The sequence below is a fragment of the Hippoglossus stenolepis genome, chromosome 8 (assembly GCF_022539355.2).
Source record: "Hippoglossus stenolepis isolate QCI-W04-F060 chromosome 8, HSTE1.2, whole genome shotgun sequence".
NCBI lineage: Eukaryota > Metazoa > Chordata > Actinopteri > Pleuronectiformes > Pleuronectidae > Hippoglossus > Hippoglossus stenolepis.
Window position 1 is genome coordinate 16,831,684 of NC_061490.1, and position 556,748 is coordinate 17,388,431.

General features: G+C 42.6%; 49 protein-coding genes and 1 long non-coding RNA gene across 105 annotated transcripts in view; 32 read left to right on the top strand and 18 right to left on the bottom strand.

Annotated features, from left to right (window-relative positions):
- The first annotated feature begins 768 nt into the window (after nt 1-768).
- On the top strand, nt 769-26,653 carry LOC118114082 (CUGBP Elav-like family member 3). 8 transcript variants are annotated; one of them, XM_035164320.2, is made up of 14 exons: nt 769-1,471; nt 2,310-2,557; nt 4,008-4,090; nt 19,177-19,225; nt 19,551-19,691; nt 19,826-19,905; nt 20,171-20,326; nt 20,773-20,917; nt 21,260-21,349; nt 21,448-21,516; nt 22,447-22,551; nt 22,697-22,840; nt 22,966-23,129; nt 25,513-26,653. In XM_035164320.2, the coding sequence occupies exons 2-13, from the start codon at nt 2,413-2,415 to the stop codon at nt 23,091-23,093; spliced, it is 1,335 nt and encodes a 444-aa protein (XP_035020211.1). In that variant the 5' UTR covers nt 769-1,471; nt 2,310-2,412; the 3' UTR covers nt 23,094-23,129; nt 25,513-26,653. The 8 variants fall into 8 exon arrangements, with proteins under 8 accessions (XP_035020211.1, XP_035020206.1, XP_035020208.1 ...); XM_035164315.2 differs by having other exon boundaries at nt 770-1,471; nt 21,200-21,349; nt 22,703-22,840; XM_035164317.2 differs by having other exon boundaries at nt 770-1,471; nt 21,200-21,349; nt 21,448-21,510; nt 22,703-22,840.
- Nucleotides 26,654-28,818: 2,165 nt separating this feature from the next.
- On the top strand, nt 28,819-45,532 carry LOC118113311 (ceramide synthase 2). Its single transcript, XM_035162867.2, has 11 exons — nt 28,819-29,368; nt 37,320-37,493; nt 38,578-38,695; nt 38,804-38,922; nt 40,805-40,862; nt 41,104-41,154; nt 41,671-41,763; nt 42,207-42,335; nt 42,814-42,920; nt 43,030-43,183; nt 43,658-45,532. Exons 2-11 carry the CDS (start codon nt 37,321-37,323, stop codon nt 43,802-43,804), a joined length of 1,149 nt encoding a protein of 382 aa, XP_035018758.1. The 5' UTR covers nt 28,819-29,368; nt 37,320; the 3' UTR covers nt 43,805-45,532.
- Nucleotides 45,533-46,790: 1,258 nt separating this feature from the next.
- Nucleotides 46,791-57,861, top strand: arnt (aryl hydrocarbon receptor nuclear translocator). Of its 4 annotated transcripts, none has more exons than XM_035162863.2 (20): nt 46,791-47,153; nt 47,715-47,808; nt 47,961-47,999; nt 48,116-48,166; nt 48,995-49,208; nt 49,500-49,713; nt 49,803-49,905; nt 50,007-50,072; nt 50,197-50,282; nt 50,406-50,482; nt 50,733-50,867; nt 50,958-51,032; nt 51,690-51,841; nt 52,109-52,234; nt 52,729-52,816; nt 53,474-53,670; nt 55,020-55,209; nt 55,431-55,605; nt 55,692-55,828; nt 55,922-57,861. In XM_035162863.2, exons 1-20 carry the CDS (start codon nt 47,117-47,119, stop codon nt 56,003-56,005), a joined length of 2,340 nt encoding a protein of 779 aa, XP_035018754.1. In that variant the 5' UTR covers nt 46,791-47,116; the 3' UTR covers nt 56,006-57,861. The 4 variants fall into 4 exon arrangements, with proteins under 4 accessions (XP_035018754.1, XP_035018755.1, XP_035018756.1 ...); XM_035162864.2 differs by having other exon boundaries at nt 52,112-52,234; XM_035162865.2 differs by lacking the exon at nt 48,116-48,166.
- Nucleotides 57,862-60,576: 2,715 nt separating this feature from the next.
- On the top strand, nt 60,577-72,342 carry setdb1b (SET domain bifurcated histone lysine methyltransferase 1b). Of its 3 annotated transcripts, none has more exons than XM_035163327.2 (25): nt 60,577-60,707; nt 62,100-62,303; nt 63,154-63,320; nt 63,410-63,453; nt 64,117-64,243; nt 64,345-64,515; nt 64,665-64,866; nt 65,143-65,216; nt 65,423-65,613; nt 65,772-65,901; nt 66,006-66,456; nt 66,921-67,034; nt 67,164-67,467; nt 67,598-67,859; nt 68,079-68,169; nt 68,261-68,377; nt 68,545-68,714; nt 68,818-69,054; nt 69,180-69,350; nt 69,985-70,115; nt 70,291-70,310; nt 70,417-70,535; nt 70,616-70,872; nt 70,961-71,049; nt 71,993-72,342. In XM_035163327.2, exons 1-25 carry the CDS (start codon nt 60,691-60,693, stop codon nt 72,108-72,110), a joined length of 3,978 nt encoding a protein of 1,325 aa, XP_035019218.2. In that variant the 5' UTR covers nt 60,577-60,690; the 3' UTR covers nt 72,111-72,342. The 3 variants fall into 3 exon arrangements, with proteins under 3 accessions (XP_035019218.2, XP_035019219.2, XP_035019220.2); XM_035163328.2 differs by having other exon boundaries at nt 68,818-69,036; XM_035163329.2 differs by lacking the exon at nt 71,993-72,342 and adding an exon at nt 71,846-71,930.
- Nucleotides 72,343-74,459: 2,117 nt separating this feature from the next.
- LOC118113533 (meiotic recombination protein REC8 homolog) lies at nt 74,460-81,536 on the top strand. The gene is made up of 16 exons (XM_035163330.2): nt 74,460-74,626; nt 74,712-74,854; nt 74,932-75,007; nt 75,087-75,207; nt 75,313-75,433; nt 76,336-76,403; nt 76,509-76,587; nt 76,721-76,844; nt 76,928-77,102; nt 77,570-77,786; nt 78,838-79,019; nt 79,117-79,156; nt 79,493-79,577; nt 79,667-79,756; nt 79,871-79,974; nt 81,020-81,536. Exons 1-16 carry the CDS (start codon nt 74,508-74,510, stop codon nt 81,121-81,123), a joined length of 1,848 nt encoding a protein of 615 aa, XP_035019221.2. The 5' UTR covers nt 74,460-74,507; the 3' UTR covers nt 81,124-81,536.
- A 268-nt stretch (nt 81,537-81,804) lies between these two features.
- Nucleotides 81,805-87,783, top strand: clk2b (CDC-like kinase 2b). Its single transcript, XM_035163335.2, has 11 exons — nt 81,805-82,301; nt 83,047-83,137; nt 83,227-83,293; nt 83,373-83,489; nt 83,577-83,743; nt 84,972-85,066; nt 86,006-86,135; nt 86,228-86,310; nt 86,386-86,465; nt 86,540-86,630; nt 86,718-87,783. Exons 1-11 carry the CDS (start codon nt 82,233-82,235, stop codon nt 86,898-86,900), a joined length of 1,173 nt encoding a protein of 390 aa, XP_035019226.1. The 5' UTR covers nt 81,805-82,232; the 3' UTR covers nt 86,901-87,783.
- A 248-nt stretch (nt 87,784-88,031) lies between these two features.
- Nucleotides 88,032-89,989, bottom strand: LOC118113538. The gene is made up of 3 exons (XR_004697350.2): nt 89,938-89,989; nt 89,113-89,242; nt 88,032-89,020 (listed from the first exon to the last, which is right to left on the bottom strand). It is a non-coding gene; the product is annotated as an uncharacterized LOC118113538 (long non-coding RNA).
- A 1,160-nt stretch (nt 89,990-91,149) lies between these two features.
- On the top strand, nt 91,150-95,041 carry LOC118113537 (complexin-3). 2 transcript variants are annotated; one of them, XM_035163336.2, is made up of 5 exons: nt 91,150-91,409; nt 91,547-91,589; nt 91,678-92,131; nt 92,696-92,783; nt 93,394-95,041. In XM_035163336.2, exons 3-5 carry the CDS (start codon nt 91,893-91,895, stop codon nt 93,616-93,618), a joined length of 552 nt encoding a protein of 183 aa, XP_035019227.1. In that variant the 5' UTR covers nt 91,150-91,409; nt 91,547-91,589; nt 91,678-91,892; the 3' UTR covers nt 93,619-95,041. The 2 variants fall into 2 exon arrangements, with proteins under 2 accessions (XP_035019227.1, XP_035019228.1); XM_035163337.2 differs by lacking the exon at nt 91,547-91,589.
- A 357-nt stretch (nt 95,042-95,398) lies between these two features.
- On the top strand, nt 95,399-101,073 carry LOC118113534 (cytochrome P450 11B, mitochondrial). Its single transcript, XM_035163332.2, has 9 exons — nt 95,399-95,997; nt 96,175-96,330; nt 96,961-97,175; nt 98,409-98,612; nt 98,750-98,931; nt 99,081-99,247; nt 99,535-99,613; nt 99,720-99,932; nt 100,738-101,073. Exons 1-9 carry the CDS (start codon nt 95,666-95,668, stop codon nt 100,846-100,848), a joined length of 1,659 nt encoding a protein of 552 aa, XP_035019223.1. The 5' UTR covers nt 95,399-95,665; the 3' UTR covers nt 100,849-101,073.
- Nucleotides 101,074-101,154: 81 nt separating this feature from the next.
- pklr (pyruvate kinase L/R) lies at nt 101,155-115,302 on the top strand. 2 transcript variants are annotated; one of them, XM_035163334.2, is made up of 12 exons: nt 101,155-101,242; nt 106,783-106,947; nt 107,450-107,541; nt 107,721-107,852; nt 108,791-108,977; nt 109,508-109,781; nt 110,539-110,689; nt 111,586-111,738; nt 111,898-112,064; nt 113,169-113,235; nt 114,689-114,803; nt 114,943-115,302. In XM_035163334.2, exons 2-12 carry the CDS (start codon nt 106,809-106,811, stop codon nt 115,047-115,049), a joined length of 1,584 nt encoding a protein of 527 aa, XP_035019225.1. In that variant the 5' UTR covers nt 101,155-101,242; nt 106,783-106,808; the 3' UTR covers nt 115,050-115,302. The 2 variants fall into 2 exon arrangements, with proteins under 2 accessions (XP_035019225.1, XP_035019224.1); XM_035163333.2 differs by lacking the exon at nt 101,155-101,242 and adding an exon at nt 103,709-103,914.
- A 1,358-nt stretch (nt 115,303-116,660) lies between these two features.
- Nucleotides 116,661-133,197, top strand: LOC118113827 (potassium/sodium hyperpolarization-activated cyclic nucleotide-gated channel 2). Its single transcript, XM_035163852.2, has 9 exons — nt 116,661-118,675; nt 125,112-125,318; nt 125,650-125,863; nt 126,127-126,288; nt 127,228-127,446; nt 128,130-128,276; nt 128,384-128,624; nt 128,802-128,966; nt 129,375-133,197. Exons 1-9 carry the CDS (start codon nt 118,011-118,013, stop codon nt 131,831-131,833), a joined length of 4,479 nt encoding a protein of 1,492 aa, XP_035019743.2. The 5' UTR covers nt 116,661-118,010; the 3' UTR covers nt 131,834-133,197.
- Nucleotides 133,198-137,004: 3,807 nt separating this feature from the next.
- Nucleotides 137,005-157,687, top strand: zbtb7b (zinc finger and BTB domain containing 7B). 4 transcript variants are annotated; one of them, XM_035163855.2, is made up of 5 exons: nt 137,005-137,511; nt 139,702-139,805; nt 143,812-143,860; nt 153,398-154,470; nt 154,584-157,687. In XM_035163855.2, the coding sequence occupies exons 4-5, from the start codon at nt 153,404-153,406 to the stop codon at nt 155,212-155,214; spliced, it is 1,698 nt and encodes a 565-aa protein (XP_035019746.1). In that variant the 5' UTR covers nt 137,005-137,511; nt 139,702-139,805; nt 143,812-143,860; nt 153,398-153,403; the 3' UTR covers nt 155,215-157,687. The 4 variants fall into 4 exon arrangements, with proteins under 4 accessions (XP_035019746.1, XP_035019747.1, XP_035019745.1 ...); XM_035163856.2 differs by lacking the exon at nt 143,812-143,860 and having other exon boundaries at nt 137,006-137,395; XM_035163854.2 differs by lacking the exon at nt 143,812-143,860 and having other exon boundaries at nt 137,007-137,511.
- A 1,625-nt stretch (nt 157,688-159,312) lies between these two features.
- LOC118113854 (NADH dehydrogenase [ubiquinone] flavoprotein 1, mitochondrial) lies at nt 159,313-162,137 on the top strand. Its single transcript, XM_035163894.2, has 10 exons — nt 159,313-159,557; nt 159,822-159,904; nt 159,995-160,165; nt 160,271-160,454; nt 160,534-160,723; nt 160,927-161,139; nt 161,220-161,386; nt 161,481-161,562; nt 161,655-161,800; nt 161,899-162,137. Exons 1-10 carry the CDS (start codon nt 159,474-159,476, stop codon nt 161,992-161,994), a joined length of 1,416 nt encoding a protein of 471 aa, XP_035019785.1. The 5' UTR covers nt 159,313-159,473; the 3' UTR covers nt 161,995-162,137.
- Nucleotides 162,138-162,336: 199 nt separating this feature from the next.
- Nucleotides 162,337-169,285, bottom strand: khdc4 (KH domain containing 4, pre-mRNA splicing factor). 4 transcript variants are annotated; one of them, XM_035163892.2, is made up of 14 exons: nt 169,120-169,285; nt 168,516-168,705; nt 167,508-167,636; nt 167,335-167,414; nt 167,189-167,241; nt 166,919-167,091; nt 166,521-166,732; nt 166,372-166,432; nt 165,603-165,663; nt 165,229-165,491; nt 164,941-165,084; nt 164,304-164,413; nt 164,129-164,214; nt 162,337-163,111 (listed from the first exon to the last, which is right to left on the bottom strand). In XM_035163892.2, exons 1-14 carry the CDS (start codon nt 169,146-169,148, stop codon nt 162,879-162,881), a joined length of 1,824 nt encoding a protein of 607 aa, XP_035019783.2. In that variant the 5' UTR covers nt 169,149-169,285; the 3' UTR covers nt 162,337-162,878. The 4 variants fall into 4 exon arrangements, 3 of the variants coding, with proteins under 3 accessions (XP_035019783.2, XP_035019782.2, XP_035019784.2); XM_035163891.2 differs by having other exon boundaries at nt 166,515-166,732; XR_004697378.2 differs by having other exon boundaries at nt 163,048-163,111; nt 164,304-164,385; nt 166,515-166,732.
- Nucleotides 169,286-176,362: 7,077 nt separating this feature from the next.
- Nucleotides 176,363-180,250, bottom strand: uts2r3 (urotensin-2 receptor 3). The gene is made up of 2 exons (XM_035162811.2): nt 179,994-180,250; nt 176,363-178,518 (listed from the first exon to the last, which is right to left on the bottom strand). The coding sequence occupies exon 2, from the start codon at nt 178,462-178,464 to the stop codon at nt 177,319-177,321; it is 1,146 nt and encodes a 381-aa protein (XP_035018702.1). The 5' UTR covers nt 178,465-178,518; nt 179,994-180,250; the 3' UTR covers nt 176,363-177,318.
- A 7,521-nt stretch (nt 180,251-187,771) lies between these two features.
- Nucleotides 187,772-202,336, top strand: kcnj14 (potassium inwardly rectifying channel subfamily J member 14). Of its 3 annotated transcripts, none has more exons than XM_035164714.2 (6): nt 187,772-187,912; nt 194,455-194,558; nt 194,741-195,697; nt 196,105-197,933; nt 199,004-199,321; nt 199,587-202,336. In XM_035164714.2, exons 4-6 carry the CDS (start codon nt 196,875-196,877, stop codon nt 199,812-199,814), a joined length of 1,605 nt encoding a protein of 534 aa, XP_035020605.2. In that variant the 5' UTR covers nt 187,772-187,912; nt 194,455-194,558; nt 194,741-195,697; nt 196,105-196,874; the 3' UTR covers nt 199,815-202,336. The 3 variants fall into 3 exon arrangements, with proteins under 3 accessions (XP_035020605.2, XP_035020604.2, XP_035020603.2); XM_035164713.2 differs by having other exon boundaries at nt 194,741-195,178; nt 195,342-197,933; XM_035164712.2 differs by having other exon boundaries at nt 194,741-197,933.
- Nucleotides 202,337-203,400: 1,064 nt separating this feature from the next.
- myh14 (myosin, heavy chain 14, non-muscle) lies at nt 203,401-231,640 on the top strand. 7 transcript variants are annotated; one of them, XM_035163484.2, is made up of 47 exons: nt 203,401-203,559; nt 206,773-206,950; nt 208,466-208,672; nt 209,620-209,776; nt 210,936-210,963; nt 212,227-212,335; nt 213,113-213,160; nt 213,467-213,478; nt 214,617-214,709; nt 214,842-214,905; nt 215,123-215,221; nt 215,353-215,496; nt 215,613-215,827; nt 216,005-216,157; nt 216,280-216,453; nt 216,544-216,717; nt 216,843-216,957; nt 217,323-217,391; nt 218,367-218,572; nt 218,675-218,796; nt 219,163-219,232; nt 219,316-219,476; nt 220,026-220,134; nt 220,306-220,437; nt 220,545-220,751; nt 220,897-221,034; nt 221,123-221,246; nt 221,658-221,829; nt 221,929-222,141; nt 222,248-222,392; nt 222,482-222,688; nt 222,852-222,956; nt 223,104-223,256; nt 223,533-223,781; nt 223,883-223,996; nt 224,083-224,181; nt 224,266-224,478; nt 224,564-224,725; nt 224,809-224,937; nt 225,040-225,128; nt 225,215-225,338; nt 225,426-225,634; nt 226,080-226,188; nt 226,722-226,894; nt 227,093-227,116; nt 228,171-228,392; nt 230,919-231,640. In XM_035163484.2, the coding sequence occupies exons 2-46, from the start codon at nt 206,786-206,788 to the stop codon at nt 228,358-228,360; spliced, it is 6,174 nt and encodes a 2,057-aa protein (XP_035019375.2). In that variant the 5' UTR covers nt 203,401-203,559; nt 206,773-206,785; the 3' UTR covers nt 228,361-228,392; nt 230,919-231,640. The 7 variants fall into 7 exon arrangements, with proteins under 7 accessions (XP_035019375.2, XP_035019374.2, XP_035019377.2 ...); XM_035163483.2 differs by having other exon boundaries at nt 228,171-231,640; XM_035163486.2 differs by lacking the exon at nt 227,093-227,116 and having other exon boundaries at nt 228,171-231,640.
- A 1,037-nt stretch (nt 231,641-232,677) lies between these two features.
- rpl18 (ribosomal protein L18) lies at nt 232,678-244,356 on the top strand. The gene is made up of 8 exons (XM_035163496.1): nt 232,678-232,682; nt 239,941-239,976; nt 240,618-240,704; nt 240,815-240,922; nt 241,728-241,826; nt 241,973-242,096; nt 242,655-242,724; nt 244,221-244,356. The coding sequence occupies exons 2-8, from the start codon at nt 239,974-239,976 to the stop codon at nt 244,294-244,296; spliced, it is 567 nt and encodes a 188-aa protein (XP_035019387.1). The 5' UTR covers nt 232,678-232,682; nt 239,941-239,973; the 3' UTR covers nt 244,297-244,356.
- On the top strand, nt 236,729-239,148 carry si:ch211-120k19.1 (uncharacterized protein LOC563199 homolog). 2 transcript variants are annotated; one of them, XM_035163497.2, is made up of 6 exons: nt 236,729-236,821; nt 237,108-237,308; nt 237,521-237,849; nt 238,051-238,121; nt 238,468-238,497; nt 238,642-239,148. In XM_035163497.2, the coding sequence occupies exons 3-6, from the start codon at nt 237,531-237,533 to the stop codon at nt 238,759-238,761; spliced, it is 540 nt and encodes a 179-aa protein (XP_035019388.1). In that variant the 5' UTR covers nt 236,729-236,821; nt 237,108-237,308; nt 237,521-237,530; the 3' UTR covers nt 238,762-239,148. The 2 variants fall into 2 exon arrangements, with proteins under 2 accessions (XP_035019388.1, XP_035019389.1); XM_035163498.2 differs by having other exon boundaries at nt 236,746-236,821; nt 237,159-237,308.
- Nucleotides 244,357-244,426: 70 nt separating the features above from the next.
- On the top strand, nt 244,427-255,668 carry sphk2 (sphingosine kinase 2). Of its 2 annotated transcripts, XM_035163490.2 has the most exons (9): nt 244,427-244,765; nt 244,961-245,011; nt 246,503-247,964; nt 249,864-250,013; nt 250,127-250,221; nt 250,372-250,487; nt 250,955-251,158; nt 251,313-252,903; nt 253,260-255,668. In XM_035163490.2, the coding sequence occupies exons 3-9, from the start codon at nt 247,502-247,504 to the stop codon at nt 253,320-253,322; spliced, it is 2,682 nt and encodes an 893-aa protein (XP_035019381.1). In that variant the 5' UTR covers nt 244,427-244,765; nt 244,961-245,011; nt 246,503-247,501; the 3' UTR covers nt 253,323-255,668. The 2 variants fall into 2 exon arrangements, with proteins under 2 accessions (XP_035019381.1, XP_035019382.1); XM_035163491.1 differs by lacking the exons at nt 244,427-244,765; nt 244,961-245,011 and adding an exon at nt 248,854-248,864 and having other exon boundaries at nt 247,840-247,964.
- A 935-nt stretch (nt 255,669-256,603) lies between these two features.
- On the top strand, nt 256,604-266,526 carry cyth2 (cytohesin 2). Its single transcript, XM_035163495.2, has 12 exons — nt 256,604-256,810; nt 258,721-258,871; nt 259,517-259,583; nt 259,663-259,781; nt 259,865-259,945; nt 260,131-260,243; nt 261,189-261,337; nt 261,452-261,563; nt 262,248-262,324; nt 262,942-263,013; nt 263,096-263,250; nt 263,372-266,526. The coding sequence occupies exons 1-12, from the start codon at nt 256,744-256,746 to the stop codon at nt 263,457-263,459; spliced, it is 1,251 nt and encodes a 416-aa protein (XP_035019386.1). The 5' UTR covers nt 256,604-256,743; the 3' UTR covers nt 263,460-266,526.
- Nucleotides 266,527-266,847: 321 nt separating this feature from the next.
- si:dkey-283b15.2 (neuronal pentraxin-1) lies at nt 266,848-274,643 on the bottom strand. Its single transcript, XM_035163492.2, has 6 exons — nt 274,252-274,643; nt 270,622-271,569; nt 269,260-269,674; nt 268,579-268,832; nt 268,238-268,417; nt 266,848-268,020 (listed from the first exon to the last, which is right to left on the bottom strand). The coding sequence occupies exons 2-6, from the start codon at nt 271,315-271,317 to the stop codon at nt 267,811-267,813; spliced, it is 1,755 nt and encodes a 584-aa protein (XP_035019383.1). The 5' UTR covers nt 271,318-271,569; nt 274,252-274,643; the 3' UTR covers nt 266,848-267,810.
- Nucleotides 274,644-276,809: 2,166 nt separating this feature from the next.
- Nucleotides 276,810-288,828, top strand: zgc:158689 (uncharacterized protein LOC791177 homolog). The gene is made up of 15 exons (XM_035164824.2): nt 276,810-277,259; nt 279,200-279,356; nt 279,459-279,534; nt 279,676-279,762; nt 280,374-280,435; nt 280,698-280,769; nt 281,125-281,262; nt 281,741-281,893; nt 282,589-282,765; nt 283,132-283,771; nt 283,881-284,082; nt 284,646-284,708; nt 285,071-285,239; nt 285,806-285,843; nt 286,376-288,828. The coding sequence occupies exons 2-15, from the start codon at nt 279,309-279,311 to the stop codon at nt 286,446-286,448; spliced, it is 1,998 nt and encodes a 665-aa protein (XP_035020715.1). The 5' UTR covers nt 276,810-277,259; nt 279,200-279,308; the 3' UTR covers nt 286,449-288,828.
- Nucleotides 288,829-293,159: 4,331 nt separating this feature from the next.
- Nucleotides 293,160-295,948, bottom strand: LOC124852271 (dynactin subunit 1-like). The gene is made up of 4 exons (XM_047340851.1): nt 295,523-295,948; nt 294,177-295,016; nt 294,036-294,065; nt 293,160-293,189 (listed from the first exon to the last, which is right to left on the bottom strand). The coding sequence occupies exons 1-4, from the start codon at nt 295,784-295,786 to the stop codon at nt 293,160-293,162; spliced, it is 1,164 nt and encodes a 387-aa protein (XP_047196807.1). The 5' UTR covers nt 295,787-295,948.
- A 10,232-nt stretch (nt 295,949-306,180) lies between these two features.
- Nucleotides 306,181-308,026, bottom strand: ndufa3 (NADH:ubiquinone oxidoreductase subunit A3). The gene is made up of 4 exons (XM_035163466.2): nt 307,869-308,026; nt 307,534-307,608; nt 306,516-306,593; nt 306,181-306,417 (listed from the first exon to the last, which is right to left on the bottom strand). The coding sequence occupies exons 1-4, from the start codon at nt 307,909-307,911 to the stop codon at nt 306,326-306,328; spliced, it is 288 nt and encodes a 95-aa protein (XP_035019357.1). The 5' UTR covers nt 307,912-308,026; the 3' UTR covers nt 306,181-306,325.
- On the top strand, nt 308,020-311,326 carry tfpt (TCF3 (E2A) fusion partner). The gene is made up of 7 exons (XM_035163465.1): nt 308,020-308,162; nt 308,760-308,861; nt 309,481-309,603; nt 309,835-309,905; nt 309,989-310,058; nt 310,548-310,706; nt 310,922-311,326. The coding sequence occupies exons 2-7, from the start codon at nt 308,760-308,762 to the stop codon at nt 310,994-310,996; spliced, it is 600 nt and encodes a 199-aa protein (XP_035019356.1). The 5' UTR covers nt 308,020-308,162; the 3' UTR covers nt 310,997-311,326.
- Nucleotides 311,327-312,044: 718 nt separating this feature from the next.
- Nucleotides 312,045-320,439, top strand: cnot3a (CCR4-NOT transcription complex, subunit 3a). Of its 4 annotated transcripts, none has more exons than XM_035163459.2 (18): nt 312,045-312,201; nt 312,839-312,909; nt 313,091-313,158; nt 313,253-313,327; nt 313,432-313,521; nt 313,622-313,750; nt 313,967-314,062; nt 314,151-314,370; nt 314,515-314,639; nt 314,848-314,904; nt 315,160-316,105; nt 316,206-316,311; nt 316,427-316,568; nt 317,252-317,360; nt 317,621-317,819; nt 319,183-319,315; nt 319,412-319,537; nt 319,634-320,439. In XM_035163459.2, the coding sequence occupies exons 2-18, from the start codon at nt 312,885-312,887 to the stop codon at nt 319,730-319,732; spliced, it is 2,745 nt and encodes a 914-aa protein (XP_035019350.1). In that variant the 5' UTR covers nt 312,045-312,201; nt 312,839-312,884; the 3' UTR covers nt 319,733-320,439. The 4 variants fall into 4 exon arrangements, with proteins under 4 accessions (XP_035019350.1, XP_035019352.1, XP_035019351.1 ...); XM_035163461.2 differs by having other exon boundaries at nt 317,252-317,351; XM_035163460.2 differs by having other exon boundaries at nt 314,154-314,370.
- A 1,212-nt stretch (nt 320,440-321,651) lies between these two features.
- prpf31 (PRP31 pre-mRNA processing factor 31 homolog (yeast)) lies at nt 321,652-327,623 on the bottom strand. Its single transcript, XM_035163464.2, has 14 exons — nt 327,456-327,623; nt 325,803-326,018; nt 325,650-325,710; nt 325,419-325,502; nt 325,217-325,314; nt 324,830-324,936; nt 324,497-324,666; nt 324,185-324,342; nt 323,986-324,075; nt 323,447-323,574; nt 323,074-323,146; nt 322,229-322,357; nt 322,037-322,135; nt 321,652-321,941 (listed from the first exon to the last, which is right to left on the bottom strand). Exons 2-14 carry the CDS (start codon nt 326,016-326,018, stop codon nt 321,828-321,830), a joined length of 1,527 nt encoding a protein of 508 aa, XP_035019355.1. The 5' UTR covers nt 327,456-327,623; the 3' UTR covers nt 321,652-321,827.
- Nucleotides 327,624-327,693: 70 nt separating this feature from the next.
- Nucleotides 327,694-347,824, bottom strand: lmtk3 (lemur tyrosine kinase 3). 3 transcript variants are annotated; one of them, XM_035164194.2, is made up of 17 exons: nt 347,169-347,823; nt 344,674-344,804; nt 344,140-344,287; nt 343,240-343,313; nt 342,920-343,038; nt 341,782-341,869; nt 340,570-340,718; nt 340,337-340,421; nt 340,110-340,231; nt 339,120-339,269; nt 332,767-338,989; nt 332,517-332,677; nt 331,734-331,870; nt 331,376-331,450; nt 330,835-331,169; nt 330,663-330,747; nt 327,694-329,196 (listed from the first exon to the last, which is right to left on the bottom strand). In XM_035164194.2, exons 1-17 carry the CDS (start codon nt 347,257-347,259, stop codon nt 329,063-329,065), a joined length of 8,307 nt encoding a protein of 2,768 aa, XP_035020085.2. In that variant the 5' UTR covers nt 347,260-347,823; the 3' UTR covers nt 327,694-329,062. The 3 variants fall into 3 exon arrangements, with proteins under 3 accessions (XP_035020085.2, XP_035020084.2, XP_035020086.2); XM_035164193.2 differs by having other exon boundaries at nt 344,659-344,804; XM_035164195.2 differs by lacking the exon at nt 331,376-331,450 and having other exon boundaries at nt 344,659-344,804; nt 347,169-347,824.
- Nucleotides 347,825-348,893: 1,069 nt separating this feature from the next.
- leng1 (leukocyte receptor cluster (LRC) member 1) lies at nt 348,894-352,021 on the bottom strand. The gene is made up of 5 exons (XM_035164197.2): nt 351,950-352,021; nt 351,431-351,685; nt 350,509-350,697; nt 350,060-350,349; nt 348,894-349,751 (listed from the first exon to the last, which is right to left on the bottom strand). Exons 2-5 carry the CDS (start codon nt 351,560-351,562, stop codon nt 349,526-349,528), a joined length of 837 nt encoding a protein of 278 aa, XP_035020088.1. The 5' UTR covers nt 351,563-351,685; nt 351,950-352,021; the 3' UTR covers nt 348,894-349,525.
- Nucleotides 352,022-352,206: 185 nt separating this feature from the next.
- tmc4 (transmembrane channel-like 4) lies at nt 352,207-358,590 on the bottom strand. Its single transcript, XM_047340951.1, has 16 exons — nt 358,538-358,590; nt 358,185-358,361; nt 357,570-357,718; nt 357,239-357,388; nt 356,657-356,739; nt 355,790-355,935; nt 355,499-355,646; nt 355,198-355,356; nt 354,953-355,110; nt 354,712-354,838; nt 353,925-354,022; nt 353,654-353,837; nt 353,431-353,561; nt 353,134-353,289; nt 352,896-352,974; nt 352,207-352,751 (listed from the first exon to the last, which is right to left on the bottom strand). The coding sequence occupies exons 1-16, from the start codon at nt 358,588-358,590 to the stop codon at nt 352,659-352,661; spliced, it is 2,091 nt and encodes a 696-aa protein (XP_047196907.1). The 3' UTR covers nt 352,207-352,658.
- A 772-nt stretch (nt 358,591-359,362) lies between these two features.
- On the bottom strand, nt 359,363-366,980 carry mboat7 (membrane bound O-acyltransferase domain containing 7). 2 transcript variants are annotated; one of them, XM_035163323.2, is made up of 10 exons: nt 366,851-366,965; nt 365,754-365,763; nt 365,256-365,366; nt 364,561-364,690; nt 363,634-363,760; nt 363,362-363,518; nt 362,755-362,950; nt 362,408-362,560; nt 362,037-362,213; nt 359,363-361,940 (listed from the first exon to the last, which is right to left on the bottom strand). In XM_035163323.2, exons 3-10 carry the CDS (start codon nt 365,329-365,331, stop codon nt 361,529-361,531), a joined length of 1,428 nt encoding a protein of 475 aa, XP_035019214.1. In that variant the 5' UTR covers nt 365,332-365,366; nt 365,754-365,763; nt 366,851-366,965; the 3' UTR covers nt 359,363-361,528. The 2 variants fall into 2 exon arrangements, with proteins under 2 accessions (XP_035019214.1, XP_035019213.1); XM_035163322.2 differs by lacking the exon at nt 365,754-365,763 and having other exon boundaries at nt 366,851-366,980.
- Nucleotides 366,981-367,284: 304 nt separating this feature from the next.
- rps9 (ribosomal protein S9) lies at nt 367,285-369,443 on the bottom strand. Of its 2 annotated transcripts, XR_004697349.2 has the most exons (6): nt 369,389-369,443; nt 368,613-368,725; nt 368,379-368,501; nt 368,013-368,199; nt 367,756-367,913; nt 367,285-367,526 (listed from the first exon to the last, which is right to left on the bottom strand). XR_004697349.2 is itself a non-coding variant. In XM_035163326.1 (5 exons), the coding sequence occupies exons 2-5, from the start codon at nt 368,707-368,709 to the stop codon at nt 367,349-367,351; spliced, it is 585 nt and encodes a 194-aa protein (XP_035019217.1). In that variant the 5' UTR covers nt 368,710-368,725; nt 369,389-369,443; the 3' UTR covers nt 367,285-367,348. The 2 variants fall into 2 exon arrangements, 1 of the variants encoding a protein (XP_035019217.1); XM_035163326.1 differs by lacking the exon at nt 367,756-367,913.
- Nucleotides 369,444-370,190: 747 nt separating this feature from the next.
- On the top strand, nt 370,191-382,932 carry rbfox1l (RNA binding fox-1 homolog 1, like). 2 transcript variants are annotated; one of them, XM_035163324.2, is made up of 12 exons: nt 370,191-370,659; nt 376,020-376,256; nt 379,265-379,444; nt 379,563-379,616; nt 379,701-379,793; nt 379,888-379,957; nt 380,055-380,114; nt 380,202-380,343; nt 380,433-380,472; nt 380,677-380,750; nt 381,485-381,566; nt 381,669-382,932. In XM_035163324.2, the coding sequence occupies exons 1-12, from the start codon at nt 370,573-370,575 to the stop codon at nt 381,711-381,713; spliced, it is 1,164 nt and encodes a 387-aa protein (XP_035019215.1). In that variant the 5' UTR covers nt 370,191-370,572; the 3' UTR covers nt 381,714-382,932. The 2 variants fall into 2 exon arrangements, with proteins under 2 accessions (XP_035019215.1, XP_035019216.1); XM_035163325.2 differs by having other exon boundaries at nt 370,195-370,659; nt 380,683-380,750.
- Nucleotides 382,933-388,020: 5,088 nt separating this feature from the next.
- leng8 (leukocyte receptor cluster (LRC) member 8) lies at nt 388,021-397,101 on the bottom strand. Its single transcript, XM_035163321.2, has 15 exons — nt 396,767-397,101; nt 395,201-395,333; nt 394,448-394,639; nt 394,158-394,235; nt 393,365-393,779; nt 391,545-391,716; nt 390,991-391,161; nt 390,490-390,738; nt 390,235-390,399; nt 389,596-389,881; nt 389,321-389,422; nt 389,138-389,206; nt 388,929-389,058; nt 388,616-388,823; nt 388,021-388,526 (listed from the first exon to the last, which is right to left on the bottom strand). Exons 1-15 carry the CDS (start codon nt 396,805-396,807, stop codon nt 388,364-388,366), a joined length of 2,574 nt encoding a protein of 857 aa, XP_035019212.1. The 5' UTR covers nt 396,808-397,101; the 3' UTR covers nt 388,021-388,363.
- A 2,802-nt stretch (nt 397,102-399,903) lies between these two features.
- On the top strand, nt 399,904-402,886 carry cdc42ep5 (CDC42 effector protein (Rho GTPase binding) 5). The gene is made up of 2 exons (XM_035163803.2): nt 399,904-400,079; nt 400,963-402,886. Exon 2 carries the CDS (start codon nt 400,965-400,967, stop codon nt 401,895-401,897), a length of 933 nt encoding a protein of 310 aa, XP_035019694.1. The 5' UTR covers nt 399,904-400,079; nt 400,963-400,964; the 3' UTR covers nt 401,898-402,886.
- A 387-nt stretch (nt 402,887-403,273) lies between these two features.
- Nucleotides 403,274-408,908, bottom strand: grwd1 (glutamate-rich WD repeat containing 1). The gene is made up of 7 exons (XM_035163802.2): nt 408,651-408,908; nt 408,442-408,559; nt 407,014-407,182; nt 406,706-406,916; nt 405,812-405,957; nt 404,338-404,529; nt 403,274-403,860 (listed from the first exon to the last, which is right to left on the bottom strand). Exons 1-7 carry the CDS (start codon nt 408,871-408,873, stop codon nt 403,552-403,554), a joined length of 1,368 nt encoding a protein of 455 aa, XP_035019693.1. The 5' UTR covers nt 408,874-408,908; the 3' UTR covers nt 403,274-403,551.
- A 1,373-nt stretch (nt 408,909-410,281) lies between these two features.
- Nucleotides 410,282-413,744, bottom strand: zgc:174888 (uncharacterized protein LOC558116 homolog). Its single transcript, XM_035164577.2, has 5 exons — nt 413,163-413,744; nt 412,662-412,768; nt 412,101-412,172; nt 411,635-411,781; nt 410,282-411,394 (listed from the first exon to the last, which is right to left on the bottom strand). Exons 1-5 carry the CDS (start codon nt 413,173-413,175, stop codon nt 411,041-411,043), a joined length of 693 nt encoding a protein of 230 aa, XP_035020468.1. The 5' UTR covers nt 413,176-413,744; the 3' UTR covers nt 410,282-411,040.
- A 1,449-nt stretch (nt 413,745-415,193) lies between these two features.
- Nucleotides 415,194-422,055, bottom strand: flcn (folliculin). Of its 2 annotated transcripts, none has more exons than XM_035164350.2 (12): nt 421,689-422,055; nt 421,354-421,566; nt 420,469-420,615; nt 420,100-420,321; nt 419,828-419,994; nt 419,633-419,724; nt 418,551-418,711; nt 418,170-418,283; nt 416,831-416,954; nt 416,577-416,702; nt 415,911-416,013; nt 415,194-415,812 (listed from the first exon to the last, which is right to left on the bottom strand). In XM_035164350.2, exons 2-12 carry the CDS (start codon nt 421,564-421,566, stop codon nt 415,605-415,607), a joined length of 1,677 nt encoding a protein of 558 aa, XP_035020241.1. In that variant the 5' UTR covers nt 421,689-422,055; the 3' UTR covers nt 415,194-415,604. The 2 variants fall into 2 exon arrangements, with proteins under 2 accessions (XP_035020241.1, XP_035020240.1); XM_035164349.2 differs by having other exon boundaries at nt 420,457-420,615.
- Nucleotides 422,056-424,569: 2,514 nt separating this feature from the next.
- On the top strand, nt 424,570-431,406 carry leng9 (leukocyte receptor cluster (LRC) member 9). Of its 3 annotated transcripts, none has more exons than XM_035164554.2 (8): nt 424,940-425,079; nt 427,868-427,961; nt 428,262-428,281; nt 428,411-428,523; nt 428,661-428,987; nt 429,109-429,364; nt 430,152-430,263; nt 430,352-431,406. In XM_035164554.2, exons 2-8 carry the CDS (start codon nt 427,944-427,946, stop codon nt 431,003-431,005), a joined length of 1,500 nt encoding a protein of 499 aa, XP_035020445.1. In that variant the 5' UTR covers nt 424,940-425,079; nt 427,868-427,943; the 3' UTR covers nt 431,006-431,406. The 3 variants fall into 3 exon arrangements, with proteins under 3 accessions (XP_035020444.1, XP_035020445.1, XP_035020446.1); XM_035164555.2 differs by having other exon boundaries at nt 424,990-425,092; XM_035164553.2 differs by lacking the exon at nt 428,262-428,281 and having other exon boundaries at nt 424,570-425,079.
- Nucleotides 431,407-432,356: 950 nt separating this feature from the next.
- Nucleotides 432,357-453,545, top strand: ttyh1 (tweety family member 1). 5 transcript variants are annotated; one of them, XM_035163566.2, is made up of 16 exons: nt 432,357-432,569; nt 433,178-433,296; nt 436,643-436,807; nt 438,312-438,541; nt 441,206-441,317; nt 442,564-442,901; nt 445,308-445,403; nt 445,541-445,613; nt 447,161-447,236; nt 447,399-447,454; nt 448,208-448,300; nt 448,385-448,477; nt 448,571-448,710; nt 449,736-449,903; nt 451,441-451,519; nt 452,438-453,545. In XM_035163566.2, exons 3-16 carry the CDS (start codon nt 436,673-436,675, stop codon nt 452,519-452,521), a joined length of 1,773 nt encoding a protein of 590 aa, XP_035019457.1. In that variant the 5' UTR covers nt 432,357-432,569; nt 433,178-433,296; nt 436,643-436,672; the 3' UTR covers nt 452,522-453,545. The 5 variants fall into 5 exon arrangements, with proteins under 5 accessions (XP_035019457.1, XP_035019459.1, XP_035019461.1 ...); XM_035163571.2 differs by lacking the exon at nt 432,357-432,569 and having other exon boundaries at nt 432,709-433,296; nt 449,736-449,796; XM_035163567.2 differs by lacking the exons at nt 432,357-432,569; nt 433,178-433,296 and adding an exon at nt 433,361-433,733.
- Nucleotides 453,546-453,613: 68 nt separating this feature from the next.
- josd2 (Josephin domain containing 2) lies at nt 453,614-457,694 on the bottom strand. Of its 2 annotated transcripts, XM_035163573.2 has the most exons (5): nt 457,409-457,686; nt 457,053-457,181; nt 456,008-456,133; nt 455,360-455,554; nt 453,614-455,130 (listed from the first exon to the last, which is right to left on the bottom strand). In XM_035163573.2, the coding sequence occupies exons 2-5, from the start codon at nt 457,172-457,174 to the stop codon at nt 455,019-455,021; spliced, it is 555 nt and encodes a 184-aa protein (XP_035019464.1). In that variant the 5' UTR covers nt 457,175-457,181; nt 457,409-457,686; the 3' UTR covers nt 453,614-455,018. The 2 variants fall into 2 exon arrangements, with proteins under 2 accessions (XP_035019464.1, XP_035019465.1); XM_035163574.2 differs by lacking the exon at nt 456,008-456,133 and having other exon boundaries at nt 457,409-457,694.
- Nucleotides 457,695-458,870: 1,176 nt separating this feature from the next.
- On the top strand, nt 458,871-463,294 carry ube2s (ubiquitin-conjugating enzyme E2S). Its single transcript, XM_035163572.2, has 4 exons — nt 458,871-459,080; nt 459,923-460,070; nt 461,947-462,137; nt 462,230-463,294. Exons 1-4 carry the CDS (start codon nt 459,078-459,080, stop codon nt 462,596-462,598), a joined length of 711 nt encoding a protein of 236 aa, XP_035019463.2. The 5' UTR covers nt 458,871-459,077; the 3' UTR covers nt 462,599-463,294.
- A 2,711-nt stretch (nt 463,295-466,005) lies between these two features.
- Nucleotides 466,006-477,411, top strand: LOC118113103 (protein shisa-7). The gene is made up of 6 exons (XM_047340718.1): nt 466,006-466,574; nt 468,721-471,083; nt 471,818-471,972; nt 472,394-472,459; nt 472,744-472,929; nt 473,069-477,411. Exons 2-6 carry the CDS (start codon nt 470,317-470,319, stop codon nt 474,052-474,054), a joined length of 2,160 nt encoding a protein of 719 aa, XP_047196674.1. The 5' UTR covers nt 466,006-466,574; nt 468,721-470,316; the 3' UTR covers nt 474,055-477,411.
- A 3,529-nt stretch (nt 477,412-480,940) lies between these two features.
- Nucleotides 480,941-490,564, top strand: si:dkeyp-69b9.6 (zinc finger protein 865). 4 transcript variants are annotated; one of them, XM_035163776.2, is made up of 4 exons: nt 480,942-481,520; nt 481,952-482,065; nt 483,914-486,395; nt 486,693-490,564. In XM_035163776.2, the coding sequence occupies exons 3-4, from the start codon at nt 484,364-484,366 to the stop codon at nt 489,065-489,067; spliced, it is 4,407 nt and encodes a 1,468-aa protein (XP_035019667.2). In that variant the 5' UTR covers nt 480,942-481,520; nt 481,952-482,065; nt 483,914-484,363; the 3' UTR covers nt 489,068-490,564. The 4 variants fall into 4 exon arrangements, with proteins under 4 accessions (XP_035019665.2, XP_035019666.2, XP_035019667.2 ...); XM_035163777.2 differs by having other exon boundaries at nt 480,957-481,520; nt 483,914-484,580; XM_035163774.2 differs by having other exon boundaries at nt 480,941-481,520; nt 483,914-490,564.
- Nucleotides 490,565-491,666: 1,102 nt separating this feature from the next.
- Nucleotides 491,667-502,204, top strand: dbpb (D site albumin promoter binding protein b). The gene is made up of 5 exons (XM_035163779.2): nt 491,667-492,803; nt 492,989-493,285; nt 494,003-494,518; nt 498,437-498,696; nt 499,843-502,204. The coding sequence occupies exons 2-5, from the start codon at nt 493,096-493,098 to the stop codon at nt 500,056-500,058; spliced, it is 1,182 nt and encodes a 393-aa protein (XP_035019670.1). The 5' UTR covers nt 491,667-492,803; nt 492,989-493,095; the 3' UTR covers nt 500,059-502,204.
- Nucleotides 502,205-502,540: 336 nt separating this feature from the next.
- Nucleotides 502,541-511,167, top strand: ntd5 (ntl-dependent gene 5). The gene is made up of 9 exons (XM_035163780.2): nt 502,541-502,667; nt 502,793-503,117; nt 504,456-504,590; nt 505,033-505,224; nt 508,758-508,881; nt 509,338-509,414; nt 509,987-510,169; nt 510,322-510,519; nt 510,702-511,167. Exons 2-9 carry the CDS (start codon nt 503,051-503,053, stop codon nt 510,830-510,832), a joined length of 1,107 nt encoding a protein of 368 aa, XP_035019671.1. The 5' UTR covers nt 502,541-502,667; nt 502,793-503,050; the 3' UTR covers nt 510,833-511,167.
- A 677-nt stretch (nt 511,168-511,844) lies between these two features.
- LOC118113783 lies at nt 511,845-517,464 on the top strand. Of its 2 annotated transcripts, none has more exons than XM_035163778.2 (3): nt 511,845-512,657; nt 512,874-515,267; nt 516,430-517,464. In XM_035163778.2, the coding sequence occupies exons 2-3, from the start codon at nt 512,898-512,900 to the stop codon at nt 516,781-516,783; spliced, it is 2,724 nt and encodes a 907-aa protein (XP_035019669.2). In that variant the 5' UTR covers nt 511,845-512,657; nt 512,874-512,897; the 3' UTR covers nt 516,784-517,464. The 2 variants fall into 2 exon arrangements, with proteins under 2 accessions (XP_035019669.2, XP_047196872.1); XM_047340916.1 differs by having other exon boundaries at nt 511,859-511,915.
- A 4,225-nt stretch (nt 517,465-521,689) lies between these two features.
- Nucleotides 521,690-534,177, top strand: si:dkeyp-69b9.3 (myocardin). 4 transcript variants are annotated; one of them, XM_035163240.2, is made up of 16 exons: nt 521,690-522,023; nt 522,891-523,055; nt 525,235-525,288; nt 526,150-526,205; nt 526,743-526,809; nt 527,498-527,626; nt 527,776-527,972; nt 528,125-528,265; nt 528,857-529,007; nt 529,095-529,305; nt 529,396-529,534; nt 529,927-530,511; nt 530,612-530,710; nt 530,904-531,005; nt 531,096-531,150; nt 531,240-534,177. In XM_035163240.2, the coding sequence occupies exons 2-16, from the start codon at nt 523,001-523,003 to the stop codon at nt 531,668-531,670; spliced, it is 2,472 nt and encodes an 823-aa protein (XP_035019131.2). In that variant the 5' UTR covers nt 521,690-522,023; nt 522,891-523,000; the 3' UTR covers nt 531,671-534,177. The 4 variants fall into 4 exon arrangements, with proteins under 4 accessions (XP_035019131.2, XP_035019130.2, XP_035019128.2 ...); XM_035163239.2 differs by having other exon boundaries at nt 529,399-529,534; nt 530,868-531,005; XM_035163237.2 differs by having other exon boundaries at nt 521,691-522,023; nt 530,868-531,005.
- An 11,161-nt stretch (nt 534,178-545,338) lies between these two features.
- pitpnc1b (phosphatidylinositol transfer protein cytoplasmic 1b) overlaps nt 545,339-556,748 on the bottom strand; it is a 25,240-nt gene continuing 13,830 nt past the window's right edge. For 2 of the 3 annotated variants that reach the window (XM_035164408.2, XM_035164409.2), the window contains one exon: nt 555,983-556,748. This exon is cut by the window's right edge and continues 848 nt beyond it. The gene's annotated coding sequence lies outside the window, so the exon portion shown is untranslated. Of the gene's footprint in view, nt 545,350-555,982 lie in introns of those variants that run through there. The other variant, XR_007032902.1, reaches the window with a different exon arrangement.

The following is a 556,748-nucleotide window of genomic DNA, read 5'->3' on the forward strand; positions in this document are numbered from 1 at the left end:
TGTGTGTGTGCGCGCGCGCGTGTGCATGTGCGTGCATGCATGTGTGCGTGTGCTCACAAGAGTGCACGCGGCAAGGCAGGCAGATGGTGACCTTTGGGAGTAAATTACCACGAACCCTATGACTCCCTCTCTGCACTCACTCCCGCTTCCCAAAACTCTGGTCAAGCACATACACGCACATTTTAAATATATCATCCTGAGATAGTGCTGTGATGTGACACCGGGAGCTGCTCCTGTCTTTCCGCGCACAGTCCAGGCTGATGTAAAGTAGGCCAACTCCAACCCGGAGCCATCGCTGCTTCCCTCTGTCACACATTTGACTGTGTGCGTGTGGTAGTGAGCGTGTGTTTGCGGGATCGGGCGTGAACAGCTGTAGTAGTCGTGATTGGGTGCGCGGCGGCGGCGGCGCGCACCCGGCTTCACGTCAGGAGGCATCTTTTCAGCACCAAGGCCAGGGCTCGCGGCCAGAACAATAGGCGGCTCCGAGTCGCCTAGGCAACGTCTGACAAGTCCCGGCCACTCGGGCAAAGCGACGAAAACGGATGAAAATTCACACCGTGGATATGGAGGGAAAAAAATGTGCGTTGTGTTTATTATCTGTGGCTGTAGAAGGTAGTTAAATGAGTAAAGGAAAGCGAGTTTTTAATGTTTTTTCGCGTGAGTTTGGCGGACGTGGTTAGCGACGGTCCCTGGCCGTTACGTCACAGGCTGCTAGCGGCCGCTTCTGTGCGAGGAGGGGGAGGGGGAGAGAGAGGGAGGGCGAGAGAGGGGGGGAGAGAGAGAGAGGAGGGGAGATACGGTAAAGGACGTGAGAAGCCAGGCAGCCGTCAGAGGGGAGAACGCCGAGAGGAAACCCGCACGAACCACCGTATATACCGAGAATACGAGAAGAGCCCCCGTTAACCGGCCGGAACAGCGACGGTGAGACCGACAGAGGCCGCAGATAAGAGCGCGAGCGAGTTCACACAGTTGGAAGTTAGCTAGTTAGTTAGTTAGTTAGTTGGCTAGTTAGCCAGGTTACCACTTTTAATAGGAATTTAAATAGAGGGCTAACGTGAAAGTGATAACTAACCAGCCAGCTACGAACGCGTTTTTTTTAATTTAAAGCGTTCAGAGGTTTCAGAGGCGCCGGTGACAAGCCGCGATTTTGGGACTCACCTGCTGCCCGGACTCTCTCCTCCGCCGCCTCCAGACCCCCGGACCTCCACAGCTCCAGAGCGGGACCACGGGGCTTTTATGTACTGAAAGAAATAAACACACAACCTAGTGTTTATAGTGTGTGTGTGTGTGCGCGGCGAGGAGCAAGGAGGAGAGGGAGAGCAGCACGCCAGGCACAAAGAGCATCCAGAGAGGGGAGGAAGGAGGACGGCACCGAGGGAGCGCGGCGAGTGAGGACAACAACGGGGACCCGACGGAGGAGAGCATCCCTCGTTCCAGCCAACACTGAGCTCAGAAGCAACATCTGTACACGGTAAGAGCTCCGCGCGTCTTTCACTGTGTGGTTCGGTTCTGGTGGGGGGGGGCAAAAGTGTGTAAGAGAGCGTGTGTGTGTGTGTGTGTGTGTACATTGAAGGGGGATCGGACAAAGAGCAAGGGAGCCCCATGACATCCGTGTGTATGTTGTAACCTACAGCTGGCTAAACAAAGAAACCGCTCCATAGCAAGGATTTACCCCCATTCACGCCGTTTCTTCTCTTTTTTGCGTGCAATAATCCTAAACGCAATTTATTCATCAAAAACATATTAATACATATATACACACACGCACAAACCTACGATTATTTATAGATATTATATTTAGTTTTTTACTCAGGGCGAAATTGCCATTATTGTTTTTTGATTGGCTAATTAACATTTGCATAATTGTTTTGCCAGAAGCCACTGGAGCCCTTTGTCATCACACTGGGCAATAAATACTCAAAATAATCACGCTAATCGCTAATTGTCTTTACATTTATTTACATAATCGGGGAACATATTTTATAAAGTAAGAGCACATTCAAATTATTAATTTTTTTATCAATAATTCAGGTTTGACATGTTATGTTATGTCATGTCATTTAACCGTACATCTAAAATATTATAATATTATTATAAATGTAATTTCTAAACATAAGCCCCACAGGGAATACAATGATAAAGATAGTGATACCGTAAGATTTTTAAAATATATCAGGTGTATTAATTATGATCAGTTCATTTTGTACCTCAAGGCACTAAATGAATCTTATGATTGTTTATTATCATCAGTTTTGATGAAGGTCTCCCTCTGTTTTCTTTTTTGTCTCCACCTCCACCGTGACCCAAAGACCGGTCCAGCGTCAGTTGCTCCTCTCCTCCAGGGATACCTGCTCCTGATCTGTTTGCCGCTCGGCTCTTGCAGTACCCAGTCGCCCTCTCCACTCTGTCCCGATGAAGGAGGCAGACGCCATCAAGCTGTTTGTGGGGCAGATCCCCCGGAATCTGGAAGAGAAGGACCTCAAGCCCATTTTCGAGCAGTTTGGCAAGATCTATGAGCTAACTGTGATTAAGGACAAATACACTGGCATGCACAAAGGTAGGTCTTGTCATTATAACACGGGCTAAACACAGACAAATATACAAATATATAGACAGGAAGCAGATAATAGATAGATAGAGACGTGTGACAGTAAGGCAGATAAGTGGGTAGATTTTTCCTGCGCTGAGTGTCACATGTCTCCATGGAAACTGTCACACCTCCTCTCGTCTTCATCTCCTGTTAACACTGCAATGTGGGATCATGAGCAAACTCAGTTACCTCACGTATCAAAAGAGCTTTTATGCATGAGTATGATTGAACCTGGAGGCCTTTGTAGAAATATATGGAAATTTGTAAACATGCCTGTTTATACACCATAGACTAAGATATATAAAGGTGTGATTTATAAGTTTATGATATATTGTATATTAAGTTGAGTGTTTTCTAAACTATAATGAGCTTTTGGATTGTGGCCACTTCTAACAAAAGAAAAATACTACAACGAATATACACACCCTCTCTCTCTCTCACACACACACACGCACACACATGCTGATTTGGGGTCCTGTGTGTTATGAACCAGATTAGGCTGTATGCTCCAATCAGTGTAATGGGCCTGTAAGCCTGGGTGACACAGGGGAAAGAATCTGTTGTTTTGAGAATCCCCACGCTCAGAATAAGCCTCTCATAAAAGCAATGAGATGGGCCATAAGATGCATGCATGTGTGTCCGTACGTGTGTATCGTGTGCTCTCCTGTTAGTGCGCCCTGTCTTTCTGTGTGTATTTTATTTACCTTCTGGAATTATGTTGAGTCATTCTCAATTCTTTACATGTAAACTCTGTTCGAATGTTTCCTTCCTAATGGTCAAATCTTCTCCTCTTTACTCTGAACTTACATTAGTCTCTCTGAGATGTCACCAGGATGCTAACCTGATGCTAATCTTGTTGTCTTAGTGCTGGTGACAGGTGTAGTAAACAGCTCTGGCCAGCCAGCTCTACTACCTACCCCTCCCTCACACACACAGACACAGGTACAGCACGTAGGAAAACAGAGGGAGTGTATTTGGAGTGATCGTGAGGCATGCATAGTGGTTGGTATCGGGCAGGAACCTGACTGTTCCCAGCCCGTGAGGCCTTGTTAGCCCAGCGCACGTCTGTGGTGCTGTCGTGTGCTGACTTGTGCCGTGCCGTTCTGAAATGTGCTGTGCCGTGGAGTGTCTCTCTCTGCTCTTGAGTGCATCATCATGGTGTTGTCAAGTACAGCTACAGTGCATGAATATTTATATATTTAATCCTCTCGCACAGTCAGCCTGGTGAAAATTCAGAGTAGGTGACAAGTAATCAGGGATGGTATCAGAGAAAGGTCACGTTAAAATTATTTAAATGGTGTGTTTCTATAAGGGGAGTGATACAGAGACAGATAGAGACATTTTAAAGCTTCTCACTGAACTTTTCTACCTTCACCCCTTTTCTTTCTCTTTCTCTGGTTCTCTCTCCGTCTGACAGGATGTGCGTTCCTCACGTACTGTGCGAGAGAGTCGGCACTGAAAGCCCAGAGTGCTCTACATGAGCAGAAGACATTACCAGGGGTAAGTACACATCACAAACATACACACAAACATGCATCCCCAGACGGTGCACAATTCACACTTGTGCAATGACACACACAAGCTTGCATGTACACTCACATCACTGCCCACAGCCCCCTCCCCTCCTGCACACACAGCCGCTGCCAGCTACCTTGTCTACACACACACAAGACACAGTGTGTGTCTGTCCTATCGGATGCTCCACTCTCATTAGTAACACCGTGACATAACACAACATAACATAACATAACAGCCAGCAGGCATCTTGCTCCTAAGGACAAACACCCCCCCCCCTTACCAGAGACACATAGGGTACTCAGTGAACATCATCATCTCCATTTCTCTATCTTTCTCTGTCCCTCCATCTCTCTGTCGGTCCCTCTGTTAGCCTCCGGTGATAGCTCCCGCCCCGAGAGTGTGTGTAATTAATGTGGCCATTCCCCTTTGTCTCATCCCAGTCTCCCTCAGTCTCTAGTGAGGGATCGTGTGCTGCGGCTGGGCAGGGGCAGGACACTGTTCATTATGGATGGGGCACTGCGAGATCTGTGTCTGTCTCATGGGCTGTACCTCTCCGGCGCTCCCTTTTTTTCTTTCTGACCTGGTTTCCGCTGCAGTTAACAATGGATTTTACAGTAACTGTTTTGGAACATTTTGTCATTTTAACCTATTTCTTAGACCAAAAGTGGTGTGCACAACCACCCAGCCCTGACAGAGAGCTGTGAAAGTAAAGGACATTTTGTAGGGATGATATTTCCCTCTAGCTTTATCTGAACTTAGATTAACAACAGTTTTAACAGAATAGTGAGTGTACCTTTACCATCTCTGAGGTTTTCTCTATCTCATTCTCTCTGTGTCACTCTCTCACTGATCAGAGTTTCAGCTCCTGCACCTTCTCCGCAAGCAGGGCCGCTGATAAGATCTCTGTGAGAAAATGGTTGGAGGAGAGCCTGAAGAAAAGGCTTTGGGGGAGGGGAAATGTTCTGACACACTCCAGCATAAATCCCTGCATACATACATACATACATACATACATACATATTGCGATCATGCATGCATTTTCCATGCAATTGGGAAGTGCCTCTGCATTCATACATACACATTCACATGCACATGTAAGCAAAGCCTGTTAACAATGACATTAATCCAATTAGTGCCTGCTGAGGGGTCTGACCTTTCTGCACAAATCACCTTTCCGCTGTCTGCTGTGTCTTCACATGCTCTGTCGTGTCGCCCTTTATTTTTTGACTCATCCCATAAACACTTTACTTTATTATCTTAACGCCTGCGTTATGAGGAGGTAGTTGCCGTGAATTTCCAATATTGTGGACACACGGAGGAACCATTTTCAGGGAGGATACTCATTAGCAGTACAGATTTATTTTAAAGCCGGCACACAACAATCAAAAGCACTTCTCCCCTGAGGAGTAAAAGTACTGAAATGAGGGTGTGGCTGTTATGTGCTAGGTTTTCAATAGGTCTCAACTATTAATGAGCAACATTACTGTTTCTGTACATGGCTTTCCTCGAGTTGGAGTGTCCTGCTTTACCCTTGGTTGGTGAGAACGAGATGTTATCTCCATTTGGAGCCAAAAGAAGATCACAAGAATAGAAAAAATATCTAAAAAAGGAGCTTGTTTGTCAGAGTCCAATTAATTGGTTGATTAATAATAATTAATGGAAGTTTTGTACGCAGTTTTCCACAATCTATTCAAAACACTCACTGTTTCTCACTCCTTGTCTTCTCTTTTTAATTCCTTCAATAGGCTGTTGATCTGAAATGTTGAGTTTGATTAAATCAACATCTCATATCTCCAAATAATTACTTTGGTGTATTTAATTTAGCATTGGGCCTCCGCACAGTGCAACACCTCTTCTCCCTGTATCTTTTCTAAGGTTTATCTCTTCTGTCACTTTCCGCCACCTGTCTATACCATTTCTCTGTCCTGTGAGTCTTCCTCTTCCTCCTACTCCCTGGCAGCTGCCTTCTTTGACAGGATCTAGAAATGACTTTAGAGGATTTCTCCCTCTCTTTCACTCATCCTCCCATTGTCCCATTCTTTTCGCTTTCTGCCTTCCCTCATTCCAATTTATCTCTCTTTTTTTCCCCCTCAAATCCACTCTGTCCTGTGTTCAACTCCTCCCCTCACGTCCTCCACATTCTCCGCACCAGTAGAATATTACAGAATGTTCCCTTCACTACCCCCCAACCCTTTCATCACTCGCTCCTTTTCCCCTCTAAAATCTCTTCATGATATTCCTCTCTCATCCTCCCCCCTTTTCCCTTCCTGCTGTCTTTTTCTCGTTTTTTTTCCCCATCGCTGCACACTCACGCTTCCTCCTCAGATTCTCATTTCACAGTCATTTATGGTAACCCTTTTCCTAGTCCTCCTCTCAACGTCAGTCCTTCTCTCTCCACCCCCCACCACTACCAAAGCAGTTCCTCTACTCCTCGTCTCATTTCCCCTCCTCTTGATTAGTTGACCTTTTTGACCGTTTCACACCCCCATCCCCTCCATCTCCTCCCCCTCTCTCCCTATCCCCGGCTCCACTTGTTAAGCTGGATGATTAGTTTCTCACAAACTCATTTTCATAGTCCGATCGTGGACTCACCGTGGGGCAAGGGTTATGAGATGTGTGTGTGTATGTGTGTGTGCGCTTTGGTAGCCTTGGATCACTCTTAATTGCAGGAAATGGTGGAAAGTCAGGCACCTCATACAACATTAATAGAACTGTAGCATCACACATTCATACAGATGTGATTCTCTTACACCCATGGTCAAGCAATTAAGGTTTGGTGACAAATTTTGTGCTACAGAGGCCACTGGCTGTTCCCGTCTGTCACTCACTCAAAGGAACTCACATCAGCCAGTATATGAATGAATAGGAGCGAGAGAAACACATAGAGATGCAGAGAAACTATACCACTAATGTTCCCCTCTATACAACTTCAGCAGGGGCAGTAGACTGTCAGATTGGACAGGGAGGAAAAAGGGCAGAGATTGAGAGGGAGAGATGAACAGATGGACTTATCAGAGTGTCCCGTGCTTTGTGTTTAATTTGGAAACTGAATGGGAAAGCGAAGCACAGAGGGAGCGTGAGATGAAGAGAGGGAGAGAACGGCGGAGAATAAAGAGAGAAAAAGATGCCTTATATTAGTCACGCTGGCAGAAATCCATCAGTGGAACCACTAGCAGGTCCCACTGTAGCATACAGATGTTTTGGTCTATTAGATGTGGTGGAGAGATTCCCCCCGGGACACATCCACATGAAAGAGCTCATGTTTAGCCATCACATATCACTGCTTATTTGCATTTAAGAATTTATTTCCTCATTCGCATGCAGGTGTTGTGCACATAGACTGGATATAAAACCAAAATGGAATGATGAGAGGAATACACAGTGAGGTGACAGGACAGGACAGATAAGAAAATAAAAAGGACAGGAAAAAAAGTAATAACTTTTATATACTGCATTATTTTCTCATATCTTTGGAGGAGCCGTTAGATCCTGAAATATCTACACACGTGACCTGTAATATACGTTCATCACATTGCTAGGATAATTTTCATTACAGACATAGGTTCATCTGTGGTTTAAGGGACTGGAAGCACAATAGCTTTGGGTCATGCCTGTCTCGTTAGTCTAGAGGGGGTGGCAGTCGGCTGACAGTGTGTGTCTAAGGTCAGAGGTCAGGGCTCAACCTCTCGTCAACAAATTCAGGGGGGCTGGTCTCCGAGTTGTAAAACTTTTCTTCCAGGAGAACCATTAGAAGGACATGACAACTCCCACGAGTGCTTGGACAAAACGTTAACTGCTATAGTGCAGACAGAATGGTGACGAGGGGGGGGTTTCAGTGAAAGTCTTGTACAGAATGTCCTTTATTCATTTCTATGTCTTTCTGTCAGTTTTCTTTAGGGCAGAATTTGTATTACAACCAGATTTATTAATAATGTACCAGTAACACGATGTAATGATGTACCTGTTAGTGTAATGTGACCTGGTATGTAAGCCAATTAAATTAGCATTTTGTTAAGCTCTGGCTTGTTTGCCATTAACAATTTGTCTGCATTTGAACAGAAATGCCACAAATCTGTGATATTTTTTAAATGTTAAATGAAAAAAAAATAAGTATCAGCATTCAGTAGACTTAACCTACTTTCAAATTTGATGATATCACTCTCTCATTTCCGTTTAGTAGCTTTTCTCACCTCCGGGACACTCACAGACACAGTGCTGACAGTCCCTATATACATGCTTACATGCACCTTTCAAAACTGCACACAGTCACAAATAACTGCCCATCCTCGCTCACACACACACACACAAAATTTACTGTAATAATTAATACAACTGTCCTTGCTTCAAACCTAATCCCCCCGATCCATCCTTCCCCCCTCTTTCCCTCTTTTCATCAGGCCACGCTTCACTCCCAGCCCATTTAGATTTTAACCTCATATCTCCTACCACTCTGTCTATCGCTCCAACTCTCCCAAGCCTACTGCCGCTGTATTTCCTCCCTTATCTCTTTCTTTTGTTCTTTGTGTCAGTATCTCTCTTTCCATTTAATCTGCACCCTCTTCTCTCTGCATTTATCAGTTGCTCTATCTTTGTAATACTTTAAACAAGTGTCCGTACACTCACACACACACTTAAATACATACACATACGTGTACATGATTACACACGCAAACATGCCCGCACACATCTGTTTGGTCACGCTGGCATCCGCAGATCTCAGTGTATGTGAAATTAAAGTGTGATAAGCAGCTTACCAGGTGTGTGTTGTCATGCTTCACTGCTCTCCAGCACTCTGCTCCCTGTTCTTTGATTAGAGCCAAACCAAAGCACGCACACACATACACACATACACACATACACACATACACACCACACACACACACACACACACACACACACACACACACACACACACACACACACACACACACACATATCATACATCCAATAACACACTGGATGCCTACTGAATTATTAAAAAGGCAGAAGAAGCGCTACAAGACAAGTAGTTAACAATAACTGATACAGCAGAGGATCGATACACTTATGGAAAATATAATAAAAGTTTGTGCTGTGGATATTGATTAAATGCATTTGGTGTGACAGCATTCTGAAGCCAATAAATTAGAATTATTCCATGGCTGCTGCTGGTTTGTGCAAACATGTCAGGGGCTGTTATGTATTTTATTGAGCCTGGATCGAAGAGAGAAGGAGTGAAGTTATTTATGTCCTGGGCTCAAAAGGCTACACTTAATACTGTATGCATGAACATCATGGACTGAGCTGGGTACTTGCAGGGTGCAGTAACAGCGGCTCAATAGTAATGCCAGCCCTACTTCTTTACAGTTACTTGTACATCAATTAATTCTTAAAGGAAATTCAAATACAAACATCATCATTATCATCACATGAAACATGACATTTTGGTTCATTGACCAAACCAGAAACTGCTTTATTTCATTAGTATTTCAGTAGCGTTACGAGACAGGGAAGTTAAGCCCAGTGTTTTCATGTGTCCATCATCCAGCACTTGTAGTTGATGTTTATCAGGTCCACTCGTGTAATATGTGCATGTTGTGTATGTTCTGTGTTGTGTTTCCATGTGGAATCTAAGATGCCTGGCAGGCAGTCTCCCTATGGGGCAAAGCTATGATGAGCAATTATCCACTAGGGCGACTTTGTAGGCTAATTTAGCATATTTATGTGGTCAGCAGCACTGTTTACTATTCCCCTTCACTGCTTACTGCTGCACTTTCAATTTAGAACAGACCCCAGCTCCCTCTCTCACTCTGTTTATCTTTTATTTTCCCTCCGTCTCTTCTTCCTCTGCCATCCCTCTGCCTCTATCTCTCCCCGCCTGATGGGGTTTGTGATGTGTATCGCTTCCCCCCTCCCTTGTGCTGTTTCTCTATTTTTATCCTCACTGTGTGTGGGATGGGTAGGGAGTAAGAGAGACAGGTGTAGAATCAAGAGTGTGCGTGCGTGACAGAGAAGTCGAGAGATAGAGCAGTTGCCAGAGAAAGTGAGACAGTGGGGGTATATGCAGAGCAGAGGGGTGTTTGTGTGGGGTTGTGTATAGCTAAGACCAAGAGGGATTTAGCCTGTTTGTTTTAAACAAAAGTCTTTGCTGCGTGTGTGTGTGTGTGTGTGTGTGTGTGTGTGTGTGTGTGTGTGTGTGTGTGTGTGTGTGTGTGTGTGTGTGTGTGTGTGTGTGTGTGTGTGTGTGTGTGTGTGTGTGTGTGCTTGTGATGAGTGTGTGCATGCATGTGAGTGCATTTGTGCATTCAACATGGAGGGAGAAAGAGTGCCTGCCTCATATTTCACCACAAAATTGAGGCAGAATCTAATCATAGCCTCATAAAAGCCTGACCCTGGAGAGCGCCTGCCTCACTAAGGTCCGACACACACGCACATGCACACAGAGGAACATTTGTATCCTGGCCAGTTTAAAAATTATGTTTGTGTGGACACATGATTACCAGGGTATGTGACTGTTCACTGCCAAATCCGTGTCTCTCAGATGCTGAGCTCTAAAGTAGCCCTAAGTTGAGTTGAGGCCATATCTCACACCATCTGTTTTGCAAATCCAACCGGCTACAACAAAAAAAAATCTGCACGGCCCAATTTCCTCAATCATAGAATGAAAAAGAGTATTTAGTTGCAATTACCAGCCATCATTATTGCATCTGATGGACTCATCCAAGCTTTGTTCCTACAACTTATAGCCGGCTTCAGACCCTGCTGCGTGAAGTGCAGCACAGGCAGCTTAAGCGTGTCCATTAAATCCTGGATTCACACATTGGCTTACTGCAAGCTGCACACTTAAGGTCATGAATCTGGAAATCAAAGCATGTCCATTGAAATCTTCATATTTAAAGTAGATGTACACAGTATATATTTCAAATTAACAGCTACAAACTGGAAGTGAATTTGACAGATTATTGTAAGAACACAAGGAGAATGTCATTTATGTATTTGGAGGAATATAAGTGCCAGAAAGTAGAGTGTGCCAAAAAATCACTTAAATACAGTGACCTTAGCAGATGCCCAGATCTCAGCGTTTGCACTCGGGCACGGCTTTGATCAGCGAGCAGTGTCACTGATGTCCAGTGCCAGATCACATAGCAAACATCCCTCCCTTTTTTTTTGTGCTTCAGTTACTGTAACATTTGCTCTTTCATTTCCATTTCCAAGCAGAGATCGGTACTCTTCTGGAGCTGCCAACTGCATGCATGTCCTGCAACTCTCAGTCTATATCGAGAGAAAAACATGACATTTAATAAAAAAACGCTGAATTGAAAGAAGATGCAGATGCTCCCAGATAAAGTGCTTTGGAAAGGACATAGATGCCTAAATTTTGCTTCAGTCAAAAGTGGATCCTTGATGCTGACTCGGAAACTGAGTCAGGAAGTGTAGTAATTCATTTCAAAAATATCTTTTATTTTTCAGAATTTAATACATTAAATGTATCTTTTGGCACATTTACATTTCATGTCTACATTTCAGTTTATACAAACCTGAATTTCAAAACATTCAATCCTCTGCAAATTGCATTATTACAAGTCACGTATGACTTTGGCATGAGTTGGCATGTTTCACGCTGTGCCTGTGAGACTGTCGTACTAAAACCTACAGCTTGCAACCCAGACACCTTGTGTCAGCATGTCTGCGCTGAAATGAACGTATATCACAGAGTCCACACAGAGGGGTAGTGGAGGGAGGGCTGAAGAAGTGTGAATTCATTTGAATGAAAAGGGGGGGCTAGTAGCAGTGAATGAGGGCCATGAAGAGATTTGGCATAAATAGGGTGGTATAGACAGGGAGGGGGCAGGGTGAGACAGGGGAGGAGCAGAGGAGGTCGGGTTAGAGGGAAAGAGGAAACAAGACAAAAGTTTGCTATAATGAGCATGGAGGAAGGGGCAGGCGGGGGGTGTGTGAAAGAAAGGTTTTTTTCTGGGGAGTGGGGGAGTGGGAGGCAGGCCGGGTGCACTTCTGTCAGTTTAAACAGAGACATCTGTCAGAGGGGGCCACTGTGTGTGTGTGTGTGTGTGTGTGTGTGTGTGTGTGTGTGTGTGTGTGTGTGTGTGTGTGTGTGTGTGTGTGTGTGTGTGTGTGTGTGTGTGTCGTGTGTGCGTGATTAGGTGGGCAAAGGGGATGACAGGATTGCAGTTGCACCTGGGGTGTGACCTCCGCTCTCCTCTCTAACCACACTCCAACCTGCTGTCTACATAATGGCCTTTTCACACTGACCAAAGGGAAAAGCTGGAGCTTTATACCAGCAAATTACACTGACGTAGATCACCACACACAATGCTCCGAACAACAGCAGAGGGCAGGAGAATGGGTCAGCAGTGTGTGTCTGTGTTCTTTAGTCTGTTAATGTGTGACAGGAGCCTTGCTTGGATAATGCACTTTAGAGCATGAATGTGGGTCTAAGCCAAGCAAGTTTTTAAACAAATTGAGATTTTTATCATTTTTTATAGATTTAGATTTTACACATTATAAACTGAGTATAAGACTGTGCACCCTGTGTGTGTAGTTAATTACATTTTAGGTTTATATATTTTTCTCTGATTTAGATGATCATATAACTTCTAATAAATAATCTAGAAATATAATCTTGAATGTAATCTTAATACTTGTATGCTGACTATGCCCGGATTGTGTGATTACATGTAATTTTGTCTTCATGTAATTTCAGTCTTACTCCTCAAAAGAATCACATCCCTTCTCTATATAAGTCACTTGCAATGACCTCATGGAAAAGACAGGACAAAAGGACAAGTGCAGTGTAAAATTGTAAAAAACATTAGAGACAAGAGTGGATGAATTTAGCTAATTTTGTACTAGATTAAGGCAGATTATGATTTACTGCTATAGAGTAAATCAGACAAATCCATAATCCAGTTCAAGTGTGTGCAGCCTAACACAAAGTTTGCCTTTTGAGTTGCTCCCCAAGAATATAAATTGAATAAAAAAAATAAAACACATCTTCATAAATATTTTTCTTCCTATGTACCCAACATTTCAGAAGTCACTGTGATATTTTCCCTTCAGTTCTGCTGTTCCAAGAACATACAGTTAATTTGCATATTTGTCTTGCCTTCATTTTATGGGCTCCTGCCTGACACTCTAACTGTTGGAGCATCTGAAAATGTGTCACTGGCTCCGTATTGAATATAATCGCAGTGAATATGAGATTTTTGCAATCATGAATTTGTATGGCTTTGAGCAGCCTTTTTAATTCACCAGCTCATTTCCCAATGGACTTACACTTCCTAAAATAGAAAGAAGGTCCAAGTGCATAGGTCTACTGGTTATCCTTTATAGTGCTGTTGGATTATGTGGACTAAATCCAGAGGATCAAATTTCAGTGAGTGCTCCACCGCTGCATGCAGAACGTTCTCATTTGGGTTTGACAAAAACGGCATAATATTATAGGGATCAACAGGATAGTTAGTTCTGCTTTATGCATGGTTTGGTACCATTACTATGGAGAGTGATAAAGAGAAGAAGACGCCGATAGAGAGAGGGGAATATGTTTGTAATCCATGCTCCAGTAGAGAGGCTGATGAAGGGTTAACTGCCAGATAAAGTACTGAGCGGAGGAGAAGGAGGGCAGACTTCTCAGGTGTGAAGAATGGAATGAGAGAGAGAGAGAGGAAGGTGGGATGAGAGCAGGGGGATGGGTCGCTCAGGAGCTTGTACTATGGTTGCGGGCCCCGGTTGCCAGGCAACCGAGCCGAGTGAGATGCCAGGTTGCTAGGTAACCTGGGGGATGCAAAGCCTTAACGTGGAGCGATAGAGAGGAGAGAGAGGTGGGGTGGAGCTGTGCTGCCGGGCTGCTCCACCTTCCCGCTCACTCTCTCTCTCTCTCTGTGTTTTCATCCAGCTGTGACACAAAATCAGGTTCATCACAGAGAAATCGAATGATACACACAACTGTTTCACTGAAACATAAACACACTCTAACACAACACATTATGGATTATTCTCATACAGATGATAGACACTGAAGAGCGGAGTAATGAGCAAATTCATTGATAATGAGATTCAATGTTGTATATAGATGAGTCCATCATGATATGTATATTTCTGCCTTTCACTGGATCCCAGTTAAATGCTATAAATAAGACTTTGGCAATTCTGCTCAATTATATGTTTAGTTTATTAAATTAAAATCTATTAGCATAAAAAAGCTTGCAAAAATATTCAGTTTAACCAAAATATTTACATTTGGGATTTTTATAAATTTTTGCTTAAAAAAAGCAACTCAAACAATAAATGTTTTTTTAACGATAAATTGATTGTCAAAATTTCACATGGAGTTGAAACATGCTTTATTTTACGTGATTTTAAATTTAGTATGCATTTTAAGTATATTTAGGTATCCAAATGGATTTGAAGGTCTTGTCTTTTAAAAGCATTAAAAATAACGTTTTGTGTAGAGCAGTCTTCAAGAGAGAGCATATGGGGTTAACACTGCTGCTATTTAGCTCAATTTTGGTTTTGTCAAATCAACATATGGCTTCACGACACTGATGATAATGAGTTTGTAGGCCTGCGAGGCATTTTACAGCACTGATGGAGAAAAAACGAGAGAGCGAGAGAATGACATGAATGAAGTGAATGAAAATAGAGAGAGTAGGAAAGAAAGAGAAGGGATCGAAAAAGATAAAAAAAAAAAAAGAGAGATGCCCATGTCAGGGTATGGAGGGATTATGGAGCAGAGTGGAAAGAGGGGAATCGAGGATAGCGGAGAGGAAGAGGGAGAAATAGTGAAGAAGGGATAAAAATAGTTTTTAGTTTTTTTTAGGCACTCTACAGAGGGGGGTTGAAGAGGAAATGGTTTGTGTGCATTTAGTTTGTATGAGCAAACAAATATTTAGGCAGTGTTTTGTGTTTATAAATGTCTCTCTCTCTCTCTCTCTCTCTCACACACACACACACACACACACATCATTGTCTGTTGTCATGGTGTTAACTGTAATCAGTTTTAGATTTCTGTTTGCAGGAACATTTCAATGTTTTGCTGGCAAATGAGACCTAAAAGATAAAGCTGATTTAACGCTGTAAATTAATCCATGTTCCAAATAGTGCATGTACACACACATCTACAGACACACACAACCCCTTACCCCATGATGTGGTGCAATGGTTTGTTCCACTGATTTTGCGTAGGTGGGGGAGGGGGTAGAATACGATTTGATTGGATAATCCAAGGATTTAATATCCCCTAATCCTGGCACAATCCTCTCTGTATTACTGCAGGGAGTAAGATTAACTGTATGTGTGTAGTGTGTGTTTGTTTCTGTGTGCACATAAGGGTGGGTGCCTGGGGAGTGTGGAAAAGTGTAGTGTATGCTGCGTGTGCGAGCGTGTGTGAGCGTGCACATGTGGGTGACATGTACTGTGTTTGTATTTGTGTTAGCACCACAGCATGCAAATGGGGCTGTGTCTGCATGCAGGGTTTGGCCATGCGTGTATGAGGACGTGCCTCCACTGAGTGCAAGTGGGCATGCAAGCTCACACACGATCATATATCATATATCTCGCCCTCATGCATCGCCGCGCTGCTGCTGCTCACATACGAATCCACTTCCCTCAGAGATGCAGAAACTCTGTCTCCCAGCGAAGGCTTCTTAGTATGCAGCAGGACGGAGGAAACCGTGCTACTGTAGTCAGCCAGCTCTTTGTACGTGCACACGTTTGCAGATGGTTACTGTTAATTAAGTCTCAATTGGAACGTGAGTAATTAGAGAATAATTTGACTTGAAAGGAGCGTGTGGCTGTTCATGTGTGTTGGAGAGAGAAAGACAGAGGGGAGTGCAGTGTAACTGACTAGCAGGGACTGTACTTTATTTGCATTTTTCTCTTGGGCTCAAGGGAATTTTAATTACTCTGCTATAATATAGATTCAGTTCCTTCACCTTCTCTCTCGCCTTCTCTTGCTCGGAGCCATCTCACACACACTTCCTCCTCTGGATACTCCCTACGTCTCTTCATAATACTCATACATTTCCTGTCCTGTTTAGTTCCCTTGTTCTCGTTCATTTTTACTGATACTGGGGAAAAAAAACTGCATCAAGCCAGCAAATCAGTCTGCAGAACAAATTCTTTGTTTATCCGAAGAGCACAGCAGTCGCCCTTGGCAACCAGCATCCTTGTTTACCTACCCAGTGTGCCGTCATACGATTGCCATGACAACTAGCTGGTTGCCATGCCAATTTTCCGATGCCATTGTGTTATCTTTGCAGTGTGCACATCTCACCAGCTGCTTTTCTTTATCTCCTCTCGTTACTCCCATCTTTCTTTATGTACCATAGTCAATTTATATTCTGTCAATACTATGAAATATCAAAAGGTCAAACACATGCACTCACACACTCAGTCACTGATTGAAAAGCCTTGATTGATAAGCCATAGTTTGTAATCATTAGGTCTTTCTGTTCAGCCCGTTTTACGCTCACAAGGATGAGCTTGAATAGGCCTAATGAAGGAAGAAATGGAAAAGGTGATGGATGGATGGAAGGACAGAGAGAGGGTTAGTGGACACAAATCTTGCTACAATCAGCCTGCTGTACAACACAGCCCAAAATCAATGAACAAGACGGGACTGATCGATGAGTTGATAGGAAAAGATGGATGGCAGGATGGATGGACAGCAGTAACACCAGCACTGGGATATGATGGATGGATGGATGGATAGATGGATGGATAGATGGATGGATGGACAAGCGGGTGGATGGTTGTGTGGATGGACACGGATGGATGGATGAATCCAAGGTCACAGAAAACTGTTGGGGTTGCGTGTGTGTGTATTTTCTGAAAGTTTATGTTGAAGCTGACAGCTCAAGTCAATAAAGGTGTGGGGTTAAAAATGTATATCATCCCTTATTCTATAGTGTGTGTGTGTGTGTGTGTGTGTGTGTGTGTGTGTGTGCGCGCGTGCGTGCAAGCGTGTGCATGTGTTCGTGCGTGTGTGAGCATGCAGATGTGTGTGTCCGTGTGGACTTGTGTCTCTGACTGTGTGATGGCCTTGCCTTAGATCAATAGGCTTGTGGTGACAGCTAAGAGCTGATTAATCAAATGTATGGATCAGTCTCTCTCTGCTCTGCCCTCTCCTCAATTACCAGCTTCATTACATTGCCTTAACACCCCACTGGGACCTTTCTCCATTCTTCCTTCTCATCCCTTGCCTTCCCCAACCCCCTTTCCGACGCTTCTCTCATCCGCTGTTCTTCCCCTCCGAGTTTTTCTCCTCCCTGTCTTTGAACAACTCTTCATAGATGCCAAGTACAGTAACGCAACCGCTGTTACTGCAAATCACATTTTGACTGGCAGTGAGACAAAGCATTAATTAATACCACTTTCCACTCTGTCACAACAGAGAGAGCAACTTTAAATCTGAGTCTGACTGATGTCGATAATTATAAAAAAATAAAAGTAGGTCGTTTTGATTTGGCTTTGTCACATTTCACAGCTTAGATTGGAAATGAGAGTCTACTTGAAAAAACATGTTGTCGTCTTCTGTTTTTTTTTTTTTTACTTTGGGTGTGTTTCGACGTCTCTCCCTGCCTCAGTCCACTCCTCTTCTCTCAATCCATCCTTTATCCGTCTCTCCCTTCCTTGCACTTCTACCCTCTTTTCATCGCCATTATTCTGCAGCCTTTCTCCTCCCCCACCACATCCCTTTGGCATTAACACTTTGTCTCATTGCCTCCATGCTATGACTAAGCACTGTGTGTAGTATGTTTTTGTGTATGTTTGAGAGACAAACCTGTGTATATGTGTAGAGAGCATTCAGAATATCTGCGTGCATGCATGCATTAACACTCCAGGCCATGGATCTCTGTAGTCGTGACATTTTTTAGTCAGAGCAAGTCACGACTGAATCACGCCCCACTCCTCCCTCCTCCTCCTTTTTCTTTCTATTCTTTTTGAATCATCCTCTCAGAGGCAGCTCTGCTTTCATCCTCCCACTCTGTCACTGTCTCTCTCTCTCTCCCTTCTCATGTAATGCTTATTTTTCCAGCAATTTCATTCACTCCCCGGGTTCCTCTTGGCCATCCACCTGCCCTTTTTAGTCGGTCGAAGTCAGTCGGGGTCCCCCAGGCCTCTCACTCCCTTTCTCTCTCTCTCTCTCTCTGTCTCACGTTCTCCATTCCTTTATTTTTAGCTGACTGCTCCTGTTCCCTTCACACTCTTGTCATCCCATCCCACTACAATCTCTCTCTCCGTGACCCCCCCTCCTCTCTATCTCAGCCTACTCTTGTCCCTCATCTAATCCTTGGTTCTTCTGTAATCCAGATCAGCTGGCCTGCATTCTTAATCTCATCACTTCTCAATCCCCCCCCTTCATTCTTTGTGTGTGTGGGGGAGAGAGAGAGTGAGAGAGAGAAGTCAAGATAGTAAGGCTATGTGTTTTGACACAGAGAAGACATCAGACTGGGACACCTGTCACCTGCTCACCTTAATTTATCAGGGTCTAAAAATCATGTGGACACACACACGCACACACACCGATGTATCTCCATGACTTCAGAGAACATTACGCAGACTTAAAATGATTTCCTGGAGACTTACCTTAACCATAGTGACTACTTGCCTAACCCTCCCTAACAATAACCTAAACTTAACATAACCCTAACCTTGTAGAGACTTTCCTTTTGTCCCCATAAGGAAGACAAGTCCCCATATTATGACTGTTCATTAGTGTTGTAATTAGTTTTTTACTGTTTTGTTGAAGAACCTCTGTGTAGTAAAATGTCACCATGTGATGAAGGGATTTGTCAACTGAGATCTGGTATCTTTTAATTTGTAATACCGTTCCATCAGTATCTCTGTTTTTCTTTTCACATCAAACTGTCAGACACAATAATGCAAATGTTGATAAGTCTGTGTTGCCCTTGTAAATAAATAGACTATATATATATATATGTTTATATAAAACCATGAAACAAATGTCATGATTATTTACTGTTAGTGCTGAAATGTCCTGTGTTAAGATATATGAAGGGAGACTTGTTTACGCTGACCATCTGTGTTGCTGTTTGTTTGTTCCTCAGATGAATCGGCCAATCCAGGTGAAACCAGCTGACAGCGAGGGCAGAGGAGGTGAGACACATACACAGACACGTACACACACACTGTGACGGAGAGAAGGGTAGGTGTCAGTATGGATCAGAGTTAGATGGAGAATACTCAGTGGGGTTCTAGGAGGGTTTTTTGTAAATACACACACACTTCTTCTCACAGACACAGATTTCCAATCCCCTCCCTTATCACCCTTCTCTGCAGTCAACACTGCTCCCTGGTGGAGAAAGAAATGTAGCCTCCACAGACAGATAGCTTTCTATCAATGCTATTTTTTAAAGGCTTATCATCAGAGCTGTGACCAATTTAAGTGAAATAACATTTGTATCTCTCCTTCCACGTGTTGTTGGTCTCTCAGAGGACAGGAAATTATTCGTGGGCATGCTGGGAAAGCAACAGAGCGACGAGGATGTCAGAAGGCTGTTCGAGCCATTCGGCAGCATAGACGAGTGTACTGTGTTGAGAGGACCTGACGGCACCAGCAAAGGTAGCACACACACACACACACACACACACACACACACACACACACACACACACACTCAAAAGACACCACACAAGCTACCACGTTTCATTTATTAGTACTTTGTGATTTCATGCCGTCTGTGTGTTTTGTTGCAGGGTGTGCTTTTGTAAAATTCCAAGGACACACTGAAGCCCAGGCTGCCATCAACAGCTTGCATGGAAGCCGCACAATGCCTGTAAGTTGTATGCATATGAACATAATGATCTTCCAAAGATGTGTGTGTGCCTGGTGGGAGAGTTTACATTTAATATAGGTGATAATGTAATGTAGGCTTTGTTCTGCTGGGTTAGGCCTAAACCCCATGTGACTCATATAAGGATTAAATGGATAGTTAACTTTAATAAATATGGAGCCCCTTTTAACACACAGAGAATATAACGCATTACATTACTTGTAATCGCAGTTCAAACTTATGTCTGTCTCCATCTCTCTCCTCACAGGGAGCATCGTCCAGTCTGGTGGTGAAGTTCGCTGACACAGAGAAGGAGCGGGGGCTGAGGAGGATGCAGCAGGTGGCCTCCCAGCTCGGCATCTTCAGCCCCATGACCCTCAATTACCCTGCCTACAATGCCTACACACAGGCGGTCAACGCACAGGCAAGCAGTGCTCGCACACACACAAACACTCACTGTACCACTCACACACACCAAGTTTTTGAGGGGAGTGCTGTGCTTATGAAAGGATGTAATAAGTTTGAAGAGGCTATCAGTGGTCTAATTGGGGCTAATGTTATTACCCAGACAACAGAGCATACGTCATCTGGCATTAGCTTTCCCGCAACACGCAACCATTAACCTACTGACTTAGGACATAATGGCCTTGTAATTAGATCTCTATTCATCTGTTCCTGCATCACTCCCTCTCCATGTCTCTTCCTCTCCCTTTTTCTCCCCTCTTTTTTCTCTTTCTCCCTCCTTTTCCCATATCCATTTAACTGTCTCTGTTCGCTCTCTCTCCCTCACTTCTTTTCCCTCTCTCTCCTTCCTCCCTGTTCATTTTACCTATTTCCTTACTCTCTTTCTGTTCCCTTCCCTGTCTACAGCTTGTCCAACAGCAGGCCCTGGTTGCCCAGTCAGCATACTTGTCTCCTGTGGCAACAGTTGCCGCCGTACAGATGCAGCAGATGGCGGCGCTCAATGCCAACGGAATCATCGCCACGCCCATTACACCCATCACACCATCCTCGGGTAAGGTCTCTCACTCACACAAACACACACACTTGAATTTTATGGTCAGATACACACAGAGATGCTTTAGATGCTTTTTCTTTGCCAAAATAAAAGTCATCAGAAACATTGCACTTTATTTTTTACAGTATTTCCCATAAATATAGCAAGATAATTGCACTTATGATACATAACTAAGGGTTTTGATGCCATTTAAACAGGCGTCTTCCCTTATGAGGTTTAGTAAAACAATTGCAACAGTTGCAATGAGATGAATGTGTGGGGTGTGTACTATGTCTGTAGGTACAAACACTCCCCCAACTATTGCAGCAACACCTGTGTCAGCTCTCCCTCCGCCATTAGGAGTGAATGGTTACAGCAGTTTGCCAGCCCCGACCAATGGACAACAAGCAACAGAAGCACTATACACCAACGGCGTTCACCCATATCAAGGTATTTGCAAGTGTATAGACGTGTTGAATATGTGGATTTATTATCACTCAATTTGTATTTTTTGCCCACTGGTTTAATTTCATTTTCTCACTCTCCAGCTCAAAGTCCAGCAGCATTGGACCCTTTACAACAGGCATACGCTGGTATGCAGCACTACACAGGTTGGTGTATGTACAGATTTAATTATTGACATTTCATTTTGGTCTGTACATATAATATATAGTACACTATATTTTGAACAATGGAGCAAAGCCTTTAAAGCAAACAGCATATTCACTTATAACAGAAACCTATAAGGTTAAAAAGCACTTTACTTGATCAACAGATCATGAGGCATACAAAAAAACCCAGCACTTTTGCTGGGTTTTTTTAGCTGTAAATGCAGCAGCTCGAGTGCTCAGGTAATTCAACATGATCAGACAATTGCTCACTATATGTATTGGTGGACAAATGACCAAGTGAGATAAAGGTCTACAGACCGGTCATAAGGATGGTCAGATGATGGTCAATCTCTGAGTCGACAGTACCATGCGAGCGACATGTTCTCATTGTGGTCTGGCCAAAATAACATGTGTTGGAATGGTATATGGATAAATGGAAAATATATTTAAAAAATCCCAATGTTAATGGAAGCTTTTGAAAGTCAAAGTTTTACTGTAACGACACACGTTTAACCACGTTATTACAAATGTCAACATGTCTGCTTTTAGTTTGACCGCCATCGTGCTAAGGACAGACGTTTTAAAGGACAATTGAGTCCATTCGTTTTGTTATGATTTACCTGATTTAACTGTAACACAAGACACATATTGATGGCTGGTAATGATTAATATAGTCTGTCATTCCTTTACGCCATTTGACATCATATGATTTACCTCCATATATTTAAGAGTAGACTGTAAAGTGGGGAAACCAGACGGAGATCAATGGTGTCATTGTTTAGCAGACTTGCTCCATTTAGCTGTTACAGTTAATAGTTTTCACCTTCAGCAGGAGACGTTTCAGTTCAAATGAAGTGACTCTATTGGACGAAGCCATGTTGCCACCTGTTGTTTCTACCCAATCACATTTTGTTACTGTCTTGTCTCTCCCAATAGCGGCATACCCTGCTGCTTACGGATTGGTTGGGCAGCCGTTCCCCCAGCAGCCAACACTGGTTGCCCAGCAACACCAGCAACCCCAGCAACAGCAGCAGCGAGAAGGTGATGTGACTTCCTGTCTGACAGGGGCCACACTCCTTTATTCAATTTAAAGTTGTTTATCACAAGGATTTCACAGCCAGGGGTCATTTAAAACACTTTGGCTAATGTGTGTGTGTGTGCATGTGTGTGTGTCTGTTTGTGTCAGGTCCAGAGGGGTGTAACATTTTCATCTACCACCTGCCCCAGGAGTTCAGTGACTCTGAGATGCTGCAGATGTTCTTGCCCTTTGGCAACGTCATCTCGGCAAAGGTGTTTGTGGACCGTGCCACCAACCAGAGCAAATGCTTCGGTGAGAAACACAGACGGGGGAGAAAGAGGGGAGGGAAAGGGAAGATCAGATGTAGTGGGGAGAGGAAAGGACACTTTGTGGAGGAAAAACTCAAGTAAAGTCAAATCTTTTTTTCTCTCGTCCAGGATTTGTGAGTTTTGATAACCCAGCCAGCGCTCAGGCTGCCATCCAGGCCATGAACGGTTTCCAGATCGGCATGAAAAGACTGAAAGTGCAGCTCAAAAGGCCCAAAGATGCCAACCGGCCATACTGAGTGACAACTGAGAGGAGGAGGAAGAAATAAAGAGAGGTGAGGGGATGAGAGACACGGCATCAAGGGAAGTGGGCTGCTGTATGTTGGGGGAGCAGGATAATGAAATTAGGTTAGTGTGGAAAAAAAACATGAAGAAGGTAACTTAAGCTTTGAGACTTAAATGTTAACTGATTGTGAAAAAGTTAAGAGGAGAAGCTTACCATGATATATCAGTGAATAAACATTGGGTTACTCATTTAAAAAAAAGCTTAATCAAAAAGTGAAAATACTAAAGTATTGTTTTCCTTTTTATTTTCTTTCACAATCTTATTTATTTTCTTTCCTGCTGTTTTGATCTTTTCCTGAAACGGCAACTTACCTCACCCAAGACCCTTCCGTCCAATCATAATTCACGAGGACCCCATCGCTATGGCAATGGTTGCCTAGTGACCGATAAAGCCCTGATCCCCCCTTCCTCTCGCATTGTTGTAAGTTGATTGGTTGGCTTGTGTTTGGGTTGCTGTGGCGATTGATTGCCTGTGTTGGTTGCCTTTGGCAATTTTTGTTCTGTCACCTCGAGCAACCAGCCATGCGTTGACTTGCATGTCCTGTTGCTGTAGTGACCACAGACTGTGTTTGGTGCATTGTGACTTTATTTTGTATTGACCTGTGCACATACTGATCAATAACTGTCAATAGCCAGGACCGTCCTCAGAATCAATTGATTGGATTGGATATTTGATACACTTAACCACTGCATAGTAATCTGATAAATTCTAGCAGCAATGGCCGTTATTTTTCCGCAGCTTTGTTTTTGATCAGTTTCTGTAGTGTTATGTTTGGTGTCATTTTTATTTGAACAAATTGTTTGGGTACAGTAGTGAGCGTGGGCATCTATGTGTACATATGTGTCTGTGTTACACTGTTAGTGTGTAATACAGAAGTGCATAAACCTTGTTGTATCGGTGTCTGTATAGAGAGGTCTTCCAGAGGTTTTCATAGTTGACTGGTGAAGACATACAGAGCAGCACTTCAGTTTACTGCACAATATTATTAAATTGTTGATGGAAAATTAACATTTAATGATTTTACGCAACATATAAAATGGCCAGCCATGTTGGACAAGATGAAATGATTATAAAGTACAGTACACACAAAGTTTAAATATGGCTACAAGCTGGTCCTCAACATGGGCCGTACAGTTTAGAGGAGAGAAGACCAGACAAGCCTTCGTAAGTGTAATGACAACAGCACACTATTTTTGGGTGAGCATGCATTTTGTTGAGCTGTACTGTGATAGGCTGAGTTCTAATCCTGGATTCTGATTTGTTTAATGTGGCACCTTAGTTTTTTGCTCCTTCATTTCTCTTTATTGGTCTCTTTTACATCTCCTATCACTGCTTTTGTGGTGTTTCCTCCCTCTCCCCTTCACTACCTCTTCCTCCTCCTTCTTGTTCCCCCTTTCTCTGTCAAATTCTTTCTCAGCCTATCTCCACCCCAGCCTCCTCTTTCTATCCCTCTAGCTCGTGTTTTAAGGTAAAGAGTATGTGGTTGTCATGGTGGAAAAACAAGTGCCTCTTGCTTATTGGAGAACAGCCTTCAACTATAGGAATTCTGGGAGAAATGTAACACGGAGAGAACATAGGATCTCTTCAGTTTTAGGTAAATTGAATCCTCCAAAAAAACTTTTACCAAAGAGGAGAAAACATGCAGCTGCTGTCAAGTCAGTGTCACATGGCAGCACACATCATAAATAAAGGATTCTGTTTCTATTTACATAGAAACCTTGACATAACAAATCCTTCTGGGTAATAAGAATGTTTTTCTATGTGAAATGGACCTATTCAACTCTCACCCAGAATTTCTATACTGCAAATGCCAGAGAGTGATGCATGTCGGTAGTAGTGTTTGCTTGCCATGATTCAAGGCACAGGAGCGCAGCACATGCTCATAAGGTCACACACATTAACACATTATATGCCCAGATACTGAAGCATTACAAACACATACACACGCATACCCGCAAACACACACTGCCAATCACACAAGGACACAAATGATGGATTTTTCACTGTAATGAGTTGCATGATCCAGACACTGTGTGTGTATGTGTCAAAGCACCATGATTTATTGAAAGACGGAGCTTTTACAACTGTGAATGATGCCTTCTTGATATACCTCACCAAGTTGAAAGTGAAACAGAGATACAGTAGGAGCATCCTGAGGTGCAGTTTGCTTCAAGACGTATGAATGTAGTTTAGGTCATGCAGACAGAAGAAGCTCTGTGTGATGGGAGGGGCATGTTTGTCAAGATCAGACAGAAACACTGAGCTGCAACGTATTTATACATCTAACACGCCCTCCCTCCTTCTCTGTCCCTCTCTCTCTCTCCATGTTTATGTATCACTCCTTCCTCCCCCGACTCTCCCTCCCTTCACAGGTGACCCTTCAGAGTCCAGCCGAGGTGGAATCCCAGGGTTCATTGTGCTTTCAGACTGTCTGCTACCTTTGAGTGTCTGGAGAGTGCTGCCACACACACACACACACACATACTGACACATATATACACACTCACACACTGCCAGACACACACCCACACTGACCCACATGCACTCTCAACACTGAACCTCAAGTGGTACAAAGCTGATATACAAATGTACATAATGTGCACAAACACACATACACACACACACATACACATGCCTGCCGACACTCACACAGATACACACGGTACACGGGAGTCAGTAATCCTACCCATACAGCCAAGAACTTGGTTTGACCATAGTCTGTGTGGAGTTTGCCAACAGGGTGTTTAGTTCAGTGAAGACAACTCAGAGTAAATGTGTGTGGAAGTTACTGATGAAAAAATGCTGATATATCACTTCAATAGACTTTAACATGTCTATACCATGTCTATTACATGACAAATATAGAGGGACCGATCTTTCATAATAAAAAAAATGAAAAGAAAATACAAAAAAAAGACAATTAAATGAGTAGGGTAGAGAGACTTTGGAGAAAATCCTAATGACCTGTAAATAATTTAGTTTACAAAGAGCAGCATTTAAAAAACAAGAAAAAATGCAAAAAGAATACTACTTTAGATAAACACTGAACAAGACACAGCGACATCATTATTATTATTATCATCATTATTATTATTATTATCATTATTACCACTAGTAACATCATCATTTGCATAAAGGGATATTACATTCCAAATTGTAAAATGGGAAATCACTAACCTATTTTAAATTTCTACTTAGATTTTAGGTGAAACACGGGGGGGGGGGTTGCACTTTTATTCGGGAGGTTTAATATTTGAGCTATTTTTTATTTATTTACTAATTTATCAATTATTTTGTTTATTGAGAGAAGGGGTTTGAGTGGGTTGCAATATTTTCATTTTAGAATTTTTTAGAGAAAATTTTTTGAGGGCCTGTTTCTGTCAGACTCTTGCAATCGAGTAATTATAATGTATGTATTAATTATTACAGCAATTCTATTTATTTCTTATTTATTGAATCCTGTTTTTGATCCACTCTCTTTTTAAGTTAAAATAAAAAAAATATCATACGAAATGTCCCTGCTGTGGTTTATTGAGTATTTCTGTGTTTTGCATTTGTGTGAGACAAAAAGAAAGAGTTGTAAAGAATTGTTTCATGATTGTCTTTTATGCCAAATAATTTGTGTTCGAATGATGCAACACAAGATAACCACGGGAACGAGAGCGCACATTCACCTTGTGACCAGAGGGGGGAGTAAGTGGAGGGCATGTGATCTGAGGAAGAAGAGCTGATGTGTCAAGTTTGTTATCAACTGTACTCATTTACAGGAGCCGACGACTGATTCATCAGCAGAATTAAAGGCTGTGTAGTTTTATCAGTAAGAACACGGTTCCAGGAACTTTATGTCTTTTTAATATCAGGCCCAAGAATATGTCATGCATCTATTATTTTTAAGCCAGATCCACAGAGCTTGAGGTTATTATTCATAAGACGAACAGCCTCACTGACCTTTTGACCATTTGAGGCTGCCGCACACATGAGCACACTCTATCTGGGACAAGCTCTTGGAGAAAGCAGACCTAAGGTCATATTGTACAGTATGTCAGCCTCACACCCCTCACATGCTTGTTTTTAATAGATCATGGTTCACGAGGACAGGGAGATCGGAAAAAGAGCCGTGAGGAGAGTGACTGCAATTTCCCACACTACGAAGGCAAACGTTTACAATAGAGGATTATCTTTAGGAAAGGTCAAGTGTTGTGTACAGATTTGTTCCCCTCTACAAGCCAGTGCTCTTCAGGCTGGATTGAAGTGGTTTCAGTGTTTCATTAGAGTTAAATACCTTAAAAAATATAAGTGAAATTAAACACGTCAGATGTTTGAAAAGGGAAAATGAAGCTGTCATTTTAAGACAAAAAGCTGACAAACAGCCCTACTAGATGATTTTGGAATTGTTCTTTAGGGACTAATCAGTCAATCCTATGATCATTTCCTTGATTAATTGTTAAGTCTATAAAATATGTTTTTACAAGTGTAGAAATAAATGTCATTCAAAGTTTCTAAAGAGGCCACAGTGGTGTTTTCCATTTGCTTGTTGTGTCTGGCCTAAATTTTAAACCGACAGATTTTCACTTAATCGTCACATACAAAAAAAACAAAGAATAGATAACATTTAGAATTTTTTCATGAAAAACATCTGAAGCAATAAATCAACTAACACAATAACTGCCAATTAATTGTCTGTCTATCGCTGTTTAACAAACAAGAAGGTCAAAGGTCGAAGGTGGAAATCTGCATTTCCTGTGTAAGGCAAAATTTATTCTGCATTAATTTGTTTTATTTCTCTCAGAAATGTAGTAGAGTATTAGTATATTATATATATATATAATCTAAATTAATTTAGCACAACACAGTGAATTGCAAACAAGAAGGTCAGTGAGGAGATGGTGTGTAAAAAAACAACAAAAGTACCATTATTGTCAGTTAAAAAGGGAAATTACAGAAAATAGAGGGTGAAGACAAGACAAAGTAGGAGGATAAAACTCCTTCAGGGAATGAATATGAGCCAATGTAATCTCCTCAAACGTGTGTGTGTGTGTGTGTAAGCGCGTGTGTGTGTGTAAGCGCGTGTGTGTAAGCGCGTGTGTGTGTGTGTCCAGGCCTGGGTACCCTAACCCTGGACGGCTCTGGTCAGTGTGATTTGACCTTCTTGTTTGCAATTCACTCAGCTATAATAAAGCAATTTAGATTATATATAATTAATATTCCAATACTCTACTACATTACCGAGAAATAAAATAACACATTTATGTGGAATGAATTTTGTTTTACGTTCTTGTTTTTCACACAGGAGATGCAGATTTCCACCTCTGACCTTTGACCTTGTTTGTAATTCACTGTGTTATGTAAGTTTTAAAGGGTTTGGGCATTTCTGTGAAGGTCTCGACCTTAATATGTTATAATTTGGAATTTTTAACTGCATTGAATACGTTTTATTTTAGTCCACTCGTTTTTTCCATGGATTTTTGTGAAGCACTTTGTAACCTTGTTTAGATAAGTGCTCTACAAATAGAGTTATTATTTTATTATTATTTAGGTGTGATGGATAAGGGGCTAGGGAGTGTATTGTCAATGGTTGTCCTCACAACTATAGAGAGAGAGACAAGTGCGTGTGTGTGCGTGCCTGTGTGTTCGGACGTCATCGCGGCCCTCCCCTCCTCCTCCCTCCTCTCTCCTCCTCCTCTCTCCTCTCTCCTCCTCCGTGTGCTCCCCTCACTTCGCTCTCCAGCAGGCCCGACCTCCACCGCACTCCACCCGGCCACACACCCAGAAAGACCCCGCCGACTCCCGGGAGACAGCACACATCACGGGGGCAGAGAGCTCAGCCGGAGCCCAGCGAGAGACAACAACCGGAACACTGGGACATTTTTCATGTTTTCCCCCCGGTCGCATTGCAGCATTTCTCTCCTTCTCCCATTTGTAGCTTCTCCTCCACCATCATCACCTTTCTCCACAGAAGAAGAGAGAAACTTTCCGCAGAATGGAAAGATGTAAAAATCGGGCCGGGGACTAAACTTTGACGCTAACTGTGCGACCAGAGCAGCGGCGGCAGCGGGCTGGGCTAACTCCAGAGGACCGTTAGGTTCGCAGCTAGCTAGGTGGGACCCGGAGCACGCTGGTGGAGGGAAGACCCCCAAGAAAAAACAACAAAAAGGAAGCAGACATCTTTCCTCTCGGAGAACCGCACTGCTCTCGTCACTTCACTGCGGGGGGGGAACACACGCCAAAGTAAGAACCGTTTCCCTCTCATGTCCGGAGACATTAAGTGGTTTTCTGTGCGCGTGAGTGTGTTTGCGGCGTCGCTCGTTTTCTCTCCCACGTCATTACGCAGTCGTGTTAACGGTCCTGTTAGTGAAGTGCTTTTGGATTTGTTGACGACCGAAGTGTTCAAACATGGCGTCGTAGATGTGTCGTGATTTGGAAAGAACGGTAATAATTGTCTGGTAGGAAGACACGAGGACGGCCCGGGGCGCGCGTGGCTCCATGGTGGGGTCTGTGCGAAGTTTGCTAACTTATCAACTACACGCACACACACACACACAGCACATGTTCAGAGACACACACAACATGGAGTCCGTTTCAATTAGTATTAAAAGGCCCTTCCGGTTTAGGATCCTTCCTCTTGGTGTCATTGTGGTGGTAACTAAGTACATTTACTCAAATACTGCGCTTAAGTACCCCTTCATGTTGTTGCATGTGTACTTTTAGCATCCCCCTTTCGTTCTACTTGATTGAATGAGTATTACTCTACTCCGTTTCTGACAGGAATAAAACAATATTAGCAAGTGTTGCATTATCCATCCATCTCTTTCAAAACACCACAAGGTGCTTTACAAGCTCAACATGAAGGGAAACAACAGGAAACGGTTATAAAGCAAACAGTTTAAATGCAATTTGAAGATCACGCAGCGGTAAAGCACAGATGCCGAAATAGAAAATGTTACTGATTAGAAAAGAGTAAAAACTCTCAGGTAAGATCAGAAGTAGGAGAAAGAGAGATTTAAAAGAGGAGAAGGTGTTTCTCAGACTGATCTCCTCAGGGAGATTGTTCCACGTGGGGGGGCCTGGGCAGAAAAGGCCCTGTCACCTTTTCTCCTCAGCCAGGACTATAAGGACTAGCAATAAAACTGAGGCTCATTATATATCAATACATTGCTTATGCATTGTGTGAGGAGGTGCAGCACATAACTGATCGACCTCAGATTTGTAAAATGTTGCTGTTTGTCATTCTCTGCTCATAAAGAAAAAATAAAACCACAGCGTTCACTAAGGAGCATTTTTGCCCATATTACCCATCTCTGGTTGTCGTTACTAGTAACTTTGGTAACACTTAATTTTACAGGTGTATGAGCCTTATTTCCTGGAAAGAATGTAATTTGGACCTCATCACTGGGAAAATAGAAAGTGTTCTGTTACTTTAGTTATGCTACCTCGAGCTGTGTTGAGTTAATATAGTTTTTGCTTCCAGAAGAATTTCAGAGAATTATCTCCTCCATTGAATAAGTCGTCGGACACTTAAATCTTCACCCGTATTGGGTTCAATGCTTCTCTGTTGACAGAGTTAGCATTTTGCTTGTTCAGCTGATCAAAAGATTACACACACAATCAACTAGAATTGATCAAATGAAATATGTTTTTGCAATGATTAGTACCCAATTATAGAGCTTTTTCTGGGGAACTTTGAAGGAATTTATTGGGACATTACCGAACAGAAAGTAAGCGTTTGAGGACGAATCCTAGAGAGGAAAAGATATTCAGTCATTTAAAAAATCAGACACAAGAGAAAGGTCCAAAACAGGAATACAAGTGTGTGGAGCAGAATTTAGTTTAGTATCTACTTTCCTCCCCTGTTACACTGAGTAGTGAAACTTTGGAGGGTCCGGACCTCTTGGTTGGAAACCACTAGATTAAACCCTGTAACATAAGTTTAAAATGAGCTTGACCTCGACTTGTGACAATAGTCAAATGCTGCGTATGCATTGAGACATCAGTATTAACAAAATCCAGATTCTGTAGAATGAACACCACTGAGAGACAGAACAATTTATCCCAAAGGCCATGATCAGATTAATCAATGATGAAAACGAGTTACTATCACTGACTGTCCTTGTTAGACCAACTAAAGGATTCATTATAAGGAGCAACACTCTTGTTACTCACAAAACCCAAACAGTCTAAAGACGAAAAACATCTTTCAAATGCTTTAGCCTTTGGTCAATGCCTCCCTAACCTGGACAGAAAATACATTCACCAATCATCTTTCAATAATTACATCTTCTGCTTCTTCGCTGCTGTTTGATCAATCAGTAATTAATTGAAGACAGGAATGTGTCTTTGACTTAGTTAGCACTAGAAGTACCTCAGTGTTTGGTTATCATTACCCTGCAGAGTTTACACTCAACAGATAGAACAGTAGAAGAGAATCAACATGACAATGTAACCTTTCACGCCTCCTGAACAGGCTTATTCAAATCAGTATGCTGTCTGATTGGATCTCGCCATCAATAATTCATCAGGGTCACAGATCAGAGTCGGAGATCCTGAAGTTGACTCTTGTGATTGACTGTCTGCCCCTTGGATTATCTGATGTGTTCTTCTCCTTATGTCTTGTGCTTTACTAAAAACTACACTCTGAGTTGTTTTTAGTCAAACCATGATCCAGAGGAATGTCTAAAGTGTCAAGGATGTGTATCACTCATCCTCAAAACCTTCTGCCTCCAAATGTCCAAGGCATGACCTGAGTTACAGCTAATCGCCCATGTGCAGAAAAGTATGCAAGCGTCCCTCCCACCACTTTATCCCACAATATTTGCATTGAGAATTTCATGGTTTTCAAATGCAATCTGAAAAATTGTGGCTGCATGTTAGACCACAAGAAGAAAAGGCTGTCAGATGGTTGAGATAGTTACTACAAACCATCTCCTGTAGGCTTCAGTTTGACTGATATTTGCAGCCAGTTTAAGTAAAAAAGTTTACTCCTGTCAGTGCTGCAATAAACAGCTTTTAATTACAATTACAATTATTGTGAATATGAATTAGTCACTCAAGTATGTTTTCACAAAAATTGTTTGATCTTCAAAATTTTAGAATATAGAGAAAAATATGTATAATATATGTATAATAACCCAGGTTGGATTAATATATGTATAATAACCCAGTAATAAACAGTTACACATGTTTTATGTGTATAAGAAATGCTCGATATAATACAGTCCAATAGATTATTCAATACAATGCTGGACTGAATCATAGAAATTTACAGATGGACAGCTCCCCAAAACTGAAGCCCAATTATCTTGATTTGCCCCCTGTTGGTCATAAACCATGCCTCCTCCATGTTGGTTTATGGGACATGGACCAAATTAAAGTACACGTAAAATAGTTTTTTCTTAAAGATGGTTTCTGCGATTTTAGGCAGTTCATGATTCATGATTGACAGCTGAGAGTAACTCACAATTGGCCAAGTAAGTGTATCACCACGATCACTACCGCGCCAACTCTGTCTCCAAATGACAAGATCTGTATCCAGGAAATGATGATCCATCCTTGTACTCAGTCTATGGTCTGAGCATGTAACTCAATGTGAGCAGCAGTCATGCAAGGTCATGATTGCATTTTGAGCTGCTGACCTATCGCACCGACTCTGCTCAATTTTGACTCCAGTCTTGTGACCTTTTGTGAAATCAGCATGTAGTCAATGTGCCATTTTCTCAGAATTATCAAATCCTCAAACCTGCGAACTCAGCTTTGACCTCGTGTGCCATCCACGGTATACGCTGTCTAAGCCTCATCTCCCTGTGTCGGTCTCCCTAACATTTTTTAAGGTTGTGGTTTGAATGATTCAGCTCTTAGTGACTAATTTAAGTATGGATGGATATGAGTAAATGGGTGGTTGTGCAGGGGATGTTATGAGTGACTCACAGTCGGAGCCCGTTGCTATGGCTTGAGTTCCTCTTTTCGACTCAGTTTCCGATAGTTCAGATAACAAAGTATTAGGGGACTGAGATGTTATTCATCCGTGGACAGTAAATGCGAAAGCTGAAACTCTCCTTGGGTTGGATGGCAGCATGTTTACATTCTCCAAATATCCCTGCACACTGTACCAGGTTCCAGTCGGGTCTGATTAGGTTTTCCTCAGAGGGATGTTTCCTTTATTTCTTAATTTTTGAGAAACTGCATTTTGACTTTGTACACGGCATCGCCGAGAGGAGACATGTTAGTAACAGCAGGAGCTGTACTGTACCCTTCAGCCGCTTGATCTCTGTTTACAATCACTACATCCTTGTAATGTGTATTCATAGTGGGGAAGAGAGACAGTCCAGGAACGTCCTCTCTCCCTCCGCTGCCAGAGGCATCCTTTATTTTTATTGGACCTTTAAAATGGTCAGAGATTGGTCATATGATCCAGTGGGCCAATGGAATGTGCTGTTAGGAGAGCTCTGTGAAAAAGTGCTTTAACATCCTACATTTTCTTCCACACTGCCCACTAATGCAGCAGTGTCAAATATAAGGGCCTAATCATGCCTGATAAGCTTATTACCAGTTCATGGTTATTACACAGTGATAAGCACAAACTACCTGTCCACATTCCTTCTGCCCTTTGAACAGTTTTTATTTGTGCTCAGATGCTCATTCAGTTATCTGTTGTTGGTCAGATTACACAGCTCCTTCGTAGAGCCCAGGGCCTTATGCTCAGCCGGCCATGCTGTTGCAACAGGAAACAGGGAGCATGACTAACGTGACACGGTGTGGAAAGTAACAGTAACACTCAACCATGGGCATTTAAATGTTTCTGGTTTTCTTTGGATGTTTCTAGCTTTTTTATTTATATTTTTAATTGGAATAACTGACGGCACCAGGCAGAGACAAGAGAACTAAGAATTTCATTGCATTGATAACTTTTTATTTCTGCATATGACATTAATGCCTTTGACCCTTTGAACCTATGAACATAGGAACCTATGAACCTTTAGCAACCATACATCTTAACTTTAGGGTTGACTTGCGTCTGTCAGTGTAAATCACCAAGAGCTGATATCAGCCATAATTGAAGGACTCGTCAGATAATGGCACTGATAAATACGGCTGTGTGTCCAACTTCAATCCAAAAATGTGCCAGGAAGATCACAGGATTGAAAAACGCCAAGTGCCAGAAGCTGGCATTGAATATCTTGTAAGTTTTTTCCGAATCACATCGGATTCATTATTTTTCCATTTAGATCATTATATCAATCAACAGCATGGCATTCTGAGACTATTTAGTAAACACAGTTCTTGTGTTGATAATTGATATTCATACATTTATTCATTACATTAATATCAACTAATAAAATGGACAGATTTGCCATTTACTGGCTTAGGGTTAAAGTACATCAAGTGTGCTGTGACTCTCTCCCGCTATATGTCTGGACGGTCAGGGTGAAAACAGTTCCTACCACTAATGTAACATTCCCATTGCTGTGAGAGAGCAGGGGGTGATAGCCACACACTGCTAACACAAGCAGAGCAGGAATGGGAGCAATAGTGGTGTGAGTGGAAGAAGACATCACATGGTGCACAAGTGAACAGAGCAAGCACACGTGCACATGCACATGCACACCCAGTGAACTTGTGATAGGACAGCAGGCAGTCATTACACACTGTGACAGTCCAAAAGACGTACAAAAGAGTTAGAAGAGAGCCTAAGCATATGACAACATGCAGAAGTGGAGTACAACATTTTATGTTTTTTAACCATATGTTATGGTAATAAAATTTACATTGTAAGCAGACTATGTGAATACTATAAGCAAGGTATTTACACAACATTTGAATAGGATTTATCCTCTCTCAATCTTTTTGATCCATATAAGCCTTTGATTCCTGTAACCATCATCACTAGTGATGTCTACTCAACATTGTGTGACAAATGTGTCTGTGAAAACAGCAAGATAACCTCAGGTGTAACTCTGGGTTTTCAGGGTAATGATGGTGGTTCACTTCTTACACGGGTTATTCACCATGGTAATTTACACAGTGCCTCTAATAAACCAGTACACTTAGGTCGGACCAGATGAACACTTGTCTATAGCCCAAATACTGACCAATCAGATCACTGGAAAACTATCATTTCTACATGACCCTGACAGGTACACACTAAATAAATACATTATACCGTTATGAATTATACCATTATGAATCTGTACTAGTGTACGATAAGTACACTAGTACAGATTAATTTTAACTAAACAGCAATTATTTGATTCCCCACAGTGTTGATGCTTTCACTCTTATTTTATCATTGCAGCTCAGAACAGAGTCAGGCTTTGTGATGATAACTGGAAATGAAAACTAAACCCTCTGATCTTTATCTGTCTTTATTTAGAAAAAATGATCTGCCCACTTTTAAATATTTTTCCTGATAATAAATGTCTGTCAGCCTGACCTCAGCAGACATTTTGGGGGCGCTCAGTGCACTCACATGCACTGACATGAATGTGGGGCCGGACCAAAACAAAGAACAGAGAAACTCAGATGACAACACTGAGGGCTTGGGACTGTATTCTCTGCTCAGGACACTATGACTCCACTCGCTGCTATATTGGTGTTTAAATCCTAATGTTAACATTCTATACAGCAAACTGAATATTTTTTGTTTTAGGACTGATCAGGAAAACTAGCGTTGTGGCGTCATCACCTTGGGGTCAAGGAATTTAACTTGAAATCATTAACCTCAAACTTTTGTTCAAAGAGAGAAAGTGAGTTTTGTATTAAAAATCGAAATAAAATGCTGCTTCAGTGTCTGTACTAAAACTCAGGTACTGTATCAATACTATTATCTTAATTTGTCTAATGACACCCAGGTCTCCACAGAGATCAAGCTGATGCTGATAAGGATTTTAGAGAGTAGAAGTACATTCCTATGCGGGCACAGGGAACCTCTACACAGGGAGGCTCAAACTATGAGGCAGTGGTGCTTACCACTCTACTACTGTGCTGTCCTGTACATATAACAGCTGCACTTCTAAGCCAAGCATTTTTTTCTCCATTATGTTTTTGATATCACCGCATATCTGACAACATATATACCAATACCAGTTTAATCTGTGATAGACCAATACCAACCAATAAAGTCAAACGACCAATACATCAGTCAGGCTCAAGACATAAGGACGTATTTAACATTTCTGTGAAACTATGTCATAAAGCACATAGTCAGTGAAGAAAGTTTAGTCAGAGTTGTTTTACCACACCCATAAGGACTTTTATCAGACCATTATTTCCAAAATGTAATTTCAGCTGCATGTTTTAAAGATAGTCAAGGGAGGGACAGCATTACACAGGGCTCTCCGGGTCAGAGAGGGAATCCTTCTTGATTACTGGCGAGGAGCAGCAGGCTGGGGATGGGCGTGGAAGTGAAGCGGTTACACGGTTTTGGCATTTACAGCTGCAGTGGGCGAGAGGGGAGTTGCTATAGATCTTAAAGAGGACTACAGAGAGTGAGTGTGTGGGGGTGTCCCCACGGCTTTGCACATATGGGTTAAACATGACTCATATCCTTAACACAATAGCGTTCCCTCGCCACCGACATTTCTACTCTCATTCTCTACCACTCCCTGAAGTTAGCAGCGGGAATATTTATCTCCACACTCAAAGTCAGAACCAACTCTCACAGCTGTCAACTGTCGAGGAGAGAGAGAGAGAGAGAGAGAGAGAGAGAGAGAGAGAGAGAGAGAGAGAGAGAGAGAGAGAGAGAGAGAGAGAGATGGTGTTAAAAGCTTGAAGTTGAAGGAAAGAGCTTGCTCACTTGTTGGTCTGATCTCTCCTCCCTCACGTGGGCCTGCTGAATGCCCATGCTCCAAGTGCTCTGAAATAGGCATTCGGAAAAACTTACAGTCAGGCTTCCAATAAGAGGGAAATATTGGTACCATTATCTTATTCCCTTAATTACATGCTACCAAACATTCCTAATCAAAGATTTCTTCCCATACACGTAGCTAGGCCTGTGTAATGTTTGCCTTTAACGTTAACCTCTATAGACAGTTTGTCAGATTCAAACTTAAGGAGGAACGATATATACACACTTTGGTTTTTTTTCATGGTGTGGATAATGCCACTACAATATGTGTGAGTCTTTAGCTTTTACAGCCCAATAAACACATAAGAGTGGTGCTGACTGCATGTGTTTCTTGTGTCGCAGGATGCTGTCAGGGCTGAGTGCGTGGTTCTGGCAGGAGCGGCTGTGGTTTCCTGAAGGTCTGGGCTGGGCTGACCTGGAGGACCGGGATGGGCGCGTGTATGCTAAAGCTCGGGATCTTTGGGTGGCGCTGCCCATCGCCCTCATATTCCTCATTATTCGTCAGATCTTTGAGAGGTCAGTCCATTACACACTATCCGTGCTCCTTGTTTATTTCTGTGGTTATCCTTTCAAACATTTGCTTCCTGTACATGTTTTTCTCTGTCCTCTTGCCCAGTCCAACTCCTGTCTTGTTTTGATTGTCTGCTGCTGTTTCACTTCCTCTTTCTCTCCTTTAGTCTGGCCATCAGTTGTTTCCTCCTGATCCCTAATTAGATTACTTTACTTCAGAATGCAGTTTTTATCTCTGGCCTTTTTCTCATCAATTATTTATTTCTCCTTATACTGTGCCTTCAACAAGAAAAGGTTCTGCTCCTGACTCGTATTGTATCTCAGTCCAATGTTCCTGTTACCAGTAGCTAAACTCGTAGCTGTAAACAATGCTGCCAGAGTCCAACTTGGTTTTATTGCTAATAGCTCTCTTCCTTATTATTCTCTTCTATCCCCTACCGCCCACTCTGCCACAGAGCGGCAAACTACAAAGTGGGGTAACTGAATCCTGTGTTAGATGACAAATGAACAGTACAAACAAGGCACACAATACAAGTCTGTCTGTTGACATATATAATCATGAATAGAGCTGACCTGAAACGACTGTTGCCATGGTAATCAGCATCCAAATCCGTATTTGAATGCTGCATTCTATTATGATGAAGATGGTTACTATTATTATCATCATTATTATGCAGCACCACAACAATCTGAAGACGCCAACTATGCATCATTAAAAATGATTATTAGCTCCACTAAGGATATTTTCTTACTTTGATAGGTTTGTGCATCTAACATTAGTAGTACACGTGAAGCGAGTAGTGACAGCACTATCTAAATTGCCACCTAAAATTCTGCATGCAAACGAAGTATAGTGTTGAAGTCTGATCTAAAAAAGAAGATACTGGTAATTCAGAATAGACCTAAACACGAAGGATTCTTAGTTTTATGTAAGCTTTTTTGTTTCGTTTTTTATATTTTTTATTTTGGGTTTGTCATTTTTCGCAACCTGAAAATGATTCATTCGTTTTTCAGTTTCTCACTATTTCTAACATGTCTTTATTTCTTTATTTTTTCTGTTTTTGTCTCAACAACCTTTTTATAATTACAGGACAGTGGCTACACCCCTGGCCTCTCTACTGGGGGTGAAAGAGACAGTACGGCTCAAAGCCCCTCCCAACATCACACTGGAGTCCTACTACTGTACTGTGGCCAAGAACCCCACACAGGTAAATGTTCTTAGAAGCCCACACACACTTCAAAAAGACAGAGTGTTGTACTATATGTTTTGTCTGTAAAATGAATACTAAAATGTGGCCTCTTTGTGTTGTTCACAGAGTTCAATAATAAGTCTTATCAAGCAGACTGGCTATCCAGAACGACAAGTGCAGCGATGGTTCAGGAAACGGAGGAACCAGGACAGACCGAGTTTGCTCAAAAAATTCAGAGAAGCCAGGTTAACCAACACCCTCTCTCACACACTCTCTCCTTCTCTTAAACATATATATAGAGATATATGATGTGGGGCTATAGATCAGGTTGTAACAGCTGCCCACCCTTGCGTTCCTCATGCTATATGAGGACATTTCTGTGGGCAAATGTAGCTCTCTATTTTTAACATGAACTGATTACAATGCCACTCTGCTGCTGCCAAACACACACGCACACAAATTCAAACACCCACACACTCATTAGCACAGAAACTCAGCAACAGCTGCTCTGTCACCGCTGTTGGTTATTTTTATGTGTAAGCAATTACTCAAACAGAAGCAAAGTTAAAACAACATGATAACTTGATAATACAGTGTTACTGAATTTTCCCTAAGCTGGCAACAGATGACACCTAAAAATAGATACAGCACAAAACACAGACATAACTATATCTAGACAGCATAATAGTGTTTGCCAAGATTGAATCACAGACAAATATGTAGTGATATGCATTTGGACAAACACATTCACAGAAAGTCTGTTCATGCGTCATTGCATCCCATGTGTTGCATTCTACATAAAACTAGCAACAATTCATTAGCTTCATAGTCATGGTCATGATTCATGTTTGGATCAACATAAAGGGTCAGTTCACCCAAACTACAGAAGACACAGACTTCACAAGTTTTACTTAATTACTTTCAATTGAAGAAACAGTCCCTTTGAAAATACAAATAGTTTTGAGCAAAATGTTGTTATTATCCAAGGTACAAGGGATTCTGTGAATGAGCTGAAGATTAAACTATTTATTTGTCAACAGACCTTTTATTGACAAAACTATTTATATGCATCAAGTGTGATGATCAAGTCTGGGTTTGGGATAAAACAAGCAATTTAATGATGCTGCCCTCAGCTTCATGAAATTGTGACAATGTGGCAGGCTAATTAAAATAAAAAAATAAAAAGTAATAATAATAATAATAGAGATAATTTCCAATAGCAGCTCTGAGACAGATATCTACAAAAGTAGGCAAAACAATCAGCAGGACTAGTAGATTCCACTTGATATAAGTGAAAATAAGCTTTTTGTAATCAGGTGAACTGACCCATAAACCTGCAAGAAGACGGTGAATCAGAGTGGTGTATGTGTATGTGTGTGTGTGTGTGGGCGACGTTGTAGTTGACTGATGTTTTGCATATGATGTGTGACTTGTGTACTTGTGACTGCATGTTGTTCACTCTCTAGTTATGGCATCTTTTACTGTGTGTGTGTTACGACATTTTTCTCGTCTGAATCAGTCTCTTATCTGTTTTCTCCCCTAGTTTCCCCCCCGATATATTCATCACTCTCTCACTGTCTCTTTCTATGTTCAGTGTTTTTCTGTTACTCTGTTTCATGTATGAAATCTTCTTTCCTCAACTGTATGAGAGGCTGCAGTGGGAATGGCCCGTCATTATCTCTGCCTAAGGACTTTAGCAGGGAGGAGAATATATGACAGCTCTCATTGTGTATTTGGCCTAATGGGACATTCTCAACGTAGTTCACCAGAGTTTCTTTCCCACTCTTCGCTCAGTCTGGTATTTTTGTGTGTGTGTGTGTGTGTGTGTGTGTGTGTGTGTGTGTGTGTGTGTGTGTGTGTGTGTGTGTGTGTGTGTGTGTGTGTGTGTGTGTGTGTGTGTGTGTGTGTGTGTGTGTGTGTGTGTGTGTGTGTGTGTGTGTGTGTGTGTGTGTGTGTGTGTGTGTGTGTGTGTGTGTGTGTGTGTGTGTGTGTGTGTGTGTGTGTGTGTGTGTGTTATGCATTCATGTGTCTTCTGGTAGAAAATGTGTCTATTGTCTTTTGCCCCATTGACTGAATAGAGAGTGTGTGTGTGTGTGTGTGTGTGTGTGTTTGTGTGTTCTCTTGCAGTTGGAGATTTACCTTTTACCTTCTTGCTTTCATTGCTGGCCTGGCTGCCCTCATCGATGTGAGTACTGCCATTTAACTTCAACCCCCGCCTTCTCCTCTTGTCTCTGTACCTTCTCATGAATCACCTGCCCTGCCATCGTAACTCGGCAGTGTCCATGGTAGTCTGTCTTTTTTGCTGCAGTCCCCTCACCTTTTGCACTGTCGGACAGGGCAGCGTTGACTCATTGCAGTGCTGAGTCAGTTGATAAAAATACACCTGTTGCTCTGCTGTCTCATTCACACCTCATGTTTCCCGACAGAAACCTTGGCTGTATGACCTGAAGGAGATGTGGGAAGGCTTCCCTGTGCTGGTATGTCTTTAGGATGACTTTGTGCCTGGAATGCACCAGAGCATTATCAGGCAATAAATTCAGTTCCCTCATAAAAGTTTCAGTCAGCGCCATCGGACCTGTAGCAAAGACTGTCAATACTGAAATTGCTTTCTTTTGATAAGATCTGCAATTTACAACCGCAATGTACACATCCGAACTCTGAACAGAAGAAAATCAGTCAGTTAATTTAGATAATTGTTTACTATTCAAGGTAGTGCCACAGAAATGTGGGTATGGATCTGTGAAATGTCAACATTTGCTGGTTCTTCTGTGATTATCTACTGAATATATTTGGGATTAAGTCGCTTTTATGAAACCAGCAATTTGAATGTGTTTACCTGGGCTGGAAGAACAAGTGACGGCCTTGAATAGATTCAGATCAAGTGAATAAATGGAAGATTAATCAATAATTTAAAGATTCTTTAGTCGCAGACCTTGTTCCAAACACAGTTGATGTATGTATTTTAAATGGCAGACCTGTTTTTTCCCCTGCAGACGCTGCTGCCATCTCAGTATTGGTACTACATGATCGAGCTGGGTTTCTACAGCTCTCTGCTCTTCAGTGTAGCTTCTGATGTGAAACGCAAAGTGAGTGAAATTGATTTGCATGAAGAGGGAAGGAAAAGTAAATGGAAAATTAATCTATAATTCATACAGACACTTTTGAGCCTGAACTATAATTGAGAGGTTTTTATTACATCATGATGACCAGCACACTGTGGTGCTCTTACTGACATCTGGAACGGACTGCGGGTGGCCATTAGACTGTTGTTACACGTGTGTTTGAATGTGTGTGAGTGTTTAAACTTCTTTGACCCGGGTCAGCTGCGCGCAGTGAGGGGAAATCATGCCAAAGAGGAACAGGGTGTTTCTCCAACACTGTATTTTAACCTAAAAACCTCTTAAGCAGGTTTAACCACCATCCACACAGACCCCCTTAAAACATGTAACACATAAATACATATTCCAAACAATCTCTTCTCCCCAGCACCAGTAACACGTCTCCTTCCAACATGTTTCATTCTTTCAAGGATTTCAAGGAGCAGATTGTTCACCATGTGGCGACCATCCTCCTCATCAGCTTCTCTTGGTGTGTTAACTACATCCGTGCTGGAACTCTCATCATGTTCGTGCACGACTCCTCTGATTACCTTCTTGAGGTAAATGTGTCCGCCTCATAGAGTCATTGCAGAAGTTTGTGTTCGCAGCATTTTGTTCACTACACGTTGGCAAACAAACATGTGCCTGCAGTCAGAACCAGTAAGCTTCCAGTTTGGTCGAGTGATTTACATTAACTGTAGGCGCTGTACTCGGCATCATGCAAATACAGTATACTAAATACAAATGAGGTGTTTTCTTGTTTCTCTACTAGTAGTATTGTATCACTGTTAAGACTCTTTATGTTCTGAATATCAGCTAAGATTTTATTTTTGTTTATACATGGTTCTGAGTGCTCTGATATCTGATGGCAATACACTTATGATACACTGCCACCTAGTGGAGGAATCTACACTTTGGTTGTCTGGTGAAATACAGGCACATTAACTACATTTTCCATTATTCAAACAAATGTATTATCCATTTATCTGCAATTTTATGTACAAAATAAATGTCTTTCTTTCCTCCTCCCTCTCACAGTCTGCAAAGATGTTCAACTATGCTGGGTGGCGTAACGCCTGTAACTACATCTTCATCGTATTTGCTGCAATCTTCATTGTCACTCGTCTGTTCGTCTTCCCCTTCCGGTACACACACATTTTAAATCTATTATTCAAATGAACTGCTGCAGGATGTGTTTTTTTTTTGCATGCTACTCATTTACCATCTTCCTAACCAGTACTTTCTCTGTTGCAGCATTATTTACTGTACGTGGGTTTATCCTGTGACCGTCTACGAACCCTTTTTCGGCTACTACTTCTTCAATGGACTTCTGATGATTCTTCAGTGTCTACATATCTTCTGGGCTGTGCTCATCATACGCATCGCAATCCGCTTCCTCACCAGCAATGTAAACAAACACAAAGAAATCTACAGATTCTGTTTATTTATCAACATTTCAACACCCATATCATACACAGAGCAACATTATCACCATAAAATGTATTATATATCTTTTTTATTATAAAAAATATTGATTAAAGCCGCTTGAGAGAATAAAGATGAAAGCAGTGGAACTGTCAGCAGAAAGTACTTAAATTGAAAGATTCTGATTTTAAATCCTTAAAAGAATCATATAAATCCCAAATACCACTTATTAGAAATACACTAAATAAAGTACTGATACATGCAACATCAAAATATATTCCACAGATCAACAAAAGAGTAAAGGAACTATAGATGCAGGCCCACACACACTCACACAGGGACAGTTTGGGTTTGTGTCCGACACTGACCAGAGCTCCAGTACAGAGGAAGATCCTGATTGACATGTTTATAAATGGCCTCTTTTCCTCACACCGTGTCCCTCCTTTTTATTTTTCAGGAAAAGGTAGACGATGAAAGGAGTGACAAAGATGAAACAGATGAATCAGAAGAAGAGGAGGAGGGGGTGAAGGACATGAAGAAAAGCAATGGACCAGTGCAGAACGGTCATGCAATCCACAACAACAACCACAGCAAGACAGCGTGAAGGTGTCAGGATTTAGGAATGTGAGATGGACTCATATCCCTCAGTAGGGGAGCAGGAGGGAGGGATGAAGAGAGAGAAGAGCGAAGGGGGCAAGACATTCCCTAAAGCCAAGAACACCAGGTATCCTGAGGAAATTTGACACTAATACCTTTGCACGACACACTAACACATGTTCATTCATACTTTTAGAGGGCACAGGGATCCAGCAGATGATATACAGCAACTGGCAGGATTTGTTTTGTGCTTTTTCGTCGGAGAATAATGTATCATGTGAGATGTCGGTCACAAAATTTAAGAGACAGGGGAGGAAATGGAGAGGACCAAAGCGTGGAGAGAACTGAAGAGGGTGATGCTGCTTCTACTTTAGCTTTCTTGTTCTAACTGTGCCTTAGAGCCAGCTAATCGCTGTCCAAATGACATTTTATAGCTTTTATGCTTTAATCTCGTGTTGCTTTATTTCCTTGTAACGTCGCTGTTTTTTTACTAGAAGAGTGAATGAGTGAACGTATTATGAAAGTGGAACAATAGGGCATTTATTTCCCTAATTTTTCAGCCTATGCAAGTATGTGTATGTTCAGCTATTGCAACGTCTTTGCACAAACATACAGTGTCTCTTATATAATGTTATCTACAGTATAATGTAATAATCAGCAGGAGGACTGTGTGCCTCTGCTCCCCACTGTAGCTGGTGCCATTTTAAAAGCAGTCTGCCTCGGATGAATACATGTGGTATTAACTTTTTTTAAAGATAAACAGAAAGTAAAACTTTCTTTCTTATTTTAATTCCAGTCCGGTTTTCCGCTTCCGAAAGAGATGTATGACCTGCAAAGGTTATTTATCATGGCTCAGTAATAACTAGAGATGAATGTTAAACACAACAGCACTGTGATATAAAATCACAGCATCCTGCCAGTTGTGATGGAGCTGGATGTTTTTTTTTCTGCTCTGGTGTGGCTGAAGCAGTTTGATCCAGTTGAGAAATGAATCACAGTGATGATGCCACCCGATGTAACGCAAGGACACTCCTGAAAATGATTGCAATAGTGGTCTGCTCTTTTGAAATGAAGGAGTTTTATGAAGGCAAATGGAATTAACCATTTCTAGATTTATGAATATCGGCCAGATGTCCACAGTTCACTGCCTTGTGGCCTGGGTTATATTTAATAACCTTGGCGAGAATTTAAGTGTTGATCTAAGTGAATTATTTTAGGTATGATTATGTGTATGAAACGGGTTTACAGGTATGTCCTTTGATTTCTTTTTTTCCAGTGTTGAAAAAAACTCATGAGGTATTAATGAAATAATTGTTGCAGTTTTTTTGTTATGCTTTAAAGTTTTTTTGTATGTCAAGTGCCTTATGTGTAATGTATGGGAAGCTCTCTCTCACGTCTTCATGTTCTCTCCTTTTCTTTCTGGTCTTCACCTCACATCACAGACACAACTATAAAACTAAAACATCCTCTTTCCCCTGCGGTCTCATTCCTCAATCACTTTTTTCCCTCTCCTTTATAAATGATCCCTCCTTTCACACTCACCCTCATTCCACCCACCACGTCTTCTTTACTAACCCAGACCAACCAGCAACCTCTCTCCTCGGGTGATACAGAAGAAACAGCTGTGTCCTAATTACAGTGTTATTTAGTTTTTTCATTTGTATTTTTTTGTTTTATGATGCCTAAGTATTGTTATTAATAATAAAAACAGAGACCATGAATTGGAAAGAAAATACCTGTGAAGTTGTTTATATTTCTTTATGCATCATGCCTGCAAATATACCACACAATAAATATTTTAAGTTTGAAGACGATTTTGTCCCTTGAAACATCTGACATACTGTAGAAATACAATATGACTGCTTATGTATACAGAAGCATTAACACAGCCCTTGATCTAATGAACTTTATTTGTATAGAACCTTTCATACAAGATATGCAGCTCAACGTGCTTTATATACAATACACATTAAGATAAACAGTGTTCTTGGCACAAACATAGCATGACAACAAAATTAAACAATCAAAATTTGATTTGTGACAAACCTAGGGCCTGCCAGCAGCTCCCAGGTGATGTCATCATTATCAACCAATAAACTCTCACTAAGACACCTACACTAACTTTTGTTCCGTTGCGTTTGGAGACAGTGGAGTAAAAATAAACTCTTCTTCCAGGAGAAAACTGTAGGAGACACAGACTCAGGGTGAGTGGACATTTACCTCAACTCAGTTCAGCTGAATGAACAGAGATAGAGGAGAAAATATTAAATATTTTTAATAATTTGATCAATCATTACGTCACCCTGAATCAACACTGGTTCATCCATTACCTTAACCAGAAACCAGACCTCTAAAATGTTTGTATTTATACATTTTCACATGTCAAAATGTCAATAAAAAATCTTTTATCAAATGTGCCACAAAGTATCAAATATATAAAATGAGAAATATTGCAAATCAAACAATGAGTGAAATCAAATACTTTGCTTGTAAAACATGAATGAGAGTACAACATATTTCATATATTTTTTTATTCACATTATCATTAACATCTGAGCCGTATATGATGCACTTGCAGTTGTTGTGAAGAAAACAACTTCAATTTAATTCAATGAAAATACATTATTTTTAAATGCCAACAAGGACTTACAATTTACCTTACAGTTAAGTGTTTAACTCCGGGGTCCACTTGTTTTTTTCCAAATCTGATAATCAAAGGTATAAAGTGAAGTATAAGAGCCTGATGAGATCACACACATCCACATAAAGTGAAGTGTTTCAGTATATAAAACATGAATCACAGCAGATGGATGACACTTCCCGCACAGACACTTTCAGTCCACATTGTCAGACATGAAACAATCAAACAGATAAACTCAGAAACCTTGTGTTCTCAGCTCTCCTCTCCACCTGAGGGCTCCTGGCTCCTCTCCTGGCTCCTCTCCTCCTCCTCCTCCTCTGCTGGGCGGAGCACCGCACGGATTTCCCAACATTTCACGTCATGTGTATCTGGCTGTTGAGTCCAATCGAGAGGAGGAGAGAAAACAGTGTGGACAGCCTGTGGCTCCGTTGGCCCCTAACGCCATCTTACCCAGCGAGAGGGCTTTAAACCGGGACCGGACCCGTCACTACCCTCCGTGTTGATCACCCTCGGGGTCCGTGTGACCGGTCGTGGTTCTCCGCGGCTACAACTCAAAGCAAAGTCGCGAGGAAATCTGCGAGGAGGCTGGTTAGCCCGCGAGCTAGCTGGCTAGCGCGGGGGAGGGGCGGGGGTGCTGAGGTCTCTTTTTTTCTCCCCCGCAGCTGAAGTTGTTTGTTTATGTTCTTCCACTCGGACATGTCCTCTGCTGACCCAGGTAAAGTGCCCTCAAAGTCCCGGTGGCCTCGAGCCCCACGTTACGGTGCGGCTGTCAGCGGGTTGTCGGTGTTTTCCCCACCGCACGGCTCCAGCGGACACTTAAAAAGATAGCGTGACAGCAGCGGCTAAGTTAGCTTAGTAGCCGAGCTAATGCCACAGCTAGGCTCGCTGGTTGTTGCATAAGTGGGAGCTGGGTTAGCTGCTAGCAGCCAACAGAGGCTATATCACTGTGTAGGAAGCTCCCTTGTTTTTATTTGAGCTCCGTGAGGTGAGAAGCTAAATTCAGGCGAGCTAATGTGTCTGTTTTCGGCTCTTTAGCGTGACATCTCTGCGCTACATGTAGCTTCAGCGTTAGCTCAGGGTCGTGACTGTCTCAACAAACCACAAATCACGATTCAGGAATAGTTGGTGTTAACTGAATGCTTTACCCCCAGCTCTGTCATGCACTGCTAATCTGGCATTTGAACGTTGGCTCCGAGTAAGAGTTTAGTTTCCCTTTGCAGTGCTTGTGCCACAATAAGTGATCACCTCTGTCTGTGCGCCTCTGTGTTATTAATAGAGTTACCAGACCCAGATCTGGGTATGGGGGCAAGTGGGACCCAAGCAGGTGGCGGGGCTGTTGTGCCAAAAGTGACCAACAAGAGACGAGCTGCGTAAGTCTGTCTGTGTGTGTGTGTGTGTGTGTGTGTGTTAGTGCTAGTTCCTGCGCTGTGTGTATTGTGAGATGTTTTCGTTTTTGCTGACTTGTGTTGAAAATATCTTTTGTTTGACGCCTCTCGCTTGTCTCGCTTCTCCACAACTGCAGGCCAGACTTCGACGATGACGACGGAAGCAAGTTGTTCAGGTACATTTGTCTCCGTGTGTTCTTTTCGCCCAAGCGGGACGAGTTGCACTATCAAGTGTTTGTTATGACTGTCCAGGCTGCTGGGATTTCATGTGGTGTTTTCTCTTTTTCCTCAGGTGCGATGATGAATCAGGTGGCAACGGCAATGACAAAGAGCGCTTTGCCAGGTAGGAGGATTACTGATGAGAAATAGATGTGAGTGAGTTGAGGGCAGTTAGGGAAGTAATCCTCTCTCTCTCTATCCAACTATTTTTTTTTTACTCCAACACTTCTTTTTTACTTTGGTCGAGATTTTTTTGGGACCAGCACTTTAGCAGGTTGGTTTCATTTCCAGGTTTTTGGAAGACGATCAGAGTTTTGCAGATAAGGAAAAAGTAGCCAGGTATGGCCTGTACCGCTAGGGAAGGCTTCCTCTCCTGCTTGTATCCATATCAATATTAAATGCACTGATTAAGTACTGTCCTGTCCTGACGGGGCCCTAGCACATAGTTTTTTGACAGCACAGCATTACCGGAATATTTCGCTGCACTGTGTGTCTGTTTTTGGTGCCTGTCAGAATGCTTTGCTTCTTTGCCCCAAGGCTGCTTGTTGTCTGTCTTAACCCACCACTGTGATATGTGTCACTAACCACTGTGCTTTGTATGAGACGGGGTCTTCTTTCACTCTGGTAATCCTCTTCTCTTCTCTCCCCCTCTCAGGACATCTGAAGGGTCTTTCTCTTTTTGCACTTGCTCTCCTTTGTCACACCGACTGGCCTTGACAGACCAGAATCTCTTGCTTTCTCACTGTCAGTTTGATCACTGACGACACTTTGTTTTATGTGTCCATTACGTCGCTCACCTTCTCTCATGCCCATCTCCTTTTCCAGATTGGCATACTTGCATAGAAAAATTAACTCTGAGCTCTACACCATGTCGTCCACCTAGCTGTTTCTCCCATCTTGATCCTACATATCGTCTCCACCTTTGCATCCCTCCCTTGTTTCCTCCATCCAGGGAGAACCACAGTGAGATTGAGAGGCGGAGGCGGAACAAGATGACCGCCTACATCACAGAATTGTCCGACATGGTGCCCACGTGCAGCGCTCTGGCACGGAAACCAGACAAACTTACCATCTTACGAATGGCAGTGTCCCATATGAAGTCTCTGAGAGGAAGTGGCAATACCAATGCAGATGGGTCGTACAAACCTTCCTTTCTCACTGACCAGGTATAAGCAACCTACAGAGAGACATGTAGAAATAGAAGGGTGGTCAGATGTGAAACAGACAATTTCCCCCTCTAAAATTAGTGATATTACACAACCTTTACAGTGGGGGAATCATAGACCTTTGCAGAAGACCCTCTTACAGACAACATAGTCATGATAAAGACCAAGATATAAAGGACTAGGGCTCTTCTGAGTTTCGAGAAAACATTATAATTTACTCATGTGGAGGAATATGCTCGATGATCAATCCTCCCCACTGCTGAGCCCGTCTTTGATGCTTTCTGTTTGAAGGAACTGAAGCACCTCATTCTGGAGGCTGCCGATGGCTTCCTGTTCGTGGTGTCATGTGAGACCGGCCGCATTGTTTATGTCTCAGACTCTGTGACACCCGTCCTCAACCAGTCACAGTCTGAATGGCTCGGCTCTTCCTTGTATGATCAGCTCCACCAAGACGACACAGAAAAGCTCAGGGAGCAGCTCTCCACTGCAGAGAATAACAACACAGGTATAAATCATACACACACAGGTCGTAGCTGACACATGTGCACCCCATTACACCCAGGATTGACTCAATGCACTGGTTTGCCTTCAAAGGGAGGATGTTGGACTTAAAGACTGGAACAGTGAAGAAGGAAGGTCAGCAGTCATCAGCAAGAATGAGTATGGGGGCCCGTCGCTCATTCATCTGCAGAATGAGGTGTGACTCATACTCAGATTAATCACACAGTTTAATATTTAATCTGTGATTTGTGCCAAGATGTGTAAATTGCTCATTTGGTTGCCTGTTTGTGTGTGAAGGTGTGGTTCATGTCCAGTGGAACCATTGTCGATGAACAGACTGAATTTCCTTCGGAATAGAAACAGGTGAGCAAAGCCAAACAATTGAAGTATTTTTTATAATTTGATCAGTATTATTCCACACCAGTAGATGTAGGGTAGCCCAGTAGCAAGTAGATGGTAATTGATTTTTTTCCCCCCCTTACCTCAGAAATGGTTTGGGTGCAGCCAAGGAAGGGGAGACCCAGTACGTAGTGGTCCACTGTACAGGATACATCAAGTCTTGGCCCCCTGCAGGTAAAACTCTGCTTTTTTTTAGGATCATCTCCATCTCTGTTACTTTTGCTTCATCATATGCCCAGGACCTGTAAATGACGAGTTATACTTGGATGTTGACATTTTTGTGTGTTTATGTTTCAGGAGTATCACTGACAGATAATGAAGCAGACAACACTCAGGGGAGTCGCTACTGCCTAGTTGCCATTGGGAGATTACAGGTATAATAGATGTAGTGATAGTAGTTATGTGATTTGTTTATGTTGTTTTTTAAAATATTTGCATGATTTGCGGAGTTTCAAAACAGTGATGATATTATCGAAGTCATAAATCGAAGTCATGCAGTGGGATTGTAAATGTTTTTTTGTCCCCCTTGTTTTGAACCATTAAACATTGTGTAGGGCCTGCTTGTACTATATCTCCTGCAGGTCATTACATTTATGCTTAAACTGGAACTTTCTTCCTCTTCAGGTGACTTGTTGCCCAGGTGACACAGACATCAACAGTATCAGTGTTCCAGTAGAGTTCATCTCGCGCCATAACTGCCAGGGCATGTTTACCTTTGTAGACCACCGCTGCATGGCCACTATCGGCTACCAGCCACAGGTACGCTTCGCAGCTGGTGGAAATATCTCATTCTGAAGCCGTTTATGTTTTCTATGCTTATTATTCTCGTGTTATCTGCTTATGTTGCAGGATTTGCTCGGTAAGCATATTTTGGAGTTCGCCCACCCTGAAGACCAGGGCTTACTGAGAGACAGCTTTCAACAGGTAGGATTATGCCACTTTTTGAGGTCTAATTTTTATTTTCTGTGGATCTCTTGTGTTTACATGCGCTTACAGGAGTACTTCTGTGATGAAGCACTGTTATGCTACAACATTGTCAGAATCAAAATAAAAATAGTCTCAAAATTGACACAGCGGAAAAAGATTTATCATATTTTTTATTGCACATATTTTCTTTCTTGTCAAACCCTGGCACTTATGTGACCCAGAATGAGACTCAAGTTACACAGCTGCACTGGTTTGGTTGTGTTATGTTAGTCATGGCTAATGTCACCTCAGCGTACAAAGTGAGAGTGTACACTTCCTTCTTCCAAACCTTTAGGTTACTTGTCTCATTTTCACACTTGATATCTTAAGCACCAGCTGCTGCTGACCTCATTTCTGTGCAGCAGGAAGAAAAAAAGTTCACTACTCACTGCAACCTTCTTTTTACTGTGAAATATGAAGGAAAATCAAACCAGAACTGAAACTGATCCTAAGGAGCTTCAGTCAGTTCCCACAGCTCAACAGTTCAGATTCTTCTACATTCACGCTGTAATGTTTTATTAAAGGTGTAACCTGATATCTGTCAGTATTCTAGGTTCTTGTGTTATTGTGTAAACACAACATTATGACTGTTTGAAATGTTGCACGTGTCCTCAGGTGTTGAAGCTGAAGGGTCAGGTTTTGTCAGTGATGTTTCGGTTCCGCTCAAAATCGAGAGAATGGATCTGGATGAGAACGAGCTCCTTCACCTTCCAGAATCCATTTTCAGAGGAGATTGAGTATATCATCTGTACCAATGTCAACGTCAAGTGAGTCAATCTTAGTAGAAATACTTTTACCATTACCGGTGATTACGCAACCTTATTACACAATAAAATACTCCACACAATGAAAGCACTGATTTGGTGAAATATAACTGTAAGATCCCGGAAAGATCCGTCTGTCTGAATGCTTACCTGTCCTCCCTAAATCCCCAATTCCACTTTCAACATTACCAAAACTACTTTATATAAAACACACACTGATCGCTCTCTCCCTACACCTCTCCTTTGCACCCATCTCTAATTGTGGGGCAGTAGAAACTCGACTCAGGACCCCCTCACCCCCATCTCCTCCCCAGGGGGCATGCTGCCCCCTTCCCTGGGTCAGAGCAGCCCAAGCTGCCCTCCTGTTGTGCTCAGCCCGGGGCAGGTGGCCATCAGGTGAGACCAGGCCTGACCTGACTATTGTTCCCCTGCATGGGACAACGGGGGCTGCTTCTTCATGGGAGACTACTGCTGTTACTAGCCAACTATAGACCCTTTGTTTTTGTTATCATTTCCCACCCTGAGGTATTCTTCTCTCATTTTTTAGTTGTCTCTGTTCCACTGTAGCGTTGAAAAAATAGAACTGTTGTCTAATAAGAAGCATGTGTTATAGTTTTCCAATAGTAAGTAGTAAAGACATTACAATTTAAAAGGTGATGTAGCATGTTAGCGGTTTGTACAGTGTTAATATAGCAGGTCTTTCTCTGCTGGAGCTTGTCACACTCTTCCTCCTCTGTCCTCCTTTCTCTTTTTATGTTGCCATGGTGACCGGTGGTGGGCTGTTTTATCAGAAGGTGTTTGGGATTTCTCACTCAACAGTGGAGGCATGGAAATGGAGATGAGACTATTCTATTAGACTTTTAATCAGCACCCGCTGTCCCCTTTTCCAGGCAGTTCCAACAGCAGCAGCAGGCCGAGCTGGAGGGAGGCGGAGCCAGAGACGGGCTGTATGAAGCGGGGCCAATTGCCCTCTCACAGGTTAGACCACGTGTGCGGACCCATGGATATACATGCCAAGTCCGATTGAAGCATAGATTATGTACTGTTTTTTTAACAGAACTGTGGTTACATTGTTCCTAATATAGAGGAAAATGTGTACCACCAGTGAGAGAACACCATTGTACTTCCCCATAGGTAGTACAATACAGTATTCATAAGGTAAACACAGAGTGGAATAAAACATTAAACAACTTAAGAGAGATACACTGAAACAACACTGATCACACATTCTAAAAAAACATAAACATATTTTTCCTTTATTCATTTTTAGGTCGTAAAATGTGACTGTAGGTTTCAGTTTTGTTAACCTTTTGGTTATTACTACTGCAAAAGGACAAACATGCACATAAAGGAACTGAATAATAATAAATATTCCAGCTGAAACCACAAAAATTAAAACAAAGAAAAACCTGTTTCACATGGTGCTAACTCAACAAAGCTTTGGCCCATTGTGGATTATCATACACTTTCACATACAATACGTCAGTACTGTCTGATGATTTGTTCCCTTTTTTGGCAACAAATTCAGGAGAACTGAACACTTAAACTTTTCTGTTGGGTCGGGTAATTTCTCCAGCACTGAGACACTTGAGTTCTGGAGTGTGATCGCTCACTGATCATTTTGCTGGTCTTCAGATGCCAGTCCAGCCGGTACAGCCTGTCCCAGCTGCAGGTCCAGACCACAGCAAGACCCTCGAGAAGCCAGAGCTCTACTCCTCCCTTTTCCAAGGCCCAGATCAGACGAAGGGCATGTCCTCCACCTCCACTCCCTCCGCACAGGTTTACCCTCAGGCCAACAACTTCAATGCAGGACGACCCAATGATGCTTACAGGTAGGAAGTCTCATGTGCTTACACAGAGCTGCCACCACATTAAAAACACCTGCATAATATTGTGTAGGTTCACCTCATGCTGCCAAAAGCACCAACTGGTTGACACAAGACCTTTGAAGGTGTCCTGTGGTTTGAGGAACCAAGATATTAACACATACTTAAATGCATCTGTACTCCGCCCATACGTGTTTTTTATAATTAGACCTTTTTCCAGGACTTCGTGGGTGTATGAAATTGGTTTTGACTGACGGCTCCCCACAGCATGCTGCAATGAACTGTGGCCAATATTAATGTTCTCAGCAGTTTCCATGACCCTGTCGGCAGTTCACCAGTTGTTCTTCCTTGTACCAACCACGGCACATGGGAACATCCCATAAGACCTGCTGTGTTGAAGAGCTGCTGACCCAGTAATCTTTAAATTTGGCCCTTGGCAGAGTTACTAAGATCCTTGTGCCTGCTAATTTTTCCGGCTTCCAACACATCAGCTTCAAAAGTGAACTGCTCGCTTGCCTAATATGCCCCACCTCTTGACAGGTGCCATTGTAATGAGATAGTCAATGTGATTCACCTCACCAGGGCTGTTAACGTTTTGGATGACTGATGTTCATGTACAACAGGTCTTAATCCTCAGGCAAAACATCCTCTGATGAATTTTTTAAGTAAGCACCTCTATTTTATTGCCTCAGAGTGTGTTTGGCTCATTCCACTGTTTATTGTGCAAACTACACAATTTATTTGGGCTCTTTTCTGACAATGAATGTCAGTTACATCTCTTATACAAACAACATGACACGGAGCAGAAACAAGTGCTTGAAGATGCCTGTAGTTTATCCTGTTATCTTGAGATCTGACTTAATTAGGTTATGTCGTTACCTTGGGATAACAAGTTGAGATGTGGAGGTAATGAGATTATTATCCTCTGTAAACTCTGTGACTCCTGGCTGCTGTGGGAACTAATAAACCAGCATGTTAATGTGAGCTACCACCTCGTTTACCTGTAGGTTTTTGGCTGATTTACAACAACAGCCCTTGGGAAAATTACCCAGTTCTCCCAGTTGGGAGTCTGCCACAGTTCAAGTCCGCGTGTAGAAGAATAAAAACTTCCCTCATCTGCTATAAATTGGTGCAGATGCTGTTTTAGTCATTGTTTCTTCAGAATGTAATCCTGAAAACATGCACAATGTGTTTCCAGTAGTTGTTGCCCTGATTTTAATTACAATTTGCTCACATTCTTTTTTTGTAAGAAGGGTTTTCTGTTTTTATTTCAGGTGAGTTTCTATCATGTTATGTAATGGAGTCCATTTTTATTTTTAACAGAGCTCTCACTCTCTCTTCACTCTTCTCTGCAGGCAAGTCAACATGACTCCACAGATGACACAGCCAGCTCACTCAGCAGGACAGATGCTGGCTCAGATGTCCCGTCAGAATGGAGGCCCGCAGTCGGTTACCCCCTCCAGCACTGGAAGTCCCCTCCTTGGAGGACCAGTAGGAGGATGGCCTGGAGCTGGACCCGTAGCTAGACCACAATTTAATAACCAGGTAACATAGTACGACAGGAGTCATGCTCCTATTTATCTCATCTGTGTTAACGTTTTAAATCAATCTTTATTCACAAAGGAAGCAACGATGATATACTTACTGATATAACGACACGTTTTTGTCTTCCTGCCAGTTACTGACCACATATTTAATTATTTGGCATCGACCCTACTTTACTTTTAGTCAATAAACAGAGTTGCTCTTTTCATTCTTACCAACAGGTGGCTCCCCAGGCAGCAAAGACCATGTCTCCTCCCTTTGCTCCCATGGGAGGATTTGGAGGCGGCTCTTCAAACTCTTTTGGCCAGATGCCTACAGGTGCTGCTCCCACCCCCACCAGCGGTGCAGACTACCCACAAATTAATGCTCGTGCCAGCCTCAACACCAACGGCTATGGTAGGTTGTATGCACAGATGTGTGTTGAACCATGTCTGTGTGTTTTATACAGGTACATCCTCTGACCCCTCTGCTCTCTGTTTCAGATGGCTCTCAGTCGGGGGCACAGTTTCCTTCCAGAGCAGCGGAGGGAGTGTGGCCTCAGTGGCAAGGCCAGCAACATTCGCAGAGTAACGCAGAGCAGCATCCTCATGCTCAGGGCAACCAGCAAGACATGTTTCCTGTGAGTGATACAAAATCAGTCTGGCTCTACTCTCCCTTTTTGTTTTATCACTTATAATAAATCTTGGTCTTGTCTTTTTTTTATCTGCTCCAGGATGTGTTGTCCATGCTGGACCAGCCTGCCAACTTCAACAGCGATGACTTTGAGATTCCAATCTACCCTTCGTTTAATGAGTGACTTGGTCGATAAAGTTCACACCTTTGTCCTAACAGTTCTTGCCCTTACGCTCTCTTATATTTTGCTCTTCTGTACCTGTTTTCTTCCTGCTCCTGAGAGTAGCACTCTTCTCTTGCTTTGCATGGCTTAAACTGCACTGCCACGGGCCAGTTGAATATGGTGGGATTTACCTGACTGTAGATATATGGGAGAGGACAATCAAGGATTTGCTACTGATGAAAAGAATATTATTTTAACAATAAGATTCTAAGAGACATCTCTAGCTAGCACTGCCCAAAGCTCAACAACCTATATTGTAGATATGTGATATATATATATATATATAAATAAATACATATATAAAAGCGCACAATCACAAATGCATTTGAGTAGACTGCACAATAACACACTCTCACATTCTGGTAAACACAAAGAAAAGGCCTTGTATTCTAATATATTCCTGGTTTTCTCAGGCGTTGATGAAGTGTATTTTGCTGTTTTAGCCTTTAGCACGTAGATAAATCACCCCAATCGTTGATTTAAACTCTCAGGAAATTGCAGGGATATACAGCTTTGGTGATTTAAAAGAAAAGAATCTCAGCTGTCGCACGCAAACCACCACTGTCACTTGCAGTTTGAAATCCACAGCATGTCTCTGCATGTCAGCACTGCTTTCATGGAGCGCTTCTACAATGTGTAGGTTTATACGGAGTACAGTTTTCTATGTACTTGGTGGCTTCACCTATAAATTTTAATTATTTCATTTTTCCTCTTCAGGAACATTTAAGTTTTTTTCTTTTTCTTCATGGAATGATGTACTTTAATAACACAGACACAATGTGTTACAATGGCTATATACTGTTGGTCTAGGTGCCCGGTGGAAATGTATAATCTATTTTTCTTTGCCTACATTTATATATATATATACACTATGCATGTGTGTGTGTATGTTTAATGGATGCGTACAGTATCATTATCAAGTTTTAATACAGTCATAGGGTTTTCTGAATTGCTTGACGTCTTTCTGTCATCCTGCATTAACCTGTACCAAGTATGGGATTTTTGTACTCCTTTTGTAAATCAAAAAAAACAAAAAAAAAGAAGAAATCACTCAGCAATAATTAACAAGCAGGAATGATGTACTTTGAAGCCATTCTCTATTGTTGTTATAAATGTTTTCCTTCATGTTATTTTGAATTAGAGAGATGTGGTAGTCATGTTTTGATTTCCTTGAAAATTTTCCGTAGTACTTTATTGTTATTTCAAAAACTTTTAATGATAACTTGAATTGTCCATTACCATCTTCTGATTGGTATCTAATTAAAGGTTTGATCAGGGTATTCAGGATTGATATGGAATAAACTGAGAAGATCTAAAAGTGAAAATGTCCAAAAAGTGTTGAGTGTTTTGTCCTCATGTTTGTGACTAACATTTGGACAAGGACTGAATCTTTGCCAACGAGATCCGACCACCTGTGTTATACAATCAATTTTTGGTAAGTTTGTATTTTAGAAGAATGTTGTGTGATGAAAGATGACATATTGAAACATTTAAGTTTTTAATTTGTGGTATTAGTTTAAATTGGACCCTTTTTATTACAGTTTTCTGTAGTTTGTGTGTAACACTTGCACACTTAATGACAAATTATGTAACTATGTAAACCCATGTCCATTATTGTCTTCAAAAATATCTTGGTGACTGTGTTGTCTTTGTTGTTGTTAAAAAACCTTTTTGGTCGCTCTGTATCCGGGTTTTTTTTTTTTTTTTTCAATGATGTGAACTTTTATCACTCATTAAACACAAATATATAAATATACTGTATATGAAATGTTAAATGAGAGAATGTTTGGTTTTTGTATTAAATTGCTATATTGTCAGAAATGGAGTTGGATTCTAATTTAAACTGCCCACACATCCTAGCAGAGTTAGTCAGCTCATAGAATAGAGTAGAGTAAATCAGAGTTACACAGTCAAAAAAGAGAATAAGAAATAAACAAATACAGAAAAAACTCCTCCCTGACTGATTTATCAATTGGCCTATAAAACCTCTCACAGTTATATACGTATCAGCGTTTATCATTACTGAAATGCTGCAATATGAAAACTTTTATTTTAAAGAAAAATGTGGATTTATGGTCACAGTGACCTCATGTTACTGTGAATGTGATATCAGGTATTTCATTAAATCTCATGCAATTCACTTGGACTCACTGATTAACTGATGGTCATAGGTCAAGGTCACGATTGCAATAAAGTGATCACATGTCAGTGGTCAAAGGTCACAGTGACCTTATATGAATATAGAAATATACACAATGCACTGGTTGGCAGAGGCATGCAACCACAGTGTTCTGTTGTGCATTTAATCCTTAATCACAAAGTTTATATATTTAGTCTGTTCACTTATCACATTCATGCAAGAGTCATGAATGTTTTCAGTTACATCCCTGCATGTGTTCACTTCCTTGAAAGAGTTTTATGTTAACTGGTGAGGAAACAAAAGCCAGCTTTGCTGTGATTGGCCTGTATCTGTTCCCTTTCTGCATGTCGCTGAAGACGCACAGAGGAGAGATCCGTGGGTAACTGCTGGGATCAGTTTCAGCCTTCGTCCTTCCCTCCTCTCTTTCACAGCCTGAGGGTGAAAACAGATGGAGTTAATGCTCGGACGGGTTTAAGTCAGGTTTACTATGTCAACTCTGCCCTGTTTGGGTTGGACCTGAGTGACGTCTCGTGCTGTAAATCTTAATTTGACACAACACATTCACTCCTTTTCCAGCTTTGAGTCCAGATCCACTGTTATCTGCATAGAGTCTCTTTACTCTTAACTTGTGTGTCTCTGTCGTGGCATCAGAATACAAGCAATCTGCATCTTTTTGGTCAGGATCAGTTTTCAACCCCTCTCAAGTGGATTGCCACAAAGGCGTCATATCCTCTTTCTCTTCTAGAACCTTTTCTTTTTCCTCTTTTGCATCTTCACCATTCGGCACTCTAGAATCTCCACGATTATCAGATCATAAACATAATGAGCCCTTGTGCGTATGTGCCTGAGTATGTATGTGTAGAGTGAACTGATTTCAGTATAGACAGAGAATCTTGATCTGTGTGCCACATTTGCATTATTCAAAGCTGTAAAAAACTTGTGCGACATCTTTCTGCGTTGTCGTGTGTCTGTGAACCTTGCACTGACCAGGGATCCAATGACTCTTGTTAAGGTGTCATCTCCTGTAGAGGTCTCGTCTCCTGAAGTGGCCACAGAGATGCCTCGGTGTTCTCATCGGAGGAAAAGCCTGATCGTTACCAAACTTGTTAACTATTCATGCGGGACACAGGTGCCAAATGGGGCTCTGTGTGTCCACCACTCCACCTCTTCTACTGGAGGAGGACAGAAGGTGTCGATGCTGGAAGAAGAAATTAAAAACTCGACCGAGGACTGGATTTTTGACTTTAGTTTGGGATTGTAGAAACTGCAGCAGCATAACAGATCCACTGGAGAAGTTCTTACAAATGAAGAAATAGTGTGTAAATATGTTTTTGGAAAAGTAGACAAATGAGAGAACAACTGTGAAGAGGACGTTTGTGGATTAGTCACCATGGACCCACCGATCTTCCCTGTGAACAAATTGGATTTGGACGTGGACCTTGGCTTTGTCCTCTTCTTCTTCTTCCTCCTCTGTTTGTTCTTGGTGGTGACCATGGTCCGCTGTGCTCAGATGGTGCTGGACCCTTACAGCGCTGTCTCTGTCTCTACGTATCAGGAGGAGATGGAGGACTGACCGGGACCAAGGAGCATCTTCTTATAGGAGCTATGCATCTACTCACACAGCAGAGATGATTTAAATGAGATTTCTAACTTTCAACAGCTCCTACTCGACTGACATTTATACAGAAAAGCTGTCGACAGTATCTTCAAAGGATGTAAGTAAATAACAGTATCAAAAATAATTTAAGTGAGACGTGTATAGTTTATAATTAAATGAGCATGATAATTATCATAGTTTTACAAAGACAAGGATGCTGAACAGTTTGGTTAAAAGAGGTTGTGACTTGAACACACTCCAGACTGACGTGTTCAAACATCAGCTTCTAATCACTGCACACAAGGAAAGATGTTTCAGATGTACATCCAATTACTCTGCAATGTTTTCATGATTTTTTAAAAACAAAAATACAAAGTTTTGAAGGAAGTGTCAGTTTATCAGTGCTCCATGAATCATCTTCTAAAGCAGCAGCTCTAAAAGTGAAGTTATTATCATCATTATTGGTAGTAGTAGTAGTATTAGTATCATTATTATTAATTATTCAATTATAAATGAATTAAAAATATTATTATAAGTTATTAAAGAACAAAAAATTTGCTCCATTGTGTTTTTGTTTAGGATTCATAGCCTGCATTTATTTACTTGAACAATGACACTTATGATGAGTCAATGAACGATTGAATTGTTGATGAATTACTTTTACATCTTTAACTCACTTTCTTCTCCCTGTCAGTGTTTGTGAAGTGATGAGAATTCACGCTCCTGAACATGCTCTGAATGTTTTATGAACCTGGGTAACCCCGCTGGGTGGAGCTTGTAGGTCCTCCACAGAACCTAAGAGCGCCGCATAACACCGCCCACCTCGAATACCACCGTGAAGCATAGCATATGCCTGCTTGTAGCTAGCAGGTAGCCTTTGCTAACTAGCTGTATTTGCGAGCAGACGAGATGGAAAACAGCGAGAGGTGAGAGACGAGCGCCGCCGCGAAATGAAGCTGTAGCTGCGTTGAGTGATGTGTGTTTGAGGGAAACTCCGGAGAACCGCCCGAAGTTGTTTGTTTTCCAGATAAAACGCACCAGTTAGTCAGGAGATGATACATTCTCCATGCTAATGCTAGGCTAACATGCTAATCCAGCTCTGACTTGTGTTAGTTTGTGTTAGCTGCTGTTTACTAATGTGTCTCGGTGTAGTGTCAGTAAAGCGGTGGCGGGTTGGGGTCGTAGTTCTCCTGTTAGCTGTGTAGTTAGCGAGGTAACTGAACGGGATGTTGGCCTCCAGGTGGCCCTTTGTTGTGCTAAGTAGCATGCTAATCTCATCTGCATACTCTCGCAGCTACATTACAGGCTGTATTCAGGCTCATGGGTTTATATGTTAGCAGTAGAAATACTACTTCTACTGCAGAGGAGCTTGTGCATCATTTGTGATGAACCAGGATCAGAGATGAGCTGATGGTAAAAGTTAGTGTGTTTGCAGATGATGTTGAAATGACAACAGGTCAGTGTGTGTTTTTATGGGTTTTGCAGACATGTGCAACTCATGAGAAGGTCAGCCTGGTCCACATCCTGGTCCATTTCAAACATTTTCAGGGTATTCACAGGTCAATCGTGGAGTTGACAGTTTATTAGGTACTCCTTATATAAACCTTGTCAAAAAACACTGCAGTGAAACAGCCCTGCAGTGTTTCCAGTCTTCATGAAGCTTATAACGTTTAAAATAAATTGAAAATCATTTGACAGAGAGGTGCGATTTAATTGCATGGTGCAGAAGAAAATAGTTTTCTTAAATTCTTTCTGTTAATATTTTCTTTATGCGCCCAGATCAAGTTCCTGCTTTTCTACAAGAAAAGGTTTAATGGTGTAAAACCTTTTACTCTGAATGTTGACCATCAGACAGAATGCACAGTGAATAAAACTCGTCTGAACCAGCCACAGAATTACATCTGAAGGAATATGTATTCTTCCAAAATGGTCATTTGTGAATGTTTGGAGTTGGGCTGTGGAATTTTACAATGAATTGTGTTTCAGTGTTGTGCATCCAGGCAGATCAGGTTCTTTGAATGCGTATGAAAAGGACATATTTGTGATTGACCTTGTTAGGATTTTCTCAGTTTCATAAATGCTGATGATTTTAAAAGCCTCAAGGTGGTGAAATAATATAATCTCACCTATTTCTTCAAATTAAACCATTGGGTGATTTGTCAGATAAATACAGACGGAAAATATTCAAGATTTTTTCAATAGGTAAAATGCAAAAAAATTATCAGATCTGATAACAACAATATCTGTTCATTTTAAGATTTGTGTGTATATCTTTAAAATGATGTTTACGTGTCCTGCTCCTGTCTGATTCTCCTCAGGATGGAGGTGGAGGGTTGGGACCCCAGTCTGGAGGAGGAACTGGGCGTTTCTCTGGATGAGCTGAAGAAGTGGATTGAAGAGACTGTGGAGCAGAGCGAGATCGTGCGGAAGAAAAAGGCTCAGCTGACGGAGCTGAAAGATTGGGTGGAGCAAAAAGAGAAAGAGGGGGCAATAACGGAGGTACTTCTCAAAGACACCAACAAGTGAGTAGGAATTTACCTGTTTATTTCATATATTTATGTATGGGGGGATTTTATGTTCCTTGTCTCTAGCAAATTAACCATGTGTGTAATCTTTTGTAAATATATGTAATTCACTTCATTTGTTAAGGTAGTATGAGGCAAAAATGTGTCTGTTATATGAAAACACACCTGGAAATGCTATGAAAAGAATCGGTGTGATTTTTAAAGTCAATGCATACTGACCTTGCAGGTGCTTTGACTTTACTTCAGGAGAAGACTATTGGACAAATACAGATATTGAATGAGCCCAAACAAAAAAAACCATAAAACATGTATCAGGCAGCATTGATTGAAGGAGCAAATCAGCCTTTGTCCAATGAGCATCATGTATGTTGGCTTCAAACGAACCACAACAAGCTAAACATTTGATACATTTACACGATTGATGATAAACATGATTAGTGCTGCAAGAATTACTTGACTAATCAATTAGTCCACTGACTGATCATTACTTTGCAACTGTTGTAATAATCGAGTCATTTTCTTAGCAACAGTATATGTATATGGGAATATACTGTATATAGAGCCAATTTGTTTTCTCCTGATCCAGAAACTGAAAACCTCATCTCAGAGTCTTAACCAAACAACGAGGAGCAGTCTCATTCTCCCCAAATTAAAAAAACAGTCAACCTCTCGACATGAAACAGTCATTGTTTTTGGAAGGTAACATGAGACCAGTGGTTTTTGGCACTAAAAGCTTAACCAAAGGGTCGATCCAAGTGCCGATGCAGATCCACTGGACCACATTGCTGCGTCCCTTCTTGACAGTAAATGTTACTGGCTGACGTTTTCCTCCCCCACTCTTCCTCAGGTCCCTATTGGAGTGTGAGAAGCTGGTGAAGGCGACCTACCAAAAGAATGGTCTCGTTTACCGAGAAAACAGCTCAGACGATGAGGGTAGTGGAGGAGGGGTGTTGTCCTCTGAGGTCATTGAAATAGATGATGACGATGATGATGATGTCATTGCTGTTGGCTGTTGTAAGTCGTGTATAATTTTTTTTGTAGGAGAACACTTATCATTCACTGCTTCTATGTATTCATTTTTCTTGTGTTCCTAAATGTTTCAGTGGTTCCTCCAAAGAAATCTGGGACTCCTGGCAAAGATGCGGCGGTGAGAACGATAGAAAACTTAATTATATTGATTCGCTTGTACACTTTGTTTCTAAATGTTCGTTTTGATGTGTGAGTTATTGTGACACAAGGAAATGCAAGTAAAACTTTCCCCCCCCAAAAGTTACTTTTAAACCAAATGCAACAGATATGAAATGTGGACATTGGAGCATTAATGATAATATTAATATCTTGAAATACAAAAAGTCAAATAGACATAGTACAGATACATTATATGGTATCTGCATTTTTACATAAAAACACATGTAAAAGGTTCACACATTAATTGTGGTATTTGGTGAATCTCCTTATGTTCAGAATTACAATGAAATAATAACTTGTAGATGAATTCTCATATCCCTACATTTATTGAGAATATCAAAGTAGAACAATGACACATTATTTCTCAAATGTTTCTTTTCAAAATTCAGAGAGTAGTATGTAAGATATTATACATGTTGACAGGGAAAAAAACAGTGTCTGATTCAATCGTCGACTTCAACAGCTTTAGTTCCAAAGTAGCTCCAGTCTTTATTTGACTTGCTGAAATGCTTACAAGGGAAACCATGGATCTGGTGTTTCCTTCACACATGTATAAAGGTCAAACACTGCTCACTGTATGCAGATGATGATGATGTATGTTGTGTTTTATTTATTTTGCCAGTTAAAAGAGGCGTCTGCAGCTCTACAGAAAACCTCTCAGCAGGTGCAGAAGTTGGTCCAAATGGTGAACAAGCCTTCATCAGGTGTTTCTTTGCTGCGACCTCCAGGACAGTTTTCATCCCAGTCAGGTGAGTACACACAGACACACACACACTGTAGGATCATCCTAACTGTTTGGAAGTATTTTGTATTTAATAGTAAATGTGTGTGTGCTTTGTCTACCCTGCAGGTATTCAGAGTGCGGTGCCAGCAGTGTTTGTATCACAGGTCCCATCTCAGTCCATAACCCAGCCAAACCCAAACGTGACAGAGGATGAGCTTCTAGTCGGGATGACCATTCTGGGAAAGAAACGCACCAAGACGTGGCACAGAGGCGCCCTCGTCGCTATCAACCCTGTTGGTGTGTGACCAGATCATTAACCTCCACCATGTTTGTGATGTTCCACTGTCAATATTCAACTAGATTATTTCTATTATTATCAACTATGTAGCTGCTCATATTCTCTTGTTCTGCTCTGTCATTGAATCTTCTCATCTGTCTAAATTCAGGAAACGGTATCTTCAAGTATAAAGTGAAGTTTGATAAAGGAAAGAGTCTGCTGTCTGGAAATCATGTGGCTTTCGAATATAACCCCACACTGGAGAGTTTGTATGTCGGAGCCCGTGTAGTCGCCAAGTACAAGGACGGCAACCTGGTGTGGCTCTATGCTGGAATCGTAGCAGAGATGCCCAACAATAAGAACCGCATGAGGTGAGTAGTGCATTGTCTCATTGGCTGATGTTGACCAAGGCTCTATCGATATTTGATTAATAGAAAACATCTGATATTTTAACAATTAATTGGCCATAATTATTTTTTCTAAACAATGCACAGCATAAACATTTTGATTCCTTAAATTTTGTTATCAAAGAATTGTGTTTACTCTTAAAAACAGACCTGTACCTGCTCACTAGAGGTCAAACTGTGGAATTCCAGCAAACAGTATTGATCCGACTCTAGTTGATATCTTTGTTATATATGTTTTAGGTTTTTGATATTCTTTGATGATGGCTATGCTTCATATGTGAAGCTAACTGAGCTCTACCCTGTCTGTCGACCATGTGAGTGCTCACTGCTTTTCTCCACTTTCTTTTAACCTGTGAAGTCCAATAAATTCTACAAATGTGCAGTCGTAAAAGTTGTTGTCAAAATTTGCGTTAACTGTAAATGATTTTATTAATAGTGTATTATTAATAAAATACCTATAATAATATAATAAATACCTTAATTGATGAATAGAACAACGAGATCCTTCTTGTTTTGACAGTAAAGCGTACTTGGGAAGACATAGAGGATGCATCGTGTCGAGACTTCATCGAGGAGTACATCACTGCTTATCCCAGCAGACCGATGGTGCTGTTAAAGGTCAACCAGATCATCAAGACAGAGTGGGAGGGAACCTGGTGGAAGAGCAAAGTGGAGGATGTTGATGGCAGCTTGGTCAAGATCCTCTTCTTGGTAAGTCTGCATTAGAATATGAAGAAATAAGATGAATTGACCACGTTGCCCTGTGACAGGATTCATCCACATGAAGCTTTAAACAAATTAACTGGATGATGTTTGATATCTGGTTACAGCAGTTGATAGAGAATTCACTTCTTATGTTGTTTGATCAGGATGATAAGAGAAGTGAGTGGATCTATAGAGGGTCCACCAGGTTGGAGCCAATGTTCAACCTGAAGATGACCACAGCCAACACTCAGGAGAAGAAGCTGGCCGGCCAGCAGAGGACACGACCCAACATGGGTAACATACACGCTGTACTATTGTACAATTATGCAAAAGAAGAAAATATGAAAACTACACTTTTGTAAGAGGCCATCTTTTAATTCCATTTCCTCTATTTCTAGGAGTGTTGAGGAGCAAAGGCCCAGTGGTTCAATACACCAGTGACGGACATGTTGGAGCCTCTCCTGTCAAAGCTCCACCTGCCACACTGAGTCCACCTTCACAGCCACCACAACTTCAACAGCGTCCACAACTGCCACAGCCCCAACAAATCCAACAAACCCAACAAACCCAACAAATCCAACAAATCCAACCTATTCAACAAATCCAACAAATCCAACCTATTCAACAAATCCAACAAATCCAACCTATTCAACAAATCCAACAAATCCAACAAATCCAACCAATTCAACAGATCCAACAGATCCAACAGATCCAACAGATCCAACAGATCCAACAAATCCAACAGATCCAACCAATCCAACCAATTCAAACAATTCAACCAATCCAACCAATCCAACCAACCCCCCAGTCCCCACAGTCCCCACATCCTGCACAGTCTCTACGTGTCGAGTGAGTGATGCCATTGTTTAAAGGTGTATACTTTGGGGGGGGAAAAGCTGAAGAATATAATTTTTTTCATTTAACACCCACATAAACCTTCATTAACTGATGCTTTTGCCCAACACATCATTGACATATAAAGTTGTTGCAAAATTATTTAGATTAATTTGGAGTCGTTTTAGTGATTTGATGAATTTAAGTAAAATATTCATCATTCAAATCCTGTCAGACAGAAAAATATAAAACCATGAAATTAAGAAGCACATGTTTATTCAAAGAGAAGTGAGGGGAAGTGAGCCGTCAAGTGATGAGTGTCAATGGGCATAAACATCAACTCTCTTACTAGGCATTACTTTAATGCTCTCTGGATGGAATTAGACCGATATGTGCAGCTGTAAACCTGTGGTTGGAGAGGAAGTAAGTGGAGACCTGATATTGACTGAGTGTCTGTTTCTCTCCTCGCTGTCTTTCAGCAATAAACATCAGATGGCAAAGAAGAGCACTTCCCCGTTTGTCCCTGGGGTGGGAGGAACACATGCCTCCAAAGTCATGCAGTCACTTTCCCAGAGTCCCAGCAACCTGCCTGCGTGAGTTCAACTTATTTGTATGACCCAACTAACCGCTGCTAATGATACTGAAAAAAGCCATAGAACCTGATCTCTTCTTGCTTTTAAAAACTCTTGATCTTTCTCTTTTCATTCTTTGTTGATCCATAGCGGAAGAATATTGATTGCTCCAAATACTCCTACGGCCACGTTCGCACAAGCGTTTCAGAGACAGGTGCTATCTGTCACTCCCGTCCCCCCTCATATGATTCATGCGCTGGCCAGCATCCCACAGCATCCCTCATACCGTGCCCCGACGGACCGCATCTTCTACATGGCTCACACGTGTCAGCCTGCCTGTCTGAATCGTGTCCGGCCGGCGAAACCTGACCTGCACAGTGGAAAGAACCCCCTCCTCACTCCTTTATTGTACGATTTCAGACGCATGACAGGACGACGCAAAGTCAACCGCAAGGTAAACATGAACAACCAGACAACTGTGGAAAATATGGGTACACATATATATATATATATATGCACACACACACACACACATATACATTGGAAACAAACGAAATGACAATGTATGTCTTTTGCTTCGTCAGATGTCCTTCCATGTGATCTACAAGGCTCCGTGTGGGCTTTGTCTGCGTAACATGGGAGAGATCCAACATTACCTCTTCCAGACGCACTGTGACTTCATCTTCTTAGAGATGTTCTGTCTAGACCCCTACGTACTCGTGGACCGTCCTTTCCAGCCACAGAGGCCATTCTATTACATTCCAGACATCACAGGTGGAAGGGAGGACATCCCACTGTCCTGCGTCAATGAGATCGATTCCACTCCGCCTCCTAAAGTAGACTACAGTAAGTAAAAGGGGAGATCAATTTTTTCTTGTGCCAGGATGCATTTTTTCTCTTTCCATCTTTGGTATAATAAAAAAGAATAAATTCTACAAAAAAAGTATAACTCAATAACAAGTTATTACTTCCCCATGCATATGTCAACGGCCGGTTTCTCTTTTCAAAAACAGTGGTGTAAATTAGCCCTGAGAGGCTTATCAATCTCTGTCTCCTCTCTTCAAGGTAAAGAACGTATTCCTGAAGATGGAGTATATATCAACACCGGTGCAGACTTCCTGGTTGGGTGCGAATGCACTGACGGCTGTCGAGACAAGTCAGTGAAGCTGCTCATCCACACCTCATCATTTTTCAGATTTCTTCCTGTGGTTATATTCTGAAGTCGTGTCCTTGTCTCTTGAATACAGATCCAAATGCTCTTGTCACCAGCTGACCCTTCAGGCCACAGGTTGTACACCAGGCGCGCAGATCAACACAAATGCCGGATTTTCGCACAAACGATTAGAGGAGTGCCTGCCCACAGGGTCAGACATTTATACACACATACTGAACCCACTTCTCACTAGTGGTGTGCTCTACACTCTCTCTCTCTCACCCCTCATAACCTCATAACAAGATAATTACTGTTGAAGGTAACAGGCTCATTTGGTTGTCTTGTATCTGAGGCCGTTATCTCTTCTTCTCTCTTTAGGATCTACGAGTGTAATAAGCGGTGCAAATGTTGTGCTGCGATGTGCACTAACCGGCTTGTTCAGCACGGCCTGCAGGTGCGTCTCCAGCTCTTCAAGACCCAGAACAAAGGCTGGGGCATCCGCTGTCTGGACGATGTGGCCAAGGGCTCTTTTGTCTGCATCTATGCTGGTGAGGAAACTGACTTACACTAATGGTTTTGTATGGGGCCACAGCAGGTCACTTGATTGCAATGTAACTTATTCCCCGTCTTCCCTCTTCTCTTCCACTTCAGGTAAAATCCTGACGGACGACTTTGCCGACAGAGAGGGTCTAGAAATGGGTGATGAGTATTTTGCCAATCTGGATCATATAGAGAGTGTGGAAAACTTCAAGGAGGGCTATGAGAGCGAGGCTCATTGTTCGGACAGCGAGGGAAGCGGTGTGGACGTTGCCAGGATAAAAATCCAACCATCTGCTTTAGCATCCTCTAACGCTGTGCCGCCCGGGAAGGGTGAGTCCAAATCCTCAGGTGAGGGATCAGGGCGATCTTTAGTTGACCCAGTCTGATTCTCTGTGTTATCTGTTGGTTTGACACCAGCTTATTTCTTATTCTACACAAGATTTTTCACCTGGTGTTTGTTTTTTCCGTCACAGCCCAAAGCCCGACCTCATCAGGAGACAGCAATGAAGAAGAGGAGAAAGACTCCAAGAGTGAAGATGAAAGTGACAGTTCGGACGACACGTTTGTAAAGGACAACTACTTCAGCTCCAGCTCTGTGTGGAGGAGTTACACAACACGTGGTCAGGTCAAGGGCAACAAGGAAGGTGAGGCGGTTACTCGGAGGGGAAAAGTCAATGTTGACGGAGAAAGTCACAAGAAATCTGAGGTTTTTATGTAAGAATGTAGAGGTTATAGAGGTCATAGAGGTTATACCTCTTTTAATACAGAATTAGCAGGTGTGCGAGTTTTTAAACATTGGTAGACGTTGTTTGCCTTTGTGTTTATTTTCGCCAGTTATCATGAATGCACTGGTGTATTGACCAGTGGAAAATGGGCTTTAGATAAATATTAATGGGTAGTTTACTCAGGGAAAAGCATTTTCCATCACCTGAGTACATCCCAGCAGAAAAGATAATGACCAGGACAAATAAATAAAAAACGTTTCTCGTCACAGCATGAAACAAAATGAGCGACTATAAATTATTATATATACGTTTCCAGGAGCTCTCATTACCATATTATTGTTTTTGGGCAGTGAAACCAACTTATTGAATAAATTAGAAGTAAACATATTTTTTTGCAGCCCTAATCATATGTTTTAGTTCACTTACTCGACTTTGTAATGAAGTCTAGTTTTACTCCAGTTTTTCCTCTGTATTCATTCTCTATGTCAAAGGTGGATTTTGAAGAAATATCAGTTTTGTCTTCTCCCACTCACCTCTGTCCTTCCCGCTCCAGGGAGTCAAGACAGCAAAGATGAATTGAGTGCGTCAGTCAAGGGAACCGATGAGCAGAAGCCCCCGTCCATGCCCGAGGAGACGGGGAAAAGCAAAGTAGCATCCTGGCTGACGAGCCAGGGGATGAAGAGGGTGAGTAAAAAGATAAAGAAAGAATAATGTTTCATGGAACTGAGCTCTGTGGCTACAGTGCTTTTAAAGAAAATGCAGTGTCTCCCACAGAAATCTTCTTAGATATTTGAAATTTTGTTCTATGATTGTATTGAATAATGAACAATAACTCTCCATTTTTTATTTTCCATTAAAGGAATCCGGAGACAACAAGAGGTCTTGGAAATGTTTCTTATTTTACAATAATACAAATTCTGCAATAATTCACCGATCAATAACATCAGCTATGATTTACTAAGAGATGAATTTGTGTTTGTTACAGTCAAGTGAAGCCAGAAACAGGGAAGAAGCAGGATGTGATGACTCTGTCAGACAGCGATGATGTGCAGACCATCAGCTCTGGATCTGAAGACAACAAAGAGAGAGAGAAAGTAACTCCAGGTAAAGGGATGAATACTTTACGCTTATGAACAGTTTTGCCTGTTTTCAGGTTTTCTCATGTCGCTGCTCTTCTGACTCAGGTGTGACTAAGAAGCAGGTAGCGGTTAAATCCACCCGTGGCATCGCCCTGAAGTCCAGCCACGGTATGATGGTGAAAACAGGTGCACCTGGAGGCGGGGGAGGGCCAGGGGGTCAGGGAGGAAAGACAGGGCAGCAGGGACCAACTGGAGGAGGCGGGGACAACTCTCACAGAAACACGCGCCTGTTCTTTGATGGTGAGGAGTCGTGCTACATCATTGATGCCAAGTTGGAGGGAAACCTTGGGCGATACCTCAACGTAAGAAACAATTGCAGTTTAACCATTTGATAAAATCACTGTCCTGTGTATTTATATTGCTCATGGCCGTCTCTTCTCTGTATTACAGCACAGCTGTAGTCCAAACCTCTTTGTCCAGAATGTGTTTGTGGACACACATGATTTGAGATTCCCGTGGGTGGCGTTCTTTGCCAGCAAGTGAGTTATTATTATTATTTATTTTAATTTGTCACAGGAGAATGATGCAAATCTTTACTGGCGTTTCAGACCATAAACAAAAACAAAAAATAATGCTACAGGCCCATATGTGAGCGTGTGATATTTCAGGCTGTGGTGAAAAGGATCCAGGAGGATATTACTCATAGATTCACAATTTAGAAGAATCATCAGACGCCAAAACACTGCACAGCTATTTTTATCACAGCCAGGAAGGATTTAACAACTCCGGAAAGTTAGTGTGCAGCAATCATTTTATCTTCCATCACAACAACTGTCAGCTATAGTTGGGAATTTCTGAATTAATTGCATTGCAGTAAAAGTTGAGCCTGGTTTTGTTTATTTCTATAGTATCTTTTTGACTTTTGGTTCCATTCCAGCTCCTAAATGCACGTATATTAAAACTGGGTGGACAGGGTTTGAGTGTAAAGAGTTAGGACTTGACATCCAGTAATGGTCCCTGATGAGATGTACATATCTTAAACCCCTTAACTTCTGTAAATGCCCTCTGCACTGGCAACTCCACTACACAGACACACCACTGAAAAGAGAGACCCACTATTTTTATTTAGTTATTTATTTGTGTGTAAGGCTGTCATGTGAACATGACCTTAGGGTGGCACTACTGTGTCATGTTAAGAGCTCAGATTGTGTTTTGTGGGAGTGGTTAGTTCTGTACTGTTTCATAGTAAAATAGTGTTTGTCGTCATCAGTACAGATTTACTGACTAACAGTGACAATGGATTTCCTCTAACACCACTATTTGTACCCCATGCAGTATCATGTTTGTGCAGAAGTAAAAATATCCACCTCTCCAGAAGAAGGCAAATAATAATCCATTAATCAGTGCACTCTGTTGTCTCACTGTTTGTATACCTGAAGCTCTTGTTCCTGTTCTGACTTGCCTGTGTGCGCCCCTGTGTAGGCGGATCCGGGCCGGGACAGAACTGACCTGGGATTACAACTACGAGGTTGGCAGTGTGGAGGGTAAAGTTCTGCTCTGCTGCTGCGGATCCACTGAGTGCAGAGGGAGGTTGCTTTAATCTGAAAACCATTAAGGACTTCCCTCCCACTGCTGCATCTGTAGGAAACTTTTAGGATCCTCTTCAACGCTGTACATTTGTGTTTGTTCGTTTTTTTTAAAGCTGATTTCTGAATTTTAATACATCTGTTTGTTGCTCCTTTATTTTATATGAATGTGCATCCAGATATTTCTCATTTTACCCACGACATGTTTGTTTAACCCCTGAATAAAATGCTGTTTTCTTCAGTCAACCAAAGCTTCTGCTGTTTTGTCTTGAGTTGCATCAGATCTGGATCCTGCAGCTCTTTCATCAGAGAAACCTGCAGAGAGAGAGAGACAATAAAATTAGCGACAGAGGTGGCTAAGTTTGTTTTATTTTTCCTTCATTTTACTCTCAATGTTCAGATTATAAAAATTTAAGTTTATAACTCTTAATTCTCTCAAACCAGACCTAACTGTTCATTACATTTATTTAATTTTTTTAACTTTATTTACAGTCTAAATAAAGTTAAAACAGATTTCAAGTTGTCAACACAAGAACATTTTACTGTATATAAAACCAGACTGAGAATGACGATATAGAAAATAAACAACAAAAGCCAAAGTAAATTAGCAAGAGGGGAAAAATGGGATCAAGAAATCAAGATTATTTCTATGTCATTTTTGTCTTGAATAAGAGAAACATTTAAATTGTTTTTACACTTTAAATGTGGTGCAATTTAAAAAAAATAAATAAATAAATAAATCTTCCTGTTTAGTCCATTTCTGTCCAGAATACATTTTATTTCCGGCCCCTCACAGCGGTTCTGACCAATCGGCGTGTCCCAAACAAAGATGATATAAACTGACAAACAGTGATCCGCAGATTCACTGCGGATAAAAAACCGCTCTGATCAGAACTAATAGCTGAGACTCGTGCACCTTTATCGGCTCTGAGCCAATTCACTGAACATGTTTTACTACCCCGCTGTGTTAACACATCAGACCGGATGTTTCTCTACAATCTGGTGAGTAAACTTTCAATCAAGCTCCTTTAAATCAAATCCTATTTTAGCTAAAGTGAATTTTGTAGCAGCCTAGCTAACTGCTGCTAACTTTCTACATGTTTAATAGAGAAACGCTTCAAACCAGGCCGATGATTATGTTGAGTCTTTATTTAATCCCCTGCACGAAAAATAATTTGTGAAAATGTACTTTACAATAAATGTAATAAACTTTATAATTCATGTAAATGCTAATAAAGTAGTGTGTCATGTGTCTGCTGGAGCTAAATCCCACTAAAGAGATGTTCTTCTTATTTTATAATTAGTACAGACTCTACAGATCTTCACTTCTATGCTGCTTCTTCTCCGTGACTCTTTATTACAGTACTTGTCATATTATTTCACATTTAAACTCAGATTCTCTGTCTGGTAAAGGAAAGTGTGTTAAAGAGATAAAGATGGAGGGGGCAGGTGCAGGTGGCAAAGGAAAAAAAAACACATCAAACTCCTGAAGCCAAAACAAGAAATGTGAGACTTTGAAGTCCAGATTAGAAACGAAAACAACTTTGAAGATGAGCTGAAGTTCAAAAGCTGCGTGATGATTAAAGGGCCGAAATCCACATGGTCTGAAAGGTGTAGAGTAACCTGCAGATGAACTCATCATTAATATAAGACTTTTTGCTTTTTGCAGTCAGGTCATAAGAGTCAGCTGAAAACTGAGACACTAGAACGTGAGGAATAAAAGCAATAAAGTGCAGGAAGTAGTTCCTTCAGAGAGCAAGTTATTCAATGGAAGATCAGGATTAACATCACATGTAGAACTGGAGTGTTTGATTACTGAGGTGAGATGATGATCAGCTCTGTGAACCACATCACAGACTCTGTCTCCTCAACAGAACACGAGTTACAGCATAATAAATACAGGAGAGGTTTGTGGCTTAGGGAGAAGCTGCTTTGGAGACGTCTCCCATCACAGTCGGCCAATTGCAGTTTTTATTCAATCATTTATTGTGTTGAAAATCTTAGGTTTGTAGATTCAAAAAAATATGGCAATGATTCTTCTTTGTTAGTCATAGACAGTACAGCTCTTATATAGTAGATATTTAACAGTTTAACCATAAACTTTATTAGAAATCACTATGAATAAAAAGAAAACTATATAATATATATATATATATATATATATATATATATATATAATAATATAATATATAATAAATACAACCAAATATATAGAAGTTATAGAAGATAATAATCATAAAAATTAAACACATAAATGCACATCTTTTCTGCATTTTATTCATACTAGCAAACTGATACCTCTGTGAAAGGCTCATGTTGGCTGATATTATCGATATTATTCAGCCGGGCTCCAACCTCTACTACAGTCTGAAGTTTAAATTATTTAATCCCCCTTTATCTTTTGTAACCAAATGAATAAAATAGGAAACGACATCATATCCATGTCCTGTGCCTCTGTCAGGCTCGTGGCCACCAAAGGGATCAGAGTTACTCGCCGAGATTTCCTAAAAGTGAACGTCAAAAGCACATGGTGAGTCATTTTACTTCACTTTCACATTTTACAATGAGCTGATCTGTGAGTTTTCCACTTACCATGGAACTAACGCCCTGTACAGCGATGACATCATGAATTACGTGCTGCAGCGGGTCCCGCCACCTCGACCTGGTCTGCCTCGACCTCGCTTCTCCCTGTACCTGTCCTCCCAGCTGCAGTATGGCGTCATCGTGGTCTACCATCGCCAGTGTGCGATTCTCCTCGGTAAGAAATGACACTGGACTGGAGGGCAGAGTGGCTCAGTGCGCTGGTTCTTGACTCTTGACTTGGTGTCCATCTAGAGGAAGTTCACACCATCGTGGGTCAGCTGGTGAAACAGAAGAAGACCAAGGAAATTGATATAGATGAGCAGAACAGGTGAGAGCAGATGCTCAACGTTTTAAACGTTTTCCTGCTGTTTGAAACACACTCATTCCTGATCCTTGTTGTCTCTCAGACAATCTCTGCTGCTCCCGGATGCTCTGTCTCTCATGGAGGAGGCAGAAGGAGCCCTGGATCCTTTATTCGGAGTGATGTACATGCAGGAGGCCATGCCGAGTCCCAGTGCACTGATGCAGGTATCAAACACCAAAATAAGGGAATGAAATGAACTAATCTGTAAATCCGTCCAAATTATTTAACCGATCCAGAATAAATCATTGTGCCTGTCCTGTGTCTCTCAGATTGGAGACGAGTATCTGAGAGAATCATCTCCTGAGCTTTCTGAAGGAATCAGCCCGCCTCCTGCTCGTGCTCCTCGTCCTCCTCGCCCTCCTGCTGCTGCTGCTGCTGCACAGGACATTGGTAGGATGACATGATGTGTGGTAATGACATGAAAATAATGATCTCTTCAGGGCACCGGGTCACTGCAGCAGGAACAAAAATAGAAAAGTAGTGTGGAGGCAAAAATAACTAAGACAACTCTCATAATGTATGCTTATACATCACTCATTAACATACACATACAGTTTTTTAATGATCTACAGAAAATCAAAAACCTGTGACAGTCCCAGATAAATGCTTTCAGTTGTTTTTATTTTCAGCTTGTCTCCACAAATGTATCTAGAAAACATCAAGATACATTTTCTCTTCCTGGGTATAGTCCTACTCAGCCAGTGAAAACAGTTTCTGTAAGTAAAAAGTGGTGATTGTGTTGTTCAGATGTTAATTTATCAGTAAATATCCACTATTCAACAAATTGTTATCTAACAACTATCTCGTTACAGTAATCTTTGACTAGTTCAGGATAAAATACCGGATACAAATTTACAAATTTGACAAATACAGTGACAGCACAAGTTGTACAAAATAGAAATGTTACGCAATTTTAGTAGATTCACAACAATTTGAATCACCGACCAAAGCATCTTGAGAGGATTCATGTCTGGAGATGTATGTACAGCATGTGAGGCTCTGTGCAGTGATATGCAGAGAAATACCAACAGGTCACAGGAGCAGACGGAGCAGAGAGACGCGGCTGTGGGTCAGGACGGGGCAGAGCGGGCCGCCGTCAACAACATCCTCCTAATTGGCCGAGGCTGATGCCGCGGTGTCAGGATGTGTCGTGCAGCTGCACTTCACTTGGCTCTTTTAATTGCAGCCTGATTAGTCGTATCCTCCCCTGCCGGCTTCAGTGGGCTGTGCAGCTGTGAAACGTGAAAGTGGCTTTTGATTAATGCGATCCATTCTTTCTTTTCATTCCCCAGGCATAACTACATCTCCAGACTCCATCACCCTCAGAGAGCCGGAGCCTCTCTTTATCCCCATTCCAGAGGTGCAGTTGTCAAAGACGCACATGTGAAGATATTTACGTTTTTGTATCAAATATTTTACTGATCCTCACTTGCATTTGTCTTCCTTCTATTTTTCTCAATGCTAGTTTGAGGGTGTGGAGCTTGTTGATCAGGATCTAGATACTGTTGACTTACTCATGGCCCAAGCAGATCACTTTCCAGAAGGTGTGTGAGGAACCTAAGAGCTCCCTCCTCCCATGACACAAGGCTGACAATAAGGGGTGGGGGGGTTGAAATGAAAATAAAGGAGAGACCCTTGAATAACGATGTTTTCTCTTCCTTTAACCTTTTGTGACAGGGGATTTGGAGATGTTGAGAGACGAGGTGACACCAAGAGAACAAGAGAGGGAGATGGAACGGGGAGGAGGAGATGAAGAGCAGGACAAAGACAGATCAAAGGAGACCACAGGATCCACTACTGAGTAATTCATCCAGACGTATGGACATGAAAACATCAACACAAACACCCACAGATCCACTGACCACGTTTCTACCCCTGCGTCAGATTACAGCCCACCGTTCTCCCCGGTGAGGAACCGACGTTGTTGCCTCAGGAAGAGCCTGACGTGTCAGAGGAGAGGCCGGGACCCCCCCCAGGCCACATCACCCCCGTGTCTGAGCCCGTCCTCCCGTCGCCGCCATCTGCAGTGAGACGTGCGAGGCCCAGCCTCGGGTTACAGGTACGTGCTTCTGTGTCCAAGAGACAGAATGTGGTAGTAATGTAAGTAGCTTAGTCAATAAATAGTGAATTATTTATGAATAGAGATAAAAACTGTCCATGTTGATCATATTGATATTAGCTTAATGTGAGGGATCCATATTAAGATTGATCGCTTATGTCATGTGTCTATTTTGTATAAAAACTACCACTGGCTGAGTCAGTATCAGCCTTAAAGCACCAGTCAGTTGGGCTCTGCTATAAATATTAATCTCTGATGAATTGTTTTAAGTTTGTTGCATGTTGCCCCATCTCACATACAATATAATAAACAATATAATCAAAGCATTTAAAGAATGTCCTCAAAAATATCTAAAATAAAACAAAACGAGGGGGGTGAACTTGGTTCAATTAGTGAATTAAACGTATTATTTTTTATTAAAACATTATTTACGATTTAAACACTTTTGAAATGTTTCCGTCCCACAGTCCCTGCATGCTCGGGAAGTGCCCCCTCCAGAGGTGAGGAGGAGGAGGAGGAAGAGGCAGTTGATCTTCTTCGACCCAGAGACGCAGATCCCCCAGGAGGCGCTGCAGCAGCAGATCGACAACCCTCTGACTGAGACCAGACGTCCACCTCTCCCACCGCCCCCCTCGTCTCTCCAGACTCACTCTGCTGCTGATCTCCTCAACAACCCTTGCACCTGTCAGTAACACAGTACTGTTTTTACCCACTCAGTAAAACATGTATAATAATGCGTAGTGAATAAATAATAATTCATGTTTACAGTCTATGAATAATAGAACACATAATAATTGTGTTTGCAACAAACAAAAACAAGGTTTAGATAGTTGATTTAATACCAGGAGTATGTCAGGTGTTAATGAGATGATTTATACTGTTTATACCTTTGTTTAATAATGAAAACCTCACATCAGATCAAAAGCCTAGAAAGATATAAAAGTCAGGCAGCATAACAATCAGTTTCAGATAAACAACAAGACAGATATTAAATTATATCAGGAGTGTATTGCAACAAATTGTTAAGTGTTTAATGTTAAGTGCTTCAGTGCAGTTCGGTCCATTTTGATGACCAACAACATACATGTGACATTTCTCTCTGATCCCTGGTGTAACACAACATATAAGTACACAACATATTGAGTTCTCAAGTGACATACAAGTACACAACAAGTATGCAGTCAAAAAGGCACAGGGTAGATATTTACAGCCTCGGGTCTCTGATGGCTCCCTCGCATGTAACTATATCACTCACAGCTACACAAAAATAAGTATTTTAAACTATGCAGTATGTATCGCTATAACAAAACATAACACTTCCAGGAATTTATATTTATATCTATATACACTATTCATGTCTATGCTTCAATAACAATCAGTAAATTAAACATTTCCTAGATTCTCTCATTTTTTACCATTATTCCCATAAACAGGGAACAGTCTGAGTTCTGGAAATTTATTGTAAACAGCAGCAGCAGAAGTTTCCTGTAAAATTCAACCCAGTGGCTCCGCATTCAAAACGTGAATGAGTACATCTTCTCACTGTTCTGATTTTCATTGACGGTGAAGTCTCCAAATTGTTCTAATTATTTTTGATGTCAAGTGTAACACGTGTCAGTTTTAATTCTGCGTTTTCCTCCGACTCATCTGCAGCTACTGAGTTTTTTTTTGAAGGTTTCAGGTACAGTAACCTTTTCAAAAATAAACCACAAAGCTATTTCCCCCCCCCCGACAGTCTTGCCTGAAGAGGTGCTGTCTCTATGGCAACAGGCGGCGAATATCACGCCCATCTCCGGCTCGGACCTGCAGGTCGGGGAGAGAGGGCCCGAGTCCACGGACTCTGAGAGAGAGAGAGATCGAGAGATGGTGGAGGTGTCAGAGAGAGAGGAGGAGAGACTGGAGCTCAGCCCCAGAGAGGTGTGGAGGAGTGTTTGTTTGTGTGTGTGGTGGCGTTGGCGTCTCTTCATTGTGACAACATGAATAATAATAATGATGTGTCTGTGTGTGAATGCAGGTCCAGAGAGATTTGGCAGAACAAGAGGATGATATTTCAGGTAAAGGAAACCATGAGACTGCTAATACAACATATAACATTTCACAACCTGAGCCACTAGAAAACAAATTTGACAAATGTTCAAGTATTTGACTGGGGACTGGTTGTTTGTGTTTAACTGGGGGTGTTGTCCTTTGCACTGCATTTGCATTCAGCACAAGCTAAAGTGGTTTGTGCGTTCACAGGGGTGAGTCAGAGGTCGGGGGTTTGGCATGTATCACTTATGGTTAAAGGTTAAGGCGAGCCTCCAGGGAATGAATATAAGCCAACGCAATGTCATCAAAAGTGTGAACGTGTGTGTGTGTGTGTGTGTGTGTGTGTGTGTCTGTCTGTCCAGGCCTGGGTACGCTGATCCTGGAGGGCTCTGACCAAAAGGAGAGATCTCGAGAGATCTCGCCCATGCAGTCATTGGAGAAAGAAGGGTACGTAAGAATCAAAGATTTGTGAAGTGTTTGAGTTGCAGTTGGGCTTATATATACATATATATGTGTGTGTGTGTGTGTGGTGGCAGGTCCATTGTCTCCAGGTCTGTTTCCGTACTGCAGGACATCCCAGAGGTGGTAGACGAGTTTCTGGAGAGACCAGCAGCCGAGTCTCCAGGGTAACGTGAATGCATCATAACTATTAACCAGAAACCTTTTGTTTTGATATGTTTAGATGCAAAAATATGATTTTGTGTGTGTGTGTGTGTGTGTGTGTGTGTGCGTGTATCTAGGTTATTGCCGGATGAGGATGAATCTGCACCTGTGCTTTTTCAGTCTCTCCTGCCGCCAGAGGCCGACCGCCGGACTGTCAGCATCATTTTCCAGAGGCTCCTGGGTAAAGGATCAGTTTCAGTTTTCATCGCATCTCATCGCTCATGTTGAAGTTGTGTTAATGTTGCTGGATCAGCACCTGAGGAAGCTTTTTAATTAGTGTGTGGTCAGTGAGTAAAGAGATCTGACACACAGTTGAGAAGAAGCCAGGTCTCTATTATTATCATTATAAGTAGTGGTAGTATTCAGATCTTAATAAACAGACTTAATGATCAATTTATAAATCATATATAAATCAATACAAATATTGCTAATATGAAAGTACAGAGGTAGTAGCAGCAAAGGATAGTTTTAAAGTAAAAGTACTGGTTTGGTCCATCTGACTAATACATTGTGACACATTTAGTTTATTAATACTGAAGCATCAGTGTGTCAGCAGCAGGTTATTTAGGTGGAGATTTGATCTACTTTGTATACAGTTCCCAGTTCAGGGACATCAAGTCTTTGTCGATTTCTGTGATCCTTCTGGGTGAGATGTGAAACCACGTGAGAAGTTTAGAGGGAAAAATCACTTTCACTTACTGTCGACGTCTGAAATGTGATCCTTTCCAAACACATGTTTTCTTTTGAAAGAAAGGTTGGTTGTATTTTAGAATCTCTTGAGATGATCTACTGTTTAAAGCGTTCTTCTTAAAAGTATCTAGGAACAGAAGCTTGGAAATATATGCAATGAAGTAGAAAGTATAGTATGATTTGTTCTTTGTTTGTAAAGAAAGTACTGGATGGATTTCCATGAACCTTAGTGGAAGGATGCAGTTTGGGTCAGGAAAGAACCCATTTGATTCTGGTGCGGTTCTTGATCAGGGGGCGGATCCAGGAATTATCACTTTCATTAACGATGTGTTTTTTGCCATTTTCACCAATTTCTCAAATAATAATTCATGGATGTTGAATGACAAACATGAGCATTTAGGAAACTGATATCTATGAGTGTGGGGATTTTTGTGCACCTTATATTATTGTCTGTGCTCAGTTAGTTTTCATAACATTCATTGATTATAACTAATATATTCATTATGTGAATCTTGATGTGTGTGTCTTGCGTGCAGGGATTGCCTCGGCCAGGAAGGTGCGTGTGAAGCAGCGGGAACCTTACGGCGACATTTGGATAACACCTGGACCCAACTACAGAGATGTGCTGCAGACTTTGTAACGAGGAAACCGTCGCCCCGAGCTTCCTGTTCTGACATTTGTTCAGGTTCATAATTCTGGATTCAATACGACATAACACAGAAATAGTCCCATGTTTTGTTAGTGATCATTTCCTAAAATTGCTTGTTGCATCTCGTTGACATGTTTGAGATCATTGTGGTTTTTTAAAACTTTTTACCTGCAGTTTTTAGGGTGTTCAGCATGAATTGACATTGTTAATGTGACTAATAACCTGTATCAACTTTATGAGCTTTTCAAATGAACATTTTCACAGTTTTTTTCATCGTTTGTATTTTTGATATTTTTAATGAGCTGACCTCATGTTATTCTGCACAGATTTAAAAAACAGATTTGTCTCTGTTCGAGGAGTGTGTCCTTCAGAACACAAACTACAAAATAAAAGCTTTTATACGAGTTCTCTGAGTGGTTCCTGTGTAGAGAGAGTGTATCGAGAGGCATGTGCAGCACGCAGAGCCGGGCAGGTGTGGCAAAACACGCTGCTGGGGTTAAGGAGGTGCAATAGGCAGAGCAAGTGAGTTAAGGGAAACTGGATCCCCCCCCACCTTCTCTCTCCCCTCCATCGCTCCCCCTCACCACATCTTGATTCTCCTCTGAAGTCTTTCTCGGGGGGCTGTGACCAAAGTTTATTATTAGCATCTGTCTCAGCTCTCTCTCTCTCTCTCTCTCTCTCTCCTGTCGCCCTCCTCCTCCCGTCTTTTCGTCTCATTTCTGTCCGTCACTTTTTGTTTTTGTATTCTACATCACCTCGTCCCTTTTCTTCTCTCCATTGTTTGATTTTCACTTTTCTTTCTTCTTCTTAAAGGTGTTTTTTTTTTTCTCCTGTCAGTTTTGTGCTTGGAACGTGTAGATGTGTCACGTCTTTGCTCCTGGTTTCCGTTGACAACACTGCAGGCTATTTTTTACTTTGTCACAACTCCATGTCCTCCACTTTTTTTTCTTTTTCTTTTTGTGTAATTGCTGTAATATTATATTGTCCCATCCTCTTTTCCTCGTGGCGTAGTGTTCGTGCTGCTTCTGCTTCACCTGCCTCTCTCCTCCACCTTACCTCCCTCCATCCTCTTCCGAGCCAGCTCGCTCCGTCCTTTCAGCATGATGGGAAAGACCGAGCTGTACTCTCTGTATAAGGGTTTCCTGGACTGTATTTGCTTCTGCCTCTCTGTGAGTATCCACATTTCATTTCCCGTGCATGTGTGTGTGCACCGCTCTACACAAATCCCTGTCACCTCTGCATCATGCTTGACTTTTGACCTGGATATTTGCACCATGCTGTGACACCACATTAATACATTTTTAGTCTTCAAGCTCCACAATCCTGCAACAACAGATCACATGCAGACTTGAGTGTGTATATGTGGGCCACTGCTTGTTTCTGTGTGCGGTCTCGTTCGTGTCCCACACTTAAGTGTCTCCTCAGCACATGCTGGGCTTCTGATATTAATAACAGTCTCAGAATGTAGATGGAAATAGAGCCACTGCTCCTCCGATGAAAACCAGACGTCATATGACATTTTTTATTAGCTTCTTTTAAAACCAGCTCTCGTCACAGTGATCGACGTCAATGCACAAGCTCACACTCAGAGGGTTGATTTTAAGTCTTTGATGCAGCGCTAAGTAATGCATGAAATAACAAGCCTTGCTGTGCAGATTTGTTTCACTGTGTGTGTGTATTTATCTGTAGTTTTGACTCATCATCGAGTCTAAGTCAGGTCTAAGTCAGGTCTAAGTCAGGTCTAAGTCAGGTCTAAGTCCAGCTGGTGACCTTTGCCCTTTAAGGCCCAGTGGTCAGAACGTTAGTCAATCTGTTTTTAGTGATGGAGGCGACACAAATAGGTTGATCTCTGCCCTGATGTTTTACTTCTTTTACTCCACCTGTCCCAGATTTTAGTTTGACCTTGTTTTTTAGCGGAGCAGCTCCGAGACTGCGGTCGACAGCGAGAGGGACACTGAGAACGGTCACCTGATCTACAAGAGTGGGGACATCCTGGAAGACAGATGTGAGTATCAGATCAGGAGCAGTTGGCTGCCTGAATAAAAACAAAATCTCCAGTGGTAATGATCTGTTTCACCTCAATCTGCCACTCAGATGAGATAGTCGACACCTTGGGTGAAGGGACCTTTGGGAAAGTCGTACAGTGTTTGGACTACAACAGGTAATTAGCTTTGAACATTGCACCAATATTCAACATGTCTGATCTGCTCATATTTTAAACGTAGTATTTTAAAATGCAGGGGAGGAAGTCAAATTGCTCTAAAGATCATTAAGAACCAGGAGAAATACAGGGAAGCAGCCAACCTGGAAATCAATGTGCTGGAGAAGATCATCGAGAAAGATCCACTCAACAAAAGGTGAGTTGTTTGATCATTTTGTTGAGACTATGTTTCTATTGTTTTTATTTTCATTCATTTCATCCCTGTGTCCCTTTCTCCCATCAGACACTGTGTGCAGATGCTGGACTGGTTTAACTACTACGGCCACGTGTGCATCTCCTTCGAGTTGCTGTCTCTCAGCACGTTTGACTTCTTGAAAGCAAACAGCTTCCTGCCTTATCCCATTAACCAGATCCGACACATGGCCCACCAGATCTGCCACGCTGTCAGCTGTGAGTCCGGTGTGCACAGCTCCGGCTGCGCTGCACCACTTCTCTTTTTTCTCTGGTGCCCCTGCATCATAGTCAGTGGGGACAGTAAGCAGATTATTCACAGTTGTTCCACTGCAGCACGGACTGTCACCTGCAGATGATACGTGTAATAAGTGTTCCTCATTTACATTCTCTCATTTCATACCAGGCTACGGTGACAAACACAGCCAGGGTTTTAAATTTAGGATGATGTTGTTGTTTTGCTTGTTTTTTTTATGATCAACAACCTCAGAATATTTACTTTGTTGTAAATGAACAAAGAAAAACAGCACACACATATTCACATATATTTTCTTTGGTCTTTTGCCTTTGGATAGTGACAGTAGAGAAAAACAGGAAACAGGGAAAGATGAGCTGAATGACATGATGACATGCGGCAAAATCCCCTGAGGGGAATCAAACCGGGGAGCTGCTGCTTGAGGGCATGCATGTCTATGTGGTGCACATCTTAAATATATTTATATTAATACGAATATCTGAGAGGCTAGAACCAATTTACATTTGTCATTTTTGCTTAAAAAGAGACTAAACAGTCTGTTTATCATCTTTTTTTAACCTTTAAACATAAATACTTTTGCTCTTCGGCAGAGAACCTTGGTTAACTGGTGAACTGATTGATTCAAGTTGGTGCTGAGAGAAAGAGAAACACATTGTAAACAGGTTGTGAGACAATAATAAAGGAAGAATAAGATACCAGATACCGGTATTCTAGTAAATCTTATAATCTTAAGATTTAGGATTCGGTAAATCAGAAACTAGATTCTCAAAACTTGATGAAAACATATGAAAATTAGCCTCTGTGGCTAACTCTGACATCTTTTCAGAAATGTTAGTAATATGCACTGTCCCTGTCAAATAAAGTAATAAAGTAAATTAAAGTAAAAGCTGAACTGTCACTCATGGCAGGAAGATTTTTAAAAAAGACAGTCAGCAGTGAAAGATCAATATTTCATCAAGTAAATATAAACAGTCCAGAGGAGTAAATAGAAAAGGGATTTTATTTTGTTTAATTAAACCAATGCTTCATCAGACGGAAGGCGTAGTCAGTTCTACTTAATATTCCATTATATGTTGGATTTCACCTCAAATCTATGTTTGACATTTTGATCCAACTGAAATTTTGTCCAGAGGAGGGTGTTGGCTAATAAATCTAAAATCTACTTTCTCCCCCTCCTCTTCCTGTCTGCAGTTCTCCATGACAACAAGCTGACTCACACCGACCTGAAGCCCGAGAACATCCTCTTTGTCAACTCAGAGTTCTCCCTCATATACAACGCAGAGAAGGTTAGAAACAGCTGCAGGCGTGAAGGCTGGGACCTTCAGGGGGAGGTGGAAAACAGAAAACCAGGATGTTGAATAAGCGGTGGATTAATACGACGAGGAGAAGGAGAGGTCGCTCTGTAGTCGCCCATTTAGATGCAAATTTTGTCTCAGCAGAACCTGTGAACATCCAACATGTGTTCCCTGTTATAGGCACTCACATATTTATCTAAACAGACTGAAGATTGTGTTTTTTGACCTTAGTGTGAAAACATTTTTTAAATCAATTTTCATCAAGAAGTAGAATCACCTCCTTGAAATCAAATCAGTTAATCTTTTAGTCTGCGTGACGACTCAAAATTTGAAGAAATTCTCCAAAGGCAGACTTGAGATATGTTGAAGAGGCCAAGAATGATGAGGCCGCCTTGACCTTTGACCTTTGACCACCCAAACCTAATCTGTAGTGTAATCTGCTGTAATCTGCGAGTCTTAATGAACATTTGTGACAAATTTGATAAGATTCTCTTTGGGCATTCTCAAGATATCATGTTCACAAGGTCACAGTGACGTTGACTTTTCGATCTTTGAGCACCAAAATCTAAACAGTTAAATTTTGAGTCCAACTGAATGAATGAAGTTCGAAAAAAACTTCCCTCAAGGCGTTGATGAAATATCGTGTCTCACGAGACTGGTCATTGTAAAAATGACCAAAACTACTAATAGTAGTAGTAAAAGTAGTAAAGGTAGTAGTAATACTAATAGGTTCTGTAAATAGAGTGTAATGGATCTGACTGAGACTCATGGGCTGCTGTGTTCCCACATCTCAGCTGTTACATTGTTGGGTTCAGTGACATTATAACAGGAAGAACTGATGACCAGTACGACCACAATAACCCATAAACCATGACGGTCCTCACCGTGTCCTCACCGTGTCCTCACCGTGTCTCCCCCTGTCTTCCTCAGAAGTGCAACGAGAGGAGAATAAACGACACCACGGTGCGGCTCGTGGACTTTGGCAGCGCCACCTTTGACCACGAACACCACTCTTCCATCATCTCCACACGTCACTACCGAGCTCCGGAGGTCATTCTGGGTAAGAGACCTTGATTCAGAGTGGAGACCAACCAGCAGCAGTCAGCCTTGTTTAGTTGACTGTAGATGTTTGGTCCGTCTTTGCTCCCACAGAGCTGGGCTGGAGTCAACCGTGTGATGTGTGGAGCATCGGCTGCATCCTGTTCGAATTCTACGAAGGCTTCACGCTGTTCCAGGTCACATGAGTGTTTGTACTTGATGTTGAAAGTAGCACGAACTTCATGTTGTTGACGTCTTGTTTTTATTTATAGACACATGACAATAAGGAGCATCTCGCCATGATGGAGAGAATTCAGGGACCAATTCCTCAGAGGATGATCCAAAGGAGCAGGTATGACTCAAAGCTGCTCCACACAAATACAAACGTGTTTCTTTTCATCTGACATTTTATTTTTTGGGGTCCAGGAAGCAGAAGTACTTCAATCGAGGGCGTCTGGATTGGAACGAGGGCTCCAAGGTCGGACACTACGTGAAAGCCAAGTGCAAACCACTGAGGGTGAGCCGAGGCCGGTTTACATTTTTACACAGCAGCTAAGTACGTTGACCTTCTCTAACAACATGCTTCTTCTGCGTGTTATCACAGAAGTACTTGTTGTCACGTGGAGTCGAACACCACCAGTTTTTCAGTCTGCTGGAGACGATGCTGGAGTATGAGCCCACAAAACGCACTTCTCTCTGTTCCGCTGACCGCCATCCCTTCCTCCTGCCCCTCACTGAGCCAGGAAGGAGCCGGGTCTGGAGAAACAGCCTTGATCTGAGCAGATGACGGAGAAGTGATCGCCCTCAGGCCTCTGATCGAATTAGAGGCCGGGAATAAAACAATATGAGAAGAGTAAAGCAAGGCAGATTCAGTTACTGTATATGGCACAGACATGGTCATGTGCTAAAAAAGTAAGGAAGCACAAAAGACAAATCTTTGTGAAGCTTCTTGACGTTACATTCGTTTCACTCATTTGTCCAAATTGACGTACAAAGCATGTTGCTAATTATGTTGAAATTAACCCGGTGCTGTTCCAGATGTTCCAGAAGCGCAGGCCCCTTCTGTTCACTATTTATTTTTGTCCAATATAAGATTATTTTGCAGTCTCTGAAAAGTTATAACAAACATTTTTGTTAGTGTTGCGTTTATAAATGCATTGTAAGTTCAGATTGATGTGAAAAGTGAATCTGCCACACAAACAAACGCTGATGAAAACATAACATCCTTGGCCGAGGTAATAATTAAACTGTGGAAAAGGATAAACAAGTTGCATCCACCTGCCAGGGGAGTTTTCTATCAAACATAAATAAGTGGAAACTGATGGAACTTATTTTCTAAATATCTTTTCCAAGATATAAAAATGTCAAATACAGCAGCCTGGTTTGCTGATGACAAATTTTACATGAATTGTAGTAAAATGGGCAAAAAAGTGTGGAATAGTCTTTTAAAGACTGATCGTCACATGCAGTTTAACCAACGCTGCAAAAAAAATAACTGTGAAATATATCCGTTTATATTATATCTCTAAAATTTAGAGGATATCAATATAAAAGCTTAAAAAGTATAATTTCAGTTTTATTCTCTTTTTAGAAACAATGTGTGTTTTTGTAAAACATTTTGTATAAAATGACTTGAGACATTCAATAAATTCAATTCTGTTAATAATGTGTGTGGCCTCTTCTCACCCAGCGTACGTGTTATTTGTGCATGTCTCACACACGCACACACACACACACACACACGTCACTGCCATTGACTCGCTGGCCCACTTTGGCATGTTTACTGAGTGCAGCTCGGCAGAGAGCGGGGGCACAAGGCTGAGCGAGTGAGTGCACTCGCCAACTTTCCTCTTCAGCCTTGGCAGAGCTGAGAGAGACTTAGTGTCAGCGTATGTGTGCCTGAACGATTGAGACCTTATACTTCTGAAGTGTTTGTGTGTGTGTGCATGTGCGTGTGCGCGTGTGCGTGCGTGTGCGTGTGTGTTTAAGTGTGTGCTGTAAATGATCTTCCTTGGCGATGCTAAAAGTCATTGTAGGTTGTTAAAGACGTTAATATGAAACATAAGAAACTTGTTTATGTGCACATGGAGACTTGTTGAGGGGGAAATTTGTGCGCGTGTGGAAAGACTCATGACTGTTTACTTGTTGTTGTTTACTTGATTTCAACAAAGATTTAGCTCTTGTTGATGCTTTTCACAGAGCTACTTTAACAAGTTTATTCTCTCACCTTTCTTCACACATTTTGTAATAAATTTACTAAAATTAGAAACAAACTGTACAGATGATAAGATGAATTTGAAGTAGACACTGTATATACAGTATTCTTGAAATGAGCTTTATCAGAAACAATGACGGCTAAATGTGTTTAAAATGTCAGTATCTAATATTTTATGATTTGTTGTGGTTTCTAAAAAGAGGTTCATCAAATTGATGACCCTGAACATAAGCACATTTGTGTTCCAGTAGATTTTTAGTCATTCCAGATCCTACAGACGAAAAAACTGCAGGACTGAAGCTCTCACCTCAACTACTGAGGCTCAAACAGGTGTTTAACATGGTTTAACATGGTCTAACAGCCTGAGACGACCCCCTGCAGCACCGACCGTCTGTGCCTGCTCCAGCCTCAAGTCTGTGCCAAAACCAAGAAGTTTAAACACTGTTCTCTGCAATAGATACAAAACTAAACAGACAAACATCAATAAAACATTTCAGAATTCCATCTTTATCTGCAAATAAGAACGACACGATATTTCAGAATGATAAGCGATGGTTTTATAAGAACTGGACAGAGATGCTGCTTATTCACTTGAATAAGAATTGCTCAGCCATCACTGCAGGTACCGCTGTTCACTTCATGGCAGCAAGGCTGAGATAAGGATCTGTATCCAGCTCTTCAAAACGTCCGTACTGTGTGATAAGAAAAGGCCAGAATGGATTTCATGATTTTACTGATTAGTTTGAAGGTTCTTCATCGTCTCTGTCCAAACTGTATCTCTGACCTTTTAGTGCAGCTTGCACCAGCACCCACTTTGAGATCAGAGGTGTTTTGCCCGTTCCAGCGACTCGGCTGAAACCCAAAGGGGACGGGGGCCTTTGCTGTCAGGACCCTGAGGTACTGGAACAACCTGCCTGAGGAGATAAGGTCAGCTGAGTCAGTGATGGTTTTTTAATTCCTTCGTAAGACATATTTTATCAGAGAGCCTGACCTGATTTTATTTTTATTTTCCCTATATCTGTTTTCACATATCATACTGGTTTTTCTCCATCATTACCCTAAGAGGATATAGGCGGTATAGATAATGGATAGATGGATGGATGATTTCATGACTAGTGGGGTGCCATTGTAGTGTGCTGCTTCTCTGTGTCTCTCTCTCTCTCTCTCTCTCTCTCTCTCTCTCTCTCTCTCTCTCTCTCTCTCTCTCTCTCTCTCTCTCGTCTGTCTCTCTCTCTCTCTCTCTGTCTCTGTGTCTCTCTCTCTCTGTCTGTCTCTCTCTCTCTCTCTCTCTCTCTCTCTCTCTCTCTCTCTCTGTCTCTCTCTCTCTCGTGTCTCTCTGTGTCTCTCTCTCTCGTCTGTCTCTCTCTCTCTCTCTCTCTCTGTCTCTTTGTCTTTCTCTGTGTGACTCTCTCTGTCTCACTCTCTCTCTGTCTGTGTCTCTCTCTGTCTCTCTCTCTCTCGCTCGCTCTCTCTCTCTCTTCCATGCAAGAAAACACAAAAGCAACACTTAGAGGAATCTCTGGATCAGTGACAGTGACGGTTAAACACGTGACAGTGAGTAACACACACGCACACACACACAATACAGTAAATAATGCAAACATACAACCTCCCTCCTCTCAGCTGTAATTGTCTGCACCTTGGATGAGTGAACTGATCCCAGATCTGCTGCTGAAGACGAGCTGGAGGAGGCGTGGCGTTTCTCTGTGATCTCCTTAAAGCATTAAAGCGTCTCCGCCTGGGAACAAAGCGAAGCAGTCTGGGGGCTGGTAGGGAAAGAACAGGATGGAAAAAGGGATTTTAATTGGGTTGGTTGAGGTGTTCAGAACCACTTTGTGTGTCTGTATCTGTGTGTGTGTGTGTGTGTGTGTGTGTGTGTGTGGAGGTCATTTAAAAGGAATCAAATTCATATCACATATCCCTCTTCATGAGATTTCACCCTGTTTTTATAGCATCAAATAATAGGAACTACCAAAAATGACAATAACCATCTTTGAGAGAATATTTTAAATGTTTGGTTTGGTCCATGTCCCGTCTACTATCAGGAGAGGCAGGATTTATGACTGATACCTCAGCCAGCCACAAGGAGGCGATCAAGACGCTTTGGCTTCACTTTTGGGGAGCAGTCAGGTCGTCCATCTTTAGAAAACAGTCTACACCGATTTCTTTTCTCTTTCTTTGTTGTGTGTCTTTGTCATTTATGGGCCTCAGGCTGCAACAAGTCAAAATGATGTGAAGAAACTGCTTCATTTATTAGTTTCATTGGTGCAGGACACTCTAATAAAACATGCTCTGTATCTTTAACCAGGCCTTGATAGTGACATGTTTGGTTTGCTGGGGTGGTTGAAGGGGGGAGGTGGGGGGTGACCTCCCACTGTCACTCCTTCAACAGTTTGGGCAGCTTCTCGGTCCAGTTGTCATCACTTCCCTCTTATCTCCCTGCGACGCAGACGCTGCCCTCTCAGGTCAGACTCCCTCCATCCAGGTGTATCTGTTTCATTTCCTTTTCTCATCTCTGTATAATCCACTGAACCAAATACTGATAATGGTCTTGCAAGGAGCTGCAGAGGTGTTGGAAGTTACCTATCCTGTCAGAACGTCTGTCTGATAGCTCACTTCACTGCTCCGCTGCACGTAAACAGGGAAAATAAAGTCTTAAATCAGACTCTGAATACAGGAGCAACATTGATGTATTGTCAGAACCCATTTGTCACTCAACATGACATCAGCTCACATCTCTAAATCTCCCTCACAAACACGTGAGTCATCGGGTGCATTACCTGTCACAGCTAACAAGATCCCCCTCATTAAATCCTTTAAGTGCTAATCAGGAGAGTCGAGGTTGTGGAAGAGCGAAGCGAGGTAAGAGGAGGAGAAGAGGGAAGAAGAGGAAGCAGAGGCTGAAACCTGGAACAGTCGTTTTCTCCTGTGAAGGCCGAGGACCAGAAACACAAGATTCTGTGAAGACGCTTTTGTTGTTTTCTCCGGTTTGCTCTGAGGCTTAAGGAGATCGTGTGGTAGCGGTTGAGGCCATCTGGCTGAAGCTTTAGCAGGATTTTATGCTGTGAGCCACCTGCATGGGTAAGTGTGACCACGCCTAAGTTTACTTTGTGTGTTAATTGTAACAAACTGCCTGAAAGATAGTCAGTATAAAATGTAGTGGAGTGTGACATGTAAACATTTTTGTCCTTGTGTGTTTTTTATCTGCTTTTTTCAAGGACGTCCCTCGGAGACAAACACTTGATCGTTGCATGAACCTTTGTGAGTGTGTGTGAGTGTGTGTGAGTGTGTGTGTACTAAGTCTTTGTGTGTCTGAACCTTGTCTGACTCTCACCCTTGTCCTTGCCAGGTCTCAACCTGCCAGGCCACAGGACGTGAGACTGTGTGTGTGTCCTGAGCTCGTCCTGTCAGAGCAACACAACATGAACCAAGGAGAAAACCATTACACATCCACTCATCACCTGTCAATCAAATAGAGGTGTGGTGGTCGCTGCCTCCCATCCTGAGCGAGAGAGAGAGAGCGAGAGAGAGAGAGAGCGAGAGAGAGAGAGAGAGAGCTTCATCATGAATTCTTTGTCGAGAGTGAAGAAGTCCCTGAGGACGCCCATCTGGAAGCTGACCAGCTGTGTGTCGGGGGTGAAGCATCAGAAGTTGTGTGCCAAACCCAGGGACGGGAGGGGCAGAGGGGGTGGGGGAGGCAGACGAGGGTGTAGGAGGTCGGGTAAGACCCCCCCACTCCGAACTGCACCTCCCAAGGACCCCACAGTCATCTGCTCGTACCAGGCCGACCTGGAGAAGGAGAGGCAAGTGGAGGGTGATGTAGAGACATTACATGAGGAGGTGGAGGTAGTACTATATACAAGTACTAGGTCTACTGTAACAATACTTTATTACTCTACTATAACAATATTTAATTACAGTAACATAATATTATTTCATTATTGCACTGTAACAATACAGTACTCAATGCAGTAAAAATGTGTTATACTATTTAATATTAGGTTATATTGTATTTTATCAGCATAATCTTTTAATGTTGTAGTTGATCAAGATCAAGCATTTAAACACTTCATTGGCTTTCACCAATAACAATCCACCATATTCTTTTAGGTAATCAGATACTTCAGATGTAACATTTCTTTCAACTACAGCTGTCACATAAATGTATGCAGTGTATGTGAATTAGTAAAAAGTAATATACTATAGTAATATACATGGTTGAATAACAGTTACCTCACCTCGTGTGCGCTCAGTGCAGGTGGAGCTGTTGGGACATTTTGTGAGCAGGTGTATTTGTATAATGAGCTTTAATTGAAATCTGTCTGCAGTACGTCAGGTGGGTTCATGTCTGTCTGCCGTGTTTACAGGAAGCAGCGGGAGGCGGTGAACGCTCAGAAGAACGCAGAGAGAGCAGCTTTGAGAAATCATTTCAGGAGAAAATACCAGCTGTCCAAGGTCTGTTGGTGCAGAACAAGACAAAACAACAAGTGTAACAGCTTTATTAATGCTTTTACAACAGTAAAACAAAACATCAGATTTACCATTTAAGTTTTTGTTGAAAACTCTGGATTGTTTTTCCCATATCAGTTGATCCAACATGTATACACTGACTTTGCATTTACTGCTAAACATCGAGTCCTATCCAAACCTAACCAGATTTGTTATGTGGCATATTTGACATTTGCTATTTTTTGTTTCTGTTGCCAGAATCTTATGTTAATCACCTGTTTAAAAACAGTTAAATGTAAAAATTATAATCGTAATAAATTCATCGTTGCACAAAGATCCTCTGCAGACATCAGCTTTAAATTCTATCACCTTGTGTAACTTCACGCTCTGAGTCTCATGTTCTGCTGCAGATTAGCAACTGTGCACGTCCCTCACATTACTGTGTCAAACCTTCAAACGTTCAATAATTATTATTATCCACATTTCACGTTGTTGTGGCCCGTGCACGAGTAATGTTGACAAATGCAGAGTCAATTTAAATCACCAGGTTCTCACTTTCTGTCAGGCGCTCGGCCCTTTAACTGTCTTCCTGCTCTGTTTTTCCATCACCATTAAGAGCCCGAAGGACGTGAGCCACCTGAGGTCTGTGGGAGGGAAAGTGTCGCTCCCCCGCGGGCTGTCGAAGATCATTTATCCTGAAACCAAAGCCAAGGACGACGGCTTCAACCTGCTGAGCGCCTTTCAAGGCCTCAGTTTCAACACAGCGCGGCTCACAGGGAGGAAGCACAGCAAGGCGTCCACTCCTACACCAACCACTGGGGACTCCTGTAAAGTCATGTGATCCATATGTGATCACAGGGGCGATTACTTCACGGACTTGGGATTGATTTAGCTGTTTGAACAAATTTCAGGGAAACAGCAGGAGAAAATACTCTCATCTTACATCAGCGGTCAGACGATCATTAAGTCCGGATCTGCTGTCACTGCGAAACCATATGATTTTTTTGGTTTTTAATATGGTTGTTGTTTATGTGGCAAAAATGATGCAGAACTTCTAGGTCAAAAATGATGCTACTTTCTAATGAATAACTTATTATTTCACGAGTAAGTTATACACTTTTTACAAGTGATGTGGTTTAGAGACAATTCACTTTACATCAGCTATTCATCGAATTTCTATACCACTTATCCTTTAAGGGTTCGGGTGGGCTGGGTTCAATCCCAGCTGCCGTTGTGTCAGAGGCAGGGTTCACGTCTCCAGCCAATCATTTTCCAATACACAGAAACAAGCAACAATTAAGACGCTCCAATTAACCCAACCCCAATCTGCACGTCTTTGGACTGTGGGAGGAAGCCGGAGCTCCTGCAGAAAACCCACACAAACACGTGGAGAACATGATAACTCCTCACAGGAAGACCCCCGACTGAAGCAGGATTTGAACCAATCACCTTCTTGCTGTGAGGTGACAGAGCAGAACATACGCCCCAATACACCATAATGTATTTGTACACACATATAGACCTTACAATATCATATAGGAACCCAACAAACCCACAACAAGCAAACAGATATTTAATCAAAAAACAGTAAAATACAGTTGAAATAAACAAGGTTATTATTCTAAATTAATAAACACATCAAATTGTACAACTACTTAGTGTGTTCATGATAACGGGTGATGATGAACTGATGATTTCAAATGGAGTTTTTACATGATCTTTTTAAGGTTTGATCATTTTCTCATCCCATTTATAATGTAAATGTATCAGTCTTTTCATAAGTAATCATATCATAATGTTATAATTACATAATAGGTTGTCCAGTGGATGGTAGTTGATTGATAATAGAAGTTACTGTAGCTAGTTTCTACTCACAGGGCTGTTGCAGCTCTAAATGACAAAGATCCAACTGATCTCTTCACAAGTAAGGAACCTCAGGGCGACACGTTCACTTTTCAACACACATTCACACAAGTAATGAAGCAACACTTAATGTACTTTTTGTATTTATGAGAAAATGTTTGAACATGTGTTTTTCTGCTGTTTCTTTGTTGATCGTCTGAGAGCTGGGTTACGTCCACATGTGTGAGTTAAAAATCACATCTGTAACGTGTCTGAGCCAAATGTGAAGCTTTTAGTTTCTTGTAATGACAAACTTGTTTCCATGGAAATATTGTGTAAATAGTCTGAAGCTGCGTAGTAACAGAATTTTATACAACATGAAGCAGAAATCTGAAATAACAATAGAAATTTTCCAAGCTGAAGGTTGTATTGAAGACTTCTTTGACCAGCTGTGCTGTGAGTGTGTGTATGCGTACAGATATCTTTGTGAGGACCATTTTGGATCTGGAAAAACAGTAAATAGAAATATGCACACAGAAACTACACTGTTGCACATTGTGAGGACATTTTTGATGGTCCTCACAAATTCAAAGGGCAGATTGAGAAGACTTGGTTTAGGATTAGGGATAGAATTTAAGTTTAGGTTAGGGTTAGGCATTTAGTTTTGATGGTTAAATTTAGGGTAAGGGGCTAGGGAATGTATTATGTCAATGAATGTCCTCACTAAGACAGATTTACAAACAAGTGTGTGTGTGTGTGTGTGTGTGTGTGTGTGTGTGTGCGTGCGTGCGTGCGTGCGTGCGTGCGTGCGTGTGTGTGTGTGTGTGTGTGTGTGTGTGTTGACATTCATGCTGTGTTGTCTTTCTCTTGAACTCTGACACACACATTCATAAATCATAACCTCCTATCAGCTCATTAGAATAATAGAGCACATCCAAGGATACAAGGTTGGGGTTGGAGGAGGGAAATAATCAGTCCTGCGGACACAAACACCACGGGGGTGTCACAACTCTGCACGAGACCCATGGACACATCTCGCTTGGACCATGAAGAGCATGTCCGTCCGAGTGACTGGGTGCACCAGAGCGCCGGGCACCCGAGGGTCCAGACCTGTGTTCTTTGGTGTTGCACCACAGAAGGCTCTGTCTACGAGTGCGGCAGAGACGGTGGTGGAGGCAAAGTTAGAGGGAGGAAAAGGAGCCCAGGGAGCAGGGGTTAGAAAGAGAGGGGTGGATGGACGGGTGAGGAGCTTTCAGGAGATCCCTCACACGGGAAGGAATGGCTGGGTGAACCTGGTGAAGTTCTGGAGACAAGATTATTTCGGTCAGCTCCACAAACACATGGAGAGGACCTTCAACACACTCGGCCCCATCTACAGGTAAAGGAGGGAGATGGGTGGTGTTGTAGGTGTAGATGTTGGAAAAGATTTAAGAGGATATTGGGATCAATCACCTTAACTTTGGGAATGATGTTAGAATAGAGAGATTAATTGTCGATCCTCATGTGTGTTTCCAACGTGGCCTTTTTGTATGTGTGTGTGTCTGTGTGTGTGTAGGGAACATGTTGGCACACACAGGAGTGTGAACATCATGATGCCGTCAGACATCTCTGAGCTGTTTCGCTCCGAGGGCCTGCACCCCCAACGGATGACCCTGCAGCCGTGGGCCACACATCGTGAGACGCGCCAGCACAGCAAGGGGGTCTTCCTCAAGTCAGTACCTCCTCTGTGCCTATCTGAACAATACCCCTGTGTGGCTTACCTCCCTTCTGGGGACACGATACAAGCCCCCACAAGTCATTCATTTTAATGGTTCTAGCTGATTGTGGTTAGAGACACATAACGAACACAAAGAGAAAATCAGAGCTGAAACTACCACTGCACAGAGACAATGCACCTGTGCTGTCTGTGGTCGTGTTTCTGTCTGTGTGTAGCTTCTATTTAAGAATGGTTAAGATCAATCAATCAATCAAACTTTATTGATATACCCTGTTTCAAACAAATCCATTCAAAGGTTTTTTATCTGTGATTGACAAAACATAGGATGTTGAAATGGAATTCAGTTAAGATGAAAAAAAAATATTATTATCACTAAAATTCTAGTAAAGCTAAATAGGAGTAATAATGATACAAATAAATATAATTATAATTTGGGTTTTGTTAAACACAAATATACAAGAAAACAGACTTTGACACAACATCTGTACATCAGGCATATTTCAGATAAGAAGCAGAACATCTGCTTGATACACATGTTCCCTTTTTCTTTCTAAACACACTTTGCTCTGCACTGATTGAAATGGGTCAAATTTAACGCCTCGTTGCAATTTCTTCTCACCACAGGAATGGCGAGGAGTGGAGAGCTGACCGTCTCCTGCTCAACAAGGAGGTGATGATGAGCTCGGCCGTGAAGCGGTTCCTCCCTCTCCTTGACGAGGTGGCGAGCGATTTCAGTCGAATGCTGCAGGCGAAAGTGGAGAGGGAGGGGAGAGGAAAGAAGGGGAAACGCAGTCTGACCATTGATCCGAGCCCTGATCTCTTCCGCTTCGCGCTGGAAGGTTGGAGGTCATCATCCCCAGTGATTTGTGACCTGGGGTTTCTTGATGTACATTTCATGTGTGATTGCTCTGCTAGCTCCTGCATTAATTCACCCAGATGCCCTGCACAACATTTTTCGGTCAAGGTGTTCGGTGTAGAAATATTTTAAAGGATGGGTGTCTCATCTCCTCTCAATCCACCAATGACTGACCTTGGTGTCCCCGGGGAGGGGAGGGGAGGAGATGGATTAATGTCACCTCCCTCTTTTGACGAGCTTCCATTCAGCTCTTCGGGTTGAGTCACGAATGCTGACGCAGGCTGTGTCACCTTCTCACGTCAGACACATGATTATACAATCTGCAGGAACATCACATTTTAAAATTCTTTTTGATTCTTTGTCTGCTAATGTCCCACCGCCTCTGCTCTGTCTGGCTTCATTAAAACGAATATTCTCACCTCGTCAGGGAGAAGCAAAACTCCCTCTAACCTGAGGTGTATCTGTTGTTAACAAAATGCAGATTCAGAGGGTCAAGGAGAACACCTTTAAAAATAGAAACACCAAAAAAGACGATCAAAGCCGCAGCCTTTTTTCACGAGGTCTGCTCCTTTCATGTGCCTATCTGCAACGTGCCACATTCACAAGTGTGAATGCCTGGGTGACTCACACTTGTGTACATCTGTGTGTTCGCTGGGGCGAAGAGGGGGAGAGCTGACGACTTTGAGTTATGCTGGTCTGGACTTAATGGACCAGAGCACACGGAGCCAGGTGCTGAGCCTGGGTAGGAACAGGCCAAAGAGAAACTCGATTACAGTCAGTGATGTGTAGTTAGGTGTCTATTAGGTGTTGGGTTTCCTCTGAGACAGTGTAAGTACTTGGAAAACAAAACTGCCTCCGTGTGTGGGGCTGGAATTGAAAAATACTGAATGTTTTCTTGCTGTGGCCGAGAAAAATTTACTTTAACCTCTCAAAAAAACACATTTTTGAATTTCTTTTCTTAATTCTCTTAAACCCCAAATCATGAAATGATCAGCCCATCTGTGATAGTTTGAATTTACAGCAAGAAAATGTATGAATCTCGAGGTTCTATAATAAATTTTCTGGTAAAGCCTTTATTCATTTCCATGATAATCCAACACTTTTGTAAACAGTGTCTCAGATTAATTTTGATCTGATTAATTTTGTGAATGTTTGTGATATATCTCTCACCCATACACCCATTTCCTTCCCTCCCTCCCTCCCTCCCTCTGTCCAGCAAGTTGCCATGTGCTGTACGGCGAGCGTATCGGTCTCTTCTCCTCATCGCCCTCCCTGGAGTCTCAAAAGTTCATCTGGGCTGTGGAGCAAATGCTGGCGACCACCCCTCCTCTACTCTACCTGCCCCATCGCCTCCTGCTCCGCATTGGCGCTCCCCTGTGGACCCAGCACGCCACTGCATGGGACCACATCTTCAGTCATGGTACAGAGAGCTACATGGATTGGACTTCTAATGGAGGAATAATCAGCCATTTCTGGATGATCTAATGCTCTTCAATCAATATATTTCTGCTTCATTACTCTCATCTGGCCTGACTCTGTAATCCTGTCCTCTTCCAGCGGAAGCCAGGATCCAGCGGGTGTACCAGCGCATGTCATCCTCCCAAGGTCCAGGGGCTGAGGCTGGGTCAGCTGGAGGCCAGTACACCGGGGTTCTGAGCCAGCTCATGGAGAAAGGGCAGCTATCTTTGGACCTCATCAAAGCCAACATCACTGAGCTGATGGCTGGAGGGGTTGACACGGTGTGTGTGTGTGTGTGTGTGTTAATGTGTGTGAGTGTGTGTGTGTGTGTGAGAGTGTGTGCCTGATTGCTCTCCTTGGCCTGAGTCTGTATACCTCACCCCAACTGATTCTGTGTCACCTCTCATCCCATCTTCCATCTTCTCTGCAGACAGCGGTGCCCCTGCAGTTTACTCTGTTTGAGCTCGGTCGCAACCCAGAGGTGCAGGAGAGTGTGAGGCAGCAGGTGAGAACATCATGGGCTGAGGCTGGTGGGGACCCTCAGAAAGCCCTGCAGGGGGCGCCACTACTGAAAGGCACAATCAAGGAGATTCTCAGGTACAAGGAACCAAAGACTGTCTGCATAAGGCCTGTGGTACCAGTTTGTGGACCACTGTACCTCCACCAAGGGCCAATAGTCCCCCTAGATTAAACCCTCATAGATATCAGACCCCTAAATATGCAAGATGGAAGATTCAGATCAATAGAGCAGTAAAATCATGAGCTGAGAACAGTTGTGTGCGTGTGTGTGTGTGTGTGTGTGTGTGTGTGTGTGTGTGTGTGTGTGTGTGTGTGTGTGTGTGTGTGTGTGTGTGTGTGTTTGTTGTCGTTTTGGTTTGTGGCAGGTTGTACCCAGTGGGAATCACAGTGCAGCGGATGCCAATCAAAGATATTGTTCTTCAGAATTACCACATACCTGCTGGGGTGAGTGATCAGACAGTGGCTCTCTTTTTCCTCCAAATCCTCCACATGGAGTCAGATGTATATTCAGAGCTGACTTCCCCGGTCTTTTGTCAACTCTCCCCCTCAGACCATGGTCCACGCCTGTCTTTATCCTCTGGGAAGGAGCACGGATGTGTTTGAGAATCCACAAAGCTTCCAGCCCGGCAGGTGGAGCAACAGCAGAGAGGAGGGACAGAGAGCAGAGGGGACAGGGTTTCGCTCCCTAGCGTTTGGGTTTGGTGCGAGACAGTGTGTCGGGAGGAGGATTGCTGAGAACGAGATGCAGCTCCTGATCATGCATGTGAGTAGCAGCAAACAAGAGAAGGAGGAAAGAGGGAGAAGGAGGAAGAGGGGGATGGAATCAGAGAGAAAGGATGTGATGCAATAAGAATGGAAAGAGATGGAAAGGCTAGTGTTGAGGTATCAGGAAATAGAAAGGAGATTTGATAAGCTTAACCTGAGCAGACACAGGTTAAGCTTCACAAATCCTCTGTGCAGCAGAAGAGACACAGGTTGTGCTGCTGAGAAGTGGTGGAGGAAGTACTCAGGTTTCTTTTCATCATGTGATTCTGGTATCTTTTCACACTTCTTATTTAAACAGGACACATTGCCGCAAGAAAATCTTTATTCAGACAACATTGTTCATAAAAATAACTTAACAATAAGTGGTAAATCTTAATCATCCTGATGTGATAAATGGGAGAGGAGGAAAGAATAAAGCTCTGCTTTTTTACAAATATATATTCTGACCTTTTACTAATCTTTTTTTTTTCTTGTGAAATATATTAGAGACGTTCATGTACATGAAACTATGTATTACATGTGTCAGATAAATGTAGTAGAGTAAAAGAAAAACTAATAGCAGGTAGCGTAAAACAGAAATATGCATTTAAAGCACAAGTATCACAACATTTTACTAAATAATAAATCTACCTACATTAAATCCATAACTTAACATACTTCTTCTCTTCCCTTCTGTCTCCATGCTTCCATCACCTCCATCACATCCTCACCCCACCTTACAAACACACACACACACACACACACACACACACACACACACACACACACACACACACACACACACACACACTCTCTCTCTTTAGATCCTGCTAAGCTTCCACATCGGCGTGTCATCCTCAGAGGACATCAAAACCACATACACCCTCATCCTCCAGCCAGAAACCCCACCAAGGATCACTTTCAGCAAGCTCTGACACACACACAAACACACACACACACACACACACACACACACACACACACACACACACACACACACACACACACACACACACACACACACACACACACACACACACACACACACACACAAATTAGCCTGTGTTGATCATAATGCAACATAATGTGACCAGTGAAGGTTCTGATCTTCATCATCAGTCCATGTTTTCATCATGCTGACAAATAAAGAACCAACTCTACTTCCTGTTGTTTTCATTGTGGCTAATAAGCCTTCGCACACACAAAAAAAACAGCATTACCACCGCCGTCCTTTAGATGGCGCTAAACCTACCACCAATCCGTTCATTTACATGTGTTGAGTAGGTCTCTCCTCGCCAGTCTCTCCTGACGCACCTCACATTTCAACAGGTTGGTCATTTCCTCTCTAAACATCTGAACTTTACGACTTTATCTGTCTGTTCTGCGTGAACCCATTAATACTATCGACATCGTGCCAACACTATTATTGTCTTTTGCTTTTTTTTCAATTGCTCCTGCTGTTTTCCTGCTTCCTGTTCATTTCCGTCGCTCTCTCAGATATTGATCACTGTTGTTTGCGGCCGTTCTGAGGTAAAAGTAGTTTAGACAAACTGCAGCACTTACACACTAGAATGGATCTGCTCAATACAGTGGGAGAAAGTTCTATACCAGTACTGCTTTTTTAATCTTGAACTACATTTATTAATGCTGTATTCTCATATTTTAGTTGGCTATTAGAAGTGTTGCACATGAAAGATGAATATCATGCCACTGCACTTTGGCCTCCATGCGTAAAACCAACCTTTACTCCAGTCTGGCATCAAGTGCGGTTCTATTATATCATACTTGATGCCTGGTTTACAGGGCAGAGGGCTGCAGGGTAGATTTTCTCAAGTCAACTCAGGAGCAAAGGTCTGTTTGTCCTGTGGCTAAAGATTTACACCCCCTGCCAGCCCGGGTTCGTGCATGACTGTGCATAGATGCAACTCTCCAGAGTGCAGCCCTGCAGACCTGGACCCAGGAACTGAGTAAACTGTGTCAGTGAGTGAAGGACACATCATCTCTGTGTGTGGCCTCATCTGACAAAGTCTAGTTTGATCATTATCAGTAACACAGTTGTCCAACTCAAGAAATCAAATCTAATCAGGCCTGTCGTGCAAAGTAGCAATAGAATAAGACACAACAACACAGCATGATCAGTAAGATAAATAGATCAAACAATAAAAAATAAGGTCATAGAATATAAAATATAATAAAACCTAGCAGACAGATTTAATTAAAAAATTGTGCAGAACGTGGAAATTAAAGCAGTGAATTCTGTGAATACAAACTCAGATTAAGAAAAAACCTTTGACAATTAAAATTTTGTGCATGAGTCACACGGTCAAATGTTCCTGGGTAATGTTAAGATTCCTCAGTTTGTGCCCAACAAGCAGCGCTCACAAGACCACACTCTGACAGAGATGTTGTTAGGAGGCGACTTACACAGTGAGTGAGCTGATAGCTAAGAAGGTGAACCTGCTACGACATCAAAATATGCAGTTTTTTTGTGATCAACATTTTTTATTTTAAAATGATCAAGACAACTCAAACACACACACAATTTCAAACAACTGCAGTGACGAACACATGGTACAAAATAAAATCCCCAAAAGATATTGTACAATATAGTACTGGTGAAGAGAAAATACGAGGCAAATACTCCCAAGTAAATTACAGTTCACAGTAGATCAATATAGAGAAAGAAAAGGACAGAAATCTGATTAGAGCAACCACTTGATTTATCTTACTGTGACTACTGGTCTGGGTCTGACGTCATCAGACGTGCAAAGATCTGTGAGGGGTTTGTCCTCCTTTTGATGGAGGCACTAAAAGATGCAGCAATGCTGGACCATGCGGCACAGAAACCATATAATACATGAGATCATTGAACTGCAAAGCAACGACCAGCCCAAAGCTTCAGTACAGCAAGCTCCTGCTCAAGCTCAGACTGCACATACGTATGTGTCTTGAGGATTTTCCCATTTGGACGAGAAATGCTCTGAAGTTTCAATCTCTGTTTGAAACTTTTACCTACGATGGCAGTTCTTGACTGAACGTTTGTATTTGCAAAGCTTATTCACAACGACTGATTGAGTATCATCATCTCTACCATCTGACATCAGGCGCCTCATTTTGAGCCATTACATTAGGGAGGTAAGTTTGATAAATGTGTCCTTCAATAATTTAGTATGGCCCTAGAAGGATGTTATGAAAATTTAAATCGTCCCTAAAAGGAAAAACGGCTCCCCACCCCTTACATAGAATAATATTTAATCTAACCAAGAAAAGTAACATTCTCTAATATGTCTATCTCTTTAAAGGGTTTACTGTTTCATCTGTAACTATAATCAATATTTAATAAACCATTTTATACATCAGTTTTTAAGATATTAAAATAAATAAATACATTTTGTTCAACCAACATTCCCAAACCAGAAGATATTCAGTTTCATATCAGTATTATTATATTATGTTTGTATCATTATTAAAACAACAAATACCACCATTGAAGAGAAATATATTTACAATATTAAAATTTTTTGTAAAAAAGGAATACACGTTTCAAAAGTTCAGTTGATAGGATTAAGATTAAAATTGCATCATCTGCAACAAAGGCAAGTGTCACTTTGTACTGTAGTGGCCCACACCCTGATAGTTCTGGGTCAATGAGTCTATTGACATAAAGTTTTTCCATTTTTAGCATCCCCCTGTCCCAGTTAGGCCCAAACTACACCAACTCAGCATATTCACCCGTCTGTTGCAAGCAGTGGCGTCGCTCCACGAGGTGCGAGTGGGAGGAGACAAGGGGGCAGCCGACGGGTCAGAGGGTGGAAATGAGTGAAAGAGGCTGAATTAGACTTGTGACACCAGAGGATGACAAGTGCAAAACGTGAGCGCAGGAAAGGATAAAGGCAGAGGAGGAGAATTAAAGAGTAAAAATATCCAAGACATCCTACAACAAAGTGATAGAGGAGGAACTGGGAAGTGGATTTGGATCATTGAAGGTTTACTCAACATGGGTAAGTGGACCAAGGATGTTTTTGTATTGAGGGGTGCAGAGTTACAACAAATTTGTATTAATTAACAAAAAAAAAAACTTAATTTATAAGCATTGTTAAGAATCCCTGATTTACACAACTTTATACTCATTTGAACTGAGCTTTGTGCAAGGCTCATTTTTTGTGGCAGTTGGTTCCTATGTCGTTATCAAAAGAAGTAGTAAGGTTTGATATTTTACCGTTAAATCCTAAACTTTATTATAAATAGATATGAATAAAAGAAAATACAACTAAATATGTAGAACGTGAATTAAGAAAGTAAAATGTCCACATAAATGCAAATTTCTTTCTGCATTGTTTATATTATAAATTAAACTTTTTATACCCACAACGCCGACACCAGTATATCTGTGAAAAGCTCATATCACATATTAGCACATCACCTATTTGTGGCCGGCCGATATATCGATCAAAAACATTTTCCAGTAGCAGTGACTCAGCAAAAATAATTAAAAATTGATTCCATCATGAACTGTACAATAGTTGATCTTCACGAGGAGGTCAGATACTGCTCCGCGGTGTCATTTGTCTCATGCTTTTAAACTTGCAGTTTAACAATAGTCTGCCCTCTTACCTTTTGGGTTCATTGATTGAATGGACACACGCACTGACCTCTCTTCATGTACGAATGTGACCGACTGCAGTCAGTTTATTCCTGGCATATATTTTGGCCACACACATCACCTGGCTGACCTTTCTTATCAGTCGTAAAGGCCGTGCATTGACTGTTATTTTGCAACATCTGTGTCTTTGACCTGCTTTATTTATCTGCCTTCCAGGAAAAGAAGGCAGGTACCTGTGTGCGTGTGTGTGTGTGTGTTTTCATGCATGCACCCTGGGATGTGTCAGAGGAGGATCTCAGTGGGACACGTAATGATGTGTGCAGCAGTGCGGCAGAACTGGGTCACAGGGAGGTGTAGAGAGAGAGAGAGAGAGAGAAAAAGGCACAAAGAGAAAGAGGGAGAAAATACTGACAGATATTAAATGTTCACGTTATCCTGCAAAATCCCCAGTCACAGTTTCACGTTCCCTTAGGTTTCGTCTGCAGAGAGTTGTGGAACAAGCGGGAGGTCGACAAATTTAAAACATGACACCAGACATTAGGTTAACAAGAAACAGGGTCACAACTAACTGATTGACAGAAACCTCCCTTGACAGATTCCTTCTTTTCTTCCTCCCTTCCTCTCTCCCTTCTTCTTTGTCCTCACCTCTTGGCTCCCGTGGTGCTGTTAGCATCAACCTTTGTATGTCAGGCTCCCCTCTCTGGTCTTTACTCTCTCCTCCCCTGTGGTGGCAGAAATGGCAGGCTAGACTGACGGTGACATCTTTTTAAATGGATGCCATTATGCTGCCACAAAGGACTCAGCCAGGTACCACAGTGCTTTGCACGAGAGACACCTGGTCTGTGAGATTTTAAGTAGAAATGGTGACTGGTGGAGTTGTTAGGGTGACGTAATGATGTGTGTAATGAGTATGGAATGTAGAGTAATAAAAGGCATTTCAAACTGGTATTATTTGAAGAGGTGACCAAATGCCAGTTTTGTTAACATAAGATGAGATAAGATTGTTGTTTATTAGTCTCACAATGTGGAAATTTGCCATTTGCGTTGAAATGAAAATGCAGAACTCATCGTAAACATTGGAACAGGTTAGTTTACTGTAAATGTTAAGAATCCTAAGCCGAGAGCAGTTCCAGCGTGTAGGTGATGTCGTGTGGAAGCTGAGGCACGAATCTTCTGAATCCAGGAGGCAGACGAGGAAAAACTGAGCGTGTGTCAGAAAGATCTTAGATACAAGGAGCAGGGATTTGAGGCAGAAAGAGAACAGTTAAATTACCAGGTAGAACTCAAACACGAGGAAAATACGCAGAACTGGATTATTGTACGGTTTGTAGCACGTGGATACAGTGAATGAACCGAGTGAGAGAGAGGGACAGGGTCTTCATACAGCTGGTGTCAGACAGACATGGACAAAGACAAACTGGGGACATGAGCATCGTCAAGGTGACGATGCTCATGAGGAAATGGAGGGAGATGCTGCCTCAGTGTTTAACAGGTTGCTGTCACATGAAAACTCTTTTCAGTCTTTTTATTTGGGAGGCTCCTGTCTACTTGTCATTTGCTCACAGAGACTCTTTCAGGATGGAAAAGAACACGTAGCTCCTGCACAAACACACAACAACACAACACACAGTCAGATCTTCTCCTCTGAGAATACAAGATGTCTCTGTTTCCTTGATTCATTCAGACGGAGAGCGTGTTTCATGAAACCGTGTGTGAAGCTGAATCGTGTCTGAATCATTTCAGGTTTTATTCTACATTATATTACAAGACTGCGGGTATGGAGATCATGTATTTTGATTCGCTGCAAATATAAGTACAAAACCATATGTGGCATTAATGTCAGGCTTCCTGTCTATTTTTTTAAATACAGTTTTATTACAGTGTTTTTTCAGATTTTGTCAGATTATACATTTTAATGACGCATCCACATTGTAGTTAGGTCACGTAAATATGTTGTGTTTTTGTCTTTGTGTGCAAATATTATATTATTACCTCTGACAAGCTGTATGTACTTCTAGTCTTATTTGAGGCCTCCGCTCTGACTGTAGATTTAAACACTGTTGCTGTTACCTGCTATTTATTTTTTTATCTTTGCTCTTCCTGCCTAACACATGGAGGTGTTGTTCTCCATCTCCATCATTCGCTCGTAAATGAATGACACTCGTATTTGTGTGTGAGGCGTTTAGCTCATGCGTGCTCACAGGTGGAGCTGGCACTTTCCCCCGGCCGTCTCCGCTCTGCTGACCACGTTTCTCTGTCACTGCAGCTCGCATCAGGCGCTACGCAGAGGCGATGACACTGTCGGACTCTTTCATCCAACGCCAGCAGCTGGACGCCAGAATGGCTGACACCTTCCTGGAGCATCTCTGTCTGCTGGACATCGACCAGGAGCCAATCACAGCGCGCAACACCAGCATCGTCTGCACTATCGGTGAGTGTGACAAGCAGCTGCAGACGGCAAGTCTCAGTCTCAAGTTGGTTTTCTGGCAACTGCTGTACGTCACCGCTGGTTCCCTGTCAGTCTGCCAGCTCCTGTGTGTGAGAGGCCCTCGGTGTGTTGGCTGGGTCTGGTTCTTGGCTGTGGGGCGACCCCTCAGCTCTCTCTGCTTTTCTGCTGCCTAAAAATAGAGAAAATAATAAGAAGGAAACAAACAAACAGCGTTTTATATCCCCAGAGCTGCGGTTCTCCAGATAGTGGCTTTCATTCACCAACAATCAATGTATTCTTTGATTAATCTGCTTATTAATTTCTTGGCTCATGAAATATCAGGGAAATATGAAGAAATGGTCAAAACGGCCTGTCTAGATTTTCCGGGACAAGCTCAAATTCATTAATTAAAAAAAACAAATTTTCACATTTGAGAATTTGGAAAGGAGCGATTTTCAGTTTTGACGTTAAATCACCATCATCTCGTTCCTCCTCTTCATTTCAGGTCCTGCGTCACGATCAGTCGCCAAACTGCAGGAGATGGTCAAAGCAGGGATGAACATCGCTCGTCTGAATTTCTCTCATGGATCACATGAAGTACGTCCTTCAGATGTGCCCATTGTCACAAAACAGAACGTACACACACACACACACACACACACACACACACACACACACACACACACACACACACACACACACACACGCACACGCATTCATTCCTTCATTAATTCACGTCATGATCCTTTGTGTGTCTCCCTACTTCTCTCTGTCAGTACCATGGTGGAACCATCAAAAACATCAGAGAGGCGGTGGAGACGCTCACCTCTGACCCCTTGTACTACCGGCCGGTTGCCATCGCTTTGGATACGAAGGGTCCAGAGATCCGCACTGGATTAGTGAAAGGGGTGAGCGCGTCATGCTTCATCCATCAAACAGTCTAAGAGGAATCAAGCAGTGACGTGGAAGAGCTGCAGCAAATTTACACAATCCTTTATACCAATTTTTTGGCCTGAACTGGAAATTCTTGGCATAAGCTTGTTTTCTTTCCTGGCTGTGCTGCTGTTGCACGTCGCCTGCTGAACAAATAACTCCAAGCTGTTGGAAACCGCTGAATGTCTCGTTAAGCTTTGACGTGTGAGCTGCTCACTGACTCTGGCTTATTACATCTCTGCTTAAGTAGCAGCTCATACATAATCAATCATAAGCTGAGAATGTTACATTAATCTTTTAAAATGTATTTTTAAAAAAGTAGAAGCACATTTTTCTGTCACACATCACAAACCCTGATGTGTCATGTTATTTCCTTCCTGCTTTAGCATGTGACATTTTGACAGTGACAATGTTGATAGGTAGATGACAGGATGATAACAATACTAAATTTATGATAAAAAAAACAAGCACACATAACCAGTCACTTTAAATCCAAGCACAATACATTTTTGTGATAATTTTAACGTCATGGAGCAAAAACTCATCATCACTGTCACAGAAAATACTTGATATGAATTACTGGAACTATTCAGACACAAACACGCCAGCTTGTTGAAGAAGTTGGAAGGTTTCCATCCTGCACTACTGACATGTTGATAGGATTCTTTAAAGAAAGCCTGAACTTGCACCACCAGTTCCATTTCTTTGTGGTGAGGTACTCATGAAAAACAGCCTCTACAGGTTTGTGAAGACCTGTGTGTTGACATAAAAATACTATTTAATGTTCTACTTAAAATTTTGCCCCACGAGTGCCGCTTTCTTTAAAAATGCATCAAGAGAGAGAGAGACAATAATGTTTTTTCTTTCTTTTATTTCCAATGTGTGTTTGTTCTGTGTGTGTGTGTTTGAACAGAAAGTGGAGGAGGAGGTGGTGCTGCAGAAGGGCAGCACTGTTCGTGTGGTGACATCAGAGAGTGACAAAGACAAAACAGATGGAAAGATTGTCTGGGTGGACTATCCCAGCCTCCCCAAGGTCGTCAAGAAAGGAGGAACGATTTACATTGACGACGGCCTCATCGGACTCAAAGTCACAGAAATAGGTGAAGAAGCTCAAAGCACCATCTCATCTCTGTGTTGAAATATCGCCTCCTTACAAATTGTTTCAACTATTTTTTACCTTCGATTTTCTTTGTTATATAATTCTATACTACTATTCATTCTCTTCGCCTTGTTATCTATATGAAGTCCTGCTTTCCAATGCACATAATGATCAGCCCTGTCTTTCATTGTGAAGGAAATCTTTCTCATTAAAGGAAACCTTGCTCTGCTGAATAACCCATTCATGGTTCCCTTGGAGTCGTCCAACCCTCTGCATTATGTCCTGCGAGATGAAACGATTCTCTAATTACTTCGATATTTTAAGTGTAACCTAGAGTTCAGTCAGCTGACGCACTTTCCAGAGAAATGGCTTTTCTTTGTCCTCAGTTCAGGGTTTGACTTGATATTGGATTCTTAATTATGGCCACTTTTATTTTTTAGCTTGTTTTTGAGATATAACGTGATGGATTCCAATCTCTAAGGTTTGTTTTAAGTGACCTTTTATTTTTCTTTGACTGGTCCATGATTACAGGACCTGACTGGGTGGACACGGTGGTGGAGGCTAGCGGGCTGCTCTGCAGTCGCAAAGGCGTCAACCTCCCAGACTGCGACCTGATCGGCCTGCAGGCGGTCAGCGAGCGGGACAGGGCCGACCTGAGGTTCGGGGTGTCCCAGGGAGTGGACATGGTGTTTGCCAGCTTCATACGCTCGGCCCAGGACGTCAAGGATGTACGTCAGGTTCTTGGGGCACATGGACGAGAAATCAAAGTGATCAGCAAGGTTGAGAGCCGGCAGGGCGTCCAGAAGTGAGTCACGTAAAAAAAACGGTTCTTATTTAACACCATTTAGGCGCAGTTTATTTTGAGCGATACAGTTGCTAAAGGCAGTGAATATTTTCTAATGAGGCTGTGACAGGACTTATAAATCCAGCGCTGAGGGCGATCTGCCCCTGCTGTAGTCGGCCTGCTGTCAGTGATGGATGTGCATTTGTCAACTCTGGATGTTACACATTTATGATGAGCAAACTGTGTGGCTGTCTCTGAGTTATAACCCCCTGACACAATTCATGTTACCGCTCTCTCAGCTCCATCATTCATCTCTGTCTTTCTCCTGCTGCTCGTCGGCCTCTGACAATGTGTAAATACAGATTTTAATTTAAATGAGACAGTTTTTAGGATGATAAAGGATAATATATATAATATTTTACTTATTTATGATTCTTTGTGTTGACATGTCATTTTAAATCTCTTGCATCTGTATTTCTTCTTAAACTTGCATCCTCATCACAGCTGGATGTGGATTTCGTCCATATATTTTTGATTTAGATCAGAATGTACAATCGTCTATGTTTGTAGAATTCAGAGATAAAATCCTGTTTTTGCAGGTCGAGACCTGAATTTGAATGTTTCCTGGATAACAAGGTGCTGTCATTGTTTTTATCCTCCTCTACCTCTGCTTCCTCGTCCCTGCCAACTCCTCTGTTTCTGCTCTTTTTCAACTCCCTTTTCTTTTTTCTTTTCACTCAATCCCCCACCACCTCATCTCCCTTAATCTGTCCGTCAGTTTCGAGGAGATCCTGGCTGCGAGCGACGGCGTGATGGTTGCCAGGGGCGACCTGGGGATCGAGATCCCGGCGGAGAAAGTCTTCATTGCCCAGAAGATGATGATTGGGCGCTGCAACTCTGCCGGCAAGCCTGTCATCTGTGCCACGCAGGTCAGCGCCGCACACAAACACACCCACACAGAAATGGATGCCGACGTGATAAAATATGCAGATTTGGACTCGAACTCCGGCGTTCGAGAATGAAATGTCAAGAGAGTTCGCGTAAACTAACATTAAAACCTAACAGGCGCACATTAACCTTACTCTCCTGCATAATGTGCTCACACAAACACACGCTCACTTGTCCTATAAATTCATCCTCAAACACACACACAGAAACACACACACACGTTTCCTGTCTTTTGTTACCCTTCTCTTGTTATACACACACGCACGCACAAACGCTCACACGCACACGCACGGATGCATATTCCTGCAGCCATGTTGAGTCACAGCGCTATATCTTGTTTATGCTACAGCTCTTGACTCAGAGTGACAGCGTTATAGCAGGTTTTTGCTACTAGAGACCTGAGCCCACAAACAACACCCCCAAACACACACACACTAATCAGCATTAGATGCAGCTTCTCGACTATTTAAAAATGCCGTCTCTCAGGCGATGCTGCGAGCTATCTCCTTTCCCATCCGTCTGCCTTGCTTATTGACTCACAATACCGAGTCTCCGGAATGCCAATAATGATAATGCCAATAGTGATACTCAGCCAGCCTCAATCTAAATGATCCCTCATTTCTCTTCCCCTGATGTCCATCCATCCACAGAGCCATTAGCCCCTACCGTCATTCTCTCCCTAAAGCCGGTATGCCTCATGTCACTTTCTCATCTCAGACAAGAAAATGGTGTCATAAAATACAAAGTGGCTTATTTCTGATGGATTGACTGATCACATCCTTTTGTAGTGCCTGATGGAGACATTTTGGTTGTGGTTAAGAGACATAACGTGAAGCTAATGTGTTTCGTGTTTGTGTGTGCGGTTGTGTGTGTGCAGATGCTGGAGAGCATGGTGGCCCACCCACGGCCAACTAGAGCAGAGGGCAGTGACGTCGCCAACGCCGTGCTGGACGGAGCCGACTGTGTAATGTTATCTGGGGAGACGGCCAAGGGACTGTTTCCTGTGGAGGCAGTCGCAATGATGCACTCGGTGTGTGTTGCTGTGTGTGTGTGTGTGTGTGTGTGTGTGTGTGTGTGTGTGTGTGTGTGTGCGCACGATGTCCATTCTGTTAAATCTGACTTGGTGCCCTCAGATAACTCTCTCTCCATCCTCTGTCTCCCCCCCACGGCCTCACTCTCTGTCTCTCAGATCTGCAGGGAGGCAGAGGCAGCCATTTTCCACCAGCAGCTCTTTGAGGAGTTGCGTCGCCTCACTCCGCTCTCTTCTGATCCCACAGAGGTCACAGCCATCGGAGCTGTAGAGTCCTCCTTCAAATGCTGTGCCGGGGCCATCATAGTCCTCACCATCAGTGGCAGGTGTGTACTGTGTAACAATGGTGTCGCCAGGCAAGAATGTCCGCACCGCACAATTCTTCACTGACATGTTTTTTCAACTGATACAACTGAAGGTCCGTTCCTTTGGGTTCTATGAAGATTCCCCGGCAATCCAGGTCATATCATCTAAGAAAAGTGGATTAGAATATAGATATTACTATATTATATTATATTATTGTAGATATATGTTTCTCTGCTCATCCAAGAGGCTTCTTTTCCAATTCTAAACTAATGAATTTTGCCCACAATTGCCTCTAAAGCTCACTAGTTAAATGCAATTACATGAGGGTTATTTGAGTATTTGTGCTAAACTAAGATAAATTCAGCTAAACTGAGTTGCTGCTGACTGTAGCTTTATATTTATGAGAGTGGTATCAAATATTCTCATTTGACTTTGTGACAAAGCAGATACTTGTATTTCTGTGATTTCTTTGTTATTGCAAATAAATTAAATGTATGGTACAGTACAGTTTGGTTATATACAGTTAGGATTAAGAGACTAAAACACTTGGTTCAAGTTGTGGAAAAGTTATGTTTACAAATAATAAAAAGGTGAATATATCTTCCACATGCTGCTTTGTGCTTTGGGTCTGCAAATTGATGCTGGACACGAATTGTGAGGAATCACAGTTAAGACTTAGACTTTAGACTAAAACATCAAAATTGCATTAATGAATGTAGACACTTCCATACAGCACGTAACATGTTGCCATGTTTTAAACTGTCGACCAAGTGCAGTCGTTGTCCTTGTGGCCAGCGAGTGACCTTGACAGAGAGTTTATCAGCGGCACATGGACGATAGGAGCCTCAGTCAAAAACAGTTTCAGTGTGACCATCCCTCATAGAGTACAGTTCAGATACCTAGAATATCTGTAATATATTGTGACCAAGTTTTCTGGACATTTTCCAGAGTTTGTGTCAGGTCTTGACTTAAGAAGAACTCAATCTATTCTGGAAACTCTGGCACTTGACATGAGTTTTTCCTTTTATTCTGTGTGTCACCCATCCATAGAAACATTGCTCAAGTGTGTCAGCGTTGATAATTCTTTTTCCCTCCTCATCACTCTCTCCTCCTGGTCTGTGCAGATCGGCACACCTCCTGTCCAGGTACAGACCTCGCTGTCCCATCATCGCCGTCACCAGAAGCCCTCAGGTACCGTCTGCTCCTTTGGACTCAACAGCATAACTTCATTTGTGTTGACTACCGTTGTGTTTGTCCTGCCAGAAACATGACCACACTGTTAATCACACTTTTCAAAGCAGAAGAATATGTGATAGTCACTATTTACTGTCACTGACTGTTGCTGTGAATTGTGACAGTGCTAAAGATGCCAGATTGGCTTTGCAGAGAGAGAATGTTTATGAGAGATACTTAACTGGAGCATATTTCTGTTTTATGGAGCTCATTCTGGAACAGTTGTTTTAAAACATGAGCCTCATTTAAAGTAGGTCATGGTTACCTGTGATTTTAAATCATGTGGGGATAATCCACATGAGAACCCACCCTCACACGTCTTAGACGCTCCACATGGAGGTCAGGGGTCAGAGTCAGATTCAGAGCAGCACATCTGGACCTGGCCCAGGAGCGGACTGCCACTGGTGCAGGAGCTCGACCCTGTGACCCTACTTATGATGACCGCCATAATTTATCAAGTCAAAGTGTCGTCGATGTGTTTTGAATGATGTTAATGAACAGATAGGAAACTAAATGTTTAAAATGCAAACGTATCTCTTCATGAAAAGTAGTAATACAACTTTTATTTGCTCTACCTTTATACTGGCACACACATTATTCATCACTGGTAAAAAAATAACGAGATTATAACAATTTATTTAAACTCTAATAATATTTTTGTGTAACATGTTTATAAATTAAATTACCTCGGGCAATTTTTCCAATGAACCCAATGTCCTTGGCCTGAATGTGTAATTAGAGGAAAAGTCATAAGATCATTGAGATCAAAAGCGTTTATCCCCTTCGATAGAATGAGCATGTATCACCATAAAGTCTTGATTACGGCAATGTTCCATTGATGTGATCTATGCTGACATGGACTAGTGCAGGATCGGTATTAACTTGACTATCCCCAATCGACTTTACATTTACCAACAAGCTACTTATTATGTTCGCATCAGTCGTCGCTCCGTTCTTTTTTCCAAGGTTTTATGTTGGTAGGCGATGTCTTGCCAGACAATTGATTGTGAATATAAATAATTTGATTGATTGATTGATTGATTACAAGTATGGAAAGTAATATTTAAATTTAGCCAAAGAAATGTGAATAAAATGACATTTGGTCGAGCGCATTCCCAAACCAATCGTCACATTTAAGAAAGTAAAAATGAAAAGGTTCTGCCCCTTTGTCCACATACTTGATGCCAAAATGTACTGCTGTCCTGCAGCTGTAATACTAATTCATACATTATTCCCTAGGAAATTGCTGAAAATTTCCCCAAAAACTAAATCGCCAAATCTCGCAATGTTAACTAAATTGATTTTTAAAGAATTCCTGGATCTGCCCCAAACATTAATGAGGTGTTTCTTGGCCCATGTCCCATCCTTCCACTACGTTTTGTGTGAATACATTCAATCCTCATTTCTTCAGGTGGCCCGACAGTCCCAGCTGCTGAGAGGAGTGTTTCCCGTCCTCTTCCACCCTCTGCCTGCTCCTGTCTGGGCCGACGACGTAGACGACAGGGTCAACTTTGGCATGGACATCGGTCAGTGTGTGTGTGTGTGTGTGTGTGTGTGTGTGTGTGTGTGTGTGTGTGTGTGTGTGTGTGCGTGTGCGCATGTGTCAGATTTTTTGTGATCCTCTCTTACTCACACCTCTCTGTTTCCCTCTACCCCCCTCCACAGGTAAAGCAAGAGGCTTCTTCAAACCCGGCGACATGGTGATCGTGGTGACGGGCTGGATCCCGGGCTCCGGTCACACTAACATCATGAGGGCCGTCAGCGCCCAGTAACAACCTGACGGGACCTGGACTCTCTCACTTCTCTGACTCAGAGCCTCTGTAAGACCGTCCCTATGATGTTGATGAAAACCAGAGAACCACCATTGAAAATCATGACAGAAACATCACTGTTACTTCACCCAAAGTGTATTTTAAGGAAACATTTGCCACAGAAACTGACCTCATGAAGGGTGAATTTGTGTATAGTGTGTTTTAAAAGCAATGACTCCCTCTTAATAAAGCTTGAACCATCATTTCAACACCTTGTTCATGTCCTGAATGAAGCTAATTGAGCTATCCAGCTTTTTTTTCCTTTCAATCTCCTTTATTCATGAGAGTGGTGTTGAAGTGAACGTGAATATTGTCTCTTTGCCATTGTTGAAGTCTATCATCATTGGTAGACTTTATAGTATTTGGAGATAAGGCTTTCATTTCTGTCCATAGTCCCGAGCTTATCTCTGTGACAGTGTAATTATTTTGGCTCTTTTATGAGCAGTGTGGACAGACCCAGAGACGACGGGTACTGGTCTGCACCTCCTTTTGTCCACTGAGATGACCTAGATGCCCACATCTGAATACTGTCCTCCCGTGAAGTAATTATATCTGCTCTTGTTCGAGGCTTTCATGTGTCTCGATGGTCTTTCATGTGACGTCCTCGCCTTTCTTCTGCAGCCATCCGTCTTCTCTGGTGTTTCCTTTTCAGCTCTAATGTGCCACGAATCCTCCTCCTGCAGTTTATCTCAACCTCTCTCCACCACTAATAGACACTTTTACATGGAGGCCGAGCACGTTGGCCACTGTAAATATCTTTGTGGTTGACTCAGTGCTTTCCAATGGGTCCTCTGGTTGTAGTTTACAATTATTACAGTTGCAACATAATTATTTTTATATTAGAGTGATGCTGTTGTCAACTGATTCATGATACTAGATTCATTTTATAAGATGGTCGTATGTGTTGTATATAAAATCTTAACCTGCAAAGTCACCAGTAAATACAGCTTTCAGATATACACCATTTCCTTCTGAGATGCGGATGATATAGTAGATTAAATTAGAAATACTCAATTGAAGTAGATACAAGTTGTACATAATCTTTGATTTACAACTCTTAATGTATCCACTGTGTATTTTCCACTTGAGTCTCAGATTTATAAGGTGGCTTGGCTGGCATGTAAACACAACATTCACTAAGTACTTTCAAATGAACTGCCATCATATATCAGCCCTAGGTTAAGTATAAAAGTGGGCATTTATTATTTAACAGGTATAAAACACTTTACACTTTACGTCTTTGTTAGTTTGAATAAAGCGTTTAATAAACACGATCTGCATTTAATTTAAGGTCACTTAATATTTATTCACCACCGTTTAAATGGCTTGTTATGTTTCCGAGCTTTAAATAAAGTTTTCCCCCCCATCACTCTCTCCATCACGCGCCCCCTCCTCTGTATTGGTGAGAGAGAGGATGACGCGCGACCTGGTACCTGCGAGGGATGCGTGCGTCTCGCCGGCCCAGGCATGAGGCCTTGGGGTGGATGGATGGATGAATGAATGATGAGGGATGCGGATGCCATGGCAACAGGCCGATTGCATCCAGACCTTTATATGCACCATTTATTTATTTAATATTTCTTTTGCATGCGCCGCTCGTCTCTGTGGTCGTGTGCGCTCCAGCTCCGAGCGCCGAAGTGGATTTAAACTGGACCTCGGCGGCGCCGGAGCAGCCCGCGCCTTGAACCGCTCAACAAGTTGTTTTATTTTGTCGAAGCGGAGGTTTGGATTCGTCCGAGCGCACCTCGCCTCGGAGCGGCTTGTTTCACTGAAGTGTGGCGCCGATGTGTGTGCTTCGGAAGAGGGAAGGACACCGCCGTCTCCCTGTGGTCTGGGCACAATGTCATTGTAAAGTCGCCAGAAGTGGGAGTAATGGCAGCGGCTGCTCGTGAGCCGACGGGAGGTTTCGTGCGTCAGGCTCTGAGCACCTGACCAACTTCCCCCCGGCTTCGTTTCGGGAGAGTCGCCCTCGCTGTGCCGTGGAGCCACCGGGGTCTCCTCCGGCTGTCTGAGCGCCTCAGTCACGGGTGGGCAACATCCCGGCGCGCCTTCCATTCCGCTCGGACAACCGGGAGCGACATCCAGGGATCCAGTGGAAAACATCGGCTTGATCCGTGACTTGTTTCTCGGCCGAATTCTTGTTCTAACGTGTGCGTGTTTTTGTGGTTGAGGACAGTGTGCGTGTCAGGGTGGATCAGTGCGCCTCGGAGTGTGAGCGCCGGATGATGTGCGTCCCTTCTGTCCAGTAACCACCGGTCCCTCCTGATCGAGGATCAAGTGTCCTTGTCATCCATCCGCCGGTGGATGTTCCTCACTCTGCCACCTTACATCTCACCCCCCCTCCCCCCTCCCCCCTTACATAAGGATATATGGTGAAAACTGCTGAAAGCGGGTGAGGAGCCCGGACATATAGGCTACACATCACCCAACACCAGCGGCCAATGAGCGGCGAGCTCCGTTATCTACAAAAGACCGGGAATCCGGTGCCAGTATGACCGGCGTCGGAGCGTTGAGGGCGGCTGTGGAGAGGAGAGGGAGGGCCTCGGGCGGAGAGCAGCGTTTCAAGGACGAGGAAGGAGGAATGTTACAGACACATCAGTGAGGACGAGCCAGACTCCTGGAGCTCGGAGGGAGTGAAGCTGCTGGCGTCACTGGGGCCGGCTGGAGGATTTCATGTCTACATGGGACTTGTTCCAAGGGCACCGAGGTAAGGGGGGCCACATCGGCGGGGAGAGGGCGGAGGTGTGAGCCGTGTGTCGGCTCCACAAGAATGAGCTGAGAGCCTCCTCACTTTATCCTCCACTGACACTGACACTCACCTGATCTAACAGGTGCTATACTAAAGAGTGTTTTAACTGAGGGGGAGGGAGGTACAGGTCATAACCACCCTGCCCTCACCCTCCTCCTCCGCCCTGAGCTGGGATGGATGGGGTGGCTGGAGGTGCGGGGACACCCGGCAGCGCCCCGGGGTCGGGGGGGGACAGCCTGCCCAGACGTAACGGAGGGGAGTCGAAGCGGCGCAGTAAGAGCAGCCTGCCCTCTCCGGGCTACCGGCTGTCGCAGGCCTCGCTGGAGGGGGAGAGGGTCTCCTTCGGGGCAGACAACACTTCCACAGGTGGACGCGGTCGTCGTCTCTCCATCATGAGCTCCTCCACCCGGGACGGCCTTCCCTTCCGCACCGCGGGCACACCAACCACCCCGGTGCCCCTGCCGCCTCCGCCGCGCTCAGTGGGCTTCGCCGCGTCCCGCGCCGCCCTCGCCTCCACCTCCTCCACCGGGACCGGAGTCATGGTGGTGGCCACCGGGCAAGAGACCACCACCACCACGACCTGCAACACCACCGCAGCAGGGACCCCCGAGATGATGGGTCAGTCCGGACTGGGCATGTTCGGCCTGGGCCTGGACGGAGAGGACTACATGAACTCCAACCAGAACACCTTCATCCAGAGGCAGTTTGGAGCCATGCTCCAGCCCGGGGTCAACAAGTTCAGCCTGCGCATGTTTGGATCCCACAAGGCGGTGGCACTGGAGCAGGAGAGGCTGAAATCAGCAGGGACATGGATCATACACCCCTACAGTGACTTCAGGTGTGGAGCCAGACACACACACACACACACACACACACACACACACACACACACACACACACACACACACTCCACAGCATGCAGCTGTACTTCTCACTGATTTGAGAAATAGGCCAAATGCCACTTGTAACACATAAAAGACACCAAATGTTCTTTTGGTGGAAATATGGATCAAAGCAGGTTGAAATTGTTGAACACATTGAGGCGTAATGACAGGCACTTACTGTTTGCAGACAGAGGAACAGATCATACATTCAGCTGCCTCTTCATTTGCCAACAGGGGAAATGGGGAGGACAACAGGGAGGAGAGGAAGACATGCAGGAGGCTAAATATATATTGCCGGGGACACAGCAGTAGTACAACAGTGGTGTGTAGGAAGTGATGTGAGGGTACGAGGAGAGGCATGAGACAGATTCTCTGGAGAAGGCAGGGTGTGTAATCAGAGGATGTAAGGAAGCTCAAATCAAAAAAAAGATGGAGTGGAGAGGATGAAAACTCCTTCGGGGGGGCGATGGAGGTAGAGGTGTTTATGAAAAGGGTGTAGGTGTCCAGGGCTGCAGGATAGACACCCCACAGCCATGGCAGACTCTCCATTTGTAAAATAACATCAGGAGGGAAATGAGTGATTGTTTCCAGTAGAAATAGTTTCACAGACACAGGGAGGTGGAGGCGAGGAGGACAAATTTAGCCACGGGGTGTTTGGCCGATCAGGGATCAGTCAGACATGTCTACCATGTCAATTAGGCGAATGTTAAATGTGTTCTCATGTGAACAGGGGATGAACCCAGCACAGCACTCCCTGCTGGTGACTTCATGCATGAAGCTTGATTTGTACTGCCACCTGAGCAGAACAATTAGAGCCAATAACACCTGAGGAGAAAATGACGATCGAGACTGTTCATTTTTAGGTTTCCTGAAACAAACGTCTCCCCATGAAGATCCCCCTGTTGATTCCATGTGGGAAATATTTGGGAAAGGAAATAATTCGTCAATTAGTTGATGATTCAATCAACAGAGGATGCCAATTTGGATGATCTAATTATTGTTTGTGGTTTTTTGTTATTTTTCATCAACAATGGAAGATTAACTCTTGATCCATTGCGAATTCATTTGGTGTTTTCCTCTATTTTATTTCATTTCAAGCAGCATATTTTTTTCGAGGTTAGTTTAGAAGACATTTTCTTGAGTTGGGAAACAGCGACAGTTTATTTTCTCATATCAGAATCAGAAGAAGCTTTATTGGCCATGTATGCGTAAACATACAAGGAATGTGCTCTCAACGGACAGAAATAGACTAATATACTAGGACAACAAAGCAGAACAAGGTTAAGCAAACATTTACCTACTATGTACAAGTATGAATATAAATATATATGCAAAAGTATGTACTGTATATATGAACATAAAACACAACAACAATGACTTGGAAATGGAGAAATAGTGCAATGATGCAGAGATGCTAGAATAAATATGGGAAAGATTGTCACAGGATACTTTATATACATGAGGTAGATGGAATATGTATAGATATATAATTTAGAATATAAAGGTACGGGATTATTGCCCATTTTGATCAATCAACAGATGACCGGATAATGGTGTTAATCAGTAGTTACAGGCTTAAAGATCTGTCTCTGTGCTCTGTTTTTAATGGAGATGTATGGGAGGGCAGCTTTCTGAATGCCAGCACGCCTCTTACGCAAACATCCTTTTAATGTGTGCTATTATTCAACAAGCCATCCATGCTTGGCATTCGTCCTTGGCTTTTAAAGACTTTGTATAAATACACTATTTAAATGTGCAGGTGGACAGCAGAGGGAGAGGCAGCGCTCATAATCTCCAGACAGACTGCAGCAACAATGGATGACTTGATCCCCAAGGCTCCTGGCCCACTTTTGTCTCATCAGCCACTCACACACACTCAGACGGAGTCGTTTTGTATCGTCTGTCAATATGATGATGGCCAAGTGCTGCTTATGAGTCTGCTCACGGGTGATACAGTGAGTGAGGTGAGAGCGGGAGCGGAGGATGAACGGATGGATGATGGATGAATGACGGATGAAGTGGTGTGGATGGATGAATCTCGGCCCCTTCTGCACTCCTTGATACTCATGAAACATAACTAAAGATGTTAATAGTTCCAATTATCCTGTCGGAGAAATCAATCGGATTTTGATCAATTATGTATGCCATCTCAAATTATGCAAGTTGAGTATGCATTATGCATAATTCACCCATCTAACTTTTCAGTTAAGTATATGCTGTCTGGGGTGACGTCTGAGGAGGAACTTTGTGACGCCACAGCGAGAGAAGGGAAGAGAGATGAAGGCCCTTCGTGTGTTTTGACCTTGAACACAACAATCCTCTGTGTCTGTGTGTGTGTGTGCAGTAATATGTATGCCCGAGTGTGGTCCGTCATTATTGAGTGTGTTGTTAAGCTCTCCTGCTTTTCACCTCATCAAGAGAAGATGTGTTTGCTGATGCACCTGTAAGAATACGTAACGAGAGGAGGAAGTAAAAGGTGAAGCGAGTTCACGCTCCGGGTCGACGAGAGGCATACAGAGGCAGAGGGGGAAATGAGAGGAAGGATGAAAACACGAGGGAGGCAGAGGGTTCGGCTGTCAACAGAGATGAGCCGTGTTGAAACAGGGTTGGTGGCATCACACACATACTAACAGAGATTTATTATATAATAGCCCGTTGCCGATGTGCTTGTTTGTCTGTATGTCTGGCGGGATGATGGGAGGAAACTTGCTCAGAACTGACATCTGGCCAACTGTGAGCTGGGAACCAATCAGAGGACACCCAGGAGACACTTGGCCTCAATTACAGTAGAATTAGTGTTTGGTTTGACAACAGCTGAGCAGGTAGATGCAGGTCACTTCTCCTCCAGCACCTGTTCATGTTCAAAACGGAATACTGATGAGGCCGTGGAGAACGGCTTTGATTGCATTTGCAATTCCTATGTGTGTGTATTTGTGTCTGTGTGTGTGTATTTGTGTAGTTCTTGAGTGCAAATTACACACAGGTCCGCATACATGTATACCTGCACGTACCACACACAACCCAGTGTTGCATCAGTCCACATTTTGTAGGTCAGAAATCAGACCTCGTCGGTTGACAAAACTTCACATCCTCTTTCCGGTGTGAACCTGATGTCCTCTCTCGTCTGTTTGGTTGTTCTCATTTGTTTGGTGTCAGAATGAGCTCAAATCAGCTGCCACAGCTCAGTGAGAGCAGCTAGCTCTCGCACACAGAGGCTGACTGATGTGCAGTGACATGTGCAATGTCATCTATTGTGTTACTCACCAGACTAAACAATTTTCTATGCACACGACTGAGGTTTGATTAAACTTCATTTAAACGGCTGCCAGTTGTCTGATACAGAGGAGAGCATTGCAGTGTTGCGTTGTCATCTTCTCAATCGCTTCCTGTATCGAGGCAAACGGCAGCGTGGGTTTGTGTGGAGTTCAACTTTGACTTTGACCCACGATATTCGCTTTGCATTTGCTTGTTTGTGACTGTGCCGTTAATTTTTTTATTTTTTTTAATTTTTTTCCAGACTAACATTCCTATACTGCAGTGTTAAGGTGGAAATACTCAGCAGGGTGACGACTGTTAATTCCACTCTGAATATATCTTTTATCATAAAAAAGCAACAAGGGGGACATGTTAACATGTTTATATAAAAACATTTCATCGGAGGGGGGCTTTAAGTAAGTGTTCAGACAAAAAACTGGTTAAATGAGAATTAATAAACAAAATAACCTTTAACTCTGCGAATCATTTCAGCTCAAGTGCAATATACAAGCAAAAATAAAGTCAATGCATCGTAATAAGAATATCTTTTCTTTCAAGGAGTTCAGGTCATTTTCTCCATCAGAATATCAAATACGTAAGTATTATATATTAGATGATATTTTATATATGCACAGCTCTGACAGACCTCAACAAACAGTTCAGTGTGACATGATTTATTTAAATGTTCAGAATAATCAAAGTTAATAAAGTGAGTCTTCAATTTCAGGAATAAATCTCCATCAACCATCACAGCAGCGACAGAAACACTGTCTGTGTTGTTGTAAACAACCGCCGTATTTATTACCAGTGATTGTGAAGTGATACATCTGTTAGGATAAGTGACGTCTGTGTGTGTGTGTGTGTGTGTGAGAAAGTGTGTGTGTGGCAGAGTGATGACTCATACTTAATCTTCATCAGTCTAGTGGTAGCATCACACCATGAGGTTTTGTTACTAAATTAGCGGTCAATAGCAATCGACCACAGAGCTCAAGTGTATTCTCACAGAAAGAGAGTTCAGTGTGTGTGTGTGTGTGTGTGTGTGTGTGTGTGTGTGTGTGTGTGTGTGTGTGTGTGTGTGTGTGTGTGTACAAGAAGAAGTCACTGATATGGGTTAAGGGGGATGGATAAAGGAGGAGAGATAGAAAGATGACAGGAATTGTCTCCAGATGATTGGATTTGCCTCCTGTCACTTCCAGCATCTTAGTCACATGACTGATTTTTATGAGGAGGTTACGTCAACCAGTAACCAGAAAGAAATACAGATTGATGAGGCCTCCCAAGGTTACTGATCATTTGCCTCTTTCAGTCCCTCTCTCTGCATCTCTCTTTGTTTTGTTTTAATACAATCCATTTCATCCCTCCTCTGAATTGGTGGTATGAGGGATAAACGTTGTACTTGATACTGCCAAAACATTTGCAAAGGATGAAATTGGCTTAAGGGAGACATTCATAGACATCATGCCACTACTGGGCTTATTCTACCAGGATGAATTTGCACTTCTTTCTGTCCTGGATGTTGTTATGCTGGCATCTGGCACAGGGAATGTACCAAAGACGAGTAAATATATTGCAAAAATGTATCACAACAATATGAAATAATTACTGAAAGACAAAAGGTGCAGTTGGAAAGAAAAAGTTTGCAGACCTGAATTATCCTTTAAAGAGACAACTCATAATACTCATCTAGTAAAAAGAGTGACATAATGTCCTTGAGTTTCTAAAGTCCTTAGATTCTGTCCTTAATGTTATCTTGAGCCTTTTAGGGATTTTTTTAACAGAGATCTCGTGTTAAAACTGGAGTTGAGGGAGTTTAGGCAGGAAGGAAAGATGCTGTTCGGTTGCATTAGGGGAAATGTAGAACTTTGTCCTACGAAAGGGACAAATTCTTGTTTCTAGTAGAGAAGGAAAGTCTTGATATATTACACTCTGTTGCTTTGATTTCCTCCTCAGTATTGGTAGAGGTTGGTTTGTTGGTTATTTGGTTGGTTTGTCAGCAGGATTACACAAAAAACGCTGAACAGATTTTCACAAATCTCGGTGGAAGGATGGGATATGGGCCAAGAAAGAACACATTACATTTTAGTGGATCCAACATTGTTTTTTTCACTTTCTTTAATATGGCGAGATAGGGCTTTTTTTGAAAGTTTCCCATGGATCTAGACGTGTGCAATTTGTTGCAGCTTGATTGAAACTGCAGGTCCTTGGCAGAGGTATGCGCTCAAGTGAGTCCCACTCTAATTATGACTGAGATGTAAGTGAGATTCATAATCGCAGGAGAATCGCTTTCAATCTTATTTCTCCAGGTTTAAATGTTTAGCACAGGGCAATAAAATAAACTAATATTTAGGCTCAGTCTTTCTTTTACGTTCTCAAAAACGACTGGAAAAGACTCCTCCTCTAATCAAATAAGCTTTATTAGCATGATTGTGCAGCTTACATTATTTCCAAACAGCTCAAGTGCGTAGTGAATACAATAAACCCTTTTTCACAGCAGACATTTTGACTTGTCACAGCAGGAAAAGAGCAGGTGTGATGTGATAACAAACAATGGTTCAGGTTCCTTCAAGTGTTGCAGTAAGAAACCATGAAACTCCTGCTATAGTCAAATATTGTTCTGGACTGAAGTATACAAACATTATTATATTTAATTTGACGATTATTAACATAATCATTGTGACTGCAGGCGTCAATCAAACGAAAAATACACCAGAATATATTTATCTTAAGATTTAACACATTTTGTTTTTGTGACCGTTTTGCTACCACCTCCAATATTCAGTGTGTAAGCTACAATGTGTGATATGTGTATTCTTCATTCTGTCACGTCTCCTGTGGGAACACCCTGATACTAAAAACCTGCTTAGATGTAGTGTGTGATATGTCACCATGACAAATATCAGGTCGTCCAAAGCAGCTAGATGATATTCAGCCTTCATTGATTTTATTATTTACACCAGTGCCCTTTCAACTGTGATATGGCAAAATGTCTGCTGTGCACAAGACGGATGAACTTACTACAAGCACGAAGAAATGTAGTATTGGAATATAGAACATGTTTCTAAAGACTTTATCTGAGACTCATAGTAAAACATATTCACACCAGTAGAAAATAAGAAAGTAACATCTCTTTTCCAGATTCTACTGGGACCTGTTAATGTTAATGTTGATGATGGGGAACCTGATCGTCCTGCCGGTGGGCATCACTTTCTTTAGAGACGAGAACACTGCCTCGTGGATCATCTTCAACGTGGTCTCCGACACCCTCTTCATGGTCGACTTGGTTCTCAACTTTAGGACGGGCATCGTCAAGGAAGACAGCACGGAAATATTGCTGGACCCCAGGTCAGTGGAAGCCTTTGTATTATCTTATATGTCAAGGGCTGGGGCAGTGTGCACCTTCAGTGTGGTCTGGAATATCAATACAGAAGCTCTGTCGGTATAAATTAGAATGTGCTCTTCTGGCCATCTGCTGGGTCTGTGTCTGCTCAAATCCATATAGGAGATGTGAAAAGGTGACTTGCAGCCAGTGGCAGAGCTTTGTTCATGTTCCAGCTCTGCTCCTGCTGAATATTAATGAGGATCTTTTTATGCCAGCCGACTGCTGAAATCACTTCCACAAAGCTGCACTGCCAAATGAGGAATGTGTCTGGTCTTCCCTCCTGTTCTGACTCAGGGCCATTCGCCAGAAATACCTGAAGAGCTGGTTCCTCGTGGACTTTGTGTCGTCCATCCCGGTGGACTACATCTTCCTGATGGTGGACAGTCTGGAGTCTGAGGTCTACAGGACAGCCAGGGCACTGCGCATCGTTCGTTTCACCAAAATCCTGAGCCTGCTTCGGCTGCTCCGCCTGTCCAGACTCATCCGCTACATCCACCAATGGGAGGAGGTGAGAATCAGAGACCAGGGAACAACGGCCGCAAAGAGAGAGCAGAGTCGAAGGGAAAGAGATATTGGTATATTTGTTCATATGTAAGGTATGAATCATCAAAAGTCTTTTAGGTAAAATCAAACCCATTTTTGAATATTGGTCTGATGAGCTGGAGGAATTTTTTTTTTTTTAAAGTCTTTCCTAAAAAGAAGTTAACCCCATATTCCCTCTGCACCCATTCTTTCACTTATCCTCTTCTGTTTCTCTCTATTCCTCCTCAGATCTTCCATATGACCTATGACCTTGCCAGTGCCATGGTCAGGATTGTGAACCTGATCGGTATGATGCTGCTGCTGTGCCACTGGGACGGCTGTCTCCAGTTCCTGGTCCCCATGCTGCAGGACTTCCCTCCTGACTGCTGGGTTTCCAAGAACCTGATGGTGGTGAGTCTCCACACAGCCGTCTGCATGCATGTGACTGTTATCGTTAATGTTCCAGCCAATGATTATATTTTCTGGAGAGCAAAAACAGACATGACGCTCACTGTGAGCTGAATGAAAGACACAGAGACACAAAGCTCGATCTCAGCTTGTTTGAACAGTGAGCACAATATTGATTTCAGATGAAAGCAAACCACAGGTTCTGAAAAGCCTGGTTCTGGTTTATCTGTGTGTGTGCAGAGTGAGGCTGTTTATCTGATATGACATTGTTTGCTCCCTTATCTGTATTAATTGGCTCATGCAGCGACATGTCCAATTGGAGTAAGATTGTCTATCATCATTACAAAGAATAAAAAAAAGATCGTCCAATTAAAAAGCTCTGCTGAGATCAACAGACGAAGGCCCAGGGACCTCGCTGGACGCCGGTGAATGCGCACAGATACACAGCTGCTGTATGAACAGCTGACTCATGTCTCAGCGGTTGCCTAGGTGACTGTTGCTAAGCAGGTTGATGCTGGGATTTTCCCCAGAGAAAGTCCCCTCATCCGCTGGACCATTAATGTCTTAGTGTAATTGGACTCACACACAACTTAAATCAAAAGCGTACAAACACACTGAATCACAGAGAGGATGTTCTTTTTATTTTTTTCAGCCTTTGGGTGACATTTATTTAATAATGTGCGATCGCTGCCCTTTTATCGTCAGCGTGGTTTTGAGGCTTCCTGCAGCCGCTCGGTCTTGAAGCAGGTTTCGACAGTGAAACAGTTTTGCTTTACATACCGTGATCCTCAGCAGTAGTTTCTGATGTGGTGTGGCTGAGCGCCTCTGATCCTGTAACCTGACTAAAATAAGAACAGCTCAATATGACACAGCCTCGGTAATTAACACTTGAAACTTCCTTTCCTCTTCCTGTCACCCTCTGTGTCTGTCCCCCACCCACAGAACGACACATGGGGCGTGCAGTACTCCTATGCTCTTTTCAAAGCCATGAGCCACATGTTGTGCATCGGTTACGGTGCACAGGCTCCAGAGGGGATGACTGATGTGTGGCTCACCATGCTCAGTATGATCGTCGGCGCCACCTGCTACGCCATGTTCATAGGCCACGCCACCGCCCTCATCCAGTCGCTGGACTCCTCGCGACGACAGTATCAGGAGAAGGTGAAAAATGCCATTACACTTCAATCAGATAAACTATTAATAATTTCAGCATCCATCAATCAGAGCTTCTGAGAGTCCACGGTGAATTCTTCAGATTACTTATTTTTTCTGACCAACAATCCGGTACCCAAAGATGCTCAATTTGCAATAAGATAAAACAGAGATAAGTATAATGGATTTATATTTGAAATGCTGGAACCTGTTAACCTTTTTGGCATTTTGGGCTCTTAATAAATGATTCAAATGAGGATAAAATTGTGAGATCAATGATTTCTTTGACACATTTTTGACCAAAGTAACTACAATCTGTATCGCCATGGTAACATAAATGCAGTTTTTGTGCATGTTGTTGGGTCGGAGGGCTGATACCGGAAAACATGGTCACATATACCAGCTAATTTACTATAATGTTGGGGAGAGCTGTCGTTAATTATTAGATTAATACATCATTAATTAACTTTTATAAGTAAAGCCATTTTTAAAACCTCACTTTTCTAAATCACAATTTTATTTTATATTGTAAATATCATTGTGTATTGTGTGAATAATCTAAGACAATGAATTGATGCCCATCTGCACACACAGCAGCAGAGAAGCAAATACTGCAAACACAAAGAACTTGATCTGTGAGATGTATGGATTTTTTGCGCATATGTGACCTGTGCATGTGTGTGTCATTACAGTACAAGCAGGTGGAGCAGTACATGTCATTCCATAAGCTTCCTGCAGATGTTCGGCAGAAGATCCATGAGTACTACGAGCACCGCTTCCAGGGGAAAATGTTTGATGAGGAGAACATCCTGGGAGAACTCAGCGAGCCACTCAAAGAGGTAAAATGAAATCACCAGCGCCCTCGCATCTACACACACATACCAACAAATTCTGCGCTCGTCATCCTGCAGCGATTGTGTCAGACTTCCCCTCTCTCGTCCTCCAGGAGATTGTCAGCTTTAACTGCCGTAGCCTGGTGGCTAACATGCCCCTGTTCGCCAACGCTGATCCCAACTTTGTGACCGCCGTGCTGACCAAGCTCCGCTTTGAAGTGTTTCAGCCGTCGGACTTCATCATCCGCGAGGGCACAGTGGGACGGAAGATGTACTTCATCCAACACGGGCGAGTCAGTGTGCTGACCCGTGGCAACAATGAAACCAAGCTGAGTGATGGGTCGTACTTTGGAGGTGAGAGCACAAGAATGGTGAAGAAGAAGAAGGGGAGGTTTTAGAGGGAGGGGATACTTGAGGTAGAAGATGGAAGATGATGGTAGCTGTTCTGTTGGTTTGATTTATCTCACTCCCAATACTCTTTATGTGTCCTTTCCCTTCTCTGCCCTTTCCATTGTCTCTTTCCACGTTCAGAGATCTGTTTGTTGACTCATGGACGGAGGACAGCGAGCGTCCGGGCAGATACGTACTGTCGTCTGTACTCTCTCAGCGTGGACAACTTTAACGAGGTGCTGGAGGAACATCCAATGATGCGACGTGCCTTCGAAACTGTGGCTGTTGACCGTCTGGACCGTATTGGTAACGTGTGGATTTTCTGATTGCAGCATACTTCTTTTTTTTTTTCATCCGCATCTTATCTTTGCCGTGACCTGCTATTCTTCATTAAGCGCTCTAATTCTGCAGCGACCTTGGAAAACATTTGAAATCATCCATCCAATTTCATTCAATTTCTAAGGAGCTTTGTCGGGCTTGTCCTCCACAGAAAGGTCAAAACTTGTCTTTGAAAACAAGCTGAGAGAAATAAAATTATAAAGGATGAGCAATGTTGTTAGTGAGGAACAGAGAAACCTTGAGGCTAAAACTCCAGCTCTCTGCTGTGTGTTCACTGCTTTACTCTGCTGTCTACTTTTCAGTTTTAAAGCTTCTATTTCCAGGACTTTTTTTCATTACTAATGTCTCAGAATTTCTCCATTTTCTCTACTACAGGCAGGAAGAACTCCATGCTCCTGCGGAAGTCATCCCAGGCTGGTTCACTGGGGGGCAGCATGGGTCGTGGTGGAGGCCGAGGTGGAGGGGGTCCCGGATCGGGGGGAGGGCTTGCAGCTTGCGGTCTGGGTTCCTGTGACAGCATGCTGGTACAGCAGATTGTCAAACATGACAGCATGCCGGCCATGCAGGACGCCATCGCCGCAGCTGCTGCAGGAAGAAGCGGAGTCATGGGAGGAAGCGGCACAGTGTCTCCTCGGCCACGCCCAGTAATCTGGGCGCCGCTGGTCCATGCACCCCTGCAGACTGCAGCTGCCACCACTAATGTAGCCATCGCCCTCATGCACCAACAGCAGCAACAGCAGCACCAGCTCCATCAGTTGCAGCAGCATGCACTCGGAGGAGCTTTCTTCCTGCCTTCCCCTCTTGTCTCCCCCTCTCCCTCCTCTTCGTTTCCCCTGTCACCGCCTCGTGCTCCTGTGTTGCAGCCCCTCCGCCCCTCTGTGAGCTCCCTCATAGGGATGATGACGATGGGAGGAATGGGTGGTTTGTCCCCAAGAGGGGGATTTCCTGCCTCCCCCTCAACCATGGGCCCTCTTGGTGGGATGACATCACCACCTATTGCCAAAACACCACCCACTCCAGCTTCTTCTGTCCCAACGTCTGTCCAACAAGGACGGACTCTTCATTACAGCCTCCGTCTCCAGGCTGATCATCCTTCAATGATAGCTGGACCCCAAACAGGAGGAGGACCACCAACTCCACCCCTCCACAAGGTGCCGGCCACCAACCCAGCAGCTGCTCCTAGCGCCCCAGCAGATGGCAACAGTTCTGTGACAGGTCAGCAGGGAGCGAAAGAAGCTCTGTTACGTCATGGAGGAAACAGCTGCCAGGGTCTTCCGGCACTGGGCAGACTCACCCAGGAAGCCAGGCTGCTGTCCGCCTCGCAGCCCACCCTGCCTCACCGCTCGTGGGTTGGGGTGCAGCCACACCCACCTCTCCACCGGAAGGCCTCTGGTGGTAATTTGTTGGCAGCTCCTTTCCTGGCAGGGCAGTTAGCCAGGGGAGGAAGTGCAGGCATGCTGACCTCCAACGCTCCAGTACAGCTGGCAACAAACATACCGTTTAATGCACAAACACAAGCACAGGCTACAGGTCCCATTCAGTCCATTCTTCCACAGACTACCACTCCAAACACGGGCAAGTACGCACAATCTTCACCTCACACTGCCTCTGTACCCGCCCCCACCACTGCACACATGCCTTCTCCGGCTTCTATGCCATCTCCCTCCCCTCCGAAGCAAACCCCACTCTCCTCTGCCACCCCTTCACCTGCACCCACCCCTTCGTCTCCCACCCCCATCCTCTCCCAAACAGCCCGCCCGAAACCAATCCCGATGCCCCCCTCTCGCTCCTCCTCTCCCCCTCCCTGCTCCACTCCGCCCTCAGCTGGAACAAGCCCGTTGTCGCTGTCCTCGACTCCTCGTCCCAAACTCCTCCCTACACCTCCCCCCCGCTCCTCCTCTCCTTCCCCCTCCTCTACGCCGCCTCCATCCTCTGTCTCCACCCCTGTTTCACTACCTCACCCTTTTGGGCCCAAATTATCACTTACCTCCTCTCCCCCTCCCTCCTCCTTAGTCGCCTCCTCTCCGCCGCCTCCCCAGAACCCCAGAGCCAAGACATCCAACACACCTCCTTCTGCTTCTCTGTTGTCTGGCCTCAGCCCTGCCCCAACCCCAATCCCGTCTCCAATCCCAACCCCCACTCAGAGTACCCACTCCCGCTCCTCTATCACATCCCAAACTCCAACGCAAACCATCACACCGGTCACTCCGACCCAGACCTTTACCCCTACACCCTCTCCAACCCTTGCTACATCAGTGCCCTCCCTGAGTAAAGGGAGTCCAAACACTTGTCTCCAGACCTCCGTCTCCAGCTCAGTTAGGTGCCCCACTTCGAGCCAGATCCCAAAACAGGCCAAAACAGGCCAAACTCCAGCTCCTGCCTCAACACCTGCTTGCACCACTTCTACTAAAGTAACATTCTCAGTTCATCCTGTAAAGCAAACCCCTCCTGTCCTCTCCTCAAGCCCGAGCTCAGGCTCTGCTTGCTCCACAACCACATCGACAACCTCATCCTCTGCAACTTTACGCCCAAACCCCAGCTCCATTTACCCCTCCTCTCTGACAACCACCTCTCCAAATGTCCCACCTGCCTCGTCTTATACCCCAAAACAAATACCAACCAGCTCAGCTGCCACTGCCCACTCCTCAGAACTCAACACGCCCTTTACCCCCGCTCAGACCTCTCGGGCATCTACCACTTCACCCACCCAATCAGCAAATGCAGCCACCACTGCCAACACCACCTCCCCTAAAGGTGGGAAAAATGACTCTCAACTAGAACTCACCAGAAAAGACTCAGAGGGACTCAGACACAAACTGCCCCCCAACGTGTAAGAAAGAAAGATGGTGGACTTTAAATGATGTGGCCAGTCAAACTTTGGGTATACAGAGTTGTGTCAGAGTTGACATCACAATGATCTCCCATGGACATCTTGTATGCATTCACTCTAGGGTGTGATTGTGTTAGAACATCAGGTGTTTATGTGACACTCAGCCAAGCCATCGATGGAGGAGAAAGACTTAATGCGGTGCACTGACGGGTACGGGCTGAGGTATAGTTTGAAAAAAAACAAAACACATACAAATGTACACATACATATCCGTGTTAGTGAATGTTGGAGCAGGCAGGGGAGCTGAAGTGGAAATATCGCAGCATACACAGTAAAACAGAGTGCAAGCAATAGCTGATGTGAAAACAATGATAACAGCAATATATGAGAAACATTTGCGACTCGAATAATGAAACAGGAAATGACACTGACAATAATAAAAAACGAGAGAACGGCTCTCTGCTGTGAGGAAGAATGTGTATTGTGATCTCAAGACGCAGGCAATAGAGCAGGCACTTCCTGATTTCCAGCTCCCTCTTGCCTCCCATTCTTCACCAAAGTGTAATATTTTCTCATCAGAATAATAATAATTATTATTACAAGGATATAGCATTTTAAAAGAATCGCTGCAAAGTCAATGCTCATGAGTTTGAGTAATTAGGAGCCGTCCACTGGTAGTTTTGTTGTCCCAGGTGTGTGGTGTTTAGTTTTATGACGAAACTTTTAACCCTACATGTTCACTCTGACCACTTGTGATTCGTGTTTTTTTGTGTGTGTGTGTGACACACGATACTGCTCTGCTGTGCACTGTGATTCACTGGATTTAGTTCCACCCGTCTGCCTGTACTGTAAATACGTGCCTCTCTGTGGGTCTGTTGTATACTCCTTCATTTCTCTGCCTCTTTGTCGCTCACCTCTCATCCTTCTCGCCGCCTTTCATCAGATTTCACAGCTCCGGTCGCTAAGGCTTTCTTTGACGCTCACAGACTCTCTCTCTCCCTCTCACTCGGCTTGCCCGACACTTGGCTCTCCGCTGCCATCAGCCTCATGCTCAATTGGCGGCCTCCTCCTTCTGTCGCCAGTTTCAGTGCCATTTCCAGTGATGTTTGATGTTTTGTGTGGGTAGCAACAAGGCATTTCTCTCTTAATCCCTGATACCATGTTGCCTAGACTATATATTAAGGACCAAATGTTTTATTTTTTATTTATCACAGCTTTAGCTTTTGAACAGGAAAAAAATAGCTAATAATGCTGACTTTGATGATGATGATGATGATGATGATGATGATGATATCCCTAACAACCATGATGGTGATGTTGATGAAGATGGTGTATATCTGGATGTAAGAATAAAGTGGATTTAGATATCATCTTGTTGAGTGTGACGAAGCAGGAGCTTATTTGTGAAACTGCTTGTGTTTTTCAGGCCTGTGTGTTTTTATAACATTTTGCGAGAGGAGATAATACTGGCAACTGTTGATTTAGAATTTAACTAAACTCATGTTGGTGAATTTTCAGAGGCCTTGAATGTATCAGCAGCATTCAACTTCAGGTTTAAAAATTGAATCAATCTTATTATAAATGTCTGTCTGTCTGTTTATCCGTCAATCTTCTCAACAAACCAGGGACCCTGGGAAGTAAAGTCGACAGTGAAGTTCTTTGAATGAGCGGATCTCAAGAAAGTAGACAGAGATTTAAACTGTAAACTGCACTTACTGTAACCTTGTTTTGAGACACAGCCGGTTGATGATGTCTTCGGTGACATCATCTAAAGCATAAAAAGGTGATTAATCTAAACTTAACTTACAAAAAGAAGAATTTAAATGTCCAATGTGTAACTTCGACCACTAGGGGTCTCTCATTCAAAACTATAACAAAATGACGTCGTGAAGCAGCGTGGGATCATGGGAGTTGTTGTCTACCTGACGTGACTCAGGTGTAAGTCATGGTCACTGATGAGGTAATATAAAACGTTTTATTCTGGTTACGCAGCAAACACGTACACTTGTTTCTCTATGGTTGTGAGGACACTCATTGACTTAATGTATTCCCTAGCCCCTAACCCTAACCTTAGCCATCACAACTAAATGCCTAACCTAAACCTAATACTAACCTAAACTTGTCCAGAACAAGTACGAAACTTGTTCTGGAAACGAGCCTGGTGACTCAGATTTGAACTCGTGTAAAATCTCTGAGGGTTTTGGGAATTGAAAGTTTTGGGGACTCATTTTCAACAATGCTGCGTAGTAAAAGAACTTACTGCGTGTGAGCGTGAAGTTGCCAGGACTGTTCACTCTGCCCCTGCCTCACCGTCCCTGCCTGTCTTGCTACTTCTGCAACTCCTGGATCCCCAACCCTAATCCTGTGTCTCTCAGCAGAGGGCGGGCACACTCAGGGCCAAGGTTAAGCTTGTGAATGTGGGGACACCTAAATCTCTGCTGCTCCTGACTCAAACCAAATGAATATCTGCCTTTGTGACAGGAAATTACAGTCAGCGATATACCTGCTTCCCCTCTGCCTCCTTCACGCACACATTTATTTTCACTTTCCTCTCTCATTTATTACCAAGAGGTTTTCAACAGCCCTTTGGCCTGTGTAGGCGGCGATAAGAGAATTATTTTCCCCCTCTTATAGATAATTAACATATTGGATTTATAATGGTTAGTATTTGCACAGTGTTTGAATGGCCCCTGCTGGCTCTCACAAAGTACCATACATTTGCCAGTGAGGGGATGACTGCGCCTTAGCTGTAAACATATGAGACCTTTCAAGCTCGGCTGTTGAACACTTGTTCTCACATTTAGAAGAAGTAATGACGATGCAAACTGTGGGAGAGAAGCACATAGACATATACATGCTGTGGTTATTACCATGTTGTTTAGGCAGAGTGGAGCAGTGGAGGCCTGAAGCACTGTTGAGCTGTGTGCACCGTATCCACTAGATGGCGATGACACTCTAACAATCACATCAACACATTCGAAGGAAGCAGCAACTTGCGCAATAGCATCAGTCTGTTGCATTAGTCAGTGTATCTTTAACATGAGGGAGCAGGAGGCTTGTTTAAGTGATGGGGACATTCAAAGTGAAGAGGAGGGACCACTGTGGAGCACTGTGGAGGAAGAGGTTGATGATGGCACACCACACTGGATTACCGGCCACGTATAGAAGTGTGTGGGGGGATAAACAGGACTGTAATTGCTTTCTGTCATTGTGGCTCTGAAGTACACTCAGAGGGATCTTTCCTCCGAGGCTGCACTGAAGACAAGCCGGAGAGGCAGGGGGGTTAGAGGGCCCCCAAAAAAACTCACAATTAAGACTGAGTTATTCTTCATTAGCCCACAGTGTTACACCAACAGTCTGTGTGTTTATCCTGCAAGTTTAATCACCGGATTGTTGTAATCCTCAATGCATTCATTCACCATCCGCCTGAAGGATCTCGCTCTTCCTATACCGGCTCCTAAACTTTGCAGCAGTTCATGACCCCTCATCATGGGCTGCCTTCTCAGACTGAATTCTTCAATGAAAAGCAGCAGTGGGATGCAATTACATTCAAAATGTACTCAAATACTGTACTGAAGTACAATTTAGTACTTGTACTTCATTGCGTATTTACATTTTATACTATTTCATAATTCAGAGGAAAACACTGTACAATTTAATTTAACTTTGCAGATTTAGATTTTAAACACTTACACTTATTAAATATGATAGAAGATATATGGAATAAACTATTAAACAATGTTTAAAAGTGAATCATCTTCACCTCAACCCAATAAAATGAAGTTATTGCATTATATAAATTATTTAAGTTATTACCTTAGAAATGATAATCCAATAGATATAAAACACTCAAGGTATCCATAATGAGTACTTTTGCTTTTGTTGTTAGTACTTTTTACTTTTACTGTGTATGATGTATTTTAATTAAGATTTTAAACACATAAGCTTATAATATAATATGAAAAAACGATATATAATAAACTACCAAAAACAATACAGCAAAAATTATCTTCTTAACTTTAACACACTAAAGTACTGATTACAAATTATTGCATTAGTAATAATAATCCAGAAATGTAATAGACAATGTATGAAATAACTGTGACAGAGTCCATTGTGCTGTATAATGAGTAATTATACGTTTGATACTTTATTTTGCTAATCATTCTTTTGTAATATTTAGAAATTGTTTTTTGAAACTCTCATTTAAATTATAGTATATATATACTTTTACTTTAATTAGCAACATGGATACTTCAACCGCTAATGATTACAACTGATTATTTCTTGTTATAAGGCCTCGAGCTCCAGGTTGGGAACTGAAACATGACTTTAAAACATACATAAGTTGTATTTAAGGATTTTGTCTGGCAGCACAATCACAGAACGAGCACAGATTTAAGGTTTAGGGGGGTGGTATAGGTGGGCTGCCTGAGCTCACCACAAAATTATATATAGACTTCCTGCTCCTTTTCTTCAAACCCACTGTGAGACGCACTCCAGGAGCTGCACGTTGACGAGGATGGGACTCAAGAGTTTGACAGAGCGAGGTGATTCCCAGCCCCAGAACCACTTCAAACAGGATGCATGAGGCCTAGGTTCAAAGAAGAATTTCTTTTTTAAAATGAAGCTGCTGTTTAGTGTCTGTGCTTGTGACACAAAACGACACACACCTCTCTTCTCTCTCTCTTTGGAACAAAATGCTCACCCATGGGCCTCTAGTGTGTGTGTGTGTGTGAGAAGGCCATGTGTGTGTTCTTCATCTTATCTCAGTCATCATAAAAAAGTCCCTGTTGTTCTGATGTTACCCTTTTCTGTCCTCACACTGGATGTGACACATCCTGCACCAGTTTCATTTATTGCAACAACAACAGCCTCCAACTTGAATCTTCGTGTGGAGCTGACCTCTCCCCACCCGTGGTCACCTCCACATGACTTTTGAGGGAAATGTGCTGAGTCATACAGGGGAGGGGAGGTGTGGGGGAGGTGGGCTAAGTCCATTATTTCGATTGAAAGTGCTTTCAGGTAAGCATCATGGAAGGGATCCCTTCAATCCGCTTTCGCTGCCCCGCGCCCGGTCGCTGTTCAGCCCACGTTCGCGCGGCTGCGATGCCCGAGGGAAGGAGAGGTGGGAGGAGCGGGGTCTCCGAACCTGCCCACCCCACCTCTCTCCTCCCTCCGGCCGCCCAGCACCGCGACAGACACCGGCGCCGGCCTATCGCACCGGAGCCGGACCCCCCGCATCCCTCCCTGTGCCCTGCCCACCCCGGCGGTCTTCTTCCCCAGCCCTGCCAGAGCCAATCCGCGAGTGGGTGTAAGTAGGGCAAGCCGCTTCCTGGTTCTCAGAAAGGAGGAGCTGGGAGTCGGAGTGGGCCAGCGGCAGGCGGCAGGCGGCAGACAGGGGGGTCAGAGCAGCGCGAAGAGCCGGGGCACGTCTGCGGGGAAGAGCGGCTGCACCACAGAGGAGCAAGCGGGAGGAAAAACGCTGACGCACGGCTTGGAGAAGAAGCTCAGGTGTGACGCGCCGAGGACGAAGCGAGAAGAAACAAACAGAAGGATTAAAAAAGTAAGAGAAGGAGAAGAAGTGAGCGCGGGGTGGGACGGAGCGATCCAGGAAGTGTGGAGGTCGCCCAGGTGGGAGGCGACGCGTCAGGACAGGTGTCTCCCCGCAGCGGCGCTCAGGTAACTGCTTCACCTGGCGGCTCCGAACGCATCCATAAGGGTTGCATGTGATTTAGGTGTTTTGCCATGACAGCACCGGCTGGTCTCTCAGAATATAGCCTCCTTCCTCCCTCCTTCCCTCACCCCCTCCCTCCCGGTTCTGATCGGGGTCACGGGAGGACTCCTCCACGTCACGGGTATTCGGTAACTCCAGTCGACGTTTATTCCTCCTTCATAATAAAACCATGGCGCGCTTTGGCTTTTAGTTGTTTTTAATGGAACATTGGCTGCTGCGTCCTTTTTCTGGAGGCAGGTGCCTGCAGCCGCGGTGTTGCACACACCGTGCGTCCGTGCGCAGCGGCCAGGTGAGCGGGGAGGGGAGCCGCGGCAGCAGCAGGGGTCGGCGGGTACGTTCCTGGAGCCTCGGCTGCTAATTATAGCCGAGAACACCGACTGACATCCAAAACTCACCTGCTCTCACGCACATGACCCGCCTCTCTCCCCCCGCTCGGCTCACGGGCACGCAGCGCGGTGCATGTTGGAGTTTTAGCCTCTTGCAGCCCAAACGACCTCCTCAGTGGTCTGTTAATCATCATCATCATCACCATCATCATCATCCTCCCCACGGCGCACCCAGTGTTTTATTTTAATCCTGCCACTATCCCATGTTGCACTGGGACGTGCTCAGGCTGTAATGTTAGGTTAAGGCCTCTGCCTGGCTGCGTGTGCGTGTGCGTGTGTGTGTGTGTGACAGTGGGCTTGTGTGTGCGTGTGTATCTCCGTGTAGCTGACTCGCCCCTCTGACAGACCGGCCTAACAAGCTCTACTGGCTTGAGTTTGGTTTCCCTGTCTTAGGCACAGCCTTTCGGTTAAATATTTAGACGTCCATGTAGGTAATTAATGCCTTTATGCCTTCTAGGCTCAGGTGTTGTCAAAGTATTTTTGTGTGTGTGTGTGTGTGTGTGTGTGTGTGTGTGTGTTAGTTTGTTTTCTGGCTCACCTCTCAGGCTCACAGGTCTGGAGTGGGAGGCTGACACATCGTCTCCGGCCTCCAGCTTTGACTGAAGGGAGGAAAAGTCCCCTTGAGTCCCTTTTTTGATTCCTGTTTTTGTTTCACTCTCTTATTCCCACTACACACACACCACCATCATGTGAGTGGACATCTCCAACGCTCTCGTGTCCTGGGACAGTCTCCTCACACGCGGAAGAGCCGTCAGGGTTTTCAACTAAATTCTTAATGGCAGCTCTGTTTGGCCTAACTTTGTCTGCAACATAATTAGACATCTGTGCTTTATCCCCTGTTCACGCTGTCCTGACATGACCCCTCCACCCTGCCCTGCTTTCTATACAGGCCTGCCTTGTTCTTATTGCTGATCTCCCCTCTCTTATTCCCTCTGACACTCCATCGTGTGCTCTCTATGTTTGATCTGAATCTGCAGACACATGGGTATTTTTACATTTTCCTGTATTTCTTTGTGAGCTTTGGAATTCATGAAGGATTCACCTCTGTACAACATGGTAGTGATCAGTTGTTATCTTGCGGTGTGTGTGTGTGTGTGTGTGTGTGTGTGTGTGTGTGTGTGTGTGTGTGTGTGTGTGTGTGTGTGTGTGTGTGTGTGTGTGTGCGCGCTTTCTCAACCCTACTGTCTGTTGGAGATCTTTTTTCATCAGAAGTGAAATTAGGAAGCGGTCGGTCTCTATCCGCGTCTCTCTCTTTTTCTGTTCTTTTACAAAACCCCCACCTTCTCTTTTCGCCTTTCATATAACCATCGACTCACTGAGAAGATTTTACCCTTTGAAACAAATCATTAAAAATGTCTTTAATGTGAACATTTACTGAAGTCAGATCTCACTTGTGTTGTCAGCTGCATCTCCAACAACAGAACTACCTATCCCCCAGTTTTAGTCTGCAGATGAATATGATGTTATATTTATTAAACTAATACAGATTCCAGCTTTAAAACAAACACAAACCTGTATTTAATTCATCCACTTATCCTCTGATCATTGTTAGAAGTGCCTGCTGAACTTTTATTATTTAAAAAAACTTACCACAAAGAGCATCATGTATTGTTTGACACTTCTCTCCTCAGATGATGTTTGGGTATGAAATATTATTATAAAAGCAATGTTACAAACTTGACTTGAATCAAATGTGTGTGTTTTTTTGTTGAATGAATTCTTGAAATGCCTCCTTGTGTTTTCCCTCAGGTGTGTGACCTCAGCTGACCTCAGAGCAGCAGAACCAAAGAGGAGAGGAGAGCGAGAGAGACAGAAAGCAGGCACCCATCTTCTTCTGGGTTTATGGACTTGAGGTAGAAATCACCTTTTCCAACACACTTTTATTTATACTCTCAACCATGGTTAGCAAATGCTGAAGGCAAAAGTGTAGAGCCTCAGTCGGAGGTGGGATGAAAAGGTGGTCCTCGTGAAGAGTGTGGAGACTATAGACAATAAAGTGGGAATTAAAGACATTCAGTGTTGCTCTCGTGTGTCAACATGAGAAGTAACAGAAGTTGAACGAATGAAAAAAAAAGCTGAGCGAGAACTTCAAGCTCCAAACATTTGGCAGATCACGGCGTGACATTTATTGTGAATGTCTGATTGTGGGTTTTGGAAAGGGCGTGGTGGTGGGAGGAGGTTTTCCAAAGCTATTTGAACAGGCACCAAGCGCCAAACTACCCGAGTTATGGCACCTTAACACGGCCACGTTGAAAGGTGTGGCAGAATGTCTGCCATCGTAGAGACAAATGAGGACAACAGTTGGACACTGTTGGACGGCCACATTCATGCACGTAAGAAGTGATGGAAACATTTGTGTGAAGAATGGTTTAGAAGAAGACGACTGGTTAGAAACTGCATGAGTTGGGTGTGATTGTCAGTTTTTGGAAAGTTGCAGAAATTCTTGGCTGCAGCCTTTTTAATGCTGACATCAGAAAAGTGTGGTGGAAGGGATTTTCAAAGCTTTTTAAGGATTTGACAAACATCGAAGTTTGAAGCGTACTGACGCGTTTAAGATGCTTTTGGTTAAAAGCCCAAGTTTGACTTGTTTGAGGCAACGAGGAAAGTCGGAGCAGACGAAGTGAGATATAAATTTGTGTGATGCTTTTTTAAAAGCTTTTTTTTCTTGTTTGTCGTAAACCTGTATACGTTAGATTTCTGTTAATAAGCACCCCCTACAGGCACAGACGTGAATCAGAAATTGAGTATGAGGTGTTTGACAAGTTGTTTTGCTTGTTGTTATGAACTAAAATATCATAGAGTAACCAGGTAATTTAAGTATGAATATATTATATTTATAAATGATTTAGTTACAGCTGTTAATCACAAACCTAATAATCTTTACTAATGTCACACGATAGTGTTATAGTACAATATATGAAATGTATGGATTCACATTCACACTAAGTTTGATAAATTCTAAATGACTAAAAACAGACTGAGATCAATGAGCTCCATTCATCAGGCTCAGTCCACTAAACAGATAAACTGTAAATAAACCCTGACTAACTTCATTTTAGTCAAACACTACTAATATGATGTTGTTGTGGGTCAAACCTCACTGACGTGCATGAAGGGTCGGAGGGGAACCTTTTACAGGGGCGGGGCCTCTTCAAAACATTTCTCGTCCTTGGAAAAACAATATGAGCCGAATAAAGTGGTCAAACATTTAAATATTTTATAGGCAACCTGGAAGTTAACTCCTCTGTGGTTTCATGACTGCAGACGCTCCATAACTGCTATCGGCTTTTTTAAAGACGGCTCGGGAATGATGCCAAAAATAAACGCATGTGTTTGAAACGGGCCGAGGTTATTTATAGGTTTTTATTATATTGGATAATAAGCACAAAGCAGCGCTGCCTTTGTGAAGCTCTGAGGCCTGATTGACAAAAGTATAACAGTACAGACTAAATGACACATTACGATCAGCTCAGGCAAACACTATCTTAAATGATCAGCAATGAAACAAATATTAAAAATGGCTATCTTGATATTATATGATAATGATAGACTCATTAAATAAATACAGGTTCCAGCTTTAAAACACAAACCCGCATTTACTCCTTTATTTTTAATCTGCTGCTGATCATCGTCAGAAGCAACAAGAAAGCGTCCTTTCTGTATTTTGAAATAATTCGAATTTTAGCCCTTAAAAAGTGTATATATATATACTTTTTATGTATTACACACTAGGGATTAAATATGTTCAGATATAGGTCCTAATTATGTTATTGTTCATTTAATGCTACTTCTGTCGCACTTTAAATATATGTATTTTTTTTTAATACAAATATTAGCGTGCTGTGATAAAAGTAAAACTAAGACCTTTGCTTTGTCGTCCTGTTTTGTTTGGTATGTGGTTATGGGTTCTTGTTTTGTTGACATGGGCAGTTTATATATTTATGAATATTATTTTATTAGACCAATATGAAACTGATAAAACACCCTCGTCCGAATTTATCACAGTCCTCTCGGCTTGGATTATGGATGAGGCTAATTCTCTACCACTTCTTCAACTTATCTTTAATTGTGAGGAAGTGTGAGTAATTCTGAGACTCTGATATTCCTCCATATCTGTCGTACTTTAAGTTTCACTCATTATGGCCTCAAATGTTGCAAAAACATTATTAACAATTATTATAAAAGCAACATTACATAAATTCTCGCATTATAGGAATCGAAGTTGTGTGTTAGTGTGAATGTGTTTATAGTGGGTAAGAAGGTATGATTAATCATGTGACTGTGGCTTTGCTGGAGTGTGACTACCATGTGTCCCTAAACTGGTGGGTTGGGGGGGAAGTGACATTGAGTGGTCTGTCAGATGAGGAACACACACACACACTCACACACACACACACACACACACACGAACACACCCGCATACATATAGATATACACGTACACAGTTCCAGGAAATGCTTTAATCAGGGCATGTAAGCCCTTATAAATTCCCCCTTTTCAGACACGGGTCTTTCAGTTTCATACAAAGTGACTGAGTGGGAGGAAGGTGGGGAAAGAGAGAGAGAGAAAAGGTGGGAGTTGAAAGAAGTAAAGGTTTCTCTCTTTGCCCCTTTAAATTCGAGGGTGTCTCAGCCATTTTCTCAGGTGCAACATCGATTACGAGAAAATCTCCCAATGTTGTTTTGATTTGCGGCTCATTGTAACTAAGAGCAAACTTGTAATCGGTAACTCAGTTTTATGACAGAGAGTCTCCTTTACTATAAAAGGCATCACGTTGGCCTTTGACCTCTGGCAAACGCAGCGTTTTACACCATATAAGGTGGACGTTTCCCCACATTGAGGCACAAGGGTGACTACACAGTGTCTGTAATCCAGTCTGCCGCTACTACAGTTGAGTCTTGCCACCACTCGATCTGTGTCAATAGGGGAAGTTATGTATCTGCCATTTCCTCTTTTCAGTCATGAGATTGTGTCGCATTTGACAGCCCTCCCTCGCTCTCGACCACCAGCGCCGCAGCCCATGCCACCCCAGCATTAACCAGTCAGCAGGGGTCCGTGACTTTCTTCTTCTTCTTCTTGGAAAGAGTAGTAGAAGAAAAAAAGGCTTGAGAAACAGCTATAGGCGGACGGAGTGATCATGATTCAGCTCTTCTAGTAACACTGCAATTGATTCTGTACATATTGAGTGGGCGGTTATCATAAATAAGTACAGTGAGGCAACACTTCAGGGAAAGTGAGAGCAAACACCCAAACAGAAGCAGGCAGCGGGAGTAAGTGATGCTGAAACCGACCCCCTTTCACATGCGCTGTTCACAGGGGAAGCACAGCTGCAAATGGAGGCTTTTATTCCTAAAGCCTGCAGACCATCCCCTTTGGACAAAACAGCGTCGCTTTTGTTCATGTTTAAGAAAACAAACATGATTGTTGTTGCAGAAAGGGCACATGACACATCATATAGATCATGTTCTAAATCCTCCCAAAAAAAATTGGCCGTTCATCATTCAGACTGTGAAGGAGAAAAAAAAAACACGTCCTTTTAACCTGGTCTGTCGTCATTTTTTGTGCTCGCACATTTTTGACACTACAGCAGTGGGTGATGTAGTTGTGCACCAGTAAGCAGGATCACAAGTTCCTCACTGAAGTTTCTCTGAACTTCTGATATAATTCATGGAATGTAGTTCCAGTAAAGCGACAGCCCTAACCCTCCCTTTCTCATTGTCATTGATTCACATCTTTCATGTCCTCCCCTTATCGTTTTCTTTCTCGTCGCTACAACAGCCAACTTTTCTTTGTTCTGTTTTTTTTTTTGCCTGTTTTCTGTGTCAGTTTGTCTTCCATTTATCTCTCTATCTCTTCTAGTGGTCGACCATCTTCACTGAGCACAGGAAGAGGAAACTGATCAGGATCAGTATGTTTTGCGACATTTGTGTGTGTGTGTCCAGCGCTTTTGCAATGTCTTCCTCTAAAATGGTCAGTTGTGTAGGAGTACACCAGTTGTTGAGACCCTCCCAGTGATGTGGAAACTCAGTGTAATCAACACACGCGCACGCACTCGCGCGCACACACACACACGCGCATATGCACCTTAACAAAATGATGTGTCTAAACGGGTCGTCTTGACAACAGATATTTTAAGTTTTGGATTCAGATTTTTCATGTGGCCTCCATCGTGTTTTTCTTCGGTGGAAAACATTTTCATTGTTTGCATGAATATATTTACAAGAGCATCGTTTCACTACATGAATACACGCTGATAAACTGTAAAAAAATCATACTATTGATATACATCGTTTCTTTCACGTCTTCCTCAGACTCTTGCCCAAAATCCATCTCACCTCCTCACCTCAGGGGCAAATGAGGTGAAGAAAGAAACATAAAATATGTAGTTGAGTTGGCGGTTTAGCCTGAGATACTTTTTTTGAAGCTTATGGTTTGCTTGAGTTTTTTATCTTTACTACCTTTTTTTGGTCCCCAGCTTGTGGTGTTCTTGTGAGCTGATAGGTGTTTTGTCTGACTTTGGTGAATAAGAGAACAAGGTGGGGATAGTTTAACCAATACACAATCACACACTTGCATATATACAATCTTATATAAGTATTTGTGAAGGTTTGAAAAAAGTTATTCACATTTTTAAACATATTTATTAGTCTTTTGATCAAACTTTATTTAGAATCCAAACAAAACAATTGTTTAGGTACATTAATTGAGAGACAGAATATAGAAAATAACAATATATAGCCATTTATGCTAATTGAAAATGAAGACAAGCATTTATGCTTTGCCACTTTTTACATGATGCATATACAAATGAAATACCGTTCATGTAATATCACCTTACACATGCAAATAACAATTTAAAAAGAAACAGTGCAGCTAAATATTTTAGTTTCAGGTTTCTAATAGACAAAAGGCTCCATTTCATAGCGTCAACAAAATAATAATTTTGCAATACTATCGTTTGCAACTTTGCGCAGATCTTGAAGGCGTCTGAAAGTCACCTCTGTCTCATAATGAACATCCTACTTTCCCTACTGAAAATAATCTCTAATGTAAAACATGCAGTTAATAGGAAGTTAATGTGCAAACCATTCATTTGGTTGATTCTCAACGTTGACGCCTCATAAAAAGCTGCAAACTGGAGGTCGACTGAGTCCTGGGTTACTGCGCTTGGTGCTCTGCTCCGCGATGACACCTACACACTTCATTTGTTTGCACAACGGCGCGACATGTTAAAACATCCCCGCTGAGTTTCAACAGTGCTGACAAATTACAATGTGCTTCACTGCAACGAATGTCATTTGCTGTCGTACAAAAAGAAAGTTTCCTTCCCTCCTGGCGTATTAATTGATGCAGGGTGCAGTATGTGATTCCACGCCCACGCACCTTGTCACCCCAGCGTTCACACACACATGCACAGTTGTGTGTTGGGGGTAGAAACTGCTGACCAGATAAGGAGCTTGGAGAGAGGGAGAGTAAAGTGTGAAACCACTCCGTCAGCATGCCTTCTCTCTCACGTCTGTGTGTGTTCTCCATCTTAGGCTGAAACTCCCTTTTGGTGATGCTAATGATAGAGGTGGCTTCTACCACAGACATCTGCACGCACGCACGCACACACACGCACACCTGCAAGGACTCTTGCTACTTCCTGTGGCTGCGTGCATGTGTTAACCTCTTGCTTGATCGCTCCGTTTATCTCCCAGTCGTCATGACACGGCTCCTCTCCCTCCTCTCTCCCTCTGTCTCCCCCCTTCCTCTCCCCCTGTAACACAACTCTCTCGACTCTTGTTTCATGTCTCCTCGCTAACACAGATTGTTTGAGGCTGGGACTAGATTTTCCTGTCTTCACCTCCCCTCTTCACTGCTTTATCTCCCAGTGTATCTCTACACCCACACCCCATTCACTCACTCGCACACTCAGGCTCTCTCATGTGTTTCCTCCCCCATGTCCTACTGTTTCTTGTGTGATTTCTAAGAACGTGTGTGTTTTTAGAAAACATACCTCCCTCATTTTCCTTTTGTTGTCTCATCTCAAATCTCAGAGCGTTTTCCTCTTTCCAACCTCAGATTGATTTATTTTCCTGCTCCTGCTCTGTCTGTGGCAAACACAGCAGACGTATTACACCTTACACTCATTTCAGAAAGTTAAATAAGCACTAAGATTGTGTTTTTGTCATTCTTCTACATTTGGTATTAGGTTGAGTAATACATATGAGTAATTGTGGTATGGTTCTTCATAATTAAAATCTGTAAAGAAGAATTAGCTTAATGTTCTACAAAAAAGAGTCTTAAATAATTAATTTATCTTCCAAACTCAAAATTCTAAAAACTGTATTCATCCCTCAATGGGCATTTTGAGTAAAGTTAATTTACATGCGTTAAAAAATACATAAAATTAAAGACATACATTTTGTGTTTTCCTTTTATTAAGGGCTGCAATAATATTCTATTTTATTCTACAATTATTTCTACCTGAGCAAAATGACAAATAATATCTTATAATTTTATTTAGTGCAAAAATCCCTTGAACAGTGAGTTACTGGCATGATGTTGTCACTGATGCCCAGTCCTCATATGTACATTATTAGCTGTACAGATTTAAGGAAAGACACATTTTCTTTACATTATTTTATTGTAAGGAAAATGTGCCAGCTCATACATGTGCACCCAAATGTCTCATGTCGCATGCGTTGATAAGCCGATAATCCTGCAGCAGATTCACGCTGGTGTTCAGGTCTGGCATGCAAACGGGCTGCTCTTATAGCTCACTGTGGTGTGGGAGGGCGAGGGGATAAGGGCCTCCACTCTGCCAGCCAAATGAATAATGTAATGTGTTCTAGGAACTAAGACCACAGTGTGCACATGCGTACACCAACACACGCACACACACACTCCCACTTACACACACACCATAATGGCCCAGTTACAGTAAGGACAGAGGAGGAGTTGGTTGCTGGGGCTTCCTTGAATCAAAGACTTCTGCTGAGTAACACCAGCTGAACTGACTTCTCTCGTTCTCTCCTTTTTTTTCATTCCTCCTCAGTCCAGAGTTGGCAGAGGGGCAGTTGTTCTAATTATCATGATGGTGTCTCAAGTCTTTGACAAATTCAAATGCTGATTCAAATTCTCCCCGGTCGCATCTGTTTTTATATCTGGTGGTGGGATGCAAATGTTGAGTCTGAAGCGAACTGTTGGGACGCAGAGCGGCTGGAGCTTGTGTTTCGCTGCCCAGAGGAGATGAGACGTGTTATTGGAAGACGTGTCGGTTCAGTGTGGAGCCCGGATTGGTGTGTAGTTTTGACCATAGTAATGTGAAGGTGTTTGCACTCAGATGGTCCTGTGAGCGTGCTCTGCTGGGCTGAAGGCAGCAGCTTGGGTTTGGCAGATGTGCGTGTGTAGTGTGTAGTGTGTGTACTCTCATCTCCTCTCATGCTTCCTCCTCCTCTTCTCTTCCTCAGCGAATGTGTCCCAGCATCACACTCCCCTAACTACCCCCAAAATAAGTGTGTAAAACGAGAGGGGGGACATCTTTGTCTTTCTTAACCTTTTTAAAACTAGTCTGTCACAGAGAAGAAGAGTAGTGAGAGGAAGACGAGTGTGTGGAGGAGAAACGGTACGAACTTGAAACTTATTTTCCATACGTTTGTCTGCTTTGTTTTTGTTTGTTCAGCATCATCATTTGTTTTGCTTCAGTTATGAATATCAACTTGATTTTATCTGAATGAAACACGTGCGTGTGTGTGTGTGTGTGTGTGTGTGCGTGTGTGTGTGTGTGTGTGTGTGTGTGTTTCATTGACTTTACACAAAGGATATCTGCTCCTTATTTCTGAGCATTTTATAATAAAAAGTATTTTTTGAGTTCCCACCAGTTTAGAAAATTGTCCCAAATGGGCCATTACACAAAATAATTTTGGCACAAAAACATGTAAAATTGTTGCAAAAGTTTGTTAAGTCTACTTTAAAATTGTCATTCCTTACCTTTTCCGTTTAATTTTAATTTCTGACTTTGTTAATGTATTGGAATTATCCATATTCCTGCCCTTCAGAGATTTAGTACTGTGTGCTGAGAAACAACACATGCAGTGAACCATACATGCTCACATTTACTAGCATACACACACACACACACGTACAGGCACTTTGGAAAATATCTGACATCAGAATTCATAAAAGCATTTCTCCTTCTCCCTCTCAGCCACACTTTTCTGTGAACAGTATAAAGTCATATTTTCCCCCTTAGCGCTGGAGCCTGATATAATTGAGGTGGACTGGGAAAACTTACAGCCTTTAACGGAAAATAAGAGCCATAAAAATAATACTAACAGCTCTGGTTCCAGTCGTCACATGCTCTCAGTGTGTGCAGTGGGATTCTGTGATACAGACGTTGGACGGATACCATAACCTGCTTTTAGGAAGGAGAATAAATCTTTGTTGTGCAGGTTTGGTCAGTCCTGCAGCTGTCACTTTCCTGGCCTGCTCACATATAGTCTTTTTTTAGGAGTCAAACTAATTCATGGAACTTGTACTGGACAGTAACGGAGGATTTAAGTTTCCATTTCCTCTTCAGTAAAAACGAATCCTCGCTGTGTTCTCTTCTCAACACGGTTCATTTGGTTTCGGCTTTATTTTAAGATGACACACAACCTAGTCCAATGGCATGCGGCTCTCCTGATTCGATTATTAATATATGGCGAAACTAATGATTAAATCTTGATTTTTAAGTGAGAGGAAGAGCGTGCGCATAACGAAAGCAAGGGACGAGGAAACCGTAGAGTTGCAGAGGAGGTGAATTCCTCCGTCGTCATGAAGAGTGGGAGGCGAGAACAAAAAACAACGAACGCGATAAGAGATCTGTTGCTAAAACTTCATTTGGATCGTCCACCTACAGAGAGTTGAATTGTTCAATCTATAAATACTCTTTAAACTGTTGGGCAAACTGTCAACCTCGCCCTTCAAGTGGTTTAGTAATTGTTGGTCTAATATTTGTATATACATTGTTGAACATTAGAATGTTCAACAAAGATTAGTGAATTGTATACAGAGTGAAATTAATACAAAGATTTCCTCTGTAAACACTCTGTAGGTGGACTTTCCCAATAAAGTGTAACCGAACTGTAGAAAGGATAATATCTTGACATGTGTTCCATCAAAAGTACATTTAAATTCACTCGATCCAGATTTTTATTTCTCTCACCCTTTTGAACCAAATTGTACACACTCGTACTCATTTTTTTCAAGATCACCGAATTATTCCTCCGGAAAACTGATAAAATGTTCCTGTCTCGTAATGAAAGTGATAGAATAATTCCTGGATCAGCACCAAACTTTAATGGATTCTTCCCAGACCCACACATTATTCTTCCACTAAGTTTTGTAAAAAATCCATTTAGTTGTTTTTGTGCAATCTTGTTCACAATCCAACAAACCAACAAACAAACAAACTGACAGAGGTGAAAACACAACCTCCTTCAGGTGAGAAATTAATAGATGGCATATTTTGAAAGTTAAAACACTTTTCATGAAGTGTTTGTTGTTTATAAACTTAAGTGACATTAAACAACACATCTAAATGCAAACAGGAAATATGAGTGATTTGACTATAAGGCATCGAACCTGAATAAACTTAAAATGACACCAACTCTGGTGTATGGTGCAGTTTAACATGTGCATGTGAACTAACATTATATAACTAACTAGTTTTTCAGTGGGCCCTAAATCTACTCTATCTGTGGTATCTTCCTGTGGGCTCTTTGTTTTGAGAATGTGTTGTAAGATTCAGCAACTTATGCAGATGACATGTCCTTGGTTAGCAACAAAAAACAGAAACAAGTTGAAAAGGAAGGAGAGGGGGGTTTAAGAACAGTGTCTGTGTGTGCGTGTGCGTGTGTGCGTGTGCGTGTGCGTGTGTGTGTGTGTGTGTGTGTGTCAGTGCATGTGTGTGTGCGCACACGTCATGATGTCTCAGTATTATGTGACTCACACACAGACAGAAAATTGATGGGAATCATTGTAACTTCTTTGCAATCTTATTATTTTCCGAACACGTCTTCGTTCAAAGGCTTATGCCTGAAATAACGTGCTTCAACCACCCATGATGTGTGTGTGTGTGTTTTGTCTCTCCCCCGTGCCGGATATCGAACATGCGTTCTTGTGTGCTGCAGTGCTTTTTTTATCAGATTTTAGTCTTTGTGACTTTTCCCTTTTTGACGGCTTTTCAGAAACATGATGATATATTGTTTTTATGCACATAATAATTACTATTAGCAGGGGTCCTGTTTTTACTATGGATGGTATCAAACAGTGAGACTTGAATCTTTTATCACAACTTACAAAGATACAAACTGTACAAATACAAGGTCAAGTGATGCTTTTAAACTTTGTCCTACACAGATTTAGGGAGTCAGATAATGTTTCTCTTTCAACCATGATGCTTCTTCCACAAGAAGTGTTATTATATATTCTGATGATATTACTGGACATGTGTGTAGGATGTAGCGATGCAAAAAAGTTATTGTATTTATTGATGAATCTGTATATATAGTTTTTTCGAATCGATGTTTGGTCTCTGAAATGTCAGACATACTGGTCTCAACCTCCCAAAGCCTGAGGTGACGTCTTCATATGTCATGTTTTGTCCAAAAGCCAAAGATATTCAGTAGCAGATAAACTGAGAATCAGAGGTCGTCTGGCATCTTTGCTTAAAAATGACTTAAAAGATTAATTCATGATCAAAATAGCTGTAGCTGGGATCTGTCAATTGACTAATGTCATTACAGCTCTTGTTTGATGTAAATTTAAAAAAACTTTGTGTGTCTGTGTGTGCAGAAGACAACGCACAACGCATGCCTCTTAACTTCCACACGTCTCTGTATCAGCAGTCGCCCAATCAAATGTTCTTAACAAATGTCCTCGTTGCCTCAAACAAAGGCGATAACGCTTATGAAAATACTTTGGCTGGAAAAATAACCGTAAATATCTGTTGTCGAGGCCGTGCTGTTATTCAACCACAAGCCGTCAGTGACGTTAGTTTCAAAGGAAGAGCTCTGTGCACCTCACCCTCTCTGTAGTACGCTGTCGTACCATTTAACTCTCATATTGCACCGACCTTATGTTTGTTCTGGGGTGTACTATGACTCATAATGCCAATATGATTTTGGTTCTTACACAGTTCTTCAACTTTGACATTCTCTGACTAGACTAAAAAAATATTGGTATTTCTGAGGTGTTTTGGTTGCATGTGCCGGTTTCCTGCCTGTCAGACCCGCTCAACTCATGCTCAGGGTTTGAAGCTTGAAGGTTATTTATTCTGCATCATCCACGGTCCGACCATGACATGACCCTAGATGCACCCATCCACCTGTTATGCCGCTTTCTGAGCGGGCAGAGGGCGACGAGGCAGAGATCCTGTTTATCGGAAACTGTTCGGAAAATGGGCCGTTGGGTTTTGGAGAGGGGGGTGCGTAGGCGACCCGGGGGGGAGGGGTATCGCTGAACCTGTCTTTGGTGCTGTGCACCCTCTTTTGATACAACAGGAAGGAGAGTGAGTGACAGAATGTGCGAGAGAGGCAGACATCCCGAAGGAGAAACGCTTAACCCCAACGTCTGACAGAGAGATCAGACGTTTTAAGTTCTGAGCGTAGAAGGAAGTACAAAAAAAACAAGAGTTGTTTCCAAAAGACGGAGAGGAGGAACGCGAGGGAGAAGAATCTGTTAGTGCACAGAGCGAAAGTATGGATGCCATGAGGCGCACGCTGCGGACTGTGCCCGTGCCCATAAAGACAGGGAAGGTAGGATCAACATTTACTCAACCTCTGGCTGCATTAGCTCCTTCTCGGCTGCGTTGGATATCGATTCGAGTGGTTGGCAAAGATGAAAAAGTTTGAGCTGCACAAAAGCATTGGCAAGTTTCACAGAAGTGTAAATTTAATTACTTTTACATCTACCTTTTTTTGTTGTTGTATGGGTGGAGCACGATTGTATGTTTTTTTTTATAACTAGGTTAGCGTTAAGATCATCACATAACAGGTTAAGCCGAACAATGGTGGGAAGGGGGGGAGCCGCAGACTGGCACGCAATGTGTGTGCATGTGTATTGTGTGTATGTGCGTGTGTGTTTCATAGGGTGTGTTTTGGAGCAGGTTAGTCAGGTGGATGTGCCATGGTTGCACAGAGCCCTCTGGGCACCGTGCGAACACTGTTATTGGACGGCCAGGGGGCTGCCAGTTGCTATGGGAGGGAGATGAAGGGGGGGGTCTGGGGGGGTGAGTTGTTTGTGGAAAATCTGGTCCGCTCAGGTGTGTGTGTGTGTGTGTGTGTGTGTGTGTGTGTGTGTGTGTGTGTGTGTGTGTGTGTGTGTGTGTGTGTGTGTGTGTGTGTGTGTGTGTGTGTGTGTGTGTGTGTGTGTGTGTGAGATTGTTGAGCAGGTATATTGTGGACAGGGTGAGGTGCGAGCTCAGGGAGCTAAAGAAGGGAGTTGTTGGGTCTTATTACCAGCAGGCCTTCTTACGTCAAAGAGACAATTAGAGTTATTGTCCTTATTTGACTCAAAGGACATTTTACCTTAAACCCACTGTGTCCATTCACTTTACAGGTAAATATTGAGCAAAAGTAAATGACAAAAAGAATTGAGAAAATCCTTTGGCATATGCAGTTTTCACAAAAGGTTGTAATTCTTGCTCTCTTTTTTTTTTCTTTCCTTCCTCATTCTTTCACTGGTACCCCCCTCCCCACCCCACCCCCCTCCACCCTCTCGCTGCTTTCACCCACTCTCACCTGTCACTTCCTCCGTCACGTCTTTCTTCTCTTCCTCTTCCATTAGTCCCTCTCTTTCTTCGCCAGTTATTTTAATCAAACAGCTAATGCTATAAAGGTTTCACGCAGGAATTAACCTACTGCCCCACGGTTACCACACCTACAGTGCATTGTGTAATCCTGTATCCCTTCCACGTCACTGCCATCGATCATTTCCTTTTGCATGTGCCCCTGCTCCGACAATTAGTTCTTCTTCTTCTTCTTCTTCTTGCTTTTGTCTTTTGCCTCTTCCGCCAGCTCTCTGTCCTTTCTTTCTTGAATTCTTCCACTCGTGACCCAGCCCTTGTCTCACTGGCCAAACTTGCAGCCTCCTGATTTAGCAATTGGGAGAGAAAAGTACTGGGGGGATGAGAAGGGGAGGATAAGGGGAGAGAGTTTGTTGCTAAGCCTGGTTTAAATAGTCCCTCACTTGAAAGAGAACTCTCTGAGCCAGTCACGCTACTGTAGATTTACTTTTGGGACATTGAAGTTTGGCTCGGCTGAAGGGTGAACTCTTATTCTTCTGAACTGCAGCAATAGAATAATCCTAATGCTTTTTAAAATAAAATAAAACTGATTTCATCCACATCAAGAGCAGATTTTGACTTCATTCAGGCACCAAAGTGTAACTCACCTGATCTCATCTCTCTGTCCTGCAGGTGGCAATGTCTCCAGGAGAGGACGGTCTGATCGGGATCCCCTTCCCAGAGCACAGCAATGAGCTCTTGTCCCACCTCAATGACCAGAGGAGGACGGGGCTCCTGTGTGACCTCACGCTGACCTCCCGCGGGGCTCGCTATCCAACTCACCGCTCTGTCATGGCCGCCGTCAGTTTATACTTCCGTGGGCTGTTCGGGGCAGAGGAGGGGGGCGGCGAGGGCGGAGGGGGCTTCAGCGTTTGCCAGCTGGACTGTGTGGCACCCGATGCCCTGGACGCCTTGCTGGAGTTCGCCTACACCGCTACGCTGACCATCCCGAGCTCTGGCATGAGAGACGTGCTGCGAGGCGCTCAGCTCCTGGGCATCCAGTGTGTGGCTGATGCCTGCAGAGACATCCTGGGGGAGACGGCGGAGGCAGAGGGCGAGACGGCAGAGGAGCAGAGAGTCCAACACACAGCACCCAAGAGGATGCCAGAGGCAGAGAGGGGTATAGCGAGATGCTCCCGAAGAAAAAACGACAAAAAGAAAGTGAAAAAAGTTGGGTTGCATCACATCCCTTCCTCGGTTTTGATCCCATCACCTGCTTCTCCCATCTCTCACCCTTCGCCTGCATCCGACAGCCTCCGCTCGTTCCCGTCCACCCAGCCGCCCAGCCCCGATCAGGAGGAGCCCAAATTAGGGCAAAACGGAGGAGACCCCAGGTTGATCAGAGAGCCAGGGAGGGGTGCCACCATGAACGGGGGGCTGCTTCACTGGCTGCATGAGCGACCGCGTATAGCCCAGCCTCCTCCTGTCCCACGATCGATTGATAAGCTGTCGGAGAACAGTGACATGGAAGGTTTTGGCGATGACAGCGTGCTGATGGGAAGCACTTCCACGCCTACAGCTGTAGCTGAGCGAGGAGCGGCAACGTCAGCAGTGGGAGGGGGGAGGAAGAGGAAGTCTCAGACGCCCCAGCAGTGTCCCGTCTGTCAGAAGATCATCCACGGAGCGGGAAAACTGCCCCGACACATGAGGACACACACCGGAGAAAAACCCTTCCAGTGCTCTGCCTGTGGAGTCCGCTTCACCCGGTAGAGAGAATTCTTTATATGCACAAAATATACATTTTAAATTTTTCATCATGTGTTACTTGTTTTATTCTTCCGTTCTTTACCATTCATCCTCCTGTCTGTCTCCCCTTCAGGAATGATAAGTTGAAGATCCACATGAGAAAACACACAGGCGAGCGCCCCTACCCATGCCCCCACTGCCCCGCCAGGTTTCTACACTCGTACGACCTCAAAAACCACCTGTCCCTCCACAGTGGGGCACGACCCTTCGAGTGCCCGCTCTGCCACAAGGCCTTCGCCCGGGAGGACCACCTCCAACGTCACCGCAAGGGACACAGCTGCCTGGAGCTGCGCACACGCCGGCCCAGGCGTGGTCCTGAGCTCATGGAGGATGAAAGAGAGGATGGGGGCCGGATGGAGCACTCCAATCCTCTTGAGGCTTTGTCGCAGGCCCACTCCTCTGCGTTTCTCTCCAACACGGTCCTGGATGGTGGGAGTGGGTCCAGCGCTGGCCCTTCGCTGCTGTTTCCAGGCGACGTCGAGAGGGGCCGTTTCGCCCTTCAGGCTCTGGCCCAGCTCGGGCCTCACAGGCTGGCCGGCTACCCTCAGCTCTTCCTGCGGGGGCTGGATCTGCGAGGGGCCAGAGAGGCGGAGATAGAAGATCCAGGGGGAACCCATTCGCCGTCTGCGTTCCGCGATCAATGGGCAGATGAAGTAGAGGAGGAAATCGGAGATGAGGAAGTCGAGGAGGAGGAGGACGACTAGTGGAAGGAGAGTGTGTGTCTGTGTGGTAAAGCATCCACAGTAAAAAATAAAAAAATAAAATAAAAATCTCACTCAGGTGGCTGGACTAATGACCTGCTGCTCCTATATAGAGAGCGCTTTAAAGAAAACTATGATATTTAAAGAAAATTATGGAAAACGGGTTTTCAGAGATATTTTAAATGTTTGTCTTCTGGCTTTTGGAATTTAATTTCATTTGTCCTTTTAAATTGTATTCCTTGTTTGCTGTTTAATTTGGATGTATTTTAGGTCTGAGCTGTTTCTTTATGATCGTATTTTCTAGCTGGACGTGTGTGTGCGTGTATGTGTGTGTGTGTGTTTTGAGAGTGTGTGTGTGTGTGTGTACTGGGATGCTTTTCACTATGCAAACTAAAATCCAGAGCTGCAACTTGGAGGGATATTTGAAGATGTATATTTTAGTTACAAATATAATGTATTGATTCAGGTGCAATCCAGAACTCATATCATGTAGATCTCAAGAATGGGTGTGTGGGCTCACTGTCCTCTGGTGGTTATCAGTGGAACTGCAGCCTAAATCCAACCTGCACATTATAAGCAATAATGTTCTTTTTATCTTTTCTTTCTGATTTTAGAGTCTTTGCTTTGATTTGGTGCTTGAACCAAAGATTGTAGTTTTGTTTTTCTTAGATCTCAAGTTAACAGGAGAGGAGAGAAGTGATTTGTGGCCAATGTTGGGTTTGAAGAGAAAAATCCTGCCCGACTGTTTTGATCGCCATGAGAAAGAATCCGCTTCCATATGTGAGTGTTGCAGAGCGGTAGAGCTCTGTGTCCGATGCCTGACCAAAAGAGACGAAGTTTGGATGAATGAGTTGATGCTGATTAAATGTTGAAGACAATTCTTCCTTTTCCCAGAGGCTGTGGATTTCAGTCTTCCAATGCACTCCTTAAGGTTCCATGTTCGGAGAGAAAAAAAAAAGTAGAAAAGGGAGCCAGGTGAGGGTATGAATGATCGCTTTCCCCCTGTCTTCTGTATTTATTTATTTATTGTTATTTATTATGGCTCTTCTGCTGAAACTCTTGCGCGAGAGCAGATCCAGGGTTGGAAACAGATCACGACCCCTTTACTCGACTAAGTCTTACAAGAAGCTGCATTGCGATATAGATTTTTGGCTCGACATCTCCATATACCTAAACGCCTTTTTTTTACGGGCTGCGTGTCTTCTTTTGGCGATTCTTCCTCAAAAGCGTTCTTTGCACATTTAACCCTGTCAGGTACTGCAATAACACAGGCACATTCCATCCTCCGGGGTAGAGAGAGAGAGAGAGAGAGAGAAGGGAACAGAGCAAACAAAACTTTTTGTAACTGGACCACAAGATGACTTTGCTGTTTGACGTTTCCATGCTTTTCTGTTGTTGAATCAACATGTATAGTACTGTATCATTGCATGGCAGTTCTTATAGATCGGCCACCGCTGTGTCTAAAGGGGCCATTAACTTGTGTTTGTCTATCTTTGACCAAAAACCTTTTTAGTTTCATTACGCTTCTCTGGACCAATACATTACAGGGTGTAATGCAGTTGTTAATGGCTTCTGAAAGACATGCTGTTGTCTTTTTATTTCCAATTCCTGTGATACCCATGTAGCCAGAACCTGCTGTAGCAGTTGATCCGGTCTGGCCTCGTGTGCACTATCCGCTCCTTGCTGTGTAGTAAACCATTTTTTTAAATTTCCTGTTTATTTGCACTATGAGATTTGAGAGCTTCAAGCCTTTTTGTCAGATGTTCTGTCTAGTCCATTAACTCACTCAATACCATTTAAAATTTGTGATCGAAATAGACAATAGGACGACGTCTTTGTAACCCACATACATCGAATACTCTTCCTCCTGTATATTGGTACAGTTATTGTCAAATGTAATATATTGGGAGTTGCCTTTGGGTTTTTTTGTGCTGCAACTATTCTCAGGAAATCTTGAGCGATGCACTAAGTGATTATACAAAATTATAAAATGGGAAGAAATAGTTTGGTGCTACAGGGCGACTCACACTCTTCATGTTAGTGTAAGGCCAGTAGTTTCAAGAAGATGTGATTTTTGTATTTTAACATTCAAAGAAAAAAACTATGATTCAAACCTAACGTGAGGGGAAAACAGACAAATGAAAGTAAACTGCTGGCCTTACTGGAACCAGTCCTACTGGAATGGCGGTGTGACAGTTGGTCCTGTTCGTGGAGGGTGTAGCTGCTCCCAGTCGGAGCAGTGTGAGTGAATGAGGGTTAACTGATGCCAGCTGTGAAGTGTGTGTTTCTGTGTGAGCTGTTTGTTTTCTTGGCTTCGGTGAAGGGACATGGGGTCTGTAATGAGCAGAGACCCCGCTATCAGGGATACATTTTTTTTGTCTTTGAGTTTTTAGTGGAACCTTCTCAGAGCTATGAATTCATTTTCCCATGTTTCAGTTCTTGTAAAGAAAAGAAATAAAGATATCTAAGCTTGCAATTTTTGTTTAATGTGTTGTGTGAAAAAAGTCTCTTCTTTTTTAAAGCAGATAGTGATGTTCATATTTGTTACAGTTTTTCCCTCTGGTAGACAAACTGCAATTTTATTTATTCATCCTTTATTTAACCAGGAAGATCCCATTGAGATACAACATCTCCTCTGCCAGGGAGTCATGAAATATAAGCAGGGACAAAAAAACATTCTAAAACATGGCAGAAAAATTAAAAGCACATGTTCAATATAGTGGTCCAAATAAACCTAGTTTCTTAAATGCTTGAGCATTTCTGGACTGATACTTTGTGTTACTTGGCCAAAACTGAACATCTGTGAGAGGAAAGTATATGAAATGATATTGGCCCAGTCAAGCTCAATTTAAGATAATATGAAGCTGATATAGCTTGAAATAATGTCAACTGATGTCAGTGCCCTTTTCGGAGTCTTAAGAATTCCGTTTATTTCTCCACATTGACCCCTGTGGGGTAGTATCGCTACTTCCGCTAGCATCGCTACTTCTGGTAGCGGATATTTAGGCTAAAAACTTTGAATGTCGGGGCTTCTGGACACTTGGATGACACCACACGGCAGCATGGAGGAGTTAGTTAACTCTGTTTCTCATAACAAGAGCGGAGAAGCTCTGGGTGTAAGCTCGTCCTTTAAGCTCCCTTTTTCTCTTCAAGTGAAAACCTTGTGAAAGGATGTTTATGTAAAGAAATTACCGGATTTGCCGCAGTTCCGCTTGAGGTCACTGTATCTTTGCAGTTCAGCTTGCAGCGCAAGTAAGGCGTCGACCAATCACAACGTAAACCAATCACAACGTAAATGAAGTGTGAGTGTCCGGCGCGCAGAGAACTGCGTCCCATGGGAAATCTGCAACAACCAATTTACATCGTGTTTTAAGCCTAAAACAGGCTAAAGACTTGGTGTAAATGATGCAGTTTCGAGTCGAATATGAATGTCGGGGCTTGCGGACACTTGGAGGACACCACACGAGGCATGTTGTGTTTTTTCTGTTGTTTTTTTACGCCTGAAGAAGACGACACCATTGACTTCAATTGTATTGGATTCGGATGCAACGCTGTTTGCCCCTGAAACTCCAAAAGTGTCTTGTGGACTCAAACACTTCACCCAAACCCTCCATCGGCTTAGTGGTGAGTAGAGAATGAGGGAATTTGACTCTTTCACTCTAATTTGGCCGGCCTCGCACCAGGAAGTACATGTATTTAGACAGAAATGACCCAAATACAATTTGAAATCAACTTAAATTGAATGCTCACAGGCGCTTGCGGTCTACCAGGAGTATTCTAAACTATTACTATCTAATTAAATTATGTTCAAGCTGTTTGAAAAGGGTTTTTTTCTCAGGACGTTGTAGGGGTATTAAGAAGCCACCTCTGTTTCTGAAGAGAGGTTGTGAAGGAAAGGAAACGTCTGTTCAGTCAGCTTCACATTTCACCGGCTGGGGTTCACTACACTGATATGAAACTAAATGACAGTCAGAGGTCAAAGGTTATTCTGACTGTGGTCCCTGATACTGACCCCTAACAGTGTCCGTTTGTGCGCGTGTGTGAAGTGTTTGATACCTGTGTGCGCCGCAGGGGAAGCTGGGAGATAAAGTGACGCGGTTGCCAGATAATCCTCTTAGTTTAATGAAGCTGCAGAAGCTCGTTCAGCAGGAAGCTCTCACACATCGATTGAGCTGCAGGAGACGTTGAACAGAGAAGAAGCCTCAGGAGATTCAAACAGTTTGTTGTTGTTGTTGTTGTTGTTGTTTTCTTCCTCCTGCACGATGCTGCCGCGACGGACGCTGTGGAACGCGGTGACGCGTCAGATCACTCCGCGGCTGAGCTACAGCAGCGCAGCACAAACTCAGGTGGGCCTGTTCACCCTGCAGCTCTATTTAATGTGTACACAGCAGATCACTGGGTCACAAGATACTGATCATACTTTAGATCAACTTGTCTCTGGTCCTACCTTATTTTCATATTACATATAAATTACAACATTTCAACAATTCAAATAATGTTTTAAGTCAGTATTACCCGCATTAATATGTTTGAATGAGAATAGGCAGCTCCAATATATTCATAAAATTCTTTGGATTGACGAGTGTCCAAAACCTTTTCTCTGTCACCAGGTGAAGCCAAAAAAGGCCACGTTTGGCTCTCTGAGCGACCAGGACCGGATATTCACCAATTTATATGGCCGGCATGACTGGAGGTAAAAGTATTTAATGTAAAACCACCCTGCCTGGTCTCTGATCACCTGACACCCTGTAAAAATCATCGTCCGTCTCCTTCCTTCTACCAGACTGAAGGGAGCAGCAAAAAGAGGAGACTGGTACAAGACGAAGGAGATCATGCTGAAGGGACCAGACTGGATACTGAACGAGGTGAAAATCTCAGGGCTGCGGGGCAGGGGGGGGGCAGGCTTCCCCACTGGAATGAAGTGGAGCTTCATGAACAAACCCAGCGACGGCAGGTAGGAGCAGAAAATAAATCAACATCTGTGGGAGACTTTAGGCCATAGTGCCCACGTCCAGGTCTGCACCAGTAATGCCACTGTGCTGATGTATCCGTACCCCAGGCCCAAGTATTTGGTGGTGAATGCTGACGAGGGCGAGCCCGGGACCTGTAAAGACCGTGAGATCATGCGTCACGACCCCCACAAGCTGATAGAGGGCTGCCTGCTGGCTGGAAGAGCCATGGGAGCCCACGCTGCATACATCTACATCAGAGGAGAGTTTTACAATGAGTCATCAAATCTACAGGTGCGTAAACCCACACGGATGACTGGCGTGCAAGTTTGTCTCGTGCTGTGGTGATGATGATGTATTTTCCCTCAAACAGGTGGCTATTAATGAGGCATACAAAGCAGGGCTGATAGGGAAGAACGCCTGCGGCTCTGGGTTTGACTTTGACGTGTTTGTGATGCGAGGAGCCGGCGCCTACATCTGCGGCGAGGAGACGGCCCTCATCGAGTCTCTTGAGGGCAAACAAGGGAAACCCCGACTGAAGCCACCGTTCCCTGCAGATATAGGTGAGGCAAACAGTCGGCTCCACAATCCCCTGCATCTAATTTCCTACAAAGTTTAATAAGGGGTTAAAGGGAAAGTTCACCCAAAAATGAAAATTCACTAATTATCTTCTCACCCCTATCCCTTTGAGAAACTGCACAATAAGTTGACATTATCAGTACAGTCCTTATCTGATTATTCACTCTGGCTGCATCTCTCCCTAAAGGGGTGTTTGGATGCCCGACGACTGTTTCCAACGTGGAGACGGTTGCTGTGGCGCCTGCAATCTGTCGTCGAGGAGGAGCCTGGTTTGCCAGCTTTGGGAGGGAGAGGAACTCTGGGACCAAGCTGTTCAACATCTCCGGTCACGTGAACACGCCGTGCACGGTGGAGGAGGAGATGTCTGTTCCGCTGAGGGAGCTGATAGAGAGACACGGAGGTGTGTGTGTTTACAGTCCTCCTCTGTGTTGATGCTGGTTTACTTTATGAGATGTTGACCTCCCCTTCGATTTGGTGCAGGAGGAGTGAGGGGCGGCTGGGACAATCTATTAGGAGTGATCCCAGGGGGGTCCTCCACTCCCATCATCCCTCGGCATGTGTGCGATGATGTTTTGATGGATTTCGATGACCTGGTCCGCGCAGAGACGGCTCTGGGAACTGCAGCCATTATAGTCCTGGATAAATCTGTAAAACTCTCCCTGAATAATCCCACGATACACTGCACCTTCCCTTAAAATCAGACTTCAGTGACGATGTGCAGACTTGTGCTTTTCCCTGCAGACTGATGTGATTAGAGCCATTGCACGTTTGGTGGAGTTCTACAAACACGAGAGCTGTGGCCAGTGCACCCCCTGCAGAGAGGGTAAGGCACTGCAGAATGTGTTCCACCCCCAATCCAGCTTGCTTGTTGTTTTTATGTGTGTGGACCTCCTCCCTCTGCATCCTGTTCCTCAGGTGTGGACTGGATGGATCAGATGATGTGGAGGTTTGTGCGAGGAGAAGCAGCCGTTTCAGAGATCGACATGATCTGGGAGCTGAGCAAGCAGATCGAGGGACACACCATCTGTGCCCTCGGGGACGGAGCCGCTTGGCCTGTGCAGGTGACATTTCTTGGAAGCTTTTTCCTGACATGAGATTCAAACGAGTAGCAATTGGTATTTTTTTATTGTTCTTTGTCTTTTTTTGTTTGTATCTACAGGGCCTAATCCGCCATTTCCGGCCAATCATGGAGAATCGCATTGGTCAGTATAACAAGAAAAACCCTCCAAGAGAGCCGGCGATTGAGATGATGTGAAAGTGTGATGTCCATGTCAGCTTTCTGTCTTTCACAACTGTATTATTTTAAAGCTCATCATGTTAAATGTGTAAACGTAAATGTAAACATTAATTTTGGGCATAGTTTTTCAAATTAAAATGCTTTTTCTTGATTGTACAGTATAAGACAGAGTTTGAAGTTTCTTCTTAGTCTAAAGTTATAATCCTTGGATAAGTAGTAGTTATATTATGAGTAAGATGCAGTAAGATCGTCACAATGTACTGTATTTTACAGCTACAGATGTGACTGATTGGTTTGTAATGATCCCTTTACCAAATATGACAGGACAGACTTTCATAGAAAATACACAGAACAAGTTCAAACATGGCAATAAATTAAGTTTATTTCATAAAAGCATGAAACAAATTAATCAGGTTTCCCTACATTTAGTCCGATATGATCTGTACAAAACAACAGAATACGAAGGGATGGTGTCACTGACTTGGACAGAAAAAAGTAAAGGGGCAGAAAAGTAGGAAATATGGGATGAAATGAAAAGTGGTCAGTGATGTACAACATCATCGGGAGGTGAAACTGTTTTTACAAAGACACTCGGCATGGGGTTATCATTCCATTTTAAAAAACCCGAAGCAGAATATCTCATCTGATCATCTATACATCCACAGAATAGTTTGGAGTATCAGTCCGGCAAATAATCATCTTCAAACTATCATGTGTGCAATGAAAAAAAACCTAAACAATAGAATGTCCATTAGGACCCTTAGCACTAAAATAATGCTCAGACCACAGAAGCTTTGAACTGTCATCCATGTGATGAGTGCTGGAAAGAGATGGGCTCAGTTTGGTTGAACGTCCTATAAGACTCTGTAGAAAGCTCTGAGGGAGGTTAGATTTTTCCTGCTTTACGGGGCCATCCAGAAAGGCATCGACTGCTGCTGTGGCTGTGTTTTAGCACGAGGGGGTGGTGGAGGAGGGCAGCGATAGCCCTGTGTCCAGCCTGAGGAGATGGAGGTCGGGGGAACTGCCCCAGGGTTACCTGGCCCTGAGGCTTTAGAGGTGCCGTGGTCTTCCTCTTCATCAGATGAATCCCCAGTGTACGCTACCAAACCAGTTTTTAATCTTTTCACTGCGGGCTCTGAAAGAGGGAGGACACGCAGAAGAGAGGAAAAGGTGGCAGATTTGGGGAGAGAGGGAGAAAGAGAGAGATATGGGGAGAGAGAGAAAAAAAACACAAGAACAGCAGCAGCAGCAAAATGTTTCATATAAAAACACATGAAAGTTAATTATTCCAAACACATTTTGGGAGAAACAAATAGTTAATAGATTTGAATCATAGTGTCAGCAGAGTAGAGGAGGGGGCAGCCATTTGAGAGCAGCCATTGGTTGGTGGGGAGCGACAGTGTTGTCCAATCGAGTGGCAGGACAGCATCACAGGATGAGTCGTGCCCCACCCCCAATCAGCATCCAGCATGGCCCCAGAGATACATGGAAGAGAAGAAAAACACAGAGAAAAAGAGAAAAACACAAAAACAGGAGAGATTCTCGTTAGTGAGGAAAGCAAACAGACTGCGGACACTCCAGACTGATGATGTCATCAGAACGGGACGGTGGGTTTCGACTAATGAGACAAATGACTGAGCAATGCACAAAAGATGGAGAGTCATAGCTCCACCTCACTACCTGGAGGTTTCTAGTCACAGCAGCAGAATCCTGGAAGAATCATAAGAAGCATAAGGGCCACTTTGAGGCTGTGTGTGTGTGTGTGTGTGTGTGTGTGTGTGTGTGTGTGTGTGTGTGTGTGTGTGTGTGTGTGTGTGTGTGTGTGTGTGTGTGTGTGTGTGTGTGTGCCTGCATGTAATGCTGCATTTATCTAATCTGCCACAAGAGCAGGGAGGCTCATTATTCAAATCCAAAAGAAAAAGCTTTACTTTTTTTACTTGGGGATTTGCCAACTACATGTGCAATCTCAAGAGAAGCCACTGAACTCCAGACACAGTCGAGCGGCCCGGGAGAGGATTTACATTTTACACTCTGCAGTTCGACATTACGGCTGTGAATAGATCCAGGCTGAGCTTATAAACGAGGGCACAGTCAGGAACTGTGGATTTGGATTTGGTCAGTGATTTGTCAGTCCACAGGATAATGCCCTTACCCATGGGGCCTTGGGGCAGCCTTCTCTCCTCCATCTTGGGTCTCACTCCATTCACAGGCAAAAGTGGTGGAGGCATTAGTTGCCTACTGGAGAACAGAAGACGAGATGGCGTGAGTAAACTATGTCTAATATATTTATGATAAAATATAAGAAAATATCACCACACTCTCAGTACCTGTCCCTCTCACTCGGCGGTCCAGAGGAACTCGGTGGTGGGAGTCCTGCAGTCTCAGGGCTGCCCACTGGGAAGCCTGCACCTAAATTAGTCATATGAATGGGTCCATGCTATGAGCAGAAAAACACAGTCACGATTAGCACATATCCTCGACTAAACCCTGTCCTAACACTATAATCTGTTACAATATACCTATCCCAGCACCAATGTGAAAGAAAAATTGGTCAATGCGAGTTATAGCTTACCACACGTCTGTGATTACACAGATTTCTCCTCATCCACTTTGAAAGATACTTAAAGCTTATCAGAAATAATTGTTTCTCATAACACATAAGTTAACTACTGGGAGTGAAGAGCAAAAGGAAACAGCAGGCCATGCAATCTCAACCACTGTTGACTAAACATGTGAAGAAAGGGTGGAGGAAGATGAAGGATAAACTCCAGACAGTGACTAAAGAGAGCAGCTTCACACAGGAATGACACAACAGCCTGATGAAAGTGAACTGACACAAAACACACTCAGGAAAAAGCGAAGACACAAACAAGAGGCGAAAGGCAAACAAGGGGGAAACAAGATGGAGGAAAAGAAAAGTAGAGGGAAAAATAAAAACAAGGAAAAATGGGAGCCGTTAATCACCTGGTATCCCAGCAGGCCGCTGTCCCTCTCGTCTGGTACCTCCTCTGTGAAACGTCTTCTCTGTGGTGGGTTGGTGGGGACAGCAGAAGGTGGACCTTTGGGTGGTGCTGCAGCAGATGGAGGATATGGTGCAGGAGGAAGAGTCTGGAAAAACATGAAGCATAATTGATTTTTAGCAAAGTTTCAAAGTTTTATTTATTGTTTTGGTGTGTAGATTTGAATCAGAAATGACTATTATTTATAGAAATACTTTATTTAAAGATGATTGATGTCAGGGCTCACTCTTACCTGCGGCATCATGCTTTGAACGGAAGCAGGGGCAGGAGCTGGAGCAGGGCTGGGGGCTGGAACAGGGCCGGGTGGGAGTGCATATTGGGGAGGCACACCTGTGGGTGCTGCAGGAGGTATGGGAAGGGGGACAGTGTAAGGTGGAGGGACAGGTTGGGGCTGAGGTGGGGGTACAGGCATGGGGTAGACTGGTTGGAATCCAGCAGGGGGGTAGTAAGGAGGCTGAGGAGGCATCCCATTCACCACTGGAGGCTGAGCAAAGCCTGGAGGAGGAAGAAGAGGGAGGCAGAGCATGTCAGGCTTTCTCAATGACAGGAGCAACAGTAACAACTCAAGCCATGAATCCAAACCACAGACAACCAGTTGTTGTGTACCTTGTTGTGTTGGCATCATTGTACTCATTTGATTGAGGAAGCGAGAATATTCTGCATGGACCTGCAAAAGGAAAAATGTAATTCAGGCTTGGAACAAACTGCAGGTAATAATAATAAAGGTAAGACAACTCTTAAAAGATATATGTATTATAGAAAACATATAATAAATATACTGCATAATACTTTGAACTATTATGTTTCAATACAAATGATTTGATGCCCTTCATCATCTCCTCCTGGAAGAAGCACCTCCATCTTTTTGTTGTGATATTTGTTTGTATAGAAAACACCAGCTAATCTCATGGTATAGGATAAAAACAAAATGTACACAACTCTCTATAATTCTGATGTGTGCTAATAGGTATTACCATAATGAAACGTCTGTAAAAGCTCAGATTAATGACTTTTCTCTTTCTTTCCAGAGTTGGTTCAAGACACTGATAGTTGTCACATTCATGCCTAAGAGTTTGATCAGTCTAGAATATATTAATTGACCATTTGCTAAGTTTTTATGCACCTCTGGAATATTTGTTATGTTTTATTTGGGTTTATAAACGAACTAAATCTGTTTAAGCAGCAAGAGCCGTGCCACATTTCCAAATAGTTGGAATATCTGCACCCAGCATAACTGTGGTCAGCTGGTCAGTGATGCAGGTCTTCCTCCAGCCAGTAAACAATGGCACTATATGGTACTCCAATTGTTCAGATGTTGTTTAAACAGTGTTTGGAATCACAATTCCAGTTGTAGTGGAAATAGGAGGTTACTCACAGTCTGAAGAAGGTTCTCACACAAGGTTTTGGCTGCTGCGAGTCCTTCTGGTTTAGGATGACTGGAGAGGAAAAGATTGAATTTAGCTCTTGAGAGTATTGCATAAGCGATAAATATGTCCGAAAAGAAAGGTTTAAAATTACCCTGACCTGATGTAGATGTACATGGGTTCAAAGGCCTCTCGTCCAGAGGCAGGCTCCAAACAACCTGACCCCTTTCCTCTGAGGAAGACTTTGGCCCCAGTCTCGGCCTGAATGTGCTGCAGGTAAGAACAACCGGGGCCCTCGACCCGCTCTTTGACCACAAACCCGTGGATAGCGTGCTCCAGTCCCACAAAGACTTTATCTTGAACATAATGCATCTGAAACACAAAGACAACAAAAGTGCACAAATATAACTGTATGCAACATAACATCCACCAACCAAATAGATATGGAGTTTTTGGAAGAAAAAAAACTATAAAATAATTTTTACGGTGAAAACTAACCATGTCATTGCAACATCTTAGTTTATGAAAATTAAAATGACTCAAACAGAGACTCCTTACCCCCGACTGAAAGTGTGGTTTGTGGTGGGAAATGGGAGGCAGCGAGGGTGGAGGCGGGTTATGCTGGTGGTAAACTGTGACCGAACTTGGGGTGAAGGATGAAGAAGATGATGAGGCAGTTGCAGCCTTGACCACACCATTGGTGATTATTTCCTTGATTCTATTAACTGCCCCTGGAAAACAAGGGTAAAAAAAAAATGAATGTAATTACTGTCAACACGAAGACGTAGATCCATTATTGATTAATGATAAGTTTGACAAAACACTGACTGTCCACAAGTTCTCTCGTCTGTCCTTGAACATGGAGATACAGAGGTCGATCTCTGTGTGGAAAGAGCAGTAACAAAGGTATTATTAATAAACAGTAAACAACACGTTTTATCAGTTGCTAAACAAAATGAGGTAAGAGAAGTCACCCTGGTAGAGCTTTGCCTTTCTCCTCTGACGTCATGAAACGCCCTCTGGTTGAAACCGCAGCGCCGCTTACTTTACTGATCTGCACGTGAAAGTACAAAACACATTAATTATGAATTCACAAGCCGACTGATGAACTTAACGCTAAGATAGGATTGAACATGTTGCTGCTGACCTCATCCTGGGTTTGTCCACGCGTCAGGAGATTCCGACAGGTGATCGGGACGTCGTTGATCTCCACCTCGGCTACGACCAGGTCATCTTTGGCTTTCGTTTGCACTGGAGGCTTCCCAACACCCATAATCTGAATGAGGAGCCCAGAGTGGAAATATGTGTCACTCCAAATAAACTGGAGACACTACACTTATATTCAGTACAGAAATATCTGAAGAAAACTTGGAGGCAGGAAAAAGATTTGTGGTGAACTTGCTCATATGAGACTAATATCTTCCCCCAAAATAGAGCTGTCACATATTCTCTAATGTGATTGAACAGGATGAGATGACACTTTGCCACAAAGTACTTGTAGACAGATAGATTATTGGGCCACAAGATAATGATGACTCTAAAAGTATTTAATCTTGAGCGAGAGAGATGTGCTGATAACTGAGTCCAGATCTCTATCATCGATTTAACTCTTGTGCCAAACTCAAAGGATCTGCTGTTTGTACATTCTAAGCTATTATGGAGTAAAATTTCTCTCAGACTGTTGAATAAGCTGTAATTTCTTTAAATGTTGGTATGGGATTGGTGCTCGGTATCGGATGATAAACAAAATCCAGGTATCGGCTCATCTGAAATAAGACAGTCAAAAACATCCCTCTACAGACATACAAAGTTGTTAGATGGATCAGCCCCACAAAATTAATATTGGCCGATTTTTGAAACATTATTAATTAACGGTATGGGGTCTGATATGAGACAAGTTATTATTGTCTCATCATGATATAAGCTCATTTAGCCGTTTATTTCTCACACCTAGCAAAAACAAATGCTATTTAATGGAGCAAATCTGTAAAACATCCTACCTACATGAAGGTTGTTGTTCAGTTTATGTTGACACTCATTTATGAAGGTGCTTATCGTACGGATCATATTGGGTGATGTGGTTTGTGATGTGGTTAAACCACATCACACTGACAGGACTGCATCTGTTAAGGTGGTATCTGTTATTGCTCTTTACCTTCTCCGGAGGTCCTGGGGGTCCAATCTGCGAGGGCTTGAGTTTGCCCTTGGCCACCAACATGGCATTAATCTTGGCAGCCACGGCGGCGGCAGCATCCAGAGCCCCGGTGGGTGCCGCCTCAGCCTCCCCCATCCCTCCGGGGCCGGGACCGGGACCGGGACCGGGCTGGTCCCATTTGCTGCGGCGCCTGAGAAGACAGAAAACAAATATAAGATGAACAGGGAAAAGAAATGAACTTATTTATGATGATGTTTCATGGAGCTAAACCACCTGTCATCAGCTGACCACTGTGTTGTTGTTTGACAGGTTTGACAGGTTTTGACAAAAGTGAGAATGGACTGTGGAGGTTTCACTCATTCAACTCTTTTAATGATTTTTTTGTTTCTTGTGACCACGTGTCTCTGCCCATGAGCAGCAACATGTGAACACACGTGTCCTCTTCTTGTGTAACACGTAAATAAAAGACAACCAACGCGCACCGGAGCCCGGCAGCAGTCCGCCATGATTATATAAACATGCTAACGTCAGCTAGCTAGCCGGGCTAACAGAGAGCAGCTACACGGAGGAGACGGTGAAAAACAGCCCGATGCGACGCACTCACCCGCCGTTATGAGTTCCACAAAATGACATCAAGGTCTTGTCTAACGGGGATTGTCCTCTCAGCGTGAAAGTACAAGCCGAAACCCGTCCAGCAGCCTCCGGACACGTTAGCCAGACTCAGCAGGTTGTGTTGTTTTGGGTGCGAGATTCGTGTCTCGCCGTTTCCGCCTCCGGTTGTTTAACGATGGCGCCTCAAGATGGCGCCAGAAAGCAGCTCATGTTTGCCCCCCGTTTGTTTGTTTGTTTGTTTGTTTGTTTATAAGTGAGATTATAGAAAAAACAACTGATTGATTACCGTGAAACTTGGGGAAACCATATGATGGGGGTCAGGGAAGAGCCCTTTGAATTTTGGTGCGGATCTGAATCAGGGTTTTTATTTTTCTTGTCCTTCAACATTGTGAGGTTGGACGTTTTTCAACATTTCCTCTGTTTACCCCACAGGAGACAACTCACGGATCTTGATCAAATTAAATTAGGCACATTTAGAGAACTGATATCTATGAGCGTGTGAAGTTTGGTGCAGCTTGATTGACTTTAAAGGGATTGATTGTTGGGCCCTTTCTAGTTATGTGGTGCCTCAGAGTAAACTTCACCAGGTGTGGTGGCTGAGTTTGCTGCTGTCTCACCTGCTTCCACATTTCATCACCTCCCCACCACCCTCAGTGAGTTTAGAGGAGCCAGTAAAGTTTCCACTGGAGGAGAAGGAGCTGAGCCCGAGCACATGTCTCCAAACAGGCCTGCACGTTGAGTCAAGGTAGGTTTTTATCTAAAAGCTTCACAGGAAATTTAAAAGATGTGTCAGGATGTTTTTTGTTTTTTTTATTTATTCGTTCTGGGTTTCCTGTCTATTTTTTAACTTAGTTTTCCACCTTTTGTGTCACTGAAATACGCAAACATTCATTTGTCCGTCAGGTTTCAAAAGCACCATGCTCTGAAATCCTGACTCATGATTTCCCTGTGTATGGGGCCGGCTGATATGGCCAAAAATTATATCACATTATTATTTCTGTTTAGTTTTAGACTGTTTAGTTTGAGACTTGATGATTTTTGCTCCTTAGTGAAGTGGTTTTAAACTCTTCTCCACGAACAGTAAAGCATTTAATAACTCTGAGGTCGATCAATTATGTGTTGTACCTCCGCACAGTGTTTTCACAGTGCATAAGCAAAATATCAATATCGATCTTTGTTATATTGCAATTGATTAAAATTATATATTGATAATTATTGATATTGTTTTATTTCTGAGCCTTAATTAAATATAAGCAAGAAAATGTGCAGATCATACACAATTTAAAAAATCTCCAATGGACGTCTTTCTGTCATGATGAGCAGCAGCATGTTGACTGACAGGACAGTAGATATATTTGTGTCCGGTGTAGCTCATTGTCATAGTTACAACACTATGAAGTCAACAACTAATATGGATGAATTCTAATATGATCTACAGTTTGAGTGTTTCTGCAAACATCACCTGTTGCTGGCAAATTTCTTCTCTTTATTTGAAGTTCTAACAGGAATTACATATGTTTTAACTTCAAAATGGGCACAGAACCATTTTTGTCTTAGTTTTAAACCTCATCAAAACACAAGAAACATCTGAACTCGCACCGAAACAGGAAAGTTTAATAAAATAAGAATAAAATAAAAACAAAAACATACACTCACATCACCAGGCTTATGTAATTACATTCATATCACCATGATATCACCAATATTCTGTATTCAGTTCCAATGTGATATATCTTGAATATGACCAACTTCAGCTCAGAGGGGTCACTCATGTCCATCGCTGTTGCCATATTTGTTTCCTGGCATTTTAATGTAGCTTGCTTTCTAATCTGTCAGGAGCATGGACGCCTCTCAATCTATCAATCTGAACATGGCTGCAGGTTGTCACATCTGTAATCTTATACTTGGGAATCGACCTAAACCCAGAAGGAGGATGAGCCCAACGTCATGTTCATAGACAGACCAAAGCATCCCAGTGTGTTCTGATGCGCTGGGTTTACTCCGAGTCAGCCCGGCAGGTACAGGTGTTCAGTTACTGACCACCCAGGAGCCCAGGGACACGGCCAGTGGGTGCAGGTTTACTGTGGAAGGTGAGAACGCTGTGTGGGGGCGACATGGAGCAACAGATTCAACAACCAGCAGCAGCAGCCAGGCCCATAGTGGAGGTTCTTTTATCCTGCGTCCTGGGTGATGAAAGCAGTCTGCAGAACTCTGCTGTTTTCAGTTTGATCAGGATCAAGCTCCATGTCATGTGAACATTAGAGGAAATGGTTTGTTTCAAAAGGGTCAGTATTAGTTTCAGATCACAACACTGGTTTTGTTTACGTTCATCTATTAGGACTGGGGATATTTTTACTTTGTTTTTAAAATTCAAACCTGAAGGTCATGGTTTATTTTTGTCCTGCTACAGAAATCTATTTAAAGTTTGCTATTTTTTTTTACTGAGGTAGTTGACTCAAGAATGTCATTTTCAAGAAACAGTCTGTCAAAAATAGAAGCATAATAATCTTTACCAAAAAAAAATTGGGCAATTGAACATTTGATACAAGCTAAAAATAGATTATATACACTTTAATCTACCATATGTGGGGGAAAAAGTCAGTATTCCTATTTTCTGTCCAGATACAGTATTTGCTATTTACCGCGTGGACCAGAGCTCATTCTTGCGGTGTTGACCCCTGGGGATGGGAGGCGTCCTCCCATGGGGACACTGTTACCAGGATGGGTCAGTTACTGAGCCACCTGAGCTGGATGTACAGACAAGAGGGAGAACGTGTCGTGTAACGAAGATACGGGGGAACAAGTGCAGCCATTTTATAGCTGTTACTAACCACTGCTGATAAAATCTTCAAGTACGTGGCATCATGTTTGTATCATGACAACAGTGACCAAAAGGTTAACTTGGCACATACATAATGAATAGATGAAGGTCCACAATGAGCTTTGGGCACAAACAAACTGTCCAAACTCATTCCAGTGGGAAAAAAATAGATCTAGTAACTAATTTGTGTTACAGGCTTGGTTCAGTAGATTGTTCTGTTTGTGGGTCGTAGCTCCTGTTTTATCAGGGAGGATAAAACTCTGCTGTTTACCAACATTAAGTAACAAGAAAATAAGACTTTCACAAACGCAGAGGAGGTCACGTTCATGGACATGGTCTTTTGTCTGATGAAGCATTTTCATAAGCCTGAATACGAACTTATTATACAAAACCAGAAATAGTTTATTCCTTTTATTAGTGATGTGGCTTCTGTGAGGAAATGAAGCAGAGGAATGCTCAGCAGGGGCAAATAAGAGTTTGGTTGCTAACACAGACGGTGTCAGTCTCACCTGCAGGTGGCTGTCTAGTTCTGTTAGACTTCAGTGTTCACTCCTCAACCGCTCACACAGACTGTGACCCTGCTGGGATCTTTTTTACCCGTTGAGTTAAACAGGTTCATACTTAAAGTCTTGACTTCACTAGATTTAATTTAACTCTTTACTTTTAACACCACTGAATGAAATCACTCCTAGATATGTTTGAAATACACCTTTTACACAGCATCATAAAGAACAGACGACTTCTTTTTTATATGCATTAGAGGGTTTCAACTACAATTATTTTTATAATTTGAAAATTTAGTCTGCTGATAATGTTCCTGATTCATTCTTTAATCCACCATAATGAAAAAAATACTGGAAAATGCTCATTTACATTTGCTAATATCCAAGGTTTCTTCTTTAGATATCTTGCTTTGTCTGACCAACTGTCCATAGCTCCAAAAATTCAGTAGTGGAACCAATGTTGGGTAATTGTTCATGAGAAATAGCTGAAACTATCAACCAAATATTTCTGACATACTCTCATATCAACTAATCGATTGATGGATTCACCATTTCAGCACTAATACACAAAAGGCAACACAAGCTTTTGCTGTAATGTGGACCAGTGTCATGGTATCGGGTACTGTCCCTCCTCAGCCATGATCTCCCTGCATGAACACAGCGTGGCGCTCGGATGAGTGAAGTGTCAGGAGGTCAGAGGTCAGGGGAGCTGTGAGGCCGGAGCTGACAGGGATGACTGTTTACGGGCAGAGTGCTGCCAGGAGGAGGAGGCCGCGCAGCACAGAGACACGGTGAAACACAGCGAGAGGGGCAGACGCGCCATATTTACTGTCTTTCCTAGTAAGAGCTCAAGTGCGAACCCGTAATGTGTATGTCGGTTGATGTAACCTCCGGCCTTCAAGGCACACACGCCTGGGTCTGGCCTGATCCTGGCGGCTGACACCGAGGTGTAAAGTCAGGGGACGTGATGGGAAGGAGGGCGCCTCACAGTGGGGTTACCATGGACTGAACAAAGAGACACTGTGAGCTCCTGGGTTTCAGAGTTTGCTGTCAAATCAGCAATTACAAGCAGTTTTTTTTTTAAGGCCGTGTTGACTACATGCGTGGGTATCATGAAGTCTATTGATTTAGTGCCTTTGATAGATGCTGCTGTGATGTCGCAGATGTTGAAATCTGGAATTCTATCAAGAGTTTCCGTCATTCATAATCCTCAAGCGTCTGGTGAATTAACTTCATATATGGTGAGAGGACCATGCAGAGGAATGAGAGTGTAGGCGAGGCAGAGAGTGTGGAGGCGACAGAAAATGATTGAGAGAGGGAAAACAGATGGGGAGATTGAATTTTAGAGGAGGGCAGGCGGAGGCAGCGTGCTAGGGGAATCTTTTTTTTGTGTGTGTGTGCGTATGTCTGGAGAGAATGGGAGCCTCTTATACACCTCACAGCGTGAATCTGGCCCGGGCTGCGGCCTCGTCTCGTCTACACAGCGGGATGCTTTCCTGAGCGGGCTGCCCATGGGAGGGGCACCTGCAGGAGCCTCAAACACTGGTCAAGAGGGAGAGCCTGACGGGCGGGGCGAGGGGGTGCAGGCATGGAAAGATGCGTGCTGGTTCCAGGAAACGGACATGTGCTGGGACTTATGAAATCCTCAGGTAGAACACACAGGGATGTTCCCCGAAAGAAAATATGGGGCATTGTGTTTTCCCCGTGGACACTGCCTGCAATCGCAGGATGAAATCAGAAGCTTCTGTCGCACACGAGGACAAAAGTTATGATTGGAGCAAGTCGGCCGGCGCTGGCAACTACTAACACAAACAACACAAGGTTTATAGATCGGCCGGTCTGCCAACTGAGACAATATTTTCCATCCATTTGGTTGGGTTGACCAAACACCGTGTATTTGTAGTTTATCAAACGCGCAGTCATCCCAGCCGACCTGAGGGAAGACTTAATCATCTGATATATTGAGTTTGAGAAGACACCCAGAACCTGTCCACTGTGAAGACGCAGAAAATCGAACAACAAGCTCTCTGTGCTTTAATATCCACGCCACCGCTGCACAATGTCTTTTTTGGACAAGTTTCATCTTTACACAAGCTGCACCCTCCATCTTCTCTGTCATTGTGGTATGAACCCAGGGGTCCCAAACTCACCAGATCTCATATGAGGCCTGGTGATTTGAGCTGTAAATGGAACTCGCTCCTTGTCTGCAAGAAATTCCTTTCAAACGGACAAATGTGCTGAGAGGGCCTCGCTGTCTGTGAAATGTGGATGGCTATTGCATTAAGTTCACAACAGAGGGCGCCCCCTGTGGTGTGTGACCGCACAGGGCTCCGGGTAATAACTGCACTGGGAACATTATGCTCAGACGTATCCAGGCCAGGTAAATGGAAACACATGGCAGGCAGCATTGACTGTGGAAGGGCCCTATACAGCCTCAGAATTAATGGAATCACAGAAGAGAAAATGTCCCGAGCTCCTTTAACAAATACCTTCGGTACGTGTTTCTTTAACCCTGTCTGTATATCACCAGTGCAGTGCAGCCCTGTTGGGTGTCCCAGCTTCTCCTGCAGCCCTCAGCTGTTCTTCTCCTCTGTGAATCTTCCTGCACGTGTTCACTTTATGCACAAATAAATGAACCCAAACTCAAACTTTGTTTTCCTCAAGTATTTCGAGGCTCATTTTACGTCACATTTAACATGAAATCACTTTGATAAGTGAATACCTGGGGTTTATGTTCTCACACAAGTTACTGAACGTCAAGTCTAAACACAGTTAAGCACAGTTAATGGAGCGTAATGGGATTCTGTGTCATAGTGACAAAGAGAACAACGCCCACATATTTCACTTGAGGCCAACTCTGAACAACCAGTGATGAAATTAAAAACTTAGTCGATCCGTGCTGCCTCTTTTGTGTAAACATTTCTTAGAGCTCTGGTAAATTGTCTTTGCATAATTTGACGCTTTAGTTTTGCATTAACGACATAAGCTACATTAGATATTTTGTAAAAACATTAGAGCCTGGTCGAAGATTTCAGTTGATATGAGCCTTTCACAGATGTATTGTATCAGTGTGTTGATAAATGTCAACATGAAACTTTAAAGAATAAATGATGCAGAAAAGACATTTAAACTTAAACAGATGTATTTATTTTCTTAATTCAAGTTCTTTATATTTGTTTGTATTTATGTTCTCTTTTTATTTATAGTTATTCATAATATGTTTTATGGTTTAACTGTAAAATATCAAGCCTCTGTTACATTTCTCTGCCAAAATAGTTCAAAAATTATGTCTGAGCAATCATTTTTATGTATATATAATATAATCTGCTGATAAACCGATATCAGAACTTTTCTACACCTTAATATTGGTTGGCGGTTTACCCAAAATCAGTCGGGCTCTAAAAGAAATCCCTTTTTTTCACAGTGCATCACATGGAAAATCACAATCAGGACCTTAAACCCAGACGCCTCAAGTATACCCCCTCCCCCACACACCAGCCTGATACCCCCCCACCGATTTTGTCCCATCTTCCCATCCCTCTATGTCAAACACCAGTATTTGCTCATCTGCGTCAAAGAGCAGCAGGGTTTGTGATACAGTACAGTGCAGCCTTTGAGTCAGACAGGCAGACACAGACTGTTGCTACAGGGATACACACAGAAACAGACACACAAGAGCTGGGAAGATCCTCTTGAGCTGCTAACACACACACACACACACACACACACACACACACACACACACACACACACACACACACACACACACACACACACACACACACACACACACACACACCCACACACACACACACAGAAGTATGAATGCAACTTACAAGACGTCCCTATTTAGATATCTTGTTCCTTTGTGCACGGCCAAACTGTAGTTAAAGATCCAGCAACACATTGTATTACAGAAAGCATAGTTTTTATTCAAGGCTGTATATTATGCATTATTATAAACATCAGTTACAGTCAACACAAGGCGAGGCCATGTAAAACACCATTCATAATAATAACTAAACTGGCAAACCCAACATGCAGGTCGTGATAATATAAACTTATATTGTTTTATATGAGTCAGTCGAAGCAAACCAAGATTGTTGACCTGCTCCAACATGTGTCAACAAACTGGTGTCTCAACAAGGTCCGGACCAGTTACAACCAGTCGTTCTCTGATTGTTCTCTGAAAATGAGCAGAAGTGCGTCACGGCTTTACTGGAAATGCTTGTGCATGTGCAACATATGACATAATCTGTCCTCTTAATATTTTGTAGCACCGATTTGCTTGAAGGACAACAAATCTATTTACAAACTAAAAAATCCTCTCTATTCTTAGATCTTTCAGTTTAGGGTTAAATGATGTTAAATTATTGTAGTGTCCACTTATGTAAAAAGTGACATTTCCATAGTCACAAGTATAATCTCAATAAGACATTTAAAACCAAATGATCAACATGTAAGTTTACAGCAAGTTGAGACATTATTTGATATGAACACCGATGTTTTTGAAAAGATAGGTGACACACTGAGATTGTCGTCTTTTGCTGGTAAAACCCATCTAATCTCCAAATAGGAAATATTGTCTACTCGTAAAGCTTTTATGCACTGGCAAACAAAACAAAGATAGTTAACATTTAATCTCTTAATAGAATATTTATTTCTGTTCACAAAGCATTTTACAAAGTGCTATCATTTGCTTGGTATCATTGTTTCCTTGGCTGATTCTAAATCAATCGTCTTTGCACTAATAAATTCATAAAGCCTTTGTGTACATCACCTTTTCACACATTTGCATACTGGTAAACACACGTACACACTCACATTATTATCTGTGCCGTCGACACACTGAGTCACTGACATCACACTACTGCAGTGGACTGCTCTTGCGGCAGAGCTGATTTGCTGATGTCAGCGTCTGCCTGTTGCGTCTTCGCTTTCCTGTCAATAGTGTGTAGAAGAACGGATTCACACAAGAGTTTCCATAGGTCAGCCCCGTCAGGATGCGATTCACTGTCACCTGCGTCCCCACCGGGACTGTCCGCAGCATGTCGGGCTGGTACAGCGGCAGCAGCTGCCAGATCCAGAAAGGGAGAAAACAGGCCCAAAAGGCCAGAACGATACCCAGGATGAGGAGCAGGACTTTGGGTTTGGGAGCACGGGCAGGACAAGCAGTGCTGCTCGCAGTGGCCCAGGCCGGCCTGGTCTGAGACACCCAGTACCGCCGGCCCAGGGTGGCATAGAGGGCTCCGATGGCCAGCCCAGGCCCGAGGATGCTGGTGCAGAACAGCACACTCAGATAGGCTTTGGAGCTCTGCTCGTCCCACGCCGGCACACACAGCTGGCCCTCCTGGTTCTCCCCGTCCTCCAGGTGCAGGGTGATCATCATGGGCAGACTCAGAGCCACGGCCAGCCCCCAGGCCAGGCCCACACGCAGCAGGCCGGAGGAGTTGGAGGAGGAGGTGTGCAAGGGGTGAGCCACAGCCCGGTAGCGGTCCAGACTCATGGCGGTGAGAGTGAAGATGGAGGCGTGCATGGTGAGGAGGTCCAGGCTCAGGAGGAGGCGGCAGCCCGGCTCACCAAAGGCCCAGCCAGACGCCAGGCTGTCGTACACGATGAAGGGGGCGGTGAAAAGGTAGAGCAGGTCGGCAAGGGCGAGGCTCAGCACCTGGAGGTGAAGAGAGGTGGAGGAGGAAGAAGAAGACGAGATGGGGGAGGTGGAGGGGGAGGAGGCGTTGGCGAGGCAGAATGGTATAGGTACTCTCATCAGGCAGCAGGATGGCCCTGCTGCGCGTCTTCTCTTGCTCCTCCTGCGCCTCAGAAGGAGGCCTAACGTGTACAGGTTTCCTGTGATACCCAGCAAGGAGAGGAGGGAGAGGAGGGAGCAGAAGAGAGCGGTGGATGCCAGGCTGGGTGATGGAGAGAGGGAGGGAGACGGGGAAGGTATAGAGACATTGGGGGTGATGGGGAAGGTGTATGGGGAGGGTGGAGGCAAAGAACCTGAGAAGTCCATAATGTGGAGTTTTTAAAGTTATAAGGAACGTAGCGATGGAGTTTAAAGCTCAATCTGTTTCAGATGCAGTTTCAGCAGAGAGAGAAAGGAGAGGAAAGAAAGAAAGAGAAGAGAAAAAGGTGGAGAGGACAACAAAGGGATAATTTGTTAGTTTTATCACTATTTTCCACTTTGTCGTATTTTCTGGAGATTTTATTTATTTGACACAAGGATGAAGGAAACTGATGCTTTGAGATTACTGACCTGTGATTTATGTGCAGTATATTTGGTGACACCAGATAAAGTAAATACAGTCGTATAAACATGTAGAAATGAACAATGTCAGCGAAACCAGGGATGGTTTATGTTTGAGCAGAAACCTGTCCTGGCTGCCACAGCCTTCACACTTTTATAGTTTAACAAGGAGCCGAGCGAGGCTGTTCGGGTTCTAGTAAAATAATTGGATTTTCAGAGTAGGAGGGCTCGGTTGGAAGGTTGTAAATCTGGACTCAAACCTCCCAAAGGCTGGTTCCTCCTTAGGTCAACCACTGGGCAACAATTAGTCTAAGTGGGACACCAAGATGTCGTAAAACTAACATGGCCCAAAAGTCGGTTTGTCAAGTTTTACTTTACCTTTCTTTGGTTTGTTGTTTGGATGTGGATCTGTGACTCTATCCTGGAGCTGTCATGCAGTTTAGTCATAAGAACAAACTGAAATTGATCCATTTAAACTTTGCTGCTCCAGAAGAAGAGACAATATGTTGTACCTTATCTTTTCTGACATTGTTCTGTGACACGAGTCTAATAGTTTTCGTCCATGACGGATGGTTTTCTGCAGTAATGTTATCTGCAGCGACATCAAAGTGGACGCAGGGAGTCTGACAGGAACGGCCTGTATGACACATGGTGGCCCCCGGCGGCTCCGGGGTTAAGAGCTCCTGTTGAACTGTGGAGGCGCAGCTGATCCCCCGCGGTGCTGCGCGCCTCCATACGTTACCGGCTCCCCTTTAAATAACAGACTTATATTCATGACAAGACCCTTTGAAGCTGGGAGTCGGTGCAGAGGAGGATTTTCCTTTATTTAGATTTATTCAGCTGAATTCTTCTAATAATAAACGGTGGGATTGTCTTTGATCCAAATGGGTAAACGTGTTTATCTATGCACTTTTAAAATGAATAAATATTTTTAACAAAAGCCTACAATCCCAAAAAGTGAAATAACTCCAAAGTAAAATGAGTCATATTTGATTACACACATTTAAAGACCTCACTGTTAGAAATTAAATTGAAGGTCACTTCAAATATTAAGCCAATATATGGATCCACACACTTTGTATGCCTTGAGAATATTGGTTCATAGTCTACATCACGTTATAACTTGTATTGAGATATGTCAAAATATTATAAGCAACTATTGCAAAACGTTGCTATAATTTGAGGCCTATGTCAACGCTTATGAAAAAGAATATATGCATAGGCCTATGATCCACACAGTATTTATGTAGAACTATAACCATTGATTCACCATATTTGTTTTTTCTTTAACTTACCCTAGAACAGCTTCATCCCAGATGCTGCTGTAGAAATAATGTTCCATGCATTTGTTCGGAGAAAAAGTTCCATTTCCATTTTCAAACGCTCATGCTTTGTTGAGAAACCCCTCGGACCTCTTCAGGCACAAAGTTAGGATGATCGGTTGTCTTCAGCAGGAGGAGGTGATGAAGTCGGAAGGTGATAATCTTCCTCAGAACTTTCGGTGATCTGATCTCCGCTGTGTGTCCCGTCCCGTCCTCAGTGCAGCTCTGCCTCCTCGGCTCAGGGTTGGATGTGTCTGAGTCGACGGGAGAGGGGTGAGTGTGAGGGGGGGGAAAGTGGGTGGGATGGGATGCTGAGGGAGGGGGTCTCATCCCGCACCGGACTGATTAATAATTTTAAGTTGTGTTGGCCTGATCTGGGGTCCAGGGCACCCCCACAGAGTGAGTTAAATGTTTATTTTTTTCCATTTGTTGAAAGCACCGCAGCAACAGAATATATAACAATATCCTTCCAAATTATAGATTTCACTCTCCAACAATTAATAATGGTAAGAAATATATTGGAACCGTCTATTTTGGCCTTTGTGGTGAAAATGAGTTTGAGAACTTCTGAGAATCGACGTGGATGACAAACAGGTTCCTGTCAAAAAACATCCTCTTTTGCATAATTGCTGTTTTCTCATTTCAGTTGCTTCTGAATTATGACTGAAAATGGCCACAGCTGTGCTGAATAATGGAATATGAATTTAAAACAGATTAAGTTCATATTTATGTCTGTTTTTATATATATTTATATTTTATAGCTACATTTAGGGGGATTTACAGTAAGGTTTTATCACGGTGTTTGAAGACTCTCTAATGGTTCCAATACCTTTTTAACCAGACATAAATCTCGCACGGCCGAGACTTTCCACGAAAGTCGAGAACCGACCATAAATGGTATCACAACATCATATTCTGGCAAATAATCAGATGCTGTATAAGTCCGATATGTTCACAGCAGTAAGGTTTAAAAGTGACCAATTTATTGTGATGGAATTATGAAACCAGGGTGTTTAAAAATATGAAGCGAGGGAACAAGGTTTATTCAGTAATAACACTGTTGATGCACTTCAAAGGGCTGTAATGATGATTTATATTAAAACAAGCGACTGTAGTGGAGAAGCAAAACTGTAAAATGCAGAACTAAAAGAAAAGGCTTCATGGTTTCCTTGTTTTTACAACTGACTTATACAATTTATTTCTATTTTTAATCCTGTTACAAAGCAGTTGGCAAAACGAAACCGAATTTATTATACAAAAAGAATGTGAGCATTACACGAGTCTCAGTGATAACAGCACATCAGTGAGTGTGAGAGGTGAAGACCTGGGCGGCTCCATCAGTGGCACAATGATAAGTGAGCTGAGGTTTCATTTATGGCTCTAGAAGTGTTTTTCTTTAATCTACAATCACTTAAACTGTTAAAACACAGGGAGAGAGCCAGGGCCACTATATATTGGATTAGTGAGTCAAGAATCTTCAGTCAGAAACCTTGTCCTGTTGCATTTCACTTGGCTCCCGGTGAGCATGGATGTAATTCTCTACTGGATACCTGAAAAATGTAAGCACACACGTAAAACTACTCAGTTGATTCTTCCAGTGTAATTGAATTTGGACGTCCAGAGCTTAGACTCCACGAGCAGAGCAGAGAGACAAACCTCCCGAGCTGCGTATTTTCTGTCATTTCATGACGCACTGACATAACTAATGGAGTTCAACCCTGACCCAACGTCAATACCACGTCAGCTCATGTTCAAACACACTGTGTCTCACACCCCCCCTGCGAGGGATTCATACAATGACTGTGTTTAAATTATAGAGGAAATTAATTATCCAGTGCCCTCGCCTGAATCAACATTTTTCCATGTCAGAGAAAAGTTGAGCTGGTAGTTCTAATAAGTGGCCGGACTTTAAAGCTCCCACAACATCACTGAATAAACGGGTCTTTCAGGAGTTATCAAAAGCAACTTACAGTTGCCTGTTATCCACGGAGTTGTTTTTGGCCCGGACGTCGCAGAGCCCACAGCTGCGGTTTGCCAGCTTCAAGAGGCTGAACAACTTGGAAATAATTTAGTTGTGACCTGCCAGTAAAATGTGCAGGCTGGACGCTTCATTCTGGTGGTGGGGAGTCCGTGTTGGCTGCTTCATACATGTGCTGGCGTATGTAAGATAGACAGAGACAGGCAGTAAAGACGAAAGAGGGGCTGGGGGGAATGGGGGGACATACCTATCCCCACGGGGTGTGAGGAATTTGAACAAATACCTGGCACAGGCATGCCAAAATAGGAGCGGGGGGAGACGACCACGGAGGCATGAGAAACCCAGGCTCATAGGAGGAGATGGACAGGTAGAGCCACTCAGATGGAAACAGAGAAGATGGATTCAATGAGGTGATATTATGTGCTCGCTAGGTATCACATTCTAATAGAAGTGGGGGGGAAAGGAGCAAGATGATTATCAACTGTAAAACCAGACATTTGGAAAAGAATAATGCTCAACCTCAACACGCAACCATGGAAAAAAAAAAAGAAAGAAAAACAAGCAGGGGGAAAGACAACTGCAAGGTCTGAGCTCTGTTCCTGTTTATTTGTCTTTGTCCGAACACATCAATCTCCGTCGGTGCAGACACATTATATAATTGTTTAATTACATTTACTTGAGCTGTGTGGGCTGTGTTCCAGTGCTTTGACCTCCATGTGGTTCTCCTCATTAATTAGACTGCGTCAATTTCAAAGTATATGCTAATATGGAAGGTAACATTGAAAGATCACTTAGGAGCTCCTTTGCTTTTCTGTGCTGTCATTATGACGAGCAGATCAAATAACAACTGGGTCAGTGATCGTGGCTGTAAATTTCACAACTATATGATTTTGTAGGAAAAGTTGCCCATTCATAATTTGTAAAGACTAAGGTGATTTATTTAAATTACTTGTTTGGCGTAAATCTAGAAGGGCACTCAGAGAGCGCATACCTCCAACAAGGCTAACACCTTCTTTCGCCACGTTAAAGAAAACATCCTCCTGACTCTTCTTCTTTGATGGGTTCTTCCTCAGGTCTCACCCCACCCCTCCACAACATTTCATGGAAATCAGTTCAGTAGTTTTTGCATAATCCTGCTAACTAACACGCCCCAAAATGTAAACACTCATCGATTCCAACCCTCTAAATACTGAATGTCTGAAACTAAAATGTTGAAATTCGCATCTGACCCATATCACATTCTTCCACCAAGTTTCGTGGTACTTCGTCCACTGAGTCTATATGTAATCCTGCTAACAAACAGAAAAACAAACAAATATTCCGTTTGCTGAATATTAAAACAAAGAACAGAACATTGTCAGCTGTAGCAAGGAATTTTGTAATTTTTGCTTGAAAAATGTCTTGAATGATTAAAAATTACATTTGTGCCTGATAATTTTTCTGTTGCTCGGCTAATCAACTATTCTATTAATCAAATAACCATTTCAGCTCCACTGTTTATACATTATTTAATTATCAGATGGTTTTATTTATTGCAGAGAAAAGAGAAAGAAGTTGGTCTCTTGCTCCATCACAGTGGAAACCAGCAGCAAAACACGACTATATCAGTAATTGGATAATATCTCCCCAATAAACTGACATATTTCATCATAACGTCCACTTCACATCCCACCACATGTTTTGTGTTATATTCTGGTGTTTCTGCTCCTCGAGTGTGACGACATCATGGGGCCAAACGGTCCCTGAGATGTCTTTGTGCTACTGGGAGTTCACCAGAGGTTGAGCGTGTAAAAACAAAATGGAGCTCGAGCTCAACACTGGCGCTCCCTTGAAAAAACAGCCATTATTATTCTGTGTATCTTCATCTGTTGATGCAGCGCGGCCAACAGAAGGGGCTGTAACGTGTCTAATCAGTGGGTAGTCACAGCATGACAAACAGCCGCCCCATAAACACTAACAGCTCCCTAACCTTTTCCTGGCCGTCCTTGCTGTCTTTGTTCATTTCATTAATTAGCTTATCCAATCCCGAGCGAGCTGACTGACAAACTGCCCGAGCGCCGCCCGTCCTCTGTAACATAGTCTTGATTAAATGGGCGGACATTTTTCGCGTGTGTGTGACGAATGGTTGTTGGAACCGGCTGATTCACAACTTGTGATGAGTTATTGATTCCCTCCACCCCCTCCCCCAGTTCTGCTGCCTGTCTGTGTTTACAGATGTGCATCAAACTTCTGCTGTGCCCTCAATGCAAGAGTTTATACAGTGGTGTGAGCACTACCTGGTATTTAGTCTGGGTACACACCATGATTTCATTATGCATTTATTTATGTGTTTATTAGAGACAAGTTTAACTCATAATTTACATGCCACAACTGCTCTTTGAAGAAAATGTTAGAAAGACCTCTAAAAGGCTTAAATCATCAAATTTTGGACAAAAAGTCTGCTTTTCTAACCCGTAACGTTGTTCGATTCCATGTTGTTATTACATTTTAATAAATGGTAAAGACTCACTTATGGAAATGGGAGTTTTGCAGTTTCATGACATTCTGTAGATCAAACAATTGGTCAGTAAATGAATCGATATCTGCAGCCTGAAAAAATACCTACGTGATCTAATGTCCATGTACCCATGACCTGCTTCAGCTGCAGATCTGTTTCCCTGTGCTTGATATAAAGTTTTTACTGGCGCCTTGTCTGTGTGTCGAGGAACTTTCTTCTGCGTTGGCCCCCAAATTGCAGACTCAACACATTGAACCAATATGCGTTTACCCCTGAATTCACAGAGCATTAGATTTGGACCCTCTGTGACCATGACACAATCTGGAATCCGTTATACGACACTGCGCCCGCAGATTGACGCCCCGTCTGCAGAAATCAGATCAGCCTCTCACAGGCCCACATGCCAAGTTATCCCAGCAGCAGCATCTACCCCGGCCAGCAGGGAGGTGAACTCTTCACCAGCAAGATGTCTAGTGTTGCCCTTTCAATTACTTTACTTTAAAAGCTAAAACTAAGTGATGAGTTAGAGTGTAAAGGGACTAAAATCACACTTTTGCTTTATACAAATTTCTCTCATTGATACTAATGAGAACTTAAACCTATACTTTGATAAAACCAAATGTGTGAGCAGACATACCGTTGCTCTTGTGTTCAGCATCTCTCGAGTCATAAAACACCTGAAGGTGTGAAGCTCGGCTCCTTTAGTGTCGGCACAGCTGCTCACATTAAATCCTGGTTTGTCATTAGGTAACCAGGTGTATAGCCTCTGGTCACTGCAGCTAACCACCACTTCACTTCACTTTCAAGTCCTAATTTGAAGCACAGATTTTTTACTACAGGGTCACTATAGGCTGCAAAAATTGTTCCGACCTGCCCACTGGTGGCTGGGAATCAGTATTGCATATATACACATATACACAATTACACTGTGCATCAATGAGAGTATTTGACTGGACGCCAACATGAGGGCTTGAACCTGGAAAAATGATGACCCCCCCCCCCACGCTACCTCCCTGCTGCAGATGTTCCTTCTAATTTATTGTAACTGAAGTCAATTAAGCACCGTTTCCAAAATGACTGCTGCACATGAAATGATTCATCATAAATACCACTGCATGAAAAATATGAACAGTGGAAACGTTGGCTCGGCGTTGAGCTGCTATAGAAATGAGTGCTGCTGCTGGTTTTCTGCATCATTACCAGTCAAACAAGTAAAAAAGGAAAGTTCTGTCCCAGATGCACATAACTCTCCTGGTTTGTTCAAGTCCACAATGGCTGCAGCTGTTTAGCACAAGCAAGTCGGACGTTATTTGAGGCCCAGTCGCTGTAAACACAGGTTATTATATTTTTAAAGCACTTCAGAGGAGAAGTGATTGTAAAAATGAGCTGAGGGAGTGAGATGGATAGAAGGAGATGGTAACTTCAGCGCTAATGTAGCTTTAAAGCGATATAATGTGTTTATGTACAGTGTTTCAACCAATTCTGAATTCCTGCATGTTGCGTTATGTGAGTGGTTTTGTAGAGTGAAGTCAAATGGCTGCACACTGTGTGTTTGTGAGAACATGCAGGTCCCCGGCTGTGTTTAAACCAGTGGATGTTGCAGTTTGTGGTCAGTGCATTAAACCCTAATGCACAGTGGACAAAAAAACACCCAGGACAGCAGAAGCAGTTTATCTCACATCTTTAACAGAAGTGACCATAGAGTGATCGATGGTGTTTCTTTTCTCCTCTTCACTTTTCCTAAATGTGATCTTCTTTAATAACATTCTCCTGGTTCTTTTTAAACCTCCATTTCTTTCAGATTATTCACAGAGACAGACATGATCCCTTCTGATCATCTCTCTCTCTCTCTCTCTCTCTCTCTCTCTCTCTCTCTCTCTCTCTCTCTCTCTCTCTCTCTCTCTCTGTCTGTCTGTCTGTCTGTCTGTCTGTCTGTCTGTCTGTCTGTCTGTCTGTCTGTCTGTCTGTCTGTCTGTCTGTCTGTCTGTCTGTCTGTCTGTCTGTCTGTGTCTCTCTGCCGCCCCTCCCCTCCCTCAGAGTTTTCCACTGGTCAATTACAATTAGTGTTTTAACACAAACACTTATGCACAGGTTGCCCAGCTGTACGTGTCATCTATATGACATTGATCAGGTTTATTGTCATGTCAAAATATTTTGTGCACCATCAGACTGAGATCACAGTCTACATGTTGTCGTAGTGATGCATTCAATAGATGGTGTGTTGATGGAGTGTTTACATGCTCGTGTTGTTGGATGCAGCTGATTGTTGTGGCTGCTGCATTGTGTCCCGTCTTCACCGTTTGTCCTCTGTCCTCAATCTGATCCTTATTCCCATAGAATGAGCTCATGACATCATAGGTCATTTCTTGGGCGCCTTGACTGAGATTAAATCAGATTAAGTATGAGTAAACACACACTGTCGCTTTCTCTCTTCTTCTCTCCCGCTCTTACACACACACACACACACACACACACACACACACACACACACACACACACACACACACACACACACACACACACACACACACACACACACAGAAAGATGCACTAAATTCACTAGATAATTTGAGTGTTGATCAATACCAATATAATCTCATTTTTCGGAATGATTTTATAACAAACATATATGACTTTAATTTCAATATTATAGGTTAACAGGTGAAGATATCTCTAATTAGCCCAGAATATGTATATATAGACACATTTATGCAACGATAATTATTAAACTAGAGACTACAATTATTATACCTTTTAGCATCTTTACCTCTTCCTAAAAGTAAGATCTGTGGGAGAAGTTGTTCATTAATGACAAGCAGGTCCTTATACGAGATCTGATTAGAAGTGTCATTGATGTGCTAAATGAAGATTTGTGCTGTAGTTTCATTCCTGCTACATTTTCTTTGGACATTTGTAAATGTTTTGTGTGTATGACTTTCCATTTCTCTGCACTATAGTTTTTGATTTGATATTGATTTGATGTCATCGAAAACGTTGAGCCTTTCAATTCAATTTATGATGAATAAAAATACAATAAAAAGTAATTCGTTGACACTTTTGAAGTATTTTATAAAAAAATATATAGTCAGTAGTTTTTAAGAAATAGATTAATCGAGTAATCACGTCGCTATTTGTCCTATAAACTGTGATTAAACTCGGATGAATCTCTGTGAGAAATGACAAGGTCACTGGCGGTCCGGAGAGGCGCGTGCTCGGCTCCCAGCAGAGGGCACATGTCACAGGCGACGTGAGCGCGCTCATCCAGCGCTCGAGGGCTCGCGCACAGTTGACAGCAGCGCCTGCACGGGACAGCTCGCGCACAGTTTCTAATCAGTCTCTCAAAGTGAATTAATGATTCGTTAAATTCTGTTTGTAAGAAGGAAGTGAGAGTTAACGAGAGGAACACGTCAACAGAGGGTGAGTGGAGGATGAATGATGGTTAAACAAATAACCTAGTTCAGATTGTTGAGATGGAGATGATGGAGATTGAATTTAACCTTAAGCTTTGTAGTTTGGCATGAAAAACAGGTGAACTCTGACTTTTTTTAACCCCTGGAGCCAAAGATGTTGCAGTTTTACACATCTGGATTTTGGCCCTGGGGATAACAACACTTTAGCTTTTTCTAAACTTTGGTTTTTACATATTCTTTGTCCAGAGCGTGTGTATTTTCATGTAACAGCCTATGTGAGAGTGAGGATGTTTCAGAATCTAGTGAAATCAAAGTTGTTTTATTTCTTCATAGTCAAATTCAATGTGGACAATTATAATTTGAATTTCTACTTTGCTCTGTGCAGGACTGTGGGATGAAATAATGATTAAAAAAACACTGAGTAGTGAAGCGATGCCAGAGTGAGACCTGAACAGATATGATGGTGTAAGAGAGCTCAGTGAGTCCTGATGATTTAGACTTTAATCCTTTTTTGTTTTGGGGAGTTGTGAACTGATAGAAAACACAGCTGTATTTTGAAATGGGTTTTAAAATGACGTAATGCCTGTGGAAAGCTGACACAAACAGTGAGATGAGACAAACCACTGTGAAGCACATGTCAATGCACATGTGGGATTTTGAAAGTGGGATTTCGCAGCGTTTCTCTGCTAGATGCACAGTACAGCAGGTCGTACACATACAGGTTTAATGCAGCTTTGTCAGCACTGGTGGATCGAGCAGGTTTATATACAGTTGTAAGGCATATGGCTCAGGGGTTTTCAAGAAGAGGTAAAGAGTTTGGATAATAAGATGTCAGCAGTTTGTTCCCCAGCTGGTTTTCTTTTAGCAGGTGCTCATCGCTCCATTTTGTAAAGACTGGATTTGTAAGCTGAGTGTACATATATTTAGTCTTCCTGACAATTTTAGGGAAGCCATAGTTCAAAAGAGCTAATTATGAGGAAATATACTCCAGCAGTTCAGTCTTCATCCATAATGTTTGGTTACATGGCAGTGTAAAAAAAAAAAACACTCCAGATCGAAGATAGTTTACATTTAGTCCCAATTGTGAGTCAACCTCCCTGATTTCCCATAAAACAACTCAATATTTTGCAGGACACTTCCTGCTTGGTAAAGGCTCATGTCATTTAAACATTCCATTTTACTGCTCTGATTTCAACATTCAGCATTTTATCCATTTTCCACATTGACACAAGTGTACAACATCAAACTCTTCTAAAGCATCATATTTTCACAAACAAACACTGATATGCACTTGTGGAGTATTTGAGTCATACACTGCACTTTACTTTCCATCGACAGCATCGTCACAACCAGACATTCCAGACGGGGGAACTCTGGCATGTTTTGAGTGCACGTGTCAGATGCATATATCTGCAAATAGCATGTTGTGCATGGGAAGGTTGGGTGAAAGCATGTGATCTAATCATGGCTTTGGTGCAGTGGTGTATCGAGATGTCTGGGAACTGGTGAGCTTGCAGTGGCAGGGCGTATACCACATACCTGTAAGTTAACATTGTAGTTCAACCCAATACAACAGCAATAAACAGTGATGTCAGCGAGGTGTTGATTTAACTTCATTGTCATTTTATGGCTACATTCTGTGATTGAATTAGCTTGTAAAAGTAGAAGTTGTGTCTTTACACACCTACATTTTCTTTCCTAAGATGGGGTCATTATTTGCTCAGGTAGTGTTCTTGTGTATACTTGTCTTTTTACAGAATAGGTATAGAAAATGTGTAAATCTATTATTGTTGATGGCAACTTCATCAGTCTTGATTGTGTGTCTTTTTAGTGTTCAAATTTTTCTTGATTAGAAAAGTGTTGTGTGGCGTTTTAACCGGCATATTGCAACCTGCACCTTCTGATCTCCCCTGATTAACATTTGGTTGTTATCACTCACTGACCTTGATCACCGCGCTCAGCTGAGGGGGGGACGGCAGCAGGAAAAGCTTCAATTAGACGGAATAAGGCCCGGTGCCAAGATGACTCCACACTTATTATCAGATGTTCTCGTGTGTGCAAGTCGAGTATAATGTCCTCAAGAGTGACTTGTGTGTGTGTGTGTGTGTGTGTGTGTGTGTGTGTGTGTGTGTGTGTGTGTGTGTGTGTGTGTGTGTGTGTGTGTGTGTGTGTGTGTGTGTGTGTGTGTGTGTGGTGTTCATTAGTGCGTTTCAAATGTGTGCTCAGTTCAGAGCTCACGATATTTCACTAATTAACCAGCTCCGACCTTACACAGTTTTGACTTTACCTAATAATAATGGTCTTTGTGTCTAAAGCATTTTAAATGTATCCACATTTTTTGAGACGTCACTAGTGGTCTTGGTCAAAAAAACGAATATAAGTTTGATGGATGACTTATTTTAATGCTGAGCGTGTGAAAAAGCCTTTTCTGTGTCCAGATGTAGGCCTGTGACGTCTGATTCATCGTCTGACGTGATGTCACTTGAGTCAGCATTAGTCAAAGCTTATGGCTAAACACTTGGGATGAATTAAAAATCAGTGTGTAGGGTTAGAAAGAAGTGATGTTATCCGCTACACAGCCTGAGGTTCGCAGCGTGAGGCTACATTAGCCGCTACAAGCGTGACACAGCTGAATATCTGACCAAACACTCGCTGGTTTAATTGCATTGTGGGGGATGTAGGCACCAGGTTTGTGTGGAGCAGAAAAGAAAATATGTCTCGATCTGCTGCATCAATTTTGATTTTGATTTCTTTTCGTATTCAGACAATTTAGGTAATTCCAAGGAGGGGGAACAAGTTCAAAGCCTAGAAAATGTATATAAATAAAACTCATAAATAAGGAGTAAAAAACACAAACTAGCAACATCATTCAGACATCAACATGCCAGCGGCAAATGCAACAGATCATCGCATTACAAGAACAGTGTTTGACAATAGTGTAGAAAGAGCAACACTAAATCAGTAGAGAAGCCTTCTGTGGAAGATGTTTCCATAAGCTGAAACCAGTGGCTATAGGATATGGTAATTAAATCTATTCAGTTTATAGTAATACAACATGCTACAGAGTTATTATGGTCAAACATATTTATGCATTCATCAAGCAGCACTTTCTGGAAAAGTTAGCCTTTTTGGATTAAACCCTTCATATTCATTTTTATTATTTTTATAATAATAATAATAATAATAATAATAATAATAATAATAACAGATGCATAGCACTTATCTAAACAAGGTTACAATAGTGCTTCACAAAATTCATGGCAACATTTTAAGACATATTTGGTTTTAATGTCAGTAAATATTCCGCTGGATTTCACCCTTCATGACGCAGTATCTATTACTGTCTGCTGCTCCGCTGCTGCAACTATCAGCTGCAGTTATCGCAACATATGAGTGATGTCACCAGATCAACACTTCACCAGAGCTCTATTGATCAGATAGACTAAAAGCAAAAGGTCACTGCAGTGTGGGGATGTGTCTGCGCACTGGTTCTATATTTTCACTGTTTGCTATTACAGCTGTTGTAGTAGCCGTTTTGTGCTGATTAAACATGAAGTGAATTGAATAACTTCACCTAAAGTAAAAGAGGCTGAGGGAAATAGGCCTGAGACAGACAGACACATGTCACTGAGTGAGAGTGAGAGAAAGACCCGATCTGTGCCCTTGTTTCTAACCTCCACTGATCAATAGCGAGTATCGATGGCCTCATATTTGCATTGTGGCTACGGAATGTAGTGGTTCACTGAGGTTTTGTACATTGTGTACACGGTAATAAATAAGCTCCATCATCAAACCATTATTGACCTATGAAACACTTTATAGAGTAAAAATAGATTGTGAACATAAGTTATGATGACGGGCAAATCACAAAGAGTAGGCAAGGAAAGTGACGGCAGAATAAAGAACATAGTTTATTCAGAACCTTTTTTCAATGACAGTGAAATCACATTTTACTGCAAACATAATCTTGGCAAAAAAACATATTAATATGAGCAGATAATCTGGATCGAGAGAGGACGGGCAGTGACCCATAAAGAGAAAGAACACATGGAAAGAGACTTGAGAGGAAAGAAAGATCTGTGGTGAAAGTGGATTCCTCTGGTCGTGCAGGAGAATTGTGAACATAGTTGTCAATGCAGATGTTTTGTTGGTTCAAGTTTTTTGGTTAATGTTGTATTCATAATTATTCTTAACTGAGAGTTGTAAAGTGATTCAATTGACTCCACCATTAATTTTTCCAATGTATGTTGTCTATTTAGTGATTTATTTGTACTGGCATCACTAGCTGCTGTTACCAGGCTGAACATCAGTATTAGAGAAATTACTTACTCAGCAGTAGATTTTAGTTTATGCTGATGATGTATTTAATTTATTTAAATACTCCTAAATCGCTTTGTTACTTTTCTTCAGGCTGTTAGATTATAGACATGACAATAGATGGAAAGATTAGTTAGCCAAAGATATATATATATATATGGAGTGAGTCACTGTCATCATCCTTATAAAGTTAATAAGGTCTAGGCGAGGAAATAAAATTGTACCTGAGTAATTATTTAAATGCTTAATCTTTCTATTAATTGATGAAGCAATTATTCAAATAATCCCTGCATCATAGTCTATTATTGACCCTTGTTCTTCATTTTGTAGTTGTGGATATCAATACAGATCCTGGTATTGAAAAGTCTGATTAATCACATAAAATAAACAATATCTTGTTCAGTTCACTATTATTTACTGTTACAAATTTAGTTTGGCTGAAGGACCCACAGACGTTAGTCCCATCACATCACGCAGCCTTCATCATATATGGAAGGACTGTCCTGAGAGTGTGAAGCAACAACTTCACACCAACAATTTTCCCACACACCCCCTTCGTCAATGTTCTAGGTGGAGTCATTTGAGATATTTTCCACCTCACGTGGACTCTCACATTGCACACAGACACAAACACACACTCTCACACACTCACACTCTCACACACACACACACACGCACACACACACACACACACACCCACACACACTCTCTTCCCTCATCACCTTCTCTGGCTGTTGTCGCAGACTTGTCCAGCGACACTTCAGCCCAATCACTGAGATAGCAGACCTGAGAGCTCATTCATCTGGTAGTGTTGGCAGGTACTGCAGTAGAGGCACCAAGGTCAGGGCTGCCTCCTCACACATTAACTGAACACTGAGTAACACAAGCCTGCATGGCAGAATTTGTCTTTAACATTTTGATATGCCGCACACCAGCTTCTGTGCAGGCCGGAGGCAATATATGGCCTGTCCCATTCTCCTGAACACATTACCTCTGCAATGTCTTGTGGGAATTCCTTATTTTTGCCACAAATGTTCACTGAATTAGATTGGCAGGTTTAAGTAACTGTGACTTCACAAAACATTCTTTGGCTATTTTATTTTATTTCTTCAAATTCTTGATTGTTGTATGAGTCAGGACAGACAAAAACTGCAACTTGACTGGCAGAGGTGAGGCTGTAACTCCAGTTAAACCTTAAACTGTGTGGTTCGGTAAGAGTTCAATTATAATCCATTTAGTCTGTTTTGTTAATAAACTTTCTTTAGCTGGGTGGTTAAATCTTAGGTGTGTATTGTTTTACCTTCACCAAGGAGGTTATGTTTTTGTCTGCGTTTGTTCGTTATCAGGATTATGCAAAAAACACTCTAATGATTTCCATGAAACTTGGTGGAGGTGGTGGAACATGACCCCAGGAAGAAATCATTATATCATTACATTTTGTTGTGCGTCCGGATCCAGGACTTTTTCACTCTTTAACATTATGTGATTGGGAAGTTTTCACATTGTTGTTGCTTTGTCAGAGAATTATTCATGGATATTGATGGAAAAAAATAACTATGTGTTGTAGAAGTAGAAGTAGGGGGGAAGTAGCTGATGCTACAGTGTTGATTGCACTGGCCAAGTGTTCACTACATCATTTATTTGTTCTGTATCTCAAATTCTGATGAAGGTGTTAATTGTAACACTATACTGTATTTATAGTCCACACAAGCAGAAGGCAGCATCTTTTAGATTAGTGACTTGCACTACTTATTTCCCCGCACCCTTTGTATACCCAGATGTGTCCCACCTGTGTGTGTTTATAGATATTCTTGCCACCTTCTATAACAGTAGCCGCTCTTATGTAAATCCTCCGCGGATTAGCAAAACCATCGGTGAGATTACCGGAGTCACAAGCGCAGCTGTAATCCACAGCATATCGTCATCTCCCAAGCAAGACATACTACCTCTTCACCCCCCAACTCAGAGTCCTCGCTTATTCCAGTCATTCTTCTGAGCGACAATCCTGGTCTCAATGTTTGACTCTAATCCACCATTTATCCAAGATTACTCACCCTGTACCACTTTGTATCCTGACCCAAAATCACTACTGAATACTCATTTAAGGGTTGAGTTTAGGGTTTAATGAATTCCATAATGATGGACATGAATATTATGCGGCACATCAGAATTCTGTTGTTTTTTTTATGCTGTCTATTTTTTATTTAGTTCTACGTGTGCTTCTTTTTGCAGGTTCCATGATTGCATTTTAAAACTGTCTGTGGGAAAATCTCCACCATTATTTGAGCAATATCCAGTAACACTTCAAGGACAGGAACCAAAGAGATACATCATCGGTAGGTTTCTGATCTGCATCAAAATATAAAGTTTGGTGCATTCGTGTGAAGAGAGAGAAAGGTCGTTTTTTCAGACATCAGAAGTTAACATGTGTAACTGCTGAAGCATATGTTTTGTAACATCTACCTTAACTTTCATTTGAATTCTTTGTTTTTGATTCTCATGTCCTTTTCTTTTCAAGACTGGCTGTGCATTAGACGAAAGGCCCTGAAGCAAAGGAATACACATCTATACAAAGGGAACGGGAGAACCAGCAAACTCTTACGTTGCCTTCTCCTGTGATTCCTCCCCTTGCTTAGGACTTTTACCGAACATGTGTCAGGAAAGAAGGTCAACACACAAGTGAAGATGAACCCATACGTCACCTCTGACTTTAGGAGGGATCTCTTTCCCCATTTCCATTTGTTGTAGACTTTAATCTACCCTGCTGTTACTGCTTGATGGACTTCTGCCATATTGGTACAGTTATAGCAGTCGGTCATGGGTGAATGTTTTTCAGTTCTGTACTTGCCACAGCTCAGGGTTAAAGTTAAAGGCTTGATTCTGTCCACTAAAGAGACTGGATGTGGATTCTTTGACATGATCCACTTGTAGAGTTCTCTGGAAATGGTTGGGCAAGGTGAATCTTTTTATTTCCAGATGTATTTGCACATTTCAACTTTATCAGACTCATTTGTATATTTTAAGGATTTCTGCATTCTGTTTGACATTAATTCATGGTACCCTCTTAAATGTATTAGCACAATGTATCTGCATATGATGATCATCTCTATTCTTTGCAGAAACCCTCTCTGATGGTCAGGTAGCCATTTGTGATCGAGTTCAAACAGGGATGCTGAGAAGGAGACAACAAACCCAGTTATGGTCTCTGCCACTTTAGTTCACAACTCCTCTCCTTCCTTGGTTTACACCTGATCTATCAACCATGGCACCAGACCTCCAGAACAATGTAGAAAACTTCTCAGGTGACCTGTGTACTTACCTTTTCCTTCCATATACATCTGCCACTCCACTCTAAAAACATGAGTAATGTCAGAGATAGAGCAAAGTAATCTCTCTCTCTTTTTTTTTCTGCTCTTCTTCGTATGTTTTGTCAGGTGTAGACGAATTCTCAGCTGTTATGCTGAGCTGTAATGAGGTATGTCTGTCTTGAGAGACTAACGGTTGCAGATGATTGTAGTTCAGGTCAATATTATCAATGCAACTCTCAGTACAGAGTCTTCATCAAATTGACAATGGCCATCCAACATATATGCAGACCCTGTGAAAGAAAATGTGAAACTGTTAAAGCAGTGACATGACTGCACAGGAGATGGCAAACAAAACGTGTCAGTTGGGCCTTTCATGCTGGGAAAAGGTCACATTTCTTTGACCTGTGAATTGGAACGTCTAGTCGGATAAAGCACACATATTGTGTTTATCACCAGTGTTGTCATTTCCTTATCTAAGACATATTGGTACAAAATTATACTTGATGGAGAATGTCTGTAAGAATTTCATTTTCTGAAACTGCTGTATTCTTTGTTTCCTCATGCCCATACCAAGGGGTTGTGAAACTAGGAAGAACTTTGATCGTAAGAATTTGCATGTTTTTATTTATTTTGTTTTGTCTTTTATGCATGAACAATTTTATCATATCATCCTGTTAGAGGTTCATTTTGTATGTCTCGTATGTCCAATTTGCATCTTGTCACAATATTGTGAAATGTCCCCTACAATGAGCTGTAAATCCTTGAAATGTCTCCATCCCCATTCTCTTACTCCATTATATTCTCAGTCGATAGCTTTAATGAATTCATGCCTGCCCGAGGTTTCCTTTTTAATGAACTGAACTGAACCACTGCATGCTCTTGATGTCTGTTGAGGTCAACCCGGCCCTACTGCTCCTCGTCAAACCAATTCTTGTTCGAGAAATAGATTTCTTTGGCTACTGCATCTTTTATTTCAGCTGTGATTCTAACTGATTTGTTAAATGATGCACCTCTGGAACTACGTCAAGTCAGCCCACTTTTTGCTGAGGTATCTATCACTAAAAGGATAGACTGCACTGAGAGACAGTTTGTGGAGAGGACACCCAAACAAGTGACTGACTATGCCCTAGGAAGGAACTGTCCTCTGTGTAATCATTTGCCATAATGGACCTGCAATTATCTCTTCATTAAGGATTGAAAGACTGAATGTTTTGTCAGTTCCCACACTTGACTTCATTGAATATCAAGCTGCTTAACTGCCACAACACCTGTAAGATCAAGGCTCATTGAGAAATAGAGAGAAAGTGTGAAGTTCTCCATAATAGAGAGTAGACTTAATAGTACATGATGGGAGCGGCACGAGTAAAACGTCGCTTCAGTGCTGTGGTGGATGGGCCAGTGGAGGAGGAGGAGGTCATGAGGCTGGCACAGAGTGCTGCAGATACAGCTAGGGCAGGGGGGAGCCCCACAGGGTCAGGGACCCCAACCAGCTCCCCGACCCATGCACTCAACGGCAAAGCTCTACCTCTTCAGAGCAACACCAACAATGCACGGAGGCAGAGTGCCATTAGAGAGTCAGTTGGGGGAGAGGCAGGAGGAGAAGATGGGGTGAGAGCAGGAGGAAAGTGCCCAGGTCTAAGGAGTGGAAGAAGCGGTGGTGGAGGAGGAAGAGGGGAAGGCCGTTCATGCTCAGACAAGGATTCACTCTCTTCCCCCTCCACTATCAGCCGCCGGCGTGCCAGGCACTCAAACCGTCGGCCCCGACAGCGCTTTGTGGGCAAGGACGGACGCTGCAACGTCACCTTCGTCAACATGAGCGAGAGGGGCCAGCGGTACCTCAGTGACCTCTTCACCACGTGTGTGGACATCCGCTGGCGCTGGATGCTTGTCATCTTCACCCTCTCCTTCCTTCTCTCCTGGCTACTCTTTGGATTTGCTTTCTGGCTCATTGCCTCCATGCATGGGGACTTCTCCATTCGGCTAACCCCCAACTCAGGTTCCTCTCTGGGATCAGGAGAGGCCGGTCCTGGAGGAGAGTCTGATAGAGAGTCAGTTGTTGAGGAAACTTGCTTTCTCCAGGTGAACAGCTTCATGGCAGCCTTTTTATTATCCTTGGAGACCCAGACATCCATCGGTTACGGATTCAGAAGCGTGACCGAAGAATGTCCCCTGGCGGTGGTGGCGGTCGTTTTGCAGTGCATTGTGGGCTGCATTATTGACGCCTTCATCATCGGGGCAGTCATGGCAAAGATTGCCAAGCCCAAGAAGCGCAACGAAACACTGGTGTTCTCTGAAACAGCTGTGGTGGCACTAAGGGATGGGAAACTCTGCATGATGTGGAGGGTTGGAAACCTACGCAAGAGCCACCTGGTAGAGGCCCACGTCAGAGCACAACTACTGAAGGTAAGGGGAGTGAAGATGAATAATGAGCATGACCATGATGAAAAAAAGACAGATGTCAAAGTATGGTGATGATAAAAGACCCAAGACTTTTCTTTTTCGGGAAAACGTCATGATCTGGTAAAACAACGAGGGAAAAGTTCTTAAAAAAAGCACCAAAAATAGAAGTTGCTACTGTGAGAGAGTGGTAGAGCAAAAAAGGTTGCAGTAGAGAGAGAGTGCTGAGACCATCTGGCCTGTATACTGTGGACCACAGTTAATGAGAGCTTGTTTTATTTCCCCTCAGGGGTCAGGAAGATTTACCATGGATTAACTTGCCCATGATTCTTTAACTGGGAACTATTGTCCTTTGTCATCTCATTTTCTCTTGTGTACTGTATCTATGTGGGTCAGGTGATTGTACTGTATGTTTACTTATGGTTACCCTACTGTTTCTTTCTTTTTTGGGAAAGATTTTGTTGTCATCATTTCTGCGTGTGTGTATGCTGCCATAGTTGTCTGCAGGGTTAAAATCTGTGTAACACTGAGGCTACAGCACAATTTGATATCCATTCATAGAATGACCATATCAAAGTTCAGACAGGGCAGATGGGATTAAGGATCAAAGAAATACAATTCTAAATGCTGGAACTAGATATTGTGAAATAGTAAGGGTTGGGTGAGTGATAAGCCTATGCATTGGTGGTATGACGAAAGTCCACCGAATATTATAACCCAAGACTAATCTGTTAGGTCAGAGTCAGAACTTTAATTTCCAACGCTTTTTTTCCAGATGATCGGAGGAAATGGTGTTATGTGTATTTAAAATATTCATATACAAGATAGCTTTCAAGGTTCCTATACCATTGTGTTCTACTTTATAGCCAGAAATGCAGCTCAAATCATTTCTATCATCCATTGCATTTGATCATATCCTGCCTTTATCTTTTGTTTTTTTCATATTGGAAATCGTTTCTAGTATCCATTTCATATTTTACCACATGTGAAAATCAATTTTGCAACATCTAATGTGGAAAGTTTTATATATCCTCATAGTGACTTTGTTTTCCTTTCTATACCCAACCTGTTCCCAGCCAAGGGTTACGCCAGAGGGAGAGTTTCTGCCACTGGACAATGTAGACATCAACGTGGGTTTTGACACAGGCACTGACCGCATCTTCTTGGTCTCGCCTGTCACGATTGTCCATGAGATCAATGACGAGTCTCCCTTCTTCGAGATGGACCGAAAAACACTGGAGACTGACTCTGATTTGGAGGTAGTGGTCATACTCGAGGGTATGGTGGAGGCAACAGCCATGACCACACAGTGCCGAAGCTCCTATCTGGCTTCCGAAATCCGCTGGGGACACCGCTTTGAACCAGTGCTCTTTGAGAGGAAAGACTGCTACCAGGTCAGAAAAGAATACGGATCCCTCCCTTAAATCAGCAATCTATCTAGCTATCTGTTAGCATTGTCATTGTGATCATGTGAGCATGGTAATGTTAGCATTTAGCTCAAAGCGTCACTTTTGGTAGCTGTCATGTGACATGTTGTCCATCCTTATACAGTCTCTGATCCAAGCTACCTCACAAAGCCACTAGTTTAGATCTAGACTCCCAATCTTGTTAAACCAAATTAAACATGTACTGAACATTTTTTGTGTTGTTTTTTTTCAGGTGGATTATTCTTTCTTCCATCGGACATATGACATCCCTAACACACCTTCATGTAGCGCTAAAGAGCTGGCAGAGGAAAAATACATCCAAAGCTCAAACTCCTCATTCTGCTATGAGAATGAAGTGGCTCTGCAACTTGCCTCCCCTGATGAGCCTGACCGAGACCCTGAGTGTCCCCCTCCACCCCCCCGAAGGCCATCCCTGGCAGAACATCTCCACTACAACTGAACTTGATAGACAGCCTAGATGGCCTCAAGGGAAAGACAAAGGGAGTTGACCCAGGAGTCAAGAGGACGTTAAGGCAAAAAGAGAGAGGCTTAGACAGGAAGGAATGAGCAAACCAAGAGAGAAAGGTGATTCAGTGATTAGACTGGAAAGAAAGTCTAGAATAGGGGCAGATTAAAAGATCCATTAGAAGTTTGCCAGATTTAGATGAGTATTATCATACAGATTAGATGTTTCAAAGAAACAAAGGAAATGGACGGATAGAGAGAGCGAGTGTCAGGTTTGGTGTCAGTCCATTGGGGAGGTGAGTTACTACACTGACCTAGTTGTCTGATTGGCCCTGGCAATCTTTCATAATCATCAAAACTTGTCTGCTAAGTCTCACATCTGGCCCTTCACTACCACAGCACACTCATCTGGCTGTAATGCCGGACTGTCAGGGTATGCAACAGCACCACATGGTGGCTGTAACCCGCAGAAACACCTCAAAGTTTTTGTGATCCTGGAGAAAATTCGGACCTATTTCAGATGGCTTCTGTGTGCATGGTAGTGTACTAACTACTCAGGAATGTATTCCACGATGATGCTGACTTATCACTTTAGTGTTTTATCTTCTTAAGGTAAGTATGAATGGTGCACATTTTAGGATACTTGACCTCGGTGGGTGTTGAGAATTCAGGTGGTGGCTAATCTACTTGTAGAGCCAAAGCGCGCAACAGTAACATGGAGAAACAGCTGAAAACTAGCAGCGGCTTTGAGCAGTTTCCTCCCCATGTACTGTATGTTGTTTGTTTTTTTTGGCTGCCAGGTTCATTGATTGTAACGTTTGCATCATTTAATCTTTATTTATTCTGCCATTTTTATTGGTGTTGGCCGTGTTGGCCATGATGTTGGCTGTGTCCAGACCAGTAAATCACTTTCTTTCTTGCACTACTAACTACAGTATATATTCATGTTCTCTGTTGCTCAAATCAACCACACTGTGTTGTTGTGCTCTGTTACTTTTGGTTCTCTTAATTCTTGACTGCTCTCTGACGCTATAATCTTTTAAGTTTCTTGGCACTTGGAGGACCTTTTGATGTTTCGGGCTGAATCCAAGGCAAAAGGAATTGACTCTCATTGACTAAGAACACGCTGGAGGCCTGCATGCCCCTCCAGCGTCACTAGAACAAGTTAAACTGGGTGCATGAGGTGTTATGATGAAGGGTAGGAAGGATGGCTGTAATTCTACATCTCAGAGTTAAATAGCTGTCCACCATCTATACAAACCAATGAGGACTGAAATGTAAACTATAGATGACATTCAGAGTAAAGTGTTCTGTATTTTTATGCCCATAAAATCCTGTGACAACTTCTTAATTCTAATGGGTTAATGTTGGTTTCTCTCTCACAAAATGTGAGAACAGTGTCGTGGGTGGTGCCTTTATAACAAACCACAGATTTTGCATCTGGCCCTTCATCTGCAGTAATTAAGCTTCAACCACATTGTAAGCATGAGGTTATTTTTATGGTATTCATTATAATGTGTTTTTATGCAAGAGTGTTTTTTCACCTTAATATTTGCAGTATATTGTTCTCTGTTGACAAAACGTCTCTGCAAATAATTACTGTGAATCTTCTCAGTGACTGAGTAGTATATTACCATGAGCTGATAACAGATAGATGCTTTTATCTATATAAGCTATAGAAGGTAGACTGTTATAGTTGCCCTTTGTACGTATATAACAAAGCACCTGGGATCTTCTTCCTGTAATAAGTTACAGTACATTATGCTACCTGAGTATTTGACGTGTTGGTAAAAGAAGGAAGGCGTGTCAGGAATGCACCGAGATACTAAGTATTGACCAACAATCCGCCCGTCTAAAGCACAACATGGGAAGCTGTTCTTTGTACTTTGCCATTCAGTAATCTACGGAGACTAATATAACTGGTAAAAATAAAGCAGCACAGGTTGGCCTCAATGCATCAGTAGCAGTGTTCGATTGGAGTTACTGAAAAGATGTTCTGTGGAAAGCTGAGGGGGTTGAGGCATAGACGACATATTATCCGTTATAATTAACGTCACTGCTGCTCGGTGTTTGTGTCTTTGCTTCCACTTCTCCTTCATGGCCACTATGTTCTATTATTAGGCTGCACGTTGGGTCATGACGTTCACCCTGTCTCCAGTGAAATGTAACTCGAGCTTAAAGCACTGTCATTATCAAGTACTTTTAAATGCCTCCAAAAGAAATGAACAGTTGGGTTTATTTTTGTAATTTCACTACTCATATTAATAAACATAATACATTTTAAAGTTGTGAGTATTTATAATATACATGCAAAAAAGATATGGCTATTCGACAGATATTTTAAATATGAGATGAAAACAATAAAAGCTGTAGCCACCTTTCCTTGGCTATTTTTTTTTTATGGGACACCTCTCTGCTCCAATGTAGAAATGTAATTTCAGAGCTGCCACAAGCACGGCGCACTTCCAAGTGAAACTAAACTGTTGAAGAGCAAATAAAACGGGGACTGGATGCAAATTGTGGTTGATTCTTTATTTGTTCTCCGCGATGCAAAACGAATGAATAAAACGTGTTGCTGGTGCAAGTATCTGTAAAATGAAGTGAACTAGTTTATATCTAGTGAAGCGACTTTCTACTGCGGAGATAATGTAGCTCAGCATTTTAGTGGTAAATGGTCATTTATACTTTCCTGAGCAAATTAACATGTAATTACACTATGCTACTCCTGTTTTTATTCTTGTCAGTCGCCTCGACTTTTCACATATAAAAGTGTAATATGTACCCTAAGATGTATGTAATGTGATTATGGCCAAAGTTATAGGTTTGACTGTAAATGTGTAGTTTTATGTGACAAAAATGATCATTTTAGAAGTTAAGGGCCACTTACTGGCTATTTGATGAACATAAAGGATTCACTCTATTACAGCTGCTACATTTATATGTAACATATTATGTGTTATGTATATGTGAATTATGTTATATGGCCTGTGTTAGCATTTCATCATTGTAGCTGTGGCTCCTGGGATATCCAGTGAGCCCTGGTACCAGGGGAGCTCGGGTTCAGTGGGATTTTGTGGGTGATCTGAATCACGCGCCTGGAGTCAGATCAGTTCAAGTGAGCCTTCGGTTGTGTTCGGACGGAGACCCGAGTCAGTCCGATCTCAGATCAGTGTCTGCGGACACTCTCCGCCTCAGCGTGGTAAACAAAGGGCGCGCAAACTTCCTCACTCTAGCGCGAGACTGCCGCACAGCCACCTGCTGCAGCTCTCCTATTGGCTGATGGACGCGTCAGTGACACTTTGCCACGCCTTTCCTTCTCTACCATTGGCTTTCTGTTGAGACTGTTACGGTCCCGTTGACGCCATTGGCCGCCGCAGCCGTTTTGTGCCCGTTTGTGGGCGGAAGCCTCTCGTCGCATTCACGAGGCGGGTCTACTGCGCGGTTGTAAATTTTGATTTGACGCTTTTCTCTCCAAGGCGGGACTAAGAGCCGTGTCTGCTCTCTGGTTGGCCCGCTGGCAGGAAGCCCAGCACCGGGACTGAAGCCGCCGCTGTGCCCCCACTGCTCTCAGTCTGTTTTATTCTCAGTGTGTGCGGCTTCGCTGTGAGAGCGCTGCGATGATTAGAGCCGCATATGCGGTATCACACACACCTACCAGGCAGGAATATACCCGAGAAACAGCCGCGTCCCGGTTCTCCCCGCACCGCAGCCTTACCCACGACTCCCAGCGGAACCTGAAGGTGAGACATTTAATTGCCTTTACCCCCTAATCCAAGTGGGGAATAGTCTGTGTGGTATCCCGAACGTGTCGTGTTTCAGTGGAGCTGGCTAACCTCGCTGGCTTCGGTCTGTATGCGCCTGGAAATGAGACCTTGGTGGGACTGGAGGCTTCCACAGGCTCGGTGTGTGTGAACGCCTTCGAGCAGCGGCTTACATCGACATGTCCCGAGGTCCGGGCAAGGAAAAGGTCCAGTGGCCATAGTGGAAAAGATTTCGACGGTTATAATCATAATGTATTACGCCTAATGTGAGCTTCGTGTAATATTGCACTCTCATTATTATCATCATCATAGCATCTAGCTGGTGTTTCTGGTGGACATGTCTGGGTCTTGTGGCTGCCACATGCCGGCGGTTCACAGGCTGGAGCCCCCATGTGATTGTTCGTGTGTTGTGTTCAAGGTGTGGTTGGGTCTCGTCAGTTTTTGTGGCTGGAGCATCAGGATCGAAATGCAGGTGGTTTTCAAAGGGTCACGCCACAGCTGCACTGATCTGCTGCCGCTGGGATGATCACAGCCAGTGGCTTCATAATGTCACCTCTCCTCAGTGTGATGAAGCCCCGGTATCCTCATCATCATCCTCCTCATCATCACCATCATACCGGTGCAATGGCACCTCACATCAGAGCTGAGGTGGAGAGAAAAAAAAGGCGTTTCCATCTCCCCCCTACCCATTTCACACATGCACAATCACACGCAGACACCTCACACATTCATTAATTAATATTTAATTACACCCACTCATTCGTACACACACACACATACACTCATGCACGCCTGCAGCTCAGGACCCCCTGCAGTGGATGACCTCAGTTCAAACTCAGGATGTATTGTCTGAGGGCGCCTGCTCAGTGCTCAGTGTTCAGGGTGTTGCTATGGAGGAGAGCGGTCAGAATTTTGGCAACTCCAGCTGCTGCAGGAGGAGTGAGTTTGCTGCTGGTCAGTCCAGGCTGTACTGCGACAACCTGTGCGTTCTGTGTGTGTGTGTGTGTGTGTGTGTGTGTGTGTTGTGCTTCAGGGGAATCATCGGCACTCAGCAGCATCATACACTCCATCTCTATATGGTTGATGATCCTATACATCCCCCAGATCATTGATACAGATGATATAAAAGCCGTACTGAGATGTAAGGAGACAAAGGAAATCTACATCTGATATGCTAATAGGACACAGAGCTGGCCATGATACATGACTATGATAGGCTGGTAATAATCTATAATTTTCTCACTGTCATCAAATTCCATTCGATAAGAAAAGCATTGATCATACAAATATTGTCTATATGGTAGACCAAGGCTGATAAAGCTTGATTCTCTGTGACAAAGATCTTCACTGTTTTACAAACATCTGTCTGCCACTCCGTTGCTCTGGTCGTTTCTTCGTTACCATGAGCATAGTCGATTATTCTCATGTCCTATATCCACTTTACTGGTGAGGTAAATACTCACCAGAGCAGCAAATGAGTCTGCAGCAACAACATTCTCAAACAAATGCACCACCTCCTACCCCTCCCACTTACTCATGTTTGAGAAGCATTTTTATTCTAAGAGCTACACCTTTTTGAGGAAACTATTGGTCAAAACTAAATATCTGTGACCTGTTTTTCATTATTTATGTCTTCAAGAAAGGTGTGGCTCAGCACCACAGACAAGGTAGGGAATTGTGGGATTTCTGTTTCAGTCTATCCATTGGATTTGCGAGAAAATGATAGTGAAAATGTAAAATACTTTTAGGGATCACATATTTTCCATACTGAGTGGCTGGGTGGTGGCGGCTTCTTTTGTCAACATGTTGGCTCCACACCCACAGTCATGTTGCAGTAACAGGTATGGTAACGGCAGGGCTTGGGACCAGGCCCTGTCATGAGCAGACAAAGAGGAAAAAAACGTAGACTGAGGTGCATAGCAGGAATCAGGACTGATGACATACCTGCTGAGGCATGGAGACGCCTAACGCCTAACAAGCTCGCACCATACAAGGCAGCACAAAAGCCGACTGATCAAATTTGTCATCGGCTGGAACTTAAGCTTCTTCTATCCTGTGCAAATGAATAAATTAACATTCCTAAAATGTGTGGATGGTATTTTAATTTAGGGTTCCAGTGATGAATGTTTAAAAAGATATGTTCAGTAAAAATTTCTGATAAGGTTGCCACATGAAATTTAGGGGTTTAGAGCTCATGGATTCAGGAAAACCTTTCAAGAGCGAGTGTGTTAAACGCAGGAATCCATCCCATTTAACCCTGCATAACATTCAGTGTGGCATTATCTACCATCCTGACCCCATGTACGTATCAGACATTAGCCATCGGCACTGTTAATGCTCAATATGCTTCGTCTTAGACAGGGCAGCAGCTACTCCATATGAAACAAAGTCCCTACCGCCCTGGGTGGAAAGTTTTCTAGAGTTCTCCGTCTCTCCACTCAGTGAACTTTCTCACAGATTCGCTGCTGTGCACAATTTCTTAGTTGTCAGAGCAGATCTCCAAACACCCTGTTACAGTTATAGTATTACAGTCACCCTGACTGGAGATTGCTTCATGTTTCAGAGTAGTGACTACTTCTATCCACAGCCACCTCCTCTCTCACATGATATCTGCCCCTGAGGCGAATCAGCATTTTAGCTCTGCTGGTTCACAGCAGAGGGTCCTACTGGAGTTTTGTCTCTGCTGAGGTCTGTAGTAAAGAATGCTTCATTTTCTTTCAGTTAACCATAGATTCAAGTCCAGTCTCATCCTTTCTCCTCACTGCTGTCCCACCCTTTTCCTCCTCCCTGGCCATCCCTCCCCCTCTCACTGTCATGTCAGTTTACTCAGTCGATTGATGTATCTCCCTGTTCCTCCAGCCCTCCATCTCTCCACCCCTGTCTCCGCCTCTCTTGCATCCCTGTCTTCTCCTTGATTTGATGTGTCTTTCAATTAGGCCATCCCTGGCCCGATCTCAGCTGGGTATGACCTGCATGCTACTTGCGTGCTAGTACTACTGCTCTTCCTATGTATGAGTGGGTGCCCTCGATGAGTGTGTGTAAGGCGTTAACGCAGAGACACATCAGTGTCACTGTCTGACAGTCCTTTACATCATGACGCTCCAGTTTTCAGCCCTCAACAAGAGAGGAGAAACAGCTCAACACGGACTAACTTTGTCCCTCTTTTTTTGTCTCACTTCTTTTCTGATCTAGTGCCAGTAAAACCATGTCCAGGTCAACGGGGGGTGGCGTCAACGACGTCACCCGCTTTCTGACATCGGGGACGGCGCCGGGGTCTCCCACCTCCAACCCCTCATTCACTTCTTCCAGCCAGGCCGACTGGGCGGCCAAGAGGCTGGTGTGGGTGCCATCAGAGAAGCATGGGTTTGAAGTAAGCTGTCCACTCAGACGAGAAATGCATGACATTTTGGATTAACAAGCACCAACATCTAGTGGATGTTGAAATTCAGGGTTAAATGAGCTTGTTTTCACATTTCTTTTTCTCACTATCTGAATATTAACCCTCAGGTAAATTATTAGCCCTGAGTATGTGCCTTCCTCTGCAGGTGTGTCAAACAGGTGGGGCAAACCTGCACAGAGTGTGTGTGTGTTTATCTGTTAATGCTATAATATTTATGATTTTCTTTTTACCCCCATGATGATGTCCAATACTCTTTTTTTAATGCTTTCCATCTTCCTGTTAGATTCTTTAATATCATCTGTGATGCTCTCCAACACATTTAGTCTAATGACTGTTACAAGGCTATTGTCATAATATTTAGTTCCCCTTTGTCTCAGTATTTGCATAATGCACATTTCAAGTTGTCATTGGTGCACACTGTAGGATGTGACATATGAATTTGATGTCGTATCTCCGAGCCTCCCTCTCTCTGCTGGACTGGTTTCATAGCGAGCTCTATGAATAGAACAATACTCTCCTTCAGCCTCCTAATGTTAAAGAGGCCGTTGCAGAGACACTGACTTCATTTTACACTCATGATCTGAGAATGACACTGGTGGATAAAAACATACACACACACACAGACCGAACACACACAATATACACACAAAGACACACAGGCCCTCATCCAGTTTCATATTCTGAGTATGTTGTGTTCAATCTGTGACTAATATACACCCACAAACACACAGACACACAAATACAGTATTTTGTGTGTTGTGCATGTCAAGTAGCAGAGACAATAAAGTGTGGCAAAGCAGAGTCCTGTGACCTGGTCAGACCCCTAATTTACTACTTCCTGTCCAACAAGCACAAGACCAACAGCATGACAAACAAGTCTTTTCTGCTATTTTCTGTCACCATCCATCTCCGTCTGTTGTTGAAGACACTCATGCTTTAAAGCTCACTGGCAGAGATTCTGCAAAACATATAATCACCAACATAGTTTCAATGTTTGTTTCATTAGAAACACAGTTAACTGTAGAGTTAAAGCATTAGACCAGAGTTTTATTAATGTGTTATAGCCAAACATCTACAAATCTACACTTCAGCTACAATTTTACTATTCTTTTTGGTGCAGAATGAAAAGTTCAGACTATTGAAACTTGCTTGTGACTTGTAATGCAACACAGTTTAGTGTGTATTCTTTTTAGTCAGAGTTAGTTTTATAATGAGCAGGGACGGCTCTAAAAGCTCTGTTGTTGTTCAAACGAAAATCTCGGATTTAAGACTCCTTGCAGGATTTAAAGCTACCAAACAACATATTTACATTTTACATGATTTCAAGAGATTGATTTTTATACATTGATTATTGTGATCCAATTTCAAATCTTACCAATAAATGGAGACATGATGTTCATTTCTCAAGCAAGTTTATTTTCTAAAATTCTTCCTTTATCTCCAATACTTTCTTTGCTAAATCTCTATTTCCGTTTCTCATCACAGTCGGCCAGTATTCGGGAGGAGCGCGGCGACGAGGTGGAGGTGGAGCTCACAGACAGCCAGCGGAAGTTGACCCTGTCCAGAGAGGAGGTGCAGCGGATGAACCCTCCTCGCTTCAGTAAAGTGGAGGACATGGCCGACCTCACCTGCCTCAACGAAGCCTCAGTGCTGCACAACATCAGAGACAGATACTACTCTGGTTTGATCTATGTGAGTGCACGAAAAACGGTGAACGCATGAAAGGATGAGCGCATACACAGCTTAAACAAAGATATGTCTCACACTAGTACATTTCTACACCCTACATGCATGAGCACGGTGAAGCAGTCTGTGCCCACATACAGTGTGCGATGTTGTGTGCATGCATGTGTTAGCGGTCAGCTCCTCTGGCATTCCCTGTGTAACTGATACAGGGCGGTAAGACTGGTGCGGAGTCAGTTTCCAAAGTTGGTCTTGAGTGTGTGGTGGCGTCTCTGGTTTCTGTTGCACAAAAGGGACGACAAGGGGACAGAAGAAGAGATATAAGTTGGGTAAAATAAAGACATATATAGCCAATAAGGCTATTGTAGAATAATAGAAATTATATAATGAAATAAATGCATTTACCTTTTAAATATGATGAATGCTGTTGCTGAGAGGAAAGGTTAAGAGATGGGCAGTGAGGAGCAGAGATGGATTGTTGGAATAGCTCAGAGAGGCGTGTTACATTATGAGATATGATAAAGTGGCTTTATAATCGTGACTCTCACTATTATAGTTGAAGAAAAATTACAAGACTAACAATGTCTGGGTGTGGCTGGCTTTACATGAGTTTTTGTGCGTGAAATGTGTATTTTATGAATGGGTGATGACTTTTTATTGTGATTGTGGGCATTTGTTTTGATGTTTAGCATGTTACATATGTGTGTAGTCAGTGTGTCGTTTTAAGGTTTGACTATGTTTGACTACTCTTTTGCTAAACAGAATTTAATCCTACTGACAATCTCCACATGATCCTTATCCTGAATATTTGCGTAAGGTGTTCTGTTTACCTGTGCCACAATAACTGAAGAAGGGTGGCAACCTGCATAATGTATTGAATCCAGAATAAAAGAGACACATGTTTAGGGCTTGAGATCACTAGTGTTCTGTAATCTCTGTCCTGTGTGTTTCTTCAGACATATTCAGGATTGTTCTGCGTGGTGGTGAACCCTTACAAGAACCTGCCCGTCTACACAGAAGCCATCGTGGAGATGTACCGGGGCAAAAAACGCCACGAGATGCCCCCGCACATCTATGCCATATCAGAGGCCGCCTATCGCAGCATGCTACAAGGTACTCACCACTATCTGTGACCTCTGACCCCTTGTAAACTTTGACACCATAGTGAACCCATGCATACATCTGCTATCAGCTCAGGTGGTCATGGAATGTGGGGCTGAATCCCATCTGTGATCTTTGATCGCTCAGCCACACCATGACTTTGAAGGTGTGGTAGGTTCCTAACCCACGGCTTTAGTCAGAAACTTAAAAAATAATAGGTATGACAATATTTTTCGCAACAGAGACTTCCAGGTGTGGCACTCCTTTCACCTATGTCATTGAATATTCGTTGTGGTAATGATAGTGACCACATAATATACTAGTAACAACAATGCAGAACAGACATTTTTTAGGCCTTACCTGTCACGTTGACTTAATTAAATGAGAGAAAATTCCCAGCAATGACTTAAATGCAGTCAAGGGTTTATTGAGCAATGCCTCTGCCTCAGGGTGTCTTCCTGAGAGAACACGGCAGGACAGTTGTGCCTCTTCGTCTGTTAATTTGCCACCCACCCCCTCCTGCACGGTTTGGAGGTGTGTTGCCACAGTGATGAACCTGTAGGACCAGTATGAATTCTTCCAGACTGAACGCATCTTAAAAGCAGACAATGTCCACCCACTGACTACTCAGCATCGTGTGTTCTGGCAGCCTGGAGAGACCAGTTCAGCTGGTGACTTGCTTCTCTCTGCAGGGCCATGTAGGAAGAGGAGTGAGACAGTCACAAATAAGGGCGAGTGTGACTCCACCGCTGCATTCATACAATAATGTATTAGACATCAAAACGTGAGGTGTGAGGCCTGATGGAGGTTTCCAGCACACTTCATGCCTGGTTGATGGGGGTGGAGACTTAGTGTAACATGAGCTAACCAATGGCATAGATAACCTCTCTCCCATATAGCACCTTACAGTGTGTGAATCATATGTCAGCATGTACAAACTACTATCTAGCTGTCTGTCTGTCTGTCTGTCTGTCTGTCTGTCTGTCTGTCTGTCTGTCTGTCTGTCTGTCTGCCTGCCTGCCTGCCTGCCTGTCTGTCTGTCTGTCTGTCTGTCTGCCTGTCATTCATACGTAGTTGGGAGATTTCCCGATCTCCCTATGTTGTGGGAAGTGACACAATTTCATTTCACTCATATAGTCTGACTTCAAAATGTTTTTTCTTTCTTTCACAGACAGAGAAGATCAGTCGATCCTCTGCACGTGAGTAAACCTAACCCTGCACTTGAACACCAGTGTGTGTCTGTGGGTTTGTTCGTTGTAATTTGCCATGGGGGAAAATCTCTGTTGGGGTCACACTGAGTGTCTAGCTCTGTGTATTGTGTTTGTGTGTGCATTCATATGTTTTATGTTATGTGTTACTTCCTGCATGTATGCATGTATGTATGCAACTAATATATTTAGGTTTCAAGCTAATATGGACCAAAACATATTATACATAAATTAATGTTAGACAGATCGGATCTATTTTTTCAGTGGTGTAAATTGGAAGAGACAAAGAGGGATGACCAAGGACATTTTTATAACAATACATAATGTGTGTATGTATGTATGTATGTGTGTGTGTGTCCACCACAAAAGCAGGATATTTTCAAATAACTTCTGGGCGTTTTTCATGAGTGCTTTAAGATATGATGCAAATCATCCTCCTAAAACTCCACTGTGCTGACTCCTCTTCTACTCTTATGCACATCTATGTAGCTGCTAAAACAACTGTAGCTCTGCCTTTTAGTATTTTTGGCCCTAGTAGCTTTAATGCATTAATTGGAATTATATATATAATTTGTTGCATATATTCATAGTTCATGTGGGATATGCACATTGTGGTACATTTGTTGTTTCACAGTAAAGTGTAAATTTAAAGCAGATCGAGGCACCGATCTTCACTATGAGCCAATTTTAAGAGTCACATAAAATTCAGTTCAGAGCAGAAAATCAGAACTGAGCTTTAAGGCCTGTAAAATGAACACAGGCTCCTCCTGTCTGCCTGAACCCATCATTTGTCTGTCTACCTGTTTGCTTGAGGTCCTGCCAATCCATCTCAGTGACATTGTGCTTTCCTGCCAGACTCTTCCTGGCATTGTCAAGAATACCCCTTTGGGTTCATCTTGCATCAGTGTCTCAGTGTATTTGGGACGAGTTGTCTTTTACTGCTGCTATTTTTGCTCCATTCTCGTTCATTCTTCTCCAAGAGCAACAATTCTGACGCAGCCCGTATCCTCAGCACCTGCTTTCTATTTACATCTGTGGCTTTGAATGCACTGCATGGGCTCTGAGTTTATTGGTGGGATGTGTGTGTGTGTTTGGACACTTGTTCCTGTGTGTTCCCTCTCGTAGAAATGCTTCTGTACACCATTTATAATTTGGGTCATGTGTGTTTGGGAAGGATCACTTTGTTAAGAGAATGGTATTCATTGTGTACACATGTGCTCCTCCCTTGGTTAAGTATGCATGTGTATGTTCCAGAGGCGAATCTGGAGCTGGGAAAACAGAGAACACGAAGAAAGTCATCCAGTATTTGGCTCACGTCGCCTCCTCCCATAAGGGTGGCACTAGGAACAAGGAAGCCATGCAGGTACGTCATAGTAGAGACTGACAACTCACCGCAGCTGGAAAAATGAAGCATTAAGAAAAGAAGGGCCTTTTAGGGACATTAATAATAATAGGAGGGAAATAACAGGAAGGATGGAGAAGGTGAAGAAAGGGGGGGCAGAGAAGAGAAAGGAAAAAGGAATATATAAGTAGAGTCTGTAGGAAGTTAAGCAGATGGCAAGCAGAGGAGATGGACAATCTAATAAACACATTAGACAACATTAAATTAGTAAATCGCTAGTTCATGTAGCAATGGAATCAATGTTAAAGAATTTTAGAATTATGATTATTTGCTTTCTGTCACGGGATCCGTCTCCTGTATTTGTCTCTGTTCTCCGTCTCTCTACTTACAGCACAGACAACCGAGGGGTATCAATCTTCTCATATATGTCTCAGAAGAAAGAAAAGAAAATGCATGTTTCTTAAAAACTGTTCCTTTAACCTAATCTGACCTACTTTAAAGTAGCTGCTCTCGGCAATCCACTGTTTCTTCCCTAACCGAATCACACTTTATTGAACCAGAATCCCTTCTGTTTTTTCTTTTTATTTACTTACTCCTAATGACTGATTATATAATTAGTAAGTTCTATGTGTTTTCCTGCTGTGAGTTCTGTCGTATCTCACCGTGGTGTGGGTTTTCTCAGTCAGATCTATTTTCTTTTCTCAGCTATATTCCTAACCAACATTCCTTCCTTCCAGAACTTGTTTCCCCTCATTCTCTTCTTTCTGCATTGTTCTTTTCTCCTTCCTGCATATTCAGATGGATGGCTCTAGGTCTTTAACAAGAGGCTGTACTTTGGTGAACAGGGTGAGTTTCCTCTGTCCTTCCCTTCGAGTTTCTCTGCTCCTTTTTTTCTCCTGTAAGGACCCCATAGTGACTCTGACTAACCCAGCAGAGTAACCTCAAACCTACTGTCCCAACTGATGTTGCACCACATACCAGTCGAGCCTCGTACTGTGCAGAGTATCTGGTTTTGTTTTTTGTATTCCTTTGTTTGTTGTTGTTATTGTTGTCTTATTTGTCTTTTTTTGTTTGTTTATCCCATTCATATGTTTAACCATCCATCCACTCTCCTCCCCCCTGAAACTTCATTTTCCCCCCACAATTCATCAGAGTTTACAATATGTGAGTATGAACGTATTTAGACAACTTGTGTTTTTTTTCTATTTGGGATCAAATATTGTAGAAGTTAAAAATTCTGCTGGAACGGATATGATTCCTCTTGTTCTGTCAAGCCAATCATATCTCAAGCTCATATTGCTTTTAATTGAGAAAAGCTTGGGTTTGGGGTCTCTAGTTTTGGCTTGTTTTATTCTCCTGGTTTCACCCTATGGACCTAGGTTTAGTTTTCCATTCCCAGTGACTTCCTCAGGTATTTGTCCAACACGGACACATTTCTGCTGTAAAGGTGGCTCTGTGTGAATGCAGCTGAATGATAGCAGACTCGGGTTTGGGAGCGGGTGTGGCTGTGTTCCTGCAGCTGTCCTCGTACACGTGTGTTGCAAGTTCACAGGTGGACACACTTCACTGTGTGTTTTTCTCAATGTGTGCGATGTACACATTGTCTGCTGTTTGTTTCATCTCTGTAAAAACTGCCAACCTCCTGCTCTGTGTGTGCGTATGTATGTCTGCTTCTAGCGTTGGCTGGCTAACATTTCTCGCCAGTTTTTACAGTATAACTTGCTCCTGTAGCAACAGTAACTCCCTTGGTACCCATCAGTGGCTGCAGCTGTTGCTGCTGCTTTATAGACGGCCGTTGCACTGGTAATGTGTCATCAGTAGTAATGCATTGCAGCTAGCTGGGATCAGTCGACATGTAGCTTGTGTATGACGTTAGCACCTAAAGCTGCAGCTTCCTCCATCGCTCTGCAACAGTGGTTCTCAACTGACTCATTAGTTGGCTTCTGGATATCACCTTTTAATAAAGAGTTAAAAATGTAATCAGTTTAACGAGATTGATGCCCTTATTATTGATTTCTAAACTTAATGAGGGCCCATTACTCTTACTGACGTTGAGAATCATTTGTTCTTGGGTCTGGCAGTTGAGTGTGTTGCGGATGCTATTTTGGGCCCTAAAATGCACCAGTTTGTGTAACTGCTCTTCAACAATGAGTCATACATTTTATTTTACATAACAGATCAATGGTTGGTCCAAAGACAGCAGGCTTAAATGGTGCATTTTAGTGGATAGTCCCTATGGAAGTGGTTTGTTGTGGTATCTGTGTCTATGTGTAGTGTGTCTGACGTCTCCCGTGTGTCTCAGGGCGAGCTGGAGAGACAACTGCTGCAGGCCAACCCCATACTGGAGGCCTTCGGCAATGCAAAGACTGTCAAGAACGACAACTCTTCTAGATTTGTAAGACCTGTTCAGATTTATTCATTTGTCCTTTGCTCCTGAAATATATCCTGAAATATATCAGTGTTATATTTTTTAATATTTATGATCAAATTAAACTGAAAAATAAAACCACTTCTCTTCCTTTTTCAGGGTAAATTCATCCGCATTAACTTTGATGTGGCGGGGTACATTGTTGGTGCCAACATTGAAACCTGTATCCTTTTACACTTTTCACAGATCAGTATGTCTCTAGAAAAGCATAGGCAAGGAGAATGATTTGTGAAATATGTGAATTAATTGTTTAGTTGAAGGTTTATATCCTTATCTCAAAAGTTAAAATTGTTAGAAATAGTTTTTAGCTTTTTTTTTGTAATAGACTGCACTGCTATGCTATTCTTGTTCGTATATTTGGCCATGACTTATAAATCTAGACCTCCTTGAAAAGTCTCGGGCCACTCGTCAGGCCAAAGATGAACGGACATTCCACATCTTTTACCAGATGTTGTGTGGAGCTTCAACAGAAACAAGAGGTGAGCAAAAAGACCAAGTGTGGTGTGTTGCCATGCAAACAGTGGTCAAGTAATTGACCACTGTCCGAAACAATATCATTGGAATATTTACTTAAATCTCTCTGTTTTACCTTGTGTCCTTTCTTCCTTAGCGGACCTGCTCTTAGGAACTGCTGACGAGTACCGTTTTCTCAGTGGAGGTTCCATCCCAGTTCCAGGGCAGAGCGATGCAGACAACTTCACTCAGACCATGGACTCTATGGGCATTATGGGCTTCACCCCAGAAGAATCAATATGTAAGAGAGCAGAGGACAGAAGAAGAGGGGAAGAAGAGGGAGAATAATTAGCTTCTTGCATATTTCAGCCTTGCTATCTTTCACATTCTCTCTCTCTCTGTCTGACCTCTTCATAGCCATGCTGAAGGTGATCTCCTCTGTGCTCCAGTTTGGGAATATTAGCTTCATGAAGGAGAAGAACCATGACCAGGCCTCCATGCCTGATAACACAGCTGCTCAGAAACTGTGCCACCTGCTGGGCATCAATGTGCTAGAGTTCACTCGTGCCATCCTCACGCCTAGGATCAAAGTTGGCCGAGAGTATGTGCAGAAGGCCCAGACGAAAGAACAGGTATGATTTTATAAGTATAAATGTTTGTACTCTTGCAGATAAACAGATGTGTGTTTCTGTGGAGTGTTTCTCACAGGAGTCCCAACTATGAAAGACAGGTTCATGTATTTGTGCAAGAGAGAGAGAATCATTTCTTTCTAGGTAATTCATGGGAGACTCTGGTGTTTCTTCTTTTAGGCTGACTTTGCTATAGAGGCCCTGGCGAAGGCCTCGTATGAGCGTCTGTTCAGATGGCTGGTGCACAGGATCAACAGAGCTCTGGACCGCAGACAGAGACAGGGAGCCTCCTTCATAGGGATCCTGGATATTGCTGGATTTGAGATCTTCCAGGTATGTTTACGAATAGTGGAATTCCTCCGTGGAATGTCCTCACAAGTGTGAGACATGTGAGTGTGTCCTTTCATGACTTTATGAATTATTGAACCTTTGTTTGCTTTCCTTGAACCCTGCAGCTAAACTCCTTTGAGCAGTTGTGCATTAACTTCACCAACGAGAAGCTGCAGCAGCTCTTCAACCACACCATGTTCATCCTGGAGCAGGAGGAGTACCAGCGGGAGGGCATCGAGTGGAACTTCATTGACTTTGGCCTGGACTTACAGCCCTGCATTGACCTCATTGAGAGACCGGTACATGAAAACAAAAACTCTGGATTGTCACATTGATTGGGAAATCAACTTTTCATTCACAATAAATGTTTTTCACCCCTTCTTTGTCAGGCCCACCCACCCGGTGTTCTGGCCCTGCTGGATGAAGAGTGTTGGTTCCCTCGGGCGACAGACCGCTCATTTGTGGAGAAGCTGTCTGCTGAGCAAGGCACACACCCAAAGTTCTTCAAACCAAAGCAGCCGCGTGTGGAAGCTGACTTCTCCATCATTCACTATGCTGGAAAGGTATGCCTCCTTTTTTTTTTTAAAGCTAATTTCATGTACGTCATCTTTCCCAGTCAAGTAAACCACCCAGCAAAACGGCTCAACTCACCTTTTGTCCCCCCCCCCTCTGGTCTTCCCACCCTCAGGTGAACTATAAGGCAGATGATTGGTTAGTGAAGAACATGGATCCTCTGAACGACAATGTGGCATCCCTACTTCACCAGTCATCCGATAATTTTATCTCAGAACTCTGGAAGGAGGGTGAGACTGTTTAACACATTCACTTCTACTCACAGTAAACCTTTTACCCATGGACATCATATGTATATTATGCAAAAATGTGTAATGGATATGCAAAAAAGGATATGTACTTTAAAGCATTTGAAAATGTTCTAACTTGCCTGTATTTCTTTTTCCTCTTTTTCTGTTATGCAACTATACTTTCTTTCTGCTCTCTTTTAATTTCGGTTCATCTCTTTGTTCTTCTTCTTGTTCTCTCCTGTGTTTTTGTTTCCTCTTTTCCTTTTTCCTCCTGTTCCTTTGTCTTCCTTCTCCACTAATCTGGTTCTCACTCTGGCTCATTCCCTCTTATCTGTCTCCCTGTCCTCCCCTTCTTCCTGCATTAGATATCCAAACTCTTCCTCGTGTGTACTTCTTTGATTCCTATGCCACACTACAGGCTAATGGCTCCGAAAGTAGGTTTTCCTCCTCCTCTGAGTGTCACGCACACTCCTCACCCCCACCTCAGTTGTCTGCCCAGTTTTTGATTGTAGTGTGACTTTTTGTGGCTTTTAGTTTCCTTTGTGTTGTGGTGTCATGCTGTGACATAGTGTTGATTCTTTTAGCATATTGCCACTGTGCTGTCAGCTCAGTTGCTCTCTTTTTGGTCTTTTACCATATTTTGGCTTCTAGTGACAGTGCTGTGCATGTGTGCTGTAGCTTTTTACATGAATATAGAAGAAATTCACATTGGTTCCGTAGAAATGTGAGTGTGAAGGTAGCAGCATGCCCTTGATTAGTCATACAAATGAAATTCAGCATCACGTTACGCAGGCATGAAGATTCGCCAACCATGTGCAAGCAGAAATGTGATCCTGAATCAGCTCTAGAGATGCAGCAACATATTGACATACTAACCTTTAAAAATGTTAAAATAATAACTTCAGTAATGGTCGAGGATGATCATTAAGTTATTTGATCATATTCTTTACTGGTAGGAGAATGTCACTCAATGCAGCTGTCAAATCAGGAAAAGAAATTAAGAAAAACACCTCAGACAAGCCTGTAGTCATGCCTGTCTAGACATGTACTAAGTCAACAGGTTAAGCTGTAACTGCCACACCTGTTATGAACTCTTGTTGCACAGATAATCTGTTTTTGTATCTCAGTGGCTGATACAGGTTTCAAAAATGTCTTTATTGGTTTTGGCTTCACAAAACCAAACCACTGCATCTCTAATGAGCTTCACATCCATTGTTACTCATCTGAGATCATACAGTATCTTCTGAGCAAATGTGAAAGCAGGTGTGAAAGGTTTATGCCATCATCAAGCCATGGCGTTCCCTCTGACACCACCATGCCAAATCAAGTCTGGCAAACACTCACGTTCCCTCCACCATATTGATAATTGCTACTGAAATTGAAACTCCCCTCCCCATGTTTTCGTCCAGTGGACCGGATCATAGGCCTGGACCAGGTGTCGACAGGAGAGAGCAGCGGGCCGGTCACATTCGGAGCTGCGGGACTGAAGACGAAGAAGGGAATGTTTAGGACTGTCGGCCAGCTTTACAAGGAGTCTCTCACCAAGTTGATGGCCACACTGAGGAACACCAACCCCAACTTCCTCCGCTGCATCATCCCCAACCACGAGAAGAAGGTGAGACCATGTGACTGGACAAGGAAGAGAAGTGATAAGAACCTGATGTAAACTGGATGAAAATGTCTGACCCCTTCCTTTCTCTCTTTTCTTCTCCCACAGTCTGGTAAGCTGTCTCCCCATTTGGTTTTGGACCAGCTGAGGTGTAATGGAGTTCTGGAGGGGATCCGAATCTGCAGACAAGGCTTCCCTAACCGCATCCCATTCCAGGAGTTCAGACAGAGGTGTGTGTGTGTGCAAAACTTCACACACTTGATTAATAGGATAAGGCCAACTTTACTGGGACATCATGATGAGCAAAAACCTTTTCTGGAAACTGTTAAACACCATATTTTTTGGGTTTCTCTAAATTAACTTATACACTAATATAACAATATACATACACCAGAATAAGAACAACAAAGGTTTCCATACTAAATGAAACTTATGCAGTTGGGTGACAAATAATTTACCTTTCATAGCCATCTGCTAGTCTCTCCCTCACTGTCACACTCTGCATGTTTTCTTCAAGCACTTTCTCTGACACCTGTAAATGACCCTTTTTACACATCCTCACTCTCGCACTCATAGAATCCCCCCTTCTTTTCCAGATATGAGATCCTGACTCCTAATGCTATCCCCCGCACATTCATGGATGGTAAACAGGCATCAGAACTCATGGTAAGGAGTCGTTTTTTCAGTAGCTATAAACATACAGTGTCTTGTTAGATTGACCAACCACTGTGCCCCGTGTCCGTGTTCAGATCAGGGCTCTGGAGCTCGATCACAACCTGTTTAGGGTGGGTCAGAGTAAAGTCTTCTTCAGAGCTGGAGTCCTGGGTCATCTGGAAGAGGAAAGAGACCTAAAGATCACTGACACCATCATACGCTTCCAGAGCGCTTCCAGAGGCTACCTCGCACGCAAGTAGGAGAATTACTTACTTTAAAGAGTTTTTTACAGTACAGATTTTAATTTGAAAATATTTATTCTACACAAATCAACCTCAGTTAATTTCAGTCCTCATCCTGGCGACATTACTCTATACTAAATAAGACTAAAGGGACAAGAGATGCTGAACCACTCACAGTGGTGCGGTTTCTCTTTAGAGAGCACTTGCTTGCTGTTCAGTCTGTAGTTTTGGGTTTCGCTCTTCAAGGAGCGTTAATATTTAATCTTCAGGAATGGCAGCAGCACTGACAGGTCTTGGCTCAGCTTATGGAAGACTGTAAATTGCATAAATAAATTGCATAAGTTATACTTTTACAGTGGATCCTATCTATTAAGAGACCATCAAAAATCCATTATTCATGAATTTTGTACAAATTACAAACATTTCCCCAGCGATTGCCATGAACGATAAAACTGCGTTTGTCATGCTTATACAGGACATTATCTACTTTCTGCATCCAGAGGAATGATCCGCCACCTCCACATATATTTAAGCTGATTTATTGTGTTCTTGTTTCTCCTCAGAGCCTTTATGAAGAAGCAGCAGCAGCTCAGCGCTATGAGAGTGATGCAGAGGAACTGCGCTGCTTACCTCAAACTCAGGAACTGGCAGTGGTGGCGGCTGTTCACTAAGGTACTGTGAACGTGACTATCATGGCATAGACATGGCATGAAGTATGCAGATATCTCTAAGTGGCATCTTTTTTTTAACAAAGTGTCTGGTCATTTAAATGAAATCACTGTGGAATGTAGAAATGTGGATGTTCCTCACATTGCACTAAAATGCTTTATCTGGACCTACCAGGTGAAGCCCCTGCTGCAGGTTACCCGGCAGGATGAGGAGATCCAGGTAAGGGAATCTGAGCTCCAGAAGGCAAAGGACAACCTCACCCGAGTGGAGCTAGACTACACTGAGCTGGACAAGAAACACCTTCAGGTAAACAAATTTCCATTTTATTCAGCCGACTGTCCATCCCTGTTCTGCCTGCATTAATGAAAGTTTAATCACTCATCCCTCCTCTTCCTCACTCTGACACTCGCTAGCTGGTGGAGGAGAAGTCCGTGCTGGCTGATCAGCTGCAGGCGGAAGCAGAGCTGTTTGCAGAGGCAGAGGAGATGAGAGCCAGGCTTGCCAGTCGGAAACAGGAGCTGGAGGAGGTACTCGGTGAGCTTGAGACTCGACTGGAGGAGGAGGAGGAGAGGGGCGTGCAGCTGACCAATGAGAAGAAGAAGATGCAGCAGAATATACAGGTTAAGAGAGATATATATGGTTTATTCTGCCAAACTAGTTTATTCATAAAAGCAGAAGAAAATCTGTGAAGTGTGATTAATACAAGTAGAGAGTCTGTCCCTGAGCTGACGTGATTCTTACATCATTCCCTTCTGTCTTCGTCAGGACCTGGAGGAGCAGTTAGAGGAGGAGGAAAGTGCTCGACAGCGCCTTCTGCTGGAGAAAGTTACCTTGGAGACTAAAGTGAAAAGTCTGGAAACTGACCTGCTGGGTACTGTGGAGCAGAGAGACCGACTGAGCAAGGTGAACGTCAAATCACGTGTGTGTTATACATATTTCTTGGTGTGTTTCATAACCCTATACCATATCACTGTTATTTTTCTCTGAGCAGGAGAAGAAACAGTTTGAGGAGCGTCTGAGTGAGGTCACTGACCAGCTCACTGAGGAAGAGGAGAAAACCAAGAGTCTGAACAAACTCAAGAACAAACAGGAGGCTGTGATCGCCGACTTAGAGGGTAACTGTCCTGATATCTTTCTCCAGGCAAACTACAGGTGTAAAGTTGCTGCAGTGTCTATGTAGAGATCAGTCTGTATGATGTTGTACAGTATCTTACTGTGATGGGATTTAAATAGAGATTCATTTTCGATTTATAAGTTTGAAATGATTTTCATCTGAAGGTTTCTTTAAGCAGAATGCAAAGTTCTGGATTATTGTGTAAAAAATACCTGAACATTTAGCCAAACACATGTGACTATGATCCTCATCATATTTGTGCAGCCCTAGCCAGTGGGATATTATATTCACCACCTTATTTTATCATAGAATTTGAAAGCAATCTTGTCGTGCAGAGTCATAAATCCACAGTAGGTAACTGGTAGTTGAAATGTTGTGATCCGATCATTACTTTCTTCATCACTGTTGGCAGAGCGCCTTAAGCGCGAGGAGCAGGGTCGCTTGGAGCAGGAGAAATGGAAGAGGAGGATGGAGAACGAAACAGTGGAAACCCAGGAGCAGCTGTCGGACCTGGGCATGCTGTCCGCTGAGCTGAGGGGTAGTCTGTCGCAGAAGGAGAAGGAAATCACCACCTTACAGGGCCGGTGAGACACAAGAGGACGTATAATAAACAAAATAACACAAAAAGGACCATTTGAGATTTTCAATAGTGCAAACCATTAATCTCTCCCTGATTCTGTTAGGTTGGAGGAAGAGGGTGCTCGTCGTTCTGAAGCGCAGAGGGCACTGAGGGAAGCCACGTCCCAGGTGTCAGAGCTAAAGGAGGAAGTGGAGAATGAGCGAGGGATGAGGGAAAGGGCAGAGAAGCAGAGGCGAGACCTGGGGGAGGAGTTGGAGGCTTTAAGAACTGAGCTGGAGGACACTTTGGACACCACAGCTGCCCAGCAAGAGCTCAGGTAAACAATATACTGTTGTATCAATTATTAAATAAGGCAAAATGAGAGAATATGATAATTGTATACTTTAAACCCTGTTGTCCTCCGTCCTCTTTCATCTGTACAGGTCTCGTCGAGAGTCGGAGTTAAATGACCTCCAGCGATGTATTGAAGACGAGACTCGTCGCCACGAGGGCCAGCTCTCAGAGCTCAGGGTCAAACACAGCGCTGCCATAGACAACCTCCAGGAGCAGCTGGATAACAGCAAGAGGGTACGAGAACCATACAACTATACTGAAAAACACATGCATGTGAAAACGTGCACCCTCACTCATCGTGTGTCACCCCTGTTCTCTTTCAGTCGCGTCAGTCCCTGGAGAAGGCCAAGACGGTGCTGGAGGAGGAGAGGCTGAATTTGTCCACCGACCTGAAGAGTCTCCAAGCGAGCCGCACAGAGAGCGAGAGAGGTCGTAAGAGGGCGGACGGTCAGCTGCAGGAGCTCGGAGCCCGCCTGACTCAGGCTGACAGAGAGAGGGAGGAGAGGGAGGAGCGGATGCACAAACTACAGGTGCAACAGAATTTGAAGGCGCTGATATTAAACCATGATTTATTTGTTTGATTGTTTTTTTCTGTTCGGTGTAAGCAGATTCTTGTGTTGCAGTTAGGAGATCCTCTTACATTTTATTTTCTGTTGATAATTGTATCTTTCTATCCTTCTCTGTCTCTTTCAGTGTGAGATTGAGACTCTCTCGGGTGGTTTGTCTTCTTCTGACAGCAAATCCCTTCGGCTCGCGAAAGAAGTCAGCAGCCTGGAGAGCCAGCTGCATGATGCAAAGGTAAAAAACTGAAAACCAAACTAGACAACACGGTTTAAATTATCATGTGTGGTGTTGAGCTTTGGATTTATGCTCCAGCCACAGATACTTTCAGTACCTTTTCCTATAGTTGAGAAAATAACAACTTTTTTTCTCTTTCTCTCTCAGGAAGTGCTGCAGGATGAATCACGTCAAAAGATGGCTCTCGCCTCCAGGGTGCGAGCACTGGAGGAGGAGAAGAACGGACTGATGGAGAGACTTGAGGAGGAGGAGGAAAGGGCCAAAGAGTTGACCCGACAGATCCAGACTCAAGCCCAGCAGGTAAGTCAGAGACTGACACAGACTTGAATTTAACTCCGGAACTGATGATTCATTTGATAAATATCAATATATGTTGGTGAAAAGGTGTGAAAGATCCAAAATTGCCTCTGAGATGATCCCAATTTAATATTAGTAATAATATAGTAGATGTTCTTCAAGTAGTTTCCGCTCATAATTCACAAATAGAGCAAATATGTAGAATAAGCAGTTAGATGGTTGTTGTAGTTTCAATAAACACTTCAATATTTTGAAACAGTCTCTGTTCCCCTCCCGCAGCTGGCAGAGGTTCGTAAGCAGTCGGAGGAGGTGAACACTGCAGTGGAAGTCGGAGAGGAGACACGCAGGAAACTTCAGAGGGAGCTGGACAGCACTATCCAGAGGGAGAGCCAGAAGGAAGAGGAGAAAGAGAGAGTGGAGAGGCAGAGGGAACGTCTCAGGGAGGAGATAGAGGACATGACGCTGGCCTTGCAGAGGGAGAGGACGAACTGCACGGGCCTGGAGAAGAGGCAGAAAAAGTTTGACCAGGTTAGAGACTCATCGGTTTGCTTCTTTGCACAGGCTGCAAAATTTAAACTGAATTGTTTCCTTCTGACCTCTAACTTTACGTGATCCTCTTTGTCCACCAGTGTCTGGCTGAGGAGAAGGCGGTGAGTGCTCGGCTTGCAGAGGAGAAGGACAGAGCTGAAGCAGACAGCCGAGAGAAGGAGACGAGATATCTTGCGCTGTCCCGAGCCCTGCAGGTAAACTATTTGAGAGCAGACAACCTAAGGAGGTTCATTATGTAAATGGGATTGTGTTGATTAATCCTCTGTGATTCGGTTTGTAGGAGACCCAGGACCAGAGGGAAGAGCTAGAGAGGGCCAACAAGCAGCTCCGTGCAGAAATGGAGCAGCTTGTCAACCAGCAGGATGATGTCGGCAAGAGCGTAAGGACCTTTCTCATGGGACTTGTTTGTTATTCCTCTGTTTCGATCCTGAGTTAGTCACGGTCTCTTCTGCTTTTGGATTAGGTTCATGAGCTTGAGCGGACCCGGAGGACCTTAGAAACAGAAGCCCAGAACCTGCGAGTTCAGACACAGGAGCTGGAGGAGGAGCTGACGGAGGCGGAGAACTCAAGGCTGAGGCTGGATGTCACCTTGCAGGCGCTCAAAGCTCAGTTTGAGAGGGAGATCAGCACCAACGAGGAGAAGGGAGAGGAGAAGAGAAGGGCGCTAAGCAAACAGGTAGAGAGAGGAACTCATATGAAGCATTGCTGCTACTCCTTTCTGCCAATCACTAAAAATGCTCTCGACCTCCTTTCTATGCCAGGTGAGGGAGCTGGAGATCCAGCTGGAGGAGGAGAGGAGTCAACGCTCTCAGGCTGTGTCTTCCAAGAAGCAGCTGGAAGCAGAGCTGCAGGATTCCGAGGCCCATGTGGAGACATCCAGCCGTGGCAAAGAGGATGCTATGAAGCAGCTACGGAGGCTGCAGGTAAATTTCCCTTTACAAAAGCATTTTTTTTTTACGCTTTTCAATATACTGCCTTTTTCACATTTTATTTGTATATGTCACAGGGTCAAATGAAAGAAGTTCTGCGTGAGCTGGAGGAGACCAAGTTGACTCGGGAGGAGGTGGTCTCCCAGTTTAAAGACAGCGAGAAGAAAATCCAAACCCTCGAGGCAGAAGTCCTGCAACTCTCAGAGGTGTGTTGAAGTGAAAAATTGTAATTAGCAGAGGTTTTACATGAATGCATTTAATCTGATTATCAGTGTTTTAATTGACTCTGCTTCCATTTCACTGTATAGGAACTGTCTGTATCAGATAGACAGAAGAGACAGGCTCAGCAGGAAAGAGACGAGGTCGCTGACGAGATGGTCAACAGCAGCTCTGGAAAGTTAGTATCTCTTTACTACTGATATATTGTGTTATTCAGTGCATTGTTGTCAGTGTTGCTATCACTAAAATTGCACATTTGTCCAGAACTGCGTTGTTTGACGAGAAGCGGAGGTTAGAGGCTCGGGTCAATCAGCTGGAGGAGGAGCTGGAGGAGGAGCAGACTAACGCTGAACTGTTGGCAGAGAGACAAAGGAAGATGACTCTGCAGGTACAGTAGATAGTACTGCACACACACACACATCTGCATTCACACACATTCCACAACCACACATTGTTGCTGCTGCTCTCATCCCAGGTGGAGACTATGAGCGTGCAGGTGCAGGGAGAGAGGACTTTGGCCCAGAAGGCGGAGGCTGGCCGGGAGCAGCTGGAGAGGCAGAACAAGGATCTGAAGACCCGGCTTGGGGAGATGGAGGGAGCAGTGAGGGGCAAACACAGGCTCAGCGTCGCCGCCCTTGAGGCCAAGATCGAGGCAATGGAGGAGCAAGTGGAACAGGAGAGACAGTGAGAGAAACAGACACATACATGTCAACACAGACAGACAGAGGATAACATGGAAATGCTCTAAACTAGTAACCTGTGGAGGGTTTGCTCCAAGTCTTTCATACTTTCTTCTTCTTTGTGTTTTTTGTGCTGTCCCTCATTAGTTTAAGATATATAGATAGATACTAAATGCAACATTTCAATCACAATATTGCACAAACAAAACACACAATGGCAATAAATTCTACAATATTGTTATAATGCATTACATTCATTACATCTAAGGCAGCATCAGTGGTGGAGACACAAATGAGGGATATGTTGTGTACATTGATCTAAAATAAATAATCTCATTTAAGAATCTAATTGACTTTTAATTCCTCAGAGAACTGTTAAAACATAATTGGAGGTAAATGTTTTAACCTGATGCAGCAGGACACTTATCGTGGCTCTTTTTGTCTCTTAGGGAACGAGCCATCGCCAACAAACTGATGCGAAAGACAGAGAAGAAACTGAAGGAGGTGATGATGCAGGCAGATGAAGAGAGGAGACATGCAGACCAGTACAGAGAACAGGTAAGAAAACTGCCAATTACTTTAGCAGTTCAAGTGATTCACACTAGCAAACACACACACAATAGTCAAACCAGTGACAGAGCATGAAATAATCAGTAAATGGGGACCACGTCAGCTAAGATCACTACTGTAATTCTGGCCCGGGACACAGAGGTGGTCTAAAAATCATGGTAAAATGATTTATCTGGCTCAGTCCAACCTAATCCTAATCCTGCCCTTGCATCTGTGTATTTATTGGGAAGGTAGAACGTACCCGACTCCGAAAAATAAATCCCTCAACCACAGCAGAGACACTGACTCTCCTCCCAAAACATCATCAGTGATTATCTGCCAGATTTAATCTGACTCCTGATCCCCACCAGTCCTCCTGTTCCCAGACTAATCTCTCTTTTTATGCACACGTCCCCTTCTCTGCCTTCTCTTGCCCGCTTTTTCCTCCAATCTCACGTCTCACCCTGACCTCTGCAATACTCTCTGTTCTTTGCTCCTTTCTCCTCCAACTCTTCCCTCCGCTCCCCCTCCTCCTCCTCCAGCTGGATAAGTCGATGGTCCGACTGAAGCAGCTGAAGAGGCAGCTGGAGGAGGTGGAGGAGGAGAACTCTCGCTCCAACGCCCAGAAGAGGAAGCTGCAGAGAGAAATGGAGGAGCTCACTGACAACTGTCAGACCATGATGCGAGAGATCACCTCGCTCCGCAGCCAGCTCAGGTAACCATGAGTGTTTGTGTTTATGTGTGTGTGTGTATTTTTTTGTCCTTGAATGATCATTGTTTATTGTCGTCTTGTTTTCTTTTTAACCCCCATTAATTTGATATGATTTGTTTTACTTTGCTCTTTTGTTGCATCCATTTGTGTCCATCTAACTCTGACTCACTGTCCATCTGTCTGCGTCACACCAACACTCAGCATCCCTGAATGGAGACCAGATAAGTAGGTCACCATGTGTGTTCTTTGTTTCTAACATCAACGTCATAAGTTTTGTACATTTCATCTCGATATGTAACTTTTTTAGGAATTGTTTTTCTTTTTTTGGGAGAAATGTGCTTTTTTTGCTTTAGTGAATTATTTAGTGAAATTGATCCCACTCGTGTCGGGACAGTAAATATGAAGCTGCGGCCAACAGCTGGTTAGCTTAGCACAGCATTAACAGCATGCCTGGCCTCCAAAAGTAACAAAATCAGACTACTTGCACCTCTAAAGCTCACTGATTGGCACGTTATACCTTGTTTGCTCGATCCATACAAAAATCAGAGTAAAGGCATTGTGTTCAGACAAGAAACCACCTGACAAATAACTTAATACCCATTACGGTATGGATTAAACAACAGTTATATCATGCTGCTTAACTTTTGACAGGCTGGTAGTTTGCAGTCCTAAAGCCAAGCTAAGATAACTGGCTGCGGACTGTAGCTTCACATTTACTGTGCAGATGTGAGAGAGGTTTTAATCTTACAATAATCTCAAAGAAAGTGAATCATCATATTTCCCAAAATGTTTTAATCTTGTTAATCTCTTCCTGAAAAGTGTCAAATATACACCTTTATATGGTAATATTCCATTTTTATACTGATGTTCTGTTTCGAGACGTGATCATTGTAGAGTCAAACCATTGCTTAGTAGATCATTTTTCAAGTGATTGTGACAATTTGCTGCACTTCTCCTCTTTTGAAAAATTTGAAAATCTTTGTGTCTGTTACTGTTGGTTGGACGAAACTGGAACCTGGAAGATGTAACTTTCGGTTCTGGAAACTTGTGGTTGGCATTTCCCACTATTTTCTGGAATTTAATAGAATAAACAATCGATTCATTGAAGAATAATAACTAACCCTAACCCTAAATCATGGATTCACAATGTTTGTTGTCTAGTTTTCAGTAATTAGAGAGCTGATGGAAAGTAAAAGAAATCACTGCTCTCTGTAGTGTGTTTGTTTCACCTTGCACTATTTTCACAGAAGACTTACTGTAACTCTCTCTTCTTGTCCAGGCGTGCCCCGTTGAACCTGGCGATGCGTGGACGCAGAGCGTTGGTCGATGACCTCTCATTAGAGAACTCTGACTCAGAAGAGCCTCCAGCCTCTCCGACGCCTTCCTCTGGAATCCCGGGAACTCCAACTCCTGCCTCTGAACACAGTCTGGACCCTCCACCACCTTATAGTGTCAACAACACAGAGTGATGGACACTTAGACTCAGTCACACACATAAAACGTAAACACACACACACACATACACAAACACACAAACATATAGTCTGGACTACTCGGGGGTGACGGAGTGACACACACACACTACATAACAACACTAGTTTATAAAAAGAAATGGTAAGAAAGAAACAGAAAGACATATAAGATGTATAAGATGTATACGTCAGACACTTTAACTATAAAACAACTTGATATGTTAAGTACAGAAAATGATGTAAAATTGACATTTTACAAAGGGGCAACTGGAAATAATTTTTGTTTTATAACTAACTGTGACCTAAACAATGCGACATAACAGAGACTGGAAATTTCTACCTTACATTGCATCTCTGTAATGCACTTCTAAGAAACTAAACTCCATCTCCCAGAGTTCTAAAGGGGAAAGTGAATTGTTACCAGCTGATTTCACGATGCTGTACAGTGCTCAGAGAGCAGAAAACATTATGGTGTTCATGTCTTTTACATTAGGAGGTATTTCAAACCTAAGCCATGTTTAACCCGTTGATGAGGATTGAATAAATATACAATCTGATTTCACAAAGGGCTGCTGGAGGTTGAAAATACTTCTGAGAGGTGTTAAGACAATCTATATTAATGTTACATAGAAAGGCCAATAAGAGGAAATCAAATGCGGACATGGAAAAGAGAGTTTCACTTTCTTTATGAGCGTGTGTTTCGTGCAAATGTGATGGGGTTTTTTTTTGACATCTTCATATGTCAATTCACTTTTTAAAAAATGATGGAAATTGAATTATCTGGAAAACAGAAAGAAAAAAACAGTGAGGTACAGAAAACAGTATTTAATCAAATTTAGTTCAGTAACATATTGATCTCATTTTCATGTCACAGGTCAGTTTTAGCTCATTTGACCATAAAAAGCAGTCTATTGTACATGCAGTCACACTAAAGGTTGGATTAAATGATAAATCCTTTTTCTATAGATTAGAATGAGTATGTTAGACAATGCAGTAGTATTATTAGATAGTTTCTTTAACTAGAGTCGTGACAAATTGCTTCATAAATCTGAAATTTGTATAATTTATAGGAAATATGACCTTAAGTTATTGATCACTGGTTGTTTCCTGTACGGCTCAGTTTCGTGTCAGAAGTTGGTTTTGGTTATTTCCGCTCCTGCTGGCACTGCATGTTGGGTCACGTGTGTTACATGTCGGGCAGGTTTGCCTCGTTTCATTGAGCGTTACAGGATCGGGCCTCTTTGCATGGATGACCACTGGGGTTCGAGTCGTTGCTGGTGTAGAAATCAACAACAGCAACACAACTGCTGCTGTATTCATTTGTTTCTATCCAAAGCAACACAATACATCTTTTTTTTCTTGTTTTAGACTAAAATGTGATAAAACATCACATTTTATTTTGACAAGCATCTTGTACATTGTAATTTTGATTTTTACGGATTAACTGTGTAAATTATTGATCAAACAAAGCTTTTCTGTTTAACCAAATGGTGGGCGTATGGATGAGAAAAAGGGACTTAGAGTTGTAGTAAACGTAGACTAGTGGTCTAGTAGAGTAGATGAGAGGAGTAGAGGCCGGTGAGGTGTTCAAGTCTCATCCAGTGACTCGGCTGGAGGATTTCTTCAGTAGAATAACGTCACGCTCTGCTCACAGCTCCTGTTTAGACAATTGTAGAAATAAGTGAGCACGAGACTCAAAGCGTTTTCAGAAAGTAGTAGTATTAGATAAAAAAGACAATGGAGGCACAGAGGAGTTCATGTTTATAAAGCAAACCGCAAGTAGAACAAATAGTAGATTTTTTTTACCCTAGATATCGAAAGTCAAAATGGCAAACATTCGTGGTGTGAACCAAACACATGGAGTTTGATGATGACCCGGCTGTGAAAAATGGTTTTGAGGTTAAACCGCTGAATTTTTTTTATCATTTAACAGATGAAGGTCATTTTAATTTAATTTAGTTTAGTTCGGGACCTTCGTCAGCACCTGTTGCCTGTCACAGCTTTAAGACTGAGGATGTTCATGTGGTGTCTGCAAACAGAAATGTTTTACAGGAATAGTTCAACATTTTGGTAAATGGGCTTATTTGTTTATTTGACTGTTAAATGTGAAGATTCATTTACACCTTTAAGTGCTGCTCAATTTCTTACCAAGGCGTTGTAAGCACAGATTCTGGAAATCACTGCTACAGGTTAAAAAATAGTCCCACACATGATTCCCCGTCAAACAGCTTCTGACGTTTTCCCCCCCGATGTTGAACTGTTCCTTTGATGAATTGAGACATGCTGCTTAAATTAGAAAGAATGTCGCTGGCGCTTTAACTCATAATTGGAACTAAATAATAACGATTGTGTAGCTAAACTATTATACATATTATGTTCCTGGAATTGCTCGAATGTTGTTTTTCTAGATTTATGTTGATACTTTATGGCAAAGGGTTAATGATCCAGTTGGTGTTTACGGTTGGTGACACACAGGACCAGTACAGTACAGTTTTCTGTTATCAGGGTTGTTCTGATTGCCCCTTTCTCTTCTTCCTTCTGTTTTTAATTAACAGGTTTATATTGCACTGAGAAAACAAGACCACTAAGTGTGTGCACTACTCTGCAGGCCTGACGTCCCATGTGTATCATAGCTTTTGCCACCATAATTCACAGTTAGTGACAGCGGAGGAAAGATCCGACCAGTCGGGTCGAGAAAGAGTTTGACTACTGAGGACATATATTTAACACCCTACCAAAGGGTTTAATTTTTTTATTTTCTTTATGTACATTTGTTTTATTTTACTAATATGCAAATGGGTTTGTTTGAAGCTGTGTTTTTTTTAAGATATTGTGTAAATGCTGCACTTTACACACTTACCAGTGAGGACAAACACAGTCGTGCTTTGTCAGGTTATAATTTATCACAAGGAGGCTGACACAGCATTAAGCCAAATGAGCTGATATTTTCTCGCTCTGTACGATTCTCCTAAATGTTCTGATCTCAAAATGTCATATCATCGTCTAAGCGTCACGCCCTGATCGACCAAAATCTGGAGACGCGTGGAGTGAACCGCTGGAACGAGAACAGATCGCTTCTGTTCGCCTGTAGCAAGAGACGAGGCTGGTGCTTCTCTGAGGTGTTATTTTTCTCTCCGTGTTTGTTTATGGCTACTCTGGAACTTGAAACATTTTTGGAAACATGTTTTACTGTTTTAGCCTTTTTTTGTTTGTTAATGATGCTGTAATTATAAAACATTTGACTGGGGTTAACTTTAATATATGTTGTTGGTTTTGATCTTTGTGTGAGTGTGTTTTTCTTTGCACTGCTGTGTCGTCCACACACAAGCACACTACACAAAAACATCTCACAAAAAAGTGGACATAACATTTTAATTGTGTCACTCAGCATGTATGAATTTTATTCCCTTTATAGATATTTTTCACTTAAACAAGAACATGTCATACTTGGTACATTTACTACTGTCATCAGCCCACGCCCTGAAATCAAATAACAGAGAAAACCCTAAACATGAGCACACATCAAAGGTTTGGGGCAAAAATGAAGCAGATTGAGTTCATGGTGAGTGTATTAATGTGTAACATGATCAAATGATTGAGTTAAATCTTAGGAAAATGCATTTTAATCTAGTAATTTAAACAGATAGTGGTGTCACTGTTTATGTGTTGAAAGAATAGTTCTAAAAGCTCTCAAGAACCTTTGCCAATTAACAGTTTATCTTTAAATAGAAGGATTTTGTTGAGTGAAAATGAGAAATTTATGAGCCAAAAGATCTTGGACCTTTGAGGCTTGTAGAAGAAACTACAGGCAGAACTCAAAGAAAGGAATGTAAAAAGACAAATAGTGTGTTGATCTCTTCGACTTCAACTTCTCACCATGTTAAAGAAAGTGAAAAAACAGGAAAACCTTAGCAGTCGGGCGACTTTCTTTCCTTGAGGATATCAGGGAACAGCCAGTCCTGTTCATGTGGTGGTGTGGGTACAGGATGATGCACCGGATTATGAAGTGGGGCAGAGAATGACTGAGCAACTCCCTCAAACGGTGTAAAACGTTGGTTCTTGTCACAGTTAAGAAGTTTACAGGGACTCAGGTCCTCGGTTCGCTGGTGTGTCTGCAGGTTTGACATGTTGTAGTAACAGCTGGTTGACGTAGGGAGCTGGTTTGGGGCCAAGTCGGAACCAAGAGCTGGTTTGAAATTATTGAATTGTGTCTCTGAAGCGTGATTGACAGTCAATCCCTGGTCTCCATGGCAACTGTTAACATATTCATATCCATACTCGTCTCTGTCATGGTGTGGATCCTCCATGTCAGACGTGTCGTTCCACATCCTGTCGGTGAAACTATCTGTCTGATCTGCGAATGTTGAATCATCTGCATCGACCTCTGCACAGATACTTTGAAAATAGGCGCCTACATCCAGGCAGCCCCCCAGGTTCTTACCACCAACGCTGAACAGATCCATGATGTCTGCCCACGGACTCTCTGCGATGTCTGCGATGCTCCTCTGGGCCTGAGTGCAGGTCGAGACATCCGTGAACATTTGGATCGAGAAGTCGCAGGAGTCCAGAGACAGAGGAGAGAGCTCTGGAGAGAAGGACGGAGACGTGTCCATGTTTTGGACAAACTGGTCAAAACTTGAGTTCTGTAGAGATGTGTCTTCTGAGAGGTTGTTGATGGACTTCAGTGGACTGTCATAGACCTCTGCCCTGTGGTAGTAATGTGTATCTTTGGGGGAACTAAGAGATGTGAATTCAACCAGTTTACGATTTCCACTTCTCTTTTTCTTCCTCCCTTTGCCCTGGTTGTTTTTAACAGTGGTGCAGGTGTTGGGTTGTGATTTGCGCTGCGGTTTCCACAGATGTTGAGAGTCTGGATGCTTCTTTTCAGTGACTTCAGTTTGATGTGATTCATCAGAGACGTCCGTCACAGACTTTGAGACGTCATCTGCATCTGTGTGATCACTGCACTTCTCCGGGTCTTGTAAATGGCCGCTCTGGGAGGGGCTACCAGCTGCTGGCGTCTCTGGCTGCAAAGACGATTCAGATGCAAGTCGTTGGTTTGCCGCCTCTATGTCTGCAAACTTTCTGTAGAGAGAGAGAAAGACGAGATGTTGAAACACCACTAGCTTTTAAAATGTCACGAGATAGTGGCTCCCAAACTTTTTGACTCATGTCCCCTTGAAGGAATAATTTTACATTTTAGTAAATATACTTGTTTGTGTAATGCCTATGAAAACCAAAGTGTGAAAAACAACACTTATTGTTTTGCGGGACATTGTATGCAGGACTATTTCTTCGCTAAATACAATGACTTGAATGAGGCTAGTCTATCCCTCCGTTTCCAGTCTTTATGCTAAGCTAGGCGAACCAGATGGCCATGGCTTCACATTTATCATACGTATCCAACTTTTGGAAAAACAGAAAAATGTATGTATTTCCACAAAATATGTTTATTCACTTATTAAAGAGAATATCAACGTCTAATCGAAATGTAGCGGAAGAGTGATTTCAATTTCTTAGACTTTCTAATCTATAGGATTTTAGGCCCATTTAATAACAAAGAAGCAATCATAAGCTATTGATAAACTACTCTCTGCATGTTAGAAATACTCTCTCCTATTCTATCTAATTATATGGCGACCTCCTTTTGGGACTGACCCCCAGTGTGGAAACCGGAGCCTCAGGACACTGTCAGGATCTAACTGTGACGTCCCTCCTCACCTCTGAATCATGTTGTGCAGAAAGCGGCGGTGGTTGACCTGCCGTTTGGACGGCCGGTTCTTCCGGGGTTTCTGCAGGGTCCTCATCATGTGACCTGCTGCTGAGGTTACAAAGGTGTAGAGGTCACGACCCCAAGGGACCCCTTGCTCCAAACCGGGCTCGAGAGTAACGGAGATGGATGGTCGCATGGCTGAGGAGACAGAAGGTGTGAGATTTAAAGACAGCATGAAGAAATGAAGTAGATAAAAATGGTGAGACCAGACAAATTCAACTTAGCTGTCATATCAATGAGGATTTTACATGGAAGGAAAATAGTAAGGACTTATCTATTTCATAGCCTGTGACCTCGACAATATTTATCATGTATTTTAATAATCTAAAACAGTTTAATAATATGAGAAAATGAACCAAATTTTAAATATTTTTCATTTAAAATTAGATTTTGCCATATAAACCAAGTACGCTTACTTAGGTAACTGCAATTTTGAGGGAACTTCTCCTTTAATAATGAGTTTTAATTGTATGCTTCTTCACACCTCAGAGGGAAGTACTTAATGATTTTACTCTATTATATTTATATCACAGCTGCAGTTATTAGTTAACCTTCAGAATAAGTTGATATATTCAAATTTTATACTGAGTTTGTATAATAAAGTGCATTAAACCAGGTCAGTGTAACAAACAGGAGAGTATATGAGTTAAAACTGGCTCCACCTCAACCAGCTGCAACATAAAATACTGCCTTCTCATCAGTGGTAATATTCAATAATGTACTGTATAGATACAAACATAACATTGACAGGAGCTACTGTCTGCATGATAACTTGTTGTTTTACTTTTTTAAAGTACATTTACACTTTTGACTGCAGGTTTTTAACTTGGAAAAGAGTATTTTTTTACATGGTGGTATTGCTGCTTGTATCAATGTAAATGGTCCGAGTATTTGTTCCACCACTGCCTATAATTAAAGACTCTGGATTGATAAATTAGAAACATACAGTAACTGCTCTTTGTTTTCTCAGCTGCATTAAAAAAAAAAAGAAAATAAGCAGAAGATGATTCTTACCTTTTCTCCACAGGCTGCTGCGTTTCTTCCTGTGCGCCCACAGACTGAGGACAGGGGAGGCTGCAGGCGGAGGAGGGAGGGAGAGGTGTGCTGGTTTAATTGTGGCTGTACGTCTGTGTTTGGGTCTGTGCGCACAAATGAAGTCAAGTGACATGAGCGCTCAATGCAAATGCACAGAATCCCTTTTTTTCTGCAGAATGAATGGAATCCAAATTGACAAATTGATAGTGGGAGAGGAAGTGGGACGAGATGAGAGGAGCTGAAAGGGAGGAGGCAATTATCTGAGGAGTCAACCGCTCCTGGAGCTGTGGGCACACGTCTCCATTGTGTGCCACACTAAAGGCAGCTTGTTAAATACTGGGAGACACAAACGCACCGGTTGAGGCAGTTAACAAGCAATTAATTGATCTGCTTAAACTCTGGCCCCAATTATCACATTCTCAGAGGGAAGAGCTAAGGTGGTTGCTAGTGGCTTTAATTGACCTTTGCAATTCAATAGCACACCTTCCACGTGCAGAATTTAACATGTCTATGGCAGCAGGTGGGTGAACAGGCTGTCCTCTTCACAAAGCTGACAGAGGACGGAGCAATAAAATGAAATCCGGCATGTTTTGTATTCCTTTTTAAATCCGTTATTCCACATTTAAATTATCAAATTTTTCTATGGGTTGTTCAACTGTAGACTCATGTTTCTTTGTACATGGTTTTCTGTTGCTGGTTTACTTCTGCCATGCAGAGCTTTTAGGTCCTAAGTCAAGGATGTTACGTATTTAACCTGTGTTTGTTTCTTGGTTTGTTTGTTAATTTGTTAATTTGTTGATTTGCTGGCAGGATCACAACCCATTTTGCAACTCTACCAATTTCCAAACGTGGTGGAGGGATGGGGCCTGGGGTTCGGGGAGAACCCATTGAATTTTGATCGGGATGTGGATTAAGGGGCAGATCCAGGATATTTTTACTTTACGTTGCATCATAGGGGATTTCTCAACATTTTTGCAAATTGTTCCTGTAATAACACAGAGATCTTGACTTAAAAAATCAGGCATATCTAGTGGGCAGAAATGTGTGTGTTTGCAAATTGATGTGGATACAACTGCACATTTTCAGATTTCTTAAAATGATTTATGTATAATTATTATACATCTGTTTATTGTTATTGAACTGTAGCCTGTTGTGTTGCTAAACTGTTTTGAGTTATTTATATATGTGTGTGTGTTACCATATACCACTATATTATTAGCATTTCCCGGGAGCTGTTGGAGGTGGGAGGGTTCCCGATTTCCCTTATAGGAAGCCTATGTCCCAGCACAGCTCTTTTTGATAGCATTTTCTCTAATGTCTTAATAGTTACATTAACATTATCACAAAAATATAGTATATTTATGTTTGATTCCTCAGCTTGAGGCTGGATGAAAAGAGAATTGAGTTAGACTTCAACTACATCCTCTCCAACACCTTTCTGGCCCCTTAAATGCAGCAACTTGACTTCTTGCTCTAACAAAATCCAGATTGTGTGCATCTTCCACCATGTTACTCAAACGAGGGAAGCACTGTTGCAGGAGTGGCATCTATTTATAGGGACACCACGTGTGACTCTGACCAGAGAGCTGCACAGTCCACCTTCTGCTGTGGCTTCAACTTCTACACTTCACTCGGCTGGAAGAATCTGTGGTAAGTAACATTTGCTGTTCTGCACAGACATGAGGACAAATTAATCAAGTGACTTTTATTTACATGACAACAGGTGTAACACATCACATTGTGCCATGAAAACATTGTGTGTAATGAGCTCATTGACACAACTGGAGCTTTGGTCAATTATTTGGGATTTTAACCTTATTCAGTACAATAGTAGTTTGTCTGGCTGCTTTTTCATAACCTCTCTCTTGTCAACCGCAGAATATTACTAACTTGGTCACTTCTTTATCACTCCTCCTTACATGTGGTCTTTTCTCAGATTCCTCTGCATTGTGCTGATAAAGGTCTTATCACATGTGTCCTGCAACAGTGGCAGAACTTTGACCCGGAGAGAAAACCTCCCTCGGCCGTAGTTTCACCTCAGCTACCCCACGTCGTCCAACACAACCAATCAGACAACAACTTGTGTTTCATTGGTCTTGGACATTTAAGGAGAGGGTGAGGAAAGTCATGCTGAAAGGTAGGTTTGACTCTCATCTGGATAAAAGCCATAGCCAGTGATATTTTTGTCATTTTTAACCAAATTGTCAATTTTGCTTAATTCCCTTAGACCTCAGTTTTATTTGTACATTTGTTTTAAAACCTTTCACTCTCATAAAAGTGCCATTGTGAAGTAGTGACATTCATTGGTCTTTTAATGAATGAATTCAGCCTTTATTCTTCTCTCATCAGATTCCTCATCATGAACCGAACCTGGGCTCTGTTCAAAGCTCACCCCTACATCAGTAACGTCCTGGGATACACGACTCTGTTTGCCTCAGCTGACGTGATCCAGCAGAGCGTGCTGGGAGGGTCCACAGCAGAGGGTTCAACTGGCATCAACTGGTGTCAGACGGCCCGAGTGGCGACTGTCGGTTTCTGTTTCCATGCCAACTTCAACTACCACTGGCTCAGGTGGCTAGAGCGGATTCTGCCAGGGGCCGGAGTGAAGGCGGTGACAGGGAAAGTTGTGGTGGATCAGCTGGTCGCAGCTCCTCTCACCATCAGTGCCTTTTATATTGGTAAGTGTGTTACAATCACGTGTTTGGGAAATGCTGAAATGCTGTCGTCTGTTTTGTTGCTATTTTTTCAAACTTTGAACATATTTGCACGTTCACTGACTAAAACCCATCTTACACAAGCAAAGAAATTGGAATTGTAATGTTTTATTGACAGACCCAACACAGGCTCAATATAACAGCCTCACACCTCTGACTCTTCAGGTTTAAGCTTAATGGAAAAAAAAGAGGATCCACTTGAAGACTGGAGACAGAAATTCTGGACATCTTACAAGGTACATTGATTATTTTTATGACTTGGCTCCCACTTATGTTACTGAGCTACTAACTCTGCTCAAACTGTAGGCTCATATCTTCCAACCGACACTTGCTATGGTTCATATGTCAAGGCTTTGGTACCAGAGGGTGACCGGGCTTTAGCCATCAGGGCCTGAGGCTCTGGAACTCCTTGCCTGCAAGAGATTACACTGGCCAGCCCTTTACCTGTTTTTAAATCATGACTATAAACCTATTTGTTTATGAAAGTCTTTTAAAGGCAGATTTTTCTGTTGTCCCATTTGGCCATCTATCTATCTATCTATCTATCTATCTATCTATCTATCTATCTATCTATCTATCTAGGCTGGAGTGATATATTGGTCAACAATGCAGGTCAGATATTCATGTATTATTCATCTTCATCTACTTTGTTGCTGCACACACAGATTCACAAATGTACCCACATACAGTACATATATAAAGACACAGGTGTAAAGTGACAGATCTTTGTTTTTCCTTTCATCTCTTCCATTTCAGGCAGTCAACTTTTCTCTGGTTCCTCCTGTGGCGCGGACGGTGTTTCTTGGAGTCATCTCACTGACGTTCACGATCTTCCTGTGCCACCTCAGACAGCAGCGCAGCCACAAACTGGAATAAACCGATGATCCTCCTCTCCATGGGGGAAGGTTTTTTGTAAAAAAATAATGATAGTAGATGAGACTTTTTTAGGCCAGAGTTCAGTTGCAGAGTCAGTAGGTGTCATTAGGAAGCTGCGGAGGATTCCTCAGTCATATAAATCTCTGTGAATCAGCTGATCAGTCCACCCCTGTTGGTTTGTGATGGCTCTCTTTGTTTCAACTTCCCTACACGAACACTGTATGTAAATGTACATAACACAACATCCTGATGATAAACTTATTTGTCATTTCCTGTGAGGATGTAGAGAACAGTAGAGCTAATGAACTTTTTTTAACCTGTCGACCTGTTTCAGTACTGAACTAAGATTGTTGTTGTCATATATTGTTCAAATAAAGGTAAATACGATATTGTTTACATTTTTAAATGATTATTTTGCCTAAGAAAATTGTATTTTAGAGGCAAATTGTGTAATTGTGTGATTAATTGTATGTCTTATAGCCTACAGCCTGAAATTAATATTCATATTTGGTTGATCTTTGAAAAATATAGCAAGAACAATCTGCACTAAATACTTTGTGTATGATTTTTTTTTATTATTACCATTAGGGTTTTATTTACCTATCATCAGTATTTTATCATTGGACAAATGTTAAATATGAAAGTATCATAGGTATCAGAGCATTATCTGCACGTTTTACTCCACACTATTTGTTGTGAATTATTCGGAGTAAATGTGATAACGTTCATGAAAAGAAAAAAAATGGTATCTCAGTGTTTTGAGCAAAGAAGCCAAATTCACTTCAACATAACTATTTTGGGGTGAAGGCAAAAACCTCACAAATCCGGGCAACAACATACCACTAAAGGTAAACAGAGGCTCTGTGATGTACGGAACAGATAACAAATTAAACAGCATAACACTTAAGGGTGGATGGAGGTGTTTGTTGTAATACCTGGGCAAATATTTATGTTTTTATTGTAAAAAGGGGCTAATATCAATTATCATATCATAGTTTATAATGAAAGCCTAAAAATGATCCACCACATTATGACTTGTCTCTCTCGCTGATTCCGCCACTGGGGGCAGTATCCTAAAATCCTCACGTGTTTTATTTTACTTTAACCCACAGGAAGCGCGTGGCCACCAGCCAATCAGATTGCCGAGATTTCACAACATCGTTTATCGCGAGACCTCAGCTCTTCCTTTTCCCTTTTCGCTCTGAGTCCAAGATGGTAGGTGCCGCTAGTCTATGATTTTAAACACGATTCACTGAGTATCCACGATCATCCTCTGTGTTCAAACATCGCATCTGCTCAGCAGCTACCGTCACTGATTCTAAACAATGTTTGTGAAGCAGCTCTGTGGTTATTTTCATGAAGTTTGAGCGTGTTACTGATGTTAGCTCGCCCTGCCCGGTGCCGACATTAGCACTGTAGCCGCTTCACTCCTTGGACGTTGCCAATAAATTAGCTGTGGAGGTGTTTTCAGAAAGCGGGATATTAATAAAAACCACCGTCTGCTTTACCTTAAGAGTTATAGTGTCTTTAGCTTCGGTCTTGTATAGTAACTGTGGGTCTGTTGCGGTTCAGTTCGTCTTAGCTGTTAGCATCAGAGTGTCAACGTGTGAACCTTCCTGTGCTACATGCTGAACTGCCTGGTGTCGTTAGCCGTTAAACATGTCCTCACGCACGTGTTCTTATGAAATCTGTCATATCTTGAATTCGTCAGGTTAGGACTGAATGTTTAGAAAGTCCAGCAACGTTGCTTGGTTCTTAGATTTCATCAGGTCGTTAATAGTGTTGATGATTGTGCCTGTATGAGCTCTTATGAATTGTTGTTAATTGTGTTTATTTGCTTCCACTCACTTATAAAGGGAGTCGACATCAGGCACAACAAGGACCGTAAGGTACACAGGAAAGAGCCAAAAAGCCAGGATATCTATCTGAGGCTCCTGGTCAAGGTAAATACACACAAACACACCATGCTGTAGTAATCTAAGTCATCTAAGCACAATACTATCAGTCTGATCTTATGTGAGATGTCTAACCATCCCTCTGGTTTCCCTAACAGTTGTACAGGTTCCTGGCCCGTCGCTCTAATGCTTCCTTCAACAAGGTGGTCCTGAGGAGGCTCTTCATGAGCAGAACCAACAGGCCTCCCATCTCTATCTCCCGCCTGGTTAGTCTCCCTTCTCTCACCCTCTCAACTGCAGACAGGGTTTTTCCTCCACAGAGATTGGCGAGGCTCTGTCAAACTTCGTGCTGTCTCCCCACACAATTCTAGTACAGTGGAAACAGTTTATAGTGATCACGTTTGTACCGGGCCAAATTCATCACTGTAAGAGGTTGATAATTGTAAAAGAATTGCATAGCTTCTGTATGTTAGTCCCTGAACTTGAAGGACAGGTAACAGTGCCACACAGACTCCAGTGGTACTGTAGTCTGTTCAGTCAGCAAGGTCACTGTCGAGATTAACGGTTAACATGCTAAATTGATATGAGTTTCATTCAGTGTTGATCACCAGACAAGTTTGTATTTAGTCGTATGGCAACCCTGTTGTTATTTGACTAGGTATTACTTACCTAATGAGATCTCTGCAAGGAAGTCAAGTTCATGCAGACTTTGTGAGGGGCTCTAGACTCCGATTGGTACTCGCTGTAGCAAATTCTTTTGAGGGCTGCTATTTTGCTATTTGTATTAGTGCATCCTTATTTGTGTTTGGGTAGTTTGGGCTACTGGGTCTTAGTGTTAAGATTGGGATTGAATTAATTTGTGTGAATAGAATTCGGCTCCTTGACCTCTCCATACAAATTAATTGGATTATTTTTCATTTGAAGAATATGATGTATCATGTCCATCCACTAATATATTGCATATTTGTCACCAGTCTTCATTGCATGATTGTCTTTGATAGACGGATCATATGGTCTATAATTGATGGTGAAGAGGAAGCTGAATTTGTGACTTTGCTTCTCCCTCCTCAGATTCGTAAGATGAAGATGCCTGGCCGTGAGAATAGAACCGCTGTTGTTGTGGGAACAGTCACTGATGATGTCAGGATTCAGGATATCCCCAAGCTCAAGGTACCTCATCCTTTCAGTGTTTCTTTTTTCTCCTTCACTCTCTGATAAACAATAATGTCTATCTGACCATGAGGAATCTTCTTTAACGTGGTAATATTGTTGGAAATCTCTTCAATAGTCTTCATGTCCTGTTTCTTGTCCCACAGATCTGTGCTCTGAGGGTTACAGATGGTGCCCGCCGCAGAATCCTGAAGGCAGGCGGTCAGGTGATGACCTTTGACCAGCTGGCTTTGGCTTCACCCAAAGGACAGGGCACAGTGCTGCTGTCAGGTAACTGGATTAGAAAGACATTACAGTAATGTTAGCAGTCATTGTTCTGTCAGTGTCAGGGCAACAAGTACTGTAAAACAAATGTAGTTTCATAGCATTGTCCGGTGAGCATAATGGCTAAGATTCCAATTGTTCACCCTCGTGACAGGAGAATTTTCCCTCTGCACATTTTGCAGTGTCAATAAATCGTCTTTGGATGAATATCTACAAGCAAGAAGAGTTGTGACAAAAGAAAATGCTTTTAGTTCACATTACTATTGTAATATCACATTGTAATGTTTGGTTAGGGTTTTCTGTCTTGAGACTAGAGCTGCACATTCATGTGGTTCTTTTGTGAGGCCAAATAGGTGATTTGTATGTGTAAGTTATTGAGAAAACTATAACAGGTGCACTTAGTATCACTTTCCAATCAAAGTACTGCATTGATCTGAACTATTAAGGGCCATATTTAAACTTTCAGGTGGTTTACAGAACAGGATTTTCTGCCCATATTTTTTTGTGATGCGGTGGACAGGTTATTAAATGTCACTCTAACTTTTTTTTTTTTTTTTTTCCTAGGACCCCGCAAAGGAAGAGAGGTGTACAGGCACTTTGGAAAAGCCCCTGGAACCCCTCACAGCCACACCAAGTATGTGCACAGTTGTGTTCGCATTGTTAAACACAGAGCAACATTTTTAAGGATGACTCAACCATTTCCTATATTGCTCCAGGGCTTTGATCAGTCAGTCTGGCTACCACTTAGACCAGAGAAAAAAGCTTTGGAAATTACTATAACATTTTCGGTGTCTAACATGGGGGTGGGTTGTCTGATGATTTTGTATAGTGGTGGAACTGTCCACAAATGTCCATGCATCTTAGAGATTGTGATATTTACACTTGATATTCCCTAATGTAGATATATGCAACATTGACAAACCAATAGAAGGATAGTTTTTATCTATGATCTTTCATGTTTGGCACATTTAAAAAACAATTCAGTGCAAGCTTGCAGCAAAGCTGATGGGCTGGTGCCACATAAGGATATGGTTCTGCCATGCACTTCAGAAGAATGATATCATCTACCAATGTCGTCAATTTAATTGTCAATTGTGCAAATAAGTCCAGAGTCTGTATATTAACAGTTAATTTCAAAATTAGGAGGAGAGATCACAATTCAGATTGACTCTCGTCATTACATATTAAGCACACACTTCCTCCAGCTCTGACACAATCAGACATAGTCTCATTTGCTCTCATGCTACATCTCTTAGAAAATGTACTGTGTAACCACCAACTCTCTTTAATGTTAATGATTGGTTTGATACACCAGGTAATACTAAAGGCCACATAAATGGTTAAATAGAATTAGAAATATCAGTTGGCAATTGTGTAATTTAATTAACTCCACACTTTTTCTCCTAAGTATCAATTCCTTTAGGTGTCAAATGTTACATTTACTCACCTTGATCATTAAGTGCTTGATCTTGTTTTCACGTATAAGCCAGTTTCAGTGATGAGGTAGATGTCTTTAAATTCGAAGGATGTTTTTTATTCTGGTAAATGGAGAGTACTTTGAGTGATTTTCACATGGTGATAATTCGTTTTTTTTATTCTACACAATGATTTAATTAAAACTACAAATTGATTGAAATATACTATGCAGAGGTGATATTCTGTATAATCAAGACAGAACGTGTGCAACAAATTCATATTCTGGTTTGTGTTCTAAGCTTTAACACTAGCTGTGGTACACCTAGGCTGCCTTGAATCAGTTTGCTCTGATCTGTTTTTAATCAAATTTAACATAAGAATATTACTGTTGGTGAAAATGTTGAATGTTTAATCTAGTGGCTCCTTTTGTAGAGTGCCTTTTAATCATAATGTTAGAAGTGGTTTCTTTGCAGAGGTTGAAGGAAATTATAATCTGAATGCAACACTATCAATTAACTGCCACATATTCTATATATGACAGTAAGAACAATGTAGCGGGTAAAGCAGAAATTTGTTTTTAACTGACCCTTTAATTAAGTGATGAATTTGTGGTCATTTTGTACTGTGACATTGGTAGACACTAAAGTTAATCTTTATACACGTACTTGTTTTGTGGTGCCATCATCTTACACTTGACTGTTTTCTCTTCTCTAGGCCCTACATCCGCTCCAAGGGCAGGAAGTTCGAGAGAGCTCGTGGTCGCCGAGCCAGCCGTGCTTACAAGAACTAATGTCTTTTTTATTTTTACATGCAATGTGATAAAAATAAAAGATTTGGCTGTGCACACTGAGTTTGTCTCCTGGGTTTTATTGGGCAGCTTGCACACCCTGGTGAGAACACAGGGTCACTGACTTGCATCAGAGGATGACATGGATGGAGCGTAATGAGCCATGACTAAAACATCCCTGCTTTGTTTGTTTTCTTTCCCCATGTGTAAGAGGACAAAAATGTAGATGTGACTTGACAAATATTTTGATCATCATTGATATGAATCTCCTGGAAAAACATGACTCGGCCAGGAAGTGGTGGTCTGTCAATGATTGGAGAATGTCGGTGGGTGTTGCAGTGTTTTCCTTATCGCCATTGGATTTCCTCTGCGCCGCTCAAAGCTGCTGCTCCTGAGTCTCCAGACACTTCCTGCACCGAGCCACACTTTTCACAGCGAGCGACTATCTCGTCGTGGGGGGGGACAACATGAGGTAATTGTGGGCTAGTAGTTTCTTTTGTTGTAGCGTGATCACCTCAAGTCTCCTGCGGTCGCACTCAGGCGTAAACAGGAACCTGGAAGTTTCGCGTGTCTTCGTCTCTTCGCTGCACAGAATCTAATATCTCCCTTTAGCTAGCGTTGCCATGTAACGTTATCTGCGCTAACTTTGGATTCTCATTACACCCAGCGAGAGATGAGACGTGAAGATGTCCTACTGGAGCTTTTCATTGAACCCACGGTGAGACCCGATGTTTTTCATACCAACTATTTCTACTGTCAAATTATTCTGCGTGAACTTGTTAACTACATGTTGACTAGCAAGCTGCTAGCCCCCGGCTAACAGCCACAGCGTTGTCAACCGGCACTTCACAGTATTATCAACACTAGCCAGCGTTTGTCATCACTCTGACTCAGCGTCGACTAGTTTATATTTATTTGAAATTCTTTCTTTTCTTTGTTTATAACCTCAACGCTTTAGCGGTTAGCTCTTTAGCTAGCCGCTGCAGTTGAAGTGCAGTCAGTACAGTTAGCTGTCAACCTGCTAGCTAACGTTGGGTTAAAGTTCAGCGTCCAGAGCTTTTACTTTGGGTCGTCAGTGTTATTAAGGGACGAGCTCTTTATCCCACTGTTTGTTGTGTCATTGTGCCATTCAGCTCAAAGTGTAAGCTGACACAAACCTTTGCTTAAAATACCATGAATCCGTCAACAACAGGCTCATTGTGTGGGAGACGAAATTAGCCTCTTGATATTATTAATTCCGAGTCCCCGCCCTGCATTTCAAGGACGTAAAGTGCAACAATGGGCATCTGAGCTCCTTTTTCTGTGTTTTATCAGGACAGGACATCAGCCAAGTATTGATATTGTCTGCACCGCAGTTTGTTCCCTGGCTGAGTGTGGCCACTTTATTAATTTAGGGTGCACCAAGTCCCACGGTGATATTCCACTAACTGTACTTTGACGTACTAAAGTCTAATGGACTGGATCCTGCTGACATAACATACCTGTTACCTCTCAATCAGATAGATTACAATTATATAATCCTGATAAAAGTCACTGTATTTGGATGCGTCACTGATACAGGGAGATATTTTTGTTTCATCACTCACTTTCATTGTTTCATTACTTTTTAATCATGATCATGAACCCAATTAATCTATTAGGAAAACATTTGTTCAGTAAGACTGTTGCATGCTAATGCGCCTTGTTAAACCTCTAAAATCCAGTACCACTCAGGTCAGCATTTTTTTGCGAAATCTCAATCTCAGATTCAGATTGCGAAAGAGACGCTGTCTGCAAATCCTGTTTGTCAAACATCGGAATGCCTGACACGAATGCAAACCAGTTGTGGTCATTCTCATTCCACTTTTCGGCCCAAATAATGTCGTGTCTCAGCAAGTCGTTGGAGGATGTGTGACTCTGAGTCATTGTGTGCTGCAGCAAAGGCGCACCTAAGGTCAAGGGGCATGATGGAGCCTGTGTTGCTTCACCCTGTGGTGGTATCTTATCATGGAAGTCCTGCTCTCTGCTTATTCTTTTCATTCATTTACTTGGCACTGTGCAACCGAAGTAAATGGGAGAGGCACACATTTTTCTATTCATACACTTCAGTGTGTTTCTTTCTTTCGTGTCAATCTCTTATCTACAGTAACTGCTCAAAAAATTACAGTGTAGTTTGATGGTGTTCTTTCACTTTTAAAATGATGTCTTTCCCTCCTTTGACCTCATACAGGAACAGAGATCTTAGGGAGGGAACGTGAGGCTTGACTCATGACGTAAACCAAGCACCCACCTGGAACCGTCTCCTTGTTTGTCTTTTGTTTTGTTTCTGTTTTGGATTTTTTTCGTTGTCTAGTGTCCATCTGTCTGACCTTGTGTTCACCCTCCTCTTGTGCAGAGTCGCTAAAAACAAGTGACGCAGCAGCATTTGCTTGAATGAAACTTTAATGTATCACACTACTGTTTAGAGGATTGGCCCAGTCACTCCTCCTTTCTGCCTCCTACATATATCACTGAGATTAAAGATAGCAATAGAGGTATCGAAGGAAAGCCTAATTTACCATATCTTTATGGCATCAATTACATTTTGGACAGCACTTACCATGCACCACACTTTACAGTTTTTAATTCGTGCGTTAATTTAATTGTTGTAGCCTCATTGTTTAAACAAGTTGTGTTTATTTGTCTTATTCATACCTAATCAGTTTTTCAATGCAACTAAGAGTTTTCTATAATTATTTAAAGATTTATTTTTAATGTTGTGTAGCTGCTCGGCCGCCTTAAATTGTTATCACAATTGGCAGCTTTATGTTGTGTTGTAAACTTATTTTTTTTACTGAAGCAATCTTTGTGAATCTTGAAGTGGAAACATTCATTTTGAAGTCCTGTTGTCTTTGAATGTGTTGCCTATTCACTTTTCAACTGGCAGTTCCCATCTTCACTGGATAAATACGCTAAACAGAAGAACCTTTGAACTGGAAGGAATCATTTTTTTTTATCAAATGAAGACGGGTGTGAACAGGAAGTCTCTTTGTGACTATGTTTCTTGAAACCAAGCACTGACTGATTTTGTGGAGATTTCAGGGATAAAGTTCTCAGACAAACACATATTCCCTGCAAATCTAGAGGAGACATATTCCACTCTTCACACCTCTGGCCGTAGAAAAAAAAACTCCCTTTAATTTGTTAGATGTCATTTTCCTGATAAACCTTGCCCACTTCAGCGGAGAGGATGCGATCCCCAGAGCCCTCTTCACCTTCTCCAGCAGAAGCCCTCCTCCATGGACAGTTTGCGAGCTGGGGATCAGGCAGTAACAGCAACAATAACAGCTGCCCCAACAGCCCTGGTGGTCCAGGCGGACTCTCCCCCGTTGCCTCCCCTACTTCGGCTCCGGCCTCAAACTATGCCTTGACCCTCACCCACACCCACATACATATCCAGCGCTTGTCACCACGACCGGGGAAGGAAGCCCGTCTCCTGCTGCCCTGTTCGGAGCTAGTGGGTTGCAGCTGCCCCCGTGCCCCTGCACCCCCTCTCCTGGTGCTATACTGGTACCCACCAGGAAAACGACGGAAAGGGGTGTCCCGGCGCAGGCAGGTCAGGGCCTACCTGGCAGAAAGCCGGCCTGAAGCAGAGAGGTGGTCGGCTGCCGTGCAATGTCTCCTCAGAGGTGTGACCGTCACTGCTGACACAGGTGAGTGTTTCTCAATAGATTCAGGTTTTTCCAGTTTGGATGATGTGTCATAGCTTGGATTTTTACTATGTGTTATGACTTTCACTTGTTATAGGACCAAAGTGGTCAATGAAGTAGCCCATTAACTACCCATATTGTGTATTCTAGCACACTGTTGTAGGAATAGAGCTGGTAGTTTTTAGATATGATGCATTTGCTGATATTTCAGCCAAACTACCAGTCTCAGTTTGTCTTACTATGTCATGAAAGTCATCTTGCAGAGACCACTTTTTAAATATCAGATTAGATCATCTGCACTTGAAACAGTTATACAATAATCACAATAGCTCATTAACTTTCTTTAAAAAAAACATCAGAATTGCAACAATTCTAAACCCTTGAATTTGCTTTGTTCATTAAAACTGTAGACTTGTAGTTAATGGCTGTGTTAAAGCAGCAGTGGTGATCATTTACATATGATAACATTGTAACTGAATATTTACTGTGGCTCACTTCAATTTTTGAATCTTGAATTCCTGTTGTTTACTACCAGAAACCACACAATGTTACCTCTCGCTGCCTTGATTTATGCCTCCTTTGTAAATGCTTGCTAAGTATAGCGTAATGTCACAGTGACCAAAGACCTTTCTGTATGTACAGTTCACTGAGGGGACGAGTGGTTGAGCATTTTAAAGTTCATCTCGCTGAAAAACAAAACAGGACTACCATTAATACACAATAAGAGGTTGTGAAATGTATTATGTATCTTATTTAGATAGGATTTCTTTTGTTCTTTTTACCTAACAACGTCTTTTCCTTTGGTTCATTCATCCATAATCCTTCTCATCTTTCTTTCTTCACCCTTATCTGTCCTGCACACACGGTCTGTATCATTCAATGTCAAATGTAGAGACAGAGAGGGTGGGTCCTCTGCCGCTTTCCACCCCTTCCCACGCACTGTATCCCTCAGCCTGTAAAGTCAAACAGATAGAAATGCCCCACTCAGTGTTTACTTCCACTTGGTTTATATGTGCATCATTTAGTTAACCAGCATCCCCCATCCTTTCCTCTCTCCTTCCTCCTCTTAAATCTTTCACCCTTAATTCTCTTTCACTGTATTGTGTGTTTTCTTCAGACTTTTACCGACATTTTCGATTTCCTTCAGTCCCCTGTTTGTCTTCAGTCTGCTCCTGCCTCATCATATTTCAATCCCTCCTATTTTCTTCAGACGGTTTGACCTCGTGTTTCTCTTCCACTCACTGTGCTCACATAGCCTTTACTCCTTCTAGCCTCTCTGTTTCATTCTCTTACCTCGTCACACTATTTCCCCTCATTTCTGTGAATGTTTATGCTTATGGACGTTTTAGTTGTGGCTAGTGTTTTCCGTCGATTTGCTTTCGTGCCGTTTGTTGCATAATCCAGGATTATCTGAGAGTGTTGTCACGTCATCTCCTTCCCTGCACCATTGACATCCATCTATAAAACACCAAATCTTTGAGCTAAATGTAGAATGGCTTTGCTCTTTCCAAGCTCCACACGTGGGCTGATAAGACAGTAGAGGAGTACAGTGTCTACCACAGCAGTTGGTTAGATAATAAATGATTTACCTCTGCACACAGTTGCTTTAGTTTTTCCTACCGTGTTTTATTTATTTCCTATGTTCTATATTCCGAATGCTTACTTTTTCCTTGCCCATGTATATGAATTGAAATGATTAATAGAAGTTCTTTTGACTAACAACAAGTAAATCCTTTGAGGGGAAATAGAAAAGGCTCAAATAGTTGCACTCAAAGGTTTGGGCAACCCTTTGCAATGGCAGCTTAGCTTACGTCCCAGTTGGCTGGCTTTGAAAATGCAGTGAACCTCTTTTTCCTTTCTTTGTTTTAACTTGCTCTCGCTCTCCCTTCTTTTTTCATGTAGAATTTTCAAGAAGTCTGCTACCTCGTCCCAAGCGACTACTGTTATTGGTCAATCCCTTCAGTGGGAGAGGCCAGGCGATGCAATGGTGTCAGACCCACATCCTGCCAATGATCAGAGAAGCCAACATCAGCTACAACCTTATACAGACAGGTAACACACCACAGCCAAAGAAGCATCACGAGGCAGATAAAACATTTAGATCAAACATACATCTGTAACAGGTGTTCAGTTTCATTGGATTGTCTTTTCGTAATCTGTCTCAGAGCGTCAGAACCACGCAAGGGAGCTCATCCGGGAGATATCGCTCCCAGAGTGGGATGGCATCATCATTGTTTCCGGAGATGGCCTGCTGCATGAGGTTTGTAATGCTTCTGTCTGTGCACTGAGAATGGTGGGATTCAATGAATATATTATACAGAAATAATGTAGTACTGTGTATTTTATACCACATTCTCGTATGGGTCAAACTGGGTCCATCAGTATGATACCCTGTGTCGTGTTCCTGTAGGTCATTAATGGGCTGATGGAGCGGCCAGACTGGGAACAAGCAATAAAGACACCTGTTGGCATTCTGCCCTGTGGCTCTGGGAACGCACTGGCGGGCTCCGTCAACCACCATGCAGGGTAAGCATGTGTTTCATTCATGATTATAAAGATGAGAAATGTGTGTTTTTTCATTTAAACTACTTCTTACAGCCCAACTGAAAAGTGTCGACTCAGACAAAGCTTGAAGTGCTAATTAAAGATAGTGTTCGTATCTATTTCATCCTGAAAACTCTGATATGATGTTTACTTTGTGTTTTAATAAGGCATTACACACCAGAAGACACAGAGCATCGTTAGACCTTGCACAGGTCTATCTTGTTTTATAGATTAGACAGAGGTTCAAAGGTCATGGGTACATGGATTTTTCGATTTCAATTGCATAAAATCAGATTAACCTTGTTCCATACTCACACGTTGTTGTGTGTTTTCTTGGAAAAAAAACACAGTAAGGTTTTTGTCATCACTTTGTTATCTAGACCAAGATACTGTACAGTTCTCTTGTTATCTTGACTAACAAGTGGTTCTGTCTCATTTATATCCCTCAGGTATGACATGTGCCTTCGGGAGTCTCTCCTTTTGAACTGCTGCTTTTTGCTCTGTCGAGGCGGTGTCCGACCCATGGACCTGGTCGCTGTGACAACAAGCCCTGCTCCCTCCAACAACAGTCGTGCTGCAGCACCCAGGAGACTGTTTTCTTTCCTCTCTGTTGCCTGGGGCTTTGTGTCTGATGTGGACATAGAGAGTGAGAGGTGGGTCGTCTCATTGCTTGTACCTCAACAACATCCATTGTTGGCTTTGGCCATATAAGCATAACTATAATTATCCTCTTTATTATATTATAATTAGGAAATATTACTTAGTTTTTACAACAAAAGCTTTACATGAAATCTTTCCTCATTACAGGTATCGTGGCCTGGGTTCAGCCCGCTTCACCCTCGGCACCCTGGTGCGCATAGCTTCTCTTCGATCCTACAAGGGTCGACTTTCGTACCTGCCACCCTCTATTGTCACCACATCACCAGATGCTACACCTCCTCCACCAAGGAGACCGCTCTCCCGTAGTATCACAGAAGGCCTTGACGGCTTCTGCCGAACGCCCATTCATCGCACCTGCTCTGACATGGGCATCAGCGAACAGAGAAGCCTGCGTAAGGGTGAGGGAGAGAGGGAAAAAGAGGAGAGGCAGAGAGAGAGGGAGAGGAGAAGAGGGAGGGGCAGAGGAGGAGGAACCGGTGTGGTGAGGGCCAGCAGCTTGGCAGAGGACAGAGAGAGGGAGATGGAGATGGAAGCAGATGAGGAGCGGTCAGGGACGAGTTCAGAATCAAATGAAAGGGATGAATGCAATATGCGAAGGGAAGAAAGGTTGGCTGGGATAAAGGATGAAAGGGAAGAGGAGGGAATTGGAGAGCAACACTCCAGTGAGATGGAGGAGGAGGATAGGAGGAAGGAGAGGGAATGCAGTGGTGGTTCTGTAGAGGGGGAGGGAGTGTTGCATGCAAGAGAGCTGGGAGAGACCTATGGGGTAGACATGGGGCGAGAGGCAGATGAAGATTCAGAGGGTTGTTTCTCCTGTCAAGACAGTCCTCAGGGTCCCAGAAAGGCTCTCAGAAAGAATTCAGCCCCATCAAGCCAGATAGCCAACGCTCTCTTTAACCAGCCTCTCAGTCAGGAGGAAGATGCAGATTCTGGCACATCCTATGGGGTAGAGGACATGGATCTGAATGGAACCTACTACCAGAAAGAACCTTACCCACTAGACGTTCCTCGTGAGCGATCTCTAACCATATCCTCTCCCTTTCGTCACTCTCCATTCTCTAACAAGCCTAAGACCTTTGACCAAAACCAGAACGCCTCCAGGCCGAGGCCTCTTTCCCTCCTCCAACACTCCCACTCAAACTCTCTCCCCCCTAAACTCCCCTCCCTCTCTCTGTCTCTGTCTCCCACTCCGCCCTCTTCCCCATCTTGTGCCTCTCCACACTCCTCATCCTACCTTGTCCCCCGTCCTAACACGCCAAACTCCACCTCACCCTCACCCTCTCTACGCACACCGTCCTCATCCTTTAACTTTGACATTGCTGAGCCAGCAGGACCCCATAGGAACCGTCCTTTTGTCTCACTGCCTTTAAACCTTCCTAGGGATGACTTGTTACCCCCCCTCGACCAACCCCTTCCCTCTAGAGACTGGGTCACCATTGAAGGGGACTTTGTCCTGGTCCTGGCCCTTTATCAGACCCACCTTGGGGCTGACCTCCATGCTGCACCACAGGCCAGGTTTGACGATGGACTGATCCACCTGACCTTTGTGCGGGCGGGGATCTCAAGAGCCACTCTACTGAGATTGTTCTTTGCCATGGAAAGAGGAAACCACCACTCCGTCAACTCGCCGTATGTGAGCCATGTTACCTGCAGGGCCTTCAGGCTGCAGCCTCTGTCTACACGAGGAACCCTCACTGTGGATGGAGAGCTGGTGCCCTACGGGCCGCTTCAAGCACAGGTCAGAAAGAGGAAAAATGGTGCTCGGTCCTGAAGTGGTGTGATGTGTGTGTAGTAACTGTAGGTGACTAGATGTGATATGACAGTTATTTATGTGATTTACGTCGCCCATATGTAAATCCATTGCTCATGTAACCGTTATATGCTTTGCATGGCTGAGCCAGATAAAGATCATATTGACATATTTGCATTATATATACATCGACTGTTTATTTGGCTGCTTGACTACAGGTTTAACTTGACCGGTTGATTATGAACATCCCTGCTGTCTACAGTACTATTAATTCTGTGGTGTTAGTTAATGTGGAACTTCTCATCTGTAATAATGTTTTTTTCTGATCTCTCAATATTTTACAGGTTCACTCTTCTATGGCCCGTCTCATTGTCGGCGACTCTGGAGTACAGATTACCAGATTCTAATCAGGAGTTGGTTGAGCTGATTGACAGATACGCTGAGGAATTACGTAATCTCTGTTGCCGTCCATACTCCGAGAAGGGGGTGTATGTGTGAGAGATTTAAAATAGCCTAGATTGCAGAAACTGCTTTTCCTGGGATTTAATGAAAGGGATAACCCACCGAGCCACACATCATTGGAGCATGACTGCAGGGATTAATAACAAATTTGAAAATGGATGAAAATGCGCCTCATTGCACAGCTGTTGGATTACGCTCAGCGTACGCTGAGAAGCATGAAAACTGCACAGACTGGGATAATAAGAGGGAAGAACAATCGAATGTTAATGGGATTTTTGTGCAGATAGTGCATGTGTTGGATGTATACATAGTCGTATGCATGCTGAAAAGCACTACCTGATGATTTGCCTTACTTAGAGATGGAGAGGAATCAAATTAAATTAAGAGAAAGTGCTCAAACATGAAAATATATACAAATACATAAAATACATGCTTGCTCTGACCCCAATAAAAATTCATCCCAACTCTCCATCTTCAACCCCCAATGTCCAAATATTTGAGTATAAAAACGTGACCTAAAAGGAATGCCTTATCTGACACTGGACAGTACAGTTGTACCTCTGCCCTTTTTTACTTTTACAAGAATCCTAAACGTTCTTGATCTCCATCCACCCATCAGAGTGTCCGTCCTCTACATAAAAGCAATGTTTATATTCTCAGACATACTGGTAGACCCATCTACCTAACATTATGTTTGAGTATGATGCTCAGTTGTAAGCATCAATGAAGAATATGTGGATAAAAGTTCACTTTAATGACCATTTTGTTAATGCGGCTGAGATGATGTGAAGCAGCGAGATCAAGATGGTTCATTACATGAGAAGGAGCAATGGAACCGTTGATCGGTAACGATTGCTGACATTCTTACATTAGCTTGTTTTTCTTAGCCAGTGGATGCACAATGATGATGTCAGTGATACCAGACTTTGCAGCATATTGAACATAAAAATGTCTTAACAAAGCTTCTTTGTCGTTGGTTTTAGACTGTTTATTTTTAAGAAATCTCTCAGAATTACAACCATTAGCTCTTCTCACTGTTTTATGTCTACAATGTATCACTATTTTCTGAGTTGTTGTCTTTGCAAGTGTAATTACATGCCTCTGTGAAGTAGTGTGTAATGCAGTTATTTTGCACAATAACTGGAGTTGGAGCAGCACAGAGAGTCACAACACTAGAATGCACAGTAAGATTTAGTCATGCAGAGTCAGATACAATGTTTTGTTCTATAAAAATGGATGCACTAGTAGCCTGGTACAGAAACAATAAGAACTAGATAGATACATCTCTAGCCTGAAATTGATCAAATGTCTCAGTTGGAACAAGTGTAGCTTTTGAAAAGTAGAACTGACTTTGACAACAAAATCCTTTAGAATCTAAAATCCTGCTTCAGAGACAAAAAAGGAAACAATAAAGTCAAACAGCTCTGTGTCGTTGGATCAGACTTTTGTTTTAGAAACAAAATCAAATGGAGGAAAAACAATTTGCACTGAGAGGAACTAGCCCGGAGCGGAGCCAATCTGTTGATGTAAGTGAAAGGTTGAGTTTTAAATTCAAAAGATCTTGAGAACACCAGTGCTTCCAAATTATAAAGTGAATCAAAACAGCAGATCCTGGAGCCCGGTGAAGGATTGTTGTTATTTAAACCTGCTGATGCACTATGTCTGGACAAATGATAAATCATTAGCATGTGCAGTGTGTCAATCAGTAACATCATGTTTTGAATGCTTGGGTCATCGTCAACATACTGTATGTCATGGTCATGCCTGGAAAAATCAATGCCTTTGTATAATAAGCCTGTAAATTCTGGCTGTTGATGAACTGTTCAAACCTGACTGCAGAAAATGTGGAGTAAAACTCTTTGCTCACCAGGCTGTTAGTTCTTCTTTCTTTTTTCCCTTTGAATGCACAATGTAGCTAGTCTATACTACAATGACACTGTGCTTACTGCTACAGAATACGATTACAATACTGAGTCTAGGCTTGTAACTATACCTTGTAAAGGGAGCTATACACACATTGAATGGAGTTTTGCAAAAACGTTTACTCTTGATGTTTGAGACTAGTTATCACAGTTTACCTCCCAAAACACTGTCGTCTGTGGCCATAGCTCAGACCATGGTGTCATAGACCAATTTGATATGACTCCTCAGTTGATGATGCAACTAAGATGTCTGTAGTGGGCTGCCTGTAATGCAATTGTAATTATTACTAAAATAATGAAAATACATACATACAATGTACAGTTGGTAGCTATACATGGTATGGAATAAATGTAACAAGTTTATTTGGACCAAATCTCCTGTGATTTTTGTCTTTTCGTTTACAGAACAGAAGGGATCAGGTGATATCAAGATAAGGAAGTTACAACATTCTTCTTGGTATCTAATGGCATTGTTTAAAGTACAACCCACAGATTAAGACTGTGTCTCAATCACGCTATAATAAAAGGAAATAAATAACTGAAATAAAATATAATTGTTGCACTCTTTTCTTCCTCCAGGCCATTCTTCACTGGGGTAGTGTTACTGCATTAATCTTGTAAGTTACTTGTAGATATATGTTTAATGTTAAACTGAAAACATTTTTGGGTCTTGTGGCCTCAGAAAGAATCAAAATCCTGAGTTTAAGGAAATACGGCAGTGAACTCATAACAAATAAACAAACCCCAAAGACCCTTTAATACAGTTTCTTTTCTGTTTTTACGACAATTAAGTATCCTCTGGAAAAGCTCAGTCTTTGTTGTGAGATTATCACGTCAAAACAGACCAACTGCGTGGATGGAATGTTTTGCATTCTACAGGTTTACCTGTATATCCATTCTTTTTCAGGCATTCTGTATTTCATGTCTTTTCTGTTACTGTCCTGACTTAAAATAGATACTTTCACCTGTAGATGATAGTCTCTTATTTCGAAATAGATAATAGTAATCCCCCTAGTGCCTGCTAAGAAAGATGTGCAGTTACATTCAAACAATCCAGTGTATCTATTACAAAATATAGTTTATTCTTTATAAATTGTATGTATACAAAAGTTTGTTCCCCCATACCTCCATGTAAAGTGAACAACGTTTATGAACAGCATAGTACCAGGTGAATATCACATATAAGAGCAGTAACATATGTTTATTCAGGTCAAACACTCACATGATCTACATTATATCTTCATTTTCATCACTTAATAGAATTGATTGTATTTTGAAAAACCACTGACCGGAAGTATCCCACATGACTGACAGACACTATTTCCGGTGTCGCCACCTTCTTTGTCTCCGGTGCAGCGTCTCGATACGAAGGCTCTGGCCGTTTTTTTCCACTTAGTTTTTGGAGGATATATTTACACATATATCCCTAATTTTTCAATATTGAATGACAGTCGACTCTGAAATATTCATGCCGAAAAGTAAAGCGCCCAAAATGGATGACCTGGACTACAGTAAGTGAGCTAACCGACTAGCTGTTTGCACAGGTTACCGCTAGCTAACCGCGGCTAGTCGTGTATTCGCTAGTAGCTCAGTTAAACGTGACCCGTTGATCATATTGTGTATATATATTGATTCGGGGGAAGGGAGTGCGTGTGTAAAGTGTTTAAAGTGTTGAAACACACCACGTAGATGTACTAGCTTAGCCTGGAAAAAACCAACTATTGATTGTTTGGCTATGTGCTCGAAGCTAACGTCGGTAGACATTTAACACCGAGATCTGCCTCCCAAGTTAATGAGCAGGACCTTGTTGAGACGGTGTGGTGTTTATTTCACTGGCTCGTCCCGGGATCGGTGGCGTTGCTCCTGCAGCATGAGTCAAACCGTGCAGGTGATACCGACTGTGGGCGTGGTTGGTGGTGTTGTGGAGCAGCTGTTTGTTTAACAGAGTAAACACACAGGTCACAAGCTGTTACTCTCGCTCCGGCTGCTGTGGACAACGTTACGACACCTCTGCTCAACATGCATCGATACAGAAAACGTGACTTTACATACAGACAGTTGAAGGACACCTACGTGAAGCTGCTGCAGTCAACGACCGTTGTGCTGCAACACATTGCACCTGAACTGTCTCTTTGCAGGCTGCAGTCTGTGGTGCTGTTGAATGTTGTTGCTTTACACTGACAAGTGTTTCTATTATTTCCTCCACACTATATATATATCACCCCCATGTGTAATGCGATACGGTTAAACAGGAACCACAAACTACAACCTCCAGCATGACTATACATTTTTAATACTGTACACCTCTCTAAAAGAATAAAATAAATATTGCAGGACTTTTGTATTAGACTGCATGTATTTATGTACCTAAAAATATGATGGGCTTTTCCCTATTGGAGCTTTCAGAAGATACACTCAGCTGGACGTACCTGATAAACTAGTTTGAATAAACATGACTGTGTTTTTTTTAGATGTTTGCCCAGAATAGTTTTTTGAGAAACGTAATTGGATATGTTGATCAAACCCATGGGGTCAAATAAGTTCAGCTGTCAGGCTTCCTTCTAAACCACCTCAAAACAAATATGACTCGCAGTAGCTGAGAATGCTGTGGAAATACCTTGTAAATGAGATGTATCACCAAGGCCCATGGTAAAAGACTATTGTAACATCCTTTAATCCTTTTTGAATAGAATTACTTGTGCCAAGATGTTATAGAGCAGTCTAAGTATCATAGTACCTTAGTCTGAATACTTATTGTAATGACAACTTATTCATTAGAAAGTAGTTGCAATGAAAACACATCATAGTGAGCAACAGAATTTAAAATCAATTCTTGTCTTTACTATATTATGTTGACAGTTTAAATCTCAGAGCGACTCTTGAGTTTTACAGTCACTTTGTGCTCTGACTGTTGGTTTCCATTGAGTGAGTCTCTGGAGCGAATCACAGCTCAGTGTGTGCAGGCAGCGTTATTCTTCTCGTACTTTATGTTGAACTCGTTTGTTTTCTGTGTTTGTTGCTCACAAATGTGGTGTAACAAGGAGACGTTGGTGAGAGGAGAAGGGAGGGATGAGAAATGAAATAACTTTGTGTAAAACATCATAGGTATTTATCTTTACACAAGAGAAAACTAAACACAAATATCCTTACCCATTGTTTTTTCATTGCATGTGTTTTATTCACCTTCAGAAACTTAAATTACCACAGCAACTATCCCACTTCCTCCACTCCTTTCCATTGTAAGATGGAAGGAATGGGTCATAGCCAATTTGAGCAACAATGCAGTTCTCAAAATAGTTGTATTTGTAAGGCTTTTATGTTTCTAATATAAACTTTCTGCCTCAGGTTATTTGGGCTCAGTTACCACTTGTTATATATGCAGCAGCAGCAGTGGAGTCATTCTTCTTCTCTTCCCTTCCAGTCCCAGTAGACCTGAGCCCAGAGGAGCGCTCTGAGCTGGAGGACATCCGCAGAAGAAAGGGCGTCCTGCTCCAAGAGATCCAGAGGCTCAGGGAGGAATTAAGAGAAGCCATTATGGAGGTGGAGGGACTGGAGACCAGCACAGAGGGCAGGTAAGAAGAACATTAATAGTAACAATGCTACTGCACCCCAAAAAAGATTTTGTGCTGTGTTTCAATTTGCATACTTCAATATCTGCACTTGCTATTTTGTGCTCAAAAGTACATTCATACTCATAAGTATGGCAGCATTCAGTACACTATAAGCATCTGGATTGTTACATAGATGGAGGGGCCATCAAAGTAGAGAGAGGAGAGGATGGAGAAAGAAAAATGTTGGTGTCAAAGGAGCATCATTTCCTTGTCCCATGACAGGGGGCACACACAAGAAAGCAAAACATTCACTTTTAGGTAACATGAGCAAAGCAGTCGTCAGATATTTTGTTGAGTGGGAATCGTGGTTGTTTGTTATGAATATGCTTTCCAGTGAGTGAGTATAATTTGGGGCAACATTGTTATTATTCAAACACTACGCCAGTGAGTATACTGTGTACACATTCACTACATGTGAGTGTACTAAAGAATTAGATTTGAGACCAAGCATCAGTGTTTGCATATGTGCTTGATGTAATGAAGGATATTAGAAACTAGTGTTAATACATAAAATGTTCTTCTCATGTGGTCTTTGGTAATTTGTGTTTGACCAATGACCACTGAGTGATTTGATCAGTGCCTAAACCACGTCTCTCCGCTTTGCAGTAAAACTCTACAGAAAAGCAGGCATGTGGCAATGGGAAGGAAGAAATTCAACATGGACCCAAAAAAGGTAAAAGTCCTCAGTATATTTACAGCTTTAATTTGTCTGTGTTGCCTGTGTGGGGACTGACTGTCTCTGCTCTCTGCAGGGCATTGTGTTTCTGGTGGAGAACGAGATGCTCAGACACACTTCAGAGGACATTTCTCAGTTCTTGTACAAAGGAGAGGGACTCAACAAGACGGCTATAGGAGATTACCTGGGAGAAAGGTGCTATGCCTACTAATACACTTGGTCCTTTTTCTCATTCTGTGTCAGCCTTTGTAACTGTGCTCTCTGTTGCTTCACTGCAGGGACGACTTCAACCTCAAAGTTCTTCAGGCTTTTGTGGACCTCCATGAGTTCACTGATCTCAACCTCGTCCAGGCCCTCAGGTAAACTCCGCTCACCCTGGCATTTTTCTTTTGTTTTGAACCAAGGACAAAACCTCTTCACTAGTATCCTGACATTCTCAGATAAACAAGCCTCAACAATGGAAAGTCCCACTCTCATTGCCAAATCCACCTTGAGCAGAATTTGTTCTGTAGAATTGACCTAAACCTCGACCTGTTTTCTGCAGACAGTTCCTGTGGAGTTTCCGTTTGCCCGGTGAAGCTCAAAAGATTGACAGAATGATGGAGGCTTTTGCTCAGAGATACTGCCACTGCAACCCGGGTGTCTTCCAGAGCACAGGTAAAAACAAACACTCACAATCATACTGCTTTATTTAAGGTAGGCTTTATGGCAAATACAGCTTCTTATCTGTAGTGAATGGATCACAGGAAGGGGCCAATCAATCATTTTTTACATTTGAGTTTACATTTACAACAATAAATGAGTTGAGGGAAGTTATTTCACACAGACAATTACCCTCTTACCAGAAATGATCTGAATGGAACTCCACAGAGTCTGACAACTTGTAGACATCACTTTTCAGTAAAAGTGTTTTGTGTTTTTATTCATTATTTCCTTAAAGATTCCCTGTGGAATTTTCCCTTTGTTTCTATTTAGTGTTACTCACCATAATGCAATGTGTGTATCCCTAACGTTTATATATTTTTATATATATATATATATATATATATATATATATATATATATATATATATGAGATTTTAAACGTTAATATACCAGCAAATATATATTTCTGTGTACAAAAGAATTTCAGTATTGGTACAGCTTTTATACAGTTCAACTAGCTTCTAGCTACCATACATGCCAGCTGAGAGCTTAATTATTTACAGGCCAATGCATCTCAGATGGAGGCTATGACACTCAGGAGCATATCCCTGTGTGTTATCCCTCCTGTTTATGACTGTCGCCCACAAATACAATAGTAGCCAATAACTTCACAGGGAATCTTTTAAATAGTTGGAGATGATCTTCACTCAGCATTCCCTTATCTGAAACAGAAGTATCACAGACGGTTTATCATATGAAAAACACATTTTTAACCTGTGTAATCTAGACTTTGTTTTCAGAGAGAATTATCGTAGTACTATATAGCTATATTTTGAATAATAATGAAACCAAACAGTTCTTTTAACTGATGATATTTTTAAGATTATTCGTTTTAGTCTGTGCACAGAACAAAAATCATAACTTCTGCATTCTCCTGCATGTCTCCCCTGTGTGCAGACACGTGTTATGTGCTGTCATTTGCCATCATCATGCTGAACACGAGCCTCCATAACCCCAACGTGAGGGACAAACCCGGATTGGACCGCTTCATCTCCATGAACCGAGGCATCAACGAGGGAGGAGACCTGCCGGAAGAGCTGCTCAGAGTATGATGATCTCTTTGTTGTCTTTCTTTGCTGATGGTCAAGTGACAGTTGACATGACAATGACTATTAAAATGAAGTACATTGTTAAGTTTATTATCATATCTGTCACTGTAGAATCTCTACGAAAGCATAAAAAATGAGCCCTTCAAGATCCCCGAGGACGACGGCAACGACCTGACACACACATTCTTCAACCCGGACAGAGAGGGCTGGCTCCTTAAACTCGGTGAGATGATGCCAGTGAGGCCTTTCAGCCTTGTTGAGGAGTACTGCTGCAACCTGCCAGCCTTAATACAGTGGAACTTATACTGACAAACTCTGTTTATCAATGTTAAAGATGCATATTTGAAGGATCTAGTGAGAAAACATGATTGGTGTGCCACTGTACTCTCTTCTCTTCTGAGGCTTTATGCTATAAGGGAACCTGCCGTCCTGTCTCTGAGGTTTGCTGGATCTTTGCCTCCACCTGAATTGTCAGCTCACACTGATTAAAACATTACTGGAGCACAAAGGAGAGCGAGAGTCTCACTCTCTTGCGCCACAGCAGGCTAAAAATCTGATTGTTTTCTTTTGCATGGCGGGGCCTGTGATCTGTGTGTCACTAATATCATTTCTCTTCCTCTCCTTTCTCCCCCTCTCTCTTTCTCTTTTGGTCTTCTGTCTCCCTCTGAATCCTCTGGTCCCTTTTGTGTCTGCTTCCTCCCTGCGATTTCCACCCTCTACTGCTGCTGCTTGTTTTCTCAGGAGGTATGTACGGTCGGAGTTGTTGTAGTTCAAACAGTTGTAGAAAAAGTAGCCACATAGTTATGTAAGAATGTAAACTGTAGACTAATATCTCTTCCACTTTAACCACTTAAGAAAATAATTTCCCTCTCCTCTCACTCATCATTATGACCATGTTGTTTTTCAGGTGGACGGGTGAAAACCTGGAAACGACGGTGGTTCATTCTCACAGACAACTGTCTTTATTACTTTGAATACACCACAGTAAGTCTGGGTTTCCTCTCTTGTGTGACACATCTAGATGCATCAGGTTCAGTTAACAAGATGCTGAAAAGCTTTGTATGATTATTGTGTTTAGTCACAAGTGTGTTTTGTATTGGAAGTACTAGGAAATTATTATAGAGTGTTTTTTGATTATTTTGCGATAATTGTATTGTTTAAAAATTGTGATTGTTTGCGTGAGCTGAAAATTGAGCTACAACAGAGAATAAGCTCTTGGAGAGGAGGTGGGTTCAAAGCAAAAGGCAGTCATGTGTCTGCAAAGAAGTTGAGTCCCTGAACATGAAGGTTAAATCCGCAACTATGTAGATCTACACAGGGGAAACCGGTTTGGTGGCTCATGCACAGTAAAACCAGAAGAGACACATGCCAGACTTGTGAAAGCACTAGTCCACAAAACAAATATTCCAAGTAGACATTATTGTAGCTTGAACCTCACCTAGATACATTAATATGCATTTAATAAGACATTGGATTGGTTATTTAACCTGGTTTGTCATATTGCTTCTGAATTAAATGTTTGTGTTTAATTTGTTTTCGTTCTCTTAAAGTCCTCTTGGGCCTGATTTAAAAAAAGAGTTTTGTTTGTGTTTCATTAACAGGATAAGGAGCCGCGAGGTATAATTCCCTTGGAAAACCTAAGTATCCGTGAGGTGGAAGATCCAAGGAAACCAGTATGTTTGCTTTCCTGTTTAACTTTATACCCAAGTCTCAGTATCATAATTGTTAAAAGTTTCCTTCTCCTTCTCCCAAAAGAACTGCTTTGAGTTGTACATCCCCAACAACCGCGGTCAGCTGATTAAGGCTTGTAAGACAGAGGCTGATGGGAGAGTGGTGGAGGGGAACCACATGGTGTATCGCATCTCCGCCCCCACACCTGAGGAGAAGGATGAATGGATCCATAGCATCAAGTACGTAAATAGAAAATGAATTTCCTTTTCCTACCCGCTGCCTGAGTGGTACATGTACCTTTTTAAATGCTCATTTTAATGATCCACCTCCCTCACTAGTATTTCTTTGTCCTCTGTCTAGATCTGCCGTCAGTGTGGATCCCTTCTATGAAATGCTTGCAGCCAGGAAGAAACGTATATCACTGAAGAAGAAGGAGGAACAACCGTAAATGATGCCCTTCTTTCACTCCGTCTTCCTCTGTCCTTCACATCTCTCCTTCCAACATGGGACGCATTTTCTTCTCTGCTCTTTGCTACTTGCGGTCGCAGGTTTTGTTTTCCCACCTTCCCTCACGCATCCAGAGTGAAGAGCTCATCCACTAATGCTGCTTGTTATCTTAGTTCTTGATGCTACTGCTGTTATATTCAACTCAACACACTACAACCACAACACGTCTGTCCTGTCCTCTCACCACATCTCTCATTCAGCATTTTATTAAACTGTGAAACATGTCATAAGCCATATTCACACTAATGCAGACCATTTCAAAAACGGTTTTCCTGTTTTGGCCTTTAATTTATTCACAACAAATTTACAAATGTTGGGAACAAGTAGGATTCAAAAAGGCAAAGATTTCCAGAATTTCTGGTTGTCTTGATCCATTTAAGAATCTTGTTTAGGTGCTATTTCCTCTACACAGTTAATTTACAAAGTCGCTCCGCAGAAATACTTATGGTTGTTGGTGCATGCCTAATGGAAGCCATTTTATATTTGTGTATTTTATTGGCTTTTCAGCATCTATAAGATTCTCAATCTAAAAAGTCTTTTGTGGATCAAAAGCATTCAGAGATGTATCCCCATTAGTGTGAATATTGTTTTATTCCGGGTAGCAAGCAGCTTCAGTTGTCATGAATTCTTCTTTCAGGTGGATGAATGCTGCCTAAATGAGAAATTGCCTTTCTTGATCGTGCTTACCACAGACAAAATGTGAATTCACTATTCAAACACACTACATCCGGTTTCATTTGGTCAGGAAGGAGGAAAACAAAAGCAGCAAATGATTTAAGATTTCTGAGATGTGTCCATTACTCAACGGCTTTAGATACACGATACATCTGTCCATCGTAATATCAGCTCTTATACACTGTAACCAATATGTGAGGAAAATGTCCCCGATCATATCACCAGGCTGCTGATGATCTTAAGATATGATCGCTCCTTGAGAGAAAAAAAATCACTAAAGTATTAAAGGACCAGTGTGTAGGATTTAGAGGAATATGTTGGTATAAATTAATATAATATTCACAAGTATGTTTTCATTTGTGTATAATCACCTGACACTTGGATTTATAAAGGGTGGGTCCTTCACAGCTACAGAGAGACACGGTCTTTTCCGCACATTTTCTCCATGTTGCGTCATCATGTTTCTACAGTAGTCGAAACAGACAAACTGAACAACAGGTCTGGATGTGACCTTTCTTGTTTTGGGCCACTTAAGATTCTCTTGCATGCTTTTAAAGGGAAGGGTGATAGGTGGGGTATAATTCTGGTTGCAATTTGCTATCTCACCACTAGGTGCCGGTAAATCCTACACGCTGGTCTTTCAAGTAGTTAGTCTTCTTGCAAACAGCTGCTTTCAGCTCACAGAGAAAACTTGTATATTTTCTTCAGCATGTCTGAAAACCAGTGAAATAGAAACCCAGTCCGGGGCTTCGTTATCGATTCCTTTATAACACTATAGTGAACAGTAATCATCATGTCCTCTCATATTTAACCTTGCAGCATGCCATAAACCATTTCCTGCTTGTTCAGCACTACTAGACAACCACTGAACTCTCTCTCTCTCTCTCTCTAGTAAAAACATCCCTTAGAGCCAGATCTGTCCGCTTTCGCGAGTTTCATGAATCACAAAGGCAGCTCATTACAATGTATACTTTTTGTAAATATATGTTAGGATATTTGTTTATGATACACATAGAAATGATTTAATTTATTCTTTATCTTTTGTTAAATTCTGATTTTTGTACGAGCTACTGTAGACCTGCATGTTGATAAACGGAGGCATCGGTTGTAGTCACCGATGCGTCGCTGATCATGCTAGTGCACTGATTTGAAAAGTGTTAGTGTTCCCTGTTGACTTAGACAAACTGCTTTTCATGTGGAAGCGGATTTATGCCTAAAGTAAATTGTCACTAATATTAGTTTCTTTAGAAAAGATAATTGGGAGATGTGGTCTGATTTAATTCCAGATCTTGTCGTAAATCAGACTCAGTAAAGCACAACAGAAATTACTCTCACTGTCTGTTAAACTAATGTTTTTATACCATTGGCTGCCTGCTGTCCTGCAATTTTACATCATAGTACAGTGATAAAAACAAACAGACGAAAAAACAAGGAACACTAATAATCTTTGATTCATTACGTGATAGTAAAAATCATTCAGATGTAATGAATCACTAACAAGTTTAGCTTTGTGTCCAGTGATAGATTTGCTTGACTTCCAGTTCATAAACTGTTATTTCTGGTAGTTTATTGAAGTTGGCATTTTTAGATTATCTACTGCACTTTATCAATTTTAGCATTTTGAAGAAAATGCTGTGACTTTGACTGACAATACAACTCCGGTACTGTGTAGCGCCCTCTACTGGTGGTCCAACAGAGACACAAATACATGCACACTGCAATATGCTGATGGATGAATCATGAACTGTGTTGAAATGTACACCGCCATCTGCTGGTCAGTTCCAGCTGTAGCCACAACAGTTTCTGTATTAGCTCATCTGATAGCGATTGTGTCGCATGAAGCTGAACGGGCTCTTTTCTGTGTGATCGAAACATTTCCACCTTTTTTTTTTTAAAGACGCAGCCAGTGATTGGTCATTGGAGCACAGATCAATGATTGCCTTTTACTCTCCCACTTCATCAAACTGACCTGAAGGCCTACTTGTACAGCCATGTTTGTGCACAGAGCACGTGGGCTGTCTGTAGGCCTCCACCTTCTGGGTATTCTTGAAGTGCAAAGTTGCCAAAAAACACTTACTGTCTGGACACATAATGTTTCCTTTATAACAACAGAACGAACACAGAAATGAATCCAACCAAAACTGGTCCTCTGTCTCTGATTCCTTTGACCGCCAGAGTCACCTCTTTACGAAAAAACACCTTTATTTTGTATTTATTTATTTTTATTTACTGTGAGGTGAAGATGGATAGATCATCTGTAAATGTAGCAAAAGGAAAAACACGATTCATTGGTGCCAGAAAACTACTGTGTAACAATAAACGGTGAACAGAGATGACGACTGGTGGCTTTATTTGTGTCTGATATTTAATCTGTGTGATGAAGTGTTTGTTTTATTTGCATATTAAGTCGCATTAGTTCAGTACAATTTGGGCCTTTGCAGTTGTAGGAGTTCATGAAGCGATGGAAAGATAAGTAACCTCAGAAGATGTTTCTGAGACTTTATCATCAACAATTTGTTTTGCTAGTTGTCGTCTTCACTGTGGCCAATCAGGAAATTTCTACAGGACCCACTGATAAGTTAGTATCAATACATAGCCCAACAGAGACGCTGTCATCACAAGCTGAACTCTACCAAGAACGAAAAACAAAGACGTATCTTTCACACTTTTATTTACATTTACAAAAACAGAAAAAAACGTAACATAATAACATCAATGTTTTTTTTTTATACAGAACAGTAACAAATCATTCCAGAAATTAAGAAAAGCCACAGAGCAATGACCTTATTACACAAAACACATCAGTCAGATTTCAAGTTCAAATCAAAGTCAAGATAAAATGAGAAATGTCAGTGCTCTGTTTAGCATCGTAGAATATATAAAAGGTTTTTAAAAATCTTGGAAACTTAAATTTTTTTAATGAAGCCCTTTTGCGGTATAGAATATCGACAAGAATCCATGTATTAATAATGTAAATATAGTCCGTGTATTAAATGTAAAAACCAGCAGATTCTGTAAAACACAAAATGTGACTGACTTCTCATTATTTCTCTCAAAAACAACAGTCTATAGATTATAAAAACAGTAATTCTACAGTTTCTTTGGTAAATTAGCTGTATATCGTCAGTGGAAACCTTTTTAGAAAAAAGAGAATCCAGAGTAGAAAAAGGATTTCTATCAGTATCCTACTAACAAGAAAAACAGTTCTTCACTTCACCACCACAGAACTCACGAAAGGTCTGTGAACGTGACCACAGACCCCACAGTCTTATTAACAACATGACAATATGTCACATACAGCACTTATCTGTTCAAAATACAACCCTAGTTTATGAACACATTCGATTATGGTCAGTCACTAAGATCCAGAAGCACCACAGCCCCTACACACCATCTGTCAACACAGATCAGTCTGTTTTTTTATTTTTACTTTTTTAATTTTTTTATTAAAGAGTCACTGATGAAGTTAAAATCAAGGCAATGATTCAAAGAGTGAAGGAGTAGAGGGATCATCCTGTCAAGGGACTGTTGTTTTATTCACACACCATCTTCACTCTCTGTTGTTTCTATATCAGTTATTCTCATTATGTTTCAGCCCCCCCCCCCCCATTGGCCGCTCAGTGACAGGGGTCAAAGGGGTATCTGGCGACGCCTCCGTGAAGCTCCACGTCAGCGTCGGACCAGGCGATGACATCTCCTCTCAGGTAGCTGCCGCAGGAGGCCAGGCTGTAGATGTCACTGGCGCTCAGGACGTTCGACCACATGTGGAGGTCGGCCATCTCACCCACGTATGACTGAGTGGCGTCGAAACGACCTCCCAGTGTGTCCTGTGGGACAGAGGCACAGGAATAGTCAGACCTTTTTTTAAAAACCTTTATGTGACAGTTGGAGAATTTACATCAATATTATAAAAGATTCAGGGAAGTCAGTATATTCAATAAGACACTTTTATGTATTTAAAAACTGAACTTTCTCACATGCAGGTTTCTCTGCATCTTCAAAATATATACCTTCCTCTGTCTGTATACAGTCAATGGTCTTTACCTGTTCCTGTCCAAGGATGAAGACCCCTCCAGGTCTGATGGGACGCCAGGGAGAGAGATTGATCCCGGACCCTCTCTGCACCCCGTCCTGGTAGGCCTCCCACTGTCCGTCCCGGGTCGACCAGGTCACACACACATGGTGCCACTTCCCGTCACTCACAGACAGGGGCAACGTCACCGCCTGCATATGAGACAGAGAGGTGAGACTCATTCAAACATCTCCTAGAGTAACATCTTAAAAATACATAAACTACAAGCAGGTGGTTTGTTGTAATCTAATAAACTGGTTTTGAATGTGTTCACTGTAGCTCAGAGCTCTAGTTCATTGTTCCCTTCCCTCACCTTGTCGTCGATCAGCAGCTCTAAGGGGTTGTCCCCCCACTCAATCAGCACCAGTTCGTTGGCCTGTCCCGGGGCAGAGTAAGAGAAGGGCGTCCCCAGGCTGGCTCCAGCGCCCGCCTTCATCCAGAGACACAGAGTCAGAGCGAAGATCTCCTGCAGCAGAGTCTTCTTCACCCGCCCGTACATGTAATTAGTTCTCATGGGGAAGCTGATCTGGAAGGCATCAGGACTCAGGGATTGCGTCTTGCTGGAACCTGGTTTAAAGGAAACATAACGTCATTCCTGGACAGAGCAGTCTCAACTTAAGGTTTAGTATCTGCTCTAGTCTGGAGCTTTCCATCAATCACATGATCTTCCTCGGCCAATTTAGTTTTCACAGTTGTTAGGAAATTGCACCACAGATTGTTGTTTTTGTTTTTCCTTGTGAAAATCCTTCTCATCCATGTTGGCTTAAGAGTTAATTCTCTTGCAAAAAGTACTTTTACATTTAGTATCTGGTCTGGACCTTTTCAGTTATGACATATGTTTTTCAGTTACAGCCTGAGATAAGATAATGACTGAAATAAACAGATGAAAATGAGCTGGAGTGATGTACCTAGTAAAAGAAAACTTTATACTGGTAACATTAATACACAACTTCATTAACAGGACCTTGATGTGATTTGTTTTGATGTTGTGTACCTGTAAAGTGCAGCTGGTTGAGCACCGACTCCAGTTTATTGGAGTGGAAACCAGTTCGAGGGCCTGGAGCTCTGTATCCTGTGTGTGGAAGGTAATCATCATCTTCATCATCATCATCATCATGGTGGCGGCCATCATCATGGTCGTCATGATGACCATCTGCGTCGTGGTGGTCATCATTGTGGCTGTCATCGTGGTGATCGGCGTGGTTCCCGCTGTCGTCGTGGTCATCGTGGTGTCCGTCGTTGTGGTCGTCGTTGTGGTCGTCGTGATGGTCACCATCCTCGTGGTTGTCGTGGTGCTCGGGGCTGTTGAGGGCGGCGGTGTGATGGTGCAGCTGCTCCTCCAGGGTGTTGATCTTCCTCTGCAGCAGCTCCTTCAGGGAGCTGGAGTAGGCGATGGACGTGTTCCTCTTCTGCAGAGGGAGATCAGAGGAGAACAGAGGTGAAGTCTTGAGTATTTCCTGTCACCTAAGCTCCTGTGATTCCTACTTGCAACAGACAGTTTAACAGACAGTAAACTGAGAGGACCTCTGAGCTGCTTTGGCAGAGAGTCAAACTGGCCTCAGGGAATCGAACGTGCTGGTTTGTCACCTTAGAAAACACTTGTGTGTATTTTGCACTTCTTTGCCTGTGATTTACAGCCACTAATCACCTTGTTTCTGTCAAAGCAGCAGTCAGGTTTACTTTGTCATCCCTCTAACATTCATTGTATCTTCATGTATCTGCCTCTGTTTCTCTTCCTCTCAGGTAATCCAGGCTTTGTTCAGCTACATGCCCTGATTACTAGTCTGTCAAGGGAGATCACCCTAATTACTGCTGATCTTAGACCCGTGCCACACCACTGACAAACGCACGCACACGCTACAGCCTCTGACATCTGTCTGCGTTCACCACCCAAAGAAGGGGGAGACAGAGCAGAACACCTAGATTCACCAGGAGAGTCAACACTCTCCAGGCTGGAAAACCTTCAGATTTCATCCACAACGTAAATCAATCATCTTCATCTGTGACGTCCACCTCTGAGCCTGTGGCTGCTCTGAGGCCCCCCCACTGAGGGACTTCAAAGTGTCTCTCTTGCCATTGTAGCAAGTGGCTTTATGAGCTTAAGCAATTCATTGTGCCTATGTCTTAAGGATTAGCAGACACACTACTTTGGGATTTGTTTAATCGACAAACAATCCACTGACGACAGCATTAGTGTGTCCAAACAAGAAAAAGCTTTCTTGCATCACAAGCCCCTTTCTCCACCGTAATGTATTTTTACTACAAGCTGTGTTTTTTATATACACATGCCTTCCTTTTCTCTAGTTATGTAGATATTATTTGCGGTTACAAAGTCGAAAAAAGTTTTGTTTCTCACCTGTAAGTTGTCCAGCCTCTCCTTCAGCGCCTGCAGCATCCTCTCCATCTGCTCTGGTGACGATGAGATGTCCCCCGGTGCCACATGTTTATCCTTCCCCTGGTTGTTGCTGCTGTGACCTCCATCAGATCTTTGCCCCCCTACAGAGGGGTGGTGGGGCGAGTCTGGTATGAGGTTGCTGTTCCCATGGTGACCCTGCTGGTTGCTATGGTGCCTGTGGTCAGTGGACGTGTGATGGCTGGCCGCCCCTGCGTGGTGGGAGTTCGAGGCTGTGCTGTGGTGCTCGTCGTGAGGCGCCCCGCCGCGGCCGAAGCCTTCACACAGGGTGAGCTTGGCCGTCAGCTCCCTAATGGTCTCCCTCTGGTCCAGGATGGTCTCTTTCTGCCGCACAAGGCTCTCCCTCAGGTGGAGGATGGTGGCTTTGGCCTCCTCGCTCGCCCCCCACCATCCAGCAGGAGGTGCATTTTGATAACCTGGTCCGCTGGGCCCTGTTGGACCTGAGCTTGGAGCCGCTGTGGGGAAGCAGGCAGGGTCTGCATCCACGGGAAGAGGGGTGCAAACAAAGCGGGGCTGGGCTCTGTAGTCATGGTCCGAGCCTGAAGTGGCAGACGCTCGACAAAGGAGGAGTGAAAGTAGAGAAAACACAATGGGAACAAGGTCGAGGTGAAAAGACTGAGAGTTCCTCATCATCTCCATCCACAGTTCAGCCACAAACACTATGGAGCTCGGCTTGATTTCAAAACGTGCGATGCCAGTTGCAGTAAAGACTGTTTTGACTTCTGTGTTGTTGTGAAGGCGACATCAGGGAGCAAGATAAGAAAGTTCTCCAAGTTTCCACTCATCTGTGAAGAATGGATCCAACTGTTTTATCTTCTCTTTTTCTGTTAGAATTTTCTTTTAACTCTGAGTTTCCTGTTTTTCTCTCCGTCACTTAAGAACCGAATAAACCTGGAAGACAAAACATGAGATCTTAGATAAAGGTCATTCACAGGGGGGGGGTCACGATAATAAGACCATGTATCCAATAAGGGATTTAAGAGTCTGCACCTGAACCTTAAAGATGCTAAAAAGGCTGCACTTTGTGGTGGTTTTCATTTTTTGCAAATATCTCTCTTTGCTTTTTGCTGTAGTTATAGTGTCAATTTCCTTAGGTACAGTTCTGGACCAGGGTGACAAATATAAAGGTGTTCAGTTCTCCGCAGGATGTAACGGTGGTTGAACGCCTCAGCGTGACATCCCGGCTCACTCTGTCTGACCTGCAGCCTCACACAGTGTGGACCTGTGCCAAAACAAGCAGAGGCTGCCCAGACTGGGATTAGTCCGAATCAGAGGTCGGACATCCTGACCAGACCAGAGTCAAGGCTTCTGCAGGTCTGATGGCTTCAGTACAGGTGAATAGAGGGACCCACAATATTATTTATTATTGAACGATGAATTCTTGAGTTGACTCAGGGTTTGATTCGGACGATGGTAAAAGTCTGATACAGTGACTGTTCAGCACTGATGTATTTTCAGATATTAATGTATAATTGAGCTTTATGCTACAGGGATCGCACAGGGTGACTGACCTCTCTGTAACTGTGACATGTCCTTCATTATACATGGTCGGCATTTTCAAATGGCACACGTGATCCGGCCTCTAAACCTCAGTGACCACCTGCTGCTTACAGCGAGTGGCCTCTACGTTGTGTATGTGTGTGTGTGTGTGTGTGTGTGTGTGTGTGTGTGTGTGTGTGTGTGTGTGTGTGTGTGTGTGTGTGTGTGTGTGTGTGTGTGTTGATAGTGCATACATAACTTACTGAACTTTATCAATAATAAAACAGAGTGAAAATGCCCATACAAAATTTACACTCAATTTGCCTTTTCAGAAATATACACAAATGCCAATATATAAACTATCTGATTATTTAACATTATGAAAAGCTTCAGAAACCTATTTTATTTATTTGAGAAGCGTCTCTGTCACAGTGAGTAAAGGTGAAACGCCGTCTGTACCAAACCCGTCTTGTCTCTGCAGCTCTTGTTGTGCTTTGCGGGGCTTAGGGAGGAGAGACAGATGGTCGACGCACAGAACCGTGTCACACCCAATCTCCACTATTTAGCCCTGAGTTTATTACCACCTACAGGTCCCTCAATTAATCTAATTGCAAACAGTTGTTGTGCTTCCTTAGCCCTAGATAAGTGAGCGTCCTCAGCCATGCACATTGCTGTGTATGTGTGTGTGTGTGTTAAGTAATCCATGGTGCACACCAGGGTCGTGCCCCCTCCCTGCACCATATGGTCGAGGTGGATATTTAAGTAGAGCCATTAGTTCCAAAGTAAAATCTGCCTGCAGCAGTCAGACCTGTGATTAAAACACGGTTCCCTCTGATAAAATGAAGCACTTTCCATTTGTAAACAAAGAGATTCTTACTGGACAGAGAAAAGAAGACTACAATCATCCCAGTGCATTATGGGATTAATGTCAGCACCATTAGCTCTGCAGGAAGTTCAACAACCATTAGTTGAGACACTTTGACCAAACAGAAAAGTCTTTAATCCAAAAGCCACTGCTGCTGATTTATTTTCTTCTTCGTATTCTTGTATCAAATGACCACGACCTACCTAACATTCAAATGGGTGATGCCACAGCAACAGACTTGTTGATGAACTGTCGATAGAGATTTATTTTAACACTGCTAAATGATGTGGTGTTAGACAATTTCCAGAGTAATATATGAATAAAATAGCATTTTTGGTCACATATTAAAGAACAATAAAATATTACACAAAATGTTATGTATTTATGTATGTATTATCAGAAGAAAATATAAAAATGCTCTTTGTTAGTTATCTGTCTGTGCCATCAGAAGCCAAATTGAACAGAAACAATGACACTGTTACTTCTTGGTACTTCGTGGTTATTTAAGAGCAGGGAATGTCTTTTAGTTTATTTTTCATTCACAGGTCTTACTGAGATATAACAAATCATGCAGCCTCTTTATTATATGTGTTAATGTGCTGAAATTATTTCAACCTGTTGTCTTTGGTTGTTGTTTATAAGATTGCTTCATTTTTATGTTAAGTCATCTATATAAAAAACATTACATTTTAACTACAGGGCTCCTCATCAACCAGCACAGAATAATAACCCATATAAAAAAAAACATGAAGAAAAATAAAAACTATTTCAGCTTTTAAAAAACAACAGGAAACAGAAGAGTAGGTGCAACGCAATTCACTCAGATGTGCCCGAGATCCCTTGACTGCAAAGTTACATGCAGCCGAGAATACATGTAAGTAAATGAAGAAATGCTTTCATCAGCAATAACACACCTAACACATGGTTCTCCGGAATCTGACACCTGTTGAGCTGATCTGAACACAAAGTCCAAGTTGTTTTATTGTGCAACTAATTATAATGTTTTTAACAAGATGTTCACATCTATAAATATATTTTATTCTCTTGACGGAAATAACTTTGCATTTTACTTGCATCTAAATTATACAGCACAGAAACACTGGCTCCTAACTGTCCCCCTTGTTACATCTCATTGCAGTTACTGAAGTAATTTAAAGAAAAGTTAAATATAATATAAGACAATATTCATCACACTGTTTCCGTTGCATTAATATGAAAAGCATCCTCACCTTAGAGTCTGAGTGCAGGTTGTGTGTTAGTCCACCTCACACACTGATCAGATCGAGAGATTTACTCAACTCCTCCTCTCCCTCCCTCTTTTACTCTACCTCTCCTCTCCTCCCCTCGCTTCTCTCTCTCCTCCTCTCCTCCTCTCCTTCCTCTTTGTTGTGTTTCTTTTCAGGGAAGACCACACCTCTTTTCCTGTCTTCACATTAACCTCTTTGCATCTTACTCACCGCTCCACTATCTTTGTTCTGATCTTAATTGAATTAAACAATAATTCTTCTGACAAACCCAGCAAACATTCTTCCCTCTTCCTCCTTTTCCTCCTCTTCTCTTTTATTCCATCAAACTGGACACAAGCATTGGCCTCGGCTCCTCCGCTCGGACGTCACACGGCTCACCTAGATCTCAGCACGGGAGTAATTGGCCTGGTTAATTCCTCGTCTGACTGACAGCCAGTGAGGCGGTGGCAGGACAGCAGATGGCTGCTTTAAGGTCAAGATAAATCACACAGCACACAATAAATGGAGGCTACTCAATGATTACAGGACAGACGCTTATTCTTACATTCGCATTAGACACACCGGCATATGTCGACCACTGTCCCCCCTCAGGCCTCTGGGGCTCTGATTAAAAACCTGACTTCTAGGCTGATGGTAGCAAGGATACAAACACTTTACAGAAAATGTATCGTTAATGTTTAAGCTGAAAATAAAATGTGTAATCGACTCACTGAACAGTCCGAGCAGTTGGATGGAAATAAAGTTAAAGCAGACTGATTACAGGAGGTGTGTTCATTTGGAGGATTACTGAGGTGATCATCAGAGGTGAGGTGTTAACGTTCCTGCACTGACTCTGGGACTGTTGCTGCCTCCTTATGTCTCATTGCAGCCTAGTTAACAGAGCGGAGTTTTCCAAAAATGTGATTGAAGTTTCGAGCAGTTTTAGTTAAAAACTCAACAAAACATTTCAGTGTATCAAAGTGTATAGCAGCTTTCATACAGGTTAGTGCAGCTCAAACAATTGAGTGATGAGCCAAGAATAAGATGAAACAAATAAAAATACTGACAATGAAATACCATAAACTAGATTTGAAAAGCTATAATAACAATAAATGTACAATAAATAGAAGAAACAAAATCCAATGCAATGAAACAAAAACAGTAATAGTATGAATAGACAGATACAATTGAATTAAACATAAACGTTGTTGTTGGTCTTGTCGTTGTTGTTCTTGCCTCCTTCGCTTCTTGAAGATCATCGAGGTGGTCGACGTTCAGACAAACCCTGACACATCACAGGTCTGCTCTGTCAGTGAGTTCACTGTCTGGTAACATGACTGAAGAACGGTGAGTCGGCTGGAGAGCTGTCTATTCTATCATCTTTATCGATTCACAGGTCAGTGTGAGCTGAGTTCTCCTGTCCGTCAGTCTCCTGTCCGTCAGTCTCCTGTCCATCAGTCTCCTGTCCGTCAGTCTCCTGTCCGTCAGTCTCCTGTCCGTCAGTCTCCTGTCCGCTTGTGAGAGACGATGAGCTGCAATGAATCTGCTCTGTGAAGACTGTAAAGTAACACCTGTGTAGAGGGAGCTGTGCTGAATGTCTCATTTATTGGCTTTATTGAAAACTGACTGAACATCATTATTGATCATTACCTGTGTTATTTATTACATGTGCATGTTTGTGTTTACCTGCACGTGCTGGTCTTCAACACACACATTTACTGTTGCAGCAGAGTGACACTGCACCTGTTGCAGCCATAGACTGTTTATACAGGGTTGCATCACACTGGATGTTCTGTCTCCTGCAGGGGAAGAGTCACAGGAAGTCATGTCATGCTGTCGCCATCCTGTGGGAAAAACCTGCTACTGCAACACAAGACAGCATCACCTGAACCTCCAGCAGGTGATGTGAGGTCTGTAGAAAATATTAATATTTAATGACACGTTTAGTCAGAGTTCAGCTGTGAGGACAGGGAATCCAACTAGCTTCAACATTGAGTCCTTTATACATGATGGGAAATAAAACTAATCCTTTTGAGAGAGTATATTTGAGAATTGGTCACCATTTACTTCAATTGTATTAGATTTGTCTGAAACGCTTTTTATCCTTTAAACTCCAAAAGTGTTTGGTGGACTCAAACTTCAGCCACCCCCCATTGGCTAAGTGGTGAGGAGAGAATGAGTGAAGTTTCATTTTGGGGTGAACTCTCCCTTTAAACTCTCCTCTGAATGTTTATGTCCACCTTTAAAGTCTGTTGCAGTTGATGAAGAGCCCTGTGTGGATGCAAGGCCTCCTCCTCCTCCTCCTCCTCCTCCTCTGTGAGAATGGGGAGCAGGAATGTGTGATGGCTCCGGTGGATGTAGGCCAGTGATAGGTCTGCTCTGTCTTTGGGCCGGAAAAGTTCAAGTCATTATTCTCCTCTTGCTGCTCCTGCTGCTGCTGCTATTCAGACCAGCTCCCGTCAGCTCATTGTTATTCTGCCCGAGTGAGAGAGAGAGAGAGAGAGAGAGAGAGAGAGAGAGAGAGAGAGAGAGAGAGAGAGAGAGAGAGAGGGAGAGGGAGAGGGAGGGGGAGGAGGGAGGGAGAGGTGCACTCAGACTGGGAGGCTGTGGTTTGGATCGTCAGGGAGGGATCTGTCGGTATTTTCTCTTTTTTTCTTCCTGGCCGGTTTTTCTGAAGGCATGTTGATAATCGGCTCAGTAATGAGGAGAGGTACTGAACGGCTCCCACATATCTGACCCCGATTCCTGCATGGAGTAGAGAGAGAGAGAGAGAGAGAGAGAGAGAGAGAGAGAGAGAGAGAGAGAGAGAGAGAGGGCCATGTGAAAGAGGGGTGGAGGGCAGCTGAGATTTAGTGCCTGCTGGATGAAACAACCCCCCACCAACCCACCGAGAGGGAAAGTAGTCTAATAGGAAGAAAAGAGGGGGGGGGGGTGTTCTCCTTCCTGTCTTCATTAAACTCTCAAAGACACGCAGGAAGTCTTTATGGTTCCCAACAATGAGATCAGAAAAGGTATGTAACTTTCTTTACTTTTCATTTATTTATACATCAGTAGCTGAGTTATTTGTTTCTGTGTGTGGGAAGCGGAGATCAACAGGTAGCTGCATGAACGGACTAAAGGCAGAGCGAGGATAAACTGCTCCGCTGTGCATCCAGCCTGCTGATTCCCACTGGGTTTGATTCACGTCCCGTCGTTATTATGGGGTTTTGCACGTGTTGAAGTGTGTTTAAAAGACCGCACTCGTCTAGTCTGTGATGTAGGTGTTGAGATGAGAGGAAGACGAGGTTAATTTAACACCACAGGACTCAAGCAGCTGCAGCATCACACGGGGGGTGATCCTGAGAGAAATGAGAGAAGAAGCCAACATGCAGCAGCATTTCAAGTGTAATAGTTTATTTCTACAGCGCCTTTCAAAACCAGAGTTACAAGGTGCAAATGTGCAAAGCTAGCAAATCAGTGAAGATCTAGATCATTCACAGCTCAGCAATGAATATATTTAGTAATATTATAGTAAGCTCTTTTTACCTTGCTTTTATTTTAATTCTAATTTAAATTTAACGATTGCACTGCTGAGCTGACCGGTTTCTTCTTGTCCAACACCTTCCATTGTGTTAACTGCTTATGACAAATAAAACTTGAAACTTGAAACAAAACATTGAAACAATAAAAGCGCCGAAATAGTGCAGGAAACTTACGAGAAAGCCAAAAGCATCTGTTATTCTTATTGGTAATGATGGTGCTGATCGTCTGAAATTATTGAACATCTTCTTTTGTCAAAGAAACTGTCCAACACCCAAAAGCTTTCAGTTTACCATTACTGCTGCAAACACAAAATCAGAGGCTTGTTACTATGTTTGTTTTTTTAAAACGATTTTTATTTATCTACATGCATTTTGCTTGAAAGATCCCATCAACGCCAAATCAATTATCTGCAAATAGTTTTTCTGCTGATCAACTAACGGATTTACAGATGAATTATGCCGGCTCCATACGTGCATGCATCCTTTAACCACCAAAGAAGATTTTTATAATTTGAGTGTGTCTCCTCCATGCTGTGTTTACATCCACTCAAACCACATGAATGCACCTTCTGTATCAGCTCCCCAACCACCTGCAGACTGTTCCTGCTGCATCCTGAAACAAACAGCACTCTATTTCCTGCAAGTGAACCACGCTCAGCTCAGATATAAACACATAAATGTGTGTTACCAGCTTCAATATGTCCCTTCATCACCATTTTAAAGCATCTGCACGATTATTAAAGCCTTTGAAATAAGTTTTAATAAACAGTTTGCACAGTGGCCACATTTCTCTGTCTTCTGCTGCAGACTCACACAGGCACAATTACAGACTACACCAGGGTGGCCTTAATGAGCAAGAGTGTGGAACTGTTTTCTTTGTGTCATATACCATTAGTTGATCTAGGTCAACGTTTTCTGTGTAATCTCGCTGTGATAACAAAGGAGGGCTGCACAGGGAAAACCGAGTTGCTCAGCTGAGTCTTTTGCCATCAAACCCCGACTGGAAATCTTTTGACCCCGGAGCGGTCCCCCTCCCGTCTTGATCGTCCCCTCTGCCGAGGAAACATCCTTGTCATGTGTTTGTTCAGTGCTCTGACACCTGTGACTTGGACCCGGGGACTCCATTGTTCTTATCTGAAACGGTACAAGTCGCCTGGCGCACGAATCTAGGAGAAATATTTGGGTTGTCACAATGTTGTGAAGCGATAATGTAGAAACCGGCAGCTGAGGTGATGGGATTCATGAGAAACTAAAACCACTGCCCTCACACAGAACTGAAGATGGTGCGACATTCTCCTCGTTTGTTGTGATGGTTCAGTGGCTTTAAAGCAGCTGATTCAAATCTCACACTCTCAATCTTTCACAGAAAGAAAACATTTCAATGGACAATAAAGTTCTATTCTTTTCTATTCTATTCTATTGTATTTTAGGAGATTTGTGTTGACTCTAAAGCGTAGGACTCTGAACAACAACGACGACAACTGGAGGAAGAGACAATACTAACGCACAAGGTGTCAGAACGAGCGCGAGAGAAGAAAAATGTCTCGAACTGAAGAGGTGAACAAGATGACGGAAAATGTGTACAAGGTAAATCCCCAAATTTAAATGTTAAGAAATGTAGAAACACCGTTTTAGACTTGCGTGTCCTAAATTGTCCATCATTAAACCTGTGTGTGTCTTTGCCAACAGGGGATTTTGGACCAGTTCAACCCCAGTCTGAAGAACTTTGTGACGATGGGGAAACACTATGAAAAGGCCCTGACAGGTTAGATGAGCACAGCTCAATCCATATCCTGCAGGACTTTGATTTGCTGTCATAGCTGCATTTCAGAATCACATGGAGGAAGGTTTAAATTACTGATGATTCTTCTTTTTGTTTCTCCCTCAAATTCGCTCTCTTCCTCAGGAGTAACGTTGGCTGCCAAGGGGTACTTTGACGCCCTGGTGAAACTTGGTGAACTCGCGAGCGACAGCCAAGGCTCCAAAGAGCTGGGTGAGTGTGTGTGTGTGTGTGTGTGTGTGTGTGTGTGTGTGTGTGTGTGTGTGTGTGTGTGGGGCTGGTGGAGAGAGGACCGAGCTGAGGAGAATCTGAAATAAATGAATTGGCTATAGACCTGATAAAGTATCCTGTGTGACAGCCGGTGAGAAGCTGCATGTGTCGCTGAGCAAGGAGATGAAGACGAGAGGGAAACGAGGAAATATATAGAGAGAGGGAGAGAGAACAGAGGGAAAGAGGAGAGAGTGGGGTCATTGTTGGGAGATTAACAACACCACATGATCTCATTGTAATGCTGAAAACAGCGGGGGAGGCAGGCAAGAGTGTCGGAGGGCGAGATGCCAGCCACCACATACTACAGTGCTGTGTGACCGAGGGAGGCCACTCTCTAAATGAGAAACTGTGTCAAAGCAGTTTTATGACATTTTCCCTGTTGGTGTGTTTGCTGCTCGTGTGTCGATGTCGATCAACGGTGATTGTGAGCGTGCAGCGTTTGGCTCCGACTTTCCACACACACACACACACATTATTAGATGCACTTTAACACATTGAGTTGATTTTCATTCCAAATCATGTGATTCTGACGCCTTCACTGCTGCTCCTCACAGGGGACACGCTGTTTCAGATGGCCGAGGTGCACAGACAGATTCAGGTGCAGCTGGAGGACGTGGTAAGACTGTCTGCATCCGTGTATCTAAACAATGACGTACTTGTTGTCAGGTTAAACATTGAAATTGTGATTTATACTCCAATGCATTGTACGTGACGTTTAGAAGGCATCATATGAAGCTTGTTTAAAAGGTCATCCTGGGCACCCATGTTGTCCTCTGGTCTGACACAACGGCCCAGGACTCTCATCACCTTCCACACAAACGTTTCTGCACCAACACATTTGATTTACGATGCTGCTCTGTGTCTCTTTTCATCAACAGTTGAAACTGTTTCACTCTGAGCTGCTTTCCCAGTTGGAGCATAAGCTGGAGCTGGACATCAAGTATCTCACAGTAGGTTGAGATGAAATATCACACACTCATATTACACATTTTTCTAAAATACACTTTTAAATGATTGTGAGAAAAGCAGGATTTTTGCCAAATTTAAAATGTTGATATACTACTAGATGGCAAACTTGTTTTTTTTATAGCGTCAAGCTCATATCAGCAGTGTAACTTAGAAAAATATGGAAACTGTATAAGAATAATTGTTTAAAATCAATGTGATTATTGTTAATAAATAAAAGTGGACTGAAAATGGTTTTGGAAAATCTACACCTAAATCTTAACATTAGCTGTTGTTTCATTCATTCTGTGCATGAGTAAATCAAAGTGAATCTTCTGACTGACTGTACGTTTCCATCAGGCCACTTTGAAGAAGTACCAGAGTGAGCGCAGGTCGAAATCGGAGTCCATCGAGCGCTGCCAGTCTCAGCTCAAGAAGCTCCGCAGGAAGAGCCAGGCCAGCCGCCACCCCAACAAATACGGAGACAGAGAGATGCAGGTGAGTGAAGCCCCGAGAGCTTAACTCATACACGATACATAAGTAGTAAGTAACACAGTGACCTCTTTCATTTGAGAAATCCTTCAAACACATGGGACCCAAACATCTCTGTCAGCATTACAACAGATTTAAAGTTGTGTGAGAAGTATGTCGCTGTGAATAAGATTAAAGAACAATCTGTTTCAGCTGATTATTCCGAAAACAAGCAACTTAGAGCGAAACGTTTTGCTGGAGGAAACATGAATGATACAAGAGGGCGAGAGGATTTGGCCGATTAGATTGGAAAATGAGAAATCATTTTAAGAAAAGGTCACCGGGATACTATTAGATGATTTGGATTTTGTTATCATTGTACAACAGGCAGGATATGATGTAATTCCTCTCGCTTTACAATGTGTATTAAAGGTCACTGGGTGTACTGTACTCTAGGTATGTGAGGGTGTGTGTGTGATTGTATTCGTTCTGACTCTTCCTTCAGTTTGTGGAGCTAATGAGTCGTCGCCAAGGCGAGCTGGACACGATGGTCGCCGCGGGTTACAAGTCAGCGCTCACCGAGGAGCGGAGGCGATATTGTTTCCTGGTGGACCGACAGTGTTGTGTCACCAAGCTGCTCATCAACTACCACTCCAAGGTGATATTCATATTCACTGAGTGAAATCCAGATGTCTTGAGTGGTTTGTATCACAGTTTAAAGTAGAATGGCACACATACCTCTACGAAGGCCCATCAGTCGCCCTTTGAGACCACATTTATATCTGCTAGATCAGGATTTTTATTTCACACACTCAGAAATTGTGACTGACTCCGCCTCTTAATCTGCACATTTGATGGGTTCCTACCAGACCCCGGCCCCACCCCTACATGGTGGAAATCAGTTTTGTTGCTTTTGTGTAATCCCGCTTTTAACAATTTACCACACAAACATAAACTTCTTTGTGGAGGTAATTAAGGTATAAGCCAGGTGATATTATATATTTAACATAACATATTCCTTGAAAAGACCAAACCCAAGAATAAATGTAGCTTTGATTGTACAATGATTTGAGCTACTAATTTGTATTCCTCTGTTTCATAGATCTCCAAAAACTTCTAAAACACATACATGAGCTGTAACTGTCGTGTACTTTCTGTCAATCCCACACAGTTCATTAATTAATCTACAATCCTCTCTGAAAATAACTGCGCCCAGCTGCTGGACGAACACATTTGTTCTTGGTCTTATAGTGGGATTGAATTAAACTAGAGAAATGAGATGTTAAAAAAAAGGTAGAATAACCTCACTCTTTAACTGTGTTTTTCTCTTTTATGCCAATGAAATCAACCCAGGTGAGAGAGCTTCTTTCTCAGAAACTGTCGTCCTGGCAGCAGTCGTGTTTGCAGCCGACCAAACTCCCGGAACGTGCTCTGAACCTGCTGCGTCACACCGCGCCTCAAAGCCCAGGGGCTGCTGGGATAGCCGAGGTCCTCCGCCACGCCAAGCTGGGCTCTGCTCCGCCAGAACAGGTGAGTTCGGGTCATATTCTTAATACTGTGGACTTTCCACAGAAGAATCTCGTGGTGGGTTAGGATTTGTCATCATTTTGGTGGTTCTTGGACAAAAATCACTGTATTACGAATCAAAACTAAATCTCAAGACTTGGCAATGAGGTTCAGACAAAGACAACATTTCGGCAGATGTCGTTTTGGATGTCTTATCTGTAAATCCTTGTGTGATATGATCAATGACATCATAGTCTGTAAGTCCAGTTGATATCAGAGGACATTGATGTTAAAGTGGAAGAAACATTGAAACGTTATTAGGACATTGATTAACGATTGTTTTAACCTTAATGTTTTATAGTCAACCTTTACCCCTTCTTTGTTTTTCAGAGGCTTTCTGTTCAGGAGGTCCCTCCTCTGTTGAACGGAGACTCAAGTCGCTCACAGCAGCAGCAGCAGCGCTCGCTCCCCTCCTCCTCCCAGAGTGACACGCTTCCTCCTCAGGGCTCCCCCCAGACGTTTCGCTCTGCACCATCCACAGGAGGAGCTGCTGGAGGTTCATCTCGTGGAGCTTCACCTCAGCACACCAGTGCATCGGTCAGCCCCCTCCCCGACAGCAGCACCAGCAGCAGCGCCAGCCCGGCCACATCTACTCCCACCACGTCCAGTGGCTCGGCCCAGCAGGGCTCCCTCCTCCTCTCCACCAACACGTACAACCTCTCCCCGAGCCTCATCCCCTCCACGGTGATGTCACTCAGCCAGATCTCACCAGCCGGCAGCTCATTGCATGGCATGACCCTCCCCATCCCGCACAGCGCCCCACACAGCCCTCCGCTGCCTCACAGTGCTCCTCTCTCCAGGGCCATGACTCCTGTGCAGCTGCTGCACCAACAGGTGGGACCAGCAGGGAGCAACACCTCATCACCATCACATAATCCCTGGCTGCTGAAGGCTGGAGACATGTGTGCCACAGCAACACTTCCACTGCCGAGAAGACCTGTCAGTGAAATGAGGCTGGGCGGCTTTCAGGGTAACATGTGACACAATATGCCCATCTACCTTGTGTGTGTGTGTGTGTCTGTGTCTGTGTCTGTATCACCAACCCTCTCTCCTAATCTTCTTCTTCTGTCTCTATCCAGGCTCCAGTCTCCCCAGGATGCTGCCGTTATCTGGACCTACACGTGTGGAAGCCATGTTTGCCCATGGTCCTGGAGCATCAGAGGCTGGTGGAGGAGGGGGCGGAGCTTGCTTACTGCACTTCCTGCCTGGTGACGACATCACCCTGCTCATCTCTGAGCCCAGAGACGGATGGCACTACGGTCAAAATGAACGGACTGGACGGTACGTTTTTACAAATCACACATTGATGTCGATTAACAGTTAAAAACCTCAAAGCATCTGCTGTATAACCTGAAGGGGCCTTTTATACTTTAACATCATTGTAACATCAACCTGAGTGATCCGATCAAAAGTGGTCAGCACCAAGTTCAGGTGTGAACTCCCCCAAATGCGTCCTGAGATCCGATCACGTCTGAGGCCCGATAGGAGTTGGTCTGAGGCCACATTCTATTCATTGTGTGAACGCAAATGCATCCTGGGCCACATATGAAGGACCGTTTCATAATGAATCAAATTAACTAATTAGATGTCAACTAAGACATTTGTAAACTCAGACTGGGTAAAACAACATAATTTGGTCTTCGCTTATACAAATGACGTACATGTTTATTGTCATATAGAGCAGGAAGTGAGATCCGATCACAGATCTCACATATGAACCATCCACTTGCGATTGCACGTGTCAGGACAGATGTAAACGTTGCATATGTTGTGTGTGTCTTGGTGCTTGAAGCTTTACCTTTATAACGCTGCAGTGTAACATACGATAAAACTTTCCTTCACAGGAAAGGCTGGTTCCCTTTCTCCTACACTCAGCCACACCACAGCAAGCTCGATCACCTGGAGAGGTGAGTGAACGAAGTGTAAACCCCAAACATCTGAGGTTTCCCTTCAGTCTTTTACAACTTAATACATCAGCAATAGGTTGAAAAGTTGGGAATTGTTTTCTTTTTCATGTTGAAACTAATAGGACGACCTCCATTTTCCATCCATATTCCAAATAAATCAAACGCTTTCATGTCGGACGCGCAGAAAGTCACAGGAGCTCATACTCGGCCGAGTGATACTGGTTTGCCCTCCAGTCTTTCCGCGTCTCTTTCCAACACCAACAGCTTTGTTGATGAATTCACACAGAACCAACATGTCTCAGCTCATCATGTTTCCTTTCCCTCATGTATTCTTTCCTCTCTGTCTGTGACCTTCCCTGTAGCTCCCTGTTCTTATCTAAAGCTAACAGCAACAGCACCGGTCAGCTCGACAAGCTGGTGTCTCCGGGTCTCCCAGCCCTCACCCCCGAGTCAGAGGAGGAGCGCGCCCTTCCTCCCCAGAGGGTCAGCACCTTCCGCCCGCGCCCGTACAGCATGGCCGACAGCAGCAAGGTCAGAAGCATGACATCTTTGGTAGGAGGTCAGAGGTCAGAGTGAATGTGCCTGATCCTCACAGTTGATTATAATGACAGAATGGACAAGCGACAAAAATGTTGAAATGATATTTGAGTTCGATAACATTAGCTGGGCTGTCTGTTTGATTTTCTTTACGCTGGGTTCAGGTTCAGGCTTGGTTGGTTTTCTTAGTTTAGTTTAAAGGTTCAGTGTGTAGAATTTAGTGACATCTAGTGGTGAAGTTGCATGTTGCAGCTAAATACCCCTCACCCCCCTCCCTTCCAAACATGAAAGAGAACCTGTGGTAGCTTCAGTTGTCGTAAAAACTCAAAAGGTGTTTAGTTTGTCCAGTTTGGGCTCCTATACAAAACATGGCGGCCTCCGTAGAGAGGACCCTCTAGTAAAGTCATCACTAGGGTTATTTCATATTCAATTTCTGCCAATAAATCCCTTTCACCTAAATCTTACACACTGAACCTTTAACAGTTCGTTTTTGAGCTGCACTCTACATGGTGAGTAATAATAGGAATCTGATAATAATTATTGTTTCCTCTGCGTTTCAGATCACCTCAGAATTGGCCTCTTCATCAGCCCACCCAAGGTAATGCTTTTATTTGTAAATGACCTTGTAGGAGAAAGTAAGAGAAATCCTGCATCATGACCTGGAGGCAGTGAGATTTAAAAACATTGTCATTTACTAGGAAAGTGATTGACAATGCTTTTGTGTTGCATCTGAGAAATGTGCGTGTTTTGGAGTAAATCTCGGGACATCTTGACATCTGTATCGTATCCAGATTAAGTGCCCCCCCACATACTGCAAATAGAGTCATGTAGATGCCCCACAGTTATATAAGATACATTAACATGACAAAGTGTGGATAGTCCTTCATACATATTTTTTGTCTTTTTTTGAAAGTTTACCCAGGAGATGTGACAGGAAATTAGGCAAGAGAGAGGATGACACACACAAAGGTTCCCAGCTAGTTTCAAACCAAGGACAGAACAACGACATAATCATTGTGTCTTTAGAGTAACAGGCCAACAGTGTGTCCATGATGTCTCTGTTAGTCTTTTAGTGTTTCGGGCTTTTTCATAATAAACTTCATTTTGTTCTCATGATTTCTGTCTTTCAGGCCCAATCCCTTCGCCCACATACGACTTAGAAAAACAGTCACCAACGATCGCTCAGCTCCCATCATTGAGTGAGTGTTTGATTCCCTCACAGCAGCGATCCCGTTTTGTGAGGCTGACGACAGAGAACCAGCTCAGTCCTGCAAGCAGCTCATTGGTTCATGTTGACTCTTAGTATTTTACTTTACTGGATGTTCTTTCATTGCAATTTAATCAAATACAGAAATTATAAAAGGTTCATCTGTAAAGGCTGAGCTGTTATAAAAATGTTGGCTGTCCACTCACTGTTAAAGTATTTAATAGGAGAAAATAGAAACAAGACTACTGTGATATCTGAAAGTTCTGTTAAAATTAAAATTAAATACAAAATGTGGGCATTAAAACTAAATCTAGACTAGTTTTTATCAGACAGAAGTTGGCTGTATTTAGCTTGTATCTGAATCTCGCTCGTTCAGAATAACTAACACGATAAGCTTTGTTTCAGCCTGTGAAGCCTCTTCTGTCTTTTACTGTTATACAAGGAAATTGTATTTAACGTTTAATGTTGTTTTTGTGCCATATATTCAACAGTCTTCTTCGTTCAGCTGATCTAGGGACTGGCTCCTAATAGCAGGTTAACTTTCACCTGGACTGTAATGAAGTGTTACGGGACGAGGACAGGCTCCTACTCTATTACAATATTATATATTTTTAGAGAAGATGCCAGATTGTTAAATTCTCTTCAACTTTTCTTTTTTAAACTATTATTTTTTGGCTGAGAGAGACTATTAAAATGAAAAATGGCACAGTTAGTTATTTTTCGTGTCATATTTACTTTAAAATGACTGAACAAGGGGAATGCTGTTTGAGTGTACAACTCCCTGTGTTAATGACATTTAACACGACACATTGTGCTGCTGTAAAGTTACATATTAGTATTTTATGAATGTAGATTTTTGGATTAATTTACCTCTTTGCCTGAACTCAAAATACAATATAAAAAATACTCTACCTTGAATGTGATGATTTATATTACTAAGCTAATCATTTCCCAGTGTAAACACTGAATTAATTACTGACAAATTTACTTATTTAACACAGAACAATACAACATACAAAATAAAGAAAGAGAAAAGCTTCACAGACTCAAACTGTGACTGCTGATAGTTGAACAATTGGATGGTGTTATTATTGAAAGAAGATTTTTTCTTTAAGAAAGTAGTTGTGGATGGTTCAAAGTTAAGTATGAGAAATTTGCCTGCCTAGTCTTTGGATTTAATGTCTTCTCGGTTCATTTTCAGTCCCAAATCTAAAGCTATTCAAAATCTTAACAAGTGGAGCTTAGTCATATGTTTACCGACTATCAGACTGAGCCGAATCTTTAAGAGAGATGTGAAAGCCAAGACGAGACGATAGGACTTTTTATTTGGGGAAACGAAACTATGAAAGTGATGAAGAAGGAAAAGGGGAAGTTGACCAATGTCAGAGCAAGTGTTCATGGTAAACTAGAGATATCCAAAACATCCTGTAGCTCTGTAGTCGCCTCTTGCAAAGGGGTGAACTTTTGTGTCAGTGAAAACTGAAACGCTTGTTTTTGTTTTGTTAACTGCTTTGAGTTGATGTGATATTTTAGCACCTTTACGATTCAGAAGATTCACCCAAGAGGTGTTTGTAGAAAATCATTTCTAACATCAGATGTATTTGCTTTGAGTAGAATGGCATCGTTAATAAAGATGACAGATAGAGCTAATGCTTATTCCTGCTTGTAAATAGAGCTCAAAACATGTGATTGTATGACTTTTATTTGATTTCTTTTTGTCACGGTATTTCACTTTGGTGGAACATTTTGAGTTTGTAGAAGCTGCAGAAGTGGAGAAATTCCAGCAATGAAAACTGTGTGTGGAATAAAATGAAAACTTGCCCTTGGTAATGCAGTAAGAAATATTAGTCTGTAGAGTATATTTTAAAAGGTGCAAAATTGGGTTGTTTAATTTATCTGGACAAATAACATAATATACAGTTTATGCATGATATAATTATATTGGAAGTGTGAAATGTGGCATAAAAACTACACAGGGCAGGTTTATCGAAATATAAATGTCAACGAGAATTTTCCATCAACAGTTACTGTATGTGGGCACAGCTAAAGAATGTGTAGGTGTCTCATCAGCAGATTATTGATGCACAAAATACACATGATGCTGCTTCTTTGCAGGAAAACTGTCTATAACAACAGGAATTTATCCAAAGTTCAAAACTCTTCTACCAAAGTGAAATATTGTTTTGACATAGCGCAAGACCTTGGGTCTGTAAAAACTAAATGCAACGTAAACAGGCGGTTTTCTGAATCGCATCAACGTGAAATCATGATGACTACAGGAGATATTTTATTTTAATGGTGGATATTACTGAGACATTCTTTACCTGGTATACTGAATATTGACAGGTTGTGAAATAAAAGCTCTATGAAAGAAAATGTTTGTCATTACTGTGGAACTCTACTACCTAAAACAAACTCTCTATTTGAAGTACATTTACAGTATTATTGCAACAATACATTTACTGTATATCCTAATGCGTGTTTACAGCACATAGATGAACAGGGCCTACTAACTGGCACAGGTATTATAGCACTGAATAATCCTCAGTCCCATATTAAATGGCAGGTCTTAATTTCAAGGGGTTTACTGTGGTTACCTTTCTTACTTATGCAAGCAGAGCCCCGCTGGTATGAAACAAGGAATTCATTTTTCAAACAGTGTTAATCGGATTCCAGCTTTGTCGTGCTAAGCCCCTGCTGAAGGATCAGGGTTGTGTCGAAGCTTAGTTTCAAAACTCTCATGATCTGCTCTGTAAAATCAAATGGAAATCTTAATCCTGACTCATGTTTTCTGAGAAAAATTACATCAGTTTCCCACAGACTGTTTGATTCAATCTAAATGGATCCGAACCAAATAATATGAAACAAACATAGAATTAATTAAAGTCAAATAATCCTACTTGTTACCAAACCAAAGTGAAATGGTATGTGCCACATAAAAGAGACTGTCTTGTAAATTTCACATACAAAATATACATTTATTAGAGCACTGGAACTTCTGTTGAATCGTAAGTGTTTCTGTTGACGACCACATGGAAATTGTCTTTATTTACATATAAGACTGGAGTACAGCACCAGTGATCAGGTTGTGGTTGGCAAACTCCAGGATAAGGAGCAGGATTGGATATTCACTGTGCCTCTTCTCCAGAGTGGACTCCTCACTCAACCCCATCCAGTGAAGCAGCAGCGTCTGCATGGCCTCTGGGAATAGTTCTGTGGCTAGGTCCTCAGCAGGGGGCAAGTCACTTATTCGCTCAATATGCTGAACTTTAAAGCCCTCCACTTTCTGACTGATGCTACTGTTGGCTGCATGAAACTGCTGGCCCAGCCATCGTCCCATACAGCTCAGCAGGGACTTTGAGTATACAGAGCCCCAGTTTTAGCCAGTAGATTTCCATTTACGAGCCGATCAATGTTCTCCAAAAGTAGCAGGACAGTCTCCAGATGTTCTGTGTGGCTGTGAGTCTCGGAGGAGAGTTTGTCATCCAAGCTGTGCAATCTTTGCTTCACTGTGGATACAACTTGTTGTCTTTGCTCGGTTTGCAAGCTCTTCCTGGGAAAAGAGCAATAATCGTGATCTGCTGATGTGTCACTGACTAATGCGTCCAGTTCCCTGTCAACCTTGCAATGCTGAGGTGGTGATGCCTCATGTCTTGACTCACACCTGCTGCTGGGTATTGCAAAGTCGAGCAGGCTACTGAGGCTGTAACTCATTTTCAGAGGGCTGTCATTTATTTGCGATTTCCAAACGTCCTACGAAGGAAAGGACATAAATTAAACTAGGGCTACGTTGTAGCACTAACGGGCCCGAGCACAGGCATTTTGAAGCCTGTTGCGGTTAGAGTGGAGAGAGCGATCAATAGGGCCTCCCACCGTTCGGTGCTCGGGCCCTAATTAGTTGCTTTTAATTGATAAGTGGTTTTATATCATTATAGACAGTAAGATAGATGAAATATTGCGGCCAATTCAGATGTAAAGTAAACCCTCTATAATTACGATAATTGCTCCTATATATATGTTGATATGTATGTATATATGTGCTTTTTTCAAAGTTATAGATCGTGTGTGTGTGTTTTTGTGTCAGTACATTTCCATAGATATGTTCCCTGCACTAATAGTTTGTTTTAATGGTGTAGTTCATTTGTGCATCGCTCCAGAGAACGAAGTTGCCCTGTGAACTTCAGGAAGCCATAATGAAATGGGAGAAGTTAAAGCCTCCGGAGCCAGATGATCCCATGTGCTGCTGCGAGTGTGATATCTACCAGTACGGATGCTGCTGTGACTGTGAAGATCTGGACGAGGCCTTTAACAGGTTAGAAGAAGTATGACCTTTAATGAGACACAAATGGGTCACAAGGTGATTTACAGACATCCAATACAATTTAGATGCAATTCTCAATATATTTTAGCCATAATTGTTCCAAAAGCTAAAAAAAGTACTTGTTAGAATAAAACCATGTAAATAACCATGCATAGTGATTATGACAGATGAGTGACAGCATCAGTTGCAGCAGGTCAGTTTACAGCACCACAGGAAACATTGCACATGGGAGATTTTTTGTGAACAAGCTCAGCTAAAATATCCTTTGGGATAATGGGGAGCGCCAGGTTGTGATGGGGGTCCTGGAAACCATGAACAACGTTATGAAGTTCCTCAAGGAGGAGGTTTTCAGAAATCCGTCACACCTAAAGGAGATCAGCGACATCATCCGCGATGTGCTGAAGAAGAAGATATCTCTGACTCGGTTATTTTGGGCATCAAGGACTCAAAGGTTTTGGAATCCCTGCTTTAGTACAATAAAATTCAGGCCGAGTGAAGAAATGTCCCAGGGCCCCAGATCCTTCTGAGACTTCATGACTTCATGTTGCAATGTATTTAATCATAAATTCATTTTATTTTATCCATTTATTTATCTTTTTACAGTTCATTTAAAACCAAACACGTGTGACATCACACCAAAGCACAATATTAAAATTACAGGGTCTGACCCTTCTAATAAGAAAACAACATGTGATTTTTTTCCTCATATCATCTTATTAGTTTGATCAATGAAAGTGTATTAGCATCATTCCTAATTAAGTTTTTTTATTTTCAAGTGTTTGTAACTCTGCCTGAATGTGTGCGCTGCAGGTGGCTGAGACACAAACCCCCTCACAGCGGATGTCACTCTCCTGTTCTCGGGGCCCTGATTGACAACCTGGAGATCTCCATGATCCCGGCCCTGGTGCTGCTGCCTCTGCTGCTCCGGGCCACAGCGCTGCACTACCCGCTGGGCATCATCATCCTGACAGCTCTGCCCAGCCTGGTCCTCTTGTACTACTACGCCACGCACCCTCTTCTTCCTTACTCTGGCGCTGTTCTCTCTGGCCTACATGTATTACCTCTTCATCACAGAGATTCTACCGCGTGGGGACATCAGCCATCTGCAGCTGTGCACTGTGACTGCTGGGATGATCCTCACCATCGGATCTCTCATTCACACCAAGAGAGGCCCAGGGTTTCACACCACCTCCTATCACAGCCAGAGTGAGGAGGTTAACAAGGACTCTACACATCTTAATGGATCCATCCAATCAGCGGCCTCCTCCTCCTCTCCTCCTGCCCTGACAGAAAATGGGAGCAGATGCTCTGTGTGCAAAACAATACGACCCCCCGCGGGCCGGACACTGTCGAACCTGTGGATCCTGCGTCAAGCGTCTGGACCACCACTGTGTCTGGTGGGTTGGATTTGATATTATAACATCTTTATACTTCTTTGAATTGTACATTCACACCACATCATGAAAGTGAATATTGAATTATGACAGATTAGATAACTGCCCTGTAATTACACAACAATGTTCATGTCTTAAGCAAAGACTCCAACTGTACCCACTGGTTTCCTCAGGGCCGTGCACAGACATTTTGGGGAGGGGGGACTCAAGTGAAAAACTCTTTGCATCCAAAGATTGATTTTTAAATGGAAACTGCTCCCAGCAAAAATGTCTTGAAATGTAAACTTGAACTAGAAAACTGGTAAACTGGGATCTGTCTCAGGCCAACCAGGAAGACAGGGTGTCTATTTGTTTGTGAGCTTTATCAGACACTTTCCTGAACTGCACACTGCCAAGAACATTAAAGATGATGATGTCAGTTTTATAAATCTCTTTATACCTCATGCTTTCATAGTCTTTCAAATGTAAAATGTAAAGTTACATAACGTCACGTTACGTTACAGCCCTAGAAATTGTAGAAATTGTAATTTTAATTTTTAATTATTATTGTGCTTCTAATTTATCTTTATCTTCATGACTGTATTTAACTTCAGTGGTCAAACCAAGAAAGTTGAAAGCCTACTTTATTTGAAAGCACTTGTAATTAGGGCCCGAGCACCGAACAGTAGGAGACAGTCGGAGGCCCTATTGAAATTGTAAGGAACTCTAACCCTTTTTTTTTTTTTTCAGGCAAATGAATTAGCTTTTTGAGGGCTTTAACATGCTCAACTTCTTACCAAACTTTGCAGAAAATTAGAAAGTGGTGAAAATGTACGTATCCTGGAGTAATTTTAAATTTTACGTTGTTACTTTTGTTTGTCCAAGGTTTTACCCCTCTATTTTGAATGTAGTAGTTTTAATAGATTAAAGTAGGCTTACCTTATGCTGCCACCAGATGGCAGTCATAAACACCTCTTGACTCCATAAATAACTATGTTTCTCAACCATTGGGTTCAGACCCTCCAGAGGGTCACATGGTCAATCTGAGGGTCTGTGATATGAGACATTGAAACATATTTTCTGTGTTTGCAAATGAAGTATGAGGAGATGGTGTTAATTGGTAAATTTCCAGGTATCTGATGTGTTACATTTAGGATCAATATACTGTTTGTGTTTAGTGAAATGCAGTTTTGCATCGTATTGTAGTGTTTTTCCATGTTGCTCTTTGTTGCTGCATATTGAAAAGCCAACTCACAGTGTGTGCTTGTCACCTGGAGTCAGAGCTTTCACTGTGGGCTCAAGTGTTTGTGGTAAGATTGATTAAATGGCAGATCTCTGTAAATGGCTATTTCAGTTGATCAGTTGAGTCATCCTTGGCTTTGGCCCCAGCTGTTAAAAGGGACGGGCGATTCATTGCATTTCAATTACTGCTTCCAACAATTATGAAAACAAAGTAGTCAACATAAAACAATAATTTATTTCCAGCAGGGGAATATCTTCCAACTCACTCTCCCTTCCCCCTCCTCCTTCTCCTCCTTCTCCTTCTTCTTTCTCTCCATTTGCTCTTTCTTTTCCTGCTTATTCTTCTCTTTCTTCTCCTTCTTCTCCCTCTTCTTCAATTCTTTGCTCTCCTTCTTCTCCTTCTCTCTCTCCAGTTGCTCTTTCTTTTCCTGCTTATTCTTCTCTTTCTTCTCCCTCTTCTTCAGTTCTTTGCTCTCCTTATTCTCCTTCTCTCTCTCCAGTTGCTCTTTCTTTTCCTGCTTATTCTTCTCTTTCTTCTCCCTCTTCTTCAATTCTTTGCTCTCCTTCTTCTCCTTCTCTCTCTCCAGTTGCTCTTTCTTTTCCTCCTTCTTCTCTTTCTTCTCCTTTTTCTCCTTTTTGACCTTCACCTTGTCCAAGTCGGTCTCAAAGGTGAGTTCCTGAAAAGACAGAGACAACATAAGTGTCAACACTTTCTTCCTCAAAGTCTAAACATGAAACAAAATTACAATCCATATAATTCAAATCTAGAATGATCTGATTTAACGTACCTGAAGCTCAATGTTCTTCAGTATCAGGGCCTCATGCTCCTTTACAACTACGTTGTCAGCAGCCAGCTTCTTCAGTGCAGTATTTTCTTTGTCCAGAGCTGAGATTTCAGCAGTCAACTGCCTCTCTAGATCAACTTTCACTGCAGCCAGAGCAGCGTTTTCTGCAGCTACAGCAGTGTTTTCGGCAGCCTGCTTCTTCAGAGCTGTATTCTCTTTGGCCAGAGCTGAGTTTTCAGCAGTTAGCTGCCTCTCTAGATCAACTTTCACTGCAGCCAGAGCAGCGTTTTCTGCAGCCAGAGCAGCGTTTTCTGCAGCTACAACAGTGTTTTCGGCAGCCTGCTTCTTCAGAGCTGTATTCTCTTTGGCCAGAGCTGAGTTTTCAGCAGTCAGCTGCCTCTCTAGATCACTTTTCACTGCATCTTTTTCAGAGATGATGTGCTTCATCTTCTTGTCAAAGGAAATCTCCATCGCCTTGACCTGGTTGCACTTGTCGCTCAGCTCCCTTTTCACCCTCTCGATCTGATCGTTTCTAGGACGAGAACTCAATTTGTAGATGTACTTTTCTTTGTCCTTCAACACCAGCTTCAACTCCTTGAGCTCGTCCTCCAACTCGGTCTGCATGGCTCTTCCAGAGTCAAAGGCCTGCCCCTGTTTGGCGGAATCAATCTGATCCTGCATGGCCTGTTTGTCCCTCTTCCACCTAGCATCATTTGTGGACATCATGCACTTCAGTGCCGCATTTTCCTGAGCTAGCTCCATTCCCTCAAATTCCATTTCCTTGATCTCTCCATGGAGGAACTCAATCGTTTTGGTGGGAGATTCCACATGATGTACAACGGACTGAAAGACACAAACATACATATAACAGGTAAATACACAGTCCCATCATAAGTTTGGATACACAGAAAAAGACAAGAGGTCTTTCATCTTCATCTCTAATGATCCACACTGCTGAATGTAACTTTAACAGTTACATCACTTTCATCAATTCAGACGATTTCTCATCCATCCGTAACGTATGTATCTCTCTTAAAACATTGATCATCACATGAAATTGTTACGAGTTAATTTAAATGCTGTTTCTGCATTTCTCTTAAGTACAGTATCTCAACACTAAAGTGAAAGTGAATTATCCTAAACAGAAGCTGCATAATATCCACAGAGACTCATTTCATGGAAAGTATTGTAACACACAGACCGCAACTGTCAGTTCAGACTGAATGTCAGGTGACTGATGTGACGGGTTTATTGAAAATTCACAGACAAAACATGAAATAATGAAATAAAATGTAAGGTGGTCTGAATATGTGTAACACTAAAAGTGTCTCCTGATTAGAAAATCTTACCTCGTTTCTTAAGTTGTGTCCCTTCTTCATCTTGGCTGAACACAGGTACAGGGTAAGTGTTGTAGAGAAAAATGATCCGTTGTCTTCTAATAGTCTTGATGTTTCTTGGAGCTGTTGTCTTCTCCCTGTCTTGGACTGGTAGCAGTGTTGAATATGAAGGGTCAGGTTGGAGCTGTTATCCTGTCGCCGTCTCAAACTCAACTGACAAATTTCTCCTCCAGAGTTCAATAAATAGGGTTTAAAGTTGGGTTTCATACGTGACATCAAAGGAACAGTTGGCTACAGAATACAGGCCCTCATGCCTGTGTTCAATAGGGCCTCCCACTGGCTCCTACTGTTCGGTGCTCGGGCCCTAACTAGAACACAGGCATGAGGGTTTCAAATGTGACATCAAAGGAACAGTTGGCTACATAAAAACAACATTGAATAAAATATCTGTAGGCCTTGAATTTCCTGCAAAGTTTCATGATCTTTTGAGCATGTCTAGTTATTATTATCACCCTCATGAATTGGCTTTTTGAGGGCTTCAACATGCTCAAAAATATTCTAAAGTTTGCAGTAAATTAGAAAGTGGTGAAAATGTACGTATTCTGGAGTATTTGGAAATGGGCATGGCAAAATGGCTCAACAGCGCCACCTGGAACGCAGCCCCTAGGTTTCCCCTCGAAAATCGGAACTAGGTTGTATCGTGACCAGTCATACAAAAAAGTCTTAAGGCGCATTATGAAACAGGAAGCCCGCCATTTTGGATTTAGTGGCCATTTTGGCCATATTCCACATTTTTACTTTGACGAACTTGTCGTAGAGCTTTCATCAGATCAACTTCAAATTGAGATGAGTGTCATCACAACAAGATGGAGATCGAAACTACCTCGAATTTCAACTTTTCGTCACACGGTGTGACCGTGGCGTGGCGTCAAAGTTTGATTACACGCCATCAAAACACGAGGTTCTGTATCTCTGACATATTTGGTCCAATCGAGACCAAACTAGACATGTAAGACAAGAGTCCCGGCCTGATGACATCTACACAGAAATCGTGACTTAAAATCACAGCGCCCCCTGGTGGAAACCGGAAATGTCTTGTTTTTTGCATGTCTTACACTTGGATGTATTCCTCCTCATCCACTGACCGCAACCATGTCAAATTGTATCAAACGGGTCTCAAGACATTGATAATGTAGGCATAAGATTACTGGGACTTTTCGTCAAACACCATATTAATGGTGTGGCGTTAAAGTTCATCAACTCGCCGTGACAGACGAAATTGCTGTAACTTCAGTGTTCATGGTTCTACCTCACTCAAACTACATTTGTGTAGCAACAGCCCCCCCCCTGCAGACATTTATATGGTTTTAAGGAATGGGCGTGGCAAAATAACTGACTAGTGCCCCCTAAAAGATAGCCCCGGCACTACGATTGTCCGACATCTACAAAAATCAATAGGGACATGTGTCTTTTCATGACAAACAAAAAAGTGTCTTGGATAAATATGCTGGACCAAACAGGAAGCCTTTTCGTTACTTTTCGTTACTTCGTTACTTTTTGTTACGTTTAGTTACTTTTTGTTACGTTTAGTTACTTTTCGTTACGTTACTTTACGTTACGTTACGTTACGTTACATTACGTTACGTTACGTTACCTTACGTTACGTTACCTTACCTTGCATACGTTACGTTACGTTACGTTACGTTGCGTTACGTTACGTTACGTTACGTTGCGTTACGTTACGTTGCGTTACATTACGTTACTTCCGCGATCCATGCGTTACGTTACTTTACGTTACTTTACGTTATGTCATATCTATTTATATAGCACTTCTCAAAACAAAGTTACAAGATGCCTCACAACAAGAGGCGGCAGGATATTGTGAGGGCCCTCCCCTTACCGAATGGCTGATTACTTTTGACAAGGCCTCATGCCACTCGCTTTTCTGACATGTTAAACATGTTTTAAGTTTTGTTATGGACGAGAACATCTAAATGTGTCTGTATGATGGGGTTTGCATTTAAAGTTACTTCTTTTATATCATGTATGTGTATGAACAATATGCACTTTTTTTTTTACATAATTTTGATACTAAAAGAATGTTATATTTGATGATGTGGTTTTTGAGTGAGGTCAATTTGTAACGTTAAGTACAGTAACGTAACGTAACAAAGTAACAAAAAGTAACGAAAAGTAACAAAGTAACGAAAAGTAACAAAGTAACGAAAAGTTACTAAAAGTAACTAAAAGTAACTAAAAGTAACGGAATGTAACGGAAAGTAACTAAGTAACGTAACGTAACGTAAAGTAACATAAAGTAACTAAGTAACGTAACGTAACGTAACGTAACGTAACGTCAAGTAACAAAGTAACGAAAAGTAACAAAGTAACGAAAAGTTACTAAAAGTAACGGAACGTAACGGAAAGTAACTAAGTAACGTAACGTACAGTAACGTACAGTAACGTAAAGTAACAAAGTAACTAAAGGTTACTAAAAGTAACGTAAAGTAACATAAAAGTAACTAAGTAACGTAACGTAACGTAATGTAATGTAATGTAACGTATGAGCGTAGCGTACAGTAACTTTGCGTTGCGTCGCGTCACTAAAGTAATGCGACGCGAGGTAAAGTAACGTTACGTGGCGTGACGTGACGTGACGTGACGCAACGCAACGCAAAGTCGACGTAAAGTAACATTACGTAATGTTAGCTGTACGTAACGTAACGCAACGAAAAGTAACAAAGTAACGAAAATTAACAAAGTAACGAAAAGTTACTAAAAGTAACGAAAAGTTACTAAAAGTAACTAAAAGTAACTAAAAGTAACGGAACGTAACGGAAAGTAACTAAGTAACGTAACGTAAAGTAACATAAAGTAACAAAGTAACGAAAAGTTACTAAACGTAACGTAACGTACAGTAACGTTATGTTATGTTACTGTAGCGTTACTATACGTAGCATAACGTAACAAAGTAACGAAAAGTAACAAAGTAACGGAAAGTAACAAAGTAACGGAAAGTAATGAAAAGTTACTAAAAGTAACATAAAGTAACTACATAGCGTGTCGTGTGCGCATTAAAAGTATGGTAAATAGCGATACGTGGCGTGGCGTCAGCGTGGCGTAGCGTAGCGTAAGCGTAGCGTACAGTAACACAGTAAAGAAAAGTTACTAAAAGTAACTAAAAGTAACGTAACGTAACGGAAAGTAACTAAGCGATGCGACGCGACGCAAAGTAACGTAACGTAAAGTAGCGTGACGTGACATGACGCGACGCAACACAACGCAAAGTAGCTTGACGTGACGCGACGCAAAGTAACGTGACGTAAAGTAACATTACGTAATGTTACGTGACGTAAAGTAACATTATATAGTACATTACATAGTAGCGTTACGTGGCGTGGCGTGGCGGACGGCGTGGCGTGGCGTGGCGTGGCGTGGCGTGGCGTGGTGGCAAGCGCAAAAGTAACCTGGCGTGGCGTGGCGTGGCGCAGCATAGCGCAAAGTAACCTGACCCGTAAAGCGCGGCGTAGTGACGCGGCGTAAAGTGGCGGACGCGGCGTAAAGTGACGTGGCGTGACGTGACGTGGCGCAGCGAGTAACCTGGCGTGGCGTGGCGTGGCGCGCGCGACTCGTGGCGCGCGCGCGCGCAGCGCACGCAAGTAACCTAGGGACGGGAAAGCGCGACGTAAATAACGTTACGTAATGTTACGTGGCGGCGTAAAGTAACATACGTAATGTTACGTGGCGTAAGTAAAGTAATGCGGCGCGAGGTAAAATAGCGTTCGTGGCGGCGTTACGGGCGTACGTGGCGTGGCGTGAGCGTGGCGGCGGCGCGGCGCCGCAGCGCAGCACGCAAAGTAACCTGGCGCGGCGCAGCGACGTAGGCAAAGGGCGGTGGCGTGGCGAAGTGACGGGTGGCGTGGCGTGGCGCAAAGCCAAAGTACCGACGCGTAGTAACATTACGTAAGTCGTGGCATAAAGTAATGCGCGGGTAAGTAGCGTTACGTGGCGTGGCGTGGCGTGGCGGGCGTTACGTGGCGTGGCGTGGCGTGGCGCCACGCACACCAGCAAGCGCAAAGTAACCTGGCGTGGCGTGACAGCGCAGCATAAAGTGACGTAAAGTAACATTCGTATGTTACGTGGTATAATGCGGCGAGGTAAAAACTACTGGCGTGGCGTGGCGTGGCGTGGCGTAATAAAGTAACCTGGCGTGGCGTGACGTGACGTGACGGACGTGGCGTGGCGTGGCGCAAAGTAAGCGGCGCATGACGGATGTGAAGCGGCGTAAAGTAACATTATGTAATGTTACTTTCGGTAATCGTGGCTAGGTTTAAAAGAAAAACCAAGGTTTGCAGTTGCATCTGGGGACTTAAAAATGTACATTTGTTTTTTTTTCTCATTTGTTTTTTTTTAAGAGCAAGTACAAAAGTAACTAAAAGTACAAAAGTAACTAAAAGTACAAAAGTAACTAAAAAGTAACTAAAAGTACAAAAGTAACTAAAAGTACAAAAGTAACTAAAAAGTAACTAAAAGTACAAAAGTAACTAAAAGTACAAAAGTAACTAAAAAGTAACGAAAAGTAACAAAATTAACTAAAAGTACAAAAGTAACTAAAAGTACAAAAGTAACTAAAAAGTAACTAAAAGTACAAAAGTAACTAAAAATGCAAAGAAAGTACAAAAGTAACTAAAAGTACAAAAGTAACTAAAAAGTTACTAAAAGTACAAAAGTAACTAAAAGTACAAAAGTAACTAAAAGTAACTGAAAGTACAAAAGTAACTAAAAAGTAACTAAAAGTACAAAAGTAAAAAGTAACTAAAAGTACAAAAGTAACTAAAAGTACAAAGTAACTAAAAGTAACTAAAAGTACAAAAGTAACTAAAAGTACAAGAGTAACTAAAAAGTAACTAAAAGTACAAAAGTAACTAAAAAGTGAAAATTACAAAAGTAACTAAAAGTACAAAGTAACTAAAAAGTTACTAAAAGTACAAAAGTAACTAAAAGTACAAAAGTAACTAAAAATAACGAAAGTACAAAGTAACTAAAAAGTAACTAAAAGTACAAAAGTAACTAAAAGTAACTAAAAGTACAAAAGTAACTAAAAGTACAAAAGTAACTAAAAGTAACTAAAAGTACAAAGTAACTAAAAGTACAAAGTAACTAAAAAGTAGAAAGTACAAAAGTAACTAAAAGTAACTAAAAATACAAAAGTAACTAAAAGTACAAAAGTAACTAAAAAGTAAAAAAGTACAAAGTAACTAAAAAGTAACTAAAAGTACAAAAGTAACTAAAAGTACAAAAGTAACTAAAAGTAACTAAAAATTAAAAGTAACTAAAAGTACAAAGTAACTAAAAGTAACTAAAAGTAACTAAAAATACAAAAGTAACTAAAAGTACAAAAGTAACTAAAAGTAACTAAAATTACAAAAGTAACTAAAAGTAACTGAAAGTACAAAAGTAACTAAAAAGTAAAGTACAAAGTAACTAAAAGTAACTAAAGTACAAAAGTAACTAAAGTACAAAAGTAACTAAAAGTAACTAAAAGTACAAAAGTAACAGAAAGTACAAAGTAACTAAAAGTACAAAATAATAAGTACAAAAGTAACTAAAAGTACAAAAGTAACTAAAAAGTAACTAAAAGTACAAAAGTAACTAAAAAGTAACTAAAAGTACAAAAGTAACTAAAAGTACAAAAGTAACTAAAGTAAAAACTTGAAAGTACAAAAGTAACTAAAAAGTAACTAAAAGTACAAAAGTAACTAAAAGTACAAAAGTAACTAAAAGTATGAAAAGTACAAAGTAACTAAAAAGTAACTAAAAGTACAAAAGTAACTAAAAGTAACTAAAAATTACAAAGTAACTAAAAAGTAACTAAAAGTACAAAAGTAACTAAAAGTACAAAAGTGCTTATGTAAAATTAACTAAAGTGCTGAAAGTGCAAGTACAAGACAAAGTAACTGAAAGTAACTATAATGTTCGTGGTGACGTAAGTAACTAAATGTTACGTGACGTAAAAATAAGTAAAGTAAATTGCAAAGCGCAAAGTAACTGACGTGCTGAACATAGCAAAGTAACTAAAGTAACTAATATTACGTGGCTAAATAAAGTAACCAGTAAAAAATAACGTTACGTAATGTGCCAATGACTAAAGTAACTAAAGTAACATTATGTAATGTTGCTACGTAGCGTCACTAGGTTAGGTTAAAAAGAAAAAGCACCCAAGTTTACAGTTGCATCTGGGACTAAAAATGTACATTGTTTCTATTAAGAGACAAGTACAAAGTAACTAAAAGTACAAAAGTAACTAAAAGTACAAAAGTAACTAAAAGTAACTAAAAATACAAAAGTAACTAAAAGTACAAAGTAACTAAAAAGTAACTAAAGTACAAAATTAACTAAAAGTACAAAAGTAACTAAAAATGTGAAAATTACAAAGTAACTAAAAAGTAACTAAAAGTACAAAGTAACTAAAAATTACAAAAGTAACTAAAAAGTAACTAAAAGTACAAAAGTAACTAAAAAGTAAAAAGTACAAAGTAACTAAAATTACAAAGTAACTAAAAAGTAACTAAAATTACAAAAGTAACTAAAAGTACAAAGTAACTAAAAAATGTGAAAAGTACAAAAGTAACTAAAAAGTAACTAAAAGTACAAAGTAACTAAAAAGTAACTAAAAATTCAAAAGTAACTAAAAGTACAAAGTAACTAAAAAGTAACTAAAAGTACAAAGTAACTAAAAGTACAAAAGTAACTAAAAAGTGAAAAGTACAAAAGTAACTAAAAGTAACTAAAAGTACAAAGTAACTAAAAGTACAAAGTACAAAAATAACTAAAAGTAAGTACTAAAAGTACAAAGTAACTAAGTAATAAAAGTAACTAAAGAAAAGTAACTAAAAGTACAAAAGTAACTAAAGAAATACAAGTCAAAGTAACTAAAAGTATAAAAGTACAAAGTAACTAAAAGTGAAAATTACAAAGTAACTAAAGAGTAACTAAAAGTACCAAAGTAACTAAAAGTAAGTAACTAAGTAACTAAAAATTACAAAGTACAAAGTAACTAAAAGTACAAAAGTAACTAAAAGTACAAAGTAACTAAAGTACAAAGTAACTAAAAAGTAACTAAAAATTACAAAGTAACTAAAAGTAACTAAAAGTACAAAGTAACTAAAGGAAAGTACAAAAGTGACTAAAAATTATAAAAGTAACTAAAAGGTACAAAAGTAACTAAAAGAGTAACTAAAAGTACAAAAGTAACTAAAAGTACAAAGTAACTAAAAGTAACAGAAAGTACAAAGTAACTAAAAGTAACTAAAAGTACAAAAGTAACTAAAAGTAACTAAAGTACAAAAGTAACTAAAAGTACTAAGTAACTAAAAGTAATAAGTACAAAGTAACTAAAAGTACAAAAGTAACTAAAAGTATAAGTAACTAAAGTACAAAAGTAACTAAAAGTAGAAAGTATAAAAGTAACTACTAAAAGTACTTTTGACTATACAGTTACTTTAGTTACTGTGCTTTTAATTACTATATTACTTTTTTTTACTGTTACTTTGTACTTTTAATTCTTCTTGCTAAATTACTTTGCTTTACTTAGTTTTAGTTATTTTTGTACTTTAGTACTTTAACTTTTACTGTACTTTTGTTACTTTAGTCTTTTACTTTATTACTGTACTGAATACTTTTAGTTGTGCTTTACTTTTTATACTTTATTAGTTACTTTTAGTCTTTTACTATTTTTTTAGTACTCTTGATACTTTGTTCTATTTAGTTATTTTTTTTAGTTACTTTGTACTTTAGTTACTTTTAGTTACTTTGTACTTTTAGTTACTTTGTACTTTAGTTACTTTTGTTTGTTACTTTTTTTAGTTACTTTTGCTTTACTGTCTTTTTACTTCTTCTGTACTACATTACTTATTGTACATTTAATTTGTATTTGCTTGACTTTTAGTTACTGTTTCTTTAATTACTTTAGTTTTATTTGTCTTTTTGTACTTTTGTTACTTTGTACTTTTAGTTACTTTGTACATTACTTTTTTTACTTTTGTTTGTTACTATTTTTTGTGTACAAATCTATTTATTTTGGGGTTTCACTTTACTCCAAATATCTGTACTTTCTACTCCACTACATTTTTACAATGCATTATGCTATATTGTTGCTTTAAATACTTACTAGTATATTTGAAAGTAAGTACTTTCCTGCTTTTACTCAAGTAGAAAAGTTGATGTGGTACTCGAACTTTTACTCATTTTTGTCTATGTATTTATACCTGGCCTTAAATTAAACCTCTGAGTACCACTACTCCACCACTACAAAGCAGCCTCACCTCAAGGTCCATCGTTTGCCTTCAGTCATATCACATGATATTTACCAGCAGATGAAGTAAAAATCTAAATGATTATTCTTGTGGTTGATAGACTGAGTGACTTATTTCAATTGTGTTACATGTGCTCATGAAACAGGAGAGACTGTGGAAACAGCTGTTGTGAGTAAATCATCACGTTACTTCCGACCAGTAATTGCAAGTTGAACTAGGGCTACGTTGTAGGGGCCCGAGCACACGCATTTTGAGCCTGTTGCGGTTAGTGGCTCTCCAATCATTGAACAAGCGCACGTCTCCACGTTGCATGCGTTTTGCGCACTGCGGCAAGGACAAACGCTTCACTTCCTGCGTCCGTCACGTGATGTTGATCCTTGCCTGCTAATTGCTCATTACGGCCCACGCTATCAATTGCACATCACACTGTGAACATTTTATGTAAATCGAATGATAGTTGTAAAACAAAGCATAATTCCTGTTGCCAGCAGGTGGCGCCATCACTATTATTACCTACAGACTAATATATCTGTTCAAGAAAGAGTGTTAAAGGAAACTGATTACGTTTCCTATATCACCTAACCCTATCACACATCCATATTTATTATTAGTATTAAAATCGACTTGTAGATTGCATTGAAAGTGATGTAGCATGAGCAATTTTGTGTCAATTGGACAACTTACAACAACTTAATCAGTAGGTGGCGCTATGACCCTGCACTAATATTAATATACGGAGCTGTGCAGGTCAGGATTTGGGGGCCGGTAGGATAATGCAGAGTGGATTCACAAAGTACTTCCTGTTTCATGGCGAATCAGTAGGTGGCGCTATGACACTGAGGAAATATTGACACATAGGAGAACATAGCTTGGTCTCTGATCTTGAGACAGAAGTTTGGCAGTGATAGGACTATGCACAGTTATGACATCGTCTCCTTTGGCGAAGGATGAACCTTCGCCGCACCTCAATGTTTACACGGTTTGAGGAAAGGTCACGATTCTGACCATGGTCCACTTGACTGAGCTCATTTGAGCTGCATATTGTAAAGCAGCCAGGAGCAGTGCATCAAAGTATGAAACATGTCACTTCCTGTAGCCAGCAGGTGGCGCTGTAATGAGTCAATATTGACACATGGATCTGATCAGGGCGGGACTGTGAATGTGTGAATGAGGTTTGAGGCTGATAGAACAATGCACAGAGGAGTTATAATAAATCCCTTTTTTGGCGAATCATCAAAATTCTATGCCACGCCACGGTCACACTGTGTGATGAAATTTTCAGGGTGTTGATACACACATGTAGTTTGAGTGAGATTAACTGAAGTTACAGCAATATTGTGTGTCGCGAGTTGATGAACTTTAACGCCACGCCACTGATATGGCGTTTGACGAAAAGTCACAGTAATCGTATGCCTACATTATCAATGTCTTGAGACCCTTTTGACACAGCTTGACACATGCACACAACAGTGTTTCCCATAGGATTTGGATAGATCATGGTGGATGGACCCTGGACCCTCTTGGAAGAAGATTTAGTACATTTTAAAGTAAAGATGCATCAATCTGGTGCACTTTGAGAGAAAAATTAAGAGGAATTAATTGGAAGTCAGAATCTACTTGTGGTGTGAGAAACACTGCAGACACACTGAGCAGTAAATGGTTCAGTCAACTCTGCAATAGGCACTTTTATAATACTTTAAATAACACTATTTTGCAGCATAAATAACACAAATCAGATCAACATTGTCACTTATATAATGGCAATGTCCGAATCGGGAAACATTTCTTTGAAAATTTCTGAAATTCCTTCATTGGACGTGAGAGTGGTGTTTTCCTGTTGTGTCGAGACACCACAACACTTCTGCGCACAGCGTTGGTGTGGCTCCCAGCGCCGCTCTGAGGTCTGTAGAAGTTGAAGCGGCGGCAACTGAGTTAACGTTAGCAACGCTAGCAGTAACGTTAACATTACTAGCTTCAGCTGTCGTACTGGGTGGTGTAACAACGTTAGCCGAGGAAGGTGTTGCCCAATGCTCGATTTGGTTTGTTGAATAAACCCTAGAAGAAAAGACGTACAAATTTGCATCTTTATAGATGTGTAAATAAATTTCTCACTAGATTTTTAATTTAAGCGGTTGCTGTCTGCGTGCCGCAACGCATATGTGACCGGAGAGCATTGATCCCCATTGAAGCTACACTCATTTTCTTTTTACAGACCGAACAGTAAGCCTCCCGGTCTTTCCCAGTGACGGGCTTCAACCAGGGCTTGAACTGCTCGTGTTCCAACCACGACTCTGCGAATTGCCATTGCCTATTCCTTTGCAGCCATATAAAGGGAAATAATAATACGAAAAATCCTTACAATTTCAATAGGGCCTCCCACCGTTCGGTGCTCGGGCCCTAATTAAATAGTCTTTATTGTGGAACATTGATAAGTGGGGAAGCTGTTAGGACAGATATGCACAAGAGGAAAACCAGGGGCCTTGAATGTGAGAATGTGAAGTTAGAGGTTTTTAAGCCATTCCAGGTTATTTCCTTTGGGTTCACACGGATGAGCAGGGACATCAGGCATGTTTCCATCGTCTCGCACAGGAACTGCATCAGGGAAAAAAAGGGGAAAGAAGCTTTCATATTTATCTGAACACCTGAACAGGTATTAATTTATATAACATGCAATGCATTGCAGTGTTTACCTGGGTAGTTGTATGGCACGGCTGAATTGATCATCCCTGAATACTTTGTGATGGGGCTGATGAATGGCAGAGCAACACCTGAGAAAATACAAGTTTATAACTTAACACTCAAGACATTGACTACACAATACATTATGTTGACAGTTGTCAATAAGTCAGTCAAAACCAAAGAGTGACGTTTCCTGTCTCTTATACAATTGCATATGTCCTTAGTTAACCTCCGCTGTGCTCTGGACTATGTTCAGCACTAGAATTAAAAGATACCAGGAGGCAGCATTTGGTTACTGTGGGTCTCATCCATGGAGCAGCTATGCATGCAGAAGACATTTCGAGACATTAAAGTTGTATCATTAATCTAACCTCATCATATCCACTCTAATGTGTGTGACTACCTTTTGTTGCTTATAGTATTCACATTAGTTATAACAAAATAAACAAGTACTTATGATACCAGGCAATATTTCAATTAAAATTCTGATGAAAATTGGAAACCACAATGTTTTGAAATCAAAATAGTAGTCAAATGGAGAAAAATAAATAGAGATTTTGAAATGTAAATCGATGGAAGTACATACTGTATCTATAAACTGTATTCAATGAAATAACTAACAAGAAGATATATATCGATAATTATCCCAATAGTTGTCACATTCATATTTATTTTAAGTTTCCTTTAAGTTCTCTTGCTCCCGAGTGGAGGATGTGGTTTTAAACTCCTCTTTATGGACAAACACTTGATAAGCAAAACATTTTTACACATCTGAGGTGGATCAGTTCTGTGTTACACCTCCTCACTTACTCAATCGATACACATATTGAACTTCTGTTATATTGCTGTTGATGAAAACTTTGATAACTAATTATATCATTAACTGCCCAGCCCTACTATAAACCAGTGGGATCTTAATAATTCACCTTTTGAGGTACTGGTAAATCTGTCTATTTAGAAATACAGGCTGCTTTGTTGACGTATCAAGCATTTCCAAAGTAAGTCACATGAGTATTTCAAGTTACGGACCGAGCACTGCAATCCCACAGGAGGCCAGAATAACGGGCTCTTTGTTCCAGGCATTCTTCAGGAAAGCTCCGATTCCTTAAGAGAGACACAAAACAAACACGGAACAGGTTCAAAGCCTCCTCTGATATCAGTCTGTGTTTAGCTAACGTTAGCCACCGCTAGCGACACAGCCAAGGTCACAGTTTTCCTTTGGTTTCGAGTGGATATCATTGTGTTAAAGTGGCTCTGAGACCTTCGCGGTGTCATATCGATCATTTACAGTGTTTATTTGTGTTGTGTCGAGGGTCAATTGCAGCTAATGGAAACACTGAAGATGGTAAAAGATATTCACATACTCGCCATGTTTGTCTCGAGTGGATGAACGGAGCGTGTGCTCATGGGAAATGTAGTCGCTGCAAAGTGACGTAGTTTCCCTGCGCCCGTCGCACATAAACACCAGGCCACGGAGGAGAATGAGAACGAGAAGCTGCTCTCGCTTTGCTTCACGTTTAAATTTCAGTTTTATCTCATGACTGTAACGATTTCAGAGTCACTCCCTGTCTGTAGATTGAACTGAACGAATGCAACAGTTTTCATTGGGGATTTAAAACCGCGGGACACAGTCTGAAGCGTCAGTAGATTGAGAAAATGTAAGTATCGATACATTGATCGCTTGTGTGATCAGCTGATAGAACCAGGGATGTATCCAACGACTGTTTTCAGTATTATTCAAATGTAATTAATCTAATTGAATTATCCACCAGAAGCTGCAAAGTCGAAATCTGTCTGTTCATGTTTCCAACATTTAGTTTTTTGTAAATAAAGTGGATATATACGTTCTTCCCATTTACGTTTAGTTTGTTTGTGATAAATATAAACGGACATGAACATTTTTGTATAATTTTCCTCCTGTCGTCATTGCTGCGCCACAGTTCGGTGGCCGAGAGAGCTCAACGCACTGCAAATAGAAAAAAAACACGTGGAATTCAGGAAAACAACTTCATCGATTTGACGTGACATGCGCTGCTAAAAAGTCACAACACTAGAAAATACAGAAACACGCTGCAAATTGCGTTAAACGACAACGGAAATGTCCCCATGTCTCTCTCTCAGCCACCGTATTGCCCCTTTCCCACCCGTGAACCCTCCAGTGAACCTCCACCTACTAAAGCTGCTTCAAACCAAATTCCTGTTTAGAAATGTATTATGAAAACAAAAGTCCTGATCCGCTCTTGCTTCTTGTCCAGATGATGGAGGATTTCTCTGGCTTGGCTCTGCCTCCTCTGTTTGGAGGACACATCCTGGAGGCAGAGCTGGAGCCAGGCGGTGTGGAGCTGGGACCTGGAGAGGTAATGTTATTGATTGTGGTAAAGGCCATAGTGAAGTGATGATGTGTGAGTAAGTGGTCCAACCAAGCAGTGCTACCTGTGCTGCTAAGTCACACTGATCTATTGTAGTCTTTTTACCCACTGTATCAAGTCACTAGTATAACCAGTATTAACAACACACTTTGCTTGGAAAAGTTAAATATTGTAATTAAATTGACTGTCACAGTTAAATGTGCTATAAAGATTATCTGTGCATGTGAAGTCTAAATCTCATGTTGCACTTGTGTCGGTGGTTTCTATTAGAAATGTGTCAAAAATATTTGTTTGGAAATGTGGTCACATGTATGTAGCTTAGTCAGTGAAGCACAGGTCTGCTGGGGTTGATGATTAATTTTAACATGGATGACACTGCATCAGATCGAATTAGCTACTCATCAACAACAATCATGTCATATTAAGAGCTGTCATACATTTTCAGAGCGCTAATATTACTCCTGTGACATAAAGCAACACAACACTGTATCATGACCGATTTAACAACCGAACTGAACTCCTTCAATCACAATACAGACAACAACGCTGATACAGCGTTATGACCACAGCACATAAACAACTTGAGTGGGGGATTTGTTCTCGTCAGGTGGAGCTCGCCGCGGGAGACAGCGAAATGCTTGAGAGCCCAGTGCAAGAGGATGAGGAGACAAGAGCTCTTGATAAGAGGAAATATCTGTCTCTGAGCAGGAGATGTAAAGAAATTGAACAGGTATGTGTGTGGCATGGGGTTATCTTGCACACGCTTCCTGACTGTGTGTGTTGCCAAATTTGTAAATGGGTTGTAATGGGTTTAGTAGCATTTCTAGACATGGACTTACATGTTTTTAAAAGAGTACCAATTTTTAATGTTTTCATCACCATGCAATTATATTGAATGAAGATTGTGTTCCTCATTATTATTTTGAATTACTATATTATCATGATTTACTTTTATTTTCAGGTGAATCAAAAGTTGCTGGGCCGCCTTCACCAAGTACAAAGAATCACACGACGGTTGAAGAAAGAACGAAGGTTTAAAACTTGATTACAATAACTACATTTCTGTGAGGATTGACTCTTGATGGCTCATCTTGGTGCTCTGTTAATCCCTACAGGTTTCTAATGAAGACTTTAGATGCTCATGGGGATGATTACAGAAATGCACAGCTCACGATATTGCTTGAGGTGAGAAATAAACTAAACAGTTTAGCTCTGGATGCAAAATTTCTGTCGGCACAGTGACAATAGATTTACAATGTCAGTTTGAAAAAATTGAAGTCACCGATTTAGATTTTAGTCATTTCATTATTTCCAACTGCTCGCCTGGCACCAGCCTGTGCTTTTTTTATCTGAACCTTGTGATGACCTTAGGGACCCATGGAGCAGGATTTTAAGTAACCACGAAGATCTAAGCCTTACAAAACAATAACCTCTGTATTAAGACCTGGCAAAAAAATTCATGTAGACAAAAATATTTCAGATTTTAAAACAAAATATGTCTTAGATTACCATAAGATTAGATAATAAACCAGGACCCACTTTTAAAGTGGTAAAAACTCACTAACAATTTATAAATTAATTTTAAATGAATTAAAATGCATTAATCATAGGTCAAACGCAGTTACCCACTTTGCCTACATATACTGTAGTTGCATCTGTTGCCTTTTCTTTCAGGATGAGACTGGTGCACATTTAGATCCTGCTGCTGGAGTGGAGGATGACCGCCTCAATGGTCTGTCTGGTTCCACGGCGTCCGCAGCGTTACATCACGCTGCTGGACCAAAGAAGAGGAGGCACCGAATTCCAAGGCAAGAGAAAGACAAAGACCCACAGGTAGGTGATTAACTCTTTTGTCCATGCAAGTATATTCAAACAATGACCTCCATGTTGTTGTGTTTGTGCGTTGGTGTGATTTGGATGAACATGTAGTTGGGCACACATGAGCGAGTGGTTTAATACACAGATATCTCATTAATGTAAACACTCTGACATCTGACAGTATAGAATAATTGATTATATGTTGACCGAGTTTCTGCTTCTTCACCCAGACTGAACCAGACATGTCAGTGTTGGCAGACTCACAATTTGGAGACATGCCCAGCCCAACCTCCCTGTCTCACTGATCATCCGATGGCTGCACTGCCCTGGATTTGATGATGTCCAAGGAGCGCCCAGCGTCTTTACTTGTTCAGTAGATAATGTCAGCTCTCACTGTGCAGCCAGGTTTTTCAGTGTTTTGTAGTTTTACTTGAATATTCTGAACAGACTTAAGTTAATCTAAGATAAAACGAAATGTTAGTTACCTGGTGCATACATTACATATATTTGTACATATTATTTTCTGCTTTCATGTTTTGTACCGAGATTTGATGACATATAATTATGACCAATGGCAAGCCTTGTTTGGTAAAAATCTGGCAACACAGACAATTAAAGCAGGGCAGAAAAATGAATCGCGTTCATAATACATTCCTGTATTTTATCAGTCATTTTATGCTTCATAATTTCATCTCAGTGAGATTATCATCATCAGTGTCAAAGAAAACAAAAACTCCATTTTGGTTTCTTAAGCAGTTCTGACATTTGTTATTATTAATACGTTTTAAAGTTCATGGTTTATTTGGTTCAACTTTTGAAGGTTTTAGAAGTGTGTATTTTATCGTTTTTACAGATGTAGACCAAGACAACATAAAGATTTCCCTACTCTTATTCATATTCACAGGTATAAACAGGTTAAACTTCAACCACTGACGGCAAAACTCTGTTGGCCACGTGTGTTTTTACACATAAGTTCAATTACACACCAACTATTTTTCAGTTGCAGGCAGAAATAATAATAAAATATGTGTTAATGAAGTTTCTTTAATCTGTCAAAGTCAAAGGTCACTTGTTAGAGTCTCTGATATTCTTCTGTAGGGGATGGAGTTCATTCAGTTGTCATGCAGAGTGACCTGATGAGTTAATAGAGATAAATTACATGGACTTTATTTATTTATCTATTCATGTATTCATTCATTCATTTATATATGTATTGTTGATCGAAACCCATCGCAGCGTCCAGCCAATCCCCGGCCCCCGGTTACAGTGTGTGATTCCAGCGGATGCGTCCCGGTGACAGACGTGACCTCCGGCCAATCAGATCTCGCATGTTGGATTTAGGGCGGGCTCTAAACGCGGAGGTGGGATTTTAGCTACCGTCCATCTTCAGCTACATTACAGTGAGCGAGCTTGTCGAAAAGAAAACACAATTTGGAAGTAAAGAAGATTTTCTGGAAATAGTTTTTTGGCCGTATTTGAAAAAAGACAAACGTCCAAGTCCATACCCTAGGTAAATGTCGTAAACAAGTATGAAATATAGATGCTCGGGTTGACCCAGTTTCCCTTTTTCCTAAATTTGGCTAGCTTAGCCGCTAGCTAGCATTTTTATACATTAGCTAGCCAGACTGTTAGCCACATTAGCCAGCAGGTTAACGAATTTGAACGGTTTCTGATGTGCTGTGTGTTTTCACAATGCAAACCCACCACATAAAGGCTGTACTGCACCCCAGTGTGATGATGCATGAGTATGAAATCCAACCATAAGCACGCTCCGTGGCGGTTTGTTTTTAAACGGGCTAGATAGGAACCGAGCGAGGTGGACGAGCTAAGCAACTGGCTGGTATTAACGTTAGCCCAGTAACGTTTGCTGGCTAGGTGGCTAATTTTAGCTGACAACCGTGCCAGTGACATCGGCAACATTAGCAACATCAGCTGCGTCCACGGGCATTTAACGTTAGATCAACCGTCAAGCAGTGTTCGAATCAGGACCTTATCCATGTAGCTAACGTTAACCTGGCAGCTAGCTGGAGTTAACGTCAGTTCCACTCTCTGGGCGCTGCTGTGCTGAACTGATGGATCTGCTGGAGTGATCTTTGTGTTGTTTAAACTATGTGTTTTTAAACGCACGTGTTGTTTTCTTCGCACAGCCAACTGGGTGACAGACGGAATGTGGACATTGTCGTAGTCAGAGCCATGGCTGACAAGAGAAAACTTCAAGGTAAGACTGCTGGAGAAACTGTCATCAGTACTGTGCCACACGATCCATCCCACTGGCATCTTGCACACACACACTCAGATTGACTTCATCTACCTAAGTGTCCATTTACTGTGTGTTGTGAGGGACTTTTGGTGTCAGATTTATTCACAGCACTGTTCTACCACATCTTTCACCTCCACAGGTGAGATCGACAGATGTTTGAAAAAAGTAGCCGAAGGTGTAGAACAGTTTGAAGATATCTGGCAGAAGGTAACACGTCCAACCACCGTGCATGTATTTGCTTTTCTGTTTCAGAGATCGATGTCAAGATAACTTATAATATCTGGTTTATTTAACATTTTAGCTCCATAATGCAGCCAATGCAAACCAGAAGGAAAAATATGAGGCTGACCTCAAGAAAGAGATTAAAAAACTACAGGTAAGACGAGATAAAATACCACATATTTCCTACATCTGCACTCTTGATCAACAGTGAAATAGGAAATGGGCTTTAATATTTTCTCTGGCTTGTGCTCTTCACAGCGATTGAGAGATCAGATAAAAACATGGGTGGCCTCAAACGAAATCAAAGACAAAAGGCAGCTAGTTGAGAACCGCAAACTTATAGAGACGGTATGGCTCTTTATTCGGCTTTTTTTTTCGTGGTTGTGCAAATTTTGTGACATGAAAACATGTAACTAAACAAGCCCTGTGTGATTTTTACTTGTCTTAGCAAATGGAGCGGTTCAAGGTGGTGGAACGTGAAACAAAAACAAAAGCTTACTCTAAAGAAGGCTTGGGGCTCGCTCAGAAAGTGGATCCAGCTCAGAGGGAAAAGGAGGAAACGGGAATGTGGCTAACAGTAATACAACAACTTTCTTCACCTTGTTTTAGATATGGTTGCCTGAAATTTTCTCACAATAAAGTTGAACACAATATGTGAAGTCATAGGTAAAATAAACTCTTAAGAACCTATAAACTGTTTATTTTGAATACGGCAGTTATATTAAGAACGTGTTTGATTATTTTTGATTAAAACCATTAACATTCTTTTTTCTGACCTCTTCCTCATCTGCAGAATACGATAGACACTCTAAACATGCAGGTGGATCAGTTTGAAAGTGAGGTGGAATCTCTGTCAGTTCAGACAAGAAAGAAAAAGGGGGATAAAGACGTAAGTAAAACCCAAGAAAACATTTGTGTGTATTATAGCGTAGTAAAGGTTATGAGGAAATTTTACATGTCTCCTTTCTGTTGTCTAGAAGCAAGAACGTATTGATGAGCTCAAGCGGTTGATTGAGAGACATAGATTCCACATTCGTATGTTGGAGACCATTTTACGTATGCTGGACAATGACTCTGTGCCGGTGGATTCAATCCAGAAGATCAAGGATGATGTTGACTACTACATTGATTCGTCCCAAGACCCAGACTTTGAGGAGAATGAGTTCCTCTATGATGACTTAGACCTGGATGACATACGTGAGTAGAGCACTGCTGAGTGGAGGGATGATGATGTTATTCATTTACAGAGCAGAATTTAGGTGGGGATGAGTTGAAAGGGTGGTAGCTGGAATGACAACATTTGACGTTTGTCTCTGTTTCCTCTTTTACTTGGAACTGCAGCATTAGTTGCAACTTCTCCGTCAGGTCAGGGCTTGGAAGATGAGATGTATCTTCATTCCAGCAGCACTCCCACTTCCACCACCTCTTCTTCACCCATCCCTCCATCCCCAGCCACATGCACTGCTGTAAGTACTTGTCTTTTTTTTAATCATTAAAAACTTTGGGTGAGAATGTTAACGGGATCCTGGGTAGACAAAGTACACTGTTTCAGTTTTGCACATATTTTTTCTGTGAAGTTTGCATTAATTTAACATTTCTACAAGCCCCATTGTGTTATAATCTACTGGCTGGTTTCAAAAGTGCAATGTCATATCAAGGTATCTCCTCCTGTAGGAGAACTCAGAGGACGATAAGAAAAGGGGACGGTCGACAGACAGTGAAGTTAGTCAGGTGAGAGGTTCTCATCTGTTGTGTGTCAGTAGATCAACAGTTTAGTGCAGCACCATCCATGGTCCTGATGGGTTTTGGCCTCTCAGTCACTGAAATGGAACACATTTCCCATGTGGGACCATGGTTGGAGGCTTGTGATGTAGTTTGTACCATCTCCTGAATATATGGACCTCAATAGTTTACAGTAAAATTTGCTCTTCATGCACTTTGTTTGTTTTGTCTAAAATGCCTCTTTTGTTGCTCTGTCATTTTCAGTCGCCTGTGAAGAACGGCACCCCATCTTTGCTGTCTTCCTTCTCTTCCTCCTCCACCTCTGGTTCTTCGTCATCCTCCTCCCTGGTGTCCATGGCGAGTGTTGTCGGAGGCATTACTCCGGTGCCCACGAGCAACAGTCTAATAGGAAGCTTCAGCAGTGCGGTGCAGCAACATCAGCATCAACCTGCACAACAGCAACAACAGCCTCAGCCACCAAACCAACCGCCGCAACTACAGCAGCAGCAGCCACCTCAGACAAAACCTTCTGTCCCCTCACACAACGCCCCCAGCCCGCCCAGCAACCCTCTACTCCCAGCCTCCACCTCTCCCTCTCTCCTTACGTCTAGCACACCCAGTTCATCAGCCCCCAACTCTCAGCCTCAGATCACACCAGGGCCCAGCCCGGCATCCAGCTTGGGACTCGGGCTTGGACTGGGGCTTGGACTGGGATTGAGCAAAGTTGGTATAACGGGGACCAACAGTGCCAACCAAATACCTGGTTTAGGCCTGGTTGGCCACCCCACTCCCCTCAACACAATGGCAGGGCTCCTTTCGGGCTCCACACCTGCCCCTTACGCTCAGGCAGCAGCATCGGGAGGTTTGGGTTTGAGCAACATCACTCAGTCCAGCATTTCAGTGGAGAGCAGCACTTCCATCCCCACCTCTGGCTCCAGTGGAGTCACCACCAACGGGGCGGGGACAGGGCTTGGATTACTAGGTACCAGCCCGGTTCACAGCTGTCTGAGTGGGAGTATTCTGGGTCTGGTTCCTGGGCAAAATGTGGCCCCAGGTGCCTTGCAGGTGCCGCCGAGTACTGTCAGCACTACCTCTGGTGTAGTCGGCATGATGGGAGGAAATGTGGGAAATGTCGGTGTGGTCGGAGGAGTGGGGGTGAATGCTGCTCCTGCAAGACCACCGAGTGGACTCAAGCAAAATGGAAGCACAAGTATGTGAACTTGTTATTCTTGGCTGTGTGGGACTATTTACTCATCTGTTTCAGTAAATTATGAGGGATGCTTTTCTAACCGTCCCTCACCTGCCATCAGGTTACAGTGCTGTAGTAGCAGAGAGCGCCACAGAATCAGCTCTGAGTACACCGAGCCAATCACAAAGCAGCCAACCCTCGTCTCTCAGTTCCTCAACCAGTCAGCCGTAAGTTATCTGTTGTCTACCTCATCTCAGTCCTGAAACTTGCTGTACTACTTCTTGTTCTTTAATGACAGCATCTAACGTTGTCTTATTCTTGTTCCCACTGTACCTGGTGCAGGATGGACAATGGTCCCAGTTTAATCAGCTCCATCACGCTGCCTCCCAGCTCTCCGTCCCCCTCGTTCTCAGACAGCACACCGGGAGGTGGGAGTCTTCTTAATGGGCCCCACTCCTACACACAGGCCACTGAGGGCCTCAAGGTGAGCTGAGCCAGCAGAGTTGGGACATGTTGCCGGACACTGTGCCTTAGTCTAATTGAGCCAGAATTTGTCGTGAGAACCAGACAGATTACAGTGAGGTGTGGCAGCAACTTCTTAAGCTTCCTACACGCAGAGATTTGTTAGACTGGTTGAAAACTGGTTGACATGAAACAGATTTGAAGCTGTAAAGTCTATGATCATATTACAAAGATATATCTCATCAGTACTGAGGCAGTATGAAAATGAAACGTTGGCATCCCTGTTGGCTGCTTCCTCACTTAAATGTTTCCCAGGGACAGCCGATGCTCTCACACTTAACCAGGGAGCTGGGTTGTTTTGGAATTAACAAAAAACTAATTTGGTGTTTATAGTTTACCAAGTACTTTTGTCCTGTAGATTAATGGAGAACATCAATATCCCTGGCTGTAAATAGTTTTGTTAAAATATCCCAGGCTGCCCACAAACCTGGCAGAGAGCAACATTTATACAAAACAATGTGTGTCCAGTGGCACATTTAAATAGAGTGAAAATAGCTGTTTACTGTCACTATTGTTTTTTTCTGTTTGAGATCCATGTAGCAGTTGAAATAGTAGTTTGTCTTACCTTGTTTTCCTGCAGAGGCAGTTTCTTTTCAACTTAGTGTTACTTCATCTCATGGTGTCTCCATCTTGTTTCCCCCTCAGGCTCCTGAGCCTCTCAGTTCTCTGAAGGCGATGGCTGAGAGAGCAGCCCTGGGTTCAGGCCTGGATGGAGAGATTCCTAACCTGCACCTGACAGACAGAGGTCGGAACGGTCAGCATCATTTCTACACTGATTCACCCGAAAGATACTGTAGTAAACAGAAAGCGGTTTCTTCCACACTATGAATGTACTCTCACATGTACACTTATCTGTTACTGAGAAGGAGTGTTTACTCCAGAGCAACTTGTTACATCTATAGCAGTGAATGATGCTGAAAGTGTTACAAGCATAGTGAATTGTGTCAAATTAGTAGTATGAGGTGGTTCTGCAGTCTGTTTGTGTAACTGACATAGTTTTTCTTCATTGTGTAGACATCTTCTCCAGTTCGTCTGCGGCGCCTGGCACGCCTGCTGCCCTTCAGCCGTCCGTGTCGGAAGTCAGCATCCCCCCGTCACTCGGAGTCTGTCCACTCGGCCCCACCCCTCTCCCCAAAGACCAGCTGTACCAGCAGGCCATGCAGGAGTCTGCCTGGACACACATGCCACACCCCTCAGACTCTGAGAGGATCAGGTAAAGATATGTCTGCATGATGCACCTTACATGTTTTTATGACTTAAAACACATACACAGAAATCTGACACATTGATAGGCCTTTAACCTCTTTACAACAATGTCACAAATTCACTATAATCATCTTGTAATTATAATACACTAATAATTAATAATCAAATGATCTAAACATCTTTTACCACATATTTGAATTATATCTCTTTTATTACAATTTTTTTTATCACCATCAAATCCCCAAATAGACCAAAACCAACTATTGATTTCATGTGACCAAATATTTGTAGTGTAGCCAGAGTCTTATTCCACATCAGTGAGCTTCACTGTTGACTTAAGTTTTAATTAGGAACACTAGAAGTTTATTTACAGTCACTACCACACACTGCATCCTGTTGCTGTAAATACTTAGTAGCACACAAACCTGTGGTTGAAAACAGTACTAAACAAATGCACACACAAATCAGACATGTAATATTATTTTAAAACAATTTTAGAGGAGAATCATATACTTACTGAAAACCAGTTGGTGATCTTCTTAACCTACAACCTGAGAGCTGCCCACAGGATTTCATGGTCACTCAAATATGCCTTTACATAATGTTTGTGCCTAATATTGAATAATCCTGTAATTCAGTGGCCGTGATAAATGAATCCCTTCATATCCATATTCTGTAAACAGAGCACGGTGTGGTGTCTTTCTGTCACTTATTGGGGAAAAGTTCTGAGATCAGAGCCTTCTCCCAAATTGGCTTAGTCAAACTGGTTGCCATGGAAATACTGAAATAAAAATTTCATGAGACCCAAAATATCAAAAGGCATCACTCCACTATCTGAGTTAGTGTTCTGCTCTGAAAAAGGAAATAATTACAGAGGGACAGACAGATACGGACTACATCCCCTGTGGGAAGAAGAACATTTCAAGCTTTATCCCTTAAAGAATGAATTTGTTAACACAAACTGTATCTTTCACTCAGTGTTCTTAAGCCTCTGTGCTGGTGACCGAAGGGAACATGTGTCCATGTCCATCCATCTGTCCCATTGTCCTGGAACGCTTTTAGGGAATTTTCTACCATTTGGCTGGGATGAAAAGATTTAGAAGTTGGTGCCCAAACATCAAGGTCACCGTGACCTCACAAAACACTTTGGCCATAACTCAAAAATCATTCACTAATTATATTATTTGGATAAAATTAAGTGATGACATTTTTAATCCATTAACTTTACTGTGACATGACATTCTGGGGAAATAATCTGGTCACTATTCAACACAACCAACAAAGGGAAGGCATGACCAGATTTCTGGACTGAGGGAAGCCTTGAATTATTGTGTTTTAGTTTTGTTACTAATTGTTCTTCTGTCCTAAAGGCAATACCTGATGAGGAACCCGTGTCCGACCTTGCCCTTCCATCATCAGATACCACCGCATCACTCGGACTCCATAGAGTTCTACCAGAGGCTCTCCACAGAAACCCTCTTTTTCATCTTCTACTACCTGGAGGTAACCACACACCCACTCCCAGTGAAGCTTTACAGTTCCTTCTGCCTTTTCTCCATGAGTCTTTTGTTCTTAATGGTTTCTCTGACCTCCTCTCAGGGCACCAAGGCTCAGTATCTGTCGGCCAAGGCCCTGAAGAAGCAGTCGTGGAGGTTTCACACCAAGTACATGATGTGGTTCCAGAGGCACGAGGAGCCCAAGACTATCACAGATGAGTTTGAACAGGTGAAGCGTCCCCCCACTTCCTTTCCACAGAACCTGAATCTAATCTGTTCTGGAGTATTTTAATGACTGTTCTCTTCTCTCTGCTGTTTCCTCCAGGGCACTTACATTTACTTTGACTACGAAAAATGGGGCCAGAGGAAGAAGGAGGGGTTCACCTTCGAGTATAGGTACCTCGAGGACAGGGACCTGCAGTGACAGACTGAAGGACGTGAAAGGACAGAGAGACAAAAACGTGCTGCTGTTGACATTCCGAGACTGAACTCCAAACTGTGGATAGAGATTGTGATGTGTAGTAGAAACCCTCTCCTGAAACGGAGACTGGTGTCTGTATAGGCTGCATCTCAACATGAAGCTCTTGCTCCTCCTGTAGCGCTTTGCTTCCGGACAAAAATGCCCCATGGGCCTGATCCGATGCGTCGCGCTGCACGAGCTGGGAGGGTTCTCATTAGAGGTCTGCGTTTGTGCCTGTCTGTGTGCACACTCAGTTTGTGGCATTAGGAAAGCCTACCCCATGCATGTTTCTCATGTTTTGTTTTCTTTTTCCGTTTCAACGAGATTCTCTGTACCACCTACCCAACATGAGCCTGGAAGCCTTTGACTTGACACAAAACAAACCTTGGATTTGATTAAGTATACTGCCCATCTTGTATTTACTGTAACTTGGTGGTTTAGAATGGGAACATACAGTGGATATTTAGTCATGGTGTGTAGGAACGGCTTCTTTTAAGACCCTATGATGCCTGTTGAACATGGTCACTATTAGAGATAGTGAGCAGTTATCAATAGTTTTATTGATATTGTCTTGGTCGATTAAAACGCTGATTGAGAGTGACCACAGGGCCTCTCCCTGTGACAGGGAAAGAGTCCTTATTGGACATGGATTAAATTGCTATGCAATTGAACTGGTCTCTGACTCCCTCTTTACAAATAAAATGTTTTTAAGTTAACCTGTCATAGAAAATGCATTATTATGAAACATTCATGTTTGTGACAAATTAATAAATTCTTAGAATAAATCATAATTTAAGGGGTTTGAAAAATGAATTTACTTGATGTTTGGATCTTGCACGATGGAGGACTTCTAATCAGTCTCAGTAATAAAAGGCCACGCGGAGCATATTGAATGTATTCTTAAGATAATAAGTTTGCTTTGAGTCAGCTTCCCACCTTTAGTTAAGGTATTATTCTATTTCTATTGATGTTACTTCATCCTAAAATCCACTGTGTTCAATTTACCACCTGATATTTTCAGTGAAACTCCCCCATACAGTGAATGTGCACTGACAAACTTGTTTACATGTAGAAAAACAGAAATCCTACAATTCTGCTGGTGGATGTAACTCGTGGGTCGAGCAGGAAATGTCTCGTCTGCTGTGGTTGTTCATGTGCTACCCTGAAGAACAATGAGATATTATTTGGCCCTGGATCTGTTTGTGGGACAGATCCTAACTTTTTGGAGCAGTTTGAATGGGGAGAGTGTTAAACTAAATTTTTTTTTTCTCCACTGAAGCAACCATGAAAACTTAAGATCTGTACTGCAGTCAAAATTTTATGTTTTGATTTGTTTTCAGGATTTTTTGGGGGGTGGGGTTAAAAAAGAAAATACAGCAAAGATATGAGAGACTTGCCTTTTATAGATTCTATTTTTGGGGGTTTTAAGGTTTTCAGAAAGGGAAGGTCAGTGAAGAACTTGCTAAAAAATGTGAATTTCAAGACGTATTTACAATTTTTCTCATTACAGTTCTGCATGGGAGATGTCATAATGAGGTCATAACAGGATTGTACTATTTCAATAAATCCTTTTAAGAAAGTACAAGTCAGAGTGTGGTGTAAAGTCCTGTCATTCCTACAGGGAACATGGATTCATCTATTTTCTAAGCTTTAGAAAACATGTAAATTGATGGATGTCACCACAGGTTTTAAGGGAGGCTTGGATTTATTTTTAAGAGCCTGACGAAATGTATTCTAGTAAACCTACCAACTGCAAGTTAATGGGTTCAAATTTGACGTGTGCAGGCATTTGTATTTTAAAAGCATCGTTTTAATGGCAACAAATTTAAATAAAACTTGATCTGACACGTTTCCTCCACAATAAAAAACAACTTCACGCTTTGTCAAATTGTCGCATTTTATTAAAATGGGAAAATCAAAACTTAATTACTAAAATACAGGACAAAGCACAATGTCAGACAAATTAGTAAATAAACTGAACTAACACTGATGTTGAGTGCAATTGTCCACATGCCGGATAACTGTGTGTGTGTGTGTGTGTGCGCGCGTGAGAGAGATTTCACATCTTTGACTCCTTCTTGACTTTCAGGAACTCTGCCATATTGGAGAAATATTTCTGGTTGGCTTCAGCCACCTTCTTCTCTGCAGCCTGTGGGTTCACAATCTCCAGCCCCTGAGGACAACGACAGCAACAAAACAGTGTTGGCTAAACTTCAACCAGCATCTTCTCAGGAGACAGTCTATTAAAGAGAATGATTTAGTTTTTACCTGTAGAGGAGTGAACGCTACACTGGAGCTGGTTCCTGACGAGCGATCTCTGACTGTCGACTTTCCTCCGTAGGTCATGCTCTGCTTCTGCAATGTCCTCTGTTAAAACAAAAATTGCACCGGCATTAGAAATCAAGACAAATATATCACATGCCTTTGTTGGGAGTTTAAATTCATAGTAAATGTGTTTACCTGGAGGGATTTGGAGATTCTGGCCTTGGTGGCATCGTTAACCTGAGCCTGCCTGACGCGCCCGCTGCCGCTCTTCCCCAGCTGACCCAGACTGAAGCCCAGATCCTCTTGATAGGCATCATCTTCAATCTAGAAAAACATAAAAAATAAGATCAACAGGTTTCCAAGAAAAAAGTCATTGCAAGCAAACAGGCATTACATGCTGAGTATTTTCACATTGACTTTTACTGTATCTCAAGTAGTTATAGTAGATTTCTTCAGTCCTGTGTCTTTAAAGTGAAGTACGCAGCTCTGGAACACTGGTGTGATAGTGCACGATTAGAAATGAGCCACTTCGTGGCTAAAAAAAGCTTGGTTCCTGATATTTCTCAAGTTCACAGTTTTCTCTCAAAATCCTGAACAGAATGTATTATTGTACTGGAGGGAAATCAGAGCTCTCACTACCGTTTCCTCTTTCCTGGTAAAGCCACAGTTTATTCTGTAAACTGGAGCACGAGTCATGACAAGGACCAGAGACAGTGAAAGCATTAAACCGCATCTTGCTTCAGTTGTCTTTGGCACAAAGTTTGAAAGTATAATTCTGATTCTTGGCTGAAACGGTCTGTTCTTTTGTCTGTCAGTATCAATTCCTATTTAAATGTTCTGAGAAGGGATCAGTGCATGTTTCTGTATATTTGACGTGCAATTATTTTAACTACTTTCATAAACATTTTGTCATCATGGAAATCCCCGAGAATAAGATGTTACAGGATTAATATGCAACAGACAATACAAATACTGTAATATTATATTGCTTAAAATATACAGAAATAAAACTTCAGGGAGCAGAGAAAATATCCACTGACCTCTGCGAAGGTCATCCTGTTGGCGTGCTTCCTGATCTCAGTCAGTCCGAGACGCTCCTTCATCTTGCGATACCTGCAGATGACGAGATGAGAAGAAGAGCAGCGGAGGTGTTATTATATATTGTTATCCACTTGTAGTTGATGGTGCTATTCTAAACTAGGCTATGCAAGTTATGTAAGACTCTTGTCTTCCAGCATCATGTGATTTGTTCTGCTCTCAGTTGTTACACAATGTTTCCTTTTATTTTGTTCTGGAAATAAAAGTCAGTTCGATCTCTGTAACTGGAATTTGTTCTACAAGCAACTCCCTGCTGTCCTCATGGTCTGTGTGACAAGGCAAGTGAGTGTTTTATGTCGCTGACAGGTTGCGTACCTCCTTCCTCCTCTCTTCTTCCTCTGTCCATCCAGAGGAGCCGGCAGCGGTTTGACTTGCTTCACTGGTGGTGGTTCCTGCCATTTATCAAACTTTCTCTCTATCTCTTCTTTTAGATCATAGCCAACCTGAAGAAGAAAAAAATACAAGCTTTAAAAAAAATTACAGAGTCAAAGAATTACAATTTCTTAAAGGAAATGCTTGGATTGTTTTTTCTTTTGTGTTGATTGAGAAATTTCTGGTCCCCCATTTGTATAAATGACATCAAGAAAATAAATATATATAATATAATGATTCAGCATTAATGTGTTTAGCCACTTTCAGACATGACCTGCGGGTAAAGTCCAGAGAATTGGGACAGATATTACCCGCAGTTTCCCTTTCACGTGTTTCTACGTATATGACACCACTTTTTCATTCGGAGATATTTGCACTTGAACATTTGAGGTCACTCATACATCTCCTCTGGAGAAAGTGCGGAGAATCGCCAGAGTTCAGTGCATGTCTGAAAGCAGCTTGTGTCTTTTCTGAGAAGTCACCTTGCCGTCTGAGCTCTCGTGGAAACTGTCCACTCGGGAAGCCAGCGTGCACTTTGCAGACACCAGACGAGCCGCCTTCCTCCTGAGGTCCTGAAGATAAAAATGGCTGTTAGATAACAAATGACACTGCAATGCAGGGGGGGTAAATATGTTGTTTAAATATATATATATATATATATATATATATATATTGACTCACTGGTGGTAGGCACTGTACAACATCACAGTGGTAGATAAAGCCGGTGTGGGGAAGCAGTGACGTGCTGCTGAAGCCAGACAGGGTTCTCCTCTGAGCTCCCAGCAGCATCAGATTACAGGCCGGCATCTTTGAGAGATTAGTAAGGCCGCCAGCAATACCTGAATAGAGAGGAGAAGCCAGAGAAAGAAAGAGGGCGTGGAAATGAGATCAAAGTGAGAGTAATGACAAAAATAACTGTAATCACAAAGACCATCAACAGTTGTGACCTTGCTATGTAATCCTGCAGCGAGTGCATATTTCTGCATCTCTTACCCATGATCTTCGCAGCTGTTGACGCTCCGACAATGATGGACAGATTTGGGGCAATGAAGGACATTCTGGACTCGACATAATCATATATCCTGTGTTTAGACTGGTTCAGCTCCAGGGCCATATCACATGCCTCCTCCAGCTGCCTCAGCTCATCATCAGTTAGCTGTGACCTACAACCATGAAAATATAAAACAAAATAAATGTTCAGGACACATTTTGTATGAATAAAACACAGTTACACAATCTCATAATGATATGCATGTGAATAGCAGCAGAGTGTGAGGACGTTAACCTGCCGAACGTAAAGCAGAACAAATGAATCAACAGACTCACCCCTGTGTGGTTGAGGCTGTGACACTGACGACCATAATAGTGGCATTGGTCAGGATTTGCTGCAAAGTTTCATTGGTTTTGCATTTCTCCAGATTGTTCCCCAGTTCCTGAGAGAGAAAAAACATTCATGATGATAAATAACCAGTTGAACCTGTTCTATGTGAATAAAAATAAAAAGGGGCGAAGGAAAATCTCGACGTAAAAGGTCTTTGGCTGCTGCAGCACTTGTGGGCCTTTTATTTCCATACATGCATCCATAACTACAAAAAAATCAGTGCAACTAAAAGACAAAAATAGTTAATTGTGACGCAAAAATATTATTTAAGTATGGGCATCGTAATCTCGTTCTGAAATCGTTTTGACAGAAAAGTAGAAAACTCATCTCACCTTGACTGTGCGAATGTAATCTAAAGAATCCGGAACCAGCGACTCAAGCTCCGGAAACCTCTTGGAATATTTGTCCCTTGTAAACTTGTGAATGATATCTGAAAACAAGGCGGAAATACAAAAAATGATTTTGATTATACAGAACTAAATTAAATTATAATCTCTTTTAAAAGGTATTATCAAGCTGGAGCAGGCGACTCACTGAGCTCATTGTCGATCTCTACTGTGAGGTTATTGGCTGCTACAATCAGCCTGTATTCTGGGTCGGATTCAACTGGACCTGCGACTGAAAGGAAACACAAAAACCAACAGTCAAAATGATGGTGAGGAAATTGTAAAAGCATTTAACACATCTTGACATTTACAATGTAAAACATATTATAGAATGTCTGAAAAACAAACTACTAGTGAGCAATAAATGCTTCACACTTACCATCGGAATTCATGCGCTGCTTTCCAATATATAAGTCAATTTTGTCAACGATCTCTGAAAACTGAACAAACAACAAGGTTATAAAGGCGATGATCAAACCCGGCATATTATTGTGTATAAATAGTGTAAAGCCCATCACACGAGAGAACTCACCTGTTTGCTGTTGCGGAGCTTGGCGATGGACGCAACACTCTCTGCTTTACTGTAGTCCACCTCCATCTCCTCTGGGATGTCTTCGAGTCCTCCCTCTGTCCTTCCATGGGTCGCCTCTCCATCACTATCCCTCTCTTCTTCCTCTGGGTAAAGTCCCTCTTCACCCTCATCTCCGGCCTCCTCCAGGTCAGCCAGGAGCTCGTCGGCCAGAGACATCTGTAGTCAGAAGCAGAAGGTTTGAGACAAGGAGGTAACTTAGTAGTTTCCAAACTTAATACCAGAAGTCTTGAATGTTACCAATTGGCATGTGCAGTGTAGAACAGCACTACACATTTTCTAATACAAGACCCACAATACAACAGCATGCAGGTCCTCATGCGTCTGGACATAACACAGTGATAAAACTTGAGCTGTCTTTCTGTCTGACTGCAAGTACTGTTTTTCATAATGTTTTAGCCAAGTGAAATGAGGTCATCGTTCTGTATACATTACTGATACATTGTGACATGATACCATTGTGAGACAGGGCTTTTTTTTTTTACATTTTCATTGATTTCTCAGAGAATTTTGATGAAAAAAAAACCAACGATTTTCAGGGGACTGTTATTTATGAGTGTGCACAACTTGGTGCAGATCAAAATAAAATCCAGATCTAGTGAATTTGAATGTGGTTTGATAATGGGACTGTAGGGCCTTGGAGGGGGTATGTATAATGTATGTATTTATTTACTCAGCAACAACAGTAAAGGCAGCATGCATTGCTAAAAGAATAGTTATTGACATGAAAGCATTAAACCTCATCTTGCATCATTCGTCTTTGGCACAAAGTTTAAAATTAAGATTCTGATTCTAGGCTGAAATACAAAAACTAACTGTCTGTTCTTTTGTTGAATATCAATGAGTTAAAAAGGCAGTAAACCAGAAAAGATGGAATATTTAAATGTTCTGAAAAGGAATCAGTGCGTTTCAGTTTATTTGACGTGTAATTTGATTGTAATCATGAAAATCCCTTGTCCGAGTATAAGGTATGTTACAGGACTAACATGCAACAATAAAAATACTACAAGTTACATGAACATTACAATATTAACTTAATGAAAGACAAATATATAAATTAAATTTTCCAAACATTTGCAGCATTGGTTTTCTACCTCGAGCTTTGGCACCAAACAAGGTTTCAAACTGAATCCGAGGGTTTGGTTGGATTGATAAATAAATCACGCATCTTCTCCAGTTTAATTCATTATGATTTGAGCGAAATCACCAAAAACACGCTACTTTAAAAACGTTGCTTTTAAAACATCTCTTGCCATTTGAGAATGATATACTGTTATATTACGACATTAAAATTAAACTAACAAGAAAATTCGGTCAACAAACGGAGAGCTAGCTGGTTAGTTAGCTATTTACAGCTTGGAAGACAATGGCTGGAGTTACAACCTCAGGATTTCATGACTCCTTCAGCCTCTCAAACGACTTCAACACATGTAACATGAGACAATTAGAAAAACTAAAACAGAGCATTTCATTTTCAGATACAGAATCAGTAACGAATGGCTCGAATAGCTCGTGTTTGTTAGCTAGCTAGCTAGCTAGCGTTAGCACACGTTTGTTGAACGTCGATTAAACGTTTCATAAACGACGTAGTCTTACCTTGAGGGTTTTTAAACCGAAGACACAAAACCAATGATGATTTGCTGAAGCTTGAAAATGTTCAGAATAAAAGAAACACGACTCGTTAAGTTGCGTTTCCTCGTCGGTCTGTGGCGCAGTGTTGTTGTATCCTGAGGCGGATGTAGCGTTTGTCGCAGACTAAATACGTATTTCCTTCGCCGGGGTTTCTGGGAAATGTAGTCAACACGCTGCAAAAAAACAAAAACGGTGGATCCAATAACAAAACAAAGAGATTTATTGTCATGAAACAGTTCGATAAGAGGTTCACATTTTTGTGGTTTTTATTTCCCCTTGTTTATACATTACCCCTTGAAAACCATTCTTGAAACAATACAGGTTTTAAACCAACATTTAAACAGACTAAACAAATGGACTAATGGACCTCGACTGCATGATGGACTCTTATTAGTAGAAAATGGCATAAATTAACAGATACACAAACAGATGGCTTCCATTTTTCATGCTAAGCTACATTAACTGTCTTTAAACGAGGTAAAAGAATGACGAGACAGCTAAAAATCCATAGACATAGGAAAAGAATCAAACATTACAGGACGTAGTTCCATACAGATGAGCATATATTAACAAGTTAAATTATACAAAATACTTCTTTTAGCAATTAATACGTTTGGGAAAATATTTTCGATTTATATGTCATGAAGATCTTACAGAGGATATAACCTAGATGCATTCTGTCCCAAACAAATTACAGTTAGGTTAATATATGTTAATTGCACCAAAGCAAATAAATAAATTGAATAATAAATAAGTAAATAAGTAAATAAGTAAATAAATAATCAAATAAATAAAATATTGCATGGAAACTGGCTTTACATAAAAAGGATAAAAATTAAATAAATAAATACAGAATAATAAATAATAGAAGATAAACCTTTTTAGAACTAAACATTTTAAGAAACATAGCTTGTTTGATTTTCCGTGCAGTCTAAGAATACATCTAAAAGTAAACAGCTCTAAAATGATACTGTATACACTTGTATTATGGTATTTGTACAAATGTAAATGAGTATTCTCAAATCGAGGAGAAAAGCGATTTCGGATTTAAACTGCTGCCTACAAGAACAACTGACTGACTGCAACAAACAACTTGTTTAATAAAGAGAGGACTGGAATCCAACCGTTTACATAGACAGATGAATGACTAAAGAAAGTGCACTCCCCGCACATCTGGGGAATAATACAACAGAATGAAGCATAAAAGAGAAGGTAAGCTGGTACACAGCAAGACTCCCACTGCATAGCTGTCAAATCAGTTTCAGATTTTACAAAGCTCCAGGCTCCTCTTCTCTTAGCATATGCTGCCTTTTGCAAAGACTTCTTGTAGCCAAAGGCTCGGAATAAACTCTGTAAACAATGGCAGGCAGGAGCACAGCAGCCCCTGTCATACAAAATCCTGTTGCTGGTAAAACCTGGAATGTGTCCAGCCTCAAGAACGGGAGTCTCTTTCTTTCAGTTGCCTATTCAATAAAAAAATAGCCTCTGGGCGAATGGCTGGTTGTTGTGGTTAATTCACTGGCCAGTCCGAGAGGGTTCAGCTCTGAAGGTCCCCACGACGACACCTAACATTACACCAAGTGGGGGTCGTTAGCAGGGCTGACTGTGAAGCGCGATGATGTCACTGGATTGGCCCCCACAGGCGACCTTGGTTTTAATGATAAATCCTCTTTCCTCTTTGAATCTTTGCTTTTGATGTTTGGCCCTGATGAAAGAAAAACAAAATCAAACACATGTGAAAGAAAAATTTATAAAATCCTTTTGTGGCTCCAGAGGAAGCTGTGTCAAGTCTGATTAATTGAAGTGGTGTCACATTGTCCACTGGGTTTGAAGACTACAAGTTTGAAAATGAAAATAAATCTGCAGAGAAAGAATATGAGGTTACCAGACCACTGTAGACACTAACACAATACCCAAATCTACAACTGCCCTGTCACCAGTGGAGTTACAATGTAATTGATGTAAACAAAAGAAAACATGGAACGAAAGATTCACTCTAACTAGTTCTGCAGTAAATAACGGAAAACCAGAACTCCAGGTTTTACTGCAGACTATTACTGAACTCAACAACTACAAACAATGTTGTTTTGTTTCTCTTTCAGCTCTATTTATGGTAGGGGGACTTTACACGTCTGTGCCCAGTGGCCCATTGTCTCATAATCTGTCTGTGACATGGATAAAGAGTTAATGCCAAACCAAATACATGGACGAAAGAAAAACATTTATCTGCGTCTATTAATATAAAGCAGTTGAGGAAAATCACAATGGTTTCCAGTTAAAAAGGGAACACAGCCTCTTCTTTCAAGACTAAAAAAGATCATTAAAGCATTTAATTCTGGTGTTTCTACGTTTCTGTATGTGCGGAGCCAGAATGAAATTCTGAGCCCAAACTTTCATTATTCTGTGAATGAGGTGATGATGTTTAAAAATGGAAAGTGAAAAGTCGAGACAGCAAATGAAACTGTGTTGGGAAAAACACAGCTTAGGGCTGCATTGTTGATGGCAGGATTTATGTCCCAGCTCGTGTCACAGAGTCGAGGGGGATGATTACAGAAGATTAATCCTGGCTGCACGTTTGGAAAGAAGATGGTTGAACTGAGGGTTTTTTCCATTTCAGTGACTTCATGAGTTAGAGCCTGTCAGATTTTATTACATCATTCTGAAGATCAAGGTGGAAACAATGAGAAAACATATTTCAGCCTAATGCACATTTTCTTTATAGTTGAAAAAACTGAAGTCTACAGCTATGCCGGTTGCTCTGTGACAGAGTGCTCAGTGCTAAGTGCTTAAATGATCATAGCAACCAGGCTAACATGCTGATGTAAGGTTTACCATATTTACCATCTTAGTTTAACAAGGTAATATGTTAACATGGGCTAATATGAACAGGAAGGCTGAGGCCAGTTGTAGTCACATTAGTTTTGCAGGTATTTGTCCATAAATCAAAGAACTGGACAAACTGACATTTTTACTTCTTTTTAGATGAATCATTGAAAGTTGTGGACTGACTCACAGACTCCTAGGGCCTTGCTGCCTCTCATCATAACATAGATAGACTGTGGATGAAGATGGATGACATGACAGCTCCCAAAAGTGAAGCCAAAAGAAGACGTGTCGTCCATCTTTATTTACCATCTATTCATCAGACGCATGAGAGGATTTAGAATTTACCATGAAAATCCAACTTGTTGCTTTTGACAGAAACGCCGGCTGGACTCGTGGGTGCTGAAGAGCTCAACTCATTTGTTGGGGTTTCCTGTTGCAATGAAACAGAAAAAGTCAGACTTGCTTTGATAAAATCTAATATCATTTGTATATTTTGTTTGAAATTTATGAGAAATACCTGATCAAAAAGATAGATTGTGACATCATCAAAAAAGGACACATTTCGTCCTCTGTCCCTCTCTCTGTCCATCGGCTCCTTGGGGGACTTCAGCAGACTCCTCAGCCCAACGCGTTTGTCCACGTCCGTTTCTGTGACGACGATCACCCTCCGGGAGCTTTCGTCCTCCGGTTCATCCTCCTCATCGTCGTCAGGGTCGCTCCCTGACGACAGACCTCTCCGCCTTCCAATCCTGTTTCCAATCGGCCCATCCCCAAATCCTCCTTTACCGGTGGGGGTGAGGGGGAGAGTCAGAGCGAGAGGAGGGAGGGCGAGAGACAGACGAGCGAGTTTTGCTGTGAAAATGAGAGAATGGAAGAGATATTAAATACAATACGCTCACCTAACTGGAAGTAAACATCAGTCCATACTTAGATTAGATAAGCAATTAAGTAAAACTTAATTTGAATTAGTACCAATATATTTTTAATTTCAAGGTCACAAGGGAAAATTTAATGAAATACAGTCACGTTTTATAGATGAAAAGTATTATCATTATCACCTTTGCATTTGTTTGGCACATATTTATTTGTTGTGCTCTTCTTTTTTTTCTTTGTCTGCATGGTTTTCGTTTGTTCTGTGTCATACAAACACAATGAAAATAGTGTTCTTTCTTCACTTTATATTGTTAAAACATTTTTGTGAAAATCTGAACAAAATTTGACACAATGAAAATAAAAAATTCCTTGAGGAGGAATAATTGATTCTACTTTCTGTTATTCTAAAAATAAACTACTGAGATGTACTATATATGTTCGACTAATGAACTCAAAGCATCACACAGTACATAATAAAAAGTGATTTATGTATATTGAATTTGTATTTAGTTATTTCTAACAAACAATGCGATATGAAGGTACCTTTCATTGCCAGGTTTGCAGTGGGCTGAGGTGTTGGAACCTCAGGTTGTTCAATCACAGTGAGCGGCTCTTCTTTAGGTTCTTCATGTTCGTCGATGTCGGGTTGAAAGCTGGGAACAGTTTCCTGCTCCTCTTGACTACAACAACAGCAACAACAGAAATATTAATTGAATAATCAATTGATCAAAATACTAAAAACAAGAGCATGTCTATAAACAGCGCTGGTGATATTCAGGCATGCATTAGGTTTTGGGTTTCATTGTCTCTGTGGGTTTTGCTGCAACCTCAGGACAATGGAGGTGAATGTAATTGTATGTGTAGAGCTTGCAGCATGAAAAAAATACAGTTAAGAGACATCAATGTCTATAGTTTTTATTTAAATTAACAGAACAAAATCAAATCTAGTCGCAGAGTGTTTTGTAGATGACTGACAGTAACAGAGATGCTGATACTGACACTGCAATGTAGATTGTTTTCTTTACATCATAAATAACGATCAGGTAGAGATATCTTAAAACAAATAAAAGCATAAATAAATACCTGTGTGGCCAAATTACTATGAAGCCCTTAAAGTCTAAAAAAGTCTAAAAAAGTACATGCAAAAACAGAATTTTTTTCCCCAAAAGATTTCAGGACTCAAGTGTAGATACAGAAAAAGACTCATTACTACGAGAAGTAAAAAGGAAAATCTGTATTTTTGTGTTTTCCATTTGCATGAACCAACCCTTTAAATATAAACTAAGATATTAAGGGTAAGATCTCCAAGTTAAACCTTCGTCTTACCTTTCATCGTCTTGCTGCTCTTTCACAGTGACCAGCCTGCTGCTCTCTGAGATTTGTTCTCCCCACGGCCGCAGCGTTACAGTGTCTTTCACAGTCGCTCCCCAAAGCACATTTGTTTTCACATTTTCACAGAGGGAGAACTGCAGCCTCTCCTCACACACCTAAAGCAACAAAACAAAACAACAGAGACGGGTGAATAAAGTCCGAATAATAAAAAGGGCAAACTTTACTCACAAGATAAAATACTCGCCTGCATCATTAGGCCGTTCTTCGTCGTCATCTTGGACAGAGATCCCTGGTCTTTGACGTCAGATGTCTGGACTGAGGATCTCAGCTCGTCATTGCTCACCTCCTGTGAATCCAGGATCATGGGTGGTGCAGACTCCCCCAGATTATCAAGGTTATTGGAGACGCCATCCTCCTTCAAATCCACCCTGCTCTCCCCGGGAGGAGACGAGCCGCAAATCTCCTCACTTGTATCCTGATCCCCGGAGCTGCCACTTTTCTGATCAGGGGATTTCTTCAAAGATTCCAGGAGCTCCAGGTTCCCCAAGAAAAGCTCCCCCAGAGCGTCCTCCTCGTCCCCAGATATGCAGCACAACTGCTCCAGTTTTTCAAAATCCTCCAGGGGCTCTTCGTCCAAATCTTTCCACTCAGAAATCAATAGTTCTGGGAGATTGTTGAGAGGAGCTTGGGGTACAGTGGGGGTGGTGGGTGATGTTTTCTGGGAGAGGTCATTATGTTCCTCCTGACTTTCACTGTTGGATGTAAAGTCGCTGTCATCATGCATTGTTATATGCACAGAGGGCAGGTTCAGGTTGGACAAGATCCCTTTACTCTGAGTTGTAGCAGGGGGGGATTCTTGCAGAGGAGGCTGTGAGACATCTGTGTTGTGAGGTGGGGAAATATATGGCTCAATGTCAGTGCTGGCAATAAAGTCGTCTAGATTAATGTGAGTAATGAAGTCCTCTGCCTCGATAACAGATAGCGGTGGACTAGGAAACGAGTCGTCCAAACTTTCCAATTTATCATCTTGCACATCAAGGTCTATGCTCGGTGGAGGACTTGGAAAATCGACGGAGCTGAAATTATCAACCTGTGGATCTATCTCCTCCTGTGAGTCAAGGTCACAGGGAGAAGAGATGGGATTTGCCTGAATGTCTCTGTAATCCTCCTCTGTGTTCATGAAGATAAGTCTATCTTCTATGTACTCGCCAGACGGCTGTGGTCTCATTTCAGCCTCTGATTCTAAACCTGATTCTTCATTTTCCAGGTCTGCAAAGTTCACATGAGGAGCTTCTGTGATGCAAATTGATATATTGGCGCTGTTATTCTGAGTGTGACTTAAGTAGTCATCGACATTAGAACCAGTTTCCTGGTCACCATGCTCAGCTGATGCCTGCTCCTCCGTTTGGATCTCGCTGAGGTGATTCTGAGGCCAACTGTTAAAATTGTGATTCTCCTCTCTCTCCGTGGAGTCTAGCCGACCTTCCCCGTACTCGACCGTCTCTGTGCATGATAAAATCTGCCTCTCTCTTTCCTCTGAGGTCTCCTGCTCGGGGATTTCTATATTCTCCACTTCAATATCTGAGATTTCTCCTTTCAGCTCCTTGTTAAAACTGTCAATTTCTCCAAGATCCTCAATATTTTCATCCTGTTGTATGTGTACTGATTGGGAAGCCGGCTGGTTTTCTTTGTCTTCCGGGTCAATGTCTTCCTTCAGGCTAAGATTAGAGGTCAGTCCTTGTGTTTCATCGTTCCACGTTTCTTCACAACCCTCCTGGACAGCCGGGTGAGGTTCACTTTCTGCAAGTTCATCGTTTTCCTCAGTCTCCCAAAACTCCTGACCCACCACGATCCTCTCCCCCACCTCCCATGCTTTATTACTGAAGCCAGAGAAGAATTCAGCTCTGAGCTCCATATCTTGGCACCTCTTCTCCGGAGACGCCCACTGGTCATTTTCATCGGGCCACAAGCGCAAGTCCCCCGACTGTGAGAAACGGTGGCAGTCGAACTCTCCTCTGACCACGTCAGAGCCTGATCTTTCTTCATCGTCCTCCAGAGCACTCCATAACTCTTTAGATTTAACATCCAGGCCCTCGCAGGAATCTGTATCCGCATCGTTAGGAGAGTCACCGCCACTTGCTCGTCCTTTCATGGGCGACTTTTCCTTCATGGCGTTACTCATCTCTGCAGCAGCCAGCTGTTTCTCCGTCTCTGTAGACGTCTTCTTTTCCTCAGTGCTGTTTGAGAAGCAGAGGTTTCTCAGGCCCAGCTCATTGTGGTCGACACCAGGCCTTTCTTCACGTCTCTCCGGGTCTTCATCATCCCCCTGATCCCACCTCAGTTCACTCGCTTTATCACTGTCAGACTTCCCATCATCACTTGGCTCAACCACTGACTGCGCTTCATCCGCGAGTACGGCGTTACTGCTTGTAATGCTGTACAGTTGAGATATTCTGGACTCTCCATTTTCCACAGTGTCACTTCCATGTTTGAGGGAATTCAGTGCAGAGAGATCAACATCTATCTCTGAAACACCTGTGTCATCTTTGATGCTTGATCTTAACATGCAGTCTTTGGATTGACCAGATACAGACTTGATCACAACGTCTGTCTCAGTGAGGCTCTTGGAATCGTTATCTTCAGAGTCCTGGTATCTGCAATCTGTTATCTGGGAGACGATGCCATCTGTGTAGTGGCTGTCTACACTACTGTGTGGCAGCCCTTTCAGTGGCTCATCGTCTAATTTAGGGAACAACTTGTCAATAATGTCAACGCAGTCCTTGGCCTGGGGATCGTCACGCAGCAATGTTGACATTTTGCTGTCGTCGTGGAAAATGCCAGAATCGTCTCTCTGTGTTGACTGCAGCCCTTTGCTAAGAATATCTTTGTCATCAGCTAAATTAGAGAAGCAATTTTCTGTATTTTTAATTGTGATACCCTTCTCTTCACACGTCATGACAGTTTTTCCAGTTCCAGTTCTTAAAGGACTCTTTTCCCAAAACTCTCCCTCCTCCTCAGTTTTCTCCTCAATCCCTGTCAGTATTCCCCGATCTCCTCCTCGACCGCTGCTCGGCCTTGAGGCGTTGAGTCCATCGCTGCTCCTCCTGTTCGTCCCGTCACCCTCCCAGTCGCTGTCTGAGAAATAGGCAGAGTCTCGATGAGGTGTTTCATTTCCCAGCGCTCGCCACCCACTGCTTCCCACTACTCCCGTCCATGAGTCACTAGGTGTGAGGCAGTCGGCCGAGCTGGAAGTCATAGGTGACAGGACCGAGTCTGTGGAGGTGACGAGTGAGACATCAGAGGAGGGGTCCCAGTCTGGAGTGGTTGGAGTGGCGACAGGAGTGGCTGCCTTTTGACAGTATTTTTCTGGGCCGCGATCATCGAAGTGAAGTAAATTTTCTGTCTTTGTCTTTACAAAGCTTTCGTCGTCATTTTGAGAACTCACATTATTTGAGTTCTCCAAATCAGCTGCTGCAGAAATGTTATCAGTGTGGTTCTCTTCTTTCTCAGGATCATGTGACGGGGTTTCAGTCTTTCCACATATTTGATCTCCTCCCTCAGGACTAATGGCCCGTAGGTCTTCCATCACTATCTCACCGTTCCCTACAACAGCAGCCTTTTGAGTATTTGCCTCATGTGTAAAAAGCGATTGGTTCCCACGCAGTATCACAGTGTTGGATTCTTTAACATTCTCAGAGGACTCCAGAGAAGATTCCTCTGGGGGATCTGTTTGCTCTCCTCTGGCGGGTAAAGCAGGGCCATCCACACACTCCTCCTCCTTCTGACATGCAAGCGTCTGGTTGTGCAGTAAACCGTTTTTGGGCATGATTTCTGAAAACACAAACTCACCAGATTGGCAGTGGTCGGCATCGTTTCCGGCATCGCTGTCCAGTTTGAGATTCTGTTTGTTAGATCCTATGTGAAGGATTGGGATCTCAGGTCTGATGGAAACTTTTATCTCGCTTTTTTTAGCACGCTTGGTCACTTGGGCATAGATGGCCTCAGTTTGCACTTCATCTTTGCCTTTGCTTCGCATGGAGCTCTCTGACTGAAAACTAATGGTCTGTGTGGAGTTTGGGTCAATGCATATGGACTCGTATTCAGGTGATAGTGGAGTAGGAGAGGAAGCGGGTTCGGCCTCCTTCCTGTTTGCTGCAGCGTTTTGTCTTGATATTATTTCGGTCAAAAATGTCTCTGCCGACTGGATCTCCTTCATGAACTCCTCCCTGGTCATTTCAGTTCTCCGTGGCTCCTTCTCAGTCTGCTGTAGATCCGACTCCTGCTTGCTGATGGTGATCTCAGAGAGTAGAGAACGAGACCTGCGTATACCCTTTGAATACGCCTCCTCAGCCTCAGTGCATGAGGGAAAGCCTGGAGGGCAGACAAATGGCCGTAATCTGGATCCTGCAGGATAGAGGTATTTTACTGGGTCACTGCTTGATCCTTCCTCCACATCTGCTTCCATCCTCCCTGTGTCGATCTCTGTGAGGAAAAGTTCCCTCTGAAGTGATTCTTTAGTAACTGTATATTCCTCCTCAGCTCCTGTCTGGTGGATATGTTTCTCTTGCCCCCACGACTGCCCCACTGAGCCCAGCTCTGTAATCAGAGACTGGGAACGTCGCATCCCTCTGTTGGGCAAGACAAAGTTCCCCCATCCCTCTCCATCTCTTTTCTCCTCTTTCGCTCCCTCCCATGGAGCCTCGGACTTGGACTCGTTGGACTCTGTCACAGTGGATATTTCTGTCAGAAACAGATGCATAGGGGATTTTTTCGCTGCGGCTACACGTTCGGCCTGAAGTTCAGCATCTTCTTTCCAAATGGCGGGGAGGATAGTGTCGAGCCGAGACTGCGTCCTTTTCATTCCCCTGTAGAAGAGGTCGGAAATGGCTGGGTCTGCGTCTTCAGACAGGCTGGAGTGGGGGACAGTCGTCGCAGGGCTGGGTCTCTCAGGAGACATGAAGGGAGAGTCATCCTCGTCTGAGTAGGTGGGGCTGGACGAAGACTGGCGTTCAGTCTGGGGGCGGGGTAGATTGCGATAAATAGGACGCAAAGGGTTTTCTCGACGAACAGGGGAATCGAAGGCTTTTGCACGTGTATGAGAAGCCTCCTTGGAGTTGTGCAACGATGCTGCATGTCTGGTGACACTCTCTCTATGTGACAAGTCACAGGATAGTGGGTCTCTATTGCATCTCTGCATCTGCGGCTTACTGTATCTGGAGTAAAATTCATTGTAGCTGGGGCAGCTTCTTTGTGGTTTGGAGTGGGGAGGGAGAGGAGGAGGACACATTTGAGGAGGCTGAGGGTAAATTGGATGGCTGGACGGGGGGAGGGACGGGGAGAGGGACGGGGATGGGGGTAGAGTCTGTCTGGAGCGATGGAGCCCAAAGTGATCAAAAGTAGAAGGTGGACAGCTGCTCATGTGATGGGGGTCTGTCTCGATTTTACCGGTAATGCTGTAGTGAGGCAGTCCTCTGTATCCGAGCGGAGGGGCGGGAAGGGGGCGTGAGTGAAGGTGATTGGCTGATGACATGGACATAGAGCGAGGTTTGGGAGGGAGGACTGGGGCTTGGGAACATGAGGATTTCTTATCTCCCTCACTGCTCTTCTTGTACTCCTCCTCTTCGTCGTCCCCTAAATCGACCACTGAGAAGTCAGTCACTCTGCTGGAAGTGTCTCTGAACTCTGCCACACCTGTGTTAGGCACCTGGAGCTGAACCTCGCTGGATCTGACCGTCTGCAGCCCCTTCCCACACTTGTCAGAGGAACAATACGGGATGCGTTCTTTACCCAGCAACCCACTGCGAATCTCCACCAGCTCCACGTCTCCAGGGCAAATCGAGTCGGAGCGGAAAGAGGACTGTGTCATCCCTTTTAGAGTTGGCGACCTGTCCTGGGGAGTGTGCTCCTCTAACCTAATGTAGTACTCGCTGGCGAGGGAGGGACTGCGAGCGCTAATAACCGGGACCACAGTGGGAGTGTCCAAAGACTGTCTGTGGTTATTATTCACAGTAGGGATTGGCTGAGGAGGAGGAAGTGGTTTGTAGCCTCGTCTGGCATGAGCCTTCTCCCAGAAATACTCAAAGTTCAATCCTTTGCTAGTTTCCGTCACCGTCAGGATGTCGTCCAATTCAGACGAGGACGGGGTGATACAGTTCCCCACCGGGTCCAGCAGGGGGTAGGAGTTGTCTCTGTCTTCCCTGCCGTACAGTCTCTCCCTTTGCCGCTCGTTTGCTGCAGTCTGGAAGGCAGGTGGTCGAAGTAAGTCCCAGCGTCTTTCAAACGACTCCTCGCTCTCGCCTCTCCTTCCCCTGCCCTCCTCATACTCCTCGTCCTCTTCATCCTCTTCCCCAACACTCCCCCTGGACATTCCTCGCTCTGCGGCCAGGAGGGAGGAGAGGAGGAGGAATATCTCAGCTACAGATGGACGCTGAGATGGAGGTAGCCAGCAGGACTGCATGATCTCATACCTGCAGACAGGAGCAAACAGAGGAGGCAAGTTACGAGAGACACAATTAGGGTATTTTTGCCTTCGATTAATAATAATCATTAATAAATAATCATTTCTGCACAATTCTTTCTGTGAATAAGTGCACTGACCAGTAGTCTGCGTGGGAGAGTTTGAGTCTGGGCTGGGCCAGCGTGATCTGTCTCTCCCGAATAACGAAGGTGAGCACCTCTTCATCACTTAGGTGTCTGTGGGGCTGGGAGCCAAATTCAAAGAGCTCCCATATCACCACGCCCAGCGACCTGGAAGAGTAAAAGATGAAGAGACAGTGAGACTAATGTTCACAGGCCTCTTAGGATTTGGTTATGTAATGCTTGTACTGCAACACCATATTCACACAGAGCTCTGGCTTCCCAACAGACAAGATTGAAAGCATAGTAAGAAAAGATTTGTGTAAAGCTACTATGTATGTGAATAAATTATTAAAGGGAAATTGTCTGAAGAGGGAACAAGATCATTTATATCTTCTTCAAAACTTAAGTCAATGCTCTTTAATAAAACACATTAAAGTGGAGTCTGTAATATCAGAGCATGAGGGTTCAGTCCAGTTTGGGCCTTTGCTTTTTCATCACTCCCTTTGGTATTTCTGGGCCTGGCTATAACAAGAAGACTGCTGACACACTGACGGAAATCCAGACTCTGCTTCAGCAGCATTGAGGTCACACTGATTTTTAAACAGAAGGCTTAATTATCTGTGGAATGAGTTGTTGGAGAGCATTTTCCAATCAGCTGCCTTTGTCTCTTTATTTTCACTTCACTTCGATGTGAGATTCAGAAGAGTTTTACATTTTGAAACTGCAAACAACACTCAACAAAGAGCATTTCTGATTATCTGCACACAATACACTCGCACAATTTACGCTACATTCAATGTTCAAAACATGTTGTCCTTACAATGGGTTCAACTGCATGTGTATCAAGAGATTTAAGGCTTATTCTTTTACAGTTATTCTTTTTGTCTATTTAATAGTACTTTTGCTTATGTAAGAGTACTTAGGATAAGGGTTCCACCACTGATGTCGACTTTAAGTTTAGTATTTAATTACAGACGATAAAGGAGCAGGATCACACGGGAAACCTACCACACATTGCTGGTCTTGGTCTGGTCAGTAACGATAAGAGATCCTCTGTATTCCTCCAGCAGCTCAGGAGCAATCCAGCGCAGTGGGATCCATAGCTTGTCTGGAGTTAGGTAATAGTCCTCCTGCACAAACACACAGCAGAATTACTTAGAATACATTACCTCAGACACAACAACAAAGAGGAATAACAGTGCGTGGTTTAGGATCAGAAGCACACATCCACATACCTTATAATGGTTGTGTGAAAGGCCGTAGTCGCCTATCCTCACAGTGAGGTCGGAGGACAGCAGACAGTTTCTTAAAGCCAAATCACTGCAGGACGAGAACACAACCACCAAACCACATCAATCAGAGAAGCACACTCTCTCTAACTAAACGAGACATGCAATCTTGTTTAAAGACTATGGTTGTGATAAGTGAACTGAGCTGAATAATGCATGGCGCTGAAGCCCCAGCTGACCTGTGGATGTAGTTGTTATCGTGGAGATGCAGCAGGCCCGAGGTGATCTCAAAAGCCATTCTCTGAAGAGTCAGCAAATCCCGAGTCGGCAAGTCTGGAGTCATCCCATCTGACTTGCGCTGGGCTCGCAGATACCTCTTCAGGTCACCCTGTTTGGACATTAACACGATAATAATGCAGCAACTGGAATGTATGTAGACTTTAGTAGAAGATGAGATAATGCCATATCGGCAGGAAGCGAGTTTGCCAAGTGTTTGTGTTCTTTCTCCTGCTGCAAGAGATCAAACCTGCAGGCAACGGGGATATTTGTGACTTCTGCATGAAACACGTCCTCATTTAGGTACTTTCCATCAGAGAGAGAGAGAGAAGCAGCAGGGGAATAGGTAATGAGCTGGCAGACTTTGTATTAGTCATTTGTGCTTCAGGAAGGGCAAGGAAATAAAATGAGGACTTTATAAACGGATGAAAAAATCAGTGAGGAGAGAACCATCAGAGACCTTGTCAAAGAGGGTAATGGCCATGTATGGGGACATCAGTGTGGTTTGGCTTCTCTCACTGTGTTGCTGTCATTGATCTGCTTGTGTCTTGGTTTGGCCTGAGAGTCCACTCACATGGTTTTCTTAATCAGCCAGTGATTAGGGCAGCTAATGGAGGGAAAACAAACTGACCGTCTAGATGCAAAGATTTCATAGTCACTGGGACACCTACAGTTCTAATGCAGCAGTAATATACAGAAATGCTACTGAAATGAAAACAAGGGATAAACAAAGTAAAGCTCTCATTAAAAACAACTTCATGTTTGATGCAGTTAAAGCCTGATTACAAACTGCAAGAAAGGCTGAATATAACAGCTTGCATGCTAATTAACAGCATTTGTTATAAAAGCAGTCTGGTCATTGGCACTTTTTCCCCCAAAATGTTACAATTAATAGGACTCCAAATCTGCCATATTATTTGTGTACGAATATGCAGGGTCACAAAAATCCAAAACAAAACAAAAGAATAATCAAATTAGGTAGATATTATATTCTGTTCAACATGACCCACCTCTCCTGCAGTGTTTGAAATGTGATGGACTTTTAGCTGCTTTTCGAGCACATATATTATTTTGTCAATCCCCTGTATGTTCAGTTTCACCTTTTCCCTTTGTCCTAAACAGTGTACTACAATGTATATTATCATATCATTATAAATGGTCTGAATTGTATTTACCAGCTGACAGAACTCCATAACCAGGAGGAAAGGGATGTTCTCACTGCACTGCCCCAAACACTGAAGGATGTTGGGATGTTTAAGGCTCCTGTCGGGAGAAAGAGAAACCAGAGAGAGATGGACACATTGATTAAAAGGGCAGTTAGAGATGAACAAGACAGATAGAACGTGTGTGAAACTGACTCCTTGTGATTGTATTATTCAGTTTGTGTTTCAGTTGGTATGGTACTCGCTGGTTTTGAGTAGAAAGTAGAGAAAAAGAACAGACAGGCCTGTCCTTGAATGTTCTCTCTCTCACCCTCTCTCTCCCTCTGTGTGTGTGTGTCGTGTGCGTGTGCGTGCGTGCGTGCGTGTGTGTGTGTGTGTGTGTGTGTGTGTGTGTGTGTGTGTGTGTGTGTGTGTGTGTGTAGAGGATGGTGGTGACAGCCAGAATTATCCTCAGATTCTGAGTCTTTGAATAGGTTACGTTTCATCTACCTGCAGGAACATTACCGATGTAAATATACAAATAACACTTTGTATAAAAAACTCTATAAACTATTTTTAGATATTATGTGGTTTGTTGTCCTGTCTGTCCTGAGACCAATTACATTAATTCAAACTAGATATTGTTTGCTCCATTAATCCATGAGTAAAGTGAGTCTTATAGTAGTTGATAGCACATCTTTTTCTTACTAATAAAATGTGAATTTACAAACAATAAAATGTGTCTTTTCTCTGTTAAATGACTTGTTGGCTTCGCTGATATGGGATTTTTTGATATGGTAACACTAGGTGTCAGTATATAAACATTTAATCAACTATTAATAAGATATAAGTAAAAATAATGCTGTTGTATGCAGCTATAAGGACATTTTATATTTCATTTCATTTCATTACACGTGTTTCGTTATATTCTAATTTGGTATCTGTTAATAAAGCATTCTCCACTTATGGGTGATCACAGGAGTCACAGTTGTTGACAAACCCAATTATATTTAGCCCAAGCTGATGACCCTTTACTTGTGCTAATCTTAAACTATGGTTACCATTATTCCACAGTCGTCACTTAGGGCTCAGTGGTTCCTCTTGAACAAAGGTTACTGTCTGACTTTCAGGCCCAAAAATGGTTAGTTTGACTTTCAGCAGTTTCTCCCACCTGTACGGCTCGGACTCAGCCAAGAACTTCCTCTGCTCCAGAGGGCTGGCACTGACACGCAGCTCCTTCACCACAGCCTGAGAGGAGCTGCAGTCACACAGCACTTCAGCCAGGATCACCTAGGAGAGATCAATGGACTATAACATGGAAGAATGCCCAGGAGGAGATCGGCAGTAAAAGAGCTATTTTGACTCTGACTTGACCTGGTCTGTCTCCAGTATTAAATTAAACATAGCACACTGTGTGTAAGAAAAAAGAAAATCCACAGTATGACGAGGCTCAAACTGAAATGATCAGATTGTGAGAGGCGATCATCTTACCTTTCCAAACCAGCCATTTCCTATTTCCTGAAGGTAGTTTAAAGTGTGTCTTTTGAAGCACTTAGACTTAGAGTCTGCAAAGAAGAAGAGAAATAAAAAAAGATCAGGGTCATGCAGCCGTCAGCAAGTGATGTTCTTTTATCATATAATATCACACAACAGGGGAAAAAACTGCTTTAAAAACTGATGCACTGAGGAAAGCTCATAGGCACAGCTCACACTAAATAACAGACCACACATTTTTGCAATGTGCTGCAAAATAGCAAACACTGACAGACACAAAGCGTTCCCTCAGACAACAATCTATTCCCATCATCCAATTATTTTATCAAATCACTTATAAATTGCTAATTATATAAAACATCAGAGGACAGGGAACAATGGCGATGACAATCTCTTACCGCTGAGGGTAACGTCATTTAACATCTTGTTTTGTTCGACCAACAGAACGAAACCTTGAGATTTTTAATTTACAACCAATTCTCAAATTTGTAAAGCTGGAAACAAAAGAATTTGTTAATGAAATAAGCAATTACTTTTCAGCTGATCAATATTTGATTAATCAGCTAATCGTTGGAGCTCTAATCGTTACCATCCCACAGCTCCGGGATCTGTGACCACAAATCTCTCACTCTGTCACTGCAGGTCAGACAAATGTCAAACATCGCCTGCTCACACAGAGCGATGCTACAGATCATAGTTTCCACTTCACTGATGTTGAGTACGGAGGCCGACGATACTGGTTGAACACTCGGTTTGAGGCCTTTAATGGATCCACTTCACTGATTCAGGCAACAGAGCCTGAAGGCGTTTTAGTGCCGGCTCTCATCCCAGCTTCGAATCCTTCAAAACAAAAATGAACTCATGCTGAAACAAGAGAGAGAGCGGGAGAATTGTTACCTGCTCCCTCCTGCAGGGCGGGGCAGGTGGACCTGTCTCTGACTGGTAAGGTGTAAACCTCGGGGAGGGAGGGACATGACGACAGGCTGTCCTCCTGGATGGGGCTGGACCCTCCGGAGCACTCCTCCCCGTCCGCATTGTCAAACTCCTGGTTAAAAATTAAGAATAGAAAATAAACCACCCTCTTTCACTCTGTCTCATTTCACTTAATGAGGTAAAAAGGTTGACTTGAGCTGTAAGTATCAAGGGCAGACAGTGAGAGAACAGCTCCTCAGAGTAATGACAGCCTGTGTGCCAGCTAAACAACAACAACTCTGTGGGGTGGAAAGATGGAGGCTTAGTCAAGATTAGTCAGAGAGATGATTATTGACCATTTCTACCTCATTAAATAGGAAGCATTGACTGCTTCTATTTCCATCAGTTTACCAAGTTAGTCTAGCTTATATAAAACCCATGCAGGAATGCACAAGACGGTGTGACAAATAAAAGAAAGCAGAGGGAGGTGAATAAATCTCTTACATGTTGAAGACTTACATTGAACCCCACTCCTTTCTTACAGCACAGGCAGGTGAGGAGCAATAGGACGAAAGAGACCAGCCCAGAGCAAGAGATGAGGATGACGACATAGGGTGGTGGAGAGAGGGATGCAGTCCTAGATTGAGAGACTGAGGGGACGACAGGAAGAAGAAAGAAAGAGGGAGGAGAGGAGTTAATACAGGGTGTCTGTGCTTCTGTAAGGTGGGGAGGGGTAAACGGGTTAGGTTTGAGTCAGTGAGAAGAGAAAGAGAAACTTCACTGAATCAGAAAAGTGTAAATTCTTGTTACATAGATTTTTTATTAAGAAGGGGAAACGACTGGAGCGTTTTCTTAGCAGCAGGTTTGGGACACAGTGGAGGACCCCAATGGACAGCTTGCATCAGGGGGTTTGGGGTGGGGGTTAAAAAAGCAGGAAGAGAAACTGAGCTGAAGATCAAAAACATTGTCTGGATCAGTAAAAGAAAATGGAGACTGGAATTAAAAGTTTGAAAGTGGGAGAATATACCATTCCAGTAAGGACAAAAGCATGGGGGGGAGGGGGGAGATATCAGAAATGGCATTCCACTCAGGAAACACAGTTAAGAAGCAGGGGAGGGGGGTTGGCTGGAGTTGTCATTTAGGTAAAAAACGGGAGCGCTAAATTGGGAAAGGGTTGGAAATTGGAAAAGATTGACTCAAATCAGGAAGGTTGACTACTCAGGTGAGAGAGGGAGGGATCGGGACATTTGATATTTGTACCTCAACATGGTCGATTGTGAGAAGTGAACCATCTGTAGAAAAGAAAAGGGGCAGGGCAGGGTGGTTAAATACCCTTCAGGTGTTTTCTAGAAGCTTTCATGTCAATACTACAGACAAACATTTCAGTGCTAATGACGAGAGAGAGGAGCAACAACACCTTGAAATAAACAGAAGGCGTCCAGCTCACACTTAACAAGAACGTAGATACTAATATTTAAACCACATGGAGCGTCTGTTTAAACAAAACAGCATTTAGGCTGCCAGAATAGATCCATGTAGCTCCAAACCCTTAAAGGCTGCTCTCACTGATATTATGCAAAGCGCATTATACACATTTGAAATATATAACAATAGAAACACAAAATATTACAATCCCCAATAACTGTAAATAATAAAAAGAAATCCCTTAAAAAATGACAAAAACAATCACAGACATTTCTTTGTGGTGATATTGAAACCATACCTGCACATAAATAACTTATTCTATTTTTTATTCGCTTTGTCTTAAAATATCTCGGTGTCCTTCATAGAAATCCAAAAATACATTCATTCACGAGGTCATGATAGTGTAAACACTGCATACATCAATTTTGAAGTACATTGAATAATTTACCAGCTTAATAAATATTGTAAAGAAGAAGATCAACATTCCTCTAAAAAATATGAGAAAAACACAAAGAGGTGATGTTTCTGTTTGTGAATTCGAGGAACAGGCTTAATTTCTATTGACATTTTGATCATGATTCTCGTTTTCTTGCATATGAAAAGTTGCAACAGAAATTGGAGTCACCTATTTAACACGGGCTCCCTGAGAAAAGGTAAGTGAGGATGTGTTCAGCATGTCAAACCACCTTCGTATCAACGTATACAGGCTGGTGGTGAAACAAGAACATTTTGGCACATTGCGGATTTCAATAAATTCTAGATAAGTTGGAGCAGGGGGAACAAAGGGGGACACAGCTAATTTGCTGATCAGAATCATTTGTCGATGCACCTACAGAAACAGTGGAGTCCACTTAAAAAAAACATGCACCACAGACGACGTGATTGCATTGGCTCCAAATTCCTTATGCACAATTCCAGTACATGTGCCCTTCTTTCATCTCTCCCCAGACAGAAAGACACTGCATATAAATAGGAAGCTAACACAGGGCCTTTTCCCACCAGCAGCAGCAGCAGCAGCCCCGGTGCCAGCAGCTCTCATCAAAACAATACACCACCAATACAATGACTGCACACACACACACACACACACACACACACACACACACACACACACACACACACACACACACACACACAGACATCACACAAACAGCCCTCTGCCAGATCTTGTGGGATGGGGGGGAAATATTCAGATTGAGGAGAATAAAGATGCCAGCAGTGGTTGATAGGCTAAATAACATCCAGGAGCTATTTATAGACCCAATATCTCGCACTGACCGAGGGTTTTAATGTTGATGACCACATAATACATTGTGTTTTTAAATGGCATCGACGTGAGGCCCGGGATCGAAGCAGAAAGATCCCCCATATTTGCATCACTGCATGCAAACATGGTGCCCTCCCCATCACCCACCAGCCTCGCACTGCAATAATAACACATCGCATTATGTCTCAGGCATATTATATATAGAGGCCTTTTCATAGCTGACTACATCCCCCTCCTCCTCCTCCTCCTCTTCCTCCTTTCTCCAGCATCCCTCACAGGTTTTCAAACAACCTCCACCTCCTCCTCCACCGACTCCGCTCACCTTCCCTCTGCGGGGCTCCGAGCGCTCTCTCCGGGCTGAGGTACGACATGATCCCCGCCAGCGCCACCATCATCCAGCAGTGTGGCCGCATCGTCGCCGCGTCCGGAGCGGAGGCGACCACAGCATCCGAGCGACGCCGCCGACCGTCGGTGTCGTCCCGCTGCTGTGCTCCGCCTGCACCGCCGCCGCCACGGTCTGTGTCGTCTCCGGGGCTCACGCTGTCTCTGCCTCCCCGTCCTCCTCCTCCTCGGCTCTTCTCCTAATAAATAAAGAGCGTCTCCTTGTTGTCCTCCCTCCTCCTCCTCCCCCCCTTCCCTCTAATCCAGCAATTAAACACGGTGTGTGAGGAGATGCTCTTTTGTGCCTCCTCAGTCCACAGCGGCTCCCCGGGTACACGCACACATCCCTGCGTCTGAGAACAAGCCCACCGTCATCCCCCTCTTCCCTCACTCTCACATCTTCTTTTCTTCCTCCCTCTGTCCTCAGCTTGTCTGTATTTTTCTCCTCCGCCAGCCTACGTCACACTCACACGGCGCGCATTGTCATGGTCCAAGCTCCATCATCATAAAGCTAGAAAAACATATCTGTGATCATATTCCCACAGGAAGCTACAGCGGGGAGGTGTTCAGAACAGTGTGTTTATTTTTATTTTTTATTTTATTTTATATTTCTCTTTGAATATTATTTCAGTATTCATGTGATGACTTTTGTTCTAATTGAAAAACGTAGGGTTAGAATGGTGTTAATTGACCACACCTTCAAAAAGAGAAAATGGCCAATATTTTACTTTCAATAAAAATAAAAATAACAATATTCAATTAAATATTCTTCCTTCAGCAATTAAATATCATTTCATAATTTCAATGCCCACTTCCTCACAAAATTGGCTGTCACTAGTGCTGGGCAATAAAACAATATAACTAACAAAGGTCCAATATATATATATATCTCTATATATATATTGGACCTTCTTCATATATATATGATATATATCGATATGATTAATTAATTGTGCGAGGTGGTATAACACATAATTGATCCACCTCAGATAATGTTTTGCTGTTTATCAAGTGTTTTTCATTCTCTGCTCATAAAGACGAGTTTCACTGTCCTTGAATTTAAAATAAGTAATAATGTGACGTTTATCGTGACATTACATTACATCACATATCATTTAGCTAGCTTATATCCAAAGTGACTTACATTTTTTTTAATCATTATAAAATTTTTGGCAATATCGCCCAGACCTAGTTTTACATAATATGTTTGTATAAAAACTATTAGCAAAGGAAAAAAAAGCAAGTAAATGTCAATAACTAACTACTAAAAACTACTTTTTCATCTATCCTTCTCTCTGGCGTCTTCACTTGTTCCATTTCTTTAACAGTTTCCAGGTACCAGGCAGTGACCTCAGACCCAGGTGATGATATGAGACATTTTGACTGTCCCACTATAAGTCATGACAGCGAGCTAGTGCTATTCACACAACTGCTTTTGTTGCTGTGACATGTTTTCTCTGAAAGTGTCCCATACGGTTTAATAACAGCAAACTAAATGAAGAGGCTACACACGAGGATTACAGGGACTTAAACATCAGAAATGGTAAAAATGACTCTTGATGATCTTTTACATTGGATGTTCACTGAATGATTTCACCTATATCTGCAGATAACAATACTCTATTCTTGGGTTAGGGTTAACTGTTGACTGTAAAAGTCACAACACTCTGAGACTGTTTGTTTTATTCAACCAAAATTACAAAACTCAACAAGATTAAGTTTTTATCATATATGACAAAGAAAAGCAGCAAATCTTTAAATATGAGATGAATAATTTTGATCCCAAAAAATGAAAAAATTAGATTTGCAGATTAATTTTCTCTCTACATGACTCATCTCAGCTCTGCTCTTCACAGTGTGATGATTTGACTGAGACTACTGTTCACACAGTGAGCGCTGTGTTTGCTCACCTTACACCACACACACACCTTACTTTTCACGTTTCATATTGACCATAACAATAATGAATAATGAATAATAATTATAATATGAACCATGTTAACAGAGCGTTTTCTTTGTTGACAGTCTGGATTCAAGCCCCCCGTGAAGGCAACCATCTGCCCTGCTGACGTAACAAAACACAGCATGGGCAGAGGTAGTTGCAGCTGAACCTCACTTCTGACTTTGATGCAAGAATTTAAATAAATAAAAATGGACGATCTGGTGCCTCATCATCAGTATCACCAGGTTACAGGTATGTTGATAATCTGGCTCTTTACCCGGGTTCCCATGTTACCTTCTTTTCCTCTGGGTTTCTACACATGGAAACAAACTCTCAAATAACTGGGGAAAGACAGTTCATGATTTTAATATCTCCTCTCTCCAGCTGTCTCGATCCCGCCTTTGTCTCTTTCGGGCCAGTTCTGGGAAGAAGGCGGTGTTGTACGGCCTTTCCCTTTCATTCAGCTCCCTCCCAGCCTCCTTGTCCTTTCCTTTGCCGCTCTTCTGATCGATCAGGGCCTGGGCTCGTCTCCTTTCTTCAACCTCCCTCCGTAAACGCTCAGCACGTAATCGTTCTATGGAGCTGGACACGACAGAAAAGACATTATGTTAATGCTCCATGTTGACACTCTCCACAACATCACATTCACATCCCCAATGGTTCCGGAGAAGAACTGATGACAAGAAGTGTTCAGCATTTATGTAGAGTTGAGATTCAGAGAAGGATGACAACAAAAACAGAAAAGTCATTTGGAAAACGTTCATATTCTAAATAACTGGGCTAAATACTTATTGAATATAATAATGTTTATGATATTATAAGTAGTTAAAAGCAAGATAAAAATTCAGGTGATTAAAAAATACCCAGAAAAGCAATATTCATATTCTTACCTCTCTCCAGTGCTCATCTTTTCCCCCTGGTATCGGTTTAGCCTTTTCTTACTCTTGTGTCCTTTTTTGTCTTTTACAGCCATAAGTTTTTTCATATCTTTCAAAGGATCCAAACTATCCTTCAGTCTACGATCCTTCTTCTCTTTCTCCTCTTCACTTACTGCCTTTCTCTTTTCTGTTTCTTTCTTTTCTTCTTTTTCTTGACCCGTTTTCAGGTACCATGGAGTGACCTCAGACCCAGGCTGGGGTCCGAGAGACACCAGCAAGCCGATGGCACGCTCCTGCTTCTCCTGGGGAAAAACAAGGAACACAAATTGGGTGTTGCAGACTCAGAATGTAAACAACAAACGGGTTACCCTGATTATTGCTTCAGTGTAAAGGAAGAAACAGTATCAAAATAATGAATAAATCATGTCAGAGGAGAGTGAAAGACATTTTAGCCCCATCACCTGTTCATCTTTCTTTTCTTTGAGGTAATCTTTATTCCCTTTCTTGTCTGAGGAATCTTCCAGAGGAAACAGATTGAGATGCTCCAGAACTCCACTTCCTCCACTCGGTTCATCAACACCATCATCTGGCTGTAATCCTTCTGACTGAAGAGCAGCTCGGGACTTTCTTCTTAGATATTCTGTACGTGCCTGTGAGGAGGAATTGTTATTAACTTTCTTTTACTGTTGTGTTATTGATTTACTCTAAGCTTAAAAAAAGGAGACGTTAATCCTGCTATTTGTGTTTTTTTTAAATAGGGGGGACATTATTTTGAGAGGTGTTTGCATTGTCTTCAATCCTTTTTACATATTTGGGTATTTATAATAATGTTAAAGTAATATTTGACTGAACATTATAAACACTCACTATAATGTAGTCCAATACAACACCTACACTAACGCTGACCTCACTGCTTAAATATAACTAAATCACCATCTTTACGACAGTATCTATTACCGTAACTTTGACGGCTGCAGTTTGTGATGCTGTTTATTCCCCATCTACCCCATCCTGACCTGCCTGCTGCTGTAACAACTGAATATCCCCGGTGTCTGGATCAATACAGTTTTATCTTATCTCATCTTAAATCGGTTATAAAAGTTGCTGCCAACTCATTGTCTGTTGATGAACTAATTGATTAAAAGCTTTATTTAAAAATACACTTTTGACTCAGTATCAGCGCTCGTGTCAATCTACAAATGACCATCTCAAAAATAAGTGTCTGAGCAACACAAAGAAACTCGTGCACACTTTAAGAACCAGACTATTGTAATGCAGTCTGCCCTTTGAAATGCATGAACCTTTATTAACTATAACCTGCTGCACGGATAAAGATTGATTGATTGATTGGTTGGTTGATTGATTGATTGATTGATCGATCACCTCCTGCTCCGCACGCTCCACGCGCTTCTTGGCCTCGCGCTCCTCCTCAGCAGCCTCGGCCTCGTCCTTCCGCACGCGCGCGACGTTGTCCTTGTTTCGCACGTGCCAGCTCTTCTTCGGGAGGATGTTCATGGTTGCCTTGACGACTGCTGATGCTGCACGTTAGCGGTTAGCTAGCTCAGAGAGGCTAGCGTCGACTGAAGCCGGAACGGGCGGAGGAAACAGGGGGAACACAGTTCCCGGTGACCGTAACACCTGAGGGAAGGCGGGGAGTTAGCAAAGCTGCTAACTGACAACACCGATACACACAGTGTTGCTGTCAGTCGGCTGGCTACGGCTAAGCTAACGTTAGCCAATGTTTGCTACCTCCCAACTTACACTACACACGTAACTGCGCAGCTTCGACCTTAAACATTTAACTTTCACATTCACAACAAACGCGTCACTTCAACCATTTTTTATCTTAAAACAAATTCAAACGCAGATATTGTCGCAGAGAGAAGAGCTGATGTTACTCACAGCTGGCAGACAGGAACTAGTTGAGCCCAACAGGAAGTAAACACTACATAGTGGTGCAGCACCGTGAGTTTGACACTAGAGGTCGCTGTACCTCCTGTTATTATTTTATTATGTAAAGAGGAAACAAAAACATAAAAATCTATTTTCAAAGGACAGACACAAGTGGTGAAACTTTTGTAATAATTTATAATAATACATATAATACAATCATTTTATAATAAACTGTTTTCACTGCACGTAAATAACCTAACCGCATATGTTTTCTCAAAATAGACATCTTGATTTTGATCTGTTAAGGACCACAGGATTTTAATTTCAATAATCTCGTTGCAGGATTATCAGCTAAAACCCAGTCAGCATTGAAAGACACAGATTTTAAACATAAGGAGTGCATGCAGGTGCATTCGGTGCTTTCAGATGTCTCCCCTTGTTTCATTTCTAAAGCTCTGATCCAGACATTTTCAGACACATGTATGAAAAATACTCAACTTTGAACGATAAATTGTGTCTGATAAGGTTTTTCCATACAAAAATGAAATTACTCGGTTAGAAAAATTTCACACGTACATTGCCAGAAAACACCTTAAACCCCGGTTTATCATGAGCACAGAGAAACTGTTTTGGCAAAACAGAACAGAAGTGTCAATGACCAAAACAGTTTTGAAGACAGTGAAAAAAGGTTGAAGGAACCAAATATTCTTCCATATGTTCAGTCTTGTACTCCTGCATTATGTGTGGGTATGTGAAGCTGTCGACCCAGCTGCTCGATCTGCTTGACCAAGAACTGCTTGTCACGGCCCTCCTGAAAGTCAAACACAGTATAAGTAAAACTGAATGCCTGTGAGTATTAGGAAGTCACGTTGGCCAGCCTGCTTATGATCACAGTTTAAGACCATGTAAGTCTTTACTTTAGAGTGCCCTATAAATGTTAATGCTAATTACTTACCAGTTTTAGCTGCGCTCTTAGAAGAGCAACACTATTCCCATAGACAGAGGCCAAGGCTATGAAATAACACATCAGCACACTGTCAGGGAGAAATGAGACAGGATTCAACTTCATAAAATGGAAAATGAAGGACCACATAGTTTGCCTGTAAATTATAGGCTTAAATCAACATTTAGGGTTAAATACAGTTCTGTTTATTCCACAGTAATAATCCTGCAGAAAGAACAAATTTACTCACCATGATAATGCAAACAGAGGGATGGAGAACGACTGGGAGCCAATGAAGAAGAGGAACTCCTGTGTAGTTTCAGTGAGGTTGTAGAAAGACGTCGGGACAACTGACCACATGTTGGGGAAGAAACGGAAAGGACCACAACCCAAAGACGGACGAATCCTGGGAGGACAGAGGGAAACATTTCTCTTCAACAATGTAATACATCATGGAAATACATCATCCATAAACAAAGAATCTCCCTAATCAAAAAGAGCCTCTGTTATATTTGTTAGAGAGAACAATGCAGCAATCAGCACTCACTCAGCCAGACTATAAACCATAACAACTGTGGCCAGGCCCCAGCCGAACAGCAGGACCACCAGGAAAAAGAAGGTGGAGGTGGTGGAGCGAAACGTCTTGTGTGCTGGTCGGCAGTTATAGAAGAGCGTGATCTGAGGGGGGACGGTGATGTTGAGACATGAGACAATTTTAGGGACAAAACCAAGTGGAATTGTGTGACATGTTTTTACAGCAACATCTTCACCTTCTTGCAGTAGAAGATGATGATGAACTTGATGGTATTGATGAGCGGCAGCAGAGGGCAAAAAAGAGTCCCAGTCCAAACAGCAGTCTGACCATAAACAAGGCCGAGCACGTTGGAGGGAACATCAAACTCCTGCCGACCCACCAACTGGGCCAGCTTACAGGACCAGTTGTCCACCACCATCCTGACACACACAAAAACACAGTCACATAACTAAACAACTTACTGTCAACACAGCCTGTAGATACATTTTTCACATATAGATTTTTACCTGCGAGGAAACTCCACCAGGACGAGCACGGCGATGTTGATGAGGAGGTCAAATAGTGTCAGTTTGTACATCTCCTGTCCGATACGTGTTTCCCAGCACTACAGCATGAGACAAACATGTAAAACACGTGTCTGTCAATGTGCATGTGTGCACCAAATAAGGAGTATGTCATCCTAGGTAGTCATGTTACCTTCTGACTACGTTTATCTACAGTAGCATACATACAAGATTTTATTGAATCCTCAGAGTATTTTATTAAATTCTCCAGTGTCAGGACATGAGGCAGTCAGCTACTATCATCATGAGTTAATGAAAAGCTTGTTGGGCAAAAAAATAATTCTATCACTGATATATGACTTATTAGACAGTAGCAGATTTACTTGTTTCTTGCAGAATTACTTAATATATTACAAAAAAAATCTTAAGAATGGTTTAGTTGAGCATTCTCTTAATCCATTTGATTAAATCTACCTCCTTTATTTAGGGTTAGGGGGTTAACCCTAACCCTAACCCCCCCTAACCCTATCTATTTTATTTTTAAACATTTTCTCAATTTATTTTATTGTTCATTGTATTGTCAACACATAACAAGTTGGATTAGAAAATGTCTCATCTCAAACTGCAGAATTTCATCATGTTTCTTATTTTAAGTGTTCCCTCTGGGTTTCGTCTTAAAGTGCCGGTACTTGTTTTGGCTTGGTGCGACTCATTCGATCCTATTAGTTAAAAAAAAGCATCTTTGAAAAACACAAGCATGCACTCAAAGGCTGTCAAGTGTTATACTTACTGGGTATAAATCATAGTTGTACTGGCACAGTGTACAATCTACACCATCTATGTTCCCATCGCAGGTGATCTGACGCCACAGGGTGAAGAGGAGAACTCCCAGACTCACAAGACGCAGGAACACGGCCCTGGACGAGGAGAACAAAATGACTATCCACTGTTCTCATACTAAGATTACTTGAGTTAGAGATTCTTCAGCCTAAATCTATATACGATTATCCCATAGAAACCCCAGTGCAAACCTTAGTAGTGCCACTATGACAGTGGTGCTGGGGGAGTAGTTCTCTATTAGGGCGATCTGGTCACACAGCAGAGGCACCACGAAGTTCCCAGTGGTGATGACGATGGAGGGAAGATACTCATAGACCAAACCCAGGATCCCTTGCACCTGGATATTTTGCTGTTTGGATGATACGGGAGCTGACATGTCACGTAAGAGTTGAACAAGACAACATAAGCATCACCTCTTGGCTCTAACATGATTTACCTGGCTGAAGTTGGCGGCCAGAGAGATGCCGTAGAAGGCTCCTATAATGAGCCCAAAAGCAACCAAATGCAAAAAAATACGTAGAGAGTATAGAACAACTTTTTGACACAAGGTCAGAGCAGCTGCCCGTTTCTTTAATCTCTCCTCCTCCAGATCCACCTGACGGAGACAGAGAGTACAGAGGGGAGGGGAGGGGTTAATAACTACTGTGTAAAACTGCAGAGAGATAAACTGACACATGTCGGTCACGTTTCTCTTCTTCTGCCCTAATTCTTGCTAAGTGGGACAGATCCCCTCTGACCTGCAGCCGGTAGTGGATGTTTTTCTGCTTCAGTTTGGTATCTTGGTCTCTCAGGCAACTGTAGTCCCAGCCGGTGAACACGATCATGCTGTAGCTGCCCATGGTGCTGCCTCCCGTTGCCACGGCAACCCGAGCGTTACTCCCCATGCTGTGTGGGAGGGGAGGATGCACTGAAAGCTCGACTCAGGCACTGACCCTTCACTGAGACGCTACACGAACACACTCAGACACACACACACACACCACATACTGATTGTTGATGCTGAATGTGAACATGTTTGTAGGACTCACCGTGCTATGATACAAATGAGACAGAAGGCGAAGTAGAACGCGGCAGTCAGGACGTAGGCCAGGGGAATGTTGTAGGTGACGTTCTTGTTCTCCACCAGTGTGTTGCTGTAGTAGCCGTAAAACAGGTAGGAATACTCCATAAAACCCTGAGCAAAGAGGAGAGGATCAGAAACTCTGATGTACTTAAATATACATGGGATGTGGTTTATGTTTACTTTCATCAGCAGAAGATAAAGGAGGAGGAGCCTACAGCCACTATTGGGTCACTGAGGTCATGTCCACTGTATTTCTGATGGTAGATGGGGATGATTTTAAAAACTGGTACGATGAGTAACTCTCAGTTTTGTTTAAAGGGTAAGGGTGGAGCCTGCTATCATTTTGATAACTTACTTTATTAACTTTTATTTTAAAATGTACACTTCAGCTCCAATCTATTTCATTCTGTTATGTACAGTATCTGGTATTTTTAACTTTATAACCACATATATTTATGTGTGCACTCATAAGACAATAGTCACAGATGCCAGATTGAATGATTAGAATAAAGAGCACTTTATTATTTGTTTATTTGCTTTCTTGCTGAGACTTAGATGTGAGAATCAACACCACTCTCATGTCTATCCATGTCTCCAGCTCCAAATATGGAGACAAACAAAAAGCAATAGTCTGTGGGTCCACAAATAGCTAATAGCTAAGTGTTGGACTATTTCTTTGATGTAAGCAGTTTCTTCCTGGAGTGTTTTATCCAAAACAAGTCACAGACCTCAGTGTTTCTTAAATCCAGGTTTTGTCATGGAGAGTCCAAGCTCTTATATGTGAAAAGTGTGAAGAATCATGTTCAGCGGTTCACATGCTGCAGTTTCTCACCGTTCCCGACAGTAAATCAAGGAAATATTGATAGAACACCGAGACTTTAGGATTAGGGTTATACTCCATACATTCAGCTGGACCTGCAAAACACAAAAACATTATTATTACTACAGGTTCTTCTGCACCTCTCTGAATGAACCAGCCTTTTATTTTAGGCCTACGGTTTTAAGAGTAACTCAATCTAGATTTCCTTTTACAGTTTAGAAAAATCAAATGGCTTTCATTCCTAAAATGTTTTTTTTCCAACTGCAGTGAAAAAGGTCTATTGTATCCTCTATATTTTAAGTGAATAATAAACTTCTGATAGTTACATTTTTCTCCAGTGTTTTGGGATCTTGCACCTGAGGAATCTTTCTTATTTAATCCTGAGTAAAAACCCCTGAATGATACCATGGACTCTACAATCACCCCGACCAGTTGCCTAGAAACTGGTGCATCAAACTGTGAGGACATTTCCTGTTTACAATGTAAAGAACTAAGCCAAAACTTAAAAAACGAAATCAAGAACCATGAAAACACAATGTTTGTTAAAAACAAAAGGTTGTGGGCTACCAAACTGGATCTTGGACACATGATTACCGGTGCTATTAACGAGGCTGGAGCCAACAGATCTGAAGACGATGCTGGGGGCGAGGACGAATCCAGCGATCAGAAAGAAGGAAACAAAGTTGAGCACCACCAAGAATCTCAGGAAAAGAAAGTATGAGTGGACACCACTTCCAAAGTTCCCTGCAGAGGAAGAACAAGAGGCATGATTTATTTTAACAGTTTTACATGTGTCAAGTATCCTTTTTCACGTTTGTTTGAAAGTCTAAATGTGCTAAAAGTACACACATTGTGAGATTTGTAATCTGAAAAAAGCTTTTGAAACCAAGCTCCTTCATTTCTATAAGAAATAAAAAATGTGTACCTCCAATCTTTTGCAAAGTCTTGTTCCACAGTGCGAAAACATAGAGAAGTTGTTTGGAGTTGTCTTCAAGTTTACGCAGAGATTTGGTTTTCTTCCGTTTCCAAGACTCAGCACTGGAAACCACGGGAACCTGCATCTGCTGCACCTGCCTGTAAAGGACAAGTTTTAACTGTGACTCTGGAGGAATTTAGGTTCATTATTTGTAAGACTTAGTAATTTCTAGTTATAGGGAAACTAGAAACAGTGTTTAGTTGATACATTATAAATTAATGAATTCCAATATATTGCTGATTAAACCAGGGGGTTCATTTTGTCAGTGTACAGCTGAACATGCAAATGTGTGGAAAAAAGGAACAACAATTATTTAAAAATTAAGATTCCAATAATAAACAAAAAGAACAAATGATTATATACTTGGGTTTAAATTTTTTTTTCAAGAACATTCATATTTTCCCTGTAATCCACAAAATTACGTAGTTATTTTTCCAGGAAATTTCTTGGAAAGTTACATACTCTCCTTAATATTCTTATAAGTTGCTAAAACATGTCTCAAGTGGATTTTTATCCAACAAACTACTTAAAAGTCCTCTAAAACTTAACATGTAGTTTTGGTACCTCACAGCTCTTTTCAGACTCATGGGCAGTGGGATGCTCCTGAGGTCCCGGGGCGGCCCACTGGTGCCCTCCTCGTCCTCCTCTGTGTTCCAGTTGAACTGAGGGTAATTCTGATTTGAGTCTTGAGATGAAACTCTGCGTAACCTCAGCGGCTGCTGCTGCTCACCAGGGTAACTGCTGCTCCCTGTAAGCGAGCAGTGCAGCCAAGGAGAGAAAACAGCAAAAGGAGATGATTCAGAAGTTTGTATCATGACAGTTCAGTCACATTAGAATGTGATTCCATATCAACAGGGACATTATTTAGATAGTCAGTCAATTCAGATTTAAAATTAATATGTACGAAGGAACAAGACAAACCTTCTGTGTATTCATACACTCCACTTGAGTCTTGTAGTTCACTGGCCATTTCTCTGATTCAGTTCAACACAACTACCATAAAAAAAAATCTATTCCTCAGTAACATCGAATATTTCACCAACAACAGACTGAGAATCAAACAAATGTTGAAGCAGCTTCTTATGAGGAAATGTAGCTGATCCTGGAATCCTTCCCGTCGTCTTCCCTCATGGACTTTACTCCCTTTGTAATTGGGCACACAGGTACTTCCTTGTGTGCTTTAACCCATTATATCCAGGAAGATAGTTACCACTGCTGTTCTAATGTGTTCACTGAACCAACAGTGTTACTGTGGAAACCATAGACATGTCTCATGACTGGAAGCCATGAGGGATTATTTTGGATTCATTGCAGCAAGTGAACAAATGAAAAACACAATATAAATCCAAACAAGTAAATAATGTGAATTTATCAGGGATGTGGTTAACTATGGGATCAAATTAGGGTAACTAATATTCTGCGCTTGTAAAAATGTTAATGTTGTAGTTGTATATCACTTTCTGTGTGTGTGTAAAAGAGGTTTGTCGCTGTAGAAACTTTTAATGTATCGTTTTTTAACAGTTTGTGAGAGACAGACACACAAATGTCCTATATTTGCACGTCGAAATACAAATAGGAATTTCTTGACCCAGTCCAAACACTTGAGTTAACTACACACACTGGCTCTTAGCTGAGAGAAAGCACTGAAACTCTGTTGTGAGGTTACTACACAGGTGTGTTTGTGTTCACTAAGGCTGCAGAGTTAATGATTTTCCAGATGAAAAAATGTGACAAATAGAAGCCTTTTTCCACAAGTTTTATCTTAATGCATTACACAAAGTCACCATGAAGTTTATAAGGAACAAATAATTAAATCACAACCACATCAGGTAGACTTTTAAAAGAGAAGAAAGACACGTAACATTGGTGAGGACTGGCTGAAGTGGGGTCATTCCACATGTAACACTAACAGAGCAGGGAGTGTTACAGTTAGTGAAGGATACGAAGGCAAAGACACGTAAACAAAACATCACTCTGTAATAATAATACAAATAAAATAAAAGCATTTCTGTAAGGGTTGAGGCTTGGCACAGAAACGACAAAGGGAAGCAGCAAAACATAAAATCTATGTAATGATGTTTTGATTCTGCATTCAGTCATGCTCATTTAAAAAAACAATTGTCTTTTGGCAGAAGCATATTGTTCCAAAAATCGTCACATTTCTGCTGCTTCAGTTTGTTCTTTTTTTTTTATGTATAACCTTAGATTAGTCTTGTGTGATTTGCTATATTTTCTAATAATGTGACATTTATCAATACTGGAAAACATTGTATTTAACATAGTGATATCAATTCCACTGTATCGTCCAGACGTAACTGTGCTGTTTTCCTGACGTTGGGATCTTTTTCTTATACGATGTTAACGTGCCACATTTTGTATCAAACGTTTGGTCCCAACCCTGAATGGTCTCCCGATGGCAGTACAGACATTTTGGCAGTGAATGGACTGTTGCTGTTTTTCACATGGCATTCTCCTCACTGGATGCAACACTGCTATAGAGATGTCAGTGCATGTGATACCCTGATATGAGCTGAGAGGAAAAATCTAATACAAACAGAGAAACATCTTGGATTCACAGGATCAGGGGAGAAAACTATTTTACACAGAAATAATTAGCCACTAATAATAATGCCGAAAATTCTTCAGCTTATCTAAACACATACAGAGGTCCTTGTGTTGTTGGGCAGCGATATAGATGTAATCTGGACCTTGCTGTGCTCTGTCAAGACCAAACTAGTTCCACTGTGCACCATAATCCATGTATTACTGCAACATCTACATCTAACTAGAAACTCAATTTAGTTGAGGCTGTTTGCTGTTGGTGTTGATTTGAAATGCCAACAGCAGCAAAATCCTTTTTGTTCCATACAATTTAGAAATTACACTCACACATGCTCAGACAAAAACAACATCCTCAATTGAAATTGCTTGAAAAGCAAACAGACGTCTGGTTGAGGATAATCAACAAATGTGGAGTTGCCTAGGAAGTTCAAGGCATGGCTGTATCAGCCCGGTGAGCTGGAAGCCAGGAGGAGAGGGGCGGCGGCGAGCCGTGTGTGGTTAAAGGTAAAGTTGTTAAGTTGGTCTCTTAAACACTTAAACACATTATTTGTTGAAATCCTCTTCACGTCCTGAAAGCCATAGATGAAAAAAATTTTAAAATGCTGACGTCTATGGCCAAATGTAATGAATCGGTAGCAAATGTATGCTGCTCTTAGCTTCTTCAGGCCTACTTACCCTAGCTTTAAAGGTCAAAACATTCCTGTAAGTTTGGGCTCCACGTGAAGACCTCTTCTCCTGGCCAAGACTAGACTAGTTTAGGGGCAACATAGAGATGTTTCTATCTATCTACAGAGGGACTGGTATTATGACTCAGGCCATTACAGCTGAGCCCTCAAGATGATGCCATGCTAATGTGTTTTCCATCACTATCCATTCATCCTTTACTCCAGTATAAACGTACTGTAACACAATACTGAGTGCTGCTGGAATGATTTGTTGGTTGTGGTAAGTACATAAGATAATTCTGATGGTTACACTGGTTTGTCAATGACGAGCGATTCAGCTCCAAACCCACTTAGGACTGAGCATGATATCTTGAAGTAAATCACACAGTAAGTACAGGCAGATGCCCAGGTTACCTCTCACAATACAAAAGTAACATTCATTGTGCTCAAACATTCCTCCACCAGTGTTCACAGTCCTTGAATATGAAAAGTCTCCAGTGGCGACGATTTACATGTGACATTTTTGTCTGACTCGGCGCATTTGCATTTAATAAAATTGAGTTGAACTTTTCTCACTGGAAATCTGGTTGGACTCGTATTGGTGTTGTGAGTGTTGGTGCAAATGATGAAAATAGCTCCTCATGCCTGAAAAAGCATCACCTCGTTATTTTTATCATGCCTTTAGTCTGTTTTTTCTCCAGGTTTCTCGTTCACTTCTTCTACTTTCCCTCCCTCTCTTTTCCCCTCCTTTTCCCCTCGCCTCCCTTCCCTTCTCCCTCCCCCCAGCACCCTGCCCACTACTATGCAGCAAACAGCGATGATGTGCATGATGAAGTAGATGGACGTCCAGTAGTTGATAGTGTCGGAGGCCTGGAGCAGCACAAAGCCCATGCACATGTAGTCGTAGGCCCTCATCTTCAAGAACCAGTGGACCCAGTCGAAGATGTTCTGGCCACGAGGACCCAGTTTGGCTCGGACGGAGGCTTCCATGGCCGACTCGGCTGCGATGCACAGGGGGATGGTGAGGAAGGAGAAGTAGTAGCCAACGTGTAGTCCGTGCCAGTAGGCGCTGATAAACATAGTCCAGCCCGCCCTGAGAGACGAAGAAAGACAGGAGAGATGTTAAAGTCATCCAGAAACACAGCTCCCATTAAGTGGTACACAACCAGCAGCACACAACCAGCCTCACTTGAGAGCGTAGGCTTTGAAGGGGGAGTTGGGGTAGATGTAGTGATGCAGCCACCACTGCACCGTCATGTTCCAGTAACGCATGCCGTGTCGGACCTTCACACAGAAGTCCGTGTTGTAGCAGTCAATGTTCTGGATGGTTTTGAAGTCGTATTCTTCTTCAACTGAGGGATCAGGACTGAAGACATTTTATAGAGAAAAAGAGAAGAAACTGACATAAATACAAAATGTATGTAACAAAACCATGACCTCCACACATTAAAAAATGTCAGTTAGCCATGAAGTCACATTTTACTGCATTACTATATTTACAGAGGTGGAAATATTAATACATACTCTTTTAATTTACTTATTAGTCCTATGGTGATGTACCTGTAGTTGAGTGTGGGTCCTCCTCCCGGTTTGGACAGCGCCTTTTCTGGATAACAGCCCAGACCTGCACTGATACAACCGGCCTCAGCTCCACACCAGGCCGCATAGAAACGCATCCGAAACACGAAGAACACAGCTACCATGTAGAACAACCTGGTAAAAGAGAAAACAGAGAAATCTTCAGATTACTAAATAACAACTCTGTTCATTTTATGCCTATTTTATCTATCTTTTATCAAATTATTACCAAAATGATGTGATTACATAAATGTTTAACAATTCTAATAGCCGACATTGTTATGTTTATTAAAAGACATTATCGGGGCAGTAATGCCTTTTCACAATACCTGAAGAAATAGTTTTGATCCAGGAAGTCGTCTGTGCGAACATAAGCCAGAGGAAAGACGGAGTTTACGGCCAGGAACAGAGCGCCGTAGACCGGAACCAGCTTCAACCGCTGCAGGCACGGTGCCAAGCCGGGGAGGGCCAGCGGCGCCGGCTGCGTCAGCCAGTCAACGTACGTTTGGAAGCGAAAGAAGGGACCTTTACCGAGATGGGCCGATGAGATAAAGGGATAAAGGCAGTGTTGAGAAGACAGTGGCAGACACAAATGGACAAACGTGATAATGTAAGACACAAGGGGGAAACAAGTGGAGGACAATGGGGTTCAAACGAAGAGAGGGTGTTTTTGAAGAACAGAGGAAAAAAAACAAAAAGAGAAATATTTTAAAAATGGATGCAGTTAAGATATAATACTGAAGACAATATGGACTCACACAATATTGGACAAGAAGCGGAGAGCAAGACAAAGAGAGACAACAGTTAACATTCATGCAAAAGCAAATGGATCAACAACAACAGCTCACACACAAACATCGTGCACAATATTCAAATATTTACTTTACATCTGAACTGAAAAAAGAGAGAAGATTCTGAAGAGACATTTCTACGTACCGGTCATTATACCGACATAACAGTAGCTATAGGACAGAATATCGTAGAGAGAGGGCTCCTCGGACAGACCACCGACCACAGGGGACTTAGAAAAAGAGCTCACGTCCATTTTCTTCTCCATGTGGAAAGTTTTCACCTCATTGGCTAAACTCACCATCTGGGGTAAAAACAGAAAGACAGAAAAAAAAGTTCAACAAAGACGCAGAGATCGTAAAGACACTGTGTCGTGTTGATAGAGGAATCCGCAGATGTCTGCTCCTGTGTTTCTGTACCTTGAGGGTGAGAAGGAGCTGGACGGCGTTGGCGAAAGGTGTCGGTGGGGGGAGACCGAACCAGGTGACCAGCCGGAAGAAGAGCAGGTAGAGGAAAGTCCAGCTGAGACATAGTGCTGGGGCATGTCTTGTAGACACGGGACAAAAGTTAGGAGTGAGTTCATGTGTTATGTCTGCACAGTTACAAAAAGTACTAAGCAGGTTTCCATGAAATTTGATGGAAGAATGGGACATGGGCCAAGAAAGAACCCAATAATGTTGGACAAAGGGGCGAAGACTGGAATTATTTTCACTTTCTTTAACACAGTGTTTTTTTCAACATTTTAACTGACTATGGTCTAACTAATACTTGATGAAATTTAAGGGAGTTGTTGAGCCTTGAGTGTTGTACTGAGTGACATTCTAGTTTATTTATTTGTTTATACATGAAAAACCACAATTATTTAAAATAAATGTGATATGTACACAAAGATATTCACATGTAGACAAAAGCTAAAAGTAAAGGAAGAAATAGAAGGTCCAACAATCAGTACGGTAATTCATGGGTTACCAGTGGTGGTTTAATGTTTTTTACCTGCAGCTATTTGATAATGGATTCATCGTTTCAGTGACTTTCAATCAAAAATGAAAAAAATTAAAACATGCTGCTTTTCAGTAATGGTAAATTGTTTATCTTTGGATATTGGACTGCTGTTAGGGTAAAACAAGCAACTTCACGACATTGTATTAGGCCCTGAAAAATTATGAGGGAACAGTTTTTTGACAATTCATAAACTTTATAGACTTCTCAATTAATACATGTTCTCAAACAATTAGCAATAATAACATTAATCAATACTAAAAGTAGCTGTATGCTGCAGATCCTGACTTTTGCGCAAACAGTGACATGTAGTGAAAATGAATTCTGTAAACATGTTAATCACTCACCTCCAGCTGCTCTTTATAATGATCCATGTTCCAATCACCGTCACCAGAGAGTGGAGTGTGTGGATGTTGCAGGTGGCGATGGTGATGGAGAGGCCCAGGAGAAGAGCTGCCCCCTGCTTCCCTGGCGGACCTGAGATCAAAGCAAAGTTACACAATCAAACCACATACAGGAAGAGGAGGGAACAGTGTGAAATTGTGGGGCGGCTGTGGCTGAGGGGTAGAGTGGTCGTCCGCCAACCTGAAGGTCGGCAGTTCGATCCCCAGTCTTCCCCATCTTGATGCCGAAGATGCTGAACCCCGAATTGCCCCTCATAGAACAACAAAGTGCTGCTAATAGATGCACTGTATGAATGTGTGTGTGAATGGGTGAATGTAAAAAACTGTACTGTAAAGAGCTTTGAGTGGTCAGCAAGACTAGAAAAGCGCTATATAAATACCAAACATTTACATTTGAAATTCTCACTGCTTTTAACTGCTTTTGAATTTACTGTCGATCAAAGCAGGTGGAACCCAAATACAACAGGTTCATCAACAGAGGTTTAAAATGCTGGTGAGGTGTGTGGGGATTCACACGTGTTCACACTCTAGACAGAGGTCGTACAATCATCCATTTCATTTCAGATGCTGATTTCCATTGAACAGAAAAGGAAACAAAGAAAAATGACATATTTTCCACTCTTGAACAAAATACCCACTGAGGTAACGGAAGAGGAATCCAGCTGGGATGGAGGCAGCGAGAATCCCCAAGTACACCAGCTCATCGGGAGACATGGCTCTGCCGGCACAGGAACACGACTCACTCCAAACTTATGCATATGGAAAAAAATGCAAATATGACGAGTCAATACAACACATTGTAATACTGGCAGCAAATGACCCACTGCCTTGGTGAAGCAAATAATTCAAAGGGGTGTTTGTGCTGGTTCAGATAATATTGCAAATTGCAGGTAAAACTTTTCCCATAACATCTCCATATAAAGAGAAAGCGCTGTGTTTAAATGAAGTTATAATGTGAAGAAATAAGGCCTGAGGGGTTTGTAAGAAGAACATCCAACTATGAGACTGTAGAGACTAGAGTTTGAATTTAGTCAATGTGAGGTTTAACAGAGTAAAGGATCCTACATTTAATCATATCTACAAGAAATACAACAGAGTTTATATATGAATCATTTATGGAATATAAGAAATGTTACCTGTGCCCTACTTTTGGATGGAATCCGTGGAGGGAGAAAAATACAACCTAATTAAAAATATCAGTGGTAAAAGGCCTAAACACAAAAGTACACTTCAATGAAAGTATTGTATTATCAAAACTAAAAGTACTTTACCCCCATGCCTGATATCTGAAAGTTCATTCTAACAACTACTTTATATATAGTTTAATCCAGTAGTTTCCAATTCAGATCAACAAACTCAAAGTCATTTGAATCTGTTCGGTTGCACAAATGAATAATGATTTTTTAAAGTTCTTTTAATCCTACTTTGTAAATGATTGGATCAGTTGACTTTGGGCTTCAAACGGCTCCATAAACGAAACTGTGTTCGACAATATCTCATTAGTTGAGCTGCTGCAACATTTGTTTCTTAAAGTAAAACCTTAAATTGGAGATGTCCCCAAAGCTGCACGGTAGCTGAGTTGTATTAACAGTGCAATATTTCCTTCCTTTCGTGTTTTAATACAGTTATATACCAAACCATTTTAGTATTTTGAGAAGCACTTTGTAACCTTGTTTAGATAAGTGCAATACAAATAAAGGTAATCTGATTTCTTTGATCTGCCATTTATCTGTGTTTCCTCTTTTCAGTGTTAGCTCAGAAAGAAGTGATTAAGTTTTGAGCAGCAACATTTGAGAAATCTTCAGGTTGTATTTCACAACGTGTCCTAGTGTGAAGTGAAAACACCACCACGGTTAATGCAACATCCCGGAAGGAGCATGAAACCCGAAGCAGTGCTGGTTGTGGACGGTGAATTACAAAAAGGTTCATGAAGACGTTAAAACAGAAACATTACATAACAGGTCAGAGCTACTTTTATATAACAAAGCAGCCAAGGTTTTGTCATTTAGCAGTAGAAATGTTTCTATTAAATAGATTCGCCGTTTACGAACATGTCGATCAAAGGCTGCTCTGTTTCTGCTTTAAACAGAAATCTACATGACACCGGGCGGAGTAGAAAGAGCGGAGGTTTACCCAGGTCTGTATTTACCGTTAAAACGTGCTCATACAAAACTCACTTGCTACTTTAGACACTAAGTTATATTAACAAGCCGTTAAACTTTCGATCACTCACGAGTGTTAAATCTCTCCGGTCAGAGGACTCCAGTCACCAGATGAGCTTTAACATCCACAACGCCGAGTCCTGCTAACATCTAGTGCCTTTACTTCCGGGTCGAGGGAAGATGACGCCGCATGGTGCACCAGGACGGTACTACTTCTACTGCAGGGGTGTGGACCTCAGCATTCTGACATTACGGGTAACATGCTGTGCAAGCAACATTTTTTAAGCCACTGCCCCTCTACATACGAACTTCATATAGACCTGCACTCATGGTACAAAGAAATGTCAAAATATATAATTTATCACTATTAAAATCCAGACACAAGTCAAAACATTTTTGAAGCAACTTGCTCTCTACATACAGACTTCATATAGATCTGCACTCATGGTACAAAGAATTAGCAAATATATAATTTATAACTATTGAAAAACAAGACACAAGTCAGTTTTCTGGTCAGACCAAATATTTTTTATTGAAAACAGGAAGTTTCAACACTGAGAAGATCCTTCTTAATCCTCCTCCTCATCGTCAGCTCCTCCAGCTCCACCCTGGCCCTTCTTGGCGTTCTTTCTCTTGACGCGGCCTGGGCGTCCGCCACCGTATGGCGACCTCAGGGAGAAGTCGATGTGCTTCTGGCTGTCCAGGCGCACCACGAAGGAGGGGATGTTCACCACCTGCTTGCGCACACTGCCAAGACAGAAAAGAAAACATTTAATTGGACGACAAAGGGACAAACTAACTCAACCAACTTTAGTCTCAAGCATTTACCATCTAATGCAATCTATCATCTTTTACTGCCGGGTTGATTTACAAGGACTATGACAGAAAATCTTAACACATCTTAATCAGCCTGTTTACATCGAAGGGTATAAAATGAGCACTACAATTGCCCGAGGTGCAATCCCCCGTACCTTACCTGACAGCCACAACACCACAGAGGCACAGTCTGAGCCCTCGGGAGCAGGATTGGCTCTGGGCAATGTCTATTGACAAGGTATACGGTTTTGATACCGAATTGACCTTACTGAAATGCTTATCTGACCTCATGGGACAGTGTTACAAGCTGGCGGTCCTCTGATGGAACAGGAAGCAGCAAGAGTTTCTTGTGAGTCCCCCAGAAGACTTTACACCTTTTATGTTTGCCATTTGATCTGCAGGAGCTTTGAAGCTTACCGGATGTGCCTCTGGCGGATGAGGACACGGGCATGGTGGATGCTCTTGGCGAGCCCGAGCTTGAAGACCTGTGTCTGCAGCCTCCTCTCCAAGAAATCTTCGACCTTCAGGCCCAGGATGTAATCGAGCTTCATCTTACCCTCATCCAGCACACCGATCCTCACCAGACGCCTGAGCAAAGCATTACCTGGAAAACCACAGAGACGCCATTGACTTACAGTTCCAAAGACATTTGGTGTATGGTACTTAAATTTACAGTTTTGGCCTCATTCACGAGGAATTCTTGACACCATAGAGAGTCTGACAGTTGATTATGTAATCATCGGCCAACCTAATGATAAATGTAATGTGGACTTGTTAGTTTACCTTCAAACAGACGCTTGGGTTCCTTCTCGTCCAGAGTCAGCAGCTCTCTGGCAGCTTTGCGGATCTTGGCCAGGGTGAACTTGACCCTCCACACCTCACGCTTGTTCCTCAGACCATACTCGCCTGGGGAGGAGAACAGATTGCAACTTCAGTAAAGACAAATTGAGCAAATAAGGAAAAATAGAGCTTTAATACTTAAATCACGTAGTGTTAGTCAATAAAATCACAGCATACCAATGAGTTTCAACTCCTGGTCGAGACGGGACTTCTCGAAGGGACGGCGGGGGGTGACATAAGTCTTGCGACAAACCCAACTCCTGGCAACGGGCATGGCGGCTTAGAAGTGCCTGCAACACGAGGACATCAGACACCAAGTTAGCCACAGTAGAAACATTAAGACGCTATGCGAGTGAATACCCTGTGAGTAATTCTGCCAAATGAGTTGTAATCATAACCTGATCTTTAAATCTAAATGTCTTCCATACTGAATGAACTAAAGATCTTACTTAACTTACAAACATTTGACTACTCTGTAAACTGAAGCATGTTTAACTAAGTGATATGGTAAGAAAACATCAAAAGTTTATCAGCGTCAGAAGAAGGTAAATGGATCGACTTAAAACTACCCGATTACCTAGCTTAATGTCGGAAGCGCTGAGATCGTGAGTAATGAAACACGCAAGTTTGAGTTAACACTACTACAAAGAACACATTAAGTGTATTAAGGACGTGTAGAAATGGTGTGAATAAGCGTTAGAAGCCCGCAAACTATCAGCCATGAGACCAGGCCGCAGCACCACCACGTTTCACACCGGTAGAAGCTAACGTTAGCTTAGCCCACTTTGCCTTTCCCTCTATCAAACAATCACGAAATACAAAGCGAGCGGTTTAAAATACGCATTCTGCTAAGTACACCATCTTCCCTGTACTACTCACTAACTTCCATATATTAAAATACTTCTAAAGTCGTGTTTCTGTGTAGCTGTGCAGCAGGAGGCCGCTGGTCGTACCTGTCTCGCTCAGGCTGGAGCAGTAAAGAGAACGTTACAGGAAGTCTCATTTTATTTATAGGGCACGACGCATGCACTACATATCCCGTCATGCCCCTCTGCAACGGAACGGAAGTTGGAGCGTTGGTGTTTTCGCCCCCTATCGGTCACAGACGTTGGAGGTTACGAGCAAAGTGCTGAAAGAACTGAATTTTTGAAAGAAAAAAATAAAAAGATAAATAAACGTTTCCCTCACGTAACCGCATTTATTTTTTTCATGTATTCATGTATTTACTCTTTTATGTCTGCATTTATTTGTTTATATAGACATCATTGAGACCTGTGTTCATTGAGTTCTAATTCTGGTAGTTTTGGTTCTGGATATGTGTATCATGAATATAAGTACATGTGCTGGATAAATAAATGAATGAATTAATGTAGAAATGCCTGAATAGATAAATGCAGAAATGTATAAATAAAATTTTCCCTCAGCTAACTGCATTTATTTTTTCCTCTATTCATGTATTTACTATTTATTCCTTTATTTGTTTATTTTAAATTTCAGTAGTTTTGGTTCTGCATGTTTGTCAAAAATAAAATAAAAATAATAAAGTACGGTCGGCTGCTAGACTTAATGGAGAAGATTATGTCTTTATGATACACGAGGAGTTTGAGTTCAGCGAACTTCTCTCGTCCACCGAGGCCTGAATGTTCTTACATGTGTAACAAGCTGTAAGAAAACATCTCATGACAAAGTGTTTGTGAGTGAGGGAGGTAAGGTGGTAAACTCAGAGAGAAGGACATGGGGGACTATTTATATAACTCTGAAATGGGACCCTGAGCATGTGTTTCTGTCTGTCAGGCTGCACGATCAACTGATGGACACACAGAAGCTCACTTGCTTTCTCTTTCATTGCCTTATATCCTGTTTTTTCCTGACAGGACACCGGTTGTTTTGTGGAATCCTCTCTGTATTTTCACCTTTGACTCACCTCCAAGGTTAAACAGAGTCTTAAACTTCTTCCCTCTCAACTTCTTGGATCTGCTCTTTTCTCCTGTTGGGATTTTTTCTTCTCCTTTTTTTCCACTGCCTGGTTGCCTGCTCTCCTGTGTGAATATCAAGCCTTCCTCTCCCCCCTGCTCTCCTTCTCCTCTTCCTCCCATCTTCCACCGTTCCCTTTCCCCTTGTGCGTAGTTTTTGGGCTATGCTCTCCTCACCCACTATGATTCTCCAGCCGTATGGACTGCCTGTCTACCAACAGCCACCCACATGCTACCCCGGCATGGTTCAGGTAAAACACTCTCCTTCGTTTGCTGTGTAAACTCAAAAATCTCGCTCAAATGTTTGTCTTCACAAGCCAGCTTTGTCAAAAGTCCTGCCTGTCAGGCACCCGGGAGCCTTGAAGCCTCTTTCTATGGTGCCTCAAGATTCAGGGATAGGAACTGAGAAACTAGAGATGCCATTACATGAATGGAATTCAAATAAAATCAATAGGTGAATGAGCAGCAACCAACAAGTATTTTCATTTATCCACTTAGTCGCCAGCACCAATTAATTAATCAGTTGGTTGCAAAAAGGTACAAAACTCCATGCTGACATGTTAAAATTTCATGTTTATTTGACCAAGATAACTTTCAACTTTGAATGATTTTTTCATGGTAAATTAGAACTCAGTCTCAGTATAGCCAATAATCTATCAATACATCATCCCACTGAGGAGGAGGAATTCAAAATCAGAAAGAACAGAAAATGGCCTTGACTCAGTGAGTCACATCTTGAATGTACTTCAGATTAGTGATGTTTTGCCTAATAGTGACATGACATCTCATTCACAGAGGAGATTAGAAGAAGTTAAAACCAAAGAGGCCTGATGGGAGATGGACAAAGTTCCCTGATTGTGAAATAGCTCATTTAGTCAAAACTAATGATATGTGGAGGGTTATCTTTAGTTCACTTGTCGTGGTGATGCCAGCAGGCTATACAAGTGTGTGCGTGTGTGTGTGTGTGTGTGTGTGTGTGTGTGTGTGTGTGTGTGTGTGTGTGTGTGTCTAAGTGTCCCTGACCCAGTAATGCCACCATGCGTCTGGTATTTCTCTACCTTGTCTCTATGCTTCACACCAGCTGTATTTTTAGCTGTCCTGATAATCACAGGAGGAGATTCTGACACCTATCTTGTTTTCTGCAGTTACTGTTTTTAAAACCAGTGTGAAACCTGCCTCGTGTGAACTCACCTTCACTATTGTCCCTTTAGATATTGTGTATTTACTAGCCTCGACATAATATTTACAACAGAATATTTAATTTTATAGGAGACTTGAGGTGTACAGAAAAGTATGTGTGACTTGGACCAAAATAAGAATACTTATTTCAATATAATGGATAGAATTTCTAAGCCAGGTTCCTGTTTAAAGAAGATCATGCTTTCATTAACCATCTTGTCCTCACTGGATCATATTTCAGTACAAACATATTTCAAGTATGGCTGAGGCCTTCACTGTATTTTACTGACCAACATGTTTATGATGACATCTTGATTCATTTAATGATTTTTTTTTTCATGATTAGGGAGTTAATTCTCTAAAATATACTGGCACTATAAAATTAAGTTTACCAAGTTTGTGGTAGTTTGATTGAAGTGCACCATCCCTTTTGATTTTATAGTAGTATTCTGTCGGAGCGACCAATCATAAAACATGTCGGTCTTGTTTTCGTCGGTTTCCAAAGTATTTCCTGTCTCTCTTCCTTGTCAAATATTTAAAAAAAAGTGTATAAATACACTTTATGCGGGAACCTGTGTAGGAGAAATCAGGGCCAAGATAACGGAAGAAAGTTTGAACCGTTAGTTTCCTGTTGCCAGCATGTGTAGCTTGGCCGCTACTAAAAAGCCACATCTGCAGTTTGTGTCGTCTGCGCGTAAATCCTGCGGCAGCTGTCCCAGCAGGCACCTGGCTCAGAGCTGTTGACCTCTGACCACAAGCTGACAGCTGAGCAGGGAGACGAGAGAAACAGGGAACAAATGGAAATCAAAAAAAGCCTGTAAGGAGGAGGAGAAGGGAACACGGTGTCTGTCCCTGCTCACACTGTCACGCTTCATCAGGCAGAGAGGCTGGAGGATACAACAGATTGTGTTATCTTCACCTATTTAACACTTTTTATCACCGTTTTCTTGAGATAAACAGGCCACAGGCAAAAGTTAGCATTGGGAACATGATCCAGACTGATAGTTAATGCCGCTAGTAAATGAGTAAACTGAAACACCTTGGAGTTTGACTCCCAACCATAGGTCACAACATCTCCAGAATTCTGAAAACAATCAACACGATAGCTAAAAATCTATTTAAATTAATTTAAATTTCCAATTTGTCCTGCACCACGAGATGAACAGTACTGTGCTGTAAGTTCAGTCTCACCGAGCAGCAGGAGACAAGTTCCAGTCTGGTTTTTTTCTGTGTTAAACAAAACACAGCATCAGAATCAGCATTCAACATAAATTACACATCGACATACAGCAAGTGACGAGGACCACGACAACTGAACAAATTAATTTAAGAAATAAATAATAAATACTGGATGAAAATTTGTGTGTGGGATGGATGAGTATGTACATTGTATGACATACGTATCTACATATATAATCATATTATTAACAGCAGAACAGGATTTACAGTTATGTACAAAAATCAAGCAGTGTCCATATGATAACCATTCAAATCTTATCCACCACAGTCACATAGCTTCAGTGCATTTAACTCCCACACCTGTTTCTTTCTTCAGTGGTTGTACACAGGTAAACAGCTCCTCAACTCACGAATGCTGTGTGCATTGCATCAGACCCCTGGTGTTTTATTACCCCTGAGATCCAACACTCAGAGACTTCAGTAATCTGTCCAGTTTGAGCTGTGAGACTCTCTGGTTGTCTGCATTGTTGCTGCAGCTACACACAACATTACTTCAGTGGATGTGGTTTGGAGAATCCATCTCGTTGTTTCTGCGGCCCTGCTTCTTCCAATTCCTCCCACATATGTTTACCAGGATCTGCATATATCTAATTTATCACACGTCTAAAGTGAGACAGCTCATTGAGAGATATATGAGATATATGAGACATTATGAGACGACAGAGGACAGAGATTTAATTATAACAGATCCTTTCTAAATCCCGATGCTGGCTGGCAAAGTTGTGGTATTTTGTTTGTAAGGCAACACGAGATGTAGAGATAGCGCTTCTCTAATCCTTCATGTGCGTGAACGTATTGATGATGCAGTGGAAAAATACCCAAGAACCAGACTAATTAATATATCTGCTAATATCAGGTCAAGGCTGATATAACTGTATCGGCTGGTGACAGAAAGTAATTGCCGTAAATATTCCTAAAGATAAATTGTTTGTCACTTTCGGTAATAATGAGGAGTAATGTTTTACTTAAATGAGTGTTATCATCAAAATGTCTATAAAAGTTAAGTTGGGAGGGTTTTTTTGTGTCGAGAAGTGAACATGATTTCAGTGTTTTGGGAATTTCAATTATTGTTTCTTTACAGGCTGAAGAAAGTTCTCTGTGCTTTTCTTTTATAAATAAGTTTGAGATAATGTCATGTAGAGCCAAGGCTGTCCTTTCATGGCCCCTGAAACGTTTACATTAGATTGAACTAACAACAGCTGCATCTTAAAAGGTTATTTCATGTTTCAGTGGGTTAAGCAGCAGCTGCAGTGTCCAGACAAATGTGTCACAGCAAAAATATTAGGTTCCACTAAACATTAAGGTACAAAATGATGAGTGAAAGTACCAGTAATTCCAAATTGTAAAGTCGTTACTCTGCTTACTATACTGGATCCCTCAGTAAGGGGTTATCTGTGTTGTTGTGCTTTTCTTCCTCAGAGGACTGTTCATAATTCTTTGTTTGAGCATGAAGTCCCCAAACATGAAAATATTAGACCTTATTTTACAAGTTGATTCCTCCGTTTTTTAAAAGGCAAATAAGCATATACACACAACATGAATGTTATTGAAATGTAGTTGGTGATTTAAAACATGTCTCTGTAAAGTAATAGAACCATTTTGTTTTTTATTCTCAGAGGAAACATATATACTGTCCTAAAACTGAAGGAAAATACAACTTTAGGGAAGAGCTGTGTGTGTAATCAGGGTTGAGAGTGTGTGTGTGTGTGCGTGCGTGTGTGTGTGTGTGTAGGTGTGTAAAGTGAAGGCAGGGTGGCTGGGTGTGGGCAGCAAGGTGATTGACAGTTACAGATGACCACAGCTGGTGTGGCCCCCTGCTCCCTTTTGCTCCTGCCATCATTTGATGTGATTGGTGGCTGAGCAGAAGTGCTGGTGCAGTGGGCGTGTGGTCAGCTGGCGTTACTATAACATGGGGCAGTTGTTGGACAATGCATCAGAGATTGAGGAATGCAGTAAAGGGGTAAGACAATGCTTTTAGTTCCTAACCTGCAAATTCACTTTTTGTATTGAGGCCGTACAGGATGATTGTTCATCTCTCTTTTCTTCTGTGGTTTGGGTCTGTTCTCACAGGTACTAATGTGTTTTCATTGTTTTTCTTTTGATTACTTAACAAAGTTTGAGTTTGGTTTGTTAAACCACGTTGTACTGAATGAAAGAGTAACATGATGTGAGGAAAAAGAGGCTGCGCTGTCCAGATGTTTCTCTAAATCTATGATGGTTGTTAGAAAGGCTACAACATTAGCTAGATTGATCTGGATATAGCTTTTCGATTATCTGGTTGATCATTTCATATGTAAAATGTCAGAAATAGTACAAAATTCCTTTAGTTTTGTTGTCTACAACTAAAAAAGTCACTTTACAATGAAAAAGCAGCAAATCTTGAGGAGACAATTTATCAAAACTGTTTTTTGAATCGACAGATTGTTTTGGCTCTAGCTGTTAGAGATTCTTTTCATTTTAGTATATCTCTGAAGACCCTCAGTCATCCAGGTCATGGTATCTTCAGAAGTTTGCAGAGGCAACTGGACTTGCTTGTGTTCCTTCAAGACGTTTCACTTCTCAAACAAAAAGCATCTTCAGTTCTTAAGAAGTTTTCATTCTCTTCATTTTAGTATTTGTACCTTAGTATAAGTTACAAAGCATGTGGACATTTAAAGGTTGTGACACTTAAGGAGGATTAAACATATGCTTCCATTAAGTTGGAATACTCTGACTCTTTATAAAGTTGTCAAAAGGCCTGACGTGTCCAGATTTTCGGTTCCTAGTGCAAGTGATGCAGCAAAAATGTCCTGAATCCCAGACTTCCAAACGTCACAAATGAAGAAAATAAAAGTATGAAGTCTGAATTCAAGGATCCAAGAAAACCCTACTTAAATTTTTGTCTCAAATTTTAGAAACGGTCCTCCAGAGCCACAGAAAACATGATTCAAGTATTTACACCAGTTGAGTTGTATTCCCTGTGACATGTAACCTGATGATTATGTGTAGAATCAGTGGTGTGACCCTTCAGTCATGCTACAGTATGTTTATTCGTGATAAACCTTTCATTACATGATATTAACTATGATATTTACTCCTTTGTTCCGGCATTTTGTAAAAACAGAGAAACTCATCCAGCAAAAACTTCTGATGTTTAGTTTGTTTACACCTCAATTATCCTCACCCCACCCTCCCTCTTCTCTCTCCTCTTCAGGGAGGTGCCCCCCAGGAGGCCGGCCCGGGCAGCGGCGACCCCGCCCTATCTCAGGTCTACGCCCAGCCTCCCTCTTACCCCCCACCGGGTCAAGGTCTGCCAACATCTGCGGGCAGACTGCCACCTTTGGACTTCACCTCTGTACATGCCGGTACAGAGTATGCAGAGCATCACCAACTCAGAGTCTATCAGGGCCCTCAGCTCGAAGGCGTCGAGGCCCTGACGTCCGGATCCGTGGTAAGAGCAGTTTGTAAAGATGTTAATGAATACACATGATGACAAAACCTTCACGTCCAAACAAAACATGATCTTCCAGAAGCTAATGTGGCAACAAACCCTGCTGTGACAGGTAGTCCGTCCATATGTCCCATGAGAGGAACATGGCCAGATAGAGTTTCCCTCTATATTTAGAGAACCACCACCACCACTGATGTGTCCATGTATGGGAATGCAGCTCACACTCAGTGCAGTTAAGTGGGGGTGGGGGGCAGCTGAGAGGGGGTTTGTTGTTGAAAACGAATCCCCCCTCTTCCGTCTCCCCTGTGTCTTATTTAGCTACCATTAGAACAGATCAGCTTTCAAGATCCGAGCTGAGACAGTTTGACTCGATGCTGACGCTTCACAGTCAAGTAGAAGATGTAATGTTGTGGTTTTTCTTCCATTTCAAAAACAAAAGATTTCCCATAAAGGTTAAAAAAGGAGTTAACGTGAGAGGTTGTTACAGATAAAGTCAATAAATGTGATCGACTCCAGATGTTAACTAAAGTTTGATGTTTGTTCTCCACTCTGTTTTTGTCTCAAAGTGTATTTGCAATGAAAATAAGAAAATTGTTGGACCAACTTAAAAAAAATACTTCAACTAGTATCACAGAAATGAATTAACTTGTATTGATTTGTTCAAACTGAAGCAACCAAGTCATATTACCACAATCAATAACTTTAATTTGGAAATAACCTAATTCATTTATGTGTTAACAAGTAATTTTTTTAAGTTGGTCCAACTTTTTCTACTTTGTGCTTATACTCTTCTACATTTAATTCCACTATCTTTATCTGACAGTGATAGTTACCAGTTAATTGTTACCTTTTGTGTTTTATGATTTTCAAAAATTTAATTATGCATTTTTATAGATTAACAACAACTTACATTAAAATGTAGCACCACATTGACCAACTACACTGTAAAAAGAGAATTTCCACACCAACCTAGTTAATTACTTCAATTGATAAAATTTAGCAATTGTGTTGATATAAATTAACTTTCATTCATTTTTGTGTTATTGTTTTAAGCTGGTTAACAATGATCTTTTTCCGTGTACAATGATAAGATGTAAACTTTCAAGTTTTTATTTTTTTAATTTTAATACTTTTTCAAGATGCTAATTGCTGGTAAATCCAGGAGTAGATTTTAAAAAGATTCTCGTGATATTGGACGATTTTTTTTCGACTTCTACCAAAATAAGAACTCACTTTAGACACATGTTATTTTAGTGGACTACTTTTTTTTGCAGTTTAGGATATGACATGAACAATATGGCAGGTCGACTCTGCGTCCTGTCGCTGCAGCACATCTCTCTTCTTCCTCCTCTCATAAATGGTGTTTTGTGGCCCCATCTATATATTTTATTACTAGAGCCCCTGACATACTCGGCTCCGCGCTGATTTTCGGGGAAAAGTTGAGACATCGCCATGGAGGGAGGGGGTGAAAGGGGGAGACTGACCAGATGAGCCCCTTCCCCCCCAATGAGATATCGCTCAGGTCCAGAAACACAAATCTGCATCGTGACTTGACACCACTGCCCAACTCAACCCTCTCTCCCTGTCTGCCCCTCCCCTCCAGCCTGTGTCTGTGTGTGGGTGGATGTGACGTCTTCACTGTAGTTCCCCACGGCCGCTCGCTGTAGTGTAACACAGCAGCGGCCTGTGTGTGTGTTTGTGTTTGTGAAACACTTCCCTCTGTGAGTGTGTGTCTGTGCCTTTTCTCTGTCAATCTCCACTTATTAATTATGCCCGGTGACAAATGACCTTTAACCTTTGGCAGAAAAGCAGCACCGTGATCCCCCTTTCCCCCCCCCCTCCCAAACTGACCCTTGTGGAACGTTTAGTGTAGATCTCTCCCCCACTCCCCCATCACCTCTTCCTTTTCAAGCTTTCTGCGCACCTTCTTTGCCTTGTGTACTTTGGTTTCATTTTATCTTTTCACTGCTGCACCGAGGCCTCCCCACTCTTTATCTGCCTCTTGGTACTACAATGCTAATACTTGGGACTGCAACTCTTGTTTCCAATTCATTTGACTTTTTTTTAACTTTTTCCTGTCAACATTTTTTTTTCGTTGCTCCCTGTCTTTTCTTTCTCTCTTTGCTGAAGCTCACTGTACTTTCTTTTCTTTTCTTTTTGCCTTTTCTCGCAGACCTTTTCTTTCTCTTATTCTCGTCTGGACTCATTCACTTGTCTTAAAAAATGTTTAACTCTGTTTATGCAATGGTTGATGATGCTGGTTGACAAACACAAACCTGTACACACGCACACACTAGCATCGTGGTGCATTGTGGGATAGTGAATGTTTTGGTTTTGGCACATTAGTCCTTGATTTTCTTTTATTTTGCATGAGGCAGTTTTAATTTGTCTATTATTACCGTAGTTTTATATGTATTTTACAGATTATTGCAACTGTTTAGATAAAATGAGATGATATAAAGTACTGTATTGTTTTTCAGAGGAACTTTAATGTTTAACCCTCTTTGCCTCAGCTGGAGTGAGCGTAGTTAATTGTTGGATATTTAATCTTTATTATATACTCAAAGGACAGGCATGTATTTAAGACGCCTCACTAAAAATGGAGCTCTTTTCACGCCTCCTCACATTTGCCTGAGAAGGATCACTGGTTGCTGAATGCTCTTTGGATTTTGGTTTGGATCACTTGACTTCCTGGACGTTATCTCTGCCTAATGCCATGTGATGCTTACGCGACTGAACTTTTACACACAGCAGAAACCCTCTGACAGATTTTGCTCAATAGAATTGAAATGATTATTCTCCCCTCTTTTCTTTTTTTGCTTTTCTACTGATGCCCTCTCCCCATTTTTCCTCACATCTGTCGCATTCTCCCCATTGTTTGTTTTCCATCTTTCTGTTCTTGTGCGTTCCTTCCCTCTCGTCCGTTCTTCTTTGGTCCATGTGCTGGCAACCCTTCCTTTTTTCCCTCTTCGTCCTCCTCCTTCTATTTCATACTTTCTCGCTGTCAGGAGGACGCTTTGGTACCCGTGACCTCTGACCCCCAGTCTCTGAGTGTGTCCGTGTCATCGGGAGGCGGGGCAGGAAGTGGAAGCGATGAGGAGGGGTCAGGTAAGGCCCAACCCAAACGCCTCCACGTCTCCAACATCCCGTTCCGCTTCAGAGACCCAGACCTCCGCCAGATGTTTGGGGTATGAAGTTCATCCGATACACTACAGATAATAAGAATACAAAGATTTATCATACGGATGCAATTATCATAAACACTAATTACTGTTATTCCAAAATCCATCCATCTGACACCTGCAGCAATTTGGCAAGATCCTTGATGTAGAAATCATCTTCAATGAGAGGGGGTCCAAGGTGAGTCTTACAGAAACAAACATGAGAAGAATTTATAATGAAGAGACATAAAGAAAATAACCATAAGATCGTACAAACCTGAAGGGCTTTGGATTCGTCACCTTCGAGAGCGCGGCTGAGGCCGACCAAGCTCGAGAAAAGCTCAACGGAACAATCGTGGAAGGGAGAAAGATTGAGGTCAGTGAGATTTCCCAACATTTGTAGGTTTTCCACATGATTATTCTGTAAAATCCCCCTTTTACCGCTGCTTTATTGTTATTGCTGTCCTCAGGTTAACAATGCCACTGCAAGAGTAGTGACCAAGAAGCCCCAGACGCCTCTGGTGAATGGGGAAATTTCACGTAAGACGCAACTTGTTAACAAACGCACATTTCTGGTTTGAGGGCTGAGGGATTCTGGGAAGTTTCAGCTTCTAACTATGTTTTTTCTTCTGTGCAGCTTCTGGATGGAAGATCAACCCTGTCATGGGAGCAATGTATGCACCTGAGCTCTATACAGGTGAATAAACATAGCACCTTTATCGCTTTATCAGATCCGTACAATTTACCATTTATAATTGAATGTTTTGTTCTTTGTTTTCTGCAGTTGCCAGTTTTCCGTACCCTGTAGCGGCTCCCACCTTGGCCTACCGGGGCTCTGCCCTGCGTGGTCGCGGTCGAGCCGTCTACAACACGATTCGCTCTGCAGCTGCAGCCACACCTACTGCTGCTGTCCCCGCCTACCCTGGGTAAGAGTCTGAGTCCTGTGGTGTCCGGTCAACGTTTAATTCATTCACTACAAATCACTGAAATATTGTTTTTACTCGTTTTGTTTCAGGGTTGTATACCAAGACGGATTATATGGAGCAGAGGTCTATGTAAGTATCTGTGCTTTTCTTTTACCCCATCTATCCATCCATCCATTCAACCATCCATCCATCCATCCATCCATCCATCCATCCATCCATCCATCCATCCATCCATCCATCCATCCATCCTTTCATCAATCCATCTATTCATCCATCCATCATATCACACTGTATGAAATCAGTAAATGTCCTGTATGTCTCTGTCTTTATTTGTTCCAGGGTGGATATCCAGCAGCGTATAGAATGGCTCAAGCAGCATCTGCTGCCACAGCGACCTACAGTGATGGGTAGGTAGATAAACATCATATCAGTCATCAATGTGTTCCTCACAACAACACTTGAAATGTTGAAAATAAAACAGTGATGTACCATTATATCTGTTAGATAGATGTTGAAACTCGGTATCTCCTGTACATGGAGACATATCACAAGTGATTTGATGGGTTTCAAAAGCAATGTCACACATTGTGTGAATTCTCACTTTTTTCACTAAAACAAGTTGAGTTCCTATGTGAAGGTTCTTACTTCCATAAGACACAGTTCTGTGTTTTAAGCCTTTGCACTTCCCTCAAATAAGCAAGTTTTTCCACTTTCAACATTTGTCAAACACATCTTCACTAAATGTGACAACTTTTCAACATCTTTACAATGCGATTAGTGTTATGTGCTACATAGAAGAACAAAAATAGTTTTTTTTTAATTTTCAGTAAAGTAAATATGTTGCCAAGTTAATAGCTCCCATCAGAAATGACCTTTGTATTCTTTCGGTGTTTAAATGACATGTTAAGTCTCTTTTAATCTACAAGTTCCCATTATGGCTTTTATAATGTGCTGAATTTGACTTTTTTCAGGCAAAGTCTTTTAATTATAATCTAATAATTTAGTATTTCTGAGTGCGGAGAAGGTTTTGACATGGTAGTGGACTGATGGGGGCTGTTTGTTAGTCACAACTTCCTGTGGGACCATCCTGGCTGCGGCCTCCATCAGGACATGTGTGACATTTACATCTGTCTTTGTCCAGATATGGACGGGTGTACACCACAGCCGCAGACCCCTATCACCACTCAGTCGGACCAACGACGACATATGGAGTTGGAACAATGGTGAGTGGAGTCAAAACACACACACACACACACACTGCAGCTGCTGTTTAAAGCTGTGTTGCTACATCTGCGCTGACACCTGCTGTACTGATCTGTCAACAGGCCAGTTTGTACAGAGGAGGATACAACCGCTTCACCCCATACTGAGTCCCCCCAGCAGAGGGGGGAGAGAGAGGCTGGTGTTTGTCTCTCTTGGGACTCTGGGATTGGCTGATCCGTGGACACAGGACAGTTTATGAGATCCTTATACTGAACGTGGAAGTGGTTTTTACCTCCTGCCTCCATCGCACTCACCTCTCCCCCGGGAGACTCAACTGCCGGAAGCTGTAAATACTGTAGGAACCCGTTGCTCTCCACAAGGAAAACTCAGCACATGGAAGGGGATGATATGTAATATTTATATAGATATAGATATATAAACAGATGCTTAAAGCCTTTAACGGATGATTGTTTTCTGAATTTAAAGAGTTAAACAGTAGAGAAGTAGGTAGCTGCTGAGAAAAATACTGTGAGAAAGACTTTGGGGATTCGTGTCTGGGGTTTGTCAAGTTTTCACGGGTCAAACTGTACAATGTTAAAGGACTAATTTTCAAATGACAAGTATTTACATGTGTGGTTGTGTGTGTGTGTGTGTGTGTGTGTGTCTGTGTGAGCATATGAGAGAGGGTCATGCATCAACACTGTACCCAGAGACAGCTGTGACACTGGTTTTACAAACACACAACTAATGTTTGTCTGGATGTAGTTGGAATTTCACCATTTTTGTTCTCTTTGCCTTTTTTCTCTAACAATCTACCTCTCGTACATTTTAAGCTTTTCAGACATCGACCCTGTTTCTTTTTCTCTGATCTTTAATCCTGCGGAGTTTTATTTTCCTCTCCATGAATTCTAATTAGTTTCTGTTTCCGTGGCTCACTGCCTGACGAGCCTGGGGCCTGTATCCAGAGCTTTGAGTTACTTTTTCCAGGTTCTTTTAAATATTTATCTTACTTGTGTTCACCCAGGGAAGTTTGATTTTGCTGAGTTGCTTTTATCCCGGTTTTATTCTCAACGTGAGCTGCAGTAAGAAGCTGTGTTTTGCTGTTGGCTTGACTTCACAGACTGAGGATTAGAATCCTTGGTTTCTAGAACTTTTCTGCTGAAAAGACAAGATAAAATCTCACAATGTAAGAATTTCATTATTCTCTTCTGTCCTTTGCCTTGTTTCTTTCCCTGTTTGCTTTATTTTCTCTCTCCTCCCTCGCTCAAATCTGCTGAACGACTTCTTGTGTTGATGGTTTCCTCTTGGTTTTGTCTTTGTGTTTGTTGCACTCGTTGCTGCTGAGCTTGACATTTACACCTTTGAATAAAACTGTTTTCTCTCTTTTCTTTTTCTCTGTCCTTTATTCTAGTCTATTGGTTTTCCATTCTGATCCTTTTTTTCCATTTCTTATCATTTGCTTTGCCTCTTTAGATTGATTTTTTTCTATGCACCTTTCACCAAGAGGCCTTGATTTCATTCATTTCGATTTTACTGAGGCTTTCACCTCATCAGAAAATTCTATTCTATTTATTGCTTCTGTTTTCTGTTTCCTACTTGTACTTTTCTTCCAGTTTCCATGCATTCTTCCTTGTTTCCTTCTTTTTCTCCTCAGTCTGTCCTCCTCTGTGTTCTCTCTCTACTCTGTGTGAACTCCTCCTGTCATTCTCTCGCTTTATTCTGCTCTGCAGTAGTCATACTTAGTCGCATAGATTTAAATCTCTATTCCTGCTATTGAACTTTTCTTTGAGCATCTTTCCTTTCAAACATTTGCTTCTTACTTTCTCTCTTTTTGCAAGATGCTTAGTTTCCTCTTCTCATTTTCTCTCTTCTGCTCCTGTATATAGATCTCGCTTTATTATTAGCTCCTAGTTTCTGTGCTTCTCTCCCTCTGCCCTCTCTGACTTTACACTGTATATATGATAAGACTGAGTTAGTTTTTCAGCTCTACTTTTTCCTAATTTTCTCTTTCCTGTCTTTTTTAAATATAGTTTCTATTCTTTTTACTCTTAGCTCTTTCTCTGTCTGGACAGTCAGGCTTTATTTCATTTAAAACTGACTCAACAACAAAAAATAATTGTATATAATTAAATTATGTATTTTGCAGCTTTAGTTTATTTGATTTTAATGGTTTATTGTCAAACACAAGAACCCGTGGTCTTCTACAGACAATGAAACCAGCATGCATCTTGTTATTTTAAGGGTTATGAAAAAGATCTAAATTTATGTCAAGTCAAATATAAACCTTTACAAAATGTTGAGCCACATAGAGGTTTTCATTACTGGTTCATCCCATTAAACGATTATTTTCATTCTTTTCCACTTTGAGTGCACTTTCTGCTAACAGCTTTGGACTTTTACTCTTTTTCTGCTGCTTTTCCAATCTTCTTTACTATTTTCTGCTCTTTCCAGTAGCTTAACTTTTCCCTCTAAATCTAACTGTTTAGAGCTCAATTCTTCTTTCAACTTATTGCTTGTAATTCTACATTTTCTCCATTCTTGTTTCTGCTCTACTTTCTATCATTTCAGTTTTCTGTCTGACATTAAATATTTTTTCCCACCAACTACTCCATTCAATAACTTAAAAGGTTGAATTTTACCTTGAACAAAGCTGTCAAATTATAGTTTTATGCAGGAAGTGTTCATTGCAACGTTTAATAAGTTGATCTGTTTTTCTCATGTCACAGGTTCCTCATTCCACAATAAACTGTTGATGCAAAACTTGACGTCTCACTTCTTGTCTCATTTTACAACTGCTCAGTTTCTTGTGCTTGGTTGCGCATCTTGTATTTTAACCATTGTTTTGTAGTCACTTCCAATTGGTAAGTATGATGAAAATTATTTTATTATAGATATTAGTAATTAGATTTAATTTAGTTTCAGGTTGCCTTGTGAGAACTGGCTTGAGACATGAAAATGAACCTATTTTGCCTGTTGGTTAATAAACACAGCCCGTCAACCAAAAAGACAACAAATACAGATACAATTACTCAAACCACATTATTTTGCCCTTTATTAGATTTTTTTCAAAAGATATTATGTACACAATATTTACAAAATGGCAGTTTGTCATATTAGATCTGTAGAGGCAAGGGGAAGTGAGGGACGGGTGGGTGGGTGTTTGCAGATAAACCTTCAGTTGTTAGTGAGCTGCAACATAAACTATCCAAGCATTGCAGAAGCAATACAATACTTACTAGTGAGAGTGACTTTAGTTGCACCTGGCAAACAGTCACAAACAAACTCAACAACATTTAGGGAAAAGAGGAGGATGAGAATAGAACCAATAGTGTTTAGTTTTGGAAGAGGAGAGGGAGGAGGAAAGCATGCAGGGAGACGGAGTGAGAGAAAGTGAGAACAGAGACGAGATCAACTTAACTGAAGTTAAAAAAGGGAAATGGGAGAAAATGAACAGAGCTGAGGTGGAGAGAGACATGGGAGTTCTTCCAGAGTGACATATCAAGGAAGAGGTTACAGACTGATGGGAGATATACAGCAAAACAAGGGAGCAAAAAATACTGAAAACATGACTCAGGCATCGGAGGAGGGGGGGGAAAACATCCAAATTAAATGAGTGTATTGTTAGTTATCTGGGGTGAATTTTCTATTAAAAAGAACTAATAATAAAGTGAACTTCCTGGTCTGTTTCAACCTGAGACATCACAAGTACACACTTTAACCCTGTGTAAAAAGTGCACATTTACACAAGCCTAAGGAAACGAACAATCACAGTCAACACGCTCATCACATGTGAAGCTACTGAAAGGGGAATATTAGCATAGAAGCACACACCAGCACTTTTCAAAATAGAAACTTTGCCTAAATACCAGAGAAAGGTTTTTTTTTAAAATGTAGGAAAACGATTTGTTCTGTATGTGCAGACACATTCAAGAATATGAGGGAAAAACTCTCTGAAATAAACAACTGATTCACGTAAATCTGTTCAAGCTAACACAAGCCTAATGATTCCTGGCAATAAATTAATTAGGTGAAAGGAAAAAAAAACTAAATAGCGAAACATCAGACTGAAGAAAAAAAAAAAAAGAAAATAGAAAAATAAACTACAAATGTGTCTGGACAAACAGAAAGGTACATTATGACTTCCATCAAAACAGTCTAAAACTAAACAGGCGTCTCATAGGTCAGACAAACATGTTGACATATCTGGACTAAGCAGAAAAATCACATCTGCAGCAGATCAACATTTTCATTACATTTCATTGTGCGAGGCTCCCATAAATCAGCTGTACAGCTTCAACTTGAGTGCGTCAAAACCAGACTTGGATTTTGCTCACAATTCTCTCTCTCTCTCCGGCTGGCGTCTGGAGGAGGTTCGCCCACTTTTCTGTGCTCCTGCAATGCAGCAGTGCTGTGAGCTGGAGAACGAGACGTCTGGTGGTGTGTGAAAGAGGTTTGGGGAGTGAGGGGGGGGGACAGTAAAGACGACAGAGGTCAGGTAGATGAAGGGGAGGAAGAAAGAAAACATGTTGAGATCATTGTCATTGCACAACACTTTGACAAACATCCAGGTTTAAACAATCACGTTGCCAACTTGATGGAAAATCTATGCTACTTAACAAGAAGCGATACAAGTGGCCATGTGGGACTCTTTTGTCTGAAGGACAAGTTTAAAACGTCTTCTCATGAAAGGATCATAACATCTGGCCAAAATTTGGTTTAAGATATTTCACAGGAAAACACTACCACTGACATTTGTCAACCACTGTACTGATGTTAAAGACACTGCACACAATCCAATTCAGACCCATCTGCATTTAACTTTACATATTCACATAGTTTTGAGAAACTCGGGGGAAAAAAAAAACCTTCACACTTACCCATGTGTGAAAAAAAAAAACCCAATGCATTAACTGAAAGGAAATCATTATCATACAATATTTACATAAGACATTTTTTTACAGAAAGCCTGCATCCAACTTGTGCTCTGGTCAGTTCAACCAAAGACTTTTACCACGTCAATCTTTCTTGCATGGTTATTAATACTGTAAAAGACCACAACTCAATAATGAGGAACTGTATCAATTTGTGTTTTCAATTTCAGGCGAGTATTAAACGAGAGAATATTGTATAAAGTATCAGGAAACGTCAGTGTGAAATGTTCAACTGGTTAAATTTCCTGACATTTATGAGCGGTCTAAGAATTTTCACTGAAATAACATACACCATTTCCTGATCAAAAATCTATCTGCGCTCCCTCACGTCACATACCTGAAGAAGAAAATGTGCCGAATCAGAGAGATGGAAGTCTGCTACGATTTCACTGCCACGTCAAGGAAACTGGTCTGTACCAGAAAAACTACAGATTTTAACTTCAAGAAATATTTCATATTGGGAAAAAGGCTGCACCTTCATCTCCCAGTTTAAAAAGAATGTGTTTTGATTTCAATTACTTGATCATGACATTGAAACAGTCTGGGATCTTCCTTCAATCTTTTCTTCAGTCCGACATTTTCTTATGAAAGACGAGTGTTTTTTCTTTAGTCAGGAGAATAATTAATATTGCTGTTCCAAAAGATTTACACAAGACTAAAAAAAAACAAAACACAGAAGAGATGTTGTCGTCATCCACCGCCTTCCAGAGAAGTCCCTTTTTTCTTACCAGCCATGCGAATACCAACAGCAGATGTAGCATACAAACCACTCGTCGTTATTCCTTTGAGAAGCAGCAGCACGTTTCACCTCCAAGCGCCCTTAGCTGGTGAAGTTAAGGTGACGTCACAGATGCACTTTGCTGTGTTGACCAGGGTGTGCTGGATTCCAGGTGCTGACAGGAACTTCTACCTGAGGATGACGGAAACAGGTTTTCCTTTCTGCCTCAAGCTGCTTAGATCCTTGAGATGGCGTTTAGCTTCCAGGATGTGGAGGAGCGATGACACAACCTGGATGAAGAACACTGGCCTGTATCCTTTATCATACAGAGTCAATGCTCAACAGGTTGAGACTTCTTCCCAATGCTGGAATACCAATTCATAACTGACTAAGCGGTTTAAAAGTTCTGAACACAACCAGGTGACTTTAGACTTCAGTCCGTCGTTTTGAAATAGCATGTGTTGGGGAGAAGGAACGGGATGAACCGCCTGGTGCAGATCATACATGGAGGAAATGGGAAGCAGGGCAGGACATACAAACCACCACTTCTTCTTGCAGACAAACTGCATCTTCTCACCTGGTCGTCTCACAGTCTCTGAGGGGATAATGTGAAGTTGACGACGAGTTCAACGATCGGCTTGACTTCAATCAAGAGAGCGCCGGATAAGTGACTTGAAGAAGAGCTGTGCATTTCCCTTTTTGATTGACATGGCTTGAATCTTCAGGCCTTGGAGCTGTTGACTTGAGGAAGGAAAAGACATAACAGAACACTGTTAGCTTTGACACCTGATGGTCGTAAAGGAACCATGAGGGGGTGTCCCTCTAAGTGCTGAGACTACATGACTTTTCCAAATCTGAACTGTTGATTCACTTTTCTGGCATCACAACTATTGTGTTAAGTTGGGAATTAGGCTAACTGGCAATAGTTGAGTGTGCAAATATTCTCCCTCATGTTTGAAACTGTTCTTATCGGAGTGTCAGATAATTAACCCTGTATCCTGAAATCTCATTCTCTCAGCAGCGTGTTCGAATGTTTCCTTCTCAATGGGGCTGGTAAAGGTGTTAATCTGAATCTTATCTGAACTGACTAAGGTGCCTAAAGTGCAGTGCAGTGAATATGTAAGTATCCATGAGGGTCTCCCCACATTCTGCTACTCCCCCCACCCACTCAGGAGGCAGCCAAAGCTGTGGTGCTGGTTTTACAGTCTATCTTTAGGGGGTCATAGGGGGTGAAGGTGACACCTAGCCCAGTAAGAAAGGTCACACAGGAGTCTAAACAAGTGAAGCCCAGACTGGACTGCACATATTCGACTGGCAAGTCAGGCCTGAACCTGCAGACATAGAAACACAGAAAAACAAGGTCAGCGCATGTTATGAGGTGCTACAATGTGCGAATACATGAGTCTGCAGCAGGACTTACGTTTTGAATAAGGCCCGAAGAGCAACCATTCTTTCCCTCTCTACAAACTTGTCAATGAGATATGAAGCCATTCGTGGTGCTTCCAGGTAAAGCTTAAAGAAACGGCGAAAGTTTCCTAATGCCCAGGCAGCTCGGAGTGCAAGAGCATGAGCCACACACTTATCTGCCTGCAATGCCGGGGTCAAGTACACCAACTCAGTGGTCAGATCTGGAGGGAAATGAAAGGTCAGCGTTAAAATGTGGTGAAATAATGTACAAACGGTGATAACACGTGTGATGTGAAATAGTGACTCAAAAGACAATGTGGGCCTACCGCCAGAGTTTTTGGTGAAGATGTAATACAGCAACCTATATGCTGTAAACTCTCCTATGTTCTCGGAGGGATGGTCCTTGTACAAAGCCTTCAGCTGGGTCTGGCACTGATTGAACTCTTCATGGTCTCCCTAAAGACGAGAAATATTCAGAGTATGAAAATCCAGTTACTTTTAGCTATGCAGCTCTGCCAGAGGTGAAGAGACTCACCTTTTCGAGAGCAATACGTGCATGACACTCGTACACTTCCACTGTGAAGTCTGTTCTAACTCCCTGGACCTGGATAGTGATGATAAAGGGAAGAATAATAAAGTAAATACAAGAAAAACCCAGCCAGATAAAAGTTAACATTTAAAAAGGTCAAAGATTGAAAGACAAATGAAAGTAACCAACCGTGAGGTCTTGTCGTATGGACTTCATCTGCTCACAGGCGTAAGTGTAGTCCTGGTTGTTTTTCCAGTCGAGCTTCACAACCTGCAGAGATTTTTTCAGCACCTGAGTGGAAAATAAACGTTATATATCAAAGTCTGGATCTTTATGGTCCGTGATGTACAAGCTTAGAAATATCCACACATAGTAACAAGGTTTCGTCCCCTTACTCCTCCCCTTTTCTCTGAATAATATGAAGAAAAAAAACAGACTTCTATTTAGAAATAATGACAACTTACATGCACAGGGCGCACAGTGGCAGGGTCAGGGGCACAAGTGAGCCTCAGGTAGTGCTTTGTGATGTCCTGACATGTTCCCACAATGGGACAGTCCTCCCAGCTGAGGCCCTCCTGTGTACCATTAGGCAGGTCTACTGTATTGACAGAGAGAACCAAGGGCTCTAAACGGAGCTGCTTGTGGAAACGAGCGGCTCTGCTCTGTTTCTTGGCTTCCCTGTTGGGGTCATGGAAATCCAGACCGGCACTTCCTCCTTTCCTCTTCTTTCCACCGGTTTCTTCCATGTTTCTGGGAGAAGAGGTAAAAGGTTATTCACGGGGCTGTCCCCATGGCACAGGGTAGAAAAAACTAAATAAACATTTTATCATCATATCATAAGAACCAGACACCTCACATTTGAGGAACACATTTGTCTTTTTGATGTTAAGTCTCATGTGTACTGTCCATTTTTGTTTCCAGGCTAGATATTATGCATTAATGTGCAGAGATGATCCTGTTTGTGTTCATTTTATTTTTTATGGTGTTTTGTTAGAAAATATTTTTTCCTCCAGTATAGCCTTCTTCAAAAAAGATCAATGAAAGCTAGGTGTTTAATAAGATGGTTCAACATGATTTATATATGAACATATCTAGAAATTTACCGTCTTCCTCTATTGGATTTTCCTCCTCTTCCTCTTCCTCTCTCTCCACCCCCTCGGCCTCTATCCCTGTCATTACCACGACCACGGGCTCCTTTCTGACCTCGTCTTGAAAGTTGAGGACGAAGGTCACTGGAGATGCTGCTGTCTGACTGTGAGCCAGAATCACTGAAAGCACAGAGAAACGAAACATTTAGAAAATAACTACGCTTGGTGTCTCCAGTTATCAAGAAAAAAAGTTGAGAAGCAGTGTGTTACCTTCTCCTGTGCCTTTGGTTGCCGCGGTCCCTGTGTCGGCCATGAGAGGGGGATGGAGAGCGGGAGGAGGAACGGGAGGAACTAGAGGATGGACTCCTTTGAGAAAATATATTCCTGTAGTGGCCCAGTCTGTGTCCTCCGGCCCTGCCTCTCAAAGACGCAGCCACTGTACTTCCACCACGGCCATTTGTGCCATCTGAGGACCTCAGAGATGAGACAGCTTCCCAACGAGACTGCTTGGCCCTTAGTCTAAAACACAAACAAAGATCTACATTTGAATGCGTATTCAACCTGCAGGCAACATAATCAACAAGTCACAGAAATCCAAAAATGATCAGAGCATTCAATCAAATTGAAGTTGGTTAAAGTTTGAACAAGAATTCACCTCAGTACTAAACTAACCAGATCAAAATATTTCAAATTAATATTTGTGGCTGTACTATGACTTGCGAGACAATTAACATACACAAAAAAAAAGCACTAAACCACAACAAAACTCACTCTGGCAGTGGCTCACGATTCCAGTCAATGGTGTAAGCAGAGCCGTCCTTTAACCGGTCCTGCAGGACTTCCTTCAGCACTTTCTCTGTGCGATCTTTGTCTTCCTCTGTCTCACATGCTGTAAAACAGCGCTGCACATATTCCTTCATGGCTTGGGGCCAGTCCTGGGGCCTGGAGTAAGGAATTTAAAGTAAACATATTATATATATATATATATATATATATATTATAACAATCAAAAAAGACCAAGTCAAAACCTAGCTTATTGCTGGACATGGAAACAGTTTGAAAGTTAACTCGTTCATTTAATTGCATTATATTTCAATTCAACTTATTGTTAGCTGTGTTCAGCCCTATATGTTTGCACATCAGTTCACCTAAATATTGCACAGACTTTGAACCAGGAAGCTGGCCGGGTAAAGTCTGTTTATTGTCCAGTTCAACTGATTTGGTTATTTGCATTCTCACGCACTCCATATGGTAGTACCTTAACTGTTTCGGTTAAGAGTGCCTGTCTGAAAGTAGCTTTTTTTGTCTGCCCCACAAGTTCTCACCGTGTCTGAGCACCTCCAGATGCAGCGTTGACAGAACCTGGGGAGGACGGAGCTGGATTTAATCCTGAGGGCTGCTCGCCTGGAGGGAAAGCCTGATTGGACGTTGGAGAACACTGTACCTGATAGGGCCTCTTGGGAATATTGAACTTCACACTACCTGCCCCAGGTGCCTCTGAGAAAACAAATGTAAAATAAAAATATGAAAAAATAAATACTATCATAGTATTTTGTATAACATAAACTGACATTTGGATGAAATCCCACTAAGTAATCATTTCTGCCTTCCATCTGAAATCTCCCTCTCAAACCTGCACTGACAATACTGATTTAACACACCTTTTAAATATATCTGAAACAAGCAAATAATTACTGCCCTCAGATGACAATTGTGGATACATAATAGAAACTAGGGCTACGTTGTAGCACTAACGGACCCGAGCACACGCATTTTGAAGCCTGTTGCGGTTAGTGGAGAGAGCGATCAATGACCAAGCGCACGTCTCCGCGTTGCATGCGTTTTGCGCACTGCGGCAAGGATAAACGCTTCACTTCCTGCGTCCGTCACGCGATGTTGATCCTTGCCTGCTAATTGCTCATTACAGTCCACGCTATCAATTGCACATCACACTGTGAAAATTTTATGTAAATCGAATGATAGTTGTAAAACAAAGCTTAATTCCTGTTGCCAGTAAGTGGCGCCATCACTATTATTAGGTACAGACTAATAGATCTGTTGTAGTAGGGGCTCTGATGTAGCGTGAGCAATTTTGTGTCAATTGGACAATGTTACAACAACTTAATTATCACACTGATCAGTAGGTGGCGCTATGACCCTGCACTAATATTAATATATGGAGCTGTTTAGGTCAGGATTGATTATAGGTCAGCATGTGGGGGCTGGTTGGATAATGCAGAGTGGATTCACAAAGTACTTCCTGTTTCATGGTGAATCAGTAGGCGGCGCTATGACACTGAGGAAATATTGACACATAGAGATGTTCAGGCTTGGACTCTGATCATGAGACAGAAGTTTGGTGGTGATAGGACAATGCACAGTTGAGTTATGACAACATCGTCTCCTTTGGCGAAGGATGATCCTTCGCCGCACCGCAATGTTGACACGGTTTGAGGAAATGTCACAATTCTGACCATGATCCAATGACTTGACTGAGCTCTTTTGAGCTGTATATTGTAAAGCAGCCAGGAGCAGTTCATCAAAGTATAAAACATGTCACTTCCTGTAGCCAGCAGGTGGCGCTGTGATTTTAAGTCATGATTTCTGTGTAGATGTCATCAGGCTGGGACTCTTGTCTTACATGTCTAGTTTGGACTCGATTGGACCACATATGTCCAAGATACAGAATCTCATGTTTTGATGGCGTGTAATCAAACTTTGATGCCACGCCACGGTCACACTGTGTGATGAAATCATATACCAAGTTAGTTTATATCTCCATCTTGTTGAAATGACATTCCAAGAAGTTGAAGTTGATCTGATGAAAGCCCTACGACAAGTTCGTCAAAGTAAAAATGTGGAAAATGGCCACTAAAGTCAAAATGGCGGGCTTTCTGTTTGGTCTAGCATATCTATCCAAGATACTTATTTGTTTGTTATGAAAAAACCTAGCGGCTGCGTTCCAGGTGGCGCTGTTGAGCCATTTTGCCACGCCCATTTCAAATTACTCCAGAATACGCACATTTTCATTTCAATAGGGCCTCCCACCATCGGTGCTCAGGCCCTAATTAAGCGTGAACCGCATTAGAGAAATAAAACTCAAACAAAACGTGCGAAAACAAGTAAACAAAAGAGTAAATCTTACGTTTCATGCGATGCCACAGTTGTTGTCCTTGTGTTTGGTTTTTGTTGGCCTCTCCTCTGCCCAATCCTGGTACATACTGGCCTGGCTGCTGAGAGTTACTCTGAGAGGACTGATAGGTGCTCTGGGGCTGGAAGCCCTGGCCATAGTTAGGCCGTCCCTGGGAATGATTATAGTGTTGGATTTGGTTGGGGTCACCAGGTGGGTATGGCATGGAGTTATTGGCACTGTAAGCATTTTGTGATGGAGGGGGGGGATACTGGGAGTTGGGAGAGGAAGGAATGGGTGGGGTTGGAGGGGGAGGGGGTTTCTCTGAGGTGGTTGGGCTCTGGGGGGGTTGGGGAGTAGCAGGGGGAGGGGGTTGTGGTTGAGAGGGGTAGCTGGGGGACTGGTCTTCCATTCCAGGCACTGGAGGAGGCTATAATAAAAAAAGGAAAAAAAAGAAAAGGAACAACAAAGCATTTAAAATGCGTTACAGAGACCCAGGAGGGATAAAGTCACTTTGATTTACACCAAACAAACAATTTCAACAAATTTCATATTACAAAATGATCACATCTGAAGCCGTTACACAGGTTCACTGAGCATATTCATACACTCAATCTCTCATAGTTTAACTATGCAACCATGACATTTTATGTCTGATTTTATGTTGTACTGGTGAGCCGAAGGCAATTTTTCACCCTTCATTCATTCATTCAGGTCCATGATCAGACATAGGATGTCATTATTGTGTCCACAAATTAATACAAATTTGAAATATTTTTGATTCATTAAGAAAATTCTTGCAACGTACCTGGCCATTGGCTAGAGGAGTTCCTGGGTAAGGCCCTGGGGGTACACCATACTGATTTGGTGGATATGCAGCTCCATACTGGAAATTCAGGGGAAAAAAAGCCACAGTCATTTTTGTCACATTCATTTTGTAACTGTTAAACCACATCCCACTCCCACAGCTTTTGATATCACACAGACATACAAGCCTTGTGTAGCCAAGAGTTTTGAGTTCAGTACAGGCCCTGGAGATTGTATTAAAAGTCATTGAGATAACATTTTGATAAGAACAAAACTCCTTCCTTTACTTACTGGACCCATGGGGTAGTAATAGTTATAGGGGTATGTGTATCCAGGGTAGTGCTGCTGTGATTGTTGGTACCACGGATAGTATTGCTGCTGCTGCTGCTGCTGCGGCTGCTGCTGCGGGTGCTGCTGCTGCTGCTGCGGCGGCGGCAGCGCCATGGGAACCGAGTCAGTCACTGCTGGCTGGAACTGACCGGCCTGAAATAACACACGTGCAGAAATAGCCTTGGTCAGACGACTCAGAGGAAATGACAATTCCGGAAGAACGTAAAAAAAAAAACACAATTATGAATCAAATTACCAAAGCATTTGTGAACATGTTAGATAAATCATGTTTATAGTAATTTCCCAAACTTTACACACCTATAAACAAACACCCTTTAGCCATTTGGCTTATTAAATCTGTATAACAACACATTTTGTTATACAGAATAGTGGTTGGTGAAAGAGTACAGCATAGATATAAGAAAAAAGAAAACAATCCATGGGCATCTACTGTTGATGTAACTGTGTGTTAAGCTGCACTCTTGATGTTGACAGCATGTAAATGTGCTTGTTCACACACAGATGAAGTTTAATGTAGTCAGGAAGCATACATGCATTCACTGTAAATAAACTGGTCACCTTCAAACAGGGTTGATCAGATTACTTTGATTTCCCCATTCGTATTTTCACACATTATGTTGTAATCAGATCACCTAAATGGGATTTCAATGTAAGGTGTAACTAAAATAGAAACGCAAAGAGATTAAAACACACCTCTGCTGTGGTCCGGTTGGCTTGTGTTGTCTTTGCAGTGCTCTGACTCTTGGTAATGGATGCTAGTGCTTGTCTTGCTTTCTCCCACTCTGGGTTTTCGTGAACCTGGCCATCATCAGGACCAGCATAAGACCTGTCACCCACACAACAACAATTGAAGGTGTTTTAGAATCTAAACCAACAGCACAAATCCATCAAATTGTATTTGTACAGCTGCTTGCCCCATCATACACTCTGGTCATAAGGAGGGCAAATAAGGTGACTAAAACCATCAAGCAGTGGACCAGGGACACAATTTCAACATTACACCCTCTTAGCCCCCTCCAACAACCCTATTGAGCAAGTGGACACTGTTTAATCATACATGTCACAATCTTCCCCAACAATCCCTGGATTAGGACTCAAGGAAATCATCACCAGGTAGAAAAGAGTCTTCTTTACTGGCTCCGAAATGGGAAAAAAAGGAGTTTAACAAAGAGGTAAACGGTGCCATCAATTCTGCCAAGCGAAAGCACCATCTTTGACTGCCAACTGCATTGTCTTCCAACACAGAGGAGATTCTCAGAAGATGTCAGCATATATATATTATATCATAATGTCTATGAGCAGCAGACATGGAGTAGCAAATAGGATTCTTCTCGACCCAGGACATGCTCTCTTTTCAGCGTCTGAATGGCTCCCCTCAGGACACAGGGTTCGCTGACCTGCCTGCAGGACCCAGAAAAGGGCCACCTTTTTCCCCAGGGCTGTTCGTGCGTGCGTGTGTATATATATATATTCATATGCTAAAATAGTTATTCATCTGCTGCTACCGATCCTATAAATATATTCTTCATCATCAGTATTCACCTTCACTGTTCATTATCTGTAAATACATGTATCTGCTGCACATATATTTAGTCATACGTGTCTGTATTATTCATCTGCTGCTACCTGGACCTGTAGATATATTCTCATTCACTTTAACTGTACATAATCCATGTGTGTATTACTTACCCCAAACCACTCCGATCACTTTAATCATTCAGTGTTTATCTACGTTCTTACGATCAGTTTTCACAGCTGTTATCATGTTCACTGTCCTTTTACATTCATATACACTACTCTTACTTTATCATTTTAGTATTCTGCACTGATTGTTAACTGTCCGTGGACCGTTGACATGCTGCATGTGCCTTAGAATTGCCCTCTGGGAACAAATAAAGTTGTTATGAATTTAAACGGGTGTAACTTTCGATGTTTGAAGGATTGAGATCAGAGCACCGACCCTTATTATAGACTATATAACTACAATACAGACACGTTAACACTAAACTTGACGGTGGTTGCCACCCGCCAATAAACTAAACGAAGAATAGAGAAGTTAGCTTCCTGTGAGTTAGCCCTACGGCCTGTGTAGCTAGGTATGCTAACACTTTTACACACCCTGAGCTCAGCTAATTACCATCTATTCAAGATTACATGAGGTGTCACCTTCTACCACACCGTGTGTTGACTGTCATACAAGTCCAGAGTATGTCGTTATCTACCCTACGACTTGCTACGAGGCTAGAGAAAGCGACCTACCAGTTACTCGCTGGTGTTGATTGTGTCTTGTTGGCCGCCATTTCGCCACAGATTCAGCGTTACGAAGCTAACGCTAGCACTGTGCGGGCTAGCGACCGAGCTAACGACGCTAGCTCCTCTGCTACAGTTGATGGTAAACAAGATGAAGTCCGACACGACTGTCAACCGTCCGGTGACAATCAACTCAGCCAGACAACCGCGAACAACGCCACCTACAAACCAAACTCTTATAGACTTTAAATGCAGAATAAAATAAGAAATAGCAGTTAACATTAACACTTGTGCTTCGCTGGATCCTCGTCTCCGTCTGAGCAGGTTGTGCGGGACACAAAATGGCTGATATAGCCCAGAGTACGTCATAAAATTGCATACTGTCTTTGTATCAGAGGCAGAACACCAGCCCGCCTCCGGAATTCTCCACCAATCAAAATCACAGTCTTAGGTTCGCTCAGATTTCTATTCGGCTAGAAGCCTGTCAATCATTTCTGCGACCTTTCCGACTTTATTCTCGCATCACAGTTAAAATGAAAATAGAGTTTACTTTACTCCAAAGACCAATAATGTCTATATACAAATAGGTGTGTAAAGCATAAATCCTATATAGCATCAAGTTTGATTTATTTTTAGTTTATTATTATTATTATATCATAACCCTTTATTAGGTAAATTTGCTGTGTTCATTCAGCAAAGGGGTCATTAAAAAACATATTCAGTGAAATTAATAAATTAGTAAAGATACAATCTAAACAGTAAAATATAAACAAAATGGATTTGGTCTTCAACCCATCAAGAATCATAGATCAGGGACATAACATGCATTATGGTGACCTGCATACATGTTCTCTCTACCTTCCTGTGCAGCACACACAGGTGCAGGATGTATCAGTCGGTGTGTGTGTGTTACACAGAAGGGAGTCATTTCCTGTCAGTGAGTTTCTCCCACACTGGACCCCCCCCCCACCCCCACCCCACCCCACCCCACACACACACACACACACATACACACACACACACACACACATAATTTGGAGGTCTCTATGGAGTGCGTCTCTGTGGAGTGCAAATAATACCCCCCCTGCTATTTGTAATGAAAAGCAAGCATCAACATGTCTTATTAAGGATATGTAAGGATATATTCCTCTGGGGGGACATTCTGGTACCAAATTAAACAAAAGACTTAGACGTTTCATTGTTTTTTCCCTCTGGAAATTAACTGTCTTTCAACTATTACTGCTTCTTAATACTGACATAGGCCTACAGTATACCTCTTGAATTGAGGACTTAATGCCTTCATCTCAAATTTACATAACATTTTCTTTATAATATCTCACTTTAGTGGGCACAGTCCTATCAGATTTCAAGAGAAAAGCTTTCAAATTAATCTATTATTGGTACTTTCCAGTTAATTTCTCTTTGTGAATGAAATCCTGTGCCAGCTGACTGAATGATTTGTTCCCATTGTTGTGTTGTTGGCTACATCATCACACAAATATGTTCAGCATTTGTGACAAGATCGCACAAACAATGACTCACAACCTAGCACCATTGTCTGAATACCTGGGGTCTGGTAATGCTCCTAGGTCTTTACCCCCATGGGAGGAAGCTGGATAATATGTAATCCTGAAAAGCCTCTCATGCTCCACTGCTGTTAAAAGCAAAGTCAGTTTCTCTCCATGTCGTTTGTCAGAAAGATCCTGATTAACTGGTTGTTCGAGTGAATGGCTGTGAGTCAATCATGCACCAGACAGACACCCTTCAAAAGTATTCTTTCATCATTTAAGCGGTACAAAGAGGATTGGCTTCACTGAATACATTCCGTAATTGATCCGTCATAATATCTCAGTTTGCAATTGAAATTGTTTGGTACACAGGTGTGACATTAAACTTAAACACAGCCTGAATAGAGTCTGTAACATGTGACTCAGCCCAGTGATGCTACCGCTAACATACGTTTTTGTCTTGGAATGCAGGAATTTAAGCGATTTGGGGAGACTTAAATTCAGATTTTTAAAGAATAAAGAGAAAGTTCTGGGCCAATTAATTTAGGGTTTATATAGTTTTTCACATTCTTTAGGCTAGTTTCCATGTGTCAATTGTTGAATTGAAAAGATCAAAACCAACAATGTATTCTCTCAAACTAACAGGAATTGTCTAGTAAAGCCTGACACCCCATTGAAAACAAAACACTGTAGCTCATTGTGACTCAACTCTGACTGTACACTCGCTCACCAAACCCAATGTGGATTAATGCTGTGCTGAACATAGTCCTCAACTAATGCACTGTTACGTCCTGATGGAGTAAGGTTTGGAAGAAAATAAATGTCTTTTTTTCATTAAAATATGTTTTAAATGTTTTTACAAGTTTTTTGTTTTCAGGAGGACTAAATAAACCTGTGGCTGGTTCACAATGATAAAAAATATAGAATATATCTGACCTCTTCATTTAAACACAACTAAAAAATATAACTGCGTAAATAAACCGGATAGAAAGAAAGAAAGAAAGAAAGAAAGAAAGAAAGAAAGAAAGTTATTGCCTACTTTAACTAAAAAATGTATAGTTAATTTAAAAGAAAACATAAAAAGTTAGTTGATAAAAGTAAGAGTTTGATACTTTTTAATTAGATACTTGGATAAACGAATTTACATAAACTTCAAGTAATTTTTTTGTTGCTTATTTAATTACCTCTGGTCCATATAACAATACAACTTAGAATAAAAACACAGAAAGAAAGAAAGAAAGAAAGAAAGAAAGAAAGAAAGAAAGAAAGAAAGAAAATAAAAAACTGAAATAGCTGATACACTTGTTGACAGTGAGAGGACTTTAACTCATGATTTTTTCAACATAAGTTATAGCCTTCTTTAACTCGCTAATTTTAAATTCACGTTTAAATTTTACAAAAACATTAAAAGTTAAGTTGACATCAGTTACAGTTTGATACTTTTCCACTGGATACCTAAACTTATTTACTTAAACGTATTATGTTCCTTAATAATGGCCACAATTGTAACAGCAGTAAATAGAAACGATAAATAAAAGAGCAGGTCGCTGGTTTATATTTGACCAATGTACGTGTGTGTGCGTGTGTGCGCGTGTGGAGGACTTTGATCCAGCTGCGCTCCCCCAATAACGTGGCGTCACTTCCTCGCCCTGCGCCCATCCCTGTGGAAGAAAGAGAAAAAAGTCCCACAGACACACGAACGACGGCGAGAAAAAGCGCGAGGGAAACGAGTGAGAGGGCAGATCCAGCGCCGAGCCCCATGAAAAGACAGTTTGTCCAGTGAGGAGGACGAAGAGAGGAACACACAGCTTCGAGTAAGTTTGACACACTTTCACTTGTTTTCATGACGAATCACTCTGATCGATTGATAGAGTTTTACAGTGATCACCCGAACGATCCCGTCAGTGCTTTGCCAGGAGGTGTTCACCTCGCATGCTCTTCTTATAAGTTCTGGTTTTAATGTGTAACTATGACGTAAAGTGTCATTGACTTAAGTTATCAGTGGAAAGTCTTGAGGGTTTGGAGTTAGGCCTGCGAGCCCCCTCCCCTCCCAGATTTAACTTACTCACACACATGCAAAGTTTGAGGAATAGTGTCTTGAATGTACATACTGGTTTGCAATGTGGCCTATAATTCTATTAAAGAAAGGAAAATGTCATTAAAGTGTCTTAACTTCTAGGAAATCATTAAATATATTGAGTAATAGTGGCTGCCACCTACTGTCATAAATATTCATTAAAACAATGTGGCAGCAGGAGTAGCTTTGCCATGCTGCTGACATGTACATTTAAATCCCCCCTCACATAAGCACAGCCCAGCAGTGTGATTAAACACCAAGTTCCTCCTATAGAATGTTACAGTCTTGTTTTTGTCCACAAACACGCCTCAGGGAAGAGAAAAGTATGTGCTAGCGTTGCATGTGAGCGCTTCAAGTACAAGTCTCAGCATGGCCGTCACAGCCACACCAGTGCCAAAACGCTCATTGCCGTCCCACAAGGTTGCACAACGTGGTGAAGCTCTTCACGCTGACTTGTCTTATCAGGACCAGGATGCATCATGGCTCAAGCGCTCACTTGTTTCTGCCCGTTTTTAATGTGTTATCTCACTGGCTCAGACGCCTTCATTCCCTCTGTGCTATGTGAAATAAATGATCATTCACCCCCACTGTTTTTGCTCTCGCCTTCACCCCTTTTACAGCTATGCCGCTTCACAAGTCAACCCGGGCCCCTCGCCTGGACCCCACCATGATCTCAGCGCCACTGGGCGACTTCCGCCACACCATGCACATCGGTAGGGGAGGTGACGTCTTTGGGGACACCTCGTTCCTGTCCACCCTTGGCCCGAGTCGAACCAACTCCGAGCCGGGGAGTCCAGGGGGGGGACCAGCTGCTGATCCAGAGGTGGCAGTGGACCACAGTGATCTTCACACAGATGCTCCAGGAGGCCCACAGAACAATGAGCTCCAGCACTCTGAGTCAGTGTCTTCGTTCGACCTGGACCTGGATCTGGGCCCGTCTATGCTGGGAGACGTATTAGGAGTGATGGATGGATTGGGGCTCGACTCCAATGAGGAGGACGTGTTCAGTCTCAGAAGCGGCATGTCCTCGGTGGAAACCAAGCCGGGAAAAGGGGCCACGGAGATGTCTGTGAATTTGCAGAATGAGCTGAATGGGAAGAACTTGGTCGGGTTGGATGGAAACCAGGTGGGAGACAGCAGGATCCCAGATGGGAATGGAATCAAGCCAAAGGGGTTAAAACCAAAAGTGAGATTCAGCGACAAACGGGAGGAGATCATTCGCCAGGCGTCTGAGGAGGAAGAGGGTCAAGGGTTCGACTTCCAGGACGAGATCGAGCCGGTGTGTTTAAGTCCAACGAGGAGCGAAAGCGAGAGGGTCGAGAGCCGAGTAGCAGAAGGGGAAACTGAGTTCATCAATCACAAAGTAGATTTGCCACCTAGTCCTGCCTCATCACATAGCTCGGAGTATGAAGGAGTCATCCCATTGGACAGGAGGAGGGTCGACAGCTGCCACTCAGAGACTGATTCAGAGGAGGAAGAGGAGGAGGAGGAGGAGGGGGAGGCAGGAAGAGGCTACACATTTGAAGACGAGTTTGATGATGAAATCGGTCTATAGGGGAAACGTATGGTTTTTCCATGAAAACAAATCTTTGCTGTTGAGTAAATCATGGACACTGTACTTTCCTTTAACTCAGCATGTCTGTATCTTTCGAGTGGGAGGCTTAAACAGAATATATCTGAATGCAAACTGGATTTTCGGGGAGACTCAGAGGTTTACGCTTGAGACGATGTTGCTCAACTGGAAAAGACATTTTATGTTTTATCTGGAAGGGTGACAGATTTGCCAAAGACTGCCATATTGATAAGGAAAAATAAGCAAAATTTAATTATTACAGTGAAACGTTTGTAGCACTTTGATTTGTTTCATTCACCTGGAAGCTTTGCTCAGTGGAAAGTTCCGGCTGAACGAATGATGCTTGCATTGTTAAATTGTGTTTTTTTACTATGTCCTGTATTTGCCATCTAATCACACAGGCGTTGTGATTGTGGAGCTTTATGTTATAGTGGAGCTGTACTTATTATTCCACCCTGTGCTATACCAATGTCTTATTACTTATATTGCATGTTTATTATAGTCTCCTCGTCTTCTCTTGTTTATTACATTTGAAAACTTTACAAACAAAAGGTCCCCTTAGGCCCTTAAAGAAAATAAAGTTATCCTGTGTATTCTGAATTACTGTGAATTTATCACATTCCTAATCTGACACTGTTTCTCTACATTAAACCCAACATGTGTTCTGTTATTTTGTTTTAATACTTACCAAAGTTTTCTGGGGCTGGACTGAATTTTTAAATGCTGAGACAATCATGGGATTTAAAGGTCAAATTGTGAATGAGGATCAGTGGTTTATTTTTGTACATGTTTTATTCTTGTATACTGCTTGTTTATTCCCCCCCTCCCCCTTCTTTCAGATTTATTTCATGATGCTGTAAAAGGGAGAGATTGTTGTGTTTCTGTTAAAAATGCTGGTTTAAACCGCATAACCTGTGGTTTAATAAGTATTACAGTGAAAACAATAAAACCATTATTGGGATTTAAAATCATCACCAGACTTGGCTGTGACTTTTATTTTGGAAATGCCCTCAGAGCAAAACCAAAGCATAAAGGAAAATTATTATACTCTTGGAAGATTAGACATTTAAAATTCTAGATAATCCTGCAAGCCAATAAAATGTCCATGGAGCTTACCCTACTTTGTTATCAATTCAATGTGTTTTATGGTCATACAATATCATACTTGTTACTTATTATGAAACTGAAACTGTCCAAAAATTTAATTTACTGCTTTCTATTTACAGAGTAGCACATTTGTATGTGCTGCTTTTACTTGACATAAAATGATTGTATCTTCACTCATAATAAAAGAAAACAAACAGAGCAGCTTTAACTTCTTCATTTCAAAATATCAATCAGGTAGAACAAGAGACCTCTGGTTTTGAACATTTTATTTTAAGCCTGCACTTGGAAATGCCTAAAATATCTGTAAAACATACAGACTGAAAGTTCATTGATAAAGATAACACCAGATGGAACTGGCAAATAAATGTCAAAAAGAAAAAATAAATCCTACACAGCTAAGTTATGTACATTAGAAGCTCCATAAAGATGAAACATATGGATTTCCTGCTCATTACACAGTAAATGTGTATTACAAATGTAAAATCCTCCGTTTCTCTCTCACACATGCATACACACTCAGACAGACACACTACACAGATATTGTCCTGAACACGTTGAATCCTGACAGCGCCGTGGAGACCATCACACCAGGTAACTGTGGGTGCCAGTGAATCTCCTTAATCTCCGACTGACCCTGGTGCAGGAACAGCAGTTGAGGGGGTAAGTCCTTCACCCCCTCCACCCTGGCACCGACGTCACACGACTCCACCGACAGATCCCACTGGCTGACGACGTCGTCCGCTGCCGAGGCGGCAAACACACTCGAGTCCACGGGGTTCCACTCCACCGAGGTGACGGGAGCGCTGTGTTGCTTGAAGTTCGCCACGGGTCGTCCACCCTACATGTACAGAACAAGGGTTAATCACAAACATCAGGCAACAAAAACAAGAACACTCGTTTCTAAAATCTGTTTTTATCTGCCATGTTTTTCAAGTAATTAAGTGAGTCTGAACGGAATAATTTGACATTTATTCTTAACTCGTGGAAAAACATCAAAGGATTCCAGTATTAGGACAGAGGTACTAACTGCAATAGTCACACACTGTTGTGTCACAGGTAAAAGAATGGAACGATTATTTAGGTGGGGCTGCCAAACTGCAGGTGTGACATCTAATGGTACAAGATCCCAGGCCCTTAACACTGCTTTCTGTGTACCAACAATAGTATCACTATTGTGGTGACGCACACTTAGATCACAGTAAAATCCTCATCATACAAACCAGTCATCACCCATTGATGTGACAGTCTGGACGATCTTGCATGTGTTGAATCATTTTATCATCAGACTAGATTTAGATGAGTTGTTGGTTTTTACCTTAAACTGTCGCAGATCCCAGACTTTCAGAAGGCCGTCGTCCCCTCCTGACAGCAGGAATGGTTCACTCCTGTTCCAGCTGATCACGTTGATGTCTGATGAGTGAGCTGCATTGGCCGAGAGCATTGAATTGGGCGGTGAGCGGATGTCCCAGACACGAATCGACTGATCCACCGAACAAGATGCAAAAACCTGAGGCAAAAGAGCGAGAACAAATTTTGAGATATGATCTTTGGATTAAATATAAAAAGGACAAACTGTTAAACTCATCTTCTTTATCAAGGGACATATCTGTGTTGTGCTTGTTTCTACTTGTTAAGTGTTTTGAAGGAGTGTGTCTATAAGTAAACACCAATTAGGTTGCACAATGAAAACACAGTGCACACATGCAGTAAGGCAGAAACAACCCTTACAGAGGAGGTTGCACATCCACATACCACAAACTAGTCCAGTCACTTATTAAGTGTAGCAGCTAAGGACACACACAAATAACATACTTTAGACGGATTCTTGGTTACAACACTGACATTGTTGTTTTTAAAGGCAGCATACTTACCTCGGCCAAGGAAGTTACATTTTCACTTTGTTGGTCTGCTATTTAGCAGGATTACGCAAAAACTATTCCAGAGATTACCATGAAACTTGGTGGAAGGATGCGGGATGGGTCAGGACAAAACCATTACATTTTGTGTTTCAATCTATTGCCGGTGTCCACAAACAACACTGAGATTCTGAGTGACAGGTACACAGACTAAACAGGGAAAGGCAAGTTCTCATGTGAGAGAGACAAAATACGGCATCGCATGCCACTTGTGGGTAAGCGCAGAACTGCAGCTGAAACTATGAAGTCTGACTGTGTGGAGGGTAACAACCTTATGGATGATAGCAGGAGCAAACACTTAGCAAACAGCGCTGTAAATAGTGCTGCACGCAGCTATACAACGCAGCCAGAGAGCAAAACACCAAGTTAGAGATCTGTAATGTAATTAGTAATGTTTGGTTGATTATGAAACTGTGACAGGACAAGTTACAATATGGTGGGTGCCACAGTCTAGATAATTGGGAAACAGTGCTTTGAAATGGAGAGATAGGGCAGTAGCCTTGGCGGAGGTGTACGTTCTCAGAGAGCCCTTCTAGTTCATTTCAATCGTTCATTTTGAACTGGTGAACTCAGCTCGACATTGTAAATTCATCCTCTGCATTTGAATGAAAGTGTTCATGAGCAGTGGTGCTACACCTGCTCTGAGGTCAGCACTGTGGTCAAGGGGGAAGTGAGGACAGATAACATACACGTCTAATCTCTACATGCATGTCTAATACTGATCATCATTGAGGTTTTGGTTTTGCGAGAAAAAGAAGAGAAATGTTTCACTCAGTCGTCTTGCAGTGACACATCAGTGCGAACCAGTGTCCCCATCCACCTCGGTCTCACCCGCCACATCACTAATTATACCGTAAACAAAACACAACGTACTGTAGCCTCAGTCGGCGACCACTGCAGATCCTCCACAGACTTGCTGTGGGAGCTGAAAGGTCGTTGGTCAATCTGCCAGGAAGTCCCGCCCTCCTGCGGCTCCCACACATGGATGTTCTTTTTGCAGTCTCCGCTGACGAGACGACCTGTTCGTATAAAACACAGACAGTTAAGAGTCTTGTGGATGGACACACACACACAAACACATCAATGCTGTTACACATTTCTCATGAAGCTGAAATTTTACAGTTGTATAAAACATGACTACGTCTATATGTTTAACAGGGATGCTGATATTTCTGAGTAAAATATTTAATTTCAATTCTTGCAGTTCATGTTTTATTCTTTGTGGTTGTGCACAATTTAATCATGTGTATATAAATTATTGCCAAGGATTTTTCAGAGCACACACATTGTATTTCTCTTCTGAGGAGCTTTTTCTTAACTTTCATATTTACCAGATTGACCCAGTTTTCAATCAGATTTGTTCAAAAGTTGCTTCATGAGCCAAGTAAATCATCTGATGTGGATCTGGAGCCAAGGTTTTTACGATGTTTGTAAATCCGAAATTGAATGATTCCCTGCTCATAACTAGTTAATTTATATGGCGTTTTGCTGCAAAACACCAAACAAGCATAGACGTTGTGAAAAAGACGCAGTGATTTGTTTCGTCTTATACAAAAGTCTCTGATGGTAAAGTGTCAGGGTGAGACAGCTCAGACTGTGAGAGAGGAATCAACAGGTTATATTTAGCACAGACTTTTCTAATGTTACTCACACACGGAAAGTAGACCAAGTGCAGCTGAGGGCATGTTTACACGTTGTGCTCATCGGAGGTTAACGTGGGTATTTTTTCGTCTGCAAATTTCAGTACAGGTTAAAAGACTCACTTACCAGGAACTATGGGCGACCAATCGATCGCAAAGCCTTCAGTCATGTGACCTGCGTAGCTGAAGAGAGCTGTGGCCTCCTTCTGCTGTTTCATGAAAGTTGCCATGGCAGCAGAACTGTGGACGGCCTCCATCTGAGGTTGGAGGTCAAATATTTCTACCTGTCCCTTCTCTGACCAGACAGCAGCCAATGACTGCTCACCGCGCCGGGTCACCTGGAGATGAAGAAGTAAAACATCTGTGATTAGTAAGTGATATATGAAAATAAAGCGTCTGGTACAGAAGGTTTATCTTATTTAAAGGTCAACTTACTCTGACTCTGTTAATTCCTCCATAGTGAGGCATCATGGCCAGTTCCATCTGTGGCTTCTTGTCTTCATCCTCCTCATCTTCATCACTTTCTTCATCACTGCTTTCTTCTCCCTCTTTTTCCTTCTCTTTCTCCGTTCCATGAAGGTTGTACATGCGCATGACGATAAGTCTGCAAGAGAGTACAAGGATGCACTTTAGTGGAAGTTGACAAATTACCCAATACCCTCATTACTTCAAAGTGGTCTTATCTCTAAAATAGTTCGCCACCATAGAAGGTAGAAAACTGATTAGGAGATACGTCTTCAAGGTCGTCTGATATGTTTATTCAAGTCTGGAGTTTTAGCAACAAACTAAATAAAATACAATAACGGAAATTAACCACCTGACTGAACCAACTTCAAGTTTCCATTGAAAGGTTCCCTACTTTTTCCAACACCATGTGACTGATGTTAAAACATAACAGAAACTGTGCCCCCAAAAAAGCTCTACTACTCGCTAGTTAAGTGTTAATGTTATGAAGGACACACTTCCAACACAATCTGCTGTTAAATTGGTCATTTGTACCAACGGCCCCCACCATTACTGATTGGTACTTTCTTACTATAATATGGGATAATATGGGAAAGGGATCTATTGGCAGGAATTGAGTATAAAATAATCCTAGTGATGTTTTCACTACTGTTTGATCATCTCAATTGTACAAATCGCTGTTTCTTCCCCCTAGAATTGACCCTGTTTCCTGTTTGGAAGGGGAGGGTGAGGTGAGGGTTATTCAGCTGCAACATGCAACTTCACCACTAGATGTCTCTAAATTCTACACACTGAACCTCTAACGAAAAACACTATTTAAAAGGATTTTAAAAATATCCTAAAACGAGATTTCCAGATCAATTCAGTTAATAAACAGTAAGAGTCCCAGTGTGTGTGTTTTTTCAATACAGGGACGGAAGATTCAAGCTCAGGACTAAACTAGGCTGTCACTACCCCAAGAGTAAAAAAACAACAACTAATAACACAATTAATGTGTCTCTACTTATTAATGGAGCTGTATATGGCTGCATCTAAAGCTAATTGTCATGATAGATTAACTACGTCAGCGTTGCCTGCACTTAATGTCAGGAAGTTTAATTGTAAACAAAACGTATTTGGAGGCTGTTTGTTGGTTTTTTATGCAAAAGTTGCTGTAAAAAAATAAATCGTACAAATAAAATAAATAAAGTAGAAATACGCATAGGGAAATACTCAAAAGTATGCATGTATAAGTATAGTAAATTGTCTGAAGTACAAGTACCTCAATGGAGTAGATGTGTACTTCCAGTTACACGCCACCAGTGTTGCTCTGATCTGAGTTTAATTACCACCATAGAACCACAGTAAGAGTGTTGTTGATGCACGGGAGGTCCATGTTGTGTGGAGGCGGGTACCGACCTGTTGCTCAGGGCTGTGTCCGCCTGTGTGCCCGCACAGAGCAGCATGGACAGAGGGAACTTGTCCCTGCTCTCTCCGTCTCCATCTCTCAGGACGTCGAAGCTCAGACACGGAGCACCTGAACGCAACACACACACACAGCAAGCTCCATATTTACAAACCCCGATTGTTTCCGTCAACAAAAACACAACTTTGGCAGCGGGACTCACCTGTTTGGCACTCGTGGTACATGCGGTACGCGGAGCGGTCCATCTCCAGCTCCTCTCCGGGCCGCAGCGGCTCGATGCCGGGCACGTACACTTTCTTGTCGGCCTCTCCGGCGGCTCCTTCGTCCTCCATCTCTACCCCTTCATCGTCGTCGCTGCCGGCTTCGTCCATCTCCACCATGTCGGCTGCTTCCTCGGCAAACGTGTCTTCGTCGGGCGCAGACATCTTGGCACAGGGGCGGAGTTTGGTTACTTCCGGTGTGACCACGTGGTTTAAACACCCTGCGCTGTCACTCCTCCTCCCCTGTTGCCTCCCTCCCTCTCTCTCTCTCTCTCTCCCCTCCTCTCCCACTCCCTGTCTCTCCCCCCATTTACGGGAATTCGTCTGGCCCCTTTGGCTCCTGGCCCCTGCTGCCTGGAAAGATCAGACTAACAAATATTTGCATGAGAAGCCTCCAACCCTCCTATAGCCCACTTAAACGACTCATGTGACTGCAGCCTGATATCATGGGAGTGAAGAGGAGGATGTTCTTCATCATCTCCTCGCTCCTGCAGGAGAAGAGTATCTGTTTGAGGAATTGGATGAATCATTTCAACACTTGGAGTCATAGTCATGTGCTCTCCCACATGCTCAGTCATGACTGATGCACGTATTTCTCACCTGCAGGAGCACGGCCTGGTACAGACACTGGCTCAGAAGCTCCTGCAACACTGACACAAAAGGATTAACTGCAGCTGGACGTCTGTCTTTGCCAGTAACAGGAAACTGACATTCCCTGTGATAAACAGTCCAGAAGAACAGCACTGGAGCCTTTCACTTCATTTGTATCTTCCTTATTTGTCCAAGATATACAGCACAACTATTTTCGAACTCTTTATTAGTAATTTGCATTCATGCAGCATTACGTCTGTCCCATCCTTCCAAATAATGACATCAATTCTCTGGGCCAGTGTCAGCTAGAGGTGCAGGCCAAAAATCTGCCCCCCGGCCCCCCACAGTGGCAAATGCAATATAGCCTACCTCTGTATCTTGAGAATAATGAAAGACATGTGAGGTCCTGTAAGGACAATAGCGTGCAGTAAAAGCGTGGGTGTGTGCAAGCAGGGGCAAGTGCGAGCAACAAATGGCGCACTTTAGTTTCCAGTGTCGATCCTGACAGGAACAGAACCTCTCTGGAGCTAAGGTCCGATCCCAGAGCACATTCCTCTCTCATCTGCAACTCATCTATCCCAGAATCAGAGTTACAAAATAGTTATGAAGAATTTCTTCATAGGAAATGACTCTTTAAAAAGAGCTGGCAGTAGTGGTGGAGCTGACATGAATGTGAACATAAACTCTGACCTGTATGTGAGATAATAAACAAAACATTGTCTCACTTAGACAAATGCAAATATCGAACATTCTTACTGACGAGCAGCTGTGGAGGAAACACTATTGGAAGAGAAGCAACATCACGTCACGCCTAGTCTTGCATTTAGAAATCCTACTGAAGTAAAAGTCTTGTGAGTTAAATGTTCTCAAGAGTATTTAAAATAGTTGTAATGACCTCCACCAAGGAGGTTATGTTTTCACCCCTGTCCGTATGTTTGATTGTAAGCGAGATTGCACAAAAACAACTGGTATTGTGGATGCATTCATATTTCAAGTGGAGCTGATTTAATAACACAATAAACTGTGTCAAATTTTATAACTTGATCACATGTTTTACAGGTAAAGTCTTTATATGTAAATTATAACTCAGATAATTGTAACAGAGTAAAATGACAATATTTCCCTCTGAGCAGTACTTGAGCAGAAGTAGAAAGTGAAATTAAATAGAAATACTAAAGTACAAATACCTTGAAAGTCCCTTTAAGTACAATACTTGAGTAAATTTACTTTCACCATGATAAATATATTGTAGCTTGCAACTGATGGGATATTAAAGCAAATCTAAATCAAAAACTAGAAGTGCTTATATCTAAATGTCTTTAATTTACATTTATGTACAAAAGTAAACACCCATAGACTGTAAAATCGTACATTTACATAGTATTCATTGTAAACAGTGATGAACTCCACATCAATAGGCAAGGCTTACGTGCATTGGCTTGCTCAGCATTTATCTCTTGTTAGCATAAAGAGCACAGCAAGCTGGAGTCGGTGGCTCGCTCTAGAGAGGATGGCTATAAGTTTAATATCTGTGATATCAGTTGTTAGAGGAGCACTGTTGGACAGTGGACGTAGCTATTCAAACTGACTTTGGACATTAAATACAACCTGTTGCATGTCACTTCATATTATCAAAGCTTACTGCCTGAAGCACAGACACAAACAGAAGAAACATTCATTCAGTGCCAGGAAATGTCTTGCATTTTGTGTGCATCAACACAAAGAGGATCCTTTATAGTGACTATGGCAGCAACCAGTGGTAGAGTCTGAGTAGTAAGGGGCTCCACACAGAAGCGGAGTAAGAGAAGTGCAGAGGAGCTCCGCTGGACGGGGGCTGTGTGATGTCCATCATCTGGTAAGGCTGTCCCTCCTCCACACCGCTGATGGCGCGAGTGGTCAAGAGTCTCGCCCTCGATGGAGCGTAGTCCTTCCTGTCCACGGAGGGGGGCAAAGTGGGCAGGGTGCAGGTTTCAATGTCAGGTAAACATCCCACATCGAGCCACTTAGTGAAAAGGTCCGATGTGAGCTTGAGGAGTTCCTCAGGAGAAGAAGAAGATGTGGAGAAATGGGACAGCTCCGTCTCCTCTAGGAACATCTGGGAGGGACAAAGACACAAGGACCAAATAAAGATTTGCATTAAAAAGTAAAAAGCACAAATCTCACACATCTCTGAGTATTGTGATTTTAGATAAATTCATCAAAAATGTCCAAAATGTCCTCAAAAAGAGTTAATATTAATGCAGTAAGTAAAATGACCGGAGATAATTCTGGCCTTTTTGCATTTGAGTTTTTTTCTAAAGTATTATAATAGGAAACAGTTGGGAAAAAACCCCACCTCTGTGTTGCTGTTCTTTCTTATAATCCTATCCAGTGTCTGCTTCAGGTCGAGAATGAAGGAGTGATTTAAATGCTCATCCCAGAGATTTCTGAGGAGGACGTGCCAGGAGTCCAGGAGGACGACTGCAGCAGGGAACACACAACACTGCAAGGAGAGGAAAGACAACAACACAACAACCACAAAGTTAGGTTCAGTGTAAAAAACACGTGACAAATTACCATGAGCCACATCAATCGTTCAATTACAAGTCACACTCCATGCTACATTATAAAGCAACGGTTTGCTAAACCAAGAATTTACAAGGCCTGTTACAGCTGAAGATTAAGTAAAGCTCATGATTATATGATTACTGTGTCAAATAAATCAAATGTTTTCAGTAGAAGGAAAATAATGGACGACTTCACGAGATACGACACAAGTGCTGCACATCAAACATGACCTCATCTGTTGATGTGAAACTCACCGGATCAGTGTCACACAGCATGTTTTTTGTGTAGTGGTGCACTACATAGTAATCTTTCGGAAATACTGTGCGCTGAAAAGAGATAAAAAGGGAAGACAAAGATTAGAATGAAAGCAAGGATTAAGAAATAAAATAATATTGATGATGTAATGATCACAGTACTAAAGTTTAGCAGGGAGAGAGCTGACAAGAACAATGTATAAAAAACTGTATATAAACTTCCACTAAAAACTCTGCTAAAGGTAAAAATGGCCAAAAAGAATCTAAAGGAAAAATAACCAGAGGTGAAACAACACAATGTTTGATCCAGAGCTCGACATGTCAGTTGTAAGTTTGTCATCTTGTGCAGGCAACGTGAGAGCAAGCAGGGGTGTTTATTTTGGCTCTTTTATTTGAGTGAGATCTTTAACCACATAGTTAAACCCTCTAACTGAGCACACGCAATATTAGTGACCGAATAGTAGGAACATGTGGTAAGAAAAAATATCAGAGGATGCTCTGCATGGTACAAACACTAAAACCGAGGCCGCATAAAATCACAAGCAAGGTTTTTGAACTTACAAATCCAGTCGGATTAGAGTCGATGGTCGCTTTCATGTGTTTCACAACCTGCGATTCAAAGTCACATCCACCACATTGGACTGTCCAGAGTGATAACAAAAGCAAAACTGTTTGAGACGAGAGCGAGGAGGGAAAAGAAACAGAACACAGTCAGATAATTGCTGGAAACTTTCTGTGGTTTGCAGATTGCAGACCTATGAACAAACATGACATAATTTCCTGTGACAATTAGATAATACTCTAGAAAAACAACAGGAAGCAAGGGCTGTTAATAAATTAACCCTTAATCAAATAAGGAAGTGGAAATGTGATTGTAACCACACGTCAGATCTGTGTTAAATCACTGGTTAAACTTGGCTTTAGTAGAGCTAGTTGTTATATAATCAAGTTTAATTCATGACTATGTAATAACCAGTTATAATATTCAATTTTTTGCTATTGTAAGCTCCTGAAAGAAAGTTTCCAAAAAGCATAAATATGATCTTGATTTATATTCCTCACCTGGCAGTGACATCCTTTTATCTTTCTAAGAATGGACACTTCTCCATTTCTCTTGTTGACAGCAAACTCTCTGCAGACGGGTTTCTGTGTCAGTCTGTGAAAGGCTAAGTTTCCTCCTCTGTGGTTTCTTCAGGGCTTTGACACAGGGTGCGTTGCTGCTGCGTCTTCTCCTTCACAGCCTGATGTTTGGTCTTCTTGTTGACAGCCCTTATACATTCCTTCCTTTTGAGGTCCTTTGGTACTTTCCAAAAAAAAAATGCCTCAGTTATCCTCTCACGCCATCCTGCCCTCTCACTTTGGATTTTCCCACTTAATCCTGAGTGGCTGCAGCCTTTCCCTATCAGAGCTTTTGTTTGTTTTTCGTCTTTCTTTTTTTTTTTTTTTTTACTATATCCCTTTCTTCCTTTCACTGCTGACCTAGAATCTTCCTGGTCGGCCTAATCTGAATCACTCGCCTCTCCCTCAGACCTGGTTAATGGATAAAGCGGGAGAGACACTGGCCTCCTCTTCTCTGTCTCTCCCTCTGGCCACAGAGTGTGTGTCCTCACTCAGACGCTCAAAGTGAAAGTGCTATGCTGGATGGCTTGTCTGCTCCCTTTAAGTCTCGGCCCCTCCCATCGCCACACGTTTTACCTCACTATTGACTGACCCGGCTCCCTCCCCCCTGCTCCCCACATTCCCTGACACCCACTCTCTTGCCCCCGTCCTCCTCCCACCAAACCGGGCCTGCAGGCTTAGTCATGCAGTTGGAGCGTATGTTTTTCATTTGGACTCTCCCCCACACCTCTGCGCCTCTGGTCTTTATCCTTCCATAGTCAGTTTGCAATATCATCCTCTTTAATTGTCCCATTCCTGACAAAACAGGACAGGGGTGTATTGCCAGAACTTGCAAGTCATTCCACGTGTGCTGTTACTGTTAAAACCTGCTCCACAGGGGTGGACCGATTGATTGTGACGTCTGATTCTGTGCACAGCTGTCCTCACCCCTCAGGTCATGTGAAGCATCATGTTATTTTTTGATCCCTTTATGTGTCAGGAGAGAGGTTGATTACAAGTGAGAGGAAGGGAGCACACAGTTGTTGCTTTGTGTCAAACAGGAATTGTTTCTTCCCAAACCTTTTTCAACACAGGCCAAAGGAAACAAGACGGTTTCCCAAAGTCCCATCAGTGCTGGAGGGAAGAGGAAACTAGAGAGCAGCCGCCTCACAGCAAGCGATGCATTAACTCTCCCAGAGGCGTCATTAACTCCAAACCTCTTCACCTATACTATATGTCTTAATGACGGGCATAAATACCCAGGCATCGTGCCGCCTTCCTGTTTCATAAGTCACTTGCATACCGAGCGGCTGAATATGTTACTAATTTGTGGAACTGCTGCAAATTATGTTTGTGCTTCCATCTGTGAGGGTTGCAAAATGAAATCCAGATTCGAGTTAAATGTAGAAGCATAAAAACATAGAAGATTATAGAGAATAAAAACTGTGGAGCAACACTTCTACTCCAACAATGCTGAACAGCAGATTCCTTTTCAATCCTAATATTTACAAACTCAGTGTTGTTTTTAAGTGGGAGGAGAACATGAGCTTTTACACAATCGCTTCATTGGTATGGGTAAAAAAAAACCTCCTGATTTAAACAAAGCCGCATGTTGCTGAATTTTATTGAGTGAAGTCTGCAAACTTCAGCAGAGAAGCAGACTTAAATGACTATGGCATGGGAGAAGAAAACGCAGAGTGGATCAGTATGAGACTGGCTCATTAAGAAGCCAAAATCTGCTGATGTGGTTAAGGCGTACTGGAGTAACTTGTTATACAACCATTTTGCACACTTCAGGACAACACAGAACCTTAAAAAACCTGTTGTCTTACTCCACTTGGTACTTGATGGCCGACGGCCACTTGAACAAGTGAGTGGAAACAGGCAGAGAAATGCAGATCTGCTCCTTTACTTCCATTTCAGCCCCTATTTATTCTTCCTGTTCACCACAAGATGGAGCCACTTGTGGAATAAAAAAACAAAAGGAAGTGCAACTGACCCGTCACATGAATTTATTTCATTTTACAATCAGTGAAGGAGTAAACAAAGTGCAAAGCCTTTTTGTAATAAGTTAAACTTTACATATTAGTACAAAGTGGTGGACTGCAATAATTCCCTTTGACAAATAAGAGCCCTCATAAATCATCACAGTTAAAAAGGTTTCAGGGCAAGAAACATAATGAATCCCTTTTTTCTTGCACATTACACAATAATGAATGAGCCAAGGCATCTGTCATTAACTCAGAGTCTTCTTTCATTCCACAGAAAGTCCCAATCAGTTAACAAAACTGATTCTCGCTTTCACTTTCCTTCTTTAGTATCCCCCTCTCTTTCCATGTCCCTTTTCTTCACCCCATGCTAACCCCTCCTCCTCCTCCTCCTCCTCCTCCTCCTTTCTTCTCTTTGTCACTGGCTGGGGCTCCTCTCCCCTCCTCGGACCGCCGTCATTAAATGACTCTTGTAAGTTTTGCTGAGTCCAGTCATCCAGAACTTGAGAAGCCTGACATTGTCCTCTTCGCCCGGCCCAGTGGCACCAAGGAGGGCCAGGACCTTCTGCGTGTCCTCCCTCCCTCGCCCGTCCACTTTGGAGAACTTGAACAGCACTTTGACTTTGCTGAAAGAGTGAGAAGTAGCTATGAGAACACGTTCATGTGGTAAAATCTTCCCTGATACCCAAATAGTCTTCATTGAGACTGAGTGAACTTTACTCACTTCATACACTCTTCCTTCAAACACAGCAGGCAGTGAGACACCACATCCACAGACAAGTTCTCGTTGGACAGAGCCACCTCAAGCTTGTTGAGTAACGTTGGACCTGGAAAAAGATATTTTCGATATATTCGGTAGTTCCAAGTACAGCCTTTCATCAAAGCTGCTCTTCATGTTTCCTGAAACTTAAAATACCTCAGAGGAGTTTATGTTTTTTAAAACCTTTTGCCCACATATCTCAAAACCTTGCTGATTAAACAGCTTAGATAGAATCCAGGGGCAGGGCCAGGGGGGCCCAAGCTAAAATTAGATTTGTGCCCCTGTCCAGTCAATAGACCTGATTTAGAAAAAACTTACATCCTCCACTGGTAGAAAGAAGGAACAAATCCTTCCTGATATTCTAAATAGTTTCTGATGTGGATGCAGATCATGGGATTTTTTTTCTCATAACATTGTGGGCCGGGATGTGGCTGAATTAAAGAATATTCTTGCTGTTACTGTCCATCACTGTGTATTCAGATTGAGATTCTGATCAAAATATAATTTGCTATACTACTAAATTATAAAGTGCACAGATTGCGAAGGTATGCAATCCCTACTTTTAATGTTTAGCCAAGAAGCATTTTACATTGAAAATTAAAGCAAACATAAAATGAGGTGTTGGCTCACCCCTGTCAGTGGGCTGTGGGTTGGCACTGCTGATGGTGAACTGATAAAGTGAGCAGATATCCTCGTCTCCTACAGCTGAGATTTGACAGTTTCTCTCGATGCTGACATCCACCAGCACTGAAAACTCTGCAGGGTAAAATAAAAAGAAGGTAAAATCCACACAATGTGATCTACATGTGAGAACCAATAATATGTAACAGAAGCATCTCTGAGGTTTCAGGCTGTAATGTATCATTTCAGAGACTCTCTTGTACCTGAGGAGCTGACGTGGGCAGGAATGGGCACATCTGGGCTCAGACCCAGGAAGTTGCACTTGTAGGCCTCCTCATACTGACCACTGTATGGCACAGAACGCACACAGCCAACTGGGAGCAAGGACTGATGGGAGAAAGGACAGAAATTCAGAAATGAGATGCAGCAGGAAGAGAATTGTATCGAGCAAAGTACGTTGAAGTTCACAATAGTAGCCCTATTCAACTCCACAGCATGTCTTCACTTGTTCTGGGACAAAACCGATTCTGAAATCAGGACTAAGTAATGGAAACGCGATAGCCCAAACCCATCCTGCTGAGACAGCTGCAGGTGCACCCTGTTGAGCTGGTATTTTTTTACCGATTCGTAAAGTCGGGGCAACGTGTATATTTGTAAATATTTCCATGACACCTATTTTATTATGTCCCAAGACTGCTTTGTTCCAATCATGATCAAGGTATCATGCGGACAGTAAAACTATAATGAGGTCAAGATGTATAATAACCCTGAGATTACAGACTCTCTAAGCACATGCAAGTTGCTAGTGTGGGAACATTTTGTACCCCCCCTCCCCCGGACAGTATGTGCAGTTGTTCTATTCCTATATTGCAATAAAACTAAAACACACAAAAGCCCAATAGGTGGAACAACGCTACCACGTGAGCGAGACAAAAGAGAATTTAAGTGCAGTCTGTCACAGCTTAGTGACGCCCTTGAATAGAACAGGGCTGTCATACGTGTTATTAATAACACATGTGCTATTCCTGCTGTGACACGTTAGCTATGAAAAACACCTGGGAAGCAGCATGCAGCAATGTAACTGTAATCAATTACAATAATAATAAAAAACAATTACAACAACACGATCACAATGATAAAAACTGTTTAAATGAACAGGAAAACATTATAAACAATCACCACCATATAATAAACAGCAACACTGTATCTCTATCTACTGTAGTGTATCTATCATAGTCTAGTGTTTGGCAAAGAAAGGTAGGTGTGGAAAACATGTAGAGGCAAAGAACATTTCAGGGTGTGTACCTGTAGCGTGAATAAAAATATCTTCAGGGAAGAACAGAATATTAGAAAAACTAGACAAAGTGAATAGAGAGAACATAATCACTGGATGTTACACGAAAATTATATTTATCCAGTGATCCTAAAATGACATTTGTAATCTCTAATTGTTTTTATTTCAAACTTTAGACAATGTTTTACCATGGCTCAAATAACCAGGACCCTCAGGTGATATCACTTGTTCCAGTTCCTCTTTACCTGCTGTATGTTAATAAGACTGTCTTTCCTAATGAGGGAGAAATGAACACAGTAGTGAAGTACCTTCAGAACGATAAACGCTGATTGGATGAGTCCGGGGTGAGCGCCTCTCCATATGACCTGATTTCCCATGAGCACGTGCCACGCTAGCTGCCTAAAGTCAGCCACCCCGAGAACCTGTGGAAAAGATAGTCATCATCAATATTATCTAGATTAGGGCCACAAAACAAAACTACAGGACAGATTACCACAAAACTAGCTGGAACGATGCATTACGGGTTCGTCATTCAATTTTGCTTTAGAATTTTCATCACTTTCTTTAACATTGTGAGATGCGTCTTTTGACATTCTCACTTCCCATGGACTCATTTAGGGATCTTAATGAAAAAAATCTGGCAACCAACTATGCACAACAAAACAAGCTCAAAAGGTTCTTAGGTTTACCTGTCTCAAATGTCGCAGGGACCTAAATTTTGGACCGGGAATTTCCTCTAGTTTTGTGTCGTCACACAGGAAGTCATGGCCCAGCTCATTCACTGACTGGTGCCGTGACTTTGAAGACCCTCCGTCGGCTCCCTCCCAGCAGCTCATTTCCTCCTCTTGTTCTTTTGGAACCACAGAATGATATCAAAGCATGAAAAGTGATGACGAAATGTTTTTTAATTTAGGTTCATTACAGATATGGGGAATTCCACAGGAAAATCCAAGAAAAGACTGAATTTTTATGTGTGTATCCTGTCTATGACATGATGTGCATCCTGTCCATGACGTGATGTGCACACTCATCTCATCTTTCCAAAGCAAAAATGAAACTGTACAATCTCACCTCTAATAAGTGACAAATTTCAACACCTACAGTAATAGAATGCTGCTAATATAAACTAGCACATAATGGAAAAGTGTCCCTCACAATATCAGGTTAAGTGAGTCTGGACAACCATCAAATAAACAAATTAAGGATACAAATTTAAAATTTGTAAACAGGCATTTAAAATCATACTAAGTACAGTTGTTTTCTTGTGTTTTATGTGTATTAAGCTACAGAAAGTAGCTTAATCATATTAGTATTAGAAAACAGAATATGAAATGCGCCTGTAATTTTTTCACTTTCTAAATCTTGACTAAAAACTGTGTAAACACTTCCTGGCAAGACTCTGTATTTGAGAGCAAGGGCAAAGTGAATCACTGTTCTTCTGGCAGACTGTCGCCACAGTGGCTGACCCAGTGCATCAGAATTCCATTTAAGTATTTTCATCCTGATGATAAAACCAAGAGACATTGTGCAAACACATGACACATCAGCTTAGACGACCCTCATTCAAGCAGCTTAACGTGGCCTACAAGTCAAAACATGTTGAGGCATTGACCAGGTAAATGGAGTTCTTTTAGTCTGATAAACTGTTTTTAATCAGACTAAAAGACATAACAGACATTTATTTGTTCAGCTTTTACAGAGTTACAGGGCTCAGTACAAAGATCTATGATAAAGATTTATAATCCCATTGAATTATGGACTATGTCTGTACCTGTCTGTCTCTCTATAAGCACCAGGGTGTCTTCAGTGGGGGCCCCCTCCAGCAGCTTCTCCGTCAGACGGCTGCCACAGGCCTTCAGCAGCCTGGGAATACGGTGAAAACACACATCAGTAAGTCCAGGTGACTGCAAACAGCTCACATTGAAAAAGACGACCCAATAGTGGGACTGACAGTGGATCAACTCACCAGCTAAAGGAGGAGTGCAGGCTGGCCCAGAGGTTGGGATGCTCGGTGAGAGAGGTTAGCGATCGGGCTGCGTTGCCACTCCTTTGATGTGGGAAAACTGCTGGTGAAAAAGCACTGTTCATCCTCACAGCTCGCTGGGGGCAAACTCCTTGTTCACTGTCAAACACCTGATGCAGAGCACAAATACCAAGACATTAGGTGTTGTGTTAAATGAGAATTGAGTCTGTATATTTGTTTTTGAGGAAACTGAATAAATACATGTAGTGTCCTACCTTGAGAGCAGTGCTTTGCAGGCTCTGTATGGTGAGTTTAAGGTGGCGTAACAGAAAAGGCCAAGAGTTGATAAGGTATATCCTGTCCATGGCTACCATGACAATACTGTACCACCGCTGAAAGCCCCTGGCCAAGCTGTCTTTGATAAAGAAGGTGTGTGAGAACACAAAACCGTGTTGCTCATCTCCAAAGAAAATTGGCCCTTCACGACCAGGACACACCTGACAAATCAGACAGAGAAAGTTAGAGGAAGGATGTGAGGAGATAATGGAATTAAACAAACAAATGTGTACGTTAATTCAGTGCAATGTGTGACTTACATGCACACACACACACACATACTAATGCAGACGTACGTCACTGTTTACCTCACAGCTGAGGCTGCGTACACAAGCTTGGCGTACAACGCTGAAAAGCTGTGGCTCTCTGGGATGCTGGTGGCTCAGGAAGCGAATGCCCGTTTCATCATCGATGCTCATGAAGCCTGGGTGAGACGCAGGTAGAGATCGGCATCCCTGTGAGGCAGAGAGAAGAGGAAAATGAGCACCTTGAGATACACGGCAGGAATATGAATTCACACACAAACCAGAGAGTTAAAGCTTAAGTGTGATGTAGAGAGACGGGTGGGTCTGATAAGACTGAGGCAATTATTACCTCTGCCAAAGAGGCGATGCTTTTGTCTGTATTCATTTGTTGGTTTGTTCTTGTTAACAGGATTATACAAAACCTATTCTACTTTATTTACAATTAAATTTGGGGAGAGGTGGGGCATGACACTGGGAGAAAGAGGAACTCGTTGAATTTTGGGGCTGATCCGGGATTTTGTGACACTTTATTCAACACTGCATGATAGGGTGTTTTTCAAATCTGCCATTTTTGTGTGTGCAGTTTGGTGTCATGTTTTCATCAGTGTTTGTTTGTCGGATAGTCAGCCTGATAACGCAAAAACTACTGAATGGATTACCACGAAACTTGGTCAGAGGTCAGTGAAGAACCCACTAAACTTTGATGGGGCTCTGGCTTTTTTTAACTTTGCAACATTTTCACCAATTTCCCAGAAATAATTCATAGATCTTGATGACAATAATAAGGCATGTTTATGGGACTGATATCTATGAGTGTGTATCATTAGGTGCGGTTTGGTTGAATTCAAGGGGACTGTTAGAGATATGCACTGTCTGATATAACAGTGATAATAATAATAGTATCATGGTGAGTTGACGCTCGGGCCTCGATCCACCACCTCTGCTCACCTCACACATTTCTCCTCTCTGCGTGGCCGAGCTGTTGGCTCTCATGGTCAGCCCTTCACCTTCCCGGTCCCCGTCCCGGTCCCTGTCCCCGGGAGCTGGGACCCCGTACTGGGATGCAGGGGACGGGGACGGAGGGTGCAGGGCCTCGGTGCAGAACAGTGTCCGGGGCCCGTGGAGCTCACAGAAGTGACAGAGAGCCACCAGAGCATTCATCTGAGGGACAGAGAACAGGGTTAAAACTGAGGCGAGTGTGTGAAACGTTAACGGTCAGTTCATCCCACTGGTTTGTCACTAACAGGCTCAACACAAGGTCACAGTAACTGAGTGTGTCTTACCTTGTCTTGACTTTCAGCTCAACAAATGACTGGAGATCAGAGCTACTTCTCATGACACTAGTCGCAGTGTTTACGTCCAATAAGCCTCGATATACAAAAGCAGCATATTCAAAACAGTGGTTTAAAACAGACTCTATGTTTGAACACAGTCTGTTTTTTCAAAGCTTCGTGTTTCTCAGTGTTTCGTGTTTAGGTTTCCTGTTGTTTTGCCTCCCTGTCTCTTCCTCATCATGTTGTTTCCTCTCCGTTCAGCTGCTAAGCTAACAGACACAAACACAGCGCGTCACGTGAGGAGGCACAGTCACGCGCTCCAGCCACGGTGACTCATGGCCGCTGTGCTGCGTTCAAGAACACCGGGGGAAAAGGATGATGACAGCACGGCCACCCTGACACGTGGAGTGTTTCAGAGAAGAGCTGGAACTTTATCCATCCCATTTCCGGGAAATCCACTTGTTGAAAATTGAATTATAAATACAGAGAATATATACATAATATACTCCTTTCACGACGGAAATATTGTTTGTAGAGAAATGTACTTGGGTAAAGTGCAAGTTGCACAGGCAGGAGGATGTAAACTGTATTTTGTGCATTAGTATAAGGATATCTTGAAATAAACATAGATATACTGTATATATGAATAAAGTATAATTTTGATATGAAATGGTATGTAAGTATATTTATATTTATATAAATGGGTGAATTTTAACAAGAGTTATACATGTGGAATAAAATAATATAATTAATATAACATAACATAATAATTGGTATATGTTATATGGATAATGTGCAAAAGGACACCAATGTCATAGTTACTATTTTGGGTTCTGGAGAAATTTGTTTCCAACTGTGACCACCCATAAAAGCCCTTATAGCTCATATAAAACTATCTTATTGGCTTCTTTCTCTCTCAACACACTGTTGACACACCTGTGGTTCTTTTCACCTGGAAATGTGTGACTCATTTTTAACCCTATGGTTTAACCTCAAAATTGGTGGCTGACAGTTTTTCTCACTTTGTGGTTGTTTTAACTCACATACCATAGATACAGCATTCACTGGAATATTTGAAAAAATATTTTATTTAAAAATATTTGGTGAATCAGGTGAAATAAAAGTCTGAAAACAACGATATTGCTGATATCAATATAATAGAATGAAACATATGCTGACTGTAGTTTTCTTTTTTTTAACTTATTTTTTATTTAGTTTTCAACAAAACAATATGCATTTTCAGACAGTTACTTTCTTTGTCCATTTTTCAACTGTATATAGTATTGGTGTACATGATATTCAGGTACAGTGTGCAATGCATAGAAAGAACAACAAACATCAAATAGTGCTCACTCCAAGAGGAAAAGAGGAGGGATAAGAATAAATGATTGATTACATACATAACCCTCATTGTATTAATAACGCCGAGGCAGGACCCCATCGTTTAGTAAAGATAGACTTTTGGAGCCTTAATGAATATGTGATTTGCTCCATTTGGTAGATGTCCCATACTTTTTGGGTCCATATATTGTATGGGGGGTTAACCATTTGATGGTTATACACTTCAATGCTGCTGTGAGTAGTATGTTTAGCAGGTATTTTTTGGCCCTCCCGTCCAGGCCTTCAGGCATCGCTCCCAATAGTGCTACTGTGGGGTCTTGTGGGATGTCCTGTTGGAATATCTCTTTGAGGGCATCAAAGACTTCTCTCCAGTGTGTATTTAACTTAGGGCAGAGCCAGAATATGTGTGTGTGATTGGCAGCACGTGTTCCACAGTTACGCCAACACAAGTTGGAATGCGCCGGGCCCATCTTGGATAATATTTCTGGTGTTCTGAAGAATCTGGTAATTATTTTCCATTTAAATTCCCTCCAGGTGTTTGGATTCGTAACTAGGTGTGCCTCTGTGCACATCCCCTCCCAGGTATTCTGTGGTACAAAGGACTTTTTTGATAGTGAAAACTACATTACCCACAAACCCCTTGAGGTGACACGCTCAGGGTCAAAGAGCGATATATGGCGAGAACTGTCTGTGACACCTGCCCCAAACAGTGAGGAAACAAAGGCAGCTGCCTCTAAACAGTGAGGCAACCGAGGCAGCTCCCCCCAAACAGTGAGGCAACCGAGGCAGCTGTCCCCAAACAGTGAGGCAACAGAGGCAGCTGTCCCCAAACAGTGAGGCAACCGAGGCAGCTCCCCCCAAACAGTGAGGCAACAGAGGCAGCTCCCCCAAACAGTGAGGCAACAGAGGCAGCTGCCCCCAAACAGTGAGGCAACAGAGGTAGCTGCCCCCAAACAGTGAGGCAACCGAGGCAGCTCCCCCAAACAGTGAGGCAACAGAGGCAGCTCCCCCAAACAGTGAGGCAACAGAGGCAGCTGCCCCAAACAGTGAGGCAACCGAGGCAGCTGTCCCCAAACAGTGAGGCAACAGAGGCAGCTGCCCCAAACAGTGAGGCAACAGAGGCAGCTGCCCCAAACAGTGAGGCAACCGAGGCAGCTCCCCCCAAACAGTGAGGCAACAGAGGCAGCTGCCCCAAACAGTGAGGCAACAGAGGCAGCTGCCCCCAAACAGTGAGGCAACAGAGGCAGCTGCCCCCAAACAGTGAGGCAACAGAGGCAGCTGCCCCAAAACAGTGAGGAAACAGAGGCAGCTCCCCCCAAACAGTGAGGCAACAGAGGCAGCTCCCCAAAACAGTGAGGAAACAGAGGCAGCTGCCCCCAAACAGTGAGGAAACAGAGGCAGCTCCCCCAACAGTGAGGCAACAGAGGCAGCTCCCCCCAAACAGTGAGGAAACAGAGGCAGCTGCCCCAAACAGTGAGGAAACAGAGGCAGCTGCCCCCAAACAGTGAGGCAACAGAGGCAGCTGCCCCAAACAGTGAGGCAACAGAGGCAGCTGCCCCAAACAGTGAGGAAACAGGCAGCTGCCCCCAAACAGTGAGGCAAGAGGCAGCTGCCCCCAAACAGTGAGGCAACAAAGGCAGTTGCCTTTAAATAGTGTGGCAGCAGCTGCCTTTACACATCAGTGGCAGTTTCTGTTGACACCGGAAGTGCCTCTACGAGCTACCGCTGCCACAGCTGACTTGAGCTAGCCGTTACAGTACCCGCGCACTTCCTTAGCACTGAGCTCTACACTTTCAGGAGTCAGAAGTGACTCTGTCGTTGTGTGTCAGCCGAAACAAAAGCTGAAGGTGTGTCGAGACTCCACAGGGACAAACAGCAGGAGTCCGAAGTAACCTCGTCTCATAGAAAACAACAGGCAGGAGAATGGCGTCAGAAATGTCCCCAGGTTCACCAGAGCAGCTCAGAGAGGATGGGACCCAGCTGAGGGACACAGGCAGTCCAGAGGCAGGGGCCCCAGCTGAGCCCAACACTGGTCCAGACACCCAGAGAGCCCCAGCAGGTAAATCCCACTGGTTAGTTATACACACACTGCTCCATAATAACTGTTTGTTTTGTTTATTTTAATTGTAATATTGCCATATGTAAGTCAATATAATGTGTCAAATTTGAAAGTACAGTTTAGATCTGCCGGATTACTGAAGTCACACTTAATCTTTGCCAAATAAATCAAATTCCTTAGTCTGTGTGCCACAAAATCCTGCCACAAGTTATGCATAAAAGCTAATATATAAAGTGAAACCTTAACAAAATTATCAGCAATGTTCTGTGCTGCCATGCAAAATAAAATAAAGAGTGTTCATTCAGTGATAGAACTGTGGTGCTTCAAATTAGCATTCATCTGTATTTTCAACACTATTTATACAGATAAAACCAATTGAGTTAAAGCCACACACCATGCTACACAACACCTAGTAGTAGCATTAACATAAAAAGATGGCGACTCAACAATACCCAAGAAGCCAGTATCAAATCAGTCTGGAAATGTAAAAAATATGATGTAAAACCCAGACACATGCACAAAATACTGCCCTGAAATGTTCCTAAAATATGGCTTTCTTTACTCTCCTCTAAATGTTCACTTGTGTTTGAGTTCCTGTAAAATATCCACAAATAAAAATACTTTACAATCCTCATACTGTATTGCACTCAGTAATTGAGCGAGGGGAGTTCTGGTAAGTCCTGATGTGTCTGGACCTCCTTGACTTCAGAGTTGATCACTGGATGAGTGACCCGGCTCCTCGTAATGTCAGATCATGTTTTAACTTAACGCCCAACTGCTCTGCTGGAATCTGGAAGTGAGTCAGCAGCTGTAAGTATTGACCTCCAGATCCAGTACGAGGAGAGAATTTACCGTCTGCTTCCACTCCCATTGCTCTCACTGGGCCCAAGTCCAGATGAACCTCATCAGGAATGAAAAAGGTCTTGATAACCGTTAACTGTCGTGGCAATTTCTGCAATCCCACCTTAACAACGAGGAACGAGACACAATTCTCTTACAGTGTTGTCACACTTTAATGCTCAGAGCATGGTGCATACGACAAAGGTTAGTTTGTAATATGCACACCGATGGGAAGCAGTTCTTTGTCTTTGTACATTTGGCTCATCCCTCCCACTCTGGTTGGGGTTGTTACAAAGTCAAAGGTCAGGATCTTCTGATGACATGAAAACAACAATGCCTTAGTTAAAGCAATCAGGCCAAGATTCATTCAGTTGTACAGGATACAGCATGATCAAGGTTACATTGTATGAGATTCAATCATGATCAATCAAAGGGGAAATTAACATGATCATATTGTGGTCAAAATGTTACATTTCCCTTACATAACCCAGTTAAGACCTAATAACTGGAAGCAGTTGAGAGACTCCCTAAAGATCAGTGGCTGTCGTCCCATGATTTTGGGCAACCTGTGCCAACCGGTGCCACCTCAGTGGAAAAGGAAGATATCCCAGTTGATAATTAAAGTGTTTGTGTTGTGAGTCACATTCAGTCCTATCTGGAAATAGAGCCGCGGGGCGTGAGGTATGGGCCAGAGTTCACAGGCAGACCACATCCTTACTACTTGGCTGACATTTGAGACCTCAGGGGTTAGTCATTGCCACCTGTTACATATTTATTCACTTTATCAAACCACTAGTTTCCTTCTGGGCATTTATAGTTTATTTCTTCATTCATTGCCATACCCGTTTAAGATAAGAATCAAGGGGATCAAATTAAGATATGGAGGCTCTTATACTGTCATAGTCGCAAGATATACATCAAAAACACACGTATTACTATACTACTGCTAGTATCTGTGACTCTCTGACATCTCACATCCGCCTGCTTGACCCAACTGAACTGTTCAAATAAGAACTCAAATCTCACTCGCACATCTATCTGCCTCAGTCTGCCTCACGTAACGTCCACCCTACATAACATCTTATCTATCCCTCACTGACCAGATTTTATATTAATCAGATACTAATCATCTTGGCCTCTTAATCTGATTTTAACCTTGCTTTTACTTTTCAACTATACTTGTGTCACATATGTGGTATTGATAGGTGTTTGCCACTCACATTTTGTTTTACTTAAATAATTTTAGTCTTAATTTATAATATATTGTTAGGTGTCTGGAGTTGGTGCTGTGAAATAAAATGTATCATTGTTATTTACTGTATAAAGAACGAATCTCACATAATACTGTATATTGATATTTCCATTTATCCCGCTTACTGGCTTAAGTTAATAGTCGTCACTCTAATCTGAGAACATCCTGCCGCACTGTTGTAGGTATTTTCAGAGTCATTGAAAACTGTCTTAAATTGGCAGACGGACTTTGCCTCATATCCGTTTCGTCTCTCTGACTCACAGCCGGGGTCAAGCTTCAGAGAGAGGGTGGGGAAATGATGTCTGTGTATGTTGTACATCATTTTGTCAGGAGTTTTATCTGCAACTTTCCTTAGAAATCAGCCTTTGAGTGATGATGTAAACTGTTTTAAGTCAATATGTTGATACTGTAACTCGGAGCTTCACACAGACCAGACTCCCTCGTGTGTCGTGATATTTTATCAATCAATCAAACAATTGAACTGTATTCATAAAGAACCTTTAAAGCTAATCAAATGAAATTCAAAGTGCTTTTCAGGTGATTGACAAAACATAGGATTTTGAAAATGAGTTCATTAGATTATAGTTTTGACTTAAATGCAGAATCCAGAATTGAAAGGGGACTTTCTTTGCAGTCTGATTCCACATCGGCCTCTCTCACTTTTGCTTATACTTTTCTCTTTCTATCGTTTTACAGAGTCGGCCGAGCGGGTCCAGGAGAAGGTGAAAGTGTGCCCGTTTTTCCTGAGGCAAAAGTGTCATTTTGGAAACAGATGTCGTCTGAGTCACAGGTCTGTTTTCCTCACCTTGTTCTCACAAACTCACCGACAGCGTAACGGAGCACTTTTAGTGTTTCAGATACATTGTAGACAAATGTTTAATCCCTTTTTAGCAACTGCAACACCAAAGAACTGGAAATGGTTGTAGTTCAGCAGTAATGTAATCTGAATATTAATATATATATATATTTTTGTTTTAACATTATTTAATTATTATTTAAACAAGTTTCTGATCATTGTTGTAATAAACTGATCAACCTGAAGATAAACTCATTGCTAAGATCCGCCTTTATGTATTTTCGTTTCTCTTAGACAGAGGCGATTAAATACAGGTACTGCAAAATGTACTACAGAAAAATGCTGTTCTGTGTCAAATGGAATTTAGACGTGCAATTGTTTCCCATCTGACATATTTCACATGTTTTTTTTTCTCTCCCACTATTTACTCTTTCATTCCTCAGTGATCCGACACTGGATGATTCATGGGCCGCGTCTTCTGATCAGGATGACACATCGGATGAAGAGAGGAAAGGAAAAGCGGACAAAGCCAAAAAGCCGGGATACAAGGGAAACGGTCACTGCATATTTTGCTATTTTCTCTTAGTCATCTGATACTGATGACATACTTTTAAGATCCAGTATGAATCTTGATTTACTTTTGTTTTCATAATTATTTTTACATCTCTTTATAAATATTAAATTCTCCCACAGAAATAAACAAAAAGCCTCGCATGCGAACTGCAGCCGACGTTATCTCTCGGATCCTGTGGGACCCATCGGTGGATTCGTCACAATTTGTGGTTGGTTACTTGGATCGCTTCCTAGGCGTGCTCGAGCGCCCCTTCTGTGACTTCAACTGGAAAGCCAGCCCATGCGACTGTGACTATACTACTGAGCTGGCCCTGCCCAGACACAGGATCCAGTACTTCACTTACAGAGGGCTCCGCGTCTGGGACCGCCACACCAGAAAGGACAGGGTGTTTGGCTCCACCGGTCAATCTCTGGCTCCCCCCTTTGGAAAGGAGGAGGAAGTAAAGGGTAAGAGAGGACCTTTTATTGCTGCCCCCACCTCACACACACCCCAGACACAGACTAATAAAGACAAAATATACTCACTCAGAATGTATGCTGACTGAATAGAACCATTTGTTTTCACAAGAAACAAACCCAGACGCCCAAGAGCAACAAGACGGCCTAAAAACAACAGAGGAGCGGCCACCTGCTGTCAGTGGGGAGGAGGGGAGTGACACAGGGGAGTGTGCTGACACGCAGAACACACATCTGGAGGAAGAGAAGCAGAATGAGATGAATATTCACGTCCCTGACTCAACAGGAACAAACACCTCTCAGGAACAACTGGAATCACAGGGAGCATGTGTTGTGGAGGAGGCTGCTGTGGAGGAGGCTGCAAATAGGTCTGGTCTTCATGTTCATCCTTTATATTTAACTGAGAACAGACGACTACTGTACTGAACATAAACGTTTTAGTAGAGTTTACGTGCTCCAAACTAATGTGCCAATTTCAAGTCAACTACAAGTCAACTGTTCACTCAGTCATGTGAAGCAGAATATGTGTGTGTGGTGCAGTAACAGGAGGGATTTTAATCAGATCCACTTGATTGGCTTGCTCAGAAATGGGTATCACTTAGAGATTTTGCTGTCATAATACATAGAGGGCAATTGACTGACAGCTTCCTCAGCCACACTGTTAGATCAGGATGCAGAGGGTTCGGGTGAAACCAACAAGGGAATTCTCAAAAATCATCCTTTTTGTGAAGAAAGTTTTTGCCAACTGACGTCAAAACACAAATATCTTATCCTGGATATCATTCCGCTAACTAATACAACCTACGAGCTAAAGGTCAAGCATTGTTATGATATACACAGTTTCCTTGTGGCCTTATACATCACATGTGACTGGATAAATGTATCCCTGAATTCAAGATAAGTCTTTACAGATGTCATAATGCATTGCAGGGATTTTATTTAAGAATACTAAAACATGTTATTGTGACAAACTCTATGTTTTGGCATATACACCGGGGTCCAGAACTAACTATCTATTAATACATCACGTTACATTCAGGAGATTTATGTTTATAGGAACGTCTTGGTTTTAAGTTCAAGCTAAAACCTGAAAAACATTCTCTGAAGGTCCCTCGCTGCCTCTTGAGTAATTTTACTCATCTGATCTGATTTCAGACTCAACGATTCAACAGACAAAATGTCCCCAAAAGAGCAAGAGACTGTAAAAGAGGAGGCTGAGGAAGAGTCGGAATGGAAAGAAAGCTGGGAGCGCAAGGACGATGCTTTGGTGAGTCCAGCAACGCTCAGGCTGAAATACTTCCCTGCTCTGCTGTAGAAGTTCAGGTTTAACAGGTTTTCTCCTTCATTGCACACAGGGTTGTCTTGCAGCCCTGAACCTCAAGGAGGCACCTCTGGAGCAGAGAAAGGAGACACAAGGTGGTCGCCCTCCTAGAATAAAACCCACGCACTTCATCACCTTCAGGGCCAACACTCCTGCCATCCTCTCCTGTTTCCAGCTGCTGCAAGAGGAGCTCACCTCTCTTCTACCGTCGTCTGCCCCTCACTGGCAGTCCGCCGCTAGCCTTCATGTCACCCTGTGCCTCCTGGTGCTGCGCGGCCCAGCTGAAGTGGCCGCTGCTGGGGAGATCCTCCGAAAGTTTGCCAGTTTGGATCGCAACCCCCTGGTGGCCGTGAACTTTCCCGTGAAGCTGAAACATTTCAGCGGGAAGGTGCTCTACCTGAGCCCCCAGCCTCAACTGCCCCTCCAGCAGCTCAACAGCGGCCTGCAGGAAGCCTACAGGACGGAGGGCTGGCTCCACAGGGACTCCAACAACCCGCGCTACCACCTCACTCTGGCCAAGGTAGAGGACAGAGAGGGGGAGAGGGTTTTTGAAAGGGTGGGGGACCTGAAGGTGGGGAAGAGTTTAAACTTCGGTCGTCTGCCAATCAACACCTTACACCTTTGTCTCGTGAACGGTTCCCAAGTAGATGGTTTTTATGAGATTGTGTGCACAGTAAATCTTCGATGATTCCACATGGATGCGGAACAAACACGTATGTTTTTATGTGTCATATGATGTGCAATATGCCCGAGCTGGAGTTGCACTGGCCCTGCTGCCTGACAAACCAAATTTAATACCTGTGTGTTTACATTGTTTTAAGTATGCACTTTTAAATATATTTGGGTAAAAAGCTGTGCGACAATGGTAAACACCTTGTGTCCAGTTACACTAAAAATCACCTGCTGTAGCTGCGTTCTTGATTCAACCTTCAGGTCCAGGAGGAAACCCATGATTTTAATGTTTTAATATTGCATCCAATGAAAATTACTCTAAATTATGTAACAGCTTTAAATCTTTATACTTGACACGTGCAGTTGAGTTTTCACTTCCTTACAATACAAAAAAATAAAAAACTGCATCAAGAAGAATGTTATTTTTCAGTTTTTGAGTCCAACTTTAGGCGTCTTTGACATCTGCTATTTCACTGCTACACAGACTGGACATATGCACCTGCCAATAAGGCGTTTACAGAAAACACAAATGATTTATGAAGGGAAAAGATTTTTTTTTTTCTTAAGAGCCATGAATTTACTCAAGTAGTTGCAGCTCATAATTACACGACTCATACAATCTGTTTAATATGAATATTTCATGGACTTGTGTGAATGATGACTTTGTGCGATTGTGCGATGAATTGCAACCACTCAGACGTGAAGACCATTAAATATTGAATTGGTTATTGTGAGTCCAGTGAGTGGTGATATTTCACCAGAGCGGTGATGGACTGGCCTGGATCTGGTCCTGTTGCTGTTACAGACACACAGAGGCCGTGTAAACGCTCCGTGAGCAACTCTTGCATACATAACATCATTTTCGGTCTTCTTTCCCCTCCTTCCTCCCAGATACACACATGCACTTTACATAGCCTACATGAGTCAGTGGGTGCGCGCTCCAGCTCTCTACTGTTTGCTCCCTGGCTCGCATTATCTCCCTGCCTCCCTTCCCCCACTCACTTTCAGTGACACAGAAAAACTAACGCCGCCCCTTCCCTCTTTGCTCGCTTGCTTCTGCCCCCCTTTCTCCACTGGCAGACAAACACCATACCCTTTCTACTCTTTCTTGCAGAGTTTCACCATTTTATCTCCAATTTGCATTTCTCATTTGACAGGGCACTCAGGTAGCATCTCCATGAGCACGCTCCCATCACCTCTGTGTGGTCGCATGTCCCCCTCTGCCTCCCTGTCATCGAATCACAGTTGATGCTTTCCTGCAGCCTCCACTGAAAAACTGGTTTTGCCTACAAATCCACTGCATGCCGTGTTTCCCCCCCTCTCTGTTCATTGTTCACTCCATCACTCTCCCTCCCTCCTCTTTTCTCTCAGCATCTCTCCCTGGGAACCCACTTTTTTTTGTCCTCAGTATTTCATGTTGCTTTTCCCTGCATCTCCCCCTCCCCATGTTCATCTGTGTTGCTCTCTTTCGCTTCTCTTCCTCTGATTTCATGTGCATCTCTTCTTCACATCAGCTCGTGACACATTTCCCCCTAATGGGGCTGTTATAGGCAGGAGTTCACTATTTTTGCATCCAACATGTGAGTGAATTTTTCAATGTCTCTTTTCACTATTATTCAGTGCACACAGTCGGCTGGCAGTTCTTTCTGCTCCTCTCAGTAATCTGGTCAGGGTTCAGTCTGGTAGTCTGGAGAGAGATTGGTCAGGTTGATGGGAGTGTGTATGGTTGATGGTGGGGGTCGGTGCCTCTGGTATCTCAGTATGAAGCGAGTGAGGGGTTAGAACCCGCTAATCCCTGTTAACATAATAATTATCTTTAGGCAAAATCGTGTCGCTGACGTGTTGTGGAGGCGCTTTGGCATTAAGTTACGAAGGGCTACAATGCAATGATAAAGACTCCCTTAGGGGTGTCTCCTCAATCTTAATCCCCCCCCCTCTTCTCTCTCTCTCTCTCTCTCTCTCTCTCTCTCTCTCTCTCTCTCTCTCGTTTTCACTGAGAGCTCCTCTCCCATCCATCAACACAAGCACCTCTCCACTGTCACCAGACAACCATACAATTATCGGCGATTCAATTTTTTTAATAATTGCAAGAATTATTGGCTTATTTTTTTTCACCTCTCTTATTTCCATTGTGACATTTGATTGGCTTGCCCCCCCAAGCCATTTTTTCAGGATGATGTTTTTTCAGGAGCATCAGGCGGTGATGGCTGGCAGTATACCTCTCTGAGTGGGTAAATATTTCACGGACACCGGCGAAGAGAAGAGACAGAAGGAGAGAGAGAAAGCTCCCGGCACAAGCGACAGAAGGTAAGAGGCTGATCTCTGTTTTCCATTGTGGCTCAGTTGTTGTAAGTGGTCGCACAGATTGATGGACGAGGCTGTGATGTTTTGATTGCATCCGATAATTTCCCACCCGATTGCTCTTTCATCTGTCTGTCTGCTCTTTCTCCCAGAATCTTTAATCTGCAGGATAATTTAATATTTAATTCCGTGTGGGATTTTCCAGCTCCGGTCATTAGTGTGGAGGCATTTTTTGTCGCCGTCAACTTCTCGTGCTGGACCCTTGCACACATCAATGCACTGATTTGCTCTGACTTACTGACTAGGAGCTGCACTCACCTTCGCTCAGCTGCACTCACGCTGAGGTTCATTGTCGGAGCCGGACCTTCATTTTTTTTTGGGGCAAACGAAGGTGATGTGAAAATTGAATTTTAATTGAGATGTAGTGGCTTCAGCAGACAAAGGTAATTTGTAACCCCTTCACCGAGATGTAAATTCATTTCTCCTGGCTGATGTAGTGTGTCACGAGGCTGTAATGCTCCCTCATAAATTACAGTCATTAAGGTTGTTGTTAAGAGGCTGTTGGACGACCACTCGGAGCTGTCAGGTGAATAAGAAAGGATTTTATGAGGCAACCTGCAAATGTGAGTCATTTCAACAGCAAAATAGCGACATCATTTATCTGCTCTGATTCACAGAGTTGTATTCTCTTAAAAAAAAGATGAAGGTGATGAAGATTTTTTTTTTTTTTTTAATATCCTAAATTCAGCTGACACAAACGCTCCAGCCTCTTTAGCTGCCTCACAAAATGGCTCTTTTCTTTACATTCAGACATCATGGAGTCTCATATCATGCAAGTGATTTCCATTCTCCGTGCTGTCTGAGCTCTGTGCAGACAGAATTATCCTCCTGCTCGGTTTTCTCTTAAGAGCTCATGGTCGCGTGAGCTTCGTTGTTTTTTTCTTCACCATCTCTTCCTTTTTTTTTTCTCTCCACCGACTGAGCTCAAACTCACGTTTTGTTCGCCTTCAGTTATGCAATGGTGACAGGCATGATAACAAGCGTGCAGGGAGGCATCACGTCAACTTGAGGCTTCCTATCTGGGACAGCTGCTGAGTAACTGCTGCTCCAGGACCGTGAACCCCCCCCTTCACTTTCAGCAGGTTGCCTCATTAACGTTCGGGGGGTTTGCATGAGAATCTGCATCTGAACTCTGACCTTGTGTCTGTCGTCGCTTTGTATTTCCTCACTCGTGCATCTGGAATGAGTGAATATTGTGCAAGAAGTGACTTCACAGTTGGACCTGGTGTCAGACCTGTTGGTTATTTGTGTTTCTTTATCTGTAATTGTTTGATAACAGGTTTTATATGATGCATTCTGCTTGTGTCACCTCTCATTTGCGTCACAGTGAAAATCATTATTAGCACAGTGTCGTCATCCGTCAAGGGAAATGCTTTTCCATATTGACCCACATTGTTGGCGGTGGTTACCACAACAGGTACACTGATTCTCCTGTTGAAGAATAAGCCTTTACTCAGCCTTTTAAGAACATTTCCCCTTTTTATAATCTAATAAATTTAGCGAATAATACATTGTATCTAATAATTCACCTAAGACCAGAGTCCTCAGTCTGTTTACTCTGCTGATGGAGGATTGATGTAGTTATCAGTGTGTGTGTGAACCATTATGTTCAGATTTAATAAGGGAAAGTGAGTGTTGGCAGTGATTCCATTTGTGACACTTGGGCTGCTGGAACCATTAAGGTGAACAGACTTATTGTAATGGGCTCAGAGCCGCCCTGTCTGGCCTGGGGGCGAACTGTTAACTTGTTCTGGGGCACCTCCGGCCCACATATGAATGGGGGAAATTGTGTTGTACTGAAATCGACATGCGGCTCGATCTAAACTTTCATCTTGCACAGTGCTCAACACAGTGGAAGCAGTGGATTGTGATCCTGAATCAATGGGAGGGGAAAGCCTCACTGGTGTCCAATACTGTGCTGATTGAAAGTTGTGCTGAAAACATAGCAGCTGCATTTGAAGATAATAAAATCCTACACAAGTATTGAATTCAGAATCCATCCGACGTGTTTGACTCAAATGCAGAATTGTATCTGTCTGCATTGAGCTGCGAAACCTATTATATTTAAGCATCAGTGCTGTTGTTGTTGTGAATGCTCGTCTCTGTGCTCTGGACTTAGAACGCCTCTTTCTTTAGGAGTAAAGCTCTGAATCGGGACGGCCAGTATCAGAAGCCGACCAGCCTCTGTCTTGCCCCCTGTTCTCCCTCGGCTCTGTCATTGTAATGAGGATTCCACTGTGTGTTTTGGCTAACCGGATTTGCCCTTTGTGTTTACCCTACTTTCTCCCTCTTGGTCGGCTATAAGTAAGAAATGCTGAGCACTAAACGGAGGCTGGTGCAGGAGTTAAATACAGCCTCATATATATTCTACCACTAGAACACTTCAAAGAACCCCTGTATATTCCCTATATATGTTCCAGCCCTTATAGCACATACCATGTTTTATAAGGTTAAGGTCTGTGGAAAAACAAGCCACATGTTTTATCATGTAATATGTTCTACATGTGCTCAAGGTAAAATGCAACAAGCCATAACTTACCATTATTTGTTTTTTATTAGCAATCAATCCAACCTTTAAATCATTTGTGCAGTTAAATGTCAAAAGAAGCGATTCTCTCTCCAGAAGACAAATGTTTTATTTTGTCTGCAAAAGCCCAAAACCTAAATATATTCAACTTAAGATGATTTTAAATGTGCGAGTAGGTGCAATTTGAACATTTGAACAGTTATAACTGGCAGATTTCTATTTGTTTGCTTGATTAAATGTCTAAACTGATTAACATATGATTAAGGTCAATGTTAATTTCCAGCTACTGGATTAGTCAACAAACCGTTAGAGCTCTAAACACATCACATACAAACAACAAAAGAAGATTCACGTCTGTATCTGTCCCCAACCAGTTGAACTGATAGTCCAGTCCAGTGTTGAACTGAATGTAAATGATTGAGTTTACCACGAGGAGGCTGGACTCTGCTCATTAGCTGAACCTTGACACACACACCTCCCCTGGGACTGAGGTGTGTGTCTGCACTGATTTATGCTCCTGAGAGTTCGTCTCCAGTAACTATGTCTGACATTTTGATCTGCACCTTGCTCAAGCGATCACTGATCATAAATTGCATCAGGGCGGAGGAGGAGGGGGGGTCCCGATGGCCGTCGAGCTCACGCTGACCTCTCTGCCCTCTCAGCTCGGCCGTGGGCTCAGGGAGACCTTCACCACCTCCTTACCTACTTTCCTTCTCCTCTGCTCTTACCTCACATCCTCTGACCCCTCTTTCCTCCCTCCCGCAGGGTGGAGGAGGGAACCAGTGGCAGTAGAAAATGGCTGCCATGACAACGGTGCCCAGCTACAGTCCCTCGCTGTGGGTGCGGGTGTGTCACGCCCTCCCCCGGCTGGACCTCACCATGCAGATGAGGGACAACATCTTTATCCCCGACAGCTGGGAGTACCAGCAGGTAACAGACACCTGCCACGACCGCTCACACGACACTGTAACCACATGCTGCACTTCATCTGTCAAATCTGAGGCGCCACACTGCATAATTATTACACCATAATAGTTAGAAATGTATGGGGGATACTGTGCTATATTGCTGGGTGAATGGGCAATTTGCTTTACATCGCTCCATCAATTGCTCCATAAAGCCCTGAATTTACAAGAGCAATCTGCAGAGAAATGGTGAGAGCCTGCAGATTCCTGTTTTCATGCCCATTTATTAACTTCATTTTTGGTTTGAAGATGGCACCAGACCCCTGAGCTAAACGGGTTAATGTTTCTACTTTGATTTACATGCTTTGATGCATAATTTCTACCCTCTGCTTCTGTGCATGCAAATTTGAGACGTTTCATGTGATTCAGACTCAAAGAAAGCGCAAGATTCCTCATGCACTGAGTCCTCCTGCAGGTTGCTGTGGTCTGCGCGGCTCTGAACTGAGCAGTTTCTGCAGCAAAATGTCAGGTCTCTTCCCTCTCCTCCAGCAGGCTCTCACGTAAAAAACGCTCCAGCTATAACACAGTGCGTGTTTGTGACTTCTCTGTGGTACAAAGACGGAGGGTGGGGGCGCAAATTATCCTGCAGAATAGAAAGACAAAAGAGACTGAAAGTGCTGCGAGAGAGGGAATGAGTAATGCGAGGAGGTTGCTGAACAGAAGACGGGCAGGGAGATGGAGAGAGGGAAGGCACATCGAGTGGGAGTAGGAGTGAGACAGAGAGAGAGAGAGAAATAGAGAGAGGGAGAGAGAGAGAGTGGCAGTGAATGTATTTAAGTAGGTCACAGATTATTAATAGAGATTCAGTGGTGTGGATAGAAAGAAAGCGAGGGGAGAGTGGGGGAGAGAAAGAGTGGGAGAGAGTGGGAGCGAGCGAGAGCGTGGGGAAAGAGGGATGGCTGGAGAGGAGGGGTTTGGTGAGAGCAGGAGGTGAGATGGAGGGAAGGTGGAGGAATGGGAAGTGACAGACGGGCAGATGGTTGAAGGATAATACTGTAGTTATGCGTTGGAGGGAAATGCATTTCAGTAATGTTGACTTTATGACATGGAGCCCGATCTGAAGTGAAAGTCTGACGTGGCTTAGTGACATTAATATTCATGAGGGTGCACAGACAGATCAGGGATCTAAGGGTTAAACCCCAGAGACGGTCAAGAATCACTTCAAATGAATAGTGTTAAATTTGTCCCTCTATTTGACAGAGTGCACATAGAGAGTGAATCTGAATCCCTTATACCTCCTGCTGTGTTGAATCACACAATTTATAGTCTCACACCTTTTTAATCAGCATCTCCTACTGCTAATGGGGGCGGAAAACAATATGACAAGCTATGGAATTTAACAGGATTAGCTGCTATTTTACTCTCTCCAATTGCTCTTCTCCTCTTGTAAATATGGAATTAAAGTATCATTTTTCACATTCACTGACTCATCCGCTGACTGATCCTCCTCTTCACCACTTCCATTCCAGACTCTGCTGGTTTTGTCCAGTTTATCGGCCATCGCTCTTGTCGTCTCCCTCTTGGTGGTCCTCTCCTTCCTCATACACTACTGCTGCTGCCACCGCGGTGACCGGGGCGAGGGTTCAGAGGAGGAGGAGGAGGATGAAGATGGCAGCACGGGTCACGGTTACAGCGGGAAGAAGGGGAGGGGCATCTGCTGTGTCACGTGGGTGGCCGTGGCATCTGTCACGCTGTGCTGGTGAGGAGGAGGAGTCAGATGTCATCATCAACCTCAGAGCTCTTACTTTTTACAACATTATACACAGGTCACCTTCCAGCAGTGATGGAAAAAGTACTCGGATCTTTTACTCACTATAAAATAAGTATGAGTCCTGCAAAACATTAAGTCTAGAAAATAAAAGGACCCCTGTGACTAATAAAATATGTGTAACTTTATCAGCAGTGGTTCGATCTAACTTAAATACATTTATTTGAGTTTAATTTTGAGGCGCTTGTACTTAAACTAAGCGTTTCCCTTTCATGCCACATAATACTTTCTACTCCTCTCAATAATATGGAAGCCATAGTTCTTTTCCACATTATAATTTACACAAAAAAAACTAATAAATAAAATGCAGCAAACACAGTGCCAGTGTTTCCCAACCATTATAAACACCCTTATAAACCCTTATAAATAAGAAGTGTCTAGTTAAGGCCCCTTGTCAAATCCGATATTTCGCAATAAGGGAAGTTTGTAATAAAATACATTTTAGAAAAGAGTCTAAACTTTCTCTTTCTCTCCTGCCACAGTTATCTTTTATTACCCCCCTCAGATATATCTTGCAGCTTTTTGGAAGAACCCTGGCGCCTACGTTAGTAACCACTGGAATAAACTGCATACAAAGTAGTTCAATGTAGTTTCATCTTCACCAGCAACAACAACAAAATCTATTGTCACATATAATATTGTAACTGTCACAGAGGTATTATTACATAGATATTTAAGTTTTGAATACAGGACTTTTACTTGTTATGGAGTATTACATAAGAAGCAATTGCAGTTAGTCAAAGTGACTTGTCAGTTCTGTATTTACAGTTCGTGGTTTCCAAACTAAGCAAAATAAAAACATAACATGTTAATTACTGAGCTTTAGTTTCACTGGTGGGTGGAATTTCTTCTCTTTGGACAAAGCCGGGCTGTTTCCCTCAAGTTCTGGTCCTTGTCCTAAAATAATCTGCTGCTGGCTGAAACACATCATTCATAACCAGTGCACAGATGTGAGAGTGATATTGATCTCGGCTAGAAATCAAACCAGCTCATTTCCCAAAACGTTGAACAAAATGTTCATTTGAGACGTTAAAAGGGAAAATGCTTTTTGGTGGAACTGGTAACAACTCATAAGTTTCACATTTATGAAATTGGGACAAGAAAGGAACAAAAATATCAGAAACTACTCGTACTCCTACTTGAGAGTCCATTATTTCCCTCTGAAATATAGTGGAGTACTGTAAAGTAACACGTTAATACTCAAGCAAAGTACAGGTTACTCAGTTTCCACCACTGCCTTTAAGGTGCAACAGCAACAAGGCTGTGATTCACAAGCTGTCACCCTCTCCATCATCATCATCATGTGCTTTTGAGACTCTCACACAGTCACCAATGTCATGCACAGGAAAGGACGCCTGGATGACAGCTGATGGTCATGTTGTGTTGCTGTTTACTAACCACAGGCCTGTGGCAACAGAGTGTGTGTGTTCACCGGTTCCCCATCTATGTGTGTGTGTGTGTGTGTGTGTGTGTGAGAGAGTGAGAGAGGGGAATATCTGAGCATGCCCAGTTCAGTCTTTTACCCACTTCAGATCTAGTGACCATGGAGTCATCCAGTCAGTCCATGGCCTAAGCTGTACTTTACAAAGAGATGCAGCTTGACGTCTGTCGCTCACACTCTTGTAAAGCTGAAGCACAAGGAGGAGGAGAAGCTCTGCTGCATCAGACCTTTTAAATCTACAGCTTAATGCTATAATGCAATTATTGTGCAAGTTAATGCTACAGCAGAGCTTGTTATCATATTCTAGTCCGTTCCCAGTAATGCATCCAGACTGTGTTGCTATATCACAGAACATAATGTACTGGGGAGATGTTTTCAGCCGTCATAATGATGCCATCACATACAGACTGTTGGCTGCTGTGGCTCGTGTCTCCCCCTTATGGACCTTAATGTTATATAATGTAATGTTGTGAAATGTAATGTCGTCCTCTCTTCTGATGCTCAGTGTAAGAGCTCTCTGTTCTAGACGAAAAGGTGAAAAAAAATGGAGCTGCAGTTTCTCCTCTTGAAAATATTTCGTGTGAAACTCTTTTTCCTCCAGACGGTGGCCTTTTGGTCACAAGCACAAAAGCGGTGTGTGTCATTTGTCGACGCAGCCGCATTAGATGGCGTTCCCATTCGCCAGCTTGAAATGCAGAGCACACACAGACGCAGACACACATTCCTCTTTCCCCCCCCCTGCTTTCTAATCTGGGTCACATACTTTGTGGGAGATTGGGCCATACCATTCCTCTGACGTTTGAGGGGATTTGATGAACATCTGGCCCGGGCCTTAATCTGAATATTTGAATAACAGAAAGATGTGTAAACACGTCGCTATGTTTAACATTTCGAATATTTTCCTTGCTGGAGCTTAACCGTCGAGTGCTAAGAGTCAGATCCCCCATCATCTGTTTATTCCTTCCCCTGCGCTCCACTGAGGGTAATGCTCATCCCGAGCGCACATATCACATCCTCACCAGCTCTGTCTCTTTGTGTCACATTCATTTAAAATGTACTTACACACTGAATTAAACATTACATGTATGCCTCTGCTATCTGTCTCTCTACCCCCACAATGTTTTCATGTCTCTTTTTTTCTCCTCCCTTTGCAGTGTTGCCATAGGCATCGGTTTCTATGGCAACAGCGAGGCTAATGATGGGATGTATCAGTTGACCTCGTCTCTTCTCACAGCCAATTATACGCTAGCTTCCATCGATCTGCTGGTGAGTGCTGCTCTCCGCATGTAAAATGTCAAGCTGAAGATCTACCATGCTGTGTGTGTTTGTTTGTTTGTGCGTGTGTGCGTGCGTGCGTGCGTGCGTGCGTGCGTGCGTGTGTGTGTGTGTCTGTGTGTGTGTGTGTCTGTGTGTGTGTGGGAGAGAGACAGAGACAGAGATAATGTGCTGATGCTTACATGTGGTCTGCAGAGAGAGAAGGGAAATCCGATAAAAACTTTTGCGTTATTGATTTCCCTGATGTGGTCAGACAGTGGTTGGTGTGTCAGACTGCTAAATGTCCTTACACTGTGAAAAACAACACAAGTGAATCTGCTCTGATCCATCGATGGAAAGAAAACAATAATCATAACTAAAGCAGGATTTCTAATCGGACCCTCGTCAAGCAATAACGTTAGACAGAATGGAAAGAGACAGTGGAATCAGTACATTTAAACCAGTAATCTGAACCTCGGGTGCACAATATCTCGCCTGGTTGAGTGGGTGCCTCATATATGAAGGTTTGAGTCCTCCGGCGGTGGTTCAGCTTGATCCTGGTCCTCTGCTGCATTTCTTCCACTTTCACACTCAACCCTGTCCTGTCAAATAAAGGCCAAAAATATCTTTAATAAGAGATAATAATTTAGATCCTTCTGTAGTTAACTTAAACTTTTATTAAACTTTAGTTCACTGGAGACATTTTAAGACTTATAATTAAATTTTAATTGGAACTGTGTGTGATCCTAATATCACAGGTAGCTAAATCTAAAATTATTTAAACAGCATAAGTATCTATACATAGATATAATATTAAAGATTATATAATTATAAATGAAATAATAGGATTTTCTCTGAAAGGGAAACAAAAAGAAAACCCAGGTGGAGAAGCAAAGGAATTCTGCAGCTGGTAGATGAGGTTCATCAGAGAAATCATTGAATATGAAGTCGACTGCAGACGAAGAAGATGCATGATCTCAAACTTTAAACTAAGACCTAACTCTATAGACTGATATTAATATACCAGGATTTTTCATTTTAACCCAAAAGTTTACTTGAAGCACTTTGCAGGACCAGAGCTCTAACTTGTGTTGTAATCTACTGTATGTGGGACATTCAGTAGAAAGTATCTCTACTTTTCATTCTCCATAACACACCCGCTCTTTGCTGAACTTGACTTTATGAGCATCAACATCCTCTACTTTGTGGTTTCCATGCCACTTAACTCCCCTCACATTCTTCCATCCTCCCTTTTCAGATTTCAGACACAATCACTGGGCTGCAGCTGTCCGTCTCTGGCCCGCTGTCCACAATGGAGGAGCTCTTTACCGGCAGTAAACCCTTCCTGGTGTCCACGCGGAACTGCCGGAGGTTATCTGACAACGTGATCAACCTGCTCTCCTCCATCTCTCTGGCTCAGTCCGGCATCGACGCAGGGATGGCGAATGACAGCGGCGTCAGCGGGGCGTCCATCATACCTCTCACACCGGTACCGCCCTCTGTGGCCCCCACAATGGTGCCCACCAACGGCCTGATGCCCAGCCCCTTCTCACCTGGCTGGGCGGCCAACACACTGATGGTCAATGAAGACTACAGGTGAGGCCGCAGTCCACGTGGACAGATTCCCCCATGTGCCAGGATTGTGTATCTAAGTAGAAGACTCAATATGCATCAAGACACATGGTCATTTGTTTCAGCTACAATTCGATTCATTGAATGGTCCAAAATTTTCAATTAATTCCAGTAAAGATCAATAAGATTTTATGCTAGTTAGAATAAAAATAGAGACAGTGTTTAATTTGTTATGTGAACTTGCAAACATATCAGATTTTAGAGAAAATCTCCTTGGAAATTATTAGGAAATAGCCGACCTCTACAATGAACCATTATGTTGAATAATTATTTATATTTGGCCTAGTTTACTGTGTGTATTGGTTTTGCAGAGACTAAACAAAGAAACATCAATACTTGAGATTTTGCAATCAGAAAACGATGGGTATTGCTTCACGATCGACAGCGAACATTGGCAGTAAGGCATCTCCCAGTTTACGACTGTTAATGTTCTTTTGCCGTTTCCAATTTGACATTTATTAGTTTTTCCATTTGAAATCTTCTTCTTTCTTGTGGTTATTGTGTAAGACATAATGATCCCTCATAAACATGGAGGAAGTTCATTTTTATCTTTTTATTTTCTAATGAGACAATCTGGGTTTAATTAGAGTTAAATCTTCCATTTCAAGCATTTACGTAACATCATGACTATTGACACATTGTTTTACTGGAACATTACTATATTAAGATATCGTTAATGGGAATTGTCATTTGTTCTGCAGAAGCATGAGAAGGTCAAATAGAGTAGATTTCACACACAGAGGCGTTCGATGGATAATAAACTGTGTGTGTCAGTGCAGCCACACCCCTGCTCTCAGCACTGCATGAGCCTGAGGAAACTGTCCTCCCCACACTCTCATAAATGCTGCATGTTTATTAAGATCTATTTGTTTGGGTGATGCAGTGGAAACTTTTTCATTCCTCAAAAACGACAAAGCGTTCATGCACGTAATGGCTTGACGGGATGCTTTTATCTTCCATATCCCACAATGTGGACACTTTAATTGATTAATAAAAGCCCATGAATATAGTACATCCTATTTAATGTCAGTGGGTTACAATATAAAAGACCTGCTTCCCATCAACAGACTGCAAACACACAAACCTCATCCCAACCGCACAACTTCCCTGACCTCACGAGGAGGACTTTTGTGTCTGACTTATCTCAAACATCAAAGGAACAAAAAGATACAAACTAAATCTTAATCCAGCAGAACACAGGCTGAGTGAATGTGATTTTTTTGTTTGTTTGATAGACACATAAATAGATTTTTTTCAGATCTGCAGGGTTATTAAAGTCTAATATTACACATCTCAGCTGTTTTGATTCTGCATGGGAACATGACTGAAGGTGGTGGAAGGTTTATTCTTCTTTAAAGAGACACATCTCAAAAAGAAGAAACATGACAACGTATATTTTTGTCCATACCTGTCTTTAGTGCACTCATAAAACTGTATGTTGTAGCTGACTAATAACAGAACCATAGGCCTTTTTGACACTTTGATTTGTCATAACAGTAAAAATACATGTGCCACAATAATAATGGCTTCGTTCCGTTCACGAGTCCCAGTAAGTCACTGCAGAGTCACAGCAGTGTCACAGAGAATCAGCACATTCTGCATCAGGACCCCGCCTGAATGTAGAAGCAGCCATTTTTATTATTTACACATGTGCTTTTATCAGTGTAGAGTGTAAATGTATTTACTGTGCGTAGGGGATGCCATGTGTTTGGCTGGAGTTTGATACTGTACATTACATCAGTCACCAATTCTTACCAAGACATCCCTGAAGACTTCATGTTTCATTCTCCAGCAAAGTAGAAACTTTACTTGAAGTTCCTTCTTCACAAAGACACAACAAAAAAGCTACAGTTGCAGTTTAGCAAAATTTGCAATCTACTATAATAGGTTTAATCCAACTATACCCTCATGGAACAATCTGATCTGAGGTAGAGGAAATCTAAAAACAATTATCACTGTGGGAATAATCTTTACGACCAGTACTTGCTACAATAAAAAAAACAAGAGAAAACTATAGACCATATAGATTAAAAGAAAAGTTTAGTTCCTTCTGATAATGAATGAATTCCCTGTGGCATAACACAGCATGAAAGGTCACTCAGTCGCACTGTGATAACAACATTTAGCCCCTTGGTTTATACATGGTAGTTTGTTTTGTGCATGCGTGTGCACAGTTGTACAATACAACGCAAAACAGTGATATACATGTTGTAACCATGTTTAATAAAGTAAAAAGAATCTAACACCTCAGTTGGCATGATATGAAAGCTGTGGAATAAAGTTAAAAGCTGTGGGGGAAAAAAAAACATTGTCTGTTTTCACCAGACAACCGTGTCTCATGTAGAGAATAACCTTGTATGTTTATCACAGGTGGCTGTCATACGTGTTGCTGCTGCTGCTTGACCTCATAGTGTGTCTGTTCATCCTGCTGGGACTGGCCAAGCAAGCCCGCTGGCTGCTCATCCTGTGAGCACACACACACACACACACACACACACACACACACACACTTGTATCTTCAGACCAACAAACCATACAGCACTGGACTGAGCTGGTGATCATGGTGTCCTCTTGGCTGAAGAGTTTGTGTCGTTCTCCCACAGGATGACCGTGCTGGCATGGCTGGCTCTGTTCCTAAGCTGGGGCTCCCTGGGCCTGGAGACGGCCACTGTAGTGGTGAGTAGACCCAGTGAAGCTGGGATGGTGAGCAGGGCCAGGACTGGAGGGAGGGAGGGAGGGAGGAAGAGGAAGTGAATGGGGCTGTCATGGGAGGGATTGGAGGACCACAGCTGAGGGAAGAGAGCTTTAGGAGGCTGACCCATGATTTGTGTGTGTGTGTGTGTGTGTGTGTGTGTGTGTGTGTGTGTGTGTGTGTGTGTGTGTGTGTGTGTGTGTGTGTGTTGTGTGTGTTTGTGGGATTTCTGTGCCCATTGTGCCCATTGTGAAAAGAGCTGCCTCCCCAGGAACACTGCAGTCGTGGCAGAAGACCAAAAAGGCAGGAAAATGGGGCAGAGATTAAAGATTCAATGCGCGTGTCCATGAGCGCGTTTGTGAACAAAATGTGTTTGTGCACAAAAGTGCGTGTTTTTCATGTAAGTGTGTTTGCAAGTGTGTGGGCGTCTGGCTCCGAGAAGCAAAGATAGAAGATGAAGAGAGGGGCTTTCAGCGAGAGTGAGGAAGGGGAGAGGAGGAGCGGGGAAAGTGCATCGAGAGAGAGATCGGTTTGAGAGACAGAGCGAGCTAAAGTGAAAGATAGAGAGACGGAGAGTGAGAAAGAGAGAGAGAAACCATCAGCCTTCCATCAGCACTGCAAAGCTTGAGGCTGTAACTGTTCCCAGGCCCCTTGAGACCTTAGACAGGGTGGACAAGGAGGCCCAAGTGTGAGTGTCGTCCTGTTCAAATAAAATCTCAAACATGTCGCTGGACCATGTTCAGCTGAAAGTCCACCAACACCATCAGAGTCCAGACAACGCAGCCTCTTTCAGCACGGTGACATTTATGGAGAACAAAGAACACAGAGAAAAGTTTAATGTCCACTTTCACTGGGGAGTTTGGTGCTGCTCTCTGAAGGGGAGACTGTTTCGGTCTGGGGGTTTAAGGGGTGTGAGGGGGTAAATGGCTGTTTTTCTGCTCCGCTGCCCGTGTTTTAAGAGTCCTCTGTGTCATGTGGAGCTGGCGGGAGATGTCCCAAGGCCTGTGGGTCCGGACAGAGCTGCTCTGTCCCTGGTCATTTACAGAGAAACAATGGGCCAGCTGCGAGCCTGCCCACTCTGTTCTGTCTCAGGCTTTGTCGGCCTCTCCGTGTGGCTCTCGCTCCCTCTTCTGGTGGGGCGACTTCAGCCCGAGTGTGAATCATCGTCCCTGAACTAAACGCTTCCTCTGCAAAAGTAGGCTACAACAATGTATAGGCGGGAATTGGAAAAGGAGGTCAACAGGGATATGGGACAGAGTGTATGAGTGATGATCTCATGGAAAGAGGAGCCCAGTTTTATCCAGGACAGTGTGATGCAGGCTGATCGATATTTGTCACTATACTGTGAGCTGCTGTCAGATACGTGAGGTGGTAAATATGTCAGTCGGTCAGTGTGTCTGCTAACTTTTCCCTTGTGATCATTTTCTCCCACACTCTCTCTCTTTCTCTCTCTCGCTCTCTCTCTCTGTTTTTTTCTCCTCTCCTGTCATCCTTCCTCACTCCTCCTGTCACTCTTCTTCTTCATCGCCAGGCTCTCAGTGACTTCTGCACAGACCCAAACACATTTGTCCTCAACTCCACCAACTTCAACACTGGGACCAGCTCAGGTACAGAGTTAACCCCCCGTGCCAGAGCAGCAGCACTTTCTGGAAGAGCGAGCTGCCGTGCACTGGATTGTACATATGTCAGCAGAAGTCAATATAATGACAGTTAAATGTTTCTATTGTGCGCTGACGTGTTGTGCGCTGGTGTTTTGTTTGGCCATTCAGATGTGTTGGATTATTACCTGAGCTGCGGCAGGCGCATGAACAGTCCATTCCAGCAGGTAACGCCACCATGTTCACACGGAAACCAATAATCTGACCATTGATCATATTCTGACATTACTGCTGCTGATCAGATATTCCATTCATGTTCCTGTTTACATTCTATAGAGAATCTTCTGATTATCCCTCACGTCAAAGTTATTTCCTACTACTTGTTCACACTTGAACCCAGGACATGCGTCGTCAAGCATGTTGGTTTGTCAGAAAATGCAGTAAAACTCCAACAGGACGTAATGATGCAATTAAGACATTATGCAACTATACGGTCAGAATACTCCACATGTCTTAATTTGATTATTGCTCATTCAGCAGAGTCTTATTCAGACTATTGGCTTAATCGTGTCAATATTGGAACATTGTTGTCCATGTAAATATAGTCAGTCACATGTCAGTCAATCAATCAATCAATCAATCAATAAAATAAAGATATTTCAAACCTTTATGAGACAGTGTCTAACATAAATGGAGAATTGTATCGATGTTTTAAGTATATATGTAAAAACTAAATGTCTTGTCATATATATATATATATATACCATGTTACATGACAGACCTTTACTGACTCTCTCATCTCACATGAGTGATTTTATGTCAGAACTGCTCATAGATGGTTAAAGACAATTTTTTTTTGTGTGTAGCTGTGTGTCCTGTCCTCAAATGAAGTTAAATAGCGACGCTCTCTGCATATTAATTGTATATTTGAGGAATAAAGCAAAATAAAGGAGTAAAATTCCACTGATTGTTGTCTTCAGGTGCTGACCCAGTCTCAGAGGGCACTGTCCAACATTCACACACACCTCTCCAATCTGGACAGAAATGCTCTCACACAGTTCCCCAAAGCTGAGGTACGTTCTCACTTAAACACGCAATTTCACGAGAACCACAAGAGTTTTCTCACATAGTCTCACAAAATGTTTGTGTCACGACAGAAATCACTGAGGGAGGTTCAACAGATACTCAACTCCACAGAGGGCAACTTTCATCAGCTGGTGGCTCTGCTGAACTGCAGGGGTCTGAATAAGGTAAGCCATTTTACTTAGCAAAAATAATAAATTACCAAGCCACTGCTTCTTTATCATCATTCATTCTTTTGTGTTTCTGCTCTTCTCTTGTAGGACTACATAGATTCACTGAAAGGCCTGTGCTATGATGGCATGGAGGGATTGCTCTACCTCTCCCTGTACTCCTTCCTCTCTGCTCTGGCCTTCACTGCCATCCTCTGCTCTCTGCCCGGTGCCTGGAGGAGCTTCCCCAGGTGAGAGAGGGACTGTCAATGTGTGTGTTTGTGCATAGGTAGATACACTGATATGAATATATATCATATGTACTGCAATGTATAAATAAAGATAAGTAGGGAATTTCTATTTCCACACTCCACCATGAATTGCCTACCATAAATATAGACAAAATAAATCCATCTTTTCCCAGAGTGTTAGAGAGAATATACTGTACACTGTATACAGTGTTTACACTTTATACATTACTTATATTGTATTTATATTTTGTGTTTAATGCCTATTTTTAACCTCTTTTGCGCTGCAACACAGCAGATTTCCCCGTTGGGACAATAATGAAGAATTGTCTTATCTTACACACCTCTATTCATGAAAGCGTGAGTTTCTGCATGTCATATCATGCTGTTTGGCATATGATGCAGAAACATACTGATCTAATACTTAGTTGTCAAATTTATCCTTGAAAATTATAAAATTAAACTTAGTGTGTGGGATTGCCGTCTAGCTCAAGTACAAAAGGATATAGTAATATGATAGAATTACATAAAATTGATCCATAACAGCTGAATGTTGGATTCTCCTTAATCCATTTTCAGACACATTTGCTTTGGACAGTTTAGCATCAGGGGTTTGCAGCAGTAGCACAGGTCTGTTGTATCTGCAGAGTGTGGATATGAAGCAGCTTGTTCCAGATTTGCTGAAATCCACCAGAACCCTTTTCAAGTGTCGTCAGCTAAGAACGAGAAAAGGTGGTTTGTGATCGGTGCTGCTTCTGCAGTTTGTGTAGATCAGCAGTTTGATGTTTTCTGTGGTGGAAAATCCATTTGAAGTCCTCATCTGATGCACGTTTTCTTTGAATGTAAGTGTCTGACGAATCAAGATGAGTGGCCGAGGGAATAAATACAGCTGTATTTTAAGATGTATTTTAATTTAAAGAAAAATAAGTAACATGTAACTATAGTAATGAATACAGCTTGGTATGAAGACACATCATTCCTCTGCTCTCTCTCACATCGCTTTCTCTCTCTTTCCTGGACAATGACAGTGAATCAGAGGAGTACGAAGACTCGGACAGCGAGAGTGAGGACCCCTTCACCTCCCATCAGGCACGTAGACAGACGGCCTCGGGGTCTCAGCGAGGGGCCATGGCCCCCTTCTATAATTACCCGGGGGCCGGGTGGACACCCCCGTTTTCTAGTGCGCCGCCCCTCCCGTGAGTAACACAGACCCACAGACACACAGACAGACAGACAGACAGACAGAACGTCCCAGATGTTACAAGAGGAGGGAGGAAGTTGCCCTTAGATGCAGTTTGTGCTTTTTTTCTTTTTGAGATCTGCACCTGTGGGCAACTTTAGTACTGATGCAGGATCAGGGATTGTAAAAGGTCCAGGGTGTAGAATAACAACACAGACAACATGTGAACAACACATAGAGACTGACGGAGAACTGTTGAGATACTTTTGTGCAGACACATAGTCTTTTTATCTGGAAATCTCTAAAAGTTTCCTCTCAAAACAGACACATCTCTCCTGATGACAGACACAACAGATGTTGGACATAATGCACACTCATCTGTATATGGACATAGTAGCAGTGCAGTGTAGTCAGCTAGGTTTACATGCTTTTGTCTATATAGGATATATTTATATATATGGTCCATGTAGGATTAGTCCAAATCCACAGAGCTGTCAGGTTCAGCACATGCATTGCAGACAGACACACAGACAGGTCAATATGGACTACAGTGTAGGCAGAGAAACAGACACAACTCCAGAGGTCTGTCTGTCTGTCTGTGTGTCTGTCTCTCCGTCTGTCGAGTGTTTCAGGACAGACGATGTAGGCCGCTCGGTCATTTCACGGACTCGTCTCAAATGGCGCCCTGTCTCCGAAAAGGCAGTAGACTACTGCTTGTGTCGTAAAAACTCCGGCGCTGTGAGGCTCAGGTTGACTATAGGTAACCCCCACCCCAACCCAGCCCCTCCACGGCCTCCTGCATCGCTCTCATCCGTCTCCTCACTGTGGTGTCCAACATCTCTCAGGTTATTTCTCTGCATCTGTCCTGCTGCTTCTCTCTTCCACAATCCTCCTTGGTTCTCCCACCTCCTCACTCTCTGTTTTCTCATCTTTTTACGTTCTATCCCTTTCTCTCTCTCTTGTCAAAGCTTCCCAGTTTAGTTAGTGCTACCTAATCGTGGACTAGTTAACTTCCTCTTCTAATGCCGGCTGATCATCCTGAAACTCCCACATCCAGTATTAACACACACAAACACGACACTGACTCAGAAACTCAGCAGAACAGGAACAATACAGTCCACTCCTCCGAAATGGAGTCTGCTCAGGATTGCTCTAAAAGCTTTCTGGGGTTTATTGTGCAGATAAACAGATTCATTAGGAAAACAAGGTTATAGCAGAAATGGGACTGGTGGGTCACACCCAGCTCTAAATGCATGTAATTGCAGATTATTGTATAAATCCTGCAGTGCATCATGAGTCGGGAGTGGACTGTACGCCTGCTTGAGCAACAGTGGTGCTACTAGTTAAACTGAGTGCTGTGTATTTCCGCACTATATTTCTAACCACTTTCTCCTTGTTTCCTGTTGCCTATCCTTGGCTCCCGTCACCCCGCGGTTCCCCGCTCCCCTCTGTCTTTCTCAATGTGTCTCGCCCCTGCTCCCTCTCTCCCCTTCATCCTCCATTTCCTCCTTTCCCCCTCTCTTCTGTCGTTGTCTCTTTCTATCTCTATACAGGACTCCAAACGTTTCCTCCAATGGCAACCCTGGCTATGAGAGCCTACCCTTGACTGAAAGGCAGTCCCCACCCCCCTCTGTGAGTTCCTCTGTACCTTTGGCACCACTTTATCGCTGCTGTTAGTGCACACGCTCGCTTCAGTAATCAGTATCAGACGGACTAACGTGGTGGTGAGGGTTTCGACCTCGCAGGACCCTGAGGGCTGGCCTTTTTGTTTCGTTTTTATCACAACGCTTCAAAATGTCCAAAAATATCAACTTATGTGTCTTTTCTCTGTCACCAATTCACTTTTGATACTAACATGATTTTGACTTGTATTATCACTATCTGGCCATTTTAAAGAATAAAGTGACCAAAAACTCTTTTAATGAATAAAACAATAATGTTACATTTTCTTTTTGATCTTAAAAAAGGAAAAAAAGACAGTGTCCCCTTACTGGCTTCTTTCTCAGTTGCATCTCATGGTCCTCCACATTATTGTGTTACAAACCAGTTCTGCTTTACATGATGACATCACATTAGCTCATTTTCAGTTAAATGACGTAGCTTCTGACCCTGTGATACACTGGTGTTATGTCCATGGTGTAACAGATTGGTACAGGTGAAGGGATGGATTGATGGATGGGGTTAGATGGACTTAGCTACATCCTTGACAACTGGGCAAACTAAACTTGCTGAGGAAGACCATGAGATGTGGTTGCATGCCGGGGAAAAAAGCTATTCAGTGGACTAAACTGTAATTAGTGACTTTTTGAGGATGGATTGAAGTAGAGCAAGATCAAGTACTTCTCCTTCTCCCTTGAGTTTGAATTGATAAGTTTTAAAATCTAAATGATTTTCTAATTCCATAGTGGTCAGATAGTGAGAGAAACATGTTCTGTGTTCTTTCTGTCTGAGTTGATGTTGCCTGATTAACTTACATTCTTCTCTTCTTTCTTTATTATTTGTCTCAATTCCCCTTCGGACCGTCTCTCGTCGTGTTTTCTGGAAGTACAGTACTCTCCCAGCATGCTGACTGGTTACGGGGGAGGTCAATCACACCCCAACCCCGCCCATTCGAGGAACCTGTATTCACGTTGATTATTCTTACTATTATTTTTTGTTAGGAAATGTATAGAAAAAATATGTTTAGTTTTCATATGAATGGACACTTTACTGAAATGAAAAAGAAACTAATCTAAATAAAATGAATGCTAGGTGTGAATTCAAAGTGCGTAACGTCAGTACCACTGAATATTATTATTATTATTATTATTATTATCATTGTTGAAAGCACTTAAAATAAACGGGTCTAACGGGACGGTTGCTTGCACCGACAGTGGTGATGCTGGTGTAGGGATGGATGTGCAAAGAACCAAGTGGTCTTGGTCTAAATTCTTTCCCCTTGTCTGGTCGAACTCTGTGTAAACTGTGAACAGTGGTGAGGCAAGTCAGAAAGGTAATGACGTTACTACGTTGTAGTTTTATATTCTTAAATGTATCAGTACCACCGCTTTTATTTTCAAGTTTTTATATAAATATTGTTGTAGAAAAAAAAGCACTGGCACGTAGCAACATGACACATTTTTTTCTGTGAATGGTTATGCAGTTCCCTCACTTGGTTCTAATATTTTTTTTATTACTTTTTATAGGTGGCAATTCTGTATTTTCCTTGTATTACCTTATGGTATTCTGTATATCTCACTGTCTATAATATCTGAATAATCAAGAACCTTTGCTCTTAAAAAAAATACTTGAGGGCTATCAAGACCCCGTTTTAACGATTGAATGGAGAACTGCCACTCAAGTCCACAGAGTGGAGAACGACAAATCCCATGCAATGACACAAGGTACATAGCAATATGATTCTTGCTACTGGTGCTGCAGTAGCCCTACCGTAACTAGCAATAATAACTATGTATAGCATTGGGCTTCTGAGATCTCTCCAAGATGTTTTGTGTATATATGGTATGGTACGTTGGAGATTTCATTGAATCCCCCTTCTTCGCCAACTGCCCTTGTTAACCCCTTGAATTGAGTTTGTATGGTTATCAATGCTCCTTTTGAATGGCATCCTTTTACACTCAAGAGTCTAATATAAATAAAAATAACTTCAATAACCCGACACTGGTCTCCATCATGTCTACAAGAAACACACACACAGCATGCGTTATAACAGATTCATACTGAAAAGAGGAGGTCAAAGTTTAATATAAATAAGCTTCAATATAATGAACCTCTGAGCTTCTGAGGTGCGAGTTAGTCACTAGTGAGAACTGGAGACGGTGCTCCTTTCTTTTGGATATGCATAGATCAACAAGAGAGACAAGGTACAAACATTAAGGTTACATACAGTCACAGCACCAGAGCTCTTACATGTTTAACTCAACAACTTACAACTAATCAGGTGGATTTAATATTTTAAAAAGTGATTTTACTAACAACCATGCAACCACTGGTTAAAAGCTGCCGTTTATGAAGTATTTGTCATTCTCTGCTCATAAAGAAGAGTTTAAAAACACCTTTACTCAGGAGCAAAAATCCATCTAATATAATAATAATAATAATAATAATAATAATAATAATGTGACTTTTATCAAATTGACTGATAAGAATATTTCCATCTTGCCCAGCCCTGAGTTAACCCTTCGCAATCAACGTCATGTTTACTTAAATTAAATTTTGTCAAAGCTTCATTACTGTGTGGACTCTGTAACGTTGTCACACTACAGCAACAAAACTTGCACCAAAATGTAAGAAATTAAATAAATAACTATTAAGGGAAACAAAAGTTCTGAACAAAGTCTGAAGATGTGACTGATTTGTAGTAAGTTGTTGAAAACATGCTAAGACACTGGTATAGTCCTTCAACGTCTCAGCAGTTGACACCTTCACACAACATGTGCCTGTATGAACACACACAAAGACAAACGGTGCTAACTAATCTAACTCTGTAGTGCATAGAAAGTCTACAACGACGGTCGTGGGAAGAGATGGTGCACCCAGGTGCTAAGAGATAACTGATAAGTTTTCACTTTACAATCTTGTACATACTAATCTACTTTTGGCATCTGGATAATAACAGTCCAGTGATGTCCTACTTGGCAAATTCAATTTTTTTTCTTCTGTTAATGTTTCACTAATCAACATAGTCCAGTTATCTTTACTGCGAATGTAGATTATCATGCACAAACAATGTCTGCAATTTTTCTACCACAAAAACAGTGAAAGTTCAGTAACACAGTATGTCTCAAGTCAAGTATCACCAAATGCACTTATTGGCTTCAAACTTGCAGAACTGTTAGCTTAGATGCACCTTCTCAAACAAACGTACCAAGAGCAGGAGAGTGCAAGTACACGTTTTTTTCAAAAGTTGTTACAATCAAAACAGTTCTTCATTTCAGGAGTAAACGCCCGTCTCTGCTTCTCTTTGGAACTCCCTCTGTCTGTATATTTGCAGATACTTAAATGTATTTTAGTGCATTCCCTGAAGAGGTTTTTGAAATGAGGTGTTCGTTTAAAAAAAACAGTCAGTCATTTTTCCAGGAGTTTTTTTTTTCCATGCTAAAATGTAAAAGGTGTGTCCTGTGCCAAGGCATCACTTATTGGGATTGTCAGGGTTCAGCCATGAACCGTCCTCCTCCACGTCCCGCTGGACGACCAGGAGCATCTCTGCCACATCCTGAGAAAGCTGTTCACTGAGAAATGAGCTGGAACAAGGACGACAGGAGGGAGACGGTTAACACAACGTGGACACAGGCTATTAGATTACAAGAGAGCCGCATCCAAACACAAACAGTGAGGTAAGCCTCATGTGACCACTCATATGGGATGACTCACTCACTGAGACAGAGTCAGGGTTCAAGCAGCAAATGCCAAGTTTTAATCTAATTCAGAGCAGAAGCACGCACACACACTGATGTAAATACACATTCTTACCGTAGCTCTGCTTCTCCACCAATGCACATGGGACTCTTCAGTTTGGAGTCGAGGTTGTAGTATTGCCCGTTAACTTGCCGAACTGCGAGCCAGTGCCGCCGTCGGAGCGGGAGGGAAACGATCCCAAGCGATACTCGCGATGGAACGTTAAGAATAAAGCCCTGGATCTTCGACACGCAAAGGCTCTGTACCGTCCTGCATTTAAAAAGTAACAGAGAAAGAGTGAATTAAACAAAACTTCCACTTTTAGATATTTTAGTTATCTGTTGCATTCCAGGAGATATTTATGATGAACTGTTCATTACATCAACCTAGAACACAGATGCAATGCAATGTGCCCTTGGGTTGCACTTAATGATTTTCCAGTATAATAGTAAATATGGAATTAAAGAATTATCGTATATATGGAAATCAGTATCTCTTCATCTATCTGTGAATCCAAAGACTGTTCTTTGATTAAGACACAAAGGTCAACAAACAAATCAACAAACCCCCCCCAAAAAAACTACCACCTGAAAAACAAGCTGAGACATATGAGGGATGTTGTTAAGTGCTGTGTGTTCTGAGTTGGACTGTCCCATGTTAGAGCAGTAGCAGGCCTGTAGTTCCTGAAAATAAAGGTTTCTAATCACACAGTGTCTCCCTCACCTGCGTTTGTCCCACCACACTGCAGCCAGTTCCCTGCTCTGTAGTGCTGCCATGATGACGTTGACGTCATAGTTCCCTGTTCCTAACACTGACCGATGAGGGTTCACCACACACTGTGGAGCCAGCCTGCGAAGAGAGAGCAACAGACCAATGAACCACTTTAAACTCAAAACCCACCAAGTATTTTAGTGCCCATTGGTGGGAAGGACTCTTCCTGCAAGAGCTGCTGGGAATCATGACCACACTCTGTCTGCTCTCTCCTGTGAGAATATCTTTGGGCTCTGTCAACTGTCATCCATGGTAATTTCAATTTCATGAAACTCTTTTTCAGGACATCCTTCATTCCAAAAAGACTTTGTTTTAAACAAAAGATTCTTTGAGTTCCTGGAGTCACATGGTTTCCCACAGGAAAATCTTTTTCATGAAGGCACATTGGATTGCATGCTGTTTAAATGTGCTTTACAAATAAACTCGCCTTGTCTTTAGCCAAGATCATGATTATTATGATGTCTTTATTAAATAACTTTAGTGAAGGATATAAACTGTTATTTGTCTGTTTAATAAGAACAACTCACTGGAACTAAAGCAGTTTAATCCAACAGTCCTGAAACAATTCCTCCCTTAGTGAAGTCTTTGTTGAATTGTTTGTATATAAAAGATGTGTTGATTCATATCTACGATCATTCTGGAGGTGACAGTTTCTGGTGCTGTTGAAACTACATTGTGTTGTACAGAGAGGTGGATTTGATATTGAGACAACTCCCATTGATTTGAATTGGGAGGACGAAACAATAGAAACACGTGTAATCAGCTGCATTTAATTCGAAATGCAGGAGATAACAACTTTGTGCAGAAAGCCACGTTTTCCATTAACTTGCAAACAAATTGTACATTTACAAATGTTTAGATGGAGCTGGGGGACAGTAGTGTGTCGAGGGGGAAGCTGCCTCAGCAAACTACGGTTATTTCATGTGATCTGACTCGTGCTTTAGACGTGTGGTGTGCTGGTCCCACACAGCGACACGTCGTGCAGTTGCTTCCCTACCGTTTGCAGATGTCATCAGCTGTCTCCTTGGTGAACACCCGCTCCTGGAGCACGTTGTTCAGTGCGTGGATGGCGCACAGCTCCAGTCGTTGCTTCTCATGAAACACGTCTCCTTCGCTCATGCTAATGCTGAACACACACAGACAAGGGAAAAAAGCAACGTTAGCGAAGTCCACACCGGGTTACAGATGGTTAGCGAACGCAGCAGCTAACCACTCAGCTAACCCACAAGTCTTCAGCTAGCGGCTAAAGGAGGCTAACGTGTGGACGCCCCCTGGTTATACTTCATATCTGGCTGCTGACAGTTTGCAGGAAGCCACTGTTGTTAACCACAGCAGCTACACGAGGCCACTGACCTGCTGATGAAGCGGTTCCTCGTTTGAAAGATGCTGGAGTCTGACAGCTACATCCAGAACAACCGGAAGCAGAGCCCGTTGTTGTTGTTGTTGTGTTGTTGTTGTGTGGTAGCCACGCCCATTTACGGTACACGCACACACACACAGAGGAGGACCAGAGACACGCTTCACTTCAACCTTTAACTTTTAAAATTAATAATATATACAAATCAATAGTATAAATACATCTTGAAGGTAAGTTACCTCTTTGTTTAGGATCAGCGAACTTAACGTTCTCAACCCACCAGGCTCTGTTCCTGCTAATAACTACAGGCGTTATGTTAGTGCGCCATCTAGTGTTCAGTCTGATTGTTGGTGGTGAAGATGATCTATCTATCTATCTATCTATCTATCTATCTATCTATCTATCTATCTATCTATCTATTTATCTATCTGTCCATCTGTCTGTCTATCTATTTACACTCTTGAGACTTTACTATCTGTCACTAACTTCCTGTGGCTTACTTTACTTTGCACAATCCATTCTCAAGTGTTATTTACAACGTTTTACACGATCCCTTCCCTGGTGCTTATATATGTATATATATATATTTATGCTTGCACAAACACACCACAGCAAATTCTTTGTATGTGTAAACCTACTTGGCAATTAACTCGATTTTGATTCTGATTCTAATATCAAATTAAGTAAAATAAATTAAACTACAGAAAAAGATTATTGGTCTATATATGTTGCATTTTACTGCTACAGCTCTGTCTAAACCGGCAGCCACAACAATAAATTGCAGCTAAGAAATGAATGCATCAATAGTAATAGTCCAATAATATAACATAATAACACACACTCTGCATTACCGCTTTACTGCATTGTGTTCGTTAGTCTGACACCTAAGTTATATTTTCTGATCGTATTTAAGATAAGATAAGATAAGATAAAACTTCATTGATCCACACATCGGGGAAATTGAGTTGTTACAGCAGCAGGCAGGTCAGAATGAGGTAGACTAGAGAATACAAATTATTTTTAAAACTATGTACATTATATCCACCTTTAAGTGTAGTGGTTTGTATAGAAATGTTATTAGGTAAAGTGCAGTGGCACAGGATGATTGTACGAGCAAGTAGAAAAACCATTTGTACATAAATATAAAGGACATATTGTGATGTGCAGATGACACAGATGTGCCTAAAGTTACTTTCTGTTGAAACTAGTACAAATAGTAAAAGTCTTGACGTATTTACATACTTTTACTAAAGCAACATACATGTTGTACTTTCAACTGTACTTTCAATTGTTTAAGTGCTGCTGGAGGCGGGGTCTGGAGCTGAGTTTTTCAAACAGACCAATAGCTGACCAGTATCCGTCTCGTTTTCGACACCGTGTGGCTGACAGAGCTTTGGACTGTGACGCACGGACAACACTGCATCGTGATTGGCTGAAGCTCTGCACCGTCCGCCATCAGGAAGAAGCCCATTGGTCGGCGCTGGTAGGTTAAACCGAGGATCGTATTTTTGTTCCTGTGTCAACGGGAAAAAAGAAAAGAGCAGCAGCCAGTGAGACTAAGTTGACATCAAAGATATTATTTTACTTTCAAGCATTAACGGAAAAGACGCCTCGGACCTCTCACCAGCCAGGAGACCCCCAACTCTACAGAAGTCCTTTTTAAAGATGGTAAGACACCTAGCCGAGCTCAATGCTAACGGCTAACCAGAGTAGCCGCTAGCTTGATCCGATGTTTAGCCGTCGCCATCCGTCGAGCTTTTAATTGGGGGGTTCTGTCTATTCACTGGAGTCTGTGACCATTGTTGAGATTCATTATCTGCGATTGGATGAATTTAACTCATCAATTGAATTTAATAAAGACGATGTCACCTATTTAGAACCCACAGGATAGCTTTAACTCTATCTGGTCGGGGCAAGGCTAGCATTGCTAATGCTAAGGTAAAGTTCCCTCTGGACGGATGTTACACCATTGCTCCAGTAAAACAGTGAGGATATTGGGGACGTAGAGATGTCAGATAATCACGTTAATCATGTTATGTTAAAACCTATGCGAGGATACACATGTGGTGTCACAACCTGAAAGCTAAAACTTTGCAGCCCCACATCAAACCGATCAGGGTCTGTTCTCTTCTTACACGGATATTGAGTGATCATTCATTCTTGTTTCATTATTTAAGAAAACGTACACCGTAAGGTTATCGTGGATATTATTAAAAGGGATCAAACTGCTTTGTTTTAGTCTCAAAATAATTTATCATAATAATTCAAGCTAATACCGGTTTTCAATGTTATCTCAAGTTTGATGTGGCATTATTGCATAAGTCAAATTGCAGGTGCCAAACAAGTTGCCTATCTGAAGGAAACACGACCAACATTTTAGCTGCATATAAGTTCCATTTTATAAATGAAACGTTTATTATTAAGAAATCCCTGGCTTATAGTTTTTCCCTTTTGTTGAAGCCCTATGTTTGTATATGTTCTTAACCTGATACATGTTTGTTTCTCTCCAGAACTCTAATGTGGAGAATTTGCCGCCTCATATTCTTCGCTTGGTTTACAAAGAGGTTTCAGCCTTAGCTGCGGACCCCCCCGAGGGTATTAAGATCTATCCAAGCGATGAAGACATAACTGAACTGCACACAGCCATAGAAGGACCAGGTGAGGATTACACAGTGATGGGCTTTCTGTGTTGGGTAGTGCTTACTGAATTTACATATAGAAAAACCATTGTGGAGGACAATGGGAATGGACTACACCTGATCTTTCCATTACTGGAGGTGTTTTCTTGTCCTCGTCAGCCAGCGCATGTTACCGCTCCTCTGCTTTAAGATAGAAGTTCGCCACACCGTAGCATCCCATTGTATAAGCCATTGAAAATTATCATGCGGAAATTAAACACCAATTGCGTGCAGCAGTGAATGGCTCATACAAATACAGGTTTTGAAATTTCAGATATTGTTGGCTGTTGCCCAGTAAAGTTTAGAGTTTTCCATAAATGCCAGGGAATTCTTTAATGTGCCAATGGCCAGACATTAAAATGGTTCTATCCGACTTTTATTTTACACTCTAAAGTCACGTCACTTTCTATAACCATACATATTTAATTATAGCCTACTTATAAACAGATGAAGGACCTTTTGTCATCTGACGCCCGGACCTTCAAGTATCAGAAACAAGTAGAATAAACTACTGACACCCTGTGTCGGCCTAAACGCATCAGAGAAACACAGATTTTTTTTATGTGAAACTGTTCTACACACACCTGTGGGTTCATATTTAAATTACATTTTACTCATGACCATTTATAAAATATTCAATTACAAGAAAAATGAGAAGGAGCTTGAACTCAAGAAGACAACTTAAGCTCACTTTGTTGAGCAGAACACCCCCAATGATAGACACGTGATACAATGTCTTCTGTCAGAACGTCGAGTAAGTAATCATTCTGTTGGTTTGGAACAATATACAAATGCCAACAGAGTAACATGAGCAATTGTCACCTCCAATTCTGAAGATGTCTCGCACAGCATCCCAATATATCTCCCTCCACTTGGGCCAGCCAACAGCACATCTATGAAAGACTAGAATTGCTGTCACTCTCTATGTTACATGTAGGTGTTTGCATCCTATTGGAAACTTAATTCTTAAGTATGCATTCCTAAATCATGTTGTGAGCTTACGTCTTGCCACTGGTGTAATATGCAAAAGAGATGAAGTTGGTGCCTCTCTGTCGGGGGCATCTGAATTAGATGTGAAAGTCCATGAGCGTAGACTCTACAATGTGCTGCTAGTTGGCCCTTTATCTATAACCTGACCTTGGGTATTGCTCACAGAACGGAGTATGTGTGGAATTAAACAGGCACTGTTCTCCTAATGGTGCTGTACTGATGTAATGTGTCAGGATGTTCAAAGAATCCTCAACAACAGCTGCACGAGACAAACGACACAAAACAACATCGTTTGGTCTTAACACAAGTGCGTGTTCATTTGCATGTAGAGCGGGGAAGTGAGATGTGGTCACAGGAGACGCATCCAGGGCGCATTTTAATACCAGGTGTGAACACGCGTACTTAATGCTGGCCACTTGTGGTCGGATCTCTCAGGGCAGATGTTAATAGCAGGTGTGTACGGGGCCTATGAGCTCATTGTTTCAGACCTTGTTATTGTTAAGCAGGCCTTGAAGAGCCTGACAATTGTCCACATTTTATTAACTCCTCATATTGCTTTCCTCTGTCCCAGGACAATACACTTATAAGCTATTGCAGGTAATGTATTCATTATTTTCAAGTGGCGGTGGAGTACATTTCATAAGGTCACATTTTTATTAGAGTGTACGTTTTCATCAGAACTGAAATGGATTATAATAAAGTCGAGAAGTTTCAACTAAATGATCCACGACTGACTTGGATTTAACGTTTTCCTTTTTGTGTGAGTCGACTCGATTGCAGCTCTCTGGCCCGCTTTCTTTTTATGGAGCAAGTTTGGCACAGTCTTGACATATTGTTCATTTGATGAATTATTTATGCTTTGACAGAGGGAACTCCATTTGCTGGTGGCATTTTCCGAATGCGTCTGGTCCTTGGGAAGGACTTCCCTGCGGTTCCACCCAAGGGGTATTTCCTGACCAAGATTTTTCACCCCAATGTCGGTCACAAGGGAGAGATCTGTGTCAACGTGTTGAAACGGGACTGGAAGGCAGAACTTGGCCTCAGACACGTCTTACTTGTAAGATGAATAATCACTCTTCATTGTTCTGAGTATCAACTTTGTTTCCTCCAATTTTAAATTTCTTATCTTCTCTTTTTGTTTCCCAACAGACGATCAAGTGTCTTCTCATCCACCCAAACCCAGAATCGGCTCTGAACGAAGAGGCCGGGCGTTTGCTGTTAGAGGACTATGCAGAATACGAGTCCCGCGCTCGTCTGCTTACAGAAATCCACGCCATGAGTGGGCCTGGCGGGACATCTGGGGCTCCTCCGGACTCCAATGATGGCCCACAGCCAAAGAAGCACGCAGGTGACCCCACAAAGAGAGCGGGACCCAGTGCAGCAGCTATGCCAGCAACGCTGGGTAATGGAGCTAGCGGAGCCAGTACCACCACCAGCAATAACAGTAGTAGTAGTAGCAGTAATAATGTAGCAGGGAAAAAGAAAGCAGATAAAAAGCGTGCATTGAGGCGACTTTAATACCTCAGCGAGATTCTCAGTGTGTGTGTGTGTGTGCGCGTTTGTGTGTGTGCGTGCGTGCGTGTGCGAGAGTGTAAATATAAATATGAAGTGTGCTAATGATGTTTTGATTCTCCTTTTTTCTGACTCTTTCTACCACCAGTCCAATCTTTCCCCTTTGTACTCATACCTTACACTTGGTTTTGCCACGACTTTGTCCTGTTGGCATTATATTGAGGTTGGTTAATTATTTCCATACCTGAAGACATTGTGAAAAATACTTGTTCCTATAGACTTTTCAGGATATCATGCCATCATTTGTATCTTTTCCTTGGCCGTTTTATGAGTGAATGACATAGGTAATTATTTTCACTTTGTAAAACATGGCCTCTAATGTCTGGCCATTGACGAAACAAAGCTAATGTTGCCTCAGACTCTTTTTTTAAAGTGTTTCCTGATAAACGCTGCTGTGATGGTACTGTGTACTGCTCAGCCAGGCCCACTGTTGAGTCTAAACCACGATGCTACTTACAATTTAAATCAGGTTTTCAAACTGAGCTCAAAAGGAAGTGATGGTAGAAGATGTTTTAACAATAATGTAAGAAGTCAGAATTGGGAGAGACATAATTGTTAATGTCACACAAAATTGTCTCATGTTTTTAAAATGAATTTTTCATAACTGAACTGAATGAAGTAAAGCTATGGAGTCTCAAAGCCCTTTAAATTTCTTTTATTTCTCTGTTTCATTGTCCAATATTTTCAAAAGCTGTTTATAATTGACATTATCCATATTCAGCTGTCTTGTGGTCGTGTGTGAAGACATAGATCAGTGGCTGTACGGGAACAGGGTAGGTTGACAAACAACTCTTATTAAACAAAAAAGAATCATCTATTCTCTGTATTAACACAGTGATGTGACTTGAACCACCCCTGCTTCCCCTACCAAGCAGTATGTGCTCTTACATACCCAGCTCTCCTACCAGCCATGTGGGTACCAGAGAATACATCAGTAGCAGAACTTCCACGTTTGATAGAAACTGTCTCCCCACCCGTTGCACCGGCAGGGTTTCTCTGGCAGGTTTTCTCTCTGATCTAAATGCATGCGGGGCCTACATTTCCCAAGGAAACACACTGAAGCGCTGTCTTAAAGTGGATGGAAAATGTGCCTCTGAAACTCCTGTTAATGTGCAGACTGTCGGCGGGATATTTTGTGTCCATTTTAAATTATTTAAATAAATAAAACATTGAAATATGAGAAGTGAAATAAAAATGACTCGTTTACTCATTTATTTGGCTTTGCTTGCTTATGTTAACAATGTTCGATGATGGGGTGAGAGTGTTTTGGTATAAAGACTGAGATCAGTTGGGGTGAAGCGTTTAGTGCTCGGTGACGTACAATTGCACTTCATTTTGTTTATAGTGGTCTCCTGTTCTGCAGTGATGGAATAACCATTATGAGCAAACCAGTAATTGCATCCACCCCAGCAAACCAGTGAGTGAAAGTGCACCCGGTGGAGCGTCATCGGAGCTTCTAATGAAGGGCTCCACTGACCTCTGCTGCAGACTGGCTGCGGCCCACCCACCTGTGTAGAAATAGCAGCGTGCCATGCAGGTAATTATCAGGCCTGTCTCAGACTCCTGGGGTTCCACAGAACCCTTTATACCTTTTCTCTTTGGAAACTCTTACCTCCTCACAGTGGCATTGAATTCCCCTATTAATGCAAAGACAATTTTCCCTTTGTGATATCACCATCAGATTTATTGGGTAAGTATGTCAACACAAGGAATTTGGTTTCAGATGTTAGTGACTCAAGGAGACGATGTGCAAGCAATATACAGCAATAATGAGCACCACCCATAGGAATGAAATGATGGTGTGTATCTAGAGGGTGCAACAATTCTGAAGATACGAGAGCAGCTATGGTTTAACATGATTCAGGTCAGCTCTTCACGAGGAGAGAAACTGCTCCTGTGTCTTGTTAGAGTGTAAAGTGCTCTGTAGTGCCAACCAGAGGGAAGGAGTTAATAAAGTTTGCAAGGTGTGAGGAATCTGTGATAGGTTTCCTGGCTCTCGAAGACAACAAGTCCTGGTGGGTGGCCAGTGGAGCACCAATAATCATTTTTCTGCCGTTAATATCAGCCTGTTTGGTCGAGTTGGCTGTCGTCTAAAGGACTTCATGACCACAGACGTCAGGGCAACAGGTCTGTCGTCATGTAGCCCTGCGTTGGAGTGTTTTCCTGGGGAGTGGGGGATGGTGGTGGAGCAGTTGAAGCAGGGGGGGGGGATTTCACACAGCTCCAGGTATCTGTTGAAGCTCTGCGTGATAGTCCTAAGTCCTCTCCGTACTGATGCTGGCTCATTTGATGAACCCATTTTCAGGGAGGCTTCTGTTTGGCTCTGAACCATGGCTCGTGTTAATTGTAGCATTTGCTCAGGTGTTCGCCAGCACATGCTCATCCTCAGAAAAGCTGATGTCATAGGCCTCTGTCACACACTGGTTCATCCAGGTTGCCATTACTGCCTCAAAAACACCCCAGTTGATGCAGCATGCGTCAGATGTAGGCCTTCAGGAAACATATGCTGTGCTTTCCTGTGTCACACAACTAATTGGGATTATCGTGATTCATCCTAATGTGTCACTGATTTCACCTCATGTAAACAGAATGCTTAGAGTTACAATTTACAGAGAATCCCCAACCTGGTTTCATTCATATGCTGAGGATGGTGAGGGGGCAGTTACTTTATGTGACGATGGACTGAAGCCAAACTAAATCCTTTCTTTTTTTTACGAACCTCACATTTTACCTCTCGCTCCACTCTGTGTGGAGATTTTGTGGCTCAGCCAGTCCACAAACTTAAAGAGATTTCTGAATTGCCAATGTAGGCCCGTCTCTAATTGACAGTTTCGTTCACGCTCCAGTGTCAAAGCGTTTGCGCCAATCCGCTTCTCCTCTCCGTTTTCATCGCTTTCATAATTGCCACCAACATAATGACACAGTTGCTGTGGCAACCGTGTCTCTCGGTGTCGCTCCTTTTTTTTCCCTCTCTCCCTCAGTTTGTATGTGTGTGTGTTTGTGTGTATCTCTGAGGTCTTCAATTTACTGGCCGTTTTAATACAAGAGCAAGTTTGTCTGTTTTCTTTTCTTTTTATCTCATCCCTGTCTTTTACTCTTCATAAAGAACAGTAGGCAAATTATCAAAATCCTTGAGTGATTTTTGTCTTCTTGTACCAGAGCCTGTAAAACGCAATCCAACTCCACCGGGGCTATTCACCTAATGAGAAAATAAAGATGAACGCCACCAGTTGAATGGGCCTAATGATCATCATCAGCAGCAGCAGCATCGCGGAGCTAGAGACTCTCATCAGCACCAGAGCGAGCGACCAATCACAGCGCTCCTCGGCTGACGGACCCCGGTGAGGTCCAGGCGCAGTTTCAGGCGGTGTAAAGGAAGTGATGGGGGGAGGCAGCCGTGGTCAGTAGTAGTAGAGAAAAGGAGAAAGTTGAAGCTTGAGAAATGTTTCTTTTTTTTCACTTTTAAGATTTCGAACATCTGAACTGCTGCTGCTGCGTCTTCTCCAGGACACAGGCGGTAACTTGACGGGATTTTCCCATTGAATTGCTTTTGTCACATGCATCAGACAAACCTCAGAACATCTCCACGGGCACTGACTCTCTTATCTCTCTCTCTCTCTCTCTCTCTCTCTCTCTCTCTTTCTTTCCTGTTCGCCTTTTATTTTTCTTCTCCTCCTGCCTACAACGATGGATTATCAGAAACCGGATGGAAACAGATGAAGAACGATTGAGATCTGCAGCACAGTTGTTTTTTCCTTTTCTTTATCAAAAAGAAGCATTCAAAGCAGGCGTCAGCTCCAGCAACAGTTCAAGCTGTCCTGATCAGCTCGCGCCACAATAACAGGCTGCCATCTGACAGAGACACAGTGCGCAGGCTCTCCCAGCGCTGCTCTCCAGCATCAGACCCCAGAGCAACGCACAGGTAAGACACGACATTTAATGCACCTTCTCTTAACGCAGCATCCATCACTGAATATCAGGCACACGGTGTTTTATTTCCTTCGCTGCGCGTTTTTTGCGCGCGGTAGAAAAAACCAGTTTGGCATCTGTTTTAAACGGAGCCAGGAGGACGTCAAATAAAAAACATTTGGATGAAAGCTGCGCCACAGAAACATCCACACACACGCACACACACACACACACTCACACACACGCAGTGGCAGACATGTTTTTCATCACTTTGATCGACAAATGCCAGCACACTGCGACATTAGGAACATATTGATGTTAAGATAACACGTACGCGCACGGAGACGCATCCAGCCGGACTACACACACACACACCGGCACGGATACACCCACGCACTCTCTGCCTTCTGATACAAGCACGTCTTGTCCATAACCCGCATGCTTGTTCATTGCAACTTATTAAGTGTACAGAGGATTGTGCAGTGGCGTGAGGAGCCGATGCGCAACATCTCCGGGCTGATGCAAAGTCACTGCGCAGCGTCTATTTGACTGACGGGACTGAAAGCAGCTGCTGCTTTCACCCTCATTCTGTGTTTTCAGTCGTTTCTGTTCACCTTTTATTCCCCCCCACCGATTCACATCATTAAAAAAAAGAAGCCATTTTGTTTCATTTCTATAACAAACACCTGTTGAAGTGGTCGCATGCTCAGCCGTCTGCACAGATGCTGCAGCCAAACTAACGCAGCCGCGTTGCTTCGTGCACTGCTCACACCACACACGCACACACGCACACACGCACACACGCACAAACGCACAATTGCTCCAGCACAATGCCAGGAAATGTGTTGGAAATGGTTTTGTCCTCCCTCCAGTGGCCATGTAACTCAGGGATGCATCTTCACAGCTCTCTCTCTCTCTCTCTCTCTCTCTCTCTCTCTCTCTCTCTCTCTCTCTCTCTCTGTGTGTGTGTTAGTGTGTGAGAGTGTGTGTCTTCAGGGATAGTTACAAGAACATTTAGCTGCTTTTGTTTGTTGAGTCGTGTTGCTGCAAAGATGTGAAATTAGACTTTTGGGGCTTTTGGGTGCAGAATGACAGGAATGCAATTGTCTGAATGAATGTTTCTCATATGAATTTGCATTGTAACTGCACATTTGTTGGGGGGGATTTAGGATGGTTTGGGTATTTGTCCAGAAAATCCTCATGTAGTGAAGTGAGTCAGAGCAAAAAAAAAAGAAAGAAAAAAGATGGAAGTTGAGCAGGGCTGGAAGATGACAGCGTAAAGCCGTCAGTGTCATCACATCGAGCAAGAGACGGGGCAGATGTGAATTTGAGAATCCGGTTCTGGTTAATGGGTGTAGATTGGATTCTACCTCCCTTCTCTTTCACTGCCGCTTTCACTCACACACACACACAGACAGAGCTGCAGTGCTATTCTGAGAGAGTTAGCTGCCTCAACCCACGCACAGAATCTGAGAATGAGAGAAAGGCAGAACGAGGGAGAAGGAGGAGAAGGAGGGAGCAAGAGGAATAAAAGGGGAGGCAGAGGCTGACTACAAGGAGGTTTACAGAATGTCTACTATAGTCTCTCTCACACACACACGTACGTACACACACACACACACACACACACACACACACACACAAAGCTTTTGTACAGTTTCATATTCTCCCTCTCTAAGTGTTCTAACAGCAGCCCTTGATTAGCACTCTTTTTGTGTGTGGCACGCACTGTATTTGCAGATCTGTTTGGTGGTGCTGTTTGTGTGATGTGCTATGTTGTATTGGTAAGTGCTGGGAGAAATGTACTTGATTCTGTGCCACCCACTCACCGCCCTCCCACTCACGGTCGTCTCTGCATCTATACCTCTGGCTCTTCCCCGCTCGCCACAATCTCTTTGCTCATTTAAATCCCTACCCTGCATTTATCCCTCTGCTCCCTTTCTCTCTCCCTTTCTCCATCGCTGGCTTTTCAGGAGCGTGTTCCTCCTGCAGCCAAACACACACACACACACACACTAACACACCCACAATGCACAAACGCACATAATGCAATTAATACAAAAATGACAGTGTCGTGTGCACATACGAACAGGTGTCAATAAGTGAGGAGAAGAGGTGGCCGAGCTTCTTTCTAATCACGTCTCTCGTTTGTGTTGCAGTTGGACACTCGGACAACACATACCAGGTTTGGCTCTGGAGATCAAGCCGAACGTTTCGAGGCGACAAGAAGACAAATTCTCCTCTCGGAACATTAGTCAGTAGGAGAACTGCTGAACTCTCCTCCGAAGGTTAGAGGAGCATGTAACTGAAACAAGCGGAGCCCTCGGTGATTTCAGCATTCTGTCTCCCCCATCTGTGCCTACATTCTCTGCTACAGATAGGGACGTTTTTGATAATTACATATAATTATAATTTCTGTGGGAGACAGATCTGCCTCTGTCTATTATTGCCAACACCTCCAACACAATCACTTCACACATTTACATATTTCTCAACAAAAGTGATATTCTTTGAACCTCTGAGACAAATCAAGAATAATTTTTACTTAAAGAGACATGTCACATGGAGACGCGCTGTGCCATTCAGTTCATATCTAATGAGTTATTTTGTGCCTAAAAGCTGAATGCAGAGCGTTTAAAAACCAGCGAAATCTGCCTCGTTTTGCAATGTGCTTCACAGGCCGGGAATCGTTCCCTTGGTTTATGCTTACTCCTGATTTTCAGTTGTTACAGTCTTCTAGCACTTAAGCTGAGCCTGCCTCATTATCACCCCCGTCCCAATCACAGTAACAGTATGTGCCAGGCGAGTACGGATGCACATTAATCCGACAACAGAAAAGATTGAGATAAAGTACATAGTGTATCTATAGATCTGCTCAGAAGAGGCGAACATGGAGATAAGTCCCTGCTACAGAGAAACCAGGCACCATTAATGGACAGCGGTGCATTCGGTTATTTCAATTCGATTGTTTACAATGCTAAAAAATGTATGAAAAGAGTTGTAGATTTCATTCATTTTTCCAGAAAATAATCTCTCACATCTTAAACAAGTGCCAATTCTGAATGTATGCAGTGCCAGACTGAAATAGTCATCCAGGAGTGAACAAAATAGATATAACTGTTTACATCTGACAAAGCACCGGCCATAGACTATTGTTCAAGTGCCACAGTCAGCACAGGAATGTATAGGACTGCCATATTTTATTAAAAAATACTTGCTAGTGATTTCTACTGGGCTTTGTGCTCACAAGATATATTTCCATTCAGCACAGTGCGTCAGATACATGTAGTTTTGCCCAGTGGGACGTGCAGAAGAAGACGTTACAGACTAAAAGCATGAAGATTTTTGATTTCAGCTTGTCGTCTTTACAAAGCTGCATCCATTTTAGTGCTGTAGACTCGAGAGGTGCTCCTGATGAAGTCATTACACAGTTCCTTTCTAGCAGTAAATTAAAACAGTTTTAATTCAACTGTTCCTACGAACTGATTTTGATAGTGTTTACATTTTTACTGTTCCTGGCCTTTTCTTTTATTACAAAATATAAACACTCCGCCAAAACAAAACCACCTTTTTTTCAAATTTCTTCACCGAACCTCACTGAATGAAACTACTGATACGCAATCAATATTCAGAAGGTTGTGCATGCTTCCTGAATATTTCACATGGCATTCTAGTGGGTTAAACTGCACAAGCGGATACAGCGTTGTAACTGCATTGACTCAACAACAGAAAATAGATCTCTTAGTCATGTAAAAATGACGCCCACCACCAATCTCCGAGTCCTCGCTGTCTCCCTGCTCTCCCTCCTTACTTCCCCAATTACCACTGTTGTGGAGACCTCTCCGTCCTCCCCTCCTCAGCACACAGACCCCACAGGGAGGCCGTTCACAGAGGAGCCCATGACGGGCCCCAGCCCCTCGCTCCTGCTCCTCGCCATCCAGGCCAATCTCAGGCCAGCTGCTCTCCAAGGCAGGACCAAAACGGCTGAGAAATTTCCAGAGACCTCAGAGGGAGTTCTCGAGGCGCCTCCAAGGCCCCTGCCCCAGGTCATGTTACCCAAGGATGTGACTACAACGGACGCCCTTGCTCCGCCCTTAGGCGCAGCCCTGGTACCGCGCAGCCAACCACAGCTGATGGATGGATGGATGGATGTATGTCGGGGGTATTACGACGTGATGGGACACTTTGACAGCGCCTTCAACTGCTCCAAGGACACCTTCGTCGTCTGCTGTGGAACCTGCCACTACCGGTTCTGCTGTCCAGAGCGTAGCCGACAACTGGACCAGGACAGCTGTAGAAACTATGACTCTCCAGACTGGGCCAAGCCACAGACAGACACCATGGATTTACCAGATGAGCTAGGTTCCGACCCAGACTATGATCCGCTGAAGCAACAGAGCCACAACACCGGCTTCGTCATCGGCGGCGTGATCGTGTTCATGGTGGCTGTCGCTGTGGGCATCAAGGTGGTCTTCAACAAGGTGCAACAGGAGGCCAACCAGAGGGACCTTAACATGCCCAGGTGAGGTTTCTTTCATCGCATACGTGAATACTGTAATGAAATGAGGTATTTAGGTCTCCATAAATGGACTAGATTCATCCGGGAAACATATTAAAACATATTTGATCTTCATTGAGGGGCTGCTGCTGTTTTCCTTTCCTCTGGGCTTGTTATCTTATATATGGCCCATAAACTTAACAATATACTGTATGTGTGCATTTTTGTACAAGTTACATTTTTCATTGGCCGGTGGAGGACAATGACAGTGGAACAATATGTAGTGGTGGACTATTCTTTGAATCACTAAAATAATATTATTATAAATATATTTTTAAGAAACAGTTTTGTAATTTTAGACAAATTCATTATTCCAGACTACGAGCAGGTTGATTTAAAAAAAGATAACGGCTGATTCCTGTGTAAATCAAATGCAGTTTATTATTGGAAAATTTAAGATGGATGTTTATAAATTAAAATAATAAAAATAACAAAAACTTTATTTATTCTAATACTTTAAAATAAATTAAGTTTATGTAATTGCCTTTATCCTCTCATGATATGGTTGAGCTTTCACCGATCAAATATAAACCGATCTCATGTCCAAACTAATCAATCACACAATGATCCTAATCTTGAATCATAAACTTACAATGGTTTCATAATGTTGGTAGAAACTGATTTGATATTACAGCCGGGCATTTATTGTCAAGTTTAATCTCACGTTTCCTTCTTGTCTTTGTTTGTTTCACCATCAGAGCCCTGGTGGACATGTTGCGGCACCAGTCCAGTCCGGTTCAGCAGGATGAGAGGAACAACAGCGTGGCTCTGACTGTGGGGGACGGACATGGGACGCTGGGGAGAGCTCCAAAAAATCTTTACGCCCCAGGACAGCCCACCAAGGACAACAGATGTGAGGGTGCAGGGCTTTTCACAGCATACAGCACAGTGAATAGCACAATTTGATGCACAATCAGAGCTTTTGTAACTGCATCCTTTGTATTCAGAGGAATTTGTGTGTGTGTGTGTTTGTCTCATCTCTAAGATATTTTTGAGACAAGGAAAATAAGTATCCTCGAAGGTGGTGTGTAATATATAGAAATCTGTATCCTCAGTTCTTTCTCTTAACTCTCCACACCAGAATTCAAGTAGTGAAAGGCACAGGAGACAGAAATGTTTATTAAATATTTGCCTGATATGATCATATGTAGGTAAAGTGATGCAGGTGTGAGCATAACTGCCGTGATCTTTTGATGCTAAAATACCATATTAGCTTGAAACTGCCTGACATCCATTTTGTGAGCTGATTACCTTCTGTTCTTCTCTTCTTACAGTGGGCAATTTGCAGCACAATTTCATCCACTCGTCAGGCTCCAGTCCCAAACACACCGCAACGATCGGTAAGGCAGCTGCTGAAAGCCTGGCACCTGAATAAATGACATATAATCACCACAATGCTTCATTTACTTTAATTCAGGTTCGTCTTAAGCTCTCATTCATCCCAACAGTAATAACGATTATCTTAGCTTTGGTCGCTTGTGTAAGATTTGAAAGCGAGAGTTAAAATCTGTGTGTTCCAGTGAATGTTAGCAGATTCCCACACGCTGCCACGTGCAGGGCGCTATATCCAGAGGGGGCGAACCTCATTTAACACACAGCGGTTTTCTCCCTGTGGTCTCCGTAGAACGCACCCCGCGGATGAACAATGCTCAGCTGGCAGCTGGAGGCACCCTGCTCTCCAGTAAACACAACAACACCAAATCCCAGCCGTCCTTCCACCACTCCCTGCACAACCTGGCTCAGCTGCCTCCCTCCTATGAGAGCGCCACCAAGCCAGAGCTCAACAGATACTCCTCGCTCAAACGCCTCGGTGAGTTCCTTCATTTTGAGAAACAAGGACAAATGTTCCAGCATGTCTGCCCCTCACTCCCTTGTGACACTGTGGCATAAAGTGCAGGATTCGTAATTATCTGCTGATTCTATTTACTCTGGTTTTGTTTGGTTTCCAGAAAAAGGTCTTGATGAGTACTCGTCTGGTTACTGCACCACCAAGCGCCGGCCTCACACAGCCCAGCCGGCCCTCCAGTCCTCTCAGCATCACCTCCACTGGGGGGGAGACTACACCCTAGGTGGAAGAGGAACCCTCCCCAGGCACGCAGCTCGCCCATGGATCCCACCGCCGCCATCTGGTATGCCTGCCTCACCTACCCCCAATCCTTACCCCTTGGATCCCCCGGAACCACAGTACATCAACTCCAACTACGATACTCTGTCCAAACCCCCAAGAAAAGTTAAGTCCAGTGATCAGCTGCTCAACATGGGTGACGTCCCTGGTAACACAGGGACTCTGTCCCGGCTGTCCAAGAACCAGCAACACCAGTACTACAAAGCCATGGTTGCCTCCAATAAGAACTCGAACACACAGACCCTCACTCGCAAGGCCCAGGACCGGCAGGAGAGACAGGATAGACAGGAGCGGCTGCTCATGTCACCAGACCACCTGGAAGACAGGATGGGGGTTGGTGGTATGGGTGTTGTGGATCCATACGCCCACACAGGGGGGAACGCCCACACAGGGGGGAACGCCCACACAGGGGGTAATGCCCACACAGGGGGGAACGTCCCCACGCTGCCTCGCCAGCAGAAGGCCCAGTCCCAGCAGAACGTCTGCGCCACACCCTCCCTGGACCGGCACCACATGATCAAGATGAACTCTCACCCCACGTCCGGAAGAGAGCAGGAGAGGAACACGCCGATGACGGGCCACATGAGCGGGGGCATGGGCTGGGCAGGGGAGATGCCCGGGGCGGGGGTCGTCATGGGAACGGGAACACTAGGGGGCCACAGCGCCAGGAGGATGGCGTTTGCAGCAAAAAGGCAGAACACCATTGAGCAGCTACATTTCATACCGGGTGGGGGCGGCGGGGGGTCAGGAGGAAGTGGGGGAAGCAATCAGGGGATCAGGACAGGGAGTAAAAATGAGGTGACGGTGTGAGGGTGCATGACTAATGTCGAGTTTACCCCTCATGTAAGGCATGGGAATAGATCACCTTTCTGCATTTAACTACTAGATATACGACGACAAGAAATACAACTAGAAGTATAAAGTATAGTAACAGTATAATGTGTTTAGGCTATTCAAATTAGTGTTATCTTGTAATTAAATAGCTTAAATATGATTACTTAATTAAAAATCTAGCTGGGGAATATCTGTTCCAATTATGTGATAGCCTACATCAGCCATATTTTGTAACAGAATTTGCCATATTGCCATATACAGCAGGTGCCATTACTTGTAGAGAGACTGACAAGAAGGGAGAAACAAAACCAATAGAAGTGTCGTTCATGCTTTGTTTTTATATATATATATAAATATATATATGTTTTTCAAGAAGTACTCAGGAGCCATATTAGATAGGGAACCAGATGACATAAAAAAAGAGGTTGATGAAGAGGAGGACCACGTGGAAGAGGAGGACCACGTGGAAATATTGTATCACAGAATTTCATCGAGAATTGAGCCAATCACCTGCTCGACTGTCAACCCGCCCAGCCCTCGCCATCTACGATTTATTAAAACTGAATCTCACTACCCGTGAGATTCAGTGCCTCGTGGACCAGATGAGTCTGAATGAACCGTGTGCCTGGTGAGGTTCTTTTTTTCTTTTTTTTTAGATCTGAGACTCTGCTCAACCAACCTCGTCCTGACACAGGGAGACAGAACTGCTTTTTATGTTGCTTCCTATGTAAACAAGCGGACAAGGTGGCGGCTGTTTACTGACTGGGACACAGCAGCCTGACGCCACTGGCGGGACTCTGCGCCCGATCTGAACTGCGGACGTACCCACACTACCAATCTGACGCCTGGGTTGCCTAGTTCCATGTGACCTTAAAACAGAACCCCAGAGGACCTCACACTCTGATCACTGTTACACTGCCCAAGTGTAAGCTGATGTTACACTACGTTATGGGTAAGTTTTCCCATCAGTGTTCCCAACCTGTAAGACCAGTGGGCTACCAAATGATAAAGAGCCATCAGACAGAATATTCATATTTATAAAAAATCTTGACATTAACGCGAGTCAAGAGATTACAAAACAGAATGACGTGTTCAGTTTACCAATAAAAGGGCAACTTGCTTAAATGTAGGTTGAGGAGCAAAGGTTTTTCCACAGAGCACAAGTGAATAGACCATGACGCAGAGGTTGCACTTACACAACTGTCCTTCAAAGCCATTTATGGAGATACAAAGAGAATACCACAGAAGAAGCTGGTCTGACAATCACCATTTTATTCTTCTCACCAGGTGACAAATTATACGAGTCAGTGATATTTTTTACAGTCAAAGGATCGGCTTCAGAGCGAGCCAAAAGAAAACCACACAAACAAACCTCTGAGTCAGGAGAGAGGGCAAACCGAGGCCGTCTCCTCCTGCGTGGCTCCTGCAGCCATGAGCGACTCGGGTGGTTAGGAAGCCCCTCCCATTCCTCCAGACGAGGACCTTGCTGTATCATAACGCACTTCAGCCAGTACGAGTTTAAAAAGAGAAAAGAGAAAAAAAGAACAAAAAAAAAACATCAATAACGACGCTTATCAATACTAAGGGCTATCCTATCCTATATACTGTAGTATGTGATATCTGTGGTCCATATAAGATGCTATCTCTTTCTCTTGATTTCGTGTTGATATCGTCATGATGTATTGAGTATTAATGTGTACAAAAAACAAGAGCAATCAAAGCACAGTTCAAAGAGAGACGGAGACAAAACTTTGCACAAATCTACCCCCTGATATTTGCACCAGATACGAAACCTGCTTTGTATCGCGTCCTTGAGGTTTACATTCTGTACGAGCACGGCTGGAGGTGTGACTGATCAGCGTATCGAGAGGTTGTACTGAAAGCGGAGGAGTTTTCTTTAAATCGACAGAAGTCAGAGAGAATTACACAGATCAATGGAGGAACGTGTTCCTGCTCGGTTTTTGTTCAGTCATTTGGAAGGATACAGAGATTTAAATGCTGATCAACACAAACACAGACTTCATTCGGACAATCTTCCTATACACAGTGCTAAATGTAGTTGTTCTGAATATGATGGAGTGTTATTATTAATAATTATTATAACTGTTATGGTTATTATTAACAATTATCTTATGGTGTGATGTTCTTTTACTTGGTGGGATTTAAGTGTTTATTGTTTTTAGATAACTAGCGTTCTCATGACTAGTTTTTCATACATCTGGTCATAAATTCAAGTTTGAAAAAAAAAAACCATTCTAAATCTTGATGCATGCCAGCTCCATTTCATTGAGAGGCATTTTACAGTATGCCCGGATTTTAAGGTCACCCATGCTTCTATGGCCAGTTTCTCCAGCTGTATGTACTGTGTCTAGACATCGGCCTTATGACTCCTTGATCTCAAGTGATTACTCATTGGTTTCCACACTGGTTACAAAACACATCGATTGAAATAATCTGCAGCCTTCTGAACGTATGACGGTGTTTTAACAGGCAGTGAGGGGCGGAGGCGTTTGGGACAGGCCGGCCACCAGGTGAGAGACAGTCCCTTGTCTCCTCTGCAGCAGCCTGGCCCATTAACTTGTTATGGGTTGTTCACACAAAAAAACCTTGATGCCATAATGTATGTGTGTTCGGTTGAATGTTTACTATAAACCTTGGGAGAAAACCTGAGGTCCGACGGAAACCTTTGAGTGCAGTGTCTTTTTCAGGGAATTAGGACAGATGACATAAAGTAGTTTTAGATTTTTTAATAGAGCCACAAAAAGGTCTGTAGCAAAGTCTGTAATATCTCACAAGCCATATCCATCGAGACTCATCGTCACACTTTTATAAATGGTTAATCTAATTTGTGCAAGTATCGTATTTTGTATAGCTAGTACAATCAGAATATTTTGAGTGATCTCTTCGACATTAATTTGAGGATTCCGCAAACTATGTGTTAGTATTTATTGAATTGTACAGTGCCAAACTCATAGCATTTTGTTGTCTTTCTATTGTTGTAGCCTCCTACATGGCTACAGGGGTGATTTCTTTTTCACAACTGAGAACTAATACACAGGCGAGTTCAGAAAGAAATGAATGAATATGGTGTGTGTTTTTACCACGATGAATTCATTTAGAGCGGGGATGGTTCACGGCCACCTGAAATGTAAAGCATTGCTTACAGTGAATTGTACGATCTGGGACAATGTCCGGTAATGAAATTCATGGATTTATTTTCATGCCTATAAATTTCAAAACAACCCTTTTGTTATTGCTTGATGCATTTGATCCCCTTGGATACGACAGTGACTTACAGAGAATTTGTATAATAAAGTTGGTGGAAAAAAATAATGTTTTGTCATTCATTATGGAGCATGACATTCCTTTTTTTTTAAACTTCACTTTAATCTGAGTATATGGAACATTTAATAATTAATTAACACTGTGCAAACCAGGCTCATACATGTTTTTAATTATACATTATTAATCTCTTAGGGAAACATAGGTCCTATTTATTATGAAGTGTCTTGTTGTCAGACCTAAGATCAATAACATAGATCTGAAATCAATATTTATATATAATATAATATCTTGAGCCTTAGTAATTTGCTATAAAATCAAATTAAATTGAGTTTGAACTAAAACACATGGTTAACTTGTGAATTATCGTTTCAGCAGAAAATGTGGAGCAACACAGACATTTTCAGTGGAGAAATTAAAATGTATTCTTATCAATGTTATTTTACTTAGTAGCAATATTACAAAATATAAATGTCCCATTGTAAATAAAAATCCTGCTGTGAAAATGTAATTTAAATAAAAAATAGGTAACAGTACATACTTAACGCCACTCATACAGTTGTTGGGTTGTTATTACAGATGCATTTATATGCAGGTAGCATTTTACTATTGTTGGTTGAGGAAGAGATTATTACATATTATTAATGTAGTTGAATATATCAATGTAACAGCACATCATATTTTTTAAACCCATAATATATTTATATGTAAAATTATAATCTGCTAAGTAGCTAACTTTACAGGTTAATGCAGTGGAGTCAGAAGTACATTATTTTCCCAGACTTGGAGTGGAGATGAATTTTGAAGTAGCAGAAAATGTATATATCCAAATGAAATACAGGTAAAATAAACTTTAAATAATCCACTTACCGTCTACAGCATTTTGTGCCACTTGACATTGATGGTTATTATGGAAGAACATGCCTGAACTGTTGGATGGCCTGAGGTAGTTTCTCTATTTTTGCCAATATGTCTCACTCACTTTAGGTCAAGTTTCCAACCAGGATGTTACATTATAAAGAAACAAGAATAAAGAACTTTAAAAAAAAAAAAAAAGGGGTCAAACCAGAGGCAACCACCAGCCATATATTGATAAAAATCCTTCAGTAGGATAGTGAGCACACAGAGCTTTTGATAAAATCCCCCTCTCACCAGGCTGCGAGATATTGTGTAAGCCACGGTATGACCATATAGCACCAGTGGGAGTGGACAGCTGTGCTTTTAAATTAAATGAAAAGGGGAAATTGTCCTCATATAATTTGAAGCACTGGGCCACCGGAGTTATATCACACTGTACAAACTGTGGGATCAGGGTTACAGAGATCATATATAAATCCTCCTGTGAATACATTTATTGCACTGAGATGTATGCAGGCTTAAATAAAAAAGAACAGATGTGCGGATGTACAAATAATTTCAACAGGACGTACACGAGGGGTATAACAATATGTTAGACTTAGGCAGTGAATGCACGAGGATGCACTGCAAAGACTGTAATCTTTGTAATTTTCCCATTTCACCAGCAGGAGGTTCAGTGGCTCCTCGGCTCTGAGACAAATAGTCACTGAAGGTTTTAATCTTGAGGGTAATATGTTATAACCCTTAAACTACTACCTACAGAGGAAGTGTAGCATATGTGGAGTTTACTGGAAAAGCAGAACAAATCCCTAATGGCACTAATTCCTAACGGTTGTTCATGGCTGCTAACCTGCCCACACAGTCCAACACCTGCCACCATTCACACACACTATATGAGCGGATGCACCATACATCTGCTGAAGTGAGAACCTGTTTTCCACAAATGATGCTCAGTTTATGAGCAGCCACATACTGCAACTGAGAGAGCAAATATGAAAGAAGATTTTATTTCACATTCAAACTACAAATGTGTGTGTGAGCGAATTCAGGCTTTCAGGGCCTTTGATTGTCCGGATCCAAATATTCTGTGTCCTACGTTGTTCATGCACATGATTAGCATCTTCACCGAGGCATGATTAACCATCTTTAAAAATCAGGGAGATGAAATTATTCACGTCTCTGTGATTGAAATGATTGCATTTTAATTTAGCCTGAGGTTTTGTACCTGTGTTTTAAACAACTTCTTTCTCAGAGCTTTAGAAGAACACAACTTATAATATAATTGTCAAACATATAATCAGACTTAATCATCATATTGATCCAACAATGGTGTTTGTTGATTTGCAGCTGTTCACTTAAGCAGTTTTATTATGAATGAAGAACAACTGAGACCGCGAATGGATCAGCAATGATTTTTCTTTATGCATATATGCATCACCATTAATAAATTTAAGAAACATTTAATGTAAAATCTCTGTTGCTGTTATTTGTTCTTACAACTATTGGTGTGTTTTAGTATCCTATGTCTTAAATATCAAGATAAAACAGTCAAGACAAAAAAACTGGACAGAAGACGAAGAAGTGGTGTAGATTTCCCTTTAATGATATCAAATGTACTTTTAATGTTGTTCTTAATGTTTATTCAAACTATGTCGGAGGTGCTTTCCCATTCTTCAGTATATATTTTATACACATGTCTGTGAGGTATATATCAGCTCAGACTGACTTATGACTTATTGAAAATAATATTAACACTAAGGGGGTCACACCCTGGATGTCTGGCACGTGACAGCACATCAACGAATTTTTCCTCCGCGAGCACACCCAGATGATGCAGTTCATTATGCAGACGTTCCACATTTAACATGTACCTATAGGGCTGTGCGAACGTTTTGGGCACCTGAAGTGGTTTAGATGTTCGGCTCTGGTCGCTCCCACAATTCTGCAGAATGACAATGAGCCCAAACATACAACCGGAGTCATAAAGCGAAGACTAGAAGGAAAAGGATATATAAGATATATAAGAAGCAATATTGCAAAAATAGAAATGTCCCATTTTAAATAAAGGTCCTGCAGTTAAATTGTTACTTAAATAAAAAATATGTAACCGTACATATTTATAGCCGCTCATATAGTTGTTGGGTTGTTATTACAGATGCATTTATATGTAGGTAGCAGTTTACTATTGTGGGTTGAGAAAGAGAGTATTACCGTCATGTAGTTGAATGTTTCAATGTAAAAGCACATCATATTTTTTAAACCCACAATATATTTATATGTAAAATCACAATCTGCCTAGTAGCTAACTTTACAGGTTAATGCAGTGGAGTAAAAAGCAACTTGCCAAGTAGTTTGAATACCAGGAAAACTGGTTCTGTTGAAAAAGGCAAAGATTTGTAATAGCAAATATTAATTTAAGGCATATCTGTTAAATAGGATTATGGACTTAACTGATATTAACTTTTAATTACATCGGTTTTAATGTATCCTCACTTAACTACACTGTCTTAAACTGTGCTGTATTGGTTATTATTGTATTGAGCGTTCCACCTCCATAAATATTATTTAGCATCATGTCTTTCTGAGGACAAAATAAAAGATTGAGACATTTATTAAAATGTTTCACTTAATCTCATGTATTTTTTCTTCCAAACTTTTATTTTATTTTGTAACAGTTACAGTTTGCCTAGAGTACCAAAGGCCCGCGGGGAATCAGCCATAACAGCCTGGAGAAAAGTCCTTAACCTCCCACAGAGACTGTTGTTTTGTGTTTTGTTTTGTTGTGTAGTGTTGTTGCGTTGGACTTGGTGCTGTGTGTGTGTGTGTGTGTGTGTGTGTGAGAGTGTGTGAGTGTGAGTCTGAGTGTGCACCATTACCGGACCCTCGTTTTAACCCAGCGTGCAACCAAACGGTGAATCCGTCGTGAGCCCCACAGCTGCTACCCGGAAATATTACAAGGGCCGGAAAGGACCAATGTTAAGGGAGCACACGTCACTCACTTTTACCCAAAAATATTGCCACCGAGCGTCCAAATCCCTCTCGGCCGTCGAAAGCTTCGGCCGAACAGCTCCCGCCGGCGCAGACTGTCGAGATGAAGTGTCGAGGAGGAAGCTGCGGAGCCCGTCGGCGTTGATTTCTGCGGTGGAAGCGCTCACCGAGCTCAGCATCACTGAAAATGGCTCTGGCTATCGACTGGAAAACAGCACGCAGAAATGGAAGCGGCGACTGCTAGCTAGGCGGCCAGAAGAAGGCGTGACAGGCCTCATCCATCCGCAACCGTGCTCCCGCCACCGGACGCGAAGGTAAACATTCCCCCCGAATAAAACTTTCGCAGATGTACACGCTACCGCGGGCGTCGTGATGTTAGCGGCCGCCTGCGAGCTTTTAATGTCGCGGTTTCGGGTCGACGGCTAACGTTAGCAGCAGCAGCGGCAGCCGCGGTGGTTGTGTGTGGGGTTAGTGGACTGCGTGTGTGCGGCGCCAGGCTGCTAAACACGGGGGGACAGTGTGAATATGATACGAGGCACAACCGTGAACTTTTGCATTCGAGCGCTTCCGATGTTTTTTCCTTTTTTCCCCCTCGCAATGTTTAACCAATACTGTCTCAGGATGCCGCCTCAAGTGCGTCCGTTATTACTTGCGCCCGGAACGCACTGCTAATGTTTACATTGTGCAGCGGGTCGGGATTCACATGAGTGTTGTCTTTAGCATGTTTTTCTGTGCTTCTTCGCAGGACTCGCTGATTTACAGTAAGATGAGAAGCGGCCAAACAGACGATAGATTCTCTCCCGCATCGGCCAGAGGAGCTCACTCCCCTCCAGCTTCATCGCATCGATTAGAGGAAACGGTAAGATTTTCACGAGGTGAGCAAAGCGAGATTCAAAAGTGAGGGATGCTACTGTAGCCAGTGCACTTCAAGGAGCTTCATTAGGAGAATAACAATCCATCCTAACGGGCATCAAACAACTTGCAACTTAATGCAACAGTTAGACTTTCTGTCCTCGCCATTTTTGCAGATGAAAAGTGGCTCTATAGTTAAATAGCTTATATGTAACCTCATAATATTGTTGGTAGTTGGTGTTAGATTAGTTATAATTTAGCTTAATAGTTATTGCACATGAAAGAAGATCGGTTTAGTATCTAAACAGGTAGCAACCATGCAGCAAAGTGCTGTAAATATACACAAAAACGAACCATTGTCCATGGATGAACTGTAATTAGCCTGAAGTATGTGCAGTTTGAATGGATATAATTTAATATCTGCTGTTCAGTCATCCTCTTGACCCATGGTAAGGTAATACACAGCACATGACACTGTAATTATCCCCCATTATGCCCACTGCAAATAGTCCTTTGAAGACATCTATGAAACAAAAGAAAATCCAGAGATTTTCATACTATGTCCACTGATTCTACGCTAAAAATGAAACTGACAGTTGTGTAATGGACTCAATATTGTACCGCGTTGAGCGTGTTGGTCTGTCTAGTAATAAACTAAAAAAAGAATTGAGAAAAGTCAATGGTGAAACAGTCAAAGGTGCCTATATGGTGCACCTGAGGGTTCCCAAAAACATTTATCCTAAGCATCGTATGAACATAATTAACATTTTTTTGCTGGACAGGTTGACCTGCATTTGCTTCTCCCTGACGTCAAGTTTAACACTAATGACTAATGAATGTGTTTATGCTGAAAAGGAAAACCTGGATAAGGGACTGACATTGTTCCAATTTAAGGTATGCAGAAATATGAGAAGGGAAGCCAGATGTTTCTAGTCTCTACCATTGTGATAATTGGTTCTGTCAAAATGTAAATCAGTAAAACTATAAAAGCCACAAAAGTATTTATTAGAGAAAATTAAAGAGCCACGCTGCAATGTAGCCAGTCTTTTTTTTAACCTTATGTTATTTGAAACACAGATTGTAGTTTGAGAAGTGGTATTTCAACGGCTGAAAGTTGGCAATGGCATTTTTTTATATTTGCTTGTGTGGTTGTCTGTTAACACATAATGTACACTGGGAAAAGAGTGAACTTCCTTGAGGTAATAACTAGAAGTCATGTTATCCACAAGTGTGACAGCGCAAGTGGTAAAATGTAGCAGGGATTCCACCGGTTTAAGTAGTGTGGGCATAATCCAAATAAGCAGCCACATACAGCTACACCTGCAATTAACCAAAAGTGAAACTTCTGCTGTATAATGTGGTTTTTCATCCAACACTGCCATGCCTCATTGTGTTTTGCCTTAGTCTCATTTAATAAATATTTGGTACTGGCAGAATACAAGCACCGAAACCTGCCATTAAGAGCTATGTGTATAAACAATAAGAATGTTGAAAATAACTTTTGCCTCCATAGTACTGATAAAAAAAGAATTGGCAACAGGTCTGATATCATGGTAAGTTGTTATAAAAGTTTAAAATTGGAATTGCTGAGATTTGTATGTCTTCACCCAACATAAATATATGTACTGGCTCACAACAATAAGAAATATGAGGTAGGCAAATAGCAGAATAGATCTAGTCACAAAAACATTGTATATAAAATATTTGTAGTATGAAATTTAATATATAAAAACCCAGTGTAATCACTTATTAGCCTCTAACCTGCTATTGAATGCACAGTAAGTAAAGTATTATGAATCCTAGCACTGTTCCCCTCTATGACTGTCGTGTCTGTTTGAATTTTGTTTTCTTTCAGCTTTAGGAGCTTCTTCGCTGAACACGGATGAGGAAACTTGCATAAATGAAGGAAAATGTCAACGCTGTAACTCAAAGGCAACAAGAAGAAGTTATTTGAACTGCTTCTCAATAAAGCTATTCTAAGCAATTTTTAAATTAGGTGGAACTCGTCTACTTGTCAAAAAGACACTTTACCCTTTGATCATAAACTCATCTTCCTGGCTGCCCCACTCGTTTTGGAAGTAGAGTGTGGGCCGTGGATGATCAAGTGGGAGTAGCAGCACCAGAAGTAAACAATCTGGAGAAAGGAATTTTAGATTTAAGGTGACTTTCGAGTAGTTCTGAAAAAGTAGCATAACTCAACCTTTGGGTAAAGTTTGTCTTTCACCAGTCAGTGGTGGGATCATTGTTTGCCGCTCCTAGTGCTGGAGGTTTGGCCCCTGCACCCCCATGTGCCAGTGAGTGGGAAATGTTCCAATTTGGAAAGTATAATTTGGACATTATAGAGATGTTAAGTGGGCACCAGGCCCACCAGTTCAAAGGCCTTGGTTTAGATCGACAACTACAGCATCAACAGCAAGTGCAACTTCACCAGCATCAACTCCAGCAGCAGCAGCAGCAGCAGGCTGAGTCTTCTGGAGCCCTTCTGTCTGGACTTGGCTTGGGCCCCCTGCAGGGGTCTAGAGGTAACGCCTTTTCTGATTCTGCCTCCATTTTTGCCAAGATGAGTGCCCCTCCTCCCCCACCTTTACAACAACAGCCTTCTTCATCTCAAAGCTCTCGTTCAAAGTCAAGCAAGATGAGCAGCAGCAGCTCAAGCCATTCTTCAGGCTACCCACAGTTCCTGCGCTCTTTCCACCCGTCTGAGGCAGCACTAGCACAGGAGCAGTTACACCCAAGTGTAGGCCGCTTTGAGCACTTTGCTGGGGGAAGTAGCAGTAGTGGGAGTGCTGGGGGATTAGGAGGATTAGTAACATCAGCACCTCCACCCCCTCCTCCTCTGCATCCTGGCCTCTCTGTCCCCCAAGCATCACCTGGTCCCTCCTCCTCCTCTCCTTCTCCTTCAACCTCTGTGGCCACCTCTAATAACCCCTCTAGCAGCAGTGCAGTCAGCTCTTTGGGACACCAGTTAGTTGGGGCCCAGTCTGATGCACGGAGCCTTCACCAACAATTTAGTTGCATGTTAGCTGCTAATCAGTATTTCCTTTCTGGGGTCCCTGCTAATGCTAGTTTAGAGCAATTTCTTGTTCAACAGGGAACCCATAATCACTTAGGCATTGGTTTAAGTCAGACTGGTGGGGAACCTAGTACTAGCCTCGCTCCGCCTCCTGCTTTGCATTCCTCTCACTCACATAGCCACTCTTCTAGCCAGCCACAGCAGCCTCCCCTGCAGCAGCAGCAGCTTCCACCTCACGCCCTTTCTCACCCTCACTCTCATTCTCATCCTCACCACCCGCTTCACCCAGGCCCCCAACCCTCATCACTCAGTGGCTTTGACTTTCAGGGCATCCCTGTACTTTCTTCAAATCAGATAGCTTCTCTAATGCAGCAGGAAGCAGGTTTGCCCCTCCATCTCCCCCTTCATTTATCCTTATGTAAGGACGATGGTAAAGGGGAAAGTACTGGAGGTGGAAGTAGTAGCAGTGGTAGCCACAGCAGTAGAAGAAAGAAAGCTATGGCTGGTTATTTGCCACAGAGAAAATCCGAAAACAATAGTAATAGCAGCAGCAGCCACGGGCACAGCAGCCACAGTAATCCCAGTGCTAGTAGTAATGGAGGACTAAGTCATGGTCAGCCACCAGCTTTAATTGGGAGTGGGGTTGGTATGTCAAATATGGGTGGAGACCCATCCTCCCTTCTTGCTTCATCATCTTCATCCTCATCCGTAGTTTCTTCCTCCTCCTCCTCTGCACCCTCTTCCACTGCTGCCTCAGTACTGGTTACTAATGATTCTCACCATTCTAAATCTGATAACCAGGGCTTATTGCAGCCCAACCCCACAGAGTCAGACACAGAGCCCCTTTATAGCTGTGGGGAGTGTGCCAAAAGCTTTCCTCACCTTTCAAGCCTTCGCAGGCACTTACGCATGCATGAGCCAACCACAGCAGGTTCTAACAATAGTACCAATACTGGGCCAAACCCTATTCACATTAAAGCACAGGATCAAACACAGTCTGACCCAAGCCTTCCCCATTCGACCCAAGAAACTATCCAACCCTCATCCAATTCTTGTTCTAGCCCAGACAAAGTATTTCATTGCCCTGATTGTAGCAAAGCCTTTAAGAAAAAAGGGCACCTCCTGCAACATGGAGTTTTACACTCTACAGCCCGCCCATATGGCTGCTCCACCTGCTCTCGGGCTTTTAATCGTAGAGAGTCACTGACACGCCATGAGAAGATACATGAGGAAAAGCCTTTCCGATGTCCCGCCTGTGGCCGTGCCTTCCGTGAGAGCACATCTCTTCTCAACCATGCTGCCTCAGGCACCTGCGGCAAGCCAGGTAGGGGACCTAAACAACGGGGCAGCAAGACAGGAACTGATGGTGAGGAGAGAGTTGGGGGAGGAGGTGGAGGAGGTGGAGGAGGTAATGGAGGAGGGGGGACTTATCAGAGCAATAGAGGGGTTATTTATGGGAAAACTGAGGAAGAAGATGGTGTTATCATTGTGGGGGAAGGAGAACCAAAATCAGGTTTAGGATGTGATGGTCTGTTTCAGTCTGGAAGGGGAGGGAATTCAAATGAAAGGGACAGAACAGATGGTAAATACCCCACTGACTACTCTCGGAATCGTTACACAGGCTACCATGATGACCACCGTTCTCAAGGTAATCCATCTCCATGCTACTCTGGTGCCTCCCCCTGTGGAAGTGGGATGGCGGGCCCAGCTCTGAGAAAGGCACCCTTGGCCCCAACACTGCATCCACATTCACAGAGCCACAGCCAGCACCACCATCCTCAGCAACAGCCCCACCTGCCCCTTTCTTCTCTACTGGATGACTCAGAGGATGATGTCACTAGCTCTGTCAATAATGCAATCTCTGCTATAACAGCAGCTAGTAACAGTGGAAATAGAGGGGATGATAGGGGAGACATCATAGGAGGTCTGCTAGGTGGTCTTGGTTTAGGTCCTTTGGGCGCACCTTCATCCACCTCTGGTATGGATAAGAATTTCAGAGGTGCAGGGAGCCAGGAGGCTATGAGCAGCAACCCACAGAATCCTACTTCCAAACCAAAACGTCCGCGTAAACCCAGAGCTAAGAAAGATCCTGCAGCTGGTGGACAGCCCCCCAAGCGTAGGCAGTACACCCCCAGAATGGGGCCCAGTGGGCTCCCACGCACTCACCTCTGCAGTGTCTGTGGTAAGGGATTTGCACGCCGTGAGACCTTACGCAGGCATGACCGCATCCATACTGGAGAAAAGCCCCATCACTGCACTGTTTGTGGAAAGTATTTCAGAGAGGCTTTTCACCTTAGCAAGCATCAAACAGTCCACTCTGGGGCAAAGAATTACAAATGCAGCATTTGTGGCAAAGAGTTTGGTTACTCCCAGAGCCTGAGGAGGCACAGCAAACTCCACCAGAAAGGGGAGCTGGAAGAGGTGCCCACAACACCAGCTCCGGAGAACCTTAACAGCTTTAACCCAAACCCTCAATGTAGCGTGGCCCAAGAAAGGAGCCAGAACCAAGCACCAAGCACCTCCTCCTATTACTCCTACTCTCAAGATGTCAAGCCTCAAGACACCAACCCCCAGCCACAGCCTCCACCCCCACCCCAACCACAACCCCCACCTCCACCTCGACTGTACACCTGTGCTATATGTTGGAAGTCTTTCCGCCATCATTTCCATCTGACTGCTCACCACCAGACGGTTCATGAAGGCGGGGGTGAAAAGCTCTTCTGCTGTGAGGTATGTGGGAAAGCATTTGCCTACTCCAATAGCCTCACAAGACATAGGCAGTCACAGCATGGGATGACCCGTGCTGATACGTCTAACCCACAAGAAGGCAGTAGTGGGTCTGGAGACAACCGAGGTGGGAGTGATGTTAATCAGTCAACATCAGAGAGCGAGGCTGCCACCAATGTCCTGCTACAGCTGGCTCCTTCCACAGAGGGTCATGGAGGGCAGAGTCTCAGTGTTGTGACTCATAGCCACCAACAGGCACCCCCACAACCTCCAGGTGGTTACTCCCCTCTCTTTTATGATGCTGCAGCAGCCCAGCCTTCAGCCTCAAATGCTCCATCTTATTCGCAGCCTCTGCCTCCAAACTCCACAATCATGCCCCCACACCACCCACATTCCCCAGCTGGGGTGAAAGGAGAGCACATATACCCAGCTGGATCCCGTAGCCGTACCCTTCACACCACAGCCCCGTTCCAGCCCCTTACAGAACTGCCCTCTACTGAACATCATCATCTGCATCACCATCATCATCACTCCCACCATCATCTCCATCATCAGTCAGACACCCAGTCCCACCAACACCTTGACTGCAGCAACCAGTTATCACACGATGATATGAGACGATTCAAGAAGAAAAAAAAAAAGTCCGACAGGAGAGATTGGAGGGAAAATAAATGGGAATCCCAAGATTTAGTCAGATATGATGGAAGCAAAAAGAAGAGAAAGATAAGTTGTACAATAAGAGGGCAGTTGAATAAAAAGCAAGGCTCTCTTCGTTTGACAATTAGGCGTGGAGGAGGATCAGGTGGTGGTGGGTACAAGCTTGTCAACACTGGGGGGATGAAGGTGCAGATCCTGTCATCTCTCAAAGTCCCTGTGAAACGTTTTGGCTGTCCTATATGCCCCAATTCTGTGTTTTCCCGCAAAGCGGGACTTCTAGTCCACATGGCAGTTAAACATTCACAAAAAGTCTCGACCACTCAGGAGCGACTGAGCTGCAGTGTATGTGGGAAGCAGTCTCACAGGCCCTTGGCGGCCTTCGTCCATCGGGCCTCCCATCGTGCCAAAGGGACTTTCTCCTGTCGACGCTGCTCTGCTCGCTTCTGGAATGCTACACTTCTCCACAGGCACAAGGTGTCCTGCCGCCGCAGGGCTAAAGGACTGCAGCGAGGTGATGATAAGATGCTTAGGCTTTCAAAAAGACCAGGAGAGAGAGAGGCCTTCCAGGGTCAGGAGGAGATGCCACTCCTACAGGAACCATACAGATACTGAACAACTTAGCATCTGAATATTGGCATAAAAGAGGGATATTTCAGGTTTAAAATGGGAAGGTGAGAAAAAAAGGGACATGAAAAGGCATCCACTGCCTTGAGGAGAATATGCCTCGTGTCTCTGTTGACATGTTTTCTGCTGACTTTTAGAATGAGTGTGTTAACAACTACTGTAGAGCATCCAATAAAATATCACCAGATATTCTTCCAGTTTATATTGGAAGATGTCTTTAAAGACGTGACTGTTTGCATAGGATCATTAACCCCTTAAGTGCATTGACACTATGCTTGGCTGACACTGTGCAGTTACTAGACAAGTTTAGTTGAAATGACCTGCTAATGTATCTATCTTTCCCATAACTAGAATCCCTGCTACACTTTTTGCTGTATGATAAACGTCTCTGCTGTGTACTATGTCTTGTTGTTGTTCACGTAGAGGCTCTGAGGATTTTTTTTTTAAATGTAAAGTGCATTTATTAGGAATAGGGACATGGGGACAAAGACCTTTGTTGATAGTTTGTCAGTGCATGTTTGTTCTCTGGTCAAGTTTTTTGCTGAGGTTGTAAAATCACTCCTACAGTATGTGATGGTTTATTCAGTATATCCCCGAAAGTTTGTAGTGTAAAACTTGATTTGAAAGTTACTCTATATTCCCTAGTGATTCAATCACATATAGATAAAATGTCAAATTTGCTGGTAATTAGCATTACAAGGATCCCTCTCCTGCCAAAATGAAGAAACTTATTAACGCCTTGCTTATTATGTTCACTTTACTGCATTTATTTGAGATATTCCTAGCTTTTATACCAAGAGATTGAGAACTGGTTAAACAAGTGGACTGTAACACATGTTTATCTCATGTTATTTGTATGCTCTTTTTAGCAATGATTATTTCTACTGTACTTCACGGCGTGTTAAAGACATGGACCTATCATGATAGAAACAAAAGTAATATTCCATGTATTTGTGTGTAACCCAATCAGTTTTCATACCAATCTTATACTTAACCCCTTTTACCTTTTTACTTTTTTGCTGAGTTGCAATCATATTCTTACTGTCGAGCCTTGTTTTTTTTTTCTTCTGAAGAAAAATAAGTTTTAAGTACATTTTGTCACTTTATTCACATATGAAATTGTCATACCCCTGTCAAGCCTTTGTTTTTTTTTCTTCTAAAGAAAAATAATAGTTTTTAGTAGATTTCTATCACATTATTTACTGAGAAGTTAGTAGTTGATTATATTTCAGCAATGAATAAACCTTAAGTGTAATCATTTGTTTTCCTTTCTTTTCTGATTCAAAGTCACCTACTGCAATCTCCAGAATATGATACAAAACTGCTAGTCACCTAACACAAGTAAGATGTAACTGTTACCAAAGTCAGTATTGAAGTTTTACAATTCTATATATAGCTTAATGTCCTATGTGAATTTCATATCACTCTGTGGATTAAATGGATTTCAGGATGTAGTTGATATACTAATAAATTTCATTCAAGGCATCCCTGTTATTGGCCAGATTTCTCCAAGATAATTTCACAATTTCACAATCATTTAGATTCACAATATTTTATATCACTGTGCTTGGGATAAATAACTGTGTACAAATTCCCTCCTAGCCCCACAAGGTGGCAGTAAGCACCTCATCGCACTGTACTCTTGGCCTGGTGAGGCAGTCACATGGATTTTGCACTGACAGGGAGTGGAAGGGAGAGAGTGTGTATGAACTGTGTGACTGCTGCTGTTTACAACAGTAATGGCACAAAGCAAAAGCAATGTTTGAGCACCAGTGAGTAATTAATGCGCAGTTAAATTTAGCCACGCCAACAGCCTTGTGATTAAAGAATGAAAGTCAAAACATGTCTTTTTTCAATTGTATTTGAAAAGTATAAATTAATTGGATTAGAAAATCAGATTATTTGTTAGTCTAATCTCGCCCTGTGATTCCAATTCAGTGATTTTATGATAGAGAATACGGCTGCATTTTAGTTTTTGATACTTTCACGAGTGACATCAACCACAATGTTATGATTTAGTCAGACCCGCAAGTAATACGAGTTGGTATATAAAATGTGTTATAGTGATATTAAAGCCACAAGTGCGTGTCTCTTGGTTAGACTTGGTTAAATATGATGATTTATACTTACAGCTGCTTGAGAAGGGTTACAATTACAGACATTAATTAAAAATAAACCAGGGTGTGTGTCTCTGGAGCCCTTGTTGACAGCACCCATATAATAACATTCATGTTTAGTGCTTAATATTCATACATGACTCTCTGAAGCGGTGTCATGACATGGAGTCGGCCAGCTATTTACTTGTCAGCTCTTGCATGCAAACCGAGGAGGTGAATTCCTGCGGCGCGCAGTGTTTTGCATGTGCTCTGCACCTGTACGCCGGAGCAGACGGCACTCGCGCTTTTTGTGTTTCGAACTTCTCTCACGCGGCAGGGGCATGCACGGAGAGAACCCGAGCGGGCGGGTTTGTTCGACCTATTTTTGCCCAATCGCCGCGCGTCGTGGGCGGAGCGACGATCCGCGGCGGCCAATGGGAGCCGCAGCCGCGAACGGCCAGGACCTGCTCCCCGCGTGCCTGACACACGTGAGCGGCAGCAGCTATTGTGCGCCGGGAGGCAACGTGCAGAGGCCTGAAAAAACAGCGCGCTCACGTTTTCTGTGGATTACAAGGAAACTGGAAAAGCCATGCAGCACTCCCCGATTATTACAGGAAGCCAGCACCACGCTCTAATGGCGAGGGGCAGCGCGCTGAGGCAGAAATCCTCAACGTAAACACGTTAGTCACGGTGGTGACAGGGACGAGTTGTGAGGGGACGCCGCACGTGGGCCCCCTCTTAGAGCCACGGTGACATGTTTGTCTGCCGCGGCGGGGAACGGACCGGGAGCAGGCACCGTCTGTACCTGTCAGACAAAACAAACAGCTGCCGCTCCTCGACATGTGGCACAGGGGTGGGTGTGTCTCATAAATAATGTGCAACGGAGCCGCGGGAGCCCCGCCCCCCTCCCGCCGCCCCGCTCCGCTGGCTCCCTCCGCGAGAGGCGTGACGTCACGTGAACCGCCCGTGTCCGTTCCAGCTGAGGGAGTGAGCGCGCGCGCGTGAGGGGAGGGAGAGAGAGGACACGGTCGTACGTGGACGTCGCGCGGCCCCCAGACACAAACCCCGAGCCCGTGCGCCCGTGACTGGATCCACCGGATGCACGAAAGTACAGACAGAGAAAGAGGAAACGACCCCCTCCTCTTCCTCCTCCTCCTCCTCCTCCCGACGGACGGACGGACGGACAGCAGAACCCGACAGCACAGAGCAGACAAACACCAATTCAACTTGTCATCTGACCAGCTCAGCCGCTGTGCGTGTTTGTGCGTGTTGTTCTGTACACACCGATCCTCTCACGTTGTTTTGCTTTGACGGAGCGTTCACCTGGCAACTCCATTTTTTTTGCGGAGTCTTGTTTTTTGAGCTTTGGACGATTACAAGTTTTTTAATTGAGACATTTGTCTCCCTCTCCTTCTCTCGGTGACATTTTTTCACGCCTTTTGCAAGAAGTGCTATATTTTGTGGAGAGTGTTTCTCCTCGGCTGGTCTGACTGTTCCTCCCACTCTGCTCCTCCTGAGAATAACAGCCCGATCCCCTGCACACTTTGAGCAACTCTCCTCTGCAATGGAATACTTCGATGAGAATATTTCTGCGTGCACATAAGGAACTCGCAACTACAAGAGCGAAGGTAAAAGTTGTGTACGATTTCATTGAAGTTTCAAAGTGTCATAAAACTGTCATGGGTGCAACGCTCGTATACTTGTACAGTACAATGGTTGCTCTATTCCAAATGAACACTTCTCAAAACTACGTATGTCTCTCTCCGCACTCCCCCCTTCTCCCCTCCCTCACCCCTCCTGCAAACACATGCAGAGTCATCCAGCAGCCTACTTGTCCCATTGGTAGGTGCTCCACTCGGATACCCTCGCCCCCTTCCAAGTGACCCCCGGGTGTCTCTCTGCGCCCCCGTCTGGTCCAGGATGTCCAGGCAGCTCTCTCAGCTCCCGACCCCCGACCTCCCAGCCGGCGCAAGCCCACAGTTTGGAAGTTGCACCCAGCCTGCAGGCTCCATCACAGGGGGCCACATCAACCCCATGGCGGGGCTGAAGTCCCTCCTGCAGCACCCCATGAAGGGGGACCAGCGTTTAAAAAACCCCAGTGATGCAAAAGGTGAGAAAGTCGATGAGTTGTCACATTGTTGTTTATGTTGAATGTACACCACTGTCACCTGACACAGTCCATCTCCAATATAAATCCAATGGCAGAGCCTGAATAAACCATACTCCTCTCCGTTCCACCCACTGCTACTGTAATACAAACGTGTAGCACTTTATATAACAAACAGCGTTTGTCATATTTCCTGGTGCATATTTTTACACAAATATGATTCACCATCCCACATGTTCGTGATGACTCCCCCGTGATCCTCCTGAGTAGTCACCTGGATTATAATCCCTGCAGCGACTCTCAAATTAAGATCCAGATTACACAGAGCGATAACATGTTTTGGTTCAGCTGGAGTTCTGTGCAGGCATGCGTCCTGGCCCCTCGCCTTGCCAAAAACTTATCTTCAGCCATTGTGAGATTTGCTGAGGAGCTTACGTATATGTTATGACAACAAATTGGTTTCAGCTCCCCCTTAATGCCGCAATTCAGCTGCCATCTGGTCCATCTGTGGGTGTGAATGGGAGATAGAAAGAGAGGCAGATTTTGCAGAAGTGCATCTTATGGATACACCTGCTGCCTCATTTAGTTCTGTGTGACTATGGAGAGTTGGTGTTAGCATCCATTTACCAGAGGAACTTTGTATACTTAAAGATAAAACAACACCAAAGCTATTTGTCTTCATCTTCATCCTGATCTAACCATGGCTCTTCTCTCTGGCAGATAAAGACAGACCGGATCAGGATGAGGACTCCATGGGAGTGTGCACCACGAGGAACGGCAGTGGAATAGTCAGCAGTAATAACAGTAATGGCTGTGGTGGTGCTGCTGGTAGTGCTGGTAGTGCTGGTAGTGCTGGTAGTGCTGGTAATGCTGGTAGTGCTGGTAGTGGTGGTAGTGGTGGAAATGGAGGAGGACCTTTCAACCAGTTCCTTGGGCCTCTCCTGTGGGATCGCACACTGCCGGCAGATGGTGGCCTCTTCCAGCTGCAGTACATGGACTTGGAGGAGTTTCTCGTCGAAAACGGAATGGGCAACATGCATAACAACAACAGCTCCAGTTCGGCCCAGATCCCCTCACAGAGCTCCCCATCAGCCGTGCCCAGCCAAAGTTCCCAGTGCCTACCGCCCTCGTCCCCAGCTTGCTCCTCGTCTTCTTCGCCCTCTTCCTCCCCATCGCTCATTGGTTTGGAGGTGGCCCAGCCGCAGAGCCTCGCAGGAGGAACCGACTGTCTGCATGGTGAGTTTTAATGACATGGAACGTTTTGATCTCGAGGGAATAGATAAACATTTGAACAAGGGGGCAAAAAGATGAACAAGGACATGTCATTCTTCAAGGTTTTAACTCACAACAACAATATCATGGAGGTTGACAAGCCGCAAGAGACAAATAGTCCCCTGCCACTGATATGAGACCAGTAGACCCTACAATCCAGTATTGGTTGAGATGCAATCAAGGTTATGTGGTGTTTGAAATGTTCCCATGGGCTATTTATTCACAACTTCAACTCCTCTTTGAGGTTATTCTGCCATGTTGACAAAGCATTTTTCTGTGCTGTGGGGTCAACCTGAAGGCAGCAGATACAGTCACATGGCTCTAGATGCAAAGTCAACCTGACAGAGAAAACACAGAGTTCACAAATGGCTGTTAAACACCGACCGAAATGTACTTTTCACTTTGCAGCAGGGCACTGGGTTCAAAGTTGGTATCAGGGAAATGTGGAGAAACAAGACTGAGAGAGGTGACGGACCGAAACGTGCAGCCTAAGCCCTGAGCTATTTGATGAGTCAATCTCGTAGCATTGACGAGGAGGTTTGGTTTTAGTTTGGCATGTGATCAGTGTTCTGCAGTGCACAACACAATCAGCATTCACTCCCAGCCAATTATTTATGTGCAGCAGGGTCACAGCAGCAGCACTAAGACAGAGAGGCGAGAGCGAGAGAGAGAGAGAGTGTGTGTGTGTGTGTGTGTGTGTGTGTGTGTGTGTGTGTGTGTGTGTGTGTGTGTGTGTGTGTGTGTGTGTGTGTGTGTGTGTGTGTGTGTGTGTGTGTGTGTGTGTGTGTGCGTGTGGAGTGTTTGCGGTTGCGTGTCTTTAAATCTCTCCCCACTTCACACGCCACAGCCATGTGCACGCGTCAGTACACGTGCAGAGAGTACTGGAGTGAGAGGACTAGAGGCAGGGCCACCAGACATGTAGGAGGAGTCCACGGGGGGGAGGAGACACACTGAAGCAACAGGAAGAGTTTCACTGTGCTGCTGGACTTCAAACCGAACATTTGATCCCCATTGAATGACATGAAGCGCACTGATATCCAGAGGAGGCTTTTATACTGTGTGGGATACTGATGCAGAAGCTTTAATTCAGCCCCTCCGTGACAAAGTGCATGTTCTGATAATGACTTTATATTGCATGATAAGGCCCCATGCATTCAGATTACGATCCCTTTTATATCAAGTCTTGTATTTACATGCAAAGATTTGTGATACTGCTTAAAAACAAAATACTGTTGAGTCTAAAAGTTTTAGGCTGAGGCGATTTTGCCAATGTTGTAATTCTCCTCATCTCCCACGATTTAAGACAAGAGAAGCTGTAGTATTATAGAGGCATCAAAACAACATCTACTTCATAAATATTAAACCAAACAACATCTGACAACATTTAATCATATTAAGTACCTAAGATAGACTAGGGATACAATTTACTTCCTCACAGGCTTCCCTTCTTCTTGAAATGCTGTTGTACGAGTCCTGAAAAGTATGCAATTAAATCGGGGAAAAAACCCTCAAGCTCTCTGAAGGTTGTAGACACGTGGACAAAATTGTACCAAATCTACTTTGCAGGTCCAGAGCTTTCCAAAAAAGCAGTGAGGGTCAGCCATGTACTACTAGGCGCTCAGGGTTTGCCTGTTCTCATTCCAGCAAAACACTGCACCAGGTGGTTGTTGGGTTTAAGCAGGGATGAATAATTTAAACCTCCTGGTTTAGTCACAGGTAGAGAATATAAATACTTTGTTGCCATCCAAACCAAATTTCATATTATATTTTGTTGTATGGAGCATGCTTGACTTCCTCTTTGAGAAGCCCTCTTGCTTGTTTGTTAGTTGTATGGTGGCACTGTCGCTGTGGAGCAGAGGAACATCATGTAGGAACAGTTTGCACTTTAGTGAGCAGCTGGTGTGAGAACATGCCCTCATATTACCTGGTCCTTACACAGCCTTTACCCATGTGATCGCTGCTTATGGCTCTTCAGATAACATGTTTAGCAGTTGGCAACATGTACAGTATCATAGATAGAGGGGCTGGGTTTGTTTTTTCCAACCAAAAAACTGCCTGCTCCACCAACTACTTGAGGACTTATTATGCTCTTTTTATATTGCTCATGGGGTTTCCACATCGTCAGTCTAATTTAATTATCATCTTTGAGGAACGTAACGTCTCCGGGTTTCGATTAGATTGTTTTGATACACTTCTGTGGTCATTGTTCAGGCTGCTGTGTTGTGGTGTTGATATCCTGTCATCACTTCATCTATTCCTGAGTTTTAACCAATGTGCTCTGTTTTCACCATATATTGGGATTTCATAAGTTGAGATAACTTTTAAATTAAGTCTAAAGTGTTGATTGATTTTATTCTGTTGAATATGTCTATATTAATAGGAAAGCTGCTGATTGGTCTGTTGGTGTACGCAGCTATAGGAAGGATTAAGGGGAGTGTTTTTCTTCTCTAGGGAAGAGAAGTCACTTGAGGAAGGTGCAATGGACCTTAAAGGGATAGTTCACTGAAAAATTAAAATTCACTCATTATCTACTCAGCACTAAGCCGATGGATGGGTGGGTGAAGTGTTTGAGTCCACAAAACACTTCTGGAGTTTAAGGGGTAAAGTTTGTAGCCGCCGAATCCGATACAATTGAAGTAAATGGTGATGAAATAAAACAACAGAAAAAACACAACATGCCTCCATACTGCTCGTGTGTTGTCGTCCAAGTGTCCGCAAGCCCCGACATTCATATTCGACTTGAAACAAGGTAATTTACATCAAGTTTTTAGCCTAAAAGTCCACTCATATTTTCCTACGAGGTGCATTCATGGAACGTTGGACGTGCTAATGTCCGCTAGCGTAGCCACTTCCAGTGGACTTTTAGGCTTAAAACACGGTGTAAATGACCTCGTTATGAGTCGAATATGAATGTCGGGGCTTGCAGACACTTGGATGACACCACAGGAGCAGTATGGAGGCATGTCATGTTTTTTCTGTTGTTTTATTACATCTGAAGTCTAGGTCACCATTGACTTCAATTGTATTGGATTCTGCTCTAACAAAGTTTACCCCTGAGACTCCAGAAGTGTTTTGTTGACTCAAACACTTCAGCCACCCCCCCACATCATCGGCACAGTGGTGAGTAGATAATGTGTGAATTTTCCCTTTTCAGTGAACTATCCCTTTAAAGGGGGTGGGGTTAGGTATAACCCTACATTGGCCCCACTTAAAGAAACTAGTTTTTAGGGGAGGGGTGCAAAGTTACATAACACGTCCGCTTTTAGATTTCTGTATTGGTTTTTCGGTTCTGGACGTTGGCTAAGGAGATGCACAAAATCCTCAGGTACATAAAGACTAAAGTTCTGCTTTTCTCCAACAGGCAGTATGAACTTATGCAGAATGAATGATACATAACAATGGTTTTGATTTGGATTTTCCATTATGGCCAGTTCTTATGTTTGTAATAAATCCTATACAGTGAAAGTGAACTTTTTCCATTGTATATCAATGGCTGGTGGAGATAATATGGAAGGCCTATGGAACATTTGATCTTTTCAGCAGATGTGATCTGTGTTACAGAAGTATATTTTGAAAAAGTAGAAGTAACTCCATAATACCTCTGTTTTTGTTTGATTACTCTTGCTTGAAGTTCTCTTGCTTGAAATCCGTGCAGTCCATGGAAGCTGATTTAATGTGTTTTTGTTATTTACAGAACTAAGACCATAGCTCTCTGCCTCCACCTGGTGGTCATCTTGATGAAATGCTGCATGTGTTCCTATTATTGTCACACTGGCCTGTTGTCATCAGCTCCTTTTAATGTTTGACAGTAGGATCAATATCTGTTTAAATATAGTCCAGTCACAAGCATGTAAAACACAAATATCTTCCTTGTAATTCCAGGGAGTCAAACGAGTATGAACGAGTCGTGTGAGTCACCCTGTTCCTCCGACTCGTCCTCCTGTCCACCTCTGCTGACGCCCGACGGCAGCGGGCCAGATGGGGCTGGAATGTTTGACGCTGACACTTCGGACATGGCTATGTCCAGCAGCCCTAGCCAGCATAACTTCGACCCCCGGAGGCACTCCTTCAGTGAAGAGGAGCTCAAGCCACAGCCAATGATCAAGAAGGCCCGCAAGATCCTGGTGCCTGATAACATGAAGGTGAATGATCTCTTCTCACTGCATCACCAGGTCAGGACCAGGTCATTTGAAGGCACGAGTCAGGAGTTTAAACCCAGAATGTAATAAGAAAGCAGCACATAATGCTAACCACAATTTATCAGAGCAAAAGGTGGTTAACAGTCCAAATCCCAGACGTATTTAATATAGAATAATAACTAAAAGCAGCAAATCCACTCACTTGAGAAGCTTTAACCAAAATCTTTTGGCATTTTTGCAATTGGATTGTTGCATGACAGGTTTCTGGACTAATTGTTGTAGTGCAAATTCTCAAGTACATTTTACTGAGCGAAAGGGAAAGTACACACATTCACAACAGAGCTTCATCATATCAGAATGACTAACAGGTTATTGATCCCTGCAGGGAAACTGCTTTGCTACAAATGCACAACAAATGCATAGTAATAATAAACACACAGGAAATAAACAGAAAGATGTAGCTACCCAGCTAGATAGATGCATAGATATTGTATATACACAAACATACATGTTGCAGGGTTAGCGAAGGAGAGGGACGACTTAGATACATTCACTAGTCATCCAGCGATCTGGAGTAATATTATCTAAGATGGTGGATTTAGACTCACTGCTTCAGATCAATGACCGACCACTGAAAGTAAAGATTTATTTAAGTACCATTTTCATTCCTCTACAATAAAACCTTTAACCATCAAAGAAAGCAGAATAGCAATAAATACTAGAGCAACAAAGTAGAATTTAGAAAACAGTTAAAACAAATATAGAAACACATGAGTTAGCATTGAGAGGTTTTTAAAAACTGGATCATTTACATTAGTAGTAAAAGTGTGAATTAATCAACAGTCAACCAAACAGTGTGTGTTGAAACTGTGTGCAGTTTCCTCAGCAGTGGGATGTGAGCCTTGTAGGTTGTTTGCATGTTGTTGTTGCTCTCGGACATTAAGTCAGTGCAGAGGAGGAGGTTTGTGAAAGGAACATGTCCCACGCTCATTCAAGGCCAAACACCCACATTACCAGTAACATGAGTACTCTGAGTTCTCATTGATCCTTTTATTGACATACTTCTACCTCATCGAGCTTGGTTACAGGATCTGACCACTGACAGATGTTGAAATAAACAACGTTCTGTCTTGTCTGTTCCCCTTCCAGGATGAGAAGTACTGGACCAGGAGGTACAAAAACAACGAAGCGGCAAAGCGCTCCCGAGATGCTCGCCGTCTCAAGGAGAACCAGATCACCGTGCGCGCCGCCTACCTGGAGAGAGAGAACGCCACGCTCCGACAAGAAGTGGCCGAGATGCGGAAGGAACTTGGTCGCTGCCGCAACATCCTTAGTAAATACGAGAACCGTCTCGCTGATCAGTGATGAAGGCACGGAGCGAAATCAGGAAGAGGAGGAATATAAGCTGGATTCAAGACTGAATTTTGGGGGGTTGAACAATGGACAGAATGGGGTCAGGATAATGATGATGATGAGGAAGATGATGATTATGATGATGATGAATGTATAAGACGAGGAGAAGGTTTGTGTATTGAAGCTCAGGTGTCTTGTTGAGGTGTCAGCTCTTAAAAGTCATGGATGGAGAGAATAATTTAACAGATGACAGATGTGACTTTTAAGAGTTTTGTTATTGGAGAATTGTATATTTTTATAATACTTATGAAAAATTAGAGGGAGAGCAAATTTGGAGAATAATTTTGTATATTTTCTACACGACTGGGACATAGAGACGGGGGGAAGCTATGGTAAATCTCTTTTTATTATAGACCAGTCAGAAGCTGTTTTCACAGGTGGTCAGCCATCGATGGTTATTTTTCAACTTGATTCTTGTAGTCAGGATGCAGCAGCAGTGGCGAGGAAGCATGTAACAATTGTAATATAGAGAGCAAAATTATCTCAGAATCGTATAGTTCGACATTTTTGTGGATTTTACTCAAGCACTTAATTTTTTTTGTTATTCCTGTTCTGTTTCTGTCACTGGGAATGGGCGTGCAGGGGGGAGAGAGAGCGGCAGAATGAGAGACACATGTAAAACGGCTCCGCATTATCCTAACACATGTCTTGTCCGGTCATGTGTGTTCATCTTTTTGAATTGACTTCACTTCACCAACATAAATTCCTGATACCTCGGCCGTATATGTGAGATCGGTGCATCTTTCACCAGTCCATACTTGTATCTTTTATCTCCTCGATCCCAGCGGAGTGGTTTTTAACTCCTCTCTGGTGTTTCGCTCTTGTCGTGAAGCCCAGGGCAACTCTGCTCCTGCCGATCCGCATTTCTCTTTGTCTGTATCGACAACCCAGATGCTCTCTTTCTGTCTGCAGCCCCCGGTCACAGTCAACTCCTCCAGTAACACTCGGTCCCGGTGTCTCCCTTGTACCTGGACAGTACATAGAGAAAGTCAAATCTCAGTGTTGTAATGTATTCTGAAATAGTAATCCAACCTTCCCAGTAAAACGCACATCGTTACTTTACCGTACTTTATGAACACACTATAATTAGCATTATTGCAGGGGGAGGAATGATGTGTATATTGGATAGGCCTATACTATTTTGTGTATGTGATGTATTCCAGGAGATGGGTCGAGAACACCCGTCGAGTGGAATGGTGTTAATTTCTCAGATTTCTGGGAGAAATAAAAGCCAAAATTTCCTATGTTGATCCACAAAGCTTGTTGCTATGTAGTGCTTTTTTCAATACTGCTCCTTCCTTACTGTTTACTCCTATTATTACTCCTTACTTTATACTGTATCTATGAACGTCTCTGTGTACCCACATCACCTGCACAGGGCCATGGTACACTATGTTATGTTCGTGGGGGAGGGATGACTAGTAATAGAGTGTGATTTTAATCCCCTTAATGACCATGGTGAGTAGGTACCATTACTGCTATTATTATTGTTATGATTATGATGATTATCCCTCTTATTATTGCTGTTCTATATTACTGAATTATTTTCTTTCGTTGGATGAACATGATCTGTTGCACCTTGAAACGTCTTCGATATTCATTGTTCCTCAGAAAGACTATTCCAATGGATAAAAGGAAGAGAAACCCTCACTCTGTTATTTCCATCCCGTCTCAGACCTGCAGACATTCAAAATGACTCACTCTTCTGCTACGGACACTACTGCCACCTGTTCCTCCTTGGATTTCAAAAAAAGAGGCTCAATAACTTGAACACGATGCTCATTGCAGACTTTCTTTTCCCCTCGACGACGTCCTCTTCTGTTCCTCAGCGGTGTATGGACTATGCACACTGTCAATATGCTCCGTGTTGGTTTATTTCAGCCTTTATCACCCTCAATCAGTGATTGTTTGCTCTCCCGGCAGGATCTTAGTCTCTAATATCCTCACAGATGCGGCTGATGAATCTAGTGACTCTTAATTGAACTACAACTGCCCTGCTGCATCAGTGGTGTCCATGGTGCCCGGTCCACTCGGCGCTGGTTATTTGGATGTAGTTGAGATTTCCCAAAAAACACCAATAAAAGATTGTTCTCATGCACTACTGCTCTGCTTCTCTCATGTGTTCCATGACTAGTGTTTTGGGTTTGAGTTGTTCTGGTGGCTTGAATCAAAGCCATTTTTCTTCAGTAAAATTGTCAAAAGAGGTCAAATTTCAGCTCTGCTACTCAATAACCAGACTGTAGTACGCGGTGAACTACTTGTTTTGATTTCCTCCCTGTTTTGTTTACACTGCGTACATTCCTTTGATAGTCAAACACTTCCAAATGTGCATTCTTGCCCAACAACAGCAGCGTTTCCTCCTCTCGAACACTTAATTAACATATTATACCTTCCTAAATTACAACTTCCTGTTTATGGGGATTTCTTCAGTGCAGATGGATATCAGAGAACATTTTGTTCTGAAGAGCAGGCGGTTGCTCAACAAGAGTCTTTATGGTCTTTATCTTGATAACACAAGTCACACCAAGCTGCATGTTTGGAGGAGAAACTAACGACATCAGGTAAAAACCGACTTCCTTTACTCCACTCACATTTATCTTTCGTTTGTTTGCTGCTGTTTTTTTATTATTGTTTGTTGGGTCAACAGCCATGTTTATGTACCCCCCCCCTTATCTGCTCTCAACAGAAATGGGTGAAAGGTCCTGCAGACTGGAATTTTCCCAACTTCTTTACTCCTCAACGCGAACCAGATGTTGTGTGCTCCTGGCCTGTGCCCCCTCCCCACACTCCCTCGCACACCCCCGACACACCCCCTCCTCTCTGCCTTGCCCCTCCCTGACTCCCCCAACCCTTCTACTCTCTCCCACCCTTTGTTCCCCCCCTTCCTTAAAAATGCAGTGTCTGTGCGTCCCTCCCTCATATCGTCCGAGGCCTGACTCTGAGGATGGACTGTGCACTGCTGCTGCTCTCCCTGTGGGCTCTGGCTGGAACGGTGTCCCTGCAGACTTCAGGTGAGACCCCCCCGACTCTTCACATCACTCTTATCACTCACACTGATCCTTGCATACAGAGCAAACACAGCTGGACCTGGGAATGCAGTGGGGAATGACCACATATTAATTCAACGTCATTATTGACCGGTCAAACTTTTCCACCTCGAGTTCTGCTGAGGTTGAGATTGAATAATGATGGTGTAAAGGTACAGACCGGGCCTGGGACCATGCAATTAATCAAACAGATGCACTTAATCATTAGCATTAATTAAGAATGAGACTATGCAGTGCACTGTGTGTACTTTTGCTCCTCGTGCACATTGAAAAGTTCTCAGTTGGGTCAATAATGTTGATGTTGAATTAAGAGAAATAAAAGATGAATCTTTGGCAGTAGCATACAGTCCTGATGGGTAAGTCATGTCAAGTAAGTCAATGTATTTAAAATCATCTTTATCTTTGTTTTATTTTGATTCAAATCATGTCATATTCCCTCAAAATGCAAATTGTGTTTGCACAAAGTGATGGTAAATGTTTTTTATATATTGTGGTGAATGCATTATGTTGTGTTGGATCCTCACTGACCCTTCACACACCATCACAGGGGATTCTAGATCTCCCATATCCTTATTTCAGATTTGCAATAACAAATTACATTTCTAATATTCCGTACACTGTGCACTGTACACTGTGTGTCCATGCTGTTCTGGGAAGATCATGCGCGCATTAGCGCAGCACGTGTGTGTTTGTGGTCACATGTGCTGTGGGCCGAGTGAATACAGTAACACACATGTTTTCATTCTCAGAGATGAAATAGGGGGGACCCAGGCTGAGTCCCCCTGCCTCTCCCCCCTCAAATGTTCTGGACATTAAGGGTGTGTCGATATTATTGTGCAATGTAGAAAATGTGGAGGCTCTGGGTGTATAATGGGTGATGGAGCACATATGGAGGAGTAAAGGAAATGAGGAGGGGCTGTAAGTACTGGAGTATCCCCGTAGATAAATCCTGTATAAATGTGAGTTTCATGTCAGACTTTTTCTCCACTGGGAAAATGAATTAATGACAATGCACAGAATGAAGCTTTAACATTAACTGACTGAACACTCCACAGCAAGACTGAAATTTGAATGGCTGCCATCTAAAGTTACTCATGCAACCTGGGTGGCAAATGTTTGCCCGGGCCACCCACACTGACTTTGCTCTCCCTCAAACACAAAGCAAAGCAGAATTGGCAATAAAATCCCATCACGGCCCCGTGTGTTTACAGCTTTTACAAGGGGCCACAAATGGAGTAGAATAGAGGTAAACAGAGGAATAGTTGCCGCGGCAGTGTGACAGTGTGTGTGGTATCACAACAGGGTCGTGTCCGGAAAGACTTCTGGGAGACGAGAGGAGGAGGACGTGTCCTCGGCACTGCAAAGACGACAAAGACTGTGGCAGCAAGCGCCAGTGTCTGTGTGACGGCCAGTGTGGTCTCAGCTGTGTGGCTCCAGGTAACTATTTGTATGCATGTGTGCCCTCAATTGTCACTGTGAATGCCACAGTGGGCTCAGTCATTAACCCTGTTTGTGTGTGTGTGTGTGTGAGTGTGTGAGTGTGCGTGTGTGCGTGTGTATACACAGCTGTGCCAACATACATCTGTGTCTGTGTGTGTGTGTTTCCTGGAAAATAAAATAAAAGCCTCGGTCATGTACAAAATCTGAGCTGAAAACGTGCCCTATGCCAACGCTGAACACAAGCTTTTTATTATGCCTGCACACTGTAAAAAGGGGCACTGTGCATGGATCCAGCCTAGTTATACAACCTCATTAGTGCTCTTTTAAAGTGGTTTAGAGCAAACCATTTCATTTCCGCTGTACAAAGAACAACAACAACTGTTTTGTTCCCTTCCTCCTGCTCTCTCTCCTCTCTCTGGATCCTCTCTTTTCTCCTCAGGTCGTACTTGTCCCTGGCCTCTGCCCTCCAGTGAAAACTCCGCGGCCCACCTCCTCTCACCCACTCACTCCTTCTCGGCCCTGCTTGAAGTGCGCTGCCAGCCTGGATTCTCGATGCCCAATGGCTTGGATGCCACTATTCGCCGTTGTCAGGGTGACCGACAGTGGAGCGGGGATGAGCCCGTCTGCACAGGTGGGTTTGAGTTCATCAGAAAAAAAACCAGGTTTCTCACTCCGCTTCATCCTCATAACATGGAGGCAAGGAACATCTGGTGGAATGGATTCAATATATTGTCTTTTATTTAACGAAAGCAGCATGTGGAGGTCAGCGATGGTCAGAGAATAAACAAAGCTCTTCGGAGACGGAGAGACAGAGAGCGACAGACTGATATTCAGAAACGAAACCCCTCTGTGACTGTGCCGACGGAGACATTGCACAACTGGGACCTATTCTCCTCGTCACCATAGCAACCAAAGCTGTAGTTGTTCGTATTGGCTGTCAGAGGATTTTACTCCTGAGCTGTTGCTGAGTTTATAGAGGCGACGAAAGCCGAACGCACACGCATGTGCACGTAGATGGATATGCACATGTGTATGACGTGTTTGTATGTGCACTACATGTCACAAATCTGTTTTCTGTGTGTTTGTCCATCTTTATGGACACAGTTTGAGGTGTTGTTGTGTAGTGCATTATTTTGCTCTTCTCTTATGTGCTATTATTCAAGAGTGAAGAAAAGAAACCATACTATATGTTCTATACAACACTATATAAACCACTATAATACAACAAAACCCCAGATTACAGCCAACCCAATGTAACCATGGTAAACTGCATCCTCCTGATCAGAGTTTCAACAAAAATCTAACGCCACAAACTGCTCAAGCTTAAAAGTTTCATGTGCTTATACAACTTTTGCAATCTCTTAATTAACCCAAAATGTAAAATGTATGACATGTAAATTATGAACCTGTTTAGGCCGCCGAGTCAGAGTGGAGCTGTGAACAAATCCAGACAAACTCGCGAGCAGCTGAAGTCAATTCTCTCCCCCAAAAAATACAAGAGCATTCGCTGTGATTTATGTTAATTAACGACCAACCACTGTGCCCTGAGATACTGGAGTGGTGAATTATTTTAATTTTCCGTCTCACTAAATATAGAACGACAATGTGAAGGCATTATTTGTTCTCTTGCTGTGCAGCCTTATTACACTCACCACTGTGCCACAACGTTGCACAGCAGCACATGAACTAAAACCCATCAATAATATGAAAGTATAAAGATCTCATGAACGTGCAGCACCTGAGAGTTTTGGTGCTGCTCTAAATCTAAATCCTGGTGCATTCATCTCACAACTGGGGCCCCTCGGTGAAGCTGTTTCCCTACGAGTCCTCGGCCCAGCTGGGTCCTGGTCTCACCCTGGAGATTCTTTCTGTATCTATTCAAAGATGTGAACCAGGGATACGATTCTCAGCCCCCTCGTAGAGTATGCACCTGCTGGGAGACGGGCAGAAGGTAGGTGGGTTTTGAACGTGTGAGAGCGTTCGTATTGTGCGTCCTCTTGCATATGTGTTAGAGTGTGAGTCGAGCTCCTTCATGCTTGATGAGAGGCAGTGGGCGGCGGATCACTGTCAAAGTGGCACAGAGCTGCGTGCACACTGTGTGAGTGTGAGTGTGTGTCTGCTGTGTGTGTGAGTGTGTGCCAGTGTGAGTGTGTGTCTGCTGTGTGTGTGTGTGTACCAAAATGTGTTTGTTAGAGAGAGAGAGAGAGGTAGAGAGGAAGGTTTTTTTCTGTGTACATTAGATGTGTATGTGTGGGGGGGCGGACTGCACATGTGTCACAGAGTTTATGTTTGTGTGTGTGTGTGTGTGTGTGTGTGTGTGTGTGTGTGTGTGTGTGGGCGACAGATCACAGTCAGGAGAGTCAGAGAGCTTTCTTGCTCATGCTGCTCCAGGCCTTTCTGTTCCCTGTTCTCCGCTGCTCTCTCCTCTCATCCTCTTTTCCTCTCATCTCTCTCTCTCCTCTCATCCTCTTCCATCTGAGGCCTCTGATAAGGTCTCTCTCTACAATGAGAGCCAAGGACAGGCATGCAGCTCTGGGCTATTCAGTGTTAGTGGTGTGTAGATATGTCGGTGTGTGTATTTGCGTGAGTAGAAACAGAGTAAAAACAGCAAAGGGGGGTTTATATGACGCCTGGTTGGTCCTTTGCATCGTCTGTCTCAATCAGAATCTGATGCATTTAACGCTGCAACTCATTCAAAATCACAATTTATCTCATTTTTTTGGAAAGGTGAATTTAATATACCTGTTCTGCTTGCTAGCAGTTTGGTGCTGCAGCCTGTGTGGGTGGCAGCAGTATGAGGCAGGAGAGGGGCGGTATGTGAAAACAGAACCTGGCTTCAGGCTCTCATCTGCAGCCAAACAGACCCGTAACTCTCCCTCTCCCATAGGTCCCTTTACATTCTTATATTAACGTCTCTCGGCCTCAGATACCTAAGACAGCCCTCAGGCAAGCGCTGTCTCTGCCTTTCAAATCCGCGTTGAGCTCAAAAAACCCTGCGCTTGATGCAGCTCGGGTCGCTGCAGCCTCTCTCCAAGCACCACTCTTGATATTTATATATCCACAAGCGTGAGGTACTCAAACTTCCAGGGATGAACAGCGCTAGGTGTTACACAATCACAGATATATAGCTGTGTGCTCGGAGAGGTGTTGGGCAGCGTTTCTGTGGCGCGTCGAACTTTGTTTTATTACCTAAGAAGGGTTATTTCAACTTAAATAACAACATATGGGGTGAAACGCCTCTGTGGGTCACAAGCTAAATAGAAACCTTGAGTGTAGCACAAGTCGTATGAGGTAGCATGGATGGATGTTTCTATCTTTCCATCCTCCCTCACTGTTTCTTCACTGCTTTCTGATCTGCTTAGTGCACCAGCTGGTCAAAGTTGACTTTATGTACTTTAAATAGTTTCTATCTATCTATCATTGGAACTAAAACTATTCAAACTAACCAGTTTAAACCAGGTAAAAGGGTAAAAAGTAACTATTGGGTTATTTGTAAATACGGATGCTTTTAACACAATTGACATAGTATTGTAGTAGTAGTATTCACTAGTAAACAATGCATCTTATTGTATAATTATTATTGCATGAGTAAAGTACTAGTACCTCGAACTTTAACTGTAAGTACAGAGTTAATACATTTAGTAGTAGTTACATCCCACCTCTGGCTTTTCAGATTTTCTTATTTAATAAAGATGCAATAAAAAATATTTTGAGAGGAATATATATATATATATATATATATATATATATATCCCCACTTGACTGTGTGAGCAGCTTGTAGACAACTAAGTACTTTACAAATCAATAAATCACAAACAAAAAATATGATAAGTTGAGAGAATTTGCTGTGTTATGCACTAAACAGCCCAATTGATAAATACTTAATTGCAAAATTAGTCCACGTTGCAACTACACAGTAAAATGCTTCTTACACTTTACTACGTCGACATCAGTTGTTAGTTTTAGTGTAACACTTGCATCAAGGACACTCTGGTGTTTCTACTGCATTATCTTCCTTATGTAGCATTTTTAATCCATGAATCAGAGTATGATGTAGAGTTTTCTTGCTTATTTCATGTAGATAAAGAATCTGAATACTTCCTCCACCTCTGCTCATCTGTCTTTATCCTCGTCTCTAACCTCTTTTTCTCCTCTGACCTTCAGAGACTCAGTCGGCCGAACCTACTGCTGCCCAGACCTGCCCTCTGCCTGAGGAGGTCATCGACACCTTCAGCATCCAGGGCAACGCCACTGTAGGAACCTCCATCCGCTACAGCTGCTTGTCTGGGTGAGAGGGGGCTGCTGGGAGGGGAATGTGTGCGAGCGTGGGCAAAGGCTCTGAAAACCTGAAATGGCACGAAGGCAGAAATGGAGGGAGTGAGCTGACGGGAAGCCTTGAACGCAGGAGAGGTGTTGTTGGGGAACGATGGGTGACGAGCGATGAATGGCAGGGAATTCATTTTGATCTCCCAGCTGACAGTCTCAACACTGAACTAACTAGGTCATTACAGTCTAATCGTGTATTGACTCCCTTTTACTCACTGACTCATCTCACAGGCTAAGATGAGCCTGAGTGGATGTGTCAGCCAGAACCGTGCACACACAACATTTAGAAAGAGAGAGAGAGAGAGAAAAAAAGAATCATTTACAGTTTTATTTCCTCCATCACTTTTCTTCAGACGAAGCCTCTTAGCCGTCAGTACTGTACGTCTGTCGTCATGACTCTCTCTCTTCTGTCCTGCAGAGCCGATATAGTGGGGAGCAGTGAAAATTTCTGTCAGGACAATCACACCTGGCAGTATCCTCATCCCATCTGCAAAAGTAAGTGTGCAGGAGCATGCTGCACTGCACAATAATGTGTGTGTGTGTGTGAGCGTGCACGTGTGTTGCATCGACCTTGCACTCAGTGTGACTTCATGCATCTCTCAAGGTTAGCAGGAGAAGATGAGGTATGAGTCAGTAATTTGCATAAACTGAAGAGTTTTTCCCATCGTTGTGTGTGTGTGTGTAAGTGTGTGTATGTGTGTTCAGATATGTGAGAAAGGGTGAATCAATGGAGACAGACAGAAACACACACACACTCCCTGCATGTACACTTTCAAAATGCACTGCTCTCTTTAGCAGTCTTTTTCTGCCATCTTGTGGTTAAACCTGGTATTGCATGGCCTAGTCTTCAGTGGTAAATTCTTGCAGCTTGAACCAGACTAAGAGGAATAAAACTGACCCTGGCTGAAAGACAAGGGTGAAAAAAAGCAATAACATCTGTAGTTCAACTCTAAAATCAACGTCAGATGCAGGAAAAAATATCCAGTGTTAATCATATTCATATTTTTTGAAAGACGAGTGGATTTCCTGGTAATCTGCTCCCCCCCCCCACCCCCCTACTCTTTCAGAGGTGTACTGTCAGCCTCTACGCGACGTGGAGCAGGGCTACGTGGTGGCCGTGCAGAAGACTGAATATGAGGTCGGCTTTGACATCCACTACCTCTGCAAGAAAAACTTCCTCCTGGACGGACCCCAGAAGGTCACCTGCCTGTCCAATGGCAGCTGGAGCGCGTCGCCCCCTCACTGCAGAGGTGAGAGAGGTCCTCTCAGAAGCAGGGTGGCGGGGGTGGGGGAGGGGGGGGACACAAAGACACACGTGAACAGGCCTGGAAACATATAAATATGCATGTGTGAAGATAATTTTAGGATTTAGACTCTGGCGCCTTGTTGATCCTTCTCTCAGCTCGCTGCCTCATCCCTGCTGAGAGGAGCCGTGTGATGATCGGCGGAGTGAAGCGTTGGCCGTTTGACGTGACAGACGCCATGGTTCCTCACGGAGAAAAGGTGGCGTTCTACTGCAAGCACCCTCCCCAGCAGTGCAGCTTTACTGCGATCCAAGCGTGCTTTGACGGAAAGCTGGAGCCACCAGCATGCTACCTGGGTAAACACACACACACACGCACACACACACACACACACACACACACACACACACACACACACACACAAGACACTATGATCTGTTTCACTGTGTGAGTCAGAGGAACATTAGGAGGCACTGATTCACATTATTGACATTTGGAGACTTTTGCATCACTCCTGCACCTTCCCTCTGTTTTCCAGAGCCCACGTGGCTGCAGTTTAAACTCTTCCCTCATCGGCTCATCTCGGAGATCGAAGAGTGTGAGCATGCTGACGTGGAGGGACGACCTCGCACGTCTGACCCCGGCCCACCACCCCACACTCAACACTAAACCCCCCCTGAACTCACACCAGCAGCTGTCTCCTTCAGAGAGCTCCACCATCCTGCTGCTTTGACGATCATGGTCAGTTGGACGCTGGTGTGAAGGTGGGATTATAACCTCCAGTGTAACTGTCATCCTCCTCCAGATGCAATCATAGACCCCCATGATGATTATGTATATATAGTACAATAGTGCGTGCTATAGTAGTTATGTTCATGTAACCTTATGACTCTGTGACATCTCACTGCGCGATCTCTCTCCTGGTTCAGTCTGACGCATCAAGTCTTAAGGCTTGTAAGTTTAAATGATGTGAGTGATTTGAAATAAAAACAATGTAGAAACGGTTTCCTTTTTTTTTTTTTTTATTGATTGCTTATAAATCCGTGTGTGACTTCAAGTCCATGTTTCTCCCTCCTCCACCTGCCTCGTCTCTGTGACTCTGAGGCCGCAGGTTCAATACTCACAGGCTGAATGTGGCCACTCGGCCGGAGTGTCATGCTCATGTCCCCTGCACACTATCACACTGCAGGCGGGATTACAACCTTCATTCAAGGTACAGATGCAATCACAGGCTTCCATGATACAGGCCCCAGCAGTTATGCTACCTTCATGTACTCAGTATGACTCTGTGATATCTCACTGTGTGATCGCTCTAAAAATTATTTCAAAACAGTTTCTTTTTGTGGCTTAATGCACATAAATCCTCCTCCATGATACCTCCATGTACTCAGTGTGACTCTGTGATGTGTGATTTGACCTCTTCAGCCTGATGCATCAAGTCTTCGGGCTTGTGAGTTGAAATGATTTGAAATTAAAAAAAACAGTGTGAAAACAGTGTTTCCTTTTTCTTTCATGTACTGCCCATGCAGTGTGAGTGCCTGTTGTCTCCATCCTCCCTGTGACACACACGGAGTCTCTGTGTGCAGGCTGCAGGTTCAACCGTACTCATAGGCTGAACATGGCCACTGGTCGGACCCGGTAGGCTGCGACACCATAGCAACTCCCCTTGACCCCTCCCTCCCTCAGCATTCGCAGCATCACCCTTTACACTGCACAGTCATATTTGGTCCTCCGGAAGCCTCCGCAGCTCGGGTAAGCCAGTCCCTGTGTATGCAGCGAGGGTGGAGTATAGTTCAGATATACAGTTTTTAAACGGGATCGAAAGCGTCCTGCCCCGCGTCCTGGCAGCAGCGGGGGCCGGAGGGAGATGACAGCGCGCCGGGGGAAAGTTTGTCCCGGAGCCGCCGGGTTGCGCTCTCGGTGCCTCGGACCCTCGGCTCTAAAATGGCTGGCTGTGGGTTCGAGGAAGCTGCGGTGGCTGAGGGGGGGAAAGCGTCGCTCCACACACCGCGGCTGTCTGCAAACAAACACGTTTCTCCTCCTCCTGCTCCTCCTGCGACGCGTTTAGAGATGTCCCAGGTCCGAGAGCTGTCAGGGCGCACCACGGCCACACGGGCGTTTCGGACCTAGGACTGTGCGTAATGGCGTCGTCCGACAGGGCTCCTCGCTTTATCCCCCCAGACTCAAAAAAAACTAAACCAGGCTGGAAATGTAAACGGAACGTGAATAATATTTTTAAAATGACGCGTTTTGTTGTGAGGATCGCATGTGGATCGCGGTGGAAGTGCGAGGGAGGAAATGTCGTTTCGCTCGCATCACTCGGACCCTCCTGCGCTCCGGTGCGTTTCTGTGGATCGATCGGTCACATTTAGCCGAGATGTAATTTTGGATCATGCAGGGTAACAGCACAATTACCAGGAGCATCTCGTGTTGAGGAGGAAGAGGAGGAGGAGGAGGAGATGGAGGAGGAGGAGGAGGAGGAGGGAGGTGTCATGTGAGTCAGTTAGAGATAAAGGAGTTTAATCTGATCCATGTATGTGGTTTTAATATTTAAAAAAACAGTGATGATACCTGCTGTTTGCTCACTTGACCCCTAAAAAACAGATATCACAGGATGTGTGTTTACTTCCTTTGCCATTCATGAAATGTTTTATCCTCATTCTGCAACTGTGAGTTTCTAATTCATTATTCTATCCCCCCCACTTCATAGAGATAGAAATAGGTATGCCCCAAAATGGATTCTCAGTTGGCTTCAGTCCTGACCAGTGGCAGTCTGGATGCCCAAAATGGCAGCCGGTGTGCAGGGGGACCAGAGGCAGTGACAGGCGGCTGTCTGGACTCAGAGGACAAAACCTCCCTCGGTACTGTACCAGGTAACCTCCAGCCATGCCCCGTCACAGCAGCGGTGACCATCATCACACAGGATGCTCCTCCAGTCAATGGGAGAAAGCCAGAGGGGGGCGGGAACTCCAAGCCAGCCTCTCAGGAAACAAGTAAGATTGGTGGGCTCAGGCAGCCAATTACAGTCAAGACCGGAGTGCCTGCTCTGCGGAGCCAGCCAATCAGGATCCAAATTGTCGTCCCCCCACGGTGCGAGAGGCCAATCACGAACTCCGCCATCAGCCAGACCAAAGACTTTGCTCGCACACACTTCAGGAGGCCTGTTCTGGCCTCATCAGGAGCAGGGAGACACAGAGGCGAAATCCGAATACCTGCCGTCAAACATGGAGCTGGACTCAAGGAAGGTGCTCGTCAAAAGGCAGAGGAACCTGAGGAAGAATCATTCCACGAGACGGAAGCCGAGAGAGGGAATAAAATGTGCAGAGAGGGAGATGTTTTGGATTTGTCCGAAGCTCTAATAGAGAAAACACAGAGTTGGAAGGTGATTAAAAAGGAAACTACAGAGGGAGACATTGAGAAAAATATTCCTCTGATTTTGCAAGAAATGCACTTGGAGACGTATGAGACATTCAGCGAGGTGGGAATGGAGGAACAGACGGAACCACTGGACCTGAGTTTACCCAAGAAAAGAGAGGGTCTGCAGAGGAGGTGTGGGAGCTGTCTGGATGATTCTGGCTGTGAGACCTCGCTGGTCATGGAGGTAGATGAATACGAGGGAGATGGAGACAGAGACGTAGTAGAAGAGGACGATAACGATGAAGATGGCACAGAGACACTTGAGGACTCTCTTCTGTCTCCCTATTTCTTTTCTACCTCTGTCTTTACCTCCCTCTCCTCGATAGACTGTGACACTGACGACCTTCTGCTCATAGACGACCAGGGAATCCCGTATACTCTCAGTCCGGAGGGAGTGAAAGTGCCGCAGGTCGATGCTTCCACGCCGGAGGATCCCAGCTCGGATCAGGCTCGTTCAGCAGAGGTGGAAGGAAAGGAGTCGTCGGAGTTAGCAGAGCCGAGCCTCAGCCAAAGTTTAGATAATGCACTTTCTGATATGGCCCCTGATACAGAGTCTCCGTCACTTGGTGCTGATCCGTCAAAAGCTCCAGACGCCCTCACGAGTTTGATTCTGAACTCAGATCCCTCACAGGCCTCAGAGTCAAACATTACAGCTGTCCAGGAGGCCAATGCTGCTCTGTCCCCTCCTACTGGGATTTCAGTCCCCAGTCAGCCCATCCAGATACTCACTAACCCTTCCACCAATGCTCCCATCCTCCTCCTGTCGTCCTCCTCTTCCTCTCCTCAGCTCTCCTCCGCTCCCATGGGCCTCTCGCTTCCCCTCTCCATCGCTCAGACCTCACCCGGTGCTTCCACCCCCATGTTCCTTCTCCTCTCCTCTGTGGCCTCCTTCTCGGGCGACTCTACCTCCACCCCCATCGCTGTCCTGGACCCCTCGACGGGTCAACTGTCTCAGATCACTGCAGCATCAGCGCCGGTCTCCCTCCCGTTGTCCTGTGGTCAGGTTGGCTCACTGGGGTCCCCTCTGACCACGTTGTCCCACCCTGTCATCAGACTGGGCACTGGTGACTCCCCTGTCGTCCTGTCAGGAGTGACTAATGTAAACTCTGGGTCGGCCCTTGCTGCCCCTTCGTCCACTCCTGCTCTCCAGAGTGACCACAACAGCACGGCCCCCACTCTCCTCGCTCAGACCACCTCCGCTGACTCAAACCCTGGAACTGAAGCCATATCTGCCGAAGGAATCTCAAATGAAAACGACAAGCCATCAACTTTTGCAGAAGCCTCTCCTCACCTACCGTCGGCCAATATGACCTTTGACCCCTCAGCTCTGCCCAGCTCCGAGGCAGAAGCTCAATCACCGGCCTCGGAGTCCAGATTCGACCCCTGCGACCTGCACTCAGAACATTTACCTCTGGACGACCACCTTTACTTCTCAAACATGGCCGCTCCTCCCTCCCCGCCCATCGGACCCATACTCCCCACGGATACGCTTGACCCGCTGGATCCTCTCTCTCCAGCGGCGTCGCCCAACTCTCTGGCTGCCCGCAGGGTGTTGTACTGCCAGCTGTGCCCGCGGGTCTTCTTTTACCTCTCCGACCTCGAGCGCCACGCCATCACGCACTCGCAGAAGAAGCCTCACGTTTGCCAGCAGTGCGGCAAAGCCTTCAAACGCTCCAGCCATCTGCAGGTAATAATACCAGACGTCACTTGAACAGATGTCTCAAATTATTATTGCAATAAGAGTAGCTGATTTCTTTGGGCCGTTTTGGAGCAGCAGAAACAAGCTGAGAACGAATGATTATTTCCATTATTGATTATTCTACCAGAGTTTTTCAAAATTAAACAGTTATTCACAATTTCCCCGTCTGAAAACGTAGATATTCGGAATCTTTCTAAGCCAACCATTAAAACCCCAAAATATTAAGTTTTAAATAATACAAAGCAGAGAAAAAACAGAAGACATTGATATTTTAGAAATTAGGACCTTTAAGTATTTGACTTTTCAATTTGGAAAATGACCAATTACACTGTTATGATATCCAAACACTTGATTTGTTTTCTATCAACTGATCGATACACAGACCTCTGCCAAGACCCAGCAGTCCCCTTCAGGAACCACTTTATTCTGATCTGAACCAAAGTGCACACACTCAAAGATGTCAGTCCACAAAACATGTCTGATTAATCTTTACCAGCATCCATGGGTTATTCTCTGAGAAATCAATGAAAATATAGAGAAAAATCATAATGTTAAACAAAATGGATCTGCACCAAATGTCATTCCCAGACTCTTATCACACCCTTCCACCAAGTGTTGTGGTAATCAGTTGTTTTTTAAGTTGATATTAATAACTTTAATTTACACACTCAGTAGATACAGATCGACAGGAGCAGTTTGGTGCTGAGCAGGTAACATTCAGCGGGTTTTTAGAGTTTAACTGGTGCAAACAGCTGCCTGGTATGAGAGCAGGTTAGAGTGAACCTAAACAGTGGAGGTGCTGTGGCTCAGGAGGGAGAGAGGGTCGTCTACCAACCAGAAGGTCGATGGTTTGATCCCCTGTGTCATTGGGCAAGATATTGAACCCCAAGTTGCCCTGTTGGCTGTGCCGACTGTGTATGTATGAAGGATATGTGATAGAGAAATGGCTGCATATTGGTGCGGTTTGGTCCATAAGTCTGGAAAAGTGATAAATACACACAGTCCATTTACCATAGTTTTCTGTAGGTTCATCCTTACATCACTAGCGTCACCTTTCATACAGAATTAGTCTATAAAGATGATTTTAACCACTTTAATAAGTTTTAAAATGTGAAAATATTCAACAGGAAATTGCTGTTTTCTTCAACAGAGACACAAGCACATCCACACAGGCCAGAGGAACTTTGTGTGCCCCATCTGTGCCAAACGCTTCAGGGAGGCTGGCGAGCTCCAGCGCCACCAACGGGTCCACACTGGAGAGAAACCCTACCAGTGCCAACTTTGCCACACGCGCTTCGCCGAGCGCAACACGCTGCGGCGACACACGAAGCGCAAACACCCTTACCACCAAGTAGCCATGGAGATGCTGAATGAGAGAAGAGACAGGGGCGGCGGCGGCGGTGGCGGTAGCGTTACAGGAGTGCAGGAGGAAGAGGAGAGCGCCGAGTGGTACAGCTCCACGGTGTCTAACTTGGAGAACTCTGATTCTGAAATGGACACTTAAAGACACTAAACTTTCCTTATCTATTTACTTTCAAAGACAGAAGCACTAACAATATTTATTTCAACGTTTTTTAATAGTGATTTATTTATATGAATGTATATTATTCCTATTCCATTTAATGGGCCAAAAACGCAGCTTTCAAAGTCATACCTGATTTTGAATTAACTTTCCCATATGAAAAAAAGTTGCATATATAAAAAAGGGAAGGTTCATGCTTGAAATCATAGTTTTCATGTGAGTTAAAAAGAGGAATTAGTTTGCTCACGTGCCCCCTTGAAGTTGCATTCCCATACAATTCACGATGAAACCCTGAAGTGCTCAGAGAAGAAGGGTAACTTATTTACTCTCTAAACTATTATCTGCTCTACGTGTAAATACAGTACAAAGAGATCTATTTGTAAGAGCTGCACTATCTTATGTGAGAGATGTAATCTATCTTTCTTACCGTCAGAGACACTGTGAGTCATTTGCACTTGATTTATTGGAACTCAGCATTCACTTGTTTTTTTATTTTTTGTGGATGAAGATGCTTTTCTCTTGTGTTGATGTATTTAATCCATATCACGTAAGAGTCTGACCAAATGTTTGCGTTATTCCAACATAAACACTATATTCAGATTTTTTTGTTATATGTGAATTCTGTTTAACTTATTTGAATAAAATTTTGACTGTAAACTGTCACTGAATCAATATTTTTTCATTTCAGTCTTCTCCCACATCGGTGTTGTATTCATACATCAGGTAAAATAATCTTAATACGTGTAATCTGGCTTTTAATAGAAAGGTTTCACTCTCCTACAAAGCATCTCTCAGTAATGGCCGCTAGCGTCCTCAACTCCCTGCTAATTCAAGTTGATTCACCGAGTTTATTTTCTTTTTTCTCCATTAATCACCAAAGCAGAGACTTGACATAGATCTTTGTGAAGAAGAAGAAGAAAGTTAAAAAAAGACGATACTCGATATATATCTGCTGGGGTGTGCAAGCCAACCACTTGGCCTGCCTCCAGGGAGTAATTGAGTTTTGTAAGACGGTCCTGTGTTTTTTGCACTCTCTCAATTTTCTGCTCCATTTAAGCCACAGAGCCTAACAGAGCTAAGCAGCTTGAGATAAGTTATTAAATACTGTATTGCTCAAATGACCTACCTGCGTCCTCGTGGCTGTCCCGTTCCTTTTTCCTGCTCCGGCTATTGTGCTGATAGCGACACTGGGGCACTTTGGGTGAAAGGCCTGCACTGAGCTCCATTGTGTTTTAGTTTGAAAACCTCACTTCTCCAGAGGGTCGGTGGAAAGAGAGAGGTGTAAGAGAGTGCTATGAGCAAAGGTTAACCAAGTAGTGTGAACTACTTCTTCTACCTCTAACTGAATCCTTGTAGCTCAGAGATGCAGTGACGTGAAGTTTCTAAAAAGAGTAACACAAGTAACACAGCCGAGTAGACTGTTTGCACAATGTGGCGAAATACAACGTGAGACAACACAACATTTTCAACTGTCATCTGCTCTGCCATTTATTGCAGGGCGGCCACACAGGTCTTCAGGTCCGTCTACACTCACATGTTCATATGTACATAATGTGTCTTCATAATCAGATCCTAATGTGATGTCAATGTAAGTAATCATCCAAAAGTTCATGCAAAGCTAATGTGAGGCTTCAGCAGAAGAAAAAACAAGTCATTGTTCCCTCATTGTTTTACTTCCCCTCTGCCACAAGTTAACAAGGAAACAGTGTCAGCGGAAACAAAAAGAAAGGAAGTTCAACCCCGTGTTCACGTCAGCAAAACTTCAGAAGTCATTTCATGCACTGTGAAAGAACAGTTTTGTCCTTTGTCCCACGTCTCTACAGAGACACCTCCTCAGGACCAAGTCTTACTTAGAAATATTATTTTTAGATGGACTTTAGAATGAATGTGAACCATTGTGTTTTGGACCATTATGGGCCAGGTTGCAAATACATGAGTAGGATCCCAACATACAAGACAAATGACCCAGGTGCCCATAAAACCTTTTAGGGATAATATATTGTAACAGAACAGTTCACAGGTGTAAAAGACACTGATTTACTATTTATACAGCTACAAATTATAATAAAATATTCCTACTTGTAAAGTGAGCCTTTTATATTAAAAGCCCATGTATTCCATTATCAACAGCAACTTTTTATCTTCTTGTCTCTCCATGAAATATAAATAAAGTCATGTCACTATTAATCAAACATGCTCAGTGTTTTCACTAACAAAGAGCGAACAACAAACATTCACATCTTGTTGATAGATATCAATCTTTAAAACGACATACAACACCATAAGGAGTTTTATTCATAATAACATTACCCTGCAAGTTGGTGAACTCTCCACTGCTCTTATCATTCTTGTAGAGGCTCGTTGTGGAGCCACTTACACATTGTTAAGGTCACTCTGAGGGTTCAGTCATTAAATCAAAGTGATGCTGTCAAGAAGAAAAAAAGCAGAATAAATCCTCATATAACAGGTTCTGGTCCCCTAATTAATACCAGTGGGCCGCTGCATCGCTGAGCTACAAGGTCCTCAGTGCATGATGAATATTCAGCCGACCAAATGTGTGGGATCAGCAGTCCAGCTGGAGAAGTGTGTGTACAGTACAGTATGTGTGTGTGTGTGTGTGTGTGTGTGTGTGTGTGTGTGTGTGTGTGTGTGTGTGTGTGTGTGTGTGTGTGTGTGTGTGTGTGCAGGGTGTAGTGTTGGGAACTATCCAGACTGCTCAGAGCTTCAAAGTGTAGTGACTGACAGACAGATGGATGACGGACAGAAATCTGTGCTGTGTGTGTGTGTGTGTGTGTGTGTGTGTGTGTGTGTGTGTGTGTGTGTGTGTGTGTGTGTGTGTGTGTGTGTGTGTGTGTGTGTGTGTGGGTGTGGATGTTTCGGCTTTTTATTCGCTTTGATACGTTCAGTGCTTGGATATGTTTGTGTTGTGTATCCGCTTTGCTGCATCGCAGACGTCCCATTACTGCCACGGGAGCCCAAACGATGGGAAGCTAAACTAACTGTGAATGCTTTTTCTTGTTTTCCTCCAGGTCCATCATGCATGGCTTGTTATTTCACGTTTCAGCCATGTGAGGGCACACTCACACCTATGATGCGCTGTGTAGACCTGGCTCACTCTGTGCTGTCTCTCAAATGGTGGAGGGATACACATACCAGGGTGGAGAGCAGAAGACAGGAGAGCCGCATTCAAACTCTGCAGTCAAAGAGCCATAAATATGAAATCACCTATGCAGACACATGGAGTGTGTTGTCATTCCGAGCTATATTAAGCTATTTAGCTGGCGTTTCTTGTGAAGTCGAGGTCCTATATGAAAAGATTACTGTGCCCGGAATTACACAGAGAAATATGATACATCTCGAGGGGAAGGTTGACAGCGTGCAGGCCTCCTCGCTCACCAGACACAGTGCAGGATTAACACTATGGAGAGTGTGTGTGCATGTGTGTCTGTGTGTGTGTGTGTGTGTCAGAGAGCAAGAGAGAGAGAGAGAGAGAGAGAGAGAGAGAGAGAGGGAGAGTTGTGGAGAAAGAAGGATAACAGGTGTTAATCAGAAAGGGAGTCCCGGCTGTGGAGGAGAGGGTGTAGATGTGGTGCAGGGAAGCAGAGGAAAAAGCAATTACATCACCTTTCCTACAATAATGTGCCATGGTGTCAATGTATGTGTTTGTGTGTGTGTGTGTGTGTGTGTGTGTGTGTGTGTGTGTGTGAAATGCAGGGGTGGGAAAAGCTGTCAAAGGTGACACTTTTATAATCACGACAAACAGTCATGCTGTGCAAATGGCACCTGAAAGTGCCGTCTGTCTATAACCATGTATTAAATGAAGGTTCCCATTCATTTGGTGTTCCATTAGTTGTTCCATTTTTGTTCCATGGCAACTGTAATTGGCCCACGCAGCTCTATCTCTGCTGCGTGTTCTCTGATTAGTGGGTCTCCACGTCACCGTCTTTTCCTTTCCACATCAGATAAAATGGAAGCAACCTCCTTTTTTTCTCCACCCAATCGGCTCGAGCTCTCTTCATGTCCTCATCGTAAACACTTACCCCCCCCCAAGTGTTTGCTCCCCAACTTTTCTGCTGTCTCCTCTGTCTCACCCTCTCTACCTCCCCTCCGTGTCTCCCCCCTCTCTACGACCTGCTGAACCAGCACACACCGGCCTGTCTGTCAAATCCACGGAACAGGTGCTCCAGCTACAACCTCACTCCCCCCACTTTCCCACTGTAGCCTACAGGCACACACACACACACAAACACACAGACATGCACACACACACACATGCACACACACACGCATGTAAAAGAGCATGCACACACACACCCTCTCCTCCATGTTCACCCAGGTTGTTTTGGACGCCTGAACAGTGAAGTGAAACTCCAGCTCTGATACATACTGTAAACTTTATGCTGATGCACACTGATTTAGTGACCTGTGACACTCTGTGAGGACACACACTCATACACACACACGCACACGCATGCATACGTGCACGCAAACACCACTAAATCACTTTAAGAGGTCTGACCCTAAGGTATCCTGACAGCAGCATACGAGCCCGCAGTCCTGCTGCAGTACATGATTTGATGTGAGTCCAAAACACTCCCGGGCTTTTTCTCGCTGCCTCGTAATAAACCATCTCTTTATCCTGCCTTCACTTCTCTATCCGTCACATTATGTGGCAGCTCAGCCGCTCACATTAAGCAACCGCACTAACTTCATCTGTGAATACTTTTGACACTACACAAACACAATGAAAAGCACTTATTGTCTGAACCTGCCTGGGGATCAGTCAGTCAGTATGTCAGGAGGAGTGAATGGCTGCTGTAGGGGAGGGGAGGGGAGATGAGGCCATGCAGGGGGAGGAGAGTTTGACAGTCGCTCACAGTTGGCACCAAGGATCCAGGATGCTTTGGGGCGGATGGGGGAGAGGGGCAGAGAGTGCGAGGCAGAGGTAGAGAGGGTGAGTCTCTATCGTAAGGGGGACACAGGAACCACAGGTCCTTCTGCTCCTTGCATTTCACCTTTAGGAACAGGAAAAGACTGAGAGGGGGAGCGAAAGAAAGGCAGGAAAAAAAAGGATATGAAAAGAACATGAAAGAAAGAAATCGTCATTAAACGCACTACGAAGTTCTCTCTCTTTCCCTCTCTTCCTCCATCTCGCACCTCTCCTCAATTTAATCTTAAATCCACTCCAATTTCCCCCAGGGGACTCAATTCTCTCTTTTCCTGTAAGTATTCTCTTTCATTCTCTTGCTTTTATTCTCTCTGTGTTGTCAGTACTCTGAGTGCTGTGAAGTTATGCCTGTGCCAGACGAGACATCTCAATCACTTGCTTGTTATTTGACTGCATTAATGAGTGAGTGGCCTCCTCTTGCTCTCTTCATATTGTAAATAAGTCAGGTGTCTGCATTTATGGGAGTGGGAATAGGACGAGCACTCTGGTGATTTAGTATGCATCACCTCAGCTATTCCACAGCATGTGTGTGTGTGTGTGTTTGTCCATTCCCTTCAAACAGGCTTCCTCTTTGGTGTTCTGTGGCCGGCCAGTTCAAATCAATATTGTTAATAAGTTATGTGTGTGTGCACTAATGCAGCTTATGTAGATTCCCAGCTCTTTCTGCTTTGTGAGGGACGTGTGGTGCAGCGATGCTTCAGGTTTGTCCGTCAAGATCAACGTCCTCCAGCTTTGGTGTCCAAGCATCTGCTGGGGCTCATGTCTCCGTCCCTCATGCGAGCTTGACTTTCCTCATCCTCCTCTTCCTGTGGCTCCTCGCTCCGTCTCTGTAAAAGCCTCCTTGTCTGTTTAATTCTCTGTGTCGTTAGCTCCGTCTCTGTGGGTGGGCCTCTGTGACTCTCTGTGTGATTATGACAGGCCGTCTGTGGGGAGGCCTGCTGTTGCCAGAGCAGCTCTCACTGCAGTGTTCAGTCTGCCTGTAGGTCTGAGAGGCTTTACGTCTCTATTTCCCCCCCAATCCATCTCGGCTGCGCTTTGTGTGCCTCTATCAATATTGGTTTGTGTCTATCAGTGGATAACAAGCATCTGTCTCTCTCTCGTTGTCCCGCTCCCTCTGCTCCCCCTGATGTTTCCCCAACAGAGAGACAGACAGAAGGAGAGGGGGTCCATTCCTCCTGGTCGAGTGACACCAGGAATTTCCTCTTTCTCTCTGCTCCGCTCCCAGGCTTCCCCAGCAACCTCCCCTCGACCATGACACTGCTGGCCTCCGAGAGGTCGCTTCTCATCCGGAACAAGTTCCGATCAGGTGAGGACCCTCGAGGCTCCACTCACGCCAGCTCAACAAGGAGGAGGATTTATTTCACATAAAACACACGGCTTTACATCTCAGGCATAATTGGCAACATTAGCATCAATATATGGAGGTGAACTGTTTGCGATAAGTTATTGGCTGATCAGTCACCATGTCCAGCATGTGGTCAATAGAGTGAAGGTATTGATCATGGTGAATGGATTTAGTGTTTTTTTTCTCACCGACAGAGATGTCCTAAATAGACGAGAGGACAGCAGAGATCTCTGCATGTTACTGTGTCACACTTTGACCAAAACACAGGCTGGTTGGTTGATAAAAAACAACAATGGGCCTTCACCAGGAAATGTATTCATTTTAATATCAAAACATTAATATGGGACAATCAGCTGTAAAGTTTTTTAAAAGATCATCTGTGATCTGCTTTATTAGGAATTTAACAATAGTAACCAGAAGTTAAATCTCTTGAACCCAACGAAAAAAGAACACAACACAAATACAGAAAACTGTCATCCACACTACATCTGAAGTTGTTGTGCATTTGCCAGAAAACAGTTTTCATGCAAGACCTTTAAAGAAATAAATCTCTGACACCACAGTTAAAGACTCATTAGTGATTATTCGATCTCAACTCAGATTTGCTGCAGAGTAAAATGGGTCTCATGTGGATTTGATTTGAAATGTAAAAGTAGGTTGCAGATATAAGATTACAGTCTAAAAGGTTATCATTGAAGGTGACATGAGAAGTGAGCACACTGGGGGGAAACGACAGCTGACATCAACTATAAATTATATCCCTGAGTTGTACTCGTTGTACGAAAGAAGTTCACTCAGCTGAATACAACAACTTCAGGACACAGCCACGATTCTTTGATACACAATTAAACAACTGTCCCTAGAACTGCAGTGTGCAACCTTCAGCAGTCGCAGTGGCTACTGTTGTGGTTCCGGGCAGCTGTCGCAAACGTCTGGTAAAATAGAAAGGCGAGGAAATGACATAGAGACGGTCCCTTAGGTGAACAAACACCTGCTGGAAAACATGATTCTCTACGGCAGCTGCTCCGTTTGAAAACATGTATGTACATAGTTGAGCATGAGGAATATATCAGGCTGAGAGTATATACTATCAAACCAATGTATGTACTTTGGATATTGTTCATGATACAGTTTGTCTGAGTTTTTATTCAGTGTTTAAAGTTGAACAGTGTCATTGTTGACCTTGGATGTGACTTGTTTCCAATGCAAAACTGTTTAAGTTTAAGTCATGATTCTCAACCTTTTCAGCTTGAGACCCTGTCACAGCTTTTATGTGTCTGAGTTGCAAGAAGTTCAACCAAAGAATTGTTTAACTTCAATGATCTTAAAAAAGCCATTATTTAACACGAAAATTTGAAATAAACAAACAAAATTATATATTTTCCATGAGTCCAATTCAAATATCAAACATGTCGTTGGCAGACAAGCATGCACACACACACTGAAACCAAACAGAAAACTTCCCTCTGACAAGCACTGCTTGTCTGATGTCTTAAGCGGACGGAGCCCAGTGTGCAAATCTGCTGTTAAACCCAGATTTGTGAGATGTTTTGAGTTGTCAGAGAGGCAGGAGAGCAGGAAGAGTGTGGTTAGCAGCACAAATGAGGATGACGTGAGGGGTAGGGGATGCATGAGACGCTTGTGGAGAGAGTGGGACAGCTGAAGGGGGGATGGGACCAACAGAAATAGACATACTGAGAGATAAATAGTTGCTGCCCTCAACCCCCTGCACAGCGCCCCCCCCCTGCCCTCGTCAGGTCTCTCAGGTCTCAAAACTCAAAACGAAATGTATCATGCACTCAGGGAAGCGCTCTGTGGTTCGGCCCCAGGCCTACCTCACTTCACCTGTTGGTGTGTACGTGCTGAATGTTCACATGTGTGCGTAGACGTGTGGTGCGTGTGTAGATGTTTGTAGACATGCGAGAAGATACATAATCTACAAGCACTGCAAAGTATGGGGTGATATCAGTTCCAAGGCGGTATCACTTAACAGTGACCGAGTGGTCTGCTGTTGCTCATCTGTACCTTGTGATGTCAGCGTGATTTTTTGTCTCAGATCATTTGTCCTGTGAATGGAAATATACTTACTCACTGTAATATTTCATAATTTTTTGACATAATCTCTCTCCTTCTCTTTCAGTGCTGCAGTTGAGGATTCAGAACCGGAGGCAGAGTGAAATCAATGCAGACTCTGGTTAGTCCATGTGTGTCATTAACATTGTGATTGATCCATCTACACTATGACTGCATGTTGGATTTCATATGAATGAAGTCACCTCTCTCACTGAGAGATGATTGGCTATTGATCACTTGATGTCTGTGCACATATTTACCAGCTTTTACTTTCCTTTGACTACACTTCTGGAGTGAATTACCCAGAAACACTTGTTGAACAATGGCAGCAATGACTATAGATTTAAATCCAATGACACAATGACCTCAAATATGCATGATATGCAAAATATGCCCAGTGCCATATTAGTTAGTCTGCAAAAGGGCCTCACAGCTATCAGGGTTGTAGAGATGCACTATAACAAATCTTGCATTACTTAATTGTAATGAAACTGATATATTGGCACAAGTACACAATTTACACAAGTAAATATATGTACACGAATATCATTCAATAACAGATCCGGTTGATAAATTGTACCATAAGCTCAAAATTCCTTTATATTCCTCTGCATCTGTGTGGAAATTGTTTAACATTTTAGTCCATATTGTAGTAATGTGAAAAGCAATCCCAGCTACTTTGTTGAGAGGCACAGCACCTGGCTCCAGGTCCCACTGGGCTGTCTGAGGCTGAAACAGGCTGCACAAGAAGAGCAGCACGTTCTGATACCTGCCGACACGAAAGAGCGTCTGCCAGGCTCCACGCTGTAACGTGGAGGAGGATGACTTTAAAAGGCTGAGAGGGATTTGTTGATGCAGCTGAGATGCTGCTCCACTCGGCTGACGCTGTCTAAAGAAATAGCAAAATGAGAAATCAGGTTTTTAGAAAATGTCCTCGTTATTTTGATTTCATCTCATAACCACATCTTCTTTTTCTTCATAGGATTGAAACCTACTGCTCCAGCTCAAAAAACAGAGAAAGACCTGAGTGAAGCTCTGGTGAGTAGCATCCATCCATCACATTTCACACGATACATCAAATACTGATTTTAAAGCATTAATTGATTATGTTTACATTTTTGTTTTTTTATTGGCTAATTAGATAAATTAAATATGTGTTAATTAATAATTAATTTAATTAAACATTTAAATAAATCTACGCACTGACACATACTTTATGTACGAATACACATAATATGTGAATCCAATTAGGATGACTGGATATATTTGATGGGATAGAATGAGAATAAATCTTTAGCTGCAGATTATCAATATCGTCTGTAAGTAAGTTATTAAGAAATGAACAATTTATACTGATGGTGAATGGTTAATGGACTGTATTTATATAATACATTTATAAACACAAAATATATACTAACAACTCTATAATAGTTTCATGGGTGAATATTTGTAAACCCTGGTGTCCCAGTATTTCATTCACACTGACACTGAGGTACAGTTTTATTTAACCTTCCCCCTCAGTGAACTGCTGTCTAATCTGTAGTCTCTGCTCTGACCTGATGTTTCCTGCTGCAGCGTCTAAATGAAGATGGTGCCACTCAGAAGTTGCCCCCTAGTGGTCTGAACACTAAAACCACACAAGGTAGCTGCTCCATCGATACAGAAATGTTACTGTGTCCTGTTTTACCCTCGGTTCCCCCTCGTCTCGCTCCTCTCTGTCTGCGTTGTGTTACTTCTGAGCTGATTTGCTCTCCATCTCATTGTTGTGCGAGGAAATGAAGTGTGTAAATCTGTCGGTGTTTCATCCGCTGTCAGTTAAACAGAAATATGACCTTGTTGCACTTTGATTTTTTAAAAGCTGCCTACAAACATATCAGTGATTGACGGCATGTGATAAACCCGCCCATCCGGAGATCAGTCATCTTTTTTCCGCCAGCGCTGACATCTCTCTGTGTCATCTCACTTTCCCTCTTTATCTCCACACCCTCTAACCCCGCTTTTAATTTGAAAAGACTGTTATTCTAATAACACAACTGTCTGATCTCCCAAAATGTCCTTCTCTGCCCTTTTCAAAAATATCATGTGGATCTGTTTGTGTCCAGGGGAATACTGAGCGTCTCCCTGTAGACAGGAGTGTTTACTATTTTTTGATGCCTCTGTTGGTTTGATTTGGGACTGATCGCCCGTGGCAACAATGTTGTGCATGCTCACGTCACATATGTTCTGAAATCCTGTTTCCTCTCTCTCTCTCCAATCTCTCATCCACTGATCTCCCATCTGTCCCCCTTCTTCCTGCCTAACTCCACCATCCCTCCCTCCCCTCCCTCCAGTAGAGAGGAGTGTGTGTGGCGCCCAGAGGCAGAAGAAGGCTCGCCAGGTGCAGGACCTCACCGAGAGGATCCATTGTCAGCCTGGACCTGTGGAGCATCAGCACCAACACACGCTGCCCCTGGAGAACCGTGAGTCATCACACTGACTGTACACACACTCACACACACACACACACACACACACACACACACACACACACACACACACACACACATTCTCCACCTTCTACCCAATCTCCTCTTCTGACCTTACCTCCTTTCACTTTTCATCTCCTCAGGTTCGGCCTCCTTCCCTCTCTCCGCTGATGTCTTCGAAGATGACATCTCCTCCTGTGCCTCCTCCTCGCCCACTGGGCAACATGGCGTTCACCAATCACCGGCCTATTCTTCTCTACCAGGGCTCCCAGGCGACCAATTACTGAGTGACTTCTCAGCTGTGTGCCCGCCCCTTAACCACAGCCCCGCTCATGCTCAGGTGAGGAAACAGGGTCGAGGTTTGAGATGGATGTGAAAAGAAAGAAAGTCTGATAAATGATTTCCTTCTAACAACCTCTGATATACACATTAAAAGTAAATGATGAGTTTATACATGGGGCCAACTCTGATAGTCTGATATTTTGCCTTTAGTCTGGTTTGACGTTGCTCCCGGCAACCGAGGGCATCAGACAACCTATGACTGTAACGCTGGGTGAATCAAACTCCATGGCAACAACTGGGAGACCAAATGGGATGTTTCTGACCTCTCAGACCACCCCCCTGCTGCCAAAGGTAATGTGGGGTTAGTGCATGATAATGATGTCACAGAAAAAAAACAGTGCTTCAGTTGCTAATTAAAATTTTATAAGGACCTCTTCTGTTTTTGATGCCTCAAAATGAAAATGAATGGCGAATCAATGCAGTATTATGTAATTTTCATTGAGAAAACCATGTGCTTGTCATGGTAACAGCCTTTCACAGCAGGTATACAACCTAAAAAATAATCGAGCACTGTAGAGGTCTTTAACCCAACAGGATGGTCACTTGTGTTTTGTCAAACACAAAGCGCTGCTGTAAGCTGCTCTGCATTCATTACTGTCACTTTGCACTTCTGGGGTAGCTCAGTATTTGCCCCGTAGGTTAACGCATTCACACACCAGCAGCATGGCAGAATATGTCAGAAGCAGCATGTGCTGTCATCAGGAGCTTTATGAGAAATTTGTACGTTTCATGTTTAACCTTGACACGGGGCAAATATTGTCAAACAACGTAAAATGACCTGACATTTCTCCCTGATGTTTTATTCGCTATTCTTCAAATGACTCGCCACAACCACAGTATAGTTGCAATGTAAGGACATGTGGGAAATGTGCATCTTGACAGACAGCTCAGCCTCCCAGCCCGACCTGCTCCTCCTTGAACTTCAACCACCTCCCCCGCCCACGGAAACCGAGGGACACCAAACCCAAAATGAGGAAACTCAAGTATCACCAGTACATTCCTCCGGACCAGAGAGGAGCTTCTGGCACTGGAGGTATCCGTTTGATTCTTTTTTTGTAAAAAATCAATTAGAAGTATTTTATTGTTTAAAATCAAGACTAAATCAAATCTATTTCTTCAGCGGGAGGAGCCAAACAGAAGAGCACTACCCCTACCCAGTCTCTGGACCCAGCCTATTCCCACCTCTTGAAGCAGCAGCAGGTCATCCTCCAGCTTCAAATCCTCCAGAACCAGCAGCAGCAGCAACAACAACATCAGCAGCAGCAGCAGCAGCAGCAGCAGCAGCAGCAGCAACAGCTACAACCCCAGCAACAGGTCGCTGTTGTATCCAGGTATGCATTGAGCTCCCTGGAGATAGTGCCAAGTAATTCAATCTGAGCCAACTTCACAACAAGATGTCAATGCTGCTGTCATTCTTGCAGCAGAGATCACTGTGTGAAATCGTCCGGAGCCCTGCCCCTCAACCCCCAACCTGTGCCTGCCACAACCAATCACACCCCCATGGACGCAAACCCAACGTCCAACCCTGAGCCTCTGCCTGCGAACCTTGTTGATCTTACAGTAAGAGACGCTTGTCTATAATACCTCACTCCGCTAAGGCCCAACGGTCCCCTAATGAAACCATTTAAATTCACTAGATCTGGATTTTTATTTGGATCTGCACCAAATGCATTTACAAATATCAGTCCTTTAAATATGTCTCATCAAAACCCATGAACTACTCTGATAAATTAAACTCCCTATCTCCCAATGTTAAAGAAATGGAAAGAAATTCTGAGATCCAAACACCGGAATTTAATGGGTTCATCCTGACCCATACAAGTTTTGTGGTAATCAATAAAGTAGTTTTTAATGGATCTAAAAGCCTATAAGATATATATCCGAGAACAGATTTATGATTATAAGAAACTTTGCCCTCTGCCCTTCCACCCCCGTCTTTTCCCATTCCTCAGGTGTCAGAGTTGCGGCAGCAGCTGCGTAAGCGTGGCCTCCCCGTCTCCGGCACAAAGCCGGCCCTGTTGCAGCGTCTACTTCCCTTCCAGCTCCCTCACACTCACCTCCCCCCTGCTCCCTTATGCCAACTGGGTGCCAACCAGGAGCCCCTCACTCCATGCCCCCTGCTGCCACCCAGCCAGAGCCCTGGCTCCAGCTCCAGCTCTGGACCGGACTCGCCCGGCAGCCCGAACCAACAGCTCTACATCCAGGACAGAGGAATTCCTAATGGGATTCTCAGTGACAGTCCAAATGGAAATCTGAATGCCGTCCCGAGCAGGTTCACAAATGCTGCGTCAGTCAGTTTGGCAGGCGAACAGTGCGGTCTGACCAACGCCGTCTTCCTGGCTCCTGCCAGCACCGCCTCAGGAACTCCCAGTCCCAGTCTCCCCATGTCGTCCTCTTCGCCCCTGCAGTGTGTGACTCCCTGGAGAACTGAGAGCGAGCAGCAGCAGCAGCAGCAGCAGGAGCTGAATGTGGAGCTGGAGATGAGGCAGAGGATACGGAGCAGGCCCAGGGACCGCTCCACTAGCACTGGGAATGAGGTGAGGACAGCCAGCCACTTGGATGTGTTGAAAAACTGCTCATTTAGTGAGAATTAATCGCATCAATTCCCTTTTCCCTTTTCCCTCCCCATTCCTTCAGTCTTGTGACGGATCCCTGCATCCTTTCCTGCAACAGGATCCAGGATGCTCTCGGGGGAAACCAGAAACAGATGCACAGACAGAGGTGTTGTTCACACAGGTAAACACACAAACCAAGACACACATTTCTCACATAATCGCATGTAGACGTCTCTTTTCAAAGACACACTACAGAGCCTTTAATGTAAAATACTGCTCTAACATCAGCTTCCTCCTATCACCACCTGCGGACTAATCTACCCCCGCTTTCTAATCAGGTGTTTTGCTTTCAACCATGTGATGTGATTGGCCAGGACTTTGAGCTGCCGGTGCAGATTACAGCCAGTCCTGTGCAGACCTTGCCCAGCGTTCGCAGTTTGGAAGAAGAGCTACAGGAGGCTATCCAGAAAGCACAGGTCAGCGTCTGTAGATGAATAAGAGGAGATCATTAACAATTTCTTTTGAACGAGGGAATTAAGCTTTTTTTTCTCCCCCTTTGGCCACAGATGGACCCTCGGCAGTCCATAGATGACATTTTGGATGAGCCTATTACTTGCGATGGTGAGTGTCCTATAATTAATAAAGAATAGAACTTAAATGGCACTCATTCATCTTTCAGGGTCTAATCCTTTTAACCTCCTCTTTTCTAGGCTCTGTCAATGTCTCTGATCTTAAATCCCCGGCCCACTCTGCCCCCGGCCCATCTCCTCCTCCTCCTCCTCCTCAAGTTGATCAGTCCCAGGCCTCCCAGCAGCACACCAGGGACGACAACTTCCTGCCCTCGCCACTTTGCTCGTCTCTCTTGCTGGAGCTACCTCCATCTCCCGCGGTAATAAACCCCAGCCAGGTTGTGCCAGCTCCTCCCCCACCTCCCATCTGCACCTCCCCTCTGCCGTCCACTGTGAAGTCACGGAAGCGACGGGCCCCGACTCTGTTTGACGCTGCCGACTGGCTCGAAACGCTGACGTGTGGCCTCCGCCCTCTCACCCCACCGACAGCTCCCTTTGTTGAGTCAGACTTCAGTCTGGATTCAGATTTGAATGTCAATCGAGTGTTGGATCTGATGATAGAGCAGTGGTGAGGATTTGTGTGCACATAACTTACGTGTTTATTTTTGATGGTAATGAATGGGGCAAAATGTATGCATCCCCCAGAGGGCACAAGATTGTGATTAGAGGCCCCCCATCCGTCCATCCATCCCTGATCTGATAGGCTGCCAGAGTCACCGGCTCCACGCAATGTCGAGAGCTGGAATCATCGCAGCGATCAGATCAAACATGGCTTTGATGGGGCAGCAAGAGCACAAACACATGCACACACATGCATCCGACGCACACATAGACACTGCATAGCGCTGTTTTAAAGCACTTGGGCTCAGCCGGGGAAGGCAAACAAGCAACACATCTGTGGACTGACACACTCCACGGCACAATGTTTGCAGTGCAAAACAAAAGAAAACCTGGTGGCTTATTAATTTAAACATGCTTCCTGGCTGCACTGGGAGAATGTTGTTTCTGACTTATCTCCAAAAACCCGCTGTTGGACTGGGTGGAGTGTGGCCCCTGGTGTTGACTCAGTCATAGAGTCCTAACCATTCATAAAGCCCATTTAGAGTGTGTAAAAAGCCAGACAGAGCACACAGCTTGTGTGTGGCTCCAGACCTTAACCCCGGTGCCAGACACACAGTCGGCATGCAGAGAGAGAAAGCTGGCACAAGCCACAAACAAGCAGTGTGTGTGTGCGTTTGTGTGTTTGTGTGCATGTTTGTTAAGTATGCGTGTGTTCAATATGTCTGACTATGTGTGACTGTGCACACAAGACTGCTTTTGTTTGTATGTGTCAACACACAAACGCTTCCATGTATATTTATCAGCATTAATGCCAAAATGCACTTGTAGCTATTTGTTTGCTCACGATCACATGTATGTGTGTGTGTGTGTGTGAATGTGTGAGTGCGTGTGTGTATGCGTGTGTGTGTGAGAGGATACATGTGAAAGACACAGGAAAGACGTGGAGGATTTTCTGTGTCCACATCCAGACCAGACATTTCGTTGTAGTCTCTTTTCCAGCGGGCAGTAACTCCAGTGTAGTTATCCAGTGTAATCATCAGGAAAAAAACCCATGTTACCTTGCTCAAGTTATCCAGTGGAGCAATCAGGCAACCACCCAGCAAACAGTCCTCGTACAAATGAACCAATCAGACGAGAGAAAGTTTCCTCATCACTTTGTAAAAAAAAAACAGAAAAAAACAGGTGGTCATTTTGTTCCCTTATTAACCCCCGACAGCGCGTGGCCCCGCTGCTCGGAGCTTACGCTGCTACTTGCAAAGCCAGATTTAGCACGATTTATGACCCGACCCCACACCTGTTCACTTTTTGTATTTGAATTCCACAAATGTTTCTATTTGACATTGCTGTACAATACACAAAAAGAATGACCACTTCTATTAAGAGAAAATGCACTGTAGAATTAGCACAAGAAAATATAGATGTAGGGAGAATATGAAAGTAGTCGTGTGGCCCGGAGATGAGCGCGGAGCTGATGCAGTAAAATGCTGCACATTCTCTTAATGGCGACAGTGATGTTGCTTTTATATTGTACATGATTTACTGGCGGCGCAGGAAAGGGTACATTATTTGTTTGCATAATCAACGTTCAGTGAGTTATGTCCATTCTCAACCCCCACTTAACATAATGACATTAAAGGGAAAGAACTGACGGAGGCTAGCTGCCATTAGCCCCTGCTGTACCACATAAATGTAATTTAGATACAAAGTCCCATCTACATAAAATTACATTCTGCCATTGATTGGCCCACCGACCCATCAATCATGTTTGGAGAGCTCTGATTGGCTCATCCATATCTGGAACATTAATCTCGTTCCATAACTAACTGGACGTCCTTCTTTATGACCACTTTATTTTGAAAAAAAGGCGGCAGAACCGGGCAGATCTGAGGTCATGTCACGTTTGTTGTCGGCCTGTTATTTTTTTTGTTCTGATGATGAACTAGTGTCTTACCAAGCAAGACAGCCGCAGTGGATTCTTACTAGAAGAAGATATCTGTGCATCTGCACATCTTCAGCACGATATTACAGCTTTATGTTGAAGCAGTTGTTGAACAGCTTTCACTAGAGACACTATGAAAAATGCAGCTCAGTGTGAATGGACCGCTGTGATAATCACGGTGATCAATAAACGTTGCCTGCTGCATAAAAAAAAGAAAGGAAAAATTGGCAGGAGAGTAAGATGCTACCTCCTGTGACTTCCAGTGCTTTAGGGCCCACACCAGTGTTTTCCTTGTTTCTCATTTAATTTCCCAACACTGGAGCAGAGTCTTCCTGGAGCGAACCCCTGAGACGCTTCCACAGGTTTGGTTAAACCTCCCGAAGACGTCAGCTGGAAACATTGGGGTGTTTCAGGTAACTGAGACTCTGTTGGCCACTTCTGCTGCTATTGTAAAATGTGAGACAAGATAAAATGTGTTTGCTTTTATTTATTATGTAACTTATTCATGCAAAATGATATCACCCTCTGTCCAAAATGTATTTAAAAGCATTGAGAAAATTAAAGTCTTAATAGATTTTCTATGTGGTTCCTTCTCTGTTTCTTTTATCCTTTCATGTTAAGTGCAGCTAAGAGCTCCAATGGCACGTTTAGAGGATTAACACGTTGATTGATTTATGAAGAAAAAACTACTGATCACTCATATTTTTCCCCCAAAAACTCCCTCAATTGATGTCTTATTAAATATTGATGATCACTAAGTAAGTTAAATATTCATCTGCACCAATATGCTGCTTAAATATCTATGAAACAGCTGTAACATCCCCATGGCTGGTGATAAATATGAATGACACAGTGTTTTAATGTGGAGGAACAGCGACACTGTAAATGAAACGCTGGATAAACTACGACCTCCAGTCAGGGATCATCCCAGGGAAAGGGACACTGAAAGGGAAAAAAAAAAATCACATCACCATCATCCATCCATCATCCATTAGCTATAACCTTGTATACTTTATACGCAGGGAGACTGGAGCTTATCCCAGCTGACACTGGACAAAGGTGGGGAACATTGTTGGACAGTTTTGCCAAATTGAGACAGAAAACCATTTACTCAAACACTCAAACACACATCCACAGGTAACGTAAGAGCCACCAATCACCCTGACCTGCAGGATTTTGGATTATGGGAGACAGTGGCCCCTTCCTGTCGGCAGATTCAAACCCAGAAACCTTTTTGCTGTCGACAACAGCATCGTTCCTTTTTAATATCTTCTAATAGGATACAGGATGTTAGACAAATTTGGTCATGAAGGTGCAACATGGTGGTCTCTGGGAGAAAACCTAATCCTACAGGGCTCATGCTCAGATACTGCACATCACGATGATTCTTATTTTCAGGTCTTCCTCCTTACAGAAAGGGAAGTGAGGAAAAAAGTTAGAAAGAAGGGAGCAAGAGAGGAAAGAGAGAGAGAGAGAGAGAGATGATCATGTGTGTTTCAGTTGTATTTAAGCACTATCAGGCTTGAAGTTATAATGATATTAATGAGGACAGAGACACACATTTATGACATGAAGTTAAAAACATTGGTCGAGAGAGAGAGAGAGAGAGAGAGAGAGAGAGAGAGAGAGAGAGAGCACAGTGCATCATGGGAGTTCCTGCAGCAGCCCCCAGGCCAGTAGCAGCATAACTAAGGGCTGGTTGAGGACTCACCTGATCCTGCACTGTGAGCCTTATCAAAGAGGGAAGTTTCAAGCCAATCTGTTCAGTACATTTTGTCCCTCAAATCATTTTCAAATTAGTTAACAAATTTCTTTTCCATTTCATGAAACCTTTTTGCTGTCGACAACAGCATCGTGCCTTTTTAATATCTTCTAATATCACAGGATATTAGACAAATTTGGTCATAATGACAACGTTATACAGATGAAAAGTGGTGCAGTTGTATTGATCCCTTGCAAAGTATGAAATCCCAAAGCAATTACTGTTCTTTGATGGAACTGTTATTAGGCCACATTCTAGGAGCAGGTGTACTTTGAGCAATCATGCTCATAATCCCTACAGAGCACAGTGCTGGGTTTAAAACTGTAGTTGATGTCAGTAGGAGTCATCCTGTGGGCACCATGAATATCTATACAACATTTCATGGCCAGCATTCCAATGTGGGTGTTTCAGTAAAACCCCAAAATGTCATCTTGCTGGTGACACTCAACACCAGCAATCAACCTAGAGGTTCATGCCTTTGTTGCACTGTTTGTGTTTGATCCGTTTCACATGTCTACGTCCTGACATCATCACCGACATGGGCCGCGCCTGCCTCTACTCGACATTGATTGGTTTGTAGACGGGTGTGTGTGTTTGACGTCTGTGTGTTCGTCAGCTATTGAATCTTTTCATCCAAGAACCGGTTCACTTTGTTTACATTGCTATCATTGTAACACCACTATGATTAAATCATTAGACATGAAGACTGCAAGCAATCACGCAATCTTCTTCTTCTTCTTCTTCTTCTTCTTCTTCTTCTTCTTCTTCTTCTTCTTCTTCTTCTTCTTCTTCTTCTTCTTCTTCTTCTTCTTCTTCTTCTTCTTCTTCTTCTTCTTCTTCTTCTTCTTCATTCTGCACCTAGTAGTACTGCTAAAATTTGTAATGCCACTGAATGTGAACTGTTTTCTTAGTTGCTATGATCATAATATATACTGTATTTTACAAACCATGCATTTTTTCCCATTTAAAATTCCTGCACACTGCTTCTTCTGTAAACTGCGTAGCTTGACTTAATGAATCCACGTGAACCTGATGGATGAGTCTGGATGTTTCTGCTCTCTGATGTCTTGCCAAACAACTCATGTTGCTCCGCAGTGCAAGAATACGCCTTTGTAGAGTCTTTGCTTTTTTCCACCTTGGACTTAATGACTTTATCGTTTTCTTTAGCAGATAAGACACTCTTATTACAAGTGAGCTATACCTCTATAAAAGCAGGGGAGTTGATTAATTGATTGAGCGAACACAGACCAAGATGTGGTGTGAGGATCCATCTCCATTCCAATCAAAGACGGAAATGTAAAGATGCAGCAGACAACAAATCAGAGCAATCTAAACCGGCCTGTGTTTGTTTGGCTCGACAGCGAGTGGAAGCTGCATATGTTGATAAGTTTAACCAAACCTGCCTGGAGACCGTGCACAAAGGGAGGAAATAAGATGAGACAATCTCCTCTCTTTGACTTATCCAGCCGGGGGTGAGTGTGTTTTCACAGTGGTAATACTCCAAAGCTGTGACCAGGGTGTAATGAGGGATTCTCTGTAATGGCCCCTGTAGCCGTTCCACATGACTTACTCCACGTCCCAACCTTTGCAATAACCGCTTCCTGCGAGATTTCATGGGAATTAAAGGTAGAAAGGTGTGTTTCATATGTAAAGCAGGAGGCTCTCGGTGAGACGTGAGCCGGTTTGTGTGGATTCCCTCCCTCCTTCCACCCATCTCTCTCTCTCTCTCTCTCCACTCTTTGCTCTCTCGTTTTGTCTCTTGGGTCGACGCTGGGGTGGGCTGTTGGCAGGTGGGGGGTTGCTGGTTGAGGTAGGCTTTGATCACTGGCAGAAGGTCGCTGTGGTTCGATTTCTGTGGTGCTCCTCTGAGAGGTTTGCTCTGCAATTATAAACCATGTGAGAGAAGGCAGAGGGGTGTTCCTTTCTCAGCAGCTACTGGAGCCTGTGTGTTCGTTAGCCATCGTGTTTACAGTGCGAGGCAGGAAAAGGACATCATCCAATACATGCAACATAAAATCCACCAAATAACCTCTTTACTATTTGAGCTGTGTGGTTAAAGGATAATAATTAAAGGACAAAAATAATTGTGGACACATTCAACAGATATATTAACTTTTGTTTTGTGTTTTTGGCCAACAAACAAATACAAGTTCAATATTAACAGGCTCTTCAGGGGCTAAATGCTGCACACTATAGGTAACTTTGACTGTATGCTATTTGGGGCTGTGCAGGTTGTGTACCTAGTACCTACCAAGTTTTTAGAGTGTTTCGACTGGAAACAGCTGGCAGCCACAGCAAATGGTTGAGCGGTGAGAGTGAAGCGAAACATTAAGTTACACAGCGGAAAAACAAAGCCCTGAAAGACGCAGTGAAGCTTTGTGATCCGAACTTCAGGGTCTTGGAAATAATTATTGTTGATATAAAACAAAAAATTGCAGCCACTTCAGTTCACTGAATATGACTAAGTGGCATCTAGTGGTGAAGTTGCATACTACAACCCACTGAATAGTGCTTACCACACTCCACCTTCTATATAGTACAGCCTGTATATAAAGATGGACAACACATCCTTCCTCCCACTATCCAGAAATTTAAGCTGAAATATCCCTCTGAAAAATGAACGCCACCATCTTGCGCATTTATAGCCAGAGTCTCCACTGTTGTGATTGGGGGATGGAGCAACGTGTAATTTGACTTTTTTGTTTGGTCCATGTCCCATCCTCTAACATGAAGGAGGTGTTAGTGTTTGGTTTGTCCCTTCTGAGCTACTGTAGACACATCAAGGTGCAAAATGGTGGACTCTCTGGGAGAGAACCTAATCCTTCAGGGCTCATGCTCAGATACTGCACATCACGATGATTCTTATTTTCAGGTCTTCCTCCTTACAGAAAGGGAAGTGAGGAAAAGGGAAAGAGAAAAGTTAGAAAGAAGGGAGCAAGAGAGGAAAGAGAGAGAGAGAGAGGATCATGTGTGTTTCAGTTGTATTTAATCAGGCTTGAAGTTATAATGATATTAATGAGGACAGAGACACACATGTATGACATGAAGTTAAAAACATTGGTCGAGAGAGAGAGAGAGAGAGCGAGAGAGAGAGAGAGAGAGAGAGAGAGAGCACAGTGCATCATGGGAGTTCCTGCAACAGCCCCCAGGCCAGTAGCAGCATAACTAAGGGCTGGTTGAGGACTCACCTGATCCTGCACTGTGAGCCTTATCAAAGAGGGAAGTTTCAAGCCAAGCCTCAAATGTTGCGATCTGTTCAGTACATTTTGTCTCTCAAATCATTTTCAAATTAGTTAACAAATTTCTTTTCCATTTCATTAAATCCATCAGGATGTGTAGCAGGTTTTCCATCCACACCCTTACACTGGACGTACGCAGTTTACAATTAGAACGGAGGCAGATTTGCCAGTGAAATTTATGGTTTTAGACGCAATCGGCCCTTGATTTCACGAAGAGGCAGAAAAAATGCAGCTTCTGGCTGAAATAATGACCGTCATTAGCATATTTTATCGCATTAATCGTTAGCTCCATTAGTTGTTTGACATCTCCATGCCTGGCTGACTCGTCCTGCAATGAGAACCCACTAAAGAAATTCAAATGGGTAATTGATGGCTACAATACTGTGCTGAAAAACTGCAGTTATAAGTCACCATCCTCGCTTTGGCCAGCGATGCGAGATATGGAAATGAAGGAGCAGCATTGTTTTGTACCGCTGGATAGAGCTAGCTGTCATTATAATGCACAGTTTGATTTGATTAGTGAACACTGGGAACACATTGGTCAAGCTGGTAATAAGATGCTGTGTAGAAAAAGCTTGTTTCATCCCATATTTGCAGACGTCCCTACATCATCACTGCATCAATCCTGAGACTTTTTACACCCAGGATAAAAATAACCTACAAGTGCCTCTGGCACTCTAGGTGTGCCAGAGGCACTTGAAAGCTAACAGGAAGTCCAGGTGAAGGGGCGGAGTCAATAAAAGGGGGTGGGTAGCTGTGGGCTCTTCTTCCTGGATTGAGGTCCCACACCAGAGAGTGAGAAAGAGCATGTGGCTTTTTGTTTGGTGTTTGATTTGGTAGATTCCTCTTCTCTTTTAAATAAATTTTAAAAAACATGATGTTGATAGAGAAACTGTATTTAGGTCATTGTGTATTTAATTGTATCAAACTAAAGAAAAATGTTATTTAAAATATACATTATTTTTGACCATTTCACCTTTTTACACATGTTTCTACCCCAGAATTCCTGATTATTTCACTTTAGGGGTTTGCTTATTTCATATCTCATTAGATCTTTGTGTTATTGGTACAATTTGCCCTTATCCCTCCTTGATAGTGGCCTGCATTTAATCCTTCTACAGTGTGGTGGGTTGTTTTCCCTACGTCTTTATTCAAGTGTGTGGTCTTTCAGTTTGAGAGCAGGACTTATTGTTTTTCATTTCAGATTTTGTAATCCTCTCACTCAAAACCCTGTGCTCGCACACGAATACACCCGGCTCCTTCTTAGATTTCCTGCCTTCCAGCTTCAGTTCTTCTCCTCTCGCTCACGCTGCTTCTGTCCTCACATGAAACATCTGCTGCTGTTTGCTGTTTGCTGTTATCTGTTCTGAGATGTGTCCTTTATTTCACACATTGTCAAATAAAATCTGTATATTTTGGTGCAGAAAACAACCTGTTTTCTCTGGGCCTTGTGAGTATCACCGGGGTCACGTATGCATAAAACTGCATAAGCGATATTATACGTGATAACATGAACGTACTATATGATCAAAAAGGAAACTGTAGCAGCCAATGCACATTATTGGACATGATGAGCTGAAAATTGTGAATATGGGCTATACAAATACAATTGGATTGATTTGATTAGAATACCCTTTAAATATTTGTTATCACACTATAATGATATTAAATAGGCACAGATTTTTTTAAATGATTAAGCACAAATAAAGAAAACATCTTTATCTCCGCAGTAGAGAATCCACAAAGGCAGTGTTGTACTTTTCATACTGACCCTCTGACTGCCTCTCTGAGTTTACAGAGAGAAAAATAAAAACATTTGAATCTATCATTTCCTTGTGGGACACAAAACACGAGGACTCGGTGAAACCACCACAGAAATCCTGTTTTCTGCTGCAAACACTGGTGAATTATTACTGCAGCTCTGCCCCAAGGAGGAAATATGTGAAATATTCAAATGCTGCTGTCTGTTGTTGTTCTCTCTGCCGTTGCAAGGTGGAAATAACAGCGTGACAACGGTCGGATATCACTTTATTACTGTACATAATTATTACACTTGTAAGTAGTCATTTGTTTAACTTGTATTATTCATAAAAGAATTGCGAGAAGATGTGGGTTGATTCTCGATGATAAACTGCTTGTGTGAAGAGGCTGTTGTTGAGGAATGATTAATTCTTCTTCTTATGATCAGAATAACCAGTTTCCTTGTACTTTTCCTGTCCAAATGTATCCGACTGCTTCGCTTGCTCGTCCTCGTGAAATCTGTTAATCACTCACTACAGGCGACCAGTATAGATCTTGCCCCTCAGCATCGCTAATCATGAAATTGAGGCACGTGGGGATTTCTCACCTCTACACACTGCGGAGAGTCGGAAACCATATTTCTTTTCTGAAATCTCTCTGAAGGGACGCACACAGAATATTTCAAACGCCATGGTAGATAGAGTTTTTATCCTGTGAAGGAAGGATGCCCTGAGACTGTTTAAAGTAGCCTGCGTCTGTGTCTGTAACTAGAGGCTTCTGCAGCTTTCCAGCGCATGCCACACATCAAACTGCAGAGCTGGTTAAGCTGAGCAGAGCTGCTGCTTGTCTTTGTTTAAAAAACTGTGTGAGATGGGGAAGGCTAATTGGACTAATTAGCACCAAAACAAGGCTTGACTGAACAGTCTTTCTGTACCACAGATGTTTTGCTGCTTTTTAGCTGAAAAAAAAAAAAAAAGATGTAGGAAGAAAAGAGCCTCATTTTCAAGGCTAACCCAATGTGGCGTGATTAGTCTCCGTGCAGTCACAAAACGGGCGGGTAGACGTGCTTTTGATGTACTGGTGCTTGAACCGACCTTTGCCACAGCAGCTCCAGCCGAGCGCTCCCCTGTGGGATGAAAGCTAAACCAACTTTACCTTCTCTTGTCCCCGAAATGTGTTTTTACCTTATTTTTCCAACTGTAGTCCCAAGATCCCGAGACTTTAAGGCCAGAGACTGTGTCCCACGTTTCAGACCCATGAGGTGGAATTGGGGCAGTAAGGCATTTGATTCCGTGAACCCCATTTTATAACCTTGGCCAAGGAGGTGATGTTTGTTAGTTTGTTAGGATTACGCATAAACTACTGGATGGAGTATCACCCAGAAGAACCTTGAAAATGTAATCCGTTGATCAGGATTTGTTTTGCAACATTTTTGTTGATTCCTCTGAATATTTCATGGTTCTTGATGAAAGAGATCAGGCATGTTTTAGGGGCTGATATTCATGTCTGCGACATTTGGTGCAGTTCCAAATAAAAATGCGGATCTAGTGAATTTAAAACCAGTTTCATTAGGGGACTATGGCGGATGTATTCATTACCTTAGTGCCGTTCCAGTTTCTATGTGAGTGTGATGTCTGCTTCCTCTTGTGATATATTTCCGTCAGTGATGCGCTGAACTCTGAGCTCAGGATCTGTTGCGGAACATGATCACGTGACGACTTTGTGCCTAATTTTAATCATTTGCTGCTGCAGTGCTTCACATTATCAGCCTGAAATGACTCCTCGGTGCAGCTCACACTTTGCCTCGTACCAACAAAAAAAAAAAGAACCCAGAGGCTTTTTTGTTAAGTATCCCTATCTTGAAGATCTCACTAGCATGCTGTAGGCTTGGCATGGGATAAATATAGACAGTATTTTCCATTAAAGTGGTTTATTTCATTATATAAAATACTAAGACGTTTTCGTAGATCTTGTGAATATATTAATATGAAATTTAGACACACTGCTGCAGGAAACTGTTCTTCAGGACACCGCTTCTTTTACACGACTTCACATGCGCCATAGAAAGCAAAAAACTGAATTTGGATTCATACCAGACATGGATGAGATGTATTCTGAGGATCGGTGAAGTTGCTTGGTTTTCGGTTTTCAGTCGTTCAGCTGCACACAATAGGACGAGGTAGAGCTGCTATCATAACTCTGATGTACCAGCTGCTTGGCTCCCACACAGGTCGATGTACTGTAACCTATAACTCCACAAATTATTAATATTATGCACCTTTACTTTAGCAATAACACTGTTACTCCTGTAGATGTCATGCAGCTAATACAACAGATACACTGACAGTTTTAAACTTGAAAACTTTTCTGCTCATATCTGTATTATTGGTTGGATTGATGCACAAGTGCAATTACACTGCATCTCAGATTCAAAAACACAAAAGTAGGCTTTGAAACTGCAATTTCTATATTTCAGGATGGACATCGTCTATCTGTTATTAAAACAAAGAATGTCTTCTTTCATAGTTTAAATGACAACTTCTTTCATTACTTACGCTTCAGTTTGCATAGTTAATCCCCTTCCGATATTTCTAAATTACAACTTCAAGTGCTTCTTGACACAAATTCAAGGCAGCAACACAGTCTAGCTTCAGTTTCTTCAGAGGGCAACAATCCCACAACAGTTTCTGTAGAAATTGCATTATTTTAGTTGATTGATATTCTTTTACATCTCAAATCTCTGTGACGTGAGACCATGGCTGCAATCAGCCTGGAAACAACATAACAAAACGTTTATTAAAATGTAAATGGTTGTGCATTGAACACTTGTTGGTGATACTCAGGCTTTACAACTATAGCAGATGTTCCTGTTGAAATCTCAGAGGGAGATGACATGAGTTTAAATGTTGTTGTTTTAAGTGTTTATACTTAAAAATACACTTGATGTTAGTCTCTGCTTCTGCCGTCTGGAATATGTACTTCCAACTTCTATGTCTGATGCGAACACTGAGCAGCAGCTGCCGGATCTGTAGAGAACGTGATCGTGTGCACTGATATGGCGTGGTTTATATACACGTCACTGCTGATTGGGCAACACCTCTGACACACCCATCAAAACAAAGAAGATGGAGCTTGAAGCCCGTTGGACACTATCTAGAACAAATATGTCCGTCAATCCCGAAACCGTGGCAAAACAGTGCAAAGCGTTTTGAGTGCCCCAGATATCGTTGCATGACAAGTCTTCCAATAAAGGGAAATTGTTACAACTTGCACAGATTTGTGATAAGACATTTTAAATACTTTTGAAACAACATGAAAAGACACACATCTCTTGAAAGCTATGAAGAAAAGTTACAAAATTCTAATTTATTCCTACTTATCTGAACACTTCACGACACTTTATCCTCAAAGGTGACACATTTCAGTGCTGATGTTCCTCCTGTCAAGATCCTCGGCAAGACAATGATGTTAATTTTAGAAACCGGACCACAAGTGTCAGTCTGGTCCAAAAATTGAATTCCAAATTTAATAATGGAGTTTTCAAGTCTCTATAATAAGGTTCAGAGATCCAACAGAAATCATCAGAAATCTTTGTAAAGTCACATCAAGAATCACATCAGGGAGAAGCAATTTCTCCTTGGCCGTGTGTGTGTGTGTGTGTGTGTGTGTGGCATGAAATTTTAAGCAGCAAATGACATAAGATGGTGTGACTGGTTTCAGAGAAGTGATCCTCTGCATTTAGACAGAGGATTAGATCATTATGTTTCCTGTCGTGTCTAATTTGCTGTGTTGTCCTGGGTGTTAATGGATGTCTAGTATCAACAGCTACTGTAGCTATTGTTTTGACAGTCGTGTGGCGTCACGTTCGTGAGTGGACTCAGCATCTGAAACACGACAACATGAAACAGTTACCTCATCGGATAAATCTGTGTGGATACTGTGTGCGCCACTATAACGGCACAGTTGCAGTTACAGTAGAATTTGCGTACTTATAATTGGATTTGACAAATTATCCACGTGTCGGGGCGTGCAGAACATATTAGTGAACATGTCACAGCAGTGGGCTGATAACACACGGACCATGAAAATCAGCGGGAGACGACACTGAACAGGATGCGACACAGAATGATCTGATCCCTGCTGTGCACTTTGTTAAACTGCCTGCACCTGAACTGTAGATGTGTCCTCTTGAGAGTTATTGTCTGGTAGAAGCGAGATTACATCCAAATCAGATAAAACAAAGCCAGTGGCACAAGCAGTGCAGTGTAGTGTGTGTGTGTGTGTGTGTGTGTGTGTGTGTGTGTGTGTGTGTGTGTGTGTGTGTGTGTGTGTGTGTGTGTGTGTGTGTGTGTGTGTGTGTGTGTGTGTGTGTGTGTGTGTGTGTGTGTGTGTGTGTGTGTGTGTGTGTGTGTGTGCCTGAAAAGGGACACAGCTGAGTTCCTGTGTAGGATGTGTACCAGACTCCACCGCTCACCGCTGCCTCTCTGCTCCCCCGCTGGGTCGCTCCTCTTCTCTTTAGCTACGACTTGTGTTTGAGGCCGAGTGTCAATGACAGCCCACCTCACACACTCAGCTGCAGCGCAACACAGCCCAACCTTGCCTCTAGCTGATAGCATTGTAATAATGACAAATGCTCTGGGTTTGTGCATGCACCGCTGCTTGTTTGAGTGCATGTGCGACGGTGTACGAGTGTTACCACCTCCATTAGTTTGCAGGGAACCAGGGGGGAGCTGGTAGGTGTATTCACCCTGTGGCCGTGCTGCATCCATGTTAATGAGGATATAAAAACTCCCATCCCTCCAAGGTCATAAAGCTGCAGGAGTACTGTATGGATTAACTTCCCCCTGCCTGCTCCTTCCATATGCTCTGAATACGACCATGAGCAGTCACAGATTAGATTAACCCCGTCACGTGTGTGGGTTTCTGTCTGTGCAAACATGTACACAAACTCGATGGAAGAATCATCCATATGATCAGCAGCTGCCTTACATCTTCAAAGAGGGAATTAACCTCAGATTTCACCCTGATGGACATCACATTGTTCAGACATCTAGTTAGTTAGATGCTTTATTGATCCAGAGGGAAATATCCGCATCCAGTAGCAATACAAAACAGTCAAACAACAAAGAGCATAAGAATAATAAAAGTTCAAATGAGTCAAGAACAAGTACACTGCAGTGAGAAGAAAGTCTAGTAACCAGAACTACTACAGTTACAGATAGATGGTGACAGCATGTCTGTCAACCGCAGGGTTGATGCTAGATTTCCCAAAGATCATCTAATAATTCCAGATATCTGTCTGTATGTGGGTAGGATGTCTCCAGAATCATTCATCTCATCACCTTCACACTCTGCAAATGTATTGATGAGGGCCCAAGGAAGTGCAGTGTGGAATTTGGTGCAATTTGGACACAAGATATATTCAATATTAATACAATATTTGAAAAAGGTGCCCAGTGGGTTGCAGTCAGTGGGGGAGCAGCATGTCTCAATAGGCAGCCTGCGGACTGGGGTGAACTTGTCTTCGTCTACGTCCTCAGATAACTTACAGAAACAGGGTTTTTCACTTTCTGTGATGACTAAAAAACACGATCAGATAACTTACAGGCACAGCACCACTCTGCCATTGAAAATTAAACTTCCATACAAAAACTCTGTTAAATTGCTAGATTCTATAACTGCATTTTTTCTGTCGAAGCAAGCAGAAAAATGTACCCGTTCAAACCGGGCATGTTATGGGAGTGTTGGACTATATCTTGGCTGGAGGTAGTTGCGAGGTTACCAGCAGTAAGTTACTGCTCTCAGCCAATAGTTTAACTCCCCATAAAAACTGTGAAAAAAAGTTTGTTTAAATCGAATTTCTTGTACAGATGAAACAAACAAGATATTGCTTTTTATATTGTGAAACTTTAGAAGTGAAGTGACAGAGCCAGGACAGCTGGTTCCCCCTGTTTCCAGTTGTTATGCTGAGCTAATGGTTGCTGGTGGTAGCTCTGTCTTACCAGTTCAGATGTGACAGTGGTGTCGACACTTCCATCTAACTGTCTTACAAAAAGTAAACTTGCAGACTTCCCAAATGTTGAACTATTCCTTTATGCACCAGGCTAAATCATAAGACAACATCACATCAGTGTGTAACTAACTGTTGAGTGGCAAATTTTGTGTTTGTGTAAAAAACAAACAAAAAAAACACCTGGCATGGCTCTGTCACTTGCACAGTCGTGCTGCCGCTCTGTGGCTGCCTCTTTAAGCCCTCCAGAATCTTCCAAGGAGAGATTGCCATGCTTGAGCTAATCTCAGAACCCAGAACCAAATCTGGGTCTGTGGCGAGCCACTGGTTGTCAGGAGGGACTCTGCTCCCTCTACCTTAACAACCAAGCCGACCAAGCGTGACCCTCCCTCCTTCAATGAAAGAATCATATGAGCCAACCGTCTCCGCCCGTGTCTGTCTCTGTCATTCGGTCTCCACCAAACTCTGTAATCCAAATTGATAGGAGGGATGAGGGATGCAACACATGCCATAAATGGGGGCTCAAAACCTATTCCAGTTTTTGAATTGTTTTTCCACTAAGATCTCACGGATTCTTATGGGTATGGCTGCAGGTGAGGCTCCTTAACGAGTGTTGCTGCTGTCTTATATGATGTGCAGACCGGCTGCATGTGAGTTTGTGAAGCATGCTCTATCTTCCAGGGCATAGTAACGTTGAACAGACTGCGCGTCCACTTCAATCTCTGGATGTTTTAGGGATTTATTCTCTCACTCAAGGACAATTCAGCGGAACAAGCTAAATGTAGTCGCTTGAAGGGCGTTTTCCCTCCTCGCTGTGACAACCTGATTAGGAAGTACTGGATACATTTGTTCTGGAGCTGTTCTGCCTCGGTTTATCCTGTTAAGAGGAGGTGAGCAGGATTGATGGAAGGGAGGTAACCAGTGGACAGCCAGTTGCTCCCCCACAGACTGAGGCAGTTCCCTGGATTTAAGACTCATGATGCCTGTGGAAGGAACAAGAAATCGAGGCAGAGAACAGGCCTAATGCGTCTGTATTGCAGACATAAAGTAGATGCAACACCGAATAGATATCGAGTTACCAGGTGAATTCATTCATATGTATCCAGTCTGCCGTCTGCGGGAGAGGGAGGACGGCATGCGGAGACATTATACAGGCGGCATTACTGCTCAGCACTGGATAACAGTGTCTGTTTCACACGAGCCGCTCTCAGGTTATGAGTAACAGGCCCTGCAGAGATGCGGTTTATGCAAACCGAAGGTTTGCATAAACCCCCCCCCCCCCAAAGTCTCTGCGCATATTCATATGATGCACATGCGCTGCCCTTCGATAGCACAGCCGTTTCTTTTTCCGTCCATCCCACACGACTCAAGCATGGCTCACTTTTTCTCGCCTCCCTCCGTTCGCCCTATCATCAGTGTAAAATACCTCACCCCAGCAGACAGAGACAGATGGAGAGAGCAGCACCAGCCCCCTGCTCGGCTCCAATGATTTATGCCACAGGAGCGCACAGACCCACACACACACACCTATACATCCACACATATACAGTATGCATGTGATTACACATCAGCGGATGAGATTGCACGCATAAATATGCATGGTCTCACAGGTGGCACACGGCTGAATGCATGACGGAACCTGTCTTGTGTTAATGTTAAATGCCAGAGCTCCAGGGCTTTTTATAAGGACGTGCATCTCGGAAGCAGTGACAACAGAGTCTGACATCATTTGTCCCTTTCTATGACAGTTAAAGAGGAACAGGCTGCGGGCACATTCCTCCTCCTTATTCCACCTGACTGAGGTGTCAGCCCGGAAAAAGCTGTGTTCTACATTGCTGCAACACTCCGCTACAGGAAGGGAACATCAGTTTTACTCTGTGTTAAATGCCAACTAGGCAAATTAAGTGAAGTTTTAAGGGCAGATAATGAGCGTGTGTCGCTGCTGTGCAAAGAGAGGAAAGAGTGGGGAGACATGTTTATGTGTGTGTGTGTGTGCACAAGGGTGTGTGTTTGTTATCGCCACTCTGTGGTCTGGGGCTCGGAGCTGTTATGGTGTTGCAACAAGGACATGCTTGCTGTACATGAGGCAATGATTTGCGAGTAAGGTCATTGTACACGCTGTACTCCTCATCACCCCCACCCCCTCCCCTCGCTCTAACCAACACACTTACACAGCAACCTTTTTAATATAAATTCTGTTGTGGGAAGAAGGGTGAGGCGCAGGAATGGGTGTGAGCAGGAAAAGGGGAGAGAGGATGGAAAGAAGCATGTGAGGTGGGACAGAGGAGAGAAGGGCTCATGGAGAAGAAAGACAGACTATGATAAAGGAGGTATAAGAGTGGTAGAGGGGAAATTGTTTATCCTGCAGCCCAGGTAAGGGTGACCTGTTTGTCTCAGCGTCTGAGCGTCTGTTACTCCCCTGATGTCTCTGTAATGGGCCTGTGAAGCAGGAAGACACGACAGCCCACTGCAGCGGCCCACGGTCCTGACAGAGGCTCACAGGCTCCTCGGCTCCATTCCACCCTGATAGCTCCAGGAAATACAAACAAATTTCAGTTAATGAATTTAAAAAAAAGTGTCATTTGTTATTTCAACAGAAAAATAAACCACAGTTAAACACCAGGTCTGGAGGGCAGGTTTCTCTGCTACATCATTTTAGTGAAGTATTGTTTTAGGAACGCTGGCGGCAGGGATGACGATGGCACCTACCATCGGTTATGTTTTTGTTTGTGTTTGTATGTTAGTTAGCAGGATTGCGCAAAAACTAAAGGTGGGATTACCACAACTCGGTGAGAGAATGCAATATGCATCAGGGAAGAAGCCATAACATTTTGGTGTGAATGAAGATCAGGGTGCGGATCCAGGATTTTTTTTTTTTCACTTTCTGTAACACTGCGAGAAAGGGCTTTCTTCAACATTTTTGTTGAATCCTCAGAGATAAATTCATCCCTATTGATTAAAAGAATCCGCCATTTTGAGGGGACTGAAATTATTGAGTGTGAGCAGATCTAAATAAAAATCTGGATCTAGTGAATGTGGTTTCACAATGGGCCTTGACTGAAGTATGTGTTCTGTGAGTGCTACTCCAGTTCCAACACACTGAACGAACTTAGACAGCAGCTGACTCTGAACACAATCTGGCCCCAAACCAGCAGATCTGACTCACATCTATATCACTGCCCCAGGTGCAGCCCGGGTACAGAACAAGCTTGTGGGAACGACTACATGCCTCTCAACAGGGACCGGGCCAGATGCAAGAGCAGAATACAAAAGTGTCATTGTTAAGTCTGGAAATAGCTTCTTTTTAGATGTACAATTTTGCACCACCGTTCAAACGGGGAGAAAATGGCTGTAGAGTAAAAAATGTTAAGACCATGACAGACGAACTCCTGCAATCCACTGAACGCTGCACACACTGATGACTTATAACAGAGTAAGAGTGTTCCAGGGTGGATTTTTCCTCAAGGCAGCAGCTATAGATCTAACTGGAACTTGAAATAAAAGTGTGTCAGGCAGCCGGGTCCCTTTGATTTGTCTCTGCTCACTTTCCCCTCATGTTTTTCACTTCACTCATCGCCCCCTCCGCATACGACACGGTGATGACAGCCCCCTCCTGTGTGCTTTCTCCAAAATCACCTCTGTGACGATCAGTTTCATTACTTTGATTTTTTTCCAGAAATAAAACTGTGCAGTCGCAAAGTTGGGCGGGAGCGAGGGGGGGGGGGTGAGAAGAAAGGGAGACGAGAGGAGAAGCTTGGCCTAGAGCTGTGGAAAGTTGTAATGGATGTTATGTGAGCAGCAGGAGAATAAAAAGCATGTGGGCGTTTATATGGAATTAAGACTTAGGTAGTCATTACCATATTGCCTAAGACTTTTCAGCTTTAAAAAAAAAAGAAAGAAGATTGTATTATTTTCTCTCCAATTACATCCCTAAATAATACACCCATGTATATTTACAGATGCACACATTTAAGAGTGTGAATGACGCATAAAACAAGCGCATAAAATGTTGTCCTTTCACTCAAAACCACTTAAAACACAGAGAGTGAGGAGAGGAATAAAAGGCTTTAGTTTCTTGATTTAAAATCAATGCGTAAATAGCAACTGATGCCAATCTCCTGATGGGGAGGACAAAACTGTAACTCATCCATTTTTATTTAAAACAATAAACAGGAGGAATAATAGAATTAGAAAGTCTAACCACATATATATGTCTATATATTTTATTTTTATAGGTGACCTGTAGGCTTGAGTGCCTGGGGTCTGCAGGCACTCAAGCCCACAGGTCGCCTATAAAAGACGTAACATGCCTGAGGGTTCAATGTACGATCGCAGGTGACAACATGGAGACGGTGAAAGTGCTCCTGGTTCTAATAGAGACGGAGATGACAGCTGCGCCGGGGAAACGAGAGAATACTTCTGCTCCGATGTGTGTGTGTCGACTAACCTCTCGCTGTCGTCCCCAACTGCCACTGACAAGCCACTCACCTGCTGACATGCTCATGTACGGTATGTGTGTCAGCCACTGTACAGGCAGCCGCTGGAGCGACCTGTCAACGTGGGGACCGGGTTCGATTCACGACTCTACACTGGTGCTCAGAGAAAAGAGACCAGGAGAAAACATCCAACAGGGAGGACCATAGTCATAGCGACTGTATATTCTGTATATAATATAATTTACTTTTCCTGAACTTGATTGTTTTGAGCTGTTACTTACATTTCTTTTGTCATTACTTTTAAATATTGTATTATTTTATTTGTTTTGTATTATTTTTCTTGTTGCCTTTTGTGAAGCACTCTGTTATGGCCGTTTTAAAAGGTGTCTTATAATTAACTTATTATTTTGACAACAATCCCATCAATAATTACTTTCACTATTTAAATCATGTAAACTAAAAGATTTAAAGATAATTAGTTAGATTCTGATTTCTTTATTTAAACCTGCTTGAACTTATTTTCTGACCACTTTAGGGAAGTGGAAACCAGTTATGAACACAACACTTACACACTGTGTTAAACTGATGTGTCGACCATGTTAGCAAATAGTGGCTAATTTAGATAGAGATCAAAAGTCCCCTTCAGAGTCATGTGTCCGGCCACTTGGTCAATATACATCAAGATTCACTCCCTGGTTTGGTGTCTAATGTCTGAGGGAAACATCTGACTTCTTTGTTATGTTGCACCAAATATTTACAATAAACTGACGCAATATAAAGCAATGTCAGGCTGAGAAGAGAAGCAGATTCAGTTGATTATTTTCCGCTGTATCACTACCGAGACAAAAATTGTTTTAACATTCCATTTGGTGCATTTTATAAATATCAATTACATGATTTAATTGATATTTGATGAAGTTTTGTTAATGATTACTTTGGATGAACAGAATTAACAGGTCCATCATTGACTGGTCAGGTCCCTGTCCCTATATCCGACTGGTTCCACCTTGAATGCAGGTAACATTTCTACTGGACTTGGACCGACCGCTGATAGCTCCAACATAACCTGTAACAATCGCTGCAAGCTGCCAAAGGGGATTTGCAATAAAACAATCTTGTTCTAAAAACCTAACCTCTGTTAATGCACCCCCCCTCAGCTCTCCTAAACAGTTCTAGTTTCATAACCACCAGCATCACCCATCACAGGCCCTCTGCAGCACACTGAACATCACGGCCCTCATGGTGCAATTCACACCACTTTAATTCAAGTACCTCAGCAACCTCATTTACCCCCTTTAGTGCCACCTCTGTAAAGTTTGTCTTTTACAGGTACCCCCATCTTTAGTGATTACTTTATTTGAACATCTTTGTTTTACAATTAACTCCAAAACCCAGTAAAGAGTTTTTATCACATTTTGTATAAAACTATGATAAAATCCTCATCTTAGGTGATTTTAACATACTTGTCATGAGTTTTATTACTGATTTTATAGATATACTGGAATCATTTAACCTCACTCAGGCAATACATGAACCGACACACTCAAAGGACCTTTTTAATGGTCTCAGCCCGGACAGCATTGGAACTGAGGATATGTGTGTGTCGGATCACAAAGCAGTTTTATTCAATGTGGTTTTATCCCAATAACCTTTTTAAGCATGATGCACCTGTTCGCCAGCGCATTTAAACTCTGTCTGTAAGCAAGTTTTCTTTTTTAAGTAAAGAAAATTTGTATTAAATTTAGTTGTGAACAGGAAATGAACAATTTTCTCTATGTGAAAATCTGATGATGTTTTAAGTAGAAACAGACAAGTGAGTATTGGTAAATAACGACACTTTAGTTGCCGGGAACAGCTCCACACAAATCAAGTATGAAATGAATTTATCCGTCCATCTAAGAATCGACAAGCATCTATCACGTTACAGGTTCCACAATGAAAACAGCTGATCCGTCCCGGAGGAGCTCTAGCGTCGCATTTTCTGTCGATGAGAATCTAACCAGAGTCTCTTTACCCACGCAGCCTTTCACTGCGACATAATGCTTCTTTCCTGAAATGACTCACATGAATTAGTTTGTCTCCACTTATTTTCTGACACGTTGTTTGTTACACAGTAGATACAAGTATTCTCCGAAGGCTCTCACAGCCCATGAGTGGCTTCAAACTGGCAGCCAGTCGAACAAGGTCAATTTCCTAACCTTGCATTATCCCCACTGTATATGTTGTGTCTTCAGAGACGGTGTTTAGAACAATATGGTGCATTGTTCCCGCAGCCGACAAAGCATCTTTTGTTGCGCAGTAATATGGTGCATTGTCTTCCTGCCTATGAAGTATCTCTTGTTTTAGAGTAATCTTGTCTTAAGAAGCTTCTTTACAATGATACGGCACATTGTTCTTTCACTGTCTTCTGCCATTTGATTTATGTTGTACTCTAGAGCTCAGGAGAAAGAAAAGAAATGTTTGCATGTGCATCCTGCAGGGGAAATGTAATTCTACCTTCGTAGATCAATTGAAAGCATTGTATTCAAATGCCTTTCACTCACAATTCTAATCCGTCCTCTCCTATTAGCAAACATATGGGCAGGCTGACTGCAGAGGCTGTTATGTAATTAATAGTCATGGTGGGGCAATTAAAATCATGAGGCTTTATGGGCTTGCTGATTAAGATATTTAAAGCATGAAGAACCCGAGGCTCTTATTTTTTTGTGCAATTTTCTGCATATCATCGTGTTTATACTCGTTTGCTTTTTTGTTTCCTCTAGCAAATGTGTGTTTGTGCGAAAAAACACAAAAAAACCCGAACTCTGCCTTTTGTTTGTGCGAGATGCGAGAGTGCGAACAAGGCGAGGAACAGTTTTTACACTCATCCTTGACTTTTCCTTTACCCGCACGCAATTAATTACAGCCCAGAATAGCAGCCCTGGGATCAGCTGCTCGGGAAATGAAAACACATCAGTGTAAACGCGCGGCCGGCCCAGTGTTGTCTCGCAGCTCGCCGAGACCCCCTCGCCGCCATCCATTTGCAGTGACAATCATTATCGCCTGAAAGCAGTGGTCTCCAACTCTATTCCAGAGGGTACGAGTGTGTTCGCGGCCCCACGGTAATCCATATTCACTTTCTTAATTGGTTCAATTAGTTCTCTCAGATACTGTATGAATTTTACACTCTGCCTGTCCCCAGATAAAGTCCAGTTAACGTATTACCGGGCAGAGGTTACAAATTGGGTTCCCACTGGTGAGGCTTAATACACACAGGATTTGAAGTCATTTATGTGGTTGAGTGGGCTAAAAACTGTATTGCTGACACTGTAATGAGGAAACACAAGCATCTCAGCCTCACCGTTTAGTCATACGCACGAATTACACTCCTGGGAATTGTCACATGTGCGCGTGCACACACACCGTATCAGACACAGATAACGACACGATGGGAAGTAAATACTCGTATAATATCACCTTTATTAACACTGAGTCAGCCTTTATTTCACTTCACTAATTCTGTCAGGGTTGTGTTACTGTAAAGATATAACTACACAATCTCATAATTTCATGTTTACACACAAAGTTATGCCCTTTAATTCTCTTCACTAATTCTGGGGGTGGGGGTGGGGGGGCTGTATAACTACACACACTCTCACTTACACACACGTGTATGAAGTCAATGTTGATTGATGTCAATGAAGCGATTCAGTTTGTGACATGCAAAACTATGCGGCTTATTGGTCACTCTCTTTTAATGGCCGAGTTAAACAGCAACAACAGACATGAAACCACGCACACAGACACGCACACAGACACGCACACAGACATCGTCAAACAAATGAGGCCTTTTGCATTACTGTCTGTCTAGTGAATGGAGAGTATGTATCGATCTGGAGAAGAGGCTCGTACGTCAGTGTGGTTGGGCAAAATGCCATTAAGGGGGAGAGAAGTTATGTCGACACACACACATTGTTTGTATTCTTTACCCGGACAAACCGATCCCAGCTCTTCGTCCTGTGTGTTCAAACTGTCTCGCTATGTAAATTGAATTCTTCGTCCCTCGATCAGTTGTCTATCCCTCGTTCCCTTCTGTCTTTCCACTGTCCTGTCTCTGTCCCTTGTGTCCAGCTCAAAGTTCTGCGCGACACTGACCGCACAGTGAAGTACAGTGCAGGTGGCTGCAGGCGGCTCTAGAGAGCGTCCCGACTTTCCTCTGCCGTGCTATTTGTGGGGTCTGATGGGCAAACTGGGAATAGCAAGATGATTCAACGCTACAGGGTCAGGATCTATGATAATGTACCGTGGGGAACATTCCCATGTAATGAACACAGTACATCTTCTTTAGAGGCCCTCTAGAGGAATGAAGATGAGGACACACAGATAAAGAGGAAGCCAAAGAAAAGCAGATAAAGGGGAAAATCCAGGAATGCGAGGGGAGAGAACAGAAAGAAGAGAGGAGCAGTGGAGGAGAAGAGTGGAACGGCAATGACTAGAGGAAAAATGTAATGGGAGAGACGAAGTAAAAGAGATAATGTTAATGCAGTACAGTCGGCGGTTTGTGCTCCCTCTGCAGCACTTGTGAACACTGCTGTCTGTGTTGAGCTCTTGCTCTTAGATCCTCCTGCTGCTACTGTAAAAAGAGACATTGAGAGGAAGGGTTTTTCGTTCATGTATGTACGAATTTGTGAATGAACGTCTGCAAGCCCCCCTCGTCTGGAAGCTGAAACACATTGTCATGGTGGCTCTTGATTTGTGTGGATGAAAGAAGCCATAATGAGCCTCCAGCTACTTAGCGTGCCATTCGACTCAAGCTGTCTGTCAATCACTTCCAGGTCCCCTCTGCGTCAAGCCTTGGCTTTTGTCCTGATGTCTTTAAAAAATAAAGCAATAAAACGATAACAGACATGCAAACACGCCCAACCCACAACCTCGCATCTGTTAAACATTCATTATTCTCTTCCGTTTCTCTTGCAGAGAGAAAAACTGCCATGAGCCACGGAGCCAAATTAGGTTGGACCAAGAGGTCTGCTGCCGCTGGAGCCTGATCCACTGGGCACACAAGTGTGAAATTGGTGAGTAGATTACATGTGAGGGCTGCGATGTGCCAGCAGCTGGTCCATCGTTACAGGTCAATACCGATCAAACACGGCTGATAATGTGTGCGCCGAGTCCATTTTTTCGCTTAACTGTGCAGATATCAGGACACGAGTGAATCTTCTCATTGAAAATCAAACGTATTTATTGATAGAAATCATTTATAAAAGGCTATACAGGGTGATTTTCATATACAAATTCTACTTGATTCATCTTTAAGGGAGTATTTCACATATAAGGCAACAGAATAGTATTTCTTTCAGCGTTGCAGTTGTTGATCCCTGACAACTTCTAAATATACATATACAAAAAAAAAAGCTAATCGTCTTAGAAATGCTCACATCATTGACTCATAATTGAAGTTTAGTCCCGGCTTGACCCATTTGCAGGCCTCAGCTAAGCGATCAAGGAACCAATACAACGCCTCGCTGCCCTCTGTCAATACACCTGGTCTGACCTATTGGCTGAGGTGGAGAGGGGAGCAGATCCATAGCATTGACAGCCTCCCCCTTCTCCTCGGCTCTCTCATTAGATCCACTCTATTAAACTCCTTATGCATCTGTCTGTAGGCCACAGGCCGGGCGCTGGGAAACAATCGGAGAGCCCTGCCGGTGGCTGGTGAGCTCCACTACGGCTGAGGAAATTACTGAGAAAGACTTGAAATGCACCACGTTTACATGCCGCTGAAGACAACTGTTGAAGGCAATGGGGGTAATAGTCTTCTTGTTGTGTTCATGCGGTTTTTACATTAAGAGAACTGCAAGATGTGCGTAAGAGCGGATACATGTATCTGTGAAGTGCGAAAGGACATTTTGGGAAAAGCACTGATTCAATCTCTGTTTTCAGGAAACTGCAAACCTGGCTCTGTCAAAATGGTTTAGACATCC

Coding starts and splice junctions, on each gene's coding strand:
- cnot3a (XM_035163459.2), top strand. CDS start 312,885: ATGGCTGACAAGAGAAAACTTCAAG. Junction 314,371..314,514: donor CTTAGACCTGGATGACATAC/GTGAGTAGAGCA, acceptor TTGGAACTGCAG/CATTAGTTGCAACTTCTCCG. Junction 317,820..319,182: donor TCAGACTCTGAGAGGATCAG/GTAAAGATATGT, acceptor TCTGTCCTAAAG/GCAATACCTGATGAGGAACC.
- kcnj14 (XM_035164712.2), top strand. CDS start 196,875: ATGATGGGAGCGGCACGAGTAAAACGTCGCTTCAGTGCTGTGGTGGAT. Junction 197,934..199,003: donor TCAGAGCACAACTACTGAAG/GTAAGGGGAGTG, acceptor ACCTGTTCCCAG/CCAAGGGTTACGCCAGAGGG. Junction 199,322..199,586: donor AGAGGAAAGACTGCTACCAG/GTCAGAAAAGAA, acceptor GTTTTTTTTCAG/GTGGATTATTCTTTCTTCCA.
- LOC118113827 (XM_035163852.2), top strand. CDS start 118,011: ATGGATGGGGTGGCTGGAGGTGCGGGGACACCCGGCAGCGCCCCGGGG. Junction 125,864..126,126: donor ACATCCACCAATGGGAGGAG/GTGAGAATCAGA, acceptor ATTCCTCCTCAG/ATCTTCCATATGACCTATGA. Junction 128,625..128,801: donor TGATGGGTCGTACTTTGGAG/GTGAGAGCACAA, acceptor TTCCACGTTCAG/AGATCTGTTTGTTGACTCAT.
- LOC118113854 (XM_035163894.2), top strand. CDS start 159,474: ATGCTGCCGCGACGGACGCTGTGGAACGCGGTGACGCGTCAGATCACT. Junction 159,558..159,821: donor GCAGCGCAGCACAAACTCAG/GTGGGCCTGTTC, acceptor CTCTGTCACCAG/GTGAAGCCAAAAAAGGCCAC. Junction 161,801..161,898: donor GAGCCGCTTGGCCTGTGCAG/GTGACATTTCTT, acceptor TTGTATCTACAG/GGCCTAATCCGCCATTTCCG.
- LOC118113103 (XM_047340718.1), top strand. CDS start 470,317: ATGACGCCCACCACCAATCTCCGAGTCCTCGCTGTCTCCCTGCTCTCC. Junction 471,973..472,393: donor GCCCACCAAGGACAACAGAT/GTGAGGGTGCAG, acceptor CTCTTCTTACAG/TGGGCAATTTGCAGCACAAT. Junction 472,930..473,068: donor CTCCTCGCTCAAACGCCTCG/GTGAGTTCCTTC, acceptor TTTGGTTTCCAG/AAAAAGGTCTTGATGAGTAC.
- si:ch211-120k19.1 (XM_035163497.2), top strand. CDS start 237,531: ATGAACCGAACCTGGGCTCTGTTCAAAGCTCACCCCTACATCAGTAAC. Junction 237,850..238,050: donor CATCAGTGCCTTTTATATTG/GTAAGTGTGTTA, acceptor CTGACTCTTCAG/GTTTAAGCTTAATGGAAAAA. Junction 238,122..238,467: donor AATTCTGGACATCTTACAAG/GTACATTGATTA, acceptor CTATCTATCTAG/GCTGGAGTGATATATTGGTC.
- pklr (XM_035163333.2), top strand. Junction 106,948..107,449: donor CAGCATCGTCTGCACTATCG/GTGAGTGTGACA, acceptor TCTTCATTTCAG/GTCCTGCGTCACGATCAGTC. Junction 107,853..108,790: donor GCACTGGATTAGTGAAAGGG/GTGAGCGCGTCA, acceptor GTGTTTGAACAG/AAAGTGGAGGAGGAGGTGGT.
- tfpt (XM_035163465.1), top strand. CDS start 308,760: ATGATGGAGGATTTCTCTGGCTTGGCTCTGCCTCCTCTGTTTGGAGGA. Junction 309,906..309,988: donor CGGTTGAAGAAAGAACGAAG/GTTTAAAACTTG, acceptor TAATCCCTACAG/GTTTCTAATGAAGACTTTAG. Junction 310,707..310,921: donor AGAAAGACAAAGACCCACAG/GTAGGTGATTAA, acceptor TTCTTCACCCAG/ACTGAACCAGACATGTCAGT.
- si:dkeyp-69b9.6 (XM_035163775.2), top strand. CDS start 484,364: ATGTTCCAATTTGGAAAGTATAATTTGGACATTATAGAGATGTTAAGT.
- rps9 (XM_035163326.1), bottom strand. CDS start 368,709: ATGCCCGTTGCCAGGAGTTGGGTTTGTCGCAAGACTTATGTCACCCCC. Junction 368,502..368,612: donor CCAGGAGTTGAAACTCATTG/GTATGCTGTGAT, acceptor TCTCCTCCCCAG/GCGAGTATGGTCTGAGGAAC. Junction 368,200..368,378: donor ACCCAAGCGTCTGTTTGAAG/GTAAACTAACAA, acceptor GTGGTTTTCCAG/GTAATGCTTTGCTCAGGCGT.
- si:dkey-283b15.2 (XM_035163492.2), bottom strand. CDS start 271,317: ATGGAGATGATGAGGAACTCTCAGTCTTTTCACCTCGACCTTGTTCCC. Junction 268,418..268,578: donor AGCTGCTGATCGACGACAAG/GTGAGGGAAGGG, acceptor TCTCATATGCAG/GCGGTGACGTTGCCCCTGTC. Junction 268,021..268,237: donor TCATCCTTGGACAGGAACAG/GTAAAGACCATT, acceptor TCTGTCCCACAG/GACACACTGGGAGGTCGTTT.
- leng1 (XM_035164197.2), bottom strand. CDS start 351,562: ATGAACATCCTCCCGAAGAAGAGCTGGCACGTGCGAAACAAGGACAAC. Junction 350,698..351,430: donor TGGAGCGTGCGGAGCAGGAG/GTGATCGATCAA, acceptor TCCTCCTCACAG/GCACGTACAGAATATCTAAG. Junction 350,350..350,508: donor AAGAAAAGAAAGATGAACAG/GTGATGGGGCTA, acceptor GTTTTTCCCCAG/GAGAAGCAGGAGCGTGCCAT.
- ttyh1 (XM_035163566.2), top strand. CDS start 436,673: ATGGCTGCCATGACAACGGTGCCCAGCTACAGTCCCTCGCTGTGGGTG. Junction 448,301..448,384: donor CACAGTTCCCCAAAGCTGAG/GTACGTTCTCAC, acceptor GTGTCACGACAG/AAATCACTGAGGGAGGTTCA. Junction 448,711..449,735: donor GCCTGGAGGAGCTTCCCCAG/GTGAGAGAGGGA, acceptor GGACAATGACAG/TGAATCAGAGGAGTACGAAG.
- rbfox1l (XM_035163324.2), top strand. CDS start 370,573: ATGCTCTCCTCACCCACTATGATTCTCCAGCCGTATGGACTGCCTGTC. Junction 380,344..380,432: donor GCTGTCCCCGCCTACCCTGG/GTAAGAGTCTGA, acceptor GTTTTGTTTCAG/GGTTGTATACCAAGACGGAT. Junction 380,473..380,676: donor TATATGGAGCAGAGGTCTAT/GTAAGTATCTGT, acceptor TGTCTTTATTTG/TTCCAGGGTGGATATCCAGC.
- myh14 (XM_035163483.2), top strand. CDS start 206,786: ATGTCCAGGTCAACGGGGGGTGGCGTCAACGACGTCACCCGCTTTCTG. Junction 215,497..215,612: donor CACCCCAGAAGAATCAATAT/GTAAGAGAGCAG, acceptor ACCTCTTCATAG/CCATGCTGAAGGTGATCTCC. Junction 220,752..220,896: donor AGATGCAGCAGAATATACAG/GTTAAGAGAGAT, acceptor TGTCTTCGTCAG/GACCTGGAGGAGCAGTTAGA.
- clk2b (XM_035163335.2), top strand. CDS start 82,233: ATGATGGGAAAGACCGAGCTGTACTCTCTGTATAAGGGTTTCCTGGAC. Junction 83,138..83,226: donor GGACATCCTGGAAGACAGAT/GTGAGTATCAGA, acceptor TCTGCCACTCAG/ATGAGATAGTCGACACCTTG. Junction 83,294..83,372: donor CAGTGTTTGGACTACAACAG/GTAATTAGCTTT, acceptor TTTAAAATGCAG/GGGAGGAAGTCAAATTGCTC.
- prpf31 (XM_035163464.2), bottom strand. CDS start 326,018: ATGTCTCTGGCCGACGAGCTCCTGGCTGACCTGGAGGAGGCCGGAGAT. Junction 322,136..322,228: donor GAATCTCCAAATCCCTCCAG/GTAAACACATTT, acceptor TTGTTTTAACAG/AGGACATTGCAGAAGCAGAG. Junction 321,942..322,036: donor TAGCGTTCACTCCTCTACAG/GTAAAAACTAAA, acceptor CGTTGTCCTCAG/GGGCTGGAGATTGTGAACCC.
- rpl18 (XM_035163496.1), top strand. Junction 240,705..240,814: donor ATCTGAGGCTCCTGGTCAAG/GTAAATACACAC, acceptor TTTCCCTAACAG/TTGTACAGGTTCCTGGCCCG. Junction 242,097..242,654: donor GGGCACAGTGCTGCTGTCAG/GTAACTGGATTA, acceptor TTTTTTTCCTAG/GACCCCGCAAAGGAAGAGAG.
- ndufa3 (XM_035163466.2), bottom strand. CDS start 307,911: ATGAGCACACGCTCCGTTCATCCACTCGAGACAAACATGGCGA. Junction 306,594..307,533: donor CTGTGGGATTGCAGTGCTCG/GTCCGTAACTTG, acceptor GTATTTTCTCAG/GTGTTGCTCTGCCATTCATC. Junction 306,418..306,515: donor CGTGCCATACAACTACCCAG/GTAAACACTGCA, acceptor TCCCTGATGCAG/TTCCTGTGCGAGACGATGGA.
- lmtk3 (XM_035164193.2), bottom strand. CDS start 347,259: ATGCGGCCACACTGCTGGATGATGGTGGCGCTGGCGGGGATCATGTCG. Junction 340,232..340,336: donor TTTCACACAACCATTATAAG/GTATGTGGATGT, acceptor GTGTTTGTGCAG/GAGGACTATTACCTAACTCC. Junction 339,270..340,109: donor ACCAAGACCAGCAATGTGTG/GTAGGTTTCCCG, acceptor TTACTCTTCCAG/GTCGCTGGGCGTGGTGATAT.
- LOC118113533 (XM_035163330.2), top strand. CDS start 74,508: ATGAATAAAATAGGAAACGACATCATATCCATGTCCTGTGCCTCTGTC. Junction 74,855..74,931: donor CCAGTGTGCGATTCTCCTCG/GTAAGAAATGAC, acceptor GTGTCCATCTAG/AGGAAGTTCACACCATCGTG. Junction 79,975..81,019: donor CATTTTCCAGAGGCTCCTGG/GTAAAGGATCAG, acceptor TCTTGCGTGCAG/GGATTGCCTCGGCCAGGAAG.
- grwd1 (XM_035163802.2), bottom strand. CDS start 408,873: ATGTCTGCGCCCGACGAAGACACGTTTGCCGAGGAAGCAGCCGACATG. Junction 406,917..407,013: donor GAGGAATTAACAGAGTCAGA/GTAAGTTGACCT, acceptor CTTCATCTCCAG/GTGACCCGGCGCGGTGAGCA. Junction 404,530..405,811: donor GGTCGCCGACTGAGGCTACA/GTACGTTGTGTT, acceptor CTTTTGCCTCAG/GTTTTTGCATCTTGTTCGGT.
- leng9 (XM_035164553.2), top strand. CDS start 424,944: ATGGCGTCAGAAATGTCCCCAGGTTCACCAGAGCAGCTCAGAGAGGAT. Junction 427,962..428,410: donor AGATGTCGTCTGAGTCACAG/GTCTGTTTTCCT, acceptor TTCATTCCTCAG/TGATCCGACACTGGATGATT. Junction 430,264..430,351: donor AGCGCAAGGACGATGCTTTG/GTGAGTCCAGCA, acceptor CATTGCACACAG/GGTTGTCTTGCAGCCCTGAA.
- zgc:174888 (XM_035164577.2), bottom strand. Junction 411,782..412,100: donor TGCTGTGTGACACTGATCCG/GTGAGTTTCACA, acceptor CTCTCCTTGCAG/TGTTGTGTGTTCCCTGCTGC. Junction 411,395..411,634: donor GAAAGAACAGCAACACAGAG/GTGGGGTTTTTT, acceptor TGTCCCTCCCAG/ATGTTCCTAGAGGAGACGGA.
- LOC118113783 (XM_035163778.2), top strand. CDS start 512,898: ATGGATTCTCAGTTGGCTTCAGTCCTGACCAGTGGCAGTCTGGATGCC. Junction 515,268..516,429: donor AACGCTCCAGCCATCTGCAG/GTAATAATACCA, acceptor TTTCTTCAACAG/AGACACAAGCACATCCACAC.
- leng8 (XM_035163321.2), bottom strand. CDS start 396,807: ATGGCGGCCAACAAGACACAATCAACACCAGCGAGTAACTG. Junction 390,400..390,489: donor AACCAAAGGCACAGGAGAAG/GTAACACACTGC, acceptor CTGTGCTTTCAG/TGATTCTGGCTCACAGTCAG. Junction 389,423..389,595: donor CCACTGTGCGCCCTGTGCAT/GTAAGTTGTCAT, acceptor TTTTCCACTCAG/GTGCTGAAAAAATCTCTGCA.
- sphk2 (XM_035163490.2), top strand. CDS start 247,502: ATGCGATCCCCAGAGCCCTCTTCACCTTCTCCAGCAGAAGCCCTCCTC. Junction 250,014..250,126: donor CTACAACCTTATACAGACAG/GTAACACACCAC, acceptor AATCTGTCTCAG/AGCGTCAGAACCACGCAAGG. Junction 252,904..253,259: donor ACGGGCCGCTTCAAGCACAG/GTCAGAAAGAGG, acceptor AATATTTTACAG/GTTCACTCTTCTATGGCCCG.
- LOC118113537 (XM_035163336.2), top strand. CDS start 91,893: ATGAATTCTTTGTCGAGAGTGAAGAAGTCCCTGAGGACGCCCATCTGG. Junction 92,132..92,695: donor GCCGACCTGGAGAAGGAGAG/GCAAGTGGAGGG, acceptor CCGTGTTTACAG/GAAGCAGCGGGAGGCGGTGA. Junction 92,784..93,393: donor GAAAATACCAGCTGTCCAAG/GTCTGTTGGTGC, acceptor ATCACCATTAAG/AGCCCGAAGGACGTGAGCCA.
- setdb1b (XM_035163327.2), top strand. Junction 68,715..68,817: donor TTTTGTCTGCATCTATGCTG/GTGAGGAAACTG, acceptor CTTCCACTTCAG/GTAAAATCCTGACGGACGAC. Junction 69,055..69,179: donor GGGTGAGTCCAAATCCTCAG/GTGAGGGATCAG, acceptor TTTCCGTCACAG/CCCAAAGCCCGACCTCATCA.
- LOC118113311 (XM_035162867.2), top strand. CDS start 37,321: ATGCTGTCAGGGCTGAGTGCGTGGTTCTGGCAGGAGCGGCTGTGGTTT. Junction 38,696..38,803: donor TGGCCAAGAACCCCACACAG/GTAAATGTTCTT, acceptor TGTTGTTCACAG/AGTTCAATAATAAGTCTTAT. Junction 42,921..43,029: donor CTGTTCGTCTTCCCCTTCCG/GTACACACACAT, acceptor TCTCTGTTGCAG/CATTATTTACTGTACGTGGG.
- ntd5 (XM_035163780.2), top strand. CDS start 503,051: ATGGACTGTGCACTGCTGCTGCTCTCCCTGTGGGCTCTGGCTGGAACG. Junction 503,118..504,455: donor GGTGTCCCTGCAGACTTCAG/GTGAGACCCCCC, acceptor GTATCACAACAG/GGTCGTGTCCGGAAAGACTT. Junction 509,415..509,986: donor TCCTCATCCCATCTGCAAAA/GTAAGTGTGCAG, acceptor CTACTCTTTCAG/AGGTGTACTGTCAGCCTCTA.
- uts2r3 (XM_035162811.2), bottom strand. CDS start 178,464: ATGGACTTCTCAGGTTCTTTGCCTCCACCCTCCCCATACACCTTCCCC.
- dbpb (XM_035163779.2), top strand. CDS start 493,096: ATGTCCAGGCAGCTCTCTCAGCTCCCGACCCCCGACCTCCCAGCCGGC. Junction 494,519..498,436: donor AGGAACCGACTGTCTGCATG/GTGAGTTTTAAT, acceptor TTGTAATTCCAG/GGAGTCAAACGAGTATGAAC. Junction 498,697..499,842: donor TGGTGCCTGATAACATGAAG/GTGAATGATCTC, acceptor TTCCCCTTCCAG/GATGAGAAGTACTGGACCAG.
- flcn (XM_035164349.2), bottom strand. CDS start 421,566: ATGAATGCTCTGGTGGCTCTCTGTCACTTCTGTGAGCTCCACGGGCCC. Junction 420,322..420,456: donor GCTGTGAGGTAAACAGTGAC/GTACGTCTGCAT, acceptor CTGATTTGTCAG/GTGTGTCCTGGTCGTGAAGG. Junction 416,955..418,169: donor CAGCGTTTATCGTTCTGAAG/GTACTTCACTAC, acceptor TTCTCCCATCAG/TCCTTGCTCCCAGTTGGCTG.
- LOC118114082 (XM_035164313.2), top strand. CDS start 2,413: ATGAAGGAGGCAGACGCCATCAAGCTGTTTGTGGGGCAGATCCCCCGG. Junction 19,906..20,170: donor ATGGAAGCCGCACAATGCCT/GTAAGTTGTATG, acceptor CTCTCCTCACAG/GGAGCATCGTCCAGTCTGGT. Junction 20,327..20,772: donor CACAGGCGGTCAACGCACAG/GCAAGCAGTGCT, acceptor CCCTGTCTACAG/CTTGTCCAACAGCAGGCCCT.
- si:dkeyp-69b9.3 (XM_035163237.2), top strand. CDS start 523,001: ATGACACTGCTGGCCTCCGAGAGGTCGCTTCTCATCCGGAACAAGTTC. Junction 525,289..526,149: donor TGAAATCAATGCAGACTCTG/GTTAGTCCATGT, acceptor TTTTCTTCATAG/GATTGAAACCTACTGCTCCA. Junction 530,711..530,867: donor CAGAGGTGTTGTTCACACAG/GTAAACACACAA, acceptor CTTTCTAATCAG/GTGTTTTGCTTTCAACCATG.
- zgc:158689 (XM_035164824.2), top strand. CDS start 279,309: ATGTCTCGAACTGAAGAGGTGAACAAGATGACGGAAAATGTGTACAAG. Junction 281,894..282,588: donor TCATCAACTACCACTCCAAG/GTGATATTCATA, acceptor AAATCAACCCAG/GTGAGAGAGCTTCTTTCTCA. Junction 285,240..285,805: donor GCATGGCCGACAGCAGCAAG/GTCAGAAGCATG, acceptor TCTGCGTTTCAG/ATCACCTCAGAATTGGCCTC.
- cdc42ep5 (XM_035163803.2), top strand. CDS start 400,965: ATGCCGCTTCACAAGTCAACCCGGGCCCCTCGCCTGGACCCCACCATG.
- cyth2 (XM_035163495.2), top strand. CDS start 256,744: ATGACAGTCGACTCTGAAATATTCATGCCGAAAAGTAAAGCGCCCAAA. Junction 261,564..262,247: donor GGGCTGGCTCCTTAAACTCG/GTGAGATGATGC, acceptor GTTGTTTTTCAG/GTGGACGGGTGAAAACCTGG. Junction 262,325..262,941: donor ATTACTTTGAATACACCACA/GTAAGTCTGGGT, acceptor TTTCATTAACAG/GATAAGGAGCCGCGAGGTAT.
- arnt (XM_035162863.2), top strand. CDS start 47,117: ATGTTCTTCCACTCGGACATGTCCTCTGCTGACCCAG. Junction 55,606..55,691: donor CCTCAACACCAACGGCTATG/GTAGGTTGTATG, acceptor TCTCTGTTTCAG/ATGGCTCTCAGTCGGGGGCA. Junction 55,829..55,921: donor ACCAGCAAGACATGTTTCCT/GTGAGTGATACA, acceptor TATCTGCTCCAG/GATGTGTTGTCCATGCTGGA.
- LOC118113534 (XM_035163332.2), top strand. CDS start 95,666: ATGAAGAGCATGTCCGTCCGAGTGACTGGGTGCACCAGAGCGCCGGGC. Junction 98,932..99,080: donor TGGCTGGAGGGGTTGACACG/GTGTGTGTGTGT, acceptor TCTTCTCTGCAG/ACAGCGGTGCCCCTGCAGTT. Junction 99,614..99,719: donor ATTACCACATACCTGCTGGG/GTGAGTGATCAG, acceptor TCTCCCCCTCAG/ACCATGGTCCACGCCTGTCT.
- LOC124852271 (XM_047340851.1), bottom strand. CDS start 295,786: ATGTCACGTATGAAACCCAACTTTAAACCCTATTTATTGAACTCTGGA. Junction 294,066..294,176: donor TGAAGAACATTGAGCTTCAG/GTACGTTAAATC, acceptor CTGTCTTTTCAG/GAACTCACCTTTGAGACCGA. Junction 293,190..294,035: donor TTGAGACCGACTTGGACAAG/GTGAAGGTCAAA, acceptor ACAGACCCTCAG/ATTGACCATGTGACCCTCTG.
- tmc4 (XM_047340951.1), bottom strand. CDS start 358,590: ATGGCCAGTGAACTACAAGACTCAAGTGGAGTGTATGAATACACAGAA. Junction 352,975..353,133: donor CCTCTGTTTGCATTATCATG/GTGAGTAAATTT, acceptor TCTCCCTGACAG/TGTGCTGATGTGTTATTTCA. Junction 352,752..352,895: donor TAAGAGCGCAGCTAAAACTG/GTAAGTAATTAG, acceptor TTTGACTTTCAG/GAGGGCCGTGACAAGCAGTT.
- mboat7 (XM_035163322.2), bottom strand. CDS start 365,331: ATGTCTCCCGATGAGCTGGTGTACTTGGGGATTCTCGCTGCCTCCATC. Junction 363,519..363,633: donor AGCTCCTTCTCACCCTCAAG/GTACAGAAACAC, acceptor TTTTTACCCCAG/ATGGTGAGTTTAGCCAATGA. Junction 362,214..362,407: donor GGACCCACACTCAACTACAG/GTACATCACCAT, acceptor AAATGTCTTCAG/TCCTGATCCCTCAGTTGAAG.
- ube2s (XM_035163572.2), top strand. Junction 460,071..461,946: donor CACAGCCATAGAAGGACCAG/GTGAGGATTACA, acceptor ATGCTTTGACAG/AGGGAACTCCATTTGCTGGT. Junction 462,138..462,229: donor GCCTCAGACACGTCTTACTT/GTAAGATGAATA, acceptor GTTTCCCAACAG/ACGATCAAGTGTCTTCTCAT.
- zbtb7b (XM_035163853.2), top strand. CDS start 151,680: ATGGATGCCATGAGGCGCACGCTGCGGACTGTGCCCGTGCCCATAAAG. Junction 151,737..153,397: donor TGCCCATAAAGACAGGGAAG/GTAGGATCAACA, acceptor TCTGTCCTGCAG/GTGGCAATGTCTCCAGGAGA. Junction 154,471..154,583: donor TGTGGAGTCCGCTTCACCCG/GTAGAGAGAATT, acceptor TCTCCCCTTCAG/GAATGATAAGTTGAAGATCC.
- khdc4 (XM_035163891.2), bottom strand. CDS start 169,148: ATGTCATTTTGTGGAACTCATAACGGCGG. Junction 167,092..167,188: donor GACGAGAGAACTTGTGGACA/GTCAGTGTTTTG, acceptor CTTGTTTTCCAG/GGGCAGTTAATAGAATCAAG. Junction 165,492..165,602: donor AATGATGCCAACACAACAAG/GTACACAACAAC, acceptor TTCCTCCTCCAG/GCTTTGCTCAGCCTCCAGTG.
- josd2 (XM_035163573.2), bottom strand. CDS start 457,174: ATGAGCGAAGGAGACGTGTTTCATGAGAAGCAACGACTGGAGCTGTGC. Junction 455,555..456,007: donor GTGTGGTGGGACAAACGCAG/GTGAGGGAGACA, acceptor TTTTAAATGCAG/GACGGTACAGAGCCTTTGCG. Junction 455,131..455,359: donor GGTGGAGAAGCAGAGCTACG/GTAAGAATGTGT, acceptor TCCTTGTTCCAG/CTCATTTCTCAGTGAACAGC.